The 576,716-nt window shown below is 46.3% G+C and overlaps 1 protein-coding gene, 1 long non-coding RNA gene and 1 pseudogene across 4 annotated transcripts; 1 reads left to right on the top strand and 2 right to left on the bottom strand.

Annotated features, from left to right (window-relative positions):
• Positions 1 to 33,045: 33,045 nt before the first annotated feature.
• On the bottom strand, positions 33,046 to 57,066 carry ATP5MC3 (ATP synthase membrane subunit c locus 3). Of its 2 annotated transcripts, none has more exons than XM_063933403.1 (5): positions 56,961 to 57,066; positions 56,686 to 56,774; positions 56,057 to 56,134; positions 55,424 to 55,617; positions 33,046 to 33,296 (listed from the first exon to the last, which is right to left on the bottom strand). In XM_063933403.1, exons 2-5 carry the CDS (start codon positions 56,725 to 56,727, stop codon positions 33,182 to 33,184), a joined length of 429 nt encoding a protein of 142 aa, XP_063789473.1. In that variant the 5' UTR covers positions 56,728 to 56,774; positions 56,961 to 57,066; the 3' UTR covers positions 33,046 to 33,181. The 2 variants fall into 2 exon arrangements, with proteins under 2 accessions (XP_063789473.1, XP_063789474.1); XM_063933404.1 differs by having other exon boundaries at positions 56,686 to 56,777; positions 56,961 to 57,058.
• A 173,461-nt stretch (positions 57,067 to 230,527) lies between these two features.
• Positions 230,528 to 510,914, top strand: LOC134944651 (uncharacterized). 2 transcript variants are annotated; one of them, XR_010181917.1, is made up of 4 exons: positions 230,528 to 230,923; positions 307,303 to 307,392; positions 362,536 to 362,669; positions 510,052 to 510,914. It is a non-coding gene; the product is annotated as an uncharacterized LOC134944651 (long non-coding RNA). The 2 variants fall into 2 exon arrangements; XR_010181918.1 differs by lacking the exon at positions 307,303 to 307,392 and having other exon boundaries at positions 230,533 to 230,923.
• A 13,811-nt stretch (positions 510,915 to 524,725) lies between these two features.
• On the bottom strand, positions 524,726 to 524,844 carry LOC134946220 (5S ribosomal RNA; annotated as a pseudogene).
• Positions 524,845 to 576,716: the final 51,872 nt, after the last annotated feature.

Raw genomic sequence — 576,716 nt, 5'->3', positions numbered from 1 at the left:
GTCACACGGCTCACTGACTCAGTCACGGAGGGTGCAGGGCGCTGCTGGGGGCGCCCTGGGCAGCAATATAATTACCTTTAGTGGCAAAATAAATACATCACATATAGCCATTAAGGCTATATGTATGTATTTTAACCCAGGCCAGTTTCTTAAAAACCGGGGAAAAGCCCACCGAAAAAGGGGCGGAGCTTATTCTCCTCAGCACTCAGCGCCATTTTCCTGCTCAGCTCCGCTGGTGAGGAAGGCTCCCAGGTCTCTCCCCTGCACTGCACTACAGAAACAGGGTAACAAAGAGAAGGGGGGCATAAATTGGCGATATTTATATATTAAGAGCGCATATATAGTAAACAACACCTTCTAGGGTTGTTTATATACATTTATAGCGCTTTTGGTGTGTGCTGGCAAACTCTCCCTCTGTCTCCCCAAAGGGCTAGGGGGTCCTGTCTTCGATTAGAGCATTCCCTGTGTGGCTGCTGTGTGTCGGTACGTGTGTGTCGACATGTATGAGGACGATGTTGGTGTGGAGGCAGAGCAATTGCCGATGATGGTAATGTCACCCCCTAGGGAGTCGACACCGGAATGGATGGCTTTAGTTATGGAATTACGTGATAATGTCAGCACATTACAAAAGTCAGTTGACGAAATAAGACGCCCGGCAAACCAGTTAGTACCGGTTCAGGCGTCTCAGACACCGTCAGGGGCTGTAAAACGTCCTTTACCTCAGTCAGTCGACACGGGTACCGACACAGATGAATCTAGTGTCGACGGTGAAGAAACAAACGTATTTTCCAATAGGGCCACACGTTATATGATCACGGCAATGAAGGAGGCTTTGCAGATCTCTGATACTGCTGGTACCTCAAAAAGGGGTATTATGTGGGGGGTGAAAAAACTACCTGTATTTTTTCCAGAATCAGAGGAATTGAATGACGTGTGTGATGAAGCGTGGGTTAACCCCGATAGAAAACTGCTAATTTCCAAGAAGTTATTGGCATTATACCCTTTCCCACCAGAGGTTAGGGCGCGCTGGGAAACACCCCCTAGGGTGGATAAGGCGCTCACACGTTTATCAAAGCAAGTGGCGTTGCCGTCTCCTGATACGGCCGCCCTCAAGGATCCAGCAGATAGGAGGCTGGAAACTACACTGAAGAGTATATACACACATACTGGTGTTATACTGCGACCGGCAATAGCCTCAGCCTGGATGTGCAGTGCTGGGGTAGTGTGGTTGGATTCTCTGACTGAAAATATTGATACCCTGGATAGGGACAGTATTTTATTGACTCTAGAGCAATTAAAGGATGCTTTCCTTTATATGCGAGATGCTCAGAGGGATGTTTGTACTCTAGCATCAAGAGTAAGCGCGATGTCCATATCTGCCAGAAGAAGTTTATGGACGCGACAGTGGTCAGGTGATGCGGATTCCAAGAGGCATATGGAAGTATTGCCATATAAAGGAGAGGAATTGTTTGGGGTCGGTCTTTCGGACCTGGTGGCCACGGAAACTGCCGGCAAATCCACTTTTTTACCTCAGACCCCCTCCCAACAGAAAAAGACACCGTCTTTTCAGCCGCAGTCCTTTCGCTCCTATAAAAAGCGACCAAAAGGACAGTCTTATCTGCCGCGAGGCAGAGGAAAGGGTAAGAAAGGGCAGCAAGCAGCCCCTGCCCAGGAACAGAAGCCCGCCCCGGCTTCTACAAAGCCATCAGCATGACGCTGGGGCTTTACAAGCGGACTCAGGAACGGTGGGGGGTCGACTCAAGATTTTCAGCAATCAATGGGTTCACTCACAAGTGGACCCGTGGGTCCTGCAGATAGTATCTCAGGGTTACATGCTGGAGTTCGAAAGGTCTCCCCCTCGCCGGTTCCTAAAGTCTGCTTTACCAACGTCTCCCTCAGAAAGGACGTCGGTTTTGGAAGCCATTCACAAGCTGTATTCTCAGCAGGTGATAGTCAAGGTACCCCTCCTACAACAGGGAAAGGGGTATTATTCCACACTATTTGTGGTACCGAAACCGGACGGTTCGGTAAGGCCTATTCTAAATCTGAAATCCTTGAACCTGTACATAAAGAAATTCAAGTTCAAGATGGAGTCACTCAGAGCAGTGATAGCGAATCTGGAAGAAGGAGACTTCATGGTGTCCTTGGACATAAAAGATGCTTATCTACATGTCCCGATTTACCCCTCACACCAAGGGTATCTCAGGTTCGTGATACAAGACTGTCATTATCAGTTTCAAACGCTGCCGTTTGGGTTGTCCACGGCCCCTCGGGTCTTTACCAAGGTAATGACCGAAATGATGGTTCTTCTACGAAGAAAAGGCGTATTAATTATCCCTTACTTGGACGATCTCCTGATAAGGGCAAAGTCCAGAGAACAGCTGGAAGTCGGTGTAGCGCTAACACAAGTAGTGCTTCAGCAACACGGGTGGATTCTAAATCTTCCAAAATCTCAATTGACCCCGACAACACATCTGCTGTTCCTGGGCATGATTCTGGACACGGTTCAGAAAAAGGTATTTCTCCCGGAAGAGAAAGCAAGGGAGTTATCCGAACTTGTCAAGAACCTCCTAAAACCAGGAACTGTGTCAGTACATCAATGCACAAGAGTCCTGGGAAAGATGGTGGCTTCGTACGAAGCGATTCCATTCGGCAGATTCCATGCACGAACATTTCAGTGGGATCTGCTGGACAAATGGTCCGGATCGCATCTGCACATGCATCAGCGGATAACACTGTCACCGAGAACAAGGTTGTCTCTCCTGTGGTGGTTGCAGACTGCCCATCTGTTAGTGGGCCGCAGATTCGGCATACAGGACTGGGTCCTGGTGACTACGGATGCCAGCCTACGAGGTTGGGGAGCAGTCACAAAGGGAAGAAACTTCCAGGGCGTGTGGTCAAACCTGGAGACGTCTCTTCACATAAATATACTGGAGCTAAGAGCGATCTACAATGCTCTAAGCCTGGCAAAATCGCTGCTTCAGGGTCAGCCGGTGTTGATCCAGTCCGACAACATCACGGCAGTCGCCCACGTAAACCGACAAGGCGGCACGAGAAGCAGGAGTGCAATGGCAGAAGCTGCAAGGATTCTGCGCTGGGCGGAGAATCATGTCGTAGCACTGTCAGCAGTGTTCATCCCGGGAGTGGACAACTGGGAAGCAGATTTCCTCAGCAGACACGACCTTCACCCGGGAGAGTGGGGACTTCATCCAGAAGTTTTCCACATGATTGTGAACCGTTGGGAAAAACCAAAGGTGGACATGATGGCGTCTCGCCTCAACAAAAAATTGGACAGGTATTGCGCCAGGTCAAGAGACCCTCAGGCAATAGCTGTGGACGCTCTGGTAACACCGTGGGTGTACCAGTCAGTGTATGTGTTCCCTCCTCTGCCTCTCATACCAAAGGTACTGAGAATTATACGGAAAAGAGGAGTAAGAACAATACTGGTAGCTCCGGACTGGCCAAGAAGAACTTGGTATCCGGAACTTCAAGAGATGCTCACGGAGGATCCGTGGCCTCTACCTCTAAGAAGGGATCTGCTTCAGCAGGGACCTTGTATGTTCCAAGACTTACCGCGGCTGCGTTTGACGGCATGGCGGTTGAACGCCGGATTCTAAAAGAGAAGGGCATTCCTGAGGAAGTTATTCCTACTTTAATTAAAGCCAGGAAAGAAGTGACCGCACAACATTATCACCGCATTTGGAGAAAATATGTTGCGTGGTGTGAGGCCAAGAAGGCTCCAACGGAAGAATTTCAATTGGGTCGATTCTTACTTTTCCTGCAAGCAGGATTGTCTATGGGCCTCAAATTGGGGTCCATTAAAGTTCAAATTTCGGCCTTATCAATTTTCTTCCAGAAGGAATTGGCGTCAGTGCCTGAAGTACAAACTTTTGTCAAAGGTGTACTACATATACAACCCCCAATAGTGCCTCCAGTGGCACCGTGGGATTTGAATGTGGTTCTAAATTTTCTCAAATCTCATTGGTTTGAGCCTTTAAAATCGGTAGATTTAAAATACCTTACATGGAAGGTAACCATGCTGTTGGCCCTGGCTTCAGCCAGGAGAGTTTCGGAGTTGGCAGCTTTGTCATACAAAAGCCCATATCTGATATTCCATTCGGACAGGGCAGAATTGAGGACACGTCCTCAATTTCTCCCTAAGGTGGTTTCGGCATTTCACTTGAACCAGCCTATTGTGGTGCCTGCGGCTACTAGCGACTTGGAGGACTCCAAGTTACTGGACGTTGTCAGAGCATTAAAAATATATATTTCAAGGACAGCTGGAGTCAGAAAATCTGACTCGTTGTTTACATTGTATGCACCCAACAAGTTGGGTGCTCCTGCGTCTAAACAGACGATTGCACGTTGGATATGTAGTACAATCCAACTTGCACATTCTGTGGCAGGCCTGCCACAGCCTAAATCTGTAAAGGCCCATTCCACAAGGAAAGTGGGCTCATCCTGGGCGGCTGCCCGAGGAGTCTCGGCATTACAACTTTGCCGAGCAGCTACGTGGTCAGGGGAGAACACGTTTGTAAAATTTTACAAATTTGATACTCTGGCTAAAGAGGACCTGGAGTTCTCTCATTCGGTGCTGCAGAGTCATCCGCACTCTCCCGCCCGTTTGGGAGCTTTGGTATAATCCCCATGGTCCTGACGGAGTCCCAGCATCCACTAGGACGTTAGAGAAAATAAGAATTTACTTACCGATAATTCTATTTCTCATAGTCCGTAGTGGATGCTGGGCGCCCATCCCAAGTGCGGATTGTCTGCAATGCTTGTACATAGTTATTGTTACAAAAATCGGGTTATTACTGTTGTTGTGAGCCATCTGTTCAGAGGCTACTTCGTTTGTGTTATCATACTGTTAACTGGGTTCAGATCACAAGTTGTACGGTGTGATTGGTGTGGCTGGTATGAGTCTTACCCGGGATTCAAGATCCTTCCTTATTGTGTACGCTCGTCCGGGCACAGTACCTAACTGAGGCTTGGAGGAGGGTCATAGGGGGAGGAGCCAGTACGCACCATGTGACCTAAAAGTTTTTTTAGATGTGCCCTGTCTCCTGCGGAGCCCGCTATTCCCCATGGTCCTGACGGAGTCCCAGCATCCACTACGGACTATGAGAAATAGAATTATCGGTAAGTAAATTCTTATTATTTCAGTAGTTCTGCATCTTAAGAGCTAGCGGGTTTTTTCCTCAGGCAATGACATATATGTTTTATGAAGAGGGGAATTCAATTCTGCCTGTTAGTTTCCGGCAAAAAAAAAAAAAGGATGATTTTTTGAAAAAAAGGTGACAAAAAGGATGAAAAGATGAAAAAAAGGATGATTGGGCAATTAAATGGACCCTTTTTCAGAGACACACACACACACACACACACACACACACACACACACACACACACACACTCTCTCTCTCTCTCTCTCTGGGATAAGTTTCTGAAAACAGGTCAATTACTGGGGATTTTTTTGCCTGCCTCCAATGCAGTTTTTCGGGGCTAATTGGCCATCCCCAGGGAGATTATTAAACTCCCCCCATTATTAGAAGCCATTTTGAAGATCATTAAGGCATTACTGGGTCAAATAACCCCACAATTATGCTATTAAGAGTGTGGGTAAACCATATAAGCATATTGCGCTCCAACATTTGGCTTTACTGTTTCCACACATTGGGTTAGAGGCATTATAGTGGTACATATCGTGCCGCTATAGCTCTTCCTCTTTACCAAGGCAGGAAACAATGCCAACAAGATGTATTAACATTTCAGATGCTGAAGTGGAGGAGTGAAAATTCCCCCCTCTGGCAATCCCTCTCACAGCCAAGTGCTGATGCGCTGTCTCGCTGCCTGGCCAGCTCCACTGGGCATGTGCGAGATCTTGCAACGATCATAAAGATCTCCTGTGCAGCGAGTGAGTGAATACAGCAATGACACCTGCAGCTGTCAAAATAGATAGCTGCAGGTGTAAGTCATTGTAATACATGTGGGAGAAGTATCAGCACTTTACCCCATAACAGCACTTTACCCCATTATGTGTATAATATCTTCTAGTCAAATGTGACTTCATTCTAAAGCTTTGCAACGAATAAAATTGAATGTAAAACCCACAGAATTGTAAAGACCACATGCTTTATTTGGATAGCAGTCGTTAGATCGACAAGCATTAGGTCGACATACATTGGGTCAACCACTTAAGTTCGACATGGTCATTAGGTCGACATGCAAAAAGGAGATTTATGGTAAGACTTACCATTGTTAAATCTCTTTCTGCGAGGTACACTGGTTTCCACAGGGAATAACATCGGGGTGGATCTTGATCCGAGGCACCAACAGGCTAAAGCTTTGACTGTTCCCAGGATGCACTGCACCGCCTCCTCTATAGCCCCGCCAACAGGCATTGGAGCTCAGTTTCGTTAACCAGTCCAATGCAGTAGCAGGTAAGAGAGATGGTAGATGTTAGTCACATAGACCCACATTCTCACGACAGGAGAAGGGACTAACGGCTTATGCCATACAAACCCAAAGAAGCTAAGTGCGTCAGGGTGGGCACCCTGTGGAAACCAGTGTACCTTGCAGAAAGAGATTTAACAATGGTAAGTCTTACCTTAAATCTCCTTTTCTGCAGCGGGGTACACTGGCATTCCACAGGGAATAACATGGGGGATGTCCTAAAGCAGTTCCTCATGGGAGGGGACGCACTGTAGCGGGCACAAGAACCCGGCGTCCAAAGGAAGCATCCTGGGAGGCGGAAGTATCGAAGGCATAGAACCCGATGAACGTGTTCACTGAGGACCACGTAGCCGCCTTGCAAAATTGTTCAGCGGACGAGTCACGGCAGGCTGCCCAAAAAGGTCCAACAGCCCGAGAAGAATGGGCCTTGATAGCAGCAGGAGCTGGGAGTCCAGCCTGCGCATAAGCTTGTGCAATCACCATTCTAATCCATCTGGCCATGGTCTGCTTATTCGCAGAAAAAGAGAATCTGACCTCCTGATAGAGGCAGTCTTTTCTACATATATACGGAGAGCCCGTACCACATCCAAAGACCGCTCTTTGGAGGACAAACCAGGAGAGATAAAGGTTGGAACCACAATTTCTTGGTTAAGGTGGAAAGATGACACCACCTTAGGTAGATAACCAGGGCGAGTTCTAAGAACTGCCCGGTCATGGTGAACAATCAGAAAGGGTGGACGACACGACAAAGCGCCTAAGTCTGACACCCTCCTAGCAGAGGCAATAGCCAACAGAAAAAAGACCTTAAGCGTAAGGCATTTGAGGTCCACAGACTCAAGAGGTTCAAACGGAGACTCTTGAAGGGCAGTAAGAACAACAGACAGATCCCATGGAGCCACCGGAGGTACATAGGGAGGCTGAATCCGTAGTACGCCCTGAGTGAATGTATGAACGTCAGGAATAGATACAATTTTTCGCTGAAACCACACCAAGGCAGAAATGTGAACCTTGTGGGAGGACAGGCGAAGTCCTAAATCCAGGCCTTGTTGCAAAAAAGCCAGAAGTCTGGAAGTACTAAACTTGTATGCATCATAATTCTTAGCAGCACACCAGGTGAAGTAAGAATTCTAGACCCTATAATAAATCCTTGCAGAAGCCGGTTTGCGGGCCTTCAATATAGTTTGAATAACCGCCTCAGAAAATCCTTTGGCCCTCAGGAGTGAAGCTTCAAGAGCCATGCCGTCAAAGCTATTCTTGCCAGGTCCTGGTAAACACAAGGGCCCTGAACGAGGAGGTCTGGGCATTGAGGAAGTAGAAGAGGACGTTCTACCGAGAAACCCTGCAGGTCTGAGAACCAATGCCTTCTGGGCCACGCTGGAGCAACTAGAAGCAGTATTCCTCCTTCTTGCTTGAACTTCTGTAGTACCCTGGGCAGGAGTGACACTGGAGGGAACACGTATGGCAGCTGAAAGTTCCATGGAATTGCCAATGCGTCCACGAACGCTGCTTGAGGATCCCTTGTCCTTGCTCCGAGGACCGAAACCTTGTGATTGTGTTGAGACACCATCAGGTCTACATCTGGTAGACACCAAGGCTTCGAGTGCCGCCTTGGTGATTTATGTACGCCACCGTGGTGACGTTGTCTGATTGTTCTTGAACAGGCCTGTTCTGTACGAAAGGCAGGGCCAGTGTCAACGCACTGAACACTGCCCGCAATTCCAGAATGTTCATCGGGAGGAGAGATTCCTCCCTGGTCCACTGACCCTGGAGAGAGTGTTGCTTCAGCACCGCGCCCCAACCCCGCAGACTAGCATCCGTCGTTAGGAGGACCCAATTGGAGATCCAGAAGGGACGACCCCTGCTCAACTGTTGGTCCTGTAGCCACCAAGTCAGTGAAAGACGAACCTCCGGAGTCAAGGAGATCATTTGAGACCTGATCCAGTGAGGCAGGCCGTCCCACTTGGAAAGGATTAATCTCTGCAGAGGGCGGGAATGAAATTGAGCGTACTCTACCATGTCGAAAGCCGACACCATGAGGCCTAGTACTTGCATCGCCGAGTGTATCAACACTCTTTGGCGAGAGAGGAAGTATCTGAATCTGTCCTGAAGTTTCAGGACCTTCTCTGGAGACAAGAACAAACGTTGGTTGTGCGTGTCCAGTAATGCCCCAGGTGCACCATGCTCTGAGCAGGGACCAGTGAGGATTTATTCCAGTTGATGAGCCACCCGTGGGCTTGCAGGAATTGGACCGTCAGTTCCAGATGATGGAGGAGAACCTCTGGGGAGTTCGCCAGGATCAACAAGTCGTCCAGATACGGCAGAATCCTGATACCCTGACGGCGGAGAAGGGCCGTCAAGATCACTATGACCTTGGTGAAGATCCAAGGAGCCGTGTTCAGTCCGAAAGGCAAGTCTTGGAACTGATAATGAAGGTTGCCAAAAGCAAACCGAAGATATTGCTGATGCGACATGTCAATAGGTATGTGTAAGTAAGCATCCTGTATATCCAGGGATACCATATAGTCCTTGGGTTCCATAGCCAGTACAATAGAGCGCAGAGTTTCCATACGGATTTGGACACCCTCACAAATTTGTTCAAATATTTGAGGTTGAGTATAGGTTGGGAGGATCCATTCGGCTTCGGAACTAGAAACAGCGTCAAATAGTATCCCCTGCCTCTCTGAGACAGAGGCACCATCACTCATGTATTCAGGAGGGATTGGACAACAAAATGTAAAGTTTGTGCTTTTAAAGGATCCGAAGGGATAACCGTTGAGCAAAACTAGCGAGGGGCATGTCTCTTGAAAGAGAGCGCGTACCCGTGAGAGACCGACCACTTCATGCACCCAGGCGTCCAAAGTGGTCTTTAATACACATTGCCTCACTGTGCCATATACAAATGCACCCAGAGTGCCAGATACACATTGCCCCACAGTTCCAGATACTGTACACATTGCCCCACAGTGCCAGATACACAAATGCCCCCAGAGTGCCAGATATACATTGCCCCACAGTGCCAGATACACAAATGTCCCGAGTGCCAGATATACATTGCCTCACAGTGCCAGATACACAAATGCCCCCAATGTGTCAGATATACATTGCCCCCCAGTGCCAGATACAGAAATGTCCCCAGTGCCAGATACACATGCCCCCCCAGTGGCAGATATGCTCCCAGTGCCAGATGCAGAAATGTCCCCAGTGCCAGATACACATGTCCCCCCAGTGGCAGATATGCCCCCAGTGCCAGATACAGAGATGCCCCCAGAGCCAGATATGCTCCCAGTGCCAGATACAGAAATGTCTCCAGTGCCAGATACACATGTCCCCCCAGTGCCAGATATGCCCCCAGTGTCAGATGCAGAAATGTCCCCAGCGCCAGATACACATGTCCCCACAGTGCCAGATATGCCCCCAGTGCCAGATACAGAAATGCCCCCACAGTGCCAGGTATGCCCCCAGTGCCAGATACACAAATGCCCGCACTGTGTCAGATATGCATTGCCGCCCAGTGCCATATACAGAAATGTCCCCTGTGCCAGATATGCCCCAGTGCCAGATACAGAAATGTCCCAAGTGTCAGATATGCCCCCAGTGCCAGATATACATGTCCCCGCAGTGCCAGATATACATGTCCCCGCAGTGCCAGATATGCCCCAAGTGCCAGATACACATGTCCCCGCAGTGCCAGATATGCCCCCAGTGCCAGGTACACATTCTCCCCCTTCCTCTGCTGCTCACTGCTGCGCAGCCTGCGCCTCTCCTGCCCCTCAGTCTCTGGCGACGGTGCGGGTCTCTACCTTCAATTCAGCGCCGATCCATGAGCCAATCAAAGCTCGCGGTCCAGCAGCCAATCAGGAGCCTTGGCTGCCAGTCCGCGAGCTCTGATTGGCTCACGGGCCGGCGCTGAATTGAAGACACTGAGGGGCAGGCGGCGCTTTCCTCCCCTCATGCAGCGGCAGTGAGCAGCAGCAGCGGAGGGAGCGAGCGGCGGCCCGTCGGCGTGGGTACGGCGTACCCACGGCTGAATTCTTAAGGGTACGCTCTACCCACCCGTACCCACCCACATGCACCCCTGGGCCCGCCCAATCATGCAGCAGGCTTGTCCGGTTTGGAAACAGGCTGATGGGCGGCCCAAGAACATTTAGGTTTGGGCTTAGAGGACTTGGAAGTGCGAGCCTGTCTCGGGTATGCCTGACCCTTTGCTTTACCTAGAGGTCGAAAGGAACAAAAAGTAGTACTCAGCCTTTGAAACCGAAGGATTTGTACTTGGGAGAAGCACAATCTTGGCCGACGCCAAGTCGGTCACAATTTTATTCAGATCATCTCCAAATAGTATATCTCCCTTAAAAGGGAGTACCTCCAAGGTCTACTTAGAGTCCAGGTCCTCCGAAACACACAGTGAAAAATACAGAACAGTATATCCTGTGGAACACTATATGGTATATGAGAGCCTGACGGTATTTCTCCTATGTCCACAGGTTTCCACAGGATAACATTAGGATATGATGGAGCGACAGCGGATTGGTACCAAACGATCACAAGCTTTCAGGCCTCCCAGGATGCAACGGGCTCGTCCATATATCCCCGCCCACTGGCTCAGTCAAATCAGTTGTATTCCAAAGCATTTAGGCAGGAGCATTATGTCTAACCCTATTCATGCGAGAAGAACACACATGCACACCCTTCCATGCAAGAGGGAAGAGGTTAGTGAGTATAAAGATTCTCAAATCAGGTGTGTCAGGGTGGGATTCCTGTGGAAACCTGTGGACATAAGAGAAATACCGTTATCAACGGTAAGTTCTTACCATAACGTATTTTTCTCCGGCAGAGTCCACAAGTCATCCACAGGATAACATTGGGACTTCCCAAAGCAGTTTTTAGTGGTGGGGACGCTCCTGATTAGACAGGAGAACCTTTCGCCCGAATTCAGCGTCATGAGAGGCAAAAGTATCAAAGGCGTAATGTCTAATGAATGTGTTAATGGAAAACCATGTGGCTGACTTACATATCTGTTCTGCTGAAGCACCATGCAGTGCTGCCCCTGAAGGACCTACCTTACGTGTAGAGTGAGCAGAGACATTAGCCGGAACAGGGAGATCAGCTCGAGAATATGCTTCTGAAATCTCGAAGCCATCTTGCTGCGTCTGTTTAGTAGCAGGCCATCCCCTCTTGTGAAATCCGTAGAGAACGAAGAGAGAATCTGTCTTTCTGATGGCACTGGTACGATCCACGTAGATTCTTAATGCATGGACTACGTCCAGCGACGCTTCTCCCGCAGAAAGTCAAAATACCTGAAAAGCTGGGACTACAATTTCTTTGTTAAGGTGAAACTTAGAGACCACCTTAGGAAGATAACCAGACTTAGTTCTGAGAACTGCTTTATCTGGATAAAAAAATCAGAAAAGGAGACTTACACGACAGCGCTCCTAAATCTGACACTCTTCTAGCTGATGCCATAGCCAGTAGAAAGAGTACTTTAGCTGTCAACCATTTAAGATCCACTTTATTAAGTGGTTCAAACGGAGCCCCTTGAAGGGCTTTGAGGACCAGACTTAAATCCCAAGGTACTGCAGGAGGAATAAAGGGTGGTTGAATGCGCAGCATTCCCTGGAAAAGAGTATGCACATCCTGTAAAGTGGCAATTTTCTTTTGGAACCATACAGTCAATGCTAATACTTGAACTCTCAAGGAAGCCACCTTCAACCCCTTATCCATTCCTGCCTGAAGGAAATCTAAGATTCTGGATACTCTGAAAGATTTTGGATTCATACTTCTTTCACTGCACCAATGAATATAGGCTTGCCATATTCGTGATAAATGCGACCTGAGGAGGTTTTCCTTGCTCTGAGCATAGTTTGAATGACCTGTAGTGAAAAACCTCTTGACTTCAGGATAGAGGTTTCAAAAGCCACGCCGTCAAAGACAGCCGATCCAGATTCTTGTGATAACAAGGACCCTGCATCAGTAGATCTAGACGTTGAGGGAGCAGAATTGGAGCATCCAACGACATCCTCTGCAGATCTATGTACCAATGCCTTCTGGGCCAAGCCGGAGCTATTAGCATCACGGCACCCTCTGCATGCTTTATTTTTCTCACCACCCTGGGTAGCAGGGAGTTTGGAGGAAACAGATATGCCAGATGAAAGTCCCATTTCACTGACAGTGCGTCCACAAGGATCGCTCCGGGATCCTTTGTTCTTGACCCGTATGCCGGAACTTTGTTGTTCAGACGGGACGCCATGAGATCTATTTCTGGCAAACCCCACTTGTTTACTAGAGTCTGAAAAACTTCCGGGTGTAGAGCCCATTCGCTTGCTCGAATGGTGTGTCGACTGAGAAAGTCCGCTTCCAGTTTAGGACTCCTGGAACAAACACTGCGGACAATGCTGGAAGATAGAGTTCTGCCCACTTTAGTATGTGACTTACCTCCTTCATTGCTTTTTTGCTGGGAGTTCCTCCCTGATGGTTGAGGTACGCTACTGCCGTTGCATTGTCCGAGCGGATCTGGACTGGTTTTCCTTGCAGAATGTCCTTTGCCTGAACCAGTGCCATGTATATGGCCCAGAGTTCCAATAGGTTTATTGGCTGGGGACTTTCTTCTGTGGCCCATTGTCCCTGGAACCATAATCTTCTGGACACTGCTCCCCAGCCCTGTAGACTAGCATCCGTCGTCAGGATCCCCCAATCTGATATCCAAAAGGGTCTCCCCTTGTCTAGATGGGATGTCTGTAGCCACCAGGCTAATAACCTTTTTACCTTTACTGGAAGTATCATCATTTGTTTCTTTATTGTCTGATGTATTCCATTCCATCTGGTCAGAATCAGATGCTGCAGAGGTCTTGAGTGGAATTGTGCATATTCCACCATGTCGAATGTTGACACCATCAAACCCATCACTCGCATTGCTGCGTGAATTGATATTGTCTAACTGTGTAACAATTCCTGAGTCATTAACTGCACCTTGGATATCTTTTCCCGAGGTAAAAATATTTTCTGCAAACTTGAATCCAATACAGTCCCCAAGTGAATCATCCATTGTGACGGAATCAGAGACGATTTTGACCAATTTATGAGCCATCCGTGTTTCTGTAGACAAGTTATTGTCTGTTGGAGATGGCTCAAAAGCAATTCCTGGGATTGTGCCAGGATTAAAAGATCATTGAGGCATGGAAAAATACTTATCCCCTGCTTGCGGAGATAAGCTGCCATAACCACCATAATCTTGGTAAATACTCTGGGGGCTATGGCTAACCCAAAGGGTAAGTGCCTGGAACTGAAAATGTTGCTGGAGAATGGCGAACCTGAGGTAACACTGATGATACAGTGCTATAGGCACATGCAGGTAAGCATCCTGTATATCCAGAGATACCATGTAATGCCCCGGTTCCATGGCCAAAACTATGGAGCGTAACGTCTCCATGTGGAACCTTGGGACCCAAATGTATTTGGTTAACATTTTGAGATTGAGAATTGGCCGGAATGATCCATTAGGCTTCTGAACCAAAAATAGGTTGGAGTAAAAACCCTGCCCCTGTTGTGCTGGGGGTACTGGAATAATTACCCCGGACTGAAGCAATTTCTGAACTGCTTCTTGCAGAGGTCTGGCCTTCGCCTCTATATGAGACGAGCTGGTGCAAAAAAAACCTTCGAGGAGGCTGCTTCTTGAAAGGGAAAACATAACCCAGAGATACCACTTCTTGCACCCAAGCATCTGTTGTCGACTGCTGCCATATGTGTGCAAACTGAAGAAGTCCGCCCCCTACCTTGGGGTCCCCCCGGTGGAGGCCTGCACCATCAGGCTGATGGTTTCTGTTCTGGTTTGGAAGCTGGCCCTCTGGTACTTCTTTGCTTCTTTTCTTTTCTTTGCTTCTTTGCTTTACCAGACTTATTGTACTGGGTCTGTTTAGAATAATTTTTGCCTTTTGTTTTACCTTGCCACCGAAATGACCGAAACCCGAACCCCTAGGCCTAGGGTTATAAATGGCAGGAAACCTGACCTTCTTGGATTCGGCTTCTGACTTCAGAATATGTCAATTCCTTACCAAAAAGAATATTCCCAACAAAAGGCAAAGCTTCCAGAACCTTCTTGGATTCTGAATCAGCTTTCCATGTACGTAGCCAAATTGCTCTGCGAGCAGCTACCATTAAGGCTGACGCTTTGGAAGCAATTGTACCAATATCCATTGCTGCTTCTTCTAAGAATAGCGCAGCCTGTTTCATATGAGCTATATGGGATTCCTGCTCCCTAGTAGGTACTGAAAGCCCGTTTTCCAGTTTGTCAGCCCATTCAACTACCGCTTTTGCCATCCAGGCTGAGGCCATAGCTGGCCTTATGACTGCCCCTGACAGAGAAAATATGTTTTTCAAAAAACCATCCACTCTTCTGTCTGTGACATCATTTAATGATGTTGATGGTAGATGGTAACGGCAAAATAGATTTTCGCACTAATCGAATGACGTGCGTATCTACCTTAGGAGGCACTTCTCTTTTTAAACAGTCCCCAGTTGGAAAAGGTTAATAGGAATCCCATTTATTGGAATTCTATATTTCTTATTGGCTGTAGCCCAAGCTTCCTCCATAATTTCCGTCAGTTCTTCTGACTCTGGAAACTCAACCCTAACTGTTTTGGGACGTTTAAACACAGGTGCTTTAGTTTTTATTATTGGCTCTGCTGAATCCTCTAGAGACAGAATAGCCTTCATTACTCCAATTAACTCAGCTATATCCTCTGAGCTGAAACCTTCTACATGTTCTTCATATGGTGAAGTAGAGTAAATGGAGTTATCCTCATCTTATATATCATCCTGTATAGCCTGTGAATTTGATTATATATTTACCCTTGGTTTATCAGCTTGTTGATTTGTAGAAGCTGTTGGGGCTAAACCATAAGACGGGAGCTGCATGTATGGGTTAATAGTATACCCTATTCCTGAGGTTGAAGCTGTAGGGACCAACCTGTCAGCCATACTGGATAAGGTTTGTGCAAACATAGCCCAAGGTGGATCTATTTGTCGTTGAACAAGGATCTGCCTTGCAATCTGCTGAAACGCAAAACAATTTGCACATAACCCCTCATGTGCCAGATGCTAAGCTGATAACCCCACCTTACAAGATAAAACATGTTATAAGTGTTGGTGTTACTGTTAATGTAACCTCGTCACCTTTGCCGCTCTTAGACATGATAAATAATCAGCTTTACACAGTATACTACACAATCTGTGACTGTAATCACTTTACTTGTATTAAAGTGATATCAATCTGACCCCGAACCCAAGCACCAGCATTGAGGCTCAGAAGAGACACAGACAAACATATATAAAGTCAGCAATCACACTAGCAGTCACATGTTATATATGTCATATGAGCATATCATCAACTACGAACACATTTCAAGTATGTAGGAGTACATTTACTGAATTCTGTTCTATACAGTTATTTAACGTATTCAGACGCATTTGCGCATAAAACCACAGTAATGTACACAGACTCATAATGCAATAGGCACGAAAGTTAACTATTCGTACTAACAGTACATAGAAATTTAGTGCTGTATAACCTTTACTCCGTAGAGTGGAATACAGGGAGACTCACCCCACTTCCAGGATCGATTAATACGTTCGCGAACGCTGAGTGGATCCAGACGCTACTAGTGTACACTGCCGCTCCGATACTTTTTAGTGGACAGAGACGCTCAGTGAACGCCAGTGCATGCAGACGCACCCTTCTGCGACCCAATCTCTAGCGGTAACCGCAGTGTACACAGACACAGCGGCCTATGCTGCGACCGAGACCCCTCGTGGCAGCATCTGAGACGGAAGTGAGGCAATCAGTTCATGGCGGGAGACGCACGGAAACTGGTCATGAACTGGGGGGAGGGGCGACCAGGAGAGCGTCTGACTCCCCATCGCTGACATCATCCCTAGGGATCGCAGCCTCAAACTAATCCTGGTGCCTACTGATCCCTAAAGCCTAGCGCTGGAGCACCCGTGGTGGCAGCGGGCCAGCTACTGTTTGGTAGTCTCCTCCCAAAACAGTTTGGCTGTGTCCGTATTCCCCTTCTAAGCGGCACTGATGCCTTACCTTCTCCCCGTGCTCCGGCCACAGCCTGGTAACGTCTGCTTGGACCTGCTAGTATATCCGACACAGACGCCCGTCGAGGCAGCACTTGTACCGTGGGTAAGCGTTGTTGCGACCCGGCGGAGAGTTGTTGGAGTGACTCTTTCCAATATGCGTGTAAGACGCTGTTAGGAAAAATCACTCAAAACAATGTAGTAAGACTATAAAAATAAAATAAAAAAAGCTTAGGGCTGCCAAACACAGCAGCCCTGTGACCATGGTCCGACTCCTGCCGTACCAAACAAAAAAGTGATTTGACTGAGCCAGTGGGCGGGGATATATGGACGAGGCCATTGCATCCTGGGAGGCCTGAAAGCTTGTTATCGTTTGGATAACCTGTGGATAACCTGTGGACCCTGCCGGAGAAATGTGTGATACACAGAATAGAATCCACGCAGCAGCTATAGGCACACAAAGTCACAGGTACAATACAGAAATTATTACATATAAACAATAAGACTGCACTGAACTAGTAATACTACATAGAGATATGTATGTACAGAGATATAACCATGCACAGTAAACACTGGATGTATATCACAGAATACTTGTACTAAATATTCATATAGTTGTGCACTTGTTCTTAACTAACGCTGTCTAAACGACATATAGAATACTTAAGTGTCCTGTAAATGCACAGCGCTGAGACAGGCGTCTTTACAGAGGAGACAGTGCCCAGCAGTCCCAGGATCAGCGCAGCTCTGTGAAATGGCGTCCAAACGCTGACAGGGAGTGAGGGAGAGATGCAGCTCCAGGGCAGAAACACCTGCTGTAGATGGTGCCTGGAACTAGGGGAGGGGCTACAGGTCAGCACCTTATCCCGTCTGTTGGACTTCACCACCGGGTACTATGGAGCCTATAATAACGAGTTTTATGGTAAGAACTTACCTTTGTTAAAACTCTTTCTGCGAGGTACACTGGGCTCCACAAGGAAAGACATAGGGGTGTAGAGTAGGATCTTGATCCGAGGCACCAACAGGCTCAAAAGCTTTGACTGTTCCCAAGATGCATAACGCCGCCTCCTCTATAATCCCGCCTCCCTGCACAGGAGCTCAGTTTTTAGTTAACCAGCCCAATGCAGTAGCAGGAAAAGAGACGACAACAGTTAGTAACCACATACACCACACTCTCACGACAGGAGAAGTGTCAGCGGCTAATGCCATACCAACCCAATGAAGCTAAGTGCGTCAGGGTGGGCGCCTTGTGGAGCCCAGTGTACCTCGCAGAAAGAGTTTTAACAAAGGTAAGTTCTTACCATAAATCTCGTTTTCTGCTGCGGGGTACACTGGGCTCCACAAGGATAGACATAGGGGATGTCCTCAAGCAGTTCCTTATGGGAGGGGACGCACTGTAGTGGACACAAGAACCCGGCGTCCAAAGGAAGCATCCTGGGAAGCGGCAGTATCGAAGGCATAGAACCTTATGAACGTGTTCACAGAGGACCACGTAGCCGCCTTGCACAACTGTTTAAGGGTCGCACCACGGCGGGCCGCCCAAGAAGGTCCAACAGACCAAGTAGAATGGGCCGTAATGTGAGCAGGAGCTGACAGACCAGTCCTCACATAAGCATGTGCAATCACCATTCTAATCCATCTGGCCAAAGTCTGCTTGTGAGCAGGCCAGCCCCGTTTGTGAAACCCAAACAGAATAAAGAGAGAATCAGATTTCCTAACAGAAGCAGTTCTCTTCACATAGATACGGAGAGCCCGTACCACATCCAAAGACCGCTCTTTGGGAGACAGATCAGGAGAGACAAAGGCCGGTACCACAATCTCCTGATTAAGGTAGAACGAAGAAACCACCTTAGGCAAATAACCGGGACGAGTCCTCAGAACCGCCCGGTCACGGTGAAATATCAGATATGGGGAACTACAAGACAAGGCACCCAAATCCGACACTCATCTAGCATCACCTTAAGGGAAAGCCACTTAAGATCAGCTGAACTAAGAGGTTCAAACGGTGACTCTTGTAACGCCTCCAAAACCACCGACAAGTCCCAAGGAGCCACAGGCGAGACATAGGGAGGTTGTATACGCAACACACCCCGAGTGAAGGTATGCACATCAGGTAAGGTCGTAATCTTTCTCTGAAACCACACCGACAAGGCAGATATTTGAACCTTGAGGGAGGCCAGACGCAGGCCTAAGTCCAGGCCCTGCAGAAGAAAGGTCAACAACGTGGCTGTACTAAACTTGGAAGCGTCATAATTGTGAGATGCGCAAAAAGTAAGAATGCCAGACCCTATGGTAAATCCGAGCAGAAGCCGGTTTCCGGGCCCGCAACATAGTTTGAATGACCGCCTCAGAAAACCCTTTAGCCCTCAAGACGGAAGCCTCAAGAGCCACGCCGTCAAAGACAGCCGGGCTAGGTCCTGGTAGACACAGGGGCCCTGAACGAGGAGGTCTGGGCGTTGTGGAAGTAGAATTGGACGCTCTGACGATGGGCCCTGCAGGTCTAAGAACCAGTGCCGTCTGGGCCACGCTGGAGCTATGAGAAGCAGAATTCCTCTTTCTTGCTTGAACTTCCGAATTACCCTGGGCAGGAGTGACACCGGAAGGAACATGTACGCCAGCTGAAACCTCCACGGCACCGCCAGCGCATCCACCAATGCTGCTTGAGGATCCCTTGTCCTTGCCTTGAAGACCCGGAACCTTGTGATTGTGTCGAAACGCCATCAGATCTACGTCTGGAAGGCCCCACTTTTCCACTAGAAGTTGAAACACTTCTGGATGGAGGCCCCACTCGCCGGCATGTACGTCTATAGGAATATGCAGGTAAGCATCCTGTATGTCCAGGGAGACCATATAATCCCGAGGTTCCAAGGCCAGAACTATAGAGCGAAGGGTTTCTATACGGAACTTGGAAACTTTCACAAACCTGTTCAATGCCTTGAGATTGAGAATGGGCCGAGAGGACCCATTCGGTTTCGGGACTAGAAACAGCGGAGAATAGTACCCCCGGCCCCTCTGAGCAAGAGGCGCCTGTACTACGACTCCTGTATCCAGGAGGGTCTGTACCACCGAATGTAGAGTGTTTGCCTTTGTCTGGTCCAACGGGACATCTGTCAGGCAAAATTGATGAGGGGGACGGTTTTTGAAGGCAATGGCGTAACCTCAAGTGACGACTTCCCGTACCCAGGCATCTGAAGTGGTCTTCAACCATTCCTGGGTATACCCTAGAAGCCGGCCCCCCACCCTGGGATCCCCCAGGGGGAGGCCCGCCCCGTCATGCGGCAGGCTTATCCGTCTTGGAAGCTGGCTGACGGGCAGCCCAGGCTCTTTTGGGCTTCGGCTTACCAGGTTTGGAAGTGCGGGCCTGCTTGTTGTACGCCTGACCTTTTGCTTTACCTGAAGGACGAAAGGAAGTACCTTTAGCCTTCGACACAGAAGGAGCAGTACTTGGCAGACAGGCAGTTTTGGCAGTAGCCAAGTCAGCCACGATCTTATTTAAGTCCTCCCCAAAGAGAATATCTCCCTTGAAAGGGAGTACCTCCAGGGTTTTTCTAGAGTCCAGATCCACAGACCAGGATCTCAGCCACAATATCCGGCGAGCCAGGACTGATGTAGTAGAGGACTTGGCTGCTAGAATACTGGCATCAGAAGCCGCCTCTTTAATATAGTGAGAAGCTGTGACAATATATGACAAGCATTGTCTAGCACGGTCAGAAGAGATTTCAGTTTCCAACTGTAGGGCCCATGCTTCAATAGCCTCTGCAGCCCATGTTGCTGCAATAGTGGGCCTTTGTGCAGCACCAGTGAGGGTGTAACTCGCTTTCAGACAACCCTCCACACGTTTATCCGTAGGCTCTTTTAGAGACGTGACGGTAGTGACAGGTAGAGCTGAGGAAACCACCATCCTAACCACATGTGAGTCTACTGGAGGAGGCGTTTCCCAATTTTTAGACAGCTCTGGCGCGAGGGGACTGCGAGCCAGCATCTTCTTTTGAGGCACAAACTTGTTTCCCGGGTTTCCTGACGTATATCCACTAGGTGGTCAGAGTGAGGTAAAACTTGTTTAACCACCTTCTGACGCTTGAACCTATCTGATTTCTTAGGAGGGACGGATGGCCCGGGATCATCCGTAATCTGTAGAATCAACTAATTAGCCTCCAAAAGATCAGGAACATCCACATGTGAACTACCCTCCCCTTCAGCAGTATCTGTGTCAGAATCTGAAGGGTCAGTGTAAGCGCCATCTTCATCAGACGAGGTGTCAGTGACAGCAGTGGATTGTGAGGAGGTAAGAGCTCGCTTAGAGGACCCCTTGGTCTTAGGCGAGCGAGGGTCAGACTTTTTAGTAGTCAAGGACTGGTTCAACTTCTTCAATTAAGCAGACAAGTTATCCGCCCACGGCGGGTTCGCTGCGGGGACCACATACGGTTGAACCGGCATAGGAGGTCCCATAGGGGGTGTTAGTTTAGTAACTAGCGTATTTAGAAGCGTGGAGAAAGTGGCCCACGGTGGGTCATTATGGGCCCCCGTTGCCACAGTCCCACTGGGGGGGCAAGGAGCCCCCAGAACCAGAGCCCGCAGCTGCTATAGTCTCCTCATAGGGATCTGTGGCTTCAGCAACACCGGCAGTGTGTTCAGCCCCAGAACCGTCACCTTCAGAAGCAGACATGATATAACTTGCAATATCAGGTAACACAGTACAATTGTCAGCAGCACAATACCTCTTGCCCAAACCCCTGCGCAGTGTAGTCAGCACAAGCAGAGATACAGGAGAGATATGGTGACTAAAATCACAGAGAAAAATATGTATTTGAGTATATCTTGTGAATATCCTAAATTATTATAAAACCTGAAGCACCAAGCCCCCTCAGGTTATAGAATATAGGGATAGCAAGTGGAGTGAGAGACACAAAATGTAAATCACCCAACAAGCTAATGCACACACATATAGTCACAGTTATACAATGCAGAGGTTATTACCAACAATAATACTGCACTGGACCCTATATAGCTTTGTAATCAATAGATATAACACTGCACAGTAAGAACTGGATGTATATCACAGGGTACTTGTAGCAGAGAACCCTGACTAAGGGGGTAATTCCAAGTTGATCGCAGCAGGAATTTTGTTAGCAGTTGGGCAAAACCATGGGGGTAATTCCAAGTTGATCGCAGCAGGAATTTAGTTAGCAATTGGGCAAAACCATGTGCACTGCAGGGGAGGCAGATTTAACATGTGCAGAGAGAGTTAGATATGGGTGGGTTATTTTATTTCTGTGCAGGGTAAATACTGGCTGCTTTATTTTTACACTGTAAATTAGATTGCAGATTGAACACACCCCACCTAAATCTAACTCTCTCTGCACATGTTAAATCTGCCTCCCCTGCAGTGCACATGGTTTTGCCCAATTGCTAACTAAATTCCTGCTGCGATCAACTTGGAATTACCCCCCATGTGCACTGCAGGGGAGGCAGATTTAACATGTGCAGAAAAAGTTAGATTTGGGTGTGGTGTGTTCAATCTGCAATCTAATTTGCAGGGTAAAAATAAAGCAAAATATATTTAAACAAGGGAGCGCTAAGAACAGGGTCAGTTTAAATCACACATTTATTACAATCCACATATAAACAGCAAATAAAATCAAGGATAATATCCGGATATTAAAAACAATATAGTGCACTCTTTATTTAGTCCCATGCCCTGAGCTTGAATTAGTAATTGTCTATTCACACAGATAGATCCGTACAATCTCCACTGGTACGCATTAATTGTGTCCAATTGTAACCATGCTGTCTTGATAATTAATTGGCTTTAAACAAGGCAACCTTCTTATTATTTGTATCCAGCAAAAATGTATCAGTCACTGGAAGGCTCCTTAATAGATAGCAGTAGGGGGAGAGCGCTGTGTAGTAAATGGATGCACAGCGGTATGCTACGACCCCTACTTCCCAGCCGCAGCACGTCTTTTGAAAGGTTACTCACAGCCGCCTCTGCTTCCCTCGGGGTGCAGACCGTTTTGCACTCGGTCCTGCTGTTGCTTTATCCCCGGTCAGGTTTCCATTGCGCTGCGTGCGGTAAAAATAAAGCAGCCAGTATTTACCCTGCACAGAAATAAAATAACCCACCCAAATAATAGTGTACCGAGCGTAGCGAGGCACCGTGCCCGCAGCGTGGCAAGCGAAGCGAGCCCGCAAGGGGCTGCGTTCCGCTCGCCACCCCTGTCGGGATAGTGTGGTCGGGATTTCGGCGTCGGGATTTCGACCGCCGGGATTCCGGCCGGTGGCATTTAGTACTGATCCCCCAAATCTAACTCTTTCTGCACATGTTATATCTGCCTCCCCTGCAGTGCACATGGTTTTGCCCAACTGCTAACAAAATTCCTGCTGCGATCAACTTGGAATTACCCCCTAAATGCACTCTCTTAACTAACACTGTTTAATTGACATGTAGAATACTTAAGTGTCATGTAAAGTCACAGCGCTGACAACCAGGCGGCTTTACAAAGGAGGATTTGCCCAAGCAGTCCCAGGAACAGTGTTGCTGAGAGAAATGGCGCCCAAACACTGACAGGGAGTGAGGGAGAGACAGATATGCAGCTCCAGGGTGGGAACATTTGCTGGAAATGGTGCCCTGGGGCTGTGGGAGGGGCTCCAGGTCTAAGCCTTATCTCTTCTGCTGGCAAAACCACCTGGTACTGCGGGCTACACACAAAAAGGTTTTAAGAGAAAACCTGACCTGCACCCATGCCCTGGTGATCTAGTGGGATCGCCTGTAACTGCCACCGGCTTCCCACCGGCGGTGCCGGATCGCGATACAGCACGGGTCCCGCGAGCGGGACCCACTCACCACCTCCCGAAGCGCGGCCACGCAATCCCGGAGAGCCCCAGTCATGTGTGCCTGACCAGAAGGAAACCGGAGCCTCCTGCTGTAGTTACCCGGCAACCCGCTGTACCAGTGTACAGCGCCGCTGGGGAGAGATGGAGCTGCAGCAGTGAATGTCTCCAGACATCTACACACTGCTGCAGCCCTTGAAGTCTTCACTTTTCTTCTAAAAAAGCTCTTCTTAGGGCTGCCTGGAGCAGCCCCTCTGTTATGTGCCTGCTATCTGCGGCACCAACTACAAAACTGAGCTCTGTGCAGGGAGGCGGGGTTATAGAGGAGGCAGCACTATGCATCTTTGGAACAGTCAAAGCTTTTGAGCCTGTTGGTGCCTCGGATCAAGATCCTACTCTACACCCCTATGTCTTTCCTTGTGGAGCCCCGTGTACTCTGCAGCAGAAAAACGGATTTTAGTAAATCCAACCTGTGCTCCCTGCCCTGGTGGATATAGTGGGGTCCCTGCATGGCCACGCCAGCGGCACGGTCCGTCTCCTGTGACAGCAACCGGATCATGATTGCGGCAGGTCCCACCTGGGGAACCCTCTTATATCCTCCCTGGAGTGCAGCCACGTGATCCAGGAAAGCAGCAGCAGTGATGTGTGCCTGATAACCGGAGCGCCTCCGCTGCAAGTACCCGGCCACCAGGGCATGGGAGTATGCAGCACCACTAGGGGAGGTGATGGAGCCGCAGCACAGGATGTCAACATGACATGCCTGTGCTGCAGCCTTTGAAGTCTTTTCTTCTTAAAAAGCTCTTATTATGGCTGCCTAGCACAGCCCCACCTGTTAGCTGCCTGCACCAACTTATAAACTGAGCTCCAGTGCCTGGAGGTGGGGCTATAGAGGAAGCGGTGCATCCCAGGAACAGTCAAAGCTTTAGCCTATTGGTGCCTCGGATCAAGATCCAACTCTACACCCTGTGGAATACGAGTGTACCCCACTGCAGAAAAGGTTGACATAAGTTTCACATTTTTTTTTAATTTTCATTTTTTGACCTTTCATACTTAACAATCCACGTGGACTACAATTGGGAACAGTAACCTGTGCCAAATGCAGTAGTGGAGTGAGGCACCTTGCCCGAAACATGGTGAGCCATGCGAGGGGACGTGGTGCTTTATTTGGTGTTCCCCTTCACTTTTCAAAGTAAACACCAAAAACTCATGTCGACCTAATGAACCACACCCCTTTATTTAACTACATTTGTTGAGTAAGAACCTTTTCAGAGCAGTCATGTACTAAGGGGGTAATTCCAAGTTGATCACAGCAGGAAATTTTTTAGCAGTTGGGCAAAACCATGTGCACTGCAGGGGAGGCAGATTTAACATGTGCAGAGAGTTAGATTTGGGTGTGGTGTGTTCAATCTGCAATCTAATTTGCAGTGTAAAAATAAAGCAGCTAGTATTTACCCTGCACAGAAACAAAATAACCCACCCAAATCTAACTCTCTGCACATGTTATATCTGCCCACCCTGCAGTGCACATGGTTTTGCCCAACTGCTAAAAATTTTCCTGCTGCGATCAACTTGGTATTACCCCCTAAGTGAATATTCTTTAGAATATAGACCGTTCAAAGCAAATCTCACTGGGCTGTTATTGGCTACACTACATTCATTAACCCATATTCCGTACTAGGCAGTCTGTGCAATCTTCAGACTTTGGCATGCAGTACAAGCTGTGTTACCACCTTATACCAAGTATTAAAGCAAAGCTCATGCGACCTCACAAGTTTACCATAGGAAAGTTTATATGCAGATAAAAATGCCTTGTGTCCTGAATGTTACCTTACATCAAATACAGGTTGAGTATCCCTTATCCAAAAGGACACATTTTTGGTTCCCCTACTGAGATAATGACTCATATATATATTATATATCTATATAATAGATCTATACATACACATAATACATAATATATATGTAATTATCTCAGTAGGGGACCCAAAAATTTGGGATTTTGGATAAGGGATACTCAACCTGTATAGACTTCTACAGTCACTAGATTGGAGTTTAAAGCCTATGATTGTGTATATGGTGCTACATGTGGTCTGGTAGGTTATGTTAATCACCTCAAAAGATTAGAATGGAGTTAGGAAAATAAGGGCATTTCAAAATAGAAAAGGTTGCTGCCTCTCAACAGCAGTAAAAGGTTTTATCCCGAAAATCCAAAGAATTGTACACGAGAGGTTGGAGGTGCAGGAGGTGGTGCTACAGTTTAGTGGAGGATGAGATTTCTGTGAAGGGTATAAAAAGCACTGCTGCTTATTTAACACCTTTCCAACATAAACCATTTTCAATTTAATATGGGGATTGCAGGGAAATGTAGGTCCCCAGTGGCAAAAAATGACAACTCCCAGTTGATATGAAACTACTCTGGAGAAGCCACTTGCAATGAACAGAACCAGTTTTGCTTTTGTTTGTGCCACTATACTTTTATAAATTCTGAAGAATTATAACCCAACTATGACTTCCAGTCCAGAAGAACTGGACCTACCTCCATTTTGGATCATTGATGTTTTACTATAAATCTGTACCCTGGAACATTTCTGTAAGCCTTGATAAAGATGAAATCTACACAAAACGCACTGGCCTGAGGAGGTATTCAGAGTAGTACCTGTTGCAACCTTTAATTCCATTTATTAATTAGAGGAACTAGAACAAACCTGGGTTCTCACCAAGGTGTACTGTATTCTCAAGTCACTGCTACCGCTCCCCCTGCAAATACTATATACAGATGTAGCCATGCTCCTCTAGTGTGGCTACATTGCAGGTGGGCACTCTTGGCATGACTAGATGATCCATAACCAGCTGCAGCAGCGTACAGAGACTACCATTCATACCATTAGGGCGTGTGCGTCTATGACATGCACCAGGGTGCAGATGTGGCTACATCTGTTTTACCCATAAATGGCTTTAGTAAATCATAATATATGTTACCATATGTTCTGTCAGTTTGCTCCAATAGGAGTAAACAAAGTTACATATGTGATGCATACTGATGCAGTATGTAAGGTAGTATCATCTCATCTTCTAAAAAAAGAAGCCCGAGCATAATTAAAACTGTATGCCACTACCACAGACTGATACATAAGTCTACAACCCAAAGAACATGTTTTCAGCACTTTAATGTGTAAGCAAGTTACACCTCCTTTGACAGAAATCAGCTGTTCTAACAATCAACCTTTGATAAAAATCTCCGTGTGTTTATTACCGAACACTGGTGTCCAGTTCAAGGCATTCACATAAGAGCATGTCCCAGCTTTTTTTGCACCCACATTTACTCATTAAATCACATAACTCATTTTTGAAAACATTAATCTTACTACACAATTTGTTTATGCTCTGTGTTTAAGAACAAAAATGATACAGACACCAAAAGAAAACTTCTACTTTTCTGGATATGTATAAGCTTTATTATACAGCTCACAGAAATCTCACCATTTTAAAAGGTAGCACCATCTCCTGCATCACAACCTCACTTCAAGAAAATTGCTTTGTATAATAGCTTGATAAATCCATTGCTCAGTGGGTCATAGTGGTACTTGTGGACTGGAGCTAACCGGTAACGTTTTCTGGAAACATGTCAAAAATAAGATTTTACTCACCGGTAAATCTATTTCTCGTAGTCCGTAGTGGATGCTGGGAACTCCGAAAGGACCATGGGGAATAGCGGGCTCCGAAGGAGGCTGGGCACTCTAGAAAGATTTATGACTACCTGGTGTGCACTGGCTCCTCCCACTATGCCCCTCCTCCAAGCCTCAGTTAGGACACTGTGCCCGGACGAGCTGACATAATAAGGAAGGATTTTGAATCCCGGGTAAGACTCATACCAGCCACACCAATCACACCGTACAACTCGTGATATTATATCCAGTTTGACAGTATGAAAACAACTGAGCCTCTCAACAGATGGCTCACAATAACCCTTTAGTTAGGCAATAACTATAAACAAGTATTGCAGACAATCCGCACTTGGGATGGGCGCCCAGCATCCACTACGGACTACGAGAAATAGAATTACCGGTGAGTAAAATCTTATTTTCTCTGACGTCCTAGTGGATGCTGGGAACTCCGAAAAGACCATGGGGATTATACCAAAGCTCCCAAACGGGCGGGAGAGTGCGGATGACTCTGCAGCACCGAATGAGAGAACTCCAGGTCCTCCTCAGCCAGGGTATCAAATTTGTAGAATTTTGCAAACGTGTTTGCCCCTGACCAAGTAACAGCTCGGCAAAGTTGTAAAGCCGAGACCCCTCGGGCAGCCGCCCAAGATGAGCCCACCTTCCCTGTGGAATGGGCTTTCACTGATTTAGGATGCGGCAGTCCAGCCGCAGAATGCGCCTGCTGAATCGTGTCACAGATCCAGCGAGCGATAGTCTGCTTAGAAGCAGGAGCACCCAGCCTGTTGGGTGCATACAGGATAAATAGCGAGTCAATTTTCCTGACTCTAGCCGTCCTGGAAACATAATTTTTCAAGGCCCTGACTACGTCCAGTAACTTGGAATCCTCCAAGTCCCTAGTAGCCGCAGGCACCACAATAGGTTGGTTCAAGTGAAAAGCTGATACCACCTTAGGGAGAAACTGGGGACGAGTCCTCAATTCTGCCCTATCCATATGGAAAATCAGATAAGGACTTTTATATGACAAAGCCGCCAATTCTGATACACGCCTGGCCGAAACCAAGGCCAATAACATGACCACTTTCAACGTGAGATATTTTAGATCCACGGTTTTTAGTGGTTCAAACCAATGTGATTTTAAGAAACTCAACACCACGTTGAGATCCCAAGGTGCCACTGGAGGCACAACCGGGGGCTGAATATGCAGCACTCCTTTTACAATGTCTGAACTTCAGGTACTGAAGCTAATTCTTTCTGGAAGAAAAAAATCGACAGAGCCGAGATCTGTATCTTAATGGAGCCTAATTTTAGGCCCATAGACACTCCTGCTTGTAGGAAATGCAGAAATCGACCTAGTTGAAATTCCTCCGTTGGGGCCTTTTTTGGCCTCACACCAAGCAACATATTTCCGCCATATGCGGTGATAATGTTTTGCAGTTACATCTTTCCTGGCTTGAATCAGCGTAGGAATGACTTCCTCCGGAATGCCCTTTTCCTTTAGGATCCGGCGTTCAACCGCCATGCCATCAAAACGTAGCCGCGGTAAGTCTTGGAACAGACAGGGCCCCTGCTGCAGCAGGTCCTGTCTGAGCGGCAGAGGCCATGGGTCCTCTGATATAATTTCTTGAAGTTCTGGGTACCAGGCTCTTCTTGGCCAATCCGGAACCACGAGTATCGTTCTTACTCCTCGCCTTCTTATTATTCTCAGTACCTTTGGTATGAGAGGCAGAGGGGGGGAACACATAAACCGACTAGTACACCCACGGTGTTACCAGAGCGTCCACAGCTATCGCCTGCAGGTCCCTTGACCTGGCGCAATATCTTTTATAGCTTTTTGTTGAGGCGGGACGCCTTCATGTCCACCTGTGGCCTTTCCCAATGGTGTACAATCCTTTGGAAGACTTCTGGATGAAGTCCCCACTCTCTCGGGTTCAAGTCGTGTCTGCTGAAAAGATCTGCTTCCCAGTTGTCCACTCCGGGAATGAACACTGCTAACACATGAATTTCCGCCCATCGGAGAATCCTTGTGGCTTCAGCCATCGCCATCCTGCTTCTTGTGCCGCCCTGTTGGTTTACCTGGGCGACTGCCGTGATGTTGTCTGATTGGATCAGGACCGGCTGGATTTGAAGCAGAGGCCTTGCCTGACTCAGGGCATTGTAAATGGCCCTCAGTTCCAGAATATTTATGTAGGGAAGTCACCTGACTTGACCAAAGTCCCTGGAAGTTTCTTCCCTGTGTGACTGCCCCCCAGCCTCAAAGGCTGGCATCCATGGTCACTAGGACCTAGTCCTGTATGTCGAACCTGCGGCCCTCTTGAAGATGGGCACTCTGCAGTCACTACAGTAGAGATACCCTGGTCCTTGGAGACAGGGTTATCAGCCGATGCATCTGAAGATGCGACCCGGACCACTTGTCTAACAGGTCCCCCTGAAAAGTTCTTGCATGGAACCTGCCGAATGGGATTGCTTCGTAGGAAGCTATCATTTTTCCCAGGACTCGCGTGCAATGATGCACCGATAACTGTTTTGGCTTCAGGAGGTCTCCGACTAGAGATGACAGCTCCTTGGCTTTCTCCTCCGGGAGAAACACTTATTTCTGGTCTGTGTCCAGAACCATCCCCAGGAACAGTAGACGTGTCGTAGGAACCAGCTGTTACTTTGGACTGTTTAGAATCCAACCGTGCTGTTGTAGCACTTTCCAAAATAGTGCTACCCCGACTAGCAACTGCTCCTTGGACCTCGCCCTTATAAGGAGATTGTCCAAGTACGGGATAATTAAAAACTCCCCTTTTTCAAAGGAGTATCATCATTCCGGCCATTACCTTGGTAACACCCTCGGTGCCATGTACAGTCCAAACGGCAGAGTCTGGACTTGGTAATGGTAATCCTGTACCACAAAACTGAGGTACTCCTGGCGAGGATAGTAAATGGGGACATGCAGGTAAGCATCCTTGATGTCCCGGGATACCATGTAATCCCCCTCGTCCAGGCTTGCAATAACCGCCCTGAGCGATTCCATCTTGAACTTGAATTTTTTTTATGTATGTGTTCAAGGATTTTAAATATAAAAAAGGGTCACACCGAACCATGCGGTTTCGGTACCCCAAACCGTGTGGAATAGTAACCCCGTCCTTGTTGAAGTAGGGGCACCTTAAGTATTACCTGCTGGGAATACAGCTTATTAATTGCCTCTAGCACAGCCTCCCTGCCTGAGGGAATTGTCGGCAAGGCATATTTGAGGAAACGGCGGGGGGAAGACATCTCGAATTCCAGCTTGTACCCCTGAAATACTTAAATGAAACAGGGATCCACCTGTGAGCGAGCCCACTGATCGCTGAAATTTTTGAGACGGCCCCCCACCGTACCTGGCTACACCTGTGGAGCCCCCGCATCATGCTGTGGACTCAGAGGAAGCGAGAGAAGAATTATGATTCTGGGAACAGGCTGCCTGGTGCAGCTTTTTCCCCTCTTCCCTTGTCTCTGTACAGAAAGGAAGCGCCTTTGACCCGCTTGCTTTTCTGAAGCCGAAAGGACTGTACCTGATAATACAGTGCTTTCTTAGTCTGTGAGGAAAACTGAGGTAAAAATATTTCTTCCCAGCTGTTGCTGCGGATACGAGGTCCCAGAGACCATCCCCAAATAATTCCTCACCCTTATAAGGCAGAATCTCTATGCGCCTTTTAAAGTCAGCATCACCTGTCCAGTGACAGGTCTCTAATACCCTCCTGACAGAATGGACATTACATTCATTTTGGATGCCAGCCGGCAAAATATCCCTCTGTGCATCCCTCATACATAAGACGACGTCTTTAATATGTTGTCATGTTAGCAAACTAGTATGTTTGACAGGGTCACCGACCACGCTGCAGCAGCACGCTCTGCAGGTTTCAGTCTAGTACCTGAGTGTGTAAATACAGACTTCAGGATAGCCTCTTGCTTTTTATCAACAGGTACCTTCAAAGTGGCCGTTCCTAAAACGGCAGTGCCACCTATTTTGACAACCGTGTGAGCGCCTTATCCACCCTAGGGGAGATCTCCCAGCGTAACTTATCCTCTGGCGGGAAAAGGTACGCCATCAGTAACTTTTTAGAAATTACCAGTTTCTTATCAGGGGGAACCCACGCTTTTCACACACTTCATTCATTCAACTGATGGGGGAACAAAACACTGGCTGATTTTTCTCCCAAACATAAAAACCCATTTTTAGAGGTTAATGTCAGAAATGTGTAACACATTTTTTATTGCCAGGATTAAGTCACGGATGTTTCTAGTGGATCGTGTATATGTCTCAACCTTGTCGACACTGTAGGCAGACTCCATGTCGACATCCGTGTCTGCCATCTGAATGAGCGGGCGTTTGAGCCCCTGATGGCCTTTGAGACGCCTGGGCAGGCACGGGCTGAGAAGCCGGCTGTCCCACAGCTGTTACGTCATCCACCCTTTTATGTAAGGAGTTGACACTGTCGGTTAATACCTTTCACCTAACCATCCACGCTGGTGTCGGCCCCACAGGGGGCGACATCACATTTATCGGCATCTGCTCCGTCACTATATAAGCCTCCTCCTCAAACATGTCGACACAGCCGTACCGACACCACACACACACAGGGAATGCTCTGACTGAGGACAGGACCCCATAAAGCCCTTTGGGGAGACAGAGTATGCCAGAGTGCTATATAACGTGGGGATTAACACTATAACTGAGTGAATTCTCCCCCATAGCTGCTCGCATATACAATATTGCGCCTAAATTTAGTGCCCCCCTCTCTCTTTTTAACCCTTTGAGCCTGAAAACTACAGGGGAGAGCCTGGGGAGCTTTCTTCCAGCTGCACTGTGAAGAGAAAATGGCACCAGTGTGTCTGAGGGAGATAGCTCCACCCCTTTTCCGCAGCCTATTCTCCCACTTTTTTTCTGGACACACACACACACTCTCTCCTCTGGGGCTATATATTGTGGTATTTTTGCTAGCCAAGGGGACGGACACACACACACACACACACACACACACACACACGACCCCCCACCACCCTCAGTGACCAGAGTGTGAAGTGTGTATGAGGAGCAATGGCACACAGCTGCAGTGCTGTGCACTACCTTGGTGAAGACTGATGTCTTCTGCCGCCGCTTTTCCGGACCTCTTCTTGCTTCTGGCTCTGTAAGGGGGACGGCGGCACGGCTCCGGGACCAAACACCAAGGACTGGGCCTGCGGTCGATCCCTCTGGAGCTAATGGTGTCCAGTAGCCTAAACCCAATCCGGCTGCAAGCAGGCGAGTTCACTTCTTCTCCCCTTAGTCCCTCACTGCAGTGAGCCTGTTGCCAGCAGGTCTCACTGAAAATAAAAAACCTAAATCTATACTTTCTTTCTAAGGGCTCAGGAGAGCCCTAGTGTGCATCCAACCTCGGCCGGGCACAAGATCTAACTGAGGCTTGGAGGAGGGTCATAGTGGGAGGAGCCAGTGCACACCAGGTAGTCCTAAATCTTTCTAGAGTGCCCAGCTTCCTTCGGAGCCCGCTATTCCCCATGGTCCTTTCAGAGTTCCCAGCATCCACTAGGACATCAGAGAAACAGGTGGTTTCTGATCCAGCGCAAAAAAAAAAAAAAAAAAAAAAAAAAATCGATCAACTCACCTGTGCACAATTAGAGAAAGCCACAGAACATGACCTGTTGGAAGTACTTAAGGACTTCCTGATCTAGTTGAATATGGAAACAGTTGTCATAGTTTGATCTTTCCAAAGCCTCCAATTTTATTACACATACCCATGAGACTTTGTAAAAGATTTAGAATGTATAAGTTACCATAAACACAAGGTATAAACATTGGCTACACATTTTTTGTACCAGCCATGTGTAATTTATATCTAGCCCAATGAATGAAGTCACACAAGCTTGCCCACAGTATAGTCATCTATTTTAATGCATTGTAAAATGGCAAGAGAAATATTAGAGCTTTAAAAACTGTGAAAGCTTCATATATTTAGGACCTAAGCATTTGTTCAGTGGATAAATACAAATCATACAGTACAACTTTATACAAGTTTTACCATTTTTAATGAAACTGACTTTGGAAATAGAATACATTTCCTTGACAATACAACATTTCTCGGGAGCCACAGTAAAGTATTGTTTACAGCTGTTTAGTTTAGTAATGGTATGTCCAGCATTTACATGGCAAATAAGATCAGGAAAGCAACCATCAAACAAAACAGACCCATAGCTTCAGACAGAGCAAATCCCAAGATGGCATAGGAGAACAGCTGCTGTTTCAAGGAAGGATTTCTGCAGGGAGAACAAAAAAAATAAAAATTAAGTGTACATAAGACACCCAGATAGGATATACCAATACAGGCATCCTTTCATACTGTAAGCCGATTGGCTCAGAAAATTCATTTAGTTGCAACAATTTATAACATGACAATAGTGACTAAAGCCTTGGCAATAACTGGTAATAGAAAGTGTTCTGGTATGAATGGTCGACAACGTTAAGGTCAACCACTATTGGTTGAAGTTGACATGGTCAACAGATGAAAGGTCGACACGAGTTATTTTGTGTTTTCTGCATAAAGAGATGGGGAACCCCAATTCATGCACCGTGTCCCTCACATGGCTCGCCATGCTTCGGGCAAGGTGCCATGCTCTGCTACTGCTGCACAATTTACCGTTCCCAATTGTAGTCCATGAGGATCGTCAGACATTGTATTCGATATATATATATATATATATATATCTCTATCTATCCATCATGTGCTTTAATGCATACATTGTTGAATTTATAGAATATTCAATAAAAATAGTATCTTAAATTTTCCTACATGCCAATACAATTTGGTAGGGGAAAAACACAGGTGCACACCCTAAGCACCAAGAATACAGATAACCAGGACAATGATAAATCCTAAAATTTAACATTGAGTACAAATTAGGTTTAGTATGTTTGACTAAACTGCACATGCATGTCATGGTGACCAACATCCCTTAACCCGACAATATATAATCTGTACTCTTACACTAGTAACTGCATTTTTATGTATAGTACTACAAGTCTCAGAATGGTAGCACATATTACCTTTAGAACTAGGGTGTGCAGTCTGCCCCCCCTCCCTTATTCTGTAACTGTATGTATGCTTGATGGTGGAGACCACTACCTGGACTAGCCCACCTGCCCTTGAGATTAGTATAGGTCCTTTCCATTCTACATATTAGAATGGCCACTATAATAGTCAAGTCTTTGATATTATAGACTTTAGTGACCCACCTGATTAGGTTCACCTGGACACTGTATGGGGCATCCATTTTTGTCCAAATGTGCCAATAACTTCATTTGTACTCCATGTTAAATGTAGCCATTATAATGGTTATGAGTATTAGTGTTTGTGGGGCTAGTCAATTGTCCGATGCCAGCACAGAACATGGATTTTCCACCTGCCTGAGGCAAGTAAAAGATATCAGTGATAACAGCCCTGTTTTCACAGCCACAAAAAAACATCGGTCCTTGAACTTATCTGGGATGCAGTTTTTGAAAAAGATACCAGGAAAACTTCATAAAATAAAGGGGTTCAATTGAATAGCGCAATGCAAAACGAGCACAATATAAAAATTCACAATACCTTGTGTTTTGTGGAAAGTTTTGCACAGACAATTTCCACCCCCTTAATCTATATTTCTGGAGTGAGGGAAGAAACCCATGTAAACATACAAAACTACATGTCTAGTGCCCATCTCACCGAATTGAACTCATGAACCTAGGGATAATTTGTTGTTCTCTAGTTCAGTTTTCAATCATAGAATCTTTCCCACTAAGGTTAGCCAGCTTATTTTTTCCTAGCAAGTACTTGATATTTTTACGCAAGTTTTCAGAACTTTAGTTTTTGCCACTTTGTAGGTCATTTGCAATGGCCTCATAGAAAATTTCTCCCAATTAACGTGTCAATTCACAGACCGTTGAATAGCACCGAGTTAGCTCCCAGCGCTATTTAATTCAGCGAAGGCCCCTTCTCCCGGACTTAACAGGTTGATTTGTCAGGAGAACGGGCAGACTTAGAATCGGCCTCGCACCGGCCACGCGGCAGCACTATTGTCAGATTTCTTCTCATCCCCCGGGGGTGAGAAGAATTCCTGACAATTGAGTGTCACTTGGCGCTGTATTGAATAGGGTTCAACCGTCGGTGAATTGACCCAAGACATTGAGTACTCAAGTTTTAGTTATCTTAGTGGCCTAACGAAGGGTCTGTTTTTAACCAGTTCATCTTTGCCAAGGTCACAATTTCATATTTTAATATCGATTGCCAGTTTAGTCACCAATACGAGTCAGTGTTAAACCTTTACAAGGTTATAGACTACTGCCGCCATTTTCTCACAACTGCTGTGAGTTTTTTGATCTTCATGAGCCTTAATCAAATATTGAACTTTAGGCCTTTTTTTTTTTTTTAAAGGGTAACGTTCAATATTTTTGGGCTCCTGAGGGGCAATACTCAACTGTCTGGCCAATGGGCGCAAGCGCTGCAGGCACTTCTATTTATACTTGCACCCTTCTGAGGCAGCAATTCCTCCCAAGTTGGGCTTTTTGGGTGCCTAGTTGTATGCATGGTTTAGCAACTTTATGGGGCAGATTCAATTGGTAGTCTCCCTGGCCACCACTAGATGGCACCCAACAGGTCAATTCAATGTTTGTTCAGGCATGCATGCAGCTGGGGAGACATTTCAGCTTCCTGAGGTGCAATCTGAAGTGCGTGTAAACTCCATGATTTCAGTGCCCTAACCTGTACTTAAGATGGGTTTAGCTTCTTTGCACAGCTAAGCCTGGTAGTAATGGGTGCACATATGGAGCATGCACGCCCAACAATTGAATAGCCCCAGTGGGTGCCCAATATGTATGGACACCCACAGAACTGAATCACCCCTATGGGGTCGATTCAATTCGGCAACAGATGAATAGCACTGGGAATTAGCTCCCGATGCTATTCAATTCAGCTACTAGTTACCTGCAATTGTCAGGAATCAGCACCGCCGCAGGTAGTTAAGTTGGAGAATGCCCGTTCTGACAAAACTACCTGTCAAGTCGGCGAGAACGGGTATTCGCCAACTTAACTTTAGCTGAATTGAATAGTCAGTAGCTAATTCCCGGCGCTATTCATCTGTTGCCGAATTGAATCGACCCCTATGTGTCTAAACCCAGTGCATTAAAGAACAATAAGTAACAAGTACCCATGGCACTTACACCCATCAGCAAAACAACAATATTGCCCATCAGGCACACACTCCCCCCCTAGTTAAATGTACTAACTACATGCCCTACAGTACCTGACCTCTGATAAGAACAGTTCACCTGTTTTTAAGTGTAGATCAAGAATGTATGGCATCTGGGATAAGCTCCCAGACCTATTTGTTATCATGGGTCTGAAGGACTGCTCATCAGGTATGCATGCATGGTAAGTGCTGGCATCGAGGGTAATAGGATAGCCCCCAGGAAACCTATTAGCTGTTGACATCTTTTTATTCATATTAAGCCCCATCAAAGCCAAAGCTTGCAGTAAGAGGAATATTAGCTCATGGCACACGTCACTGGGAAACAATTCCTCAGTTACAGGAGAGTTCATCTTATATAGTCACAGCAATCCACCACTGAACTGCTGGCTGCTTGTACTCCTTGGTATAAAGCTGTAAGTATATATGCTTTACCAGAAGTCAGTTGATTACTTGAAAGCTGAAAAAGTTATGTTATGAATCAGCTTCCAGCAATATAGTGTACACATTTTAAAGGTCACCCAAATAGTATAAAAATAATAATCATGTATTAGACATCAGATACAGTTAAGTCTTGCTTACATCACCCTTCAGGGTAGTGGTAAGTCTCCTAGTTTCATGAAAATCAATACTATGGAAGTACCACAGTGCTCATATCAGCAAACTAATACCCCCCACCCCCTCTATGGAGCACAAGGGAAAATATGGGATGCCGGAAGGATGTGATGCACTGCTTTGGAACAGCACATTGTGTTTATGTCTGAAACTGACTTCTCCCCTTAATCCTTAAACCACCACCCCATACCCCAAGATTATTCAAACATCTCAACACCAATCTCTGTTCATGCTCAGAGCAAGTATGGACTAAAGTCCAAGAACAGGAGAAATTATTCAGACATGGGGGCCAATTCAGACCTGATCGCTTGCAGATTTTTGCGGTTCTGATTTTGCATCGTAGCCGCCCACCAGGTAGTGTATTTTAGCTGTGCAAGTGTGCAATCACATGTGCAGCCGAGCGGAGAAAAAATAAGAATTTACTTACCGATAATTCTATTTCTCGGAGTCCGTAGTGGATGCTGGGGTTCCTGAAAGGACCATGGGGAATAGCGGCTCCGCAGGAGACAGGGCACAAAAAGTAAAGCTTTTCCAGATCAGGTGGTGCACTGGCTCCTCCCCCTATGACCCTCCTCCAGACTCCAGTTAGGTACTGTGCCCGGACGAGCGTACACAATAAGGGAGGATTTTGAATCCCGGGTAAGACTCATACCAGCCACACCAATCACACCGTACAACTTGTGATCTAAACCCAGTTAACAGTATGATACCAGAGGAGCCTCTGAAAGATGGCTCCCTAAACAATAACCCGAATTAGTTAACAACAACTATGTACAAGTATTGCAGATAATCCGCACTTGGGATGGGCGCCCAGCATCCACTACGGACTCCGAGAAATAGAATTATCGGTAAGTAAATTCTTATTTTCTCTATCGTCCTAGTGGATGCTGGGGTTCCTGAAAGGACCATGGGGATTATACCAAAGCTCCCAAACGGGCGGGAGAGTGCGGATGACTCTGCAGCACCGAATGAGAGAACTCCAGGTCCTCCTTAGCCAGGGTATCAAATTTGTAGAATTTTACAAACGTGTTCTCCCCTGACCACGTAGCTGCTCGGCAGAGTTGTAATGCCGAGACCCCTCGGGCAGCCGCCCAAGATGAGCCCACCTTCCTTGTGGAATGGGCCTTAACAGATTTAGGCTGTGGCAGGCCTGCCACAGAATGTGCAAGTTGAATTGTGTTACAAATCCAACGAGCAATCGACTGCTTAGAAGCAGGCGCACCCAACTTGTTGGGTGCATACAGTATAAACAGCGAGTCAGATTTTCTGACTCCAGCCGTCCTTGAAATGTATATTTTAAAGCTCTGACAACGTCCAACAACTTGGAGTCCTCCAAGTCGCTTGTAGCCGCAGGCACTACAATAGGCTGGTTCAGATGAAACGCTGATACCACCTTAGGGAGAAAATGCGGACGCGTCCGCAGCTCTGCCCTATCCGAATGGAAAATTAAATAAGGGCTTTTATAAGATAAAGCCGCCAGTTCAGATACTCTCCTGGCGGACGCCAGGGCCAGTAACATAGTCACTTTCCATGTGAGATATTTCAAATCCACATTTTTTAGTGGTTCAAACCAATGTGATTTGAGGAAATCTAAAACTACATTTAGATCCCACGGTGCCACCGGAGGCACCACAGGAGGCTGTATATGCAGTACTCCTTTGACAAAAGTCTGGACCTCAGGAACTGAGGCCAATTCTTTTTGGAAGAATATTGACAGGGCCGAAATTTGAACCTTAATAGATCCCAATTTGAGACCCATAGACAATCCTGATTGCAGGAAATGTAGGAAACGACCCAGTTGAAATTCCTCCGTCGGAGCACTCCGATCCTCGCAACATATTTCCGCCAAATGCGGTGATAATGCTTCGCGGTGACTTCCTTTCTTGCCTTAATCAAGGTAGGAATGACTTCTTCTGGAATGCCTTTTCCTTTTAGGATCTGGCGTTCAAACGCCATGCCGTCAAACGCAGCCGCGGTAAGTCTTGAAATAGACACGGTCCCTGCTGAAGCAGGTCCTGTCTTAGAGGTAGAGGCCACGGATCGTCCGTGACCATCTCTTGAAGTTCCGGGTACCAAGACCTTCTTGGCCAATCCGGAGCCACTAGTATCGTTCTTACTCCGCTTTGCCGTATGATTCTCAATACCTTTGGTATGAGAGGCAGAGGAGGAAACACATACACTGACTGGTACACCCAAGGTGTTACCAGCGCGTCCACAGCTATTGCCTGCGGATCTCTTGACCTGGCGCAATACCTGTCCAGTTTTTTGTTGAGGCGAGACGCCATCATGTCCACCATTGGTCTTTCCCAACGGTTTATTAGCATGTGGAAAACTTCTGGATGAAGTCCCCACTCTCCCGGGTGAAGATCGTGTCTGCTGAGGAAGTCTGCTTCCCAGTTGTCCACTCCCGGGATGAACACTGCTGACAGTGCTATCACGTGATTCTCCGCCCAGCGAAGGATCCTGGCAGCTTCTGCCATTGCACTCCTGCTTCTTGTGCCGCCCTGTCTGTTTACATGGGCGACTGCCGTGATGTTGTCCGACTGGATCAACACCGGTCTTCCTTGAAGCAGAGGTTCCGCCTGGCTTAGAGCATTGTAGATTGCTCTTAGTTCCAGAATGTTTATGTGAAGAGACTTTTCCAGGCTCGACCACACTCCCTGGAAGTTTCTTCCTTGTGTGACTGCTCCCCAGCCTCTCAGGCTGGCGTCCGTGGTCACCAGGATCCAATCCTGTATGCCGAATCTGCGGCCCTCCAATAGATGAGCCCTCTACAACCACCACAGAAGAGATACCCTTGTCCTTGGAAACAGGGTTATCCGCAGGTGCATCTGAAGATGCGTGCATTGATGTACAGACACCTTTCCTGGTTTTAGGAGATTCCTGACCAGGTCGGATAACTCCTTGGCTTTTTCCTCGGGAAGAAAAACCTTTTTCTGAACGGTGTCCAGAATCATCCCTAGGAACAGCAGACGAGTTGTCGGCATTAATTGGGATTTTGGAATATTCAGAATCCATCCGTGCTGCTTTAGCACCTCTTGAGATATTGCTAATCCCATCTCTAGCTGTTCTCTGGACCTTGCCCTTATTAGGAGATCGTCCAAGTATGGGATAATTAATACGCCTTTTCTTCGAAGAAGAATCATCATCTCGGCCATTACCTTTGTAAAGACCCGAGGTGCCGTGGACAAACCAAACGGCAGCGTCTGAAACTGATAGTGACAGTTTTGTACAATGAACCTGAGGTACCCCTGGTGTGAGGGGTAAATTGGAACATGGAGATACGCATCCTTGATGTCCAAGGATACCATAAAGTCCCCTTCTTCCAGGTTCGCTATCACTGCTCTGAGTGACTCCATCTTGAACTTCTTTATGTACAGGTTCAAGGACTTCAGATTTAGAATAGGCCTTACCGAGCCATCCGGCTTCGGTACCACAAATAGAGTGGAATAATACCCCTTCCCTTGTTGTAGAAGAGGTACCTTGACTATCACCTGCTGAGAGTACAGCTTGTGAATGGCTTCCAAAACCGTCTCCCTTTCGGAAGGGGACGTTGGTAAAGCAGACTTCAGGAAACGGCGAGGTGGATCTGTCTCTAATTCCAACCTGTACCCCTGAGATATTATCTGCAGGATCCAGGGATCTACCTGCGAGTGAGCCCACTGCGCGCTGTAATTTTTTGAGACGACCTCCCACCGTCCCCGAGTCCGCTTGAGAAGCCCCAGCGTCATGCTGAGGCTTTTGTAGAAGCCGGGGAGGGCTTCTGTTCCTGGGAAGGAGCTGCCTGTTGCCGTTTCTTCCCTCGACCTCTGCCTCGTGGCAGATATGAATAGCCCTTTGCGCTCTTATTTTTAAAGGAACGAAAGGGCTGCGGTTGAAAAGTCGGTGCCTTTTTCTGTTGGGGAGTGACTTGAGGTAGAAAGGTGGATTTCCCGGCTGTAGCCGTGGCCACCAAATCTGATAGACCGACTCCAAATAACTCCTCCCCTTTATACGGCAAAACTTCCATATGCCGTTTTGAATCCGCATCGCCTGTCCACTGTCGCGTCCATAAAGCTCTTCTGGCCGAAATGGACACAGCACTTACCCGTGATGCCAGTGTGCAGATATCCCTCTGTGCATCACGCATATAAAGAAATGCATCCTTTATTTGTTCTAACGACAGTAAAATATTGTCCCTGTCCAGGGTATCAATATTTTCAATCAGGGACTCTGACCAAACTACCCCAGCACTGCACATCCAGGCAGTCGCTATAGCTGGTCGTAGTATAACACCTGCATGTGTGTATATACTTTTTTGGATATTTTCCATCCTCCTATCTGATGGATCTTTAAGTGCGGCCGTCTCAGGAGAAGGTAACGCCACTTGTTTTGATAAGCGTGTTAGCGCCTTGTCCACCCTAGGAGGTGTTTCCCAGCGCTCCCTAACCTCTGGCGGGAAAGGGTATAATGCCAATAATTTCTTTGAAATTATCAGCTTTTTATCAGGGGCAACCCACGCTTCATCACACACGTCATTTAATTCTTCTGATTCAGGAAAAACTATAGGTAGTTTTTTCACACCCCACATAATACCCTGTTTAGTGGTACCTGTAGTATCAGCTAAATGTAACGCCTCCTTCATTGCCAAAATCATATAACGTGTGGCCCTACTGGAAAATACGGTTGATTCGTCACCGTCACCACTGGAATCAGTGCCTGTGTCTGGGTCTGTGTCGACCGACTGAGGCAAAGGGCGTTTTACAGCCCCTGACGGTGTTTGAGGCGCCTGGACAGGCACTAATTGATTGTCCGGCCGCCTCATGTCGTCAAACGACTGCTTTAGCGTGTTGACACTATCCCGTAATTCCATAAATAAAGGCATCCATTCTGGTGTCGACCCCCTAGGAGGTGACATCCCCATATTTGGCAATTGCTCCGCCTCCACACCAATATCGTCCTCATACATGTCGACACACACGTACCGACACAGCAGACACACAGGGAATGCTCTAAACGAAGACAGGACCCACTAGCCCTTTGGGGAGACAGAGGGAGAGTCTGCCAGCACACACCAAAAAACGCTATATATGACAGGGATAGCCTTATAATAAGTGCTCCCTTATAGCTGCTTTATATATATCAAGATATTGCCATAAAATTTGCCCCCCCTCTCTGTTTTACCCTGTTTCTGTAGTGCAGTGCAGGGGAGAGACCTGGGAGCCGTCCTGACCAGCGGAGCTGTGAGAGGAAATGGCGCCGTGTGCTGAGGAGATAGGCCCCGCCCCTTTTCCGGCGGGCTCGTCTCCCGCTATTTTGTGAATACAGGCAGGGGTTAAATATCTCCATATAGCCTCTGGGGGCTATATGTGAGGTATTTTTAGCCTTTATATAGGTTTACATTTGCCTCCCAGGGCGCCCCCCCCCCAGCGCCCTGCACCCTCAGTGACTGCGTGTGAAGTGTGCTGAGAGGAAAATGGCGCACAGCTGCAGTGCTGTGCGCTACCTTTAGAAGACTGCAGGAGTCTTCAGCCGCCGATTCTGGACCTCTTCTTACTTCAGCATCTGCAAGGGGGCCGGCGGCGCGGCTCCGGTGACCATCCAGGCTGTACCTGTGATCGTCCCTCTGGAGCTGATGTCCAGTAGCCAAGAAGCCAATCCATCCTGCACGCAGGTGAGTTCACTTCTCCCCTCTGTCCCTCGTTGCAGTGATCCTGTTGCCAGCAGGAATCACTGTAAAATAAAAAACCTAAGCTAAACTTTCTCTAAGCAGCTCTTTATGAGAGCCACCTAGAATTGCACCCTTCTCGGCCGGGCACAAAAATCTAACTGGAGTCTGGAGGAGGGTCATAGGGGGAGGAGCCAGTGCACACCACCTGATCTGGAAAAGCTTTACTTTTTGTGCCCTGTCTCCTGCGGAGCCGCTATTCCCCATGGTCCTTTCAGGAACCCCAGCATCCACTAGGACGATAGAGAAAAAATAAAATAGTGCAGTTCCCGAGTTGCCCAGGACTTACTCAGCCGCTGCGATCACTTCAGCCTGTCCAGGGCTGGAATTGACGCCAGATACCCGCCCTGCAATCAATTGGGCCTGCCTGCGGTTTTCCAACCACTCCATGAAAATCGTCAGTTGCCACCCACAACTTCTTCCCGTCAATCTCCTCGCAACTGGCTGTGCGAATGGATTCTTCGTAAAACCCATCGCACAGCAACAATACATTCTGTACCCATGCAACATGCCTGCGCATTGTGGTGCATATGCGGTTTTGACCTGATCGCAGCAAAAAAACGCTAGCGAGCAGGTCTGAATTACACCCCTGGAGGAGTCAACTGCTTGTTATCTGGCTTCTCAGAAGGGCCAGCTCTCGCCCAATCCATCCACAGACTATGGGCAAATCAGATAGAGCTGTGAGTGGGACCAGTCTAGGCAAGGCCAGTTTTATGGTTTCTGAAGATGGAATCTTCAAGGAAATCTATTAGCAGTCAGTAATCCAAAATAGAGTCTTAAGGTGCATACACACTAGACGACATGCTTTAGGAACAAGGTCATCTAGTATTTCCCCCTCCTGGGCCAGGAACACACTGAGCGATAGGACTCCTATCGCTCAGTGACGTCATGCAGCGGCCAGGCAGCTCTTAAGATCGGTACACCCTATACAATTATCTGCCAGATTTAGCTGGTTGGAATGAAAATCTGGTAACGGACAGCAAATTACAATCTAATTTTCTCTGACGTCCTAGTGGATGCTGGGGACTCCGTAAGGACCATGGGGAATAGACGGCTCCGCAGGAGACTGGGCACATCTAAAGAAAGCTTTAGGACTATCTGGTGTGCACTGGCTCCTCCCCCTATGACCCTCCAAGCCTCAGTTAGATTTCTGTGCCCGGCTGAGCTGGATGCACACTAGGGGCTCTCCTGAGCTCCTAGAAAGAAAGTATATGTTAGGTTTTTTATTTTCAGTGAGACCTGCTGGCAACAGGCTCACTGCACCGAGGGACTAAGGGGAGAAGAAGCGAACCTACCTAAGTGGTGGTACCTTGGGCTTCTTAGGCTACTGGACACCATTAGCTCCAGAGGGATCGAACACAGGACCCGACCTCGTCGTCCGTTCCCGAAGCCGCGCCGCCGTCCCCCTTACAGAGCCAGAAGGTGGTCTGGAAAATAGTCGGCTGAAGACTTGTCTTCTCCAAGGTAGCGCACAGCACTGCAGCTGTGCGCCATTGCTCCTCATGCACACCACACACTGCGGTCACTGATGGGTGCAGGGCGCTGGGGGGGCGCCCTGAGCAGCAATATTAACACCTTGGCTGGCGAACTGACACCATATATAGCCCCAGGGGCTATATAGGTGTTTATTAACCCCTGCCAGAACTTTTACAATAGCGGGAGAAAGACCGCTGGGGAAAAAAGGGGCGGAGCCATCTCCCTCAGCACACTGGCACCATTTTCCCTCACAGCTCTGCTGGAGGGATCGCTCCCCGACTCCCCTGCACTACAGAAAAGGGTTAAAAAGAGAGGGGGGGCACAAATTAGGCGCAATATATATATAATAAAAATTTACTTACCGATAATTCTATTTCTCGTAGTCCGTAGTGGATGCTGGGGACTCCGTCAGGACCATGGGGAATAGCGGGCTCCGCAGGAGACAGGGCACATCTAAAAAGCTTTTTAGGTCACATGGTGTGTACTGGCTCCTCCCCCTATGACCCTCCTCCAAGCCTCAGTTAGGTACTGTGCCCGGACGAGCGTACACAATAAGGAAGGATCTTGAATCCCGGGTAAGACTCATACCAGCCACACCAATCACACCGTACAACTTGTGATCTGAACCCAGTTAACAGTATGATAACAAAACGAAGTAGCCTCTGAAAAAATGGCTCACAACAATAGTAATAACCCGATTTTTGTAACAATAACTATGTACAAGCATTGCAGACAATCCGCACTTGGGATGGGCGCCCAGCATCCACTACGGACTACGAGAAATAGAATTATCGGTAAGTAAATTCTTATTTTCTCTAACGTCCTAGTGGATGCTGGGGACTCAGTCAGGACCATGGGGATTATACCAAAGCTCCCAAACGGGCGGGAGAGTGCGGATGACTCTGCAGCACCGAATGAGAGAACTCCAGGTCCTCTTTAGCCAGAGTATCAAATTTGTAAAATTTTACAAACGTGTTCTCCCCTGACCACGTAGCTGCTCGGCAAAGTTATAATGCCGAGACTCCTCGGGCAGCCGCCCAGGATGAGGCCACCTTCCTTGTGGAATGGGCATCTACATATTTCGGCTGTGGCAGGCCTGCCACAGAATGTGCAAGCTGAATTGTACTACAAATCTAGCGTGCAATAGACTGCTTAGAAGCAGGAGCACCCAGCTTGTTGGGTGCATACAATATAAACAGCAAGTCAGATTCTGACTCCAGCCGTCCTAACTATCTATATCTATATCTATATCTATATCTATATCTATATCTATATATATATATTTTTAGGGCCCTGACAACGTCTAGTAACTTGGAGTCCTCCAAGTCCCCAGTAGCCGCAGGCACCACAATAGGTTGTTTCAGGTGACAACGCTGACACCCCTTTAGGAAGAAACTGGAGACGAGTCCCAGTTCTGCCCTGTTCAAATGGAAAATTCTAATATGGGCTTTTGTAAAACAAAACCGCCCATTCTTTTTGACAATCGCCTGGCCGAGGCCAGGACTAACAACATGGTCACTTTCCATGTGAGATATTGGTCAACAGCATGGTCACTTTCCATGTGAGATATTTCAAATCCACAGATTTGAGCGGTTCAAACCAATATGATTTTAAGGAATCCCAACACTATGTTGAGATCTCACGGTGCCCCTAGAGGCACAAAAGAACTGTATATGGAATACACCCTTTACAATCTGGACTTCAGGAACTGAAGTCAATTTTTTTTTTTTTTTTTTTGGAAGAAAATCTACAGGGCCGAAATTTAAATCTTAATTAACCCCAATTTGAGACTCAAAACACTCCTGTTTTCAGGAAGTGCAGAATCGACCTAGTTGAATTTCCTTCGTGGAGCCTTCCTGGCCTTACCCACGCAACATATTTTCACCACATGTGGTGATGACGTTGTGCGGTCACCTCCTTCCTGGCTTTGACCAAGGTAGGTATGACCTCTTATGGAATGCCTTTTTCCCTTCAGAATCCGGTATTCAACCGCCATGCCGTCAAACGCAGCCGCGGTAATTCTTGGAAAAGACATGGTACTTGCTGAAGCAAGTCCCTTCTTAGCTCCCCAGGCCCTTAGTCCTCTGTGAGCATCTCTTGAAGCTCCGGGTACCAAGTCCCTCTTGGCCCATCCGGAGCCACTAGTATAGTTCATACTCCTCTATGTCTTATAATTCTCAATACCTTGGTTATGAGAAACAGAGGAGGGAACCCATACACTGACTGGTACACCCACGGTGTTACCAGAACATCCACAGCTATCGCCTGAAGGTCTCATGACCTGGCGGAATACCTGTCCCGTTTTTCGGGCGGGACGCTATCATGTCCACCTTTGGTCTTTGCCAACGGTCCACAATCATGCTGAAAAACTTCCCTATGAAGTTTCCACTCTCCCGGGTGGAGGTCATGCCTGCTGAGGAAGTCTGCTTCCCAGTCGTCCACTCCCGGAAAGAACACTGCTGACAGTGCTATCACATGATTTTCCGCCTAGCGAAAAATCCTTGCAGTTTTCACTGCCCTCCTGCTTCTTGTGCCGCCCTTTCTGTTTACGTGGGCGACTGCCGTGATGTTATCCCACTGGATCAATACCGGCTGACCTTGAAGCAGAGGTCTTGCTAAGTTTAGAGCCTTATAAATTTGCTCTAAGCTTATTTATGCAGAGAGAATTCTCCAGACTTAATCACACTTCCCTGGAAATTTTTTCCCTGTGTGACTGTTCTCCAGCCTCTCAGGCTGGCCTCCGTGGTCACCGGCATCCAATCCTGAATGCCAAATCTGCGGCCCTCTAGAAGATGAGCACTCTGTAATCACCACAGGAGAGACACCCTTGTCCTTGGATATAGGGTTATCCGCTGATGCATCTGAGGATGCGATCTGGACCATTTGTCCAGCAGATCCCACCGAAGAGTTCTTGCGGGAAATCTGCCGAATGGAATTGCTTCGTAATAAGCCACCATTTTTACCAGGACTCTTGTGCAATGATGCACTGACACTTTTCCTGGTTTTAGGAGGATCCCGATTAGCTCGGAGAACTCCCTGGCTTTCTCCACTGGGAGAAACACGTTTTTCTGGACTGTGTCCAGAATCATCCCTATGAACAGTAGACGTGTCATCGGAAAAAGCTGCGATTTTGGAATATTTAGAATCCACTCGTGCTGACGTAGAACTACTTAAGATAGTGCTACTCCGACCTCCAACTGTTCTCTGGACCTTGCCCTTATCAGGAAAGCGTCCATGTTTCCTTTTAAGAAAAATCATCATTCCGGCCATTACCTTGGTAAAGACCCGGGGCGCCGTGGACAACCCAAACGGCAGCGTCTGAACTGATAGTGACAGTTCTGTACCAGGAACCTGAAGTACCCTTGGTGAGAAGGGCAAATTTGGACCTGTAGGTAAGCGTCCCTGATATCCAGTGACACCATATCGTCCCCTTCTTCCTGGTTCGCCATCACTGCTCTGAGTGACTCCATCTTGATTTGAACGCTTGTATGTAAGTGTTCAAATATTTCAGATCTCACCGAGCCGGTTGGCTTCAGTACCACAATATAGTGTGGGATACTACCCCCTTCCATGTTGTAAGAGGGGTACTTTGATTATCACCTGCTGGGAATACAGCCTGTGAATTGTGTGAGGGGGAGATGTCTCGAATTTCCAATGTACACCTGGGATACTACATGTAGGATCCCGGAGTTCCCTTGCGAGTGAGCCCCCTGCGTACTGAAACTCTTGAGATGACCCCCTACCGCACCTGAGTCCGCTTGTACGGCCCCAGCGTTATGCTGCGGACTTGGCAGAAGCTGTGAGGGGCTTCTGTTCCTGGGAATGGGCTGCTTGCTGCAGTCTTCTTCCCTTTCCTCTACCCCTGGGCAGATATGACTGGCCTTTGCCCGCCTGCCCCTATGGGGACGAAAGGACTGAGACTGAAAAGACTGTCCTTTTTTGCCGATATGTGATTCGGGGTAACAAAAAGTGGATTTTTCAGCTGTTGCCATGGCCACCAGGTCCGATGGACCGCCCCTTTATACGGCAATACTTCCACATGCTGTCTGGAATCTGCCTCACCTGACCACTGTCGTGTCTTCGTCTGGCAGATATGTAAATCACATTTACTCTTGATGCCAGAATGCAAATATCCCTCTGCGCATCACGCATATATAGAAATGCATCCTTAAAATGCTCTATAGTCAATAAAATCTTGTCCCTGTCAAGGGTATCAAAATTTTCAGTCAGGAAATCCGACCAAGCCCCCTCAGCGCTGCACATCCAGGCTGAGGCGATTGCTGGTCGTAGTATAACACCAGTATGTGTGTATATACTGTCATGATATTTTTCAGCTTCCTATCAGCTGGCTTCTTGAGGGCGGCCGTATCTAGAGACGGTAACGCCATGTTTTTATAAGCGTGTGAGCGCCTTATCCACCCTAAGGTGTGTTTCCCAACTCGCCCTTACTTCTGGCGGGAAAGGGTATACCGCCCATAACTTTCTATCGGAGGAACCCCACGTATCATCACACACTTCATTTAATTTATCTGATTCAGGCAAAACTACAAGTAGTTTATTCACACCCTACAAAATACCCTTATTTGTGGTACTTGTAGTATCAGAAATATGTAACAGCTCCTTCATTGCCCTTAACATGTAACTCGTGGCCCTAAAGGAAAATTACGTATGTTTCTTCACCGTCGACACTGGGGTCAGTGTCCATGTCTGTGTCTGTCGACCGACTGAGGTAAATGGGCGTTTTTACAAGCCCCTGACGGTGTCTGAGACGCCTGGACCGGTACTAATTTGTCCGCCGGCCATCTCATGTCGTCAACCGTCTTGCAGCGTGTTGACATTATCACGTAATTCCATAAGTAGACCATCCATTCCGGTGTCGACTCCCTAGAGAGTGACATCAACATTACAGGCAATTTGCTCCGCCTCCTCACCAACATTTTCCTCATACATGTCGACACACACGTACCGACATACAACACACACAGGGAATGCTCTGATAGACAGGACCCACTAGCCCTTTGGGGAGACAGAGGGAGAGTTTGCCAGCACACACCAAAAGCGCTATAATGTATATAACAACCCTAGAAGGTGTTGTTTCTATATATGCGCTCTTAATATATCATTATATCGCCAATTTATGCCCCCCTTCTCTTTTAACCCTGTTTCTGTAGTGCAGTGCAGGGGAGAGTGGGAGCCTTCCTCACCAGCGGAGCTGATCAGGAAAATGGCGCTGAGTGCTGAGGAGAATAAGCTCCGCCCCCTTTTCGGCGGGCTTTTCCTCCCGGTTTTTTAATAACTGGCCTGGGTTAAAATACATACATATAGCCTTAATGGCTATATGTGATGTATTTATTTGCCAAATAGGTATTTATATTGCTGCCCAGGGCGCCCCCAGCAGCGCCCTGCACCCTCCGTGACCGTGTCAGTGAGCCGTGTGACAACAATGGCGCACAGCTGCAGTGCTGTGCGCTACCTCTCTGAAGACTGTGAAGTCTTCTGCCGCCTGTTTCCGGACCTCCGTTCCGCCGTCTTTCTTCAGCGTCTGTAAGGGGGATCGGCGGCGCGGCTCCGGGACGAACCCCAGGCTGACCTGTGTTCCGACTCCCTCTGGAGCTCAGTGTCCAGTAGCCTAAGACTTCAATCCTCCTGCACGCAGGTGAGTTGCCAGTCTCTCCCCTAAGTCCCTCGTTGCAGTGATCCTGTCGCCAGCAGGAATCACTGATTAGAAACCTAAAAAAAAACTTTACTAAATAGCTCCTTAAGAGAGCCATCCAGTTTGCACCCTTCTCGGACGGGCACAAAAACCTAACTGAGGCTTGGAGGAGGGTCATAGGGGGAGGAGCCAGTACACACCATGTGACCTAAAAAGCTTTTTAGATGTGCCCTGTCTCCTGCGGAGCCCGCTATTCCCCATGGTCCTGACGGAGTCCCCAGCATCCACTAGGACGTTAGAGAAATTATATATATATATATTATATATATATATATATATATATATATATATATATATATATATATATATATATATTATGCAGCTATAAGGGAAAACTCTATAGGTGATATCCCTGTGATATATAGCGCTCGTGTGTGCTGGCATACTCTCCCTCTGTCTCCCCAAAGGGCTTTGTGGGGTCCTGTCCTCTGTCAGAGCATTCCCTGTGTGTGCTGTGTGTCGGTACTGCTGTGTCAACATGTATGATGAGGATAATGATGTGGAGGCGGAGCAAATGCCTGAATGGGATGTCGACACCGGTGTGGATGGACTTATGGAAGGAATTACGTGGCAGTGTCAACTCCTTACATAAAAGGTTTGACGACATAGGACAGCCGGCTGCTCAGCTTGTGCCTGTCCAAGCGTCTCACATGTCATCAGGGGCTCTAAAACGCCCGCTACCTCAGATGGCAGACAGATGTTGACACGGATACCGACTCGTGTCGACGATGAGACTAGTGTACCTTCCAATAGGGCCACCCGTTACATGATTGAGGCAATTAAAAATGTATTACACATTTCTGATAATACCCCAGATACCACAAAAAAAGGGTATTATGTTTGGTGACAGAAAACTACCAGTAGTTTTCCTGCATCTGAGGAATTGATATGAGGTGTGTGAGGAAGCGTGGACTTCCCCCGTCATGGATACGGCCGCCCTGAAAGACCTGCTGATAGAAAGCAGAAAACTACCCTTAAAGCTATACACACAGGCATTATATTGAGACCAGCTATTGCCTCGGCATGGATGTGCAGTGCGGCAGCTGCGTGGTCAGATTCCCTGTCGGATAATATTTATACTGTAGATAGGGACAATATTTTGCTGAAAATAGAGCATATAAAAGACGCTGTCTTATACATGTGTGATGCACAGAGGGATATTTGCCGACTGGCATCACTAATAAGCGCTATGTAAAACCATTGCTGCCAGACGGGGGTTATGGACTCGGCAATGGTCGGGCGATGCAGATTCAAAACGGCACATGGAAGTTTGCCCTAGAAGGGGGTGGAACTGTTTGGGGATGGTCTTTCAGACCTCGTTTCCACAGCTACGGCTGGGAAATCAAAACTTTTGCCACAAGCTACCCCACAGCAAAAGTAAGCACGGTATTATCAGGTACAGTCCCTTCGGCCCCAGAAAAGTAGAGGGCTAGAGGCTCATCTTTTCTGCCAAGAGGAAAAGGTAGAGGGAAAAAGCTGCAGCACACAGCTAGTTCCCGGGAGCAGAAGTCCTCCCCTGCGCCCGGTAAGTCCACAGCATGACGCTGGGGCTGCTCAGGCGGACCCGGGTACGGTGGGGGCCCGTCTCAGAAATTTTCAGCGCACAGTGGGCTCACAGGTGGATCCCTGGGTTCTTCAAACAGTATCTCAGAGGTACAGGCTGGAATTCGAGACGTCTCCCCCCCGCCGTTTCCTAAAATCTGCCTTACCGGCAACTCCCTCTGCCAGGGAGGCAGTGTTGGTGGCTATCCAAAAAACTGTATTCACAGCAAGTGATCATCAAGGTACCCCTCCTTCAACAGGAAAAGGGTTACCTTTCCACAATGTTTGTGGTACCGAAACCGGACGGTTCGGCGAGACCTATCTTAAATTTAAAATCCTTGAACACATAACAAAAAATTCAAGTTCAAGATGGAATCGCTCAGGGCGATTATTGCGATCCTGGACGAGGGGGATTACAGGGTCTCTCGGGACATCAAGGATACTTACCTGCATGTCCCCATTTACCCTCCTCACCAGGAGTACCTCAAGATTGTGGTACCGGACTGTCACTATCAGTTCCAGACGCTGCCGTTTGGATTATCCACGGCACCAAGGGTCTTTACCATGGGTAATGACCGAAATGATGATACTCCTTCGCAAGAAGGGAGTTTTAATTATCCCGTACTTGGACGATCTCCGGATAAAGGTGAGGTCCAAGGAACAGTTGGTAAGGGGGTAGCACTTTCTCAGGAAGTGCTGCAACAGCACGACTGGATTCTCAATTCCAAAGTCACAGCTGGTCCCGACGACACGTCTTCTGTTCCTGGGAACGATTCTGGAAACAGACCAGAAAAAAAAAAAAAAAAGTGTTTCTTCCAATGGAAAAAGCCGAGGAGTTGTCATCTCTAGTCAGAAACCTCCTAAGACCGGGACAGGTGTCGGTACATCAATGCACACGAGTCCTGGGAAAAATGGTAGCTTCGTACGAAGAAATTCCATTCGGAAAGTTCCACGCGAGGATTTTCCAGTGGGACCTGTTGGACAAATGGTTCGGGTCCCATCTCCAGATACAGCAGCAGATACCCTGGTTCTTGCCGACTGGGTTGTCGCTGCGGTGGTGGCTGCAGAGGGCTCATCTACTAGAGGGCCGCAGATTCGGAATACAGGACTGGGTCCTGGTAAACACGGATGCCAGCCTTCGGGGCTGGGGTGCAGTCACAGGGAGTAAAATTCCAAGGACTGTGGTCCAAACAGGAGATTTCACTTCACATAAATTTTCTGGAGCTAAGAGCCCTTTACAAGGCCGCAAGCCAAACAAGGCCCCTGCTTCAAAACCAGCCGTACTGATCCAATCAGACAACATCACGGCGCTCGCCCATGTAAACAGGCAGGGCGGCACAAGAAGCAGGAGGGCAATGGCAGAAGCCACAAGGATACCCCGTTGGGCGGAAAATCATGTGGTAGCACTGGCAGCAGTGTTCATTCCGGGAGTGGACAACTGGGAAGCAGACTTCCGCAGCAGACTCCACCCGGGAGAATAGGGACTTCATCCAGAAGTCTTCCAAATGCTGGTAAACCGTTGGGAAAGACCACAGGTGGACATGATGGCGTCACGCCTCAAAAAAAGATATTGCGCCAGGTCAAGGGAACCTCAGGCGATTGCTGTGGACGCTCTAGTGACACCGCGGGCGTACCAGTCGGTTTATGTGTTCCCTCCTCTCCCTCTCATACCCAAGGTACTGAGGATAATAAGGAAAAGAGGAGTAAGAACTATACTCATTGTTCTGGATTGGCCAAGAAGGGCTTGGTACCTGGAACTTCAGGAGTTGATCTCAGAGGACCCATGGCCTCTGCCACTCAGACAGGATCTGCTGCAGCAGGGGCCCTGTCTGTTCAAAGACTTACCGCGGCTGCATTGACGGCATGGCGGTTGAACTCCGGATCCTGAGTGAAAAAGGCATTCCGGAGGAAGTCATTCTTATCCTGATCAAAGCCAGGAAGGATGTCAGCCTGAAGTGCAGACGTTTTAAGGGAGTGCTGCATATTCAGCCCCTTTTTTGTGCCCCATTGGCACCTTGGGATCTCAATGTGGTTTTGAAGTTCCTGGAATCATTTATTTGAGCCACTTAAAACCGTGGATTTGAAATATCTCACATGAAAAGTGGTCATGTGTTGGCTCTGGCTTCGGCCAGGCATGTGTCAGAATTGGCGGCTTTGTCATAAAAAAAAAAAAAAAGCCCTTACCCGACTTTCCATATGGATAGGGCAGAGTTGAGGACTCGTCCTCACTTTCTCCCGAAGGTGGTATCAGGTTTTCACTTGTACCAACCTAGTGTGGTGCCTGCGGCTACTAGGGACTTGGAGGATTCCAAGTTACTGGACGTAGTCAGGGCCCTGAAAAATTATATTTCCAGGACGGCTGGAGTCAGGAAAACTGACTCGCTGTTTATCCTAGATGCACCCAACATGCTGGGTGCTCCTGCTTCTAAGCCAGGCATTCCCAACCACGTTCCTCAAGGCACACCAACAGTGCAGGTTTTAGAGATATCCAGGCTGCAGCACAGATGGTTAAATCAAAATAACTGAGCTACTAATTAAGTCACCTGTGCTGCAGCCTGGATATCACTAAAACCTGCACTGTTGGTGTGCCTTGAGGACCGTGGCTAAGCAGACTATAGCACGCTGGATTTGTAGCACTATTCAGCTTGCGCATTCTGCGGTGGGACTACCGCAGCCTAAATCTGTAAAAGCCCATTCCACATGGAAGGGGGCTCATCTTGGGCGGCTGCCCGAGGGGTCTCGGCTTTACAACTTGGCCGAGCTGCTACTTGGTCAGGGGCAAACACGTTGCAAAATTCTACAAATTTGATACCCTGGCTGAGAAGGACCTTGAGTTCTCTCATTCGGTGCTGCAGAGTCATCCGCACTCTCCCGCCCGTTTGGGAGCTTTGGTATAATCCCCATGGTCCTTACGGAGTCCCCAGCATCCACTAGGACGTCAGAGAAAATAAGATTTTACTCACCGGTAAATCTATTTCTCGTAGTCCGTAGTGGATGCTGGGCGCCCATCCCTAGTGCGGATTGTCTGCAATACTTGTAAATAGTTATTGTTACACAAATCGGGTTGGTATTGCGAACCATCTATTCAGAGGCTCCAATTGTTATCATACTGTTAACCGGGGTTTCTATCACGAGTTATATGGTGTGATTGGTGTGGCTGGTATGAGTCTTACCCGGGATTCAAAATCCTTCCTTATTGTGTCAGCTCTTCCGGGCACAGTGTCCTAACTGAGGCTTGGAGGAGGGTCATAGGGGGAGGAGCCAGTGCACACCAGATAGTCCTAAAGCTTTCTTTAGATGTGCCCAGTCTCCTGCGGAGCAGTCTATTCCCCATGGTCCTTACGGAGTCCCCAGCATCCACTACGGACTACGAGAAATAGATTTACCGGTGAGTAAAATCTTATTTTTTTCCCCAAACACTGCAAAACTGTACAAAACAGTTTATCCAAGTTGGTTACATTTGTGTTTAACCAATTTGTATGAACAGTTTTTGTTTCAGTGTTTGGGAACAAATAGATTGTAATTTTTGTAATCATCCATTACCAGATTTTCATTCCAACCAGCTAGATCTGGCAGATTATCTGACAGATAATTGTATAGTGTGTACCTAGCTTTAGACGACAGTCCAGATTGAGCATGTATGGCCGACAGAAAGGGTCGTTAACAGCGGTCGTCGACGCCAGCATACACACTTGCCAAGAAAGTGACCAGCGTCATTAAGGGTGAAAATGAGAGACATGGATTTAAAATCGGCAAGTGTGTATGCACCTTAGCTTTTCTTTCTGGACAGATAACTAAAAGTGATAAATAATGCATGATCTGTGTGGGAGGGGTAGAACATGTCTGGGATACACCAACCACAAGAAAGCTTTAGTGTAGCCATAGTGTCTCCTGGACCATATTTCCTTATACTTATATACGGGTTAACTCTGAGTGAAAGACAGCAACACCTAAAGAAGATATTCCTGATGAAACACAGAAATCACAAAATTGTCATTTAAGTACAAACTGAAATATTGATATTAGAGCCCTTAACACACCAAACCCTGACAAAAGATGCCAGTAATCTTGTGATATGCAAACCAAGACAAACAAATACAGAAGAGTTACCTGGCATAACCAATGATTAGACTGCCGAAAACTGTTCCAATACCAGCACCAGAGCCAGCCACACCAACTGTGGCAGCACCAGCACCAATGAATTTAGCAGCAGTGTCTATGTCCCTGCTGACGGCACTGGTCTGGAATTGCCTCAGTACCAGCTGGGTGCATGGGTTGTGTGTCCCACTGAGGAGTGCGTTTCCCTGTGAAAAAGTTACAAAAAAAGAAAAACTAGTAACCATATACAACTAAACTATCAGCATTCTTCATTATAGCTCTTTCATTAACCCAGCATCAGTACAAGTCAGTCCTTGGACCACACTGCTCAGGCAGTAGTAGTGCCCTTGAATTAACCCCGTGACCTGCAATGAGGGTGCCCTTCAATGTAATGGCCTACGAGGCAACTGCACGCATTTGTTTCAACAAGTCACTGGTAAGAACTCAAATTGCCATTTCAAACTGACAATTATAAGGCTCTGCATACAACAAATTAAAGTTTTTAAAAATGATCTCACTAAACACTGAAATCTCAATACTAAGAAGTTACATGATCAAGTCCCTCACGCATACTACTACATAGCTATAAGGCAGACTAGGGAGACATAACACAATGGGTAAAGTCAGATCATTTAGGAAAGTTACCTCTTCAGTTCGGACCTCTGGCCGAGACAAAACTGACGCAGAGATTGGTCTGTAGAGTGCTCTGGACCCAGCACGGACCTAGTCGGACAACACAAAGCAAAAACTCAGTGACAAGGTCCACTGGTGACAATGTTACAATGCATGGAGTCTAAGGACAAAGGTCAACATCTTCAGTCAGCAATAACTACAACTTCTACTCCTATACCCAGCAATTGCATTTTATTACAAGACATCAGATCTACATGATCTCAGCAGGAGAGCAGGCCCAGTCACTGACAGCAAGCTGTCCTGCAAACGCAGGAAAGGTCCTTCCAGAGAGCAGTGCAGAATGCAGGGAGCCGGCAACACTCTCCCTGCACTGACATGACAGGGGAGTGAATGGCGGCCTGCTGCAGTACGTGTCCTTGGCTGGAAGCAGGGTAAGGTCACGGTGGTGCAGGAGGCCCGGAGCCCTGGAGCTGCCTGCAGAGGAGTTGCAGACACTCAGCGCTGCAGCAAGCGGAGAGCCGCAGGGCTGAAACCGGGGGCGGACACCCGCAGCCAGACCGTGACATTGACCTACAGCAGCCGGCGAGTTAGGCCGCCCAGCAGCACCTCACCCTCCTCCCCGCCCGACCGAGAGCACTTACCACCAGAGAAGGGGTAGAGACGAACTTAGCGCAGGCATACATGTTGTACGGCGGTTCTGTGTCCTTCCGCTGGGGATCGGGTCAGCAGTCTGCTGGGGAGAGAGAATAGGGTTACAGGCTAGGAAAGCGGGCGAGGCAGGCAGACACACAGCATGCACCCAGAGGGTAGCCCGACTAGACACCCGCAGGCGGCAGTCACTAGGGTACTCTATGGGGACGGATGGCTATGGATTACCCGGCACCCCCAGGCCACAGCGCTAGCCCACTCCGCTTACCGTCACCAGAGGTCGAACTGAACGGAGAACAGTACGCAAGCGCGCTGCGCTCTTTATAAAGAGGACCCGGATGGAGGGAGGGGAACCCACTCAAGGTCACTTTGTAACAGCTTTATTGAGACAGGTTGCCGCACAAAAGGCGCGTTACTGGCTGTCATTAGAGGGAGGGTTAGGAAGTAATAACGACCTTATAGTGACTGTCACATGAATGCACTTCTTCTGCTCCTGTCCTGTCACACAGGGTGACTGCCGCCATTCCCAGGCCCTCAGTCACTGCTGCAGTCATTTCTGTACACACACACATGTACAAGATGTCCCACTGATGCAGTGTCTCAGTCACTTTCCTCCTGGGTACCCCCTGGCAGCCCATTTGCAATATTTGTACCCCTAACATACGCAAAGCAATACATTTGGAATGAATATAATTTGTATTAGATAAAATGTTTTGTTAGCGCTATATATAGCGACTGCTGAGTCCCCCAACTGCGACCCTTGGGTGGGACAGCAGGGCAGTCCTCCAATAGCTGGACTGTCCTCTGTTAAAAATCGGGACGGTTAGGTGTGCAATATTTAAAAAAAAAAATGGAATACAATGAATTGTACCTATAGATTTCTGACATAACATTGCTGTCAATAATACCAGACCAGTGCCGGATTAAGGCTTTTGAGGACCCCGGAGAAGCTAAGTTGCGGGTGGCCCCCTCCAATAAAATGTCCTGTCCCTTGCAGCCCCCCCCCCCCCCCCCCCCCACCATGGTTTTGTCTATGCTCCCTTCGTGATCAGGACCTGGAAGTGACATAAAGAGAGGGCAGGAGAGAACTTACGCCCTTAGAGCTTTTTTCTATGCACCATTGGACACTCGCCACGCTTCGGGCTCGGTGTCTTGCTCCGCTCCACTTCGCTCGCCACAGGTTACTATTCCAAATAGTTCGTGACATGGACCCAGGGGATTATGGGAAAGGTCTTCTCCAAGGGAAACTAGATGCTACTCCCCCCCACCATATGGTCACAGTGCACCCCCTATATGCTATAGGGATGGCCATCAGTGTGCTTGTTATTGATGGGTAGAATAGAAGAAATTGGTTTACTGCGCTATAATCTATAGCTGCTCCATAGTAATTTATTGCTAAAACATGTATATAGATGAAGCGCTTGTATATATGATGTGTTAAAAGAATTACGTCAAATGCTGAAAGAAAAAAACATAAAAGGAAGGTTAAAAACATACAGTGCTTTTGAAATAATGTTTAAAGCTCTTTTGTCATTTTTGTGAAAGTCCTGATAAAATCAGAGTTTGTACACTGTTGTATTTTCTACCAACATGATGGTGAGGGCTCAGGTGGGTGAGCTATCTTTCCCTACCCTACTTCCGGTCCTCTGGTTGCGGTAGCGGGTGTTAATCCTCTGCCGGCATCTCCCCCTTCCAGCTGGAAGTTCAAGGAGCGTTGCGGAACGTCACTTCCAGGTGACGCGACAGCAGGGCTTCAGGTACCAACGCGTTTCATGCGTTGTTGAACAAACAACCTAGAAATAAGGATTCAAGCACAAGCATCAATCATCCTTGACGAAGTGCCGCTGTGCATGATATGCGTTGGTCACCTGAAGCCCTGCTTGCTTCGCTCGCCATGCTTCGGGCAGGTTACTATTCCCAATCGTAGTCCACGTGGATCGGAAAGTATGAAAAAGTTTAAAAAATTATAAAAAAACAAACTCTTGTCGACCTTTTCATGTGTCGACCTTTGCCATGTCGACCTGATGACCATGTCGAGCTAATGCATGTCGACCAATAGTGGTCATCCTAATGAGTGTCAACCTAAGTTTTGTCCACCTAAAGTCCGGATCCTGGCACTAGTTCCCCAGGTTGAGAACCACTGCTTTAGTGGTACCAGATTATTTTAAATTAGTTTCATTGAACAAATATCAATTTAAAGTGCACAGAAATCAATTATTATTTCTCTAACGTCCTAGTGGATACTGGGATGACATTAGTACATGTGTATAGATCGGGTCCATTGGAGCCTGGCACTTTAAGAAATCATTAGTGTTTGCTGGCTCCTCCCCTCTATGCCCTTCCACCAGACTCAGTTTAGAAAAAAGTGCCCAAGTAGCCGGGTGCATTCCTCTGGAGCTTCAAAGAGTGTTCTTCAAAATGTTATTTAGTTTTTTTTTTTTTTTTCAGGCAGCACTGGTTGGCAAAAGTCTGGGAAAAAGACTCCAGGGGGTTCTCTCCTGTGTGCCCAGTGTTCTCTCCCTTCACAGGGTAGTAGGATGCAGTAACCTGAGTGGTTAGATTCATTCAAAACTACGATTACTAACATTAATACAGAGTTAGCTGCCGCCAGACAGGAAAGGCAGACCCTTAAACAATCTGTAGATGATTTCTTGGTTAAAGCTGCTGACCACAGACTGGCTCCTCAGCCCTCTCTGGTGGTCTCTCATAAACGCACACTCCCACAGCTGCTCCAGTCTGACTCTGATACTGACATGCCAGAGCTGGATGAGGGAGAGTTAGACGTGGAAGATGACAATTCTCTGACCCCGGGGTTTGAGGCCCTGATTTATTCTATTAGAGAAGTCCTCAACATACCAGATAAAGAGTCAGAACCAGAAGAGGTATTGTTTTTTAACGTAAAAACAAAATCCTCTGCCACCTTCCGTATATCAAAGGCATTAAACTCCCTTTCTAAAAAAGCGTGGGTCAATCCTGACAAGACATTTCAAACTCTTAAACGGTTGCTAAATTCCTTTTCGTTTCCTCCTGAGGATAGGAAAGTATGGGAAAATCCACCGTCTGTGGATACTTCAGAGTTCAGGCTGTCACGTTAAATTGTACTGCCTGTACCTGGGGCTATCTCTCTCAAGGACCCAGCTGACCGCAAAATTTAGACTATTCTCAAATCTATTTATACTGTGGTGGGCATAGCTCAAAGGCCCACTATAGCTTGTGGCTGGATTTCCAGGACCATGGTAAAATGGTCTGATAATATAATAAGTGGTGTTTGACTCCCTGCCTCAGGAAGAGATCTTTACACTACTGCATCATATCCAGAATGCTGCAAATTTTATGAGTGAGGCTATTAAAAAATGATGTCTCATAAATGGCCGTACCACAGCTCTGGCGGTCTCGGCTCGTAGGCTGTGTGGCTGCGAAACTGGTCAGCGGATGCTGATTCCAAGAAAGGTGTGCAGCATCTTCCTTTTACAGGGGATGCCTTGTTTGGGGAAGAACTGAACGAGTGGATCTCTCAGGTGACAGCGGGTAAGTCTACATATCTGCTGTCGGCTGCACCTCCTGTTAGACGTCCCTACCCTGGGCCCTCTCTGCAGTCCTTACGTGTGGCCAGATTCAGAGGCAGAACTATTGGCGCCTCAAATGCTGCTAGAGGAACTCATGGTAAGTTCCGTAAACCATGAGGCTGCTGGATCTCTGGACCAGGCCTCCGGATCCTCATCCACTAAGCCCTCTGCGTGACGGTTGGCCCCAGCAGCAGGGCGAATTTCAGGTAGGTGTTCGCCTTCAACACTTCACCCATGTGTGGGCACAGTCCTGCCGGGATCCTTGGGTTAGGTACCTCATATCCCAGGGGTACCGGTTGGAATTTCAAGCACTACCTCCTCCTAGATTCTTTAAGTCAGGCTTACCAGCTTCACCCGTAGCAAGGGTTACCTTGCAAGATGCCATTCAGAAACTACTACAAACGGGGGTTGTTGTCCCAGCTCTTCCTCTGTTGCACAACAGGGGTTTTGACTCCAGCCTTTTTGTTGTACCGAAACTGGATGGTTCGGTACGGCCCATCTTGAACCTAAAATCCTTGAACCCGATATCTATGTGTGTTCAAAATCAAGATGGAGTCCCTGAGAGCGGTGGTCTCTGGTCTCGAGGAGGGGGGTTCCTAGTGTCCTTGGATGTCAAGGATGCTTACCTACATATCCCAATATGGCCTCAGCACACACACAGCATCGACTTGAGTACTTGCCTGCTTACAGACCATGGGTGGATCCTAAATCTCCAGAAGTCTCACCTGGAATCGGCACAAAGAATTCAGTTCCTGGGAATGATACTGGACACGGTGTCTCAGAAGGTATTCCTTCCAATGGACAAGGCCTTGACTATCCAGGCTATGTTCCGCTCGATGATCAGACCTTGTAAGATCTCAGTTCATCTTTGAATTCGCTTACTGGGCAAGATGGTTGCCTCTTACGAGGCAATCCAGTACGGTAGATTTCATGCACGTCCATTCCATCTGGATCTGCTGGACAAGTGGACAGGGTCTCACCTGCACATGCACCAGAGTATAGCTCTGTCACCAAAAGCATGGATCTCCCTGTTATGGTGGCTACAAGTCTCTCACCTTGTGGAGAGTCAGAGTTTCAGTACCCAGTCTTGCACTCTACTAACAATGGATGCCAGCCACCAGGGTTGGGGTGCTGTGACCCAGGGGGCCCAGTTCCAGGCAAAGTTGTCATGTCAGGAATCTGCACTCCCAATACCCAGGGAACTCAGGGCAATTTACAATGCTCTTCTGCAAGCCTCCTATCTCCTTCGGAATCAAGCATCCAGGTGCAGTTGGACAACGCCACGGTGGTGGCGTTCATAAACCGACAGGGAGGAACAAGAAGCAGGGCCGCAATGCTAGAGGTGTCAAGGATACTCTGGGCAGAGGCAAACGCAAGGGCCATCTCAGCCATATTCATTCTAGGCGTGGACAATTGGGAAGCAGACTTCCTCAGCAGGCACGACCTCCATCTGGGGGAATTGGGCCTTCACCCTCAAGTGTTTCAACAGCTGGTTCACTGATGGGGCTGTCCATAGATAGATGGCTTCTCATCTCAACAAGAAGCTCCGTCGTTACTGTTCCAGAATGAGGGATCCGCAGGCTGTAGCAGTGGACGCTCTGACGGCGCAGTGTACTTACTAGTTTGTATACCTGTTTCCTCCAATCCCTCTCATTCCCAGAGTTCTAAAAAGGCTCAAAAGGGAAAGCGTTCGGGCAATTCTCATTGCCGCGGATTGACCTCGAAGGGCCTGGTATGCAGACCTCCTGACCATGTCTCTGGAGGAACCCTGGCCTCTGCCGCTTCTCAAGGACCTTCTTCAGCAAGGAACGTTCGTCTATCCAGACTTACTGTGGCTACGTTTGACGGCTTGGAAGTTGAGAGTGAGATTTTAGCCAAAAAAAGGTCTCCCATCCAAGGTTATTTCCACTATGGTCCGGGCCCGTAAGGTGGTCACGTCAAAACATTACCACCGTATCTGGAAGAAATATGTTTTGCGGTGTGAGGGTAAAAAATATTCTCCTGCGGAGTTTCTACTGGGCCGTTTTCTGCTCTTCCTGCAAGCAGGCTTGGATAAGGGCCTATGGTTGGGCTCCATCAAAGTTCAGATTTCGGCTCTCTCTATCTTCTTCCAGAAACAACTAGCGGTACTGCCGGAAGTACAGACATTCCTGAATGGTGTTCTTCACATTCAGCCACCTCTTGTCCCTTCCATGGCTCCGTGGAATCTCAGTGTGGTCTTGACCTTTTTCCAGTTGGACTGGTATGAACCCTTGCAAAGGGTGGACTTGAATTATCTAACTTGGAAGACCGTCATGGCATCGGGGAAAGGGAAGGTTAGGGTTAGGCACCACCGTGAGGGAGGGTTAGGCACCCACGAGGGAGGGTTAGGGTAGGGGGCAAGGGAGAGTTAGGGCACTTTCTGGTAGGCTGTCAAAATTCTCCAGTTATATGGGAATGTCCTATGATGCAGGGTCAAATTTAATAGCCTGCGAGGTGGCAGGTGCAGAGATTTTGATGATTTAGACACATGTTTAAACTTTAAAGCCACAAGTGATTTAAATGCAACAACAAATGGTTTTGCATTTTGAAACTGCCCTTTGAAATCGACAAAATCTCAGCCCTCGCAGTAATTACATTTGGCCCACAGTCTGATTTATTATAGAGCAAAGGAATTGAAATTACATTTTGATGTTCAAATAACTTGTAAGAAATGAAAGGCATCTATATTGACAAATGCATTAATTAACAAATATGACGCTCAGTAAACCTCAGTATATATTTATATGACCTGTTGAGATGCGTTTAATTTGATGTCTGTCAGGATCCCGGCGGTTAGGATACCGACGCCGGAATCCCGACAGCCGACAATGCTGCAAAATGGAATTGCAGAGCAACAGGACTATTCCCACTCCACAACACCCAGGACTATTCCCACTCCACTGGGCCCACAGCATGGCGAGCGCAGCGAGCCCGCAAGGTGACTCTTTCCGCTCGCTCCGCTGCCGGAATTCTGGCGTATGGGATGCCGCTGTTGGGATTTTGACAGCTGGCATCCCGTCTGCCAGTACATCATATTGAATGTGACCTCTTTTAGCCTCTATTATAATTATCACTTTTTACCGTAGTACTAACATAAGCCACATTCCTGTTTTGAAAACGTTATTGAACATAGTGGGGGAGATTCAAATGTTTGAAAAGTCAGTTGGGAGTCTGTTTTTTCCTATCTAATAGACAGGAAAAAACAGACACCCAACCGAATTTTCAAACATTTGAATCTCCCCCATTATGTCCTACAACATGACATGATCTTTTCATGATCTCCGATAAATGTAATCTTAAGGCCCATACACACTGCGCAATTTTGAGCTGAAAGCTGCTCACTTTTGGTGTTTTGAGCTGCTTTCAGCTCAAAACCGCCCGGTGTGTATGCCCTGGCGATGACTGCTGATGCACGCCCCCGCTTCATTGCCGGCGGCTGCCGTTCATCTGCTGGTATAGCATCCTGCTATGAAAAGCCGTTCACCCCCGCTGACATCGCTGGGCAGGGGGGAAAATAGCTCAGTGTGTATGCACTGAGCGATTTTCAGCCCAGCGATGTACGCTGGGCAAAAACGCCCAGTGTGTAAAGTATGCACCTTTACTCAGACCAACAGATATATTATCAGGAATGACACTTCCATCAACATATCTTTAAAACACACTGGAATATTCCTGGAAATTAGGGGGGGGGGGGAGGCGAGGGCTTGGTGCGAACCTGAGGTGAGAGGGGCTTAGTGTGAACTGTGGTGGGAGGGGCTTGATAACACATTTTCCTCATTCAATGGATAACATATAATCAATCCCCCCTCCCAACTTGCCTCTGGAAGTAACACAGAAAAAGTAGGGGAGTTTATTTTTGTTAAGCTGCCTCTACTGAGCTTCTTCCCCTTACTAGAACCCCAATAAATATAGCAGCATGAAGCAGAAATGGTAAATTTAGTTTAGTTTGCCATTTTAAAATGGATGGCATGTGTCAATGGGAGGACCAATCTAAAGCAGCAACTCCACTTATACCACTGTAAGCGGCATTACATACTGTAGCTCTGGCTGTGCAAAGAACTGGCGCTCTATGCAGCAATTTTTCCAAGACTCTGGCGAGAAAGTCAGTAAAATGTTAGTAAAATGGTGGTAGTGCAGCACCAAATGGCAAATTTTGTACCTCATTAATATAAGTTTATAATTCATTATTCTAGGAGGTTCTCCTAAACCTCAGTGTACACCTTAGCTCTATGGGGGAGATTTATATGGCTGCCATGGAAAAATGTCTCTCTCCTAAGCCAGTTAGTCAGAAACTCCATCATTGGTGATGTAATGGCAGAAAAATAGGGCTATGAGCATTTATGGTATAAATAGTTAAAAACAAGCAGGTAGTGTATGGAGAAGAGACAAGCTTCTGGTTTAGTGAAATGTATTACTATCAGCCATTATTGGGTGAGCTCAGAGCCGGTCATAGGCATAGGCAAACTAGGCAATTGCCTAGGGCATGTGCTATGCCTAGGGGCATCAGCAGCTTCTGCTGATTAAAATGATATGCGGCATGCCTATATTCTGTGTGTAGAATTTCATATGCAGATACAGCTACAGTCTCACACAGTATATAGGCATGCTGCATATCAGTTTAATCAGCAGAAGCTGCTTGTGCATCCTAGCCACATAGCAATGCAAATAAGATGCATTTTCATTAAAAAAAGGTGCCCGACGTTAGCATTGAGGCAAGATTTTTGAGGACACATCTGTATCCAACCTGAGGCAGAGGTCACAGTGTTAGTGGCAGTGTGAGTGCTGTGTGCATGTGAGTGGGTTGGTTGTGCAGTAGTGTTCGGAATATGTGTAAGGAGCATTATGTGTGTCATGTAAAAATGCATTAATAATGTGCAATTTATGTGTAAAGGGGCACTATGTGTGTCATTATGTGCATAAGGGCATTAATAATGTGCGGCATATGTGTAACAGGGTACTACTGTATGTGTGTCATGTGTATAGGGGCACTAATAATGTGCAGCTAATGTGTAGGGGGCACTATGTGTGTCATTATGTGTATTAGGGCACTAATAATGTGCGGCATATGTGTAAGGGACATTATGTGTAAAAGGGCATTAATAAAAGTTGTCATAATGTGTAAGGCGCATTATGTTTATAAGGACATTAATAATGTGTCTCATTAGTAAGGGGCATTACTGTGTGGAACTGTGTATAAATGCATTACTAATGTGTGGCATTATGTGTATAAGGTGCTCTACTATGTGGCGTTGCGTATAGAAAGGGCACTACTGTCGTCTAATGTGAATAAACCAATAGGGTGTGGTGTAATGTGAATAAGGAGCAATTCAGTGTGATGTAATGTGAATAAGGGGCTCTACTGTGAGGAGTAACGTTTATAAGGTAAAGTGATACTACTGTGCGATGTAATATGAATTATGGACACTATCGCATGATCAAATGTGAATAAAGTTGCAGTACTGTGTGGCATAATTGGAATTGGGGTTACTATTGTGTGGCCATGCCCTTTGCCAGCAAAAACACACCCCTTTTTGGGCTGTGCGCCAAATGTGTGAACTGTTCCTATTTAAAATATAGGGGGTACAAACACCAAAATAAGGACTGCTATGGGTGAGGGGTGATGGTGCTAGGAAAGAGGTGCAGGGTCAGAGGCGGAACCAGCGGTGGTGCTAGGGGGCACCAGCCAAAATCTTGCCTAGGGCATCATATTGGTTAGGGCCAGCTCTGGGTGAGCTACGTCAGCCAGGTTTTCAGGCCGAATCGCCAGTACACATCACTTCACTGGCTACCTGTATACTATCAGCTTGTCTTCAACTTTTTCTACAGGACTACGGGGATGGTGATATTCAAATTAAGGATGTAACATTCACAAAGTTAATAGACAGCAATACATAAGTTAGGGAAAGTAAAGGCAACAAGTTCTGTACACAAAAATAAATAAAAAGAAGGGTAGTCCCAGCATTCACCCAGGAGGAAGGATTAAGAGACCATTAATCAGAATACATGTTTTATACCAGAGAGTAAAGTGCAGGCTATTATGGAAAATATATTTATTTACTTACATTAGTTGCCTACTAATCTCCCAATGCACCCTTCTCAGTGGGCAATGTTAACCAAAATAACTTCACTCAAAGGGTGAACTAAAAGCTTGGTGTGCTCTGTCATGCTAAGTATTCCAGAGAAAGATACAACACTTCTATTCCTCTAACTAGCTTCTTATTTGATATACTGTAGATAAAAGGAGCTTATGTTTTTTTAGATAGGTATAGTCAGTGCCGTAACTAGACATTTTAGTGCTGTGTGCAAGAAACGGCATCGGCGCCCCCCCCCCCCCCCTTAACGCAAGCCAGCGGCAGTGCGCGGCGCAGGCGCGCCCAAAAAAATATAGGGGCGTGGCTACACGGGAAAGGGGTGTGGCCATAAAATAATACCAATTCATATAATGGTGCACAGTAGTCTCCATTATTCAAATTACGCTGCACAGTAGCGCCACTACACCAGGTAGAGCCCCTTTTACACATTACGGCAGACAGCGTCCTCTTTTTACACATTACGGCAGACTGCATTCTCTTGTTACACATTATGGCAGACAGCGTCCCTTTTTTTACACATTACGGCAGACAGAGTCCCCTTTTATTGCACATTACGGCAGACAGAGTCCCCTTTTTACACATTACAGCAGACATCGTGCCCCTTTTTTACACATTACGGCAGACAGCGTCCCCTATTTTTTTACACATTACGGCAGACAGAGTCCCCTTTTTTACACATTACGGCAGACAGAGTCCTTTTTTACACATTACGGCAGACAGCGCCCCCCTTTTTTACACATTACGGCAGATAGCGTCCCCTTTTTACACATTACGGCAGACAGCGTCCCCTTTTTTTACACATTACGGCAGACAGCCCCCTTTTTACACATTACGGCAGACAGGGTCCCCCTTTTACACGTTACGGCACACAGCGTCTCCTTTTTTACACATTACGGAAGAGAGCGTCCCCCTATTACACATTATGGCAGGCAGAGTCCCCCTTTCCCCCTTAAACACAGTACGGCAGCCAGTCCCCCTTACCCCCCCCCTTCTACCCTTAAGGTGTAGTGTAGTGTAGTGACGTGTACTGTGGTGTAGTGTAGTGTAGTGTAGTGTAGTCGCGGCTTCACGGGGACACGGGCGGGCGGGTGGCGGCTTCAGCAGCAGGAGTCTGGTGGGCGGCAGCGGCTTCCGTATTGCAGGGGAGGGGGGACGGGCTGCCGCTGGGCCATTGAGAAGGCTGCACAGACGCCGCAGCGGCTTGAAAACTTCCTCTGAACTTGAAGCCGCTCGCCTACCTGCCTATGTCCAGCTGGACACAGGCGGGCGGGTGGCGGCGGCTTCAAGTTCAGAGGAAGTTGCGGAACACATGTGGGCGGGTGGCGGCGGCTTCAGCGGGACACGGTTGTGTCCAGGCGGGCGGCGGCGGCTTCAGAGGGACACGGGCGGGCGGCGCCGCCGCCAGCGGGACACAGGCGGCGCTGCCTTCAGCAGTCTGGGCTCAGAGCTAGCAGGTGTGATGCCCGATGGTGCGCCCTCAGTGCATTTGCGCTGTGGGCAAGGCACCATCGCCCACACATCTAGTTACAGCTCTGGGTATAGTATCTGAGATGAATGAGATAGATTGGTGGCAGAAGAACAACAACAACAAAAAAATTGGTATCCTATTACCGGCAGTAATTTACCACACAGCAGAAATGGGCTAATATAGAGATTTTAGCCTGCTGGTATTATCGGGCTATCCAATTATAGGCCATTTTTACCATGCGGTAAATTACCTGTTTTTGGCTGATAACACATGGGATCTGGACTCGTGTTGTCACTGAAAAACTGGGCAGAAAGGGCTGGTTATCGGGTATTCTGCTCAGGCACGCAAAGCTTATTCCCGATAATTGCTGGTGGTCAGGGCTAATTGGATGACCGCTGGGAGATCCATTAGGATACCCCCCCATACTGTCAGAATAGGAAAGAGAGGGAAGGTGGGCGGGCAAGGAGTGGAAGGGGTATATCAGGAAAATCTTTAACTCTAGTGGTGCCCATACACTTGTACGATGCCCCGCGACGCGACATCGCGGGGCATCGCACCGGCAGTTCAGGTGTGATGAAATCGCACCTGAACTTCCAAAGTGATTACCATGCGATCATGCGATAAATCACATGGTAATCACGTGATGGGCACGTCACCGCCGAGTGCAGTGCGATATATAGCATTATATAGTTCCCTTTCTACAGGTACTATATGCACATACAGACAAGTAAACTTTGTTTTCAAAAATAAATTAAAAGTTCTCTTTTTAGAAAACTATGTCCGCTTGTGCATATATCCTCAGGCGCAGTAGTGAATTAATTAAATAGAAAAGATTAAAAATAACTGGTCAATTAAAAAGGTTATAAACATATAGGCTGCTCCCACCTAGTACTCTGAAGTTGTACTAACACAAATTAAGCTAGATCTTTTTTTGAGCATATATACATATATATCTCTCTCAGAGAGCGCATTATCTTTATAACATTTATTAAACAATAAAATATAATACAAAGAACTCTGCTTTGATTAGTTCAACACACACTTGTATAAAACACCAAATGGTTACTTTGAAACACTAAGGTATAGATTTGTAATTATATTGCTACAAAGGTGTCATCTTATAGTCACTTAACAGTCTTTAGTTTCCATCTACGGCCAGCTGATACCTGGATGGAAAAGATGTTTTGACTTCTTTGTTGTTATTTCCACTAAAGAGTATATGCAGAATATAAATTACCGTTTGTACTTTACTGTATAAACTTATAACTCCTGGAATATTGTTCCTTAGTAGGCACAATTGTGACAATTATTGCTGCCAAACAACAGGTGATTGATATGTTTGTGATCTCACCTCCTCACAGTCACTTGCAGGTATGCGGTTCAAAGTAAAAAAGCAGTGCCCGGCTGCGGCAGCCCGCCGCTGGATGTACCTTTCGCCGGAGTCGCTTAGTTACCAGAGCAATAACCCAGGTATATATAGGTTTCAAAGTCCAGATGATGGATCGTCCTTGACGCGTTTCTCCGTTGTATCTTTTTAACGGTTTCCTCAGAAGGTACCTTCTGAGGAAACCGTTAAAAAGATACAACGGAGAAACGCGTCAAGGACGATCCATCATCTGGACTTTGAAACCTATATATACCTGGGTTATTGCTCTGGTAACTAAGCGACTCCGGCGAAAGGTACATCCAGCGGCGGGCTGCCGCAGCCGGGCACTGCTTTTTTACTTTGAACCGCATACCTGCAAGTGACTGTGAGGAGGTGAGATCACAAACATATCAATCACCTGTTGTTTGGCAGCAATAATTGTCACAATTGTGCCTACTAAGGAACAATATTCCAGGAGTTATAAGTTTATACAGTAAAGTACAAACGGTAATTTATATTCTGCATATACTCTTTAGTGGAAATAACAACAAAGAAGTCAAAACATCTTTTCCATCCAGGTATCAGCTGGCCGTAGATGGAAACTAAAGACTGTTAAGTGACTATAAGATGACACCTTTGTAGCAATATAATTACAAATCTATACCTTAGTGTTTCAAAGTAACCATTTGGTGTTTTATACAAGTGTGTGTTGAACTAATCAAAGCAGAGTTCTTTGTATTAGATTTTATTGTTTAATAAATGTTATAAAGATAATGCGCTCTCTGAGAGATATATATATGTATATATGCTCAAAAAAAGATCTAGCATCGATATATAGCATGTGTTTTTAAAAACACATGCGATTGCACTGCGATTCGATAAATATTAAGTTCAGCACATACTATCTTGAGACGTGAGATTCGACCGGCTGCCTGCACATCGTGTCGAAAGGTACCTAAAATGTGCATTCAATCCTTCGATTTCTCTCACAGATGCGGTCGAAATCGAAGGTTAGCACCGATTATCTCACAAGTGTATGGGCACAAAGGTGTCTGATATCAGGGAGAGGCCAGCCACAAGGAATTATGCTGAGTCCGAGAACACCCACTTCTTGACAGAGGGAGGGGGCACATGGTATTATGATTGCAAATTATAACTGTCCTTTGCTATCAGCTCATCTTAGTCTAAAGCTATGTACACAGTAGATTAATTTTTAAACGATTTGGCCAATTCTGACAGATTGGAACGACAAATCATTCAAATAGATCGTCAGCGACGTTTTCTGGTCGTGCCTGCATGCAACAAAATCTGACAGTGTCGTCAACGACAGCATACTCCTGGATGTGGCCACTGGTGATATCTTTTGCAAGATTGCACAGTGTGTATGCACTATAGTGGTCATTCCGAGTTGATCGCTAGCTGCATTCGTTCGCTGTGCAGCGATGAGGCAAAAAAAAGGCACTTCTGCGCATACGTAAGTGGCGCAATGCGCACGCATGACGTACTATTACAATGAACGATGTAGTTTCACACATGGTCTAGCGAAGCTTTTCAGTCGCACTGCTGGCCGCAGAGTGATTGACATGAAGTGGGCGTTTCTGGGTGTCAACTGACCGTTTTCAGGGAGTGTTCGACAAAATGCAGGCGTGCCAGGAAAAATGCAGGCGTGGCTGGGCGAACGCATGGCGTGTTTGTGACGTCAAAATAGATCGTCAGCGACGTTTTCTGGTCGTGCCTGCATGCAACAAAATCTGACAGTGTCGTCAACGACAGCATACTCCTGGATGTGGCCACTGGTGATATCTTTTGCAAGATTGCACAGTGTGTATGCACTATAGTGGTCATTCCGAGTTGATCGCTAGCTGCATTCGTTCGCTGTGCAGCGATGAGGCAAAAAAAAGGCACTTCTGCGCATACGTAAGTGGCGCAATGCGCACGCATGACGTACTATTACAATGAACGATGTAGTTTCACACATGGTCTAGCGAAGCTTTTCAGTCGCACTGCTGGCCGCAGAGTGATTGACATGAAGTGGGCATTTCTGGGTGTCAACTGACCGTTTTCAGGGAGTGTTCGACAAAATGCAGGCGTGCCAGGAAAAATGCAGGCGTGGCTGGGCGAACGCATGGCGTGTTTTTTAGCAGTTGGGCAAAACCATGTGCACTGCAGGGGGGGGGGCAGATATAACATTTGCAGAGAGTTAGATTTGGGTGGGTTATTTTGTTTCTGTGCAGGGTAAATAAATATTGGCTGCTTTATTTTTACACTGCAATTTAGATTGCAAATTGAACTCACCACACCCAAATCTAACTCTCTCTGCACGTTATATCTGCCTCCCCTGCAGTGCACATGGGTGGTCATTCCGAGTTGTTCGCTCGGTAATTTTCTTCGTATCGCAGCGACTTTCCGCTTATTGTGCATGCGCAATGTTCGCACTGTGACTGCGCCAAGTAAATTTGCTATGAAGTTTGGTATTTTACTCACGGCATTACGAGTTTTTTTCTTCGTTCTGGTGATCGTAATGTGATTGACAGGAAGTGGGTGTTTCTGGGCGGAAACTGGCCGTTTTATGGGAGTGTTTGAAAAAACGCTACCGTTTCTGGGAAAAACGCGGGAGTGGCTGGAGAAACGGAGGAGTGTCTGGGAGAACGCTCGGTGTGTTTGTGACGTCAAACCAGGAACGACAAACACTGAACTGATCGCAGTGGCAGAGTAAGTCTCGAGCTACTCAGAAACTGCACAGAGAAGTCTTTTCGCAATATTGCGAATCTTTCGTTCGTAATTTTGATAAGCTAAGATTCACTCCCAGTAGGCGGCGGCTTAGCGTGTGCAAAGCTGCTAAAAGCAGCTTGCAAGCGAACAACTCGGAATGAGGGCCATGGTTTTGCCCAACTGTTAAAAAATTTCCTGCTGCGATCAACTTGGAATTACTCCCCATGTGTAACCAGCTTAAACCTGATGCCTTTGGTGAGTAGAATACAGGTTGAGTATCCCTTATCCAAAATGCTTGGGACCAGAGGTATTTTGGATATCGGATTTTTCCGTATTTTGGAGTAATTGCATACCATAATGAGATATCATGGTGATAGGACCTAAATCTAAGCACAGAATGCATTTTTGTTACATATACACCTTATACACACAGCCTGAAGGTAATTTTAGCCAATATTTTTTGTAACTTTGTGCATTGAACAAAGTGTGTGTACATTCACACAATTAATTTATGTTTCATATACACCTTATACACACAGCCTGAAGGTCATTTAATACAATAGTTTTAATAACTTTGTGTATTAAACAAAGTTTGTGTACATTGAGCCATCAAAAAACAAAGGTTTCACTATCTCACTCTCACTCAAAAAAGTCCGTATTTTGGAATATTCCGTATTTCGGAATATTTGGATATGGGATACTCAACCTGTAATACAAAGAATAATATAAAATTTAGAATAATACAAAGAAGATATTTCTAATATATTCTGATTATTTTTCATACACTTTATACATACCTCCCAACTTTACAGTTTCCTAAAAGGGGGCGTGACCTAAGAAAAGGGGATGTGGCTTCGCGGGAGGACCCGCGATCGCGAGCCACGCCCCCCATTTTCGTCACTGAGGGGGCATGCCCAGCGCTCTGTGAGCCGCTAGCATGCCCCCTCTCCCTCTGAATCCAGTGAATAGACGCTGTGCGCATGCGTACAGCGTCTATTCACCGCTGCTCTGCTAAGCAGGGCAGCGAGAGACGGAGCCTCCCAACTGCCCCCCCCCACCGCGGGACACTGTGGCCCGCGGGTGTGACAGCGGGACAGTCCCCAAAAAACGGGACTGTCCCACGAAAATCGGGACAGTTGGGAGGTATGCTTTATACAGTGAAAACTCTGGCATTACGTTAGTGTGGAGATGTGCCCTGTGTCCCAGGGCACATCATACGTGCAGACCCTAGCCGTGGGCAGCTTGTCTGTCCCCAGCGCCTGTCGGCGTACAGCAGCGGCGGGTGTCTGGTGCAGAGATCAGACGTTTCCCTGCACCAGACTGTCGGCGGCGACGGGCAGCGGCGCGGCAGCGTTTTAAACTTGGCACCAATCTGGCCGCCAATGAAAAACGCCGCCCGCGGGATTTGAAATCCGGCGCCGTCCGCGAGCCAATCGTGGCTCGTGGGGCGCTGGCCAATCAGAGAAGGGCGCGGCGAGCCAATCGGCGCTCGCCGCGTCATAGGTCCCGCCCCCAGCATCTGACGTCAGATGCCGGGCGGGAGGAGAAGACCCGGAGCGTGCGGAAGAGCGCTGAAGACGGCGGGCGGGAGCCGAAGCAAGAGGAGGCTGCGCCGAAGAGCGGAGAAGATCCGGGCGGCGCCAGAAAGAAGAGGACGTCGCGGTGGAAGGTCCGGAGGTCGCGGAAGAGGCGAGAAGACGACCGGCTCCTGTGAGAAGATGTCCAGCGGCGGCTGGACTCGGAGAGGTGACGTCGGCGCCGCTGGCCAGGACGGGCCAGCGGCAGAAGAGTGAAGGGGAGCGCCGGAGAGGCCACCAGGGGTGGGAAGGAAGAGAGCTGACGAAGCTCCCCCCTGGTGCCTCTCCCACCGGGTCAGGTAGGCCCTTATCAGGTGCCCCTGTACCCTCTCTCTCCTCCCTAGACCACCGGGTGTTCGGGCATTAGGCCCGGGGGCACAGTCGGGCCCTCCTGGCCCGTGGCGCATGTTAGGCGGGCACTAGGCCCATGGGCAAGATCAGGCACTAGGCCTGTGGAGCATTAGAGGGCATTAGGCCCTAGTTCCTTTTGGCTTAGGGTTATAAGGTGACCAAGGGCATTAGACCCAGGTCACCCAACGGGCGGCAAGTTAGGCGGGCGCTAGGCCCGAGGGATAAAGTGAGGCCTCGGGCCTGTGTGCAGTTAGGGGGCGTTAGGCCCAGTAAATAAGAGGTTTCCTCCCCAAGGGTGGATAAAGGTGGCACTGGGCACTAGGCCCAGTCCACCCCAAGGTGTTTAGGCAGGCAGGCCCGCTCGGCCTGAGCCCCTGGAAAGACAGTGTACGGGAAGTGGGTGAGCTGTGCGGTCCCCACTACCTGGTGCTCTGAGTCTGGTACTTAAAGGGACAGCACTGTGGTAGTTGCTTGCACTGTGTATCGTGATGTATGTTGTTACCGTGCGGGGCAAAGTGTGAGCTTGTTAAGTCTGTGTTTAGTTTTGTTGCACCACACCCACAGAGCTAGTTTGAGGGCTCTGCTGTTGTAGTTAGTATAGGGGTGTGACACTAGGTTAGAGTTAGGCCCTGCACGGCTGTTTGCTTGTTCGTTTGCCTCCTTACAGGGACCTGTAAGAGAAGAAGACGTTCGCAGTGCGGAACTGACGGTGAGTAGCATCTGTGTACGTTTGTCCCTTTGTCTGTCCCCGAGCGCCGGAATAGGGGTTTGCTCATGGACGTGAGAACCCCTTCATCACACTACGCGCGAGAGTGCGAGTGTGTGAATTCTGGGTGGCTGAGGCTTTGTGCCTGTGATGACCTTTCACCCAACCGGTGAAGGTCGCCGTCACCCCTGGGGTATCCCCTTTTCCGGTTGAAGAAGGGTTGATACCCCCCTTAAGGTAGACTATTTTCTCCTCAGCTCGTTCGTCCGTCAGCTCCGAGAGGGAATCGCCGTGTCCGGATCCGACTGAAGATTGCCAGGTCCATTGAAGGTTCCGGTACCTGAAGTTGAGAGAGAGCGGCGCCTGGTGAGTAGCGAAACTACACCTGCACGGCAGCAGGCATCACCATACCGCACCGCCACCCCTCTTACATTTTGGCGTAGTCGGCAGGATCAAGGATACGGGATCACGGACACGATGTGGAACGTCACCAAGAAGACCTCCCTGCGGACGGTTCCGGAACAGACCCACCCCCGGATGTGTGCGGACCAGAGCGACTGGGTGACGGTGTCTGGGGCAGACCTCCTGAAGATGGTGCAGTGGTCGGTCCAGCATGGAAAGGAAGAGCGCCGGGAGAAGGGGCGCAAGAAGGCCGCTGTGACGCCCTGCAAGAAATGTCGGCAAACTGGGCACTTTGCCGATGAATGTACTTGGCGAGAGACATCCCCAAAGAAGGTGGTCCAGGAAGCGGACCGAAGACGTCAGAAGGGCCAAGTGAAGAAAGAGTCCTGGTGTTTGTTCTGCGGAAACTACGGGCATGAGCATAACAGTTGTCCCTGGGATGAAGAGTGGAGCCAAGACGAGGTTGATTTCCAGTGTGAAAGCTGTGGAGATCCCCGACATAGACTCCCGGAGTGTCCATGGACGGAAGACAGGACGGACTACAAGGCCACAGTGAAGCAGCTGCCGAAGTCTCGTCAGCAACTTCAGAACCGGGTGGCTGTAGAGCCCGTGTGTGCGCTCTGCAAGGCTAGGGGACATGAGCTTCCCGATTGTCCATGGAATGAAGACCGGATGATTGCAGATGGTCGTGCCCAGCTCTGTCCCAAGAAAGCGACCCCAGTAAGGAAGAATCCTTTCCCGCATAAGGCGGAGGTGGACGACTGGGAGGTGAAGAGACCACGCTGCGAGGAAAAGCGTGAAGACCCAGTGACGGGGATGTCTGGAATCTCCCCGCGTTGGAACTGTCCACGACCAGGACGTGTGGAACAGGTGTGTACTGGGTAGCAGGAGATGCCAGAGGAAGCTAAGGAGTACGCTGAGGAAGTAGAGATGCCAGCGGAAGCGAAGGAGTACGCTGTGGAATTAGAGATGCCAGCGGAAGAGAAGAAGTACGCTGAGGGCTTAGAGGTGCCAGCGGAAGGGACTAAGTACGCTGAGGAGGAAAATAATCCCCTAGTCCAGGTATCGGAGGAGGACTCGGACTACGGTGAAATGTCCGCTGACGAATCCCTCCAAGAACAGATGGAGGATGACTCTGGCATCGGGAGTGCCGACGAGGGTGACTGGCAGGAACGGGTGGAGTCGTGATACCAGTTGATTGCCCTCCGTGAAGAGGAGGAGATAGTCCTGGAGCCAGAATACCTGCCGGAAGTGACGAGTTGGATGAACGTCCGGGGAGAGGATCGTGATGCCGTGGGAGGACCCGTTCCAGAGGAAGACATAGGACCTTTGGGGATGCCCCACGAGGAAATGCGACAGATGGTGGTTGTTGCCCGGGAGGAAACGGATGCCCCGGAGGATTCCACTGTTGGGTGGTGGTCAGTACCACACCCTGAAGACAGGGACGATGCCCCAGACGATATGGGAGGCCAAGAGTGGGTGACTGTTGTCCCAGTGGAGGAAGAGTCCCCTTGGGGGTCCACGTTGCGCGACCGTGAGAAGATGCCACTCCCCCAGAGGATCCACCGATGGAGGTCGGGAGGAATGAAGAAGAGGAACCCAGAACCGGTGGAGGAAGGATGTGGGGTCACAGTCTGTCCGGGCTGGGCCCCCGAATGCACCCTCGCCGGGAGGACCTTGGAATCCCCTGACCCGCGGACAAGGGATATCGTGAGTACCTTTGTAGGGACTACAAAGGAAAAAGGGGGGGGGGGAAATGTGGAGATGTGCCCTGTGTCCCAGGGCACATCAGACGTGCAGACCCTAGCCGTGGGCAGCGCTGGGGCAGCTTGTCTGTCCCCAGCGCCTGTCGGCGTACAGCAGCGGCGGGTGTCTGGTGCAGGGATCAGACGTTTGAGGGCTCTGCTGTTGTAGTTAGTATAGGGGTGTGACACTAGGTTAGAGTTAGGCCCTGCACGGCTGTTTGCTTGTTCGTTTGCCTCCTTACAGGGACCTGTAAGAGAAGAAGACGTTCGCAGTGCGGAACTGACGGTGAGTAGCATCTGTGTACGTTTGTCCCTTTGTCTGTCCCCGAGCGCCGGAATAGGGGTTTGCTCACGGACGTGAGAACCCCTTTATCACACTATGCGCGAGAGTGCGAGTGTGTGAATTCTGGGTGGCTGAGGCTTTGTGCCTGTGATGACCTTTCACCCAACCGGTGAAGGTCGCTGTCACCCCTGGGGTATCCCCTTTTCCGGTGGAAGAAGGGTTGATACCCCCCCTTAAGGTAGACTATTTTCTCCTCAGCTCGTTCGTCCGTCAGCTCCGAGAGGGAATCGCCGTGTCCGGATCCGACTGAAGATTGCCAGGTCCGTTGATGGTTCCGGTACCTGAAGGTGAGAGAGAGTGGCACCTGGTGAGTAGCGAAACTACACCTGCACGGCAGCAGGCATCACCACACCGCACCGCCACCCCTCTTACATTAATATGACAGGAAAGACTGTGCCTCACTCCACTGCACGTCACTGCTATAACATAGCAGTCCAAGTTACTAACAAGTCCTAGTTACTTACTATTACTGACAACAGTAGCGGATCTTGCCACGGGCAAGCAGGACTTTTGCCCGGGGCACCGCCTTCCGGAGGGCGCCGCACCAGGGCAAGATCCGCTGCTGCTGTGTGCCCCCCGCTGCCGCTGTGAAGGGAAACTAGACGCATACGCGTCTAGTTTCCCTTCGTGGAGATGTCCTTTACTGTGCGGTGCGCGATGACGTCATCGCGCACTGCACAGCAAAGGTCCTCTCCACGAAGGGAACTAGACGCTACGTGTCTAGTTTCCCTTCGTGGAGAAGACCTTTGCTGTGCGGTGCGCGATGACGTCATCGCGCACCGCACATCATTTCAGTCTGTACAGGGGGCGTAAATGACCACGCCCCCTGTATGAAGCTACGCCCCCTATTGCCGCCCGGGGCGCACAGAGCGCCAGAACTGGCCCTGACTGACAAGTTGGATGGTACTGGCCATAGGTGACTAGCAACCTTAACTTTTATAACTTCAGCATGAAGTACTGGCCATGCAGAATCAATATTGATGCTGATGTACTGTTGAGACTGACATTCAACTCAGCAAAGATACAGAGAAAAAGACTGAGATGCAAGCCCTGATATTAACCACTTAACGGACTAATATTTTTTCAAACAAAACCCTCAGAAATTGGCAGGTTTTCTTTATGATTGAATTATCCTAAGAACATTTACTTAAAGTAAGTCCAATACAATTTTTTTATAAAAAAAATAATTAAAAAATAAAATAAAAACGTTTCTGCTGCGGGGTACGCTGGGCTCCACAAGGATTAACATCGGGGTGTAGAGTAGGATATTGATTCGAGGCACCAATAGGCTCAAAGCTTTTGACTGTTCCCAAGATGCACAGCGCCGCCTCCTCTATAACCCCGCCACCGTGCACAGGAGCTCAGTTTGTAAGTTGGTGCCATGCAGTAAGCAGGCACTTAACAGGAGGGCTACCTTAGGTAGCCTATTGATAGCTTTATTTGAAAGAAAAAGACTGAAGATTCTTCTGACAGACTACAGGGCTGCAGCAGGCAAAGTCTCATAGACTTTTCTGACTGCAGCTCCGTCACCCCCAGCGGCGCTGTATACTCCCGCGCCCTGGTTGCCGGGTCACTGCAGCGGAGGCTCCCGTTCCTTCAAAACATCAGTCACACACACGCCGCTGTCCTCCCGGATCGTGGGGCCGCAGGTACGGGGGAGGTAAGGGGTCTCTTTGGCCACACTTTACCGCGATCCAGCGTGGCCGTAGGAGGCAGGCCGCGCGCGCGCTGGCGTGGACACAGTTATTGGGCAGCTGCTCCACTAGCCACCAGGGACAATTACAGGGCACAGGTCTGTTTTTTTTTTAATATACATAACCCCCGTTTTTCACTGCCCGCAGCACCCGGTGGGGATGCCAGCAGGGGGAGCAGGTCTGACCTGTGGCCCCTCCCCCCAGCCCCAGGGCGCCATTTCTGCAAATGTTCCCACCCTGGAGCTGCATTTCTCTCCTTCACTCTCGGCCAGCAGCTATCACAGACAGAGCTGAGCTGTTCCTGGGACTGCTGGGTCAAATCCTTCTCTGTAGAACCGCCTGATTGTCAGTGCTGTGCTTCATACAGGACACTTAAGTATTCTACCTGTCACTGGGACAGTGTTAGTTAAGAAAGAGTACATACATTCAGGGTTGTGTGATACAAACATCCTGTGATATACATCCAGTATCTACTGTGCTTTGTTATATCTATTGTTAACACATATAGCCATACTGAGTATTACTTTGTATTGCTAGTCCAGTGCAGTTTTATGGTGCATAATTTCTGCATGGTACGCTTGTGACTATATATGTGTGTGTGCATGTAGCTGCTGCGTGATTGCCTTATTAAAGGGTATTTCACTCAGTGGGCTACTCCTATATTACTATACCTGAGGGGGCTAAGTGTATCAGGTTTCTTTCTGTATAATATAGGATTGTATCACAAGATATACTTGCTGTGTATTTTTACTTGTGATTTATAGTCACCATATAGATTTATATGTCTTGAACTCCCAGTTTGTGCTGTCATAGTCACACTTCACCGAGTGTTCTTGCTAGGTATATTGCTGCTACACCTTGTACCAGGTTGCCGGATATTGTGCACATTCTTATGTCTGCTACACATGGCAACGACGCTGGGGCTTCTCCCACATTGCGTGGTAGTGAGGCCGCAGATGTGATGGAGGAGAATATGGCAGCTGAGAGTTCAGGTTCAGGGAGTTCCTTACCCCCCACTGGGTCGGTAGCACCTGGGGCATCACAGGACCCACCTTGGGCTACGTTTTCCACGCCGTTAAACACGCTTGTAACTAAATTGGCACCCCATGTGGGACCACCTGTGCCAATGCAGCAGTTTATGGTCCCTGCTATTAATCCGCCATGGGCAGATCAAATCTCCACTCAGTTACAGCATTTGTACCGGTCACTGACTAAATCTAAGTGTCACTCTCGCCCGCCGAAGACTAAGTCATCTTCTAAACGGGCCATTACCTCCTCCCAATCCACTGCTATCCCAGACACGTCCTCTGAGGAGGATGGTGCATATACTGATCCCACAGACACTGACACAGATGTTTCTGATGGGGAAGGGAAGTCATTGGTGGATGTCCCGGATTTGATTGAAGCTATTAGGCTAATTTTTCAGGTGTCTGATGATCCTGAGCCTGATGCTGTCTCTAAGAAACCGGATAGGTTTAAACATAAGAAGGTGGTTAAACAAGTTTTACCTCACTCTGAACACCTGGTTGACATACGTCAATAATCCAGGGAAAATCCGGGGACAAAATTCACACCGAATAAGAGACTGTTGGCTCGCTATCCTCTTTCTGCGGAGATATGTAGGAATTGGGAAACTCCTCCGCCCGTTGACTGTATAAGATTGTGGCTGATCTGGCTACTGCTAAAACAGCTTGCCTACCTAGTACGGCTCCTTCTGCTGGGTGAGGGAAGTCGTCGCTCGAGGTTACGCCATACCATTCAAGAATCGTCCCCCTCATCGATTTTTCCTAACAGCTGTGCCTCTGGATCCGGCAAAAGCAAACACTTTGCACTCGGTGGTACATTCCCTCCTGACCACAGGAGTGGTAGTACAGGTGCCTCTGTCTCAGAGAGGCAAGGGGTACTATTCACCGCTGTTCCTAGTCCTGAAACCGAAAGGGTCCTCGCGGCCTATTCTCAATCAAGCATGTGCGGGTCTCCAAGTTTCGTATCGATAGGCTGCGCTCTATTGTTCTAGCCTTGGAGCCCAGGGACTATATGGTCTCCCTGGACATACAAGATGCCTACCTACATATTCCTATTGCGCTATCTCATCAGCATTACCTGGGGTTTGTGGTGGGCAACCTTCATTACCAATTTCGGGCGTTACTCTTTGGTTTGACAACGGCTCCCCGAGTTTTCACCAAAGGCGGTCATGACGGCTACACTCCGCCGTCAAGGGGTCAGGATCCTACCGTACTTGGACGATTTGTTGATCCTGTCAAATTCCCCAGAACTTCTCCTGTGTCATCTCGATCTGACGGTCCAGTGCATGAAAGCCCACGGGTGGCTGATCAACTGGAAGAAATCCTCCCTGGTTCCTGCTCGAAGCATGTTACATCTGGGAGCGTTATTGGACACTCACAACCAACGGTTGTTCCTCTGTCAGGAGAAAGTCCTGAAGCTTCAGGACAGGATTTGATGCTTCCTATCTCGTCCGCAAATGTCGATACATTTGGCAATGCAAGTGCTGGGACTTTTGGTGTCGGCTTTCGACATGGTGGAGTATGCTCAATTCCACTCTCGCCCTCTGCAGAAGTTAATTCTGACCAAGTGGGATGGCCTGCCTCAGATCTCACATGATCTCATTGTCTCCGGAGGTCAGCCTGTCACTGAGCTGGCGGCTTCAGGACCAACGATTGAGCATGGGCCGGCCTTTCTGGATATCCAGCTGGGTCCTTCTGACGACGGATGTCAGTCTGAGAGGTTGGGGCGCGGTGTTGGAACAACACTCTCTTCAGGGTCGGTGGACCAAGGAAGAGTCTCTGCTCCCGATCAATATTCTGGAACTGCGGGCAGTGTTCAATGCATTGACAATGGCCCAGCATCTAATACAGAACAGACCTGTTCAAGTACAGTCGGACAACACCACCACGGTGGCGTACATAAATCATCAAGGCGGCACTCGAAGCTGCATGGCAATGAGGGAAGTATCACGGATTCTTCAGTGGGTGGAGCGCCATCTGCCGGCCATATCCGCAGTGTTCATTCCGGACATCCTGAACTGGGAAGCGGACTATCTCAGTCGTCAGGAAGTGCACGCCGGAGAGTGGAGCCTCCATCCGGAGGTGTTTCAACTTCTCGTGGACACGCGGGGTCTTCCAGATGTGGATCTGATGGCGTTTCGACACAATCACAAGGTTCCAGTCTTCGGAGCAAGGACAAGGGATCCTCAAGCTGCATTCGTGGACACTCTGGGGATTCCATGGAACTTTCAGCTACCGTATGTGTTCCCTCCGTTGTCACTCCTGCCCAGAGTAATACGGAAGTTCAAGCAAGAAGGAGGAAACCTGCTTCTGGTCGCTCCAGCATGGCCCAGACGGCACTGGTTCTCCGATCTACTGGGTCTCTCGTGGGATCGTCCCCTTCTACTTCCACAACGACCAGACCTCCTCGTTCAGGGCCCTTATGTTTACCAGGATTTGGCCCATCTGGCTTTGACGGCATGGCTCTTGAAGCTTCCATCCTGAGGGCCAAGGGTTTTTCTGAGGCGGTCGTTCAAACTATGTTGAAGGCCCATAAGCCGGCTTCTGCTCGGATCTACCATAGGGTCTGGAATGCTTACTTTACTTGGTGTGCATCTCACAATCATGACGTTTTCAAGTTTAGTACGGCCAAACTATTGGCTTTCTACAACAGGGCCTGGACTTAGGCCTGCATCTGGCCTCCCTCAAGGTTAACATCTCTGCCTTGTCGGTTTGGTTTCAGAGAAAAATTGCTAACCTACCTGATGTCCATACATTCACTCAGGGTGTTGTAAATGCTGATTTACATACAGGACTAAAAGCAACACTTTAAAAAGACATTTCATACACTTTAAATGAAGCCGCTGCGGCCGCTATACTTAATCCACAACCTACATACTTATTACACCATTAGCATACAGAGTCCTGTACCGTGTACGGACTTTGCGTACAAACGCCGCGATAGCTGTACAAAGTGCACGCAGTGTGTACACACCCAAAGATACACCGTGGACCCTTAACAGCTATGCATGCGATAGTAATACACTTTAAACCTTAGTAGGGAAAGGAAAACACGACACCAGATTGTATTTAAAATGCCGGGCTCCGACACCACAACATATTATTACTGAAAGGGGGTTACAATAGCAAAGCAATGCAATACAAAAGAATAATGGCTACAGTCAATGGTACATACTTGTTTGGATTTCGCCGCGCTACCCAGTCTGGTCCTCGGTCATCTAGATAGATAACTTTTAGAGTCTTGTGTGACCAGGCCTGCAGCTGGCTCCTTTTATACAATCTTCCAAAACTTAACACAATGGATACTGTAATCTCTTACACAGGGATGGTCATTTACAGTACAGGAGAGGTCATAGGTTGGTTTGAATAGGTGGGCGATGTCTGTTCAAGATGCACTTGTGGGTGGTCTCCTCTGGGTTCCTGCCGCATACCTAATGTACAGTAAATACAGTATATATCTATATTCTGCCCCTGCACATAACTATTCACAGGAACGTGCGATCTTCTGCAAACCAACACCGGAATATTACCCTTAAAATATCCTACAGCTGGATACCAAACACCACCTTATAACCTTGTTCTGTCCCCTCCTATCCTGTAAAGGTGAATCCCTTTGTTCTGATACCATTTAAACTGTTGTTACTTGCTGATGTGGTGCAGGGAGACTATGTGTACATTGTGCACTATTTGGATTAAATATGTAATGTGTTTTGATAGCTTTTCCATGCGTTCACAAACTCTACCGTAAATACTTATACCACGCACTAATGCGCAGGACCGCGGGAGCGAGCAAACGCAAATAGCGAATATGCTCACGCACGGCAGAACAAGTACACGCACGGAGGCCATCTGAGTGTAGTTTGTACGTGATGTGTGTACTGCAATATTTTTCGACTTTGACAGTCCACCCTTTGGCAGTCACCAATAACTGCCACTACCTAATCAATAAACAGAAAAATATCTACACAATATCTACAGAAGTTTGGATGGTCGGGGGAGAGTTGTAGGTGGGAAATATATGACCTAGTGGGATAGTAAAAAGCATGTATGTATGAATCCATGTCTGAGGGGCATGTATCATCGTGCCGTATATGTTCTACATAAGCTTCAAGGTATTGCGAAGTATACATTAAATCCTTCTCATCCCGTATTAAGGGTCTGTAAATGGGCCAACAAACACTACCGAGCTCTTTTCGGGTTTTTGTTCCAACAAATGGGGTGCACATTTAGTTGATGATACATGGAGGGGGAAACATATGTGAGTGCTAGTATATGTGGATATCACCTGTCGACTATGTGTGCCATTAGCTGGAGGTTGCAGAGATGAAGATAAGACACATATATAAAAATACATTCACATAAACATTTTGGGTAGGGCTGATGTCTTTTCCGGATGGATGTATCTGGGCAGAGGGGGAGACAAAAGAAAAACGGGTGAAAGAAACAGGCCATGAAACTCATTTGCAATCTTTATCATAACACTGTCTCTATGGATGGGTCGTAAATTAAATCTGCTGCTATAACAGCGCCCTCGCTCCTTAGACTCATCAAATTTGTGCCGTGCTTGCGCCGCATTAGAATTTGAACACATCTAAATATTGAACCAATAATTATGACGACTCCCATGATACAAAGGAGAAACTTCCCCACACTCATAATGACATTCTGAGCCCACTCTACCTGTCTATGAGGCAACCTGAGCGTAAGAAATTTCGAATCATCACATAATCTCCAGGCTCAATGTCATGACAATTACTGTTCGGTAGGTCAGGGATCACCAGCTTTAAATTTCTTTGTTGATTTCTCAGCTGCTGGCTCATCCCAACCAAATATTTCACAGTCACTTCATTATTACATTTCAAATCATCCTGGGGGTCTACCATTACATGAGGTTGTCGACCAAAAAGAATTTCAAAGGGTGATAAGTTAAGGGGAGACCTGGGAGTGGTTCTGATGCTGTACAACACTAGTGGCAAAGCTTCTGGCCACGACAATCCAGTTTCAGCCATTAATTTGCTCAGCTTGTTCTTAATAGTGCTGTTCACTCTCTCTACCTTTGCACTTGCCTGTGGACGGTACGGAGTATGCAGCTTGCTATTAATTCCCATCAGTTTGCACATGACCTGAAAGACTTCACCTGTAAAATGGGTACCCCTGTCACTTTCAATTATTCTAGGGATACCATATCTACACACAAATTCCTGCACAATTTTCTTTGCAGTGAACGTAGCAGTATTTGTGGCAGCAGGGAACGCTTCTACCTAGTTGGAAAATACATCAATACAAACTAACACATATTTTAAATTCCTACAGGGTGGTAACTGTATGAAGTCGATTTGTATTACCTGAAAAGGTCCGTCTGTTGGGGGGATATGGGATGGCTCTGTTGGTATTGTCTTTCTAATATTCTTCCTCAAGCAAGTAAAACACGTCTCTCTTACCTGCATGAGGAGAGAATCCTGGCGCACACCAGTAGGCTCTCATCAGCCTGCACATACCCTCTTTGCCTAGATGAGTCAGACCATGTGCCACCTCAGCTAGACTTGGAAGATATGCTCTGGGGGCTACTGGCTTACCGTGTCCACCTGCCCACAGTCCTGAGGACTCCTAGCCATACCCCTTTGTCCTCCAGACTGCCTCTTCCTGTAGGGAACACAAATTTTTAATTTTTATTTACTATCGTGTGTTATCAGTTGTGGGAAGTAAACCGTCTCTGGATGAGAGGAGAGAGGCGAAAATAGTAAATAAAGAAAAGAAAATGTCAGGTTTGGCATTCACCAACAGGCTGTCACACCATCATGCATATCAGTGTCTGTGCACAGTCTCCCTTCACCAGTATTCTCATTCTCCACCCTTTGTGCATGACCAGGCACACTGCATTAATACTGGTGTGTCCTTATGCTCTTATGCTGATGAGATATACTGGATTTGGGCAGAGCTCTGAAAGACCGAGTAGGCATGTGGCGTTTGAACTGTAATCGGTTCCATGTGTTGTACCCTCCTGTCGGTGAACGTAAGAGATGAGGAGGAAACTTTGAAGAAAAATCACATAGAAGTTAGTAACAGGTAAGTTTATAGAGGCAAAGAGGATTTTATAAAATTTGAGAACTGGATTGGGCACTATGGGGAAGTGATTCTCTACTGTCTATACCTCCTAAAAAAATTATTTGTGTCATATATCTACTGGGACTATCCCAGCCATCAATCCAGTGTCCTGTCCATCCTAAGTTCATAGGGAACCCGGTATCTGTGAGATAATTTCCTCTACCTGTGATGGACATGCATCTAGAACAGTGAAATGCAATATTAGTCTTCGTGGGTATCCAACATACTTTGTGCTTCCTGGGCGGGAGCACGCAATATGTATACCATCTCTAACAAAATTCCTGTTATGGTAATCAGGGGCCATTTCTGCTAGAGAAAGAAGCAAAAGTTTAGAGGCCTTATCTTAACCCCAGCAAGTTCTGTCAAAAGGGTAAAGTTTATTATTTATTTATCAACAGTATCTTATATAGCGCAGCATATTCCGTTGCGCTTTACAATTAGAACAACAGTAATAGAACAAAACTGGGTAAAAACAGACAGATATAGAGGTAGGAAGGCCCTGCTCGCAAGCTTACAATCTATAGGGAAATAGGCATAGATACACAAGGATAGATGCTACCTATTGCATAATGGTCCACCAGATTGCTAGGTTCTTAATGGGTTGTATACCCACAATGGGATGATACCCCACAAAGTTGGCCAAGTGTCAGGAGGGTGTGAGACTAAAGAAAGACAAGATATGTGATGTTATGAATACTCTACAGAGGATGTAATTAGATAGGGAAGCACTGAAGGTTATGTGGGTGGGTCTGGAATTTGATAGGCTTGTCTGAAGAGGTGAGTTTTCAGGGAACATTTAAAGGTTTGGAGACTAGAGGCGAGTCTTACTGTGTGTGGGAGGGCATTCCACAGAGTGGGTGAAGCCCGGATAAAGTCCTGTAATTTTGAGTGTGAACAAGTAATGCATGTGGATGAGAGACGTAGATCTTGTGCAGAGCGGAGAGGTCGGGTAGGGAGATATTTTGAGATGAGTGAAGAGATGTATGTTGGTGCAGTTTGGTTAATAGCCTTGTATGTGAGTAAAAGTATTTTATATTTAATACGGTAGAATACCGGTAACCAATGGAGGGACTGACAGAGCGGATCTGCAGACGATGAACGTCTGGCAAGGAAGATTAGCCTCGCAGCTGCATTCAAAATGGATTGTAGTGGTGAGAGCCTATGTTTGGGAAGACCGGTCAGGAGACTATTACAATAATCAATGCGGGAGATAATGAAAGCATGGATTAGAGTTTTTGCTGTGTCTTGTGTAAGATATGGTCGTATTTTGGATATGTTTCTTAGATGTATGTAACATGATCTTGAGACAGATTGAATGTGGGTAACAAAGGACAGTTCAGAGTCAAGAATGACACCTAGGCAGCGAGCTTGTGGGGTAGGGGTGATTGCCGAGTTCTCAACAGTGCTAGAGATATCAGGTTGGAAACTACTATTGGCCGGTGGAAATATAATTAATTCTGTTTTGGAAATATTAAGTTTGAGGTGGCGAGATGACATCCAAGATGAAATGGCAGAAAGGCATTCAGTGACACGGCCCAATACAGATGGTGACAAATCAGGGGAGGATAGGTAGATTTGAGTATCATCCGCATACAGATGGTACTGAAATCCAAAAGAGTTGATTAGTTTGCCAAGAGATGTGGTATAGATAGAGAAAAGCAGAGGACCTAGGACTGAGCCTTGCGGTACTCCAACTGAGAGTGGTAGCGAAGGAGAGGTGGAATCAGAGAAACGAACACTGAAGGAGCGATTAGATAGGTAGGATGAGAACCAAGAAAGGGCTGTGTTCTGAATACCTAGGGATTGTAGTGTTTGTATGAGAAGAGAGTGGTCAACAGTGTCAAAAGCAGCAGAGAGATCAAGGAGAATAAGTAAAGAGTAATGTCCTTTAGATTTAGCAGTAACCAAATCATTCACTACCTTAGTCAGTGCTGTCTCTGTGGAGTGTTGGGCATGAAATCCTGACTGAAGTGGGTCCAGTAGGCTGTGTGAGTTAAGAAAGTGTGTGAGGCGAGTGTAGGCAAGTCTCTCAAGTAGCTTGGAGGGGCATGGGAGCTGAGAGATGGGACGGTAGTTAGAGAGAGAGTTCGGGTCAGAGTTTTGTTGCATTTATTCTGTTCTTCCCATTAACCGAATCTGTGTTTTCTATATGGCTCGTGATTCCTTACTATATGTCCCTTGATCCCGTCTATGTGTTTAATACTGTGGCTTGTTTTCTCTGTCTAGGGGTCTATATTGACTATGTGTTCTACTATACCTACAATCTCTGGCAAAATGCCCTTCCTACCTACAAGTGTAACATATCCTAGGTCTTTTCTTACTACCCGGGTTTTGGGGTTTAGGTTGATGAGACTTTGCTGCAAGAGCCTGTAGACATATTGTCATCAGCTTCTCCTCCTGTTGTTTTCTACGCCTAGCAATATTCTTATGATGTTCAATTGCGCACGCTCTAAGACAAGCTACTGTGGCCCCTCTCCAATTAGGCAAAGATGCTTGTACCCTGTCCCTAACTGCCTTATTGAGTCCGTCCATTAGCACAGAGACAGCCATCTCCCTGTAATTCGCATCGTTCCCTGTATCTAATACCCCAATGTATCTATCCATTATTTGCAGGGCCAGATGAAAATATTCAGATGCCATTTCATTTTCCCTCTGTTTTATGGAGAAAATTCTTCACCACTTAACAGTAATGGGGAAACACAACTCGAGTTGCCTATTAATTCGTTCTATATTCTCCTGATTGTTTCCGTCAGTCATAGGACTATCCGACTCTAACCTACAATCCGTGATACATTTTTGGGTGTCAATATTAGGGGGTAGGCACGCTTTTAAAAGTATCCACCAATCTTTATTAGCTGGTTCATAAGCATTACCCAGATCTCTTATAAACTTTTGACATCTGGCTAAATACTTCCGGGGATCGGGGAATTCTGAAATGATTGACTGCAGCTCAGCTCTGGACCACGGGCAATACATTGCATTATTCCTGGTGAGGATTACTCCCTGACTATCGGTTCCCCCATTGGGAGTTACTATTTCCAAGACAGGATGTAATCCTACCATTCCGTTTCTCATCTGTTTACTGTGGGGTGTTGTTGTCTCTGTGCAATGACCCGTCTCACCCTTACCGGTAGCAGTGACCTCACCAGTTCTTTCAGTGGGGAACACTGGTACTGCTCTAACTGGGTGGACAGGCCCCACCTGAGTTTCCTGCAAAGCGAGAATGAGAATTGTGATTTGGCTGGATCCTTCATCTTCCTGTGACATATGACCTTGAAAAGACTTTAAAACAGGATACAACTTGCAAAGGTTAGGGTTAATACATTGCTCTTGCATACTACTATCATTTACAGATGTACCATTGATTGTAGACATCTTTTTCCCTTCGACCTGTGTTGGTAATGGTGGGTTCGTGTCTCCATTCCTGCTAGGTTTGGAACCTGCTTTACAAGTTTGTTCCCTTTGCATCTCCCCCTCTTGTTGCCATAAATTTAAACAATCGTTATGTCTAATCCTTTGTTTTCTGGATTTAAGAATACATATTTTACTGCTTACATTCTGCAGTACCTCGGGTTCAAAGCTGCCCACCTTAGGGAATGGTACCCTATCTTTGTCAGTCACACGTACCCATTCGTCACAATAAACTTCAGACCTTCTCGGTCCCGAGTCTGACCTTCTCAGTCCCAACTCTTTTGCCTGAACCCTGGCTACCATACGTCCCTTAGTTGAGCAACTGGCTCCCATAATTTGCGGGTCTTGCCTTCTCGGCTAATCCCACAAATACCAAAATACTCAATATAAGGCGACGGTGAAAGCTCTCCAAGCGCTCTCACCCACTCTCGCCCACGCTGGCCAGTACTACCATACACGGTTGATAGCGAAGGCAATGTACCCAACTTAGGGCCCCTATTTGACCTATATTTTACTGGAAGTTTTTAGTAATAACTTACCCTTTCCAGTAAAGTATCTGCCGTTGGAGATTTTCCTGAGAGAGACCAGCGAAAACTCCCTATGCACTTTTTTTTACACAAATCACGCTTGCGTATGCTGTATACAGCGCTCATGATACCGCGATTTTACGCAAAAGCTCATAAAAGGGATATCTAGTTGCGCTATATATTGCACCCACAAACGCGCGGTCCAATCGCACAGCGTATAGGTACTTGTTACTTATCTGCCGTACGACCACTGGAATCGAATCACAAGCTGCGAAACCTCAGCCGGAACGTATCAAAAAACTATATGGGTCACAATTCACAATTCCCTACCATGCTCCTGTGTAAGTCTCCTCTCGACTTACGAATTTCAATCTATACTGATGTGAGTCAGCCGCCTCACGCCGCCAAGCCTCCACTCACTTGGTGTACCACACTACGGGATCCCGAATTCCCAGCGTTCAATACGTTCACTCTTACGTTCGCTCACTCAAATACACTTTGGTTTTTCTGTACAGAAAATTTTAATTCATTCAGATAGGCAGCTTTACCCCCAGAGGCAATACAGTTTAAACAAAAGTTTTATACTAATCTGCTTTAGAAACCGAGTAGTTTTGTGCTAGCTTAACATGGCTACTGTCCCACCTTTGAACTAAACGACACTATTGTGTAATTTGTACTTAACGCTCGCACACTTACGCACTTTGCGTAAACACGCGACCGTGCGTGTCTCTTACGCTGCGTGCACAGTCCTGTACTTTGTCCGAGACACGTGTACAAAACCGTGCGTCCGCAATAAAACAAATCCCACAACTCTATAAATGTGAGCAATACTAACTATAATCGCTCACTTAACACAACACCGTTTTTTGTCTGTATAAACCTTTACAACCAGGCCACTTACTTCCTTAAACACTTATTTTAGTTTTAACTATATAGCAACAAATGTATCCGGTTTCACACATATCCAAATGAATCTAGCAATCTGAGTCTTTATGGCAACAATGTGAGAGCGTATGCAAAGTATGGGTGTCTTTTGTGTATGCTTTTTTGGCGCCAAAAAAAAAATTCACAGATTTTTAAATAGCTTTTTTCCTGTTGTTTTACGGGTTCTACCAGCACCTCTGCAAACCATACAGAGCAGACGTCATCTAATAAGCACACAAGTAGGGTTTTCAGTGTATCCATCGACCAAGAAAAGGTTACGTAGGATACTTTCTGTCCGCCCTTTGCTGATAGATTAAGTCTGCTATGACCTGTTAGGCTGTGAGTATATGGAAAATCGGATGAGCCCCCAATTGTAAATGCTGATTTACATACAGGACTAAAAGCAACACTTTAAAAAGACATTTCATACACTTTAAATGAAGCCGCAGCTGCCGCTATACTTAATCCACAACCTACGTACTTATTACACCATTAGCGTACAGAGTCCCGTACCATGTACTGACTTTGCGTACAAACGCCGCGCTGGCTGTACAAAGTACATGCAGCGCGTACACACCCAAAGATACACCGTGGACCCTTAACAGCTATGCATGCGATAGTAATACACTTTAAACCTTAGCAGGGAAAGGAAAACACGACACCAGATTGTATTTAAAATGCCGGGCTCCGACACCACAACATATTATTACTGAAAGGGGGTTACAATAACAAAGCAATACAATACAAAAGAATAATGGCTACAGTCAATGGTACATACTTGTTTGGATTTCGCCGCGCTACCCAGTCTGGTCCTCGGTCATCATAGATAACTTTTAGAGTCTTGTGTGACCAGGCCTGCAGATGGCTCCTTTTATACAATCTTCCAAAATTTAACACAATGGATACTGTAATCTCTTTGTCCATTGGACACAGGGATGGTCATTTACAGTACAGGAGAGGTCATAGGTTGGTTTGAATAGGTGGGCGATGTCTGTTCAAGATGCACTTGTGGGTGGTCTCCTCTGGGTTCCTGCCGCATACCTAATGTACAGTAAATACAGTATATATCTATATTCTGCCCCTGCACATAACTATCTGCAGGAACGTGCGATCTTCTGCAAACCAACACCGGAATATTACCCTTAAAATACCCTACAGCTGGATACCAAACACCACCTTATAACCTTGTTCTGTCTCCTCCTATCCTGTAAAGGTGAATCCCTTTGTTCTGATACCATTTAAACTGTTGTAACTTGCTGATGTGGTGCAGGGAGACTATGTGTACATTGTGCACTATTTGGATTAAATATGTAATGTGTTTTGATAGCTTTTCCATGCGTTCACAAGCTCTACCGTAAATACTCATACCACGCGCTAATGCGCAGGACCGCGGGAGCGACCATACGCAAATAGCGAATATGCGCACGCACGGCAGAACAAGTACACGCACGGAGGCCATCTGAGTGTAGTTTGTACGTAATGTGTGTACTGCAATATTTTTCGACTTTGACAGTGTGATGCGGATTCAGCCTCCTTATGTGCCACCTGTGGCCCTTTGGGACTTGTCGGTGGTTGTGGAGGCCTTGCAAGAGTCTCCGTTTGAGCCTCTTGCCTCTGCTGACCTTAAGTGGCTTTCCCTTAAGGTCCTTTTCTTGCTGGCGATTGCTTCAGCTAGAAGGGTATTGGACTTGGGTGCCTTATCCTGTAAGTCTCCCTATTTGATTTTTCACCATGACCGGGCGGTTCTTAGGACGCGGCCAGGTTATTTACCTAAGGTGGTGTCTTCCTTCCACCTTAATCAGGAGATTGTGGTTCCGGCCTTTAATTCTCCTGAGTTGTCTTCCAAAGAGCGGTCTTTGGATGTGGTACGGCCTCTCCGTATCTATGTGAAGATAACTTCCTCCATTAGGAAATCTGATTCTCTTTTTGTATTGTTTGGTTTTCACAAACGTGGCTGACCTGCTTCCAAGCAGACTTTGGCCAGATGGATTAGAATGGTGATTGCACATGTTTATGTACAGGCTGGTTGTCTGGTTCCCTCTACCATTAAAGCCCATTCTACTCAGTCGGTTGGACCTTCTTGGGCGGCCCACCGTGGTGCGACCCTTGAGCAATTGTGCAAGGCGGCAACGTGGTCCTCAGGAAACACGTTTATAAGGTTATATGCCTTCGATACCGCCGCTTTCCAGGATGCTTCCTTTGGACGCCGGGTTCTTGTGCCCGCTACAGTGCGTCCCCTCCCATAAGGAACTGCTTTAGGACATCCCTGATGTTAATCCTTGTGGAGCGCAGTGTACCCCGCATCAGAAAATTAGATTTATGGTAAGAACTTATGTTGTTAAATCTCTTTCTGCGAGGTACACTGGGCTCCACAATGCGCCCACCCTGACGCACTTAGCTTCTTTGGGTTGGTATTGGCATAGCCGCTGACACCCTCTCCTGTGGTGAGTGTGTGGTGTAATTGGCTACGAGCGATTGTCGTCTCTGGTACCTACTACTGCATTGGGCTAGTTACGAAACTGAGCTCCTGTGCACGGAGGCGGGGTTATAGAGGAGGCGGCACTGTGCATCTTGGGAACAGTCAAAAGCTTTGAGCCTGTTGGTGCCTCGGATCAAGATCCTACTCTACACCCCAATGTTAATCCTTGTGGAGCCCAGTGTACCTCGCAGAAAGAGATTTAACAACGGTGAGTTCTTACCATAAATCTCGTTTTTTGAAAAACATTGGTACAAACATCGATGGTCGGAACATCGTGACCATCTATTGTCGGAAGAATAATTTTTAAGATTTTTTATTTTAATTGGTTTAAAATTTCGATGGACAGAACATCATGTCCATCTATGATCGGAACATCGAGATCATCTCATCACAACTTCATTTCCCGTGATTGTTTATGCAGCCTCCAGAGCTTCTTAGGGGAGGGGAGGGTTGCTTACTTTTACATTTCCTCACACCATTTTCCCAATGATTTATGTCACCAGTGCAAGCCGCCACAGGACTCCAAAGTATAATTATATGGGTGCAGGGTGTGCAGTATGGGCCCTCCTAGACCAAGGGGCCTGAGTGCTCATCACACCCTGCACCCATTATAGATATGCCAACGCCTGAGGGGTATATTGGTGTGTTGGTTGGGGGAGGGAGACAGTAGGCTGAAGTCTTGCATAGGGTGCCAAGGAACCTTACACCAGCCCTGGCTGCTTCTGGTCTGAAACAGCTGTCAGGCCACCCTTATGATGACACCCCAATTCAGATGAGTACTACGCTGCTAAAGCTGTCTGAACACTTGTACATGCATACCATAATGCTCATTCTTAATTTGATGTGTTGAGGATTTTAGATTTAATATCGAATATATTTATTTATAAAGAATTAGGGGTAGCATAGGAGGTCATATTTGACTAAGATGTGATGCCGATAATAGACTCTTTGATCTGAAAAGCCTCTCCTTGAACTGTGGATTTCATAAACAGAGCTAGCATAATGTAGGGAGGCCTGTTATGCCAGATGAATTTTGCCTATGGCATAACATTTACTTAGTGGAACATTGGTGGGAAAGGTTTGGAAGAGTCTAGGGAGGATATTTCTGTTCTTTTTATGGCTGTGATCCTGCCCAATCACACAATGATCAAGGAGTGCCAGGGGAAGAGATCAAATTTAATTAGCGCAAATAAGCCAGGATAGTTATCCAGGTAAAGGGAGTCATAATACTTGGTATTGTAAAACCCTATACTTTGATTTTTGCCATTTTAAATTGAATTGGGAGGCAATACTTGTGCCTCATAGAGATTGAGGGATTAAAGTACTTCGGATTTTGATCCAAGAGCTAGTTAGTAAAACTGTCTGCAGTTGGATACAATTTACACTGCATCTTTTCTATACATACTCCACATATGTCCAGCAGAGCACTGACAGCAGCTAGCAGTTAATTTGCCACCCAAAAGTTAAAAGGGATAGGGCGCAACCTTGGCATGTTCCATTTTTGGTGAGGGTTGGTTCAGAGGAACCATTTACTATGACACTTGCAGGACATTTACAAAGAGCTGTGACGCTAAGAAAGTGTCCCGACAGGCCAAGTAGGCTAGTGTCCGAGCCACAAATTACCAGGAGATCCTGTCAAAAGCTTTCTCAGCATCCAGAGTTACAATTATTAAAGGAATTGTTCTGGTATTTAAAATATGAATGTACAGTCAATGACTCTCCTAGTATAGTGCCTTGCTTGGCATCCAGCGACAACCTTATCATTTTGGGCTAGTGAGAGCAGAACTGAGCTAAGCAGATTTTCAAGGATTTTAGCAATTTAATATCATTATTCAGTAGGGATTTTGGGTGATAACTTGCGCAGCTATGTACAGTACTATGCAAATGTTTAGGCAAGTGTGGAAAAAATGCAGCAAAGTTAGAATGCTTTCAAAAATAGAAGTGTTACTAGTTTATTTTTATAACTTAACAAAATGCAAAGTGAATGTACAGAAGAGAAATCTAAAATCAATATTTGCTGTGCCTTCAAAACAGCATCAATTCTTCTAGGTACACTTGCACAATTTTTGAAGGAACTCAACCGGGAGGTTGTTCCAAACATCTTGGCGAACTAACCACAGAGGATCTGTTGATGTAGGCTTGCTCAAATCCTTCTGTCTCTTCATGTAATCTCTGTGACACTCATGCTATGCTTGACCTCCCAGAAATGAGCTAGGCTTTGTGTGTGTTCTGGTACCCTTCTCCTAAGGAGATGCAGCTTGTATGTGTCCCCTTCTGGGCGAAGATTGACGGACATTGCCTTATTAGAAAACTGCTATAGATAAACAGAGGAGAAACACGTCAAGACTACAGGGACTCTGCATATTGAACTTTATTAATCTACAAACTCACCTGCTAATGTAAGGTCTCGGACACCAGCAGCACTCACGTTCTCCCTACCTCGGCAGCAAAGATCAGCACTCTCATCGGGCTGACGGCCCACTGCAACCACAGGACTGTGGGAATCACTATTGAGAGTGGTGGTCCGTCGATCTCCACCCCAGCAGGGGAAACATACAAGCCGAAGCTCCTTAAGAGAAGGAGATCGGACCACACACAAAGCCTAAATTACTTCTGGGTGGTTGAGCATAGCATGAGCGTTACAGTGTTACCTTGTCTGACCTGGACATACAAACCATTTTAGCCTGCTGAATATATTGCACTAATCCTCCTAGCGTTAAGACTTTTATGCATACTGGAGTTCCCTCAGGATTTTAAGTTATTTATTTCACAAATACTTTTATAATGAGATTTAAACATTATATGTAAATAAATAACATTGTTAATTTTTATATGCTCTCTTGGTACTATTCAATTATTACCATTATATGTTGTGTTGTTCTGACACCCCAGAGTGTTGTTTGGGAGCTGCTTAATCGATACTTTTTAATAAGGTAATAAAAGCTTTTAAACTAATTGGTATATGTATACCACTCTATAAATTGCGCCCGATTGATATATTTGTAATTTTACTCTGCAAATTACCCGTAACTGTAATGGGCCAGAATGGCGGACTTGGCCAGATGGAACTCGCATTTTATCTCTTGGACATTGTGAGCAAATGCTAATAAACTGAACATCTTGCCTAGTCTAATTTTTGTTTTCCAGGTCCTTCCTGTCCATATTCTATCCAAAGGAAAGTGCACAAGTCAAAATGCTTATTCTTTAAGACTTAGCATCTCACTTCTCTATGGGCTATCACAGATTCCCCCTCAGGTTTGGATCATAGGGCTTTTTTCCCATGGATTGTATATAGACTGTATATGGTTTCCTATTCTTTTCTGACTTAGCTCCCCAACAAGCTTGTCTTCATTTGCAGATCTCAGGGACAGCTTTTTCCTTCTCTTAAATAGGCAGTTTCAATATTTTCAAATCCACAATTTCTAGAATTATACATGAATAACCTTGTAATCTTTATGTTGGCTTCCTTCCTCAGCCAGGAGTTGGTTGTCCACTATTTATCAAGGGTATTTTGCTGTCTTCTACTCTCTCACAATACTTTTCCCAAAGACGTCCATGAGATAGCGTGGCAGTGGGAAGCTGTAGAAACCTTTGACCAGGTTATCTGGGTGTACATTTGTAATCATCTTAACAGAGTTTGAGTGTCCCATATACAAAAATGTTATCCAAAACATTACGAAATTCAAAAAATGTAAGCTCAACGGAGATAGCGAGACCTTTGCTTTCGTACACAAACTTTGTTTCATGTACAAAATTATTAAACACACTGTATAAAATGATCTTCAGGCTATATTTATAAGGTGCATGTGAAACATAAATGCATATCGTTTTTAGACTTGGGTCCATCTCCCAAGATATCACATTATGATATGCAAACATTCCAAAATGCAGAAACATTTGGAATCCAAAATACTTCTGTTCTCAAGCATTTCAGATCTGGGAGAGTCAACCTGTATTCTCATTCTCTTCAGTATGCATAAGTTAAAATTATTTAAGAGTATATCATCATTGGTACCTCGTATGAGCTTATCTGCGTAAAATGTTCCCTCTAACTACAAATTTATTTTGGAGAGATTGTAGTCACTTAGGTATTCTGAGGGTTATTCAGGTTTGTTAGCTAACCAAAAAAGCACACTAATAGGCAAAACCATTTTGCACTGCAGGTGGGGCAGATGTAATGTGCAGAGAGATTTAGATTTGGTTGGGTTATATTGTTTATGTGCAGGGTAAATACTGGCTGCTTTAATTTTACACTACAATTTAAATTTCAGTTTGAACACAACCTACCCAAATCTAACTCTCTCTGCACATGTTACATCTGTCCCACCGGCATGTGTAACACGGTTTTGCCCATTAGTGTGCTTTTTTGGTTTGCTAACAAACCTGTACCACATCTTCTTGACCTGTCCTCAAATAATTCTAATTTGGATGGAGGTACACCGCCTTATCCCAGGTCAGTGGCTACCAGATTCCTAGACCATTGCCGAATGTGTTGAACCCACTCAAAAACTATTTTGGCACATTCTTAATGCTACTCAATTCCAGATCTCCTATTCACCATGTCTTTTATTATAGAACTTATTTGGTTTGTGTATCAAATGGAACATAAAGCTGATCTGTTTTCACCTATTTGGTCATCTTGGTTAGATCATTATGGAGACTCTCTCCCCATTACCTTTTGGTTTGAAGGCACCTGGGGTGCAAACTTCCTTTGGGATTGTGCCTTTTGTGATGACTACATTGTTTTAGTTAGCATTTTGTTGATCTTACTGTGTGCTCTCTGACATATTGATACTGTTCTTACTATGTTGCATGTTGGATTTTGTTCATATATTGCCCCCCCCCCCATATTTTATACACCCATTCTTGCATATCAAAATTCTTTAATAAAACAGATTGTATAAACAGTCTGTATATGTAGAGCAGTTTGAACCTTCTAACCCAATTTCTCAAATATTTGCAAAGCTCTAATGATGATGATTATTATTTAATACTTTTTTAATAGAACCAATGCTGGTCCTTGAAGATAATGATGAATGTTTTGTTATTGAATAAGATGGAAATGATACAGCCACCAGTAGCTCCACATGTGTAGCTAAGTGCATTGTCTTGACTGACTAAAAAGACAAACTGATCCACCTCTTGTGGAAATATTTCTACTTCAGTCAAGACAACAGATGTCAAGGCATCCATGAACTTTGTCAAGCCATGTAGACACCTCCACTGTGTTATGTCCTTTGTAGTGAGTTTATTCCAGAAGATTTTCACAAGTAGAAAAATAATGTGTAGCAGTAACATGAAACCCGGCATCAGCTACTGGGGGGCATTGGTAGACACCTGCTGTGTTCACCAGCAGCACCATGTTCATTTTCAAAGTTCTTCCACAAAATTACAGTTGCAGAGTCCCAAACACAGTCATATCTGTCCAATAAGAATGCTTAAGCGGAAGAGCTGCTGTAGCTTATTATCTGTTGCAGGGGAAACATACAAAAAATAAGCAAGTTAGAAATTCTAAACAATTGTCAATGAAGCAATCCATTAAAAGAGGAACCAAGGGGGGCGTGGCCTGACTGGAGAGGCAGCTGGATGCAGGGAATTAGAGCTCCTGCTTCCACACATCTGAATAGCGTCTGCCGCTGGAAATATTGCCCCATCTGTGCCCAATTTGTACCCCCGACGGCTTTAAGTACCTGCACGCCTGTCCGCGGAGCCGGGAGACCGTTTCCTCGGTCTTTGCGGGTTGCGGCCTGTGCCGGGAAACGAAGCCGCGGACTAAATTTCAACTTCCGGTCCGCCAAGAAGCTCCGTGGGGCCTGCTGATTACGGAGACGCCTGCAGCCATTGGAACTCCTTCGTCCCCCCCTCGTCTACCTCGTCTACCTCGGAGCCAGCTGTCTACCCGCTGGGACCCCCTCACAACAACGTTGGTGGCCCGTGGAGCGGAGCTCGGATCCCGCAGCTGGGGACAGACGCGCACTTCCGGTGCTGCACCAGCGCGTCTCTGCTGCTCCCTGCTCTATTGCCTGTACCGCTGTACCCACAGCACACATCCCGCACTGGGCCTGGAGGAGTGAGAGCTGGAGGTGAGGGGGTTATTAAACATTATTAAACACCATTAAACATCTTTAAAGCCGCGCAACCGCACTTCCGGTGCTGCGCTGGCAAAGATCACCCACGGACGGCAGTGATTCTTCCCTGCACCTCTCTCCCCCTTGGAGTGTTATTTACTTCAACAGAGTGAGGTGGAAGGGAGCTACAGGAGTGAGGGAGCCTGCAGGTTTCATACTCATATGTGCAATATTCCTTATCTGTGGCCACAGGAACACCACGGAGCTTCCATACACTACCCCCCCCCCCTCGCCCTTTACTGATTATACCTGGGCCCTGAATTGCATCATACTGAAACAGTTAACTCTGGCTGCTGCCATCGCTGACCACAGGATAAGATGCTATTTATCCGGTCCGCTGCCACGAAGTGAATTACATCTTTCACCCCCCCCTCCCCATCGCCACATGTGTGGGAGGTGAGTGAGATTTACTCAATACCTACTAATTTGTTTCCAGTTGGCGTGCTTACGCGGTGATACCGCAGGCCGGATTGCCGTTGTAATTGACATACTACGTTACCGCTACTATCTATCACGCCCTCAAAGTCTCGCTGCTACCATATATATTGGCGATAGCAACTTTCTACCTGGTAGACACAAGTGCATGTTTCGGTCTACTCGGTGTACTACACCCGCTCTCCGTTCACCAGTAATGGAGACATTTCACAGCGCTATGTGAATTTACACCATCCGCAACTGTGATGTAGATATTTCCCTATCCTTATAACCAACGGCATATCATATCATCTATCCGACCCTCATGAGCTCATAATTACTATTATGGACAAATACTTAAGATCTTCTACACCAAAACCCCAAAGATACAGGAGTGGCGATAAACACGGAGAACCAAGCACCATCTCTCCGCCACTGTCCTCCCAGCCTGTCAGTCTAGACAGCACAATTGAATCATCGCCTACCATGGCCCCAAAGGCGCCCCCCGCTCCTCCTTCCTATTCGGATATAGTGAAAGCAATTAAAGAAACTGTGGAACCTTTACTACAAGCTCAGGCAGACAAATTTATGACTGCAGTATCGGACCTAAAATCAGAGCTCGGCTCTATGTCCCGCAGAATCTCGGTAAACGAAAATAGGATTGGAGTTAACTTTAAAGAAATTGAAGACCTTAAAGAGCAAGTCGTCTCTCTAACAACTACACGCCAACATATGATGATGAAGATGGACGACCTAGAAAACCGTTCGACACGTAACAATCTGCGTATTGTGGGTCTTAAAGAAACATTGAGAGGCCCTGATCTTCTGAAATTCCTCCTCTCCGATTTACCAGTCCTTCTGGGTATCCCCGAAGAACTCTCATCGTTGGAAATTGAACGAGCTCATAGACTGGGGCCCCCACGTGATTCTAACCAATCTAGACCCCGTCCGGTCATCTTCAAGTGCTTAAACTTCAGACATAAAGAACTGATATGGTCTGCAGCCCGAAGCAAAGGACCACTCCAATGGGAAGGACAACGGCTGTTTCTCTTTCAGGATTACTCCGCGGAAGTCTCTAGAGCCAGGAGAGAAATGTCCCCAATGTGCTCTCACCTAGTGAAAAATGGTATCCGATTTGCTCTTCTCTACCCAGCACGGCTGCGCATCTTCACCCCACAGGGTCCGAAAGATTTCACTTCGGTGGACTCGGCTAAGGGCTTTATGATGGAGCTGGGTAAAACCACGCGGTCATCTTTGACCTCACCACCATCCTCTCCAAACAAGGCGGTGGACATTGACTGAAACCTGATGCCGGGACTTAATCCATGTTCTTATACTGCTTGATATAGTTGCTAATTCTACTATATTGTGAGGTAATTTAGGTTTAACTCCTATTATGACCATTTAGAAAAGCACTTTTTTTTTCTATATGGGCCATTGGGATATTTCCTTGAAGTTATTATTCTCATATTGCCTGTTGGTTATTTAGTTATTTCTACTGTTCTACATTACAGTGGGTTCACACTGAAAGTTTATACCGATGTATGCTGGTGTAGACGCTCTTATATGTTATCTTTATCTTCATTTTAGTCTCCACCTCTTTCTCTTCATTCTAACCTCTCTTACTGTCCTCTCCGTTACTTCTTATTTACAGATGCTTAGCCGGTTGGGGTGGGGATTATATATTCTAATGATGCTCTGGACTACTTGTATAATGATATTTCTTATCACAAGACCTCTTACTATCCTTCTATATTCCTCTGATGATGTCATAAATGTCACAACTTAATATAATATCGTGGAATGTTAGGGGTATTAACTCTCCTATCAAACGGAGACGCATCCTTACCTATTTAAATAAGATAAAGGCTGATGTCACTATGCTTCAAGAGACACATCTGACCCCTCCTGAACATGCTAAACTTACCATGCTTAGACAAGAGGTTGTAGCATTTTCTTCATTCTCTTCTAAAGCAAGGGGGGTCGTTATCCTTATCCGTAAGGGGGTGGTGTTTGATATACATCATCAGATTATCGACCCTCTAGGCAGATACATTGTCCTAGATATCACGTTAGAAGGCACCAGATTAACCTTGTGCAATATCTATGCCTCGGCTGTGTATGATAAGTCATTCTATCTGGAGATAACGAATATTCTCCGCCCATATTCGCATGCCTCTCTTATCCTTGGAGGTGATATGAATATGGTGTCCTCTTTGGTTTTGGACAGGAAGGGTGCCTCGTCTCAGAGGACCCGACTACCCAAGATCAACCTAGATTATGTGTCTACACAGCTGGGACTGATTGATGTGTGGCACCTCCATAACCCTGTAGAATTAGAATACACTTACTACTCTTCATCCCATAATTCCTTCTCACGTATAGATTACTTCCTTGTCTCCACCGATCTGTCACCCAGGATCACTGACACACCTATTAACCCTATAACTATCTCAGACCATGCCCCCATTTCACTTGTGCTCCAGGGTAGGTTCACGCTGGGTACTAATTCACACTGGAGGTTCCCTGCCAAGATGGAGGCTTCTCCAGATTTTAAAACTATGTTGATGAATTCCTGGGACTCCTATGCTCTCAACAACTCTGACCATACGTCTGACCCTGCCTTATTTTGGCAGACTGCTAAAGCTGTTTTACGAGGAGATATAATTGCATACATGACAAAATATAGACGAGACCAAGAAGCAACATATAGGGCAGCACAATCTGCACTCACTTCCTCATTTCAAAACTTTAAATCCTCACCTACGTTAGCTAACAAGCAGAAATATAGAGACGCTAAGACCCAATTTGATCACACCCTGACACATATGGATAATAGATTTCTTATGGCGGGTAAATGTAATTTTTTTCAATATGGAGATAAACCGAGCCGAATGCTTTCCAACTTAATTAAATCCGACAAGGGACCCCAATACGTGACAGCTTTGAGGGATTCGACCTCAGCTGTGCAGACCGAGGGGAAGGCGATAACAGACATCTTCTACTCCTTTTTTAGTGATCTCTATTCACATAGTAACGTTGACCAATCTACCAAAACCTCCTTCTGGGACACATTACAATTACCTCAGATCTCCCCAGATCAATCAGATTCCCTTACGGCTCCTGTTACTATCACTGAAGTGACGGAGGCTATTAAAGCCCTTAAACAGCTGAAGACCCCAGGCCCTGATGGCTTATCTGGGGAATTCTTTAAATTACTCTCGCCTAAAATAGTAGACTCTCTAACAGCCTTTTTTAACTCTATTTTTTCCAACCTAACTATCCCACACCATTTTAACTCAGCCCTGATCCGGGTTCTACCCAAACCGGGCAAGGACCCACTTCTCCCGTCTTCTTACCGCCCTATCTCCTTACTTAATGTAGACTACAAATTATTTACTAAACTATTAGCAGACCGACTAAAATTTATCTTGCCTGAAATAATCCACAGTGATCAAACCGGTTTTATCTCAGGCAGGCACTCGGTGACCAACATCCGGAAAGTTCTAACAGTTTTACAATCCCAGAGGGAGGTGGAGGGGGGTGGCCCTGCTTTCCTATTATCATTGGATGCGGAAAAGGCATTTGACCTGGTGACATGGGACCACCTATTTGAGACACTCCGACGTTTCGGATTTTCAGACCAATTTGTGAACATCATACACACCATATACCGTAACGCATCTACACAAGTTTTCACAAATCGACATTTATCTCAACCCTTAACGATTCATAGGGGGACCAGACAGGGCTGCCCCTTATCCCCTTTACTCTTTGCGGCACCATTAGAACCCCTGGCGGTAGCACTGAGACAATTGTCAGCTTTTTCGGGAATATCAGTAGGAAGGAAAGAAGTTAAACTTGGACTATTTGCAGATGATATGATCCTATTTGTCTCTAACCCCCGCACTTCGATACCTGCTATCTTTGATACCATACATTGTTTTAGCACTTTTGCTGGTTATCGCATAAATACCCATAAATCTGAACTACTCCCTCTGACTGACATAGCAGACCCTCTTCTCTACTCCGAATTCTCTTCCCAATTCACGCTGACCCCTACTAAACTGAAATACCTAGGTATCTATATTCCCTCGGAACTCTCCCGGCTATATATATTTAATTATACACCTATTATTCAACAAATTAAAACACGATTAGAATCCTGGAAGGATCTTAAACTTTCTCTGTTGGGCAGGATAGTGGTGATAAAAGCTATTATCTTCCCTAAACTGGCTTATCTGCTTCAAATGCTCCCTATTACAATCACTAAGCAAGACGCCCTACTCTGCTCACAAATATTTTCAAAGTTTATTTGGAAAAATTCAAAACCACGTATGCCCAAAGCCCGCACCTATGTTAATAAACGAAAAGGCGGTCTGAGTATGCCCAATGTAACGATGTTCGCCAAATCAGCATTATTTAAGTTCGCCTCAGATTTGCTACTACGATCAGACATATTCACGAACCTAGAACTGGAAGAGGCACTTTTCTCTCCTTATTCCCCTGCAGCTTTACTTCACACGCCGAGATCTGGACTACCCCAAGAAGTTAAGACTAATATCTTATTCTGGGATACCTATAGGGCCTGGACCTCCATCCATAAACTATTTCGTACTGACCCATTTGAGTCACCATACATACCCTTATGGGGTAACCCCAATTTCCCCTCCTCTTTGGATAACTGTCACTTCTACACATGGAAATGTAAGGGGATATACACCATTAAAGATGTCTTTGATCCTGGTGGACAGATGCTCTCCTTTATGCAATTACGTGACAAATTCTCGTTACCCCACTCCAACTTTTTCATGTTTCTCCAAGCGCGTCATTATGTCAACTCTCTTCGTGACCCCTTAGGCAAAGGGGGCCCTAATCGAACAATTCTCGACACTCTCACGTTTTGCAGACAAAATCCCTTTAAAATTCGATATCTTTACAATGACCTAATTGAGGTGTCAGCCCCCTCTTGGTCCTCCCTCTCTGACTCCTGGCAGAAGGAGCTCCCAGAGATACCCGAGATGGGCGGGGTCTCTGCGAACACTGACCTAGTCCTTAAGGCTCTAAAATCCGCTACACTACAAGAAATACATTTAAGGACAGTAAATAGGATGTATATATCCCCCTCCCAAAGACAACACTTCCGCCCGGGTGAGTCGGGCACATGCCCTAAATGCGGAGTAAATGGAGCATCCCTTGCACACAATCTCTGGTTATGTGGAAAAATTAAACGATTCTGGTGTAAGATTCTCCAGTATTTATCCCGACTACTCAAATTAACTCTCCCTGGAGTGGCGAGTCCGCTGTTGTTCGCTGACTTTTCGCCCTGGCTGGTACGATTTGATCTCACCCCGATGATCCCGCTGCTAACTGTGATGGTTACGGTGGCAAAGCAGGTGATACTGAGACACTGGATATATAAAACTACCCCAACGGTAGGAGAATGGGAATCCGCTTTACTAGACGTACTATTTTGTGAGAGACGAATGGCCACTTTCCAAATTGAAAATGGAGTTATACTTTTCCATAAAAAGTGGGGACCCTATATAGAGAATTTACCTACGGATAGACGTGAATGTATCTGGAGGGTATTCCGAGACACAACGTGGTACTGGACTAGTCGGATAGCGGGTAATATTACCTGATTTTCGGTACTTTAAAGAACAAAGTCCATGAGTTGACTCCACTTATAACACTGACTCTCCCAAGTTAGGGTACTACACACTACAGTGTTCGCCCCGAAACCATGATTCCACCTCCTCATCCAGATTATATATCAGACTAACTCCCCCCCCCCGGCAATATATACGTCACCTATCTATAGTATTTCTGTAATATTTCTTTCTCATTACTTTCTATCTCTGTCCTTTCCTTTCCTGTCTCTCCTTCTTCCTCACAGCTGCGATATTCAGACTACATATTAGGTAGGTTGCTTACTGTTGGAGATAGTGGTACACCCTGGTGAATCATACCCCCCTACTATTGTTGCTAGACAGCTGTGTTGATATTACTCTATGTGAAATGTTTTTAGTTTTCTTTCTCTTCTACTACAAAAAAACAAAAAAGCCGTACAGCCTTCAATTTTCTGTATTTTGTTCGTTATTGAACTTGATTGTTTGTCACTGCTGACTATTACTGTAAATTGATTACTGCTAATTTATGTTGTGACTCTTTGGCTGTCTAATAAAGAAATTTATAAAAAAAAAAAAAAAAAAAGAGGAACCAAGCATGACAGCAAATTCCCAGTTGCACAACAGATCACTAGTGTCATGGGCGCTATTGGATCTTTTTGGCATCAAGTTTATTGGCTTTCGTGGATTAGTTGAGGTCATGTATCTATTTTTTTCCTCTTGGAGAACAAATCCTCAGCTACAGATGTGTCCTCCTCATACATCTTTGCTGTTGTCATGCCAAGCTGCCCCTCTTGGCACACCAGGTCGCGTGAGAATCTTTTAGCATTGGGCATCTTTTTTTGCTTCTATTTTGCCGAAAATGTGTCTTATTTACAACACAATGTGACTAGGAAACATTGCGTTGATGTAATTATCATTGTCTGCGCTTTCAGACTGAGTGAGTTTCAACATATACCATATTTCTCTTCTTGGTAGTCCAGAATGTTGTGAGAAACATCTGTGCAGGAGATGTTGGTTGTGGCCTGTAAAATTTCAGGCCTTTGGCATTGCATATAGGGCCTGATTCAGGGATAGACACAGCACATACAGTATAGCAAAGATGCAGCTGCTGTACGACAATATGCTGATGCCTCAGGAAGCTTGTTGTGTAAATAGTCGCCTCCTTCAGGCTTCTCTGATCTGCTGATGCGTCTGAGGATGGAGCATCGGATCATCTGCGTGAACATCGGTTATCTAGGTAACCTTCAGGTTGCTCAGGATGACCGGGGTTTTCATGCTGCTGGGACCAGTAAAGCTGGATCTAAGATGTCAGATCTGCTGAACAGGTAGTACTGTATGTAATCTTTTCTATGAGTGTAACATGCACTGAGATGGAATGAGGTTCTGTCCATTTCCAGCAGGATGCAATCACAGATTTATCGGTTGATAGTACAGTATATGAGAGTCAAGTTTAATTGAATACTTTGACAGGTTTACAGGTGTGTAGCCGGAAGAAAAACCCCTGGTTCTTTAAGATGGTTGGGTATGAAATCCCGACAGTCGGGATCCTGACAACGGAATCACATCCTCTTCCAGGTAGATATTTTACCCCTAACCAACCCCTCGCATCCTAACTTTAACCCCCTTGTAGCCTAACCCTAATAACCCCCTCTAGTGCCTAACCCTAACCTTCATACTCACCTTGGGGATCTGTCGGCATTGTTAGCGTCGGGATTCTGGTGTCTGGATCTTGACCATCGGGATTCTGACCACATCCCCTTTAAGGATTCAAGCTTCCATCAGTAAGTTTTGAAGTCTCTGTATTTTGTCCCAAAACCGAGATATCTTACGTTAGGTCCACCAAATTTGACGATGGGGTCCCTTGTAGCCCAATTTCTCCAAATACAGTAGTAGAGTCTGTGGAAGGCAATCAGGAGACCGCCTGTCGGGATCCTGGTGGTCACAATGCTAACTCCGGAATTCCAACAGGCGGTGAAATGCCACTGCCGCAATACCCATGCCACTGGCTTTTCTCTCTCTATGGGTGTCCTCGACACCCATAGAGGGAGAATAGAACATGCGGCAAGCGCAGCGAGCCACCGTGCCCGCAGCGTGGCGAGCACAGCGAGCCCACAGGGAGCTTTCTAGCACTCGCCCCACTGCAGGCATACTGGTGGCCAGGAGTCCGCTGTTGCCACCAGTAAAACAAATGTATTCCAAATCTGTTGTAGGCAACATTTTATGCAGCCTGCCTGCATTATTCCTCTATAATTTAGTAACCTTCCTTCTATCTAGTTGGAGATATTAGGATTTATAACAGCTGTTTTCAGTGGGGTGAGTGCTGAGCCTTACAATAGTAACATTTTTATTTTTAAATTTTACAAGTACATATATCTACTAGTGATGAGCGGGTTCGGTTCCTTGGAATCCGAACCCCCCCGAACTTCACCCATTTTACACGGTTCCGAGGCGGACCGAATCTTCCCGCCTTGCTCGGTTAACCCGAGCGCGCCCGAACGTCATCATCCCGCTGTCGGATTCTCGCGAGATTCGTATTCTATATAAGGAGCCACGCGTCGCTGCCATTTTCACTCGTGCATTGGAGATGATAGGGAGAGGACGTGTGCAGCGTTCTCTCAGTTGTGTTCAGTGTGCTGCAAATATCTGTGCTCAGTGTGCTGCAAATATCTGTGCTCAGTGTGCTTGCAAATATCTGTGCTCAGTGTGCTGAAAATATCTACGTTCTCTGCCTGAAAAATGCTCCATATCTGTGCTGCATTGTAGTATACAGTAGGAGGACAGTGCAGAATTTTGCTGACCAGTGACCACCAGTATTATATCAGTATGGTACAGTAGTCCACTGCTCTACCTAACTCTGTGTCGTCAAGTATACTATCCATCCATACCTGTGGTGCATTTAAGTTTTGCGCAGTAGTAGGAGGACAGTGCATAATTTTGCTGACCACCAGTATATAATATATAGCAGTACGGTACAGTAGTCCACTGCTCTACCTACCTCTGTGTCGTCAAGTAAACTATCCATCCATACCTGTGGTGCATTTTAGTTGTTGTGCGCAGTATATATAGTAGGAGGACAGTGCATAATTTTGCTGACCACCAGTATATAATATATAGCAGTACGGTACAGTAGTTCACTGCTCTACCTACCTCTGTGTCATCAAGTATACTATCCATCCATACCTGTGGTGCATTTAAGTTTTGCGCAGTAGTAAGAGGACAGTGCAGAATTTTGCTGACCACCAGTATATAATATAAAGCAGTACGGTACAGTAGTCCACTGCTCTACCTACCTCTGTGTCATCAAGTATACTATCCATCCATACCTGTGGTGCATTTAAGTTTTGCGCAGTATATATAGTAGGAGGACAGTGCATAATTTTGCTGACCACCAGTATATAATATATAGCAGTACGGTACAGTAGTCCACTGCTCTACCTACCTCTGTGTCGTCAAGTATACTATCCATCCATACCTGTGGTACATTTAAGTTTTGCGCAGTAGTAGGAGGACAGTGCAGAATTTTGCTGACCACCAGTATATAATATAAAGCAGTACGGTACAGTAGTCCACTGCTCTACCTACCTCTGTGTCGTCACGTATACTATCCATCCATACCTGTGGTGCATTTAAGTTTTGCGCAGTAGTAGGAGGACAGTGCATAATTTTGCTGACCACCAGTATATAATATATAGCAGTACGGTACAGTAGTCCACAGCTCTACCTACCTCTGTGTCGTCAAGTATACTATCCATCCATACCTGTGGTGCATTTTAGTTGTTGTGCGCATTATATATAGTAGGAGGACAGTGCATAATTTTGCTTACCACCAGTATATAATATATAGCAGTACGGTACAGTAGTCCACTGCTCTACCTACCTCTGTGTCATCAAGTATACTATCCATCCATACCTGTGGTGAATTTAAGTTTTGCGCAGTAGTAGGAGGACAGTGCAGAATTTTGCTGACCACCAGTATATAATATATAGCAGTACGGTACAGTAGTCCACTGCTCTACCTACCTCTGTGTCGTCAAGTATACTATCCATCCATACCTATGGTGCATTTAAGTTTTGCGCAGTATATATAGTAGGAGGACAGTGCATAATTTTGCTGACCACCAGTATATAATATATAGCAGTACGGTACAGTAGTTCACTGCTCTACCTACCTCTGTGTCATCAAGTATACTATCCATCCATACCTGTGGTGCATTTAAGTTTTGCGCAGTAGTAGGAGGACAGTACATAATTTTGCTGACCACCAGTATATAATATATAGCAGTACGGTACAGTAGTCCACTGCTCTACCTACCTCTGTGTCGTCAAGTATACTATCCATCCATACCTGTGGTGCATTTAAGTTTTGCGCACTATATATAGTAGGAGGACAGTGCATAATTTTGCTGACCACCAGTATATAATATATAGCAGTACGGTACAGTAGTCCACTGCTCTACTTACCTCTGTGTCGTCAAGTATACTATCCATCCATACCTGTGGTGCATTTAAGTTTTGCGCAGTAGTAGGAGGACAGTACATAATTTTGCTGACCACCAGTATATAATATATAGCAGTACGGTACAGTAGTCCACTGCTCTACCTACCTCTGTGTCGTCAAATATACTATCCATCCATACCTGTGGTGCATTTAAGTTTTGCGCACTATATATAGTAGGAGGACAGTGCATAATTTTGCTGACCACCAGTATATAATATATAGCAGTACGGTACAGTAGTCCACTGCTCTACCTACCTCTGTGTCGTCAAGTATACTATCCATCCATACCTGTGGTGCATTTAAGTTTTGTGCAGTAGTAGGAGGACAGTGCATAATTTTGCTGACCACCAGTATATAATATATAGCAGTACGGTACAGTAGTCCACTGCTCTACCTACCTCTGTGTTGTCAAGTATACTATCCATCCATACCTGTGATGCATTTTAGTTGTTGTGCGCAGTATATATAGTAGGAGGACAGTGCATAATTTTGCTGACCACCAGTATATAATATATAGCAGTACGGTACAGTAGTCCACTGCTCTACCTACCTCTGTGTCGTCAAGTATACTATCCATCCATACCTGTGGTGCATTTAAGTTTTGCGCAGTAGTAGGAGGACAGTGCAGAATTTTGCTGACCACCAGTATATAATATATAGCAGTACGGTACAGTAGTCCACTGCTCTACCTACCTCTGTGTCGTCAAGTATACTATCCATCCATACCTGTGGTGCATTTAAGTTTTGCGCAGTATATATAGTAGGAGGACAGTGCATAATTTTGCTGACCACCAGTATATAATATTTAGCAGTACAGTACAGTAGTCCACTGCTCTACCTACCTCTGTGTCATCAAGTATACTATCCATCCATACCTGTGGTGCATTTAAGTTTTGCGCAGTAGTAGGAGGACAGTGCATAATTTTGCTGACCACCAGTATATAATATATAGCAGTACGGTACAGTAGTCCACTGCTCTACCTACCTCTATGTCGTCAAGAATACTATCCATCCATACCTGTGGTGCATTTTAGTTGTTGTGCGCAGTATGTATAGTAGGAGGACAGTGCATAATTTTGCTGTCCACCAGTATGTAATATATAGCAGTACGGTACAGTAGGCCATTGCTATTGATATATTACTGGCATATAATTCCACACATTAAAAAATGGAGAACGAAAATGTGGAGGGTAAAATAGGGAAAGATCAAGATCCACTTCCACCTCGTGCTGAAGCTGCTGCCACTCGTCATGGCCGAGACGATGAAATGCCATCAACGTCGCCTGCCAAGGCCGATGCCCAATGTCATAGTAGAGAGCATGTAAAATCCAAAAACAAAAGTTCAGTAAAATGACCCAAAAATATAAATTAAAAGCGTCTGAGGAGAAGCGTAAACTTGCCAATATGCCATTTACGACACGGAGTGGCAAGGAACGGCTGAGACCCTGGCCTATGTTCATGGCTAGTGGTTCAGATTCACATGAGGATGGAAGCACTCATCCTCTCGCTAGAAAAATGTAAAAAGACTTAAGCTGGCAAAAGCACAACAAAGAACTGTGCGTTCTTCTAAATCACAAATCCCCAAGGAGAGTCCAATTGTGTCGGTTGCGATGCCTGACCTTCCCAACACTGGACGGGAAGAGGTGGCGCCTTCCACCATTTGCACGCCCCATGCAAGTGCTGGAAGGAGCACCCGCAGTCCAGTTCCTGATAGTCAAATTGAAGATGTCACTGTTGAAGTACACCAGGATGAGGATATGGGTGTTGCTGGTGCTGAGGAGGAAATTGACAAGGAGGATTCTGATGGTGAGGTGGTTTGTTTAAGTCAGGCACCCGGGGAGACACCTGTTGTCCGTGGGACGAATATGGCCATTGACATGCCTGGTCAAATTACAAAAAAAAAATCACCTCTTAGGTGTGGAATTATTTCAACAGAAATGCGGACAACTGGTGTCAAGCCGTCTGTTGCCTTTATCAAGCTGTAATAAGTAGGGGTAAGGACGTTAACCACCTAGGAACATACTCCCTTTTACGTCACCTGGAGCGCATTCATCAGAAGTCATTGACAAGTTCAAAAACTTTGGGTGACAGCGGAAGCAGTCCACTGCCAACTAAATCCCTTCCTCTTGTAACCAAGCTCCTGCAAACCACACCACCAACTCCCTCAGTGTCAATTTCCTCCTTAGACAGGAAAGCCAATAGTCCTGCAGGCCATGTCACTGTCAAGTCTGACGAGTCCTCTCCTGCCTGGGATTCCTCCGATGCATCCTTGAGTGTAACGCCTACTGCTGCTGGCGCTGCTGTTGTTGCTGCTGGGAGTCGATGGTCATCCCAGAGGGGAAGTCGGAAGACCACTTGTACTACTTCCAGTAAGCAATTGACTGTCCAACAGTCCTTTGCGAGGAAGATGAAATATCACAGCAGTCATCCTGCTGCAAAGCGGATAACTTAGGCCTTGGCAGCCTGGGTGGTGTTAAATGTGTTTCCGGTATCCACCGTTAATTCACAGGAAACTAGAGATTTGCTTGAGGTACTGTGTCCCCGGTACCAAATACCATCTACAGAGCCGGTCATAGGCATAGGCAAACTAGGCAATTGCCTAGGGCATTTGATATGCCTAGGAGCATCAGCAGCTTTTGCTGATTAAAATGATATGCGGCATGCCTATATTCTGTATGTAGCATTTCATATGCAGATACAGCCACAGACTCACACAGTATATAGGCATGCTGCATATCATTTTAATCAGCAGAAGCTGCTTGTGCATCCTAGTCACATAGCAATGCAAATAAGATGCATTTTCATAAAAAAAAGGTGCCAGATGTTAGCATTGATGCGAGATTTATGAGGACACATCTGTATCCAAGCAGAGGCAGAGGTCACAGTGTTAGTGGCAGTGTGATTGCTGTGTGCATGTGAGTGGGTTGGTTGTGCAGTAGTGTTCAAAATATGTGAAAGGAGCATTATGTGTGTCATGTAAAAATGCATTAATAATGTGCAACATATGTGTAAGGGGCACTCTGCGTGTCATTATGTTTATAAAGGCATTAATGTGCGGCATATGTGTAAAAGGGTACTACTGTATGTCATTATGTGTATAGGGGCACTAATAATGTGCAGCAACTGTGTAGGGGGCACTATGTGTGTCATTATGTGTATAAGGGCATTAATAATGTGCGGCATATGAGTAAAGAACATTATGTGTAAAAGGGCATTTATAAAGGTTGTTATAATGTGTAAGGCGCATTATGTTTATAAGGACATTAATAATGTGTCTCATATGTGTAAGGGGTATTACTGTGTGGAATTATGTGTATAAATGCATTACTAATGTGTGGCATTATGTGTATAAGGTGCTCTACTATGTGGCGTTGCATATAGAAAGGGCACTACTGTGTCGTCTAATGTGAATAAACAGCAATAGGGTGTGGTGTAATGTGAATAAGGAGCAATTCAGTGTGATGTAATGTGAATAAGAGGCTCTACTGTGCGGAGTAATGTTTATAAGGTAAAGTGATACTACTGTGGGATGTAATATGAATTATGGACACTATCGCATGATCAAATGTGAATGAAGTTGCAGTACTGTGTGGCGTAATTGGAATTGGGGTTACTATTGTGTGGCCATGCCCCCTGCCAGCAAAAACACACCCCTTTTTAGGCTGTGCGCCAAATGTGCAAACTGTTCCTATTTAAAATATAGGGGGTACAAACACCAAAATAAAGACTGCTATGGGTGAGGGGTGATGGTGCTGGGAAAGAGATGCAAGGTTAGAGGCGTAACCAGCGGTGGTGCTAGGGGGCACCAGACAAAATCTTGCCTAGGGCATCATATTGGTTAGGGCCGGCTCTGACCATCTAGGTTCCATTTCTTTAGGCAGGCGATACCGAGAATGTACACAGACCTCAGAAAAAGAGTCACCAGTGTCCTAAAAAATGCAGTTGTACCCACTGTCCACTTAACCACGGACATGTGGACAAGTGGAGCAGGGCAGACTAAGGACTATATGACTGTGACAGCCCACTGGGTAGATGTATTGCCTCCCGCAGCAAGAACAGCAGCGGCGGCACCAGTAGCAGCATCTCGCAAACGCTAACTCGTTCTTAGGCAGGCTACGCTTTGTATCACCGCTTTCCATAAGAGGCACACAGCTGACAACCTCTTACGGAAACTGCGGAACATCATCGCAGAATGGCTTACCCCAATTGGACTCTCCTGGTGATTTGTGACATCGGACAACGCCACTAATATTGTGCGTGCATTACATGTGGGCAAATTCCAGCACGTCCCATGTTTTGCACATACATTGAATTTGGTGGTGCAGAATTATTTAAAAAATGACAGGGGCGTGCAAGAGATGCTGTCGGTGGCCCAAAGAATTGCGGGCCACTTTCGGCATTCAGCCACCGCGTGCCGAAGACTGGAGCACCAGCAAACACTCCTGAACCTACCCCACCATCATCTGAAGCAAGAGGTGGTAACGAGGTGGAATTCAACCCTCTATATGCTTCAGAGGATGGAGGAGCAGCAAAAGGCCATTCAAGCCTATACAGCTACCTACGATATAGGCAAAGGAGGGGGAATGCACCTGACTGAAGCGCAGTGGACAATGATTTCAACGTTGTGCAAGGTTCTGCAACCCTTTGAACTTGCCACACGTGAAGTCAGTTCAGACACTGCCAGCCTGAGTCAGGTCATTTCCCTCATCAGGCTTTTGCAGAAGAAGCTGGAGAGATTGAAGGAGGAGCTAAAACAGAGCGATTCCGCTAGGCATGTGGGACTTGTGGATGGAGCCCTTAATTCGCTTAACCAGGATTCACGGGTGGTCAATCTGTTGAAATCAGAGCACTACATTTTGGCCACCGTGCTCGATCCTAGATTTAAAACCTACGTTGGATCTCTCTTTCCGGCAGACACAAGTCTGCAGAGGTTCACAGACCTGCTGGTGAGAAAATTGTCAAGTCAAGCAGAACGTGACCCGTCAACAGCTCCTCTTTCACATTCTCCCGCAACTGGGGCTGCGAGGAAAAGGCTAAGAATTCCGAGCCCACCCGCTGGCGGTGATGCAGGGCAGTCTGGAGCGAGTGCTGACATCTGGTCCGGACTGAAGGACCTGCCAACGATTACTGACATGTCGTCTACTGTCACTGCATATGATTCTGTCACCATTGAAAGAATGGTGGAGGATTATATGAGTGACCGCATCCAAGTAGGCACGTCAGACAGTCCATACGTATACTGGCAGGAAAAAGAGGCAATTTGGAGGCCCTTGCACAAACTGGCTTTATGCAAGGGCCGAAAGAGTGTTTAGTGCAGCCGCTCACCTTGTCAGCAATCGGCATACGAGGTTACTTCCAGAAAATGTGGAGAAGATGATGTTCATCAAAATGAAATATAATCAATTCCTCCGTGGAGACATTCAACAGCAATTGCCTCCAGAAAGTACACAGGGACCTGAGATGGTGGATTCCAGTGGGGACGAATTAATAATCTGTGAGGAGGGGGATGTACACAGTGAAAGGGGTGAGGAATCGGACGATGAGGAGGAGGTGGACATCTTGCCTCTGTAGAGCCAGTTTGTGCAAGGAGAGATTGATTGCTTCTTTTTTGGTGGGGGACCAAACCAACCAGTCATTTCAGTCACAGTCATGTGGCAGACCCTGTCGCTGAAATGATGGGTTTGTTAAAGTGTGCATGTCCTGTTTATACAACATAAGGGTGGGTGGGAGGGCCCAAGGACAATTCCACCTTGCACCTCTTTTTTTCTATAATTTATCTTTGCATCATGTTCTGTTTGGGGACTATTTTTTGAAGTGCCATCCTGTCTGACACTGCAGTGCCACTCCTAGATGGGCCAGGTGTTTGTGTCGGCCACTTGTGTCGCTTAGCTTAGTCACACAGCGACCTTGGTGCGCCTCTTTTTTTCTTTAATTTATCTTTGCATCATGTTCTGTTTGGGGACTATTTTTTGAAGTGCCATCCTGTCTGACACTGCAGTGCCACTCCTAGATGGGCCAGTTGTTTGTGTCGGCCACTTGGGTCGCTTAGCTTAACCATCCAGCGACCTTGGTCCACCTCTTTTTTTCTTTGCATCATGTGCTGTTTGGGGACTATTTTTTGGAGTGCCATCCTGTCTGACACTGCAGTGCCACTCCTAGATGGGCCAGGTGTTTGTGTCGGCCACTTGGGTCGCTTAGCTTAGTCATCCAGCATCCTCGGTGCAAATTTTAGGACTAAAAATAATATTGTGAGGTGTTCAGAATAGACTGGAAATGAGTGGAAATTATTGTTATTGAGGTTAATAATACTATGGGATCAAAATGACCCCCAAATTCTATGATTTAAGCTGTTTTTGAAGGTTTTTTTGTAAAAAAAACACCCGAATCCAAAACACACCCGAATCCGACAAAAAATTTTCAGGGAGGTTTTGCCAAAACGCGTCCGAATCCAAAACACGGCCGCGGAACCGAATCCAAAACCAAAACACAAAACCCGAAAAATGTCCGGTGCACATCTCTAATATCTACCTGTAAAATTAATTAGCAACAGCTTCATTGATGTAAGATATTGTCATCTTACATTTTATTTTTGGGAATCCATGCATCCGTCAAAGTTTGCTTGAGTCTGCTGCACCGTATTTCTGATGAGCCCCACTCCTTTCAGGCAGACATATTAGGACAAGGGAGGCAATCACGAAACTGCCTGTTGGGATGCCGGCGGTCACAATGCCAACGCTGGAATCCTGACAGGCGGCGAAACTCTGCCACCGGAATTCCGTCGCCACAGGCTTTTATCCCTCTGTGGGTGTTCACGACATCCATAGAGGGAGAATAGATCCTGTAGCGAGCGCAGCGAGCCAACGTGCCTGCAGCATGGTGAGCACAGCAAGCCCGCAAGGGGCTTTCTTGCGCTCGCCACGCTGCCAGCATACTAGTGGCGGGATACCGCTGTCGGTAATATAACTGCCGGGATCCCGCCCGCCGGTAATATGTATGTATTCCTTGGACAATAAAGGCAAACATTGACTGTTAGGAGTTATGAAAATCTCAAATAAAACATATTTGTAAACAGGGCTATTTCTCAGGCGGAACGCACCCGAATGCCGTTGCTAAAGATCTTTTGAAAAATTATGGAATGGCATTCTAGAACTGCATGTCAGCATAGCATGAGGAGGGCAAAACTCTCACAAAGCTCTTCCAGCTCTGAGCTCAGCCAGCACAGAGTGGATGACTCAGCAGCGGTGCAGCCAGCTAACATCAACAGCGGGCGCCCGTCTACACCTCTCCCCCCAGACAAGACCGCAAACACGAGAGTCACCTCATATGAGCAGCAGTAAACCACAGAGGACCCAACGCAGCCACCTTACAGCAGCAGCGGACTACAGCACAGAGGGAGCAACCTCACTGGAGCGGCAGAAGATTGCAAAGGTACGTGACAATTAGACACAATCTGAATCTACAGGAGGGGTTAGCCACCCACAAGAACCTCACATATAATTAAAACGGCTATCTCCAACCGAAGCAGCCGGTGACAATATTAAGCACAGATATCAGCTCACAAACTATACATAGGGCCATATTCAATTAGCCGCTATAACCCACAATGCTGGGCGTGAGTTTTAACCCATTCAATTAGCCGCACATATGTAGCTGCAGCAATTTTCAATAGGACTTAACATGGCTTTTTAAAAAATAAATAAAAAAATAGGACTTAACATGGCTTTTTTGGGGGGAAAATAGCTATTTTAAGGTAAAAATTTTAAGGTAAAAATGTTGGGGGGGGGGGGGGGCGTGGCCTGGCTGGCAACGGAATAAGATGCACACTGCATGAGCTCCAGTGTATAGGCTCATAATAACCCCCTTTTATTCCCCTACATCTGGTCTTCACGATTTCCCCTGGGTGCCTACACCCTCTCTCGACACATATACGAAGACAGAGGTGGGCTGCGGAGTCGGGGGACAGCGTGTACTGTCTCTGCGGATTGCGGCCTCCCTGTTTAGCTGCAGCCGGGACCTGGATTTTGGAGGAACCCCGGGACGCTCGTCGAGCCTGCTGGAGGGAGCCTGGAGTGCCGCGCTGGTCATCGGCTTGTCGGAGCCTGCTGTCCACCCGCTGTGCGCCGCTCGGTCACCCGTCAGGCGGCTGGAACGGACGCTGGCAGCGGGGAGAGGAGGCAGGATCGTGAGTAGCCCATAGCGGCGGCCATTTTACTTCCCCTACAGAGGCGCTGGAGGGCGGCCAGGCAGATCTGGCATCTGGGCTTTGATACCAGGCGAGCTCTATCATTCTCCCCTACTCCCACAATATATATGCCTGCTGATTGTTTAGATCCTCCTGACCCCTGTTTAATATACCTACAGACACACTTAATACCATCACCTCTGCTGCAATTCAAGTATACAGTCTGGATACAAGATATTTGCTCAGTGATCTATGTCCCTCCCCCCCTTTTAATTGCGATTTAATATGATTGCCAGCCATTCACTGTGACTTATTAACATCTTGTCACCCCCCCACTTCACCCTGTTTATACTACATTTGATTATAAGGAGCGCAATATAACACTTCCCCTCCTGGAGGGACACTGCTGGCCGGGTCCTCCCGGTGAAGGGGATATCCATACTTCTCTGTATGAGATATTTAGTGGCTCCTGCAATCGTACCTATTTCTATGTGATAACTTCCAGCTCCGGCTTCATGCGGTGAGCAGCTTCACCGTCTTGCTCCGGTGACACCCGGCTACTTACACTGCAACACAGCTGAGTCTCAATTTACATACAAACAGTGACCTATACCGCTTTGCCTTACAGCCAAATGGACACATTTTTGTCACCCGGCGCTACCGCTAAACCGGCGCCCACTGCGCCACTTGGACATCAGGAGAAACGTAGAGCCGCTTCAGACATGGCGCCTGGTATTACAACACCACCAGCATCGCCGGCATCGAAGAAAGCAGCAGCTACGCAACCTTTTACAGATTTACCTAAGGTCAGTCGTCCTCCGGACTCACCCATCACTTTCGCTGACCTTACTGATGCTATTACTCAAGCAGTGACACCCTTGTTGGCACGGGCAGTTTCTGATATAACCTCTCAACTACACCAACTGTCACAAAAGGTTCAGGTGAATGAAAATAGAATTGGCAGTCTAGCTCATGATATGTCTGAAGTTCAGGGTCGCATAGTACGCCTAGAAAAAGAAAATTATCAACTATGGAACAAGCTAGATGACGCAGAAAATAGATCTAGAAGAAATAATATACGCCTGGTGGGCCTGCCGGAAACAGTAACGGGAGTTGACTTGGTGACTTTTGTGCAGACAACATTACCTTCTATTTTGGGCATCTCTGATGTTTGCAAAGATCTCGTGATTGAGAGAGTTCATAGGGTTGGACCTCCTCCACGCTCGTCTGACAACCGCCCTCGGTAACGATCTTCAGATGTCTTAATTATCTGCATAGAATGGCATTCTGGACGGCTTCTAGGAAACTTAAACAAATCCAATGGGAAAATAACCGACTCTACATATTCCAGGACTTTTCGGCGGAACTGACCCGGGCAAGGAAGGCTTTCACTCCGGTCTGTTCTAGACTTGTAAAGGCCAAATGTAAATTCTCAGTACTCTACCCAGCTAAATTACGTATTTACATGGGCGACTCTCACTTGGATTTCACCTCTCCTGAGGACGCCATGGCGTATTTAACTGAAGATTCTTCTGGAGAACAGGAGGACATTTCAGATGTATCTGAGGTTGCGCAACATTGAAGTTATTGAAGTTATTGTTGACAAGATAGGTCATCATTTTGCTGTTGTATATTTCTAATATGCTCAATGCGTATATATATGTATTTTCTGTACATTTTAGGTTCAGTTTCAATTACGCTTTATGACTGGCTTTTCATGTAGGTTCTATAATTTTGGATACCATGATATAGACAACTATGTGCTACAAAAGCTCGCTCCTCGGCATTCAGCTATAAGCATTGTTAAGCGGCCTTATAGTTTTAATATATTCATCAATATTCTTCCTGCTAACATTTTGGTTGATCAGCAGATTTCTGTTAATGTTTGATTTCAGATTTTTCCTGATTGGATCAGCATTTCCATATGTGCTATATGGCTTACATTTTCTATTTTATGTAATTTTCCTTTTTCCTATTGGTCGCTTTAACGGTGAAGTAGTCGTGGTGAAACTGGTAGCGCCTCTGCCGGTTCATGTTACTTTTCTTTTATGTTCAATTTTATTATGTCTCTTTTATCCTGGAAGATATGTTTGTGTATTCGAACTTATCACTTTACCAATTTTTTTTGTTTTTGTGTAGATATCTCCTCTGTACCTCCCTATCCTCTCCCCATTTCCCTCCAGCAATTCTCATGATTGACGCGGTGATTAATATAGCTCCGACTTTGCAGTGCCTTTCCCCATGGATTACAGATGGCTGAGATCAGGATTGGCACACTCAACGTGAGAGGTATCAAAACCCCGGCGAAACGACGTAAGATTTTATTGTATTTATCTAGATCAGACATTGATTTTGCACTTATTCAGGAAACCCATCTGACCCAGGCGGAATCACAGAAATTGCAGGTGTTAGGCTGGTCACTAATAGCAGCTGCCCCTTTTAACTCGAAGTCTCGAGGTGTAGCTCTCTTGGTTAGACGCCACCTTAAGATTACCCTCTCATATACTGATTTAGATCCGCAGGGGCGTTTCCTAATTGTTCAACTGACACTAGAAAACTACCCGCTCACTTTTTGCTCGGTTTATGCCCCTAACCAATATGATAAGGTTTTTTTGCAGAATTTAATAACCAAACTGACCCCTTTTTGCTCGGATAATCTTATTGTGTGTGGGGACTTTAATCTTGTTTCATCTTTAGTCCTGGATCGCCCCCACCCCTCCCACTCTTCACATACTCTTCCGAAATATGGAATGCCGCACTTCTTTAGAGCTTTACAACTGATTGATATTTGGCGGGCCTTATATCCTATTGACAAAGATTACTCTTGCCACTCATCTACACACAATACATTTTCACGTATAGACTATATCTCTATTTCACACCAATTGTTTCCACAGGTTACCTCTTCTCATATTGAACCTATAGTTATCTCTGATCATGCCCTGGTATGGTTCTCATTAAAATTAAGATGCGACTCCCCCCCAACACCTCATTGGAGATTTCCATCTCATTTAATTACTTCTACTAAATTTCGTGACATGTTACATGGGGCCTGGGACTCTTATTATTTCTGTAATAAACTACATTCGGAGGAAACCCCCCCCCCCTGTTCTGGCAGGCAGCTAAATCCGTCCTTAGGGGAGACATAATATCATATAATTCAGCCCTGAGAAAGAAATATGCTCAATCATACTTGGAAATGCAACAATCCCTATCAGATGCCTTCCAAATTTTTAAAACTAATCCTACACCACTTAATAAACAATCATACTCTACTTTGAAATTGCAGTTTGACGAATTTCTATCAGCTATGGGAGATAAGTATAAATTTAATGTAGATTTCCGTTTCCATAGGTTTGGAAATAAAACTGGGAAATTATTAACAAATTTATTGAAAGGCTCTTCGACTCCCATGATAGTTCATCCTTTACGACTACCTGATGGCTCCCTTACTACGGATCCACTGCAAATCTCTGAAATCATGAGATCATACTATGAGTCTTTATATTCCGACTCTGAGGTCATTTGTCAAAGAACAAGTTCAAAGTCTATTCCCTCAACAATTTCTCCTTCTTCCTCGTCCTCCCCCTTACCTAACCAAGAAAGTATAATTCCCTGGAAATTTCCAAGCTTACCACAGGTTCCTTCCGATTATGCCAAGTCATTATCTACGCCAATTACCCTGACGGAAGTCAGAGAGGTAATTAAACATCTTAAAATGAATAAGGCTCCTGGACCCGATGGCCTCACTAATGAATTTTACAAGCTCCTTATAGACAAAATTGACACTCATTTACTTGCTCTTTATAACTCCATTATAGAGTCTAATTCCTTGCCTTTACATTTTAATTCGGCTATCATTAAGGTCCTACTAAAGCCCGGACGAGATACTGCGTCTCCTAGTTCATATCGCCCTATATCTCTCTTGAACGTAGACTTTAAAATATTTACAAAGATTCTCGCAGAACGCCTCAAACATACCCTCCCATCTGTAATTCATACCGATCAAACAGGTTTTATCTGGGGACGTCACTCGGTCACAAATGTCCATAAAGTATTATCCGTTATATTACATTGTTCCTGACAGTCCTTATCAGATCAAAAGGCAGTATTGGCCTTAGATGCCGAGAAGGCCTTTGATCTTATCACCTGGCCCCACCTTTTTCAATCATTATGTAATTTTGGTTATCCCCCGTCTTTTATACATATTATAAATACATTATATTCCTCACCGAAATCACAACTCAGTTGTAATGGCCATCTCTCTCAACCCTTTAATATTCGTAAAGGTACACGTCAAGGATGCCCCCTTTCACCTCTGCTTTTTGCACTCGCCATTGAGCCCCTTGCAGTCGCAATCCGTAACACGTCCTCGATTATGGGCATATCAATTAATGAGGTAGAACTGAAATTGGCCTTATACGCTGATGATCTGCTCTTGTTTATATCGAATCCCTCTTCTTCCCTTCCCTCTGTGCTATCATTGATAGTAAACTTTGGTAGACATGCAGGTTTCAAAATCAACACTTCAAAATCGGAAATACTCACCCTCCCGTCTCTCTCTATGCCTACCCAATCGCAGTTACAAGAATTTCCTTCATCAGTGTATAAAGATCATATAAAATATTTGGGCTTAAACATTCCATCAGATATTACTCAGCTTTATAAATTAAATTATACTCCCACTTTTATAAAAATATTTTCTTTATATGAGACCTGGATGAACCTACCCTTATCTCTATTAGGCCGAATTGCGGTAGTGAAGGCGATAATCTTTCCTAAGATATTTTATAAATTACAAATGTTACCTATTAGTTTAATGAAAACGGATTTGAAGCGCTTTGATCAGCTTACCTCCCAATTTATTTGGTATAAAAAATGTCCTAGAATTGCGTTCCACAAACTCCAAACTCACAGATCTAAAGGTGGGTTATCGCTTCCTAATCTACACCTGTATTCCCTAGCTATTCATTTTCGCTATATTACCGATTGGTTACTTAATAAGTCTTCCTATACTGACCTTTACGTAGACGAAGCCTTATTATATCCCTATTCCCTAAGTGCTCTTATCCATACCAAAAAAAGAGATATCCCGAAACAAATTTTACAAAACGTGATGTTTTTTGACACCTATAAGGCATGGCAAGCCATCAATAGGAAACTTAATCGAGATCCTCAATCATCTTCATTTCTCTCAATTTGGGGTAATCCGGCATTCCCTCCTTCTTTACATAATCCCACTTTTTATGTTTGGCACACTAAAGGATTATCATTTACCTCACAAGTCTTTGACCCGGGGGGTGCATTACGATCTTTCCAGGACCTACAGTCACTATTCCATATACCCAAGCAAAATTTTTTTATGTATTTACAACTCAGGCATTATGCCTTGTCCTTGGTCCCCACTACACGTTTTACACACTCAACTGCGCATTGTTGTCCCTAACTTCACGAGTTCCTTATTGCATTAGGTTCTTATACTCTTTATTATCTCCGGAGTCTGATAGCAAATCCTGGGAATCTCTACGTAACTCTTGGCATGTGGACATTCCGGGAATTGTTTCGGTTGATGATCTAACTAAACACTATTTCAACACTCTTAAATGCTTAAAATCTTCCTATTTACAAGAAGTACATATCAAAACGGTACATAGAGCATATATTTCCCCTGCACAGAGATTTCACATATGCCCTGACTCCTTATCTTCATGCCCAAAATGTCATATCTCTAACGCTTCATTTTTTCACTGCATTTTTGAATGTAGAAAGATTAAAAAATTCTGGAACAAAGTCTTGAATTACTTAAATATTTTATTTCAAGTTTCCCTTCCTCTAAACCCTATGGCATGTATATGTGCAAATTTTAAAAATTGGACTTCTAGATTTCCTATATCAAATTACATCCCTTTAATAACCATAATAATAACCGTAGCAAAGAAAGTTATCTTAATACACTGGATATATCGGTCGTCTCCTTCTTTGCAAGAAGTCAAAACTAAATTACTTCAACTTCTATATTTTGATAGGAAAGATACTCTGTCTGATATAGATAAATACATAGACAAATTTTATCAGAAATGGTCTCCATTTATTGAATCACTTAACTCGGAAACACAGAGACGCATTATGCAAGTTTTTGAAAATTCAGAATGGCAATTACTTCGTAACATTGCGAATTCTTAACCCTTTTACCTCTCTCGTGGGTTATGGCCGGACTTGACTCTTTGCTTATCTACCACGTTTCGATGTCTGGAGCTCTAGTTATAAGATATCTAGTGACTTGCTGCTACATTCCCCTCCCCCCACCCTCTCCCTCCCCACTCTCTTAGGCGTTTAGGATTGATACAATTTTATTTTATTTTATTACTATGCTTACTCACATTTTGGGTACTTCAATAGTCTATGTTTAATTCTCGGAATCATACCCATACGGCAGACACATAAAGCTTTGACTAGATACGGGCATCTGCAGAAAGTGGCTTCTCTGAGGAGTATCAGAGATCTCTCATATTATTTCCTTAATTTCAGCTCGTAGGGTATTGTTACACATATGTTTATGTATGCCTCCCTGTATCCTTTTCATTGTTCACTTTTGAATTTGATTCTGTATCGTACTAAATGATATATTTTTGTGCTTGGAACCTGTTTTTCAATAATACAAAAAAAAAAAAAAATGTGTTTGAAAAAAAAAAAATGTTGGGACTTGGGGGGTCATTCCGAGTTGATCGTAGCTGTGCTAAATTTAGCACAGCCACGATCAGGCACTCAGACATGCCGGGGGATGCCCAGCACAGGGCTAGTCCGCCCCGCATGTCAGTGCCGGCCTTTCCCCGCGGAAATGCAAAAGCATCGCACAGCAGCGATGCTTCTGCATCTCAGGAGTTACTCCCGGCCAGCACAGCTGCTGCGGCTGGCCGGGAGAACCTCTTCGCTGCCCCGGGTCGAAGCGGCTGCGTGTGATGTCACGCAGCCGCCACGGCCCGTTCCCCCAATGGTCCGGCCACGCCTGCGTTGGCCGGACCGCGCCCCCTTAACGGCCGCTTAACGCTGTCATCCAGCGTCCTCCCGCCCAGCGAACACCTCTGCCTCAGAGGCGTCTGCTAGGCAACGACGGCTGGCAGGCGCCGGCGCACTGCAACGCCAGCGCATGCGCAGTTCCGACCCAATCGCTGCGCTGCGATAAACTGCAGCGAGCGATCGCGTCGGAATGACCCCCTTGGTCCAGAACCACTGGGAAACCCCCACCTAATGATTACGTTTTTAATTAGCTTAATTTGGCCAATAATTAAATGTTGTTTTTGGGAGTGATATTCTGCAAAGTGCGGGTATATGGGCAGGTATATGGAGGTTTTGTATGGATGGTACAGGTATTACCATGGCTAATTGAATATGCCCTATAGAGGGAAACAAAAGAGCCATCTTACAGAATACTCTGCATTCAGTATACTTACTGTATATTGGGGGTAATTCTGAGTTGATCGCAGCAGGAACTTTGTTAGCAGTTGGGCAAAACCATGGCCCTCATTCCGAGTTGTTCGCTCGCTAGCTGCTTTTAGCAGCTTTGCACACGCTAAGCCGCCGCCTACTGGGAGTGTATTTTAGCATAGCAGAATTGTGAACGAAAGATTAGCAGAATTGCGAATAGAAATTTCTTTGCAGTTTCTGAGTAGCTCGAGACTTACTCTGCCACTGCGATCAGTTCAGTCAGTTTCGTTCCTGGTTTGACGTCACAAACACACCCAGCGTTCGCCAAGACACTCCCCCGTTTCTTCAGACACTCCCGCGTTTTTCCCAGAAACGGCTGCGTTTTTTCGCACACACCCATAAAATGGCCAGTTTCCGTCCAGAAACACCCACTTCCTGTCAATCACACTCCGATCACCAGAACGAAGAGATTTCTTCGCTAAGCCGTTAGTAAAATACCAAACTTTTTATCAAATTTACTTGGCGCAGGCGCACTGCGAATGTTGCGCATGCGCAGTTTGCGACTAACCGCACCGATGCGAAGAAAAATAACGAGCGAACAACTCGGAATGAGGGCCCATGTGCACTGCAGGGCGGACAGATATAACATGTGCAGAGAGAGATAGATTTGGGTGTGGTGAGTTCAATCTGCAATCTAAATTGCAGTGTAAAAATAAAGCAGCCAGTATTTACCCTGCACAGAAACAAAATAACCCACCCAAATCTAATTCTCTCTGCAAATGTTATATCTGCCCCCCCTGCAGTGCACATGGTTTTGCCCAACTGCTAAAAAATTTCCTGCTGCGATCAACTTGGAATTACCCTCGTTGGCCCCTATTCAGGTTTGTTAGCAAACCAAAGAAGCACACTAATGGGCAAAACCATATTGCACTGCAGGGGAAGCAGATGTAACATGTGCAGAGAGAGTTAGATTTGGGTAGGGTGTGTTCAAACTAGAGATGTGCGGCGGGCACTTTTCGTGTTTTGGTTCTGGTTCCATGCTCGTGTTTTGGATCTGGATGATTTTTGGGAAAAAAAACATAAAAACAGCTAAAATCACTGAATTTGGGGGTAATTTTGATCCTACAGTATTATTAACCCCAATAACATTCATTTCCACTCATTTCCAGTCTATTCTGAACACCTCACAATATTGTTTTTAGGCTAAAAGGTTGCATCGAGGTGGCTGTATGACTAAGCTAAGCGACACAAGTGTGCGGCACAAACACCTGGCCCATCTAGGAATGGCACTCCAGTGGCAGACAGTATGGCAGATTTAAAAAATAGGCCCCAAACAGCACATGATGCAAAGAAGAAAAAGATGTGCAATGAGGTAGCTGTATGACTAAGCTAAGCGACACAAGTGTGCGGCAGAAACACCTGGCCCACCTAGGAGTGGCACTGCAGTGGCAGACAGGATGGCACTATTCAAAAACTAGGCCCCAAACAGCACATCATGCAAAGAAGAAAAAGAGGTGCAATGAGGTAGCTGTATGACTAAGCTAAGTGACACAAGTGTGCGGCATAAACACCTGGCCCATCTAGGAGTGGCACTGCAGTGGCAGACAGGATGGCACTTAAAAAAACTAGTCCCCAAACAGCACATCAAGCATAGAAGTAAAAGAGGTGTAATGAGGTAGCTGTATGACTAAGCTAAGCGACACAAGTGTGCGGCAGAAACACCTGGCCCATCTAGGAGCGGCACTGCAGTGGCAGACAGGATGTTACTTTAAAAAAAAATAGTCCCCAAACAGCACATCATGCAAAGATGTAAAAGAGGTGCAAAGAGGTAGCTGTATGACTAAGCTAAGCGACATAAGTGTGCGGCACAAACACCTGGCCCATCTAGGAGTGGCACTGCAGTCCCACTGCACTAATGGCGGATACCGGACGCACGTCTAACACCAACATAGCTGTCTAGGCCTCAGTTATCCGCTTTGCAACAGGATGACTGCTGTCATATTTCATCTTCCTCGCAAAGGACTGTTGGACAGTCATTTGCTTAGTTGAAGTAGTACAAGTGGTCTTCTGACTTCCCCTCTGGGATGACGATTGACTCCCAGCAGCAAAAACAGCAGCGGCAGCAGCAGTAGGAGGAAGTGGTTCTTGATCTTTCCCTATTTTATCCTCCAAATTTTTGTTCTACATTATTTTTCTGGAGTTATATAACAAAATGCAGCAAAGGAAAGCATACCTCTACACCACACAGGGCAAACCCTGTAAAACATGTTTGGATTAAACATTAATAACCCCATTATTTGGAGTTAATAATATACAGCACAGGACAGCGCCACTGAATTTATATGGCAGCACCACTGGACTGGACTTATATGGCAGTACCACTGGACTGGATTTATACGCCAGTACCACTGGACATATACGGCAGTATCACTGAAATTATATGGCAGTACCACTGGACATATACGGCAGTATCACTGGACTGGATTTATATGCCAGTGCCACTAGATTTATACGGCAGTACCACTGGACATATACGGCAGTATCACTGGAATTATATGGCAGTACCACTGGACATATACGGCAGTATCACTGAAATTATATGGCAGTACCACTGGACATATACGGCAGTATCACTGGACTGGATTTATATGCCAGTACCACTAGATTTATACGGCAGTACCACTGGACATATACGGCAGTATCACTGGAATTATATGGCAGTACCACTGGACTGGATTTATACGACAGTATCACTGGACTTATACGGCAGTATCACTGGAATTATATGGCAGTACCACTGGACATATACGGCAGTATCACTGGACTGGATTTATACGGCAGTACCACTGGATTTATACGGCAGTACCACTGGATTTATACGGCAGTGCCACTGGAATTATATGGCAGTACCACTGGACTGGATTTATACGGCAGTATCACTGGACTTATACGGCAGTATCACTGGACTGGATTTATACGCCAGTACCACTGGATTTATATGGCAGTACCACTGGACATATATGGCAGTATCACTGGAATTATATGGCAGTACCACTGGACTGGATTTACACGGCAGTATCACAGGACTTTTACGACAGTATCACTGGACTGGATTTATACGCCAGTACCACTGGATTTATACGGCAGTATCACTGGAATTATACAGCAGTATCACTGGATTTATATGGCAGTACCACTGAATTTATACGGCAGTACCACTGGACTGGATTTATACGGAAGTACCACTGGACATATACGGCAGTATCACTGGATTTATATGGCAGTACCACTGGACATATACGGCAGTACCACTGGACATATACGGCAGTACCACTGGACATATGCGGCAGTACCACTGGATATATACGGCAGTATCACTGGAATTATATGGCAGTACCACTGGACTGAATTTATACGGCAGTATCACTGGACTGGATTTATATGCCAGTACCACTGGATTTATACGGCAGTGCCACTGGACATATACGGCAGTACAGAGGCAGATTGGCCATAGGGTTCAGAGGGAAGATTCCCGGTGGGCCGACGCACCCACGGGGCCTGTTTTGTTTAAGGACATGTGGTCCTATTTATAGACATAATGAATAAGATGCAAAATAATTTGCTTATATGAAAATGTATTTGCCACTTAGCCTGTGATTGCAGATGATCTAGTGTATGCTCTGTCTGCCTGCTTGGCTGACATATAAAATTGAGTGAATAGTGATTGGGATACGCGGTTGGTGTAATAAGCAAGAAAATATATCTTTCTAAAGAATTATATAGTTTCCTAAATTCTGAAGGTGTATCATATAATGTGCTCATAATATTTAATTTTATTTCCTTTTAACTCCCCCCTTTATGCTGGACATGCCCACTATCTGGAAAGTCTTGGGGGGAGGGTGCTGCTGCCATGGCCCATGGCTAGACCTTACACCTCTGGTGCTGCCCATGTGGGGCCACTAGTGCAAATTTTTCCAGGGCCGCTTTTTGTTCCCAATCCGCCCCTGCGGCAGTATCAATGGACTGGATTTATACGGCAGTACCACTGGACTTAAACGGCAGTATCACTGGACTGGATTTATACGTCAGCACCACTGGATTTATACGGCAGTATCACTGGAATTATACAGCAGTGTCACTGGAATTATATTGCAGTACCACAGAATTTATACGGCAGTACCACTGGACTGGATTTATACGGCAGTGTCACTGGACTTATATGGCAGTATCACTGGACTGGATTTATACGCCAGTACGACTGGATTTATACGCCAATACTACTGGACATATACGGCAGTATCACTGGAATTATATTTCAGTACCACTGGACATATACTGCAGTATCACTGGATTTAAACGGCAGTACCGCTGAACATATATGGCAGTATCACTGGACATATACGGCACTACCACTGGACATACACAACAGCACAGGAACACCACTACTGGACTGATGCAGGACAACACAGCACCACTGCAATGGACTGGACTTATACAGCAGCACTGGACATATGGCAGCAGAGGACACCACCACTGTGACTGGACTGATGCAGCATAAGACACTACACTGGACTGAGCAGCACAAGACATCACTGCAATCGCCACCCCACTTTCCCTCCCGCACGTCCTCTCACTACACTCTCCAATGGTGAATTGAAAATGGCGGCGACGCGCGGCTCCTTATATGGAATCCAAACCATGGGGAGTCGTTCGTTCGTTGCTGATTTTCACTATGCTGCGATTTGTTGCAAAATGCGCATGCGCAAGGCACGCAGGGCGCATGCGTTTAGTTATTTAACTAAAAACTTAGTAGATTTGCTGTGGATTCTGCGGCGCTTTTCAGTCACACTGCTGATCGGTGAATGATTGACAGGAAAGGGACGCTTCTGGGTGGTTAACGAGCGTTTTCCGGGAGTGTGTTAAAAAACGCAGGCGTGTCAGAGAAAAACGCGGGAGTGTCTGGAGAAACGGGGTAGTGGCTGGACAAATGCTGGGCGTGTTTGTGACGTCAAACCAGGAACTAAACGGACTGAGCTGATCGCAATCTGTGAGTAGGTCTGGAGCTACTCAGAAACTGCAAAGAATTATTTATTAGCAGTTCTGCTAATCTTTTGTTCGCTATTCTGCTAAGCTAAGATACACTCCCAGAGGGCGGTGGCCTAGCGTGTGCAATGCTGCTAAAAGCAGCTAGTGAGCGAACAACTCGGAATGAGGGCCCATGTGAGAATCCAATAGCGGGATGATGATGTTTTGCCTCGTTCTGGTTTCCGAGTCAGACAGGAAAACCTGAGCCGGACTCGGATGCGGGCTCGGGAAGTGAAGTTCAGTAGGGTTCGGTTCTCAGGTATCCGAACCCGCTCATCTCTAGTTCAAACTGGAATCTAAATGCAGTGTACAAATTAAGCAGCCAGTATTTACCATGCATAGAAACAATATAACCCACATAAATTTAAATCTCTCTGCACGTTACATCTGCTCCACCTGCAGTACAACATGGTTTTGCCCAGTTGTTTACTTTTCTGGTTTGCTAAAACAATGTGTGAAATAAAATTGGACCACACCCCCATTGATATTCTACCCCACCTAAGCTCCACCTCTGTGTGCCCCACCCCCCAGGTATTATTTTCTAAAAAATATATAGCACTGTTAGTAATGCATGATTCCAGGGAGTGACTATATTTAATAATACTTGCATAAGGTTACCATAAATGAAAACTAGTAAGTGGAGATATTTTTTTTAACCTGTTTCAGAAATCAAATTACTGGAAATTACCAAAAAGGGCATTTATTTATTTCAACTACTGATTTTCATCAGTTTAAAAAAGTTTAAGTAACCAGTCATGTTTAAAAATGTTTTTTTGGTTCGGTTCAGTTCAGTGTGCCAATAAATTTCATTTTATTTAAATAAATTGATATACTTTCATGAATGTGTCACCTTCTGGAGTTAACAGGTGCGATCCACATTATCCTGCTCCCCCACCTACATCCTGATGTCCCCAAAGCGCTCTAGCATATCAATTGGTTCATTATCATATCTGTAGAGATACAGAAGTCTTAAATTAAGTGGTTAATTGATTGTTCTGTTGAATATCGAAAGCTGCAATTTCTACTAAGGAAATAGTAGTTTTTTTCTTATATTGAACATAATTAAAGCGTTAACACATGAATTAACCACATAATTAAAGACATTCAAATCTTGATTGATGTGGGAGAACAAAACGAACTGGTGCACTTGGTGGAGATGGGGAAAAATAAAAGTGCATCTTAATTTGGAATACCTTTGTCACCTCCAAAATGTTGACAACAGCTTTCCTTAACTCTTAATGACGACTGAACACCATGTTTGTTAGGCGCGGCGGTCTTCGGCCGTGCCCTGACTGAGCAGCGGTCACGGCCGCCGCGCCTCTCTCCTTCCCTGTCCCCCGCACGGCGCCTAGCAATGCCAGGACGCCGTGCGCACGATAGCCGCCGGGTCCCTGGCAACATAGGACGCCGTGCGTGCAGGGCCGCCGGGTGCATAGCAACGGGGACGCCACAGGTGGACCGCGTTCCCCGTTGCTAAGAATAGTTAATTAGGTTGCTCGTGCAGCAGGGCAGCTGCACGGCAACTAGTAATTAGGGTCTGGGGGCTGGTCCTGCTGGCCCTCCTGTTATTGGCCAGCAGGGCCTTTTTATGTGAGCCAGCACACTGCAGCCCCGCCGGTGATAGCTTCTTGTATGCTGTTCCTGCCTTGCAGAACTCTGTTCCTGTCAGCCATGTTTGGTGGATCTTGCTCCCTGCCCTTTGGTACTTTGGAGGTCCGAAGCCGGTCCTGGGAATCCTTCTAGTCCTTGCGAACCTGTTTGTCATCTGGGGTTCTCGCCCGGTTTCGTGAGTAGCGGCTTCTGCCGCGTGTTGCGGCCTATGCCGCTTAGTGTTTACTTTACTGTGAATTGGTGCATTTGCGGAGGTTTCCGCTTTCACTGTCCTCCCCGGAACTCGGCGGTGCCATGTAGGGGAGTGGACAGTGGTTTCTTTGTAGTTCTTTTCCTTTGGCGGCGTGCCGCACATACGTTTAGTTTTTAGGTAGTTTATAGCCCCTAGCGTGGTTGTTTCAGTTAGAGGTCCCCTTGTTATTACCCTGTCTCAGTTCACGCCTTGTCTCTCTTTAAGACCTGAGGGGGCATCGGAGTTGGGCAGACCTAATCCGCCCTTCAAACGCGGCTGCCATGGGCCCAAGAAACCATAGTCGTTCAGGCGTGAATTGAATAACACGGGTAAGACAACGGAGGTCGGGTGCTAGGGGCTATTTCCTTCCCATTTCCCAATCCCAGCATTCCGTCTTGGTGCTCAGGACTCACTACATAAGATCTCCCCTGTCCTGAGCATCAGGATCGTAACTTTATCACCGGCCCACATAAAAAAAAAGGGGGTTTAATTTTTTCCGTTGTATTGGTGGGCCTAGAAATTCGGCCTCATGAATCCGGCAGGTTTAGGGCCAAACCCCAGTCAGCTTTTGGTTAACCAAATACAGGAATTAACTCAGATGGTTCAGGACCTAACTCTTCGGGTGAGATCGCAGGAAGATCTTTTGCGAGCCTCCCCGAGTATGGTTCCAGAACCAAAGATGCATTTACCTGACCGTTTTTCGGGTAACCGAAAGGATTTTTTTAATTTTAAGGAAGCTTGTAAGCTTTATTTTCGTTTAAGGCCCCGTTCCTCTGGTACTGAGTCTCAGCGGGTCGGGATTGTGATGTCTCTACTTCAGGGTGATCCACAGACCTGGGCGTTTGGGCTAAGAGCGGATGATGCAGCTTTGTTATCAGTAGACGCCTTTTTTAAATCCTTAGGCCTCTTATATGACGACCCAGATAGAGAAGCATCAGCTGAGAATCACATGCGTGCCCTTAAGCAAGGCAAAAATCCAGCAGAGGTGTATTGTACCGAATTTCGCTGTTGGTCGAACGACTGTGGCTGGAATGACCCGGCCCTGCGCAGTCAGTTTCGCCTCGGTCTGTCGGAAGTGATTAAAGACAGTCTCTTTCAGTACCCCGCTCCTGAGACTCTAGACAAACTCATGGAGCTCGCTATTAAAATTGATCGTTGTCTCCGAGAGCGGAGGGCTGAAAGAGGAACAACTTTTAGGCCTAATCCATGTGTATATACTTTTCCTGAGGACGTCGAGGAGCCCATGCAAATGGGTCTCTCCCGGCTGTCCCCAGAGGAAAGAACCAGAAGGTTAAGTTCTGGTCTTTGTTTGTATTGTGGTGGTAAGGGACATATCGCACGTAACTGCCCGAACAAGCCGGGAAACGCTCTGACCAAGTGAATTGTGAGGGGGTTCACTTGGGTCTGCAGTTAATCTCCTCTAATAATTCTCTATTAGTTCCGGTAAAGATTTCCTTTGGCAGCCTCAGTTCGTTGGTGTCGGCCTTCGTCGACAGTGGAGCTGCAGGAAATTTTATGGATTTAGCTTGGGCTAAGGCTTTAGGCGTTCCACTGATACCTTTAGATAGACGTATCACCATGCACGGCTTGGATGGGGGTCCGCTTTCCAATGGGGTTATTACTCACCGCACACCTCCAGTATTGCTGACAGTGGGGGCCCTACATTCAGAAGAAATAGAATTTTACCTTACACATTGTCCGGCAGTTCCAGTAGTTTTGGGTCACCCCTGGCTTGCCTTTCATAATCCCACCATAGATTGGCGGTCTGGGGAGATTTCCCAATGGGGTCCTTTTTGTGTTAAGGAGTGTATTTCCCATCCTGTCCGGGTTGCGGCAGTTACCCCAGAACTTATTCCTCTGGAATATCAGGATTTTGCTGATGTGTTCTCCAAGGGTAATGCGGTCGTTCTGCCTCCCCATGGGTCCTATGGCTGCGCTATAGATTTAGTTCCCGGGGCCACTTTACCTAAGGGGAGATTATATGCCCTCTTCGGGCCAGAAACCACGGCTATGGATAATTATATCCAGGAAAGCCTGAAAAAAGGCTTCATTAGGACTTTGAAATCTCCTTTGAGTGCAGGATTCTTTTTTGTTGAGAAAAAAGATGGGTAGCTCAGACCATGTATTGATTTTCGGGCTCTGAATAAAATTTCTGTTAAAAACACCTACCCTTTGCCTTTGATTTCAGTACTTTTTGATCAGTTATGCTCTGCCGTTATCTTCTCAAAATTCGATCTTAGAGGAGCTTACAATCTCATCCGAATAAAATCTGGGGATGAGTGGAAGACGGCTTTCAGCACACAGTCGGGTCATTATGAATACCTGGTGATGCCCTTTGGGCTGTCAAATGCTCCTGCGGTCTTTCAAGACCTCATCAATGATGTTCTTCGTGACTTTCTTGGAAAGTTCGTTGTCGTTTATTTAGACGACATTTTGATTTATTCTGAGTCTATGGAACAACATATTACCCATGTGCGTCTGGTTCTTCAAAAACTACGGGAGAATCATTTATACGCAAAACTAGAGAAATGTGATTTTCACATCACGGAAGTGTCCTTCTTGGGGTATATTATTTCTCCCCAGGGATTTTTCATGGAACCGAAAAAACTCCAGGCCATCCTTAATTGGGCGCAACCCACAAATTTAAAAGCAATTCAGCGCTTTTTAGGGTTTGCTAACTATTATAGGCAGTTCATTCATACCTTTTCTGATTTGGTCGCTCCTATAGTAGCATTGACTAAAAAAGGAGCGGACCCTTCCAATTGGTCGCCTGCAGCCGAGTCTGCCTTTCGGGCCTTAAAGCAGGCCTTTGTCTCGGCTCCTGTTCTCAGGCACCCTAACCCGGAGCTCCCCTTTATAGTCGAGGTAGATGCCTCAGAGGTTGGAGTAGGGGCTATCCTATCTCAGGAAGATCCGGAGTCTCAGGAATTACACCCTTGTGCCTTCATGTCCAGGAAATTCTCCTCCGCAGAATCCAACTATGACGTTGGTAATCGAGAATTGCTGGCAGTTAAATGGTCTTTCGAGGAGTGGAGGCATTGGCTGGAGGGAGCTAGGCATACTATTACAGTGTTTACTGACCATAAGAACCTGCAGTATATTGAGTCAGCTAAACGGCTTAATGCTCGGCAGGCACGTTGGGCATTGTTTTTTACTCGTTTCAGGTTTATTATCACCTTCAGGCCTGGTTCCAAAAATACTAAAGCTGATGCCCTGTCACGTTGTTTTCTTCCGGTTCACAATAACCATCCTGCTACTACCCCCATAGTTCCATCATCTGTCATCCGGGCAGGCCTCACACAGGATTTATTTACTCAGTTAGTTCAGCTTCAACAGCAGGCTCCTAAACCGACTCCTGCTGATCATCTCTTTGTCCCTGAATTTCTGAGAGGCACTGTTTTAGCTGAGTTTCATGACAACAAAGTCTCTGGTCATCCAGGTATCACCAAGACCTTGGAGTTAGTCTCTCGCTCGGTGTGGTGGCCTAGTCTTTCTAAAGATGTAAGGGAATTTGTCCATTCCTGTCAGGTTTGTGCACGGCATAAGGTTCCTCGTTCATTGCCGATCGGGCAACTCGTTCCTTTAGCCGTTCCTCTCAGGCCATGGTCACATATATCCATGGATTTCGTGGTGGACCTTCCTCTTTCAGCCGGATTTCGAGTCATTTGGGTGGTAGTAGATCGTTTTAGTAAGATGGCTCATTTCATTGCTCTTCCCCGATTCCCTCTGCTCAAGGGTTGGCAGTCTTGTTTCTCCGTCATGTGTTCAGGCTCCATGGGTTGCCCAGGGATATTGTCTCTGATCGGGGTCCGCCATTCATTGCTCGTTTCTGGAAACGTTTTTGTGCCTCATTAAATATGAAACTCTCTTTAACATCTGGGTACCATCCACAATCTAACGGACAAACCGAACGAGTTAACCAGTCATTAAAACAGTATTTACGGTTGTATTCGGCCAAACTCCAGAATGATTGGTCTGAGTTTCTTCCGTTAGCCGAATTTGCTTATAATAACTCTTGTCATTCTTCCACCAAGGAGTCCCCATTCTTTTCAGTCTTTGGCTTTCATCCTAGAGCCAACTCTTTTTTTCCTCATTCTCCAGTCTCCTCGTTGACCTTAACCTCCCATCTCAGAACAATTTGGAGAAAGGTGCACCTTGCCTTGAGAAAAGCTGCCTTCCGAGAAAATAAATTTTCTGATAGGCTCTGACGTCCTTGCACTTTTAAGGTGGGAGATAAGGTATGGTTGTCAACTCGCAACATCAAGCTCCGACAACCTTTGGCTAGATTGGGACCCAAATTTATTGGACCATTCCTTATCATTAAGAAGGTCAACCCAGTTGCTTTTCGGCTACGCTTGCCGAGATCTCTCAAAATTGGCAATACTTTTCACTGTTCTCTTTTGCAACAGTATTTTTCTTCCAGGAGATTTCCTCGGAGGACTTCCCAGGGTAGATCTCCGGTGGATGTTCAGGGGCAACAAGAGTTCTTGGTGGAGAAGGTTTTAGATTCTAAGCTTTCTCGGGGTCGGCTCTATTTTTTGGTCCACTGGAAAGGTTATGGCCCTGAAGAAAGATCTTGGGTGTTGGATAAAGATTTACATGCTCCCAAGCTGAAGAGGATTTTCTTTCAGGAGTTTCCTCAGAAACCTGGCTCTAGGGGTTCTTTAACCCCTCCTCAAGGGGGGGGGGGGTACTGTTAGGCGCTGCGGTCTTCGGCCGTGCCCTGACTGAGCAGTGGTCACGGCCGCCGCGCCTCTCTCCTTCCCTGTCCCCCGCACGGCGCCTAGCAATGCCAGGACGCCGTGCGCACGATAGCCGCCGGGTCCCTGGCAACGCAGGACGCCGTGCGTGCAGGGCCGCCGGGTGCATAGCAACGGGGACGCCACAGGTGGACCGCGTTCCCCGTTGCTAAGAATAGTTAATTAGGTTGCTCGTGCAGCAGGGCAGCTGCACGGCAACTAGTAATTAGGGTCTGGGGGCTGGTCCTGCTGGCCCTCCTGTTATTGGCCAGCAGGGCCTTTTTATGTGAGCCAGCACAATGCAGCCCCGCCGGTGATAGCTTCTTGTATGCTGTTCCTGCCTTGCAGAACTCTGTTCCTGTCAGCCGTGTTTGGTGGATCTTGCTCCCTGCCCTTTGGTACTTTGGAGGTCCGAAGCCGGTCCTGGGAATCCTTCTAGTCCTTGCGAACCTGTTTGTCATCTGGGGTTCTCGCCCGGTTTCGTGAGTAGCGGCTTCTGCCGCGTGTTGCGGCCTATGCCGCTTAGTGTTTACTTTACTGTGAATTGGTGCATTTGCGGAGGTTTCCGCTTTCACTGTCCTCCCCGGAACTCGGCGGTGCCGTGTAGGGGAGTGGACAGTGGTTTCTTTGTAGTTATTTTCCTTTGGCGGCGTGCCGCACATACGTTTAGTTTTTAGGTAGTTTATAGCCCCTAGCGTGGTTGTTTCAGTTAGAGGTCCCCTTGTTCACGCCTTGTCTCTCTTTAAGACCTGAGGGGGCATCGGAGTTGGGCAGACCTAATCCGCCCTTCAAACGCGGCTGCCATGGGCCCAAGAAACCATAGTCGTTCAGGCGTGAATTGATAACACGGGTAAGACAACGGAGGTAGGGTGCTAGGGGCTATTTCCTTCCCATTTCCCAATCCCAGCATTCCGTCTTGGTGCTCAGGACTCACTACATAAGATCTCCCCTGTCCTGAGCATCAGGATCGTAACAATGTTAGAGACATTACATGTATTGCAAATGATTTTGCATGTCTCCAAGTGTGGCTGCCACGAAAAATTTCAGGACACTTTACAAATAAAACAGGTAGTGCCAAGCACCCCTCCACGCCCCCCCCCCCCCTCCCAATTTTTTTTAAATTAAGTCTCTACCCAATATTTGACTCATCCCCTACACCGTTGTAAAGGGACGCAGCTAACTAAACTGCTCAAACAGTGAGCATACCAAGACATTAACAATGTACAGGGTGTTTAAAAAACAAAAAGATAACTTCAATTTTTTTCCCGTCGTTACACATTTCTTGTGGTGCTGCAGGGTCTGCCGGATTATGATTAGCCATGGACCCTGTTTGCCGGAACATTCCACCAGAGACAGCATAGTTTTGTTTGGTGGTGCAGGTCTCTGGAAATTGTCCTCAAACGCATTTGTTACGGATGCCATGGAAGGCCCGCCGTTCCGTCCTGTCCCGTAAATTTGGAAATAATGTTCCACACACTATGCACGTTCCTGGATGGTGTACTGTGTCATACTGGCTGTCACTCAATGTCTGCTGTAACACATAAGATACTGTACATAAGATATACATACTGGTTTCAGTTCTCTTTTTTTTTTTTTTTGGTACTATTGCCGCAGGCTAAATACAAAAGTAAGTATGCAAAATAGGGACAATGCTACCTCCAGGCAATGTATAAGCTACCGCCCTGCTGTTGTAAATGCCGCTGCTTTGCCATAATGGGTATGACCAGCAGGAATAGGTGCAAGGATATTGTTTTGTACAGTGCTTATCTTCTTTACAGCCCCTTCCCATCTTAAAATTAGAGATGTGCGCCTGGCCATTTTTTGTGTTTTTTTTTTTTTTTTTTCGTTTTTGGTTTTGCCAAAACCGCCCTTGTGTGTTTTGGTTCTATTTTTTTTTAAATTAAAATAAAAACAGCTAAAATCACAGAATTTGGGCCTGTTTTTGTTCCTACAGTATTACTAACCTCAATAATATTAATTTCCACTCATTTCCAGTCTATTTAGAACACCTCACAACTCACAGTATTGTTTTTATCCAGTTTAGGCCAAAAGATTTCACCGAGGTAGCTGGATGACTAAGCTAAGCGACAGAAGTGGGTGGTACAAACACCTGGCACATCTAGGTGTGGCACTGCAGTGGCAGACAGGATGGCAGTTTTAGAAACTGTGCCCAAAAAATGCTCCAAAGAGCACATAACACAAAGGAATAAGGTGCACCCTTATGTTGTATATATTAAAGAGGACATGCACAGTTTAACAAAATAATCATTTCAGCATCAGGGACAGTCTTTTGTGGCTGAAATAATTTGTTTGGGCCCACACAAAACTATTTTTTAGAAGGACTTCCTCCGTTAAGAATTACTGTGAGGATGTTGATGATGAGGTGTTAATTGCATTATAATCTTGTACAATAATTTTCATGTCTTCCCCACAAATGACGGAACATGGAGGAGGTGCCTAGATGGCTAACGTACCTACCTCTACTAAATTTGGCCTCACAAATGGAGCAGATGCTTTCATAAACTTTGTCAGGATTGGAGTAAAAATAATCCCACACCCAAGAGGTGGCTTTTTTGGTAAATAATCCCACACCCAAGAGGTGGCTTTTTTGGTTTTATGCCCAGGCATCGCAATGGCTTTCTTTTTATCACGGTCAACAACTGCAGCCACTGGTAGCTGACTTATACAAACAATATCATCAACATCCTCACTGTCAGATACTTCACACATATCCCCCTCATCCTGTGCCACTTCCACACATGAATTCTCAATTTGTATTATGTCCTCCTTATCAGATTCATCATCACCATCTTCATTTGTACTGCTCCCCACATGTTCAGATGGTTCCGACATGGTGGATGGAGGTGAAAGAGGCTTCTCTATGAGGACAGTGTGAGAAATGTCAGCTGACATGGACACCCCTAAACGTTCCTCAAGAACATCTGATGGTTCTGATCCTGAATGCACAGTTTGGCTTACTGCCTCTGCAGCTAACTTTCCTTTTGATTTTTTTTCTTTACCACTTTACCACTAAAATTAAATAATTTTACATACCCTGGCCTAAACCTTCTATGCCCCTGGGCATCTGCCTTAGCAGATGACGTTGACGGACTTGCATTGTCAATGTCAAGACTAGTGACAGTAGCTTCAGCACTAGTAGTAACCTCCATTTCTATCAACACAAACTGGGGTTGCCCTTCACCTACAGCGCTGCACAAATGAGTCAGAAATATATATATTTATATATATATATATATATATATATATATATAAAATAAATAATTACACACTGCGGTTGACTTCACAGACAGCGTCACACAAATGAGTCAGGAATGTATATAATAATAATTACACACTGCAGTCGACTTCACCGACAGCATCGCACAAATGAGTCAGAAATGTATATAATAATATTAATAATAATAATTACACACTGCGGTTGACTTCACCGACAGCGTTGCACAATATTTGTACTAGTAGGAAATACTATACTACGGTATGACCGGCAGTGTCACAGTACAGCAGACAGGGCACCCCTGTTTGATACCGCAGACTTAGCAGCACACATGGACTGATACAGCAGACTTAGCAGCACCCCTGGACTGATATGACACACAGGACACCTCTGGACTGATATGACAGACAGGGCACCCCTGGACTGATATGGCAGACATGGAATCCCTGGACTAATACAGCAGACAGGGCACCCCAGGACTTATACAGCAGACAGTGTACCCCTGGACTGATACAGCAGACTTAGTAGCACCCCTGGACTGATACCACAGACTTAGCAGCACCACTGGACTGATATGGCGGACAGGACACCCCTGGACTGATATGGCAGACAGGGTACTCCTGGACTGATATGGCAGACAGGGCACCCCTGGATCTATACAGCAGACAGGGTACCCCTGGGCAGGGGCGGATCCAGAAGAAAATGAAAGGGGGGGCACCATGATAGGATAACGGTAATAGTTATATTTACATGCACCTAAGGCACGTGTGCTCCCAGATAAGGGGTGTGGTATCACAGGGGGTGTGGCCTCACAGAATGCGCCATCAGGTAATGATTGGTTGTAGGAGTGCATCCTGGTTCATTTAATGTTTCACCCTGATGAAAAGGCTGATTGGGCCTTGAAATGTTGGTCACCAGTTCCATTAGGTATGGGAGCCTGGAAGGCACCCCAGCACAATATAATTATTAAAGTTTTTAGCTGGTGGTGGCAGGTGCAGCATACCTTGTTTTCGGCACTGCACAGAGACTCAGACTGCAGGACACAAGGGGCGCATCTTTGATTAGCAGAAGCAGCCAGCTGGACCTCCAAGCAGCATAACACATCTGCAGGACAGCCCTGTCACAATCACACGGGCTGCCTTCTCAAAGCTGAGTCTGAGTTTGACAGCACCTAGCATGGTGGTGAAGGAAGTGGAGGAGGAAGTGCTAGCAAACTGTGCGGAGCAGTGAGGGCTAATGAAGCCTTCTGCGCCGTCATAAGTAACAGTCTTACTCGATGCTGGCATTTGAACCCCGTGCCTGGGCTGGACTCTGGACGGCTGGCAGTGGGGGAGGATAGGTTGCGGTGTGAGCATGGGGAGGCTGGAGCTGCAGCTCCGCATTGGTTACCACACGGACTTGCTATTAGAGCCGCGGCGGGTCCTAGTGCCTGCCGGCTCTTTTATCAAATTTGACTGACGGAAATAGCAGTAGTGCTGCTGCTGTTCCCCCTTTGAAAAAAAGAAGTCAGAAACGACAGGGGGGGGGGGGGGGGGGGCATGGCCCCAAGTGCCCCCTCCCCTGGATCCGCCTATGCCCCTGGGCTTATACAGCAGACAGGGCACTCCAGGACTTATACAGCAGACTTAGCAGCACCCCTGGATTGATATGGCAGACGGGGCACCCCTGGACTGATATAGTAGACAGGGCACCCCTGGACTGATATGGAAGACAGGGCACCCCTGGACTTATACGTGCAGACAGGGCACCCCAGGACTAATACAGCAGACAGCACCCCTTTCAAATACAGCAGAGAGGGCACCCCTTTTAGATACAGCAGATAGAACACCCGCCCCACGCCACGCCAGAACACCCGCCCCACGCCGGGCAGACACAGTACTGACACGTCCGTCCAGTACACTCTCCAATGCCGGAGTGAAGATGGCGCAGATCACTGGGGGGCTTATATAGAATCCAAAACCTGCAAGAATGATGACGTTTTTTGCCCCAGTGACGTCATCGAGGCAGGCAGGAAAACCTGAGCCTGGCTCGGATCGCAAAGTTCGGGGGGGGGGGGGGGGGGGGTGTTGGCCCGGGAACTAATTAAAAAGTGGTTAGATGCACACACAAGCAGAGCAGTATGAGGTTGGACAAAATTACCAATTGTGCAGTCAGAACATTATCCTAATTGAGCAGGATAGTCCCCCACAATTGGGACTGTCTCAACAAAATCACTGCTGTTGGCACCTTGTGCTGCTCTCCTACCATTATTTTTTTGTATCTTTCAGCACCTGCTGCTGTTGGTGCTTAACCCCTTCGCTGCTGGGAATTTTCTCACCCTTGTGCTAAGGTCACTTTTTCACATTTGCGCTTGTCACAGTCCAACATCAAGATCACTGATATTTTTTTATGCGGTAGTCACACAAATTATACCTTGTTTTTTTCAGACTTTGGGACCGTTTATTAAATAATATTTGAAGCTATGTCCCTAAAAACACCCGTTTTAGGTGAGTTAGCCGCAAATACTAAGTGTCCTGCAGTGCACATGGTTTTGCCCATTAGAGAACAATTTTGCTGCTGCGATCACATCTGAATTAGGGGGTAATTCCAAGTTGATCGCAGCAGGAAATGTTTTAGCAGTTGGGCAAAACCATGTGCACTGCAGGGGGGGGGGCAGATATAACATTTGCAGAGAGAGTTAGATTTGGGTGGGTTATTTTGTTTCTGTGCAGGGTAAATACTGGCTGCTTTATTTTTACACTGCAATTTAGATTGCAGATTGAACTCACCACACCCAAATCTATCTCTCTCTGCACATGTTATATCTGCCCCCCCTGCAGTGCACATGGTTTTGGCCAACTGCTAAAAAATTTCCTGCTGCGATCAACTTGGAATTACCCCCTTAGTCCTGCCATTAATTATTACATCCACCAAAGAATAAAGTAGACCATCTGCTGTGGATCTCCAGAAAGGTATCAAGCAACAGACATAATTAATGCATAGTGACAAGTTTGGAAGAAGTGGGGCAAACTTGTACAAAATGTGGGCATGCAAATAAAACACTATTCTCTATGGCAGAAATCTGAGAGCGCACATACAATCCATGGAAAAAATATTATTGTTAAAACAACAGCTGCAGAATGCTAGCATTTAAAAGGTCCATGAAATATAGTGAGTTATGCACCTTGAGGACATTTGTAAAAGGGCAATTTCATGCTATAAATATAACAATAGCTTGCCCTGCGATCTTGAGATATGGATCAATTGGTTGGTTGGAAGAAAAACATTCAATTAACAACAATGAAATGTGAAAATATGATCTTTGACTTTTATAACCAGTATATACATGTACAGTATTTAGCAGCATTCTGCTATTTAATAAAGGCAGTTTCTCGTCATGCCACAAGAGGGAGTCATAATGTTCATTTATCCATAGTACAGTAAATGTTATTGCAGTGGACATTCTTGGCTCCCTATTATGTTTTCAGACACTCGTAACGCTCAGAAGAAAAAATTATCTAGTGAATAAATCATGTAAACAAATCACAGATCCCAAGAAGATTGTATTGAGCCTTTGATTCTTTCAGTGTACACTGGGAGAGCAATGCCCAGTTGTGGTTTCTGATTCCCATCGTATTGCTGTTAATTAGGTTAGTGTAGAATTATCTGCAATTTATGCAAACCTGCAGAAGATGGGCAGTTATAGGGAGTCACTGGGGGGTAATATATCAAAGCAATGCAAATTGCATACAGAGAAAACCACTTTTTAATCAGTTCTGACTATGTAGGAAAGTGTTTTATAAATCTGCAGTGATGTTTTGTCCTAGCAGTAACATAAATTGAAAATAAAAAAGTTACTTATGAACTGTATTATTTATCTCCTTGTCTTACCATTCTACAGCCTGAGCTGCAAACTAAAATGGTGTCTCTGTTCTCTCGTACCTTAGGGACTATACTGTGGCATAACGTGTATAAGGGGCAATACTGTGTACCGTGTGATGTGAGTTTGTACTATTCTGTGGCCAGGCCTTTCCCACATAAAGCCATGCCCCTATATTTTTACCTTACTGTAATATATATATATATATATATATACACAGTTGTGCTCATAAGTTTACATACCCTAGCAGAATTTGTGATTTTCTGGCCATTTATCAGAGAATATGAATGATAACTCACAAACTTTTCTTTCACTCATGGTTAGTGGTTGGGGGAAGCCATTTATTGTCAAACAATTGTGTTTACTCTTTTTAAATCATAATGACAACAGGATCTACCCAAATGACCCTGATCAAAAGTTTACTTACCCTGGAGATTTTGGCGTGATAACATGCACACAAGTTGACACAAACGGGTTTGAATGGCTACTAAAGGTAACCATCCTCACCTGTGATCTGTTTGCTTGTAATCAGTGTGTGTGTGTATAAAAGGTCAGTGAGTTTCTGGTCTCCTGAAAGACCCTTGCATCTTTCATCCAGTGCTGCACTGACTTGTCTGGATTCTGAGTCATGCGGAAAGCAAAAGAATTGTCAAAGGATCTGCGGGAAAAGGTAATTGAACTGTATAAAACAGGAAATATATATATATATATATATATATATATATATATATATATATGGAAACAAAAAGTATCTCTGTGGATACTTTTGCAGGATATCTGTGGATACTGTTGCAGGATACTGCTGGACACTGCAACACAATTATTTACCACACTTTACAGCTCTCTCCCCTGGCTGAAGAACGAGGACTGCCCGAGAGATCCCGCACCACGTGACGCATCACGTGACGCGGCTACCAGGAAGTGACCAACGGGACTCTAAGCAGGCGAGTGCAGCAGCTGCTGCACCGCACGGTGTTCGAGACGCCACAGACTGGTAGACAACAGCACCGGAGGATACAGGCACGGAAGCTGATCCGGCACAGGCGCGCCGAACGCACCCCCGGCGGTAAGTAAAAGAACCAAGCCCGTAATCTGTCTTCCTCATAGTGGTGTACATAGACATCAGCAATACAAGTGTCGGACTAGCGGGACGCTGCAACAGTCCCATCACCCCACGAACACTGATAAACTATTATACTCATACTAAATACATAGGTCATATCCACCTATGGTAAAGGTGCCCTACAAGGAACACCTGACATTCACCCATCAGGGGTCAATCCAGATCAGGGTATACCATTTAGGAGGGTATATTGCACAAAGGGTGGTCTGCATGACACACCTGATAGAAACTCTTTTACCCACAAATAAATATCAGATCTCAAATCAGTACAAACATAGTCCTCATTTCTTTAATCATTGGACACACAATCATTGACTAAATTGATATTCCTCCCCCCCTCCCCCCCTCCTCTCATCCTTCAAATCTTCACACACATCCTCACATCTGAGTGCGCTGACCATATCCAATTCATAATTCAGTAGGAGGTTGGACACCTCTAGGTCTAGCAGCACCAGTTCCCTACATTTCCCTTCCCCACCAGTGAGCGCAGTCTCCCATTTTTTCTTTAGGTATGTAAAAAGACTGAAACAATGACATTTGCATTATTTTGCGCCCCTTAACACGTTCTGTTTGAAACAGTTGCATTAATCTGTGTAGGTTATATACATATTAGGGGTCATTCCGAGTTGATCGTAGCTGTGCTAAATTTAGCACAGCTACGATCATCTTCCCTGACATGTGGGGGGCACCCAGCACAGGGCTAGTCCGCTACACATGTCAGTCCTGCCCCCCCCCCCCCCGCACAAATACAAAAGCATCGCACAGCAGCGATGCTTTTGTATTTGTGGAGTAACTTCCGGCCAGCGCAGCTCCTGCGGCTGGCCGGGAGTTGATTGTCCCTGCCACTGGCCGCAGCGGCAGCCACCGCGGCCCGCCCCCACCCGCCCAGAGGCGATCGATAGGCAACGACAGCTGCCATGCGCTGGCGCATGCGCAGTTCCAACCCGATCGCTGCGCCACGACAAACTACAGCGAGCAGCCCCCCTAGTGCCCAATTCAGAGATGTACACATCACATCATCACATGAAACCTCAATGTCGTGTCACCTTTGGGAAAGGTGCCTCGCTCTGCTACCATTGCGCCCTGCGCTGGTTTCCATTCCCAGTTGTAGTCCATGTGGATGGTAAAGTATGATAAGGTTCAAAAAGTGAATAAAAAAAACAAACTGTATGTTGTATCAACCATTGTTATGGGGGGTATTAAATTGAAGTTGGAACTGCCGTCTTGTCAGAAAGACAGCAGTTTCTGACTTTTTTAGGTCGGATAAAGTTCCTAGCTATTCAATCGGGCTGCCGTTTTTCTAAAAAAGTCTTTAAAAAAAGTCAGATTTGAATTGTCAGGAATATGACAGGATTTTGCCGTGAATTGAATACTGCATTGTCGGATCCTTTCTGTCGGAAAGGATCCGACATGCATTGAGTACTCCGCTATATTGACAATTTGAACCGGTTGACCTTTTCACCATGTCGACCATATTGTGTCGACCTGTTGCCTGTTGAACTTTTTGCCTGTTGACCTATCATCCAGATACCAACCTCTTTTTGAGGGCACTCTTTATATATAAATATGTAACACTGTTTAAAATGTTCATGTTTATTAGATATACAATTTACAGTAAAAGTTTTTGGATTGATATGGTGAAATTGTAGGTTTCCCTCTTGGTTCCGAAATAATTGGTCTCCTAGTTATAAAAGGATAGGTAGTATGTCACAAACCTCTCACACTTACATTTTGTTAATGTTAAGTTGAGGAAAGAATTGATCTGGATTTCACAGCCACTTGGGCGAAAATATGAAGAAACAAAAAATATTCATATGGTAACATTTGTAATGAAAAGGAGATAATTATCATATGAGTAAAATGGCACATAATAAATTATTCATAGTTCTTACGGTATAGTAATCATATGCAGGCTTGGACCGGCCCACAGGGGTACAGGGGAAAGGCTGGCCACACCCCCTTTGGAGGCTGACCACACCTCTAATCATGGGCCCCCACCACTGCATACCCCCGGTGGGCCCTTCATGCTCCAGTCCGACACTGATCATATGTATGTGTACACACTAATTTTCACATGAATCTGTGGCCATAAAATACCAAGAAATGTATATACGGTGGTTATTTCAGAGTAACAGTTCCAATGGGAGCTCACTGAGAAAATACTTCAAATTTGTGCTCCGAAACCTAAATCTCTGTAAAAATGGTGCAGCACGAAAAAGACATAAGCTAGTTAGAGTTTCTAAGATATAAGTATTACATTACTGTTGTCACTCTTGTAAATGTAGGAATGCGGCAAGAATGTTTGTACAGTTGCATTTGTTAACATTATCCTAGGGAGTAATTCAGGTGCGGACGCAAAGTGGCAGTTGTACGCGGGTTCACTACGGCTGGCCGACGGTCGGGCTCCCGGCGACCAGCATCCCGGCGCCGGGAGCCCGACCGCCGGCTTACCGACAGCTTGGCGAGCGCAAATGAGCCCCTTGCGGGCTCGCTGCGCTCGCCACGCTACGGGCACGGTGGTGCGCTACGCGCGCCACACTATTTTATTCTCCCTCTATGGGGGTCGTGGACCCCCACGAGGGAAAATAAGTGTCGGTATGCCGGCGGTCGGGCTCCCGGCGCCGGTATACTGAGCGCCGGGAGCCCGACCGCCGGCAAACAGAAGACCACCTGTTGTACGCATATCGATCCATGTTTTTGCACTGTGCATGCGTATGAGCAGCAGTGCGCATGCGCAGCAAGTGATTTGCGAGGGCGATCGCAGCAAGATTTTAGTCACAAATTGAGTGACAGGAAGTCAGCGTTTGAGGGTGGTAACGGGAAGTGGTTTTGCGAACTCAGGCGTGTCATGGCCGTTCTGACGCCGTTTTCTGGCCGTACATACATTTGCAGCTGCGATCACACTTGCTGCTGGAGAGGCCTGTGCATCCCGGGAGAGCAGCTCAGCCTGTGCGTCTTCAGAGGCACTCAGGCTGTGCGTGGCGACCCGATGTTAATGATGTTTCTGCAATCATGCGGCACTGCACGCAAATGATGCAATCACAGTGAACATCCATTTGCATGGGTTAGCTTGTGCCCAAATTAGAATATAATCGCAATTGCATATGGCAAATCATTGCAATGGGAGTAGAAAGAACAACAGCACCTGAATGGCCCTCGTTGTGTCCACAAGGTATCAAAAATTCATGCAGCAAAAATACCTGAGGGTTAGTCAGATGACCGATGTACACACACACAGTGATCCGATGATGCATCCTCAGATGCAGCAGCGGACCACAGAGCCCGGCAGACGGCGTCTTTTTTTAATATGACGCCTCCTGCGGCTTTTGCATAATTTAGCACAGCTGCTGTGTACAAAGACGCAGCCGCTGTGCTACTGTGCCCATCTCTCAATCAGCCCCATGGTGCATATCATGTGTTTGTGCTCTACTTGTAGAGCTTCAAGTAGGGTGTAGTAGGGTGTAGTAGGGTATGCCGGCGGCCGGGCTCCCGGCGACCAGCATACCGGCGCCGGAATCCCGACCGCCGGCATACCGACAGCTGGGCGAGCGAAAATGAGCCCCTTGCGGGCACGGTGGCGCACTACGCATGCTATCTATTCTCTCTCCAGGCGGGTCGTGGACCCCCAAGAGAGAGAAAAGATGTCGGTATGCCGGCGGTCGGGATTCCTACGCCGGTATGCTGGTCGTCGGGAGCCCGGCCGCCGGCAAACAGAAGGCCACCCCTTCAAGTAGTGTGGTGGATGCTGCCTAAATATCACTGAGAATAGAGATCACTGATCATCATCATCATCATCATCATCATCATTACTGCATGATTTTATGCTTTTTGGTGTTTGTGAATTTGGTCCCTAAACTGTAATTTACATGTTAGTGTATGCTAGTTAAAATAAAATGTGTTTAAGAGGCATTTATCAAACAAAAATATTTTAGGGACAGCTATAAAATAGGGAATGAGCTACAAGATTACATAAAGGGAGCATGGATAATTCAACATTTTTGGGAAGTGAATAAGCGGCTAGACCTGTGACAATTGCACATTTAGTAATTGGGTGTGATCTTATGTGTGACGTTTTTCTTTACTCATCTTTTATTAACAGAACCCATTAACATGCCAATACACTCAGCTAATTTACTGTATCAGCCAATAAGAGGGTTTTGGACCTAATAGAACACAAAATGCAGAATTCATGGCCCAAATACAAACACTGATCAGGCCCTGATTAGTATATGAATGGGATAATTTACATTTCGACCAAGATAGCTGGTAATCTGCTGTAAATGTGCTTTTTATGGCTTTCTGGCCGGAAAACATGGTTAGAATGTTAAAATTTGGCCATACACAGCTGTATGTGCGTGCATGGTCTGACAAACTGGTCCAAGCAGCCGAACCGCCCTGTGTATGGGCACCTGTAGGCATTTTATAAAAGTGCGGAAATGTGGTTAAAAACTTGAGTCTGTAATAAATATAATAAATAGATTCACAAAATGTTTCACTCCACGGGATTAGTATGTTTTGCCGTCGCGCAGGATCCCGGCGGTTGCAATATCGACACCGGGATCCTGTTGTTTGAGAAGCCGACAGGGGAGTGTAAGGGTTGTTCCCCCCTCTCCCCAACCCTCTAATCCTAACCCTCCCTAGCCGCAGCCTAACTCTAACTCCCACCCCCAGGCACTGCCTGATCCTAACCCTCCTCCCCGCAGCCTAAACCTAACACCCCCCCCCCCCCCTCCCCCGTGCGGATAACCTGACTTGTGGCACGGTGTGGCCTTGTTCGGGATCCCGGCTGTCTGTATTCTGGCGCCGGGATGGTGTACCCATTCTGGATACCGGTGTTGGCATTCAGAAAAGGGTCGGTACTCCGGCGTCGGTATTCTGATTGCCGGGATACCGACAGCTGGGATCCTGACTGCATCCCCTCTTCACAATGTTTAACTTTTTCTGTTGGAGCCTCCTATATGTTTATGTGGATCACATGTTTCCCTTTTATGGTGGCTATTTAAAATGCTGGTAGACAGCAGAACAAAGACAATAAGATCCTGTCACATTTCAGGCAGAGGAGGACAATTCAGTCACCAGTAAGGGCTTGCACTGGCAGATCCTAATGAGCCCCCATAGTCTTCACCCGGTACTAATGCAAGGCAGTATGAGCTCGGTTGCAGGTCGCGGCCCTCACAGGCAGAATATACAGAACATTGGAGCTAGGAATGGGACACAGTAAAGTGGGCTAATTCAGATCTGATCGCTTGGCTGCATTATTTTCTGCCCTGCCATCAGATAGTCGCCACCTACAGGGGGAGTGTATTTTAGCTGTGCAAGTGTGCAATCCTATGTGTAGCTGAGCTGCTTGTTCAGTCTCTGCGCAGCCCAGGACTTACTCTTCCAGTGCCATTGAAGCCTGCTGATCGGGGCTGGAGCTAACAACAGACACCCTCCCTGAAAACGCTTGAGCCCGCCTGCGTTTTTCCGGACACTCCCTGAAAATGGTCAGTTGCCACCCACAAATGCCCTTTTCCTGTCAATCACCTTGCGAACGCCTGTGCGAAGGGATACATTTGCACCATCCCGCCGCTGACCGGCGAACCCTTTGTAGTTGTCCGACGCGCCTGCGCATTGCGGTGCATACGCGTGCACAGTTTGGACCTGATCGCCTGCTGTGCGAAAACGCACAGCAGCGATCAGATCTGGATTACCACCAGTGCTACTGAATGATGCACAGAGTGAGGATTATTTAGAGAATCCACTTTTAAATTATTGCCAAAATGACATCAGTTTAAATCACGTGCCGGGTGCCCATCCCTAGGGATGGCACTCAGAGGCAGACTGGGTTCCACAGGAGGAAAGAAGACAGACAAGGAACCTCCAGCCAGCGGAGAGAGGGAACATTGGCCAGTCTGCAGGGAGTGATGGAGAGAGAAGCTCCAGCACTGGACCCAGTTGCGCTGCTTTGTGACAGATACCTATCTTTGGAATACAGAGGTGTCCTCATATATCTTTGCTGCAGTCACGCCAAACAGCCCCTCTTGGCACGCCAGGCCGCGTCAGAATCTTCTAGTGTCGGACATCATCCCATTCGTAAGAATGCCAGAGCAGGAGAACTCTGCAAGGGACGTGAAACTATGATATGCAGACCTGTATGCAGTGGCGTAAGTTCGTCCCAGTTGCCTGGAGGCAAGATAAATATTGGTGCCCTCCTATTTCCTATATTAAGATAAATATATGTATGTATGTGTGCGTGTGTTCTGAAAAAAATGTATATACTGTATTTATACATTTAATTGTCTTTTATTTTAAATCACACATTTCTTAGCAGTCATACCCAGGATTAGAACCCATGACCTGTTACACTGACAGCAGACACTTTACTGATGGAGTTATGAGAATTCTAACTATATAAAGTCGATGTTACGTGCAATTGTCAGAGAAGTATCTTCATATAGTTAAAATTCTCATATTTCCTATACAGGAGCAAACAGCTTCATCAGTAAAGTGACTGCTTCCAGTGTAATAGGTTGTGGTTTCTAATCCTGGGTGTGACACTTGTAAAATGTGTATATTCAGAATAATAAAGAGGGTGTGATTTGTAAGGTGCAGGGACCAGTGAGGAAGTTGGACACTGAAAATACAACTGCAGCTATCAATTAACTTAATTCAATAGTGTCACAGAATGGGAGGAGAGGTGCCCCCCTTCAGAGCAGGAGCCCGGCGGCAGATGACTCCGTTGCCTCCCAGAGTTCTGCCTCTGCCTGTATGTCTATGCATAATTGCATGCAATTCCAGAGTTCCGTGCTGATACTTGCATTAGAATTCCATTCGCTGGTGGTTTATGGACGTTTAGTGGAAATCCGTGTGACTAAGGGGTCTATATACTAAGCCTGGGAGAGAGATAAAGTAGAGAAAGATAAAGTACCAGCCAGTCCGCTCCCATCTGCCATGTCACACTCCTGAACCTGCTTACTACATAGACCCCTTAGAATCAGGTCCTTTGAGACTGGTGCTGAAACTGCTGTGCTGAAACTGCTGTTAGCTTTACGCAATCTCAAGGTAAATCTTACCCCCAAAAAAATCGATGCTGCACCATACTTAAGGACAATGGGCCGGATTCACAGATGGACACATTAATGATGTTTGCGCAGTTTTTCTTTTACTGCATATGCATTTGAGTAACACTGTGTATGTGCTGTGATGGGCTGGAGATGGAGGTCCCAGTAGAAGGTCTAGGCAGATTGACAGAGTCAGTCAGCATTTGTGAAAGGTAACGGTGGTGGCTACTAAAATGCTGGCATGTCATGACCACTGGCGGCTGCATCCGACCACATAATCTAGTACAGGGGGGAACCGCTTAGCACATATTAACATACATTTTCTAATGTATGTAATATATGTGCTGGCTGGTTCCCCCCGGGGATCGGCAGCAGTGTGTGAAACAAGCGCCGTTCGGCACCCAGGACTCAGCATATGGCATCACTCTTCATCTAAGCCCTCCCCCAGACTCCTGTGAAACTAGCCAATGGGAGTCCGGGGACCGACTTAGAAGGAGTGTGATGACTTATGCTGAGTCCCGGGTGCCACATGTCGCCTGATGCACATAGTGCTGCCGATCCCTGGGGAATCAGCCAGTTCATACCTCCCAACTGTCCCGATTTTCGTGGGACAGTCCCGTTTTCTTGGAACTGTCCCGCTGTCCCACCCGCGGGCCGCAGTGTCCCGCGGTGTGGCTTGGGTAGTTGGGAAGCTGGTGAATAGACGCTGTGCGCATGCGCACAGCGTCTATTTACGGGAGACACAAGGTCCGTGGGCATGCCAGCAGCTCACAGAGCGCTGGCCATGCCCCATAGTGACGGAAAATGAGGACGTGGCTCGCAATAGCGGTACTCCCGCAAAGCCACGCCCCTTTTGTATAGGTCACCTTTGACTGTAGCTCGGCTTTGCCGCAACAAGAAGTCCCGCCTACTACTCTACAAATGTTGGGAGGTATGCATACTGTATATTACATACATCAGAACATGTATGTTTATATAATCCCAGCGACTGTGGCATAAGCATATTTTTTGCAGATCCGCTGTAGACGGAATCTCAGTTGTGATGGGATTTGCCTGCCCCTCTGTATCAGGACAAATGCTCTTACCTGAGTGGTAAAAACAAGTGATTTTTGTACCTATATTTTTACAACGCTATAGAATATGTTGACTATTTTATGAGGAAATAATTGTGTGTTCTTATTGTGAGCAGGCCAGCCAGCCTTATAAATGCATACAAATCAGGTCAGTTTAGGGGATATGTATCTACCCAGAGGCCCTCATTCCGAGTTGTTCGCTCGCAAGCTGCTTTTAGCAGCTTTGCACACGCTAAACCGCCGCCTACTGGGAGTGAATCTTAGCTTATAAAAATTGCGAACGAAAGATTAGCAGAATTGCGAATAGACACTTCTTAGCAGTTTCTGAGTAGCTCCAGACTTACTCGGCATCTGCGATCAGTTCAGTGCTTGTCGTTCCTGGTTTGACGTCACAAACACACCCAGCGTTCGCCCAGACACTCCTCCGTTTCTCCAGCCACTCCCGCGTTTTTCCCAGAAACGGTAGCGTTTTTTCCGCACACACCCATAAAACGGCCAGTTTCCGCCCAGAAACACCCACTTCCTGTCAATCACATTACGATCACCAGAACGAAGAAAATACCTCGTAATGCCGTGAGTAAAATACCTAACTGCATAGCAAATTTACTTGGCGCAGTTGCACTGCGGACATTGCGCATGCGCATTAGCGACTAATCGCTCCGTTGCAAGTAAAAAATACAGAGCGAACAACTCGGAATGACCCCCAGAGTGTAGAACTTTACTAATTCACTGTGCTTTTTTACAACACATTCCAAAACTAAATATATTTTACAGAACCTGTAACATTGTGCAAATGATAGCTTTTTAAGTTGTTCTTCTTCATGTTATTTAAGGTCATTTAGATTTATGAACCAGTTGCTTATAGTCCTTTAATAGGACATGTTTGAAGCTGATTAAAAAACAAATCAGTGTAGATTTATAAATGAAATTTGTTTGACCTTTCTGCATATGTAACTGTACTTGAACCATTCTGGTATATCCGTCATGATGCAAGCTGTGATCATTTGCATATTGTATCTAGAGGAAATCTGATTTGTAGGCTGCTGAGCTTGTTTAAACATTTATTTTTTTCTTTCTTCACGGTATGGTGGTTGTCTTATTTCAGTTGTAGGAGCTGTGAGAGGTTTAATTGGTTAACCTACATCCTAATTCGGACTGCTCATAAACCTCGGCCTTTGTTGTAGGTCCAACAGCTGTATTATGTCACTCACAACTGAAGACGTTTGCAAAGTACCGGGAATGCTGCAAAACCTTTTATGGGAGGCTGCCATAAAATAAAGCAAATTGAATTCACAAAAAATGCTATCTGGGTGATTGAAAGCTTGCAGGGTTAATTAAAAACACTGTCTAGGTGTTGCCACACAGTTAGAGTTGTCGTTGCCGACACCTACAGGGGTTTTGTGCAAGTGAGTCATGTGGTTAATCTACCGCCAGAGAAAATTATTAGCTCGCTCTTGTTATTCACTACAAGTATCATGATGTAGGAATAGTCAACATCTTATCCAGAGTGGGGGGGGGGGGGGTTCAGTGAAAAAATGTTTTTTCTTTTCTTTTTTTTTGTTTATTTAAATGTGTAAGTGGTATTGTAAATGCTTATACAATAATTCAAAATAGCATATGGGACAAAACTATTAAAATCTTCATTATTGACAGGTTTGGCAAAGTATTACTGCCATAAATTACGCTTTTTCAGTTTCCTTTTCATATTCTTTTTTTTAGATGTGTTTTTACAGGCAGAGGTAAAGCATGAGTTGTGCAGCTGCAACTTTTCTTTTTGTGTCCAATAATTAAATATTAACTAAACTAATTATAAGCAGCAGGGGCTGCAGCGCTGACCACATACCACAGAGTGCAGGGGGGAACAGCTTAGCACATAAACATACATGTTCTTCTGATGTATGTAATCTCGTATGTGCTGGCTGATTCCCCCCGGGGCTGCAGCAGATGCTGATAATTATACATTGTGAGAATTGCATCTAATATCCAGTAAAAGAGGAACTGTATTGTGTAGTTAGTTTGGGTTGTAGTAATGTGACTGGCGGTCAGGAGACCACCGGTCACTATACCGACGGCTACATCCTGCCCCCTCTAAATCCAGACAGTCGGCATGACGACTAATAGGGTCTATTCCCACTCGTGGGTGTCCACGACACACATAGAGTGGGAATAGAACCCTCGCCACCGCTTCGTTGCACTCGCCCCCGGCATTCAACTCCCCGGGGGCCTGGCATCGATATGGTGACCGGATGGATCCCATGCACCGGTCACCCATACCCAACCCGTCGTTCAATATAAAAAATATTTTAACATTATAAAGTCTATACCATATCTATCCATTGTTTAGAAACAAACACAGTTCCATTGTCCAACAGTTGTCATCCAATGAACATACCACTCCCAGTCAATACAACCAGAATAGATCCATGGCTGGAGCCCTTCCGTTTGGTAGTTATTCACCTTTCCTAAGCTCTGTACCCAATGCTGCTTCTGACCTAAGACTATCCTGCTTCCATGGTCAGCTTTTACATGAAGCTTTTACATGAATCTTGCTGAGCATGAGCCCCTATGACATTAGGTAAATTATTATTAGTGGAGTCAAACCAAAGACAGTGAATATGGGATTTGAAAATATAGTGCATCTAGTGCATAATATATTATGGGCCTACTTCAGCGCTGGACACAAACCCGTTGCTTTCGCAGTTGGGTCGCACTGCATATGTGCCACAGTGGTCTTGCGACATAGATCACAGAAACTATTTAATCGTATAGGAATTGACAGTCAGGGACTGTTTGTGGGCGATAATGGGGGAGTGGCAGCAAAAACATAGTCTTGTCACAACCGTTTTTGGGGCGTGTTTGGGGCGTTTCTCAGCCTGCGTCAGCCTGTATCTGCAGTCCTGTGGGGCTGACTGAGCAGAGCAGCCTCCTGGCTTTCTGCCCACCTGCCTGGCTGGTGTACATATTGATGAGGGCACACCCGGGCTAGTGGTACGCCTCTGTGAGCCATGGATACACCCCCCCCCCTTGTTGTCTTCAGCCATGCCCCCCCCCCCTCGCCCCTTGATGTGCGTGAGTGAACAGTAACATATCAAAGCTGCTTAACGACCCCAGTCCATAGCTGCGTACAACTCAACCAAAAAAGAGCTTATGACAGTAAAGTCCAGGATATGGAAAAATTACACTTACTGTAGTTTAAATATAAAAAATCGGCAAAAGGGCGTCATTCTTTTAAGTGAAATATTGGCATTTTAAAGGGTTATTCTGGTATCGGCAAGTTAAATGCAATGCTATGCTGCAGCCTATTCTTTGACTTCTGGAAATTTGAAGGCAACTCGCTACAGAAGTACAGAATCTCGCAGTCTCCTCTGGGAAGGATTTGTTGTATCTTTTGTTCTATGAACATTTGTTTTTCTATTTTATTTTACTGTTGAAATGTAGTTGACATGGCTTTAATATAGATTCTCATCATGTAGTGGGGAGTGATATAAGTCAGAGGCATTCAGCAAGTAGTGGCACTTAGGACATTTCCCATAAATCCGGGGAGCATTATAACCCTCTAATACTTGCAGAGCCAGACATTTCACCACTGAGGACCAGGGGGAATCTGGTTTTGATAATTCTTCTGACAAGGAGGCTGCAGAGCCCACAGGCCAGTTCCCAGGGGTTGTGATAAAGAAATGAAGCGCTGATTTTTCAACCTTTGACACCTACATGTGGGGCACTTAAAGGGATCTTTGGCAGGGGAACCAGTCCTTTTGGCAATCATTTCGTAATAAGAAGATAAAAAGTAAAGACTACAATTCCCAGGATGCCTCTGTAAAATAAATAACAAAATAGTTTTACTGGATAAACTTCCTTTGGCTTTGTTGTATAGTTAGAAATAAGAATGCTTCAAGTGAAATAAAAGGAAAATTAAACAGGGTTTCCAGTTTCTATTTACTTTTCATTATTACAGTGATTTATATGGACAATGATTATTATATTTAGAAAAAGTATATTTGCTTATGTGTATAGAATTATTGCACATCGTCCACACGAGTGATCAGCAAACGTGCACATTTCAGCCAATGTAATTAAAACATATGAAAGAGACACTCTTAATTAATTTAATAATAAAATTAAAATAAAACCAAGCAGTATGTTAGAAAACGGGAAAGTTCAAATAATACAGAGGGCATTCCTAGAGCGTTTGGTATGTTTTACCAGCGGTCGAGATCCCGGTGGTCAGCATACTGAAACTGTGATCTCGGCCGCCAGAATGCCAACAGAGGGGCGAGCACAATGAAGCCCCATGCAGGCCCCCTACGCTCGCCACCCTGCTGACTGCCGGGATCCCAACGGCTGGAATCGTAACCGCATCCCGCCCAAGCGTAGTATTAGGATAGACAATTTCACTTTTTCTGCCATGTACATTTCCAGATGGACCCGAAATCCTGCATAAGTATTCCTAGACTAATGGATTCTGTCCAGGGGCGTGACCAGAACTTTGTGGGCCCCATAGCAATATATTGAAGGGGCCCCTGTCCCAATGCTTCTTCAGAGACACCTCTCCGCAGAAGCTATTTATTTTATGCCGCATAATAGTGCCCTAGTTCATTTTCTGACCCATAGTAGTGCCCTAGTTGATATTAATTTTATGAACTATAGAATTGCCCTAGTTTACATGATGTCACATTGTAGGGCTGCAGTGCACAGTATGCAACACACTACCCCAAATTCACAATAACATACAGTGTCCCTAGTTCCACATTACAGTGCCTGCTTACCATTATAACATCCAATACACACACCCCTCACTGAAAATGTAATGTCACACAATTCAGGCTGGGCAATGGCTCAGAACCAATTGCTTAGCAGGCAAGCTGGAAAATTGGTATGCAACTTTATAACCAGGGCCTAGACACCTTTAGGCATCTAAGCCCCAATAACAATGGCCCCCTTGCACCCACTATAGTAACGCCCATGATCCTGTTAAAAGTGGCGAGTGCTACTACGCAGTCTCTCACATGGCTTCTCAAATGATGATGCATCATTCCTTTACCTATTACTGCTCATGCACTGCACCATCTTCTGTTCTGTTCATAAGTTACTTAGTGGGAGATGGACAGGTCTGTCCTTCTCCAGAGTCCTGCGACCATTTACCTGCTTTCACCGCTGCTCCAGCACCTGCATTGCCACCGCATACCTGAGACTGTCACCGGATGGTGAGCTGTCTGAACCCCGCTCTGCTACAAGCTCCACTTCATGTGTTTAACCAGTGTAATAGTGAATACTAATAGTGAATACAAAGCCCTCACCTACTCCTCTCCCATCTACATTTCTGACCTTATCTCCCTTTACACTCCCACCCGTCCTCTTCGCTCTGCTAATTCACGCCGACTCTCCTGCCTACTGATTACTTCCTCCCACTGCTACCTCCAAGATTTTTCACGTGCTGCTCCATTTCTCTGGAATTCCCTACCTCTCCCCCTCAGACTCTCCACCTCTTTACAAAACTTCAAACGGGCTCTCAAGACCCACTTCTTCACCAAACCCAGCCAAATCTCATCCTAACCCTTTGTTCCACGCTCTCTATGTACCCCGTCTGTGTCACCCCTGTCTGTCTACCCCTCCCCTTTAGAATGTAAGCTCTCACGTGTATGGCCCTCTTCCCTCATGTGCTTATCCTTTTTCTTACTTTAATAATCTTCAACTGCACCAAATCCAGCAGTCTTCTGCCACCTGATACTTATTCCAGTGTCATCTGCTGATGTAGCTATGTTTATTTACCCTGTACTTGTCCTATACTGTCGTCAACTGTAAGTTGCTGTTTTCCTGTTTTGATTATTTGTTTATGTACTCTGTAATTGGGCACTGCGGAACCCTTGTGGCGCCATATAAATAAAGGATAATAATAATAATAATACATCTGTGTCATCACGTATCCAATAAACCACACTACTTGGTTAAGCCACTGGTCTTGGGATAATTACAATTCCGCTGGTTAGTACGTTAGTCTGCTAAACCACAAACTGAACACAATTCCAACAGAATCAAGGGGCAGATCCCTGTTACAGCACTGGCTTGATAGCACAGAAAAAATCATTAGTGCAATTAAATGTGATACTATAAGAAAGTTACTTGCATTATTTAATCTGGATCTCTATCATTGTAGAACCCAAACAAGGAACATATACATAGCATATTAAATTCTGAATGATGTTCTACAAGGACCATAGCCTAGGGGGGAATGCCCTGGTGGCAGCATGGATGCTGTCCACCCCCAACCTATGACAGTCATGTCAGCCCGAGCCAACCTTGTAGTGCCAGGCACCCGCCATGATGGTTGATACACAGTCTGGTGCCCAGTTTTCCTCATCTCTCTTCCTGCCCTGTGTACGTTACATACTGTATGCCACTGTAACAGAGGAGTGACAAATGGTTAGTGAGACATCATAACTCCTCATTCCCTAAAAGATTAATGGCGGTTCGGAGGATCACAGAGCAGCCATCCTGAGACTAGTCCTGGGCCAACAACAAAGACAGAGAAAACAATACAGAAGAGAAAAAGAAGAGTATAAGAAGAAGAACAGAAGGAACAGTTAAGATTAATTAGCATAGTTTATAAGAATTTTGTTCCTCACACAGAGAATGTTTATTCTTCCATGCACCACACATTTTAGTACACTTTGATAGAAGGAGTAAACTCACAACCCAATCTGTCTCAGTTCACATTGGCAGCACTCTCACTTGTCAGCTTATTAAAGCTAATTTTTACTCATTTGTTTTAAAACTATTATTTTGTACCAGGCCAAGAAACGTTACCCTATGCTCGAGCACTTAACCACTTAACTGATGATTTTTTCCCCACAAAACCACTCAGAAATTGTCATTTTTTATTAATTATTAAAGTTTAAAAAGTATTTTAATAATATATTAAAATATTTTATTTAAAAAAATTGCACCCCCTAGCCCCCCACAGGTCCATAAACCCCCTTTATAAAATAACTCCCTAATACCCACATTGGCAGTAGCCACCCAGAGGTCTTAAAATCCAATAATATTAACCCCCACACGCCCTTAGTATAAAACCCCCCCCAACAAAAAACATGTTTTAGAACCCCCCCCAACCCTGATAAAAGCCCCACACACCCTGTGACCCAATTTTTTTCATTATTATTTTACCCCCCCAGAAACTTTTACTTTATATTGTCACTTCCCAGACCCAATTATTATTGACAACCCCCCTCCCCAGGGGAGTCCCCTCTACACCCACAGCTATACACCCCCTTCCCCCTCATGCAGAGCGCAGCGGAGCATGGGACAGTGGGGGGGGGGGGGGGTTGATAATCAGCTGCAGATGATCTCTGTACATGCAGAGATCAGACAACTTGTGCTGGGAGAAGAACTAAGGGGCAGATTTATTAAGCTCGGTGAAGTGATAAAGTGGAAGGTGATAAAGTACCAGCCAATCAGATCCTAACTACCATGTCACAGGCTGGGTTTGAAAAATGACAGTTAGGAGCTGACTGGCTGGTACTTTATCACCTTCCAATTTATCACTTCACCAAGCTTAATAAATCTGCCCCTAAGTTCCCCTCCCTGCACTGTGCTTCCCGGACCATACGCTCCAGAATGCTGGTGGCACTGCATTCTGGGGCGTGATTCCAGAAGTGATGTTGGCGATAACAGACCACCATCACTCTTGGGCATCCAGTGAGCCAGAGGAGATACGTTCTGCACCAAGCTGGGTACCGTACACCTGACTCCAGTCGCATCACGTGCAACAATGCCAGGCAAGTGGTTAAGCCAGTACACAGGGGTCAAACTGGATGACCATCACTCAGGCTGATCACTACATCACTATTGTGATCTGTTAGCGATGTCCGAAGAAGTGATGATGCCAGGGAGTGCCCAGCTTGCTGAAGTGGTAATCATATAACAGTCAGAATAGAACTTCCAAATCTGATAACTTTTAGGAGTACCCCTAACATCAAGAAATCTGGTTGGTGAAATAGGCGAGTTCAATTTTCTAACCCACTTAATGTAGTTTACACGATGCAGAGAGCATATTTTTCCATATTTTGGAATATTTGCATCCCATAATGAGATATCTTGGGGATGGGACCCAAGTCTAAGCAAAAACTGCATTTATGTTTGATATACACCTTATACACATTGGCCCTCATTCCGAGTTGATCGCTCGCTAGCTGCTTTTAGCAGCCGTGCACAGGCTATGCCGCCGCCCTCTGGGAGTGTATCTTAGCTTAGCAGAAGTGCAACCGAAAGGTTAGCAGAACTGCTCGTAAAAATTTTCATGCAGTTTCTGAGCAGCTCCAAACCTACTCCTACCTTGCGATCACTGCAGACAGTTTAGTTCCTGCTTTGACATCACAAACACGCCCTGCGTTCAGCCAGCCACTCCCCCGTTTCCCCAGGCACGCCTGCGTTTTTACCTGACACGCCTTCGTTTTTTAGCACACTCCCGGAAAACGGGCAGTTACCACCCAGAAACACCCACTTCCGGTCAATCACTCTCCGATCAACAGAGCGACAGAAAAGCGTCGCTCGACCTTGTGTAAAACTGCATAGTTTTGTGTGAAAGTACTTGGTGCGTGCGTACTGCCGCCTGTATGCATGCGCAGAAATGCCGATTTTTAGCCTGATCGCTGTGCTGTGAACAATGGCAGCTAGCGATCAACTCGGAATGAGAGCCATAGCCTGAAGGTAAGTTTGTACAATATTTTTAATGTGTGCAGTTAACAAAGTTTGTGTACAGTGAACTATCAGAAAGAAAATGTATCCTCATTTCAGTCATGCTTAAAAAATTATGTATTTTGGAATATTTTGGATTTCTGAAATTTGGACATGGGAGACTCAACCTGTACATAATGTATCAACCATTAGATCACAGCAGCTCTTGTGATTTGTTTATGGCTGAAATTAAACTGGCTGCAGTCCCTTTTGGACCAATCACCAAAGTTGCTCAGATTTATTGGCCGAATCACGAACAAGGGTCCTCAACAAAGCAAGAATGCAACAGTAATGTGAATAAAAATGATTTATTATTACCAGTTATTTATATAGCGTACACATTTTCCGCAGCACTTTATAGAGAAATATTGGGCTCTAAACCTTAGAACCCCGTGGCTTATGGGCTGGGGTTGCACAGAAACCCCCCTCCTCTTGGCAAGTGGGAAATTATGACAACAATACCAATGATATATAATACGATGACTAGAGCTGCCGCCGCATCATGTAGAGCTGCTGCACATGCCCAGTGGTAGCAGCTTTTTCTATCAAGTTTGCTGTGTGTGTGGTTCTGAGCCCTCATTCAGTGCACTGGACCAAAGAGTAGCTACCAGAAAGAAGAGACAGGAGCCTTACCATGAGGTGGGAGAATGTGTGCTGAGAAAGTGCAGTACTGGTTCTATAATGTTTGTGCATTTATTTATTATAGTATGCTTAAACTTTTCCTGACCACTTATCTTATTTATATTATTTAAATATGTTTGATACAGCCTAAACTATTGATCATCTATACTGTATTCCATGTTCCGCAGAGTGGGATATTTGCAGATTGCATTTGGAACCCCCCCGACTAAAAATCCTACATTTGCCACTGGTTATACCTATTGTGACATCCATGGTCATGTTATATAAGTCCTATATGATATTATTCAGAATTTGTTAACTTGTAAATATAACCAGATTAAACTACGCAAAGAGCAGTTCTAGGTCAAAAGGGTAATAGAGCAAAGCTCGTTTTTATTCGTCATCTGGGCCATTTCAGTGCAATGTACAGCTGTATTTCTTGGTGCTATCAGTACCTAAGTCTAAATGGCTTGTCTCTTGGTGCCTTTAGTTAATAAAGTTCCACTGCTTGGTTTCAGATCAAAATATTGTCATGGTGTCTCGTAATTTATGACTTTGCTGTATTGTGAAGCCAGATAGCTGCGGAATTGAACTGCACTGGCAGGGGAAGTTAAAAGGCTTATTCGTAAAAATGTTCAAATTAAAATTGACAGACAAATCTTTTTTGTTTTATGGGCTGCTTGTACGGGCAGCAGAAAAAAGCAACAGTTTGGTCTCTTTTGACCCATATTCTTCCTCTGAGCCCTTTTAAATGGGTTATTCCAGAGCAGCCTCTCTTATTGGAAAGATGTTTGCCTATTATAGACTTGGCTTTGTGTAACAGTTCTTTGAAGCCTGCTCTAAACAGACTGTGTTTATTATCTTAAAGGACAAGTGAGCCTCACATTTTCCTATAGGATGTATGGAATTAAAATGAAGCATATCGTTGCACAACATATATCATTATATTCTAGTCGGCGCCTTGATGATAAATTAAGTTCACACATTTTGAATAGTGCAAAGTGAGGGCATATGATCGCCCAAAAATTCTGTTTGCTGGACAATTTTAGTCTTAAAGTCACAAAGCACTAGGAATTTTGCTCAAGGGGGGTAAATCAGAGTTGATCGCAGCAGCACATTTATTAGCAGTTGGGCAAAACCATGTGCACTGCAGGGGCGCAGATATAACATTTGCAGGTGAGTTAGATTTGGGTGGGTTATATTGTTTCTGTGCAGGGTAAATACTTTCTGCTTTATTTTTACACTGCAATTTAGATTTCAGTTTGAACACACCCCACCCACATCTAACTCTCTCTGCACATGTTATGTCTGCCCCCCCTGCAGTGTACACAGCTTTGCCCAATTGCTAACAAATTTGGTGCTGCGATCAACTATGAATTATTTATTTATTTATTTATTAACAGTTTCTTATACAGCGCAGCAACTTCCATTGCGCTTTACAACTGGAATTAGGCCCAAAATTCAGAAATGTGAGACAGTCATGATTGCAGAAATGTAAGTGGCCTATTTATCAAATCAGCATGCTCCTGGCCGCAAAATAAAATCTTTTTCAGACGATTCATGGGAAAAAAAAAAAAAGTATCTGGGGTAGCTGCCCGGCAACACTGGTTGGTAGCATTAACAATAGTCTTACCACTTGCCAAGTTGTTAGGTGTCAAGGAGCCTATGGGCCTAATTCTGACCTGATCACAAAAGCAAAATCTTTCTCTAATGGGTAAAACCATGGGGGTCATTCCGACCCCTTCGCACGCAGCAGTTCTTCGCTGCAGTGCGAACAGGTCTGGAGTGCGCTTTGCGCACGTGCGGCATTGCCTGGTGAAAGAGGTCGCCGGGCAACGCAGCTGACAGAGAAGAAAGCGGTCACAGCGGCGACCGCAAGAAGATGGTCAGCAAGAGGGCGTTCCGGGGCGTCAACTTATCGTTTGCTGACGTTTTTGGGGAGTGGTAAGTAAAACGCTGGCGTGTCCAGGTGAACAGAGGGCGGAGGTGTGATGTCAAAGCCGGCACCATCATCGCTGGATCCGTCGCACAGGGTAAGTAGGTCTAGGGCTAGTGTTGTTTTGAGTGAAACTTTTTTTTAGCATAGCAGGGCTGCACAAGCGAATGCAGCCCTGCTATGCTAAAATACTCTCCCCCATAGGCGGAGATTAGTTGATCGCACCAGCAGCAAAAAGTTGCTTGGTGCGATCAACTCGGAATGACCCTCCATGTGCAGTGCAGGTGGGGCAGATATAACTTGTGCAAAGAGAGCTAAGTATTGCTTGGATTGCAGTGTGCACTAAGGGTCTAATTCATATTTGTATGCAAACCCGATGGTTTGTGTACAAATACGATGCTTGGGGGTCTGCAGAGGCGCAAAACCCATTCTGTGCTTGTGCAGAATGGGTCTTGCAATGTCATTTGCAACCCCCTGTCAGCCGCAGTATGATTGACATGCTGCGGCGTTTGGGGAGGGGGCGGGGGGAGCGGGAGTGGCACCATTCTTCCAAACAGGAGCATGCCATCCTCATTTTGAATGCGTGACGTGTACAGGCGATACAGACTTCCTGGACCGTGGTGTCTGGATCTTACAGCCAGCCTGAGTAAGCTTCAGCTTATGCAGGCTGGCCGGTGTAACCATTGCGATTCCTGACCTATGGTCGCATTGGTGATCTGAGGTGCCGTCCTTAGATGCAGCACTTGGATCCTTGCTAATGCTAACAGGAGGCGTCTATCTCCTACAGATGCCTCCTGCTACATTAGAATTGTAATTAGACAGAATTGCACAGCCGCTTCCTTGCAACTGTGCTATTCCATACAAACATGAATCAGGCCTTAAGTGGTTTATACCATAAAATATAAGTCAAGGCCTTACCCACAGGTGTTAGCCGTCATGAGTGATATTTATGTAAAAAATGAGAATTCTATTATCATTATTACGGAAATCTTGATCAACGTTCTTTTCCAGTTTTGGCATAATCCATCAAAGTTCACTCATATTAATTCCACAGCATAAAAATAAAAAAGGGTTTTAGTTAGAGATGAGCGGGTTCGGTTCCCTGAGAACCGAACCCGCCCGAACTTCACCACCCGAGCCCAGATCCGAGTCAGGCTCGGGTTTTCCCGCCTGACTTGGAAACCAGAACGAGGCAAAACCTCATCATCCCGCTGTCGAATTCTCGTGGGGTTTGGATTCCATATAAGGAGCTGCGCGTCGCCGCCATCTTCACTCCGGCATTGGAGAGTGTAGAGAGAGGACGTGTCTCCATCCTCAGTGTTCTGCATCAGTTAAGTGTTAGTGTCTTGTGCTGCGTCAGTCCAGTCACAGTGGTGGTGTCCTCTGCTGCCATATGTCCAGTGCTGCTGTATAAGTCCAGTCCAGTGGTGCTGTCTTGTGCTGCTCAGTCCAGTGTAGTGTCTTATGCTGCATCAGTCCAGTCACAGTGGTTGTGTCCTCTGCTGCCATATGTCCAGTGCTGCTGTATAAGTCCAGTCCAGTGGTGCTGTGTTGTGCTGCATCAGTCCAGTGGTGGTGTCTTGTGCTGCATCAGTCCAGTCACAGTGGTGGTGTCCTCTGCTGCCATATGTCCAGTTCTGCTGTATAAGTCCAGTCCATTGCAGTGGTGCTGTGTTGTCCTGCATCAGTCCAGTGGTGGTGTCCCTGTGCTGCTGTATATGTCCAGTGGTAGTGCCGTATATGTCCAGTGATAGTGCCGTATATGTCCAGCGGTACTGCTGTATAAATCCAGTGATCCTGCCGTATAATTCCAGTGATCCTGCCGTATAATTCCAGTGGTACTGGTGTATAAATCCAGTGATCCTGCCGTATAATTCCAGTGGTACTGGCGTATAAGTCCAGTCCAGTGATACTGCCGTATATGTCCAGTGGTACTGCCGCATTAATCCAGTGATCCTGCCGTATAATTCCAGTGGTACTGGCGTAAAAGTCCAGTCCAGTGATACTGCCGTATATGTCCAGTGGTACTGCCGTATAATTCCAGTGATTCTGCCGTATAATTCCAGTGGTACTGGAGTATAAATCAAGTGATCCTGCCATATAATTCCAGTGGTACTGGCGTATTAGTCCAGTCCAGTGATAATGCCGTATATGTCCAGTGGTACTGGCGTATACATTCAGTGATCCTGCCGTATAATTCCAGTGATCCTGCTGTATAATTCCACTGATCCTGCCGTATAATTCCAGTGGTACTGGAGTATAAATCCAGTGATCCTGCCATATAATTCTAGTGGTACTGGGGTATAAATCCAGTCCAGTGATACTGCTGTATATGTCCAGTGGTACTGCAGTATAAATCCAGTGGTACTGCCGTATAAATCCAGTGGTACTGCCGTATAATTCCAGTGGAACTGCCGTATAATTCCAGTGATCCTACCGTATAATTCCAGTGGTACTGGCGTATAAATCCAGTGATCCTGCTGTATAATTCCAGTGGTACTGCCGCATAAGTCCAGTCCAGTGGTGCTGCCATATAAGTTCAGTGGTGCTGTCCTGTGCTGTATATTATTTACTCCAAATAAAGGGGTTATTAATATTTAATCCAAATAATTTTCACAAGGTTTGCCCTGTGTGGTGTAGAGGTATGCTCTCCTGTACCGCATATTGTTATATAACTCCCGAAAAATAATGGAGAACAAAAATTTGGAGGATAAAAAAGGGAAAGATCAAGAACCACTTCCTCCTAGTGCTGAAGCTGCTGCCACTAGTCATGACAGAGGATTAAATGCCATCAACGTTGTCTGCGAAGGCCGATGCCCAATGTGATAGTAGAGGGCATGTAAAATCTAAAATGCCAAAGTTCAGTAAAAAGACCCAAAAAAAGAAATTTAAATGGTCTGAGGAGAAACGTAAACATGCCAATATGCCATTTATGACACGGAGTGGCAAGGAACGGCTAAGGCCCTGGCCTATGTTCATGACTAGTGGTTCAGGTTCACATGACGATGGAAGCCCTCATCCTCCCGCTAGGAAAATGATAAGAGTTACGCTGGAAAAAGCACAGCAAAAAACTGTGCATTCTAAGATGGTATCTCAAATCCCCAAGGAGAGTCCAAGTGTGTCGGCGGTTGCGATAACTGACCTTCCCAACACTGGGCGGGAAGAGGTTGCTCCTTCCACCATTTGTACGCCCTCTGCAAGTGCTGGAAGGAGCACCTACAGTCCAGTTTCTGATATTCAAATTGAAGATGTCACTGTTGAAGTACACCAGGATGAGGATATGGGTGTTGCTGGCGCTGAGGAGGAAGTTGATGAGGAGGATTCTGATGGTTATGTAGTTTGTTTAAATCAGGCACCGGGGAAGACACCTGTTGTCCGTGGGATTAATAAGCCCATTGTGATGCCTGGGCAAAATACCAATAAAGCCACCTCTTCAGTGTGGAATTATTTCTCCACAAATCCGGACAACAGGTGTCAAGCCGTGTGTTGCCTCTGTCAATCTGTAATAAGTAGGGGTAAGGACGTTAACCACCTAGGAACATCCTCCCTTATACGTCACCTGCAGCGCATTCATCAGAAATCAGTGTCAAGTTGTGAAACTTTGGGTAAGAGTGTAAGCAGTCCACTGACACCTAAATCCCTTCTTCCTCTTGTACCCAAGACCACTTGTACTACTTCAACTAAGCAATTGACTGTCCAACAGTCCTTTGTGAGGAAGATGAAATATGACAGCAGTCATCCTTTTGCAAAGCGGATAACTGAGGCCTTGACAGCTATGTTGGTGTTAGACGTGCGTCCAATTTCTGCCATTAGTTCAGTTGGGACTTAGAGAATTGATGGAGGTAGTGTCCCCCGGGTACTAAATCCCATCTAGGTTCCACTTCACTGGGCAGGCGATAACGAGAATGTACAGAGACGTCATAAAAAGTGTCCTCAGTGTCTTACAAAATGCAGTTGTACCCACTGTCCACTTAACCATGGACATGTGGACAAGTGGAACAGGGCAAACTAAGGACTATATGACTGTGACAGCCCACTGGGTAGAAGTATTGCCTTCCGCAGCAGCGGCACCAGTAGCAGCATCTCGCAAACGCCAACTCGTTCCTAGGCAGGCTACGCTATGTATCACCGCTTTCCATAAGAGGCACACCGCTGACAACCTATTACGGACACATCATCGCAGAATGGCTTACCCCAATTAGACTCTCCTGGGGATTTGTGATATCGGACAACGCCACCAATAATGTGCGTGCATTACATCTGGGCAAATTCCAGCACTTCCCATGTTTTGCACATACAATTAATTTGGTGGTGAATATTTTTTTTAAAAATGACTGGGGGCATGCAGGAGATGCTGTTGGTGGCCCGAAAAATTGCGGGCCACTTTCGACATTCAGCCACCATGTGCCGAAAACTGGAGCGCCATCAAATACTCCTGAACCTGCCCTGCCATCACCTGAAGCAAGAGGTGGTAACGAGGTGGCATTCAACAATCTATATGCTTCAGAGGATGGAGGAGCAGCAAAAGGCCATTCAAGCCTATACATCCACCTAAGATTTAGGCAAAGGAGGGGAAATGCACCTGACTCAAGCGCAGTGGAGAATGATTTCCATCTTGTGCAAGGTTCTCTAACCCTTCGAACTTGCCACACGTGAAGTCAGTTCAGACACTGCCAGCTTGAGTCAGGTCATTCCCCTCATCAGGATTCTGCAGAAGCAGCTGGAGAAATTGAAGGAGGAGCTAAGACAGAGCGATTCCGCAACGTATGTGGGACTTGTGGATGGAGCCCTTCATTTGTTTTGCCAGGATTCAAGGGTAGTCAATCTTTTGAAATCAGAGTACTACATTTTGGCCACCGTGCTCGATCCTGTCAAGCTTCAAAGACCTGCTGGTGAGAATATTGTCAACTCAACCGGAATGTGACCCGTCAACAGCTCCTCCTTCAGTTTCTCCCGTAACTGGGGCTGCGAGGAAAAGGATAAGATTTCCTAGCCCACCCGCTGGCGGTGATGCAAGGCAGTCAGGAGTGAGTGCTGACATTTGGTCCGGACTGAAGGACCTGTCAACGATTACTGACATGTCTACTGTCACTGCATATGATTCTGTCAACATTGAAAGAATGGTGGAGGATTATATGAGTGACAGCATCCAAGTAGGCATGTCAGACAGTCCGTATGTATACTGCAGAAAAAAGAGGAAATTTGGATGCCCTTGCACAAACTGGCTTTATGTTACCTAAATTGCCCCCCCCCCCTCCAGTGTGTACTCCGAAAGAGTGTTTAGTACAGCCGGTAACCTTGTCAGCGATCGGCGCTGGAGGTTACTTCCACAAAATGTGGAGAAGATGATGTTCATCAAAATGAATTATAAATTCCTCCGGGAAGACCTTTACCAGCAATTGCCTATAGAAAGTACACAGGGACCTGTGATGGTGGATTCCAGTGGGGAAGAATTAATACTCTGTGAGGAGGAGGATGTACACACTGAAAGGGGTGAGGAATCGGAGGATGAGGTTGACATCTTGCCTCTGTAGAACCAGTGTGTGCAAGGAGAGATTGATTGCTTATTTTTAGATGGGGGCCCAAACAAACCAGTCATTTCAGCCACAGTCGTGTGGCAGACCCTGTCGCTGAAATGATTGGTTTGTTAAAGTGTGCATGTCCTGTTTATACAACAAAAGGGTGGGTGGGAGGGCCCAAGGACAATTCAATCTTGCACCTCTTTTTCTTCTTTGAATCATATGCTGTTTGGGGATTACTTTTTTAAAGTGACATCCTGTCTGACCCTGCCGTACAAGTTCAGGGGTACTGCCGTATAAGTCCATAAGTCCAGTCCAGTGTTGCTGTCTTGTGCTGCATCAGTCCAGTGGTGGTGTCTTGTGCTGCCCTAAGTCCAGTGGTGGTGTCCTGTGCTGTATATTATTTACTCCAAATAAAAGGCTTATATATATTACTTATATTATTATCCAAATAATTTTTACAGGGTTTACCCTGTGTGGGGAAGGGGTACACTCGCCTATGCTGCATATTATTATAATAGCTCCAAATAAAAGGGTTATTATTATCCAAATTAATTTTCCAGGCTTTGCCGTGTGTGTGTGGTTTAGGGGTACTCTCTCCTGTGCCTCCAATATTGTGCGTGTATTACATCTGGGCAAATTCCAGCACGTCCCATGTTGTTTGTGCCACACACTTGTGTCGCTTAGCTTAGTCATACAGCTACCTCATTGCACCTCTTTTTCTTCTTTGCATGATGTGCTGTTTGGGGCCTAGTTTTTTTAAGTGCCATCCTGTCTGCAACTGCAGTGCCACTCCTAGATGGGCCGCACACTCAGAGCCGGATTAAAGCAGGGGCGACAGGAGCGGTCGTCCCTGGGCCCCCACACATTAGGGGCCCCCACATCCACTGTGTCCCCCAGACAGTGGAAGCGAGTTATTATCGTGTGGCATTTTCTGCGGGAAGCGCTGAGCACTAGAGAGAGCACTCGTCTCAGATGCTGCCCGGCTATGCGCTGCACCGTATGACATCATCAGAGGTCACGCAGCGCAGCAGCCCCACGCCGACCCACTTCTTCAGCCGCGGAAGTGCAGGCAGGCTGCGGAAATCGGGACTTGGGAGGAGGAGGGAGCTCTGCTGGTGCTGCGGACCTGATGGGAGTCTTGAGGAGGAGGGAGCCCTGCTGCTGCTACGGACCTGACGGGACTCGGGAGGAGGAGGGAGCCCTGCTGCTGCTGCAGACCTGATGGGAGTCTTGAGGAGGAGGGAGCCCTGCTGCTGCTACGGACCTGACAGGACTCGGGAGGAGGAGGGAGCCCTGCTACTGCTGTGGACCAGTACCGAACCAACCAGCCCAGCCCCAGTGAGAAAGCGCCACTCAATTTGCTCCTTGATGGTGCAGGTATGTGTTTGTCATGCAAGGGGGAGGGGGCCAGGTTGTTAATAAGCCCTTTTACTGTGGGGGCCCCCACAACTTCATTGCTACTGTGCCCCCACCAGCCTTAATCCGGCCCTGCGCACACTTGTGTCGCTTAGCTTAGTCATACAGCCACCTCGGTGCAACTTTTAGGCCTAAAAACAATATTGTGAGGTGTTCAGAATAGACTGGAAATGAGTGGAAATGAATGTTATTGAGGTTAATAATACCGTAGGATCAAAATTACCCCCAAATTCTGTGATTTTAGTCGTTTTTATGTGTTTTTATGTGTTTTCCCCCCAAAAATCATCCAGATCCAAAACCAAAACCAAAACTCGAAAGGGTGGTTTTGGCAAAACCAATCCAGATCCAAAACATGAGGATGGAACCAGAACCAAAACCAAAACACAAAACACGAAAAGTGCCCACCTCACATCTCTAGTTTTAATCCTGCCCAAAGCTAGTGTATTGACCGTCGCCAACATAAAAACTGCTACATACATGTTGTAATTGTTCTTGTAAAGAAAAATAGAATGGTGAAAATGATGTCCCATCTGCTTTGGTGAGCAGGTGCAGGACGTTGTTGTAATTTGTACATATTCTGTACCTGTGTATTAATATGTCTGCCACAATAATTATTCCAATTAATATTAATATCAATAATTCATTTCAGCAAGTGGAGCTGAGCACAGTCTGCTTCTGAGCAGTCCCTAGATAAGATTATTATTAAGCAAATTATTTAAATTATTTTATTGTGATCATTTACATATGCTTTTTGTCTTATATCAAAGTTATTTTGAAGTTGCAACATGAACAATAAGGGGAACGAGTGACACACATATATCCCTTTCACACTGCCAATGCCGGATCCCACCCGGGAATTGGAAACGGGTCCTTCCCGGGTGGGAATCGGCATTTGACCCTAACTGTTGACTTCCCGACTCGGCAATATGCTGGGCCGGTTGCCATAGCGGTGGGGGGTGGAGGCGGCGCTGGGAGATAAGCTCATCTCCGCACCGCCTCTTCCCTATGTAGTGAACGGGTCCCAGGTCGCATCGACCCGGGAGCCCGTTCACGCTGCCACTGACCTGGTATTCAACCCAGGAATAACACTGCTTTATTCCCGGGTTGAAGTAGCGGGTCAGGCGACCTGGGAATTCGACCATGGCCCTTTCACACCGCACACACCGACCTGTGTCGACCCGGCAATATGCCGGGTCGATACCGGGTTATTTGTGCAGGTGTGAAAGGGGTAATAGGGCCTAATTCAGGTTTGTTAGCAAACAAAAAAAGGCACAGTAATGGGCAAAACCACGTTGCACTGCAGGTGGGGCAGATGTAACATGTGCAGAGAGATTTAGATTTGGGTGGGGTGTGTTCAAACTGAAATCTAAATTGTAGTGTAAAAATAAAGCAGCCTGAACAGAAATACTATAACCCACCCAAATCTAAATCTCTCTGCACATGTTACATCTGCCCCACCTGCAGTGCAACATGGTTTCGCCCATTAGTGTGCTTTTTTTGGTTTGATAACAAACCTTAGTAACCCCCAAAACATCAAAACAAGGCTTCAATATACACAGTCATTATATAATTACCGTATATACTCGAGTATAAGTCGACCCGAATATAAGCCGAGGCACCTAATTTTACCACAAAAACCTGGGAAAACTCATTGACTCGAGTATAAGCCTAGGGTGGGAAATGCAACTCTAGCCGTACACAGCCCTCAGTGCCAGATGTGCCCTCATGCTGCCAGATATGCCCCACTGTGCCAGATGTGCCCTCATGCTGCCAGATATGCCCCACAGTGCCAGATATGCCAGATATGCCCTCATGCTGCCAGATATGCCAGATATGCCCCACTGTGCCAGATGTGCCCTCATGCTGCCAGATATGCCAGATATGCCCCACTGTGCCAGATGTGCCCTCATGCTGCCAGATATGCCCCACAGTGCCAGGAAGGGTACTTACCCTCCATCGCTCCCGCGTTGTCTTCTGAAGGAGGGACACGGAGGGCACAGCGCGCGGCTCTCCTGTGTCCCTCCTGCGTCTCCGGCGGCATGTGTGTATTAAATGAAGTGCTGGTTCGTGAGCCAATCAGAGCTCACGAACGGGCAGTTCATTTAACACACACACACGCCGCCGGAGACGGAGACGCAGGAGGGACACAGGAGAGCCACGCGCTGTGCCCTCCGTGTCCCTCCTTCCACTGACTCGAGTATAAGCCGAGGGGCCTTTTTCAGCACAAAAAAACGTGCTGAAAAAGTCGGCTTATACTCGAGTATATACGGTAACAATAAATACTCAGGAAGAAAAGGAGATTTATGGTAGACTTACCATTGTTAAATCTCTTTCTGCGAGGTACACTGGGTTCCCCAGGGAATACATTGGGGGTGTAGAGATGAATCTTGATCCAGGCACCAACAGGTTAAAGCTTTAGCTGTCCCAGGATGCATTGGGGCCTCCTCTATAACCCCACCTCCAGGCACTGTGAGCTCAGTTTTGTTAACCAGTCCAATGCAGGAGCAGGTAAAAGAGAAAGCAGATGTTAATCACATAGAACCACATTCTCACGACAGGAGAAAGGACCAGCGGCTAATGCCACACAAACCCAAAGAAGATAGGTGCGTCAGGGTGGGCGCCCTGTGGAACCCAGTGTACCTCACAGAAAGAGATTTAACAATGGTAAGTCTACCATAAATCTCCTTTTCTGCAGCAGGGTACACTGTGTTCCACAGGGAATACATTGGGGATATACTAAAGCAGTTCCTCAAGGGAGGGGACGCGCCTTAGCGGGTATGAGAACCCGGCTTCCAAAGGAAGCATCCTGGGAGGCGGGAGTATTAAAGGTGTGAGAGGTGCGGCTGCTGTGTGGTGGTGCCTGCTGCCGTGCAGGTGTAGACTCGGTACTCACCAGGCGCCGCTCTCTCTCACCTTCAGGTACCGGTACCTTCAACGGACCTGGAAATCTTCAGTCGGATCCGGACACGGCGATTCCCTCTCGGAGCTGACCGACGACCGAGCTGAGGAGAGAATAATATACCTTAAAGGGGGTATCGACCCTTCTTCCTCTGGAACAGGGGATACCCCAGGGGTGACCGCGACCTTCACCGGTTGGGTGAATGGTCATCACCGGCTCAAAGCCTCAGCCACCCAGATTTCACACACTCGCGCTCTCGCACGTAGTGTGATGAAAAGAATTCTCACGTCCGTGAGCAATCCCGATTCCGGCGCTCGGGGACAGACAAGGGACAAACGCACACAGATGTTACTCACCGTCAGTTTCGCACTGCGAACGTCTTCTTCTCTTACAGGTCCCTGTAAGGAGATAAACAAACAAGCAAACAGCCGTGCAGGGCCTAACTCTAACCTAGTGTCACACCCTATACTAACTACAACGGCAGAGCCCTCAAACTAGCTCTGTGGGTGTGGTGCAACAAAACTAACACACTTAACGAGCTCACACATCGCCCCGCACGGTAACATACATCACGATACACAATGCAAGCGACGGTACGGTCCCTTTATCTACTCGACTCAGAACACCCAGTAGTGGGGGCCGCACAGCTCACCCACCTACCGTACTCTCTCCTTAGGGGCTCAGGCCGAGCGGGCCTGCCTACTAAACACCTCAGGGTGGCCTGGGCCTAGCGCCCAGGGCCACCTGTACTCACCTCGGGGAAACACTGATTCACTGGGCCTAGCGCCCCCTAACTGCACACAGGCCGGAGGCCTGACTTCGCCCACGGGCCTAGCGCCCGCCTAACTTGCTGCCCGTTGGGTGACCTGGGCCTTGTGCCCAAGGTCACCTTATCGTATCCCTAATCGGCCAAAATACACCCCCGGGCCTAATGCCCGCCTAACTGTGCCACAGGGAGGGTGGCTTGGGCCTAATGCCCAAACCACCTAATAAAATAGTGACCCCAAACTCCTATCTGCGCCCCAGGCCTAGTGCCTGAATTGTGCCCTCGGGCCTAATGCCCGTCCCTGGTGGTCGAGGGAGGAAAAGGGGAGGGGGAAGGATAGCCTCACTGAGGCCTCACCTAATCCGGGGGCCTCCGGCACCGTCTTCTGCTCCGCGTCCAGCCGCCGCTGGACATCTTCTTCCCGGAGCCCGACCGCTGGCCTTCTCCTCGCGCTCTTCCGCGCGCGCGCTGACCTCCGCTCCCGCCTGTCTTCTTCGCCGCTCTTCGGCGCGGCCTTTTCTTCAGGCTCCCGCCCGGCGTCTGACGTCAGACGCCGGGAGCGGGTCCTATGACGCGGCGAGCGCCGATTGGCTCGCCGCGTCCCTCTCCGATTGGCTGCCGCTCCGGGAGCCGCGATTGGCTCCCGGAGGGCGCCAAGATTCAAACGCGCCTGCAGTCTCTGGTCCGGTGCAGGGAAAAAGGTAATCCCTGCACCGGACACCCGCCGCCACGCACCCAGCGCTGGGGACAGACAAGCTGCCCCAGCGCTGTCCCCAGCTAGGGACAGCAACATGGATGTGCCCACAGGGCACATCTTTACATTCCCCCCCCCCCCTTTTTTTTCCTTTGTAGTCCCTACAAAGTTCCTCACGACTTCCATTGTCCGCGGGTCAGGGAATTCAGAGGTCCCTCCGGCGAGGTTGTGTTCGAGGGCCCAGCCTGGACCGGCCGTGACCCCACACCCTTCCTCCTCCAGCTCCGGGTTCCTCTTACGTCCTGACCTCCATCGGCGGATCCTCTGGGGGAGTGGCACCTCCTCACGGTCGCTCGACGTTGGCCACCAAGGGGAATCTTCCTCCACGGGGACAACAGTCACCCACTCTTGACCTCCGATATCGTCTGTGGCTTTGTCCTTGTCTTCCGGGTGTGGTATCGACCACCACCCAACAGCGGAATCCTCCGGGGCATCCGTTTCCTCCCGGGCAACAGCCACCATATGTTGCATTTCCTCGTGGGGCATCTCCAAAGGTCCTGTGTCTTCCTCTGGAACGGGTCCTCCCACGGCATCACGATCCTGTCCCCGTACATCCGTCCATTTCGGCACTCCCGGCAGGTACTCTTGCTCCAGGACTATCTCCTCCTCTTCACGGAGGGCATTCAACTGGGAGCATGACTCCACCCGATCCTGCCAGTCACTCTCGTCGGCGCTTCCGATGCCAGAGTCGTCCTCCATCTGTTCTGGGAGGGATTCGTCGGCGGACAGCTCACCGTAGTCCGAGTCTTCCTCCGATATCTGGACTGGGGTATTATTTTCCTCCTCAGCGTACTTAGTCCTTTCCGCTGGCACCTCTGTTTCCTCAGCGTACTCCTTCGCTTCCGCTGGATTCTTTACTTCCTCAGCGTACTCCTTCGCTTCCGCTGGCATCTCTTGGTACCCAGGACACTCCTGTTCCGCACGTCCTGGTTGTGGACGGTTCCATCGCGGGGAGATTCCGGACGTCTCAGTCACTGGGTCTTCACGCTTTTCTTCGCAGCGTGGTCTCTTCACCTCCCAGTCGTCCACCTCCGTCTGATGCGGGAAAGGATTCTGCCTTACTGGGGTCACTTTCTTGGGACAGAGTAGGTCCGCGGCATCTTCCCAGGGGCACTCACTGGCCGCATGTCCTGGTCGCCGACACTTCCAACAAGGGAGGGCCACTGCCACCTTCTCCAAGACGGGTTCCTGGTCCACCTCCTTCACTGGGGAATCTTCACCCGTTGGTTCCGGCTCAGAGGAAATGGGCACCTGCGAATTAACTTCAAGCAAGGCCTTCCGCTCCATTTCCCTGGTTTCCTCCTCCCATCTCTGGGCGCGACCATCCGCAATCATCCGGTCTTCATCCCACGGACAATCGGGAAGCGCATGTCCTCTCGCCTCGCAGAGCGCACACACAGGCTCTGCAGCCACCCGGTCCCAAAGCTGCTGACGAGACTCCGTCATCTGCTTCACCGTGGCCTCGTAGTCCGTCCTGTCTTCCGTCCATGGACATTCCAGGAGCCGATGTCGGGGATCTCCACAGTTTTCACACCAGGAATCAACCTCGTCTTGGCTCAACTCTTCGTCCCAGGGACAACTGTTGTGCTCATGCCCGTAGTTTCCGCAGAGCAAACACCAGGACTCCTTCTTCGCTTGGCCCTTCTGACGTCTTCGGTCCGCATCCTGGACCACCTTCTTTGGGGACGTCTCTCGCCAAGTACACTCGCCGGCAAAGTGCCCTGCTTGCCGACATTTCTTGCAGGGCGTCACAGCGGCTTTCTTGCGCCCCTTCTCCCGGCGCTCTTCTTTTCCACGCTGGATCGACCGCTGCACCATCTTCAGGATGTCTGCCCCAGACACCGTCACCCAGTCGCTCTGGTCCGCACACATCCGGGGGTGAGTCTTCTCCGGAGCCGTCCGCAGGGAGGTCTTCTTGGTGGCGTTCCACATCGTGTCCGTGATCCGGTCTCTTTTATCCTGCCGACTACGCCAAGTGTGAGAGGTGCGGCTGCTGTGTGGTGGTGCCTGCTGCCGTGCAGGTGTAGACTCGGTACTCACCAGGCGCCGCTCTCTCTCACCTTTAGGTACCGGAACCTTCAACGGACCTGGAAATCTTCAGTCGGATCTGGACACGGCGATTCCCTCTCGGAGCTGACCGACGACCGAGCTGAGGAGAGAATAATATACCTTAAAGGGGGTATCGACCCTTCTTCCTCTGGAACAGGGGATACCCCAGGGGTGACCGCGACCTTCACCGGTTGGGTGAATGGTCATCACCGGCACAAAGCCTCAGCAACCCAGATTTCACACACTCGCGCTCTCGCACGTAGTGTGATGAAAAGGATTCTCATGTCCGTGAGCAATCCCGATTCCGGCGCTCGGGGACAGACAAGGGACAAACGCACACAGATGTTACTCACCGTCAGTTTCGCACTGCGAACGTCTTCTTCTCTTACAGGTCCCTGTAAGGAGATAAACAAACAAGCAAACAGCCGTGCAGGGCCTAACTCTAACCTAGTGTCACACCCTATACTAACTACAACGGCAGAGCCCTCAAACTAGCTCTGTGGGTGTGGTGCAACAAAACTAACACACTTAACGAGCTCACACATCGCCCCGCACGGTAACATACATCACGATACACAATGCAAGCGACGGTACGGTCCCTTTATCTACTCGACTCAGAACACCCAGTAGTGGGGGCCGCACAGCTCACCCACCTACCGTACTCTCTCCTTAGGGGCTCAGGCCGAGCGGGCCTGCCTACTTAACACCTCAGGGTGGCCTGGGCCTAGCGCCCAGGGCCACCTGTACTCACCTCGGGGAAACACTGATTCACTGGGCCTAGCGCCCCCTAACTGCACACAGGCCGGAGGCCTGACTTCGCCCACGGGCCTAGCGCCCGCCTAACTTGCTGCCCGTTGGGTGACCTGGGCCTTGTGCCCAAGGTCACCTTATCGTATCCCTAATCGGCCAAAATACACCCCCGGGCCTAATGCCCGCCTAACTGTGCCACAGGGAGGGTGGCTTGGGCCTAATGCCCAAACCACCTAATAAAATAGTGACCCCAAACTCCTATCTGCGCCCCAGGCCTAGTGCCTGAATTGTGCCCTCGGGCCTAATGCCCGTCCCTGGTGGTCGAGGGAGGAAAAGGGGAGGGGGAAGGATAGCCTCACTGAGGCCTCACCTAATCCGGGGGCCTCCGGCACCGTCTTCTGCCGCTGACCCGTCCTGGCCAGCGGCGTCGCCTCCGTTGCTCCGCGTCCAGCCGCCGCTGGACATCTTCTTCCCGGAGCCCGACCGCTGGCCTTCTCCTCACGCTCTTCCGCGCGCGCGCTGACCTCCGCTCCCGCCTGTCTTCTTCGCCGCTCTTCGGCGCGGCCTTTTCTTCAGGCTCCCGCCCGGCGTCTGACGTCAGACGCCGGGGGCAGGGCCTATGACGCGGCGAGCGCCGATTGGCTCGCCGCGTCCCTCTCCGATTGGCTGCCGCTCCGGGAGCCGCGATTGGCTCCCGGAGGGCGCCAAGATTCAAACGCGCCTGCAGTCTCTGGTCCGGTGCAGGGAAAAAGGTAATCCCTGCACCGGACACCCGCCGCCACGCACCCAGCGCTGGGGACAGACAAGCTGCCCCAGCGCTGTCCCCAGCTAGGGACAGCAACATGGATGTGCCCACAGGGCACATCTTTACAAAGGCATAGAACCTAATGAACGTGTTCACTGAGGACCACATAGCCGCCTTGCACAATTGTTCTGTGTACGCGCCATGGCGGGCCGCCCAAGAAGGTCCAAAAGACTGAGTAGAATGGGCTTTAATAGCAGCAGGAGCTGGAAGTCCAGCCTGTGCATAAGCTTGTGCAATCACCATTCTAATCCATCTGGCCAAGGTTTGCTTATTCGCAGGCCAGCCATGTTTGTGGAAACCAAACAGTACAAAAATGGTATCTGACCTCCTAATAGAGTCAGTTCTCTCCACATATATGCGGAGAGCCCGTACCACATCCAAATATCGTTCTTTGGAAGACAATTCAGAAGAGATGAAGGCTGGAACCACAATCTCTTGATTAAGGTGAAAAGATGACACCACCTTATGTAAATAACCTGGGCGAATTCTAAGAACTGCTCAGTCACAATGAAATATCAGAAAGGGTGGACGACAGGACAAAGCGCCTAGGTCCGACACCCTTCTGGCAGAGGCAATAGCCAGTAAGAACAGGACCTTAGCCATAAGCCATTTAAGGTCCCAACAGGGCATTAAGGACAATTACCAATTAACAGACAAATCCACAGGAGGGACATAGGGAGGCTAAATCCGCAATACACCCGGAGTGAATGTATGAATTTCAGGTATAGACGCAATCTTTCTCTGAAACCACACCGACAAGGCAGATATGTGAACCTTGAGGGAGGCCAGACGAAGGCCCAAGTCCAGGCCTTGTTGCAGGAAGGCCAGGATTCTGGATGTTTTGAATCTGTACACATCATAGTTCTTATAAGCACACCAGGTGAAGTAAGAATTCCAGACTCTGTAATAGATCCGGGCAGATGCTGGTTTGCAGGCTTTCAACATAGTTTGAATGACCGCCTCAGAAAATCCCTTTGCCATTAGGAGTGAAGCTTCAAGAGCCATGCCGTCAAAGCCAGTGTGGCCAGGTCTGGATAGAGACAAGGGCCCTGAACAAGAAGGTCTGGTCTTTGAGGAAGTAGAAGAGGATGCTCTGTCGATAGACCCTGCAGTTCTGAGAACCAATGCCGCCTGGGCCACGCTGGAGTGACAAAAAGTAGTATTCCTCCTTCTTGCTTGAACTTCCACAGTACCCTGGGCAGGAGTGACACTGGAGGGAACACGTAAGGCAGCCAAAAGTTCCATGGAATGGCTAGTGCACCCACGTACGCTTCTTGAGGATCCCTGGTCCTTGATCCGAAGACCGGAACTTTGTGATTGTGTTGAGACGCCATCAGGTCTACATCTGGTAGGACCCACATGTCCACTAGGAGCTGAAAGACCTCCGGATGAAGGCTCCACTATCCGGCGTGCACGTCCTGGCGACTGAGGAAGTCCTCTTCCCAGTTGCGGACACCCGGAATGAACACTGCCGATATTGCTGTCAAATGGCGTTCCGCCCATGGAAGGATTTTGACACTTCCAATATTGCCATGCAGCTTTGAGTGCCGTCCTGATGGGTGATATATGCCACCATGGTGGCGTAGTCTGACCGTACTTGAACAGGCCTGTTCTGTACTAGGGGCAGGGCAAGAGACAACGCATTGAACACTGCCCGCAACTCCAGGATGTTTATCGGGAGTAGTGATTCCTCCTTGGTCCACCGACCCTGAAAAGAGTGTTACTCCAACACCGTGCCCCATCCCCTCAGACTGGTGTCCGTTGTCTGCAGGACCCAGTCGGGGATCGAGAAGGGATGGCCCCTTGGTGAAGATCCGAGGGGTCATAGCCAGTCCAAATGGCAGAGCCTGAAATTGATAGTGGATGTTGCCAATAGCAAACCGCAGATACTGCTGATACGACATGGCAATATGTACTGTATATGCAGGTATGCATCTTGTATATCCAGGGATACCATATAGTCTCCGGTTTCCATGGCCAGTACAATTGAGCGCAGAGTTTCCATACGGAACTTGGACACTCTCACAAACTTGTTCAATGATTTGAGGTTGAGTATAGGCCGGAAAGACCCATTGTGTTTCGCAAATAAAACAGGGTTGAGTAGTATCCTTTGCCTCTCTGGGACAGAGGTACTGGTACCACCACTCCTGTATCCAAGAGGGAACTCATAACCAGTTGCAGAGCTTGCGCTTTTAACGGATCCGAAGGGATAACTGTGGTGCAAAACTGGCAAGAGGAACGTCTCTTGAAGGAGACTGCATACCCATGAGAGACGACTTCCTGCACCCATGCGTCTGAAGTGGTCTGTAACCAGACCTGGGTAAACTGTAGAAGTCGGCCCCCCACCCTGGGATCCCCAGGGGGAGATCCGCCCCGTCATGCGGCAGGCTTGTCTTGTTTAGAAAAAGGCTGACGGGCCGCCCAGGACTGTTTTGTCTTGGGCTTTGTGGTTTTGGTAGCACAAGACTGTCTTGGGTATGCCTGCCCTTTTGCCTTCCCATGAGGCCGAAAAGCACGAAAAGTGGTACCTTTTGTCCTCTGTGCCCAGGGAGTAGGATTTGGGACAAATGCAGTTTTAGCAGCCGCTAAATCAGACACAATTTTATTTAGGTCTTCCCCAAACAAGATGTCTCCCTTAAAATGGAGTACCTCCAAGGTCTTTTGGAGTCCAGGTTCACCTTCTATGACCTCAACCACAGAATGCGGCGAGCTAGGACAGACGTAGTTGACGCCTTAGCCGCCAACACACCTGCCTCAGAGGACTCCTCCTGTATATAATAGGCGGCGATGGTAATGTGAGACAGGTATTGTCTGGCCTTGTCAGATAATTCATCGGGTAGCTCTTCCTCCAATGCCTGAACCCATGCTTCAATAGCTTTTGTAGCCCAGGAGGCTGCAATAGTGGGTCTGTGTACAGCACTTGTTAGGGAGTAAATAGATTTCAGGCATCCCTCCACACGTTTATCTGTTGGTTACTTTAGTGAGGTGACAGTAGTGACAGGCAGAGTAGAAGATACCACTAGATGGGTGACATGGAAATCCACCGGCGGTGGGTTTTCCCACTTGTTACATAACTCTGCAGGGAGAGGATATTGAGCTTAGGCCCGTTCAGGTAGGGGGAATTTCTTCCCTGGCTCAGACCAGGGTTCTCAGCGTATGTCCACTAAATGGTCAAAATGTGGTAGTAGAGTTTTAGCTACCTTCTGACGTTTAAACTTGTCAGGTTTCTTAGACACCGTAGTGGAATCCTGATCATCATCAGATATTTGGAGGATCTGTCTAATAGCAACCACAAAGTCAGGGACATCCACCAGTAAAGAAGATTCCTCGTCAGAAAAGTCTGATTCAGTGCCTGACGGGACAGTTTGTTCCCCATCCTCCTCAGAAGAAACTTCTGAGAGATACGTGGATTGTGAGGAGGAAGCAGCCCGCTTAGATGACCCAGGGACACAAGTGTGTCCTATAGCAGGTTTATGTCTAACCAAAGATTAGTTTAATTGCTGCAACTGGTTAGACAAATTAGCCACCCAAGGTGGATTAACCATAGGGACAATTTGTGGCTGTAGTGGCACAGGTGTTCCCATAATAGGCGTAAGACGGTCTACGAGAGTACCCAACAGAGTTGAGAACATAGCTTCTGATTGGTTGCAGGAGTTGTGAACTGACTGGGAGAGGTATGACACACAGTACACAGACCATATAAAACTTCCCCCTCAAGTAAATCCTTGGTACATGCCCTGCATAATGCGGGAGCGGCCCCGGACTTACTGCCCTTTTTGTTAGATATTTCAGTAAATGCAACAATAGAGCGTATGAGTATGATAAAGCCAGACAGAGTACAATACCTGCAAATAAATTCTTTAGTATGTGACTGAGTACCCAGTACACAACACTTGCGAATAAATCTGGTATTATGTGACTGAGTCCCCAGTACACAACACCTGCGAATAAATCCGGCATTATGTGACTGAGTGCAGAGTACAATACACGTAATAGGTAAATACTGTGACGCACTATATAATAGACCCTGATGCACATAGGGCCTAATTCAGACCTGATCGCTCGCTAGGGTTTTTTTGCAGTCCAGCGTTCGCATAGTCGCTGCCCACCAGGAGTGTATTTTAGCTGCTCAAGTGTGCGATAGCATGTGCAGCCAAGTGGTACAAAAAAAATTGTGCTGTTTCTGAGTTGCCCAGAGCTTACTCAGCCGATGCGATCACTTCAGCCTGTCCGGGGCCGTAATTGACGTCAGACACCCGCCCTACAAACGCTTGGACATGCCTGCGTTTTTCCAAGCACTCCCAGAAAACGGTCAGTTACCACCCACAAACGCCTTCTACCTGTCAATCACCTTGTGATCGGCTGTGCGAATGGACTCTTCGTAAAATAGTGATGTGCACCGGACATTTTTCGGGTTTTGTGTTTTGGTTTTGGATTCGGTTCCGCGGCCGTGTTTTGGATTCGGACGCGTTTTGGCAAAACCTCATCGAAAATTATTTGTCGGATTCGGGTGTGTTTTGGATTCGGGTGTTTTTTACAAAAAACCCTAAAAAACAGCTTAAATCATAGAATTTGGGGGTCATTTTGATCCCATAGTATTATTAACCTCAATAACCATAATTTCCACTCATTTCCAGTCTATTCTGAACACCTCACAATATTATTTTTAGTCCTAAAATTTGCACCGAGGTCGCTGGATGGCTAAACTAAGCGACACAAGTGGCCGACACAAACACCTGGCCCATCTAGGAGTGGCACTGCAGTGTCAGGCAGGATGGCACTTCAAAAAAATTGTCCCCAAACAGCACATGATGCAAAGAAAAATTAAAGAAAAAAGAGGTGCAAGATGGAATTGTCATTGGGCCCTCCCACCCACCCTTATGTTGTATAAACAGGACATGCACACTTTAACGAACCCATCATTTCAGCGACAGGGTCTGCCACACGACTGTGACTGAAATGACTGGTTGGTTTGGGCCCCCACCAAAAAAAGAAGCAATCAATCTCTCCTTGCACAAACTGGCTCTACAGAGGCAAGATGTCCACCTCATCATCATCCTCCGATTCCTCACCCCTTTCACTGTGTACATCCCCCTCCTCACAGATTATTAATTCGTCCCCACTGGAATCCACCATCTCAGGTCCCTGTGTACTTTGTGGAGGCAATTGCTGCTGGTGAATGTCTCCACGGTGAATTGATTATAATTCATTTTGATGAACATCATCTTCTCCACATTTTCTGGAAGTAACCTCGTACGCTGATTGCTGACAAGGTGAGCGGCTGCACTAAACACTCTTTCGGAGTACACACTGGAGGGAGGGCAACTTAGGTAGAATAAAGCAAGTTTGTGCAAGGGCCTCCAAATTGCCTCTTTTTCCTGCCAGTATACGTACGGACTGTCTGACGTGCCTACTTGGATGCGGTCACTCATATAATCCTCCACCATTCTTTCAATGGTGAGAGAATCATATGAAGTGACAGTAGATGACATGTCAGTAAACGTTGGCAGGTCCTTCAGTCCGGACCAGATGTCAGCACTCGCTCCAGACTGCCCTGCATCACCGCCAGCGGGTGGGCTCGGAATTCTTAGCCTTTTCCTCGCACCCCCAGTTGCGGGAGAATGTGAAGGAGGAGATGTTGACGGGTCACGTTCCGCTTGACTTGACAATTTTCTCACCAGCAGGTCTTTGAACCTCTGCAGACTTGTGTCTGCCGGAAAGAGAGATACAACGTAGGTTTTAAATCTAGGATCGAGCACGGTGGCCAAAATGTAGTGCTCTGATTTCAACAGATTGACCACCCGTGAATCCTGGTTAAGCGAATTAAGGGCTCCATCCACAAGTCCCACATGCCTAGCGGAATCGCTCTGTTTTAGCTCCTCCTTCAATGTCTCCAGCTTCTTCTGCAAAAGCCTGATGAGGGGAATGACCTGACTCAGGCTGGCAGTGTCTGAACTGACTTCACGTGTGGCAAGTTCAAAGGGTTGCAGAACCTTGCACAACGTTGAAATCATTCTCCACTGCGCTTGAGTCAGGTGCATTCCCCCTCCTTTGCCTTTATCGTGGCCAGATGTATAGGCTTGAATGGCCTTTTGCTGCTCCTCCATCCTCTGAAGCATATAGAGGGTTGAATTCCACCTCGTTACCACCTCTTGCTTCAGATGATGGCAGGGCAGGTTCAGGACTGTTTGGTGGTGCTCCAGTCTTCTGTACGCGGTGGCTGAATGCCGAAAGTGGCCCGCAATTCTTCGGGCCACTGACAGCATCTCTTGCACGCCCCTGTCGTTTTTTAAATAATTCTGCACCACCAAATTCAATGTATGTGCAAAACATGGGACGTGCTGGAATTTGCCCAGATGTAATGCACGCACAATATTGCTGGCGTTGTCCGATGTCACAAATCCCCAGGAGAGTCCAATTGGGGTAAGCCATTCTGCGATGATCTTCCGCAGTTTCCGTAAGAGGTTGTCAGCTGTGTGCCTCTTCTGGAAAGCGGTGATACAAAGCGTAGCCTGCCTAGGAACGAGTTGGCGTTTGCGAGATGCTGCTACTGGTGCCGCCGCTGCTGTTCTTGCTGCGGGAGGCAATACATCTACCCAGTGGGCTGTCACAGTCATATAGTCCTGGGCCTGCCCTGCTCCACTTGTCAACATGTCCTTGGTTAAGTGGACATTGGGTACAACTGCATTTTTTAGGACACTGGTGACTCTTTTTCTGAGGTCTGTGTACATTTTCGGTATCGCCTGCCTAGAGAAATGGAACCTAGATGGTATTTGGTACCGGGGACACAGTACCTCAATCAAGTCTCTAGTTGCCTCTGAATTAACGGTGGATACCGGAACCACGTTTCTCACCGCCCAGGCCTGAGTTATCTGCTTTGCAGCAGGATGACTGCTGTGATATTTCATCTTCCTCGCAAAGGACTGTTGGACAGTCAATTGCTTACTGGATGTAGTACAAGTGGTCTTCCGACTTCCCCTCTGGGATGACGATCGACTCCCAGCAGCTACAACAGCAGCGCCAGCAGCAGTAGGCATTACACTCAAGGATGCATCGGAGGAATCCCAGGCAGGAGAGGACTCGTCAGAATTGCCAGTGACATGGCCTGCAGGACTATTGGCTTTCCTGGGTAAGGAGGAAATTGACACTGAGGGAGTTGGTGGTGTGGTTTGCAGGAGCTTGGTTACAAGAGGAAGGGATTTAGTGGTCAGTGGACTGCTTCCGCTGTCACCCAAAGTTTTTGAACTTGTCACTGACTTATGATGAATGCGCTGCAGGTGACGTATAAGGGAGGATGTTCCGAGGTGGTTAACGTCCTTACCCCTACTTATTACAGCTTGACAAAGGCAACACACGGCTTGACACCTGTTGTCCGCATTTGTGTTGAAATAATTCCACACCGAAGAGCTGATTTTTTTTGTATTTTGACCAGGCATGTCAATGGCCATATTCGTCCCACGGACAACAGGTGTCTCCCCAGGTGCCTGACTTAAACAAACCACCTCACCATCAGAATCCTCCTTGTCAATTTCCTCCCCAGCTCCAGCAACACCCATATCCTCATCCTGGTGTACTTCAACAGTGACATCTTCAATTTGACTATCAGGAACTGGACTGCGGGTGCTCCTTCCAGCACTTGCAGGGGGCGTGCAAATGGTGGAAGGCGCAAGCTCTTCCCGTCCAGTGTTGGGAAGGTCAGGCATCGCAACCGACACAATGGGACTCTCCTTGGGGATTTGTGATTTAGAAGAACGCACAGTTCTTTGCTGTGCTTTTGCCAGCTTAAGTCTTTTCATTTTTCTAGCGAGAGGATGAGTGCTTCCATCCTCATGTGAATCTGAACCACTAACCATGAACATAGGCCAGGGCCTCAGTCGTTCCTTGCCACTCCGTGTCGTAAATGGCATATTGGCAAGTTTACGCTTCTCATCAGATGCTTTCAATTTTGATTTTTGGGTCATTTTACTGAACTTTTGTTTTTTGGATTTTACATGCTCTCTACTATGACATTGGGCATCGGCCTTGGCAGACGACGTTGATGGCATTTCATCGTCTCGGCCATGACTAGTGGCAGCAGCTTCAGCACGAGGTGGAAGTGGATCTTGATCTTTCCCTATTTTAACCTCCACATTTTTGTTCTCCATTTTTTAATGTGTGGAATTATATGCCAGTATCAATAGCAATGGCCTACTACTATATATACTGCGCACAACTGAAATGCACCACAGGTATGGATGGATAGTATACTTGACGACACAGAGGTAGGTAGAGCAGTGGCCTTCCGTACCGTACTGCTATATATACTGGTGGTCACTGTGTCAGCAAACTGCAAAACTAAAATGCACCACAGGTATAGAATCTAGATGGATAGTATACTTAATGACGACACAGAGGTAGGTACAGCAGTGGCCTTCCGTACCGTACTGCTATAAATAGTATACTGGTGGTCACTGTGTCAGCAAACTGCAAAACTAAAATGCACCACAGGTATAGAATGTAGATGGATAGTATACTTAATGATGACACAGAGGTAGGTACAGCAGTGGCCTTCCGTACCGTACTGCTATATATACTGGTGGTCACTGTGTCAGCAAACTGCACAACTGAAATGCACCACAGGTATAGAATCTAGATGGATAGTATACTTAATGACGACACAGAGGTAGGTACAGCAGTTGCCTACTGTACCGTAATGCTATATATTATATACTGGTGGTCACTGGTCAGCAAAACTCTGCACTGTACTCCTCCTATATAATATTATACTGGTGGACCCCAGTCCCCACAATAAAGGAGCACACTGAGCACAGATATGGAGTGTTTTTCAGGCAGACAACGTATACTGGTGGTCACTGTCAGCAAAACTCTGCACTGTACTCCTGCTATATAATACAGCTGCTCCCCAGTCCCCACAATTAAGCAGTGTGAGCACAGATATATGCAGCACACTGAGCACAGATATGGAGCGTTTTTTTCAGGCAGAGAACGGATAACTGGTGGTCACTGTTCAGCAAAACTCTGCACTGTACTCCTCCTATATTATACAGCTGCTCCCCAGCCCTCCCCACAATTAAGCAATAATGCACAATCAAGTTAAACAATAACGGAGAGGACGCCAGCCACGTCCTCTCCCTAACATTTCCAATGCACGAGTGAAAATGGCGGCGACGCGCGGCTGCTTATATAGAATCCGAATCTCGCGAGAATCCGACAGCGGGATGATGACGTTCGGGCGAGCTCGGGTTAACCGAGCCATACGGGAGAATCCGAGTATGGCTCGGACCCGTGTAAAAAGGGTGAAGTTCGGGGGGGTTCGGTTTCCGAGAAACCGAACCCGCTCATCACTATCGTAAAACCCATCGCACAGCAACGATCCGCTTTGTACCCGTGCTACTTGCCTGCGCATTGCGGTGCATACGCATGCGCAGTTCTGACCTGATCGCAGCGCTGCAGAAAACGCTAGCAAGCGATCAGGTCTGAATTACCCCCCTAGTCCCTTAGGGTACAGAATATAGGGGGTCATTCTGAGTTGATCGCACGCTAGCTGTTTTTAGCAGCCATGCAAACGCATAGTCACCGCCCACGGGGGAGTGCATTTTCACTTTGCAAGTGTGCGAACGCCTGTGCAGCCGAGCTGTGCAAAAACATTTCGTGCAGTTTCAGAGTAGGTCTGAACTTACTCAGCCCTTGTGATCACTTCAGTCTTTTTGGTACCGGAATTGACGTCACACACACGCCCTCCAAAAGACCCAGACACACCTGCGTTTTCCCTACCACTCCCAGAAAACGGTCAGTTGATACCCATAAACGCCCTCTTTCTGTCAATCTTCTTGTGATCGGCTGTGCATATGGATTCTTCGTTAAAACCATAGCTCAGCAACGATCTACATTGTATCCGTACGACGCGCGTGCGCATTGCGGAGCATACGCATGTGCAGTGGAGACCTGATCGCAGCACAGCGAAAATCGGCAGCGTGTGATCAACTCGGAATGACCCACATAGTGATAGATATATCTGGGAAACACTGAAAGTGAAATCCACACAGCAGATACAGGCACGCACAGTCACAGTGACAATGCGGATAATTATTAGTATGACAACAAACTGCACTGGACTAGTACAATCTACTATATAAAAGTGAAAATTTTTCTCTCTGTCTTGCTATACAAATCCACAGTTTACAGGCGAAGATCTTGAAAATTGACATACAAGCATATTAAAACACTGCAGAGGCAACTAAAAAAATTAGAAATCCCTAACACCCCTAGGTGTGTGGGGGGGGGGGGGAGACAGCAGCACAGAGTGTATCAGGAGAAAGCATATCTCCGGAAATGCTGGAGCCATGTACTCACAAATTGGTATACATATGCTTCACAGTCTGGGAACAAACACTGTGGGGGGAAAACACCCCTAGGGGGGAACAGCACTGAGTATTTCAGCAGACAGCATAACTCTGGAATGCCTGCAGCAATTTACAACAAACTTGGTACACATATGACTTACACTCTGGGAACAAACACTGTGGGGATCAGTCACCCCTAGCACCCCTAGGGGTGGGACAGCAGCACAGATTATTTTAGGAGACAGCATAACTCCCGAATGCCTAGACCAATGTAAAACAAACTTGGTACACATATGAATTACAATCTGGAAACAAACACTGTGTGGGTAAGACACACCAAGCATCCCTGGGGGTGAGGCAGCAGCACAGAGTTTTTCAGCAGACAGCATAACTCTGGAATGCCTGGAGCAATTTACACCAAAAGCAGCAATTTACAACAAACTTGGTACACATATGACTTACACTCTGGGAACAAAGACTGTGGGGGTCAGACACCCCTAGCACCCCTGGGGATGGGAAAGCAGCACAGAGTATGTCAGCAGACAGCATAACTGTGGAAGGCCTGGAGCACTTTACACAAAACTTGGGACACATATGACTTACAATCTGGGAACAAACTGTGTGGGGGTTAGACACCCCTAGGGGTGGGCCTGCAGCATAGAGTATTTCAGGATACAGCATAACTCAATGCCTAGACCAATTTTAAACAAACTTGCTACACATATGAATTACAATCTGGGAACAAACACTGTGAGGGGTGAGGCAGCAGCACCGAGTTTTTCAGCAGACAGCATAACTCTGCAATGCCTAGATCAATTTACACCAAACTTGGTACACATGTGACTTACACTCTGGGAACAAACACTGTGGGGGTAAGACACCACTAGCACCCCTAGGGGTGGCCCAGCAGCACAGACTATTTCAAGACATGCATAATATGTCAGTGATGCTTTACAAAATGTTCTATTGTTTTGAAGTTAAAAAAATAAAATGCCACCAAAGAAAACAGCTACAAATGGTGGAAATTAAAACAATTCCACAAGGAATAAAATGTTAGCAGCAACCTGTGTGTTTAATCTTTACATTGATTTTTGTAAATAAACATTCTTAAAATCCTGGGCAATGCCGGGTACTCCAGCTAGTATATATATATCAGAATACTCGTACAATATATTCTGTAACAGATACACTTGTTCTTAACTAATGCTGTCTGTAAATAGACGTGTAGAATACTTAAGTGTTTGTAAAGTCACAGCGCTGTATACAGCACAGGCGGCTTTACAAGGGAGACCTTGCCCTGGAGTCCCGGAGACCAGCCACAGCTATACTAAGAAGACACCCAGCGTCTCAGTCAGGGAGTGAGGGAGAGTGGAAAGCAGCTCCAGGGTGGGAAAATCTGCTCAGAGATGGCGTCCTGGGCTGGAGGAGGGGCTACAGGTCAAGCGCCATCTCCCCTATGCTGGTCCTCACCGCCTGGCTGGTACTACGGAGTCTTATTAAACTGGGTGTTAGTACACCCGACCTGTAATCCTATGCCCTGGCAGATATAGTGGGGTCCCTGTGCGTAACATGGTCCACACCAGCGTCACAGTCCGTCTCCCTAGACTGCAAACAGATTTAGTAGCGGGTACCACCTGGGAGACCCTCTTACCTCCTCCCCGTAGCAGCCATGTGAACCAGGAGAGCATCTGCGACTGTGTGCCTAGACCCGGAGCGTCTCCGCCGCAAGTACCCGGGAACTGAGCCGCGGGAGTATACGACGCCGCTTGGGAGGTGATGGAGCCGCAGCACAGAATGTCACTCTGACATGTAAGTGCTGCGGCCCTTGAAGTCTTCTTAGAAAGCTTTTTTCAGAGCTGCCCAGCACAGCCCCCGTTGACTTGCCTGCTCTGCAGGCACCAACTCGAAACTGGGCTCACAGTGCCTGGAGGCAGGGTTATAAAGGAGGCCCCAATGCATCCTGGGACAGCTAAAGCTTAACCTGTTGGTGCCTGGATCAAGATCCATCTCTACACCCCCAATGTATTCCCTGTGGAACACAATGTACCCTGCTGCAGAAAAGAAATTTCGGACCAGATTAGCCGCAAATCTATGGGCCTGATTCAAAGATAGTTGCAATGCCGATGTTCACACAAATTGATAATGTTTTTTGTAGTGTGCATGCTCAGACTCGTACCGCCATAGCTTACAGAGAGGATTTGGAACGCAGAATAATTGACAGTTAGGGAGCGATTATGGGAAGTAACAGGGGTGGAGACAGAAACACAGGCGTTTGATGACTATTTTGGGGGCTTGTCACAGGCGACAACTGTGTTCTTGTAGCAGTTCCACTTGCCCCGGCGTCTTAGTTACAATAGGGTCCGATGGTGTGAAAGCTGGATCGACCGGTGCTTGCGTCTTTGTACACAAACGGTGGATCAGCAAAGCCAGCAGTCGGTGTCTCAGTACAAATCCCGGCAACTGTGGCGTTTACATATTTTCGCACAGTCTTCCTCATTCAGCATCAGTTGCAGTTTTGCTAACAAAGCGTGACTGCAAGTGCAACTGCTTTCACTTGCGGCCCGCACAGGGCCAGGCCACCCAGCATACCTATGGCGGCCAGTGATGCGATCGCAAGTCATTTGTGATGGCAATTAATTTGCCAGCGTATCGCTGAACACGGGAAGCCCCCCTGCCTGCACAGCCTGGCTGTGAAGGCAGTGGGGTCGCTGCCATTTTCCAGTTCACAAACGGCCCGGACTCGTCCCCGTTCCTGATGCCATGCCCCCGCAATGCTGTGACGCCACACCCGACTGCCCGACGAATGCCTCTGCCTGTCAATCAGACAGAGGCATTCGTATCAATGCTATGCGATTGCATTGGCCGCCCCGGGCATACACAGAATGGACCCTGCGCATGTGCACTAGGTCTAAAATCGGCCCAATGCTAATGCGATGCTAGCTGAATAGGACCCTGTATCTGAAGCAGCAGCGGCATTTACAACCGTCTCTGAATCAGGCGCTATGGGGGTCATTCCAACCCGTTTGCATGCAGCGGTTCATCGCTGCGGTGCAAACGGGTCGGGACTGCGCCTGCGCGGCGACCGCAATGCGTGCGCGCGTCATTGCCCGGCGACGGCTGTCGCCGGCCAGCGATGTCACCAGTGGAAAAAGTGATAGCAGCGGCGATCGCAAGAAGACTGACAGGCGGTAGGCGTTCCGGGGCGTCAACTGACCATTTTCAAGGCATGGTGAGACGAACGCAGGCGTGTCCAGGCGTTTGGAGGGCGGATGTCTGACGTCAATTCCGGGACCTTCGTCGCTGGATCCGTTGCACAGGGTAAGTAAGTCTGACCCTGGTCTTCTTTTGCACAAAACTTTTTTTGCATAGCAGGGCTGCACAAGCGTTCGCAGCCTTGCTATGCAAAAAATCCCTCCCTATAGGCGACATCTAGTTGATCGCACGGGCTGCAAAAAGTAGCTTTGTGCGATCAACTCGGAATGAGAGCCTCTGTGTGTCTGTCCAAAGCGATTAGCACTCTCAATCACCACCTGATCAGGGTCGATCAGACCTTCCTCAGGACTGTCAGAAAATCTTCTCAGTCGATCACTTTACAATTCTTATATGTACCTTCTAAAAAGGGCCTCATGTTCCTTTGCTTCAGATCTCTAAATCAGTGACCTTAAAAAAAAAGAATACGTTTTTATTAGATTCCATTTAGCAGCCCATTCAATGAGAATTATGTTTATAAACCAGAAGTTCAGGACCAAGAGCTTAATTAAAACAGCATCGATCAAATAAACCAATAAATAAAGATTAGCCAAGATCTTTGTTCTCAGTTGTGCTGGATAATTTTGGTCATGTTTGTTTAATAAGAGGTACAAGTGCTAATGACCTTTTAGAATGTAATAAACCCAAGTGTCCTTGGAGCAGGGAAGCTATGAACAAATAAATCATTTTCTCTGTGTGCGTGGGTGGTAGGCCTGAATTTCTGAAGAGTTAATTAAATAGGTGAATAGTAGATAGATCCCAAATTTTCACCTGTTTTAAACTTCCTGTCGAGCAAAGTCTTATTGGAATTACTAGGAGCTGTTCTACAAGGTGGTGAGAGGAGGGTTCTTTCCTGCTCTGGGAGTGATCGGCTTACTGGGTGTCGCTGAGAAAAAATCCAGCAGTGACCCCTCGTTGACACAAACAGAAAACTGGAAACAATTAACCTTTTCTTTCTTCATTAGTTCACAAGGTATAAAGCCACATGGCATTGAGCCGTTATACATGAAGGAAGTCATGAGGGTTTTTTTTTTGTAATGAAATAAATAAATAAAATAATAATAATAATAATAATTAAGGTATCTATTTACTAAGCCTTGAACAGAGATAAAGTGGACGGAGATAAAGTACCAGCCAATCAGCTCCTGTCACAGTCTGGGTTTGAAAAATGACAGTTAGGAGCTGGTTGGCTGATACTTTATCTCCATGTGCTCTATCTCCATCTAAGGACCCCTAAAGCTTAATTCTATGGATAAAAATGTAAGTATGATGTATCATGAACTACAAAGAGAAGACACAAAGCTTGATCACAGAAAGTACCAGGAGTTAAGCTGTTGTGGCAGAAAAGGCTCTAGTTGCCTAATTAGATAATGACAAGACTTTAATAGGGGTGTAGTAGGGTATGCCGGCGGCCGGGCTCCCGGCGACCAGCATACTGGCGCCGGAATCCCGACCGCCCGCATACCGACAGCGTGGCGAGCGCAAATAAGCCCCTTGTGGGCTTGCTGCGCTCGCCACGCTGCGGGCACGGTGGCGCACTACGAGCGCCGCGCTATCTATTCTCCCTCCAGGGGGGTCGTGGACAACCAAGAGGGAGAAAAATTGTCAGTATGCCGGCTGTCGGGATTCCGGCGCCGGTATACTGTGCGCCAGGATCCCGACAGCCGGCAAACTGAAGACCACCCCTTTAATAGTGCCCAGATTATGCATTGCTGGGAAATACAGATATACAATGGTTCTTAATAAATGATCAAAGTTAGAGTAGAATTTTACATACATTATATTTTGCAAGAAGCTTTGCTGAGGTACAAAGTTCCGGCAATGCCCAGGGACAAGTTTAGGTATGAAGGCGACCCTAGGCACAACAGTAATGGCTGCCACCCTCCCCAATCCGCCTAATTGTATTATTTTTATTGATTGGTTATAAGCCCTCATTTGATGATTGACAATTTAATACAATAATAGAAATTGCAACTAATTGACTTTTTATTTTATTTTTAATCATGTATACGTATTTACTAAGTAGGACAGCTTACAGGGGCAGTATGTGCATGTGCTACCCATTTACACTCCATTCAAAATGGTATATGGTACAGTGGAAATATTTTGCAGTTATTGGTACTTTTTGGCCTGACAATACCAACACAAGCATCCAAGAGCCGCCCCCAAATAAGTGTCACACCTAGGCACGTGCCTCATGAGCCTAATGGGAAATTCACTACTGGCAATGCCATCTTCCACTCTAGTTTCTTCATTTCACAGATTTGGCATTTTACATTGACTTAAGCATTCTGTAATTTCTGGACTTCATAGAGCTGGGTCATTCCATGTGACTCACGTTACATTTCATGTTCATCTTTGAAGTTTAATTGCACCACACAAAAAATGATGCTGAAAGTGGACTGTTGCGGTTCATTGACGACCGCGTTTGGGAACCTCTGACTTAGAAGCAAAAAAAAAAATACAATCTTAGTAGTAAAATTGTATTGTTTATATGCATGACTCATGTTAACTTACAACAGAATTTACATAGGAACCGAGGGGACTTACATATTTATTTAAACCTGCTCTCCTAGGGGGTAATTCTGAGTTGATCGCAGCAGCAATTTTGTTAGCAGTTAGGCAAAACCATGTGCACTGCAGGGGGGGGGGGGGGGGGGGCAGATATAACATTTGCAGAGAGAGTTAGATTTGGGTGGGTTATATTGTTTCTGTGCAGGGTAAATACTGGCTGCTTTATTTTTACACTGCAATTTAGATTTCAGTTTGAACACACCCCACCCAAATCTAACTCTCTGCACATGTTATATCTGCCCCCCCTGCAGTGCACATCGGTGGTCATTCCGAGTTGTTCGCTCGTTGCCCATTTTCGCTATGCTGCGATTTGCCGCTAAATGCGCATGCGCATGGTATGCAGTACGCATGCGCTTAGTTATTTAACTAAAAACTTAGCAGTTTTGCTGTTGTTCGTGCGGCGCTTTTCAGTCGCACTGCTGATCGTGAGTGATTGACAGGAAAGGGGCGTTTCTGGGTGGTGACTGAGCGTTTTCCAAGAGTGTGCTAAAAAACGCAGGCGTGTCAGGCAAAAACGCAGGAGTGGCTGGAGAAACATGGGAGTGGCTGGCCGAATGCAGGGCGTGTTTGTGATGTCAAACCAGGAACTAAACGGACTGAGGTGATCGCAATCTAGGAGTAGGTCTGGAGCTACTCAGAAACTGCAAGGAATTATTTATTAGCAGTTCTGCTAATCTTTCGTTTGCTATTCTGCGAAGCTAAAATACACTCCCAGAGGGTGGCGGCCTAGCGTTTGCAATGCTGCTAAAAGCAGCTAGCGAGCGAACAACTCGGAATGAGGGCCATGGTTTTGCCCAACTGCTAACAAAATTGCTGCTGCGATCAACTCGGAATGACCCCCCTAATTATTTTTACAATATGATTGTTATACTGTACACTTATAAGACTCTAAACTTATGATTGACACACAAACAAAACAAAAAATACGTTAACCAAACTACACTTAATTTTGACATGTGACTCATCTTACATACAACCGCGACTCACGTTACATTTCTGTCTCCAGTCAAAGGGTTCTGATACAAATTACTCAAATCTGTAGAATTCATGTGAATTAATCAATGTACAGTAGGCCTATTTATCATTCTGATTAACTGTGAAGATGTAGAAAATATTTCATCTGGTTGTGGTGGTTATATAAAATACGTTTATAAAATACTTGGAAATTAGCTGTTTTGGCATCCACTTCAACAACTTCTGTAAATGTTCAATGTTTACACAGGTGGGAAATCGATATGCAATAAATATATTGATTTTCAATGATAACACAATATACTATAATCTTTTAGCATCAAAAATATACTAAAATGTTAGCGGTTATGTGAAATTGAATTTTCATGTATTGTGTCCTATATTTCATGGAATGACCCAGTTGTAGAAAAACACTATAAACCCATTCTGCTCTGTGGCATGGTAAAGGTTTAATTAGGGAGTCGCCAGGTAGGACATAAAATGATAGGGATTTCTTAGAACAACAAAAGTGATACAAAAGTGATAAGTGGAATTCCATTGGGAAATCTTCTAGAAAGATTAGCAAAATGTGTGCCCAAATGCGGACTAAGGGCCCAATTCAGTAAGCTGCGCCGAAGTGCGAAAATCAGTCTTTGCCCATTTTCACACTTCTGTGCATGAACACTGCGCGCACTGCATGCATGCGCTAGGACTCAGCTTGCGATCACAGACGATCGCAAGCTACAGTAAGTCCTGGCAGGGGGTGGTAACGGGGCATTGACACACTGTTTTATGGGCGTCGATGAACCGTCTTGGGGGGGGGGGGGCTTAGTGTCCGGACCGTTTGGGGGGTGGGCCACGGCGACTGCGTGACCTCACATGCAGCCACCGCGAGCCTAAACATGGCGCGTTGTCGTCTGCCTTTGCAGCTAGGCTGTGTAGGCAGGGGGCAACCCTAAACATGCGAGAGTATTGCTGTCTTGCGATGCACTCACATGTTTGCAGTGGGAGAAGCAGGAACCGGCATGCGGGGCGGACTGGGCGTTCCCCCGCATGTCAGAGTAAAGGGTTGTAGGTGTGCGATTTTTTTGGATAAAACTTTTGGATATGTTGCTCATCTCTAGGCCCTATATGTGAGGCCAAATCCATCTAAAATGTAATTTTTATTTTACAATTTTAAATAATACAATTAAAAGGCTTTTCTCCCAAAGGCTTTTACTTAGGGTTTAGCATTCATACAATCGGCTACAATCGTTACATCTTATGCATGCCAGTAGTTACTTTCCTTGGTTAATGTGCACTGAGTGTCAGTGATCAACACACTGCCTGTCTGCGTGTCTGCAAAAGACAGTGGTGATAGAAGTAAGGATAGTTTAGGCTGCAGCAGACGACAAAGAAGCAAAAAAAAAATAAAAATAAAAAAAAAAATTGTTCAAATTAGTAGTACGATGGCTGCAGGAAGACAAACATATTTATTTATTTATGTAATAATTATATGTAATAAATTAGGGGACAAGGGTTTGAGGAAGTTTGTTATTTAGTAAACTTTATTTAAAAACGTTGTCTTTTATTTTCTTCCAGTAAAATGGCCATGGGTTTTGGTTCATTCGGTAAGGATGTTGAGTAACCATGAGTAAAGAGCATTAGAGAGCACTAAGGTGCTGGCTAACATAGGGCCTAATTCAGACCTGTTCACTCGCTAGGGTTTTTTTGCAGTCCTGTGTCCGCATAGTCGCTAACCATAGGGGAGTGTATTTTTGCTTTGCAAGTGTGCGAACGCATGTGAAGCAGAGCTGTACAAACAGATTTTGTGCAGTCTCTGACTAGCCCAGGGCTTCCTCAGCCGCTGCAATCATATCAGCCTGTCCTTGACCGAAATTGTCATCAGGAACCCTCCCTACAAACGCATGGACACGCCTGCGTTTTTCTAACCACTCCTAGAAAACAGTCAGTTAACACCGGCAAACCCCTTCTTCGTGTCAATCTCCTTGCGAACGCCTGTGCAAACGGATCTGTCACACAAACCCATCGCTGAGCGTTGATCCGCTTTGTACCCGTGTGACCCACCTGCGCAATGTGGTGCATACGCATGCGCAGTTTAGACCTGATTGCAGGCTGTACGAAAACACAGCCTAGTGATCTGGTCTGAATTAGGCCCACCGGGACTAATTCAGACCAGCTCGTAGCAGCAATTTGTTAGCAGATGGGCAAAACCATGGCCCTCATTCCGAGTTGTTCGCTCGGTATTTTTCATCGCATCGCAGTGAAAATCCGCTTAGTACGCATGCGCAATGTTCGCACTGCGACTGCGCCAAGTAACTTTACTATGAAGAAAGTAATTTTACTCACGGCTTTTTCTTCGCTCCGGCGATCGTAATGTGATTGACAGGAAATGGGTGTTACTGGGCGGAAACACGGCGTTTCAGGGGCGTGTGGCTGAAAACGCTACCGTTTCCGGAAAAAACGCAGGAGTGGCCGGGGAAACGGTGGGAGTGCCTGGGCGAACGCTGGGTGTGTTTGTGACGTCAACCAGGAACGACAAGCACTGAAATGATCGCACAGGCAGAGTAAGTCTGGAGCTACTCTGAAACTGCTAAGTAGTTAGTAATCGCAATATTGCGAATACATCGGTCGCAATTTTAAGAAGCTAAGATTCACTCCCAGTAGGCGGCGGCTTAGCGTGTGTAACTCTGCTAAATTCGCCTTGCGACCGATCAACTCGGAATGAGGGCCCATGTGCACTGAATATCTGGTAATGGATGAGAGCAAATGACAATCAACCATTTGCTCCCAAACACTGGAAAATGGACACAACTGTCAGTGATTTAACCAATTTGTATAAACGACAGTTTTTGTCTGTTTTCCAGTATGTGGGAGCAAATCGTCTATTGTCATTTGCTCTCATCCATTACCGAATTTTCATCCCAACCAGCCAGGTCTGGCAGATAATCTTCTAGCTAGTTGTATAGTGGATGCCCAGCTATAGTTTTTTTATCCTGAATTGTATATCCTAATTTTTTTGGTTTTACTAAAATTACATATTAACTGAAATTGTATTTTAATGGTAATATTCCTTTAAATGTTGACACTAAAAGCCTTTTATGCTGTTTTCACAATTCGTTCAGTGAGAAGGGAATTTAAGCAATCTCCTAATTCAAGTGCTGAATAGCAGAATGACTAAAAGCACATTTTCAATTATTTTCTCTTGTGGAAAATTGAACAGCTTGTTGCAAGTAATCTATCATGCCCCAAATGCCTGTTAACAGGTATTTTTGTCTCTCTAACAACATATCAACAGCTTTAATGGCACTCGTTATCCAATGTCTGTGGAAGTGTGTGTTTGTAAACTAATGCGAAAAAAAAGCTAAAACATGAATTAATAAGATTCTATTCAACAAATAGGAGTGGAGAAAAAAATGGTGCAAAAAAGTAATATTTTATTTTAATTGTAGAATACATTTCTAACACTAAAATACTATTTTTTTTATCTTATTTTTTTTATCAAGTCCAATGAAAGACGCGTATAAGTGGATTTATTTGTGTATTATTCGCACATTTGTCTACATTCTTGTCAGCACAATTAGATTGAATGTAATCTGGACCTGAGTAACTGTTACTTACTGCTAGTGTGCAAATTGCATATGGCCGTATAGTCAGAGATGACCATAAAGAGGGACAGGGGGGACACATGTATGGTGGTCCAACAAGTCAGGGGGCCCTACTCAGCCCAAAGACACTGGTATCATCTCCCTGACCGGCATATATGTAAAGAGCTTTGTGGCTTGTACTGCCCAGACTGTAGACATCACACAGTTGTAGCGGGAGGAGGTGGCTCGTGGTACCGGGATCAGCAGTTACTTCGTATGTGAGCTGCAGACGTGGACGGTAGTGGAGAGCGGCCTTGTCAGTGTCTATGGTAAGGATATAACTGCTTCGATATTATTATTATTATTATTATTATCCTTTATTTATATGCCACCACAAGGAATCTGCAGCGCCCATTACACAGTACATAATCAAATGAGCAAACAAGAAAACAGCACTTACAGTACAGGACAATATAGGACAGGTATAGAAAACCCGGGGTTAGGTGCCATCAAAGGGAGTATGGAGTATAAGATAGTGTAAGTAAGAAAAGGAAAGGCACATGAGGAAAGAAGTCCCTGCTCTTGCGAGCTTACAATCTACAAGGTGAGGGTCTAACAGACCGGGGTGACACAGAAGGGGTAGACAGTGAGCATAGACAAGAGGGTTGATTAATTATATACAGAAAAATTTTACTTTTCAAGATCTCCTACCAAGAAGAGATGGGTCTGTGATGAGAAACTGGCATTTCTGGGCTGTCTGTAACATTTGCTTATTAGTTATTGTGCCAAAATGAAAGTGTATAACAAGCTTTTATATATATATATATATATATATATATATATATATAGATATAGATATACATATACATATATATATAGGGAAGGCCCATGTTGTGCATGATTGCTATGATGAATTTTCAACTCTAATATCATTACTATCTACTGTACTTACTTTGACCCACTATTTATTTACTGGACTTTGGGGGTAATTCAGACTGCAGACAGTGATCGCAGCCTGAATTACTTTGTGGAGTGCGCACGCACAGCAGCCGCACTGCACGTGTGCACCCGGGAGCCCAGTGAGATGCTTTCAGCATCTCACTGGTGCGATTGCCTCTGCCTGATTAACAGGCAGAGGAGGTCGCGGGTGGTGGGAGAGGGTGTGCCTACGGCGTTAGAACGCTGTTGGCAGGGCGCGGTCCGGACAATGGAGTGCTAGTGTGCAGGTACTTGTGACCTAATAGCGCTAGTCTGCATGGTACCCGTGACCTTATAATGCTAGTGTGCAGGGTACCCGTGACCTAATAGCGCTAGTCTGCATGGTATCTGTGACCTTATAATGCTAGTGTGCAGGGTACCCGTGACCTAATAGCGCTAGTCTGCATGGTATCTGTGACCTTATAATGCTAGTGTGCAGGGTACCCGTGACCTAATAGCGCTAGTCTGCATGGTATCTGTGACCTTATAATGCTAGTGTGCAGGGTACCCGTGACCTTATAATGCCAGTGTGCAGGGTACCCATGACCTAATAGCGCTAGTGTGCAGGATACCCGTGACCTAATAATGCTAGTATGCCGGGTACCCGTGACCTAATAGTGCTAGTGTACAGGGTACCCGTAACCTATTAGTGCTGGCATGCAGGGTACCCATCACCTTATAATGCCAGTGTGCATGGTACCCGTGACCTAATAATGCTAGTGTGCAGGGTACCCATGACCTTATAATGCTAGTGTGCAGGGTACCCGTGACCTAATAGCGCTAGTCTGCATGGTATCTGTGACCTTATAATGCTAGTGTGCAGGGTACCCGTGACCTTATAATGCCAGTGTGCAGGGTACCCATGACCTAATAGCGCTAGTGTGCAGGATACCCGTGACCTAATAATGCTAGTGTGCCGGGTACCCGTGACCTAATAGTGCTAGTGTACAGGGTACCCGTAACCTATTAGTGCTGGCATGCAGGGTACCCATCACCTTATAATGCCAGTGTGCATGGTACCCGTGACCTAATAATGCTAGTGTGCAGGGTACCCATGACCTTATAATGCCAGTATGCAGGGTACCTGTGCCCTAAGAGCGTTAATGTGCAGGGTACCTGTGACCTAATAATGCTAGTGTGCAGGATACCCATGGCCTTATAATGCTAGTGTGCAGGTTACCCGTGACCTTATAATACCAGTGTGCAGGGTACCCGTGACCTATTAATGCTAGTGTGCAGGGTACCCGTGACCTAATAGTGCTAGTGTGCAGGGTACCCGTGACCTAAAAATGCTAGTGTGCAGGGTACCGTAACCTAACAGCGCTAGTGTGCAGGGTATTCATGACCTAATAGTGCTAGTGTGCAGGTTACCCATGACCTTATAATGCCAGTGTGCAGGGTACCTATGCCCTAATAGCATTAGTGTGCAGGGTACCAGTGACCTAATAATGCTAGTGTGCAGGATACCCATGGCCTTATAATGCTAGTGTGCAGGTTACCCGTGACCTAATAGCGCTAGTGTGTAGGGTATCCGTGACCTAAAAATGCTAGTGTGCAGGGTACCGTAACCTATCAGCGCTAATGTGCAGGGTATCCGTGACCTAATAGCGCCAGTGTGCAGGGGTACCTTACCTTAGCCTGGTTAAATATTACATTTTTCCAGAGTGATATCATTTTGAGCCTTAGTGAAGCTGAGTGCTTTTTTGCATTGAGAACACAGGGATATCTATGGGTAACACCATACCCTACTTTACAGTTATGTGAGGTCTGAAGTCTGAAAATAAAGCTCTATATATATGTCATTAAGGACCTGATTGCAACCATTTCTGCTGCAGATGGTGTAATTCTGAGCAGACTGCGCATGCGTCAGGGCATTCACACGCAATTTAGAGCAATTATGAGTATTTCAGAGTCATATACCTCTCAGTCATATCTCCCCTTGTGTTAGTGGGTGTAGCTAGGCGGCAACTCATTGTTCATGTGTAGGAAGTTTGCCGCGTAAGTCTCAAGGGCGTGTAGATAGACCTGCGAGCTAGCCAGAGGTGGGCGGTTACAAGATCAGTTGGACCTGTTGCGCCAAGGACGGGGCTGCTTGAAATGTGTGCCGATGATAATAATGGCTGCTTTCACTAGCAGATCGATGGGGTAATGCAGTTGCATAGATGCTGGTGATACTAAATACAGGCCGCATATTCTGAATGCAGACGGAATTCTTCATTTACGTGAAACTCTGAATCCGACCATTAATTAATCATTAAAACTGTGGCCACACAATACTTTGTTATGAGGCCCACATGCCCACATAATACATTTCACAGGTCATGCGCGCGACACCGTCTTTGGGAATAACCCAGTAAAAGTAATCCGCACCAAGTTATCCTGTCCAGATTGGAAGATGTTCCGGAAAAGATACAGGGCTGAAACAATTAAAGTCTTACATCAAGTTCCAATCTAACACTTTAGGATCACCCCCCTTATTCATTGTAATGTTCTGTCTTTATCCTAAAATACTGCTCAGTTTAGCTTTATTTGCATTTTATATGAATCATTAATGATGGGACATCAGCCATTCCTTTTATTACTCTAGTCATTTTTGCAGTAAGAAGCTTTCTATTATATTGGTCAACGTGTGGTAGGAAATGAGCTTTTGCCTCTGTATGAATGATGAGACTTTTTTGGCTCCATTTATTCTGTTCTCTTTCTTTATGCTTTTTAATTTATTATCTGGATAAAGGGAAGCTCAGATATGGTGCATAAATAAAATGTATGAAAGGTGGCTGGCCACCGGTGCATAGACTTTTCTGGTGTACACCAGCAAGGCAAAGCCAAATAACATGTCTACTGGAAAAACAATACATGCTTTGGCTTATATAACAGTGCCCGAAAAGGGGGCATTGCCTCACAGAAGCCCCCATTTACATCACTCCGGTCATGTCCAGCATTCCCTGGAGCGATGCTGGGCTGCCAGCAGTTTGGTTTCACCCCCTGGAAGGGTGACACCCGGGTATGGCACGCACCCCCTTGTGATGCCTCTGTCCCATCACAATCAATCAGCATAGAGTTAGCATTTATAAAGTGCATTTTATCATATGATAAGTACAAGCAAATAGGTTGCTGTGGCCAACTTCTCCATTCGTCTAACTCCAATCATTTGAATGTTTTATACATTTCCCCCATAAACACAAATAGGAAGAGAAAACCCATCTATGGAAATTATAAAGTTCTAATAAAGAAAAAAGGGAAATTGACTCAAAAATAATAAATAAATAATCACAATACAATTGAATAGATCAGTGCGTTTATCTTTGACTTGGTAGTCCCGTGCCACAACGTCTGGTCCAGTGGGTAACACAATAGTCCAAAGTGAGTTATATGTCTCACTTCCTATGCCCTGATGTAAAGTCCACAGGGACTGGCAGCTGAGGAGTGGTGGATGTGCCGGTGCTGCAGAAGCTGCTGTACACGTGTTATGTGCGCTGTCAGGCAAAATAATAAAGCTTATAATGGAACTTCAGTTAACTCCTCTTGAATGTCTACAGCAATCAGGCGATGTGATTTGATTTGACCCATTTAATAGAGGACTGATACGTGTTAATACAAGCCCCTATCTGGTACGCAACTTTGGTATCTGTGTGTGTAGAGCACACCTTTGTAAGACATACTACACCATAGGCGCTTGTTCTTCTTTTGTACTTCACAAATAAATAAATAAATAAATAAGTTCATAGAAACTATGTGTGCAGTTCGTTATTCAGAGATAGTGATGTTTGTAACATCCACCAATCCTTCAGCAACTGTAGTCAGGATAGTAGTGGAATTAAATTCCCTCCAAGCCTTGTGCATGTGACTGTAGTCACTGGTGATGCCAGTATGGCTTAATGTAATTGTCAACACAAGGATATGAGTACTTAAACATCAGTACTGTACAAAGGCTGTTAGGCAGAGAACGTGGTCATTAAATAGGCAAAAGGTGAAGGCAGGCAGTGAGATTTAATATTCACGAGATGGGATGCATCCCAATAGACGGATTGCCGGTGGTCATGTGACCGACGCAGGAATCCTGACTCCACTCAGAAAACCGGCGCCGGAACACTGACAGTCGACATCCCGAAGGTAAGTAATGGAGTAACTGTTAGGGTTGGGGCCAGTGGTGGTGAAGGGGGGATGCAGGCTTAGGCACTAGTGGGGAGGAGGGGTTAGGATTAGCCACTGGGGGAGCTAGTCCTAGCCGCCACCTCCAAGGGTTAGCCCTAGCTGCCAGACCCGGAGGGTTAGGGTATGGGGTAAAAATACTTACCCCCTCTTACGTTGGGATCTTTAACGTCGGGATGCCGGTGCTGGTCATGTGACCACAGGCATCCCGACGACTGGTATTTAATACCGAACCCCACAAGACACATCAAGCGTCATCTATAATTCCACACAAAATAAAGCAAATCCTTAGGAAGCCAATGTCTATACATTATTTTGAGTTTCCCATTCTCTAACATATGCCATTTTGCAGTAGTTTTACGTGTAGTTTGTGCTTCAAACCTGCATCCTACTCTAAATCGCAGCCATAGTATGTTAACATACAGTGGGGGGAATTCAAATGTTTGAAAAGTCGGTTGGGTGTCTGTTTTTTCCTGTCTATTAGATAGGAAAAAACAGACACCCAACTGACTTTGCAAACATTTGAATTCCCCCCAGTATGTCCTAAGAGTAATATATGATACAAAAAAAAAGCAGTATGCACAATTATCTTCTAGTATATTAGTTTGAGTACGACGCTAAAGTTATGCTTCTATTTTGCAATTACTGTTAATGTTTTATGAGTTAGCAGTATAACAATTCCATTAACAGTATGCAGGTAATGGCCTCATGAAATAAAAAAATAACTTGTCTCTCACATCGAGAAGGTGGTATTTTATATTTTTTAAGTTTTGTTATTATGAAGTGAAAATGCTAATCAGATCTCCACTGTGCAATAATGGATAATTAAAGTAATTGTTCTTTTGTCTTAAGTATGTACTTTTACTGTGCTACTAATTCAATAGCTGCAGAATGAGCGAATGTGAAAAAGGTAAATAAAAAATATTCTGCTTGACCTCACTTTACTGATTTCACAAACTAAACCAAAGCACACTGTGATTTACCCCCCGGCACTCACTAACTCACAGGACTGATTCCTTTGTGAATAGGGATCAATCAATCTTACTGGCCTAGATACAAGCTATCAGTAATGCTCAATTATAAGTTGAGTACATAACACGACGCGGTACATGAAAGACAACATCCTATAGTGATGACCAAACTAATGTGTCCACCTGTTCTCTGACTACCTGACTGCCCTATTGACCTGATAGCTACATGCATGTTTAATATTCCAATTGCATGTTATGCCATATATATAACTATAATCAGAATGTATTATTTATAGTAATTAAATTAAATAATGTGAATATTTATAATTTAGATATTTTTGGGTGGTCCTCTTTAATACAGTATAATGCTGTACAGGTTAATAGTCTATGCAACATTATCTGGGGCAGAGTGAGCTCCAAGGAGAATAGGAAATATAACTCCTGGACAGTGATTGTAGTTTTTTCACTAACCAAAAGGTGTTGTTTTGGCACCACCAAAAGCTGTCTCAGACCTCACCTACCCATGAGGCATCTTATGTTGGGGGCCTGGTAAGTTAGGGGGAAGGGGTAGCACCAACCAATACCTGCATCAGTTGACATTCTGGAATTACAAGGTCCAGAAGCTCTGGAAGTCTTTGACTGTATGGCAAGTTCCTTGGAGTATAAGTGCTAAGGTTAGCCCATGGTGTCCAGGACTGCAATAACATTGAGGAACTACACGTGCCAGCATCAGTGGTAGTCAGGGCACACTAGAACATGTACAGTAGTTTCACAAAACCTCTTCTCGAAGGAGTCCATGGGGTATATGCAATTCACGGCGAATCGCGGCAATTTTTCGCCGTTTTTTAATTCGACTAAATTCGCCAGGTGAATTCCGGAAGGTGGCTTCCGGAATTCACCATATTCAATGAAAAACGGATTCGCCAGAATCGCGGGCGAAAATCGGCCGATTTGGCGGATTTTGCCGCAATTTTAAAAAACGGGAAAAAACGGGAAAAACCCGGAAAAAAAAATGGCGTGGGGTCCCCCCTCCAAAGCATAACCAGCCTCGGGCTCTTCGAGCTGGTCCTGGTTCTAAAAATGCAGGGGAAAAATTGGGCAGGGATCCCCCGTATTTTTAAAACCAGCACCGGGCTCTGCGCCTGGTGCTGGTGCCAAAAATACGGGGGACAAAAAGAGTAGGGGTCCCCCGTATTTTTAACACCAGCATCGGGCTCCACTAGCTGGACAGATAATACCACAGCCGGGGGTCACTTTTATGCCGTGCCCTGCGGCCGTGGCATTAACTACCCAACTAGTCACCCCTGGCCGGGGTACCCTGTGGGAGTGGGGACCCCTACAATCAAGGGGTCCCCCCCCCCAGCCACCCAAGGGCCAGGGGTGAAGCCCGAGGCTGTCCCCCCCCATCCAATGGGCTGCGGATGGGGGGGCTGATAGCCTTTTGTGATAATAAAAAGATATTGTTTTTTCCATTAGTACTACAAGTCCCAGCAAGCCTCCCCCGCAAGCTGGTACTTGGAGAACCACAAGTACCAGCATGCGGGAGAAAAACGGGCCCGCTGGTACCTGTAGTACTACTGGAAAAAAAATACCCAAATAAAAACAGGACACACACACCGTGAAAGTAAAACTTTATTTCATACGCCGACACACACATACTTACCTATGTTGACACGCCGACTGCCACGGTCTCCGACGATCCGAGGTACCTGTGAAAAAATTATACTCACCTTCCAGCGTCCAGAGGTACATCCAGGTCCAGAGATAATCCACGTACTTGGCAAAACAAAAAAACGAACAACGATCCATACCGGACTAGAAAGGGGTCCAATGCTTTCACATCAGACCCCTTTCTCCCGAATGCCGGGACATCACGTGACTCCTGTCACTGAAGTCCCTTCAGCCAATCAGGAAGCGCTACTTCCGTGGCGCTCATCTGATTGGCTGTGCGCTGTCTGTGATGTGACAGCGCATCGCAAAGCCGCTCCATTACTTTCAATGGTGGGAACTTAGCGGCTAGCGGGGGGGTCACCCGCCGGTCAGCCGCTGACCGGCGGGTGACCTCACCGCTAGCCGCTAAGTTCCCACCATTGAATATAATGGACTGGGCTGTGCGATGCGCTGTCTGCTCAGACGCACAGAGCCAATCAGATGAGCGCAACGAAGTTGCGCTTCCTGATTGGCTATAGAGACCTTTCTGTGACAGCTGTCACTGACAGGTCTCTCTGCATTCGGGGATAGGGGTCCCATGTGTCAGCATGGGACCCCTTTCAGTCCGGCATGGAGCGGGTGTTCGGTTTGTTTTTTTCTCCAAGTACGTGGATTTATCTCTGGAGCCTGGTTGAGGTGAGTATATTGATCTTTTATTTTCAGGTACCCCTGGATTCTACATGGAGAAGAGGACCGATGTCGGCGTGTGAACATAGGTAAGTATGTGTGTGTCGACGTATGAAATAAAGTTTTACTTTCACGGTGTGTGTGTCCTGTTTTTATTTGGGTATTTTTTTTCCAGTAGTACTACAGGTACCAGCGGGCCCGTTTTTCTCCCGCATGCTGGTACTTGTGGTTCTCCAAGTACCAGCTTGCGGGGGAGGCTTGCTGGGACTTGTAGTACTGCTGGAAAAAACAATATTCTTTTCATGATCACAAAAGGCTATCAGCCCCCCCATCCGCAGCCCATTGGATGGGGGGGGACAGCCTCGGGCTTCACCCCTGGCCCTTGGGTGGCTGGGGGGGGGACCCCTTGATTGAAGGGGTCCCCACTCCCCCAGGGTACCCCGGCCAGGGGTGACTAGTTGGATATTTAATGCCACGGCCGCAGGGCACGGCATAAAAGTGACCCCCGGCTGTGGCATTATCTGTCCAGCTAGTGGAGCCCGATGCTGGTGTTAAAAATACGGGGGACCCCTACGCTTTTTGTCCCCCGTATTTTTGGCACCAGCACCAGGCGCAGAGCCCGGTGCTGGTTTTAAAAATACGGGGGATCCCCTGTCAATTTTCCCCCCGCATTTTTAGAACCAGGACCAGCTCGAAGAGCCCGAGGCTGGTTATGCTTTGGAGGAGGGACCCCACGCCATTTTTTTTTATGATTTCACCGTTCCAGCATAAAAAAATAATAAAAAAAAAAATAATATTTTAAAAAATATATAAATAATATTTGTGCCTCCAAAAAAAAAAAAAAAAGTACCTAATCCCTTCTAATATAAATAGATCTGCTATTCCCAAAAAAAAAAACACAAAAAAAAACATGTTTACATTTTTTTTATTTGTTTTCACCCTCCAAAGTGTGGCGGATTGAAAATGACGAATTTGCTGTCTAAAAGCACTGCTGTCGAATTTCCAAACTTGAATTGAATATGCTTTGGTCGAATTGCAGCACTTGTATCATTGCAGAAAAGTCGAATTTGCAAAAATTCGAATTTCAAAAAGTCGAATTTTGAAAGTCCGTTTTTTGGTCGGAAAGCACTGAATTGCATAGGCGATTTTTTTTTTTTGGTCGAAAATGACCCGAAATTCGACAATTTCGGGAATTCGACCGCAATTGCATATACCCCCATAGGTAGTATTCATCCATGTTGTTGTCCAAAGGGAAAGACAAAAAGATTAATGAAAATGTGAAAATACAATTGCTCTTAACACAAATCCACCACTATGTTACACAGAACTGGATAGAGTTTGTCTTATGTCTTTTACCTAAATGTAGTGCAATGTTGCAGTAAAGACACATATTAGGTGTTTAGTGTTATATATAATATGACACATTAGCCATATCTACTGTATCTGATTGCTAAATGACAATGACCTGAATGGACCCGCAGAAGCTTAATGCATCTTTCAGCCTACAGTGCTAAAATAAAATAAGAACTATAATGTAACTATTTAATATCAAATACATCACACCTGAATGATTATCAATGTAATTTAAGATTAGGATCTTATAAAAAAAAAAAAAGCAGAACTTCTATGTTCTTAAGCTTACAGCACTGTTATTTGATTAGTGCCTTTCATCAGTGTACTGACTGGCGGCAGGGTACCCCGGTATGGTAAGGTTGTGTATGGGGTGGTGTGCAGATCAGCAGTACCTTCTCTTGATACAAGGAGGATCTTTAGTGTTCCGGCACACTGCTGCAACAGAGAGGCAGGAAATGAGTCTTCACACCAGTTGTTTTAGTCACATGGCTTCTGTATGCTTCACAAATGTGATAACAGTACATTAGTTTACATGAGATGGCTTCCTGACACTAACCTTGCTATCGTCCGGCTGCTAGTCAGCGTCGGGAAGTGTAGGATCTCCCTCTTCCACTTCTCTTATTGAACATATCAATCAACTTATATCTCTCTGAGATCATTTACACCTAAAGAGGACAGGTGGAGAAGTTGCCCATAGCAACCAATCAGCTTTGAACTATCAATTATCAAGTATATTCTATAAAATACAGCTACATTCTAATTGGTTGCCATGGGCAACTTCTCTGCCTGTACTCTTTTGAAAGTTTGATACATCTCCCCCCTACGTTTTAGCACTGCAACTCTTGATCACTTCACATCTGCTTGGCTTAACACAGGAATGGGGAACCTTTTTTCTACCGAGGGCCATTTGGATATTTATAAAATCCTTCGGGGGCCATACAAGTCTGCCCCCGCGCGCGCCAAAAAAATGGGTGTGGCCAGTTAAAATGGGACGTGATACACATATGCCCCCAATAGTGCAGTGCCAGATCCACAATTGCCCCCACAGTGCCAGGTATACAAATGCCCCTCACAGTGCCAGGTATACAGATGCCCCCACAGTGCCAGGTATACAAATGCCCCCACAGTGCCAGGTATACAAATGCTCCTCACAGTGCCAGGTATACAGATGCCCCCACAGTGCCAGGTATACAGATGCCCCTCACAGTGACAGGTATACAGATGCCCCCACAGTGCCAGGTATACAGATGCCCCCACAGTGCCAGGTATACAGATGCTCCCACAGTGCCAGGTATACAGATGCCCCCACAGTGCCAGGTATACAGATGACCCTCACAGTGCCAGGTATACAGATGCCCCCACAGTGCCAGGTATACAAATACCCCTACAATACCAGGTATACAAATGCCCCTCACAGTGCCAGGTATACAGATGTCCCCACAGTGGCAGGTATACAGATGCCCCCACAGTGCCAGGTATACAAATGCCCCTCACAGTGCCAGGTATACAGATGCCCCCACAGTGCCAGGTATACAGATGTCCCCACAGTGCCAGGTATACAAATGCCCCTCACAGTGCCAGGTATACAGATGCCCCCACAGTGCCAGGTATACAGATGCCCCCACAGTGCCAGGTATACAAATGCCCCCACAGTGCCAGGTATACAAATGCCCCTCACAGTTCCAGGTATACAGATGTCCCCACAGTGCCAGGTATACAGATGCCCCCACAGTGCCAGGTATACAGATGACCCCCACAGTGCCAGGTATACAGATGCCCCCCCCCCCCCCCCCCCCGCTTACCGCTCCTTTCGGCAGGACATGGAGGAGAGCGCGGCTATGTTGGGCGGCGTCGTGTAAGACTTGAAACCAGCCGCCTGTTCGAGAGCCAATCAGAGCTCGCGGACCGGCAGCCGCGGCTCCTGATTGGCTGCCGGTCCGCGAGCTCTGATTGGCTCACGAACCGGCGGCTGGTTTCAAGTCCTACACGCCGCCGCCGCCGCCCAACAATAGCCGCGCTCTCCTCCCTGTTCTGACAGCTGAGACACGCTGCCGCCGGACTGTGCGGCGGCGTGTCTCACTGAGAGGAGCGGGTGGGCCGGACCAAATGACCCGCGGGCCGGAGGTTCCCCACCCCTGGCTTAACACCTCATTCCTGCATCTCCACCTGCCTCACCCCACCGCACGTCACTGCTCTGTTGTATATTCTCTCAGACTGCTCCAAAGTTGGCTTTAATGGAGGTTCAGGTCACATGCAGATGGGCGGCTGAGCTTGCTCAGTGGTGTCTTGGTGTTCCACATCAACTACTTATCTTCTATCACTTTCGTAAACAAGTCCAACGATAAACTTTCAGAACATGGGGGATAATTCAGATCTAATTGCAGCAGCAAATTTGTAAACAGTTGAGCAAAACCACGGTGCACTACGGGGAAAGGGGGGGGGGGGGGGGGAGATATAACATTTGCAGAGAGTTAGGAGTTAGATTTAGGTGGGTTTATTTTGTTTCTGTGCAGGGTAAATACTGGCTGCTTTATTTTTACACTGCAATTTAGATTTCAGATTGAGCACACCCCACCCAAATCTAACTCTCTCTGCACATGTTATATCTGCCCCCCCCCCCCCACCTGCAGTACACATGGGTGGTCATTCCGAGTTGATTACAGCCAGCAACTTTTTGCTGCTGCTGCGATCATCTAGTCCACGCCTATGGGGGAGTGTATTTTAGCTTAGCAGCCCTGCTAAGCTAAATTTTTTTAAAGCAGAACAAAAGTAGCCCTGCACATACTTACCCTGTGCGACGATCTCAGCGATGCTGGGGCCGGCTCTGACGTCAGACATCCGCCCTCCGTTCTCCTGGACACGCCTGCGTTTTCTTCGCCACTCCCCGAAAACGGCAGGCAGCGGTCCGGTGACGCCAGGAACGCCTTCTTTCTGTCAATCTTCTTGCGGTCGTCTCTGCGACTGCTTTCTTCGTTGGCCACGACATAACCAGCAACGATGCGCAGCACGGTGCATGCACATTCCGGACCCGTTCGCACTGCAGCGACAAACCGCTGCGTGCGAACGGGTCGGAATGACCCCCATGGTTTTTCCCAACTGCTAACAAATTTGTTGCTGCGATCAGATCTGAATTAGGCCCCTGGAGTACACTAACTTCCATGTTAATACTAATTCAGTGAACGAGAGACCACCTCCAAGCTTCTGCCTTTTCACTTAACAACTGTGTTTGGACTGATCGTGACTTACTGAACGGCTATCTCTGAGACCGACTGGTTAAAACAGACTGAATGACTAAGTGACCACCCTAAGGGTCAGCACGCCTTTTCACTCACTGACTATCTGTGGACTGACCGTGACTGACTGACCAAGAGACCATCCAAAAGGTTCAGCATGGCTTTTCCATCACTGACCGACTGTTGAATTAAATGCACTGACAGCTCCGGAAGTTATGAGAGCAGAGCCATCCTTATGCCGCACTTACAGTCCCCAGGGTTCCCGGAGAAGCGCTGCGTAGCTGATCCGTCTATGTCATGCTGTCCCATGTTCATACTATCATGCTCTCTGCTGTCCAGACAAAGTCAGAGATGCTCGGTGGGGTTCGATATGATTTACCGGTGGTCAGGAGACCGACGCGGGGATCCCAACAGCCAGAATCCCGGCAGCGAGTCCCCTCGCACCACCACTCGAGTTGGAATACCAGGCTTGGGTCGGGATTCCAACTTCCGGCATTTCCCCTAATGTCAAGATTCCGGCATTGGTATCCTCAACGCCGGGATACTGACAGCCGGTAAATTAACCGCATCCCGCTCGGTGGGTATCCTCTAAGCCACAGTGTAAAAATAAAGCTGCACGGTATTTGTGTGCCGCATGCAACAGCAGCCAGTATTTCCATCCCTTGGATTCCAACATAATTTGTCCATGTTAACGTTTGCATCATGAGTAATTGAATCCTTTGGAAAGCCTGGGTCAAATGATGCAATGTGCAGTGGTGCAAGTAGAAATATTTTCTTAGTGGTACGGAGTGCCGGAAAATGGGCGTGGCCATGCGCTGCGAGGGGGTGTGGTCACATGCTGTTAGTGGGAGTGGCTACATGACACTAGCGGCGTGGCCACATGACAGCCCCTTTTTTGGTGGGAATCTGGAGGCAAGGCTAAAAATATATAGTAATGCCTCCAGCATAATAGAATTATATAGTGATACCTCCACTATAATATAAATATATAGTAATGCCCCCAATTTAATAACAATATATAGTAATGCCTCCATTATAACAGGAAAATACAGCCACTGTCGCACTCCCAGTAACCCTGACAAAGTGGGAGGAGCCGTCATGCTGCCAAGCACCATGGTCTTGTTGCTTTCTGACACATTATAAATGGGGTAATAGCAAAGTGTGTGGCAGGTGGTACTGTGTACCTGCTGCCAAATTCTTAAGGGTACTCCCAGAGGCGTCACTAGGGTTGGTGTCACCCGGTGTGGTAACTCATGGTGTCACCCCCCTATGGACCATACGGCGCATGCTCACAAAGTAAGATGCAATCGCATCCAGCTTATGCAAACACCTCTGCCTGATTTGACAGGCAGAGGAGTTCACGGGGTGGTGATGCGGAGTTGTGGGGTTATCAACTCGGCATTGCGGGGGAATGCCGTCAGAAATGGAGATGAGTTCGGGGCGGCCGTGTGACATCACACGCGGACGCTGCGATTGGAAACATGGCGGCGTGTTACCCTTAATCATCGATGCGATCACAATTGTATTGCGATTGCATCACTGACCGCCAATAGCACATGGAATGAGCCAAAATTCACATTATGCCTCAGTGAATGAGCCAAAAGTCACACGGAATGAGCCAAAATTCACATTATGCCACATGGAATGAGCCAAACTTCACATTATGCCACACGGAATGAGACAAAATTCACATCAGGGACATAGGGACAGGGAGAGCGACAGAGAGAGGGACAGCAACGATATACAGAAGGGAGAAAGGCAGCAGTGTAAGATTACATTATCAGCAGCGGCGGTGTGGAGGAGGCTATGATTCATTGCGTAGCATTTGTTACGTTTAACAAATTACAAAATACACTGGTACTTTATGGCCTTTTTTCTCTCAGAGAGGGACGGGGTATAAACGGGAGGACTAGCATGGCTTCCAGGGCAGTGGGAGGCTAAAGTAAAAAACGGGAGCGTCCGACTAAATGCAGGAGGCTAGGCAAGTCTGGTATAAACATGTTAAAAAAAAAGTAAAATACACATACCTATTAATACTAAACACCAAATAAAACAAACAAAATAGTTCAGGCAAAATCCCGGCTCTCATTCTGAAGTACTGTTTTACTAGACATTCAGCACTGGAATTTTGCACCTGTGTATAGCAATGTAAATAACCAGCAATTGAAGTATATATGTGCACACAAAGAGTCTCTCCCCTTCCCCCCAGCCTGCTTATTATAATCGAGTCACTCACCATGAGCCCATGCACTCTTTCTCCAGCGTTAGCCTACTCCTCCTAGCTCCCAAACTCAATCTTTCCGCGCCAGGTCACTTCCCACCTCACTCGTCACTCCCCCTCCCAACAGCAAGCAGCTCCCAATGTGCTGGGGGACAGGGGGAGGGATCTGTTGCTGCTGCCGCCGCCGCGCCCGTAGTGCACTAGTAACAGCTCTGCTCAGTGCAGCAACGGTGCCTGCGGTGCGAGGCCGGCAATCAAGCTCCGCCCCTCATCACGTCCGAAGTCGGCGGGGGTGAGGGGGCTTGGTGCCGGGAGGGAGTGTGAATGCTACCGCTGCGGATGGGATGGGGGTGCGAGGGTGCAGCCCTTTTTGGTGTCACCCCATTGACCCCTCATGACGCCACTGTACTCCGTACCCGAGCGTACCCGCATACTTGCACCCGCTGGCAATGTGTTCCCTTAAAGCGTCACTACACGTCACATGAATATCAGTCCATTAATGCAATTCTTGCTACATCTGTAGCGATGGCTGTAGTACAACTCATGCCAGGCTCTGCAAATGATTGCTTATTTTGTGTTCTGTTGAGTTCACAGCAGTTGCTCAAGAGATCAGCGGGAATAACATTGCTTTCTGCATGATACAGTAATGATGTTCTAAATTAGCTGATATCATTAACCATTATTGTCCAGGAATTTACTGCCAGGAAAGGTTATCGTAATTACAAAAAAAAAATCTCCAGACTATCCAATTATAGCGGAAGAGGTGAAAAGATGTCTTTTTAATGAACTTTTCTAAAAGAATTTATTATGCAACATACAGCTCCGTTATATATTTTCGGTACAACTTGTATATAGGAAACATCATAAGGCTGAACGTCCATAATTAACAGTGCACACTTCACTGGTTCCTGTGTAATGCTGCAGAATGAGGGTGCCTGGCATAAGATGTGCGGTGTGGTCACCCAGAAAGGAATTATCACCTTGCAAGCTACAGAGATACACCATGTTAATTAAATGGGGCATGGTTAAAAAAAAAAATCATCACATGCTTAAAGTATAAGTGAAGACTTCTCGTGAAGATTACACAACTGCTAATTGATTGATACAGTAATTAATAAGTGATAGTAAGCTAATTCCTACATCATGATTATTTGAGCATACACATTTTTATTGCCTATTATTATGTAACAAAATCATTTGAAAAACATTTCTATAGTTGTGTTATGTGGGTGTTCAGTATACTTCCACATAAAGCAGTGGCCCCTAAGTGCTTAGGGAAAGCATATACTGTACCATGATTTATTCTGGGCAGACCATCCAGGTTTTGCAGTGCTTATCATGTGCACATTGTAAATTGTCTGTTGATGCTGTAGTACTGCTTGTGAGCAGCAGGAGGCAGACTGGATTCTCAGATACCTTCTATCCTAATGTTCTGGTCATGTATAAAGGAATTGGTGGTATATCAGTTACAAAATGTCACAAATTGCCCTAATGATGATACCATCATACTAAAAAGTTCAATAGTAATTAATACAAGCGGTTACATATACTGTAGGCAGCTTTTTGTGCTCCTTCAATATTTCATTAGAAATCTTTTTTTATAGACCCTACATCAGTATTTTCCACTTGAACAAACAAACAAACAGTTAAATATGATAATGCCATTAATCAGATGACCTCAGACTCTGACATCACGCTGACGTCACTAGCCTTTTCAAATTCATAGCTCTATTTAAGCTGGCCCAGAGAACAGTATGGTTCCAGAGTATTAGGTCTAACTGCTTCAGTACTCTCACTGTGGGCATAATTCAGACCTGTTCACTCGCTAGGTTTTTTTTTGCAGTCCTGCGTTCGCATAGTCGCCGCCCATAGGGGAATGTATTTTTGCTTTGCAAGTGTGTGAACGCATGTGTAGCAGAACTGTACATACATTACAAACAGATTTTGTGCAGTCTCTGAGTAGCCCAGGACTTATGCTGGCCATACACTTGTGCGATGCCCCGCGACGCGACATCGCGGGGCATTGCACCGGCAGTTCAGGTGCGATGAAATCGTGCCTGACCTGCCAAAGTGATTACCATGCGATCATGCGATAGATCACATGGTAATCACGCGATTGGCACGTCACCGCCGAGTGGGAGCATCCTCTGGCCGCTCCCAGCGGGTGCCCATCACAGTGCGATATATCTCATGTGGGTTTAAAACCAAATGCGATCGCACTGCGATGCGAGAAATATTAAGAGTAGCACATAATATCTTGAGACGTGTTATTCGACCGGCGTGCCCGCGCATCGCGTCTCAAGGTACCTAAAAATAAGATTTTAAACCTACCGGTAAATATTTTTCTCGTAGTCCGTAGAGGATGCTGGGGACTCCGTAAGGACCATGGGGATAGACGGACTCCGCAGGAGACATGGGCACTTTAAGAAAGACTTTGACTCTGGATGTGCACTGGCTCCTCCCTCTATGCCCCTCCTCCAGACCTCAGTTAGAGAAACTGTGCCCAGAGGAGACGGACAATACGAGGAAAGGATTTTTGTTAATCCAAAGGCAAGATTCATACCAGCCACACCAATCACACCGTATAACTTGTGATATACTATCTAGTTAACAGTATGAAAAAACAACATATGAACGGTCCAAAACCGATGAAACTATAACATAACCCTTATGTAAGCAATAACTATATACAAGTCTTGCAGAAGTAGTCCGCACTTGGGACGGGCGCCCAGCATCCTCTTCGGACTACGAGAAAAAGATTTACCGGTAGGTTTAAAATCTTATTTTCTCTAACGTCCTAGAGGATGCTGGGGACTCCGTAAGGACCATGGGGATTATACCAAAGCTCCCAAACGGGCAGGAGAGTGCGGATGACTCTGCAGCACCGATTGAGCAACAGGAGGTCCTCCTCAGCCAGGGTATCAAACTTATAGAACTGTGCAAAGGTGTTTGACCCCGACCAAGTAGCAGCTCGGTACAGCTGTAGTGCCGAGACCCCTCGGGCAGCCACCCAAGATGAGCCCACCTTCCTAGTGGAATGGGCCTTAACCAATTTCGGTAACGGCAATCCTGCCGTAGAATGCGCCTGCTGAATCGTGTTACAGATCCAGCGAGCAATAGACTGCTTGAAGCAGGGCCGCCAACCTTGTTGGCTGCATATAGGACAAGCAGTGCTTCTGTTTTTCTGATCCTAGCCGTTCTGGCCACGTAAATTTTCAAAGCCCTGACCACATCCAGGGACTCGGAATCCTCCAAGTCACGTGTAGCCACCGGCACGACAATAGGTTGGTTCATATGAAGGATGAGACCACCTTAGGTAGGAATTGAGGACGGGTCCGCAATTCCGCTCTATCCATATGGAAAACCAGATAGGGGCTTTTATGTGATAAAGCCGCCAATTTCGAAACTCGCCTAGCCGAAGCCAAGGCTAACAACATGACCACCTTCCAAGTGAGATATTTCAACTCCACTGTTTGAAGTGGTTCAAACCAATGTGACTTAAGGAAACTTAACACCACGTTAAGGTCCCAAGGCGCCACCGGAGGTACAAAAAGAGGCTGAATATGCAGTACTCCCTTCACAAAAGTCTGTACTTCAGGTAAAGAGGCCAATTCCTTTTGAAAGAAAATGGATAAGACCGAAATCTGAACTTTAATGGAGCCTAATTTTAGGCCCAAATTCACTCCAGTTTGTAGGAAGTGAAGAAAACGGCCTAGATGGAATTCTTCCGTAGGAGCATTCCTGGCCTCACACCAAGAAACATATTTTCGCCATATTCGGTGATAATGTTTAGATGTCACGTCCTTCCTAGCCTTTATTAGGGTAGGAATAACCTCATCTGGAATACCTTTTTCCGCTAGGATCCGGCGTTCAACCGCCATACCGTCAAACGCAGCCGCGGTAAGTCTTGGAACAGACAGGGACCTTGTTGCCTTAGAGGAAGAGGCCACGGATCGTCTGTGAGCATTTCCTGCAGATCCGGATACCAGGTCCTTCGTGGCCAATCCGGAACAATGAGTATTGTTCTCACTCCTCTTTTTCTTATTATCCTCAACACCTTGGGTATGAGAGGAAGAGGAGGAAACACATAGACCGACTGGAACACCCACGGTGTCACTAGGGCATCCATAGCTACCGCCTGAGGGTCTCTTGACCTGGCGCAATAACTTTGTAGCTTTTTGTTGAGACGGGACACCATCATGTCTATTTGGGGCAGTTCCCACCGACTTGCAATCTGTGCGAAGACTTCTTGATGAAGTCCCCACTCTCCCGGATGCAGGTCGTGTCTGCTGAGGAAGTCTCCTTCCCAGTTGTCCACTCCCGGAATGAACACTGCTGACAGAGCGCTTACATGATTCTCCGCCCAGCAAAGAATTCTGGTGGCCTCTGCCATTGCCACTCTGCTCCTTGTGCTGCCTTGGCGGTTTACATGAGCTACTGCGGTGACGTTGTCTGACTGGATCAGAACTGGTCGATCGCGAAGTAAGATCTCCGCTTGACGTAGGGCGTTGTATATGGCCCTTAGTTCCAGGATGTTGATGTGAAGACAAGTCTCTTGACTTGACCAAAGGCCTTGGAAATTTCTTCCCTGTGTGACTGCTCCCCAACCTCGGAGGCTTGCGTCCGTGGTCACCAGGATCCAGTCCTGAATGCCGAACCTGCGGCCCTCTAGAAGGTGAGCACTTTTCAGCCACCACAGGAGAGATACTCTGGCCCTGGGGGACAGGGTGATCCGCTGATGCATTTGCAGATGTGACCCGGACCATTTGTCCAATAGGTCCCATTGGAAGGTCCTTGCATGGAATCTGCCGTAGGGAATGGCTTCGTATGTCGCCACCATTTTTCCCAGGACTTGAGTGCAATGACGTATTGACACTTGTTTTGGCTTCAACAGGTTCATGACTAGAGTCATGAGTTCCTGCGCTTTTTCTGTCGGAAGAAAAACCCTCTTCTGATCTGTGTCCAGAATCATGCCCAAGAAGGGCAGACGAGTTGTAGGATTCAGCTGCGACTTTGGAATATTGATAATCCAGCCGTGTCGCTGTAACACATTCAGTGAAAGCGATACGCTGTTCAGCAACTTCTCCCGTGATCTCGCTTTTATGAGGAGATCGTCCAAGTACGGGATAATTGTGACACCCTGTTTTGCGCAGGAGCACCATCATTTCCGCCATTACCTTGGTGAAAATTCTCGGGGCCGTGGAAAGCCCAAACGGCAACGTCTGAAATTGGTAATGACAATCCTGTACCGCAAATCTGAGGTACGCCTGATGAGGAGGATATATGGGAACATGCAGGTATGCATCCTTTATGTCCAGAGATACCATAAAATCTCCCCCTTCCAGGCTGGCGATGACCGCTCTGAGCGATTCCATCTTGAACTTAAACCGTTTTAAGTAAAGGTTCAGGGATTTTAAATTTAAAATGGGTCTGACCGAACCGTCCGGTTTCGGGACCACAAACAGAGTTGAGTAGTACCCCTTCCCTCTTTGCAGCAGGGGAACCTCTACCACCACTTGTTGAAGACACAATTTGCGAATCGCATGTAACACTATCTCCCTTTCCAGGGGGGAAGTCCGTAGGGCCGATTTGAAAAACCGGCGAGGAAGCATCTCTTCGAATTCCAGCTTGTAATCCTGGGAAACAATTTCTGTTGCCCAGGGATCCACCTGTGAGTGAACCCAGATGTGGCTGAACAGTCGAAGACGTGCCCCCACTGGAGCGGACTCCCTCAGGGGAGCCCCAGCGTCATGCGGTGTATTTTGCAGAGGCCGGGGAGGACTTCTGTTCCTGGGAACTAGCTGTGTTGTGCAGCTTTTTCCCTCTGCCCTTACCTCTGGCAAGAAAGGACGATCCACGTACTCTCTTGCTTTTATTGGAACGAAAGGACTGCATTTGATAATGAGGCACTTTCTTAGATTGTGAGGGAATATATGGCAAAAAATTAGATTTACCTGCCGTAGCCATGGAGACGAGGTCCGAGAGGCCCTCTCCAAACAATTCCTCACCCTTGTAAGGCAAAAACTCCATATGTCTCTTGGAGTCGGCATCACCTGACCACTGTCGGGTCCATAAGACGTCTAGCAGAAATAGACATAGCGTTTATCCTGGAACCCAGTAAACTAATGTCTCTTTGAGCATCCCTCATATATAAGACAGCATCTTTTATATGCCCTAGGGTCATTAAAATAGTATCCTTATCAAGGGTCTCAATATCCGCTGATAAGGAATCTGTCCATGCTGCTACAGCACTACAAACTAGTGATGAGCACCGGAAATTTTTCGGGTTTTGTGTTTTGGTTTTGGGTTCGGTTCCGCGGCCGTGTTTTGGGTTCGAACGCGTTTTGGCAAAACCTCACCGAATTTTTTTTGTCGGATTCGGGTGTGTTTTGGATTCGGGTGTTTTTTTCAAAAAACCCTAAAAAACAGCTTAAATCATAGAATTTGGGGGTCATTTTGATCCCAAAGTATTATTAACCTCAATAACCATAATTTACACTCATTTTCAGTCTATTCTGAACACCTCACACCTCACAATATTATTTTTAGTCCTAAAATTTGCACCGAGGTCGCTGGATGGCTAAGCTAAGCGACCCAAGTGGCCGACACAAACACCTGGCCCATCTAGGAGTGTCACTGCAGTGTCACGCAGGATGGCCCTTCCAAAAAACACTCCCCAAACAGCACATGACGCAAAGAAAAAAAGAGGCGCAATGAGGTAGCTGTGTGAGTAAGCTAAGCGACCCTAGTGGCCGACACAAACACCTGGCCCATCTAGGAGTGGCACTGCAGTGTCACGCAGGATGGCCCTTCCAAAAAACACTCCCCAAACAGCACATGACGCAAAGAAAAAAAGAGGCGCAATGAGGTAGCTGTGTGAGTAAGCTAAGCGACCCTAGTGGCCGACACAAACACCTGGCCCATCTAGGAGTGGCACTGCAGTGTCACGCAGAATGGCCCTTCCAAAAAACACTCCCCAAACAGCACATGACGCAAAGAAAAAAAGAGGCGCAATGAGGTAGCTGTGTGAGTAAGCTAAGCGACCCTAGTGGCCGACACAAACACCTGGCCCATCTAGGAGTGGCACTGCAGTGTCACGCAGGATGGCCCTTCCAAAAAACACTCCCCAAACAGCACATGACGCAAAGAAAAAAAGAGGCGCAATGAGGTAGCTGTGTGAGTAAGCTAAGCGACCCTAGTGGCCGACACAAACACCTGGCCCATCTAGGAGTGGCACTGCAGTGTCACGCAGGATGGCCCTTCCAAAAAACACTCCCCAAACAGCACATGACGCAAAGAAAAAAAGAGGCGCAATGAGGTAGCTGTGTGAGTAAGCTAAGCGACCCTAGTGGCCGACACAAACACCTGGCCCATCTAGGAGTGGTACTGCAGTGTCACGCAGGATGGCCCTTCCAAAAAACACTCCCCAAACAGCACATGACGCAAAGAAAAAAAGAGGCGCAATGAGGTAGCTGTGTGAGTAAGCTAAGCGACCCTAGTGGCCGACACAAACACCTGGCTCATCTAGGAGTGGCACTGCAGTGTCACGCAGGATGGCCCTTCCAAAAAACACTCCCCAAACAGCACATGACGCAAAGAAAAAAAGAGGCGCAATGAGGTAGCTGTGTGAGTAAGCTAAGCGACCCTAGTGGCCGACACAAACACCTGGCCCATCTAGGAGTGGTACTGCAGTGTCACGCAGGATGGCCCTTCCAAAAAACACTCCCCAAACAGCACATGACGCAAAGAAAAAAAGAGGCGCAATGAGGTAGCTGTGTGAGTAAGCTAAGCGACCCTAGTGGCCGAAACAAACACCTGGCCCATCTAGGAGTGGCACTGCAGTGTCACGCAGGATGGCCCTTCCAAAAAACACTCCCCAAACAGCACATGACGCAAAGAAAAAAAGAGGCGCAATGAGGTAGCTGTGTGAGTAAGTTAAGCGACCCTAGTGGCCGACACAAACACCTGGCCCATCTAGGAGTGGCACTGCAGTGTCACGCAGAATGGCCCTTCCAAAAAACACTCCCCAAACAGCACATGACGCAAAGAAAAAAAGAGGCGCAATGAGGTAGCTGTGTGAGTAAGCTAAGCGACCCTAGTGGCCGACACAAACACCTGGCCCATCTAGGAGTGGCACTGCAGTGTCACGCAGGATGGCCCTTCCAAAAAACACTCCCCAAACAGCACATGACGCAAAGAAAAAAAGAGGCGCAATGAGGTAGCTGTGTGAGTAAGCTAAGCGACCCTAGTGGCCGACACAAACACCTGGCCCATCTAGGAGTGGCACTGCAGTGTCACGCAGGATGGCCCTTCCAAAAAACACTCCCCAAACAGCACATGACGCAAAGAAAAAAAGAGGCGCAATGAGGTAGCTGTGTGAGTAAGCTAAGCGACCCTAGTGGCCGACACAAACACCTGGCCCATCTAGGAGTGGTACTGCAGTGTCACGCAGGATGGCCCTTCCAAAAAACACTCCCCAAACAGCACATGACACAAAGAAAAAAAGAGGCGCAATGAGGTAGCTGTGTGAGTAAGCTAAGCGACCCTAGTGGCCGACACAAACACCTGGCTCATCTAGGAGTGGCACTGCAGTGTCACGCAGGATGGCCCTTCCAAAAAACACTCCCCAAACAGCACATGACGCAAAGAAAAAAAGAGGCGCAATGAGGTAGCTGTGTGAGTAAGCTAAGCGACCCTAGTGGCCGACACAAACACCTGGCCCATCTAGGAGTGGTACTGCAGTGTCACGCAGGATGGCCCTTCCAAAAAACACTCCCCAAACAGCACATGACGCAAAGAAAAATGAAAGAAAAAAGAGGTGCAAGATGGAATTGTCCTTGGGCCCTCCCACCCACTCTTATGTTGTATAAACAGGACATGCACACTTTAACCAACCCATCATTTCAGTGACAGGGTCTGCCACACGACTGTGACTGAAATGACGGGTTGGTTTGGACCCCCACCAAAAAAGAAGCAATTAATCTCTCCTTGCACAAACTGGCTCTACAGAGGCAAGATGTCCACCTCATCATCATCCTCCGATATATCACCGTGTACATCCCCCTCCTCACAGATTATCAATTCGTCCCCACTGGAATCCACCATCTCAGCTCCCTGTGTACTTTGTGGAGGCAATTGCTGCTGGTCAATGTCTCCACGGAGGAATTGATTATAATTCATTTTAATGAACATCATCTTCTCCACATTTTCTGGATGTAACCTCGTACGCCGATTGCTGACAAGGTGAGCGGCGGCACTAAACACTCTTTCGGAGTACACACTTGTGGGAGGGCAACTTAGGTAGAATAAAGCCAGTTTGTGCAAGGGCCTCCAAATTGCCTCTTTTTCCTGCCAGTATAAGTACGGACTGTCTGACGTGCCTACTTGGATGCGGTCACTCATATAATCCTCCACCATTCTTTCAATGGGGAGAGAATCATATGCAGTGACAGTAGACGACATGTCCGTAATCGTTGTCAGGTCCTTCAGTCCGGACCAGATGTCAGCATCAGCAGTCGCTCCAGACTGCCCTGCATCACCGCCAGCGGGTGGGCTCGGAATTCTGAGCCTTTTCCTCGCACCCCCAGTTGCGGGAGAATGTGAAGGAGGAGATGTTGACAGGTCGCGTTCCGCTTGACTTGACAATTTTGTCACCAGCAGTTCTTTGAACCCCAGCAGACTTGTGTCTGCCGGAAAGAGAGATCCAAGGTAGGTTTTAAATCTAGGATCGAGCACGGTGGCCAAAATGTAGTGCTCTGATTTCAACAGATTGACCACCCGTGAATCCTTGTTAAGCGAATTAAGGGCTCCATCCACAAGTCCCACATGCCTAGCGGAATCGCTCTGTGTTAGCTCCTCCTTCAATGTCTCCAGCTTCTTCTGCAAAAGCCTGATGAGGGGAATGACCTGACTCAGGCTGGCAGTGTCTGAACTGACTTCACGTGTTGCAAGTTCAAAAGGTTGCAGAACCTTGCACAACGTTGAAATCATTCTCCACTGCGCTTGAGACAGGTGCATTCCACCTCCTATATCGTGGTCAGTTGTATAGGCTTGAATGGCCTTTTGCTGCTCCTCCAACCTCTGAAGCATATAGAGGGTTGAATTCCACCTCGTTACCACTTCTTGCTTCAGATGATGGCAGGGCAGGTTCAGGCGTTTTTGGTGGTGCTCCAGTCTTCTGTACGTGGTGCCTGTACGCCGAAAGTGTCCCGCAATTCTTCTGGCCACCGACAGCATCTCTTGCACGCCCCTCTCGTTTTTTAAATAATTCTGCACCACCAAATTCAAGGTATGTGCAAAACATGGGACGTGCTGGAATTTGCCCATATTTAATGCACACACAATATTGCTGGCGTTGTCCGATGCCACAAATCCACAGGAGAGTCCAATTGGGGTAAGCCATTCTGCGATGATCTTCCTCAGTTGCCGTAAGAGGTTTTTAGCTGTGTGCGTATTCTGGAAAGCGGTGATACAAAGTGTAGCCTGCCTAGGAAAGAGTTGGCGTTTGCGAGATGCTGCTACTGGTGCCGCCGCTGCTGTTCTTGCGGCGGGAGTCCATACATCTACCCAGTGGGCTGTCACAGTCATATAGTCCTGAGCCTGCCCTGCTCCACTTGTCCACATGTCCGTGGTTAAGTGGACATTGGGTACAACTGCATTTTTTAGGACACTGGTGAGTCTTTTTCTGAGGTCTGTGTACATTTTCGGTATCGCCTGCCTAGAGAAATGGAACCTAGATGGTATTTGGTACCGGGGACACAGTACCTCCAACAAGTCTCTAGTTGCCTCTGCAGTAATGATGGATACCGGAACCACGTTTCTCACCGCCCAGGATGCCAAGGCCTCAGTTATCCGCTTTGCAGCAGGATGACTGCTGTGATATTTCATCTTTCTCGCAAAGGACTGTTGGACAGTCAATTGCTTGGTGGAAGTAGTAAAAGTGGTCTTACGAGTACGACTTCCCCTCTGGGATGACCATCGACTCCCAGCAGCAACAACAGCAGCGCCAGCAGCAGTAGGCGTTACACGCAAGGATGCATCGGAGGAATCCTAGGCAGGAGAGGACTCGTCAGAATTGCCAGTGACATGGCCTGCAGGACTATTGGCATTCCTGGGGAAGGAGGAAATTGACACTGAGGGAGTTGGTGGGGTGGTTTGCGTGAGCTTGGTTACAAGAGGAAGGGATTTACTGGTCAGTGGACTGCTTCCGCTGTCGCCCAAAGTTTTTGAACTTGTCACTGACTTATGATGAATGCGCTGCAGGTGACGTATAAGGGAGGATGTTCCGAGGTGGTTAACGTCCTTACCCCTACTTATTACAGCTTGACAAAGGCAACACACGGCTTGACAAATGTTGTCCGCATTTCTGTTGAAATACTTCCACACCGAAGAGCTGATTTTTTTTGTATTTTCACCAGGCATGTCAATGGCCCTATTCCTCCCACGGACAACAGGTGTCTCCCCGGGTGCCTGACTTAAACAAACCACCTCACCATCAGAATCCTCCTGGTCAATTTCCTCCCCAGCGCCAGCAACACCCATATCCTCCTCATCCTGGTGTACTTCAACACTGACATCTTCAATCTGACTATCAGGAACTGGACTGCGGGTGCTCCTTCCAGCACTTGCAGGGGGCGTGCAAATGGTGGAAGGCGCATGCTCTTCACGTCCAGTGTTGGGAAGGTCAGGCATCGCAAACGACACAATTGGACTCTCCTTGTGGATTTGTGATTTCGAAGAACGCACAGTTCTTTGCTGTGCTTTTGCCAGCTTGAGTCTTTTCATTTTTCTAGCGAGAGGCTGATTGCTTCCATCCTCATGTGAAGCTGAACCACTAGCCATGAACATAGGCCAGGGCCTCAGCCGTTCCTTGCCACTCCGTGTGGTAAATGGCATATTGGCAAGTTTACGCTTCTCCTCCGATGATTTTATTTTAGATTTTTTAGTCCTTTTTTTACTGATATTTTGTGTTTTGGATTTTACATGCTCTGTACTATGACATTGGGCATCGGCCTTGGCAGACGACGTTGCTGGCATTTCATCGTCTCGGCCATGACTAGTGGCAGCAGCTTCAGCACGAGGTGGAAGTCGATCTTGATCTTTCCCTATTTTTGGAACCTCAACATTTTTGTTCTCCATATTTTAATAGGCACAACTAAAAGGCACCTCAGGTAAACAATGGAGATGGATGGATACTAGTATACTTATGGATTGACGAGCGACTGCCGACACAGAGGTAGCTACAGCCGTGGACTACCGTACTGCGTCTACTGCTAATATAGACTGGATGATAATGATATAAAAAATATATATATATATATCACTACTGCAGCCGGACAGGTATATATTATATAATGACGGACCTGCTGGACACTGTCAGCTCAGCACTGCAGACTCCTAAAGTAAGCTACTAGTATCAAGAAGATAGAAAAAAGAAAAAAACACCACGGGTAGGTGGTATACAATTATGGATGGACGAGCGACTGCCGACACAGAGGTAGCTACAGCCGTGGACTACCGTACTGCGTCTGCTGCTAATATAGACTGGATGATAATGATATAAAATATATATATATATATATCACTACTGCAGCCGGACAGGTATATATTATATAATGACGGACCTGCTGGACACTGTCAGCTCAGCACTGCAGACTCCTAAAGTAAGCTACTAGTATCAAGAAGATAGAAAAAAGAAAAAAACACCACGGGTAGGTGGTATACAATTATGGATGGACGAGCGACTGCCGACACAGAGGTAGCTACAGCCGTGGACTACCGTACTGCGTCTGCTGCTAATATAGACTGGATGATAATGATATAAAATATATATATATATATATCACTACTGCAGCCGGACAGGTATATATTATATAATGACGGACCTGCTGGACACTGTCAGCTCAGCACTGCAGACTCCTAAAGTAAGCTACTAGTAGTATCAAGAAGATAGAAAAAAAAAAACACCACGGGTAGGTGGTATACAATTATGGATGGACGAGCGACTGCCGACACAGAGGTAGCTACAGCCGTGGACTACCGTACTGCGTCTGCTGCTAATATAGACTGGATGATAATGATATAAAAAATATATATATATATCACTACTGCAGCCGGACAGGTATATATTATATAATGACGGACCTGCTGGACACTGTCAGCTCAGCACTGCAGACTCCTAAAGTAAGCTACTAGTATCAAGAAGATAGAAAAAAGAAAAAAACACCACGGGTAGGTGGTATACAATTATGGATGGACGAGCGACTGCCGACACAGAGGTAGCTACAGCCGTGGACTACCGTACTGCGTCTGCTGCAGTGCTAATATAGACTGGATGATAATGATCTAAAAAATATATATATATCACTACTGCAGCCGGACAGGTATATATTATATAATGACGGACCTGCTGGACACTGTCAGTCAGCAGAATGCGTTTATAGAATAAAAAAAAACACCACACGACGAGTGTTTAACTTTTTCAGGCAGACAATCACAATATACTGGTGGTCAGTGGTCACTGGTCAGTCACACTGGCACTGGCAGTGGCACTCTGACAGCAAAAGTGTGCACTGTTAAAAATATGTACTCCTGCTATAACTGCTCCCCAGTCTCCCCCACAATTAAGCTGTGTGAGCAGTGAGCACTCAGCACAGTCAGATATACAGTATTACATAGATGATGCAGCACACTGAGGGCACACTGAGGCTGAGCACAGATATGGTATGTGACTGTGTCACACTGTGTATCGTTTTTTTTCAGGCAGAGAACGGATTAATTAAACTGGTGGTCACTGGTCACACTATCAGCAAGTAGTACTCCTAATATGCTCCCCAAAATTAGTAAATCAAGTGTCACTCTCTACTACTCTCTAGTCTACTCTAAACGGAGAGGACGCCAGCCACGTCCTCTCCCTATCAATCTCAATGCACGTGTGAAAATGGCGGCGACGCGCGGCTCCTTATATAGAATCCGAGTCTCGCGATAGAATCCGAGCCTAGCGAGAATCCGACAGCGGGATGATGACGTTCGGGCGCGCTCGGGTTAACCGAGCAAGGCGGGAAGATCCGAGTCTGCCTCGAACCCGTGTAAAAAGCGTGAAGTTCGGGGGGGTTCGGTTTCCGAGAAACCGAACCCGCTCATCACTACTACAAACCCAGGCCGACGCAATAGCCGGTCTGAGTAACGTTCCAGAATGTGTGTAAATGGACTTCAAGGTAACCTCCTGCTTGCGGTCAGCAGGATTCTTGAGGGTAGCCGTATCTTGGGATGGAAGCGCTATCTTTTTTGATAAGTGCGTCAAAGCTTTGTCTACCCTAGGGGAGGATTCCCACCGGATTCTGTCCTGCGACGGGAAAGGATACGCTATTAGAATCCTTTTGGGAATCTGCAGTTTTTTGTCTGGAGTTTCCCACGCTTTTTCGCATAATTCGTTCAGCTCATGTGAGGAGGGAAAGGTGACCTCAGGTTTCTTTCGCTTATACATGTGTACCCTCGTGTCAGGGACAGGGGGTTCCTCAGTGATATGCAAAACATCTTTTATTGCGATAATCATATATCGAATACATTTAGCCACCTTTGGCTGTAATTTTGCATCATCGTAGTCGACACTGGAGTCTGAATCCGTGTCGGTATCTGTGTCAACTATTTGGGATAGTGGGCGCTTCTGAGACCCCGAAGGTCCAGGCGACATTGGGACAGGCATGGGTTGACTCCCTGACTGTACCCCAGCTTCAGCTTTGTCTAATCTTTTGTGCAATCAGAGCCGGCGCTAACCGCTCAGCAAGGTCCGCAAAGCAGGGAGGCGCCAGGACGGAGAGGCGCCTTCCCCGCTCTGCTACCTTGCTGATGCGCCATGTTGCTGCTGGATGTCGCTGCACCTGTCACACTGTGACAGCCTCAGGCAGCGGCACCGGCAGTATGATCAGATCTCCTCCTGTCCTGTGTGTCACGCCCCCCTCCTCTCTCCTCTTTGCTCCTGGCCGCTGCCCATGTCAGGTGGAAGACAGAAGCACAGTGGTGCCTCTCCCCAACTCGTCTCTTCCCTCCCCTCTGTCACTGAATACACAGCAGTCTTAAGCGTCAGATAGGGGACACAGGAAGTCACATGATATACACACGTGACTGTGCACTGTCTGACTCTGGACTCTGGAGGAGCAAGCTGTCGTGTGAAGAGGAACAGCCAGCCAGTGTAGCAGCCTGCAGCCCTAGTAGCCAGCCACAGAGGAGCTGACTGAGGTAAATTATTCTGCTGATAAAGGAGGAGAGGGGGGGGGGGGGGGGGTAGTACTATATTCATGTGTGCTGGGGAGGGGGGGGGGAGTACCATATTCATGTGTGCTGGGGATGGGGGGGGGAGTACCATATTCATGTATGCTGGGGAGGGGGGGAGTACCATATTCATGTGTGCTGGGGAGGGGGGGAAAGTACCATGTTCATGTGTGATGGGGGGAGTACCATATTCATGTGTGCTGGGGGGTGGGGGGAGTACCGTATTCATGTGTGCTGGGGAGGGGGGGAATTACCATGTTCATGTGTGATGGGGGGGGGAGTACCATATTCATGTGTGCTGGTGGGGGAGTTTCATATTCATGTGTGCTGGGGGGTGGGGGGAGTACCATATTCATGTGTGCTGGGAAGGGGGGGGGGGAGTACCATGTTCATGTGTGATGGGGGGAGTACCATATTCATGTGTGCTGGGGGGTGGGGGGAGTACCATATTCATGTGTGCTGGGGTGGGGGGGGAAGTACCATGTTCATGTGTGATGGGGGAGTACCATATTCATGGGGGGTGGGGGGAGTACCATATTCATGTGTGCTGGGGAGGGGTACCATATTCATGTGTGCTGGGGGTGGGGGAGAAGGCAGAAGTGGCATAGTAACAGTGTGTGCTGCAATTTGGGTTTTCTGCTTTGAAAACCCAGCGGTGGGAGGAAAGAAAAAGGGAAATGTTCACCTGCTCTGGCGGTCGTTTCCCGCTGCTGCATTCTCTGTCCGTTGTAGTGTGTGGGGAGAGGGATGCAGGGTAGCAGCAATAGTGTAGTTGTGCAGACAAAGAGGGTGCAGGGTAGTGGCAGTGTCGTGTGTGGGGTGCAGGGTAGCAGCGGTAGTCTGCGGGGGGGTGGGGGGGGGGGGAATCCAGGATAGCAGCAGTACTGTCATGTGGTTTGTCTGGGAGGAGGGGTGCTGGGTAGCGGCGGTAGTGTAATGTAGTGCGTGTAGGGAGAGAGGGTGCAGGGTAGCAGCGGTAGTGTAATGTAGTGTGTGCGGGGAAAGGGGGTGCAGGGTAGTGGCAGTAATATAATGTAATGTGTGTAGGGAGAGAGGGTGCAGGGTAGCAGCGGTAGTATAATCTAGTGTGTGCGGGGAAAGCAGGGTAGTGGCAGTAGTGTAATGTAGTGTGTGTAGGGAGAGAGGGTGTAGGGTAGCAGCGGAAGTGTAATGTAGTGTGTGCGAGGGAAAGGGGGTGCAGGGTAGTGGCAGTAGTATAATGTAGTGTGTGAGGGGAGCTGGGTAGCAGCGGTAGTGTAATGTAGTGTGTGAGGGGAGCTGGGTAGCAGCGGTAGTGTAATGTAGTGTGTGAGGGGAGCTGGGTAGCAGCGGTAGTGTAATGTAGTGTGTGAGGGGAGCTGGGTAGCAGCGGTAGTGTAATGTAGTGTGTGAGGGGAGCTGGGTAGCAGCGGTAGTGTAATGTAGTGTGTGAGGGGAGCTGGGTAGCAGCGGTAGTGTAATGTAGTGTGTGTAGGGAGAGAGGGTGCAGGGTAGCAGCGGTAGTGTAATGTGTGTGATTGGCTGGTACTTTATCACCCTATGGGGGGTATTCAAATAGTGCCAAATTTTCCAACAGCCGGAAAATCAGCGCTTTTTGCCCGTTAAGTCTTACTTACATTCGACCTATTCAATTAAAGTACCGATTTTTTGACTGTCAAAAAAATTGGAAATGTCGGTAAACACATGGATTGGCGAATTATTTGCAGATACACGTGTTTTTGTCGAAAACATGTCCGTTTTTGACTATTTTCTGTGGATGCAGATTCGCCTTTTTAAAAAGGCGAATCTGCACCAGTGGAAATGTGGTAAAAAACGGGTAGCATTGAATAGCTATGTCCGGATTTTTCAGCTAGCCGAAAAATCAGGACATAAATGAATATCCCCCTTTATCTGTCTCCACATTATCACTTTTTAAGGCTTAATAAATTTAGGCCAATGACTATGATGTGGCCATAGGAGGGCGCAAAATTTATAGTTTGCAGGAGGGCGCCGAACACCCTAGCACCGGCCCTGTGTGCAATAAATTAACATTAGCACTTAAAACATTCCACATATCCATCCAGTCAGGTGTCGGCACTGCCGACGGAGACCTAACATTCATACACTCTCCCTCCTCCTTAGGTGAGCCTTCAATCTCAGACATGTCGACACACGCGTACCGACACACACCACACACACACAGGGAAGCTCTTTTCTGAAGACATGTTCCCCACCAGTCCCTTTGGAGAGACAGAGAGAGAGTATGCCAGCACAAACCCCAGCGCTATATGACCCAGGAAAAAACACAGTATGTTTACCCAGTAGCGCTTTTGTTATGTATATGCGCCAATTATGTGCCCCCCCTCTACTTTAAAAACCTTCTTTCACCGTGTGTTAAGCAGGGGAGAGTCCGGGGAGCTTCCTCTCAGCGGTGCTGTGGAGAAAAATGGCGCTGGTGAGTGCTGAGGGAGAAGCCCCGCCCCCTCGGCGGCTGCTTCTGTCCCGCTCAAATTTCTCAATAACATGGTGGGGGCTTTTTATATACATGTACAGTGCCCAGCTGTACATGTATATATATATATATATACCACAGGTGAGGTTTATATTGCTGCCCAGGGCGCCCCCCCCCCCCCCCTGCGCCCTGCACCCTTACAGTGACCGAGGTGTGTGAGGTGAATGGAAGCAATGGCGCACAGCTGCAGTGCTGTGCGTTACCTCTATGAAGATCAAGGTGTCTTCTGCCGCCTCTGATGTCTTTTCCTCAATACTCACCCGGCTTCTATCTTCCGGCTCTGCGAGGAGGACGGCGGCAGAGCCGGATTAAGGGGGGGGCCCGGGGGATACGTACCCCGGGCCCCCCTTTCCAAAAGGGCCCCCTGCCACACCACAGATCGGATCTCTCTTCCGATCCGATCTGCGGTGCTGTGCTCCCCGGCTCCCGTCCTCACTGCAGCAGCAGCTGCGCACAGACAGGACAGCTGAGCTGAGCGACGGCTCAGCTGTCCAATAAAGTATGAATGAAGCAGCCTGCCGCTTAGTCATTGGCTGGGCACGCAGGCTGTTTCAATACACCCCATAACCCTCTACCCCTGCCACACACCCTATTCCCCCACATACACCCCATAATCCTCTACACCCCACAGCCTAGTCCCCGTGTTCACCCCACATACACCCAAATTCTCTAACCCCACCACACATCCTACTCCCACTGTCTCCCACATTCACACCCCATAAACTCCCTCCTAACCCCCGCACCCGCACCTGGGAAGGGACCTCCTCTGGGATATACAGTGGAGGGACGGGGACCAAAGGGGTGTCAGGTACAGGAGGCACAGGGGAGTGGGTATGTGAGGCTGACAAGGGGCATGGTATACAGCCGGCTCTAGGCTTGTGTTGTACCCCACTAGTCCCTGCGAGGTCCTGGGTGTGTGTGTGTGTATATATATATATATATATATATATATATATATATATATTCTGCCTTCTCTATTAGGGGCCCCACTCTCTTAAGTGCCCCGGGCCCCCCATGGTCTTAATCCGGCTCTGGACGGCGGCGCGGCTCTGGGACGGACGGCTAGGGTGAGACCTGCGTATCGATCCCTGTGGAGCTAATGGTGTCCAGTAGCCTAAGAAACAGAGCCCTGAAACTCAGAGAAGTGGGTCTGCTTCTCTCCCCTCAGTCCCTCGATGCAGGGAGTCTGTTGCCAGCAGGCTCCCTGAACATAAAAAACCTAACTAAAATGCTTTCTTTACAGGAAACTCAGGAGAGCTCCTGAAATGCACCCAGTCTCCACTGGGCACAGTATCAAACTGAGGTCTGGAGGAGGGGCATAGAGGGAGGAGCCAGTGCACACCCAGAGTCAAAGTCTTTCTTAAAGTGCCCATGTCTCCTGCGGAGCCCGTCTATCCCCATGGTCCTTACGGAGTCCCCAGCATCCTCTAGGACGTTAGAGAAATGTGCATACAATCCTTCGATTTCTCTCACAGATGTGGTCGAAATCGTAGGTTAGCACCGATTATCTCATAAGTGTATGGGCACCATTACTCAGCCGCTGCGATCACTTCAGCCTGTCCAGGACCGGAATTGACGTCAGACACCCGCCCTGCAAATGCTTGGACACGCCTGCATTTTTCCAAACACTCCCAGAAAATGGTCAGTTGCCACCCACAAACAACTTCTACCTGTCGAGATCTTTTGAACGCCTGTGTACCTGTGCAACGCGCCTGCACATTGCAGTTTAGACCTTATCGCCCGCTGTACGAAAACGAAGCCCAGCGATCAGGTCTGAATTAGGCCCTGTGTTTCTACTGGACTTTCCTGTGTTCCAGTTCCCTAGCATGTCTCCTGTTTTGTATTCTTGCTTATGACACTGACCTTGGATAGTTTCGACCAGTCTTTGATTGGTAGTGCATTCATACCTAGCTAGACTCCATGCATCTGCTCCTGCCTGGAGTGCTGGTGATCCAGAAAAAGTTCTTTGTTTCTCTCACTACGGGGTATATTTACTAAGCTCCAGATTTTGACCGAGATGCCGTTTTTTCTTCAAAGTGTCATGTCGGGAATTTACTAAGCAAAAATCTCGGCAGTGATGAGGGCATTCGTAATATTTTGGAAGTCCTAGGAAAAAAATCACGAATAAATACACCATCGGTCAAATACGCCTGCAATTTGGTAGAAATCGGTAATTTACTAAAAAGTGCAAATCACAAACACTGCAATAGCCAAACACTGCCGTGCAGAAATACAATTCGTGAAAAAGTGCTAGAAAAAAACAGACCTGCTTTTTTATCCCGTGTTTGGATAGGCATGCACGGATCCATGAGATCCGTGCATGTTTATCAGTGGGAAGGGGATGGGAAAGTGTTATTTTTCTGGAAAAAAAAATGCGTGGGGTCCCCCCTCCTAAGCAAAACCAGCCTCGGGCTCTTTGAGCCGGTCCTGGTTGCAAAAATATGGGATAAAAATGATAGGGGTTCCCCCATATTTAAACAACCAGCACCGGGCTCTGCACCTGGTCCTGGTTCCAAAAATACGGGGGACAAAAAGCGTAGGGGTCCCCCGTATTTCTGAAACCAGCACCGGGCTCCACTAGCCAGATACATAATGCCACAGCCGGGGGACACTTTTATATAGGTCCCGGCGGCCCTGGCATTACATAACCAACTAATCACCCCTGGCCGGGGTACCCTGGAGCAGTGGGGACCCCTTCAATCAAGGGGTCCCCCCCCTCCAGCCACCCGAGGACCAGGGGTGAAGCCCGAGGCTGTCCCCCCCATCCAAGGGCTGCGGATGGGAGGCTGATAGCCGTTTTGTAAAAAAAATGTATATTGTTTTTAGTAGCAGTACTACAAGTCCCAGCAAGCCTCCCCCGCAAGCTGGTACTTGGAGAACCACAAGTACCAGCATGCGGAGGAAAAACGGGCCCGCTGGTACCTGTAGTACTACTACTAAAAAAATACCCCAATAAAAACATAAGACACACACCTTGAAAGTATAACTTTAATGCATACATCCACACCTCCATATACACATACTTACCTATGTTCACTCGAGGGTCGGTCCTCTTCTCCATGTAGAATCCATGGTGTACCTGTTGAAAAAATTATACTCACAAAATCCAGTGTAGATGGCTCCTCTTCTGTTCTATTTGTAATCCAGGTACTTGGCAAAATAACAAAACGGACACCCGACCTCGCACTGAAAGGGGCCCCATGTTTTCACATGGGACCCCTTTCCCCGAATGCCAGAAACCCCCTCTGACTTATGTCTAAGAGCGTTCCATCAGCCAATCAGGGAGCGCCACATTGTGGCACCCTCCTGATTGGCTGTGTGCTCCTGTACTGTATGACAGGCAGCACACGGCAGTGTTACGATGTAGCGCCTATGCGCTCCATTGTAACCAATGGTGGGAACTTTGTGGTCAGCGGTGAGGTTACTTTCGGTCAACCGCTGACCACAAAGTTCCCACCATTGGTTACAATGGAGCGCATAGGCCTGTCATACAGTACAGGAGCACACAGCCAATCAGGAGGGTGCCACAACGTGGCGCTCCCTGATTGGCTGATGGAACCCTCTTAGACATAAGTCAGAGGGGGTTTCTGGCATTCGGGGAAAGGGGTCCCATGTGAAAACATGGGGCCCCTTTCAGTGCGAGGTCGGGTATCCATTTTGTTGTTTTGCAAAGTACCTGGATTACAAACGGATTACAAGAAGAGCCATCTACACTGGATTATGTGAGTATAATTTTTTCCACAGGTACACCATGGATTCTACATAGAGAAGAGGACCGACCCTCGTGTGAACATAGGTAAGTATGTGTATATGGAGGTGTGGATGTATGCATTAAAGTTATACTTTCAAGGTGTGTGTCTTATGTTTTTATTGGGGTATTTTTTAAGTAGTAGTACTACAGGTACCAGCGGGCCCGGTTTTCCTCCGCATGCTGGTACTTGTGGTTCTCCAAGTACCAGCTTGCGGGGGAGGCTTGCTGGGACTTGTAGTACTGCTACTAAAAACAATATTCATTTTTTTACAGAACGGCTATCAGCCTCCCATCCGCAGCCCTTGGATGGGAGGGACAGCCTCGGGCTTCACCCCTGGTCCTCGGGTGGCCGGAGGGGGGAGACCCCTTGATTGAAGGGGTCCCCACTCATCCAGGGTACCCCGGCCAGGGGTGACTAGTTGGTTATGTAATGCCAGGGCCGCCGGGACCTATATAAAAGTGTCCCCCGGCTGTGGCATTATGTATCTGGCTAGTGGAGCCCGGTGCTGGTTTCAGAAATACGGGGGACCCCTACGCTTTTTGTCCCCCGTATTTTTGGAACCAGGACCAGGCGCAGAGCCCGGTGCTGGTTGTTTAAATATGGGGGAACCCCTATCATTTTTTTATCCCATATTTTTGCAACCAGGACCGGCTCAAAGAGCCCGAGGCTGGTTTGGCTTAGGAGGGGGGACCCCACGCAATTTTTTATTTTATTTTAACACTGATTTTATTTTTTTCAAAGGTGCACAATGAAGCCCAGCACGGATCTCTCAGATCCGGCCGAGATTCATTGTATTAAAGTCGGCAGTGTTTTACAAGTCACTCACGTAAAACACTGCCAAAAAAACCGAATGACATCGACATCGGTAAAACCGAAAATGCAGAATACGGCAGCTTAGTAAATTAGTTGTACTAAATTCAAAAAGTTGCAACTTTACACTTTCGATGTCATTCGTGATTGAACTTTGACCTCAAACGGAAAAATACGAATTTTAGTAAATATACTCCTACGTTTCTGAGTAGTTAATATGTATTTTTTCTTCAGGGTCCATAAGAATCCACAGGGATTACATTGGGGTATAGGCAGGGGCATTTTAAGAGAGGAGGGGCCGTGTGCACACTCCGGGTGGGCCTCCTCCTCGCCACGGCACCGTAGGCTCCGGCAATATGCCAGAGTCTACTGCGCATGCGCAGGTCTCCCGAAACATGGCGCCATTTTTTATGTGTTTTTTGGCCACGACGGCTGCCGCTGCAGCGCCGGCGGTTGACTTCGGACAGGTAAGTATGAAAATATGGGTGCAATGTGTGCGGTGTGGGCCCTCCCTGGACCCAGAGGCCCGTGTGCACCGCACACATTGCACCCATGATAGAAACGCCAGTGGGTATAGGGGTGGAGATCAGGCTCAGGCACCAAACAGTTAAGCTTTACAGAGCTCCCAGGATGCACTGGTCCTTCCCCCCTGTACCACACCCACAGCTCTTCAGTTTTCATTTGGTGCCAGCAGGAACTAACACCAAACGAAAATGTGAACCCCTTTATAACAGTAGGGGCTGGCCCAAGCTTTTCTTTCTTTGACTTATATTTAATTTATTTTTCTACCTAATAGAGCAAGCAGCGCTAGGCAGTCCTCTGGACGCCAGCGCTGCAACTCCAGCCACGGTGAGGTACTTTCGGCGGGGTACACTGGGGGACAAGTAAGGTGGGTTCCTGCTTGTGGGAACCTGTGCCTTTGTTGCAGTCCTACCTACGGTCTTGGAGACAGACCGGAAGTGCTGATGAGGACACCAGATTTATCCGGGACTCTACTGGACCACCAGGGCTAATTGTACTGGAAACTAGGGGACATGGTGGTTGATATCAGCATAGGGCCCCTCTTCCAGCTCAGGGCGCCATTCCACTGCGATCTTCCAGCTGCTGAGCTGCTCTTTCTCCACCCTCCTCTTCCTCAGACAGCCATTTTCAGCTCTGCACAGGTCTCCGGGAACGCTGGGTCCAGTATCCCTGTATACCTCTCCTAGGAACCAGGTTATACAGCGCTATTTCCTACCAGCCACTGCGGTCTGTGTAGTTGAATTTAGTGTCCATTGCAGTTATACTGTATATTCTGATTGTATGTGACTTGTGCTAGCTCTGCTGACTGATTTTTCTTACTGTCAGCTTAGACCTGTCCCTTTCTTTCACTATGACCAGGACCGGTGCTAGGCTGTTTGGCACCCTCCTGCAAACTATACATTTTGCGCCCTCCTACAAATACAGATGTGGCCACTCTCACCTTACCAGCGAGCGGCCGCATCGTGTTCGTGACTAGTCACAGCCCACTTGCGGAATGGTACACACCTTGCGACCCTTTGAATTGCAGGTGCATGCACACCCACAGGCACGCTTATTGCGGCAGACATGTTGCATTTGCTGCAATTAGCCTTTAATCTGAGAAGGAACACATCTTTATGTCCTCTTGACATATCTCCTTATAATGTTTAATCGTTTGAATTTAGAAAAGAGAGGGTGATAGGGAGAGGGTGAGAGCCAGTGTGTGACAGTGAGAGTGTGACAGGAGAGAGAGGTGACGAGGAGAGGGTGAGAGTCAGAGTGTGATGGGGAGTGGGTTAGAGACAGTGGGTAATGAAAGAGTCAGTAGGTGACAGGGGAGAGGGTAATGGCAGGGGGAGATGGGCAGAGAGTGACAGGAGAGAGGGGTTACTGGCAAAGGTTGAGAGTCAGTGGGTGACAGTGAGAGTGTGACAGGAGGGAAAGGTGAGGGGAAGAGTCAGTGGGTGACAGGAGAGAGAGGTGACAGTGAAAGGGTGAGAGTCAGTGGGTGACAGGAGAGAGGTGACGGGGAGAGGGTTCGAGTCAGTGGGTTACAAGAGAGTCAGTAGATGACAAGTGAGAGAGGTGACAGGTTGAGAATAACGGCAGGGGGAGATGGGCAGAGTGTGACATGCAGAGGATGAAAAGAGAGGGTGACGGGGACAGGTTGAGAGTCAGTGTGTGACAGGAGACAGAGGTGATGGGGAAAGGGTGAGTGTTAGTGGGTGACGGAGAGTGTGACAGGAGAGGGAGGTGATGGGGAAAGGGTGAGAGTTAGTGTGACAGGAGATAGAGGTGATGGGGCAAGGGTGAGAGTTAGTGGGTGACAAGGAGAGTGTGACAGGAGAGAGAGGTGACGGGAAGAGGGTGAGAGTCAGTGGGTGACAGGGAGAGGGTGAGAGTCAGAGTCAGTAAGTGACAGGAGAGAAAGGGGATGGGGAAAGGCAGTGGGTGACAGACAGTGGGAAACAGGCATTAGTCAGAAGAAAGAAAAAATAGTAACATAAACAAAAAAGTCTGGACTGTCAGTCCCAGGGGGGAGAAAACGCCTCTGAATTGCTGTGCCCAAGATGACTAACTAAGCAACTGAAATTTTCAAATTAGCTTAATTAGTCTTTGATTGCTCACGTTTCATAGCACTGCCTCTCATCTGGTTCTCGCCTTCTTCAGCAACGCAGAAAGATCTTCCAGGGACCGGAAGGCCAGAGTACCGTAACTAAGCTCTATCCCCTGCCTGCACACACTACAATATTGCCGCTACCCTACATGCCCCTCTGCGCACACACTACACTACACTTACCTTCTCTGGATGGCTTCATTCTTCATGCAGGAGCTGGTCCAGTTGTTGGAGGATGCAACAGCCGGGAACAGATGACAGTGGAGAGCAGGAGAAGGTATTTCCTTATTTTTTCCCCTCGCACCGCTGGGTTTTCACAGCCGAAAGCAGCTTACGTCACAAATTGTTGATATGCTACTTCTGCCCCCCAGCACACATTGTCAGTATGCCCTGTCCCCCCACAGCATACATTGTTAATATGCCCTTTCCTCCCATAGCACACATTAATATGCCCCTTTCCTCCAGAGCACACATTAATATGCCTTCCCCCCATAGTACAAAACATTAATATGCCCCTCCCTCCCCACAGCACACATTAATATGCCCTTCTCCCCCCATAGCACACATTAATATGCCCTTCTCCCCCCATAGCACAGATTAATATGCCTTCCCCCCATAGTACACAACATTAATATGCCCCTTCTCCCATTGCAAAGATTAATATGCCCCCAAGGAGTTACAGAGAAACAGTTTTTTGTTGTTGTTTTTTTTTTACTGGTAGTGCTGTGCTGCTCGAGTGAGACAGCAGACAGCTCCCAGGGCAATGTATCTGGCCCACCTGTCTGCCCGCAGCTGGCTGCAACGCTGTGCAGGTGAACTCCAGTACCTGGGATCTCTCCTATGTTGGCTACTGTCTTAAACTCTCTTCTTTGCTATGCAGTGCTGCGACTAGCGTGCGGTGCACCATACAAGCTATAGAAGCGCCCTGTGCTCCCAGTTAGCAATATCAACCCCCCGCTTTGCCTCCCAGACAGTGGCGGATTTAGGAGGGGGGGCACCAAGGCACGTGCCCCCCCTGTCATTTTTAGTGCAGACTGACATGCGGACGAGGGTCCGCATGTCAGTCTGCGGTCTCGTTTCCTCCCCTGCTGTTAGGAGGGACACGGAGGGCACAGTGCGCGCCTCTCCTGTGTCCCTCCTGGGTCTCCGGCGGCCGCTGGTCTCATGAAGGAAGTGCCGTTCGTGAGCACTTCCTTTATTACAGTGACCCGCGGCCGCCGGAGACACAGGAGGGATACAGGAGAGGCGCGCACTGTGCCCTCCGTGTCCCTCCTAACAGCAGGGGAGCGGGGGGAGCAGCGGCGGCGGCGGAGGAAGGGGACGGGGACGGGGGACGCACGCACTGGGGGGGAATATCTGGCACTGGGGGCATATTTGGCAGGGAGGGGGGGGGAATATCTGGCACTGGGGGCATATATGGCACTGGGGGGAATATCTGGCACTGGGGGCATATCTGGCACTGGGGGGAATATCTGGCCCTGGGGGCATATATGGCACTGGGGGGGGGGATATCTGGCACTGGGGGCATATGTGGCACTGGGGGGGGGATATCTGGCACTGGGGGCATATGTGGCACTGGGGGGGGAATATCTGGCACTGGGGCATATGTGGCACTGGGGGCATATATAGCACTGGGGGGGGGGGCGATATCTGGCACTGGGGGCATATGTGGCACTGTCGGGGAATATCTGGCACTGGGGGTATATGTGTACCTGGCACACATGGGGGGGGCTATATTTGGCACTGGGGGCATGTGAGTACCTGGCACCGTGGGGGAATATCTGGCACTGGGGACATATGTGGCACTGGGAGCACAGCCCTAGCAACAAGGACTACCTCCTAGCAACGAGCATGACACCCAGTGCATGAAACCCCTGGCAACGAGCATGACACCCAGTGCATGAAACCCCTGGCAACGAGCATGACACCCAGTGCATGAAACCCCTGGCAACGAGCATGACACCCTGAGCATGAAAACCCCTGGCACCGTGCATGGAACCAAGAGCATGAAACCCCTGGCAACGAGCATGACACCCAGTGCATGAAACCCCTGACAACGAGCAGGTATTTGAAAAGTAATTAGAAGCCTTACTGTAGGACTTAATGTGTAATGGGCATTACGGTGTGTGGCATAATGTATCACGGACATTGCGGTGTGTGTCATAATGTGTCACAGGCATTACGGTGTATGGTATACTATATCGCTGGCATTGTGATATGTGGTATAATGTCTCAGGGTCATTGCAGTGTGTGGCATAATGTATCACGGACATTGCGGTGTGTGTCATAATGTGTCAGGCATTACGGTGTGTGGTATACTATATCACGGGCATTGTGGTATGTGGTATAATGTCTCAGGGTCATTGCAGTGTGGCATAATATATAACGGGCATTGCGGTGTGTGGCATAGGGTATAACGGGCATTGCGGTATGTGTCACAGGCATTACGGTGTATGGTATACTATATCACGGGCATTGTGGTATAATGTCTCAAGGTCATTGCAGTGTGTGGCATAATGTGTCACAGACATTGTATGTGCTATAATGTATCAGGGGCAGTGCAGTGTGTAGCATAATGTATAACGGGCATTGCGATTCCTGTCATAATGTGTCACAGGCATTACGGTGTGTGGCATAATGTGTCTGGGGCATTACAGTGTGTGCATATTGTGTCATGTGCATTATTGTGTGTGGAATAATGTCTAAGGGCCATTGCAGTATGTGGAATAATGTATACTGGGCATTACTATAAGGAGGAAAAATGACAAATAATGTAAGGGGCATGAATCAGGATTATTTTTCTTTCCTGTGGTGGCCAACGTCTGGGCGTGCAGGTTGCAAAACTGGGGTATAAGGTAGTCTTTTCCTGCAATACCACGCCCATTCAAACGAAGCCACGCCCCTTATGGTGCCCCCCCTGTAATTTTTTTCTGGATCCGCCCCTGCTCCCAGATAGGGGGATTTGGTGTAGCTTATAGTGTGGTGTAGTGCAGTAATGTAGTGTTCCATATAGGGTATATAGTGTAGTCATGTATTGCAGTAAAAAGGGGCATGTAGTGCACTTATGTGGTGTAGCATATAAGGGGATGTAGCGTAGCGATGTAGTATAGCATATAGGGTATGTAGTGCAGTGCATAGGGGCATGTAGTGTAGTGATGTATTCCAGCATGGGGAGGGAGGAGGCGCCAAATTACTGCCTTGCCCCGGGTGACAAAAATCCTAGTTTCGGCCCTGCCCATAGCACACATTAAAATGCCCCTTCCCCCAACAGCACACATTTACACGCCCCTCCCCCCCACAGCACACATTTACATGCCTCTTTCCCCCATAGCACAAATGAACATGCCCCTTACCTCCACAGCACACATTAATATGCCCCCTCCCCCATAGCACACATTAATATGCTTCTTTCCCCTTATAGCACACATTAACATGCCCCTTCCCCCCATAGCACACATTAATGTGCCCCTTCCCCATAGCACACATTAATATGCCCCTTCCCCCCATATCACACATTAACATGATCCTTCCCCCCATAACACACAATAATGTGCCCCTTCCCCCCATAGCACACATTGTTGATATTCCTCCTCTCCCCCCTCCCCTTTTATCCATAACTGGCCTGAGTCTCTGCGGTTGTGTATGCTTGTGGTATGGCCGGATGGTAGTGCAGTAGGCTGCTCCATGCTTGCTGGCTCCTCCAGTGTGGGCACAGTCAAGAGTGCTTCTGTCATGTGACTTCCTGTTGTAATTAGGAAGTAAGCTCAGTACAGCGTCGGGACTCGGGAGGTGGCTGCCCGGCTTCTGCTTTGAGCACAGTGCAGAGACGGGGCAGACAGGAGAGAGAAGGGGGAGCACCCAACAGGAGATCATCAGATTGGGGAAGAGGAATCTTTAATCTGCCGGGGTTACTGTGCTGCCTGTCATACCTGCCTGTGACAGGAGCAGGCTGCGACAACTGGCAAGTAGCAGTGTATAACAGCTTAGCAAGGTGGCAGAGCGGGGAGAGCGCCTCTCTAGCCCAGCGCCTCCCTGCTTTGCAGATCTTGCTGAGCTGCTAGTGCCGGGCCTGACTATAACCTAAAATACTGGTGTATAAGGGGTTCACTGTACTTCACATTTAACTCTATTTGTGAAGGTTGTCACATACTGTATTTGTAATACACTGCTCACTGCCATATTGTGTGTTATACTATCCCTGCAGCTATGTCTAGCTAAGGCAAGGGAAACAAACAGGCTGCTGCTCCTACACTGGTCTCTTGCAGATCCTGTTCAGCAGGATTATCCCAGCAGGATGTAGTACAAGATGGTTTCTGTGCATCTTGTTATTCTCAACTGGGCCAGTCGGCTCCTACAGCCCCTGTCCAGGAGCTCCCTTTGGATTCCTTTTCACTGTTACTGGAAAAATTGGATGGACGTGTTCTCAGCTTCAGTGCAAACCTCTTCTGCTGTCTTTCAACAAATGTTGCGGGATCAGGGACCCGTACCCAGTAAAGCCACTAAGCGTGCTGTGCCATCCTCACAGTCTATGCAGTTCTCAGAATCTGAGGACGACGATTTCTCTCCCACTGAGTCCCCTTCAGGGGATGAGGAGCTTCAGTCTAAATTAAATGTACCTGCACTAGTGAGGGCGATTAAATTGACTCTTCAAATAGATGAGGAAGAGCCCATGCCTAAAACAAAGGAACCACTTTCTTAGCGTCAAAAGGTAGTGGTACCTGAGTTTTCTCACTCAGATCAGCTTACTGGGCTCATGAGTGAAGCATGGAAAACCAAATAAAAAGTTGCACTTACCAAAATGCCTAGTTTATTTTTAGCCTATTCCAGCAGCCGATTGTGCTAAGTGGGAAGCTCCCCCAGCAGTGGATTCCCACGTGACACCTCTAGTTAAAAGCTCAACTTTACCTATTCATACAGGATCTTCCCTAAAGGAGATCCCGGATTCAAAAACTGACTCTCGTCTTAAATCAAGCTATTACTCGCCCAGCCATGACAGCTGCCTGTGTGGCCAAAGTGTCAGGAATTGGCGTTCAGCAGCATCTCACTTACCAGCGCGCTGGTGTGCAGGCCTCCGGAGGTCACGGCCCCAGTTGCGGCTGCATGAATGCACTGTCCACGAGCATCACAACTGTCACTGAGTACCCTTGAACCACATCTCTTGGCTCCCATTTCTGGTGGTCAGTCTCCTGCAGCCCATAGCTCACTGTGCTCCACCCAACCAGTACTATCTTTTGGTAAACTACTGGTTTCAGCCAGCAGCCTGGAGTACACAGTGCTTCTAGTTAACAGCATTAACTCCAAGTGCACTACAGGGCCCAGCCAGCAACCAGCAGTGCATTGCATTAACAGTCTACAGAATTACTCTCCTGGCGAATCACTAGCTCCAGCTGTCAGCTGATCTGGACACCCAATCCATCAAGGTGTTTGCTCACTGAGTTCAGCGTCCAATCACCGCAGAGCAAGGGGTATAAGTTCCAGTCAGTGGTTCAGTCTCATCGCCTTGGGCAACATTTGGTGTGCAAGTTTTCCTGGTTCCTGTGTTCCTGTCTCCAGTGGATTCCCCGTTGTTACTTTCATCATTTATTCTCCAGTCTTCATTTCTCCAGCTTGCTATGAACTCCAGCCACAGTCTGCTACACCAATCTGCAGTAAGAGATTTCCTCAGGTGTTTTCTCATTGCTCAGCCTGTGCACCTAATTACCAGCATTCCATACTGTGCATTGCATCCAGCACTTAACAAACTTGCTGTGTTAGGACTGTCTCCTGCCTGGGCCTTGCTTGGCTAAAAGAACTAGTGGTGTTACAGAGACTGTGTGCTTTTATACGTTTACCGGAGTTCTGTCTGCTTCAGTTATATTTGCCATTACCGTTTGCATCAAGTTTCAAGTTTATCTTCATTCTTCATTTTTTGTTATCAGTGACTTTTGAATATTCATTCCATTGGATTAAGTTACCATTCATTACTCCTATCATCAGTTGTACCAGTTATTATTCATACTTCATTTCCTGTTATTGCTGGTTTTCAAGTTATCATCAATTGCATTCCATTTCACCTGTTATTCAATTGCTCTGTGACCCCTGTGACATAATAAATATCAGCGCATATGCGCAGGACTTTTCTTTCGGCCTCCTCATTTTATGCATCACGCCTACACTGACCCACTAGTGCTCCCTCCGGGGACAGACAAAACCAGAGATCTGACACAAAGCCATTGAAAGTTGGACAGATGCTCTGGAGAAAAGTCTTCCCTCCAAGGCTACCCAGGAACAGCTGTCCTACAACTCAAATATCAGAGCCACAGCCTACTATGTAGGAGAGGTGGCTTCGGATATGAGACTTCCAGTTTCTAAGGCATCAGCTGGTAGCCCACCGTGATATTTGGCTTCGCTCATGGAAGGCTGACTCGGATTCTAAGAAAGCTCTGAAATCACTCCCTTATACAGGGAGATCCTCTTTGGCCCAGAATTAGATAAGATTGTCACTACTCTGGCAGCCTATAAATGGCTTTCCTGCCTTCAGTATCCATTCCACGGCCTCGGATATCATCCCTTAGGTAATTTCGTCCCCAGGGAAAGGCTAAAGGTCAGTCCTTTCCAAGGCACTTAATGTCCACAAAGACCCCCAAGACCAAGCAGGCCTGGGCTACCAGACATACAGCTGCAACATCTAAAGATAAGCCTTCAGCCTTATCTTCAGATAAGGAGTGGACGGGCCTCCTCCTGGGAAATCCGTCTTCTCCAATTCGCACAGTCCTGGGGTCAGACCACCATAGACGCCTGGATGCAAGAAGTGGTTTCTCATGTGTATGCCCTCCCTTTCCTAAGATGTCTCCCCCCCCCCCCCCCCCTCTTCCCGGCAGTACTTCTACACAAGTCTCCCATCAGACCTGAGCAAAGCCCAGGCCCTCCAGAGGGCCATTCACTCCTTGCTGCACTCAGGAGTAATAATTCCAGTACCGTCCTCGCAACGAGGTACAGGATTTTTCTCTACTCTCTTTTTGGTGCAGAAGGCCACTGGGTCTCATCGGACTATGACTTCAAATGACTATCTCACAGGCTTACACAAAGACTACCCTTCCTGTGCCAGAAACAGTTTCTACTCATTCTACTTTCTCTGTGGGTCTTTCGTGGGCATCCCGCCGTGTCACATCAGCTGAACTACTATGCAAGGTGGCCACATAGTTCTCTGTCCACACTTTTCTTAGGTTCTCTGCCTTTGATACATTTGCCTCTCAAAATGCTTCATTTGGACACAGAATTCTCCTCTCATTACTGAAGTGTCCCTCCCTTGAACAACTGCTTTTGGACATTCCCAGTGTAATCCCTATGGAGTTCTATGGACCCTGAAAAAGAAAATAAGAGTTATGGTAAAATGTACCTTTGTTAACACTTTCTTTGAGGTGCATAGGATCCACAGTGCGTCCACCCTGACGCACCTGGCTTCTTTGGGTTATTTCTCTTGGTCACTGATTCTACTGTGGGAAAGTGTGTTTACTGTGTGTACCATTCTTCCTTCTCTCCTATCCAGCTCCTGAATTGGGCTTGTAAACAAAACTGAGGAGCCTGAGCTGTGGACGGGGTATAGGGGAGAAGGACCAGTGCATCCTGGGAGCACTGAAAATCTTAACTGTTTGGTGCCTGATCCTGATCTCCACCACCATACCCCAATGTCATCCCTGTTAATACTATGGACCTTGAAGAAAAATAGTTAACAAAGGTAAGTTTTACCATAACTCTTATTATTTGTTACCTATTAAACTCTGTTCTGTACTATATAATAGGTGTGTTATGTAAGGAATAGTGATGAGCGGGTTCGGTTTCTCGGAAACCGAACCCCCCCGAACTTCACGCTTTTTACACGGGTCCGAGGCAGACTCGGATCTTCCCGCCTTGCTCGGCTAACCCGAGGGCGCCCGAACGTCATCATCCCGCTGTCGGATTCTCGCGAGGCTCGTATTCTATCGCGAGACTCGGATTCTATATAAGGAGACGCGCGTCGCCGCCATTTTCACACGTGCATTGAGATTGATAGGGAGAGGACGTGGCTGGCGTCCTCTCCGTTTAGATAGAGAGTGAGACACTTGATTTACTGGAGCATTAGGAGTACTCAGAGAGTGCAGAGTTTTGCTGATAGTTATACTAGTGACCACCAGTTTTATTTATTATTTAATATAATCCGTTCTCTGCCTGAAAAAAAACGATACACAGTCACATACCATATCTGTGCTCAGCCTCAGTGTGCTGCATGATAATATCATCTATGTATATCTGACTGTGCTGAGTAGTGCTCACTGCTCACACAGCTTAATTGGGGGGGAGACTGGGGAGCAGTTATAGCAGGAGTACATATTTAACAGTGCACACTTTTGCTGCCAGAGTGCCAGTGTGACTGACCAGCAGTGACCACCAGTATATTGTCTGCCTGAAAAAGTTAAACACTCGTGTGGTGTTTTTTTTATTTTTTTTATTCTATAAACGCATTCTGCTGACAGTGTCCAGCAGGTCCGTCATTCATTATATTTCTATCTTCTTCATACTAGTAGTTTAGGAGTCTGCAGTGCTGACAGTGTCCAGCAGGTCCGTCATTATATAATATATACCTGTCCTGCAGTAGTGATATATATATATTTTTTATATCATTATCATCCAGTCTATACTAGCAGACGCAGTACGGTAGTCCACGGCTGTAGCTACCTCTGTGTCGGCAGTCGCTCGTCCATAATTGTATACCTACCTGTGGTGGTTTTTTTTTTTCTATCTTCTTCATACTAGTAGTTTAGGAGTCTGCAGTGCTGACAGTGTCCAGCAGGTCCGTCATTATATAATATATACCTGTCCTGCAGTAGTGATATATATATATTTTTTATATCATTATCATCCAGTCTATACTAGCAGACGCAGTACGGTAGTCCACGGCTGTAGCTACCTCTGTGTCGGCAGTCGCTCGTCCATAATTGTATACCTACCTGTGGTGGTTTTTCTTTTTTCTATCTTCTTCATACTAGTAGTTTAGGAGTCTGCAGTGCTGACAGTGTCCAGCAGGTCCGTCATTATATAATATATACCTGTCCTGCAGTAGTGATATATATATATTTTTTATATCATTATCATCCAGTCTATACTAGCAGACGCAGTACGGTAGTCCACGGCTGTAGCTACCTCTGTGTCGGCACTGGCAGTCGCTCGTCCATAATTGTATACCTACCTGTGGTGGTTTTTTTTTTTTTCTATCTTCTTCATACTAGTAGTTTAGGAGTCTGCAGTGCTGACAGTGTCCAGCAGGTCCGTCATTATACAATATATACCTGTCCTGCAGTAGTGATATATATATATATATTTTATATCATTATCATCCAGTCTATACTAGCAGACGCAGTACGGTAGTCCACGGCTGTAGCTACCTCTGTGTCGGCAGTCGCTCGTCCATAATTGTATACCTACCTGTGGTGGTTTTTTTTTTTTCTATCTTCTTCATACTAGTAGTTTAGGAGTCTGCAGTGCTGACAGTGTCCAGCAGGTCCGTCATTATACAATATATACCTGTCCTGCAGTAGTGATATATATATATTTTTTATATCATTATCATCCAGTCTATACTAGCAGACGCAGTACGGTAGTCCACGGCTGTAGCTACCTCTGTGTCGGCACTGGCAGTCGCTCGTCCATAATTGTATACCTACCTGTGGTGTTTTTTTTTTTCTTCTATCTTCTTCATACTAGTAGTTTAGGAGTCTGCAGTGCTGACAGTGTCCAGCAGGTCCGTCATTATACAATATATACCTGTCCTGCAGTAGTGATATATATATATTTCTCTGACGTCCTAGTGGATGCTGGGACTCCGTCAGGACCATGGGGATTAGCGGCTCCGCAGGAGACAGGGCACAAAAATAAAAGCTTTAGGACTAGGTGGTGTGCACTGGCTCCTCCCCCTATGACCCTCCTCCAAGCCTCAGTTAGGTTTTTGTGCCCGTCCGAGCAGGGTGCAATCTAGGTGGCTCTCCTAAAGAGCTGCTTAGAAAAAGTTATTAGGTTTTTTATTTTCAGTGAGTCCTGCTGGCAACAGGCTCACTGCAACGAGGGACTTAGGGGAGAAGAAGTGAACTCACCTGCGTGCAGGATGGATTGGCTTCTTAGGCTACTGGACACCATTAGCTCCAGAGGGATCGAACACAGGCCCAGCCATGGGGTCCCGGAGCCGCGCCGCCGACCCCCTTGCAGATGCCGAAAAGTGAAGAGGTCCAGAAACCGGCGGCAGAAGACTTTTCAGTCTTCATGAGGTAGCGCACAGCACTGCAGCTGTGCGCCATTGTTGTCAGCACACTTCACACCAGCGGTCACTGAGGGTGCAGGGCGCTGGGGGGGGGGGGGGGCGCCCTGGGCAGCAATGATAATACCTTGTTCTGGCTAAAAATACATCACATATAGCCCCTGGGGCTATATGGATGTATTTAACCCCTGCCAGGTCTCACAAACACCGGGAGAAGAGCCCGCCGAAATAGGGGGCGGGGCCTATCTCCTCAGCACACAGCGCCATTTTCCTGCACAGCTCCGCTGCGAGGAAGGCTCCCAGGACTCTCCCCTGCACTGCACTACAGAAACAGGGTAAAAAAACAGAGAGGGGGGGCACTTTTTTGGCGATATTGATATATTAAGCTGCTATAAAGGAAACAACACTTCTGTAGGGTTGTTCCTATATATTTATAGCGCTTGGGTGTGTGCTGGCAAACTCTCCCTCTGTCTCCCCAAAGGGCTAGTGGGGTCCTGTCTTCGATAAGAGCATTCCCTGTGTGTCTGCTGTGTGTCGGTACGTGTGTGTCGACATGTATGAGGACGATGTTGGTGTGGAGGCGGAGCAATTGCCGGTAATGGTGATGTCACCCCCTAGGGAGTCGACACCGGAATGGATGGCTTTGTTTATGGAATTACGTGATAATGTCAGCACGTTACAAAAATCAGTTGACGACATGAGACGGCCGGCAAACCAGTTAGTACCTGTCCAGGCGTCTCAGACACCGTCAGGGGCTGTAAAACGCCCTTTACCTCAGTCGGTCGACACAGACCCAGACACGGACACCGAATCTAGTGTCGACGGTGAAGAAACAAACGTATTTTCCAGTAGGGCCACACGTTATATGATCACGGCAATGAAGGAGGCTTTGCATATCTCTGATACTGCAAGTACCACAAAAAGGGGTATTATGTGGGGTCTGAAAAAACTACCTGTAGTTTTTCCTGAATCAGAGGAATTGAATGAAGTGTGTGATGAAGCGTGGGTTAACCCCGATAGAAAACTGCTAATTTCAAAGAAGTTATTGGCATTATATCCTTTCCCGCCAGAGGTTAGGGCGCGCTGGGAAACAACCCCTAGGGTGGATAAGGCACTCACACGCTTATCAAAACAAGTGGCGTTACCGTCTCCTGAAACGGCCGCCCTCAAGGATCCAGCTGATAGGAGGCTGGAAACTACCCTGAAAAGTATATACACTCATACTGGTGTTATACTGCGATCAGCCATCGCCTCAGCATGGATGTGCAGTGCTGGGGTGGTTTGGTCGGATTCCCTGACTGAAAATATTGATACCCTGGATAGGGACAGTATTTTATTGACTATAGAGCAATTAAAGGATGCTTTTCTTTATATGCGAGATGCTCAGAGGGATATTTGCACTCTGGCATCGAGAGTAAGTGCGATGTCCATATCTGCCAGAAGAAGTTTATGGACGCGACAGTGGTCAGGTGATGCGGATTCCAAACGGCATATGGAAGTATTGCCGTATAAAGGGGAGGAATTATTTGGGGTCGGTCTATCGGATTTGGTGGCCACGGCAACAGCCGGGAAATCCACCTTTTTACCTCAGGTCCCCTCCCAACAGAAAAAGACACCGTCTTTTCAGCCGCAGTCCTTTCGTTCCTATAAGAACAAGCGGGCAAAAGGACAGTCATATCTGCCCCGAGGCAAAGGAAAGGGTAAGAGAGTGCACCAAGCAGCTCCCTCCCAGGAGCAGAAGCCCTCCCCGGCTTCTGCAAAGCCCTCAGCATGACGTTGGGGCTTTACAAGCGGACTCAGGGGCGGTGGGGGGTTGACTCAAGAATTTCAGCGCACAGTGGGCTCACTCACAGGTGGACCCCTGGATCCTGCAGGTAGTATCTCAGGGTTACAGGTTGGAATTCGAGAAGTCTCCCCCTCGCCGGTTCCTAAAGTCTGCTCTGCCAACGTCTCCCTCAGACAGGGCGACGGTATTGGAAGCCATTCACAAGCTGTATTCTCAGCAGGTGATAGTCAAGGTACCCCTCCTACAACAGGGAAAGGGGTATTATTCCACACTATTTGTGGTACCGAAGCCGGACGGCTCGGTAAGACCTATTCTAAATCTGAAATCTTTGAACCTGTACATACAAAAATTCAAGTTCAAGATGGAGTCACTCAGAGCACTGATAGCGAATCTGGAAGAAGGGGACTTTATGGTGTCTCTGGACATCAAGGATGCTTACCTGCATGTCCCAATTTGCCCTTCACATCAAGGGTACCTCAGGTTCGTGGTGCAAAACTGTCATTATCAGTTTCAGACGCTGCCGTTTGGATTGTCCACGGCACCTCGGTTCTTTACCAAGGTAATGGCCGAAATGATGTTTCTTCTGCGAAGAAAAGGCGTATTAATTATCCCTTACTTGGACGATCTCCTGATAAGGGCAAGGTCCAGAGAACAGCTGGAGGACGTAGTAGCACTAACCCAAGTAGTGCTGCAACAGCACGGGTGGATTCTGAATTTTCCAAAATCTCAATTGACCCCGACGACACGTCTGCTGTTCCTGGGAATGATTCTGGACACGGTTCAGAAAAAGGTGTTTCTTCCGGAGGAGAAAGCCAGGGAGTTATCCGAACTTGTCAGGAACCTCCTAAAACCAGGAAAAGTGTCTGTGCATCAATGCACAAGAGTCCTGGGAAAAATGGTGGCTTCTTACGAAGCGATTCCATTCGGCAGATTCCACGCACGAACTTTTCAGTGGGATCTGCTGGACAAATGGTCCGGATCGCATCTGCAGATGCATCAGCGGATAACTTTGTCTCCACGGAGATTCGGCATACAGGACTGGGTCCTGGTGACCACGGATGCCAGTCTGAGAGGCTGGGGAGCGGTCACACAGGGAAGAAACTTCCAGGGAGTGTGGTCAAGCCTGGAGATGTCTCTTCACATAAATATACTGGAGCTAAGAGCGATTTACAATGCTCTAAGCCTGGCAAAACCCCTGCTTCAGGGTCAGCCGGTGTTGATCCAGTCGGACAACATCACGGCAGTCGCCCACGTAAACAGACAGGGCGGCACAAGAAGCAGGAGGGCAATGGCAGAAGCTGCAAGGATTCTTCGCTGGGCGGAAGATCATGTGATAGCACTGTCAGCAGTGTTCATTCCGGGAGTGGACAACTGGGAAGCGGACTTCCTCAGCAGACACGATCTACACCCGGGAGAGTGGGGACTTCATCCAGAAGTCTTCCACATGATTGTGAACCGTTGGGAAAAACCAATGGTGGATATGATGGCGTCCCGCCTCAACAAAAAACTGGACAGGTATTGCGCCAGGTCAAGAGACCCTCAGGCAATAGCTGTGGACGCTCTGGTAACACCGTGGGTGTTCCAGTCAGTGTATGTGTTTCCTCCTCTGCCTCTCATACCAAAAGTACTGAGAATTATACGGCAAAGGGGAGTAAGAACGATACTCGTGGCTCCGGATTGGCCAAGAAGAACTTGGTACCCGGAACTTCAGGAGATGCTCACGGAAGATCCGTGGCCTCTACCTCTAAGACGGGACCTGCTTCAGCAGGGACCGTGTCTATTCCAAGACTTACCGCGGCTGCGTTTGACGGCATGGCGGTTGAACGCCGAATTCTAAGGGAAAAAGGCATTCCGGAAGAGGTCATCCCTACCCTGGTAAAAGCCAGGAAGGAGGTGACTGCACAACATTATCACCGCATTTGGAGAAAATATGTTGCGTGGTGTGAGGCCAGGAAGGCCCCGACGGAGGAATTTCAACTGGGTCGATTCCTACATTTCCTGCAAACAGGATTGTCTATGGGCCTCAAATTAGGGTCCATTAAGGTTCAAATTTCGGCCCTGTCGATTTTCTTCCAGAAAGAATTGGCTTCAGTTCCTGAAGTCCATACTTTTGTAAAAGGAGTACTACATATACAGCCCCCGGTTGTGCCCCCAGTGGCTCCGTGGGATCTTAATGTAGTTTTGGATTTTCTCAAATCCCATTGGTTTGAGCCACTCAAATCGGTGGATTTGAAATATCTACATGGAAAGTAACCATGCTACTGGCCCTGGCTTCAGCCAGGAGAGTGTCAGAATTGGCGGCTTTATCGTATAAAAGCCCATATCTGATTTTCCATTCGGACAGGGCAGAACTGCGGACGCGTCCTCAGTTTCTGCCTAAGGTGGTTTCAGCGTTTCACCTGAACCAGCCTATTGTGGTGCCTGCGGCTACTAGCGATTTGGAGGATTCCAAGTTGCTGGACGTTGTCAGGGCATTGAAAATATATATTTCAAGGACGGCTGGAGTCAGAAAATCTGACTCGCTGTTTATACTGTATGCACCCAACAAGCTGGGTGCTCCTGCTTCTAAGCAGACGATTGCTCGTTGGATTTGTAGCACAATTCAACTTGCACATTCTGTGGCAGGCCTGCCACAGCCTAAATCTATCAAGGCCCATTCCACAAGGAAGGTGGGCTCATCTTGGGCGGCTGCCCGAGGGGTCTCGGCATTACAACTCTGCCGAGCAGCTACGTGGTCGGGGGAGAACACGTTTGTAAAATTCTACAAATTTGATACCCTGGCTAAAGAGGACCTGGAGTTCTCTCATTCGGTGCTGCAGAGTCATCCACACTCTCCCGCCCGTTTGGGAGCTTTGGTATAATCCCCATGGTCCTGACGGAGTCCCAGCATCCACTAGGACGTCAGAGAAAATAAGATTTTACTTACCGATAAATCTATTTCTCGTAGTCCGTAGTGGATGCTGGGCGCCCATCCCAAGTGCGGATTGTCTGCAATACTTGTACATAGTTATTGTTACAAAAAAATCGGGTTGTTATTGTTGTGAGCCGTCTGTTCAGAGGCTCCTACGTTTGTCATACTGTTAACTGGGTTCAGATCACAGGTTGTACGGTGTGATTGGTGTGGCTGGTATGAGTCTTACCCGGGATTCAAAATCCTTCCTTATTGTGTACGCTCGTCCGGGCACAGTATCCTAACTGAGGCTTGGAGGAGGGTCATAGGGGGAGGAGCCAGTGCACACCACCTAGTCCTAAAGCTTTTATTTTTGTGCCCTGTCTCCTGCGGAGCCGCTAATCCCCATGGTCCTGACGGAGTCCCAGCATCCACTACGGACTACGAGAAATAGATTTATCGGTAAGTAAAATCTTATTTTTTTATATCATTATCATCCAGTCTATACTAGCAGACGCAGTACGGTAGTCCACGGCTGTAGCTACCTCTGTGTCGGCAGTCGCTCGTCATCCATCTCCATTGTTTACCTGAGGTGCCTTTTAGTTGTGCCTATTAAAATATGGAGAACAAAAATGTTGAGGTTCCAAAAATAGGGAAAGATCAAGATCCACTTCCACCTCGTGCTGAAGCTGCTGCCACTAGTCATGGCCGAGACGATGAAATGCCATCAACGTCGTCTGCCAAGGCCGATGCCCAATGTCATAGTACAGAGCATGTAAAATCCAAAACACCAAATATCAGTAAAAAAAGGACTCAAAAATCTAAAATAAAATTGTCGGAGGAGAAGCGTAAACTTGCCAATATGCCATTTACCACACGGATTGGCAAGGAACGGCTGAGGCCCTGGCCTATGTTCATGGCTAGTGGTTCAGCTTCACATGAGGATGGAAGCACTCAGCCTCTCGCTAGAAAAATGAAAAGACTTAAGCTGGCAAAAGCACAGCAAAGAACTGTGCATTCTTCGAAATCACAAATCCACAAGGAGAGTCCAATTGTGTCGGTTGCGATGCCTGACCTTCCCAACACTGGACGTGAAGAGCATGCGCCTTCCACCATTTGCACGCCCCCTGCAAGTGCTGGAAGGAGCACCCGCAGTCCAGTTCCTGATAGTCAGATTGAAGATGTCAGTGTTGAAGTACACCAGGATGAGGAGGATATGGGTGTTGCTGGCGCTGGGGAGAAAATTGACAAGGAGGATTCTGATGGTGAGGTGGTTTGTTTAAGTCAGGCACCCGGGGAGACACCTGTTGTCCGTGGGAGGAATATGGCCATTGACATGCCTGGTGAAAATACCAAAAAAATCAGCTCTTCAGTGTGGAAGTATTTCAACAGAAATGCGGACAACATTTGTCAAGCCGTGTGTTGCCTTTGTCAAGCTGTAATAAGTAGGGGTAAGGACGTTAACCACCTCGGAACATCCTCCCTTATACGTCACCTGCAGCGCATTCATCATAAGTCAGTGACAAGTTCAAAAACTTTGGGCGACAGCGGAAGCAGTCCACTGACCAGTAAATCCCTTCCTCTTGTAACCAAGCTCACGCAAACCACCCCACCAACTCCCTCAGGGTCAATTTCCTCCTTCCCCAGGAATGCCAATAGTCCTGCAGGCCATGTCACTGGCAATTCTGACGAGTCCTCTCCTGCCTGGGATTCCTCCGATGCATCCTTGCGTGTAACGCCTACTGCTGCTGGCGCTGCTGTTGTTGCTGCTGGGAGTCGATCGTCATCCCAGAGGGGAAGTCGTAAGACCACTTTTACTACTTCCACCAAGCAATTGACTGTCCAACAGTCCTTTGCGAGGAAGATGAAATATCACAGCAGTCATCCTGCTGCAAAGCGGATAACTGAGGCCTTGGCATCCTGGGCGGTGAGAAACGTGGTTCCGGTATCCATCATTACTGCAGAGCCAACTAGAGACTTGTTGGAGGTACTGTGTCCCCGGTACCAAATACCATCTAGGTTCCATTTCTCTAGGCAGGCGATACCGAAAATGTACACAGACGTCAGAAAAAGACTCACCAGTGTCCTAAAAAATGCAGTTGTACCCAATGTCCACTTAACCACGGACATGTGGACAAGTGGAGCAGGGCAGACTCAGGACTATATGACTGTGACAGCCCACTGGGTAGATGTATTGACTCCCGCCGCAAGAACAGCAGCGGCGGCACCAGTAGCAGCATCTCGCAAACGCCAACTCTTTCCTAGGCAGGCTACGCTTTGTATCACCGCTTTCCAGAATACGCACACAGCTGAAAACCTCTTACGGCAACTGAGGAAGATCATCGCAGAATGGCTTACCCCAATTGGACTCTCCTGTGGATTTGTGGCATCGGACAACGCCAGCAATATTGTGTGTGCATTAAATCTGGGCAAATTCCAGCACGTCCCATGTTTTGCACATACCTTGAATTTGGTGGTGCAGAATTATTTAAAAAACGAGAGGGGCGTGCAAGAGATGCTGTCGGTGGCCAGAAGAATTGCGGCACACTTTTGGCGTACAGGCACCACGTACAGAAGACTGGAGCACCACCAAAAACGCCTGAACCTGCCCTGCCATCATCTGAAGCAAGAAGTGGTAACGAGGTGGAATTCAACCCTCTATATGCTTCAGAGGTTGGAGGAGCAGCAAAAGGCCATTCAAGCCTATACAACTGAGCACGATATAGGAGGTGGAATGCACCTGTCTCAAGCGCAGTGGAGATTGATTTCAACGTTGTGCAAGGTTCTGCAACCTTTTGAACTTGCCACACGTGAAGTCAGTTCAGACACTGCCAGCCTGAGTCAGGTCATTCCCCTCATCAGGCTTTTGCAGAAGAAGCTGGAGACATTGAAGGAGGAGCTAACACAGAGCGATTCCGCTAGGCATGTGGGACTTGTGGATGGAGCCCTTAATTCGCTTAACAAGGATTCACGGGTGGTCAATCTGTTGAAATCAGAGCACTACATTTTGGCCACCGTGCTCGATCCTAGATTTAAAACCTACCTTGGATCTCTCTTTCCGGCAGACACAAGTCTGCTTGGGTTCAAAGAACTGCTGGTGAGAAAATTGTCAAGTCAAGCGGAACGCGACCTGTCAACATCTCCTCCTTCACATTCTCCCGCAACTGGGGGTGCGAGGAAAAGGCTCAGAATTCCGAGCCCACCCGCTGGCGGTGATGCAGGGCAGTCTGGAGCGACTGCTGATGCTGACATCTGGTCCGGACTGAAGGACCTGACAACGATTACGGACATGTCGTCTACTGTCACTGCATATGATTCTCTCCCCATTGAAAGAATGGTGGAGGATTATATGAGTGACCGCATCCAAGTAGGCACGTCAGACAGTCCGTACTTATACTGGCAGGAAAAAGAGGCAATTTGGAGGCCCTTGCACAAACTGGCTTTATTCTACCTAAGTTGCCCTCCCACAAGTGTGTACTCCGAAAGAGTGTTTAGTGCCGCCGCTCACCTTGTCAGCAATCGGCGTACGAGGTTACATCCAGAAAATGTGGAGAAGATGATGTTCATTAAAATGAATTATAATGAATTCCTCCGTGGAGACATTCACCAGCAGCAATTGCCTCCACAAAGTACACAGGGAGCTGAGATGGTGGATTCCAGTGGGGACGAATTGATAATCTGTGAGGAGGGGGATGTACACGGTGATATATCGGAGGATGATGATGAGGTGGACATCTTGCCTCTGTAGAGCCAGTTTGTGCAAGGAGAGATTAATTGCTTCTTTTTTGGTGGGGGTCCAAACCAACCCGTCATTTCAGTCACAGTCGTGTGGCAGACCCTGTCACTGAAATGATGGGTTGGTTAAAGTGTGCATGTCCTGTTTATACAACATAAGGGTGGGTGGGAGGGCCCAAGGACAATTCCATCTTGCACCTCTTTTTTCTTTCATTTTTCTTTGCGTCATGTGCTGTTTGGGGAGTAGTTTTTGGAAGGGCCATCCTGCGTGACACTGCAGTGCCACTCCTAGATGGGCCAGGTGTTTGTGTCGGCCACTTGGGTCGCTTATCTTAGTCACACAGCTACCTCATTGCGCCTCTTTTTTTCTTTGCGTCATGTGCTGTTTGGGGGGTGTTTTTTGGAAAGGCCATCCTGCGTGACACTGCAGTGCCACTCCTAGATGGGCCAGGTGTTTGTGTCAGCCACTAGGGTCGCTTAGCTTACACAGCTACCTCATTGCGCCTCTTTTTTTTCTTCTTTGCGTCATGTGCTGTTTGGGGGGTGTTTTTTGGAAGGGCCATCCTGCGTGACACTGCAGTGCCACTCCTAGATGGGCCAGGTGTTTGTGTCGGCCACTTGGGTCGCTGAGCTTAGTCATCCAGCGACCTCGGTGCAAATTTTAGGACTAAAAATAATATTGTGAGGTGTTCAGAATAGACTGAAAATGACTGTAAATTATGGTTATTGAGGTTAATAATACTTTGGGATCAAAATGACCCCCAAATTCTATGATTTAGGCTGTTTTTTAGGGTTTTTTGAAAAAAATACCCGAATCCAAAACACACCCGAATCCGACAAAAAAAATTCGGTGAGCTTTTGCCAAAACGTGTTCGAACCCAAAACACGGCCGCGGAACCGAACCCAAAACCAAAACACAAAACCCGAAAAATTTCCGGTGCTCATCACTAGTAAGGAATTGTATGTACTATTTATGTAATGTTAAGGTTATCTTATAGTTAATAGTTCATGATAACTGAGAGAAATAATGATTGAAAAGTTTGGGCCTGATTCATGTTTGTAAGCAGAGCAAGCAACTGGGCAAAACCATGTTGCATTGCAGGTGGGGCAGATGCAACGTGCCAAGAGATTCAGATTTGGGTGGAGTGTGTTCAAACTGAAATCTAAATCGCAGTGTAAAAATAAAGCTAACATATGTGGGCTACATGCAAAAGCATTCAGTATTTACCCTGCACAGAAAATATATAAATGTATTTGCTCCCCTTGCATGGCAACATGGTGTGTTCCAGACAAGGGCGTTTCTAGAGAGGAGGGGACCCGTGTGTAGACTCCGTGCGTGGGCCCCCTCCTCTCCCGTAGCGCCGCTGCTAGCACTCTGAGTGCTGTAGACTCTGGCACAGTGCCAGAGTCTACAGCACATGCGCAGGCCGCTGCGCCATTTTTTCGGAGTCCTGCGCATGCGCTGTAGACTCTGGCACTGTGCCAGAGTCTCTAGTAGTCAGTGCGCTAGCAGCGGCGCGATGGCTACGGGAGAGTAGGGGGCCCACACATGGTCAGCGATGGACTCCGGAAAGGTAAGTATAGGAGAAATGAGTGCGGTGTGGGCCCCCCTGGACTCAGGGGCCCGTGTGCACCGCACACACTGCACCCATTATAGGAACGCCAATGGTTCCAGATAACATAACGTTCAGCTGTGGTGTCAGCAGGTGTGCTGCTGAGCTCTTGATTTCCAGAGGCAAGTGTTTCCTGGAGGCCTCTCCTGAAAGGGATGGAGCCTCCTGGGGAGGAGGTCCAGGAGAGGAGCCTGGCTGCTGGGCCTGGGCCAGGCCTAGTCCCTATTAAAACTGGGCATTGTAGCAGCCAGGGAAAAGTGAAGACAGATAGGAAAGTGGATTTAAAGATGTGCTTGGTGAGCCTGTCCCAGGAAAGTGATGTGTCTGTGGAAGAAATACACACTGATTCTAGTGTTTCTGAGGAGGTGCAGCCGGCAGAGATACAGCTAGTGCTGCCAAGCGGGAGGATGCTGATATCCCCGGGCAGACTGCCTCCGCCTCAGCTGCGAATGCATGTTGCGGTACGGGCGGATGGCATGCGGTCAGCCGAGCAGCATTTGGAGGAGGCCCTTGGTGGGGAATGTGTAATGGCTGCCAGCAAGGTGGTGGATACAGAGGCTGGAGGTAGGCAAGCCGGTGGGACGCCTACTATGGAGCAAGCTCTGGCTGGCATGGATGGTGAGCAGTCTGCAGGAAGCAAGTTTGTGTGGCAGTAAGCTGAAACCGTGAGTACACCAGATTTAATGGCGGATGGTGTAACTATGCAGCCTAATGCTGGTGATTCTGCAGGGGGTAATCTAGCTATGCAACCTAATGCTGGTGATTCTGCAGGGGGTAATCTAGCTATGCAGCCTAATGCTAGTAAAGTGTCTGCAGTGGACAATGCAAATATGCAGCCTAATGGTGATGTGTCTGCAACTGAGAAAATGGAGGTGCAGGAAGCCTCGGATCAGAGCCGGATTAAGGGGGAGCCCAAGGGTTACATTCCCCTGAACCCCCCTATCCCAGGGGCCCCATGGCCCTGCCGTCCACTACAGGCCGTTCGTGCAGTGCTGGCTTCACTGTAGAGGTTTTTTTGCAGTTTCTTTTTAAAGGGGGCGTGGTCACAACTCCGTGCTTAGGCCATGCCCCCAAATTTGCCTGGGTCCTTGCCTGCCTGCTCCTGCGTCTGTCTCCTGTGGTCACTAATCATCAGTCTACACCTCGATCAGACCTGGCTGGAGGAGGTAATTATTACACATCGGCACTCAGAAACTTTTTCAAAGTGCAAATGTATTAAAGCATTATATATATAGCCAGCGTTGGCTGTATCTATGCTTTAATACACTTGCACTTCTAAAAAAATCTCTGAGTGCCACTGCTGTTTCCTGTATCCAGAGGGCATATGTACAGTATCTATGTGTGTATGTGTATATAAAAAAAAATAAAAAATATATATATATATATAAAATAGATTCTTTTATTTTAATCCACGGGCCCCCCCTGCTCTTTAGTACCCCTGGCCTCCCGGAGCTTAATCCAGCTCTGCTCGGGATGTAATGGAAGGGGAGGGTGGTCTGGTGTCTGCTGAGGGAGAGCAGCTGGGGATGGCAGCTATGGTTGTCCCAGCAGCAGATTCAGTTCCTATAGCTGAGGTGCCAGTTGAAGAGAAAATAAATACGGAAGCTTTAGTTCTGGAGTTGGAGCAGGTGTTTGCATGTTAAAAAGGTCTTTGGCTGTGAAAAAGAAAAAGAGGAATAAAGCATTCAGCAGGGATAGGCCTGCCTTGACAGTTGAGCTGCTGGAGTTAGGAGGGCTAAAGCTGAAAGAAGATGAATTGGAGGTCTTGGTGTCCAAAATGGCTGCCGCTAGTGACAGTGGCCAGTCGGAGTTGGAGTCTGTGGACGTGCTTCTGCCTAATGATGTTGTAGAGGTTATGGATAGTGAGGAAGGTATGCATCCAACTTATGAGGCCATCCAGCAGTTGGAGGGGGCATTGCTGTCTACATACCTCACAACATGGCCCTCTCCAGGAGGGACAAAATGCTCTGCCAGAGCACTTTTAGTGCCATCCTTGACATCCGGGAGGCTGTGGAGCGGTGTCGTGCTGAGGGTTGAGGAAAGTACCTGCTGGCTTTGGATCAGTCAAAGGCTTTCGATAGGGTTAACCATGAGTACAGTACCTCTAGGCTCTGCTGGAATGGAATGGCCTCCCAGTGAGGGTGGTGGATTGGCTGCGTGTCATCTATAGGCAATCTGAGAACTTCCCTATAGTTATTGGTTGGGTGGGTCCCATTTTCTCAGTGGATTCGGGTGTCAGACAGGGCTACCCCCTCCTATATGTCTTTGCCATCAACCCCTTTATTAGAAGGCTGGAGGGTGGCATTGTAGAGGGGGTCTTGCTGGGCCCGGGTTGCTCGTTGGAAGTGGTGGCTTATGCAGACGATGTCACAGTCATCTTGTCAGATCCATCAGAGGCAGATGGTGTGGTGTCGGCTGCCCAGGAGTACTCTGAAGCTTCAGGTTCTCAGGTCAACCAGGATAAGAGTGAGGTTTTCTGGATGGAAGAGGAGGGTCAGGAGTTTGACCTTCCGGATGGCCCATTGTCTTTACATCAAGTACATTGTGGATAAGTTGATGATAGATTTGTGTTCTAATAGTCATTGACATGTAATGGTTGTGTAAGTGATGGATTTCCCAAATCTGGGTGTTTTGGCTCAGCCAAAAAAGAAAGTATTGTATGTGAGTGCAGCAGCTCTCATGGACTTCTCACTGGGACAGCACAAACATTTTTGAAGCTTGCTTAGAAATATTCCTCCTAAGAACATCTGCAATATGTTCTGGCTGATGTATTATATCACGTGATATAAAAAAGCAGACAATATGCAATTTGTACTATGAACCAATGATTAACGAGTGTGTTAAAGTGTAAAAGGTAAAAAAACAGGCCTTACAATTTCAGCATTGTGATATAAATAGTATACTGGCTTATGGATGGAAAAGAGATTTGTTACGTAACATTTACACACTATTTGTGTGGATGAATAAGGCTTTTCAGGCTCCACTGAGATCAATGCAATTTAGTTATCAGACACAATAGTTATGGAAAATGCATAATAAGCATTACAGGGCCCTGCTCTCTGATAGCTATAACTTTATATTGTATTACATTGTATTGTTCATGCAGAGAAAAGATGAATCATATGTATCTACACTGCACTTGGTAGATGCGTAAAGCTTCTCTGGCTTCATTAAGTTCAAATTAGCTGTCAGATAGTACTGTAGGTGTGGAAGAGGCCTCACATACATTACATAAGACTAAACTCTGGTAGATAACATAGGGCTTGTACTATTGTACTCATCGTGTCGCTATTGCTCTTCCTGCTTCGGCTGTTATGGAGGTGAAGCAGGAGTGAATAAATCACAGATGTAGTAACATCTTGGCTGCCGCAGTGGGAGAAAGAAAACTCCCCTCTCCGGCCATCGCTGCCAGACCCACAGTGCATGTGCTGTGTCTTACCCCCTGGCCAGCTCTACCGCGCATGCCAGACATCTCATGAACATTGTATGAGATGGGCACAGTCTGAGCCCCGGGAGGCTGACGCTGGTTTTTATACATACCAGATAATAATGCCAATTTGGTAACCAGGTTAAGCCACAAAAGTGCACTTATTTTTGAATAACATTTGAACGATTTTCTGTAATGGTTAGATGTTTGCAGACAACGCAGAGAAAAGTGATGTTACTCTATATCATAGGTTCTCAAACTCGGTCCTCAGGACCCCACACAGTACATGTTTTCCAGGTCTCCTCACAGAATCACAAGTGAAATAATTTACTCCACCTGTGGATCTTTTAAAATGTGTATGTGAGTAATTAATACACCTGTGCACCTGCTAGGTTATCTGCAAAACATGCACTGTGTGGGGTCCTGAGGACCGAGTTTGAGAATCTGTGCTCTATGTTATCCACTTTCATACATTCAAGATTCGGTGAAAGTGTCAAATAGCGCATGTTATAGCGTATTTGGCTCTTACCACCTTTTCATACATCTCCCCATAATGTGATATGTACTACATACTGCATTACAGATCGTGGCATATGGATGGGTTGGGTAGGGGAGACCGGCGGCTGGGATTCTGGTGTTCAGCATACCGACACCGGGATCCCAAGCGCAACAAAGTCCCTTTGCGGGTTCAGTGGCTCGCTGCGCTCACTACAGGTTCTATTCCCACTCTTTGGGTGTCGTGGACACCCACAAGTGGGAATAGTCCCTGTGGGTCGGCATCGCGTCTGGCGGCATTCAGAGTGTTCTGGATTCTAGCGTCGGCATGCTGACCACCAGGATCCCGATCGGCTGTAACATAACCGCTTCCCATATGGATGCCTCAGGCATGTGTCATACATGTTACCTGTCACTATGATTAGGTGGATGACAGAAGGCTTGTCCAACTCCACTCTGTCTACAGTACACTATGGGGGTAATTCAGACCTGATCGCTGCTGTGCGTGCTCGCACAGAAGCGATCAGGTCTGAAGTGCACATGCGCCGGTCGTTTGATGGGAGGGGGCGGGCCAGCGTCATTTAGCCACCGTTTAGGGGGTGTGGTCTAGGCAACACAGGCGTGCCCAGACCGTTAGGCGGGGCAAGCCGCGGTATCTAAGTGACGTCACACACAGCCACTGCAACCCGGGCAGCGACGAGTAGCTCCCTGCCAGCGCGCAGGAGCTGCATTGGCTGGGAGCTACTCCTGAAGTACAAAAGCATCGCCGCTCTGCAATGCTTTTGTACTTGTGTGACGGGGCAGGGACTGACATGAGCCCTGTGCAAGGGCGTCCCCCTGCATGTCAGTGTGACTGATCGTAGATGTGCTAAATTTAGCACATCTATGATCAGGTCTGAATCACCCCCAATGTCATTTGACTCCATAAATGTTGCATTAGTATTTTACAGGTTATTTTCTGCATTTAATTTTCCTTTGGTTTACTTCAAGAATAAAAATTCCCAACTGGCTGCCTCAAGAAGGATAAATGTGGGTCTATGACTCAAATGGCAATTTTATGTCATTGTCGCTTGTTTTTATCATTATTGAACATTTCAGTTCATATAAACACATGCCTTAGTGTATCTAGATGGTGTAGATCTATGGGTAGTGTATGGTGGATTGGGACATGCATTGCAGAATGCAGGCTAGGTACAAAAAATTGGATTTTGGTACCTACCGGTAAATCCTTTTCTCGTAGTCCGTAGAGGATGCTGGGGTCCACATTAGTACCATGGGGTATAGACAGGTCCACCAGGAGCCATTGGCACTTTAAGAGTTTGAGAGTGTGGGCTGGCTTCTCCCTCTATGCCCCTCCTACCAGACTCAGTCTAGAAACTGTGCCTGAGGAGACAACATGCTTTGAGAGAAGGACTTAACACAGATAGTGGTGAGATTCATATCAGCTCACACATACAAGGCACGTCAAGACAATTAGCTTGAACTACTCAGCAACAGCTGAAACATTACTTACCAAGTAACAATGCAGTACTCAACTAAAACGAAGTTGTACTGAACCAAATAACAACAGCAGGAAAACGAAGCGCTGGGCGGGCGCCCAGCATCCTCTACGGACTACGATAAAAGGATTTACCGGTAGGTACCAAGATCCTATTTTCTCTTACGTCCTAGAGGATGCTGGGGTCCACATTAGTACCATGGGGATGTACCAAAGCTCCCAGAATGGGAGGGAGAGTGCGGAGGCTCCTGCAGAACTGAATGACTGAACTTCAGGTCATCAGAGGCCAAAGTATCGAACTTGTAGAACTTTGCAAACGTGTTCGACCCAGACCAAGTTGCAGCTCAGCAAAGTTGCACTGCCGAGACCCCCCGGGCAGCCGCCCAGGAAGACCCCACCTTACGAGTAGAGTGGGCCTTAACAGATCTTGGACATGGCAGTCCTGCTGTAGAATAAGCATGCTGGATAGTGAACCTAATCCAGCGAGAAATAGTCTGCTTAGAAGCAGGACACCCAATTTTCTTGGGATCATATAGGACAAACAAAGTCCGACTTCCTGTGACGAGAAGTTCTCTTCACATAAATCTACAGAGCCCTCACGACATCCAAGGACTTTGAAGTCTCCACTGGCACCACAATAGGTTGGTTGATATGAAATGCCGACACAACCTTTGGAAGAAACTGCTGACGAGTCCGGAGCTCAGCTCTATCTTCATGGAAGATCAAGTAAGGGCTTTTACAGGATAAAGCCCTCAGCTCGGAGACCAGTCTAGCAGAAGCCAAGGCCAACAAAGTGACCGCCTTCCATGTAAGAAATTTGAGCTCCACCAATCCCAAACAGCTGACAAAATGGCTGTTTCCTCATTCTAGCTGGAAAATTGGAGGGCAAACTAGTTACGATTGTTTCTCTTTACGCTCCCAATTCTAACCAAGTCCCGTTCCTTAGAAAAGTTTGCTCGGCTATTGCAAATGTTCGTCAAGGTGCCTTAATTGTTTTGGGTGACTATAATTTAGTGCTAGATCCAAAATTAGATAGATCCACTCATTTATCTTCTCAGACGTCTATGGCTCCATCTGGCCCTTTCATAGCCTTCCATACTTTGTTGGCAGGGGTTCACTACGGCTGGCCAGCGGTCGGGCTCCCGGCGACCAGCATCCCGGCGCCGGGAGCCCGACCGCCGGCTTACCGACAGCTTGGCGAGCGCAAATGAGCCCCTTGCGGGCTCGCTGCGCTCGCCGCGCTACGCGCGCCACACTATTTTATTCTCCCTCTATGGGGGTCGTGGACCCCCACGAGGGAAAATAATTGTCGGTATTCCAGCTGTCGGGCTCCCGGCGCCGGTATACTGAGCGCCGGGAGCCCGACCGCCGGCAAACAGAAGACCACCCGTTGGCAGAATATTATCTGTATGACCTGTAGAGAGTTCAGAATCCCACTGGGAGAGATTATACGCTTTTCTCACCAGTGCATAATTCCTACTCTCGCATAGATCTTATTCTTTGTTATAAATGGACCTTACAACATTCAGAATTGGTGGATATCCTGCCTATTTCTTGGTCGGATCATGCCCCACTCCTATGGTCCTGGAATATTTGCCATCAATTTATTCCCCCATGGCCGTGGCGCCTCTCCCCCCACCTCTTATCAGACCCTATATCTAAAAAAGCGATTGATGAATGCATCTCCCTTTTTATGGAAACTAATTTCCCCTCAGTTACCTCTATCACAACTTTCTGGTGTGCCCTTAAGGCAGTTGTGCAGGGCACGGCGATCCAGGCCGGTGCTAGAAATAAAAAACAGGCTATCCAACAGCAACAGGACTTGGAATCTAAACTTAAAGAAGTTGAGGATAGGAATAAGCTTCACCCCTCTAGGGCTCTCCGTAAGGAATTACATGAAATTTGGGGCCAGCTTCAGAAACTCCTTATGAGACGGACCAATTTGCTTTAAATAGGCTGAGACAGAAATTCTATTTGACTGGTAATAACCCGGGCAAATGTTGGCCCGTAAACTCCGTGCTCTGCAGGCTCGAAATAAGATTAGACATCTGATTTCCCCTCAAGGTGGTAAGGTGTCCAACCCATATGACATAGCAAATCAGTTTGCTAAATATTATACCAATCTGTACAATTTGTCTTCTGACCCTCTCACTTTTCAATCTACCCCTGATTATATCCAATCCTTTCTAGCTGATGTCAAACTCCCCTCCCTCTCCGCGGAACAACTTGAAATATTAAATGCCCCGTGGACCTCTCATGAGGTAGTTCAGGTGTTGACAGCACTCCCGCATAGTAAAGCCCTGGGCCCAGATGGCTTCATTAACGAGTTTTACATTTCTCATCGTGACCAATTATCACCAATCTCCTCTTTTGGTGCTCTCCTGACAGAAATGTTAGACGCTCAAGTTATCACTATACCCAAGCCATTGCCAAAATTATAGGCACATTACACTTTTGAATGGTGATGTTAAAATATTTGCTAAATTCATTGCATCTCGTTTAAATGTTTTTCTACCGTCCCTTATATCTCATGACCAAGTTGGGTTTGTGCCAGGAAGACAGGCTTCTGACAATACCCGTAGAGTTTTTGATTTAATTGATACTATTCCCCCTCACATTGGCATTCTTCTACTTTCTTTAGATTCCGAGAAGGCGTTCGATAAATTAAACTGGCTGTATATGCGCTCGATTTTAGACAAGTTTGGTTTTAGTGGTCACATTCTCTCTTCGATATTGTCTTTATACAGCTCCCCCTCTGCACGGGTATTTAGTAATGGTTTCCTGTCGGATATGTTCCCTCTGTCACCTTTGATATTTACCTTGGACATAGAGCCTCTTGCTGAACTGGTTAGGATGTCTAGGGATTTTCCAGGGGTGACGATTAGCTCTAACACACACAAGTTGTGCCTCTTTGCGGACGATGCTCTTTTATTTGTTACAGACTCACTATCCTCTCTCCCGTGTTTGCATGATATCTTGAGACGATATAGTGAAGCTTCCTATTATAAAATTAATACAACAAAACAGATGCTTTCCCTATCAATATTCCAGCTCCTATAGTGTCCACCCTTCAATCACAATACCCATATAACTGGCGCTTAACTTCACTTAATTACTTAGGCATACATATACCTCTGTCAGGTCTCTGGTTTTGTCTGTCCCCGGCGGGGGCGCTAGTGGGTCAGTGTTGGTGCGATGTATAAAGCGGGGAGGCAATATAAAAGTCCTGCGCATAAGCGCTGATATTTATTAATGCAAAGCAGATGGTATAATACTGAATACAATGGAAACCGGTAACGTGGAAAACTATGACAGTTAACTGAATCCAAATAACATAAAAGTCTAATGCAGCAGAACGTAAATAACTTGATAATGAAGGCAGGTGAAATAACAAAACTCCAGTAGTATTTGGAAATACACAGTCTCTGAGTATCACAGGGTAAACTGATAATGAGTAGGAAAGCAGAACTCCGGAATATATGAATAACTACAGTCTCTGTAAAGTACAAGTCCATATAGCCACACTGAGGCTAAAGCAGGAGACAGTCTCTAAGCCAGTAGATGTTATGCAGCTGAGTTGCACAGATGGTATGCTGACAATTAGTGCACAGGTAAGTAAATGAGAAAGAACACCTGAGGAGAGTCTCTTACTGCTGATGGATTTGAAGCGGGATGTAGCTGAAGTCCGGAGTAACAGGAGAGCTGTAGAAATGGAAGCTGGAACAAATGAAGTATCCACAGGGGAACGCTGGAAACAGGAACGCAGGAACTGGGAGAACTAGACACAGGGTATGTGACTCGTTGTCCGAGACCATGAGAGTGAGCCCCGGACAGGAACTTATACCCCTTGCTCTGCAGTGATTGGTCGCAGTGTTCTGGCTGGAAACACAGGGCTGGATTAGATGCAGGAATCATAGCAGCAACCACACGGACCGGATGCCGGCACACAGCAGAACACAAACGCAGGACCAGACTCAGGGTTACTCAGCGACACGGGAGATGACGCTCGCGGTCAGCGCATCCATACAGCCACGACTGGGGCCATGACCTCCGAAGGCCCGCACACCAGCGCGCTGGTAGGTGAGACGCAGCTGACCGCCGATTCCTGACAACCTCCTTCTATGTCCTCTGTCTTTGACGTTTATTTACCCCCACATATTAACAGTTTTTTAGACCTAAGTCCTGGTTATTTTATGACATTTCGTGGATTGGTCGCCTAGCGGCCTTTAAAATGACCCTCTTACCTAAACTCATGTACTTATACTGAACCATACCCTTTCTTATCCCTAAAAAGTATCTAGATAGGTGTCGTTCCATTCTGCTATATTATGTCTGGAAGGCGCGCCCACCTAGACTTCCTCGGTCCAGAATGACTCTCCCTCGTAAAAAGGGAGGGCTAGGTATGCCCGACCTGGTTCTATACTAGAAGGCTTGTGTCCTAGCCCAGCTTAAATACTGGATGGGTGGAGCGCCTGCTGTGGGTTGGGTATCCCACAAACGTACAGGAAGTTCGGACTTCCCATTAGAAGATCTTTTTAAGTTACACGCTAGCTTAAGACCCCATTCTTTAACCCTTCTCCCAGCCATAAGAACGACTTTACAGATCTGGGACAAATTAGTGCTTAGTGCAACGCCTACCTGGGCATCAATTTCTTTACTCTACCATTTCACTATGAGCCATAGCTAAATTGATCCCTAATTTAAATCTCTCTGCCTGGTATGTTTGTAATTTGAATGTCTTGAGCGATCTTCTGGATGGTAATGCCTTGCTTTCGTTTTCCCGACTCCAATCTCAATTTAACCTTCCCAGTGGAGAATTATTACATTATTTCCAAATTCAACACTGGTATAAACGTTTACCTAAACATGTAGCACCTCCAAATCCTATGTCCCAGTTTGTATTAGTGCGTGTATCTCTGTGTGATTCCAAGAGGGACATACCTTTTTGGTATAAGACTCTTGTCGGTTTACTTGTTACCAAAAAATCTAATGCACAGCTGAAATGGGAACAAGACTTGGATCTCCCTTTGTCTGAAGACCTATGGGAGCATATATTTATTTCATCCTATCAAATGTCTAAGTGTTTGAATCACACAGAGATGCATATCAAACTCCTTAATAGACTGTACTTAACACCTGATAGGTTACATACATTTTGTCAGTCTTGTTCTAAATATTGTTGGTGTAACTGTAGGGAAGTAGGCAATTTTTTTCATATTATCTGGTCCTCTCCCTCGCTTCGTAGTTTCTTGTGCGAGATATTTATGCTGATCAATAAGGTCTTATAAACCTGTCGCTCGCCCCCTCTCCAGCCTTGGCATTATTCCATATTTTCCCTTCTGAGGTACCACCTCATCAACGATATTTTTCTGGGGCATATTTGTATAGCAGCTAGGGCTGCATTGGCCCAAAGTTGGAAACAACCTTCTCCTCCTCCTCTAGCCCTGGTCAGTGGTCACCAATAAAATAAAATTCCATTTTACTATGGAAACTGAGTTTATGCCTTATTCCTCCTCAGCCTTCTCCCCGGTGGTGAAACGGATGGCATGGCATGAGTACGTAACTGTAGGCAGGGGGCATTTCTCCTCCCCCACTAACTGACTCTGCTTCCATGTTTGCCTTGAGTACTGACTATGCTAGCCCTGTGATTCCAATGGATTTTTTTGTCTGCCGCTATGTTTCATTGTTTGACTTATGCCCATCTGCAGTCTAGTGATGTGCACCGGACATTTTTCAGGTTTTGTGTTTTGGTTTTGGATTCGGTTCCGCGGCCGTGTTTTGGATTCGGACGCGTTTTGGCAAAACCTCCCTGAAAATTTTTTATCTGATTCGGGTGTGTTTTGGATTCGGGTGTTTTTTTACAAAAACCCCTCAAAAACAGCTTAAATCATAGAATTTGGGGGTCATTTTGATCCCATAGTATTATTAACCGCAATAACCATAATTTCCACTAATTTCCAGTCTATTCTGAAAACCTCACACCTCACAATATTATTTTTAGTCCTAAAATTTGCACCGAGGTCGCTGGATGACTAAGCTAAGCGACCCAAGTGGGCGGCACAAACACCTGGCCCATCTAGGAGTGGCACTGCAGTGTCAGACAGGATGGCACATCAAAAAATAGTCCCCAAACAGCACATGATGCAAAGAAAAAAAGAGGTGCAATGAGGTAGCTGTGTGACTAAGCTAAGCGACCCAAGTGGCCGACACAAACACCTGGCCCATCTAGGAGTGGCACTGCAGTGTCAGACAGGATGGCACTTCAAAAAATAGTCCCCAAACAGCACATAATGCAAAGAAAAAAAGAGGTGCACCAAGGTCGCTGGATGGCTAAGCTAAGCGACCCAAGTGGCCGATACAAACACCTGGCCCATCTAGGAGTGGCACTGCAGTGTCAGACAGGATGGCACTTCAAAAAATAGTCCCCAAACAGCACATGATGCAAAGAAAAAAAAGAGGTGCACCAAGGTCGCTGGATGGCTAAACTAAGCGATCCAAGTGGCCGACACAAACACCTGGCCCATCTAGAAGTGGCACTGCAGTGTTAGACAGGATAGCAGATTAACAAAATAGTCCCCAAACAGAACATGATGCAAAGAAAAAAAGAGGTGCACCAAGGTCGCTGGATGGCTAAGCTAAGCGACCCAAGTGGCCGACACAAACACCTGGCCCATCTAGGAGTGGCACTGCAGTTTTCTAGCGAGAGGATGAGTGCTTCCATCCTCATGTGAATCTGAACCACTAGCCATGAACATAGGCCAGGGCCTCAGCCGTTCCTTGCCACTCCGTGTCGTAAATGGCATATTGGCAAGTTTACGCTTCTCCTCAGACGCTTTTAATTTAGATTTTTGGGTCATTTTACTGAACTTTTGTTTTTTGGGATTTTACATGCTCTCTACTATGACATTGGGCAGACGACGTTGATGGCATTTCATCGTCTCGGCCATGACTAGTGGCAGCAGCTTCAGCGCGAGGTGGAAGTGGATCTTGATCTTTCCCTATTTTACCCTCCACATTTTTGTTCTCCATTTTTTAATGTGTGGAATTATATTGCAGTAATATATCAATAGCAATGGCCTACTACTATACTGCGCACAAAAACTTAAATGCACCACAGGTATGGATGGATAGTATACTTGACGACACAGAGGTAGGTAGAGCACTGGCCTACTGTACCGTACTGCTATATATTATATACTGGTGGTCAGCAAAATTATGCACTGTCCTACTACTATATATATACTGCGCACGAAAACTTAAATGCACCACAGGTATGGATGGATAGTATACTTGACGACACAGAGGTAGGTAGAGCAGTGGCCTACTGTACCGTACTGCTATATATTATATACTGGTGGTCAGCAAAATTATGCACGTCCTACTACTATATATATACTGCGCACAAAAACTTAAATGCACCACAGGTATGGATGGATAGTATACTTGACGACACAGAGGTAGGTAAAGCAGTGGCCTACTGTACCATACTGCTATATATTATATACTGGTGGTCAGCAAAATTATGCACTGTCCTACTACTATATATATATATACTGCGCACAAAAACTTAAATGCACCACAGGTATGGATGGATAGTATACTTGACTACACAGAGGTAGGTAGAGCAGTGGCCTACTGTACCGTACTGCTATATATTATATACTGGTGGTCAGCAAAATTATGCACTGTCCTACTACTATATATATACTGCGCACAAAAACTTAAATGCACCACAGGTATGGATGGATAGTATACTTGACGACACAGAGGTAGGTAGAGCAGTGGCCTACTGTACCATACTGCTATATATTATATACTGGTGATCAGCAAAATTATGCACTGTCTTACTACTATATATATACTGCGCACAAAAACTTAAATGCACCACAGGTATGGATGGATAGTATACTTGACGACACAGAGGTAGGTAGAGCAGTGGCCTACTGTACCGTACTAATATATATTATATACTGGTGGTCAGCAAAATTATGCACTGCCCTACTACTATATATATACTGCGCACAAAAACTTAAATGCACCACAGGTATGGATGGATAGTATACTTGACGACACAGAGGTAGGTAAAGCAGTGGCCTACTGTACCATACTGCTATATATTATATACTGGTGGTCAGCAAAATTATGCACTGTCCTACTACTATATATATATATACTGCGCACAAAAACTTAAATGCACCACAGGTATGGATGGATAGTATACTTGACGACACAGAGGTAGGTAGAGCAGTGGCCTACTGTACCGTACTGCTATATATTATATACTGGCGGTCAGCAAAATTATGCACTGTCCTACTACTATATATATACTGCGCACAAAAACTTAAATGCACCACAGGTATGGATGGATAGTATACTTGACGACACAGAGGTAGGTAGAGCAGTGGCCTACTGTACCATACTGCTATATATTATATACTGGTGATCAGCAAAATTATGCACTGTCTTACTACTATATATATACTGCGCACAAAAACTTAAATGCACCACAGGTATGGATGGATAGTATACTTGACGACACAGAGGTAGGTAGAGCAGTGGACTACTGTACCGTACTGATATAATTCTGGTGGTCACTGGTCAGCAAAATTCTGCACTGTCCTCCTACTATATACGACAATGCAGCACAGATATGGAGCATTTTTCAGGCAGAGAACGTATAATACTGGTGGTCACTGGTCAGCAAAACTCTGCACTGTCCTCCTACTATATAATACTGGTGGTCCCCAGTCCCCACAATAAAGCACATTGAGCACAGATATTTGCAGCACACTGAGCACAGATATGTAGCGTTTTTCAGGCAGAGAACGTAGATATTTGCAGCACACTGAGCACAGATATTTGCAGCACACTGAGCACAGATATTTGCAGCACACTGAGCACAGATATTTGGAGCACACTGAACACAGAAACTGAGAGAACGCCAGCCACGTCCTCTCACTATCATCTCCAATGCACGAGTGAAAAATGGCGGCGACGAGCGGCTCCTTATATAGAATACGAATCTCGCGAGAATCCGACAGCGGGATGATGACGTTCGGGCGCGCTCGGGTTAACCGAGCAAGGCTGGAGGATCCGAGTCTGCTCGGAACCGTGCAAAAATGGGTGAAGTTCGGGTGGGTTCGGATCCAGAGGAACCGAACCAGCTCATCACTAATCTGCACATCTCTCCAGATCTCTTTGTTTTCCTTTTATTTTACCTATATTGGAATGTTATAGCTGACTGTTTGACATTTTTGATTACTGTATGATTACTGTATGTCTACATCCCGTTCCCCTGGTTTTGAATTAGAGATGAGCGGGTTCGGTTTCTCTGAATCCGAACCCGCCAGAACTTCATGTTTTTTTTCACGGGTCCGAGCGACTCGGATCTTCCCGCCTTGCTCGGTTAACCCGAGCGCGCCCGAACGTCATCATGACGCTGTCGGATTCTCGCGAGGCTCGGATTCTATCGCGAGACTCGGATTCTATATAAGGAGCCGCGCGTCGCCGCCATTTTCACACGTGCATTGAGATTGATAGGGAGAGGACGTGGCTGGCGTCCTCTCCGTTTAGAATAGATTAGAGAGACACTTGATTTACTAATTTTGGGGAGCATTAGGAGTACTCAGTACAGTGCAGAGTTTTGCTGATAGTGACCAGTGACCACCAGTTTTATTTATAATCCGTTCTCTGCCTGAAAAAAGCGATACACAGCACACAGTGACTCAGTCACATACCATATCTGTGTGCACTGCTCAGGCTCAGGCCAGTGTGCTGCATCATCTATTATCTATATATAATATTATATATATCTGTCTGACTGCTCAGCTCACACAGCTTATAATTGTGGGGGAGACTGGGGAGCACTACTGCAGTGCCAGTTATAGGTTATAGCAGGAGCCAGGAGTACATAATATATTATATAGTGAGTGACCACCAGACACACAGTGCAGTTTATTTAATATATCCGTTCTCTGCCTGAAAAAAGCGATACACACAGTGACTCAGTCAGTCACATACCATATCTGTGTGCACTGCTCAGGCTCAGGCCAGTGTGCTGCATCATCTATATATTATATATCTGTCTGACTGCTCAGCTCACACAGCTTATAATTGTGGGGGAGACTGGGGAGCACTACTGCAGTGCCAGTTATAGGTTATAGCAGGAGCCAGGAGTACATAATATTATATTAAAATTAAACAGTGCACACTTTTGCTGCAGGAGTGCCACTGCCAGTGTGACTAGTGACCAGTGACCTGACCACCAGTATATATAATATTAGTAGTATACTATCTCTTTATCAACCAGTCTATACATTAGCAGCAGACACAGTACAGTGCGGTAGTTCACGGCTGTGGCTACCTCTGTGTCGGCACTCGGCAGCCCGTCCATAATTGTATATACCACCTAACCGTGGTTTTTTTTTCTTTCTTTATACATACATACTAGTTACGAGTATACTATCTCTTTATCAACCAGTCTATATTAGCAGCAGACACAGTACAGTGCGGTAGTTCACGGCTGTGGCTACCTCTGTGTCGGCACTCGGCAGCCCGTCCATAATTGTATATACCACCTAACCGTGGTTTTTTTTTCTTTCTTTATACATACATACTAGTTACGAGTATACTATCTCTTTATCAACCAGTCTATATATTAGCAGCAGACACAGTACAGTGCGGTAGTTCACGGCTGTGGCTACCTCTGTGTCGGCACTCGGCAGCCCGTCCATAATTGTATATACCACCTAACCGTGGTTTTTTTTTCTTTCTTTATACATACATACTAGTTACGAGTATACTATCTCTTTATCAACCAGTCTATATATTAGCAGCAGACACAGTACAGTGCGGTAGTTCACGGCTGTGGCTACCTCTGTGTCGGCACTCGGCAGCCCGTCCATAATTGTATATACCACCTAACCGTGGTTTTTTTTTCTTTCTTTATACATACATACAAGTTACGAGTATACTATCTCTTTATCAACCAGTCTATATATTAGCAGCAGACACAGTACAGTGCGGTAGTTCACGGCTGTGGCTACCTCTGTGTCGGCACTCGGCAGCCCGTCCATAATTGTATATACCACCTAACCGTGGTTTTTTTTTCTTTCTTTATACATACATACTAGTTACGAGTATACTATCTCTTTATCAACCAGTCTATATATTAGCAGCAGACACAGTACAGTGCGGTAGTTCACGGCTGTGGCTACCTCTGTGTCGGCACTCGGCAGCCCGTCCATAATTGTATATACCACCTAACCGTGGTTTTTTTTTCTTTCTTTATACATACATACTAGTTACGAGTATACTATCTCTTTATCAACCAGTCTATATATTAGCAGCAGACACAGTACAGTGCGGTAGTTCACGGCTGTGGCTACCTCTGTGTCGGCACTCGGCAGCCCGTCCATAATTGTATATACCACCTAACCGTGGTTTTTTTTTCTTTCTTTATACATACATACTAGTTACGAGTATACTATCTCTTTATCAACCAGTCTATATATTAGCAGCAGACACAGTACAGTGCGGTAGTTCACGGCTCTGGCTACCTCTGTGTCGGCACTCGGCAGCCCGTCCATAATTGTATATACCACCTAACCGTGGTTTTTTTTTCTTTCTTTATACATACATACTAGTTACGAGTATACTATCTCTTTATCAACCAGTCTATATATTAGCAGCAGACACAGTACAGTGCGGTAGTTCACGGCTGTGGCTACCTCTGTGTCGGCACTCGGCAGCCCGTCCATAATTGTATACTAGTATCCAATCCATCCATCTCCATTGTTTACCTGAGGTGCCTTTTAGTTGTGCCTATTAAAATATGGAGAACAAAAATGTTGAGGTTCCAAAATTAGGGAAAGATCAAGATCCACTTCCACCTCGTGCTGAAGCTGCTGCCACTAGTCATGGCCGAGACGATGAAATGCCAGCAACGTCGTCTGCCAAGGCCGATGCCCAATGTCATAGTACAGAGCATGTCAAATCCAAAACACCAAATATCAGTAAAAAGCCTCTTTTTTTCTTTGCGTCATGTGCTGTTTGGGGAGGGTTTTTTGGAAGGGACATCCTGCGTGACACTGCAGTGCCACTCCTAGATGGGCCCGGTGTTTGTGTCGGCCACTAGGGTCGCTAATCTTACTCACACAGCTACCTCATTGCGCCTCTTTTTTTCTTTGCGTCATGTGCTGTTTGGGGAGGGTTTTTTGGAAGGGCCATCCTGCGTGACACTGCAGTGCCACTCCTAGATGGGCCCGGTGTTTGTGTCGGCCACTAGGGTCGCTAATCTTACTCACACAGCTACCTCATTGCGCCTCTTTTTTTCTTTGCGTCATGTGCTGTTTGGGGAGGGTTTTTTGGAAGGGACATCCTGCGTGACACTGCAGTGCCACTCCTAGATGGGCCCGGTGTTTGTGTCGGCCACTAGGGTCGCTTATCTTACTCACACAGCGACCTCGGTGCAAATTTTAGGACTAAAAATAATATTGTGAGGTGTGAGGTATTCAGAATAGACTGAAAATGAGTGTAAATTATGTTTTTTGAGGTTAATAATACTTTGGGATCAAAATGACCCCCAAATTCTATGATTTAAGCTGTTTTTTAGTGTTTTTTGAAAAAAACACCCGAATCCAAAACACACCCGAATCCGACAAAAAAAATTCGGTGAGGTTTTGCCAAAACGCGTTCGAACCCAAAACACGGCCGCGGAACCGAACCCAAAACCAAAACACAAAACCCGAAAAATTTCAGGCGCTCATCTCTATTTTGAATCCCCCCCCCACCCTCCCTTTTTCTTTTCTGTACCCCTTCCCCCTGCAAAATGAAAATCTGTGTTCAATAAAAAATATTGCTGAAAAAAAAAAAAGAACACTATACAAAGCAGGCGTCTTTGCCTTTTGGACAATTTTTTAAAGACTAAAGTGTGACAAACTATTGCGTTTTTTTCTTCTTAGCTTTAGAACACTTTTAGAATGATGTAAAACAATGAAAACTTTTGGAACTATTCTAATGCATATATGTAATATACAGAATAAGGCAGCAAACACGCAGCTACGTATCTATTTATTTTCATATACAGCCACATCTACAGATTAGAATGTCTTATTTGTATTGCTATTATATGGATGGACATCTTTTTGGCTCATGCTGTGTATAATGCAGAAAGAATAAATTAAGTCATATGATCAATCTCTACCAGGAAACTATATACATACATGTTAAATGTGAAAAAGGTAGCTGTTTATTTCAATCCTGTTATGAAATTAAATTGTGTAGCGACAGGGAGCACAAACGTGAAATGTCCATAAATAAAAGTAGATTTAACTGAGCTAGATTCCTGCTGCTTCCCATATCCTGTGTACTGCTGATTCTCAAACTGCGGAAGTGTAATAGATGGACTTTTAACTATTCTAGTTCTTCATTTGTTTCTCTCAGTGTAACTATTTATCTTTTGCAAATGTAATAGACATTTCCAATACATATTTTAGGCCTTTTTTTTTTTTTTACTTTAGTCTACACATTGGATTAAAATTTTCCTGTACTGTTTGTTGATCGTTTGAAATTACGTGGATATACTGTAATAGTATTGCACAATAAATTCCATTGTTCTAATATATTTCTTAATTTAAAAATAAGTTTTGTATATATTTTTCCTGCTATATATATTGTAATTGTAGCCACATATTTAGAATTAGTTGTATGTTCAGGGCTGGTCCAAGCTGTTATTATTGTGCCCCAGACAGTGAGTCCATATCACCAGGGCCGGATTAAGGGCCACATGGGCCTGGAGCTGAAAATATTCAAGGGCCTATTGTGAGAAATGGGAGGTGTGATCAGTGCTGTGTGGGTGTGGCCAGAGCCATATGGGCGTGTACACCCCTACACTATCGGCTCCAATGTCTCCCTAAATATGTAAAAATATAAAAAATGTAATAATTTTGTGAGAAAGATAGAAATACAATCTTAATAGATATGCTTCATGCAGACCATGTGGTCAGCTGGTGGATAGTGATCATCATGCTGCAATGAGGATGGGCCTATTTTTATGTGGAGGCCTGGAGCTGGAGCTCCATCCACCCCATTGTTAATCTGGCCCTGCCTATCACACGTATGTTCATGTTACTGTACTTGCATCCCTGATAGAATTTAGGGGCAGAAGTGATAAACTGATTGGCTGGTGCGTTATCACCTTCCACTTATCACTTCTTTATCACTTCTCCAGTCTTAATACATCTGCCTCATAATGCCTTATTCCAAGTCAGGCGTAAACGCAAGGACAGATTTTTTCTGTTACAACTTGCAGTTTTATGTAGGGTGCATGATCAACTTTTCGCAGTTTGCATTTATTTTTCAGACATATGCCGGACTGTCACCTATGTACGAGTAGGGTGCCATGATCGGGAAAGAGGCTGGAATGGGACTGTAGATACATACAGTGGGTGTGCAGACATAGCCACATTTACATTTCCATAATGTCCCTTTAGTATCTACATGCTTCTGTACATGGCCGCAACTAAGGGGGGGCTAGGGGGGCATGTGACCTGGGCGCCGGATAGGAGGGGGCGCCGCAACGGTCACTTTGACCCACCTAACACCCCCTCCGAGTCCCGATGCGCACAGGTCCCTTAGAGCCGTCGGAGCTGCATAAGGCAGTCCAGACTCTACTAGCTGCCGCCTACTGTGATGAAACTTAAAATAAACAACAGCTCCCAGAAGCCCTTGCTGCGGGAGCTGTAGTTTACTTTCAGTTTCTTCTATGTGGGCAGTCGTGGGCTGCCTGTTGTGCCCTAAGAGGGGGCACAGGGAATAAGTTACCCCAGCCTCCCCCTGCTGCCTTTGATCCCCGCAGCAGTGCACTATTGCACTGCTGAGCTGGAAAGTGAAGTGATAGCCGGAGTTCCGAAAAGGGGGCGGAGCTACACGGCACTGTACTCAGGGTTGATTCTATATCGGAGTGGGAGAAGGGACCTTCTGACGTACCTAGGGGAGGAGACCCGTCACCAGGGGGAGGAGCTACGGCCGAACAAGGTACCCGAAAAGTACCCTCGCGGCTATATATATATATACGGGTTGGGGTTACGTGGCCGGTGCACGGTCAGCATACCGACGCCAGAATGCCGGCAGGGGGCGAGCACAACAAAGCCCAATGTCGGCTTGCTGCGCTCGCCACAGGTTCTGTTCCTGCTCTATGGGTGTCGTGGACACCCATGAGTGGAAATAGCACCTGTTAACTGGTATTGCCTGGCGGCATTGTCAGTCTTCAGGATCCTGGCATCAATATGCTGTCCACCGGGATCCCATGCATCGGCCACGTAACTGCATCCCATATATATATGCATACTGTATATTTGTGTGGCAATGAGGCGGCACTCACCAGACTTGCAAATAATCAGTAGTGATACTTGTCCCTGACGACGGACGGAGGCCCGAAACGTAGGACTCCAATAAAGGACGCTTATGATTATTTGCAAGTCTGGTGAGTGCCGCCTCATTGCGCCACACATGTCCACAGGGTTGACACACTTGGGAAAGTACCGCAGCAAGGAACGGTATTTATACACGAGGAGTGCCAGGCACAGGAATAGAGTACATACTGTGTAATATATATATATATATATATATATATATACGCACACAGATTTACACCTGGGGGGTGCCAGTTTACTGCCTTGCCCCGGGTGACAAAAATCCTATTTTCGGCCCTGTTCTGTATTTTCTGAAAATCTATTCTGTACTTCATTGTTTCTGTACTATATTATGCTATGTATCTGTATGTTAAGCACCTTGAGTCCTATTGGATAAAGAACGCTGTATAAATAAAATAATAATAATAATTATTATTAAAGAACAGAAAGGGTGTGGAGTTTCGAAATGTGGCTAAAATTGCACACTGATAATGTTGACTGTATCTGATTGGTTGCAAATAGGGAGGCCAATTCTGGGCCATTTTTTTCAATCCCGGGTATCGGAATTGAAAAATGGTCAATCCCAGGATTTCCGGGAAACTCAGGATTGGCTTTTCCCTATGTGGCCGCCCCTCGTGTCCCGCCCCGCCCACCCCGCCCACATAACTCACCCTACATCCAGGGCGGCGAGGTAGGAAACTTCCTCTTCTCTTTCTCGGCGGCGGGTGATGGCGCAGCTTGACCTGTGACTGCACGTCACGCTGCTCGGGGGAGCTGGGAGGAGAGGGCTGGGTAGCGTCTGAGCGTCCTGAGGACGATCAACGATGATCCCTCAATCCCCGGGATTGGAGCTTCCAATCCCGGGATTGAAAGCTCCCTCAATCCCCGGGATTTGAACCTAAATCCCGGGATCCTGACGATCCTGATCCCGGGATTGGCCTCCCTAGTTGCAAATGTTAAAAGCACACCCGTTTATGCAAGTAAGAATACTGGAACAGTTTTGTAAAAATCACTTTACACTGCACTGGTCACTTATTTACACAAATAATATTTTATACTAAGTTCATCATGGGGAAGTCTGCACACATATTTTTAAGTGTTGCTATAAAAATAAAAATACATTTGCATCTGGTTCGCTTCGCATTTCCCGATGCTCCAAGTCAGTGGTTATTGCATGCACTATACAGCCATTAACCACTTAACTGACGATTTATTTAGCCGAAAACCGCTCTGAAATTGTCAGGGTTTTTTATGAGTGAATTAGGTGAAGAACATGACTTTAACCCTATCCCAAATGATTTTAGAAAAAAAAAAAAAATAGAATTTTTTTTTCTTTGTAAAAATTTTTTGTAATTTTTTTCAAACATCGAAACATCGATCGGGAACATCGCGACCATCGGAACATCCGGAACATCTCGACTATCGCGGCTTTCATTTTGAAAGCCGGGACAGCCTGCAGGTATGCAGGGGGTGGGGGGGGTCCGGGGGTGGCTTGGGAGGGTTCATTTACTCTCCCCAGCGGCTGCCATTGTCTGCAGCCGCTGGAGGGGGGGGGGGGATCCTGCTGTACTGACGATCAGCAGTGATCAGCAGCACGGCAGACGCAGGGGGAGAGTGCAGGGAGGCAGAGGGACCTTCCGCATCCTGTGCGACCAGGTCAGATAGAGCACTTGCAGCCATGGTCACATCTGATGCGACCATGCCAGGCAAGTGGTTTAAACATATATCACACTTGTGCATTATACAGTTTTTGATTTTTTTTACTCATCAAAATTTCAGATGCCATGCCCTAGCTTGGCCACAGTAGCTAACAACATTCTGTCGTAGTCTATGGGCTACATATCACAAAAAGTCCGGGGAAAGGGATTCGTAGAATCCTTCCCCGGTACTCACCACTCGCACATGTTTGGTTACCGGACAGAACATGTGCAGTAGTGCTCAAAGTGCCTTCCGGCTTTTCGCATCTATTACATTTACCCCAATGACTGACAATGTAGACTGGCTATGGGAGTTTATTGTCTGGGACACATATTTCTGTCATTTTCAGAGAAAGGTTATTATCTCATTGACAGGCCTTGCCTTTATTGTAAATCCACATCAACCTGTACCTAGGGAGGTAAGATGGCAGACGAGACACCCTGCTGTAGATTACAAGTTTGCTTCAGGCTTTTCGAGGGAGGGTGTGTGGTCACCCCCCCAATTTCTCAGTGTGTACGGATGTACACCAAGCAAGGGCTTTGTAGTGCCATTTGTACAAAGTCGCAGATGGCGACCGGCAATAGATGCAGACACGGATGGGGCTCAGACAGTGTTAATTTTGACAAGGATTTTCAATTTAGTTTTAGTCTTAGTTTCTTACTCTGTAGTTGGTTTAAAGTCACATGTGAGTATTTTTCTTTTGCTTTATCTTAGTCAAGATTTAGTCTGCAGACCTCAGTTTTGATTTTAGGTTAATTTTAGTTAATGTTTTATTCAAACTGTTTAATGATACTGTAATGGATTTTGGGGAAGAACATTTCTCTAAAATTCCCTTGAGAAGTTTGCATACCTTTAACTATGTGTTTAGAAATCTATGCTCAGTAGGTTGAGAATGTGTTACGTACTGAGTCTGACTTACCATGGTACTCCCATATATCATATACAAATTAATACCTTAAGCTTGTTTGAACAAACAAGTGCAATACAGAATTCCATTTCGTTCACAGCAGGTCATATATTTTTTTTCTGCAAATATCTAGAACACATAATTGTTCTTTAAAAATGTAAAACTCTACTTCCAGTGTTAATTTTGACAAGAATTTTAAATGTAGTTTTACTCTTAGGGGGTAATTCCAAGTTGATCGCAGCAGGAATTTTTTTAGCAGTTGGGCAAAACCATGTGCACTGGAGGGGAGGCAGATATAACATGTGCAGAAAGAGTTAGATTTGGGTGGGTTATTTTATTTCTGTGCAGGGTAAATACTGGCTGCTTTATTTTTACACTGCAAATTAGATTGCAGATTGAACACACCACACCCAAATCTAACTCTCTCTGCACATGTTAAATCTGCCTCCCCTGCAGTGCACATGGTTTTGCCCAACTGCTAACAAAATTCCTGCTGCGATCAACTTGGAATTACCCCCCTTAGTCGCTTTTTTTGCTTTGTTTTAGTTAAGATTTAGTCAGTGGATCTCAGTTTTCATTTTAATTTAATATTAGTCCAATTTTATTCCTGAAGTAAACTGTAGTCGATGTTTAGTCAAAATTTTCGTCGACAAAATGACACCGGGCTCAGAATCCGGTGCACTGTGTTCTCTCTCAATGTTCTCTCTCGATGTTGATCTCTCTCAATTTGGTTGTGTGTTGTGTCCACAATTCAAGGTTTAATTTTTCATTATCTCTGCTACCAGAAAGAAGAGAAATAACTTAAACAGTAATTTAATGTCCAAAATGAATTCTGTTTGTCCAGAGGTTTTAAAGAAAATGTCTTCACAAAGTCTGCTCAATGCTATCCTGTTGCACAAATAAATCACTGAAAAGACCGCGTAGGGAACATACTGTGACCATAGCGGCATAAACACACCGTCGGGGCTTCCGCAGCGCCGCTCAATGCATCACCTTGGCTTGGAAGGGGTTAATGTTTTGTGGTGGGAGGAACGTGGAGAGAGGGTCCGAGGGGCTGATTGGCTGGATCATGTATAGGGGCTGGCCTGTCATACATATAGGCTGGTGACATGGTACTTCCTCCCTTTTTTCAGCTCTTCTCGTGGAACTGCTAAGTAACCCCCTTTTTATTTATCACTTATATTGCTTACACTATTTCATTTTCCTATCACTTTATTCCTTTTTTCTCCCCTTATTATCTTCTATACTCTCTTTGCTGTCCCTTTATCCTACCTTCTCCTAACTATTCCTATCTTCATTTTGCAGTTAGTATTCTTCTCACCTCTCCCCTCCTTTCTCCTTACATATCTCGGTGCAGGTCTCTATGGCTGACTGGCCAATGCGCAGCGCAGGGCTCCCCACACGGCTTATGGACTCTGATGGTGTCCAGCCGTCACGGGGAAGACCTGTTGCGCCCGCTGCGCTGGAGACTCCGGCCGCGCGCGTCCGTGTACGCCCGCCCGCGCTCCCCTTCGGCATCTGTCCCCGTCTCCGTCACCGCCGCTGGCTGCGGCGCTAGACGGAGCGACGGGGGGGGGACGCGGCCGTCTGAGGCGGCCTGCCAGGGACGGTGTCCTGCTGTCCCTGGATCCGCTGCTCGGGGCTGCTGTTGTAGGGGCTGGCCACGTGGGGCCGGGAACAGTCTCCCGCCCTGCGCATCGGCCGCCCGGCCAGACTTAGTAGTATAGTGGGTCCTAAGTTCAATCCCCACTATGGCTGCAATTATATTAAAGGGTGGGAAAGCCCATATTATATATTGTTTCAGCAGGAGGGAGGGGGGATCGCGCGGCTGCCAGACGCCAGGGGTCTGGCCAGCGCGCGCGTGCCACTACCGCCACGGGGACTACAGGGGCCCATATGAGGCCTGTTACTGCGCCCCGGGGACACGCTCGCCGGCAGGCTCCCTCCTGTGGCAGGGCGGGGCCACACACCCGCTCTGCGGCTGCGGATGGGCTGCTGCCGGCGATGGCCATTGAAAAAACTGTCGGCCTGGGGCGTGCCGCGTCCGCCCGCGGTGGGTCGGGCCACCTGGCCTCTCCTGCCGTGGCTGGATCCGTGGTACCAGCCCCTTCCGGGTCTGCTCACAGGCCTCTTCGTACTGCAGCCAGCCGTGACCGTGTGGCCCCTACCAGTCTCATACGGGGCCGGCGGGAGGCGTGCGTTCTGTCCCGCCCCGCGTCAGGATGCCGGCTTCCGTCGCTGCAACGGATAGCTCTCAGTCAGACGTGGAGCTGCCTCTTTCTAGTTCTGGCGATTCTCCAGTTTCTCCTCCTGGGGCTAATGCTCGGGATGAGAGGAGGTCGCGGCGCGGCCGTTCCGGTCGGGGGGTATCGTAGCGGAGCGGACGTGCCATTGTACCTGACAGTGAGGGATCATCGGAGTCCTTGCTCCCGACGGGAGGTTTGCGAACCTCCCGTGGGGCGTGCGACTCGCGTTCCTGGTCTGATCTTAGAGCCATTTGTGCCTCTGTCGTGTCGGCTGTGGCTCCCTTGTTATCCTCCGTACCCGGGGGACCATGTCTGGCCACCGCTTCTTTGGAGGATAGCATTGCACAATCTCTTATCCCGCTCCGGTCCTCTGGCTCGACGGTCGCCCCGCCTGCCCCACTCCCGGCGGCTGCTGGTTCGATAGGGGAACATTGTCTCTCTTTTGTTTCCCCAGCCGCGGACGTTGGGCCAGCACTGTAGTCAGTCGGCGCATCCACAAGTCGGGACGGATGGAGTTCCCCCTCGTACTGGTGAGTCTTCATCGGACCCTGACTGGTCCAAGGGGAGCGCACTTTCACCCCATAGTGGGGGTAGGGATCTAGTACTCAGTCCCGCTCACCTAGCAGCGCGTAAGGTTAACGGCAAGCGTGATAGGCGCAGGCGTCGGGGCACGGACTCTTCCCTTGCCTCCACGTCCTCAGAGGGTGTCCTCCTACGACGATGGTTGGGACAGGGTCAAGCGTCGAACACGGCGGCAGCAATGGCATTTTCCCTCTTCCGCCTCGCACGTATCGGTGGAGTCAGACTCCGTTTACTGCGCCACCACGGCAGTGTACCGTGGTCTCCGGCCCCGGGTCCGAGACTGGATCCGTAAGGGCCTATCTGTCTATATTTTGCCCTTACTAGCGATGCTCGTATAGCCTTGCTTTCAGCAAAGCAAATTGGCCGGGGCAGCGAGGACGCTTTGCGCTCCTACCAGACTTTAGTTAGATCATGTTGATCTTTGCGGCGTGTTACTCAGAGACGCGCCCGGACGAACACATGACCATCATGCGCCATCAATTCCTTATACACGTGCTGTACCATACTTGGCGGCGTTACTACGAGGACTTCCGGTGAAAACAGCATGGGCGGCAAATCTATACCTTCGGTTAAAAGGATGTGGTATTGTGCTCGGAGCTGCCGCAGGGTTCAGTCGGTACAGCAGGAACGACGGGTTCCACGACCTGCCTCTCATTTTTAGGGGGTTCATTGCGGGCGGGGCATGGTTAATGCTTCGCTTTCAATCCTGCCCAATGCGGTTTGGGGCGGAGGGTGTCGTATTCGTTACTCCTGCACCAGCTGTGGCGGAGGCCACGGGATCAAGGACTGCCCCAGTACACGGCACAGGGGTAATTCCGGTCCGCAGTGCCGCGGCCCCAAGCGCTGGCCACAGCCCCCACCCCAATTAGACTTCGGGCGCTCATACCCTGGCTGCGACGGTTCCCGCGGCCGGTGGACCTCCTATTCTTATACTCGGGTTTACGCACCTGGTTTCCTCTTGCCGATACATGGATTGGGAGGTCCCGGGGCTAGTACGAACTTGCATTCGGCTCGGGAGTTTCCGGGCGTGCTCCGGCAGAAGGTTGCGGCTGCATTGTCGTTGGCCGGGATGATAGGCTTTCTCATCCATCTTTCCTGTCCTCTCGGGTCATCGGTTTGATGAGGCTATCCCTATTATCAGGTAGGGTCGTTCACCTATCTGTAAGTTTGATTCGGCCATAGATGCCATTCGGTCGTTTGGTCCGGGCGGTAATGTGTGAATTGGACATCGCGTCAGCATTTCGCTCCTCCCGCTGCACCTTTTCGTCTTTCGATTTATGGGTTTTCAACGGGATGATGGCTAATACATCCATCGCTACCTCCCTGTGGGTTTTTTATCTCTCGTGCGCTGACTTTGCAAGGTGCAGTTCTTTCCTCCGCTGGGGTCTGCAGCAGGCGACGGGCTAGCGGGGTATGTCGCCCTACCTGGATGATTCTCTTTTGCTCGTCCCACCTGGCTCTGTTCGCTGCGTCGTCTTGCTATGGTTATCCATTGGCAAGGTCCCTCCACCTCCTTGTTTACCTCGGGATTCAGATGGATACAGTCGGTGGTCACTGAAGGCTCCTTGGGGACAAGGTGTTGCGTCTTCCCGATGGTATCCTCTATGAGCTCGCCGCGGACAAGCTTACTCTACAACAGGCTCAATCCTTCTGGGGCCTGTTTCTTTTTGCTGGGAAGGTTATCCCCATAGGTAGAGTTTTCTGTGGGAAATTGGAACGGCCGACAGTTGGGATTGGACGCCATCATCATTTTCTTAGTTTAGCACTCGAGGTATTTACGTATTTGGGACGGATTTCTAGTTCGTTTCACCTCCTCTCTGGAGTTTTTTACGGACGCCTCTGGTTCTTGCGATTCTTGCTGTTGCTGGATATTTTTCCCATACTGGGCGCAGTGGCGCTCTGGCGCTATGCCCGGCGTAAAAAACAGGTGGTCTTCTTTCGCGACAATTTGGCCGTGTTTTTGCCATCATTAGGCAGGAGTTCACAGCCTTGCTGGACTGCCGGTCTTCGCGCAGATAGTCTTGCTATGCTGGGTGACCAACATTACGTTGCGAGACAAGCATGTCCCGGCTGAGCGCAACAACATTGATGATACCCTTTCTCGCGGTGAATGGCAGTGGTTTCGGCAGTTAGCTCCTGCTGCTCTAATCCACGGGGACTTCTGTCCTGCTTCTGTGTGCGGATTGGAGGATTTAGCCCACAGGTCTTTGGCTCCTGCAACTTTTTACGGCTTTTCTGGCCAAATCGCTACCTTCTGGAGAGGGGCCATAGTGGGTAAGACCCCTCACAAGGCAGATGGCCCATAGTTGCATTGGATTCGGGATGTCTGGGATGGTGGCAGAAGGCCGATCCCATAACATCTGGATAGCTGGCTCTCAGGGATAGTGGCAAAAGGCCGATCCCTTAACATCTGGGTAGCAGGCCCTCAGGGATAGTGGCCGATCCCATAACATCTGGGTAGCATGCCCTCAGGGATGGTGGCAGAAGGGCGATCCCATAACATCTGGGTAGCAGGCCCTCAGGGATGGTGGCAGAAGGCCGATCCCATAACATCTGGGTAGCAGGCCCTTAGGGATGGTGGCAGAAGGCCGATCCCAGAACATCGGGGCAGAGGGCCCTTAGGCCGATCCCAGAACATCGGGGCAGATGGCCCTCCAACATTTAGGTTATTATTTCAATGATGATTTTGAGATATTTTATTTTCCTGAGCTGTCTGCTTTCTGCTATGTGTGATAAATATTTTCAACCGTCCCTTAGTTAGACAGGGAGTTTTTTCATCCAAGTTTAGATTTAATAGGCCTTCCTTTCAGTCAATAGAGGCCGTTGACGTACGCCCCGAAGGTTTGGGGTGTAGGATTCGGCGCTCACAATACGAGGATACGGGGGTACGATATGGGATACGAGGTTCGCCTCTTCATGGCGGCCTTTACGATGGCCTTCCACGGTGCGCTCAGGGTGGTGAGCTGGGGTCCGTCTCTCGGACTTCAGCCTCGCCCATGCTGGCGGCCCGCGTCGTCGAATGCCCCGACGGTTTGTGGTGTCGGATTCAGCGCTCCAAGACGGACGTGGCCGGCACGGGGCAGTGGGTTCGAATGGGTCAGGCTCGTGCGCGGGGCATTTGTCCAGTGGCCGCGATCCGGGCTTATTCGTCCCTTCTGCCTCCAACGGCCACCGGGTGGCTCGTCCATCGGGACGGTTCCCCGTTGTCCAGATATCACTCCCGGTCGGTTTTGGAACGTTGTCTTTTGTACCTGGGTCTATCTCCGGCCGACACTGGGACTCACTCTTTCCGCATCGGCGCTGCGTCAGCAGCCACTGCGGCAGGTTGGTCCGAAGTCAAAATCCGGGCACTGGGTAGGTGGAGGTCTGGTGCAGTCATACGCTATATCAGGCTTTTTCCTCCCAGTGCGCCCCTTTGAGGACTAGCCGCTCGTCGCAGTTGCACTTTGCGATTGCGGGGGCCTTGAGGAATTTTTGTTTTATCGTTGCTTTTAATTACGGTTTTTGCCGGCTAACGAAGTTTTGTGTTTTTGCCTCAAGTCAAATTGGGCGACCCTTCCCCCCAAAACCCCCTCCCCATTAGGGATGCAGTTAGGTTGCCCTTCCACTACTCATACTATCTTTATTTGTTTATTAACCTGCGTCACACCCTTTTTTTGCAGGACGGCGGTTAGATCCGCACTTTATATGATTCGACGTCAGCTGTTGAAACTTATGGCTGACTGGCCGTTTTGCCTGATCCTCTGGTCAGACATCGTCCCTCGGCGGTCTTGGCGTGGAGCCTTTAACCCCGGGGCGATTGACCTAGTTCGGAGGAGGGTCAATGCAGTTGTCGGTCGTGCTGTCCTCCAGCATGGCGGCCTGGTCGTGCCGCACGGTGGTATCTCCTTCCATGATCCGTCACAGTACTGGTATGACGGGGTGCATCTAGTCGTCGGCTGGTAGGCTGATCTTCTTGGAGGTCATTTTTCACATTCTTAGGCCCCTTTAGGTAGTTTTTCTTGGGTTCCGTTGCGTTAGTCCGTGTTCTACTTTTAGGTCTCTTTCGTTTGTTTTGTTCTACTTTTTAGATCCCTTTAGTTAGTCTTTTCGGAGTAGGTGGCGGTGGCAGGTTGGTAACCTGGCAGTTGGCCGGTTTCTGAACGGTTACTTAATTTTAATTATGAGTTCAAGGTTAGTAAGTTTGGGTGTACTTTTAGGTAAATTTTATAGTTTCATAATTAGTTTACGGGCATCACTTTACCAAGTGGGTCCATATAACTGGTATAAACATATGTGGATGGTGGGGCCGGTGGCCCAATTTTTACCATGTAGGGGCGGAGCTTACCTCCGTCCCTGCAACTGTTGGTGGGCAGGGGTAGTGGCAGAAGGTCGACCCCTGTCCTTGGATTTTTGATTTTCGATGTCTGGGATGGAGGCAGGAGGCCGATCCCGGAACATCTGGGGCAGAAGGCTCCCTCACACATATGTTTTTATTGCTTGTTTTTCTGTATTATAACATTGATCACCCATGTTACGTTTATCATGCTTAACCGTTCTTCTCCCCGCCACCTTAGTTAGAGAGGGAAGTCTGCATTTTAGTTTTAGTATTTAATAGGCCTTCCTCTCAGTCAGAAAATAAAAGCTGACCCCTTTCACGCCAATTACAGTTGTTGTGTCTTTATTTTATAAGATAAGTGTGCTTGAGTGGCGCGTGGATGCATCTGACGTGTGAGGTTTTTGGATTCCGCAATATACTGTATTTATGAAAAAAGTGATAAAGCACGTTCTCTCCATGCAAAATCATTTTAGACTGAAGCAAACCTGCAATGTCATTTCCTATGGTACGGTGAAGGCGCATACACACTGTGCGATATTTGAGTCAATATCGCTAATTGCCCCTCTTCTGAGCGATATTGACTAAAATATTGCACAGTGTGTATGCTGCAAATGACGGCCGATGTGCCTTTCTGGGGATCGTTAACAACCCCCTCTGTCGGCCGTAGATGCAGCTCAATCTGACAATATTGTCAGAAGCTGCATGTACAGGCCGGCCGCGGCGTGACGTCACTGAGCAATATTGTTTGCGGTATCGCTCAGTGTGTACACACTATGTCAGGCGGCCTGGGAGCGTATCACACAGTGTCTGTGCACCTTAAGGGTTCACCTGCATAGGTTGTCTACAATCTACAACTGATTGCTAAGGAATTTCAAATCTTCTCCTCCAGATTGTACATTCTCAAATCCCATCAAATCACAACACTCAACTGGCTGTATATCCATAACTGATGGTCACCTGCACTCATGTAATCTGAAAATTTATCCAAGGGCCATAGCCAGTGGATAAAGCCCCTAGACTGTCCCTGCCCCCCTGAACGCATGATGTCACAGTAGGTGTCAGGGCTGCCCGTGCCAGTGGGAAAAGCTGTGCGCCTCCCAGAGCATCCTAATAACAAACTGGGCAGCTCTTCTGTGGCTTACCACCGGGGCTAGGGGGAAGCTAAACACCTGGAGCATCCAAAGACACTCTGCATGTCAAATACAAGTGCCAAAGGGAAATCAGAAAAAACAAGGGCATTATGTAACAGTCTGTGAGATACAGACACAGGCGTTATTCTGATGAGTTAGCCCATACCGTAGTTTTAAAGCATCAATAAATTAAAAGACTAAACCAACCTGGTTTTACCTTTTAAAGTTGTTAAGGACTAACTTGCCATCAGCGGCATCTTCTAGGCAACTACATATACCAAATACAGTATTGGGAAATGCCCTGTGCTGGAATACATCTCTTATGACTCTTCTTTAAAGTACTTTATTGTGTACAAGTTGGGTACTATAACGCATATGCTGCTGTTTTATCCTGACATACTGTAAACCTGGTTTTACGTCACAGTTTTTATTCAAAAAGTATGCCCAACGCTCCATCTGGCATACTTTTTGAATAAAAACTGTGACGTAAAACCACATGTGAGATTCTAGTCCATGGTGGGTCATAGAGCTTGATACCCCAATTCTCTTTCTTTTACACATTTGTTACCTTGAAGTTCTTTTGTCTGTACATATTGTCTCTTCCTTCCCAAATTCATTGTATGTTATCTTGGATTAGAACTTATTGCAACTCATTTCACAGCTGCCGACTGTTGGTGACACAAGCCTTCAATCATGACTTGTGATGTGCAGTGGTTTAGTCTCCAAGATGCAGGCAAGCTGACAAGTGTATTTTATTGACTACCACAGTTTGTCTCTCACATTTTATGAACGTGATGAATTTATAAATCCCTCTGTTTCTATAAGTAGGAATTGGTGTGGTAGTTGATGTGAGACATCATTTATTTGACAAGGAAATATGTGACTATGTCATGAATCTTCATTTAATTGAAAGAGTATGAGTTTTAAACAATGGATTGAGATATATTTTCATCTACAATGTCACATTTTTGTTGTTTAACTTATTTGCTTAAAAGGTCCATTTATCAAGCCTGCTCAAGTGGTGCAATCCATGGCAGGTCACAAATTACGTCACCTTATCTTCTCTTTTGGAGATTTGTATTCCTCACATAAGCTTGCTTTTTTTTTCACGTATGTGATCCTCTGAGCTTGCATGCAGTAATTTAATTAGCTATTTAGAAAAGCCTGATTTGCTTTACCAAATATGAATACTTCACATTTATATGAAGAAAGACAAAGGCCGAATCGCCAGACACTGGGATTGATTTGCTAAATCTTCTAAAAATGAAATGTGGTGGTGTTAACCATAGCAACCAATTAGATTCTAGCTGTCATTTCTCTATTGCGTCTTAGAAAATGACAGACAGAGTCTGAGTGGTTACTATGGGAAACACTTGCCACATTTTAGAAGCTTTAGTAAATCTACCCCACTGTATCCTGCTTTTAACAGTATACTTACAATATATATATATATATTTATATATATATATATATAGTCATGAAATCACTGGGAAAGTTATAAACGGGAGATATACAGTATTTGTCGCAGGTTTCTGACCTATATGATTTAAAACCCTACGAAAATGTCTGTGATTGCAAAACAGACGGGATAGATATTGTGGGCTTTACTAAAAGCTAGATAAGGGTTCCTCGGGATATGGGTGGAGAGAGATGACAGGCTCCATCCATTAGGCCCATTTCTGGTCTTCATCCTGAGAAAAGGCTAATTAGTAATTGCACATGTAAGAAGTTAATAAAGGTGCCTCAAGGTTTTGGCCCAGGGTCTCACTACCTGGGGGGAACAGGTAGCAGGCCTTTTCTGAGACCATGAGTATTATGCACATGCCTATGTTTGTGGTAGGCGCATTAGGTCCTACCATTTTGAGAGAGGGAATCTGTGTAGTTAGTGCCCAGATGTGCTACGATTTATTTTTAGATTTTGTTTTTTGTACTGCACAATAAAACTAGCTACACTTAGGTTGCACAAAAACCCTGGACTGGTGTGCTGTTTCCTGGCTGTTCACTTACCACAGGAAAGGGCCCCCTACCTTGATCTCCTAACAGTATACATGATTAGGCTGCTTAGGTTAGAAAAGTTTGGGCACAGCTGAACATACAGGCCCTTCTTAGATAGATGTACTATGTAGTCTCGGAAAAAGCTGCATTCGTAGCATATTTTTGCTTTTTTTATTTTTGGACAAAGATAAGGGGCCAGATGTAATGCAGTGCAAGATGGGCGGAACTCCAAGATTCCGACCAAACTCAAATGTTTGTTTAAAGCTGCAATCATTTACAAAGCAAAACCAGGTTCAATATTTTGTGTGGCCACCCTTAACCTTCAAAACAGCATCAGTTCTTCTAGGTACACTTGGGGGACTAACCACAGATCTTCTGTAGATGTAGGCTTGCTCAAATTCTCCTGTCTTTTCATGTACTCCCATACATACTCGATGATGTTGAGATCAGCCCACTGTGGGGTTATAGCATCGCTTCCAGGACTCCTTGTTCTTCTTTACACTGAAGATAGTTCATGACATTGGCTGTATGTTTGGGGTCGTTGTCTTGCTGCAGAATAAATTTGGAGCTAATCAGACGCCTCCCTGTGGTAGTGCATGATGAATAATTACCTACCTGTATTTCTCAGCATTGAGGACACCATTAATCCTGACCAACTCCGCAACTTAATTTTCTGAAATGTAGCACCCAAACTTGAAAGGAATCTCCACCATGCTTCACTGTTGCCTGCAGACACTCATTATTTTACCGCTTTTCAGCCCTTGGGCGAACAAACTGCTTTCTGTTATAGACAAATATTTAAAATTTTAACTCAACAGTCCAGGGCAACTGCTGCCATATTTCTCTTACGTCCTAGAGGATGCTGGGGACTCCGTAAGGACCATGGGGTATAGACGGGCTCCGCAGGAGATAGGGCACCTAAAAAGAACTTTTACTATGGGTGTGCACTGGCTCCTCCCTCTATGCCCCTCCTCCAGACCTCAGTTAGATCTTGTGCCCAGAGGAGAATGGGTGCACTGCAGAGAGCTCTCCAGAGTTTTCTGTTGAAAAGGAATTTTGTTAGGTTTTTTATTTTCAGGGAGTCCTGTTGGCAACAGGCTCCCTGCATCGTGGGACTGAGGGGAGAGAAGCAGGGCTGGCTTAACAGTTGGACTCTGTTTCTAAGGCTACTGGACACCATTAGCTCCAGAGGGAGTCGGAACACAGGTCTCACCTGGGGTTCGTCCCGGAGCCGCGCCGCCGTCCTCCTCACAGATGCCGAAGATAGAAGCCGGGTGAGTATGAGAAGGCAGAAGACATCATAAGCGGCAGAAGACATCAGATCTTCATGAGGTAAGGCGCGCAGCGGTAAGCTGCGCGCCATTGCTCCCATTCACACACACAGAGCAGCACTGAAGGGTGCAGGGCGCAAGAGGGGGTGCCCTGGGCAGCAATAAACCTCACATTTGGGCACTGACAAGGTAGATTAGGCTGCTAGGCAGTAATTCTACGATCCCCCGCCATTTTCTATAAAAAAATCACCGGGACCGAAGCCCGCCGTCGGGTGGGCGGAGCTTGATCCCCAGCACTAACCAGCGCCGTTTTCTCCACAGAAGCTGCATGAGGAAAACGCTGGCTCCCTGGTCTCTCCCCTGCTGAACATTCAGGCTGGAAAAAAGAGGAGTGGGGCATTTTGAGCGCAGTGAGTGGGAATCTGGTCATTTTATATATATATATAAAAGCGCTATCTGGTCATATCTTTCCAGTGTTATTAAGCGCTGGGTGTGTGCTGGCATACTCTCTCTCTGTCTCTCCTAAGGGCCTGGTTGGGGTTTTGTCCGCTTATAGGTTAATCCCTGTGTGTGTGGGGTGTCGGTACGTGGTGTCGACATGTCTGAAGCGGAAGGCTTTTCCAAGGAGGAGGTGGAGCAAATAAGTGGTGTGTCCCCGTCGGTTGTGCCGACTCAGGAATGGATGCACATGTGGCATATGTTGAATGCAAGTGTGGCATCCTTACATAAGAGGCTTGATAAGGCTGAATTAGGGAGGACATCAGGGGGTCAATCCTCGGATTGGACCGACTCACAGGGCACGTCGGGGTCTCAAAAGCGTCCCTTAACACAAGACACTACTATCGACACGGACTCTGATTCCAGTGTCGACTATGACGAAGTGAAATTGCACCCTAGGGTGACAATAAGCATTCAGTGTATGATTGTGGCAATAAGGGATGTGTTGCATATTGCGGATGAACCCTCGGTCCCCGACACAAGGGTGCACATGTTTAAGGGAAAGAAACAGATTATAAATTTTCCCACATCTCATGAACTAAATGATTTCTTTGAAAAAGCTTGGGAGACTCCGGAAAAGAGACCGCAGATACCCAAAAGAATTTATATGGCATACCCTTTCCCTAAGCAGGACAGGGAGATTTGGGAATCACCCCCCACTGTGGACAAGGCCCTGACGCGCTTGTCCAAGAAAGTGGCGCTACCGTCTCCTGACACAGCTGCCCTTAGGAAACCTGCAGTTCGCAGGCAAGAGACTACCTTAAAGTGTATTTATTCTCATACTGGAGCAGTCCTTAGACCGACAATTGATTCGGCATGGGTGTGTAGCGCAATTTCAGCTTGGACAGATGAGCTGACAGCTGATTTTGATAAGATGGATAAGGATACTATATTCTTAACTCTAGCCCATATTAAAGGCGCAGTCTTATTTATGAGGGATGCTCAAAGGGACATTGGTTTGCTGGCTTCTAGGGCCAATGCCATGTCTATCTCTGCGAGAAGATCCTTATGGACTCGCCAATGGACGGGTGATGCAGATTCCAAAAAACATATGGAAGTTCTACCCTATAAGGGAGATGTATTGTTTGGGGATGGGCTGACGGACCTGGTTTCCACAGCTACAGCAGGTAAATCAAACTTTTTACCATTTATTCCCCAACAGCAAAAGAAAGTACCACCCTATCAGATGCAGTCCTTTCGGTCGCAGAAGTCCAGAAGAGGTCGGGGATCCTCCTTCCTCGCCAGAGGTAAGGGCAGAGGCAAAAGAGCACCTGCTTCGGCAGGTGCCCAGGAACAAAAGTCCTCCCCGGCTACTCCAAAGCCCACAGCATGACGCTGGGGCTCCCCTGAGGGAGTCCGCACCGGTGGGGGCACGTCTTCGACTTGTCAGCCAGGCTTGGGTCAGCTCAGGCCTGAATCCTTGGGTGTTGGACATAGTTACCCAGGGTTACAAACTGGAATTCGAGGAGGTGCCCCCGTGCCGATTTTTCAAATCGGCCCTACCAGCTTCCACATCGGAACGGGATGTAGTCTTAGCTGCAATTCAAACGCTATGTCTACAGCAAGTAATAATCAGGGTTCCCCTGAACCAGCAGGGAAGAGGTTACTACTCAACCCTATTTGTGGTCCCGAAACCGGACGGTTCGGTCAGACCTATTTTGAATCTGAAGTCCCTAAACCTGTACATAAAAAGATTCAAATTCAAAATGGAATCACTCAGAGTGATAATAGCCAATATGGAGGAGGGGGAGTTTATGGTGTCTCTGGACATAAAGGATGCGTACCTTCATGTCCCCATATATTCCCCCCATCAGGAATACCTGAGATTCGCTGTACAGGATTGTCATTACCAATTTCAGACGTTGCCGTTTGGGCTTTCCACGGCCCCGAGGATTTTCACCAAGATAATGGCGGAAATGATGGTGGTCCTGCGCAAGCATGGAGTCACAATTATCCCATACTTGGACGATCTCCTAATAAAAGCGAGATCCAGAGAGAAATTGCTGAGCAGCGTGGCGCTCTCTCTGAGAGTGCTCCAGCAACACGGTTGGATTCTAAATCTACCGAAGTCACAGTTGATTCCGACAACTCGGCTAAAGTTCCTAGGTATGATACTGGATACGGAACAAATGAAGGTCTTTCTCCCACTGGAGAAAGCCCAGGACATCCAGAACATGGTCAGAGACCTGCTAAAAACGAAAAGGGTGTCAGTTCACCAATGCACTCGAGTTCTGGGAAAAATGGTGGCGGCCTACGAGGCCATTCCCTTCGGAAGGTTCCATGCAAGGACTTTTCAATGGGACCTTCTGGACAAGTGGTCCGGGTCCCATCTGCACTTACAGGGTGTCTCTCCTGTGGTGGTTGCAAAGTACTCACCTGCTGGAGGTTCGCAGGTTCGGAATTCAGGATTGGATCCTGGTTACCACGGACGCCAGCCTCCGAGGATGGGGAGCAGTCACACAAGGAAGAAATTTTCAGGGACTGTGGTCAGACCAGGAGTCCTGTCTACACATCAATGTGTTGGAACTCAGGGCCATTTACAACGGCCTTCGACAAGCGGAGAGTCTTCTTCGAAACCTACCGGTTCTGATTCAATCAGACAATGTCACAGCAGTGGCTCATGTGAACCGCCAAGGCGGGACAAGAAGCAGAGTCGCAATGGCGGAAGTTACCAGGATTCTTCGCTGGGCGGAAAATCACGTAAGCGCTCTGTCGGCTGTCTTCATTCCGGGAGTGGACAACTGGGAAGCAGACTTCCTCAGCAGACACGATCTCCATCCAGGAGAGTGGGGACTTCATCAAGAAGTCTTTGCAGACGTAACGCGTCTTTGGGGAACTCCTCAAATAGACATGATGGCGTTACCCCTCAACAAAAAGCTTCGGAGGTATTGTGCCAGGTCTCGGGACCCTCAGGCAGTAGCAGTAGACGCTCTGGTAACACCGTGGGTGTTCAAATCGGTCTACGTGTTTCCTCCTCTTCCTCTCATCACAAAAGTGTTGAGGATCATAAGACGAAGAAGAGTACAGACGATACTCGTTGTCCCAGACTGGCCTCGAAGGGCCTGGTACTCGGATCTACAAGAGATGCTCACAGGAGATCCCTGGCCTCTTCCTCTGAGGGAAGACCTGTTGCAACAGGAGCCCTGTGTATTTCAAGACTTACCGCGGTTACGTTTGACGGCATGGCGGTTGAATGCCGAATCCTAGCGAAAAAGGGGATTCCGGAATAGGTCATCCCTACTTTAATAAAGGCTAGGAAGGAGGTGACGGTAAAACATTATCACCGTATCTGGCGAAAGTATGTGTCTTGGTGTGAGACCAAGAATGCACCTACGGAAGATTTTCCTCTGGGTCGTTTTCTCCACTTCCTACAGACAGGAGTGGATATGGGCCTGAAATTAGGCTCTGTTAAGGTACAGATTTCGGCCCTCTCGATTTTCTTTCAGAAGGAATTGGCTTCTCTTCCAGAAGTCCAGACGTTTGTAAAGGGAGTGCTGCACATCCAGCCCCCTTTTGTGCCTCCAGTGGCACCATGGGACCTGAACGTGGTGTTGCAGTTCCTAAAATCACACTGGTTTGAACCGCTTAACAAGGTTGAGTTGAAATTTCTTACCTGGAAGGTGGTCATGTTGTTGGCCTTAGCATCAGCAAGGCGAGTGTCAGAATTGGCGGCTTTGTCACACAAGAGCCCCTACTTGATTTTTCATGTGGATCGAGCTGAATTGAGGACACATCCGCAATTTTTGCCTAAAGTGGTTTCTTCATTCCATATGAATCAACCTATTGTGGTGCCTGTGGCTACAAGTGACCTGGAGGATTCCAGATCCCTGGACGTAGTCAGGGCCTTAAAGATTTATGTAGCCAGGACGGCTAGAATTAGGAAAACAGAGGCTCTGTTTGTCCTGTATGCTGCTAATAAGATTGGCGCACCTGCTTCGAAGCAGACTATTGCTCGCTGGATCTGTAATACGATTCAGCAGGCTCATTCTACGGCTGGATTGCCGGTACCAAATTCGGGTAAGGCCCATTCCACTAGGAAGGTGGGCTCTTCTTGGGCGGCTGCCCGAGGTGTCTCGGCATTACAGCTTTGCCGAGCGGCGACTTGGTCGGGGTCAAACACTTTTGCTAAATTCTACAAGTTTGATACCCTGGCTGATGAGGACCTAGCGTTTGCTCAGTCGGTGCTGCAGAGTCATACGCACTCTCCCACCCGATTGGATGCTTTGGTATAAACCCCATGGTCCTTACGGAGTCCCCAGCATCCTCTAGGACGTAAGAGAAAATAAGATTTTAAACCTACCGGTAAATCTATTTCTCCTAGTCCGTAGAGGATGCTGGGCGCCCGTCCCAGTGCGGAAACTCTGCAAGACTTGTATATAGTTGTTGCTTACATAAGGGTTCTGTTACAGTTGGAATCGGTCTTGGACCGTTACTGTTATTGTTCATACGGTTAACTGGTTATGTATGATCCAGGTTACATGGTATGATTGGTGTGGGCTGGTATGAATCTTGCCCTTGGATTTCTAAATCCTGCCTTGTATTGTCCATCTCCTCTGGGCACAGTTCTCTAACTGAGGTCTGGAGGAGGGGCATAGAGGGAGGAGCCAGTGCACACCCATAGTAAAAGTTCTTTTTAGGTGCCCTATCTCTTGCGGAGCCCGTCTATACCCCATGGTCCTTACGGAGTCCCCAGCATCCTCTACGGACTAGGAGAAATAGATTTACCGGTAGGTTTAAAATCTTATTTTCTGCAGCCCAGTTCCTATGTTTTCATGCATAGTTGAGTTGCTTGGCCTTATTTCCATGTCAAAGGTATGGCTTTATGGCACAATTTTTCCATGAAGACCACTTCTGGCCAGACTTCTCCGAACAGTAGATGGGTGTACCTGGGACCCACTGGTTTCTGCCAATTCTGAGCTGACAGCACTGTTGGACATCTTCAGATTAAAAAGGGAAGTAAGCATGATGTGTCTTTTATCTGATGTACTAAGTTTCTTTATCTGGTCCTCAATGTTGCCCGTTTCTTTGTGCATCTGCAAAAGAGCTTGACCAGCAAATCTTGAAACCCCAGTCTGCTTTCAAATCTTGCCTGGGAGAGACCTTACTTATTCATACATGGTGTATGAATTGTGACATGAATCTGTCTTCTAAAACCTTACCTTTATAGCAGAGTTTGGCTGTTCCTCACCCAGTTTTAAGCCTCCTATACCCCTTTCACATCGCACAAATAACCCGGTATCGACACGGCATATTGCCGTGTCGACACGGGTCAGTGTGCGATGTGAAAGCACTTTCTGAGAATTAGCGGGTCGCCTGACCCGCTAATTCAACCCGGTATAAAAGAAGGATTATACCCGGGTTGAATACCGGGTCAGGTGCAGTGTGAATGGGAGCCGCGTCGATGCGACACGGTTCCCATTCACAGCATAGGGAGAGGCAGCGCAGGAGATGAGCTCATCTCCCAGCGCCGCCTCCACCCCCGCCCCTGCTGCTGCTGCGCCCCCCCGCTGCTATGGCAACCGACCCGGTATATTGCCGGGTCGGAAAGCCAGCAGAGGGGAGCAAATGCCGGATCCCACCCGGTAAGGACACGTTTCTTTTACCGGGTGGGATCCGGCATTAGCGATGTGAAAGCGGTATTACACAGCTGTATCTGTTTAATGACTGTGTTTTAACCTACATATGAAAATGATTATCATTATCACCTATGTGGTATGATTGATTAATCCTACAAAATACCTGACTTTGTGCAAATGTACCTAGAAGACTTGATGTTGATTTGAATGCAAATGGTTGTCACGCCAAATATTGATTTGATTTCTCTTTCTCTTCTGTTCATTTTTTTATTGTTTTATATTGTTTTTATTGTGTTGTATTAATAAATGTATTATTTATCTTTTATTGGTATCCTAATTGAAACACATACCGCCTTAGGGTCACACTGTGGTCTTAAAAGCGCACATCGTACAACAATAGATCATGTAAATAATTCAGATATATCTTAAGGGCCCTAAACATTCGGCGACCCGCCGCCGAGCTGCCCGACGGCCGATATGGCAGATGGGCGACCTGGTGGCGAGGGGGGGGTGGGGGGTGGAAGTGAACTTTCTTTACTCCCCCCGTCACCTGGCTCCATAGCAGTGCAAGCTAATATGGATGAGATTGTCCATATTGGCTTGCATGCATAAGCGACCCGGCAGCAATGATGAACGAGCGCGGGGCTGCGCATCGTTCATCGTTGGTGCCCCTACACAATGAACGATATGAAGGAGTTCTCATTCATTAATGAATGAGAATGTTCATATTGTTCAGTTATATTGCCTAATGTCTAGGGCCTATTAGTAGTTATAATCGAATATCACCAGTGGCGGAACTTACAGCGGTGCAGCCGGTGCGTTGCACCAGGGCCCAGCCTTACTGAGGGGCCCAGAGCCACCGGCATTACAATGAGTCACATAGACTCATTGTATGCCGCCGCCACCAGATCCTCGCCCGCTGCCATTGTCCGCTCCCCGCTCTCCTGCTATTAATAAGCGGTAGTCTAGCCGGAGAGGGAGGAGGGGACATTCTTTCCTCTTCTCCCCTCTATCAAGCACCTCCTCCCGTCTCCGCCCCGGGCCCACAAACTTACCAGTGGCGTGCGTGCCCTGGACGTCAATCACTGCTGCTAATAAGGGTGAGGAGTGGACGCTCTCCCATCTCCTCCCCTCTCCGGTGCCCCAGCCTCACAGAAGTGCTGCTGCTGCTGGCACTGAGTTGCGGTCCCCTCCGATGGGGAAGGAGGGGCCGCTCTCAAGCCCCTCCCCACCCCGGTCAGTGCAGCAATAGCAGCTGAGTATACAACAGTCTGTCCGGAGGGGGAAGAGGGACAGCTATCTCAGCACCTCCAGTTTACTGTTTATATTCCACACCCCCTCGGCTTCCTTTCCCTCTCTCTGTTTTTGGGCACCGGGAATTTGACAGCGTCACGCATGTGACCGGCGCCTACTGTCATAATGGGACGGAAGGAGGAGCCGCAGATCATGCCCTGTGAGTGTGTGTGATTGCCACAGACAGTCAGCCATTTCCCCGCACAGCAGCAGCCCCTGGTAGGAAATTGATGGATTATCATTTACATGTTTTTTTATGTGCATATGTGACTGTAAACACAAATATGTTTTTTAATCTGTATTTTTTTTTTTTTAAAGTTTTTTTTCTGTGCAGCATCGCTTGTGGGTGTCAGAGGCAGAATTTTTTTTTTTTTTGAGTTCGTAAAAGTGCTTGTTTGCATCTTCTGTCTCTTTCTATTTTTTGCATCATTTCCACCTATCAGGGATCTCCCCTATTCCATTGCCACACACCTCATTAGTGAGAGGCTATGCACAATTCAGATGATGGGGCTGGACGTAATGTAGTGTGAGATGGCCGGACATCCGAGATTCCGATGGAACCCATATTTTTTTTTTAAAGTAGCATATATTTACAAGGCAAAACCAGTTTAGTTTTGCCTTGTAAACGATTGCCACTTTTTAAAAAAACTTACAAGTTCGTCCGGAATCTCAGAGCTCCGACCGTCTCGTACTGCATTATGTCTGGCCCCATAGGTTGAATGTATAGCCTTTGTCGCTAATAAAGATTGAGCTATATATCTTATAGTAAGCTTGCGAGCAGGGCCCTCCTACCTCTATTGCTGTATGTTATTACCCAGTTTTGTTTTATTGCTGTTTCCAGTTGTAAAGCGCAACAGAATTTGGTGCACAATGGCCCTCACTCCGAGTTGTTCGCTCGCTAGCTGATTTTAGCAGCATTGCACACGCTAGGCCGCCGCCCTCTGGGAGTGTATCTTAGCTTAGCAGAATTGCGAACTAAAGATTAGCAGAATTGCTAATAAATAATTCTTTGCAGTTTCTGAGTAGCTCCAGACCTACTCACGAATTGCGATCAGCTCAATCCGTTTAGTTTCTGGTTTGACGTCACACACACGCCCTCCGTTCGGCCAGCCACTCCCCCGTTTCTCCAGACACTCCTGCGTTTTTCCCTGACTCGCCTTTGTTTTTTAGCACACTCCCTGAAAACGCTCAGTTACCACCCAGAAACGCCCCTTTCCTGTCAATCATCCACCAATCAGCAGTGCGACTGGAAAGCGCCGCAGAAGCCACAGCAAAACAGCTAAGTTTTGTGTAAAATAACTTAGCGCATGCGCCCTGCTTGTCTTGCGCATGCGCAATTTGCAACTAATCGCAGCATAGCGAAAATCGGCAATGAGCGAACAACTCGGAATGACCACCTATATAATAAACTGCTAATAAATACTATAAATATTCCTAAACTAAACAGGGGGAGCAGATAGCACATTATCACTTTTAAAAACGGAATACTTTTAGGAGTCCGACAGTGTGAGAGAACTTTGGGTCAGATGTAAGAACGTGCGCTAAGTACTGCTTTCTCTGCTTCTCCCTGATGTAAGAACTGTCTGTCAGCGTAGTTTTAACGAATGCACACAGTGCTCAGGACTGTAACGTATCCCGCGCTGTGTGCATAGGAAGGCGAACCATACCTAATGTATGAAGGGGGACACTGCGCTTTTTGCCAAGTTATACCTCCCTGCACGCTTCGCTTACCCTGGCCTGGCGTTAAAATTATATTGCACTATCTGCGCTCCCTGTTTATTTTAAGATCTTATGCTGCCCTTGGGGAAGGGTAAAGAGTAAATACTGGACTGACTTAAATAAGGATTTTGTTGTTGCTGTTTATGGTGCCACAAGGGATCCACATTACAGAGTACATAAATGAGCAAAACAAGAAAAAAAAAGTTTGAGACAAGTACAAGGTATATACAGAAAACCAAGGGTTAGGTGCCCTAATAAAATTCCTCTTCTATGCCTCTCTCTCCATCTCCACCCTCTCTGTCTGTCTCTCTCTCCTTCTCTGCCCCTCTCTCTATATCTTCCCCTCTCTCTCTCTCTCTCTCTCTCTCTCTGTTCCCCTGCACCTTTCTTCCTTCCTCTTCACCACTCTATCTCTCCTTCCCTCTGTCTCCCCCCCCTCTCTCTCTTCATCTCCCCATCTGTGTCTATCACTCTGTCTCTGCTTCACTCTCTCTCTGCCCCCTCTCTCTCCTTCTCCACTGCTCTCTCTCCCTCAATCTCCTGTGTGTGTCTCTCTCTGTTGCACTGCACCTCTCTTCCTTCCGCTTCACCACCCTCTCTCTCCCCACATATCTCCCTCCCTCCCGCCCCCTCCCCTTCCTATTCCCTAATCTTCTATCCCTTTCTCTCTGTCTCCCCCCTCTATCTCTCTCTCCATCTCCACCCCTCTCTCTCTGTCTCTGCCACCTCACTCTCTCCCTCTGTGTCTCTCTCTCTTTTTTCCCCTGCACCTTTCTTCCTTCCGTGTCACCACTTTCTATTTCCTTCCCTACGTCTCCACCTGTCTCTCACTGTCTACCTTTTCTCTCTCTCTCCGTCTACCACCCTCTCTCTGTCTTCCCCCTCTCTCCATCTCCCCCTCTGTCTCTCTCTCTCTCCATCTCTGCTTCTCTCGCTGCCCTCCCTCTCTCTCCGCTCCTCTCTCTCCCTCCATCTCCTGTCTCTTTCACTCTGTTCCACTACACCGCTCTTCCTCCTCTTCGCCCCTCCCCCCCATATCTCCATCCCTTACTCTCTCCGCTTCCCTGACATAATTCCATTAGTAAATTCTTCCACTACAATATCACTGTCTTTCCTCAGATCTCATGTTAAAGCCACATGTTTTTTTTTGCCTACCTCCCCTACTGATACTTTCCCTCCATGTCCCAGTAAACCATTTCCCTCCCACAGAGACCTCTCATACTCTCTGCCTCTCCTCTTCAACTTCTCCCAGTTACCCTTTCCCTGTCACCCTCTCCATCCTCCAATGTCTCTACCTGGCACCCACTGCTTCTCCCTCTCACCCTTTTCCAGTCACCGATTGCCTCTCCATTTCACCAACTCTTCATCTCCCTGTCTTCCTCTGCCTCATCCACATCATCCTCTGCATCATCCTCTGCTCCTCCCCGCCACCCTGTACCTCTCCCTGACACTCACTGTCTTGTGGCATATTGTGAACTTGGGGTGGAAGAGGGGGGCCCAAAGCATAGTTTTGCACCTAGGCCCACCATTCACAAGTTCCTCCACTGAATATCACATAAGGTTAAAATACAGTAATAATGCCACAGTGTTTATGGTTAATATGACGACTCTCATTTCCTGCTATAGGACATTTTCTTTTTCGGCACCTGGGAACTTTCCTTCTGTTCCCCCGCGGTTCATCCGAGTATGTTGGTTTCAGCATCTGACATCATGTCTGTCCCACCGGCTCTGCATCGGAATGATGGCAGTCGGGTGGGAGGAAATGATGGGAGCACCGGTGTACACATGTGAACAGCCCACTCAAAGGTGAGATGCTGATTAAAGCCCCTGCTATATATATATATATATATATATATATATATATATCTCAATATAATAGTGGCACTCATAGGACTTGAAAATGCAAAGAAATAACTCAGGACACAGCGGCCACAGGTGTTAAATCAACGTTTCAGTATTTAATACCGTCTTCAGGATCAAACACATACATAAAAGATGCCAACTATATACCCTCTTACCTCACCATAACCTGCACTCCATGGGTATGTGATTTGTTTGGGGGATAAGTTAGTACCTGTGGGGGATGATATGTATTTGCTAAACCCTTATGATACTCAGCACATGTATGTGTATGTATAACGAGGTAGAGAATCATGTGTGCTTAATAGCATATGTATGGTTATAAGAGGTACACTAGGATTTTCTGGTCTAGCATACAAATTATGGGGTACAATGTTTTCTTTACCATGTATTCACTCTGCTATGTCCGATTTGTGTATGTTTTGTTTCACTTTCGGTTTGTGTACTATTGGTTGCCAGGTTACCATCCAGACGTCCGAGCGCACGGGACGTGCACGTCGCAGGCTTGTGACGTCAGAGGACCCGGACGGCGGCTCCGGTTATGGTGAGGTAAGAGGGTATATAGTTGTCTTCTTTATGTATGTGTTTGATCCTGAAGACGGTATTAAATTACTGAAATGTCGATTTAACACCTGTGGCCGCTGTGTCCTGAGTTATTTCTTTGCATTTTGAAGTCCTATGAGTGCCACTATTATATTGAGCTGTGCATGAGGTTCTCGGACCCTTTCAGAGGCACCTGGGCATTATCGTTATTAGGAGGGAGTGCCGGCACTTGACCTTTTTGTATATGTGTGTGTATATATATATATATACTGTATATATATACTGCTCAAAAAAATAAAGGGAACACTAAAATAACACATCCTAGATCTGAATGAATGAAATATTCTTATTAAATACTTTGTTCTTTACATAGTTGAATGTGCTGACAACAAAATCACACAAAAATTATCAATGGAAATCAAATTTATTAACCCATGGAGTTCTGGATTTGGAGCCACACTCAAAATTAAAGTGGAAAAACACACTACAGGCTGATCCAACTTTGATGTAAAGTCCTTAAAACAAGTCTAAATGAGGCTCAGTAGTGTGTGTGGCCTCCACGTGCCTGTATGACCTCCCTACAATGCCTGGGCATGCTCCTGATGAGGTGGCAGATGGTCTCCTGAGGGATCTCCTCCCAGACCGGGACTAAAGCATCCGCCAACTCCTGGACAGTCTGTGGTACAACGTGGCGTTGGTGGATGGAGCAAGACATGATGTCCCAGATGTGCTCAACTGGATTCAGGTCTGGGGAACGGGCGGGCCAGTCCATAGCATCAATGCCTTCGTCTTGCAGGAACTGCTGACACACTCCAGCCACATGAGGTCTAGCATTGTCTTGTATTAGGAGGAACCCAGGGCCAACTGCACCAGCATATGATCTCACAAGGGGTCTGAGGATCTCATCTCGGTACCTAATGGCAGTCAGGCTACCTCTGGCGAGCACATGGAGGGCTGTGCGGCCCCCCAAAGAAATGCCACCCCACACCATTACTGACCCACTGCCAAACCGGTCATGCTGGAGAATGTTGCAGGCAGCAGAACGTTCTCCTTGGCGTCTCCAGACTCTGTCACGTCTGTCACATGTGCTCAGTGAGAACCTGCTTTCATCTGTGAAGAGCACAGGGCGCCAGTGGCGAATTTGCCAATCTTGGTGTTCTCTGGCAAATGCCAAACGTCCTGCACGGTGTTGGGCTGTAAGCACAACCCCTACCTGTGGACGTTGGGCCCTCATACCACCCTCATGGAGTCTGTTTCTGATCATTTGAGTAGACACATGCACATTTGTGGCTTGCTGGAGGTCATTTTGCAGGGTTCTGGCAGTGCTCCTCCTGTTCCTCCTTGCACAAAGGCGGAGGTAGCGGTCCTGCTGCTGGGTTGTTTCTCTCCTACGGCCTCCTCCACGTCTCCTGATGTACTGGCCGGTCTCCTGGTAGCGCCTCCATGCTCTGGACACTACGCTGACAGACACAGCAAACCTTCTTGCCACAGCTCGCATTGATGTGCCATCCTGGATGAGCTGCACTTCCTGAGCCACTTGTGTGGGTTGTAGACTCCGTCTCATGCTACCACTAGAGTGAAAGCACGCCAGCTTTCAAAGTGACCAAAACATCAGCCAGAAAGCATAGGAGCTGAGAAGTGGTCTGTGTTCACCACCTGCAGAACAACTCCTTTATTGGGGGTGTCTTGCTAATTGCCTATAATTTCCACCTGTTGTCTATTCTATTTGCACAACAGCATGTGAAATTGATTGTCAATCAGTGTTGCTTCCTAAGTGGACAGTTTGATTTCACAGAAGTGTGATTGACTTGGAGTTACATTGTGTTGTTTAAGTGTTCCCTTTATTTTTTTGAGCAGTGTGTATATATATATATATATATATATATATATATATATATATATATATATCTATCTGTATTAGCAGTCATTTGTACAGTGTTTGTGAAAGGTGTGCTGGCACCCAAACATCTGTCAGGGTTGTTTTGAGGAGTGTCTCCCATGCTACAAGAAGCTGCTGCCTGATGTAATGTATGCTGTTTTTCTGTGTTGAGCACTTTATTATGGAACATTATACTTTTTGGGCACTTTGCACTTTGAATTTAAAGGATGTGCTGGTTATCTATCATTGGCTTTATTGCTATTGAAGATTAATTTATATATCAATAATATTGAAACTTGCTGTCTATGGATTTTTGGGGATTTGTGTGACTCCCAAATGTTTTGCAATTTGGATTTGCACCAAACAATTGTAAATTTTTTGTATAGATTTTATAACTTTTTTAAAATTTATTGTTGTCTTTTTTTTCATCAGTTATGGATCTTGACATCGCCATATCACGTGCACCAACCGATTTACTGATAAAGATATCACAAAAATCCTATTTACAGATATGGATCAACTGGCCTTTGACACTGATAGTCCATCTGAAATACACTCATATCTGGTAAAATTACAGAAAAGGCTTCTTGAACTTGAGTTGTATGGACTTACCGTGTCTCAGTATCACAAGGATAGCCTTATACCTACAGGTTTCCGTATTAAAAATCAGCCGACATTAGGCCGGTTAAACAAGGACTTTTTTAAACAATAATTTGAAATCGGTGCAGTTGGGATTTGATGATTCTTGTTATACAATAGGTTAATTCCAACAATGAATCTGTTAATAGGGAAATTTAATTGTGAGAGGCCAATGGTATTGATACTTTAAATCAGACACCAGCAGTGATTGGCTTTCCAAATTAGAGGAATTGATTTTTCTCCTTTAAAACACATTTCTTGGCATTCAATAAGGGCAAATATAGAAAGGTGAAGAAGGACTATAGGGAATTAAGGGTTTATCCTTGGTGAACAGTACAATCCATTTGACGCCCTTGGAAATGGGGGTTCAGTAAGAAGAAGTCTGACTCTAACACATCACATATTGATTCAGATCAATCCAATAGAGGGTCTTCTTTTTTAGGGGACAAGGTGCACACAAGAAGCAAATTAAGGGGGAGAAACCCTGCAGGTAAGTTGGTGTCAAACACTGCAAAAGGCAAAAGCCTGAAAGGAGTGAAGAAATAGTGTTTTTTTTAATCTTTCTGGCTATACTCCCTCTGTGTCTGAACTATCAGTACACATAAGGGTCTGTCTTTTGTGCAGACATTCAGACAAAAATCCTTTGATTGTGAGGTAGAGTTGTATAAATTTCACAGACAACTTCGACTTAAAGATTTTTTTTTCCAAAAAGGAGTCCACAACCTCTTCCACTATGAATGTCCCTTTTAAAAGACATACCACATTTGACCCGCCCTCCAATAATCCCTCATTCGAGACATTCATGAGGCTTGTTAAGCGTGATGCTATTCCGTATTTAAATCGTGCTAAGATACATCACTCTAATCTTTCTAGGGATGAAATGACAGCGATACAGTACTTATGTAACAATACTGACATCATTATCCGCCCCTCCGATAAGGGCGGGGGCATTGTTATTTTAAATTGTATGGACTATGTCACAGAAATGATGAAACAATTATCTGACACTATGTGTTATAAGAAATTATTGTTTGACCCAACTGATAAATGCAAGAGAGAGATTGATTCCATCATATAGATAGGTTTCATAAATGGTTAAATCAATACACATACTGTCGAATTCCTTACACAAGATTTTCCTAACATTCCATTGCTCTATGGGTTGCCCAAAATCCATAAACCTATGACCACACCTCCCTGTAGACCAATAATCTCATCACTATGGTCATTATGTCAGTTGATTTCTCAGTATGTAGACTTTTATCTACAATCAGTGGTACAAAATACTCCTTACTTGTTAAGAGATACTACTGATTTTCTACATAAGACTGAGAATTTTGGCTCACCTCCTGCTGTCTGCTGGTGACATTAGATGTCGCCAGTCTTTACACAAATATTGATCAGGAATCAGGAATCGAGGCAGTCCAATGCAGCATTTGTTCCAGCCCGCACTATAAGGGACCACCTTCTGAGTTTCTGTTATTATTGATTGAAATAATTTTGCATAAAAATTATTTCCTTTTTGAAACTTTTTTTCCCTTCAATTGAGGGGCACCGCAATGGGATCTAATATGGCCCTGTTGTATGTGAATTTATGTATGATTATTAAAAAGTTCACATCATGGAAGACCCTATATATTCTAAATATGTGGCTGTCTATATGTGGTATATAAATGACCTATTGTTTGTGTGGACTGGAACTGTAAAAATGCTTGAGGACTTCGTTGATTCACTCAACTTACTTCCTGGGTCCATTAGATTCATGTGTACATATAGCTCAGCTTTGATACATTTTTAGATGTGTCAATTTCATGTAGGGATGGACATTTTATCACCGTTATATTTAAAAAAATCAAAACCCGTTCTGCCACATAACACCCATTCTATACTCCCTTCACTGGCTACCTGTAAAATGGGAAATCGTTATTAAGATTGGCTTACTCCCTTTCAAAGTCCTAATGACCATGGCCCAATGTACTTGAAGCAGTTTCTGAATCCTTACTGTTCCACTCGATTACTACGCTCTGTAAATGAAGGACTACTAACAATACCTATAATCTCCCGGAATTCACCCTGGGGGTCGAGCTTTCACTTCTGTGGCTCCAACTCTATGCAACTGTCTTCCACGCACAGTGCGAGAAGCCGCCACTCTAGAATCCTTCAGAAATAGACTAAAGACTTACCTATTTACTCAAGCATTTCACTAATACTGTATCTACTGTTAAGCTTGTTTTGTACTTTGAGCTGTAAAGACAATTGTAAAGCACTTTGGGTGGTATTCAATTCTTTTCACCCCCTTTCACACCCTTTCTGTTTCTACTGACGTGCATGGCATATTAATTTCAGCAGCGAGGCGCCCAACCCTTTACGCAGCTAAACCTGATTACTATGGGTGCAATATGCACGATAACGGGGATCACTTTAGAAAGGAGATTGAGGCGTGATATATCATTTGAATACCGCCCTTTGAGTCCTATTAGGAGAAAAGTGCTATATAAATATTATTAATATTATTATTATTATCATTCCTCGTGGAAAATCAGAGGATCTTGGACGTTTAGTATTTTCTAGCACTTATTTCATTACTTCAGGTGTTTTAAGAACAACGATAGTGAAGCATTGGCATATTTTTCAAACAGATCCTAATATAGGTGGAGTTGTGGCAGCACCCCACTATTCTACTGTAAGTGCAGACAGAATTTAAAGCAACATATAACCTATTTGGATATTGGTCCACAGGTTGCTCAAGGAAGAAATTGGCTTGAGACCATGAAAGGATCCTTTAATGTCCAGGATGTGACACCATCTGAATCATCGGATGAATTGTGAGCCTAAATTTGTCATGTGTTATTTTGTGCTCCACAAATTATTGTATGTGGGAATAACGGTGCTTATGCTTAAAGAAGGAATTGCAATGCACCGATCCTCTATCAAGAAGACATTAATGAACCAAAGAAGTGAGAACACGTGGCACTACCATAACCACAAAAGCACCATTAATAACAATAAAAAATATTCACATGCACTGGGAAAGAGTACAATGATCCTTCACTTACATAAATGTGAAAGGTTCTAAAACAAAGAAGATAAAAACACAATAGTGCAATAAGAGATGATAATGAGCCAAAATGTCCTTTTATTGGTTCCACTCACATAGCTAGGATTAGTCTGTGCACATCATCCTCATATATGGTATAATCCAAGATTTCCAAAAATAGTCAGCAGGACACTGGAAACTTGAAGAAGACAAATATAGTGCAATATAGCTTTATAAAAACCACATTTAATATAAAAATACACTCACATGATAAAAAAACATGAAAAGCTTATATCACCATACAAATGGTATAACCAACTTGGTATCCCGCCAATGTAAAGGCCCGGAATCCCTCTGCATCCAGATGGAAAGTGACAAGCTGTATAGTCCAAGTACCAGGTATCAGAAACACCTAATGCAGTACAGTTACCAGGTGTTACAATCGTTGGGATCCCAAAGAAAAGTAAGTTCTATTGTTTAAACGCGTTTTCGGTCCTTAGACCTTCCTCAGAAACATAAGGCTAGAGAGTGATAAAGCTCCCTTAAATACCCACCTAAACAAATTAATTCAAGCCACCTGTACTAATTCAAAATGAAATCGCTCCTGGACAGGAACTACGTCACCGGAAGTGACGTTCCTGCGTTCCACGGACCCTCCGCGACCTCCTGTTTGCATTCCACCATGATGGGACATAGCCGCGCCGAGATCCAGATGGAATTCATGTCCATACATTCCACAAAAGGGGTCTTTACTTCCTATATGCTTTCCATCTTCTTATTAGCATAGTTGCTAATGGTCACTTTGAGGCAGATCCATAATATATAATTTTCTCATTTGATAGCACCAAATGATGGGATTCATAGGAGGCAGAAGTCCATAGATATTTCATTAAACATGCAAAAAAATAAAAAATGCATAAAAAACACTTAAATATAAATACAAAAAATAATCAGTAATGAAGGAGCACTAAGCCTACCACAAACAGACAAGAATAGAAGGGATAGGTCATTTAGGACTGTAGGAACCATTTTAATTTAAAGTCACCATTGAGACCTTGTGGTGACAGGGTTCCCAGCTTGTAGATCCAGCGCATCTCAGATTTAGCCAACCTGATCTCAATATCTTTATTGCGCCAAGTTGGACCAACAAGCTGGATTCCCCAAAAAGACCCAATTCCATTTGGACTAAAGCCATGAACTTGTATAAAATGGTCTGATAAACAATGTGTCTCAAGTCCCTTTTTAATATTATATACAGTAGATGCTCAGACAATCTAGTTTTCAGGCATCTAGTGGTTTTTCCTATAAACCGCAGCTACATTACCTGTACATTACCTGTAAACCGCAGCTACATTAAATTGCGTATATCACATTTTTCGAAATACAAGTTATGAATTCTTTAATTCCGTACTGACTTCCTTTTACTGTGAATTCTTTTATTTTGCTATTGCCCTTCGTGACCCTACACATATTACACATAGCGCACCTATGGAAGCCCTGTGTTCTAGCACTGCTTCTTATAGGTGCCTCTATTGAACTGTGTACAAGTCTGTCTTTAGGGATCGTGACTTCCTATATAGAAAACGAGGTCTGTCTGGCAGAAGATTCCCAATAATGGCATCTTTTTTGAGAACTTTCCAATGTTTTCTGAAAACACCTTCAATTTGTTTGTGCTGTGAATTAAAATCTGATATAAAAGACCACTGTGTATCTTCATTCTCAATCTTAGCTTTAGTATTATAAATCATCTCCTTCCTATCAAATGTATTAACCTTCTGATATGTTTCTTTTAAACGTTCAGTTTCATAGCCTTTCTCTAAAAAACGATCAGTCATCTCTGCTGATTGACTCTCATATACTTCTACTTCAGTACAATTACGTTTTACTGTCATATAATGGCTATACGGAATACTCTCTAGCCAATTATCATGATGTTGGCTGCCTTTTTCAATGAAATTATTGGAATCAGTTGATTTACGATATAATTTGGTCTGTAACCTATTATCCTTTATATAAATGCACAAATCTAAAAACAATTTCCATTGAACTCATAGTAACTGTAAGATTGATATTGAAACTATTCATATTCAATGAATTTAGGAAAGACTGAAGCTCCTCCATGTTCCCATCCCATATAAACAACAGGTCTTCGATATATCTGCGCCAGAGCACCAGGCATGCCCCCAGGACACCATCATGCCACACTGTTTGGTCTTTCCAGTAGGCCATAAAAAGATTGGCGTAACTGGGGGTGAACCTGGTGCCCATCGCAGTTCCAATGCACTGTAGATATTATGTACCGTTGAATAAAAATAATTATTATTGAGACTAAATTTAATACTCTCAATTAAAAAATTCTTGAGATTTATTCTTGAATAAATCTCCATTTTATAAGAAGACATTAATGAAGATCAAAAGCAATACACCACTGGTCGCAAAGCATATTTCTAGTCATGGGCACACTATGAAGGACTCCTGTTACAGTATATGCCGATCGACCATATTCCGCCACCACGAAGGGGTGGTGATCCTCACAAATTATTACTTAAACATGAATGTCAATGGATTTATAATCTAAATACCACAGCAACAGTGAGGAATTCAATATGTTAGTATTCCTATGATATTGTTCATATGGACCCAGCCAGATGTTATTTGGCATGATCATATTGATTATAGACATAAGTAACTTACACATTGATTTTTGACCCTGGATGTCTAGATCCATATATGTGTTGTCCTTGGTAGTTATTTTTCTTTTGCACCTATTTTATTTCGTCCTAGTTATTAACATTAACACTGTGGCATTATTACTGTATTTTAGCCTTACTGTGATATCCGATTATGACTAAGACGTATCTGAAATATTTACATGATCTATGGTTGTACAATATGCACTTTTAAGCCCACAGTGTTTATGGTTACTATGATGACTTTCATTTTCTGCTATAGGACATCTTCTCTTCCGGCACCTGGGGACTTTTCTCCTGTCCCCTCGCGGTTTGTCTGAGTATGTTGGTTCTGGCGTCTGACATCATGTCTGTCCCACAGGTTCTGCATCAGGATGATGACAGTTGGGTGGGAGGAAACAACAGGAGCACTGGTGTACACATGTGAACAGCCCACTCACAGGTGAAATGCTGATTACATTCCCTGCTCTCTCTCACTATATATATATATATATATATATATATGTGTGTAATAGCAGTAATGTGTATTTGTGACCCTTTGAGAAATGTGCACTGGTGCCGAAACAGCTGTCAGGGCCATTTGGAGGAGTGTCTCCCATGCGACAAGAAGCTGCTGCCAAATGTAATGTACGCTGCTTTTCTGTTTTGAGCACTTTATTATGGAACATTGAACTTTTTGTGCACTTTGAACATTGAATTTAAAAGATGTGCTGTTTATCTAACATTGGCTTCATAACATTGGCTTCATTGCTATTGAAGATTAATATATATATATATATATATTCCAAAAGATGCGGCACTCGTGATACAGATGATGGGACGACAATGGCAAGTCTTTCTTAACGTTTCAGTTTATTAAATGTTTTCAAGAGCTAAAACAACAGTGTTAACTACTTACCTAAATACCCTCCACCATCACCATGTGTGCATCAAACAGCTGACGCTGTTTGCCGGTCCGTCCATTGGGAGTGACGTCATGACGCCTCCGACGCGCCACTTGACGACACACGCCGCACACCACGTGACCATTACCGCACCTGTTGCCAGGTAACCAGCATAAACAAGAGTACTCATAGTAACAGCAGCGTTACTGCCTTCACAACACAAGCGTATTCTACTGCACTACTCGCCATAAACAGTATGCTTATGTATCAACAATCAAATAAGCATTTTTCATCAAAGACTCATAGAGAATAAATCCTCTTATCAAATAAAATAGAAAATTGTACATAATAATATCATTGATCACAACCATACATTATAGAAAAATGCAGATGACACTAAATACTTCCATCGATATGCATAATAAGTTATAACATAGTGACATCAGATGTGTAGCAAAACCACATCACAAGGGACCTTGTGTCTGTGAGCTCACAACCGATGTCACTAATAATCACAAGAAATAGGTAAATGAAATCAGTTCATTTAACCCTTTCGGGGTTACCACATCAAGCTTAGAGATCCAATAAGTTTCTCTTTGGAGCAACCTTTTATTGCAATCCCCAACACGGCTATTAGGAGGAACTTGGTCGATCATTCTGTACCTTAAAGTTGTTAAAGGGTGCTTTTTTCAGCGAAGTGTCTCACTACATGCTGATCGCTGGATCCTTTAACCAGCGCTGATCTGATGGTATGGCGATGATTGGCCATTCTTTCTTTAAATTTGGTCTGTGTTTTACCAAATCAACTGATATACAAGAAAACAACTATTACAAGTTCAGTGATGTTTAATTTTTATCGGTTTACCAGTCTGTGGATGATTGAATGTATCCCCAGAGATCATGAATCCACAAGTCACACAGCCACATCGAAAGCACCCTGATTTTTTTGTAGTAAAAAACTGATTGTTACCCATACTAGTAGGCACAGTATAGTTAGTTTTTACCAGAATGTCCTGCAAGTTCCTCCCTCTTGAATAGCATGGCATCAGTGTTGAGTTAGTGAGCCCGATTTCAGGATCTGTACTAATTAAGGGCCATAATTTTTTGGACCTCTTGTGTATATTGGGTGACACGTGGTGAACTGAGATACCCATGGTACTTTATTCTTATTGGTTTTATCCCTAGTCGTACGTATCAACAAATTGGCCCTATCAATTGCAAGGAACCGATTTTCAGTTTCTATCAAGAATTGCCTATGATATCCTCTCATAACAAATTTTTCAACCATATCATCTAATTGAACAATAGTTCTCTCGGGATTACTGTTCAATCTATGGACCCGAAGCATTTGTGAGTATGGTAACCCCATCTTCAAGCTCCGTGGGTGACAACTCTGATATTCAAGCAATGAATTCCTATCAGTGGATTTTGTAAATAATGTGGTTGTTAAAACATTGTTCTCCTTCAATATCCGTACGTCTAAGTAATCAATCATCTCCTGACTCATAGACCATGTAAGTTTCACTGGACTATCTGATGAATTATGACATTCAATCAATTTAACAAACGTTTCTTGTGACCCACTCCAAAAAATCAGTAGGTCGTCAATGAGACGAGTGTAAAAACGTATATGAGAGATGATTTCAGGATCCCTAAAGAACAGCATTTCTTCAACCTTAAACATAACTGTATGTGCATACGCCGGGGCCACAGAGGACCCCATAGCGCAGCCTGTAAGCTGTAGATAATATTTATTATCAAACATGAAATAGCTGTTCTTTAGTATCATTTCTAATGCCAACAGTATGATATCAATGTGATCTTGTCTCATGGTGCCGTCACTCCTTGGAAGCTCCCCCACTGCAGAGATGCCCTCATCGTGTGGAATAATAGTGTACAAACTTGATATATCAGCAGTAATTAACCACAATTCATCAGGTAAATCTGAAAGAGCCGCAAGTTTGTTTAACAGCATGGTACTATCCAGCAAAAAATGTTTGTGTCTCTGAACTAGTGGTTGTAGAATGGAATCAAGCCACACAGATGTTGGCTGAAACAGAGAGCCCTGTGCTGAAATTATTGGCCTCCCTGGAGGTGGAGTGATCCCTTTATGTATTTTAGGGAGCGTATATAAAATTGGAGTAACAGGATGTGATGGCACCAATATTGACAGCATTTTTTCATCAATCAAAGACACATCCATTGCATGGGTCAGGATCTCAACCAGTTGCTTTCTAAAAGGAATAGTAGGGTCACCCTTCAATACTTTATATACAGCAGTATCAGATAGTTGTCGATAAATTTCATTTGCATAATCAACAGAATCCTGCAACACAATAGCTCCGCCTTTGTCAGCGGGGCGGATAATCAAGGAAGCATTCACATCTGATGTAGAAGAAGAAGCATTACCTACATTGTTATATATCTTTGTTTGGACTATTTATTACACAGACTTTTTGCACTTTTTTGCACTTTTTTCAAAAGCCGTTTGCACTTTGTGAAGCCGCATGCACTTTACTGCAATATGTTGCACAGTTCCTCTTGAGGCATTTTTTGTTTGATAGATTAATTGTTGGTACATCCATTGTCAAATTCATTATGGCAGAACAACCTGATGAAGACACTGATTTGTAATTTGGCCCAGTAAACTATCCTGTGGGAGATGTATTCTCTTATTCTGAGACTGAGGCTGAGGATATTATTTATAAAGAAGCACTTGATGATGAAATTGAATCAGGGACCACTGAGGTAATTTTTCGTGACTTATTACGTCTCAAAAAGAAAGAGATTGATTTTAAATTACATGGCATTTCCCTCAGTGATTATTATAAGTCCAAAAAAATCCCTCGTGGATTTTGTGTCCAAAACTGTCCAACAATAGGACGGCTTGAATCTACGTTCTGCAAGAAATGGATTGCAATACTTAACAAGTGCTCATACGATTTCATCTTGTTGGTTATTGAACAGACTAAGAATGAACTGTCTATTTTATCAGACAAAATCATTAAATTTGAGCACATCTCATTACCAAGCTTGCAGGCTGACACTGAAATAAATTGGAGTGAAAAACTATCTGTACAATTGAGTTCCTATAAAAAGGATCTAATCAAGTTTAAAAAAGAGAAACTACGTAAGGTTGAGATGGACTATGAAAGACACCAGGTGTATAGGTGGATCTCGGGGGGTCAGACCAAATATGGGCGACGCAAACCTTTTTTTAGACGGAACTATCCCAGAACACATATGGACACTGGCTCCTCATTGGAGAATTCAAGTGATGGCGAACGTAGTAGATATACGGATAGACGCCAACCATCTGGCCCTTTAGCCATGGTAACCAGGAACAGAGGCCACACGTTACGAGACGGTGTACTAGAAGAGGGAAGCAGAACCAGAGGGGCCAAACGGGGAAGGCCCCCCCCTCCCACGGACGAAATAGTGTACAATCTACCATCATATAATCTTTCCTCCAGTGAATTAAGTGTTTTGCGAAAAGGCTTATCATTTGTCCCGTCTAATACTCATGACGAATTTAGATGGCAAATTGAAAAATACACTGCTCAAAAAAATAAAGGGAACACTAAAATAACACATCCTAGATCTGAATGAATGAAATATTCTTATTAAATACTTTGTTCTTTACATAGTTGAATGTGCTGACAACAAAATCACACAAAAATTATCAATGGAAATCAAATTTATTAACCCATGGAGGTCTGGATTTGGAGTCACCCTCAAAATTAAAGTGGAAAAACACACTACAGGCTGATCCAACTTTGATGTAATGTCCTTAAAACAAGTCAAAATGAGGCTCAGTAGTGTGTGTGGCCTCCACGTGCCTGTATGACCTCCCTACAACCCACACAAGTGGCTCAGGTAGTGCAACTCATCCAGGATGGCACATCAATGCGAGCTGTGGCAAGAAGGTTTGCTGTGTCTGTCAGCGTAGTGTCCAGAGCATGGAGGCGCTACCAGGAGACAGGCCAGTACATCAGGAGACGTGGAGGAAGCCGTAGGAGGGCAACAACCCAGCAGCAGGACCGCTACCTCCGCCTTTGTGCAAGGAGGAACAGGAGGAGCACTGCCAGAGCCCTGCAAAATGACCTCCAGCAAGCCACAAATGTGCATGCGTCTACTCAAACGATCAGAAACAGACTCCATGAGGGTGGTATGAGGGGCTGACGTCCACAGGTGGGGGTTGTGCTTACAGCCCAACACCGTGCAGGACATTTGGCATTTGCCAGAGAACACCAAGATTGGCAAATTCGCCACTGGCGCCCTGTGCTCTTCACAGATGAAAGCAGGTTCTCACTGAGCACATGTGACAGACATGACAGAGTCTGGAGACGCCAAGGAGAATGTTCTGCTGCCTGCAACATCCTCCAGCATGACTGGTTTGGCAGTGGGTCAGTAATGGTGTGGGGTGGCATTTCTTTGGGGGGCCGCACAGCCCTCCATGTGCTCGCCAGAGGTAGCCTGACTGCCATTAGGTACCGAGATGAGATCCTCAGACCCCTTGTGAGACCATATGCTGGTGTGGTTGGCCCTTGGTTCCTCCTAATCCAAGACAATGCTAGACCTCATGTGGCTGGAGTGTGTCAGCAGTTCCTGCAAGACGAAGGCATTGATGCTATGGACTGGCCCGCCCATTCCCCAGACATGAATCCAATTGAGCACATCTGGGACATCATGTCTCGCTCCATCCACCAACGTAGCGTTGCACCACAGACTGTCCAGGAGTTGGCGGATGCTTTAGTCCAGGTCTGGGAGGAGATCCCTCAGGAGACCATCCGCCACCTCATCAGGAGCATGCCCAGGCATTGTAGGGAGGTCATACAGGCACGTGGAGGCCACACACACTACTGAGCCTCATTTTGACTTGTTTAAAGGACATTTCAAAGTTGGATCAGCCTGTAGTGTGTTTTTCCACTTTAATTTTGAGGGTGACTCCAAATCCAGACCTCCATGGGTTAATAAATTTGATTTCCACTGATAATTTTTGTGTGATTTTGTTGTCAGCACATTCAACTATGTAAAGAACAAAGTATTTAATAAGAATTTCTCTAACGTCCTAGTGGATGCTGGGGACTCCGTCAGGACCATGGGGAATAGCGGGCTCCGCAGGAGACAGGGCACATCTAAAAAAGCTTTTAGGTCACATGGTGTGTACTGGCTCCTCCCCCTATGACCCTCCTCCAAGCCTCAGTTAGGTTTTTGTGCCCGTCCGAGAAGGGTGCAATCTAGGTGGCTCTCTTAAAGAGCTGTTTAGAAAAGTTTTTTTTTAGGTTTCATTCAGTGATTCCTGCTGGCAACAGGATCACTGCAACGAGGGACTTAGGGGAGAGATCTCCAACTCACCTGCGTGCAGGATGGATTGGGATCTTAGGCTACTGGACACTGAGCTCCAGAGGGAGTCGGAACACAGGTCAGCCTGGGGTTCGTCCCGGAGCCGCGCCGCCGATCCCCCTTACAGACGCTGAAGAAGACGGCAGAACGGAGGTCCGGAAACAGGCGGCAGAAGACTTCACAGTCTTCATGAAGGTAGCGCACAGCACTGCAGCTGTGCGCCATTGTTGTCACACGGCTCACTGACCTAGTCACGGAGGGTGCAGGGCGCTGCTGGGGGCGCCCTGGGCAGCAATATAAGTACCTTATTGGCAAAATAAATACATCACATATAGCCATTAAGGCTATATGTATGTATTTTAACCCAGGCCAGTTCTCAAAAACCGGGAGAAAAAACCAGCCGAAAAGGGGGCGGAGCTTATTCTCCTCAGCACACAGCGCCATTTTCCCTCACAGAAAGGCTGAGGGGAAGGCTCCCATGCTCTCCCCTGCACTGCACTACAGAAACAGGGTTAAAACAGAGAGGGGGGGCACTGATTTGGCGATATAAATATATATTAAATGCTATAAGGGAGGAACACTTTTATAAAGGTTGTCCCTGTATAATTATAGCATTTTGGTGTGTGCTGGCAAACTCTCCCTCTGTCTCCCCAAAGGGCTAGTGGGTCCTGTCCTCTATCAGAGCATTCCCTGTGTGGGTGCTGTATGTCGGTACGTGTGTGTCGACATGTATGAGAAAAATGTTGGTGAGGAGGCGGAGCAAATTGCCTGTAATGGTGAGGTCACTCTCTAGGGAGTCGACACCGGAATGGATGGCTTACTTGTGGAAGTACGTGATCATGTCAACACGCTGCGAGCCGGTTGACGACATGAGACGACCGGCAAACAAATTAGTACCTGTCCAGGCGTCTCAGACACCGTCAGGGGCTTGTAAAAACGCCCATTTACCTCACGGACACTGACTCCAGTGTCGACGGTGAAGAAACAAACGTATTTTCCTTTAGGGCCACACGTTACATGTTAAGGGCAATGAAGGAGGTGTTACATATTTCTGATACTACAAGTACCACAAATAAGGGTATTTTGTAGGGTGTGAATAAACTACTTGTAGTTTTGCCTGAATCAGATAAATTAAATGAAGTGTGTGATGATACGTGGGGTTCCTCCGATAGAAAGTTATGGGCGGTATACCCTTTCCCGCCAGAAGTAAGGGCGAGTTGGGAAACACACCTTAGGGTGGATAAGGCGCTCACACGCTTATAAAACAAGTGGCGTTACCGTCTCCAGATACGGCCGCCCTCAAGGAGCCAGCTGATAGGAAGCTGAAAAATAGCCTAAGAAGTATATACACACATACTGGTGTTATACTGCGACCAGCAATCGCCTCAGACTGGATGTGCAGCGCTGAGGGGGCTTGGTCGGATTTCCTGACTGAAAATTTTGATACCCTTGACAGGGACAAGATTTTATTGTCTATAGAGCATTTTAAGGATGCATTTCTATATATGCGTGATGCGCAGAGGGATATTTGCATTCTGGCATCAAGAGTAAATGTGATGTCCATATCTGCCAGACGAAGACACGACAGTGGTCAGGTGAGGCAGATTCCAGACGGCACATGGAAGTATTGCCGTATAAAGGGGCGGTCCATCGGACCTGGTGGCCATGGCAACAGCTGAAAAATCCACCTTTTGTTCCCCGAGTCACATCTCAGCAGAAAAGGACACAGTCTTTTCAGTCTCAGTCCTTTCGTCCCCATACGGGCAGGCGGGCAAAGGCCAGTCATATCTGCCCAGGGGTAGAGGAACGGGAAGAAGACTGCAGCAAGCAGCCCATTCCCAGGAACAGAAGCCCTTCACAGCTTCTGCCAAGTCCGCAGCATGACGCTGGGGCAGTACAAGCGGACTCAGGTGCGGTAGGGGGTCATCTCAAGAGTTTCAGCACGCAGTGGGCTCACTCGCAAGGGGACTCCTGGATCCTACATGTAGTATCCCAGGTGTACATTGGAAATTCGAGACGTCTCTTCCTCACAAGTTCCGGAAGTCTGTTTTACCAACGTCTACCTCCGACAGGGAGGCAGTATTGGAAACAATTCACAGGCTGTATTCCCAGCAGGTGATAATCAAAGTACCCCTCCTACAACAAGGGAGGGGGTATTATTCCACACTATATTGTGGTACTGAAGCCAAACGGCTCGGTGAGATCTGAAATATTTGAACACTTACATACAAGCGTTCAAATCAAGATGGAGTCACTCAGAGCAGTGATAGCGAACCAGGAAGAAGGGGACGAGATGGTGTCACTGGATATCAGGGACATTTACCTACATGTCCAAATTTGCCCTTCTCACCAAGGGTACTTCAGGTTCGTGGTACAGAACTGTCACTATCAGTTCAGACGCTGCCGTTTGGATTGTCCACGGCGCCCCGGGTCTTTACCAAGGTAATGGCCGAAATGATGATTCTTCTTAAAAGAAACTTGGACGCTTTCCTGATAAGGGCAAGGTCCAGAGAACAGTTGGAGGTCGGAGTAGCACTATCTTTAATAGTTCTACGACAGCACGAGTGGATTTTAAATATTCCAAAATCGTAGCTTTTCCGAGGACACGTCTACTGTTCCTAGGGATGATTCTGGACACAGTCCAGAAAAAGGTGTTTCTCCCAGAGGAGAAAGCCAGGGAGTTATCCGAGCTAATCGGGATCCTCCTAAAACCAGGAAAAGTGTCAGTGCATCATTGCACAAGAGTCCTGGTAAAAAATGGTGGCTTATTACGAAGCAATTCCATTCGGCAGATTTCACGCAAGAACTCTTCAGTGGGATCTGCTGGACAAATGGTCCGGATCGCATCTTCAGATGCATCAGCGGATAACCCTATATCCAAGGACAAGGGTGTCTCTCCTGTGGTGATTACAGAGTGCTCATCTTCTAGAGGGCCACAGATTCAGCATTCAGGATTGGATGCTGGTGACCACGGAGGCCAGCCTGAGAGGCTGGGGAGCAGTCACACAAGGAAAAAAAAAAAAAAAAAAAAATTTCCAGGAAAGTGTGATCAAGTCTGGAGAATTCTCTCCACATAGATAGAGCTAAGAGCAAAATTATAAGGCTCTAAACTTAGCAAGACCTCTGCTTCAAGGTCAGCCGGTATTGATCCAGTGGGATAACATCACGGCAGTCGCCCACGTAAACAGAAACGGCGACACAAGAAGCTGGAGGGCAGTGAAAAAACTGCAAGGATTTTTCGCTAGGCGGAAAATCATGTGATAGCACTGTCAGCAGTGTTCTCTCCGGGAGTGGACGACTGGGAAGCAGACTTCCTCAGCAGGCATGACCTCCACCTGGGAGAGTGGGAACTTCATAGGGAAGTTTTTCCGCATGATTGTGAGCCATTGGCAAAGACCAAAGGTGGAAATGATGGCGTCCCGCCCGAACAAAAACACGGGACAGGTATTGCGCCAGGTCATGAGACCTTCAGGCGATAGCTGTGGATGTCCTAGTAACACCGTGGGTGTAACAGTCGGTGTATGTGTTCCCTCCTCTGCTTCTCATAACCAAGGTATTGAGAATTATAAGATATAGAGGAGTATGAACTATACTCGTGACTCCGGATTGGCCAAGAGGGACTTGGTACCCGGAACTTCAAGAGATGCTCATAGAGGACTAAGGGCCTGGGGAGCTAAGAAGGGACTTGCTTCAGCAGGTACCATGTCTATTCCAAGACTTACCGCGGCTGCGTTTGACGGCATGGCGGTTGAATGCCGGATCCTGAAGGAAAAAGGCATTCCATAAGAGGTCATACCTACCCTGGTCAAAGCCAGGAAGGAGGTGACCGCACAACGTCATCACCACAGGTGGTAAAAATATGTTGCGTGGGTGAGGCCAGGAAGGCCCCACGAAGAAAATTCAACTAGGTCGAATTCTACACTTCCTGAAAACAGGAGTGTTTTGAGCCTAAAATTGGGGTTCTTTAAGGTTTTAAGTTTCGGCCCTGTAGAATTTCTTCCGAAAAGAATTGACTTCAGTTCCTGAAGTCCAGATTGTCAAGGGAGTATTGCATATACACCCCTTTTTGTGCCTCTAGTGGCACCGTGGGATCTCAACATAGTGTTGGGATTCCTTAAAATCATATTGGTTTGAACCGCTCAAATCTGTGGATTTGAAATATATCACATGGAAAGTGAACATGCTGTTGACCAATATCTCACATGGACAGTGACCATGCTGTTGGTCCTGGCCTCGGCCAGGCGATTGTCAGAATGGGCGGCTTTGTCTTACAAAAGTCCATATTTAAATTTCCATTCGGACAGGGCAGAACTGGGACTCGTCTCCAGTTTTCTTCCTAAGGGGGTGTCAGGTTTTTCACCTGAAACAACCTATTATGGTGCCTGCGGCTTCTAGGGACTTGGAGGACTCCAGGTTAATAGACGTTGTCAGGACCCTAAAAATATATATATATATATATATATAGTTTAGGACGGCTGGAGTCAGAAAGTCTGACTTGCTGTTTATATTGTATGCACCCAACAATATGGGTGCTCCTGCGTCTAAACAGACGATTGCACGTTGGATCTGTAGCACAATCCAACTTGCACATTCTGTGGCAGGCGTGCCACAGCCTAAATCTGTAAAGGCCCACTCCACTAGGAAAGTGGGCGCATCTTGGGCGGCTGCCCGAGGGGTCTCGGCATTACAACTTTGCCGAGCAGCTACGTGGTCAGGGGAGAACACGTTTGTAAAATTTTACAAATTTGATACTCTGGCTAAGGAGGACCTGGAGTTCTCTCATTCGGTGCTGCAGAGTCATCCGCACTCTCCCGCCCGTTTGGGAGCTTTGGTATAATCCCCATGGTCCTGACGGAGTCCCCAGCATCCACTAGGACGTTAGAGAAAATAAGAATTTACTTACCGATAATTCTATTTCTCGTAGTCCGTAGTGGATGCTGGGCGCCCATCCCAAGTGCGGATTGTCTGCAATGCTTGTACATAGTTATTGTTACAAAAATCGGGTTATTCTTGTTGTGAGCCATCTTTTCAGAGGCTACTTCGTTTTGTTATCATACTGTTAACTGGGTTCAGATCACAAGTGGTACGGTGTGATTGGTGTGGCTGGTATGAGTCTTACCCGGGATTCAAGATCCTTCCTTATTGTGTACGCTCGTCCGGGCACAGTACCTAACTGAGGCTTGGAGGAGGGTCATAGGGGGAGGAGCCAGTACACACCATGTGACCTAAAAGCTTTTTTAGATGTGCCCTGTCTCCTGCGGAGCCCGCTATTCCCCATGGTCCTGACGGAGTCCCCAGCATCCACTACGGACTACGAGAAATAGAATTATCGGTAAGTAAATTCTTATTATTTCATTCATTCAGATCTAGGATGTGTTATTTTAGTGTTCCCTTTATTTTTTTGAGCAGTGTATAAGCTAAATCACTTTTTAAAACTGAAGGAATACTTCAATAAAAATCAGAAACCTCCCAGTGAGAACACTATGCCTATACCACCCCGACTTACGCAGTTTTGTGACAAATCTACTTTTGACCCTATCTCATCAAATGCCTCAATCAAGACCTTTATTCGGTCTGTGGATCATCAGGTTAAAAGTGATGTGGAAAAAGAAAAAGAATTGTGTACACATCCAAATCTTTCGCCTTCAGAGACATGCACTCAGCACTTTAACCAATAATGCTTCCTTGATTGTCCACCCCGCTGACAAAGGCGGAGCTATTGTGTTGCAGGATTCTGTTGATTATGCAAATGAAATTTATCGACAACTATCTGATACTGCTGTATATAAAGTATTGAAGGGTGACCCTACTATTACTTTTAGGAAGCAACTGGTTGAGATCCTGACCCATGCAATGGATGTGTCTTTGATTGATGAAAAAATGCTGTCAATATTGGTGCCGTCACATCCTGTTACTCCAATTTTATATACGCTCCCTAAAATACATAAAGGGATCACTCCACCTCCAGGGAGGCCAATAATTTCAGCACAGGGCTCTCTGTTTCAGCCAACATCTGTGTGGCTTGATTCCATTCTACAACCACTAGTTCAGAGACACAAACATTTTTTGCTGGATAGTACCATGCTGTTAAACAAACTTGCGGCTCTTTCAGATTTACCTGCTGAATTGTGGTTAATTACTGCTGATATATCAAGTTTGTACACTATTATTCCACACGATGAGGGCATCTCTGCAGTGGGGGAGCTTCTAAGGAGTGACGGCACCATGAGACAAGATCACATTGAGATCATACTGTTGGCATTAGAGATGATACTAAACAACTATTTCATGTATGATAATAAATATTATCTACAGCTTACAGGCTGCGCTATGGGGTCCTCTGTGGCCCCGGCGTATGCAAATACATTTATGTTTAAGGTTGAAGAAATGCTGTTCTTTAGGGATCCTGAAATCATCTCTCATATACGTTTTTACACTCGTCTCATTGACGACCTACTGATTTTTTGGAGTGGGTCACAAGAAACGTTTGTTAAATTGATTGAATGTCAGAATTCATCAGATAGTCCAGTGAAACTTACATGGTCTATGAGTCAGGAGATGATTGATTACTTAGACGTACGGATATTGAAGGAGAACAATGTTTTAACAACCACATTATTTACAAAATCCACTGATAGGAATTCATTGCTTGAATATCAGAGTTGTCACCCGCAGAGCTTGAAGATGGGGTTGCCATACTCACAAATGCTTCGGGTCCATAGATTGAACAGTAATCCCGAGAGAACTATTGTTCAATTAGATGATATGGTTGAAAAATTTGTATTGAGAGGATATCATAGGCAATTCTTGATAGAAACTGAAAATCGGTTCCTTGCAATTGATAGGGCCAATTTGTTGATACGTACGACTAGGGATAAAACCAATAAGAATAAAGTACCATGGGTATCTCAGTTCACCACGTGTCACCCAATATACACAAGAGGTCCAAAAAATTATGGCCCTTAATTAGTACAGATCCTGAAATCGGGCTCACTAACTCAACACTGATGCCATGCTATTCAAGAGGGAGGAACTTGCAGGACATTCTGGTAAAAACTAACTATACTGTGCCTACTAGTATGGGTAACAATCAGTTTTTGACTACAAAAAAAAACAGGGTGCTTTTCGATGTGGCTGTGTGACTTGTGGATTCATGATCTCTGGACAGTAGCGGCTCTTGCCATGGGCAAGCAGGTCTTTTGCCCGGGGCGCCGCTGTTCCAAGGGCACCGCCGCCGTGGCAAGAGCCGCTACTGTGTCCAGATGGCGGCGGTGGTTAGGAAAAGGTCCTCTCCGCGAAGGGAAACTAGACACGCAGTGAGGTAGCGTCTAGTTTCCCTTCGCGGAGAGTACCTTTCCCTGCTAGTAGAGCCTGCCGTGCGGTGCGCCTGACGTCATCGCGCACCACACGGCAGTTTAGGACAGTCATAGACGCTAGGGGTCATAATTGACCTCTAGTGTCTATGCACTCCTATGGATCCGAGGAGCGGCGCCGGCGGCGGAAGATGGACGGCAGCAGTGGTCGGGAAACAGGAACTGGGCTGGTGAGTATTCTTGATTTCTTTATTTTTTTAACTAGGGGCACAGCACTGGGGGCAAAACTAATGGGGGCACAACAGCTACTGGGGATAAAACTAATGGGAGCACAACAGCTACTGGGGGTAAAACTAATGGGGTCACAACAGCTACTGGGGGCAAAACTAATGGGGGCATAACAGCTACTGGGGGCAAAACTAAAGGGGCACAACAGCTACTGGGCGCAAAACTAATGGCACAACAGCTTCTGGGGGCAAAACTAATGAGGGCACAACAGCTACTGGGGGAAAAACTAATGGGGGCACAACAGCTACTAGGGGCAAAACTAATGGGGGCACAACAGTTACTGGGGGCAAAACTAATGGGGGCACAACAGCTACTGGGGCAAAACTAATGAGGGAGTGGTACTGGGGCACAGCTGCAGGGAGCCCAACAACTAATGGGGGCACAACTAATGAGGGCACAGTACTGGGGGCAAAACTACTGGGGGCACAGCTGTAGGGGGGCGCAACAGCGGGGGGTAAAACTAATGGGGGCACAACAGCTACTGGGGGTAAAACTAATGGGGACACAACAGCTACTGGGGGCAAAACTAATAGGGGCACAACAGCTACTGGGGGCAAAACTAATGGGGGCACAACAGCTACTGGGGGCAAAACTAATGAGGGCACAACAGCTACTGGGGGCAAAACTAATGGGGGCACAACAGCTACTGGGGGCAAAACTAATGGGGGCACAACAGCTACTTGGGGCAAAACTAATGGGGGCACAACAGCTACTGGGGCAAAACTAATGAGGGCACAACAGCTACTGGGGGCAAAACTAGTGGGGGCACAACAGTTACTATGGGCAAAACTAATGGGGGCACAACAGCTACTGGGGGCAAAACTAATGGGGGCACAACAGCTACTGGGGGCAAAACTAATGGGGGCACAACAGCTACTGGGGCAAAACTAATGAGGGCACAACAGCTACCGGGGGCAAAACTAGTGGGGGCACAACAGTTACTATGGGCAAAACTAATGGGGGCACAACAGCTACTGGGGGCAAAACTAATGGGGGCACAACAGCTACTGGGAGCAAAACTAATGAGGGCAGTACTGGGGGCACAGCTGCAGGGAGCCCAACAACTAATGGGGGCACAACTAATGAGGGCATAGTACTGGGGGCAAAACTACTGGGGGCACAGCTGTAGGGGGCGCAACAGCTACTGGGGGCACAACTACTGAGGGTGCAGTACTGGGGGCACAACAGCTACTTGGGGCACAACTACAGGGAGCAAAACTGACCACTCCCCTTCCCTATGAAACCATGCCCCTATTTTTGATGCGCACCTGCGGCACGCACTAACTCTATCTCACCTGTGGGGGGGGGGGGGGGCGCCAAAAGAAACTTTCGCCCTGGGAGCCACAAGGCCTAGAACCGGCCCCGTCTCTGGGGATACATTCAATCATCCACAGACTGGTAAACCGGTAAAAATTAAACATCACTTAACTTGTAATAGTTGTTTTGTTGTTAGTTGTTTTGTTGTATATCAGTTGATTTGTCCCTGCGGACTGTCTTTTATTGGTAAAACACAGACCAAATTTAAAGAAAGAATGGCCAATCATCGCCATACCATCAGATCAGCGCTGGTTAAAGGATCCAGCGATCAGCCTGTAGTGAGACACTTGGCTGAAAAAAAGCACCCTTTAACAACTTTAAGGTACAGAATGATCGACCAAGTTCCTCCTAATAGCCGTGGTGGGGATCGCAATAAAAGGTTGCTCCAAAGAGAAACTTATTGGATCTCTAAGCTTGATGTGGTAACCCCGAAAGGGGTTACCACAACTGATTTCATTTACCTATTTCTTGTGATTATTAGTGACATCGGTTGTGAGCTCACAGATGCAAGGTCCCTTGTGATGGGGTTTTGCTACACATCTGATGTCACTATGTTATAACTTATTATGCATATCGACGGAAGTATTTAGTGTCATCTGTTTGCATTTTTCTATAATGTATGGTTGTGATCAATGATATTATTATGTACAATTTTCTATTTTATTTGATAAGAGGATTTATTCTCTATGAGTCTTTGATGAAAAATGCTTATTTGATTGTTGATACATAAGCATACTGTTTATGGCTAGTAGTGCAGTAGAATACACTTGTGTTGTGAAGGCAGTAGAGCTGCTGTTACTATGAGTACTCTTGTTTATGCTGGTTACCTGGCAACAGGTGCGGTAATGGTCACGTGGTGTGCGGCATGTGACGTCAAGTGGCGCGTCGGAGGCGTCATGACATCACTCCCAATGGACGGACCGGCAAACAGCGTCAGGTAAGTTGTTAGCACTGTTTTAGCTCTTGAAAACAGTTAATAAACTGAAACGTTGAGAATGGCAAGCCTTTGTCGTCCCATCATCTGTATCACGAGTGCCGCATCTCTTGGAATCTACACAGCTGCTTTTGCTTATGCTGGCACCGGATCAAGTTGCCATCTGGTTATGTGAGTATCGGACCAAAATTGATATTACATATACATATATATATATATATATATATAAAAATAAAAATTCCAAAAGGCCGGCACTCCCCTGTCAAACACAGACATCCACAGCCGGTGCCCTCACAATAATGTTTCCATGTTGCTCCATGGGTGCTACACTCACCACTTGATAAAATCACACAGCACTGGTGTATATATCAAATACCACTGACTCATCACAAAATCTCCTGAACCATAAGGACTAGGAACTTGACATTTGGACAGTAGCTCGCTTTTGTGACGTAGGCACCCACTAAGAAAGGATTTAAAAAAAAATTCCACTCACAAAGGGGTTAAAAGGGGTAAGATGATTATTGGGAATTCCCCCTCAGAGAGGAGAGTTAAGACAGCCCACCCAGTGTGGACTATAAAGAATGCATGGTGCCTGCGATGCCAAGTCGTGGAGGGGGGAGGACACAATGCTCTGTTCCTGGTCTTCCTTGACAGTGGCAGTTGCAGAGCAGTCCATTATTCAAATAGGTGAGCCACATCAACTGATACCCCTAAGCCAGAGGTAGCCAACCCTGGTCCTTGAGAGCTATCAACAGTTTACATTTTCCAGCTCACCTGGCAGGTGCACATGTGCAGTCATTACTAACTGTCACATTTTAAAAGATCCACAGGTGGAGCTAATCACTTAACTTGTGATTCTGTGAGGAGACCTGGAAAATGTGCACTGTTGGTAGCTCTCGAGGACCAGGGTTGGATAGCCCTGCCCCTAAACACTCTTAAACATAGCTGGGTGTGGCTCCCCTATTTAAATAATGGACTGCTATGCAACTGCCACCGGTAAGGCAGTCCAGCCTTATGGTTCAGGAGATTTTGTGATGAGTCAGTGGTATTTGCCTTTATATATGTATATATATATATATATATATATATATATATATATATATATATATATATTCAGATACAAGTACTTAACCAACTTATTTCCAGTCAGGAGAGCATAGAGTCTCAATTACCAGAGGTTAACCTGTCACTTGAACTAGACATTGCCGAACCTATCATAGAGGAATAGGAGGAAAGGAGAGATAGATATTTTGACTCTAAAAGCATTAAAGGAAAGCTTGATAGTCAGCAACTGCTTATCTGCTGTGTAAAGGGGACCGACAGCTCTCCCAGTGACCCTAAGTGTTGTGTGAAAATCTTTACCTTTTTACCTCAAAGGAGGAGGACTAAGGAGAGCAAGAAGCTAAGTAAGGAGACCTAGGGCCCTTTGGAATAGAGTCAACCTATCCCGGCAATCCTTAAATATTTAACATACAGTGGGCGGAGCTTGGACTGTCGTCTCAGCATTTACAGCACTGAGCAGGGCAGCATCAGAGGTGGGACAGGGAGGAGAAAGAGGCGGATTATTTTCCTCAGCGCCAGATTTTTGACAGCATCAATCCAGGGAATATGCTTGAAATTCTGTAGCGAAACATGGGTATTCAGCTAGTCAGTCTGTCTGTCTGTCTATCTATCTATCTATTTATCTATCTATCTATCTATCTATCTATCTATATATCTTTATATATAATAAAAACCAGAGGGCGCTAAGACCTTAAAAATAATTGTCCAATGAAAGTTCTAAAATTCAAATGTTGATATATAGATACATGTTATACAGGACTTGACTTTGATCCAAAGTTGAAATTCTCTCCATTGAAGTTTGAGCCATCAAAGATATTCAAAACTGGTGGAACAGGCAACCTGGAATATACCATCATACCAGTAGAGACACCCTAGACATGGCACAAATATCCACTTGTTAGTCAAATATCCAAAATGTATTCAAAATATTCATAGTAAAAGTATAGATAAAATGACTTTCATCATAAAACAGGTTTTGCCATAAACACACGCTATACAGGATCAGATGGTATATGTTCCCACCAAACACCCTATCGGGTGTGAGCTCTATGGTGGGAGGTTCTAGTATTAGCCAAAGTCGTGGTCTGGCTGACGCGTCTTCCACCTGGGTGATCTTCTCCTGTCTGTCTTGTGGTCCGAGTAACGGCGTGCGGCCGGAGGTTAGCTGACAGTAGCGCGGTGTGCAGGTCCTGGCGAGTAGAGTGGCATGAAAGGATGGAGTTTCACCTAAGGGTTAAGTATAATATCATGTGGTGTCCACAGCACATCTTTTTGTGGTACGAGTCTCAGCTAACCATTGTTTGTATGCTTTTAAAGGAATATATTAAAGCTTTTTCATGAATGATAGAGCGCGCCTCCCATTTCTTTTTGCATAGATCTCCATTCTCCTAAGGATTCCAGCAATAAAGAGGAGCAGCGGATCTGAAATACCCATATTGTGATTCTTGTGCTTTATATATTTGGATTGATAAGTATTGACTCTCTATTATAAAGGATTGAGTTTTTTAGACTGAAGGTTTGGCACACAGGTGTGCTGAATGGATAATGGAAGCGCACTGTATTTTTTTCTGTATATATATATATATATATATATATATATATACAGAACAAATGCAGCTGCACTCGGAGTAAAGGAAGTGTATTCAAAAAATCACTCCATAAACTTCCAACGTTTCGGGGCCAAATACGGCCCTTTATCAAGGTGAGTGAAGGGGCGTTTTCGGCCCCCGAAATGTTGGGAGTTTATGGAGTGATTTTTTGAATACACTATCTTTACTGTGTAAGTCTCCGAGTGTCGCTGCATTTGTTCTGTCTACCTTGCCTATTTCAGCCAGTGGGCACCGGAGCATATTATTTTACGAGTGGGAGTGCCGGTCCATGTATCTACCATTATATATATATATATATATATATATATATACATACATACACACACAGGTTGAGTATCCCATATCCAAATATTCAGAAATACGGAACATTCCGAAATACAGAATTTTTTTGAGTGGGACTGAGATAGTGAAACCTTTTGTTTTATTATGTCTTATTGTGCACAAACTTTGTTTAATACACAAAGTTATTAAAACTATTGTATTTAATGACCTTCAGGCTGGGTGTATAAGGTGTATTTGAAACATACATGAATTGTGTGTATGTACACAAACTTTGTTTAATGCACAAAGTTATTAAAAATATTGGTTAAATGACCTTCAGGCTGTGTGTATAAGGTGTATATGAAACATAAATGCATTCTGTGCTTAGACTTGGGTCCCATTGCCATGATAGCTCATTATGGTATGCAATTATTCCAAAATACGGAATAATACGATATCCAAAACACTTCTGGTCCAAAGCATTTTGGATATGGGATACTCAACCTGTATACACATATACATATATATATATATACACACACACAGACAGAAAGTTCAGCACTCACCACAGCAAGCTCACTTATCCTCACAACATCAATAAATAAATGATGGGGATTTAGTTAGTGAATTGGCCAATGCACGGAAGCCTGCAAACCGCTCGCCAAGGTACCCCATCTTCATGCAGGTCCTACACTATCACAGAGTCTCAAAAATTAAAACCTAGCAACGGTATCACACATAATATAACTGCAAATATGCCCACTTGGTTTACTGTGTATCTGCCAAAGACTCCATGGCTTTTAAAGGTACACTAGTCACCTGACACTGGCTGATAAATTACTAAAGAACAGCTGACTCAGGTTTAAGATAATTGGGCTTGCATAGGGGTGCATGAACAAAGCTTGTGGCCACCGTTTGCAGGCTTCCGTGCATTGGCCAATTCACTAACTAAATCCCCATCATTTATTTATTGATGTTGTGAGGATAAGTGAGCTTGCTATGGTGAGTGCTGAACTTTCTGTCTGTATATATTTGGGTTGGTGGCCATGGGCTGCATGCACCGCACCCTATGAGTGGTGAGTGCAGACATTGCACCCCGCTTCTGGGTTGGCGAGTGCTGTGGTTTCCTAGATTTGTTTGTATATTGTGGGGTTAATCTTCGGTTAACTGTTATTAACCGTGGTCAGAGGCCTTTTCATGCACCCCTGTGTAATCTCATTTGTTCTAAACCTGTGTCAGCTGCTCCTTAGTAATTTATCAGCCAGTGTCAGGTGACTAGTGTACCTTTAAAAGCCATAAGATGTATGGCAGATACACATTAAACCTAGTGGGCATGTGTGCAGTAATATTATGTGTGATACAGTTGCCAGGTTTTAATTTTTGAGACTGTGATAGTGTAGGACCTGCAAGAAGGTGGGGTACCTTGGCGAGCGGTTTGCAGGCTTCCGTGCATTGGCCAATTCACTAACTAAACCCCCATCATTTATTTATTGATGTTGTGAGGACAAGTGAGCTTGCTATGGTGAGTGCTGAACTTTCTGTCTGTATGTGTTTGGGTAGGTGGCCATGGGCTGCATGCACCCCAACCTATGAGTGGTGAGTGCAGACATTGCACCCCGCTTCTGGGTGGCGAGTGCTGTGGTTTTCTAGATTTGTTTGTGTATGTATTATATATACATATATATATATATATAAATATATATATATATGTGTGTGTGTGTGTGTGTGTGTGTGTGTGTGTGTGTTTTTGTTTGTTTGTGTGTGTGTGTATATTTGTATATAAAACAAATAATCACTATTTATTTTTACTTACCAATTAATGACATGAAAACAGTTTGCTGCAGGAAGTTGTAGGTAAAAAAATAAGACTGGCCACATAAGGTCGGGCAGAGGGCACTCTAGGTTCTTACACACTTGCCTAGAGAGCAAATCTCAGTTTTTAAGAATGCCAGCCCCTGGGCCAACCAGAAACAGGTGACTACAATAGATCTTATGCCTGAAGACATCAGACCACACTAATTGTTACTAGTGATGTGCACCGGCAATTTTTCGGGTTTTGTGTTTTGGTTTTGGGTTCGGTTCCGCGGCCGTGTTTTGGGTTCGAATGCGTTTTGGCAAAACCTCACCGAATTTTTTTTGTCGGATTCGGGTGTGTTTTGGATTCGGGTGTTTTTTTCAAAATACCCTAAAAAACAGCTTAAATCATAGAATTTGGGGGTCATTTTGATCCCATAGTATTATTAACCTCAATAACCATAATTTCCACTCATTTTCAGTCTATTCTGAACACCTCACAATATTATTTTTAGTCCTAAAATTTGCACCGAGGTCGCTGGATGGCTAAGCTAAGCGACACAAGTGGCCGACACAAACACCTGGCCCATCTAGGAGTGGCACTGCAGTGTCACGCAGGATGGCCCTTCAAAAAAATACTCCCCAAACAGCACATGACGCAAAGAAAAAAAGAGGCGCAATGAGGTAGCTGTGTGACTAAGCTAAGCGACCCTAGTGGCCGACACAAACACCTGGCCCATCTAGGAGTGGCACTGCAGTGTCACGCAGGATGGCCCTTCAAAAAAATACTCCCCAAACAGCACATGACGCAAAGAAAAAAAGAGGCGCAATGAGGTAGCTGTGTGACTAAGCTAAGCGACCCTAGTGGCCGACACAAACACCTGGCCCATCTAGGAGTGGCACTGCAGTGTCACGCAGGATGGCCCTTCAAAAAAATACTCCCCAAACAGCACATGACGCAAAGAAAAAAAGAGGCGCAATGAGGTAGCTGTGTGACTAAGCTAAGCGACCCTAGTGGCCGACACAAACACCTGGCCCATCTAGGAGTGGCACTGCAGTGTCACGCAGGATGGTCCTTCAAAAAAATACTCCCCAAACAGCATATGACGCAAAGAAAAAAAGAGGCGCAATGAGGTAGCTGTGTGACTAAGCTAAGCGACCCTAGTGGCCGACACAAACACCTGGCCCATCTAGGAGTGGCACTGTAGTGTCACGCAGGATGGCCCTTCAAAAAAATACTCCCCAAACAGCACATGACGCTAAGAAAAAAAGAGGCGCAATGAGGTAGCTGTGTGACTAAGCTAAGTGACCCTAGTGGCCGACACAAACACCTGGCCCATCTAGGAGTGGCACTGCAGTGTCACGCAGGATGGCCCTTCAAAAGAATACTCCACAAACAGCACATGACCCTTCAAAAAAATACTCACCAAACAGCACATGACGCAAAGAAAACTGAAAGAAAAAAGAGGTGCAAGATGGAATTGTCCTTGGGCCCTCCCACCCACCCATATGTTGTATAAACAGGACATGCACACTTTAACGAACCCATCATTTCAGCGACAGGGTCTGCCACATGACTGTGACTGAAATGACTGGTTGGTTTGGTTCCCCACCAAAAAAGAAGCAATCAATCTCTCCTTGCACAAACTGGCTCTACAGAGGCAAGATGTCCACCTCATCATCATCGTCCGATTCATCACCCCTTTCACTGTGTACAGCCCCCTCCTCACAGATTATTAATTCGTCCCCACTGGAATCCACCATCTCAGGTCCCCGTGTACTTTCTGGAGGCAATTGCTGCTGGTGAATGTCTCCACGGAGGAATTGATTATAATTAATTTTAATGAACATCATCTTCTCCACATTTTCTGGAAGTAACCTCGTACGCCGATTGCTGACAAGGTGAGCGGCGGCACTAAACACTCTTTCGGAGTAAACACTGGAGGGAGGGCAACTTAGGTAGAATAAAGCCAGTTTGTGCAAGGGCCTCCAAATTGCCTCTTTTTCCTGCCAGTATACGTACGGACTGTCTGACGTGCTTACTTGGATGCGGTCACTCATATAATCCTCCACCATTCTTTCAATGGTGAGAGAATCATATGCAGTGACAGTAGACGACATGTCAGTAATCATTGGCAGGTCCTTCAGTCCGGACAAGATGTCAGCACTCGCTCCAGACTGCCCTGCATCACCGCCAGCAGGTGGGCTCGGAATTCGTAGCCTTTTCCTCGCACCCCCAGTTGCGGGAGAATGTGAAGGAGGAGCTGTTGACGGGTCACGTTCCGCTTGACTTGACAATTTTCTCACCAGCAGGTCTTTGAACCCCTGCAGACTTGTGTCTGCCGGAAAGAGAGATACAAGGTAGGTTTTAGGATCGAGCACGGTGGCCAAAATGTAGTGCTCTGATTTCAACAGATTGACCACCCGTGAATCCTGGTTAAGCGAATGAAGGGCTCCATCCACAAGTCCCACATGCCTAGCGGAATTGCTCTGTTTTAGCTCCTCCTTCAATGTCTCCAGCTTCTTCTGCAAAAGCCTGATGAGGGGAATGACCTGACTCAGGCTGGCAGTGTCTGAACTGACTTCACGTGTGGCAAGTTCAAAAGGTTGCAGAACCTTGCACAACGTTGAAATCATTCTCCACTGCGCTTGAGACAGGTGCATTCCACCTCCTTTGCCTATATCGTGGGCAGATGTATAGGCTTGAATGGCCTTTTGCTGCTCCTCCATCCTCTGAAGCATATAGAGGGTTGAATTCCACCTCGTTACCACCTCTTGCTTCAGATGATGGCAGGGCAGGTTCAGGCGTTTTTGGTGGTGCTCCAGTCTTCTGTACGCGGTGCCTGTACGCCGAAAGTGGCCCGCAATTCTTCTGGCCACCGACAGCATCTCTTGCACGCCCCTGTCGTTTTTTAAACGATTCTGCACCACTAAATTCAAGGTATGTGCAAAACATGGGACGTGCTGGAATTTGCCCAGATGTAATGCACACACAATATTGCTGGCGTTGTCCGATGCCACAAATCCCCCGGAGAGTCCAATTGGGGTAAGCCATTCTGCGATGATCTTCCTCAGTTGCCGTAAGAGGTTTTCAGCTGTGTGCGTATTCTGGAAAGCGGTGATACAAAGCGTAGCCTGCCTAGGAACGAGTTGGCGTTTGCGAGATGCTGCTACTGGTGCCGCCGCTGCTGTTCTTGCAGCGGGAGGCAATACATCTACCCAGTGGGCTGTCACAGTCATGTAGTCCTGAGTCTGCCCTGCTCCACTTGTCCACATGTCCGTGGTTAAGTGGACATTGGGTACAACTGCATTTTTTAGGACACTGGTGACTCTTTTTCTGAGGTCTGTGTACATTCTTGGTATCGCCTGCCTAGAGAAATTGAACCTAGATGGTATTTGGTACCGGGGACACAGTACCTCAATCAAGTCTATAGTTGGCTCTGAAGTAACGATGTATACCGGAACCACGTTTCTCACCGCCCAGGCTGCCAAGGCCTCAGTTATCCGCTTTGCAGCAGGATGACTGCTGTGATATTTCATCTTCCTTGCAAAGGACTGTTGGACAGTCAATTGCTTACTGGAAGTAGTACAAGTGGTCTTCCGACTTCCCCTCTGGGATGCTGATCGACTCCCAGCAGCAACAACAGCAGCGCCAGCAGCAGTAGGCGTTACACTCAAGGATGCATCGGAGGAATCCCAGGCAGTAGAGGACTCGTCAGACTTGCCAGTGACATGGCCTGCAGGACTATTGGCTTTCCTGGGTAAGGAGGAAATTGACACTGAGGGAGTTGGTGGTGTGGTTTGCGGGAACTTGGTTACAAGAGGAAGGGATTTACTGGTCAGTTTGACTGCTTCCGCTGTCGCCCAAAGTTTTTGAACTTGTCACTGACTTATGATGAATGCGCTGCAGGTGACGTATAAGGGAGGATGTTCCGAGGTGGTTAACGTCCTTACCCCTACTTATTACAGCTTGACAAAGGCAACACACGGCTTGACACCAGTTGTCCGCATTTGTGTTGAAATAATTCCACACCGAAGAGCTGATTTTTTTTGTATTTTGACCAGGCATGTCAATGGCCATATTCGTCCCACGGACAACAGGTGTCTCCCCGGGTGCCTGACTTAAACAAACCACCTCACCATCAGAATCCTCCTTGTCAATTTCCTCCCCAGTGCCAGCAACACCCATATCCTCATCCTGGTGTACTTCAAAACTGACATCTTCAATTTGACTATCAGGAACTTGACTGCGGGTGCTCCTTCCAGCACTTGTAGGGGTCGTGCAAATGGTGGAAGGCGCAAGCTCTTCCCGTCCAGTGTTGGGAAGGTCGGGCATCGCAACCGACACAATTGGACTCTCCTTGGGGATTTGTGATTTCGAAGAACGCACAGTTCTTTGCTGTGCTTTTGCCACCTTAAGTCTTTTCTTTTTTCTAGCGAGAGGATGAGTGCTTCCATCCTCATGTGAAGCTGAACCACTAGCCATGAACATAGGCCAGGGCCTCAGCCGTTCCTTGCCACTCCGTGTCGTAAATGGCATATTGGCAAGTTTACGCTTCTCCTCAGACGCTTTTAATTTTGATTTTTGGGTAATTTTTTTACTGATCTTTTGTGTTTTGGATTTTACATGCTCTGTACTATGACATTGAGCATCGGCCTTGGCAGACGACGTTGATGGCATTTCATCGTTTCGGCCATGACTAGTGGCAGCAGCTTCAGCACGAGGTGGAAGTGGATCTTGATCTTTCCCTATTTTTTTAACCTCCACATTTTTGTTCTCCATATTTTAATGCGCACAACTAAAAGCCACCACAGGTATACAATGTAGATGGATGTATAGTATAGTATTATATTACTTATGGACGACGACTGACGACACAGAGGTAGGTACAGCCGTGGCCTACCGTACTGCTATATATATATAATATACTGTATAATATAATAACGGACCTGGTGGACACTGTCAGCAGACTGCTAAAACTAGTATGAAGAAAAAAAAAGCCACCACAGGTATACAATGTAGATGGATGGATAGTATAGTATTATATTACTTATGGAGGACGAGTGACGACACAGAGGTAGGTACAGCCGTGGCCTACCGTACTGCTATATATATATATAATATACTGTATAATAATAACGGACCTGGTGGACACTGTCAGCAGACTGCTAAACTAGTATGAAGAAAAAAAAAGCCACCACAGGTATACAATGTAGATGGATGGATAGTATAGTATTATATTACTTATGGACGACGACTGACGACACAGAGGTAGGTACAGCCGTGGCCTACCGTACTGCTATATATATATAATATACTGTATAATATAATAACGGACCTGGTGGACACTGTCAGCAGACTGCTAAACTAGTATGAAGAAAAAAAAAGCCACCACAGGTATACAATGTAGATGGATGGATAGTATGGTATTATATTACTTATGGACGACGACTGACGACACAGAGGTAGGTACAGCCGTGGCCTACCGTACTGCTATATATATATAATATACTGTATAATATAATAACGGACCTGGTGGACACTGTCAGCAGACTGCTAAACTAGTATGAAGAAAAAAAAAGCCACCACAGGTATACAATGTAGATGGATGGATAGTATAGTATTATATTACTTATGGACGACAACTGACGACACAGAGGTAGGTACAGCCGTGGCCTACCGTACTGCTATATATATATAATATACTGTATAATATAATAACGGACCTGGTGGACACTGTTAGCAGACTGCTAAACTAGTTTGAAGAAAAAAAAAGCCACCACAGGTATACAATGTAGATGGATGGATAGTATAGTATTATATTACTTATGGACGACGACTGACGACACAGAGGTAGATACAGCCGTGGCCTACCGTACTGCTATATATATATAATATACTGTATAATATAATAACGGACCTGGTGGACACTGTCAGCAGACTGCTAAACTAGTATGAAGAAAAAAAAAGCCACCACAGGTATACAATGTAGATGGATGGATAGTATAGTATTATATTACTTATGGAGGACGAGTGATGACACAGAGGTAGGTACAGCCGTGGCCTACCGTACTGCTATATATATATATATATATATATATAATATACTGTATAATATAATAACGGACTTGGTGGACACTGTCAGCAGACTGCTAAACTAGTATGAAGAAAAAAAAAGCCACCACAGGTATACAATGTAGATGGATAGTATAGTATTATATTACTTATGGACGACGACTGACGACACAGAGGTAGGTACAGCCGTGGCCTACCGTACTGCTATATATATATAATATACTGTATAATATAATAACGGACCTGGTGGACACTGTCAGCAGACTGCTAAACTAGTATGAAGGAAAAAAAAGCCACCAGAGGTATACAATGTAGATGGATGGATAGTATAGTATTATATTACTTATGGAGGACGAGTGACGACACAGAGGTAGGTACAGCCGTGGCCTACCGTACTGCTATATATATATATATATATAATATACTGTATAATAATAACGGACCTGGTGGACACTGTCAGCAGACTGCTAAACTAGTATGAATTAAAAAAAAGCCACCACAGGTATACAATGTAGATGGATGGATAGTATAGTATTATATTACTTATGGACGACGACTGACGACACAGAGGTAGGTACAGCCGTGGCCTACCGTACTGCTATATATATATATATAATATACTGTATAATAATAACGGACCTGGTGGACACTGTCAGCAGACTGCTAAACTAGTATGAAGAAAAAAAAAGCCACCACAGGAGTGTTTTTCAGGCAGACAAACGTATACTGGACTGGTGGTCACTGTCAGCAAAACTGTGCACTGTACTCCTGCTATAACTGCTCCCCAGTCCCCACAATTAGGCAGTGTGAGCAGTGCACTCAGCACAGATATATCATGCAGCAGTGCAGCACACTGAGCACAGATATGGTGGAGCGTTTTTTTCAGGCAGAGAAACAACGGATTAAACTCACTGGTGGTATTATAATCAAAACCCTGCACTGTACTCCCTAACAGCTGCTCCCCGTCCCCAATCCTCCCCACAATTATAACTAAGTCACTCTTTTCTACTATAACGGAGAGGACGCCAACCACGTCCTCTCCCTATGAATCTCAATGCACGTGTGAAAATGGCGGCGACGCGCGGCTGCTTATGTAGAATACGAGTCTCGCGAGAATCCGACAGCGGGATGATGACGTTCGGGCGCGCTCGGTTTACCCGAGCCACACGGGAGAATCCGAGCACGGCTCGGACCCGTGTAAAAAGGCTGAAGTTCAGGGGGGTTCGGTTTCCGAGAAACCGAACCCGCTCATCACTAATTGTTACTACAGGTTGAGTATCCCATATCCAAATATTCTGAAATACGGAATATTCCGAAATACGGACTTTTTTGAGTGAGAGTGAGATAGTGAAACCTTTGTTTTTTGATGACTCAATGTACACAAACTTTGTTTAATACACAAAGTTATTAAAAATATTGTATTAAATGACCTTCAGGCTGTGTGTATAAGATGTATCAGAAACATAAATGAATTGTGTGGATGTAGACACACTTTGTTTAATGTACAAAGTTATAAAAAAATATTGTCTAAAATGACCTTCAGGCTGTGTGTATAAGGTGTATATGAAACATAAATGCATTCTGTGCTTAGATTTAGGTCCCATCACCATGATATCTCATTATGGTATGCAATTATTCCAAAATACGGAAAAATCCGATATCCAAAATACCTCTGGTCCCAAGCATTTTGGATAAGGGATACTCAACCTGTATATGTAATGGGAGCTGATAATGCGCCCAGGAAATTATTGCACATTAAAAATATGCATCTACTGTATTTCCAAGAGCTCGGCAAATGTAATGGAATGTATCTTTTTCCCAGCTTCTGTGTATTGGATCAGAGTTGTTGCAGTATTTAGACTAGTGATGAGCGGGTTCGGATTCTCGGGATCCGAACCCGCCCGAACTTCACCTTTTTTTTGTACGGGTCCGAGCAACTCGGATCCTCCCGCCTTGCTCGGTTAACCCGAGCGCACCCGAACGTCACCATCCCGCGGTCGGATTCTCGCGAGATTCGTATTCTATATAAGGAGCCGCGCGTCGCCGCCATTTTCACTCGTGCATTGGAGATGATCGTGAGAGGACGTGGCTGGCGTCCTTTCAGCTTCTATCTTCAGTGGGCTGCAAATATCTGTGCTCAGTGTGCTGCAAATATCTGTGCTCAGTGTGCTGCAAATATCTGTGCTCAATGTGCTGCAAGTGCAAATATCTACGTTCTCTGCCTGAAAAACGCCCCATATTTGTGCTCAGTGTGCTGCAAATATCAGTGTGCTAATTGCTTTATTGTGGGGACTGGGGACCAGCAGTATTATATAGTAGGAGGACAGTGCAGAGTTTTGCTGACCAGTGACCACCAGTATAATACGTTCTCTGCCTGAAAAACGCTCCATATCTGTGCTGCATTGTAGTATATAGTAGGAGGACAGTGCAGAATTTTGCTGACCACAAGTATAACTATATATATAGCAGTACGGTACAGTAGTCCACTGCTCTACCTCTGTGTCATCAAGTATACTATCCCATCCATACCTGTGGTGCATTTCAGTTTTGCACAGTTTGCTGACCACCAGTATATAATATATAGCAGTACGGTACAGTAGGCCACTGCTGTACCTACCTCTGTGTCATCAAGTATACTATCCATCCATACCTGTGGTGCATTTCAGTTTTGCACAGTTTGCTGACCACCAGTATATAATATATAGCAGTACGGTACAGTAGGCCACTGCTCTACCTACCTCTGTGTCGTCAAGTATACTATCCATCCATACCTGTGGTGCATTTCAATTTTTGTGCGCAGTATATATAGTAGTAGGCCATTGCTATTGATAAATATATTACTGGCATATAATTCCACACATTAAAAAATGGAGAACAAAAATGTGGAGGGTAAAATAGGGAAAGATCAAGATCCACTTCCACCTCATAGTAGAGAGCATGTAAAATCCAAAAAACAAAAGTTCAGTAAAATGACCCAAAAATCAAAATTAGAATCGTCTGAGGAGAAGTGTAAACTTGCCAATATGCCATTTACGACACAGAGTGTTTGGGGACTATTTTTTGAAGTGCCATCCTGTCTGACACTGCAGTGCCACTCCTAGATGGGCCAGGTGTTTGTGTCGGCCACTTAGGTCGCTTAGCTTAGTCACACAGCTACCTCATTGCGCCTCTTTTTTTCTTTGCATCCTGTGCTGTTTGGGGACTATTTTTTTAATCTGCCATCCTGTCTGACACTGTAGTGCCACTCCTAGATGGGCCAGGTGTTTGTGTCGGCCACTTGGGTCGCTTAGCTTAGTCACACAGCTACCTCATTGCGCCTCTTTTTTTCTTTGCATCATGTGCTGTTTGGGGACTATTTTTTTAATCTGCCATCCTGTCTGACACTGCAGTGCCACTCCTAGATGGGCCAGGTGTTTGTGTCGGCCAGTTGGGTCACTTAGCTTAGTCACACAGCTACCTCATTGCGCCTCTTTTTTTCTTTGCATCATGTGCTGTTTGGGGACTATTTTTTTGAAGTGCCATCCTGTCTGACACTGCAGTGCCACTCCTAGATGGGCCAGGTGTTTGTGTCGGCCACTTGGGTCGCTTAGCTTAGTCACACAGCTACCTCAATGCGCCTCTATTTTTCTTTGAAGGGTCATGTGCTGTTTTGGGACTATTTTTTTTAAGTGCCATCCTGTCTGACACTGCAGTGCCACTCCTAGATGGGCCAGGTGTTTGTGTCGGCCACTTGGGTCACTTAGCTTAGTCACACAGCTACCTCATTGCGCCTCTTTTTTTCTTTGCATCATGTGCTGTTTGGGGACTATTTTTTTAATCTGCCATCCTGTCTGACACTGCAGTGCCACTCCTAGATGGGCCAGGTGTTTGTGTCGGCCACTTGGGTCGCTTAGCTTAGTCACACAGCTACCTCATTGCACCTCTTTTTTTCTTTGCATCATGTGCTGTTTGGGGACTATTTTTTTGAAGTGCCATCCTGTCTGACACTGCAGTGCCACTCCTAGATGGGCCAGGTGTTTGTGTCGGCCACTTGGGTCGCTTACCTTATTCACACAGCTACCTCATTGCGCCTCTTTTTTTCTTTGCATCATGTGCTGTTTGGGGACTATTTTTTTGAGGTGCCATCCTGTCTGACACTGCAGTGCCACTCCTAGATGGGCCAGGTGTTTGTGTCGGCCACTTGGGTCGCTTAGCTTAGTCACACAGCTACCTCATTGTGCCTCTTTTTTTCTTTGCATCATGTGCTGTTTGGGGACTATTTTTTTGAAGTGCCATCCTGTCTGACACTGCAGTGCCACTCCTAGATGGGCCAGGTGTTTGTGTCGGCCACTTGGGTCGCTTAGCTTAGTCATCCAGAGACCTTGGTGCAAATTTTAGGACTAAAAATAATATTGTGAGGTGTGAGGTGTTCAGAATAGACTGGAAATGAGTGTAAATTCTGGTTATTGAGGTTAATAATACTATGGGATCAAAATTACCCCCAAATTCTATTATTTAAGCTGGCCCCACAGTGCCAGATACTATGCCCCACAGTGCCAGATACATGCCCCACTCAGTGCCGGATACATTGCCCCACAGTGCCGGATACATTGCCCCACAGTGCCATATACATGCCCCACAGTGCCAGATACATGCCCCACTCAGTGCCAGTTTTTGTAAAAAAACACCCGAATCCAAAACACACCCGAATCCGACAAAAAATTTTCAGGGAGGTTTTGCCAAAACGCGCCCGAATCCAAAACACGGCCGCGGAACCGAATCCAAAACCAAAACACAAAACCCGAAAAATTTCCGTTGCACATCACTAATTTAGACTAGAAATGTTCAATATTTTTGGACCAACTGGAATGCGTCTTTTAGTATGGGAGGTCCACAGTGTCAGAAAAAGTCACCCATTTTCCCCCAAAAGTCTCAAGATTAAAGCAACACACATCAATCATATAGAAGCTCTGCCCCTCCAGGCTAGAACGAGGAACTGCTCTGCTGCTGCCCTCTTGGTGAGAATGTATGTGTGTTAATGTGTTTATGTCTGTGTATACTGTGTGTTTATCAGAGGCGTAACTAGGGTTTTCGGAGCCCAGGGCAAGATGGAAAATGGCGCCCCCCCAAAAAAAACACACACACAAAAAGAAGCATGTGCGCGCGTCGAAGGTGCGCGTGCGTGGTGAAAAATGGGCGTGGCCACACTCCATAAGGGGTGTGGCCACGCTCCATAAGGGGTGTGGCCACGCTCCATAAGGGGTGTAGCCACTGAAAATGGCCCACAGTGCCAGTTTTATTGCCCCACAGTGCCGGATACATGCCCCACAGTGCCAGTTACATTGCCCCACAGTGCCGGATACATGCCCCACAGTGCCAGATACATGCCCCACAGTGCCAGATACATGCCCCACTCAGTGCCAGTTACATTGCCCCACAGTGCCAGTTACATTGCCCCACAGTGCCAGTTACATTGCCCCACAGTGCCGGATACATGCCCCACAGTGCCAGATACATTGCCCCACAGTGCCACATACATGCCCCACTCAGTGCCAGATACATGCCCCACAGTGCCAGTTACATTGCCCCACAGTGCCGGATACATGCCCCACAGTGCCAGATACATTGCCCCACAGTGCCGGATACATTGCCCCACAGTGCCAGATACATGCCCCACAGTGCCAGATACATGCCCCACTCAGTGCCAGTTACATTGCCCCACAGTGCCAGTTACATTGCCCCACAGTGCCAGTTACATTGCCCCACAGTGCCGGATACATGCCCCACAGTGCCAGATACATTGCCTCACAGTGCCAGATACATGCCCCACTCAGTGCCAGATACATGCCCCACAGTGCCAGTTACATTGCCCCACAGTGCCGGATACAATGCCCCACAGTGCCGGATACATGCCCCACAGTGCCAGATACATTGCCCCACAGTGCCAGATACATGCCCCACTCAGTGCCAGTTACATTGCCCCACAGTGCCGGATACAATGCCCCACAGTGCCGGATACATGCCCCACAGTGCCGGATACATTGCCCCACAGTGCCAGTTACATTGCCCCACAGTGCCAGATACATTGCCCCCACAGTGCCAGATACATTGCCCCACAGTGCCATATACATGCCCCACAGTGCCAGATACATGCCCCACAGTGCCAGTTACATGCCCCACAGTGCCAGATACATTGCCCCACAGTGCCAGTTACATGCCCCACAGTGCCAGATACATGCCCCGCAGTGCCAGTTACATGCCCCACAGTGCCAGATACATTGCCCCACAGTGCCAGTTACATGCCCCACAGTGCCAGATACATGCCCCACAGTGCCAGGCCCCACTCAGTGCCAGTTACATGCCCCATTTGGTGCCAGTTACATGACCCACAGTGCCATATACATTGCCCCACAGTGCCAGTTACATTGCCCCACAGTGCCAGATACATTGCCCCACAGTGCCAGTTACATTGCCCCACAATGCCAGATACATTGCCCCACAGTGCCAGTTATATGCCCCACAGTGCCAGATACATGCCCCACAGTGCCAGGCCCCACTTGGTGCCAGATACATGCCCCACTGTGCCGCCGGACCCCCCCCCCCCCGTGCCGCCGGACCCCCCCCGTCACTTACCGGCCGCTTGTTGCTATGTGAGGGGAGGAGAGCGCAGCGCCTCTCCTTCCCCTCACCGCTCCAGGTCTCCGGCGGCTGTCTGGCGCCGGTTCGCTAGCCAATTAGAGCTCGCGGACCGGCAGCCAATCAGGAGCCGGTCCTCAAGCTCTGATTGGCTAACGCCGGAGACCGGACAGAGCAGCGCTGCTGGCAGCTCTGCTAGTGCTGGCAGCGGCGGTGAGGGGAGGGAGAGACGCTGCGCTCTCCTCCCCTCACATTTAGGGTTGACGGGGCGAGTGGGGCATGATGCCCTGGACGCCGGCGGCGCCCCCCTCTCCTGGGCCTGCCAAGGCGCCCAGGGCACGTGCCCCACTCGCCCTACCCTAGATACGCCTCTGGTGTTTATGTGTACATGTTTGTGTTTGTATGTGTAAATGTGTTTGTGTGTATATGTCTGCATATGTGTGTTTATGTGTATACATGTATGTGTGTGTTTATGTGTATATATCTTTGTATACAGTATGTGTGAGTATATGTGTGTGTGTTTATGTATGTCTGTGTATAAGTGTGTTTTTATGTATGTCTGTATTTATATGTGTATATATCTGTGTATATGTGTGCGTATGTGTGTATATGAGTGTGTATATATCTGTATATATGTGTTTTTATGTATGTCTGTGTATATATGTCTGTGTATATATGTCTGTGTATATGTGTATATGTGTGTGTGCTTATGTATATCTGTGGGTATATTTGTGTGTTTGTGAGTGTGTATAAGTGTGTATTTATGTATGTCTGTGCCTAAATGTGTGTGAATCTATGTATGTATGTATGTATGTATGTATGTATGTATGTATGTATGTACTGTATGCATGTATGTGTGTGTGTGTAGTGGTGGGTGGGGGCGCCGTGACATGCCCCTGCTCCGGGTGTCATGTCTCCACGCTACAGTATGCCTCTTATCATTCGGCAAAAAAGCAAGGAAGGACAGACCAGACCTTTTATTACACCTGTAATAGTTTCAGTTGTTTCCGTTCTTCTTCAGTTTACAGTTACCTCACTCCAACGTCATTCCTCTGCCATGCTGCTGGAGGCCCCCGTGGCTTTTGCACGGATAGCCATAACTACAGTTATGCCATTGTTAGTGTTACATATTGCAATCCCCTTATAGTAACTGTAGCTATATCTCAGATTATCAAGCACTATAAAATCTATTTGGCACCACTGCTATTTTCCTGGTGGCAATGAACTACTTTTCTCTATCATTCGTTTGCATATTCTACTTCTACACCACAGAATAAAAATATCTGCAGGCTTCTGCTGTGACTTTAGATTACCTCAGTAAGAAAAAAAAGAAGTGCACAGCCATATATTAAATGTTAGTCGAAATATGTATTATATTGTTTACTGCATCTTGCTAAAGAAATATCATTTCACGCTGATAGTATTTCAGAGAAAATGCTGTTTCTACTTGGGATGTTATAAAAGAGATTGATGACCTGTCTGTGGGCTAAAAGATGTTTTTACATTTTTTTGGTCTCATAAAATTACTTGAAACTCAATTCAGATTTGTACATTGTATTGGCTGCTACTGCTGCATTAACCGATAAATCATTCAGAAAAAAAACCCACATTGCTTTATTTTTTTCTCCTGGTTTTACTAAAGCTTTCTGGAATATATTAATCTGTTAAATCTATTTGAATGCCAATGTTCCTGTATTGAGCTCAGTAATAGCATACGGTTTTGAGATGGTACATACACAGCTTCAGAGAATACGTGCAGCACCGGTTTACCCCCTGATGTCATAAATTATTGTTGTACACATGCATTCTATAATAGTTTACTGTTGCAGTCCCACTTGCTAATTTAACATTGAATATTAATAGAGTGCAATGTGTCTGCCCTACTATACGTAGAGGATGTAGTTATGAGACCGGTGGTCGGGAGACCGCAGGTCACTATACCGATGCCGGGATCCCGAGCGTTTGAAAGTCCGACAGTCGGCATGCCGACTAACAGGGACTATTTCCACTCGTGGGTGTCCACGACACCCGTAGAGTGGGACTAGAATCTGTGGCGAGCGCAGTAAGCCACTGAGCCCGCTGGGTGGTGAGCGCAAGGGGCTTCATTGCGCATGCCACCCCCCCACCCACCCAGGGGCGGATTTAGGGGGGAGGGTTCCCCTAGGCACAACAGTGACAGCGCTCCCCCCCCCCTATTTTTTTTATTTTCATTGATTGGTTATAAGACCAATTTAATTGAATAATAAAAAAGCCACTATGACATTTTTTTAAATTACTGTATGTATACATATTTACTAAGTAGGAAAGTTTACATGGGCAGTATGTGCATGTCCTCCCGATTTACACTCCATTAAACATGGCATAGGGAACAGTACAGAGGAAATATTTTGCAGTTACTGATACATTTCGGGCTGACAGTACCAACACAAGCATTCAAGTGCCGCCCCCAACAGGTGCCGCCCCCAACAGGTGCCGCCCCCAACAGGTGCCTTACATGCCTAATGGGAAATTTGCCACTGCCCCACGGCAAAGCTCAGGAACCCGGTGTCGGTATGGTGACCGTGCGGGATCCCAAACGCCGGTCACCCAAACCCAACCCGTACGTAGTGTATGGGAAAAAGTGCACCTGACAACTACAAACGGGCAGATATATTGTGGGCTAAACCAATGCAATCTATGGATTCACTAAGGGCAAGTGTCATCACTGAAACCCATCATGGCCTAAATTCATGAGGCAACGGTTCATAATGCATTGTTAAGCTTCAATAATTTAGGGGCTGCAACGGTAATGTCATGAATAGCCAATTAAATGAATGGCTGCATTCTAATTGGTAAGAGCATGAGAACAGCCATTTTGATTGGCTAGCACTAACCCGCCCATGTGGAGGAATAGATACAATTGTATACATGTGTGGTGTTTGTGTCCGCTACATAAGAATTGTTATGGAATACCTCCTGGTATTCACATCTCGCCAAATTATCTTATTAATTAGTGATAGCCTAAAAACTGCACCAAAATGAGTTTACAATTTTGTACACTTGATATAGGATCATCATTGCATCTGGAGGTGGGGAAGTAATGGCACAATTTACAGCAAATTGCATCATTAATGGGAAGTGGTAGGATGCAGTAGGGCTGTCCAGTAGCCAGGAAACTCTCCCAGATGTTCGGAGTCTTCTGGCTAAACCGGGAAAGTGGGCAGTGGGTGTGTGATTCTGGGCTGTGACATCATTGGTAAGTGCCACAGGTATGGAGGGACAGCAGATGGCAGTTTCCAAGGTAAGAAAGGGACATTAAAAACACTGGATAAGAGACATTAGTTCACTTATTCAGTATATTCCCATTTCCACCTTTCAGGGATGTAGAAATTGTAAGGGGTATATTTACTAAGTGCAGGTGTATAGAAGTGGAGATGTTGTCCATAGCAACCAATCAGATTATAGCTATTATCTTCTAGAAGGTGCTAGATCAATTTTTGGTTGCTATGGTCAACAACTCCTCTATTATAATAATATTTGCATATTGTACAGTGAATTTCCAACCAAAACCTAAATTAGTGAAATATATGGAAAGTGTTTTACTACATAATAATCATTGTATTGATCCACCAAATCTGATTAAGACAAATCACTTATTATTATTTTTTTTTTTGTTTGTTTCTTTTGGATTTGCTCTCCCTTTGAGATCTCTAATGGCTGCTGCTTAACATTTATTGATAACTCTGTTTCATGAATACAGATGCCGCGGTTTATGGAAGTCATTGACAGAGCAATCATATTGTGAGACACACCAGGCTTATGTAGTAACAGCTGTTGTAGTCATACACGCTGCTGACATCCACTGGGAAAGTGTGTTTGCTGCTGTCTAGGGTACACAATAAATGAAAGGTGTAATAAAACACAAGCTAACATTTTGAAAACCCTGCAACTCTAGGAACTTTACTGCAAATTGCAAGCACTGATCTCTGGCCAGTACTTAAATCTTAATTATTGGACTAATTGCACAGACCATGTTCATTTTCTATGGTAATCCTTTTGTGATTAGCTTCTGTGGTCAATAGTGGACCTATCCTTCAATTAAAAAGCCCATTAACCTTAAGGTGGTTGTACAGCACAAATTTCCACATTTCAGGTATAAATTAATTTATAGCTTTTATAGGATTCATTTTATATTTTTTTTCTTCCCTTTTATAATTTAAAGTTTTATTCTGGATGATTAATATTCCCAAGTTTATACAATCCGGTTACATTTTAAAAAGACATTTCCTTACCTCTGTTCCCCAGGCATTAGATGTATTAATCTGACCGTAACACCCCTCCCCCTCCCTTCACTCCCAAATTGCCTTTTATGATTTCATCAATTGTGTCCTCCCTTTTCACATTACAGGGCAGTGCTTATGTATAGTATAACATACTGTAGCAATCTGTCAGCAAATCACAGGAAGTAAAAATCTATGAGAAATAAGTTAACCATTATTTACACAGAGGGCCTTATTGTGACTTGATTGCAAGTACAAACGTGTATGAATCCTGTGATTGGGTGGTCTTCAGTTTGCAGACGGCCGGGCTCCCGACGACCAGCATATCGGCGCCGGAACCCTGACCGTCAGTATACCGACAGCTTTTCTCCCTCTTGGGGGTCCACAACCCCCCTGGAGGAAGATTAGATAGCCGCGCCCGCAGCGTGGCGAGCGCAGAGAGCCCGCAAGGGGCTCATTTACTCTCGCCCAGCTGTCGGTAAGCCAGCGGTCGGGATTCCGGCGCCAGTATGTTGGCCGCCGGGAGCCCCACCGCCGGCATAACATACTACACCCCTGTGAATAACTGGAGGCTGTGCATGTACCGCAGCTAGCAATCGCAGACTGTGCATGACCACACCGTGCATTCACACCTTCACCAGTAGCGGCTCTTGCCCATGGCAAGCAGGACTTTTGCCCGGGGCGCCGCATCTATGAGGGCGCTGGCGCATGTTCCGCAGGTGCCTGGAGCCAGAGCGCCATGTTAATTAACCTGAGCACAGCGCAGCCAGCGCTGACCCTCCCTCCCACTTTCCCATGCGCACCACCGTACGGTGCGCGATGACGTCATCGCGCACCGCCTGACGTCATCGCACACCGCATGGAGGATTCAGGTAGGAGGCGCGCACTGAGCAGAGCGCGCAGGCGGCAGCCAGCACAGCATGATCAGGGCGGCTTGCTTCAGCTTCTGCACTACATTCCACCGACGGCAGCGGCTGCGTCGGCACTGCATGCACCCTACAAGAATGCCCATGTCAGTAAAGTAATGATCTGGTGCAAGGCTTCGTGGAAATTACATTTCTAAAACATACTGCGTATGCACAGAGCAGTGAGACTTTGTATGCACACAGGCAGCACAGAAAAGGTAAGAAAACACAACACCATCCTGAACCTAGCTTATCCCAGTTTTATGCTATCATAAGATAGAAATAAAACATAATAACAGTGATAGCAGTGCAGCACTGCCATGATACTTAAGTCCTTTCACACTCATGATACTTAAGTCCTTTCACACTCGGATAGAGCCCTATATGTACAGTAGATGTGATAAGTGTCAGTGTATATTTAGATTAGGTAATACACATGTCATGTAGTCAGGGCCGAAACTAGGGTTGCTCTCACCCGGGGCAAGATAGTAAATTTGCGCCCCCCCCCCCAAAGAAATAAAAACAAAAAATGCTTATAATTAAAATATAATTTTATATATATATATATATATATATATATAAATCCCACACATTACACCACAGAGGAGCCTCTTATGCACGTTACACCACACTACAGCCACTTATGCACGTTACACCACACTACAGCCGCTTATGTACGTTACACCACACTACAGCCGCTTATGCACGTTACACCACAGAGGAGCTGCGTATACACATTAGATAGATTATATAGGGGGCACACTATCACACATATGGTGCAGGTCCCAGGGGAACTCTGACACCCACACACAGACCAGGGGCACACTGACACAAAAACAGATTGTATATGACCACTTTGACACACACACACACACACACACACACACACACACACACACACACACACACACACACACGGTATAGGGACCAGATGCACACTGACACACTGTATAGGGACAAGACTCACACTGACACACACACAAACACACACACACACACACACACACACACACACACACTGTATAGGGACCAGATGCACACTGACACACTGTATAGGGACAAGATGCACACTGACACACACACACACACACACACACACACACACACACACACACACACACACACTGTGTAGGGACCAGATGCACACTGACACACTGTATAGGGACAAGATGCACACTGACACACACACACACACACACACACACACACACACACTGTATAGGGACAAGATGCACACTGACACACACACACACACACACACACACACACACTGTATAGGGACCAGATGCACACTGACACACTGTACAGGGACAAGAAGCACACAGACACACACACACACACACACACACACACACACACACACACACACACACACACACACACACTGTATAGGGACAAGATGCACACTGACACACACACACACACGGTATAGGGACCAGATGCACACTGACACACTGTATAGGGACAAGACTCACACTGACACACACACACACACACACACACACACACACACACACACACACACACACACTGTATAGGGACCAGATGCACACTGACACACTGTATAGGGACAAGATGCACACTGACACACACACACACACACACACACACACACACACACACACACACACACACTGTGTAGGGACCAGATGCACACTGACACACTGTATAGGGACAAGATGCACACTGACACACACACACACACACACACACACACACACACACACACACACACACACACTGTATAGGGACCAGATGCACACTGACACACTGTATAGGGACAAGAAGCACACTGTCACACAGACACACACACACACACACACACACACACACACACACACACACACACACACACACACACACACTGTATAGGGACAAGATGCACACTGACACACACACACACACACACACACACACACACACACACACACACACTGTATAGAGACCAAATGCACACTGACACACTGTATAGGGACAAGATGCACACTGACACACACACACACACGCACACACACACACACACACACACACACACACACACTGTATAGGGACCAGAGGAACAATGACACACACACACACACACACGCACATTGTAGAGGGGGAGCTGTCTGTCACGTAGAGGAACATACCTCATAATAAATCTCCTCTCTCTGTTACGGCTCCCCCTGGTTCAGAGTCCAGTCCACGCTGCTGCGTTGTGTCCCTCCCCCTGTTCCCAGGCATGGGGGAGGGCTGTGGGCTCAGGGCTGCTGGAGACATGCTGTCTCCGTGAAAGCTCCCCTGTCAGAGGAGCCTGCAGAGTCCAGTGCGGAATGCTGCAGCGTCAGTGACAGTGACTCATTCACTGTGACTGACTGACTGCAGCCAGTGTGCTCTCATCAGTCCCAGGCTCGGCTCTATGCGCAAGTGTTCAACCGCGCCGGCCAGACTACGGTCTCCGTCCTCTCTCCCTCCCCTCCAGGCTCCCTCAATGCGGAAACCAGAGATTTTGGCTGTGGAAACAGCCTCCCTAGCGCCCCCCACATTCCTGCGACCGGGGCATGTGACCCCCTAGCCCCCCCTTAGTTACGGCCATGATGTAGTGGTATATCCAGTAGCAGATCTTGCCACGGGCATGAAGGACTTTTGCCCGGGGCGCCACTGTCCCGAGGGCGCCGGCGCCGTGGCAAGATCCGCTACTGGTGTCGTGCGGTGCACGATGATGATGTCATCGCACACCGCACGGCATTGTGGGAGTGCCCGTAGACATTAGAGGTCATAATTGACATCTAGTGTCTGTGCGGTGCTATGGGAGAGACGTCATGACGTCTCTCCCATAGATCCGAGGAGCGGCGCCGGCAGCCGGAGGCAGAGGACAGCAGCAGTCGGGAAGCAGGAGCGGGGATGGTGAGTATTTTTTAAAATGTATTTATTGTTTTTATTTTTTTTGTAATCGGCGCTACTGGGGGCACAGTACAGGGGGCACAACTACTGCGGGCACAGCTACAGGGGGCACATATTGGGAGCACAACTACTGGGGGTATAACTGTGACCACGCCCCTTCCCTCCCCTGTTTTAGCTGTCGGGGGAGGGCGCCAAAGGAAACTTTCGCCCTGGGCGCCACGAGGTCTAGAATCGGCCCTGACCTTCACAGAGGATACAAAAGCAGATGGTTCCCTCCCTGCAACACTGCTTCTCTCCATCCGTGAAATGGGTGTTTCTAGGTGGCAACTGAGTGGTTACCGTAAGTAGACGTGGAAGAGATCCATCTAATCAAGATTGAATGCCTGTTCCAGACAGATCTTTTGCACTCAGCATTGGATGGGTATAAGTGCAAATACCAATGATAATATCTGAGGGTGGAGAAACAGTGGGCAGTGCACACATATACATGGCGACGGACATATACTAGCATAGATATAGCGTAGCATACGGTAGGAAATCTGGCTGTCGTAAACTTTCACACTTGAGGCCCACAGTATCATGGGAAAGGATAGAATTGTGAAGATAGCTACTATGAGGTATTACAAATGGGTTGGGGCTGAAATGCTGGAATTTGGGATGCCAGTGGTCAGATTACCAACTGTGGCAACTCTATGGTAAGAGTACCGGTAGGGTTGGGTAAGTAAGGAAATCCTCCCCACCAATTCCCTAACCCCCGTAGCCTAACTCGAACCATCACCGGTGGTGCCTAAGCCTAACCCCCCTCTTCCAGCAGCCTAAACCTAACCCTCCCTTCCCCGCAGCCTAACCCTAACCCTCCCGGTGAGTGCCTATACCTAACCCCTCCTCCCCACAGCCTAAACCTAACCCCTGCTTCTCCCAGCCTGACTGCCCCCCCCCCTCCCGCAGCCTAACCTAAACTCCCCCACCCCTGCGGCTTGCCACTCCAGCAGGCAGGAAGTCAACTGTTCGGGATCCCAACTGTTGGGATACTGGTGCCGGGATTGTAATATCATTTGGGATGCCGGCGCTGGCATTTTGACTGCCAGGAACCTGACCGGATCCCAGGTAAAATAAATGAATACAGTATATACAGGTTGAGTCTCCCTTATCCAAAATGCTTGGGACCAGAGGTATTTTGGATATCGGATTTTTCCGTATTTTGGAATAATTGCATACCATAATGAGATATCATGGCGATGGGACCCAAGTCTAAGCACAGAATGCATTTATGTTTCATATACACCTTATACACACAGCCTGAAGGTCATTTTAGCCAATATTTTTTATAACTTTGTACATTAAACAAAGTGTGTGTACATTCACACAATTCATTTATGTTTCATATACACCTTATAAACACAGCTTGAAGGTCATTTAATACAATATTTTTAATAACTTTGTGTATTAAACAAAGTTTGTGTACATTGAGTCATCAAAAAACAAAGGTTTCACTATCTCACTCTCACTCAAAAAAGTCCGTATTTCGGAATATTCCGTATTTCGGAATATTTGGATATGGGATACTCAACCTGTATTACCACTTGTGCACTGGGTTGTCCGGCTAAGATACTGCGGACCTGTGCATGCCGCTGCTTTTGGATCAGTGGTGTGTCTATGTATATGTATGTATGTATATATATATATATATATATATATACATACAAGTAGAGAGTACCGGCTCTCCCATCAGCAAACTCCAATGGTGCGCCGGGTGCCCATGCAATGAATGTAAAACACAAGTAGATAGAGGCACAGCACTCCAAAGCGACTTAAAACATGACACAGACGGCAGAGCTTCAGCAACGTTTCAATGTAATTCACATTGTCCTTAGCCGCAGCGGTGGCAGTGGTTGTGGCTACATTACAAGGCTCCCCAGCATATTAATTCTAAGTCCTTATCCAGGCATCCATGGCTCAGTGAGTCGGTTGGTAAATATCAACCTTGCACTTTTTTGCACAATATTTTGAAAGGTGAATGTACACTATCATACTGCCATAATGCCTTGCACGGACACTTTAAGGCTACCAGCACTTTTCTTGCTTTTGTCCAGAAACACCTGTTCAAGATGACAGCTCCCACTGTAATAGAGGAGCATACAAGTGGGTTTATGCCCAAAGTAAGCCCTTTGGGTATTATACATATGTATTCGGAATCTGAAGCGGAGGTGATATTATATGATGCAGTACTACAGTACCAGGCGGAGGCAAGCTCATTGGATAGTATTTTTCGTACATATTGCTGAAGTACAAACGGAAAGAGATAGATTTCTACTATCATTGCCTATCATTGAGCGAATACTACCGGTCCAAAAAGATACCCCGTGGCCTCCGAATAAAAAATGCACCTACAATAGGTCGCCATGATCCGACCTTTTGCAGAAAGTGGGTAGGCATTATGAATAGATGCTCCATGGACCTTATGTTGCTAATCATCGAACAAAGTACTAAAGAAATGACTTTAATGAAGGATAAGATTGCAACCTTTGAAGCAACGCATAAACCGGCGATGGTGGCGGATGAGGAGACGAATTGGTATAAGAAGATGAGTAATCAGCTGCAGACCTATAAGAGAGAGCTGATTAAATTCAAAGCTGATAAAAGGTCGACCAAGACTATGAAAACAACAATGTATACAGATGGAATGATAATCAGCCTCAATATGGTCCAAAGAAACCATTTTTCCTCCGCCGTCAAGGTAATAGACGTTATCAGGATTCATCTAACGAATACACTTCAACAGCTAGTGAATCTGATTCATATGCAGCATCCTCTCAGAGGCAGGGCCCTTTAGGGGTAACTACCAGAGCAAAGGAGCGAGGCGACCAAGATGGCGAGCATTCACGCGACGGGGCAGCAATGGAAAAGGCAAAGGGTGAGGCAGAGCTGCGAAACCACCCAAAGTGAAGAAAGCCCAATAGTTAATCTTTCTGATTACACATTTAATGAGGTAGAACTCCAGGTCCTGTCCAAGGGACTATCATTTGTTCCTATGCCAAAACCACAACCGTTGCAATGGAAAATTGAAAAATACAGTTTGAATAGAACTCCTAAATTAAAAGAATTCTTTGCCAAACAGCCCCCTCCTGCCATGTCTAATCCAGTTCCAACTACCATACAAATGCCGGAGAAATTGAAAAAGATTTTGCCTAAATCTACATTTGACCCGCAATCAAACAATGCCTCCATACGTACATTCATGCGTTTGATAGAACAGGATTGTGACCGTTTAGTGGAGAGACCACCTCCAGTTCGAGATAACCTTACTAAGGGTCAAAGAGAAGCACTCATCCAATTGGCAGCTAATAAAGATTTAGTGTTTCGACCCACCGATAAAGGCGGTGCCTTAGTGGTGCAAAATTTGAAGGACTATAAAGAGGAAATTGGAACACAGTTGGCTGACAGTTGTACGTATTGTCAGCTAACAAGTGATCCAACTATCCAATTTGTTAAGGATCTTACAGAATGTTTAGATTTGGCGGTACAGTCTAACCTGATTCGGCAGATATCAGAAGTGCGCTGATTCCTTCTCATCCGGTAGTCCCTATATTATATACGACACCAAAAATCCACAAAAATATGGTCAAACCCCCAGGTCGACCGATCATATCGGCAAGGGGTTCGCTATTTCAGCCTGTGGCCATTTTCCTGGATGAGATATTTCAGCCATTTATTCAACGCAATTCTAGATATTTGTTGGATACAAGTACATTATTGGGACGCATTGAGGATTTACCTGTGCTGCCAGAAGGTACATTACTCTGCACAATTGATGTGCAGAGTCTTTATACTTCCATACCCCATGCGGGAGGCTTGGCGGCTGTTGAGCAGTTTCTAAGGGCTCAAAGGGATTATGCCGGATCTGATATCTCATTATGTGTGCAATTGTTAGAAATGACATTATGCAAAAATTATTTCCTGTATGACGGCAAATTTTATTTGCAGCGACAAGGGTGTGCGATGCGGTCCAGTGTGGCCCCATTGTTCTCTAATATATATATGTTTGGAGTAGAGGAGGAGTTGTTGTTTGCTAATACAGAGATATCAAAAAGCATAATTTTCTTTTGTAGATACATTGATGACTTGTTAGTCATCTGGCAGGGCACACGTGAATCACTGATGGCTGTGATTGATGCCCATAACAACAGGGAGCACCCCATAAAATTTACATATTCGATTGCTGCAGATACCATTCAGTTTCTTGATGTTCAATTGACTATTGGCAATGGGAGAATAGTGACATCACTCTTCTCCAAACCAACAGACAGGAACAATTTGTTACACTTTAGAAGCTGTCATCCATATTCCCTTAAGCGGGGTCTCCCCTATTCTCAGTTTGTAAGGGCTAAGCGTATAACCTCAGACCCAGCATTGGCGGCTGAACAAATTGACAGTATGTCCAAAAAGTTTAGGATGCAGGGATATCATCCCACATTGTTAAAGGAAGCTAAGACTAAGGCTTTGGCGTTGGATAGACGACAACTTTTACATTCACAGAAAGATCAGTCATCCAGTGCACGTATTCCATGGGTACAAGAATTTAATACAGTCAGTAATTCTATTAAATTCTCAGTAAAAAAAACATTGGGAACTTATACAGTCGGATCCTGAGTTGAAACTAACCAATACCAGGATCATGCCCTGTTACAAAAGAACTAGAAATCTACGTGATATATTAGTCAAAACGGATATTTTTGACCCGGTACCGCAATCTGTATTTTATGGCATGAGAAAGGGATGTTATAAATGCAGGTGTACTACGTGCCAGTTCCTTATACCAGGTGAAAAATTTCAACACCCACATACGGGGAAAACATATCATATTCAACACCGCCTTACGTGTGGGTCTCGCTTTGTGGTTTACCAGTTGATTTGCCCCTGTGGGCTGTCATATATCGGTAAAACCGAAAGAACATTTAAAGGATGTATGGCAGCCCACAGGTTGGCTATCAAGGCAGCTATCAATACGGGTAAAAGTGAGCAACCGGTTGCACGTCACTTTAGCACCGCCCGTCATTCTTTGACATCGGTTAGGTATAGAATGATTGACCAAATTTTGCCTTCTCTTAGAGGTGGCAATCAGGGGTTAAAATTACTACAGAGGGAAGCACCAGAGGTTGGACACTGTGGCCCCACGTGGTTTGAACGAATATTTGACCCTTAGCTATTTTAGATGAATTTATCTTTAGAGTAGGTTATCATTATATTACCAGTACTATATATTCTATTTTCGAGTAAGATGCATGCACATGCTGTTAGATATGTGGCTTGTTTCTAGGTGTACTGTATAGTAATAGATATCTTGCTGTGTTCAGTTGCAGCGTATATGGTTACTATGGTGATGGGGGAGCACATGGATGACGTCACTATTGACGAAAGCGCCGCTGGGCGGGTGTTTGTCCCGTTTCCGGAGTGACGGCGCCACATACCTGGTGAGGTCTCTATTTATGTGAGTATCGTTTGTGTTATTTGTAAGCCTGAGGACAATGTGAATTACATTGAAACGTTGCTGAAGCTCTGCCGTCTGTGTCATGTTTTAAGTCGCCTTGGAGTGCTGTGCCTCTATCTACTTGTGTATATATATATATATATATATATATATATATATAACGTGCTAGCCGGCACTCCAATGCTGTAACGGAATAAACCCGCCCGGTGCCCTCGAGGTGTATTCGGCCCGATAGGTCTGTCACCATATACAAATGCAGAAAGGCGGCACTCGTAGCGTTTTGGTAAATGATTACACGGATCCCAGTTTGTGCATCAACGTTTCAATCCTTATGTAAGATTTTCATCAGGATAAACAATACAACAACCTTCTTACCTTAAATAGGATCACCACGTGAAATAAGTCCTATGCCCGTCGCAGACGTAGCATCAGTGGCGTAATAATTACATACATGTGCAAACCATCACCACTTAATTAACCATACGGAGGTCCAACATGATCAAAAAGGAGTTCCATACATGATCTACATTTATATGTAATTGTATTGACAAACTGACAGCATGTTCATTCTGCTAAACTGTTATCATCAAATATAAGAGAATCCCGAGGCTGACTTCAGAGTATAATAATTATAAAAGTATCAAAACATCAAAAAGGTAAAGTAATTAATATGATTTACTTGTATATTATCAACCCTTATATTCTCTTTGCCGAATGAAACATAGCTTGTAATAACCAATGACACTGCATATCCTAGACCTAGCTCATTGATCAAACATGTAAAAGATACAAAAACATTAGGAAAGGCAACAAAATAATTGTTACCAAAAGCTGTAACAGTCCTAACACATAGATCACCATATGCTGCGTTAATAAAAGATACAAAGAACGTTAAGAAAGGCAACAAAATAATTGTTACCGAAAGCTATAGCAATCCTAACACTTAAATCACCATATACTACATTTACCAGTCATGACAAGGTTCTGCGTCTACATATAATAAGATACAGAACTCTCCAAAAAATTCTAGAAGGCAATATAAATAACCCCAGAAAATAAACAACACTAACGGGTCCTCCTACACCCTAAAAATGTAATAAAAATAAGTTCAAACCTAGATTTTCATTCAGGCCTCTAGGGGATAGTGTATTTAATTTATGAATCCATTCTGCTTCTTTTTGGAGCAGAAGACGAGATCTATTACCCCCATGAGGCATGGCAGGGATATGGTCGATGATTCTATACCGAAGTGACGCTAGATTGTGCTTAGCATTTACAAAGTGTCTTGCGACAGGCTGGTCACTTTTACCTTTTTCCAATGCTTGTCGGATCGACGTGTATATATATATGGAACACAATTTCTGAAGGCGCTAATATTAGTCGGAATCAGAAATATTAAAGAACAATATAAAATATGTAAAATTTATTCACAATTTCCACATAACAGACATAATCAAAACTTTATCCACACAGGGAATAGTTCCAATTTAATCAAGCAGAATTTTCTTGCCAAATAGTTGTTCAAAAAAGGTGATGTATGTATCAAGAAGACACAGAATCCAACGCGTTTCGTCCCAAAGGACTTCCTCGGGGGTATCTAGATGATAAATAAAACAATAAAACAATAAACATATATAAAATACCAGTCGTTTAACAATAGTCCAAAATCCTACACAACAATGTTTGTGAAGCTACTGTACACAATAACATTCACTAACAGCCAGTTGATGATTTATCATAGAGTTCATTTTCAGAAATCTATTGAATACAAAAGAGAAGAGAGCAGGTATACATACCACATTTGTTTTTCCATATAAACAAAAAAAAGAATACAGATTTCGTTCATAAAAATGATCCTTTATAGGGATTATTTAGATGTGCTAGCCAAAATGCCTTTCCATCAAGGTATTGACATTCTTTTCCCATTCCCTCTTTTCAGATGTTTGCATGTTAAAGCAGTTTCTGGTCCCAGAAATTGTCATTTGATGTAAACTTTTATAGGTACTGTATGGGTACCTATCAACTTGATACAATAGTATGACTGTTATAATGGTCCATTTTTCCGTTTTTCTGTATTATTTATCATCTAGATACTTACCCCTGAGGAAGTCCTTTGGGATGAAACGCGTTGGGTTCTGTGTCTACTTGATACATACATCACCTTTTTTGAACAACTATTTGACAAGAAAATTCTGCTTGATTAAATTGGAACTATTCCCTGTGTGCAGGGCCGGATTAACAATGGGGCGGGTGGAGCTGCAGCTCCAGGCCCCCCATCAAAATAGGCCCACAGGATCTGCTTTGCTGCTGCAGCCAGGGAATTTTATTCCCTGCTACAGCAAGAGCCGCCCCCTCCTGCCAGCAGTGTAGATGCCAGCAGCCAGCCATACCCACGCTTCCAGGAGCCGCTCTGGCAGCCGCAGGGCCGCTGGCAGCGCAGGGGATACAGGTCAGGAACAGTTACAGCCGGACACATGACTCGGGGGCGGAGCTACACGGGACTCAGGGGCGGAGCTACAGGTGACTCAGGGCAGGCTGCTGCTCACATGCTGTGAGAGGGGAGAGGAGAAGCTGCTGCTGCACATCATCCAGGGATGGCCCAGCATTTGAGACTGCACTCTGCTGTAGTGTGTAAGGTAAGAGTGAATGGAGGACACAGTGTGTGTGTGTGTGTGTGTGTGTGTGCTTCTATATGTGTGTGTGTGTGTGTGTGTCTTGATTGTGAACTTCTGCAGGGAGTAGGGTAAAATATAGCACAAGGGTGAGGAAGTGTGTCTTGAGATAGAGTGCAGGGTGAGGGAGAGCGTCAGTGAGATAGAGCGCAGGCTGCAGGGTGAGGGAGTGCGTCAGTGTGATAGAGCGCAGGGGGAGGGAGAGTGTCAATGAGATAGAGCGCAGGCTGCAGGGTGAGGGAGAGTGTCAGTGAGATAGAGCGCAGGCTGCAGGGTGAGGGAGAGCGTCAGTGTGATAGAGCGCAGGGTGAGGGAGAGCGTCAATGAGATAGAGCGCAGGCTGCAGGGTGAGGGAGAGCGTCAGTGAGATAGAGCGCAGGCTACAGGGTGAGGAAGTGTGTCAGTGAGATTGAGCGCAGGCTGCAGGGTGAGGGAGAGCGTCAGTGTGATAGAGCGCAGGCTGCGGAAGGTCGTCAGTAAGATAGAGCGCAGGCTGCAGGGTGAGGAAGTGTGTCAGTAAGATAGAGCGCAGGCTGCAGGGGGAGGGAGAGCGTCAGTAAGATAGAGCGCAGGCTACAGGGTGAGGAAGTGTGTCAGTGAGATTGAGCGCAGGCTGCAGGGGGAGGGAGAGCGTCAGTGTGATAGAGCGCAGGCTGCGGAAGAGTGTCAGTAAGATAGAGCGCGGGGTGAGGAAGTGTGTCAGTAAGATAGAGCGCAGGCTGCAGGGGGAATGGAGAGAGTCAGTGTGATAGAGCGCAGGCTGCAGGGGGGAGGGAGAGCGTCAGTGTGATAGAGCGCAGGCTACAGGGTGAGGGAGAACGTCCGTGAGGTAGAGCGCAGGGTGAGGGAGAGTGTCAGTAAAATAGAGCGCAGGCTGTAGGGTGAGGATGTGTGTCAGTGTGCTAGAGCGCAGGCTGCAGGGGGAGGGAGAGTGTCAGTAAGATAGAGCGCAGGCCGCGGGGGAGGGAATGCGTAAGTGTGATAGTGCGCAGGCCACAGGCGGAGGGAGTGCATCAGTGTGATAGAACGCAGGCCACGGGGGATGGGAGTGCGTCAGTGTGATAGAGTGCAGGCCGCGGGGGGAGGGAGAGCGTCAGTTTGATAGAGCACAGGCTGCAGGGGGGAGGGAGTGCGTAGGTTTGATAGAGCGCAGGCCACAGGCAGAGGGAGTGCATCAGTGTGATAGAGCGCAGGCCACGGGGGGAGGGAGTGCGTAGGTGTGATAGAGCGCAGGCCGCGGGGGGAGGGAGTGCGTAGGTGTGATAGAGCGCAGGCCACAGGCGGAGGGAGTACATCAGTGTGATAGCGTGCAGGCCACATGTTGGAGGGACTGTGTAAGTGTGATAGAGCGCAGGCCGCAGGGGGAGGGAGTGTGTGAGTGTGATAGAGCGCAAGCCGCAGGGGGAAGGAGTGTGTCAGTGTGATAGTATGCAGACGGTGCTGGGGGAGGGAATGTGTGAGTGTTATAGGGTGTCGGGGGAGGGAATGTGTGAGTGTTATAGGGTGTCGGGGGAGGGAATGTGTGAGTGTTATAGGGTGTCGGGGGAGGGAATGTGTGAGTGTGATAGGATGCAGGGAGGCGGAATGTGTGAGTGTGATAGGGTGCAGGGGAGGGAATGTTTGAGTGTGATAGGATGCAGGGGGACGGAATGTGTGAGTGTGATAGGGTGCAGGGGGAGGGAATGTGTGAGTGTGATAGGGTGCAGGGGGAGGGAATGTGTGAGTGTGATAGGGTGCCGGGGGAGGGAATGTGTTTGATAGGGTGCCGGGGAGGGAGTGTAGGGCCAATATTTTTTTCCTATTGCAGCTATTAAGTTTTGTCCCCCCCCCTTTGGAGTTCAGTGTGTCTTATTTTACCTGTAGTGGCCAATGTTTTTTATTTATTCCTATTGAGGCCAATATATTTGTTTTTTTTCCTGTAGTGGGGACAGTGTTATTTCCTGTAAGTTTTTTTTTGGATTGGGTAAAAACTGGAATGGTCCGGACCCTAGAACGCCAGACAGGACCTGCTCCCTGCAGCAAACTGTCCTTCTGGAGCTTGTAGTACTTGTCCTCATCCGGGTGGTGTTAGGTTCAGGAGGGTGCTTGTGCAGCTGTCACCAGGGAGGCAGTGAGGGAGAGATTACAGCCTCCCTTTATGATTCCAACCGTTACGGCTATTACCCCATCTCTGGATTATACAGGGAGGTTGTAATCTTTCCCTCCCCAACTCCCTGGTGATAGCTACCCACAGGTAGGACACCCCCTGGACAGAGACGAGCACTACAAGCTCCAGGAAGTGGGTCCGGTCCGGCTTTCCAGGGTCTGAACTGTTCCGGTTTCTATCTAATCCCGTTTCTTTTTCCATGTACAATAGGTGCTGTTTTATTATTTTCCAGTGGGGAGAGAACGTGTGTGACAATAGGTGTTTCAATCCTCGCACATTCGGACGCATGCATGTACAGATGTAGCCAGTCAGTCTTCCCCCTGTTTGGCCCTGTCCAGGCGACACCCTCTCTCCAACCTCACACCATCTATCCACCATTCCTGATACGTATCTCTTCTTAGCATAGCTATTATTAAAAAGGTAAGGTCTTTTTTACATATAGAAAGATTTCACATTTACAGTATGACATCACTAAGCAACCCGTAGCCTCTTTCGTTGAGAGGTTTCATATTAGCGTCATCACTATATTTTTCATATTACGGTCATGTTAACAAGATGTTTTCCTTTGTCCATTTGTAGATTGTCACATTACACTATTGATATAAGAGAAGAAGGGAGGGAGATTGAAGTTTTCAAGGCAGGCGCTAGTCACACCCTATGGCACAGGCCACATCCCTGTGCAGACAGACCCTCATAACATCAACCACACACCCCCATTACTAGTCATACCCCCACAGCGTTTTCACTTCCTCTGCGGTGGCATATAATAGGCCCTTCATAAATTTCAGCTCCAGGCCCATGTGGACCTTAATCTGGCGCTGCCTGTGTGGATAAAGTTTTGATTATGTCTGTTATGTGGAAATTGTGAATAAAATTTACGTATTTTAAATTGTTCTTTAATATTTCTGATTCCGACTAATATTAGCGCCCTCAGAAATTGTGTTCCATGTTTTATGTGTGGGCCCTTACTAGCAGAGGGCTTCTCTAGAGGTGCAGCTGACTCCTGATTTTAGCGCAGTGGGGTATTTGTTGTTTTCGTGTATATATATATATATATATATATCTGTGTATATATATATATATATATATATATATACATATATATATATATATACTAGGTGCTTCATTGCGCCCTACGGGCGCTCTTCACACCGTCGCAAGGGGCTACGCCCCCTTAACCCTTGCATGCCTTTCTGGGGTTCAATATTTGTATTATATAAAGTATTACCTGCATTCCTTTGTTAGTGGTTAAATATTGCACAATGAAAGGGCATGCGATGGTGAAGGAGGCGCAGCCCCTTGCGACGGCGTGAACAGCACCTGCAGGGCACGATGTACAGAATGTAGCGGGTGCGGGGGGGACTGCGGATGGTGTCTGTAGATGCTGCAGGTGGAGAGGGGGCAAAAGTGGGGGTGGGGCCCGGATGGGAAAGAGTCGGGAGGTGCTGCGGGTGGGGGAGGGGCAGAGGAGTGGGGGATGCAGATGGGGGAGGGGTCCGGAGGCACTGCAGGTGGGGGAGGGGCAGGGGTGCCATGGGTGGGAGAGGGGCAGGTGTGGGGATGTTGTGGATGGGTGAAGGGTTCCGGAGGTGCTGTGGGATGGGAAGGGGCGGGAGTGCCGGTGGTGGGGTAGGGGTCCGCAGGTGCCATGGGTAGGGGAGGGGCAGGTACGGGTGGTGCGGCGCATAGGGAAGGAGGTCCGGAGGTGCTGCTGGTGGTGAAGGGGCAGGTGCGGTGGTGCCATTGGTGGGTGAAGGGGGGACCGCGGATGGAGGAGGGTGTCTGCAGATGCTGCGGGTGGAGGGGGGCAGGTGTGGGGGGAGACATATAAAGGGGGTGGATGGTGGAGGGGGCCTGGAGGTGCTGTGGGTGGTGAAGGGGCGGAGGGGTGGGAGCCGCGGGTGGTGTAGGGGGTCTGGAGGCACAGCGTGTGGGGGAGGGGTGGAGTGCCGCATGTGGTGGAGGGGAAGGTGCGGAGGTGTGGTGCATTGGGGAGAGGTCTGGAGGCACTGCGAATACTGTACCTGCCAAAAAGGTAGTTGGAGGGTATGCAGTAACAGGGCCAGGACAGGGGTGACAGGGTCAGAACAGGGTTGACGGGGCCAGGACAGGGGTGACAGGGTCAGAAAAGGGGTGACGGGGCCAGGACAGGGGCGACGGGGCCAGGACAGAAATGACAGGGACAGGATAGGGGTGACAGGCCAGGGTAGGGGTGGCAGGAACAGGACAGGGGTGACAGGGCCAGTATAGGGTTGACAGGGCAAGCACAGGGGTAACAGGGCCAGGATAGGGGTAACAGGGCCAGCATAAGGGTAACAGGGCCAGCATAAGGGTGACAGGGCCAGCATAAGGGTGACAGGGCCAGGATAAGGGTGAAAGGGCAAGGATAAGGGTGAAAGGGCCAGGATAAGGGTGGCAGGGCAAGGCCAGGGGTGACAGGGACATGACAGAACACAGGGCATGGGAGAGATTGGTATTAGGGACAAAACAGTGGTGACAGACAGATGTGTCTTACCGGAGTCACTGCTGCTGGCTGCTGCTGTTCCACTCCAACCTGTTGGGATCTGCTGCTGGTGGAGACTTGGCATGGCTGACTCTCTTAGGCTGGAGTCCTGCTTCCTCTGCCCGTCCGCATCCCTCCCCCCCTCCTCAGTCACACACCGCAGACCTCACGCAGCTGCCGGGCACTGTGGTAAGGGGAGACTGGGAGTGACTGGTTAGCCCCCAGGAGATGCTGCGGCTGGAGGGAGGAGGGGGTCGGAGCCTGCAAGCAGCTCGGACTTCTGCAGCGTTACTCGCCGGCTAAAGTGTGTGAAGGAGCTGGGCGCACCTCACTATGGGTGGCAGCGCTGCAGCTAGCGGTGGGGTTGCCAGGGCTGGAGATAACAGAGGCAGTACAGAACCTGCACAGCGTCAGGTGCCCCACAAAACTGCAGCTAAGAAGCGTGGAGTGTGCCAGAAAGTGACGCTCCTCCGCGCCAGAGAGGGGGGGGGGGGTCAAGCACACAGTGAGCCGGTGCCCGTCTGTCTGTACGGCATACCCCCTCACACACCCCCATACCTCCCAAATGTCCCGATTTTCGCGGGACAGTCCCATTTTTTGGGGTCTGTCCCGCTGTCCCACCCGCGGGTCGCAGTGTCCCGCGGTAACGGGGGGGTCAGTTGGAAAGCTCCTGTACTGGCTGTTCTGCTTAGCAGAGCAGCGGTGAATAGTGGAGACAGAGGGAGAGGGGGCATCAGGGGGTATGGATTAAGGGGGGGTTCCAGCAGCAGAGCCGGATTAAGGGGGGGGGGCAGGGGGTACGTACCGTTGGCCCCACAGTTTTAGGGGGCCCCCCGGCTCGAGTAGCTCTGTCCCAGCTCAGAAGCTCCCCCCCCCCCGTCCTGCCAGCAACAATGGCAGCATTGTGCTACTGTCAGCACACGCTGCTGCGTATTGGCAGGCCTGTGGTGTTGCAGGGAGGCAGCAGTCTCCCTGCTTTCTTCTGCCTGTGCGGGTGTGTAGAGGGGAGCGACCACCCCCTCTGGATTTACCCCTAGCTGAGGGGCCAAAATTCAATGTAAAGAAAAACAAAAAACGGAATTTGTGTAAGGGGGCGTGGCCTCGCGGGCCGCGATTAGGCCACGCCCCCAACCCACAGCAGGCACAGCAATGAGATAGGGCTCCCCTGTCACAAGTGCTCTGGGCCCCCCGGACTCATAATCAGCCCCTGGGGGCATGCCAGCAGCTCACAGAGCGCTGGGGATGCCCCCTCATTGACGAAAACGGGGCCCCTCCCGTGAAGCCACGCCCCCTTTCCGCCGAGTGTGTGTCCCTCCTTCTGCCTGAAGAAAGCTCCTGCAGAAAGCTGGGAGGTATGCACCCCTGCCTGTGCCATGCCCATACTATCTGCTTCTGCTCCTAGTCTCCTATAGATTTGGCCAGATCTGTGACTCATTTGACTAACTCCGCCCAGTGTTGTGACTCCGCCCAGCGTTAGCAAATGAATCCCAAAGTCACAGATCTGGGCTATTATATAGGAGATATATATATATTATATATATAGTGGGGCAAAAAATTATTTGGACAGCCACCGATTGTGCAAGTTGACCCACTTAAAAAGATGAGAGAGGTCTGTAATTTCCATCATAGGTACACTTCAACTGTGAGATACAGAATCTAAAAAAAACAAACTAGGAAATCACATTGTATGATTTTTAAACAATTTATTTGTATATTCTTGCAGAAAATAAATATTTGGACAATCAAAAAGTTATTTATTTATTTATTTATTACCAGTTATTTATATAGCGCACACATATTCCGCAGCGCTGTACAGAGAATATTTGCCCATTCACATCAGTCCCTGCCCCAGTGGAGCTTACATTCTATATTCCCTACCACATGTACACAGACACATTCATACTAGTGTTAATTTTTGTTGGGAGCCAATTAACCTACCAGTATATTTTTGGATTGTGGGAGGAAACCGGAGTACCCGGAGGAAACCCACGCAAGCACGGGGAGAATATACAAACTCCGCACAGTTAGGGCCATGGTGGGAATTGAACCCATGACCTCAGTGCTGTGAGGCAGTAATGCTAACCATTACACCATCCGTACTGCCCAAAAAAAAAGTTTAACTCAATACTTTGTAATATAACCTCGGTTGGCAATTACAGAGGTCAAACGTTTCCTGTAGTTCTTGACCAGGTTTGCACACACTGTAGCAGGTATTTTGGCCCACTCTTCCATGCAGATCTTCTCTAGATCTGTCATGTTTTGGGGGTGTCGCCGGGCAACACTAATTTCAACTCCCTCCACAGATTTTCTATTGGGTTGAGGTCTGGAGACTGGCTAGGCCACTCCAAGACCTTGAAATGCTTCTTACGGAGCCACTCCTTAGTTGCCCGGGTGGTGTGTTTGGGGTCATTGTCATGCTGGAAGACCCAGCCACGTTCCATCCTCAATGCTCTTACTGAGGGAAGAAGGTTTTTGCCCAAAATCTCATGATACATGGCCCCATTCATCCTCTCCTTAATACAGATCAGTCGTCCTGTACCCTTTGCAGAAAAGCAGCCCCAAAGCATGATGTTTCCACCCCCATGCTTCACAGTGGGTATGGTGTTCTTGGGATGCCATTCATCATTCTTCGCCCTCCAAACACGGTGAGTGGAGTTTATACCAAAAAGTTCGATTTTTGCTCTCATCTGACCAAATTACATTCTCCCAATCCTCCTCTGGATCATACAGATGGTCACTGGCAAACTTTAGACGGGCCTGGACATGTGCTGGCTTAAGCTGGGGGACCTTTCGGGCACTACAGGATTTCAATCCATGACGACGTAGTGTGTTACTAATGGTAACCTTTGTGACTGTGGTGCCAGCTCTCTTGAGGTCATTGACCAGGTCCCCCCGTGTAGTTCTGGGCTGATTCCTCATCGTTCTCAAGATCATTGGTACCCCATGAGGTGAGATCTTGCATGGAGCCCCAGGTTGAGGGAGATTGTCAGTGATCTTGTATTTCTTCCATTTTTTAATAATTGCTCCAACAGTTGATCTCTTCTCACCAAGCTGCTTGCCTATTGTCGAGTAGCTCATCCCAGCCTTGTGCAGCTCTACAATTTTGTCCCTGGTGTCCTTAGACAACTCTCTGGTTTTGGCCATGTTGGAGAGGTAGCAGTCTGACTGTTTCAGGGTGTGGACAGGTGTCTTTTATACAGATAACCAGTTCAAACAGGTGGCATTAATACAGGTAACGAGTGGAGGATAGAAGAGCTTCTTAAAGAAGATGTAACAGGTCTGTGAGAGCCAGAAATCTTGCTGCTTGGTAGGTGTCCAAATTTTTATTTTCCACAAGAATATACAAGGAAATTGCTTAAAAATCATACAATGTGATTTCCTGTACCGATGATGGAAATTACAGACCTCTCTAATCTTTTTAAGTGGGTCAACTTGCACAATCGGTGGCTGTCCAAATACTTTTTTGCCCTACTATATATATACACTGCTCAAAAAAATAAAGGGAACACTTAGACAACACAATACGCAAGACACCCCCAATAAAGGAGTTGTTCTGCAGGTGGTGACCACAAACCACTTCTCAGCTCCTATGCTTTCTGGCTGATGTTTTGGTCACTTTTGAAAGCTGGCGGTGCTTTCACTCTAGTGGTAGCATGAGACGGAGTCTACAACCCACACAAGTGGCTCAGGTAGTGCATGTCCAGAGCATGGAGGCGCTACCAGGAGACAGGCCAGTACATCAGGAGACGTGGAGGAGGCCGTAGGAGGGCAACAACCCAGCAGCAGGACCGCTACCTCCACCTTTGTGCAAGGAGGAACAGGAGGAGCACTGCCAGAGCCCTGCAAAATGACCTCCAGCAAGCCACAAATGTACATGTGTCTACTCAAACGATCAGAAACAGACTCCATGAGGGTGGTATGAGGGCCCGACGTCCACAGGTGGGCGTTGTGCTTACAGCCCAACACCGTGCAGCACATTTGGCATTTGCTCTTCACAGATGAAAGCAGGTTTTCACTGAGCACATGTGACAGACGTGACAGAGTCTGGAGACGCCAAGGAGAACATTCTGCTGCCTGCAACATCCTCCAGCATGACCGGTTTGGCAGTGGGTCAGTAATGGTGTGGGGTGGCATTTCTTTGGGGGGCCGCACAGCCCTCCATGTGCTCGCCAGAGGTAGCCTGACTGCCATTAGGTAACGAGATGAGATCCTCAGAACCCTTGTAAGACCATATGCTGATGCGGTTGGCCCTGGGTTCCTCCTAATGCAAGACAATGCTAGACCTCATGTGGCTGGAGTGTGTCAGCAGTTCCTGCAAGACGAAGGCATTGATGCTATGGACTGGCCCGCCCTTTTCCCAGACCTGAATCCAATTGAGCACATCTGGGACATCATGTCTCGCTCCATCCACCAATGCCTCGTTGCACCACAAACTGTCCAGGAGTTGGCGGATGCTTTAGTCCAGGTCTGGGAGGAGATCCCTCAAGAGACCATCCGCCACCTCATCAGGAGCATGCCAAGGCGTTGTAGGGAGGTCATACAGGCACGTGGAGGCCACACACACTACTGAGCCTCATTTTGACTTGTTTTAAGGACATTACATCAAAGTTGGATCAGCCTGTAGTGTGTTTTTCCACTTTCTTTTTGAGTGTGACTCCAAATCCAGACCTCCATCGGTTAATAAATTTGATTTCCATTGATAATTTTTGTGTGATTTTGTTGTCAGCACATTCAACTATGTAAAGAACAAAGTATTTAATAAGAATATTTAATTCATTCAGATCTAGGATGCGTTATTTTAGTGTTCCCTTTATTTTTTTGAGCAGTGTATATATGTGTATATATATATATATATATATATATATATATATATATATAAATATCTATAATAAACAACTGCTGTGTTACTGGGAGGAAGTGAAGTGGTGCAGGTGCCTGGCAGGTAGGAGTCGGTAGTAGGTGCACATTCAGGAGTGTGACAAAGAGATGTACAAATTGGTTCCATGATGAAAGAGTGAGTAAGACAACACAAAATGAAAAGAAAATGATAATAAGGGAGCAGGAAATTGGAACTGTCCCTGTGAGATTTCATAGGAGACTATCAAATACATAGACATGGTGATAGAAAGGAAGAGTAGAGATGTAGGCAGGCTAGGCATTTGCCTAAGGCATCCAAGCATGTCTAGCGGAATCCAAGCATGTCTCTGCAGTATCTCCTGCTGGGAGGGACAGTCTGCATTCTATCTGTTACTTTCTAAATGTATTCAATCAATACTTGTATGCACTGCTGTTTACATTTGTCAAATAGAATGTACACTGTCCCTTGAACTCCCTCCGACATGCTTGAATGCCCCTTACTTGTGAGACCTTAGACAGCAGAATCCCAGTAACTGCAATTCCTGGACCTGTGACATTTTCACTGACTATATAAGGTTATTACTGGATGGCTCCTTATAATACCACATGTATATTGTGGAAGACTGCTCCACATAAATCTGACATCACCTATACTGCTTGTGCACATGGGGGAGGGGGACCCTGCTATCCTGTGTACCTTATCCCTGTGCAAACCCCAGGTGTCTGTAGGGATATAAAGTGGCAGTGTTCTTCCCACACTTTATTTCTCAGTCAGTCCATGCCGTAAAATTCCCTTGCCATCCAGCACTGTAACGTGGTCAGTAAGTTGCATTGCGCTATTTCTATATGAAACGTCAGTGCAGTCTGACTTTCAGATGCGTCAGACTGGAGAGCATATTGCTCTAGCAGTATAAAATAAAGAGCATGCAGTTGCTGGGAGTAACAGACACCAGCAAACACACTGAACAGTGAAGAGAATGGACAGTTGCTACATGTTTGATACTGGTCTTTTTGTATAACCAGCAAGTATAGCAGTATCTGGACTTTGCTGCCATCTGTGTCCAACCAGCAAGCTAAAATAAAGGATGAGGCTTGCAAAGGACAGCATACCCTGTGAGCACAAGCACTCACCCATCCTGCCACCCCCATCTCACAAAACGCAGTCACGGATCTAGGGAGCTGCATGGGCGTGCACACTGACTGCAAGCACACCAGCAAGCAAAAGTAAGCTTTATAGAAAAAAAAGCTACTAGCATTACTAATGTGGGGCATATGTGTAAGGTGCATTACTGTGTGGAATTATGTGTATTATGGGCATTACTAATGTGGGGCATATGTGTAAGGTGCATTACTGTGTGGAATTATGTGTATTATGGCCATTACTAATGTGGGGCATATGTGTAAGGTGCATTACTGTGTGGAATTATGTGTATTATGGCCATTACTAATGTGGGGCATATGTGTAAGGTGCATTACTGTGTGGCATTATGTGTATTATGGCCATTACTAATGTGGTTGATATGTGTAAGGTGCATTATTGTGTGGAATTTTGTGTATTATGGGCATTACTAATGTGGGGCATACGTGTAAGGTGCATTACTGTGTGGAATTATGTGTATTATGGGCATTGCTATGGGGCATTATGCATGGTTGAACTGGCTCACAGATGCAGAACTAGCGGCTATGCTAGGGGGCACCAGACAAAATTTTGCCTAGGGCATCAAATTGGCTAGGGCCGACTCTGGATGTAGGATAACTGGAGAAGATAGATGCAGAATGTGATACTGTTAGAGTAGCTATTGGGGTTGTTGCATGCAAACATGGAAGTAATGTATAAGTGAAAAATTTGAAAAAGAAACATTCTAATATGAACAGTATGCAAATATAGAGACACATACAAAGATAATAGAGACAGAATATAAATGACTGTGTAAGAGTAAGAGGCCTGCCATAGGGACCATATTCTCTCAAAATTTAAAAAGCAGTTTCATTTGGTGTATATGAGCCTCTCATTGGACACAGTAGACAGTAACATAGACCCAGATTTATCAAGCATTGGAGAGTGATAAATTGCATGGTGATAAAGTACAAACCAATCAGCTCCTAACTGTCATTTTTAAAACACAGCCTGTGACATGACAGTTAGGAGCTAGTTGGCTGGTACTTTATCACTGTGTAATTTATCACTCTCCAAGACTTGATGAATATGGGCCTATAGTTTGTAAATAATGATTCAGAGAGTCTGCAAGAACCAAACAAAAAGACATATTTTCTGATCAGACAGATATTCTTTTCCCATCTTCAGCCAGGCAGGTCATTATGCGGCAACTATAAGCAATCGGCTTCACAGAACTGGATTCTCTAATTGCCAGTAAAGCCGCTTTCTATCCTCTGAACACTGTCTGGAGCTTGCTGCATGACTAGCGCACGCATTGAAACTGTGTGCAAGATGGAATCCTTGTATGTCGGCAGTGTTACCCTACAGACCCAATTACCTGTGGAGCCACCAGAACCTGCAGAACCAGCAGCAATCCATGTGATTTTTATACAAATAATGGAGGGACAGTCAAGGCCTCAAAGTGCTGTATCATATGCATAGAAATCATTAATGTTCACTGATTGTGAATTACTGAACATCCGATACTTAGTAACAGTTTCTGAGGTTGAAAAAAGACAATTTGTCCATCGAGTTCAACCTGTTAGTGATCTCCTACTCTATAATATTTTTAAGACTAATTTTAACTAGAGATGAGCGCCGGAAATTTTTCGGGTTTTGTGTTTTGGTTTTGGGTTCGGTTCCGCGGCCGTGTTTTGGGTTCGACCGCGTTTTGGCAAAACCTCACCGAATTTTTTTTGTCGGATTCGGGTGTTTTTTTTCAAAAAACACTAAAAAACAGCTTAAATCATAGAATTTGGGGGTCATTTTGATCCCAAAGTATTATTAACCTCAAAAACCATAATTTACACTCATTTTCAGTCTATTCTGAATACCTCACACCTCACAATATTATTTTTAGTCCTAAAATTTGCACCTAGGTCGCTGGATGACTAAGCTAAGCGACCCTAGTGGCCGACACAAACACCGGGCCCATCTAGGAGTGTCACTGCAGTGTCACGCAGGATGTCCCTTCCAAAAAACCCTCCCCAAACAGCACATGACGCAAAGAAAAAAAGAGGCGCAATGAGGTAGCTGTGTGAGTAAGATAAGCGACCCTAGTGGCCGACACAAACACCGGGCCCATCTAGGAGTGTCACTGCAGTGTCACGCAGGATGTCCCTTCCAAAAAACCCTCCCCAAACAGCACATGACGCAAAGAAAAAAAGAGGCGCAATGAGGTAGCTGTGTGAGTAAGATAAGCGACCCTAGTGGCCGACACAAACACCGAGCCCATCTAGGAGTGTCACTGCAGTGTCACGCAGGATGTCCCTTCCAAAAAACCCTCCCCAAACAGCACATGACGCAAAGAAAAAAAGAGGCGCAATGAGGTAGCTGTGTGAGTAAGATAAGCGACCCTAGTGGCCGACACAAACACCGGGCCCATCTAGGAGTGTCACTGCAGTGTCACGCAGGATGTCCCTTCCAAAAAACCCTCCCCAAACAGCACATGACGCAAAGAAAAAAAGAGGCGCAATGAGGTAGCTGTGTGAGTAAGATAAGCGACCCTAGTGGCCGACACAAACACCGGGCCCATCTAGGAGTGGCACTGCAGTGTCACGCAGGATGTCCCTTCCAAAAAACCCTCCCCAAACAGCACATGACGCAAAGAAAAATTAAAGAAAAAAGAGGTGCAAGATGGAATTGTCCTTGGGCCCTCCCACCCACCCTTATGTTGTATAAACAGGACATGCACACTTTAACCAACCCATCATTTCAGTGACAGGGTCTGCCACACGACTGTGACTGAAATGACGGGTTGGTTTGGACCCCCACCAAAAAAGAAGCAATTAATCTCTCCTTGCACAAACTGGCTCTACAGAGGCAAGATGTCCACCTCATCATCATCCTCCGATATATCACCGTGTACATCCCCCTCCTCACAGATTATCAATTCGTCCCCACTGGAATCACCATCTCAGCTCCCTGTGTACTTTGTGGAGGCAATTGCTGCTGGTCAATGTCTCCACGGAGGAATTGATTATAATTCATTTTAATGAACATCATCTTCTCCACATTTTCTGGATGTAACCTCGTACGCCGATTGCTGACAAGGTGAGCGGCGGCACTAAACACTCTTTCGGAGTACACACTTGTGGGAGGGCAACTTAGGTAGAATAAAGCCAGTTTGTGCAAGGGCCTCCAAATTGCCTCTTTTTCCTGCCAGTATAAGTACGGACTGTGTGACGTGCCTACTTGGATGCGGTCACTCATATAATCCTCCACCATTCTTTCAATGGTGAGAGAATCATATGCAGTGACAGTAGACGACATGTCCGTAATCGTTGTCAGGTCCTTCAGTCCGGACCAGATGTCAGCATCAGCAGTCGCTCCAGACTGCCCTGCATCACCGCCAGCGGGTGGGCTCGGAATTCTGAGCCTTTTCCTCGCACCCCCAGTTGCGGGAGAATGTGAAGGAGGAGATGTTGACAGGTCGCGTTCCGCTTGACTTGACAATTTTCTCACCAGCAGGTCTTTCAACCCCAGCAGACTTGTGTCTGCCGGAAAGAGAGATCCAAGGTAGGCTTTAAATCTAGGATCGAGCACGGTGGCCAAAATGTAGTGCTCTGATTTCAACAGATTGACCACCCGTGAATCCTTGTTAAGCGAATTAAGGGCTCCATCCACAAGTCCCACATGCCTAGCGGAATCGCTCCGTGTTAGCTCCTCCTTCAATGTCTCCAGCTTCTTCTGCAAAAGCCTGATGAGGGGAATGACCTGACTCAGGCTGGCAGTGTCTGAACTGACTTCACGTGTGGCAAGTTCAAAGGGCATCAGAACCTTGCACAACGTTGAAATCATTCTCCACTGCGCTTGAGACAGGTGCATTCCACCTCCTATATCGTGCTCAATTGTATAGGCTTGAATGGCCTTTTGCTGCTCCTCCAACCTCTGAAGCATATAGAGGGTTGAATTCCACCTCGTTACCACTTCTTGCTTCAGATGATGGCAGGGCAGGTTCAGTAGTTTTTGGTGGTGCTCCAGTCTTCTGTACGTGGTGCCTGTACGCCGAAAGTGTCCCGCAATTCTTCTGGCCACCGACAGCATCTCTTGCACGCCCCTGTCGTTTTTAAAAAAATTCTGCACCACCAAATTCAAGGTATGTGCAAAACATGGGACGTGCTGGAATTTGCCCATATTTAATGCACACACAATATTGCTGGCGTTGTCTGATGCCACAAATCCACAGGAGAGTCCAATTGGGGTAAGCCATTCCGCGATGATCTTCCTCAGTTGCCGTAAGAGGTTTTCAGCTGTGTGCGTATTCTGGAAAGCGGTGATACAAAGCGTAGCCTGCCTAGGAAAGAGTTGGCGTTTGCAAGATGCTGCTACTGGTGCCGCCGCTGCTGTTCTTGCGGCGGGAGTCCATACATCTACCCAGTGGGCTGTCACAGTCATATAGTCCTGACCCTGCCCTGCTCCACTTGTCCACATGTCCGTGGTTAAGTGGACATTGGGTACAGCTGCATTTTTTAGGACACTGGTGAGTCTTTTTCTGAGGTCTGTGTACATTTTCGGTATCGCCTGCCTAGAGAAGTGGAACCTAGATGGTATTTGGTAACGGGGGCACACTACCTCAAGAAATTGTGTAGTTCCCTGTGAACTAACGGCGGATACCGGACGCACGTCTAACACCAACATAGTTGTCAAGGCCTCAGTTATCCGCTTTGCAGCAGGATGACTGCTGTGATATTTCATCTTCCTCGCAAAGGACTGTTGGACAGTCAATTGCTTACTGGAAGTAGTACAAGTGGTCTTCCGACTTCCCCTCTGGGATGACCATCGACTCCCAGCAGCAACAACAGCAGCGCCAGCAGCAGTAGGCGTTACACGCAAGGATGCATCGGAGGAATCCAAGGCAGGAGAGGAATCGTCAGAATTGCCAGTGACATGGCCTGCAGGACTATTGGCATTCCCGGGGAAGGAGGAAATTGACACTGAGGGAGTTGGTGGGGTGGTTTGCGTGAGCTTGGTTACAAGAGGAAGGGATTTACTGGTCAGTGGACTGCTTCCGCTGTCACCCAAAGTTTTTGAACTTGTCACTGACTTATTATGAATGCGCTGCAGGTGACGTATAAGGGAGGATGTTCCGAGGTGGTTAACGTCCTTACCCCTACTTATTACAGCTTGACAAAGGCAACACACGGCTTGACACCTGTTGTCCGCTTTTCTGTTGAAATACCTCCACACTGAAGAGCTGATTTTTTTGGTATTTTCACCAGGCATGTCAACGGCCATATTCCTCCCACGGACAACAGGTGTCTCCCCGGGTGCCTGACTTAAACAAACCACCTCACCATCAGAATCCTCCTGGTCAATTTCCTCCCCAGCGCCAGCAACACCCATATCCTCCTCATCCTGGTGTACTTCAACACTGACATCTTCAATCTGACTATCAGGAACTGGACTGCGGGTGCTCCTTCCAGCACTTGCAGGGGGCGTGCAAATGGTGGAAGGCGCATGCTCTTCACGTCCAGTGTTGGGAAGGTCAGGCATCGCAACCGACACAATTGGACTCTCCTTGTGGATTTGGGATTTCGAAGAACGCACAGTTCTTTGCGGTGCTTTTGCCAGCTTGAGTCTTTTCAGTTTTCTAGCGAGAGGCTGAGTGCTTCCATCCTCATGTGAAGCTGAACCACTAGCCATGAACATAGGCCAGGGCCTCAGCCGTTCCTTGCCACTCCGTGTGGTAAATGGCATATTGGCAAGTTTACGCTTCTCCTCCGACAATTTTATTTTAGGTTTTGGAGTCCTTTTTTTACTGATATTTGGTGTTTTGGATTTGACATGCTCTGTACTATGACATTGGGCATCGGCCTTGGCAGACGACGTTGCTGGCATTTCATCGTCTCGGCCATGACTAGTGGCAGCAGCTTCAGCACGAGGTGGAAGTGGATCTTGATCTTTCCCTAATTTTGGAACCTCAACATTTTTGTTCTCCATATTTTAATAGGCACAACTAAAAGGCACCTCAGGTAAACAATGGAGATGGATGGATACTAGTATACTTATGGATGGACTGCCGAGTGCCGACACAGAGGTAGCTACAGCCGTGGACTACCATACTGTGTCTGCTGCTAATATAGACTGGATGATTGATAATGAGATGAAATCAATATATATATGTATGTATATATAATATCACTAGTACTGCAGCCGGACAGGTATATATTATATATTTATTATGTAATGACTGATGACGGACCTGCTGGACACTGTCAGCTCAGCAGCACCGCAGACTGCTACAGTAAGCTACTATACTCTATAGTAGTATGTACAAAGAAGAAAGAAAAAAAAAACCACGGGTAGGTGGTATACAATTATGGATGGACTGCCGAGTGCCGACACAGAGGTAGCTACAGCCGTGGACTAACGTACTGCGTCTGCTGCTAATATAGACTGGATGATAATGAGATGAAATCAATATATATATATATGTATGTATATATAATATCACTAGTACTGCAGCCGGACAGGTAGATAATATATTTATTAGGTAATGATGACTGATGACGGACCTGCTGGACACTGTCAGCTCAGCAGCACCGCAGACTGCTACAGTAAGCTACTATACTATAGTAGTTTGTACAAAGAAGAAAGAAAAAAAAAACCACGGGTAGGTGGTATACAATTATGGATGGACTGCCGAGTGCCGACACAGAGGTAGCTACAGCCGTGGACTAACGTACTGTGTCTGCTGCTAATATAGACTGGATGATTGATAATGAGATGAAATCAATATATATATGTATGTATATATAATATCACTAGTACTGCAGCCGGACAGGTAGATAATATATTTATTAGGTAATGATGACTGATGACGGACCTGCTGGACACTGTCAGCTCAGCAGCACCGCAGACTGCTACAGTAAGCTACTATACTCTATAGTAGTATGTACAAAGAAGAAAGAAAAAAAAAAACCACGGGTAGGTGGTATACAATTATGGATGGACTGCCGAGTGCCGACACAGAGGTAGCTACAGCCGTGGACTAACGTACTGTGTCTGCTGCTAATATAGACTGGATGATTGATAATGAGATGAAATCAATATATATATGTATGTATATATAATATCACTAGTACTGCAGCCGGACAGGTAGATAATATATTTATTAGGTAATGATGACTGATGACGGACCTGCTGGACACTGTCAGCTCAGCAGCACCGCAGACTGCTACAGTAAGCTACTATACTCTATAGTAGTATGTACAAAGAAGAAAGAAAAAAAAAACCACGGGTAGGTGGTATACAATTATGGATGGACTGCCGAGTGCCGACACAGAGGTAGCTACAGCCGTGGACTAACGTACTGTGTCTGCTGCTAATATAGACTGGATGATTGATAATGAGATGAAATCAATATATATATGTATGTATATATAATATCACTAGTACTGCAGCCGGACAGGTAGATAATATATTTATTAGGTAATGATGACTGATGACGGACCTGCTGGACACTGTCAGCTCAGCAGCACCGCAGACTGCTACAGTAAGCTACTATACTATAGTAGTATGTACAAAGAAGAAAGAAAAAAAAAACCACGGGTAGGTGGTATACAATTATGGATGGAGTGCCGACACAGAGGTAGCTACAGCCGTGGACTAACGTACTGTGTCTGCTGCTAATATAGACTGGATGATTGATAATGAGATGAAATCAATATATATATGTATGTATATATAATATCACTAGTACTGCAGCCGGACAGGTAGATAATATATTTATTAGGTAATGATGACTGATGACGGACCTGCTGGACACTGTCAGCTCAGCAGCACCGCAGACTGCTACAGTAAGCTACTATACTCTATAGTAGTATGTACAAAGAAGAAAAAAAAAAAAAAAAACCACGGGTAGGTGGTATACAATTATGGATGGACTGCCGAGTGCCGACACAGAGGTAGCTACAGCCGTGGACTAACGTACTGTGTCTGCTGCTAATATAGACTGGATGATTGATAATGAGATGAAATCAATATATATATGTATGTATATATAATATCACTAGTACTGCAGCCGGACAGGTAGATAATATATTTATTAGGTAATGATGACTGATGACGGACCTGCTGGACACTGTCAGCTCAGCAGCACCGCAGACTGCTACAGTAAGCTACTATACTATAGTAGTATGTACAAAGAAGAAAGAAAAAAAAAACCACGGGTAGGTGGTATACAATTATGGATGGACTGCCGAGTGCCGACACAGAGGTAGCTACAGCCGTGGACTAACGTACTGTGTCTGCTGCTAATATAGACTGGATGATTGATAATGAGATGAAATCAATATATATATGTATATATATATAATATCACTAGTACTGCAGCCGGACAGGTAGATAATATATTTATTAGGTAATGATGACTAATGACGGACCTGCTGGACACTGTCAACTCAGCAGCACCGCAGACTGCTACAGTAAGCTACTATACTATAGTAGTATGTACAAAGAAGAAAGAAAAAAAAAAACCACGGGTAGGTGGTATACAATTATGGATGGACTGCCGAGTGCCGACACAGAGGTAGCTACAGCCGTGGACTAACGTACTGTGTCTGCTGCTAATATAGACTGGATGATTGATAATGAGATGAAATCAATATATATATGTATGTATATATAATATCACTAGTACTGCAGCCGGACAGGTAGATAATATATTTATTAGGTAATGATGACTGATGACGGACCTGCTGGACACTGTCAGCTCAGCAGCACCGCAGACTGCTACAGTAAGCTACTATACTCTATAGTAGTATGTACAAAGAAGAAAGAAAAAAAAAAAAACCACGGGTAGGTGGTATACAATTATGGATGGACTGCCGAGTGCCGACACAGAGGTAGCTTCAGCCGTGGACTAACGTACTGTGTCTGCTGCTAATATAGAGTCTAGACTGGATGATAAATTATTGATAATGAGATGAAATCAATATAATATCACTAGTACTGCAGCCGGACAGGTACTATATATATTTATTATGTAATGACTGATGACGGACCTGCTGGACACTGTCAGGTCAGCACAGCACCGCAGACTGCTACAGTAAGCTACTATAGTAGTATGTATAAAGAAGAATGAAAAAAAAAAAACCACGGGTAGGTGGTATACAATATTATATATATATATATATATATTATATACAATTATATATATATATATATATATATTAAACTGGTGGTGATTGATTATTAAACTGGTGGTCACTTCAGGTCACGTTGCAACTTGCAACTAGTACTCCGAGGCCTAAGCAGACAATCACAAAATATATTATTATACTGGTGGTCAGTGTGGTCACAACAATGGCAGTGTGGCACTGACTCTGGCAGCAAAAGTGTGCACTGTACGTTATATGTACTCCTGAGTCCTGCTCTCAGACTCTAACTGCTCCTTACTGTCAGTGTCTCCCCCACAAGTCAGATAATACACTTACAGTCACACTATCTAATCTATAAATATCACTTCAGCAAGTAGTATAGTAGTATACAGTATAGTAGTACTCCTCCTAATAATGCTCCCCAAAATACTGTGTCTCTCTCTTCTCTAAACGGAGAGGACGCCAGCCACGTCCTCTCCCTATGACTCTCAATGCACGTGTGAAAATGGCGGCGACGCGCGGCTCCTTATATAGAATCCGAGTCTCGCGATAGAATCCGAGCCTCGCGAGAATCCGACAGCGTGATGATGACGTTCGGGCGCGCTCGGGTTAGCCGAGCAAGGCGGGAAGATCCGAGCCTGCTCGGACCCGTGTAAAAAACCTGAAGTTCGGGCAGGTTCGGATTCAGAGGAACCGAACCCGCTCATCTCTAATTTTAACTGTGGTGAATTTTAGCTGTTATGTCTATTCCTTTCCTCATAACCCTGTATATCCTTATCCATTAGGACTTTATCTAGCCCATTCCTAAAAGCAATGACCGAATCTGCTATTACTACTCTCTCAGGCAGGGAATTCCAAATACATATTGGTGGTCATTCCGAGTGGTTCTCTTGTTGCTGTTTTTCACAACGGAGCGATTAGGTGGAAAATGCGCATGCGCATGCGTTCAGTAATTTAACACAAAACTTTGGAGATTTGCACAAGCTCGAGCGACGTTTTTTCATCGCTCGAGTGATCGTAGTGTGATTGACAGGAAGTGGGTGTTTCTGGGTGGAAACTGACCGTTTTCAGGTAGTGGGCTAAAAAACGCAGGCGTTCCAGGTAAAAACGCAGGAGTGGCTGGAGAAACGGGGGAGTGGCTGGCCGAACGCAGGGCGTGTTTGTGACGTCAAACCAGGAACTAAACGGACTGAGGTGATCGCAATGTAGGAGTAGGTCTGGAGCTACTCATAAAATGCAAGGAATTATTTAGTAGCAGTTCTGCTAATCTTTTGTTCGCTGTTCTGCTAAGCTAAGATACACTCCCAGAGGGCGGCGGCCTAGCGTTTGCAATGCTGCTAAAAGCAGCTAGCGAGTGAACAACTCGGAATGACCACCATTGTCCTTACTGTGAAGAAACCTTTCTGTCTCTGTGTGCGAAATCTCCTTTCTTCTAACCTAAGTGGGTGTCCACGTGTCCTTTGTGTTGATCATACCAAAAAACAAATCCCCGCTAGCTCTGTGTATTGTCCCCTTATATATTTGTAAATGTTAATCATGTCCCCTCCTAATCTCCTTTTTTCCAATGTAAACATGCATAGCCTAGCAAGCCTTTCCTCGTATTCTAGCGTCTCCATCCCCTTAATCAATTTTGTCGCCCGTCTCTGAACCTTTTCTAGTTCCAGGATATCCTTTATGTAGTATGGTGCCATAATTGTGCACAGTATTAGAGATGTGGCCTCATTAGTGATTTATATAATGGGAGTATAACACTCTCATCCCTTGCATCAATTACCCGCTGTATGCATGCTAATACATTGTTTGCTGCATTCCTACTTTGGGTACTACTGCTAAGTTTGTTATCTATGTGAACACCTAAATCTTTTTCCAGTACAGAATCCCTTAGTTTTCCCCCATTTTCTATGTAGGTAGTATTTCTGTTCTTGCTACCAAAGTGCATTACCTTACATTTGTCTATATTGAACCTCATACTCCATTTTGCTGCCCATGCCTCCAGTTTAAATACAGATGGAGCCACGCTCATTAAGCGTAGCTACATCGCAGGCGGGGGCGCCTGTAAGTAGTTCTGAAGAGACTTAGCATACCCCTCCGAAGTTATAACCTTACACAGTTTGGTATAGTCTGCAAAAATTGAGACCATGTTCTCTAGACCTACGTTTAGATCATTTATGAAAATGTTGAACAATAGTGATCCAAGTACAGACCCTTGTGGCACACCACTTAGTACTTCAGTCGAATTAAAAAAAGTTCCATTTAACACCATTCGCTGCTCCATATTATATAACCAATTTCTAACCCAAGTGCATATTGTGCTTCCTAGCCCCAAATCTTTTAATTTATAGATAAGTCTGAGGTACTGTATCGAAAGCTTTAGCAAAGTCTAAAAAGATTACATCCACCTCTTTACCCTGATCAAGATTCGCACTATTGCATAAAAGCCTCTTAAGTTAGTCTGACATGATCTATCCTTCACACATCCATGTTGGTTCCTATTAATAACCTTAAAGGAACTCCTGTTTTCTATCTCTTAAAATACCTTCCAATACTTTCCCCACTATAAGTGAGACTTACTGGTCTATAATTACCTGGTTCAGATTTAGTTCCCTTTTTAAATATTGGCACTACTTTCGCTATATGCCAGTCTTTGGGAACCATGCCTAATGTAAGTGAGTCATTGAAAATAAAAAATTAGTCTTGCTAGTTCGGACTGTAGCTCCATGAGAACCCTTGGATGAATTCCGTCGGGACCAGGTGACTTATAAATCTTTATTTTATTTTTTAATTGGTCACTCGAATATATGATTTTACACCGGAGGGCTTTAAAGCCTAAAGGGGATTATTGAGGTTTGTTAGCAAATCAGAAGTAAAGTAAGCAATTTGGCAAAACCATGTTGCACTGCAGGTGGGGGAGATGTAACATGTGCAGAGAGATTTAGATTTTGGTGGGTTATATTGTTTCTGTGCAGGGTAAATACTGGCTGCTTAATTTCTACACTGCAATTTAAATTTCAGTTTGAACACACCCCACACAAATCTAACTCTCTCTGCACATGTTACATCTGCCCCACCTGCAGTGCAACATCGCTTTGCCCAATTGCTTACTTTTTTGGTTTGCTAATAAACCTAATATTCATTAAATGACTGGCTCATTTGGTGTTTATGCTACTTATATACAGCACACACAAAAATATAACAGAAACTAAAAACATTCATATATTGATAAACAAGAATACTTGTAAAAGCATCAGGAAGATATTATTATTGGAATATCTTTGATTGATCTGATAAAAAAACAAAAACAAAACAATAATACTGTAACTGTAACATAAGGAGCATTATATAACTTGTAGTACATGTAGAAATTGTCGGAATAAAGTCTAAATAGATACATATGTATTTAATAGCCACTTGTGTAATATTACTCCATGTGACTTATCTGTGGTTATTTTAATAGTGTCTTTATAGTTATTGTATGATACATTTTCACTGTGTACATGTGGTTTACATATACATGTAGTATTAATAAATGTATGCAATATATATAGGATATATTTATATATATATATATATATATATTAATATGTATTTGTCAGAGCAGTGATTTAGGTCATCACGCTGGACCAAAAAAGGGAAATCAGGGAACAGGACTAGAGCAAATGCTAGGGACCAGCAGAAGGTGCTACGTAGAGGCCTAAATCCCTAATCCCAATCCGTCTAAATCCCAAATGCACAGATGTTCATTAACCAATATGAAGTATACAGTATACAACTGTATCTGTTTTGACCTGGCATATGCCATGGCCATGCGAGTAGAGCAAAGCACAGAGCACCATTCCTCATCTGAAAGGAGGCTCGAAGCTGTAGAGGCACTTGAGCTGTAGAGGCTGGAGCCCCTCCCTTCTCTGTAGCCATTGATAAGGACAAACAGATGCAACAGATGAATATTTTAGAGGGGTGTGCGCACACAAAACCACATAGAGGTGACTATAATATAATATGCACTCCCACCTTCCATATTGTACATAATGCATGTTGAGGCTGCAGGAACCTATAAAACATGATTTTTGGGAGGCAAAATTCTAGGCTAAGCTGGGTAAAGGAGCACAAAACCACACCTCTACAGACATGGCACATATTGGAAATTTCATGGGTTAACCATAAAGAGCTCCCATCTAAAGTATAAAATCCAAGTAAGGCACAATACGCCCATAATGGAGAGCAGAGTCTACACCATCACTACCGAGGAGTTCAAGTGCTGACAGCCAAACTCTGCGTGCCTATACCATAATAAGGAGTCAGCAGACATGTGACTCCACAAGCAAAAATTGTAGTGGGGTAAAGGTCAAACCAGCATTTTGAAACAATCCCCAGTGGGCATCCCCACATTCCAGCACAGACAATCTTTCAAATGTACAAGCTGCACAGCCAGGTAGTATAGTCTTGGGATCGACTGGTGCCGGAATCCAGACAGTTGTCAGGATGCCAACGCTGGAATCCTGACAGCCAGATTCCCAAATATAAGCAGGTTAGGCTTAGGCTGTGGGGGGAAGGTTAGGGTTAGGCAGCGGGAAGGGAGGGTTAGGGGAAGGGTAAGGGTTACTTTAGTTGCTCACACCTGTTGGGATTATGGCAGTCAGGATGCTGGTGTCGGTATTCTGAACGAAGGCATCCTAAATGTCGATATCCCGTACCCAACCTGGTATCCCATACCCAACCCTATGGGTTGGGAAGTGCCACACCCCCCTCACCCCAGGATCTACAAAGTGTATTATGAACAATGCAAGGATGCTTATTACCTCAAACAAAGGAGGTCACATACTTAGCTAACTTATTTAGGGTTGATCGCAAAAGCAAAATCTTTCTCTAATAGGCAAAACCATGTGCACTGCAGGGGGGGCAGATATAACATATGCAGAGAGAGTTAGATTTGGGTGGGATGTGTTCAAACTGAAATCTAAATTACAGTGCAGAAATTAAGCAGCCAGTATTTACCCTGCACAGAAACAATATAGTGCAGACAATAGATCACAATCAGTGCGCCTGAGCCGCCGAAAAGAAAAGTGGTTAGAAGTATCACCAATACTCCCGATAGACAGAAATACAACAAATAGTTTACCACCTTTTATCTCAGGCGCTCCTTAACGAGTCTGCCACCTCTAGAGATTGATTCACCTGTCTTCTCCCATTGTTACAATATCACACTATGTATTTTTATGTTCCATTTTCCAAGGGCATATGTCTCCTGTAATCTGAGAGATTGAACACTATATTAGTTAAGGAGCGCCTGAGATAAAAGGTGGTAAACTATTTGTTGTACAGAAACAATATAACCCACCCAACTCTAACTCTCTCTGCACATGTTACATCTGCCCCACCTGCAGTGCACATGGTTTTGCCCATTAGCCAAAGATTTTTCTTTTGCGATCAACCCTGAATTAGGCCCACAATAACTAGAGAGGAGCTAAGGTGTGGTAGCTATAATAGTGTGCCCTAAGGCTATCGCAGTCAGCCCAGGAGCAATATGGCAACCTCAGTCTATTTACATACACAGAAACAGCAAAAGTTCCAGCTAAAATAACAGCAAGAATTGATAAACAGAGCAAACGGCAATGCTACATAGTAATAAAAGCAACCGATTGGAGCACAGAAATATAGTAATATTCCAGGATAGTTAAAGCAAGACAGGGTCAGCAAGGAGAATCTCCACCAATGGGCATTTGAAGATCGAACTAATTAGTAGCCTCCTTAGGAGAGTCAAAGAAATGAGTTTGGCTGTCCGAGACAACTCTCAATCGGGCAGGAGACATCATAGCATTTGGAAGCTGTAAATTATCTAAACTTCTCTTGACTTTTGTGCTTCTGCAGAAAAGTCTTAAAATATTACAACTTAGGTTATTGTCCATTAAATTCCAGGGGTCCCTTTGTCCTTGCAAATCGTAGACCATGTCCGATTCTTAATAATGCAGGATCTTAGATATAAAGATTTGCATTGGAGCATAAAAGTTTGCATTGGAGCTCCTGAGTGGAGAGCTCTGATATGTATTCGGTGGGCTCTTTAAAATGCAAATTGAGGAGTGAACACTTCATGTCCAAATGTGGACCCTCTGGTGGTAAGGGAGGCAGATCTGCAGATACCAGTGATGATAGTTGCTCTAGGGGTGGTGTGGTTACATACATGCATCCAACTCAGAATATGGATGGATAGCCACATGGATTTCCAGTAGTTGGATGTTGGTGGACTAGTGACCACATTATGTTACTCATGCCTATAAGCTCTGCATAGTGATATGGGGCGTTGTGTGTTGGGGCTACTTGACCTTTGATTTTAGGAGGTGATCAGCAGATTTGTAAGTAACAATTTTTATTATTCTGCCCACAATGTGGTGGCAATCAGGTGTTAAAGTTGACCAGAACGTGGCGGAACTGTGTTCTGTCAGTTGTAATTGGAGGCGGAACACGTTCCTCTTCTTCCTGCCCACTTTGCCCCGGCTCTCTGAATTTAATGATGTCCGTCACACTAATTTCGGACCAACTGTCTCAGCGCCTGTCTTTTCCTACTCCCAGGCCACAGACGAGCTCCCTCCTTCCACTATTATGGGACCTCCTCCTCTACATTTTTTTGTGCGTATTGGGCAGAGATGGCAAGAGAGTGGGTTAGGGATGGCCATCGGTGGATTATCCATCAATGGTTACCATCAATGGTACCATTGATGGATAATGTCGATGGTGTAAAATCATCTGTAAGGGAAACATCTATGGTTTTACCCATCGCTGGTCATCCCTGCATTATTGTAAAATTAACTGTGGGCCAATGAGAGCTCGGGGGCATGGCTTTGCGGGTGTCAGGGGGTAGGGCTTCACAGGTATCGGGGACGGGGCTAAGCTCTGTGCCCTGACACCTTGAGGGGTAAAAAATAAAAAAAATTGGTAGCACCGAACCATCGATGGCGGGAAACCATCTGGTTCTCCCCCATCAATGGTAAAAGTAATCAACATTGGTCATAGATCACCGATGATTTCAAATTATTGATGGTCGATGCCCATCTTTAGAGAGGGTGTGTGTTACTGTTGGACTCAATAGGCGGCCCAGTAGTCCCCAGGGCAGGATATGGGACAGAACTCAGTGGGCTCCGCTACCTGGGTGCTAACAAGGGCTCCCCACTGCTGTCAAGCCAGGCCAGTAGCAGGCAGGGGGACTGGAGCTCATACACGCAGTGTCAGAACTACAGCTGGCTGTAATGAGTCAAATAGACTCCTGTACACCCACCGGTCGCGGGCTGTAACTGGGCCTTTCCAGCACTCATTCCCCAACATGCACTCTCCTCTCCCTCCCATGCTCAGTGTGCAGTGGGCATATGTACGCGGGAGAGTAGAGTAATAGTTGTGGATGCGGTGGCTGTGGGAGAGACACTGCTGCCAACCAGTGGGGGACTGCACTCAGATGCTGTTCCATAGCTGCAACTCACTAATTGGGGAGAGGAGAGCCTCCAATCGCTAGTCCAGAGGATGAGTTGAGGGGGCACTAGGAGCCGAAGTGAAAGCACTCCCCTGCGTGTGGTGTGTCTGCTCACTGGTGGTCATTCTGAGTTGATCGCACGTAGCAACTTTTTGCTGCTTGTGCGATCAACTTGGAGCCGCCTATGGGGGAGTGTATTTTAGCATAGCAGGGCTGCGATCGCTTGTGCAGCCCTGTTAAGCTAAAAAAGTTTCCTGCATAACAAGATCAGCCCTGTACCTACTTACCCAGTGCGACGGATCCAGTGATGAAGGTCCCGGCTGTGATGTCAGACATCCTCCCTCAAAACGCCTGGACACGCCTGCGTTCGCCTTACCATGCCCGGGAAACGGTGAGTAGATGCCCCGATCCTCTTTCCCGCTGTCAATCTTCTTACAATCGGGCCTGCGATTGCTTTCTTCAGTCCTGGCGTCATTGCCCGGTGATGTGCGTGCGCAATGCGGGCGCCATGCAGCTGCAGTTCTGACCCGTTCGCACCGCAGCGAAGAACCGCTGCGTGCAAATGGGTCGGAATGACCCTCACTATCCGGCTGCTGCTGCTATAAGGAATGCGGTGTCCATTGCCTGGAGCCTAATCCTCAGTACAGTGCTTCTAAAAAAGGTATGCTCCCTCTGTGTGCACTGTCAGATTCTAATAATTGTATTGTGATGTACAGTACATTTGATTCACATACAGTCTGTGTGTGTGTGTGTATGCCTGTGTGTGTGTGTGTGTGTATATATATATATATATATATATATATATATATAGCAAAGGGTAGTCGGCGGCACTCCGATAATAAAGAAGACTGAGAGTCGTCAGGTACTTCAACTTTTCGGTGGTATTTTATTCCACCGTCATCAGGACATAATAAATAAGAATAAAATACCACCGAAACGTTGAAGTACCTGACGACTCTCAGTCTTCTTTATTATCTGAGTGCCGCCGACTACGCTTTGCTACATTTGGACTCCTCGCTGGGGAGTACCATCGGAGGGCACCGGGGCTGTTGCTGTTATAAGGGAGTGCTGCCTAAAGGACTATGTGTATGTATGTATACTGTATATGAAGTCCAGATAGGACGAAACGTGTTGGGTGCTATGATACATACCCTCTCAAAAAGCTAAGAACCTTATTTATACACTTTTTTATGCTGATCTTATTTCCAATTTTTTACTGTTAGGACATTTTTTCCTCCTGTCTTATCTAAGTTTGTACTATTAATTTTATACTAACTTATGTTTTATATGCAGTTCTAGTGATTTCTAACTAATTTTTTGGCTCCTTGTAAAGGGCTATTATTTTACTTACTTTTGTATTGGTGCCAATTACATTTTATTAAAATAGTTTTTTACTTTTAATTTGAGTCTCCTCCTAGTTTAAGACACCACTGGTCGCTTAAAATCACCTTATCCTCTTTTTCTTTTATACTGTACATGAAGCACCTTACCAATGCTTCTTTCTTTAAGGTGTAGCTGACGCCCGAATATCTTAAAGGGAGTGTCTAGAAAAAGGAGACCTTTTAATTGCTCATTCATAAACATCCTGGTCTGCATTCTAGTACAATTTGGTATCGCGGTTAAGCGCCGATAAGCTTTCCCCCATCACTACATATATATATATATATATATATATATATATATATATATATACATTTATATATATGTATAGATATATTATGGCAGCTAAGTCACCATCACCCCACCCCACTCTGCCTCATCCCACCCTCACACTGGTCTACCTAACCCCCATTCTGTATTTATTTCTGGCCTCCATTGCTCCATCTGCCCCCCCCCCCCCTCCCCGTTGCTACAGTAAGTCCTTCTATTCTCTGCCTTGCTCCATCCAACTGCCCCCTGGTTCCCATACTAACTCCCACAGTACAGGACTACTGGTGTCACACAATAGGCCCTTCATCACGTTCAGCTCCAGGCTATGTGCAGGGTACTATGTGTGGGCATGCCAGCTTTGTGCAGGGAGTACTGTATGTGGGCATGCCAGCTATATGCATGGTGTTGTGTGTGAGCATGCCGACTATGTGCATGGAGTGTTGTGTGTAATAGGCACTACTGTGGGCATTATGTGTTAGGGGCAATACTGCTGTGGGTATTATGTTTAAAAGTAGCACTACTACAGTGAGCATTGTGTGTATAGGTCACTACTGTGGGCATTATGTGTAAGGAGCACTACTACTGTGGGTGTTATGGGTAAGAGGCACTACTACTGTGGACATTATGTGTAAAAGAGGCACTACTACTCTGGGCATTGTGTATAAGGGGCACTGCTGTGTGTCGTAATGTAAATAAGGAGCACCACTATGTGGTGTAATATGAATCAGGGGCACTACGTGTGGTGTAATGAGAATAACATTGTGCTACTGTGTGGCATAATTTCAATTGGTGGTACTATTGTGTGGCCACGGTTATTCCTTGTGAGACCACACTCCTTTTTTGAGACAAGCTCCTTTGTTGCTCACTGTTACTGTTCCTTTAAAAAGTATGGGAGGTAGGGCACAAATTGATAGTTTGCAGGGAAGTGTGTAACACTCTAGCGCAGGTCCTGGATCCGCCTAATGGGAGGAAGGGGGGAAGGGGGGTAGGTGGCTAGGGAAATAAGTTCCACCACCTCTCCAGGACAGCTTTAAGTCCTGGTGGCAATGAAAGCACATGGTTTCTGAAGTGTCTGTTTAAGTAGATACTCATCTAGAAAAAGACACTGCAGTGTGTTGAAACTCGTAGAAAGAAGTGTCATTATTCTATTGGGGTAGGGCAGGCTGCACACATATGTGTACAGAAGTGTTTACCCAGGTTCCATCATCTTCAGTCATTGTGACTATTCCATCTTTGTGGTATGGCTATGGCCGTCCTTACCCTGTGTTTTTATAAATAAACGTCACATTTTTTAACTACAATTCAGTCCATTTCTCATTATATATACATGAGACGGACAAGATACATTACCATTATTTTCTGTGGAGAAAGAATGAAGTTTTAAAGAAACCTTTATATGCTTAGCACCAACCTCTTTGAAGTAAGCATATGTGAAGAGTCTTCATTGTGCCTACTATCCATCACGTGTTGGGTGACCTTACGGAATCAGGGAACCTTGATCTCCTGGATGGGACTGTCTGTACCCTCTTTTCCATCTAACATTCACATGTTAGCGGGCCTAATTCACACCTGATCGCTGGGCAGCGATTTTTGCAGCCCTGCGATCAGATAGTCGCCGCCTACTGCGGGAGTGTATTTTAGTATTTTAGCTGTGAAAGTGTGCGAACGCATGTGTTGCAGAGCTGCACAAACTGATTTTGTGCAGTCTCTGCTCAGCCCAGAACTTACTTAGCTGCTGCTATCATTTCAGCCTGTTTGGGACTGGAATCTCCCTTCCAACGCTTGGACACGCCTGCATTTTTCCAGACACTCCCTGAAAACGGTCAGTTGCCACCCACAAATGCCCTCTTCCTGTCAGTCACCTTGCAATCTCTTTTTTCACACCATCCCATCGCTATGTACCAATCCCCATTGCTGTTGTCCGTCGTGCCTGCGCATTGCGGTGCATGGGCCTGCGCATTGCGGTGCATATGCATGCACAGTTTGGACCTGATTGCAGGCTGTGAGAAAACGCAGCCTAGCGATCGTGTCTGAATTATCCCCAGAGTTCTAAGTGCTTTGCAATATTACACCATAGTATTGTTTTTATGCTTTGTTTTCATATACAGTATGTGGACAATTTCATTGGAAATGAGAGAAATCCACATCATCATCAGTTGTTGGACAGTCCGAAGTGCAACTGAGATTACAATTTATTGCACATGTCCTATAACAGCAAAATCTTAGGGGATGGTTTTAATTGTATGAATGGACATATTGGGGGTAATTCAGAGTTGATCGCAGCAGCAAATTTGTTAGCAGTTGGGCAAAACCATGCGCACTGCAGGGGGGGGGCAGATATAACATGTGCAGAGAGAGTTAGATTTGGGTGGGTTATTTTGTTCCTGTGCAGGGTAAATACTGGCTGCTTTATTTTTACACTGCAATTTAGATTTCAGTTTGAACACCCCACACCCAAATCTAACTCTCTCTGCCCATGTTACATCTGCCCCCCCTGTAGTGCACATGGTTTTGCCCAACTGCTAAAAAATTTGCTGCTGCGATCAACTCTGAATTAGGCCCATTGGCCACCCAGTCTTCCTCTCCTCTGTTAGATCTGTAATTATGTAATTAGAAACAGATGGAGAATAAGTATGCGATTCTAGGTTTACCTACCTATAAAGGGGCTGTCTGGATAAATTAATGAATTAGACAGAATGTGTTTAATTAAGTGGGCTGTTGCGGACTTATATATAAACAGGATACGGTCGTTAGGTCGACACAGTTTAGGTCGACAGTCATAAGGTCGACCACTGAAGGTCGACACACATTGGGTCGACATGGTCAACAGGTCGACATGTACTAGGTCGACAGGTCAAAAGGTCGACATGAGTTTTTCAAAAATGTTTTCATTTTTTGGACTTTTCATACTTAACGATCCACGTGGACTACAATTGGGAACGGTAACCTGTGCCGAGCACAACGGTAGCGGAGCGAGGCACCTTGCTCGAAGCATGGTGAGTGAAGCGAGCCATGCAAGGGGACACGGTGCACTAACTGGGGTTCTCCGTCACTTTACGAAGAAAGCGACACAAAAAAAGTCCCAAAACCCATGTCGACCTTTTGACCCGTCAACAGAGCCGGCCATAGGCATAGGCAAACTATGCAATTACCTAGGGCATTTGATATGCCTAGGGGCATCAGCAGCTTCTGATGATTAAAATGATATGTGGCATGCCTATATTCTGTGTGTAGCATTTCTTATGCAGATACAGCCACAGTCTCACACAGTATATAGGAATGCTGCATATCCTTTTAATCAGCAGAAGCTGCTTGTGCATCCTAGCCACATAGCAATGCACATTAGATGCATTTTCATAAAAAAAAGGTACCGACATTAGCATTGAGGCAAGATTTATGAGGACACATCTGTATCCAAGCAGAGGCAGAGGTCACAGTGTGAGTGCTGTGTGCATGTGAGTGGGTTGGTTGTGCAGTAGTGTTCGGAATATGTGTAAGGAGCATTATGTGTGTCATGTAAAAATGCATTAATAATGTGCAACATATGTGTAAGGGGCACTATGTGTGTCGTGTATAAGGGCATTAATAATGTGCGGCATATGTGTAACAGGGTACTACTGTATGTGTGTCATTATGTGTATAGGGGCACTAATAATGTGCAGCAAATGTGTAGGGGGCACTATGTGTGTCATTATGTGTATTAATAATGTGCGGCATATATCTAAGGGACATTATGTGTAAAAGGGCATTAATAAAGGTTGTCATAATGTGTAAAGCGCATTATGTTTATAAGGACATTAATATTGTGTAAGGGGCATTACTGTGTGGAATTATGTGTATAAATGCATTACTAATGTGTGGCGTTATGTGTATAAGGTGCTCTACTATGTGACTTTGCTTATAGAAAGGGCACTACTGTGTTGTCTAATATGAATAAAGAGCAATAGGGTGTGGTGTAATGTGAATAAGGAGCAATTCAGTGTGATGTAATGTGAATAAGTGGCTCTACTGTGAGGAGTAATGTTTATAAGGTAAAGTAATACTACTGTGGGATGTAATATGAATTATGGACACTATCGCACAATCAAATGTGAATAAAGTTGCAGTACTGTGTGGCATAATTTGAATTGGGGTTACTATTGTGTGGCCATGCCCCTTGCCAGCAAAAACACACCCCTTTTTGGGCTGTGAGCCAAATGTGCAAACTGTTCCTATTTAAAATATAGGGGGTACAAACACCAAAATAAGGACTGCTATGATTGAGGGGTGATGGTGCTGGGAAAGAGGTGCAAGGTCAGAGGTGGAACCAGCGGTAGTGCTAGGGGGCACCAGCCAAAATCTTGCCTAGGGCATCATATTGGCTAGGGCCGGCTCTGCCCGTCAACCTAGTACATGTCGACCTAATGACCATGTCGACCTATTGACACTGTTGATCTAATGACTGTCGACCTTCCATGATCGACCTAATGACTGTCGACCTAAGTTGAGTCGACCCCTACCCATATATACTGATAGTGTATTGGGCAAGAAGCATTTTGGACAAGATGAAGAAAGCACTTTGTAGAGTTTTCTGTTACTTTTCTTTTTAATTTATATCAGTCTGAGATTTATTTTTGGATGTTTTCTCTTTGAATCCAGCAGCAAAAAAATATATAACTGATACAAAGAACAAAAGGAAGCCGTGACATTATACTTTAATTCCCTTTCCCAAAAGCTAGAGGTCTCTTTAACTTAGAGTCAACACTATAATGAGAAGGTATTCACTGGAGATCACCTGCAAGTGCAGAGATGAAACCTGACGACTGTCCAGCAAAATAATTTCGTACAGCAGAAACCATCACCAACAGCCCTGCAGGTTGAAGAGCCTGCCAAGGTGCCAGATGCTGCAGTTAGAACCACTGTATATCTTCAGTACCTGGCACCTGGGTCTTGCAATGAACATCCATCCCCGATGTGTGACCAGTCTGACTGCTGTGCTGCTATACTAATAGAAAGAAAAAAAAAGAGAAAGAAAATTGATTTTCTTCTTTTATCTTCACATAAAACAGATTTCCATTAATAGGCTTTGTCCATTGTGAGAAGAATATGCTGGCTGAAATGTATATTTCCTTTATTATGATTTCCAATATAGATGTAGCGTAAGTATATTAGTAAAGTGTGCAATATACTTAATTTGTTTGAGAATCTTCCTGTTGTGTAAATGTTCTCAGTTGAGCCACTCTCATTACTGAACTCAGCCTCACAGAAGTCCCAGCAAACGGACACTGGGGGTCATTCCGACCCGTTCGCACGCAGCGGTTATCGCTGCGGTGCGAACGGGTCCGGAATGCGCATGCGCGGCGACCGCAATGCGCGTGCGCGACGTTGCCCGGCGACAGGGGGCGCCGGGTTACGTCGCGGTGAATGAAGAAAGCGGTCACAGAAACGACCGCAAGAAGATTGACAGGAAGAAGGCATTCCTGGGCGGATCCGGACCGTTGGATGCCATTTTCGGGGAGTGGTAAGGAAAACGCAGGCGTGTCCAGGAGAACGGAGGGCGGATGTCTGACGTCAAAGCCGGCTCCAGCATCGCAGAGATCGTCGTACAGGGGCCCTCATTCCGAGTTGTTCGCTCGCAAGCGGATTTTAGCAGATTTGCTCATGCTAAGCCGCCGCCTACTGGGAGTGAATCTTAGCATCTTAAAATTGCGAACGATGTATTCGCAATATTGCGATTACACACCTCGTAGCAGTTTCTGAGTAGCTCCAGACTTACTCGGCATCTGCGATCATTTCAGTGCTTGTCGTTCCTGGTTTGACGTCACAAACACACCCAGCGTTCGGCCAGACACTCCTCCGTTTCTCCGGCCACTCCTGCGTTTTTTCCGGAAACGGTAGCGTTTTTTCCCACACGCCCATAAAACGGCCTGTTTCCGCCCAGTAACACCCATTTCCTGTCAATCACATTACGATCGCCAGAACGATGAAAAAGCCGTGAGTAAAATTACTAACTGCATAGCAAATTTACTTGGCGCAGTCGCAGTGCGGACATTGCGCATGCGCATTAAGCGGAAAATCGCTGCGATGCGAAGATTTTTACCGAGCGAACAACTCGGAATGAGGGTCAGGGTAAGTAGGTATAGGGCTGGTCTTGTTCTGCTTGAAAATTTTTTAGCTTAGCAGGGCTGCACAAGCGATCACAGTTCTGCTAAGCTAAAATACACTCCCCCATAGGCGTGTACTAGTTGATCGCAGCAGCAGCAGCAAAAAGTTGCTGGCTGCGATCAACTCGGAATGACCACCATTGTCCAGACAACACCATTATTTAACAATCTCCAGAGGCCTTTTGGTGTAGTGAAGGTGTCTGTGCTCAAACTATGCAACACATTTTACTCGTTTTCTCCTATAAGTGAAATGTGTTTTTTATGTTTGTTTCTTCACACAATCACATTGTTTAACAAATCATAATGAATTATTATTTAGTAGATAAACAAATAAATAGGCATGGAAATGCAGCAAGGGCAGGCTTAATACAGGGATGGTGAAAAATATATTCTGGGGCCATATATGGCCCTCCAGCAATGGGGTCTGGCCCGTTGTTGCTAAGGATCCACATTGCATTGGAATTTTTTAACTATATCTCTTGGTTCCTTCATTATGCACTACATTTACAGACTGAGGATCCCTGGGACATGATATATTGTCAGGACGATTAGGTTCTACCCTAGCCTTCACTCCTTCAAGCGGTCCCTCAAAACACACCTCTTCACCAGTGCCTACCTCCCCTTGACCTGATCCATCTCCATACTTCTACCCATCTACCCTTGTCCCTCCAACGCCTACTTTCTCCCTCTGGTCCCTCCCTCTAGACTGTAAACTTTGACAAGCAGGGCCCTCTGAACCTTGTGCAGAACTTGTGGCATTTTATAAATAAACATTGATAATGATTGACACTGTACAAGTTCTCTGTCTAGAAAGAAACTATTAGATCCTCTGCTCCTTTTGAGGCATTCATGGACAGCATTCATTCAAGGGCTAGAACCGGCCCTGTTAGGCTTATTTAATGTATAATATTAATGTATAATTAGAGTGACCATATTATCCCTTTTACCTGGGACGCTCATGGATTACACAGGTTCTGTGGCTGATTTCAACCAGCTGAAATGTAGGCTTGAAGTCAGCAAGCCACGGAACCTGTGTAATCCATGAGCGTCCCAGGTAAAAGGGATAATATGGTCACTCTAGTATAATCCATTTACCTTCCAAATGTTACTAGCTGCATTCTTCCTGCAATACACACTGATTGGCTCAATATTGACTGGGTATGCCATACTCATCAATAAACACTCTGTACATCTGATATAGAATGAGAGCATATTGATTGCATACCTGTGCTTATCTGTCTGTGGTTGTGTGCATGAGGACAAAAGTAAAATTGTCACTCTAACGTTCCATCTACTGTAACTACATTTATTTTGTTTGCAGGCCTTGACAGTTTACTGAAACTTGCTAAGTGACTCCACCCCTGGCTTAATGCTATTGTTGTCTCCTGTAGGGCACACTGGCATGCAGCTGCATGTGGTTGATCACTTTTTTGGGACCTTAAGTATCTACCAAGAGCTAAACCTCTAGTCTACACCCTCTGGAGGTGTAGGCAGAACGAATGTCAACTGTAACCTCAGGTTAATTGTGAGTCTGTAATTACACACTTCCATGCACTTTACCCAGGAAAATAGCCCGTCCTGTCAAGTCACAGCTAATTAAATATGCCCCTGTGTGTACTATATTATACCCATGCATCATGTTGAGAACACTTTTCCCTCTATGCAGGACAGCAATATAGGTAGAGATGAGCGCCTGAAATTTTTCGGGTTTTGTGTTTTGGTTTTGTGTTCGGTTCCGCGGCCGTGTTTTGGGTTCGAACGCGTTTTGGCAAAACCTCACCGAATTTTTTTTGTCGGATTCGGGTGTGTTTTGGATTCGGGTGTTTTTTTCAAAAAACACTAAAAAACAGCTTAAATCATAGAATTTGGGGGTCATTTTGATCCCAAAGTATTATTAACCTCAAAAACCATAATTTACACTCATTTTCAGTCTATTCTGAATACCTCACACCTCACAATATTATTTTTAGTCCTAAAATTTGCACCGAGGTCGCTGTGTGAGTAAGATAAGCGACCCTAGTGGCCGACACAAACACCGGGCCCATCTAGGAGTGGCACTGCAGTGTCACGCAGGATGTCCCTTCCAAAAAACCCTCCCCAAACAGCACATGACGCAAAGAAAAAAAGAGGCGCAATGAGGTAGCTGTGTGAGTAAGATTAGCGACCCTAGTGGCCGACACAAACACCGGGCCCATCTAGGAGTGGCACTGCAGTGTCACGCAGGATGGCCCTTCCAAAAAACCCTCCCCAAACAGCACATGACGCAAAGAAAAAAAGAGGCGCAATGAGGTAGCTGACTGTGTGAGTAAGATTAGCGACCCTAGTGGCCGACACAAACACCGGGCCCATCTAGGAGTGGCACTGCAGTGTCACGCAGGATGTCCCTTCCAAAAAACCCTCCCCAAACAGCACATGACGCAAAGAAAAAAAGAGGCGCAATGAGGTAGCTGACTGTGTGAGTAAGATTAGCGACCCTAGTGGCCGACACAAACACCGGGCCCATCTAGGAGTGGCACTGCAGTGTCACGCAGGATGTCCCTTCCAAAAAACCCTCCCCAATCAGCACATGATGCAAAGAAAAAGAAAAGAAAAAAGAGGTGCAAGATGGAATTGTCCTTGGGCCCTCCCACCCACCCTTATGTTGTATAAACAAAACAGGACATGCACACTTTAACCAACCCATCATTTCAGTGACAGGGTCTGCCACACGACTGTGACTGATATGACGGGTTGGTTTGGACCCCCCCCAAAAAAGAAGCAATTAATCTCTCCTTGCACAAACTGGCTCTACAGAGGCAAGATGTCCACCTCATCTTCACCCTCCGATATATCACCGTGTACATCCCCCTCCTCACAGATTATCAATTCGTCCCCACTGGAATCCACCATCTCAGCTCCCTGTGTACTTTGTGGAGGCAATTGCTGCTGGTCAATGTCTCCGCGGAGGAATTGATTATAATTCATTTTAATGAACATCATCTTCTCCACATTTTCTGGATGTAACCTCGTACGCCGATTGCTGACAAGGTGAGCGGCGGCACTAAACACTCTTTCGGAGTACACACTTGTGGGAGGGCAACTTAGGTAGAATAAAGCCAGTTTGTGCAAGGGCCTCCAAATTGCCTCTTTTTCCTGCCAGTATAAGTACGGACTGTGTGACGTGCCTACTTGGATGCGGTCACTCATATAATCCTCCACCATTCTATCAATGTTGAGAGAATCATATGCAGTGACAGTAGACGACATGTCCGTAATCGTTGTCAGGTCCTTCAGTCCGGACCAGATGTCAGCATCAGCAGTCGCTCCAGACTGCCCTGCATCACCGCCAGCGGGTGGGCTCGGAATTCTGAGCCTTTTCCTCGCACCCCCAGTTGCGGGAGAATGTGAAGGAGGAGATGTTGACAGGTCGCGTTCCGCTTGACTTGACAATTTTGTCACCAGCAGGTCTTTCAACCCCAGCAGACTTGTGTCTGCCGGAAAGAGAGATCCAAGGTAGGCTTTAAATCTAGGATCGAGCACGGTGGCCAAAATGTAGTGCTCTGATTTCAACAGATTGACCACCCGTGAATCCTTGTTAAGCGAATTAAGGGCTGCATCCACAAGTCCCACATGCCTAGCGGAATCGCTCCGTGTTAGCTCCTCCTTCAATGTCTCCAGCTTCTTCTGCAAAAGCCTGATGAGGGGAATGACCTGACTCAGGCTGGCAGTGTCTGAACTGACTTCACGTGTGGCAAGTTCAAAGGGCATCAGAACCTTGCACAACGTTGAAATCATTCTCCACTGCACTTGAGACAGGTGCATTCCACCTCCTATATCGTGCTCAATTGTATAGGCTTGAATGGCCTTTTGCTGCTCCTCCAACCTCTGAAGCATATAGAGGGTTGAATTCCACCTCGTTACCACTTCTTGCTTCAGATGATGGCAGGGCAGGTTCAGTAGTTTTTGGTGGTGCTCCAGTCTTCTGTACGTGGTGCCTGTACGCCGAAAGTGTCCCGCAATTTTTCTGGCCACCGACAGCATCTCTTGCACGCCCCTGTCGTTTTTAAAAAAATTCTGCACCACCAAATTCAAGGTATGTGCAAAACATGGGACGTGCTGGAATTTGCCCATATTTAATGCACACACAATATTGCTGGCGTTGTCCGATGCCACAAATCCACAGGAGAGTCCAATTGGGGTAAGCCATTCCGCGATGATCTTCCTCAGTTGCCGTAAGAGGTTTTCAGCTGTGTGCGTATTCTGGAAACCGGTGATACAAAGCGTAGCCTGCCTAGGAAAGAGTTGGCGTTTGCGAGATGCTGCTACTGGTGCCGCCGCTGCTGTTCTTGCGGCGGGAGTCCATACATCTACCCAGTGGGCTGTCACAGTCATATAGTCCTGACCCTGCCCTGCTCCACTTGTCCACATGTCCGTGGTTAAGTGGACATTGGGTACAGCTGCATTTTTTAGGACACTGGTGACTCTTTTTCTGAGGTCTGTGTACATTTTCGGTATCGCCTGCCTAGAGAAATGGAACCTAGATGGTATTTGGTACCGGGGACACAGTACCTCCAACAAGTCTCTAGTTGGCTCTGCAGTAATGATGGATACCGGAACCACGTTTCTCACCACCCAGGATGCCAAGGCCTCAGTTATCCGCTTTGCAGTAGGATGACTGCTGTGATATTTCATCTTCCTCGCAAAGGACTGTTGAACAGTCAATTGCTTACTGGAAGTAGTACAAGTGGGCTTACGACTTCCCCTCTGGGATGACCATCGACTCCCAGCGGCAACAACAGCAGCGCCAGCAGCAGTAGGCGTTACACGCAAGGATGCATCGGAGGAATCCCAGGCAGGAGAGGACTCGTCAGAATTGCCAGTGACATGGCCTGCAGGACTATTGGCATTCCTGGGTAAGGAGGAAATTGACACTGAGGGAGTTGGTGGGGTGGTTTGCGTGAGCTTGGTTACAAGAGGAAGGGATTTACTGGTCAGTGGACTGCTTCCGCTGTCACCCAAAGTTTTTGAACTTGTCACTGACTTATTATGAATGCGCTGCAGGTGACGTATAAGGGAGGATGTTCCGAGGTGGTTAACGTCCTTACCCCTACTTATTACAGCTTGACAAAGGGAACACACGGCTTGACACCTGTTGTCCGCATTTCTGGTGAAATACCTCCACACCGAAGAGCTGATTTTTTTGGTATTTTCACCTGGCATGTCAACGGCCATATTCCTCCCACGGACAACAGGTGTCTCCCCGGGTGCCTGACTTAAACAAACCACCTCACCATCAGAATCCCCCTGGTCAATTTCCTCCCCAGCGCCAGCAACACCCATATCCTCCTCATCCTGGTGTACTTCAACACTGACATCTTCAATCTGACTATCAGGAACTGGACTGCGGGTGCTCCTTCCAGCACTTGCAGGGGGCATGCAAATGGTGGAAGGCACATGCTCTTCACGTCCAGTGTTGGGAAGGTCAGGCATCGCAACCGACACAATTGGACTCTCCTTGTGGATTTGGGATTTCGAAGAATGCACAGTTCTTTGCTGTGCTGCTTTTGCCAGCTTGAGTCTTTTCATTTTTCTAGCGAGAGGCTGAGTGCTTCCATCCTCATGTGAAGCTGAACCACTAGCCATGAACATAGGCCAGGGCCTCAGTCGTTCCTTGCCACTCCGTGTGGTAAATGGCATATTGGCAAGTTTACGCTTCTCCTCCGACAATTTTATTTTAGGTTTTGGAGTCCTTTTTTTTCTGATATTTGGTGTTTTGGATTTGACATGCTCTGTACTATGACATTGGGCATCGGCCTTGGCAGACGACGTTGCTGGCATTTCATCGTCTCGGCCATGACTAGTGGCAGCAGCTTCAGCACGAGGTGGAAGTGGATCTTGATCTTTCCCTAATTTTGGAACCTCAACATTTTTGTTCTCCATATTTTAATAGGCACAACTAAAAGGCACCTCAGGTAAACAATGGAGATGGATACTAGTATACAATTATGGACTGCCTGCCGACTGCAGACACAGAGGTAGCCACAGCCGTGAACTACCGTACTGTACTGTGTCTGCAGCTAATATAGACTGGTTGATAAAGAGAAGATGTCTATGCAACTATGTATGTATAAAGAAGACTGAAAAAAACCCACGGTTAGGTGGTATACAATTATGGACGGACTGCCTGCCGAGTGCAGACACAGAGGTAGCCACAGCCGTGAACTACCGTACTGTACTGTGTCTGCAGCTAATATAGACTGGTTGATAAAGAGAAGATGTCTATGTAACTATGTATGTATAAAGAAGAATGAAAAAAAACCACGGTTAGGTGGTATACAATTATGGACGGACTGCCTGCCGAGTGCAGACACAGAGGTAGCCACAGCCGTGAACTACCGTACTGTACTGTGTCTGCAGCTAATATAGACTGGTTGATAAAGAGAAGATGTCTATGTAACTATGTATGTATAAAGAAGAATGAAAAAAATCCACGGTTAGGTGGTATTACAATTATGGACGGACTGCCTGCCGAGTGCAGACACAGAGGTAGCCACAGCCGTGAACTACCGTACTGTGTCTGCTGCGACTGGATGATAAATGATATAAAAAATATATATATATCACTACTGCAGCCGGACAGGTATATATTATATATTATATAATGACGGACCTGCTGGACACTGTCTGTCAGCAGAATGAGTTTTATTTTTATAGAATAAAAAAAAAAAAAAACACACAAGTGAAGTCACACGACGAGTGTTTATCTTTTTCAGGCAATCACAATATAAGTATACTACTAACTATACTGGTGGTCAGTGTGGTCAGGTCACTGGTCAGTCACACTGGCAGTGGCACTCCTGCAGCAAAAGTGTGCACTGTTTAATTTTAATATAATATGTACTCCTGGCTCCTGCTATAACCTATAACTGGCACTGCAGTAGTGCTCCCCAGTCTCCCCCACAATTATAAGCTGTGTGAGCTGAGCAGTCAGACAGATATATAATATATATAGATGATGCAGCACACTGGCCTGAGCCTGAGCAGTGCACACAGATATGGTATGTGACTGACTGAGTCACTGTGTGTATCGCTTTTTTCAGGCAGAGAACGGATATAATAAATAAACTGCACTGTGTGTCTGGTGGTCACTCACTATATAATATATTATGTACTCCTGGCTCCTGCTATAACCTATAACTGGCACTGCAGTAGTGCTCCCCAGTCTCCCCCACAATTATAAGCTGTGTGAGCTGAGCAGTCAGACAGATATATATAATATTATATATAGATAATAGATGATGCAGCACACTGGCCTGAGCCTGAGCAGTGCACACAGATATGGTATGTGACTGACTGAGTCACTGTGTGTATCGCTTTTTTCAGGCAGAGAACGGATATATTAAATAATCTGCACTGTGTGTCTGGTGGTCACTCACTATATAATATATTATGTACTCCTGGCTCCTGCTATAACCTATAACTGGCACTGCAGTAGTGCTCCCCAGTCTCCCCCACAATTATAAGCTGTGTGAGCTGAGCAGTCAGACAGATATATATAATATTATATATAGATAATAGATGATGCAGCACACTGGCCTGAGCCTGAGCAGTGCACACAGATATGGTATGTGACTGACTGAGTCACTGTGTGTATCGCTTTTTTCAGGCAGAGAACGGATATATTAAATAAACTGCACTGTGTGTCTGGTGGTCACTCACTATATAATATATTATGTACTCCTGGCTCCTGCTATAACCTATAACTGGCACTGCAGTAGTGCTCCCCAGTCTCCCCCACAATTATAAGCTGTGTGAGCTGAGCAGTCAGACAGATATATATAATATTATATATAGATAATAGATGATGCAGCACACTGGCCTGAGCCTGAGCAGTGCACACAGATATGGTATGTGACTGAGTCACTGTGTGCTGTGTATCGCTTTTTTCAGGCAGAGAACGGATTATAAAGTAAACTGCACTGTCCTCACTAGTAAACTCTCTCCACTCAGTCTCTACACTTCTACAGTAACAGTACTCCTCCTAGTCAGCTCCAGTAAATCTCTCTCAGTCTCTTATAATCTAAATGGAGAGGACGCCAGCCACGTCCTCTCCCTATCAATCTCAATGCACGTGTGAAAATGGCGGCGACGCGCGGCTCCTTATATAGAATCCGAGTCTCGCGATAGAATCCGAGCCATGCGAGAATCCGACAGCGTCATGCTGACCTTCGGGCGCGCTCGGGTTAACCGAGCAAGGCGGGAAGATCCGAGTCGCTCGGACCCGTGAAAAAAAACATGAAGTTCTGGCGGGTTCAGATTCAGAGAAACCGAACCCGCTCATCTCTAAATATAGGTGCACAGTGTTTTAGTAAATGATCCCCTCGAGTATTTTTAAATGTGACTCTGTGTGTCGGACCTCTCCTAAAATGAGAAGTTATTTAAAATATCTAGTCTTTCCTTTAATAAATACTGCAATTTGTATAGATATTTTTATATGTATTGTTATTGCTACTGAAATGTGGACAGATGGGTCTCTTGTAATTCTGACCAGGAGAAGGTTTCATTTTACAGGAAGTCCCTATGGTTTCTGAAGATCCAGGAGGAAGAGAGCTGTCCCATCCCTCTGACATTTCTATAAAGCCTTCTTCATACTTTGCATTTAACTTTTAATGCTGCAGCCCAACACACAATTGCCTCAAAACCATCAATGGTGGAAAACCATCAGCCCTCCACCATCAACAGGAAAACCTTTGACCCTCGGACACTGACCACCGATGTTATATTATTATTATTATTACTACCAGTTATTTAAACAGGCTGAGTATCCCATATCCAATATTCCAAAATACGGAATTTTGTGAGTGAGAGTGAGATAGTGAAACCTTTGTTTTCTGATTGCTCAATGTACACGAACTTTGTTTAATACACAAAGTTATAAAAAAAAACAGGATTTTAATACCTTACGGTAAATCCTTTTCTCCTAGTCCGTAGAGGATGCTGGGGTCCACTTTAGTACCATGGGGTATAGACGGTTCCGCAGGAGCCATGGGCACTTTAAGACTTTTGAAGGGTGTGAACTGGCTCCTCCCTCTATGCCCCTCCTCCAGACCTCAGTTATAGGAACTGTGCCCAGGGAGACGGACATTTCGAGGAAAGGATTTACTTTTAAACTAATGGTGAGATTCATACCAGCTCACACCTCAACCATGCCGCACAACATGGCATTCAACATAACACACGCCAACGGGCATGAACAATTGCAGCAACATGCTGAAAATAACCGTAACACATCCGTGTAACTACAAACGTAACAACTGCAGGTAAAGTTCGCACTGGGTCAGGGGCCCAGCATCCTCTATGGACTAGGAGAAAAGGATTTACCGGTAGGTATTAAAATCCTGTTTTCTCATACGTCCTAGAGGATGCTGGGGTCCACTTTAGTACCATGGGGTTATACCAAAGCTCCAGTACGGGCGGGAGAGTGCGGATGACCCTGCAGCACCGATTGACCAAACTTGAGGTCTTCATCGGCCAAGTTGTCAAACTTGTAAAACTTTGCAAACGTGTTTGCCCCTGACCAAGTAGATGCTCGGCAAAGTTGTAATGCCGAGATGCCCCGGGCAGCCGCCCAGGATGCGCCCTCCTTTCTAGTAGAATGGGCATTTACCGACTTCGGTATCGGCAATCCTGCCGTGGAATGAACGTGCTGAATCGTCCCTATGATCCAACGCGCAATGGTCTGCTTAGAAGCAGGACACCCAGTCTTGTTGGGAGCCTACAGGACAAACAGAGCCTCGGTTTTCCGTATCCGAGCTGTTCTTGCGACATAAATTTTCAAAGCTCTAACAACATCAAGAGACTTTGACTCAGCGAAGGTGTCAGTAGCTACTGGCACCACAATAGGTTGCTTCATACGGAAAGACGAAACCACCTTTGGAAGAAATTGCTGGCGAGTTCTCAACTCTGCTCTATCTTCATGGAAGATCAGGTAAGCGCTCTTGTGGGACAAGGCCCCCAACTCAGACACCCGCCTTGCGGAAGCCAAGGCCAATAACATGACCACTTTCCTAGTGAGAAACTTCAAGTTTATCTCCTTCAGAGGTTCAAACCAATCTGATTGCAGGAACTGCAACACCACATTAAGATCCCACGGTGCCACCGGAGGCACAAATGGAGGTTGGATGTGCAGCACTCCTTTCACGAACGTCTGAACTTCTGGAATTGAGGCCAATTGTCTCTGAAAGAAAATTGATAAGGCCGAAATCTGGACCTTGATTGAACCCAATCGTAGGCCCGCATCCACACCTGCCTGTAGAAAATGGAGAAAACGTCCTAACTGAAAATCTTCCGTTGGAGCCTTCTTGGATTCACACCAAGACACATATTTTCTCCAAATACGGTGGTAATGCTTAGATGTTACTCCTTTCCTGGCCTGAATAAGTGTGGGAATGACTTCTTTTGGAATACCCTTTCGGGCTAGGATCTGGCGCTCAACAGCCATGCTGTCAAACGTAGCCGCGGTACGTCTTCATATACGCACGGCCCCTGCTGCAGCAGGTCCTCGCGAGGAGGAAGAGGCCGAGGATCTTCTAGTAGTAACTCCTGAATGTCACGATCCGGGTATCTGGACGCCATTTCTTACCCATCAGATGCCTCCTAAGGCTGGCTCAGCGCTCCAGGACCGGATCCCATCTGTTATCCTGATGTGTACATTCCTGTATCCTCTCCTGTCACTCTGGGACGCTGTCACAGTAAACGCCATATTACACCTGGCATGGCGTCTCCCGCGGCCTCCGCCGCCGTCCCTGAACTTCTGCATGCAGAGTGTCTGAGTGGCGATTACGTCAGCCGCGGCCTCCGCTGTGTCCGCGTGGTTGGATGTGCATCTGTCAGCCTGGCGCCTCCTGTCTCCGGTGGCCGGCGCCGCCATTACTGTTTTCATTACCACATGGATTACAAACCAAACTTCCCTCCAAGTGTCTGCATGGGCGCAGCCATCTTGGATTCTGTCAGCTGATCATTTCCACCAATCTGTTCTCTGTATTGATAATCTGCATAATTGCCTAGCCAATCCCTTCCTTGCTGCAGGTATAAATACACTGTGCCTGAGCAAGGAAGGCGTCAGTGCTTTGGTTGTCAAACCTAGTTCCTGTTTGTCTCTCTCCTGTGATTGTCTTCCAGGTTCCAGCTCCTGTCTCAAGACTTCCACCATAGAAACCCGCACCAGCATTTCACCTGCGGTGTAGCCTGACTCTCCAATCCATTGTGGATTCATCTGTTTCCAGCTACAACATTACCTGCTTCCAGCTCAGCTTCCAGCAGAGTACAGCTTCCCTTAAAGGGCCGGTGTCCTTTCTACACTTTACCACTCTCCACCGGTATTATTATTTCTCCGCTCTCAAGTTCTACATTTCAGTTCATATTTCATCGCTCCCAAGGTCATTTATTATTTAACTGGTTCCAGCCAGTATCCACTCCGTGCTAACAACAGCCTGGTTCCAGCCAGTATCCACAGCAGCTGTTTTATCTTCAGCAACCCAGCTTTTCCTGGAACACCAGCTGGCACAATCCTGGGTTATCTCCATTGCTACAGTCGGGCCTGGTAAGGACTTTCCATCTAGAAGATCATAAGAACTATCTCACACTACCAGTGCCCTGTGGCTCCTGCCATCCTGTAGTACCCAGGAACTGTATTTATTCTTTGCTGACTTTTACGTTTTCTTTTACTGCTGCTGTGTTGCGGAGTTGTCATAATAAACATCATTGACTTTTATCCAAGTTGTCGTGGTCACGCCTTCGGGCAGTTATTATTCATGTTACTTACATGTCCAGGGGTCTGATACAACCTCCCAGGTTCCGGTACATCTCAGCCCCTACAACTGAGGCTGCCTCCCGTCAGCTCAGGCCCTCAGTTGTGACAGTAAGCACTGACCTAATGAATCCAGCCGGAGACCAGGATCAAGCGGCCAGGCCGATGCAAGAACTGGCAGCCCGACTAGAACATCAGGAGGCTGCACAGGGCCACATCATCCGCTGTCTCCAGGATCTCTCTACTCGGCTGGATGGGATTCAGACAACTCTCCGTGGATCAGGCGCATCTGGTGCGTCAACCACAGTGACTCCAGCTATAACCCCACCCACCTTACCCATTTCTGCTCCACGTCTTCATCTTCCAACGCCAGCAAAATTTGACGGATCTCCAAGATTCTGCAGGGGATTTCTCAACCAGTGTGAGATTCAGTTTGAGCTACAACCTGGCAATTTTCCCAGTGACCGTACAAAAATTGCCTACATTATTTCTCTTCTCAGTGGCTCAGCCCTTGATTGGGCATCACCGTTATGGGAGAGGTCCGACACCCTGCTATCTTCCTACACTGCCTTCGTGTCAACATTCAGGCGCATCTTCGACGAGCCAGGCCGGGTAACCTCAGCTTCATCCGAGATTCTCCGTTTACGCCAGGGGTCACGTACTGTAGGACAATATCTGATACAGTTCCAGATCCTGGCATCCGAACTGGCATGGAACGACGAGGCCCTGTATGCTGCATTCTGGCATGGCTTATCTGAGCGTATTAAAGATGAGTTAGCTACCAGAGACTTACCTTCTAAGTTAGATGAGCTAATCTCACTCTGCACGAAAGTTGATTTACGTTTCAGAGAGAGAGCAACTGAGCGTGGAAGATCATCTGCTCCAAAATCTTCTGCTCCTCCTCGTCAACTGTCACCATCTAAAGATGAGCCCATGCAACTTGGCCGTTCCCGTTTAACTCCTGCTGAGCGCCGAAGACGTCTCTCCGAGTTTCTCTGTCTCTATTGTGCAGCTCCGTCTCACACCATTAATGCCTGTCCCAAACGTCCGGGAAACTCCAAATCCTAGCTCGCCAAGGAGAGGGCCGGCTAGGAGTAATGATCTCCTCTCCATCTCCTCAAGATTGTAATCTCCCAGTCTCGCTTCAAGTTGCTCAACGTTATCGGAACGTCATTGCCCTCCTTGATTCCGGAGCAGCTGGGAACTTTATTACCGAAGCCTATGTTAAACGGTGGTCCCTACCCACCGAGAGACTTCCTTCGTCCATTTCTTTAACTGCCGTGGATGGCAGCAAAATTTTTGATGCAGTTATTTCTTTAAGGACTCTACCAGTTCGTCTGAGAGTGGGAGTTCTTCATTCCGAACTTATTTCTTTTTTAGTGATTCCAAGAGCCACACATCCTGTGGTCCTGGGCCTTCCATGGCTCCGTCTTCACAATCCTACAATTGATTGGACGACTACGCAAATCCTGGCATGGGGTTCCTCCTGTGCTGAGACATGTTTGTTTAAAGTATTGCCTGTCTGTTCTTCCTCCCCCAGGTCGTCTGATGTTCCACCTCCTCCATATCAAGATTTCACGGATGTGTTCAGTAAAGCTTCTGCTGATATCCTTCCTCCTCATAGAGAATGGGACTGTCCGATTGATCTCGTTCCAGGGAAGGTTCCACCTCGAGGCCGAACTTATCCGTTGTCTCTGCCTGAGACGCATTCTATGGAGGAATATATTAAAGAGAACCTAGCAAAGGGGTTCATTCGACCTTCTTCTTCTCCAGCCGGCGCAGGCTTCTTTTTTTAAAAAAAAGAAAGATGGTGGTCTGCGGCCGTGCATCGACTACAGAGGTTTGAACGACATTACCATCAAGAACCGTTATCCTTTACCCCTGATTACTGAGCTCTTTGACAGAGTTAGCGGAGCTACCATCTTTACAAAGCTGGACTTGCGAGGTGCATACAATCTCATCCGGATCCGTGAGGGTGACGAGTGGAAGACCGCCTTTAACACCCGTGACGGACATTATGAGTACCTCGTCATGCCCTTCGGATTGACCAATGCTCCAGCTGTCTTCCAGCATTTTGTCAATGAGATCTTCAGAGACATTCTATACTGTCATGTCGTGGTCTATCTAGACGATATCCTCATTTTTGCCAACGATTTAGAGGAACATCGTTTTTGGGTTAAAGAGGTTCTGTCCCGTCTCCGTGTCAATCATCTCTATTGCAAATTAGAAAAATGCGTCTTTGAAGTCAAGTCCATTCCGTTTCTAGGGTACATTGTGTCCGGTTCCGGACTAGAGATGGATCCTGAGAAACTACAAGCAATCCAAAATTGGCCGGTACCCTTAACCCTCAAAGGGGTCCAGAGGTTCTTAGGGTTCGCCAACTATTACCGAAAGTTAATACGAGACTTTTCCACCATTGTGGCGCCTATTACTGCTTTCACTAAGAAGGGTGCTAACCCGTCCAAGTGGTCTGAAGAAGCCATGCAAGCATTTCATCTTTTAAAACAAAGGTTCATCTCTGCGCCTGTTCTGAAACAGCCTGACATCGACTCTCCTTTCATCTTAGAGGTGGATGCCTCCTCCGTTGGAGTAGGAGCGGTGTTATCTCAGAGGGCTAAAGATGGCCATTTACACCCTTGCAGTTTCTTCTCCCGGAAGTTCTCCCCAGCTGAGCGCAACTATGCCATTGGCGACCAGGAGTTGCTAGCCATCAAGCTCGCTCTAGAAGAGTGGAGGTATCTGTTGGAGGGAGCTTCTCATTCAATCACCATACTTACAGACCACAAGAACCTTTTATACCTGAAGGGCGCACAATGTCTCAACCCTCGTCAGGCCAGATGGGCACTTTTCTTTTCCAGGTTCGACTTTAAACTCCAGTTCTGTCCGGGCTCTCAGAATCGCAAGGCCGATGCCCTTTCCCGCTCATGGGAGCAAGAAAATGAGTCAGAGTCTTCAGACAAGCATCCTATTATAAATCCGTTGGCATTCTCCACGGTAGGGATGGACTCTACGCCCCCATCATGGAAAAGTTTTGTGAAGCCGATGCTAAGGAAGAAGCTCATGCATTGGGCCCATGCTTCCCGTTTTGCCGGACATACAGGTATCCAAAAAACCCTGGAGTTTATCTCTAGGTCCTATTGGTGGCCAACTCTGAAAAAGGACGTCTTGGAGTTTATTGCATCTTGCCCAAAGTGTGCCCAACATAAAGTATCCCGCCAGTCGCCTGCGGGGCAACTGGTTCCACTATCCGTTCCCCGTCGACCATGGACCCACTTGTCGATGGATTTCATTACAGACTTACCCATGTGCAACAAGTTCAATACCATCTGGGTGGTAGTTGACCGGTTCACCAAGATGGCACACTTCATTCCTCTCACCGGTCTTCCGTCAGCTTCCAAGTTGGCTCAAGTATTCATACAAGAGATCTTCCGACTCCACGGTCTTCCTGAAGAAATTATCTCAGATCGAGGAGTTCAATTCACAGCCAAATTCTGGCGAAGTTTATGTCAAGTCCTCCAAGTCAAGCTAAAGTTTTCCACGGCTTACCATCCTCAGACCAATGGTCAAACCGAGAGGGTGAATCAGGACTTGGAGGCCTTCCTCCGCATCTATGTGTCCTCCTCTCAAGATGACTGGGTTCAATTACTTCCCTGGGCCGAGTTCTGTCATAACAACCAGTATCATTCTTCATCTGCTTCAACACCATTCTTCACTAACTTTGGATTCCACCCTAAAGTCCCTGAGTTCCAACCGCTTCCAGCAACTTCTGTTCCCGCAGTGGATATCACCTTGCATCAGTTTGCCAATATCTGGAAGAGCGTACGATCAGCTCTGCTCAAGGCATCGTTCAGGTACAAGAAGTTTGCGGATAAGAAGCGTCGAGCAGTTCCTGCTCTCAAGGTGGGTGATCGGGTATGGTTATCCACGAAGAATTTGAGGTTAAGAGTTCCCAGTATGAAGTTTGCACCTCGCTATATCGGTCCTTTCAAGATTGAACAAGTCATCAATCCTGTTGCTTACAGACTCCAGTTGCCTCCCTTCTTAAAAATACCCAGGACATTCCATGTTTCCCTGTTGAAACCGCTGATCTTGAATCGGTTTCATTCCTCACTTCCTCCAACTCCGAAAGTCCAAACTCAACGAGGCGTTGAGTATGAAGTGGCCAAGATCCTGGACTCACGTCACCGTTACGGTCAACTACAATATCTTATTGACTGGAAGGGTTATGGTCCTGAGGAACGTTCATGGACCAATGCTTCTGATGTCCATGCTCCTGCCTTGGTCCGGAGATTCCATTCCAAGTTTCCTCAAAAGCCAAAGAAGTGTCCTGGGGCCACTCCTAAAGGGGGGGGTGCTGTCACGATCCGGGTATCTGGACGCCATTTCTTACCCATCAGATGCCTCCTAAGGCTGGCTCAGCGCTCCAGGACCGGATCCCATCTGTTATCCTGATGTGTACATTCCTGTATCCTCTCCTGTCACTCTGGGACGCTGTCACAGTAAACGCCATATTACACCTGGCATGGCGTCTCCCGCGGCCTCCGCCGCCGTCCCTGAACTTCTGCATGCAGAGTGTCTGAGTGGCGATTACGTCAGCCGCGGCCTCCGCTGTGTCCGCGTGGTTTGATGTGCATCTGTCAGCCTGGCGCCTCCTGTCTCCGGTGGCCGGCGCCGCCATTACTGTTTTCATTACCACATGGATTACAAACCAAACTTCCCTCCAAGTGTCTGCATGGGCGCAGCCATCTTGGATTCTGTCAGCTGATCATTTCCACCAATCTGTTCTCAGTATTGATAATCTGCATAATTGCCTAGCCAATCCCTTCCTTGCTGCAGGTATAAATACACTGTGCCTGAGCAAGGAAGGCGTCAGTGCTTTGGTTGTCAAACCTAGTTCCTGTTTGTCTCTCTCCTGTGATTGTCTTCCAGGTTCCAGCTCCTGTCTCAAGACTTCCACCATAGAGACCCGCACCAGCATTCCACCTGCGGTGTAGCCTGACTCTCCAATCCATTGTGGATTCATCTGTTTCCAGCTACAACATTACCTGCTTCCAGCTCAGCTTCCAGCAGAGTACAGCTTCCCTTAAAGGGCCGGTGTCCTTTCTACACTTTACCACTCTCCACCGGTATTATTATTTCTCCGCTCTCAAGTTCTACATTTCAGTTCATATTTCATCGCTCCCAAGTTCATTTATTATTTAACTGGTTCCAGCCAGTATCCACTCCGTGCTAACAACAGCCTGGTTCCAGCCAGTATCCACAGCAGCTGTTTTATCTTCAGCAACCCAGCTTTTCCTGGAACACCAGCTGGCACAATCCTGGGTTATCTCCATTGCTACAGTCGGGCCTGGTAAGGACTTTCCATCTAGAAGATCATAAGAACTATCTCACACTACCAGTGCCCTGTGGCTCCTGCCATCCTGTAGTACCCAGGAACTGTATTTATTCTTTGCTGACTTTTACGTTTTCTTTTACTGCTGCTGTGTTGCGGAGTTGTCATAATAAACATCATTGACTTTTATCCAAGTTGTCGTGGTCACGCCTTCGGGCAGTTATTATTCATGTTACTTACATGTCCAGGGGTCTGATACAACCTCCCAGGTTCCGGTACATCTCAGCCCCTACAACTGAGGCTGCCTCCCGTCAGCTCAGGCCCTCAGTTGTGACACTGAAGATCTGGATACCAAGCCCTCCTTGGCAAGTCTGGGGCAATGAGAATCGCTCGAACCCTTGTTCTTCGTATGATTTTGAGAGCTTTTGGTATCAGTGGAAGTGGAGGGAAGACATATACCGACCGAAAGACCCACTGGGTTACCAGTGTATCCACTGCTATTGCTTGAGGGTCTCTCGACCTGGAACAATACTTCTGAAGCTTCTTGTTGAGACGAGATGCCATCATGTCTACTTGAGGAACTCCCCAAAGACTTTTCACCTCTGTGAAGACTTCTTGGTCGAGGCCCCACTCTCCTGGATGGAGATCGTGTCTGCTGAGGAAGTCTGCTTCCCAGTTGTTCACTCCCGGAATAAAAATTGCCGACAGAGCTCTTGCATGTCTTTCTGCCCAGAGGAGGATCTTTGTCACCTCTGCCATTACTGCTCTGCTTTTTGTTCCGCCTTGACGGTTTATGTACGCGACTGCTGTTACATTGTCCGACTGGATTTGCACGGGTTGATCTTGAAGAAGATGCACCACTTGTAGAAGACCGTTGTAAATGGCTCTCAATTCCAGCACGTTTATGTGAAGACAGGTTTCCTGACTTGACCATCTTCCCTGGAAACTTTTTCCCTGCGTGACTGCTCCCCAGCCTTGGAGACTTGCATCCGTGGTTACTAGGACTCAGACCTGAATCCCGAACCTGCGTCCCTCTAATAGGTGAGAACTGTGTAGCCACCACAGGAGCGAAATCCTGGCTTTGGAGGACAGGATTATCTTCTGGTGCATGTGCAGGTGGGATCCGGACCACTTGTCCAACAGATCCCACTGAAACACTCTGGCATGGAATCAGCCAAACTGTAAGGCCTCGTAGGCCGCTACCATCTTTACCAACAACCAAATGCATTGATGGATCGACACTCTTGTTGGTTTCAAAATTTTCTTGACCAGTCTCTGGATTTCCAGAAAAATATTTGTTGGGAGTATTACTTGGCGCTTCACTTGACACGATGGCGGCCTCTTACCATCACAGTTGGATTTATCCCAACTTGGTCCAAAGATATTCAGATAGCGAGTATAGAGGTTTGTGAGGAAGATACTGTGTCTATGAGGAAAGAGGATCGTGGAAGGAGGGACCCAATCAGATACTTATCTTATTGAATGAGGACTTTTTTTCCAAATGATACTTCTTCTCTGGATATGTTGATATGCTCAGAGATGCATGTAAGAAATGAAACGAAAAAACATGTGTAGGAATGTTTCTAATGGTGATATGCGATGAACATCCTATATAATAATCCAAAAACCACATTCAATAGTGTTTTAAAAGTAGCCACTCGTTTGCATACCTCACTTACATAGTGAAACACATCTAGGTATCGTTATGCAGTAAATCCTATCTTTTATAAGGAAATTGTAAGTGATGGTATTCGACCACAGCGTACCTCACTTACTTAGTGAGAAGAAGGTAAGTACCGTATTTTCCGGACCATAGGACGCGCCTGACCATAAGACGCACCTAGTTTTTAGAGTAGGAAAACTGGGAAAAAAAGAGCCAGCATACACACACACACACACACACACACACACACACACACACACACACACATCAGAGCCAGCATACACATAGTCACACACACACACTCATATTGTGTGTGTGTGTGTCTATGTGGTTCCCCGCGTCCAGGCTCTCAGCTAACGCTGCCCGCGGTGCACTCCTGAGGAGGGAGGAGGTGTGGGGGAGCGGGGGGAGTCACATGATGCCGGCTCTGAGATGTGGCGCGCTCTGCTGATGACGGCGCAGCAGCAGCATCCAGGACCCGCCGGTTTCCCGCATCCAGGCTCTCGGCTAACGCTGCCTGCAGGGAAACTCCTGAGTAGAGAGGAGGTGTGGGGGAGCGGGGGGAGTCACATGATGCTGGCTCTGCTGTTGGGCTCTGAGATGCGGCGCGCTCTGATGACGTTGCAGCAGCAGCAGCATCCAGGACCCGCCGCTACCCGCAAACTTCATCTGCATTGGCTCTTATTCGCTCCATAAGACGCACATACTTTCCCCCCCACATTTTTGGGGAGAAAAAGTGCGTCTTATGGTCCGAAAAATACGGTATATATATAGCAGTTTCTTTATCACACGTAGTAAGGCGTACCGTTACTCATAATGGAGAATATGTGAATCCTCATATAATGGTACTTTACATCGACCACGCTGGCGTCATGATGTATGTCCAGCAAAATAATTTATTTATACAAAACACAGTAAAATTATTAAAAATAGATAAAAAGTTCCAGCATTGAGCAGGGGAGATGTACAGATCTGATAGTGTGACCCACAGTTTGGCATGCCTTGAAAAAGAGTTTTACACTCGAAACGTGTTGGTTCAGGAGGCCTTGGTGCAGGTGGACTTCATGTGCTCTTCTGAAAAGGTAGGACCACATTTTTAATTATATATTTGATCCAGAGCTCTTAACCGGAACTGTGCTCTCCAAACTGTGGGTCACACTGCATAAAGATACCTTGATGTGTTTCATCTTGTTCGGCGCTATGAAAGTGAGGTATGCAAATGAGTGGCTACTTTTAAAACAGTATTGAATGTGGTTTTTGGATTATTATATAGCCTTGAATGAGCTCAAAGATACCACTATAGGATGTTCATTGCATATCACCATTAGAAACATTCCTACACATGTTTTCATTTCTTACATGCATCTCTGAGCATATCAACATATCCAGAGAAGAAGTATAATTTGGAAATAAGGTCCTCATTCAATAAGATAAGTATCTGTTTGGGTCCCTCCTTCCACGATCCTCCTTCCTCATAGACACAGTAGCGCCATCTTCCTCACAAACCTCTTTACTCTCTATCTGGACTTCCAGAGCCTTTTCCACTGGAAGAAATACCCTCTGTACTTCTGTGTCCAGTATCATCCCCAGAAAGGACAATCTTGTCGTCGGTTCCAATTGTGACTTTGGAAAATTCATGATCCAACCATGTCATTGGAGTACTGACAGGGAGAGTGCAATGTTCTGCACCAACCGTTCCTTGGATCTCGCTTTTATCAGGAGATCATCTAGGTAAGGAATTATATTGACTCCTTGTCGAAGGAGGACCATCATCTCTGCCATCACCTTGGTGAATACCCTCAGTGCCGTGGAGAGTCTGAATGGCAACGTCTGGAATTGGTAATGGCAATCCTGTACCGCAAATCTTAGATAAGCTTGGTGAGGAGGATAAATGGGAAGTAGGCATCCTTTATGTCCACTGACACCATGAAGTCCCCTTCCTCCAGACTGGAAATCATTCCATCTTGAACTTGAATCTTTTCAGGTAAAGATTCAGCGATTTCAGGTTCAAAATTGGACTGACCGAGCCGTCCGGCTTCGGAACTACGAAGAGGCTTGAATAAAACCCTTCTCCCTGTTGTGACACGGGAACCAGGACAATGACTTGATCCTGACATAATTTTTGAATTGCAGCTTTTACAACTACTCTGTCCGGAAGAGAAGCTGGCAAGGTCGATTTGAAAAATCGTCATGGGGAGACGTCTTGAAACTGTAGTCTGTATCCATGGGACACTATTTGCAAGACCCATGGGTCCAGGACAGATTGACCCCAGACCTGACTGAAAAGTTTCAGACATGCTCCCACCTGAGCGGACTCCCGCATGGGAGCCCCAGCGTCATGCTGCAGATTTGACAGAAGCAGGGGTGGACTTCTGCTCCTGCGATCCGGGAGCCGATGCGGTCTTTTTTCCCCGTCCTCTCCCTCTTCCTGCAAAGAAGGGAGAACCTTTTGCCTTTTTATATTTGTTGGGCCGAAAGGACTGCATCTGAGAGTGATATGTCTTTTTCGCCGGTGCAGGTGCATAAGGTAAAAATGCTGACTTACCTGCGGTAGCCGTAGAGACCAACGCATCTAGCCCATCACCAAACAAGGCCTCACCTTTATACGGGAGAGCCTCCATATTTCTTTTGGAATCTGCGTCAGCATTCCACTGGCGAATCCACAACGCCCTCCGAGCCGAGACTGCCATGGTAGCGGCTTTTGAACCCAAGAGCCCAACTATCTAGCATGTATGCAGCAGTGTCTTTAATATGACCTAACTTTAGGAGAATCTCGTCTCTATCTATCGTGTCAATTTCAGATGATAAGTTATCTGACCATTTTCCTATAGCACAACACACCCACGCGCAAGCAATGGTGGCCTGAGCAGTGTACCATTAGCCACATAAATAGATTTTAACGTAGTCTCCAGCTTGCGGTCTGCAGGCTCCTTTAATGAAGCCATCCCAGGCTCCCTCAGGGGAAGAGCTCCCTGCCTCAGACATGTCACACACGTGTACAACCACACCACAGACACTCCGGGACTTATAGGGGACAGACCTACAGTAAAATCTGTCAGAAGGACACAGATAGGACTTGCCAGTTCACAACCCAGCACCAGTGATAATATTTCTGTGTAACACAAAATGCCCACAGAACAGAAGCGCTTTTATAATGTTAAATACACCATATATAGCACCAATTTACACTGTGCCCCCCCCTGTTTTGCACCTTGATACTTGGTTCAGCAGTGGAGGAGGACCAGCGTTCTTCTCTGCAGCCTGGAAGGAGAGAAAATGGCGCTGAGCAGTGTGCTGGCTGCCTGAGGAAGAAGCTCCGCCCCCATAATGGCGCATTTCCCTTCAGACTTTATACTACTAATATTTATACTGGTGGGGGTAGGGCTGTGCCACAGCATCTTATGCCCCTTATATGCCAGTGTTACAAGGTTTCATGCTGCCCAGGGTGCCCCCCCCCACGCCCTGCAGTGCCTGTGTGTGTGGGTAGCATGGCGCGCAGCGTTCCCGCCCGCTGCGCGGTACCTTTCAGTCGTCAGGTATGTCTGAAGATTCTTCTTACACTCACCTGTCTTCTGACTTCTGGCTCTGTAAGGGGGGTGACAGCGGGCTGTGGGAGAGAGCACGTAGCCGCAGCTAGCGTTCAGCATCCGTTCAGGAGCTAATGGTGTCCTGTCAGCCAGAAGCAGAGCCATGAAACTATTCAGGAAGTTGGTTCCTACTTCTACCCCCTCAGTCTCACGAAGCAGGGAGACTGTTGCCAGCAGTCTTCCCTGAAAATAAAAAACCTAATATAAGTCTTTCAGAGAAACTCAGTACAGCTTCCCTGGAGTGCATCCAGTCTGCCTCGGCACATTTCTAAAACTGAGGTCTGGAGGAGGGTCATAGAGGGAGGAGCCAGTTCACACCCTTGAAAAGTCTTAAAGTGCCCATGGCTCCTGCGGAACCGTCTATACCCCATGGTACTAAAGTGGACCCCAGCATCCTCTAGGACGTATGAGAAATATTGTATTAAATGACCTTCAGGCTGTGTGTGTAAGGTGTGTATGAAACAAAAATAAATTGTGTGAATGTACACACACTTTGATTAATACCCAAAGTTATTAAAAATATTGGCTTAAATTATCTTCAGGCTGTGGTGGTCATTCCGAGTTGTTTGCTAGCTGCTTTCGGTCGCAGCGCAGTGATCAGGCAAAAAAACGGCATTTCTGCGCATGCGTACGGGCCGCAGTATGCACGCGTGAAGTTATTTCACACAAAACTATGCTATTTTACACAAGCACTAGCGGCGCTTTTCTGTCGCACGAGTGATCGGGGAGTGATGGACAGGAAAGGGGCGTTTCTGGGAGGTAACTGACCATTTTCCAGGAGTGTGCTAAAAAACGCAGGCGTGTCAGGTAAAAACTCAGGCGTGCCTGTGGAAACGGGGGAGTGGCTGGCCGAACGCAGGGTGTGTTTGTGACATCAAAGCAGGAACTAAACTGACTGAAGTGATCGCAAGGAAGGAGTAGGTCTGGAGCTACTCAGAACCGGCATGAAAATATTTCCAACCATTTTTTGTTTTTTTATAATAAATAAAGTGTTGGTCTAACTGCATCAATTGTATTCTGACTAAAATGATCTTATTTGGATCTAGATTTAAGAGTTTTTTTGAAATACTTTAGATTTAGAGATTATTTGGTATTAGGTTGGGTAATTTTACTGTCTATATTCATGGATTTCTACAGATCTGAATGGTCAATCTGGCATTAATATATGGTTAAAAGAGCTTCTTGGTTTTAAGGGTAATAAAAATTCCATGAGCATCATTCTCATAAGAGTAATAAAAATTAGGAGGTTTATGAAAGATTTATAAACATAATGATTGAGAGTATCGTTATTGTTTAATCGTGATTTAAAGTAACTTCTGGCTATGAGACATTGGTTTTTATATTATTGTTTTTTAATAGTTCATTTAAGTGTATTTTAAATAATTCGAGTCCACTCTCCTTTGTTTCTCTGCAAATGTGTTAATATATATATGTATAAGAAATTTTTTGACTGCCACTGCTTGAATAGGAGTCTGCAAGTCATTAATAGATTAAATTAAATGATGGCAGCTGAGCTCCTTCTGATTACAAGTGAATACCAACAGACAGGTGTATTGCCAATTAAGGAAGCAGAGGAGTATAAAGGAGACCAGGGGCTCTAGAGGCGGTACTTCTGAGGAAACAGCCCCAGGATTGAGGCTGAGAAACGCGTCAAGCAATCCGTCTGATTACATTGCCCGACATTCTGCTTGGCATCCAGCTAACCATCACGAATAGAGACTGATTTCTGCAGCACGTCCCCGACAGCATCCGCCGCTCAGCGCCTCACCCAGCATCTGTTCGGCATTTGGCTCACCGCACCAAACGGAGATTCAGCTTATGACAGCTAGCAGTATGCTCCAGGTGAAGCTTGATGGAAAGTGGTGAGAGAGCATTATAGTCTTTGAATTTTTATGCCGATCTGAATGAGACTGTGAGCGTTTTATCTATTATTTCTCACAAGCCCTGCACATTCTATTGCAGTGTCCCAGAGCGGGCAGCCGGTGCCCTACGGACATAACACAATTGTTGCCCATTGCATAAGTTGGGTTAAGTATAATAACAGACTCCAAAATAGCGTCACATGCTTAATCTGTTATTGTGCAATTATAAGCTTCATAAGAAAAGCTGATCAATTCTGGACGGCATTATTGAGAAATAAGAGCTAAATAGGGATTTCACAAATAATGGAGCGGATGACATCAATGTGAATAATCCCTATATACATCACGGATGAACTTTTAAACCCTCTACCAATATATGGTTTCAAGTGTTTCAATCAGCCCACGCGTGGAGCTTACTCTAAGGAATTCCTGTTAATCACAAGAGTTACTATACATTATATAAAGGGTAGATTGATACATTGTTCCAAAGGAGACCTTAGTGAGGAATACAAATTGTTACATGTTTTGATGTGTTGCTGCTAAAAGATTTTTTAAAGTCACAGGATGTTAAGGTTTTCTCATAATTTTTATATATGAATAAGGTCATTTTTAATAAAATATATTAATACTTTAGTGACAGCGCTTCTCTCTGTGGTTTTTATTAATTTTTGTTTTTTGAGGCTCAGCACCTCAAATAAGTGAAGCTGCAGTCAGTATTAATATCATCAGTGTCTCATAGCCAGTACACCAGCGCCTACTTATATTTCTTTGTACATGTACACGCAGACACATTCACGCTAGGGTTAATTTTTTTGGGAGCAAATTAACCTGCCAGTATATTTTTGGATCGTGGGAGGAAACCGCAGCACCCAAAGGAAACCCATGCAAGTACGGGGAGAATATACAAACTCCACAAACCTAGGGCCATAGTGGGAATCAAACCCATTACCTCAGTGCTGTGAGATAGTAATCCTAACCATTACACCATCCGTACATCTCCATAGGTGTGATGAAGATAAGCATGATGACAACGTACTATTGTGCTGCTATATACATGCCCAGAGGGGTGATGAGTGTGAGCCAGTACTATTGTAATGTAATAGATATCTCCAGAAAGGTGATGAGGATGAGCATGATGAAACAGTTATATTGTGATGTGATAGATATCTCCAAAGGTTTGATGAGGATGAGCATGGTGATAAAATACTATTGTGATGTAAGAGACATCTACATAAGGATGAGAAGGATGAGCATAATAATACAGTGCCAGTGTGATGCTGTAGGCATCTCCAGAAGGGTGATGAGGGTGAGTAGGTGATACATTACTATGGTGATGTAAGAGACATCTACTGTACATAAGGATGATGAGTATGAGCATGGTGATACAGTACTGTTGTGATGTTATAGACAGTTCTAAAAGGAAGATGATGATGAAACTGTACTATTGTGATGTACTAGACATCTACAGAAAGGTTATGAGGATGTACATGGTGATAAATTACTATTGTTATGTACTTGACATCTCCAGAATGGTGATGAGGATGAGCATGGTGATACAGTACTCTTGTTATGTACTTGACATTTCCAGAAGGGTGATGAGGATGAGCATGGTGATACAGTACTCTTATTATGAACTAGACATCTCCAGAAGGGTGATGAGGATAGGCATGGTGATTGGTGACACAGTACTACTGTTATGTACTAGACATCTCCAGAAGGGTGATGAGGATAAGCATGGTGATATAGTACTATTGTTATGTACTAGACATCTCCAGAAGGGTGATGAGGATGAACATGGTGAAACAGTACTATTGTTATGTACTAGACATCTCCAGAAAGGTGATGAGGATGAACATGGTGATATAGTACTATTGTTATGTACTAGACATCTCCAGAAGGGTGATGAGGATGAATATGGTGATACAGTACTCTTGTTATGTACTAGACATCTCCAGAAGGGTGATGAGGATAAGCATGGTGATTGGTGACACAGTACTATTGTTATGTACTAGACATCTCCAGAAGAGTGATGAGGATGAATATGGTGATACAGTACTCTTGTTATGTACTAGACATCTCCAGAAGGGTGATGAGGATGAGCATGGTGAAACAGTACTATTGTTATGTACTAGACATCTCCAGAAAGGTGATGAGGATGAACATGGTGATATAGTACTATTGTTATGTACTAGACATCTCCAGAAGGGTGATGAGGATGAATATGGTGATACAGTACTCTTGTTATGTACTAGACATCTCCAGAAGGGTGATGAGGATAAGCATGGTGATTGGTGACACAGTACTATTTTTTATGTACTAGACATCTCCAGAAGAGTGATGAGGATGAATATGGTGATACAGTACTCTTGTTATGTACTAGACATCTCCAGAAGGGTGATGATGATAAGCATGGTGATTGGTGACACAGTACTATTGTTATGTACTTGACATCTCCAGAATGGTGATGAGGATGAGCATGGTGATACAGTACTCTTGTTATGTACTTGACATCTCCAGAAGAGTGATGAGGATGAGCATGGTGATACAGTACTCTTATTATGAACTAGGCATCTCCAGAAGGGTGATGAGGATAAGCATGGTGATTGGTGACACAGTACTACTGTTATGTACTAGACATCTCCAGAAGGGTGATGAGGATAAGCATGGTGATATAGTACTATTGTTATGTACTAGACATCTCCAGAAGGGTGATGAGGATGAACATGGTGAAACAGTACTATTGTTATGTACTAGACATCTCCAGAAAGGTGATGAGGATGAACATGGTGATATAGTACTATTGTTATGTACTAGACATCTCCAGAAGGGTGATGAGGATGAATATGGTGATACAGTACTCTTGTTATGTACTAGACATCTCCAGAAGGGTGATGAGGATAAGCATGGTGATTGGTGACACAGTACTATTGTTATGTACTAGACATCTCCAGAAGAGTGATGAGGATGAATATGGTGATACAGTACTCTTGTTATGTACTAGACATCTCCAGAAGGGTGATGAGGATAAGCATGGTGATTGGTGACACAGTACTATTGTTATGTACTAGACATCTCCAGAAGGGTGATGAGGATAAGCATGGTGATATAGTACTATTGTTATGTACTAGACATCTCCAGAAGGGTGATGAGGATGAACATGGTGAAACAGTACTATTGTTATGTACTAGACATCTCCAGAAAGGTGATGAGGATGAACATGGTGATATAGTACTATTGTTATGTACTAGACATCTCCAGAAGGGTGATGAGGATGAATATGGTGATACAGCACTCTTGTTATGTACTAGACATCTCCAGAAGGGTGATGAGGATAAGCATGGTGATTGGTGACACAGTACTATTGTTATGTACTAGACATCTCCAGAAGAGTGATGAGGATGAATATGGTGATACAGTACTCTTGTTATGTACTAGACATCTCCAGAAGGGTGATGAGGATAAGCATGGTGATTGGTGACACAGTACTATTGTTATGTACTAGACATCTCCAGAAGGGTGATGAGGATAAGCATGGTGATATAGTACTATTGTTATGTACTAGACATCTCCAGAAGGGTGATGAGGATGAACATGGTGAAACAGTACTATTGTTATGTACTAGACATCTCCAGAAAGGTGATGAGGATGAACATGGTGATATAGTACTATTGTTATGTACTAGACATCTCCAGAAGGGTGATGAGGATGAATATGGTGAAACAGTACTATTGTTATGTACTAGACATCTCCAGAAGGGTGATGAGGATGAATATGGTGATACAGTACTCTTGTTATGTACTAGACATCTCCAGAAGGGTGATGAGGATAAGCATGGTGATTGGTGACACAGTACTATTGTTATGTACTAGACATCTCCAGAAGGGTGATGAGGATGAACATGGTGAAACAGTACTCTTGTTATGTACTAGACATCTCCAGAAAGGTGATGAGGATGAACATGGTGATATACTACTATTGTTATGTACTAGACATCTCCAGAAGGGTGATGAGGATGAATATGGTGAAACAGTACTATTGTGATCTTATAGACATATCCAGATTGGTGATGGGAATTAGTCAGTACTATTGTGATGTCATGTCCAGAGGGGTTATGTACTATTGTGAATGAATAGACATTTCCAGAATGGTGATGAGGAAAAGCATGGTTATACAGTATCACTGTGAAGTGATAGACATCTCAGAGGGGTGAAGAGGATGAGCATGGTGGTTCAGTACTATTGTGAAGTGATAGACATCTCAGAGGGGTAATGAGGATGAACATGGTGGTTCACTACCATTGTGATGTGATAGACATCTCAGAGGGTTGATGAGGATGAGCATACAGATATACAGAGATATAAAGGGCTATAGTGCATTTGTAGGTGCACAGCTAGGGTTGCCACCTCATCTCTTTAATTCTGGACACATTAATTACACAGGTTCTGTGGCTGGCTGACTTCAAGACTTCATTTCACCTGGTTTTAATCAGCAACAGAACCTGTGTAATTAAAATGTGTCCAGAATTAAAGGGATGAGGTGGAAACCCTAGACACAGTCCACAGAGGAAGTTACATTTCCCATCCACTGGGAAACAAGCTCGGGACTGCAATTATTGTTTCCAAGGTTACAGGTGCTCTGGAAGGTCAGGTGTATTTATGACAAATGACAGTAACAATTTCTCAATCTTTAAAATGCATTTTGAAGCAGATATTCTGATTCAAATATCTGAAGTTATTTATTTTATTTAGATTAAAAATATTTTGGAGTGTAGTTAACTCAAACGCAATCAACTAATCCACATTTTATGCATATATATTTCTTCAAATTACTCCAAAAATAATACATTAAAAAAAAAAATAGTTTTAAAAATGACTCCAGATAATGAAAGTAAAAACTAAAGTTGTGTGAAATAAGCCACATACAGTATACTAACAAATCCCAAACATTTTAACTGAAATGTGAGATCCTAAAAAAAAATCTCATGGTTTCATACAATACTTTAATATAATTGCCATCAACATTACATTAATTAATAATAAACAGCACAAATAAAACTTTTTTAATGAAAAACATTACTTTAAACTAGAGATGAGCGGGTTCGGTTCTCAGATAACCGAGCCATACCAAACTTCGCTACCCGAGTCCGGATCCGAGTCAAGGTCAGGTTTTCCCGCCTGACTCGAAAACCAGAACGAGGCTAAACGTCATCATTCTGCTATCGGATTCTTGCGGGTTTGGATTCCATATAACGAGCCGCGCGTCCCCGCCATTTTAACTCCAGCATTGGATAGTGTAGATAGAGAACGTGTCTACGTTCCCTCAGTGTCCGTGTCTTGTGCTGTATTTGTCCAGTCACAGTGGTTGTGTCCTCTTGCTGCCATATGTCCATTGCTGCTGTGTTGTGATGCATCAGTTCAGTGGTGGTGTAATGTGCTGCATCAGTCCAGTGGTAGTGTCCTGTGCATCAGCCATCAGTTATTCCAGTGACCAGGCAGTCACAGTGGATGTGTCTTCTTGCTGCCATATGTCCATTGCTGCTGTGTTGTGCAGCATCCGTTCAGTGGTGGTGTATTGTGCTGCATCAGTTCAGTGGTAGTGTCCTGTGCATCAGCCATCAGTCATTCCAGTGACCAGGCAGTCACAGTGGTATACTCTGCAGCCATATGTCCACTGCTGCCGTATAATAATAAATTATAATAACAACAAGTCCCTTACAGTGTTGCTGTGTTGTCCTGCATTAGACCAGTGGTAGTGTCCTGTGCATCAGCCATCAGTCATTCCAGTGACCAGGCAATCACAGTGGAATACTCTGCAGCCATATGTCCACTGCTGCCGTATAATAATAATAATAATAATAATAATAACAACAACAACAAGTCCCTTACAGTGTTGCTGTGTTGTCCTGCATCAGACCAGTGGTAGTGTCCTGTGCATCAGCCATCAGTCATTCCAGTGACCAGGGAGTTACAGTGCTATACTCTGCAGCCACATGTCCACTGCTGCCGTATAATAATAAATTATAATAACAACAAGTCCGTTACAGTGTTGCTGTGTTGCCTTGCATCAGACCAGTGGCAGTGTCCTGTGCATCAGCCATCAGTCATTCCTGTGCCGCATATTGTGTTATATAACTCCAGAAAAATAATGGAGAACAAAAAGTTGGAGGATAAAATAGGGAAAGATCAAGAACCACTTCCTCCTAGTGCTGAAGCTGCTGCCACTAGTCATGACATAGACAATGAAATGCCATCAATGTCGTCTGCCAAGGCCAAGGCCCAATGTGATAGTAGAGGGCATGTAAAATCGAAAAAGCCAAATTTCAGTAAAAAAGACCCCCCCAAAAAAATGTAAATGGTCTGAGGAGAAACATAAACTTGCCAATATGCCATTTACGACACGGAGTGGCAAAGAACGGCTAAGGCCCTGGCCTATATTCATGACTAGTGGTTCAGCTTCACATCACGATGGAAGCCTTATCCTCCCGCTAGAAAAATTAAAAGAGTTAAGCTGGAAAAAGCACTGAAAAGAACTGTGCATTCTAAGATGGTATCACAAATCCCCAAGGAGAGTCCAAGTGTGTCGGTGGTTGCGATGCCTGACCTTCCCAACACTGGATGGGAAGAGGTGGCTCCTTCCACCATTTGCACGCCCTCAGCAAGTGTTGGAAGGACCTCCCACAGTCCAGTTCCTTATATTCAAATTGAAGATGTCACTGTTGAAGTACACCAGGATGAGGATATGGGTGTTGCTGGCGCTGAGGAGGAAGTTGACAATGAGGATTCTGATGGTGATGTGGTTTGTTTAAGTCAAGCACCGGGGGAGACATCTGTTGTCCGTGGGATGAAGAAGCCCCTTGTGATGCCTGGGCAAACTACTAAAAAAGCCAACTCTTCGGTGTGGAATTATTTCTCCACAAATCCGGACAACAGGTGTCAAGCCGTGTGTTGCCTTTGTCAAGCTGTAATAAGTAAGGGTAAGGACGTTAACCACCTAGGAACATCCTCCCTTATACGTCACCTGCAGCGAATTCATCAGAAGTCAGTGTTCAGGTTATGAAACTTTGGGAAAGAGCGTAAGCAGTTCACTGACACCTAAATCCCTTCTTCCTCTTGTACCCAAGCTCCTGCAAGCCACACCACCAACTCACTCAACGTCAACTTCCTCCTCAGCCATGAACGTCAGTAGTTATGAAGGCCATGTCACTGGCAAGACTGACGAGTCCTCTCCTAACCGGGATTCCTCGTGAGGATCCTTGAGTGGTACACCTACTGCTGCTGCTGTTGTTGCTGCTGGGAGTCGATCGTCATCCCAGATAGGAAGTCGTAAGACCATTTGTTCTACTACAGCTAAGCAATTGACTGTCCAATAGCCCTTTGTGAGGAAGATTAAATATGACAGCAGTCATCTTTTTGCAAAGCTGATAACTGAGGCCTTGACAGCTATGTTGGTGTTAGACATGCGTCCGGTATCCGCCATTAGTTCAGTGGGACTTAGAGAATTGTTTGAGGTACTGTGTAACCGGTATCAAATCCCATCTAGGTTCCACTTCACTAGGCAGGCGATACCGAGAATGTACAGAGACGTCAGAAAAAGTGTCGCCAGTGTCCTAAAAAATGCGGTTGTATCCAATGTCCACTTAACCATGGACATGTGGACAAGTGGAACAGGGCAGACTAAGGACTATACGACAGCCCACTGGGTAGATGTATTGCCTCCATCAGCAACAACAGCAGCAGCGGCACCGGTGGCAGCATCTCGCAAATGCAAACTTGTTTCTAGGCAGGCTACGCTGTGTATCACCGCTTTCTGTAAGAGGCACACTACTGACAACCTCTTACGGAAACTGAGGGACATCATCGCGCATTGGCTTACCCCACTTAGACTCTCCTGGGGATTTGTGATATCGGACAACGCCACCAATATTGTGCGTGGGCAAATTCCAGCACGTCCCATATTTTGCATATACAATTAATTGGGTGGTGCAGAATTTTTTGAAAAATGAGAGGGGCGTGCAGGAGATGCTGTTGGAGGCCCGAAAAATTGCGGGCCACTCTCGACATTCTGCACTGCGTGCCGAAGACTGGAGCACAAGCAAACACTCCTGAACCTGCCCTACCATCAACTGAAGCAAGAGGTTGTAATGAGGTAGAATTCAACACTCTATATGCTTCAGAGGATGGAGGAGCAGCAAAAGGCCATTAAAGCCTATATATCCACCTACGATATAGGCAAGGGAGGGGGAATGCACTTGACTCAAGTGCAGTGGAGAATGATTTCCGTCTTGTGCAAGGTTCTCCAACCTTTTGAATTTGCCACAAGTGAAGTCAGTTCAGACACTGCCAGCTTGAGTCAGTTCATTTCCCTCATCAGGCTTTTGCAGAAGCAGCTGGAGAAATTGAAGGAGGAGCTAAGACTGAGCGATTCCGCTAAGTACTGTATGTGGGACTTGTGGATGGAGCCCTTCATTCGCTTTGCCAGGATTCAAGGGTGGTCAATCTGTTGAAATAAGAGCACTAGATTTTGGCCATCATGCTCGATCCTAGGTTTAAAGCCTACGTTGTATCTCTCTTTCTGGCAGACACAAGTGTGAAGAGGTGCAAAGACCTGCTGGTGAGTAAATTGTTAACTCAAGCGGAACTTAACCCTTCAACAGCTCCTCCTTCAATTTATCCCGCAACTGGGGCTGCAAGGAAAAGGATAACATTTCCTAGCCCACCTGCTGGCGGTGATGCAGGGCAGTCAGGAGCGAAAGCTGACATCTGGTACGGACTGAAGGACCTGCCAACGATTACTGACATGTCTACTGTCACTGCATATGATTCTGTCACCATTGAAAGAATGGTGGAGGATTATATGAGTGACAGCATCAAAGTAGGCATGTCAGACAGTCCGTATGTATACTGGCAAGAAAAAGAGGAAATTTGGATGCCCTTGCACAAACTGGCTTTATTTTACCTATGTTGCCCCCCCTCAAGTGTGTACTCCGAAAGAGTGTTTAGTGCAGTCGGTAACCTTGTCAGCGATCGGCGTAGGAGGTTACTTCCACAAAATGTGGAGAAGATGATGTTCATCAAAATCAATTATAAATTCCTCTGGGAAGACCATTAGCAGTATAGAAACACTTTGGGGAAAATTTACTAAGATGGGAGTTCTATTTAAGATGGGATGTTGCCCATAGCAACCAATCAGATTCCAGGTATTATCTTGTAGAAGGGGCTAGATAAATGAGACGTAGAATCTGATTGGTTGCTATGGGCAACATCCCATCTTAAATAGAACTCCCATCTTAGTAAATTTACCCCCATGACCAGAAATTGTCTCTGGTAAGTACACAGGGACCTGTGATGGTGGATTCCAGTGGGGACGAATTAATACTCTGTGAGGAGGAAGATGTATACAGTGAAAGGGGTGAGGAATCGGAGGATGAGGGCGACATCTTGTCTCTGTAGAGCCAGTTTGTGCAAGGAGAGATTGATTGCTTCTTTTTTGGTGGGGCCCCAAACAAACCAGTTATTTCAGCCACAGTCGTGTGGCAGACCCTGTCGCTGAAATGATTGGTTTGTTAAAGTGTGCATGTCCTGTTTTTACAACATAAGGGTGGGTAGGAGGGCCCAAGGACAATTCCATCTTGCACCTCTTTTTCTTCTTTGCATCATGGTGGTCATTCCGAGTTTATTGCTCGCTAGCAGTTTTTAGCAGCTGTGCAAATGCTATGCCGCCGCCCACTGGGAGTGTATTTTAGCTAAGCAGAAGTGCGAACGAAAAGGATCGCTGAGCGGATACAAAGTTTTTTTGTGCAGTTTCAGAGTAGCTGAAAACCTACTCAGCGCTTGCGATCACTTCACACTAATCAGTTCCTGTTTTGACGTCACAAACACGCCCTGCGTTCGCCCAGCCACTCCTGCATTTTTCCTGGCCCGCCTGCGTTTTTCCGAACACTCCCGGAAAATGGTCAGTTGACACCCAGAAACGCCCACTTCATGTCAATCAGTCTGCGGTCAGCAGTGCTACTGAAAAGCTTCGCTAAACCCTGTGTGAAACTACATTGTTTGTTGTAATAGTATGTTGCGCATGCGCATTGCGCCGCATGCGCAGAAGTGCCATTTTTTGCCTCATCGCTGCACAGCGAACAAATGCAGCTAGCGATCAACTCGGAATGACTCCCCATGTACTGTTTAGGGACTATTTTTTTTAAAGTGCCATCCCTTCTGACACTTGAATATGTCCAGTGGTACTGCCATATAATTCTAGTGATATTGCTGTATAATTCCAGTGGGAATTGTTTGTCTCACTTGGCTTAGTCTGTGAGGTGTGAGGTGTTCAGAATAGACTGGAAATGAGTGGAAATGAATGTTATTGAGGTTAATAATACCGTAGGATCAAAATTACCCCCAAATTATGTGATTTTAGCTGTTTTTATGTTTTTTTCAAAAATCATCCAGATCCAAAACCAAAACCAAAACATGAAAGGGTGGTTCTGGCAAAACCAAGCCAAAACCAAAACACGAAAGTGGAATTAGAACCAAAACCAAAACGCAAAACACAAAAAGTGCCAGACTACTTTAAACAATAATGTCATTAAGGAACATTAAAAATCCTTTCTTTAAAAAATACTTAGGGCGGTATCTTATTAGCCCTGATGCTGTTTCAGCTGATCAAAAAATATCCAGATATTGGCCCTCATTCCGAGTTGATCGATCGCTGCCGTTTTTTGCAGCACAGCGATCAGGTTACTACTGTGCATGCGTATGTATTGCAATGTGCATGCGCGTCGTACGGGTGCAAACAGCATCATTGCTGGGCAATGCTTCTAGCGACGAATCCATTCGCACAACCGATCACAAGGAGATTGACAGGAACAAGGCGTTTATGGATAGCAACTTTGCTGGGGAGTTTGATGGCCCGGGGCAGCTAGGAGCTCAGAGGAGAGGCTGGAGGAGAAGGAGTGGCCAGTCCCAAGGTAAGCTCAGCAGCTCCATAGGCTGAGTGGTGTTTTTGTGGGCTGTCACTGATCAGTTGGAGGGGGGAAGCTGTCACTGACCTGTGTTTGTGTGTGTGTGTGTGTGTGTGTGTGTGTGTGTGTGTGTTTGTGTAGGGTGGCACTGACCCCTTTGTGCTCAAATATTGGAAGCCATTAAAAACGAGAGGGCTCACGTTATGTATAAGAGTATAACGTGCTCTACCTGGTGCAATGTGTATAACGTGCTCTACCTGGTGCAATGTGTATAATGTGCTCTACCTGGCGCAAAGTGTATAACGTGCTCTGCCTGGTGCAATATGTATAATGTGCTTTACCTGGTGTAAAGTGTATAATGTGTGTTACCTGGTGCAATGTGTATAATGTGCTCTGCCTGGCGCAAAGTGTCTAATATGCTTTACCTGGTGCAGTGTGTATAATGTGATTTACCTGGTGCAATGTGTATAACGTGCTCTACCTGGTGCAATGTGTATAACGTGCCCTACCTGGCGCAAAGTGTATAACGTGCTCTGCCTGGTGCAATATGTATAATGTGCTTTACCTGGTGCAAAGTGTAGAATGTGTGTTACCTGGTGCAATGTGTATAATGTGCTCTGCCTGGCGCAAAGTGTATAATATGCTTTACCTGGTGCAGTGTGTATAATGTGATTTACCTGGTGCAATGTGTATAATGTGCTCTGCCTGGTACAAAGTGTATACCATGCTCTACCTGGCACAAATTGTAGAACATGCTCTATCTGGTGCAATATGTATAACATGCTCTACCTGGCGCAGTGTGTATAGGAGGTTCTACCTGGTGCAATGTGCATAAGCGTCACTACTGTGTGGTGAAATGTGAATTGGCATTATTATGTGGCCACGCCTCTTCCCCATGAAGCCATGCCCCCTAAAATTTTGCTGCGCACCTGTGGCGCGCACTTTCCATGCATACCTTTGATTAACCCTTCTGAGCAATAATCCCACCCACTTTACAGACTCCACTCCCTCAACAGACCCCACCCCTATTAGGGCTGCTTCAATACATTTCCCTGGCTAGTTTTTGATCCCAATCCACCCCTGAATACACTCCCTAGAGGCGGCGACTATCTTATCGCTGCTCTGCAAAAAATAGCTAGCGAGCAATCAACTCGGAATGAGGGCCATTGTGATTAATGACCGATGGTCCAATTAGAGGCCGTTTTGATTGGCCGAAATTGGACTGGTGACCACTCGAAAACACATGTCCCATGTGTTATCGTGGCTTCGGGGGCCTTTTATCGGGAATAATGCTTCGGGTGCTGCATAATCCATGCTAAGTTCCGGCATCAGGTGAAAACTGCTGCTTATAGGATACTGCCCTTAGGGGGTCATTCCAAGTTGTTCGCTCGCTAGCTGCTTTTAGCAGCATTGCACACGCTAGGCCGCCGCCCTCTGGGAGTGTATCTTAGCTTAGCAGAATTGCTAACGAAAGGTTAGTAGATCTGCTATTAAATATTTCCTTGCAGTTTCTGAGTAGCTCCAGACCTACTCCTAGATTGCAATCACCTCAGTCCGTTTAGTTCCTGGTTTGACGTCACAAACACGACCTGCGTTCGGCCAGCCACTCCCCCGTTTCTCCAGCCACTCCTGCGTTTTTACCTGACACGCCTGCGTTTTTTAGCACAATCCTGGAAAACGCTCAGTTACCACCCAGAAACGCCCCTTTCCATCACTCACCGATCAGCAGTGCGACTGAAAAGCGTCGCTCGAGCAACAGCAAAACTACTAAGTTTTGTGTTAAATAACTCAGTGCATGCGCGCTGCGTACCATGCGCATGCGCAGTTTTCACCTAATCGCAGCACAGCGAAAAACGGCAATGAGCGAACAACTCGGAATGACCACCTTAGTTTTTAAAGTAATCAACATCAGGTTCAGGAAAAAAAAACCAGCATAACTGTATTTATTTACAAACAAATGATCTTTTCTTATAAGTATGGTGTTAAATAAACTTTAATGTTTCATTATATTTTACTTGACTAGTTTTTACCCACTGCACACTTACAGAATGCAGGACACCCATGTGTTTACAGCCCCTTTAAAGAAGATGCTAATTACTGTATGTTAGTCTACTCTAACTACTGCAGAATAAGTAGCCACAAGGGGGACACATTTCATTTCTCTAGATAGAAAAGATCAGGAAAATACAATTCAAGAAAACTAAACAAATCCACCTTGACTTAAACAATTTTCAAAAGTGGCGCATGCCAGATGGCCAAAGGCCGTAGCAGGGCTGCGATCGCCTCTGCCTGATTGACAGGCAGAGGCGGTCGCTGGGCTGGAAGGGGCAAAACGGCGGCGTTTGGCCGCCGTTTCATAGGCGCGGTCCAGCAAACGCAGGTGTGGCAGGACCAAACGGGGGGCGGGCCGCAGCCGCTGCGTGACGTCACACGCAGCCGCTGCGGCCAGCGGCAACGACAAACAACTCCCGGCCAGCTGCAGGAGCTGCGCTGGCCGGGAGTTACTCTTGAAATACAAAAGCATCGCCGCTGTGCAATGTTTTTGTATTTGTGCGGGGGTGGGGGGGCCGGCACTGACATGCGGGGCGGACTAGCCCTGTGCTGGGTGCCCCCCGCATGTCAGGAAAGATGATCGTAGCTGTGCTAAATTTAGCACAGCTGTGATCAACTTGGAATGACCCCCATTGACGAGAACCCCAATTAGTGCACCGTGTCCCCTCGCATGGCTCGCTTCACTCGCTATGCTTCAGGCAAGGTTACTATTCCCAATCGTAGTCCGCGTGGATCGTTAAGTATGAAAAAGGTCAAAAAAAGAAAAAAATTGTGAAAAACTCATGTTTCATGCAGTGCTAATAACACCAATACGCAGGCATAGGCTACATGATGAGGATATAAATCAGGGATGGGGAACCTTCGGCCCTCCAGCTGTTGTTGAACTACACATACCAGCATGCCTTGCAACAATTTTGTTATTTGGCCATGCAAAAACTGTTGCAGGGCATGCTGGGATGTGTAGTTCAACAACAGCTGGAGGGCCGAAGGTTCCCCATCCCTGATATAAATAGTCGCACATCCTTATAGTATAACCACTTAGTGAACAGAATAATAGTAGATCAAAGTGGCTGCACTTGGATCTACTATTATTGTGTGCTTTGTTATAAGGGATTGGCAATTTCCTTTTCCCAGTGGCTGCTGACATACATTATATAACACTAACCACCAGAGCGCCTAAGCCTTTTTCTGTTTTATAGCACTTAGTGAACAGAGAAGAATCTTCCATGTTAACAGATCCAAATACCTGGTAGTGAATTATAATAATAATAACAATTTTATTTTTACAGCACATTTTGTCCGGCACGACACAAAGTCGCTTTCCAAAACTAAAAAGCACAGTGGAGATTTAGTGTTACAGTAAAGAAGAGAACAAAATAACAATGAACATAATGCAGGGTTGGTGCTGCCATTTTGGGTAATAAATTTCACAGGCTGCGTATCCCACCGACAAAAGGTGCCAGACGAGAGAGACATTTTGGGCACGCTGCATAGGTTACCCTGGGTGGAACCAAACAACCCTACAAGAGATGACAAAAAAAGGAAGTTGCTTCACACTAAATCTAGACTCCAGGCTCTTACTTAACCATCAGCTCCATATATTTTTCATCCCATCCATGGGCATACCAGGCAAGGCAGCCATTTTGGGCTCACTACCAGTGGTGCAAGTTGAAAAAAAATCTTAGTGGTACTGTGTGCGCGTGCCAAATGGGTGTGGACACATGGGGCGGGGCCAATGAAAATGGGGGCGTGATACACATATGCCCCCAATAGTGCCAAATACAGATATGCCCCCAATAATGACAAATACACATATGCCCCCACAGTGCCAGATACACACATGCCCCCACAGTGCCAGATACACATATGCCCCCACAGTGCTGGATACACATATGCCCCCACAGTGCCAAATACACATATGCCAGATATGCCCCCACAATGCAAGATATGCCCCCACAGAGCCAGATACACATATGCTCCCACAGTGCTAGATATGCCCCCACGATGCCAGATACACATGCCCCCAGAGTGCCAGATATGCATCCACTTTGCCAGATACACATGCCCCCACAGTGCTAGATATGCTCCCGCGGTGCCAGATACGCCCCCACGGTGCCAGATACACATGCCCCCAGAGTGCCAGATACACATGCCCCCACAGTGCTAGATACATAGATTCCCCCACAGTGCCAGATATTCTTCCCACGTTGCCAGATACACATTCCCCCACAGTGCTAGATATGCCCCCACAGTGCCAGATACACATATGCCCCCACAGTTCCATATAAACATATGACAGATACAGTATGCCCCCACAATGCAATATATACCCCCACAGTGCTTGATACACATATACCGCCACAGTGCCAGATACACATGGCCCCACAGTGCCAGATATGCACCCAGAGTGCCAGATATGCCCCCACAGTGCCAGATACACATGCCCCTACAGTGCTAGATATGCCCCCACAGTGTCAGATATGCCCAAACAGTGCCAGTTATGCCCCTACTTTGCCAGATACACATGCCCCCAGCAGTGCAACTCACCGTTGCTGCTGCCTGGGGCTGGCACTGTCTGCTGCGGCTGCAGAGAGGAGAGCGCAGCACGTGCCCATCCTGCCCCCAGTCCAGTCTCCAAGTCCTCCTGCAGCGGTGGCGGTGCCTGTATATCAGATCTGGTGCCTGTCCGCAAGCTAATGAGAGCTCGCGGTCCGGCAGCGGCGGCTCCTGATTGGTTGCTGGTCCGCGAGCTCTGATTGGCTCACGGACCGGCGTTTCAGTCAGTGTAATACTTGCCGCCACCGTCGGACTTAGGGAGGGGAGTGACTGGGCAGGCAGGAGAGGAGCAGGAGAGGACAGGCACATACTGCTCTCTCCTCTCACCAACACCCTGTGTCTGCAAGGTGGCGGCCCGGCGGTACTGTGTACCTGCTGGGAATTTCTTACCGATACGCAGTACCGCCCCGTACCACCATACTTGCAGCACTGCTTACTACAAAGGTTATGGTGTGTGAGATAAGTCATGCAAGGAACTAAGGCATACAGTATATAAGTAACTGAGAGTGAATCTAGAGGGTTGCAGGTAGGAGCAGGGATTCCAAAGCAAGCACAGTCCGGAAGGCGTCGGGGGCATGGTGAAACTGGAAACGTGGATTCAGGCAGCAAGTCACAGACACAGATGGAGTACCACGAGGTTGATGCTAACATGCACCATGCCAGCAGACCAGGCATAGTGGAGGGGCCCAAAGACATGACGCGGAGCCCTGTGCTGGGGGGACCAGTGAGCAGCGTGGCTGGGTAGGCATTTGCAGCATCAGCTGATATGGGCAGGTAGCCCGTGAGTGAGGGGCGGCCATCCAGGCAATCTCAGATGATTACAGGGGGTACATGCAGAGAGCTCAGTAGGTGTGTCCACTCAATCACAGAGCTGTGGTAATGGGCAGAAGCAGGGTCGGGTCCAGCAGATAGGCAATAGTGGCAGTGGGGTGCAGCCGGCAGGTAATTATGAGGCTAGCCGAAGTAACGGTCAAGTCCAGCAGAGTGGCGGCATGTCTATGGCCAAGACCCAGCACCGAGGATCCCAAGATGGTGCCAGCAGTGTGCACAGCACCCGTGGGGAAACAGGAGTGTCCAGAGCCAGGTGGAAGGGCTCAGTGGGGGACTCACCCTGGGTGATCGGTGGAGCAGGGGTTGGTGCCAGGGGTCTCTCTGAGTGAAATAGAGGGGTCCAGGCAGCGACGGACTGGGGCCTTAATTCGGCCCTGGCATTTGTGAACACACGCGCGCACGCGTCATGGGGGGGGGGGGGCGCGCACACGTCATAAGGGGTGCGCCGCACGACGTATGGTGGCGTGCCGCGAGTCATGGGGGTGTGTACTCGTGGCATGCCCCCATTACCATGGCGACGGTTGCCCGGGGGCATGGTTTCGCGGCATGCCCCCGTTTCCATGGAGACCATGGAACCAGAGAGCCGGAGGCTGCACTGCTCGCTGCGCTTTCCCGGCTCTCTGAGTGACTCTGAGTGACCGGTTCGGCCCACCTGCCCATCGGCCCTTCTGGCATGTGCCAGAAGTGCCAGATGGCCAGTCCGGCCATGGGTCCAGGAGATGGTAAGCAGGGCACAGGGAGAGAGCCTGCAGCATGTCTGCTCAGGTCAGAAGTCATAAAGGATACACTCTGCTGGAGAGTTTATCTAAGCAACAGTAGACTGATTTGTAAAATAGATCCCTTGACTTTATCCCATTCAATTATATTAAAACAAAATGTCCACAAAGGTAGCTTATTATTACTATAGTGCTTTAGAAGGCAACATGAGAGTTTTAAGTGACTTGTGTCCCCCATGGTCACTGATCGATGGCACACATTACAGAGGAGCATTGCGGACAGGGTGACGTGGGGGGGATGCATTTATCATGGATCAGGTTTTTAAAAAATTAAGTGATTTATGTTGAATATACAATCTCTCATTAGACTTCTCCGGATTGGCTGCACAATTAGGAATGTACTCCCAAAAGACGATTTAGGATTGGCCGTCTGTCTTGAAAGTAGGCACGCAGGGTTTTCTGCTTTAAAAACCTTGCGGTGCGAAAATATACTTACCTCTGTGTTTCTGCTGATCCAGTGGTCTTCGCGGCTCCCATGCATCTCTCCTCCATCTTTCCACTGCTGAGGTGCATGCTGGAAGGGGAGGTGGCTGCTAGGAGGAGAGAAGGCTGCTGGGAGGGGAGGTGGCCGCTGAAGGATGTAGTTCTCCCTGCTGCTGTCTCTGGACACACACTGGGGGGGTCACACACATCGGGGGTCACTCACACACCAGGAGTAACACACCTGACAGGGTTTGCACGCACGCACATACTTGCACACATCGCTGCTGCAGAAGACCAGCTTGTCGGGATCTGGAGCAAGAAGACACCGCTTCAGAAGGTGAGCAATTAAGGAGTAATTAAGCTAAATGGAAACTTCTGATTACTTAATTAGTCATTATGAGGGGTTCCACGGGGGATACCAGAGCAAGTCCCAATGTTTTTTCCTAAAAACAACGATTTTAGGAAAAATGAAACGTGCCCTGGGGGTGCAAGAAATAATATGCAGGGATTTCTATAGAAATCACCTGCGGCTCATTTTCTCGCCTTCAAATGAATAGGAAAAACGCTGCGGCTGCTGGAAAAACACTGCGCCGTGCAGGTTTTTCCAAAATAAGCGCACAATTGAATATGCCCTAAAGAGTATAAGTCCTACTGTATTACAGAACATTTTGAGGGGGATTCATTATTCTAGATATTATTATTTAAAAATGTATTACAAAAATGAAAGTGCCCCACATATTCATTAAAACTAAGACAACAACTTTATTATTTTAGTCTATAAAGGGGCCACATATTTATTAAAGTTAATTAAGGCGGCACAGATAAGATTATTAATAATTAAGGCCACATCTATGATGGGATGTAGTTAATATCCTGGCTCTCAGGATCCCGACACTGGAATCCCGACAGCTGAGAATGCCGACATCCTCACTAGGGCTATTCCCACTCGTGGGTGTCCATGACACCCATAGAGTGGGAATAGAACCTGTGGCGAGTGCAGCGATCCACCGTGGCCGCAACGAGCCCGCAAGGGGCTTCCATGCACTCGCCCCGCTGCCGGCATTCTGGGGGACGGGATGCCGCTGTCGGGCTACTGACAGTCGGCATCCCATCCGTCGGCATATCATATCCAACCCTATATGATTACTATCAATTAAGGCCCCATTGTGACATTTTAGGCTAAATCGCCAATGTCACAATGGGGCAGAAGGCATCAGCCAATCAGCTCCATTATGTAAATTAACAGTTAGGATCTGATTGGCTGGTGCGTTTATCACCTTGCACATATCACAGATTTATCACTTCCTTATGCCGTCTCCAGGTTAATACATCTGCCGCAATGTTTGGTGGGTTTGTACTTGCTACTAAAATCACCTATTTATGCCCCCCCCCCCCCTCCCGTTCTGCCCCTGCTAAAATTGTCCCCTATTATACAGTATGTTGCAAACACACCACCATTCTGGTAAACACAATCTGAATCCTCAGAATATTCAGTAATTTATAGCAAAATGAATACAGTGATAATGAAATAGAAACAACCCTATTGCCTATTCAATTATTGTTTATATTATTTTGGTATCCAACCATTGTTTTGGATAAAGTGAATTTCCCTGTGAATTAGCAGGATTGCAGGAACAGAGATAAGTGGGATTTTTAGGTCTGTTTTACCCACTGACATTTTTAGTTTTGAGTGAAATTCTCTTTTATTATTCTTTTCCAACTCGAAACAAAACTGTACAAAAAACATAACCGAGTTTCGTGCAGTATGCTTAAGTATAAAGCGGTTATTTTGTGCTGAGAACAGTATAACATAATTTTTGGTCAAATCAAAATATTCAAACATATTTTTGGTAATAAGCACAACTGGAAAGGTTAGATCTGTAAATTTGTGCTCTGTGAGAGGATTAATTAATATTGTATTATTTCATAATACAGATTTAAGCAGCGTGCTTCGCTCTTGCAAAATACACTGACCTTTCTCAAAAAGCTCATTATCCTTAAATGTGTTCTCTTTTCAAACATTGTCGTCTCATTTATTTTGTTCATTGCTTTGTAATTTAAGATAATTCAGAGCATGCGGGTTGCTGCAGCTCCTTAGAAGGAGAAAAAAAAAATTACACAGTAAGGTGGACTAAGTTAAAAATAGAATAAAATTGAGGTTTTTTTCCAAGGCTTTAGAATATGGTCTAATTATTCACCAGTATCCTACTGTCATCTCTTCCGATGCATACAACCATGCGGAAATATAAGTGACTTCCACTATTATACATAATGTAGCTGCTTAATTGGCAAGGAGAGGGTGAAAACTGGGGCAGTGGAACTCCTGAGAGACTGATAGGGCACATATTAGTGGCTTCATCACTGCAAACTTCAGTCTGATTGAAGTCAGCAAATATTTCACAAGAAACGTTAAGAGGTTCCCATCCAAGTAAGGACAATTACTAGACAAGTTTGTAATGTTTTTTTTTTTTCCACGGCAGTAATTATTTAGAGGGCACTGAAAAACAATGATTGATGCTAATTCCTTAATTAGTACTAGATATGCAGTCACATTTTGTTAGCATTTTATATTTGTATATGCTGTAGAATTCACTGAATATTTATACCCCAAGGCCGGGGCAATTTTCAGAGGGGTGTTGCCAGTGTCGGACTGGGGCATGTAGGTAGGGGCCCATGTTTAGGGGTAGAAGGTTTGATAAATCTTCCCCTATATCTCATGGTAGGTCCCCATACCAATCAAATGTACAACTTTTGCATGGATTGATAAAATAATGATTTCATCAGTGGTAATGGGGTAAAATATTAAAGAAGATATTAATAAATGCAGATTTCCATTGTGTTCAGAACCATTGTGTTTATCAAGAAGTAAGGAAAGAGCAAACAAAGAAGACAATGTTAATTGTATTTATTTAGTATGAATACTGTTCGCAGTGCAAGGACACATTCATGAAAACATAATGACATATTTATTCAGCTTCAGGAATAACCCAGAGGAATCACTCATTAATGGCACTATCTATTTCACTTAATGAAGCGTTATGGCATGACAGGGGGTATGGATAATGTCAGACGTTGCAATAAGAACATCTTGAAATCAAACTTGAGTGACATCTGTGCGGAAAAGTTTATAAATAACATCTAAAATATCTGCATCATCCCCTGAAGTGCTATAGGATTATGATGATGGGGCCTGTGGAGTGGGTAGGCTTCAGTTATGTTCTCTCTAGAGGAGACAGACTGCAACAATAAGAATGTTCTAGTGGTCCAAATAAGAGGTTGTTTTAGAAAAGTTTACTACGGTGAAAATGCAATGTTTTGATATATTAATAGTACGTAAAATATAACTAGAATAAAATTTATATATTTGCCAACTGCCTGAGTTCTAGGAGAATGTGTTCAGCATCACGGCGGTCTGGAGGCAGGCGGTCATGTGCCCGCTGCCGGAATCCTGACACAACTCAGGAGACCGGCATCGGAACACTGACTGCCGACATACCCGGGGCGAAGGGGGGTGGTTGTTAGGCACTAGGGTGGTGGTTAGCCATTGTCGACACCCCCGGAGGGTTAGCCATAGCCACCCAATAGCCCGAAATGTCAGGGAGACTTTTGAATTTTGGCTAGTCCCCATGGACTCCCAGGAGAACAGATCACCAGCCTACAAACTGCCCATTTCCTAGTGAAATAGCCAGGAGAGGAGCCTTGTCCCTTCCTAGTGGTATGGGTGTGTTTAGCCTGAGGCAGTAACTCAACTTACTGGTGCTGCCCTAATTGTGATGCCCATATTACCAGGTATGGATCGCCTCATGCTTTGAAATCTATGTGAAGGAGGGGCAGAAAGCTTCATGGGTTGAGGGAGCTCATATGCAATAGAGCAAATAACAGGTGGGTTATGGTGAAAAAGGAAAACGTGTGCATTTATTTATACAAAACACCCCCCAAACTACAGTTTTTGACTACAGTATAACTTAGGAGTAGGCACTACAGTTGCCATCAAACTACACATCCCAGCATGCCCTGCCACATTTTTGCTGTGAGGCCATGCTAAAACTATAGCAGGTCATGTTGGGATGTATAGTTTCTGCTGGAGTGCCACAGTTTACCTACCCATGGACTAACTGAAGGTGCTGATACACTGTTTTATGATGCTACTGTATTTAATACCCAAATTATTATTTTTAATTTTCATTTACTATGCATTGCTGATGTCAGTAGGTAGTTTTTGATCAAGATTTTTATAACAGATGTTACACACTTCACGGAATTTATGTTAGGTTTCAATAAGCACCTTAAAAACATTATGTCTTCTTGTTGAGGCTTAGGAAAAATATATTGCTAGCAAAAACTTGGTTTAGCAAGTAGGTCTAGATATGTTTTGCGCAAAAGTTTGAACATTGTAATAAGTATTTGCATAATCAGCACTTCACACTGAGTTACGGCCTTTATCACAACAGGTTTTGGGCATTTCCAGCTGTTTCTTCTTGGTAATATAAGACACCTGCTCTGCTTTCTTAAAAAGATTCACTATGATTTTACTCTATTTAGGTTATGTTTATGTAATAAGATAAATCGCTTTGTGTGTAACTGCTATAATTATTTGATGCATTTTAAGTTCAAAATATAACTGCCGTATCATAAATCATCATACACCACAAGCAAATAGAAATCATATATAATACCTTGATACATTTTAAACATTATCAATAAATTAAAGCCTGCCTTAATCGAACATGCCACCTATAGCACAGTGCTTCCCAAACTTTCTTGAATCACGACGCCCTAGAGTGTCAGCCTTTTTTTTCACGGCACCCCTAGGCCAGAAGTTTCTTATTGAGAAATTCAGAAAAAAATATTAAATTAGGCTTATCTGCCATCCTTATGGTCAGTTATGTGGTTATGTGGTGGCGATTATCTGCCATCCTTAGGGTCAGTTATGTGGTTATGTGGGGGTGCTTATCTGCCATCCTTAGGGTCAGTTATGTGGTGGTGCTTATCTGCCATACTTAGGGTCAGTTATGTGGTTATGTGGTGGCGATTATCTGCCATCCTTATGGTCAGTTATGTGGTTATGTGGGGGTGCTTATCTGCCATCCTTAGGGTCAGTTATGTGGTGGTGCTTATCTGCCTTCCTTATGGTCAGTTATGTGGTGGCGATTATCTGCCATCCTTATGGTCAGTTATGTGGTGGCGATTATCTGCCATCCTTATGGTCAGTTATGTGGTTATGTGGTGGTGCGTATCTGCCATCCTTATAGTCAGTTATGTGGGGGTGCTTATCTGCCATACTTAGGCTCAGTTATGTGGTTATTCTTATCTGCCATCCTTATAGTCAGTTATGTGGGGGTGCTTATCTGCCATACTTAGGCTCAGTTATGTGGTTATTCTTATCTGCCATCCTTATAGTCAGTTATGTGGTGGTGCTTATCTGCCATCCTTATAGTCAGTTATGTGGGGGTGCTTATCTGCCATACTTAGGCTCAGCTATGTGGTGGTGCTTATCTGCCATCCTTAAAGTCAGTTATGTGGGGGTGCTTGTCTGCCATACTTAGGCTCAGTTATGTGGTTATTCTTATCTGCCATCCTTATAGTCAGTTATGTGGTGGTGCTTATCTGCCATTCTTATAGTCAGTTATGTGGTGGTGCTTATCTGCCATTCTTATAGTCAGTTATGTGGTGGTGCTTATCTGCCATTCTTATAGTCAGTTATGTGGGGGTGCTTGTCTGCCATACTTAGGCTCAGTTATGTGGTTATTCTTATCTGCCATTCTTATAGTCAGTTATGTGGTGGTGCTTATCTGCCATTCTTATAGTCAGTTATGTGGGGGTGCTTGTCTGCCATACTTAGGCTCAGTTATGTGGTGGTGCTTATCTGTCATGCTTGGGGTCAGTTATGTGGCGTTGCTTATCTACCGGGTTTGGTCTTGGATACCGCCAGTCAGGATGCCGGCGGTCAGAATACTGACACTGACATAACGACTGCTTTGAATCCTGACAGGGGTGAAGGAGGGAGGGACTGCTAATTGTAACCCCCCCCCCCCCCTAACCTTCCCTACCCGCAGCCTAACCATAACCTCCCCACAGCCTAGCCCTAACCTCACCTCCCTGCAGCCCAAACCTAACTCTCCCTTCCCGCAGCCTAAACCTAGCCCTCCATTCCTGCAGCCTAGCCCTAATCCTCCCCCCGCAGCCTAACCCTAACACTCCCCGACATACTGTACTTACGTTCAGGATCCCGGCAGTCGGGATGCCGGAATCGGCATTCTGACAGGTGTCAGGAATCTGGCGCTGGCATTCTCACTGCCGGGATCCTGAATGCCGGGATTCCAACTACATCCCTTATTTGCCATCCTTAGGGCCAGTAATGTGGTGGTACTTATATGTCATCCTTAGGGTCAGTTATGTGGTGGTGCTCATCTGCCATCCTTAGGGTCAGATATGTGGTGGCACTTATATGTCATCCTTAGGGTCAGATATGTGGTGGTACTTATATGTCATCCTTAGGGTCAGATATGTGGTGGTACTTATATGTCATCCTTAGGGTCGGTTATGTTTTGGTACTTACAGTATATGTCATCCTTAGGGTCAGTTATGTGGTGATACTTATATGTCATCCTTAGGGTCAGATATGTGGTGGTACTTACTTATATGTCATCCTCAGGGTCAGTTATGTTTTGGAACTTGCAGTATATGTCATCCTTAGGGTCAGTTATGTGGTGGTACTTACATGTCATCCTTAGGGTCAGTTATGTGGTAGTACTTACAGTATATGTCATCCTTAGGGTCAGTTATGTGGTGGTACTTATATGTCATCCTTAGGGTCAGTTATGTGGTGGCGATTCTATGTCATCCTTACGGTCAGTTATGTGGTGGTACTTATATGTCATTCTTAGGGTCAGTTATGTTGTGGTACTTACAGTCAGGGCTGTTTCTAGCCAATTTGGCTCCCAGTGCGAGATTTAAAAATGCGCCCCCCATGACATAAAAAAATGTGCCCCCCCCCACACCTAGATAAAAAAAAACTTGCGCGTGCACCCGGCAAGGGGGCGTGGCCTCATCTAAATGGGTGTGGCCTCATTTAAATGGGCATGGCCTCATCTGAAAAGACTACCTCACAATCCAGTTTTTGACCCTGCTCCAACAGATCACCACCACCACCACCACCACAGGAAAAAAAAATTCTACCATATTAAGCCCTACACAGTAATGCCCCCTGCACCATATTATGCCACACACCGCAATGCCCTTGATACATTAAATCCCCACACTACGGCAGGCAAGAGTCCCCATTTCACACATTACGGCAGGTGTCCCCATTTTACACATTGAGAGAGAGAGAGAGAGAATACTTACAGAGGCGATTACCGCTCTTCGGCCCGCCTCACCAGTCGCTCCTCGCGCCGGCCTTTCCCTCTTCCCAACTTGGATCCCCCTCTGTATTCCGCTCGGGGTGGGGGAGTTTCACGGAGTGACGGGGTTGCGTCGTGACTTAACGACGCAACCGCGTCATTCTGTGAAACTCCGCCCCCCGAGCGGGTTACTCGGGGAGAAATAGGAGGGGGAAGCAGGGAGCCACAGTTAGTGCCGCGGCGGGCGCCCAGTGCGGTTGCACTGCTCGCCTGCCCCAAGAAACGGCCCTGCTTACAGTATATGTCATCTTTAGGGTCAGTTATGTGGTGGCGCTTATCTGCCATCCTTAGGGACAGTTATGTGGTGGTGGACAGGGTCGCACTTCTGCTTGTGAACATATTTTATAATTGGCAACCACCAGCACTGGTTGGGTATGGGTCGTTGGGTCGACTCAACTTAGGTCGACAGTCATTGGGTTGACCATGGAAGGTCGACATGCATTAGGTCGACAGGGGGCAATAAGTCGACATGTCCATTAGGTCAACATGTACTAGGTCGACAGGTCAAAAGGTCGACATGGTTTTTTGGACTTTTTTGGTGTCGCTTTCTTCGTAAAGTGATGGGAACCCCAATTAGTGCACCGTGTCCCCTCTCATGGCTTGCTTCGCTCGCCATGCTTCGGGCAAGGTGCCTCGCATTGTTACCGCTGCGTTTGGCACAGGTTACCGTTCCCAGTTGTAGTCCACATGGATCATCAGTTATGAAAAAGTCCAAAAGAAAAGGTGAAAAACTCATGTCGGCCTTTTGACCTGTCGACATAGTACATGTCGACCTAATGACCATGGCGACCTAATGCATGTCCACCTTCAGTGGTTGACCTAAAGAATGTCGACCTAAGCTGTGTTGACCTAACGACCATATCCCCACTGGTTTTGCCTATCACATTGACCATAAATAATTTATTTTGATCCTGGACAACCAACCATTTGTACATCTTCTGCACCTACAGTAGTTTGGAATCACTGATATGGCACATGGAAAGGAAATAACCAGTTCAGCGCTAAAGAAATCTTTGCTTTAGCTATTAAAGGTTCATATGGAGAGATCTTTCCTCTATGCTATGTGGAGGACTTGTCTGTTTACAGAGTCATGGCCGGATTAAGGCTTGTGGATGCCGCCGTAGCAACTAAATTGGGACCCCCTCCAATAAAATGAAGACTTGCCCTGCCCACCCCATGTGGCCATAGTGCATGCCCCCTCTTGTGCCACCCGGGTACTCACCATGGCAGCATGCTTCGAGCTCTGTCCCCTCGTCAGATGCATGGACGTGATGTATCATGTGCAGTTGATGATGGGACTCTGAAGCTGCTCTGTACTACTGTATATGCAGTCTGTGCATGCACAATGCAGATCAGCGGCACCTCCTGTCCTGTACCAATTGCAGGGTCAGATGCACCCTGTATGTGGGGCCCACGGGATGTCTGCCCCTGACGCCCCATCCCCCACCCCTTAATCCAGCCCTTTACAGAGTAGTTGTCCAAATGTAGCCAATCATTTTAAACAGAATATAAAAGACCTCGCAAGTACAAGATGAACAGAAAAGTAAAGAAGATCCACATGGTTCTAGGGCAATGCAAATAGTTGTGACCAGTGGCATAGCTACAAATGTTGCACCCCTCTGCCGAAAGAAGTTTCTGGTGCCCCCCTCTCCCATGGTATCTTCTTGCCTTCAGGGGTTCTGTTCATTCTCCGGGGATCCCCCCCCCCCCGGCCCTTACTGCCGCAGTTCTGCAGTCCCGCTGTTTGCGCCTGCCCCCTTTATACTAGAGATGAGCGGGTTCGGTTTCTCTGAATCCGAACCCGCACGAACTTCATGTTTTTTTTCACGGGTCCGAGCGACTCGGATCTTCCCGCCTTGCTCGGTTAACCCGAGCGCGCCCGAACGTCATCATGACGCTGTCGGATTCTCGCGAGGCTCGGATTCTATCGCGAGACTCGGATTCTATATAAGGAGCCGCGCGTCGCCGCCATTTTCACACGTGCATTGAGATTGATAGGGAGAGGACGTGGCTGGCGTCCTCTCCGTTTAGAATAGATTAGAGAGACACTTGATTTACTAATTTTGGGGAGCATTAGGAGTACTCAGTACAGTGCAGAGTTTTGCTGATAGTGACCACCAGTTTTATTTATAATCCGTTCTCTGCCTGAAAAAAGCGATACACAGCACACAGTGACTCAGTCACATACCATATCTGTGTGCACTGCTCAGGCTCAGGCCAGTGTGCTGCATCATCTATTATCTATATATAATATTATATATATCTGATTATCTGTCTGACTGCTCAGCTCACACAGCTTATAATTGTGGGGGAGACTGGGGAGCACTACTGCAGTGCCAGTTATAGGTTATAGCAGGAGCCAGGAGTACATAATATATTATATAGTGAGTGACCACCAGACACACAGTGCAGTTTATTTAATATATCCGTTCTCTGCCTGAAAAAAGCGATACACACAGTGACTCAGTCAGTCACATACCATATCTGTGTGCACTGCTCAGGCTCAGGCCAGTGTGCTGCATCATCTATATTATATATCTGTCTGACTGCTCAGCTCACACAGCTTATAATTGTGGGGGAGACTGGGGAGCACTACTGCAGTGCCAGTTATAGGTTATAGCAGGAGCCAGGAGTACATAATATTATATTAAAACAGTGCACACTTTTGCTGCAGGAGTGCCACTGCCAGTGTGACTAGTGACCAGTGACCTGACCACCAGTATATATAATATTAGTAGTATACTATCTCTTTATCAACCAGTCTATATTAGCAGCAGACACAGTACAGTGCGGTAGTTCACGGCTGTGGCTACCTCTGTGTCGGCACTCGGCAGCCCGTCCATAATTGTATATACCACCTAACCGTGGTTTTTTTTTTCTTTCTTTATACATACATACTAGTTACGAGTATACTATCTCTTTATCAACCAGTCTATATATTAGCAGCAGACACAGTACAGTGCGGTAGTTCACGGCTGTGGCTACCTCTGTGTCGGCACTCGGCAGCCCGTCCATAATTGTATATACCACCTAACCGTGGTTTTTTTTTCTTTCTTTATACATACATACTAGTTACGAGTATACTATCTCTTTATCAACCAGTCTATATATTAGCAGCAGACACAGTACAGTGCGGTAGTTCACGGCTGTGGCTACCTCTGTGTCGGCACTCGGCAGCCCGTCCATAATTGTATATACCACCTAACCGTGGTTTTTTTTTCTTTCTTTATACATACATACTAGTTACGAGTATACTATCTCTTTATCAACCAGTCTATATATTAGCAGCAGACACAGTACAGTGCGGTAGTTCACGGCTGTGGCTACCTCTGTGTCGGCACTCGGCAGCCCGTCCATAATTGTATATACCACCGAACCGTGGTTTTTTTTTCTTTCTTTATACATACATACTAGTTACGAGTATACTATCTCTTTATCAACCAGTCTATATATTAGCAGCAGACACAGTACAGTGCGGTAGTTCACGGCTGTGGCTACCTCTGTGTCGGCACTCGGCAGCCCGTCCATAATTGTATATACCACCTAACCGTGGTTTTTTTTTCTTTCTTTATACATACATACTAGTTACGAGTATACTATCTCTTTATCAACCAGTCTATATATTAGCAGCAGACACAGTACAGTGCGGTAGTTCACGGCTGTGGCTACCTCTGTGTCGGCACTCGGCAGCCCGTCCATAATTGTATATACCACCTAACCGTGGTTTTTTTTTCTTTCTTTATACATACATACTAGTTACGAGTATACTATCTCTTTATCAACCAGTCTATATATTAGCAGCAGACACAGTACAGTGCAGTAGTTCACGGCTGTGGCTACCTCTGTGTCGGCACTCGGCAGCCCGTCCATAATTGTATATACCACCTAACCGTGGTTTTTTTTTCTTTCTTTATACATACATACTAGTTACGAGTATACTATCTCTTTATCAACCAGTCTATATATTAGCAGCAGACACAGTACAGTGCGGTAGTTCACGGCTGTGGCTACCTCTGTGTCGGCACTCGGCAGCCCGTCCATAATTGTATATACCACCTAACCGTGGTTTTTTTTTCTTTCTTTATACATACATACTAGTTACGAGTATACTATCTCTTTATCAACCAGTCTATATATTAGCAGCAGACACAGTACAGTGCGGTAGTTCACGGCTGTGGCTACCTCTGTGTCGGCACTCGGCAGCCCGTCCATAATTGTATATACCACTTAACCGTGGTTTTTTTTTCTTTCTTTATACATACATACTAGTTACGAGTATACTATCTCTTTATCAACCAGTCTATATATTAGCAGCAGACACAGTACAGTGCGGTAGTTCACGGCTGTGGCTACCTCTGTGTCGGCACTCGGCAGCCCGTCCATAATTGTATACTAGTATCCAATCCATCCATCTCCATTGTTTACCTGAGGTGCCTTTTAGTTGTGCCTATTAAAATATGGAGAACAAAAATGTTGAGGTTCCAAAATTAGGGAAAGATCAAGATCCACTTCCACCTCGTGCTGAAGCTGCTGCCACTAGTCATGGCCGAGACGATGAAATGCCAGCAACGTCGTCTGCCAAGGCCGATGCCCAATGGCATAGTACAGAGCATGTCAAAACCAAAACACCAAATATCAGTAAAAAAAGGACTCCAAAACCTAAAATAAAATTGTCGGAGGAGAAGCGTAAACTTGCCAATATGCCATTTACCACACGGAGTGGCAAGGAACGGCTGAGGCCCTGGCCTATGTTCATGGCTAGTGGTTCAGCTTCACATGAGGATGGAAGCACTCAGCCTCTCGCTAGAAAACTGAAAAGACTCAAGCTGGCAAAAGCACCGCAAAGAACTGTGCGTTCTTTGAAATCCCAAATCCACAAGGAGAGTCCAATTGTGTCGGTTGCGATGCCTGACCTTCCCAACACTGGACGTGAAGAGCATGCGCCTTCCACCATTTGCACGCCCCCTGCAAGTGCTGGAAGGAGCACCCGCAGTCCAGTTCCTGATAGTCAGATTGAAGATGTCAGTGTTGAAGTACACCAGGATGAGGAGGATATGGGTGTTGCTGGCGCTGGGGAGGAAATTGACCAAGAGGATTCTGATGGTGAGGTGGTTTGTTTAAGTCAGGCACCCGGGGAGACACCTGTTGTCCGTGGGAGGAATATGGCCGTTGACATGCCAGGTGAAAATACCAAAAAAATCAGCTCTTCGGTGTGGAGGTATTTCACCAGAAATGCGGACAACAGGTGTCAAGCCGTGTGTTCCCTTTGTCAAGCTGTAATAAGTAGGGGTAAGGACGTTAACCACCTCGGAACATCCTCCCTTATACGTCACCTGCAGCGCATTCATAATAAGTCAGTGACAAGTTCAAAAACTTTGGGTGACAGCGGAAGCAGTCCACTGACCAGTAAATCCCTTCCTCTTGTAACCAAGCTCACGCAAACCACCCCACCAACTCCCTCAGTGTCAATTTCCTCCTTCCCCAGGAATGCCAATAGTCCTGCAGGCCATGTCACTGGCAATTCTGACGAGTCCTCTCCTGCCTGGGATTCCTCCGATGCATCCTTGCGTGTAACGCCTACTGCTGCTGGCGCTGCTGTTGTTGCCGCTGGGAGTCGATGGTCATCCCAGAGGGGAAGTCGTAAGCCCACTTGTACTACTTCCAGTAAGCAATTGACTGTTCAACTGTCCTTTGCGAGGAAGATGAAATATCACAGCAGTCATCCTACTGCAAAGCGGATAACTGAGTCCTTGACAACTATGTTGGTGTTAGACGTGCGTCCGGTATCCGCCGTTAGTTCACAGGGAACTAGACAATTTATTGAGGCAGTGTGCCCCCGTTACCAAATACCATCTAGGTTCCACTTCTGTAGGCAGGCGATACCGAGAATGTACACGGACGTCAGAAAAAGACTCACCAGTGTCCTAAAAAATGCAGTTGTACCCAATGTCCACTTAACCACGGACATGTGGACAAGTGGAGCAGGGCAGGGTCAGGACTATATGACTGTGACAGCCCACTGGGTAGATGTATGGACTCCCGCCGCAAGAACAGCAGCGGCGGCACCAGTAGCAGCATCTCGCAAACGCCAACTCTTTCCTAGGCAGGCTACGCTTTGTATCACCGCTTTCCAGAATACGCACACAGCTGAAAACCTCTTACGGCAACTGAGGAAGATCATCGCGGAATGGCTTACCCCAATTGGACTCTCCTGTGGATTTGTGGCATCGGACAACGCCAGCAATATTGTGTGTGCATTAAATATGGGCAAATTCCAGCACGTCCCATGTTTTGCACATACCTTGAATTTGGTGGTGCAGAATTTTTAAAAAAACGACAGGGGCGTGCAAGAGATGCTGTCGGTGGCCAGAAAAATTGCGGGACACTTTCGGCGTACAGGCACCACGTACAGAAGACTGGAGCACCACCAAAAACTACTGAACCTGCCCTGCCATCATCTGAAGCAAGAAGTGGTAACGAGGTGGAATTCAACCCTCTATATGCTTCAGAGGTTGGAGGAGCAGCAAAAGGCCATTCAAGCCTATACAATTGAGCACGATATAGTAGGTGGAATGCACCTGTCTCAAGTGCAGTGGAGAATGATTTCAACGTTGTGCAAGGTTCTGATGCCCTTTGAACTTGCCACACGTGAAGTCAGTTCAGACACTGCCAGCCTGAGTCAGGTCATTCCCCTCATCAGGCTTTTGCAGAAGAAGCTGGAGGCATTGAAGAAGGAGCTAAAAGGGAGCGATTCCGCTAGGCATGTGGGACTTGTGGATGCAGCCCTTAATTCGCTTAACAAGGATTCACGGGTGGTCAATCTGTTGAAATCAGAGCACTACATTTTGGCCACCGTGCTCGATCCTAGATTTAAAGCCTACCTTGGATCTCTCTTTCCGGCAGACACAGGTCTGCTGGGGTTGAAAGACCTGCTGGTGACAAAATTGTCAAGTCAAGCGGAACGCGACCTGTCAACATCTCCTCCTTCACATTCTCCCGCAACTGGGGGTGCGAGGAAAAGGCTCAGAATTCCGAGCCCACCCGCTGGCGGTGATGCAGGGCAGTCTGGAGCGACTGCTGATGCTGACATCTGGACCGGACTGAAGGACCTGACAACGATTACGGACATGTCGTCTACTGTCACTGCATATGATTCTCTCAACATTGATAGAATGGTGGAGGATTATATGAGTGACCGCATCCAAGTAGGCACGTCACACAGTCCGTACTTATACTGGCAGGAAAAAGAGGCAATTTGGAGGCCCTTGCACAAACTGGCTTTATTCTACCTAAGTTGCCCTCCCACAAGTGTGTACTCCGAAAGAGTGTTTAGTGCCGCCGCTCACCTTGTCAGCAATCGGCGTACGAGGTTACATCCAGAAAATGTGGAGAAGATGATGTTCATTAAAATGAATTATAATCAATTCCTCCGCGGAGACATTGACCAGCAGCAATTGCCTCCACAAAGTACACAGGGAGCTGAGATGGTGGATTCCAGTGGGGACGAATTGATAATCTGTGAGGAGGGGGATGTACACGGTGATATATCGGAGGGTGAAGATGAGGTGGACATCTTGCCTCTGTAGAGCCAGTTTGTGCAAGGAGAGATTAATTGCTTCTTTTTTGGGGGGGGTCCAAACCAACCCGTCATATCAGTCACAGTCGTGTGGCAGACCCTGTCACTGAAATGATGGGTTGGTTAAAGTGTGCATGTCCTGTTTTGTTTATACAACATAAGGGTGGGTGGGAGGGCCCAAGGACAATTCCATCTTGCACCTCTTTTTTCTTTTCTTTTTCTTTGCATCATGTGCTGATTGGGGAGGGTTTTTTGGAAGGGACATCCTGCGTGACACTGCAGTGCCACTCCTAGATGGGCCCGGTGTTTGTGTCGGCCACTAGGGTCGCTAATCTTACTCACACAGTCAGCTACCTCATTGCGCCTCTTTTTTTCTTTGCGTCATGTGCTGTTTGGGGAGGGTTTTTTGGAAGGGACATCCTGCGTGACACTGCAGTGCCACTCCTAGATGGGCCCGGTGTTTGTGTCGGCCACTAGGGTCGCTAATCTTACTCACACAGCTACCTCATTGCGCCTCTTTTTTTCTTGGCGTCATGTGCTGTTTGGGGAGGTTTTTTTGGAAGGGACATCCTGCGTGACACTGCAGTGCCACTCCTAGATGGGCCCGGTGTTTGTGTCGGCCACTAGGGTCGCTAATCTTACTCACACAGCTACCTCATTGCGCCTCTTTTTTTCTTTGCGTCATGTGCTGTTTGGGGAGGGTTTTTTGGAAGGGACATCCTGCGTGACACTGCAGTGCCACTCCTAGATGGGCCCGGTGTTTGTGTCGGCCACTAGGGTCGCTAATCTTACTCACACAGCTACCTCATTGCGCCTCTTTTTTTCTTTGCGTCATGTGCTGTTTGGGGAGGGTTTTTTGGAAGGGACATCCTGCGTGACACTGCAGTGCCACTCCTAGATGGGCCCGGTGTTTGTGTCGGCCACTAGGGTCGCTAATCTTACTCACACAGCTACCTCATTGCGCCTCTTTTTTTCTTTGCGTCATGTGCTGTTTGGGGAGGGTTTTTTGGAAGGGACATCCTGCGTGACACTGCAGTGCCACTCCTAGATGGGCCCGGTGTTTGTGTCGGCCACTAGGGTCGCTTATCTTACTCACACAGCGACCTCGGTGCAAATTTTAGGACTAAAAATAATATTGTGAGGTGTGAGGTATTCAGAATAGACTGAAAATGAGTGTAAATTATGGTTTTTGAGGTTAATAATACTTTGGGATCAAAATGACCCCCAAATTCTATGATTTAAGCTGTTTTTTAGTGTTTTTTGAAAAAAACACCCGAATCCAAAACACACCCGAATCCGACAAAAAAAATTCGGTGAGGTTTTGCCAAAACGCGTTCGAACCCAAAACACGGCCGCGGAACCGAACCCAAAACCAAAACACAAAACCCGAAAAATTTCAGGCGCTCATCTCTACTTTATACTATTGAAAATGTTTCTCCCAAAATGGTAGAATTGGCAGTTAAAGTTTCAAACAGTTTGAGTATCTCTAATAAAAAGATATCTTATAACATTTGCTACTACAGTATGGGCCTGCTTCTGAGAATCACGTGAGGCGGTTTCAATTCTTGGTGCTTTCTGTGATCAGATGTCCCATGCTAACATTCACCTGTATTCTTAGTAGAGATGAGCGCCTGAAATTTTTCGGGTTTTGTGTTTTGGTTTTGGGTTCGGTTCCGCGGCCGTGTTTTGGGTTCGAACGCGTTTTGGCAAAACCTCACCGAATTTTTTTTGTCGGATTCGGGTGTGTTTTGGATTCGGGTGTTTTTTTCAAAAAACACTAAAAAACAGCTTAAATCATAGAATTTGGGGGTCATTTTGATCCCAAAGTATTATTAACCTCAAAAACCATAATTTACACTCATTTTCAGTCTATTCTGAATACCTCACACCTCACAATATTATTTTTAGTCCTAAAATTTGCACCGAGGTCGCTGTGTGAGTAAGATAAGCGACCCTAGTGGCCGACACAAACACCGGGCCCATCTAGGAGTGGCACTGCAGTGTCACGCAGGATGTCCCTTCCAAAAAACCCTCCCCAAACAGCACATGACGCAAAGAAAAAAAGAGGCGCAATGAGGTAGCTGTGTGAGTAAGATTAGCGACCCTAGTGGCCGACACAAACACCGGGCCCATCTAGGAGTGGCACTGCAGTGTCACGCAGGATGTCCCTTCCAAAAAACCCTCCCCAAACAGCACATGACGCAAAGAAAAAAAGAGGCGCAATGAGGTAGCTGTGTGAGTAAGATAAGCGACCCTAGTGGCCGACACAAACACCGGGCCCATCTAGGAGTGGCACTGCAGTGTCACGCAGGATGTCCCTTCCAAAAAACCCTCCCCAAACAGCCGTGAACTACCGCACTGTACTGTGTCTGCTGCTAATATATAGACTGGTTGATAAAGAGATAGTATACTCGTAACTAGTATGTATGTATAAAGAAAGAAAAAAAAACCACGGTTAGGTGGTATATACAATTATGGACGGGCTGCCGAGTGCCGACACAGAGGTAGCCACAGCCGTGAACTACCGCACTGTACTGTGTCTGCTGCTAATATAGACTGGTTGATAAAGAGATAGTATACTCGTAACTAGTATGTATGTATAAAGAAAGAAAAAAAAACCACGGTTAGGTGGTATATACAATTATGGACGGGCTGCCGAGTGCCGACACAGAGGTAGCCACAGCCGTGAACTACCGCACTGTACTGTGTCTGCTGCTAATATATAGACTGGTTGATAAAGAGATAGTATACTCGTAACTAGTATGTATGTATAAAGAAAGAAAAAAAAACCACGGTTAGGTGGTATATACAATTATGGACGGGCTGCCGAGTGCCGACACAGAGGTAGCCACAGCCGTGAACTACCGCACTGTACTGTGTCTGCTGCTAATATATAGACTGGTTGATAAAGAGATAGTATACTCGTAACTAGTATGTATGTATAAAGAAAGAAAAAAAAACCACGGTTAGGTGGTATATACAATTATGGACGGGCTGCCGAGTGCCGACACAGAGGTAGCCACAGCCGTGAACTACCGCACTGTACTGTGTCTGCTGCTAATATATAGACTGGTTGATAAAGAGATAGTATACTCGTAACTAGTATGTATGTATAAAGAAAGAAAAAAAAACCACGGTTAGGTGGTATATACAATTATGGACGGGCTGCCGAGTGCCGACACAGAGGTAGCCACAGCCGTGAACTACCGCACTGTACTGTGTCTGCTGCTAATATAGACTGGTTGATAAAGAGATAGTATACTCGTAACTAGTATGTATGTATAAAGAAAGAAAAAAAAACCACGGTTAGGTGGTATATACAATTATGGACGGGCTGCCGAGTGCCGACACAGAGGTAGCCACAGCCGTGAACTACCGCACTGTACTGTGTCTGCTGCTAATATATAGACTGGTTGATAAAGAGATAGTATACTCGTAACTAGTATGTATGTATAAAGAAAGAAAAAAAAACCACGGTTAGGTGGTATATACAATTATGGACGGGCTGCCGAGTGCCGACACAGAGGTAGCCACAGCCGTGAACTACCGCACTGTACTGTGTCTGCTGCTAATATATAGACTGGTTGATAAAGAGATAGTATACTCGTAACTAGTATGTATGTATAAAGAAAGAAAAAAAAACCACGGTTAGGTGGTATATACAATTATGGACGGGCTGCCGAGTGCCGACACAGAGGTAGCCACAGCCATGAACTACCGCACTGTACTGTGTCTGCTGCTAATATATAGACTGGTTGATAAAGAGATAGTATACTCGTAACTAGTATGTATGTATAAAGAAAGAAAAAAAAACCACGGTTAGGTGCTATATACAATTATGGACGGGCTGCCGAGTGCCGACACAGAGGTAGCCACAGCCGTGAACTACCGCACTGTACTGTGTCTGCTGCTAATATATAGACTGGTTGATAAAGAGATAGTATACTCGTAACTAGTATGTATGTATAAAGAAAGAAAAAAAAACCACGGTTAGGTGGTATATACAATTATGGACGGGCTGCCGAGTGCCGACACAGAGGTAGCCACAGCCGTGAACTACCGCACTGTACTGTGTCTGCTGCTAATATAGACTGGTTGATAAAGAGATAGTATACTACTAATATTATATATACTGGTGGTCAGGTCACTGGTCACTAGTCACACTGGCAGTGGCACTCCTGCAGCAAAAGTGTGCACTGTTTAATTTTAATATAATATTATGTACTCCTGGCTCCTGCTATAACCTATAACTGGCACTGCAGTAGTGCTCCCCAGTCTCCCCCACAATTATAAGCTGTGTGAGCTGAGCAGTCAGACAGATATATAATATATATAGATGATGCAGCACACTGGCCTGAGCCTGAGCAGTGCACACAGATATGGTATGTGACTGACTGAGTCACTGTGTGTATCGCTTTTTTCAGGCAGAGAACGGATATATTAAATAAACTGCACTGTGTGTCTGGTGGTCACTCACTATATAATATATTATGTACTCCTGGCTCCTGCTATAACCTATAACTGGCACTGCAGTAGTGCTCCCCAGTCTCCCCCACAATTATAAGCTGTGTGAGCTGAGCAGTCAGACAGATATATATAATATTATATATAGATAATAGATGATGCAGCACACTGGCCTGAGCCTGAGCAGTGCACACAGATATGGTATGTGACTGAGTCACTGTGTGCTGTGTATCGCTTTTTTCAGGCAGAGAACGGATTATAAATAAAACTGGTGGTCACTGGTCACTATCAGCAAAACTCTGCACTGTACTGAGTACTCCTAATGCTCCCCAAAATTAGTAAATCAAGTGTCTCTCTAATCTATTCTAAACGGAGAGGACGCCAGCCACGTCCTCTCCCTATCAATCTCAATGCACGTGTGAAAATGGCGGCGACGCGCGGCTCCTTATATAGAATCCGAGTCTCACGATAGAATCCGAGCCTCGCGAGAATCCGACAGCGTCATGATGACGTTCGGGCGCGCTCGGGTTAACCGAGCAAGGCGGGAAGATCCGAGTCGCTCGGACCCGTGAAAAAAAACATGAAGTTCTGGCGGGTTCGGATTCAGAGAAACCGAACCCGCTCATCTCTAATTCTTAGTCAGATGTATCTATGCTATTGCACCTCTGCGCCCCCGCCCTTTCCCAGCTCTCTGCTCATGAGAGCAGCTGTCATTGCTACCATCAGGACTTGCACCACCCTCATCCTTGGCACAAGATCAGGGTGACACTATGCCCTGTGTCGACCACGAGACCGCAACATGTGACATCATCATACCTCCCAACATTTTGAATCCCTAAAGAGGGATCTTTCACACGCTTCCTGTAAAGGGGGCGTGGCCTATGTAAGAGGGGGCATGGCTTCACAGCAATGCCGCGATCACGAGCCACGCCCCCATTTCCCATCACTTCGGGGGCATGCCCAGCGCTCTATGAGCTGCTGGCATGCCCCCAGTCCCTCTGTCACCCGTGAATAGACGCTGCAGAGCTGATAGTGACAGGAGGCCTCCCAACAACCCCCCCCCCCACACACACACACAGCGGGATACTGCTGCCCGCAGGTGGGACAGCGGGACAGTCCCAAAAAAATAGGACTATCCAGCGAAAATCGGAACAGTTGGGAGGTATGCATCCTGATGTTATGTTGTTTGGGCGGGGCTGCCAGCACCAGGAAGTACAGTACTGCCCAGAGCTCCTGTACAGTCTACAGGGTGTGTGCCAGGAGCATCCATAGAATGATCTGGCAGCTCTGCAACAGCGATACTGGCTGCAGGTTGCCACCCAGGCACCCTGCACACCAAATGCACAAACCATATGTTAGTCCTGCGCAATGCACTGCTCACAAACCCCTACTTGCACCCCTGCTCAAGAGGTCCGATGGAAATTAGATGAATCTCTGCAAATGCAAGGCTGAGAAAAGGTCACGATACATCCATAGCAAATTTATTCTACGTGAGACTGCCCCTTTACTGCCCTGTTGTCACTTTCAGCCCATCCAGCTGAGATGTCGCTGAGATGCATACAATTTTAAGATGCATATGCAACATAAACATTACTCAATCCATCTGCATTCAATATTGCATGCAAATCAAGAGCAGGCACTACTGTATGTACACGTGAGGATAAGAAGGAGCACTTACTAACCACAAAAGACGCACAAGCAGTTGTGCCTGTATTAATGTTGTGAATACACATTTTACAAAGTTTGCCCATTTGTGAATGCCTTGTGTGATCACTGGTGGTCATTCCGAGTTGTTCACTCGTTGCCGTTTTTTGGCAACGCAGCGATTAGGTGGAATATGCACATGCGCATGGTACGCAGCGCGCATGCGCTAAGTAATTTAACACAAAACTTTGGATATTTACACAAGCTCGAGCGCCGTTTTTTCAACGCTCGAGTGATCGTAGTGTGATTGACAGGAAGTGGGTGTTTCTGGGCGGCAACTCGGCATTTTCAGGGAGTGTGCTAAAAAACGCAGGCGTGCCAGGTAAAAACGCAGGAGTGGCTGGAGAAACGGGGGAGTGGCTGGCCGAACGCAGGGCGTGTTAGGGGACGTCAAACCAGGAACTAAACGGACTGAGTTGATCGCAATCTAGGAGTAGGTCTGGAGCTACTCAGAAACTGCAAGGAATTATTTAGTAGCAGTTCTGCTAATCTTTCGTTCGCTATTCTGCTAAGCTAAGATACACTCCCAGAGGGCGGCGGCCTAGCGTGTGCAATGCTGCTAAAAGCAGCTAGCGAGCGAACAACAGTGGGGGTAATTCTGAGTTGATCGCAGCACCAATTTGCTAGCAATTGGGCAAAACCATGTGCACTGCAGGGGCGGGCAGATATAACATTTGCAGAGAGAGTTAGATTTGGGTGGGTTATTTTGTTTCTGTGCAGGGTAATACTGGCTGCTTTATTTTTAACTGCAATTTAGATTTCAGTTGAACACACCCCACCCAAATCTAACTCTCTCTGCACATGTTATATCTGTCCCCCCTGCAGTGCACATGGTTTTGCCCAATTGCTAAAAAATTTCCTGCTGCGATCAACTTGGAATTACCCCCAGTGTACTAAGCTGGGCTTTCTTGTACCAACAGGTGCAACTGAAACTGGCTCAGAACATCAGAATAGAAATTAACATAGTGGTTTGAGCTTTGCTAATTATAATTTAGTCTACATTTATCAGGAACTTTAAGTTTCTGAAGCTTTTAAATTAATGTGTGTATGTAGTCAGAAATATTGTATACAGCAACTTGTGTTTAAAATTTAGTGACGCATACTTACTCTGCTGTGCTTGAGTCATTGGGGGCAATTCAGAGTTGATCATAGATGTGCTAAATTTAGCACATCTACGATCATTTACTCTGACATGCGGGGGAGACGCCCAGCACGGGGCTAGTCCGCCCAGCATGTCAGGCTCCCCTCCCTGCACAAGTACAAAAGCATCGCACAGTGGCGATGCTTTTGTACTTGACAAGTAGCTCCCTACCTGCACAGCTACTGTGCGCTGGCAGGGAGCTACTTTTCGCATCCCAGGTCGCAGCAGCTGCGTATGAAGTCACGCATCCGCAGCGGCAAGCCCACCGCACGCTCCGGGCACGCCTGCATTGCCGTGACTGTGCCCCCGAAAATGGCAGCTAAACGCCGCCGGCCTCCCACCCAGCGAACGCCTCTGCCTATCAATCAGGCAGAGGTGATTACTGGGCTGAGATGCTGATAGCATCTCCTGCATGCACATGCGCACTGCGGCGCATGCGCAGTTCAGACCTGATGGACCGCTGTTCGAAAACGCACAGCAGCAATCATGTCCGAATTTGCCCCGTTGGGGCTAATTCAGACCTGTTCGCTTGCTAGGTTTTTTTTGCAATCCTGCATTCGCATAGTCGCCGCCTATAGGGGAGGGTATTTTTGCTTTGCAAGTCTGTGAACGCATGTGTAGCAGAGCTGCACAAACTGATTTTGTGCAGTCTCTGACTAGCCCTGGACTTACTCAGCCGCTGCGATCACATCAGCCTGTCCGAGACCGGTGCGATGTGCCTGCGCATTGCGGTGCCTACACATGCGCAGTTTAGACCTGATCGCCTGCTGTATGAAAATGCAGCCTAACGATCAGGTCTGAATTAGCCCCCCATTGTTATGTAGTGTTTGAGTCTCTGATACACATAGTATCAGGGTTAATGGCAGCTGTTGATCATCTCATTGTTTTCGATCTCCATTTACAGTTATCACGGCACAGCTTGTCTGTCACATAGAATGGACCACTGATATAATAAAGTGACATTATAAACAGTGGGCTATAACAGGTGTGGTAAGGGCTGGGCCCTTTTACTGCTTAAAGCAGTAAAGGGCCCAGACTCTCCCTAACCCAGCTCAGTGGGGCATGTACAGTGCGAGCTACCGTAACAAGAAGTGAAGATAGGAGAAATCATGTTAAACACGAGTGTAAAACTTCACATACTGTGACGTAACGTGACACATTTATACGTGTTGTCAAAATCATTGGAACGATATTGTGATTGAAGCTGCTATTGTGCATCAGTGTTTCACATATATGATTAATTTTGCAAAAATAAAAAAATATATAGGTTGATCGCAAAATACTCAGCTGAGCAGAGACAGAAATGTCATCCACGTTATCAGTGCGACACCACCATTTTCACGAGCAAACTCCACATGCAATGAGAAAATCAGATGCATTCACACAAAAATAGGAGAGCAAGAGAGTGGGCTATAGGTATTTGTGTAGCCTGTGGGATTATAGCACCAGTCAGATAGCACCAGATATTTCCTCCACCTCAGTGCATATTTATGATATCATTTTAGCAACATCTCATATTCTTGCCACCTTTCTTATGGAATAGCCACATTCAGGTCAGATCACCAGATTATCAGTCTTGACTACTCTACCAGGAGAGTAAGGGGGAGATGTACTAAAAGTGCTAAAGTGGAGAGTGATAAAGTACCATATAATCAGCTCCTAACTGCCATGTTACAGGCTGTGTTTGAAAACTCACAGTTAGGAGCTGGTTGGTTGGTAGTTTATCAACCTTTAAGGCATATTACATCTGGCCCTAAATCCCCGGATCCTGTCCCCTTCCTCATGAAGTTAGCAGGGATATTGTGATGTGTTTCACTGCAACCAGACCCATGTGCCCTATACCATAGAAACATAGAATTTGATGCAGATACAAAGTACTTGGCCTACCTAGGGCGGGATGTACTAAGCTTGTCCGCCACGCTAAATGCCCTCTTACCGCTCCATGCACTCCTCCATGCTTACCTCCCTCCCCAGCCGCCCGGCGCTGCCTTTCTTTTCCAATTTTTTCTCTGCGAATCACCGGTATGAATTAACAGTAGCCCCGCCTCCCCTCCGTTGCTGCCACTACGGGCTCGGCACACACGGAGACAGAGAAAGACCAATAGGTGATGGCAGGTAACGTGACAGAAAGGACACGTGATGCTGAAACAACTGCCCATGTACACACACACACACACACACGTGGTTTTTTTTTGTCAGGAGCCAATTAACCTACCAGTATATTTTTATATTGAGGCAGGAAACCGGAGTACCCAGAGGAAACCTGCGCAAGTATGGGGAGAATATACAAACTCCACACAGTTAGGGCCAAGGTGGGAATCAAACCCATGACCTCAGTGCTGTGAGGCAGTAATGCTAACCACTCTAGGATTTTATGGGGGGGGGGGGGGGGGGGGAGGAGATTAAAGAGTAGGCAAGTATGCTATACTGTATATGACTGTTTTAATCTATCTAGTCTTTGGGAAATGAAGGGAAAGGCTTCAATTTGATTCTTCCTTTTTCAATACAATTATCCAAAAGTAATGACCATCCGAAAGGGATTTATAGCATAAAATGATTGAATAGTGTCTTAGATTATACATGGCTTCGATAACTCTTACGAAATGCCCCCACATTCTGTGCACTGGTGCTACTGCACCCAGAGAACAGCATTTCAGAGCAACAAACAATGCTCCTCCTTTCCTCTTACTGAAAGCGCAGGTGAATGTCAGTTAGCTGAAAGACTGTCATGCAAATTGCTGATTTGGAGGTCAGCAGCCTGTTCATTAGGCTCTGCAAACAAGCAGCATTATGACGACTGATCGCTGTGATTTAGCATGTACAGATGTAGCCGCGCTCATCTGAGGCGGCTCCATCGCAGGCGTGCACTCACAGCGTGACTAGACGGTGTCTAATCACGCCGGGAGTGCACACAGACGCTCCCATTCTGAGCGTACATGGGCCCTCATTCCGAGTTGTTCGCTCGCTAGCTGCTGTTAGCAGCATTGCACACGCTAAGCCGCCGCCCTCTGGGAGTGAATCTTAGCTTAGCAGAATTGCGAACGAAAGATTAGCAGAATTGCGAATAGAAATTTCTTAGCAGTTTCTGAGTAGCTGCAGACTTACTCCTACACTGCAATCAGCTCAACCCGTTTCGTTCCTGGTGTGTCGTCACTAACAAACCCAGCGTTCGGCCAGACACTCCCCCGTTTCTTCAGACACTCCCGCGTTTTTCCCAGAAACGCCAGCATTTCTCCGCACACTCCCAGAAAACGGGCAGTTTCCGCCCAGAAACACCCACTTCCTGTCAATCACACTCCGATCACCAGAACGATGAAAAAACTTTGTTACGCCGTGAGTAAAATACCTAGCTTTTGTGCTAATTTACTTGGCGCAGGCGCACTGCGAACATTGCGCATGCGCAGTTTGCGACTAATCGCTTCGTAGCGAAAAAAAATAATGAGCGAACAACTCGGAATGACCCCCATAAAATGAGAATTGAGACTCACATTTGTAATTAATCCTGATAACAGTATAATTTCCTGTTATGTCATATCAATTTATATCATTATATTTCTCATACATACTGTAGTATAGAGTGTAAGCTTGCGAGCAGGGCCCTGCTACCTCTATGACTGTTTGTTATTACCCACTTTTATTTATTACTGTTGTTTCTAATTGTAAAGCGCAACGGAATTTGCTGCGCTATATAAGAACTTGTAAATAAATAAATAAATAAATAAATAGTAAGTCTTTTATTACTTCTATATATACAGTGATAGAAGTTGAGGCTATATGTAAGTTAATAGACGTTTATAGTCCCATGGGCCAGAGGATTTTGCAGTTTCTTAAAGCCGGAAAAGGTCATAGTGTGTAAAAATGAATTCTCACTATAAAAAATTACTTTCAGCTGTTATTCTTAAGCATTAACTCAACTGAAGTGAAACCATAAAATCCTTTGATTCGTCTTGAAATTTAGACTCATCAAATTGCATAACAGATAACTTTGTTCTTAATATACTGCAGTTTGTACTTGAAAGGTCATTATTTAAGCTCATTGGATACAGCTAATTGGCTATGGGATTCTTTGGACAGCACATATTATGGAACAAAATGGATAGTGAAACTCGTGCTCACAGAATGAACTGTAATCAGTATTGGAGACCTGGAAGATCTATTAAGGACCATGTGTTCTAGATGACTTGTTGGCCAAGCATTCATCCACGTTTGTTATCTGAGTAGGCTATTATCTAATGATTATATCCATCTCCATAGCAACTGAAGAAAAAATGGTCTCATTAGCTGAATTCTCTGCAAGCCTCAGTGTCTAACGATACATTTGACGGCTATCTGTCGGCACTGTGAGAGTACCTATAAGATAGCGTGACATGTAATAATGAATCCAACATTTTTGTTCCTTAATCAGTTCCGAAACTACAGCTTTTAAATTTAAGGATAATAAAAAGTAGAGAATACATCTTGATTAAGTCTGTCTACAGTATGTGTCTATATATCCCTTTATCATAATAAATATTAGTGAAAACATAAAGGAATACGGCAATATGAAAAGCAAAACATATATGTTTTTGTCTGTAGAAAACTACGTACGTCCTGCTGCAGTACAAATCTGGCATTGATGAGTCTTGTACAATATATTATCCAAATAGGCCCTACACACTGGCCGTTTTTTTGAAAGATATGAACGATCTCGTTCATAAATGAACGAGAACTCGTTCATATCTTTCAGTGTGGAGACTCCAGCGATGAACGATGCGCGTCCCCGCGCTCGTTCATCGCTGGTCTCCCGTCGGCTGTGCATGCAGGCCAATATGGACGATCTCGTCCATATTTGCCTGCACTTCAATGCAGCCGCGTGACGGGGGGAGTGAAGAAACTTCACTCCCCCCGTCACTGCCCCCCCGCCGCCGGGTCGCTCGTCGGCCGTATCCGCCGTCGGGCAGCTGGCGGCGGGTCGGCCAGTGAGTAGGGCGAAGTGTCAGTCAGAAATAGGGTGAGGGGTAAGGAGTAGCAGTGATATATTACACAGTAGTAGTGAGCACAGAACTTGTCACCTACATATATGCATTAATGTAATGTAATCAATGTAGGCTACGGGCGGGCCGGGTGGCACCCGGGGCCCCCCGCTTGCGGGGGAGCCACAGTTGGGGGGCCCCGCTTGCGGTGGTGCCGCGGGTGGGGGAGGGGTGGGTTCCGCGGGTGGGGGAGGGAGTACAGAGCCAACGAGGGTGGGGGAGGAACTGTTGCAGAGGGGGGGGGTGCAGGTGGGGGTGCTGCGGGTGGGGTCCCGGAGCCTCTGCGGATGGGAGAGGGGCAGGTGTGGGGGTGCCGCGGATGGGGGAGGGGCCCCCGGAGGTACTGCGAGTGGGGGAGGGGCGGGTAATGCTTCTCCTGCTTCTCCTCCTAATAATATAACAATAGTAATATGTAGGGAGGCGGCATTTAAACTGACTTCAATATATTAATAATCCATACTGTGATTACAGCAAATGTATTCTAACATACAGTATCTGAATTTTATTCCTTCTTCAGAGAACCTGAAGGAATAAAATTCCGAAACGTTACATTTGGTGTAATCACAGTATAGATTAGTAATGTATTGAAGTCCCCTCTCCCTGCATATTACTATTACATATATATATATATAGCAGAGTGCCCATTTGACTACACTCAAACACATATATATATCCTAGCAGAGGCTTTACGTACTGTACTCCCTTCGGCACTGGCTCTCCTGGAGACTCGCACAGCAGCCAAGCAGCCAGTCACTATTGTTAGCACCGGTGTCCCAACGCGCCGCATTACAGGGAAGAAGATGCACTCAATAAACTGCAGCTCCCAGCAGCCCTTAGCGTCGGCATGCTCTGGTGCTAAGGGCTGCTGGGAGCTGTAGTTTAGTGCGTCTACTTCCCTGTAATGCAGTGCGTTGGGACACAGTCACTGGCTGGCAGAACTGACTGACTCACCGAATCAATTTAAAAGGTGAGAGTGCTGTGCAGTGTCAGTGACACCGCACAGTACTGTCACATTTTAAATTGGTTCAGCGTCCAGACATTAACCTTCGCGATATTACCCACTCTAACTATTACATTAGCCATCTCTGAGCTCTCAGGCCGGCAGGCCAGGCGCTATGTTGCGGAGTCAAGGCCTCTGGGGATCTGGGCGCGGCTGTGGCGGGGAGCCTGTGACATCAAGCGCAGAGGAGGCTCTGGGGCTCAGAGAGTATGCGGCACAGGGAGGGCTATGAAAGCCTTCCACTGCGCCACTTTCATACACATCTATGCCGGTGGCTGCAGCAGCACCGCGGCTAGGGAGTGGGGATTGTTGATGCCGGAGGGGGCAGGTGGACTGGCAGCAGGACATAGGACACTGCAGTAAAAGTTTTTTCCCCCTATCTACAGCGCAGTGGGCCTATTTTGGGGTGTGGGCCTGGAACTGTAGCTCCATCAGCCCCATTGTTAATCCGGCTTTGGGAACACACAGCAGCCAAAGGGCAGAGCCTCCCATTGGATGTAACCTGTGTGGGAGGATGTTTCTCACCCAACCAGCTGTGGACTGGGTGTGATAGACCTGCCGCTGACCCAATGAGAACTCCTAGCCACGCCCAGCGTTACACACACAGTCACAGAGTCACAGATCTGGCCTATTATATAGGAGATATTACAAATGATATTTTAAATAAATAACAGCAAGAGCTACACTATCAATGTGCATGCTACTATTTTACAGACTTGGGGGTCCATTTATTAACGATAGATAAAACTCCTTGTGAATAAATATGATAAATGGTGCTCCAGCCAATTGGCTCCCAACTGTCAGAAGGGGCGGTGCATATAGTGTTGTATCAGTCTAGAACTCTGATCCTGATAGGGCAGAGCCGCAGCTTTGTTCTACTACTACTGACCCATGTTAGAACTCAGTGCTATTTGTATTCAAATTATATATTGTTGTTAGCCAGGGAACTGTAGATATTGCATCAAAGGTGGTATTAGGGGCGTATTAAGTGAGGAAGGGGTCTGTGTGCAGTCTTCATCTGGGCCCCCTCTTCTCTAATCAGTGGCACAAGCCTCCGAGAAAATGGGTAGCGGGCATTTTTCTAGTGATTTTTTTTCTTCACTTCACAGGCGCAGATTGACGACAAGAGTCGGCATGGCCATTTTCCAAGTGATTTGTGCTGCGCTGCCAATGTGGGACTATGGATGGGTGGGTGTTAAAGAGCATGGAGGAAGGGTGTGTGTGGTTTGGACCCGTGTTCACTGCATACCCTGCACCCATTATAGATATGCCACAGGGTGGGATGGCAGGAGCAACCTAGAAGGAGGATTTTAAATACCTAAAATAAGTGTGGCAGCCAATGAAAAGCATAATTAACACTTAACAAGCCACTGTACAGACTGTCTTATATAAAGTGCAGTGTATGTAATACATCAGACATACAGGGCCAGTTTTCCCAGTAAGCCATTGGATGTGACAGTAAGCCTAGCCCGTCTGAGCTGTATATGCTTATTTTCCAGATGTGGGCACTATTCCACAATCTACGTCTCTTTCTCTGTGGAGCACTGGAATAAATCCAGGAGTCTAGGCGAGCAACAGAAGAACCTAGCACTGACCTTGCAGATACATTAGTCTGCTTAGAAACTGGACACTATACATGGTCTTCAGTGTAGGCCATAGGGGAGAGTGACTAAAAAATGAACTTTCTGAATGAACAATATTTAGCACCTATAAACAACATAAGTGGTCAGGAAAAAGTTAAACATCACATAATAAATATGTATACATAATAATAACCAGTAGGAGACTGTACTGTTCTTTCTAAACACATATTCTCCCATATAATGGTAAGACACCTGTCTCTTCTTGCTGGCGGATGCTCTCTGATCTCTCTGGTCTGCTGATTGAACACTCAGACCCACAGTAGACTGGGTAAGAAAAGTTGCTGCCACTGTCCTGTCCCTTATACTGCATGTTATGGCTGTAGCTTAGTAAAATTGTATTATACAATACAGCTATTGTGGTCATGATTTGAGCCACTGGCTGTGTGGGTGCTTTGTGGGCAACTGCGAACACCCCTTGTGTTTGCCTATGGATGGCTACTATTAAACTCTGTATTTCCTGGCATGTGAGCCTCACAATTTTGGTAGTAATGGTGGGAGGTGGATATTGGATACAAAGTGCAAAGTCTCCATAGTATTACAGTGGAGGGTAACTTCTGCTCTGGAAAATAGATAATTTAAATACAGTATGTGGAAATGCTCCTATATCTTGCCTAGTGCCTTCATCACACACTTCAGTTGAGTCTCGACCTGGGTGAAGCAGAGATGTCCAACTCCACAGTACAAGTAAGGAGAGTGAGAAGTGACTCCTGAAATGCAAATGTCCAGCACTGGCGTGCGCAGCACATTTTATTAGGGGGTGCACCGTCGGAGGGGTGTGTCTAGCACAGCCTTTTGGCCATGTCTAGCACCAACTATTGATGGTCAACGCATATAAAATATCCACCTTTGTATCAAGCCTAATAAAGCAGATACATTGTCAGATGTTGTGGTGTGCACCAAACAAACACCCCTGATGGCACTCACTGCAATTACACTGCTCCTCCTCAGCCTGGTCTGGCTCCCCTTCTCTTTCCTCTGCAAGCTGCAGCAGCTTACTTACAAGTCAGTCACTCACTGACACTGACAGTCGCAGACTAGTACTGCTGCTGCTGGAAAAAACGAGTGACGTGTCAATGCTGCTGCCGACCGCCTGCCAGTATTGAATTTGTCTTCCTAAGAGGAACGCTGGCTGCATGCTGCTCCTCATCAGTGGCTGGCGTTGGCATAACATAGAAGGAGAGAGGTGGGCATGTGGCGGGTGGGCGTGCGAGCAGCATTACATAATCACGTCACATAACGCTGTTTTTGTACATGGAGGTGGAGCTGGGAATTTGAAAGCCGGTGTCAGTGCCACCCTTGATTAACCCAGGCGTCAGGTCAGTAATACAGTCCTAACAGGGTGCAGTGCAGAGGGGACAGTAATCAGCCTGCTCGGCGCTCACTGCATCAGGCATGTGAGATCGGGGTGCCGGACATTAGGGGGTGCCTGTGCGCACCAGGCACCCCCCCTGCACACACCTATGCTGTCCAGCAAGCACATGACAGTGGTAGAGTGAGCAAGACAGAGGCTGCTGCATTATGACTGACAACGGTACTATTCATGGGTGCCAGTGCGGTGATCACTGTGTAATATATGATTGCAATAGGCTATTTTCTTTGCAATAGATAACTGGTAATGGGAGTATCTATATTCAATAAGTGACTTGTAAGGCAGTGCCTGTATAATATTAGTGTATGTTCCACTGCAGTCATTCATTTTATACAATGCAATTTACTGCTGATGTATATCCAACGCACACTTTAATTAAAGACGAAGCCTCATATTCATGGTGTAAGAAAATAACTAAATTCCAAGTCTATTGTATGTAGATATATATCTAGGCTGAGTATACAGTGATATACCTAGGCAAACACAATTAGGATTTCTCCTCCTATTAATTAGTGTAGCTGTCCAAAACTGGTTATGAGACAGTGATGGAGGCTTACGTGCATTTACTGTCTATTGGAATGCCAATAATTGAATGCAGAAGATGCACTAGTCATCAAACACTAGGGGGGGATGTTTATCGAAGGTTGGAGAGACATAAAATGGAGAGAGATAAGGTACCAACCAATCAGCTCCTAAGGGGTTTAGGGGTCTATTTACTACCAGCCAATGTGCTCCGAACTGCCATGTTACAGGCTGGGTTTGAAAAATGACAGGAGCTGATTGGCTGGTACTTTATCTCTGTCCACTTTATCTCCAGGGCTTAGTAAATAGACCCCTTATTTACTAAAGGTTGTCTTCCATTGATTTCATCAATGTTGTGTTTCCAGGGCTAAAACACACATTTACTAATACATGATTTTTTATGTTGATATTTAAATGTTAGTAAATATGTATTTTAGCCCTGGAAACACAACATCGATGAAAGATCGATTTTCATTGGTATTAAATAAATAGAAATCAATAGAAATCAACCTTTAGTAAATATACCCCTAACTGTCATTTTACAGGCTGTGTTTGACTTTGGGATCTATTTACTAAGGGGTCTATTTATTAAATATTGGATGGCGATAAAGTCAGCGGAGATAAAGTACCAGCCAATCAGCTCCTGTCATTTTTCAAACACAGCCTGTGACATGGCAGTTAGGAGCTGATTGGCTGGCACTTTATTTTCGTTGACTTTATCTCCATCCAAGGCTTAGTAAATAGACCCCTTCATCTCTCTCTGCTTTATCTCTCTGTAAGCTTTGATAAATATCCCCCTAGGATATGAATAGCACTGGTCTTCAGATTGTGGGGTTCTGCATGGTGTAAATTGGTAAAGCTCCCTGGTATACTGAGTTTCAAAACCTTGCCATTAATGGGATGCAGTAATTTTACCGACAATCAAAATCCCGACGGTCGAAATCCCGACAGCAATTGACCGACGGTCAAAATCCCAACAAGGTCAAAATCCCGACATGGACAAAATACCTACATTTAAAATACTGACAGTGTCAAAATACCGACATGTAAAATGTTGACGGGTCAAAATGCCGACATGAGTTTTTCATGTTTTTTTCATTGAAACCGACATGTTCATACTTTACCATCCCAGTAGACCTGGAGGGGGAATATAATACTGTGCCAAGCGCAGCAAGCCATGCGAGGGAACGCGGCACACTTTTATGGTGTCCATGTCGACCTATGTTGACATACACACCAAAAATCAATGAAAAACTCATGTCGGCATTTTGAACTGTCGACATTTTACAAGTCGGTATTTTGACCATGTCGGTATTTTAAATGTCGGTATTTTGCCGATGTCGGGATTTTTACCTTGTCGGGATTTTGACCGTCGGTCAATTGCGGTTGGGTTTTCAACCGTCGGGATTTTGATTGTAGGTATTTCATACCGATCCTCCATTATTGTAGGTGTGTTTGTGTTAATTCTACAACTGTTTAAAACTTGCCTTTAAATGAAAAATGAACTTAAAAAAAAAGACATTTAAAATATATAAAAGTAAAATTGCATATGTAGCAATAGCCTGGTGATATACTGTATTTGGCTCACTATTTGGTACACTCTAACGATCTTCTGTAATTAAAAAAAAAAGGTACAATGATCATTTCAATTTTCAATGCCTGTAATGGACTAAATAGTCCTAATTTCTTTGAACTCCCTGCTAATACCATGGGTTTTGCTTTCACATTTAATATTTGTATAGAAAGCTAATTAGCATCTTTAATTGGAGCCGCGGACATGAGAAAATTACCGAGCGCCAGCAATACAATAGTTAAAATGCTAATGCTTTAAACCATATAGACCTGAGAGATTATAGCTTCATTAGAGGGAAGGCCATAAAGTTAGGCGTAGGTAATTACCTTTCCCATTAATGCCGAAGTATTCTTTGCTCTGTTGAAAAGTGATCGTGGAATGTTCTGCCTTCTGTGCTGCCGCATTTTAACTGCAGGAGCCTCAATTTCATCAGAGCAAACTGCAAGGAAACGCTTGCCTCCTTCCAGGTGTATCTTGCAAATTGGGGTTTAAATGTGGAACACATCAAATTAAAATACAATATTAATTATTTTGTCTTGCTAGGAACCTGAGTAGCTTAAAGCAGCACGAATAATTGTCTAATTCATTGTAAGCGTCTACAGTGAACTTAATCATTGTGTCAGTTGCTAATAAAAGGTTATTACTGAAACAATGATCCTGGTTTTACATATGGTAGGCAAAGGAGACTTCGAGGAGAGGGTCTCAGAGGTAGACTTCAAATTCTTGACAAATTATGTCCGTGCTGTGATCAGATACTTAACAAGAAATCTCGTTATTAACCAGGCCGGTACAGATAATTAGCACTTGAGTTTCAGATTTTAAATCTGTCTTGAGATGTATAATTTATCAAGTGCGCTAGCTGGCTGTCAGAATTCTATAATAAGGCAATGTTATTGATGAATCGAGATTATGAACAGATTGCAGGAAAATTAGGCCACTGGTTTGCCCAAAAGGTCTGATTTCAATATTTACTGTACTAATTTGGTATTATTTTGGTAAATTGATGTAGTCCCTGAGTGCACTCTAGAACCCAGGAATAAACTATGTATCATTGTAGGAAACAGAAGTATTTAGAGTTGATGGATTCCTTTTAATATTAACAGTGGCTGCTTTAAGCATAAATCACTCCCTGAAGTTAATGCTATTTGTTTATATATTTAAACAATGTATTGTCACTGCTTTGAATCTGAAGGTGGTACCAAATTCTGGAGGAGATTTATCAAAGCTTGGAGAGAGATAGATAGAGAGGTGGGGGGGTTAACATATTTGAAAAGTCAGTTGGGTGTCTGTTTTTTCCTGTCTATTAGATAGGAAATACCAGACACCCAACTGATTTTTCAAACAATTGAATACCCCCCCCATAAAGTGCTAACCAGTCAGCTCTTGTAATTTTTCAAACACAGCCTGTAAAATGGCAGTTAGGAGCTGATTGGTTGGTACTTTACTGTATCTCCACTTTATCTCTCTCCTTCTTTGATAAATCTCCCCCTCTGTCCAGGTTTACATGAATATACTGCCCAACTCAGTGATATTATATACTAGTAAATAAATGGACCTGCCTGGTCAAATCAGCAGTTCCACCCTCTCACCCTCCCGTCCTCGCTGCCTCCCATCCCAGTATATATATCCTCCATTCCCTGGTCTCTTTTGTCCTGATGCAGACACGATGAAGTCATCACATAAATGTGATGACCTAATTTGAATCAGGCTCCAAATTTAATTGAAATTGCAAAACTACAACTCCTTTCTCTAGCATGTGGGGGTACGGCCAGCAGAGGGCAAGGCCACCCCGCATGCTGGGTCCCCCCCTATGCTGAAATGCAAGGGCATTGCTATACAGTAATGCGCTCGCATCATAAGAGTAGCTACCTGCAATTGCAGCCTAGTTGCGAAAGCAGTCACTTGGCCGCCATGTTTTGGATCGCAGACGGTCCAGACACGCCTCTGTCCAGTCCATGCTCCCCCCCTAACGCCACGCTGCTGCCCATAAAACGCTGCGCCGCCGCTGCCCCCCACTGGCACTTTGATTGCGATCACAATCTAAGTCCTCGTGCATGCGTGCAGAAGTGCAGTAATCACTGAATAGCGATTTCCACACTTCAACGTTCACTGCTGAATCGGCCCCATTTTTTGTTACCTTATGGACAAGTTAGGAGAAGTGTTTTAAGTAACTAACCTGATTCCCATATAAGTCCCTACAAATAAAGTGCCATATATGCTCTCAGAGCAAATGCAAAGAAAAAAAACATACACAAAATAAATGTACACTGCTCAAAAAAATAAAGGGAACACTGAAATAACACATCCTAGATCTGAATGAATGAAATATTCTTATGAAATACTTTGTTCTTTACATAGTTGAATGTGCTGACAACAAAATCACACAAAAATGATCAATGGAAATCAAATTTATTAACCCATGGAGGTCTGGATTTGGAATCACCCTCAAAATTAAAGTGGAAAAACACACTACAGGCTGATCCAACTTTAATGTAATGTCCTTAAAACAAGTCAAAATGAGGCTCAGTAGTGTGTGTGGACTCCACGTGCCTGTATGACCTCCCTACAACCCACACAAGTGGCTCAGGTAGTGCAGCTCATCCAGGATAGCACATCAATGCGAGCTGTGGCAGGAAGGTTTGCTGTGTCTGTCAGCGTAGTGTCCAGAGCATGGAGGTGCTACCAGGAGACAGGCCAGTACATCAGGAGACGTGGAGGAGGCCGTAGGAGGGCAACAACCCAGCAGCAGGCCCGCTACCTCCGCCTTTGTGCAAGGAGGAACAGGAGGAGCACTGCCAGAGCCCTGCACAATGACCTCCAGCAAGCCACAAATGTGCATGTGTATACTAGTGTTGTGCACCGGAAATTTTTCGGGTTTTGTGTTTTGGTTTTGGATTCGGTTCCGCGGCCGTGTTTTGGATTCGGACGCGTTTTGGCAAAACCTACCTGAAAATTTTTTGTCGGATTCGGGTGTGTTTTGAATTTGGGTTTTTACAAAAAACCCTCAAAAACAGCTTAAATCATAGAATTTGGGGGTCATTTTGATCCCATAGTATTATTAACCTCAATAACCATAATTTCCACTCATTTTCAGTCAATTATGAACCTCACAATATTATTTTTAGTCCTAAAATTTGCACCGAGGTCGCTGGATGGCTAAGCTAAGCGACACAAGTGGCCGACACAAACACCTGGCCCATCTAGGAGTGGCACTGCAGTGTCAGGCAGGATGGCACTTCAAAAAAATTGTCCCCAAACAGCACATGATGCAAAGAAAAAAAGAGGCGCACCAAGGTCACTGTGTGACTAAGCTAAGCGACCCAAGTGGCCGACACAAACACCTGGCCCATCTAGGAGTGGCACTGCAGTGTCAGGCAGGATGGCACTTAAAAAAAATTGTCCCCAAACAGCACATGATGCAAAGAAAAAAAGAGGCGCACCAAGGTCGCTGGATGGCTAAGCTAAGCGACACAAGTGGCCGACACAAACACCTGGCCCATCTAGGAGTGGCACTGCAGTGTCAGGCAGGATGGCACTTCAAAAAAATTGTCCCCAAACAGCACATGATGCAAAGAAAAAAAGAGGCGCACCAAGGTCACTGTGTGACTAAGCTAAGCGACACAAGTGGCCGACACAAACACCTGGCCCATCTAGGAGTGGCACTGCAGTGTCAGGCAGGATGGCACTTCAAAAAAATTGTCCCCAAACAGCACATGATGCAAAGAAAAAAAGAGGCGCACCAAGGTCACTGTGTGACTAAGCTAAGCGACCCAAGTGGCCGACACAAACACCTGGCCCATCTAGGAGTGGCACTGCAGTGTCAGGCAGGATGGCACTTCAAAAAAATAGTCCCCAAACAGCACATGATGCAAAGAAAAAAAGAGGCGCACCAAGGTCGCTGTGTGACTAAGCTAAGTGACACAAGTGGCCGACACAAACACCTGGCCCATCTAGGAGTGGCACTGCAGTGTCAGGCAGGATGGCACTTCAAAAAAATTGTCCCCAAACAGCACATGATGCAGAGAAAAAAAGAGGCGCACCAAGGTCGCTGTGTGACTAAGCTAAGCGACACAAGTGGCCGACACAAACACCTGGCCCATCTAGGAGTGGCACTGCAGTGTCAGGCAGGATGGCACTTCAAAAAAATTGTCCCCAAACAGCACATGATGCAAAGAAAAATGAAAGAAAAAAGAGGTGCAAGATGGAATTGTCCTTGGGCCCTCCCACCCACCCTTATGTTGTATAAACAGGACATGCACACTTTAACGAACCCATCATTTCAGCAACAGGGTCTGCCACACGACTGTGACTGAAATGACTGGTTGGTTTGGGCCCCCACCAAAAAAGAAGCAATCAATCTCTCCTTGCACAAACTGGCTCTACAGAGGCAAGATGTCCACCTCATCATCATCCTCCGATTCCTCACCCCTTTCACTGTGTACATCCCCCTCCTCACAGATTATTAATTCGTCCCCACTGGAATCCACCATCTCAGGTCCCTGTGTACTTTCTGGAGGCAATTGCTGGTGAATGTCTCCACGGAGGAATTGATTATAATTCATTTTGATGAACATCATCTTCTCCACATTTTCTGGAAGTAACCTCGTACGCCGATTGCTGACAAGGTGAGCGGCTGCACTAAACACTCTTTCGGAGTACACACTGGAGGGGGGGCAACTTAGGTAAAATAAAGCCAGTTTCTGCAAGGGCCTCCAAATTGCCTCTTTTTCCTGCCAGTATACGTACGGACTGTCTGACGTGCCTACTTGGATGCGGTCACTCATATAATCCTCCACCATTCTTTCAATGGTGACAGAATGATATGCAGTGACAGTAGACAACATGTCAGAAATTGTTGGCAGGTTCTTCAGTCCGGACCAGATGTCAGCACTCGCTCCAGACTGCCCTGCATCACCGCCAGCGGGTGGGCTCGGAATTCTTAGCCTTTTCCTCGCACCCCCAGTTGCGGGAGAATGTGAAGGAGGAGCTGTTGACGGGTCACGTTCCGCTTGACTTGACAATTTTCTCACCAGCAGGTCTTTGAACCTCTGCAGACTTGTGTCTGCCGGAAAGAGAGATACAACGTAGGTTTTAAATCTAGGATCGAGCACGGTGGCCAAAATGTAGTGCTCTGATTTCAACAGATTGACCACCCGTGAATCCTGGTTAAGCGAATTAAGGGCTCCATCCACAAGTCCCACATGCCTAGCGGAATCGCTCTGTTTTAGCTCCTCCTTCAATGTCTCCAGCTTCTTCTGCAAAAGCCTGATGAGGGGAATGACCTGACTCAGGCTGGCAGTGTCTGAACTGACTTCACGTGTGGCAAGTTCAAAGGGTTGCAGAACCTTGCACAACGTTGAAATCATTCTCCACTGCACTTTAGTCAGGTGCATTCCCCCTCCTTTGCCTATATCGTGGGCAGATGTATAGGCTTGAATGGCCTTATGCTGCTCCTCCATCCTCTGAAGCATATAGAGGGTTTAATTCCACCTCGTTACCACCTCTTGCTTCAGATGATGGCAGGGCAGGTTCAGGAGTGTTTGGTGGTGCTCCAGTCTTCGGCACACGGTGGCTGAATGCCGAAAGTGGCACGCAATTCTTCGGGCCACCGACAGCATCTCTTGCACACCCCTGTCGTTTTTTAAATAATTCTGCACCACCAAATTCAATGTATGTGCAAAACATGGGACGTGCTGGAATTTGCCCAGATGTAATGCACGCACAATATTGCTGGCGTTGTCCGATGTCACAAATCCCCAGGAGAGTCCAATTGGGGTAAGCCATTCTGCGATGATGTTCCTCGGTTTCCGTAAGAGGTTGTCAGCTGTGTGCCTCTTATGGAAAGCGGTGATACAAAGCGTAGCCTGCCTAGGAACGAGTTGGCATTTGCGAGATGCTGCTACTGGTGCCACCGCTGCTGTTCTTGCTGCGGGAGGCAATACATCTACCCAGTGGGCTGTCACAGTCATATAGTCCTGAGTCTGCCCTGCTCCACTTGTCCACATGTCCGTGGTTAAGTGGACATTGGGTACAACTGCATTTTTTAGGACACTGGTGACTCTTTTTCTGACGTCTGTGTACATTTTTGGTATCGCCTGCCTAGAGAAATGGAACCTAGATAGTATTTGGTACCGGGGACACAGTACCTCAAACAAGTCTCTAGTTGCCTCTGAATTAACGGTGGATACCGGAACCACGTTTCTCACCACCCAGGCTGACAAGACCTGAGTTATCCGCTTTGCAGCAGGATGACTGCTGTGATATTTCATCTTCCTCGCAAAGGACTGTTGGACAATCAATTGCTTACTGGAAGTAGTACAAGTGGTCTTCCGACTTCCCCTCTGGGATGACGATCGACTCCCAGCAGCAACAACAGCAGCGCCAGCAGCAGTAGGCGTTACACTCAAGGATGCATCGGAGGAATCCCAGGCAGGAGAGGACTCGTCAGACTTGCCAGTGACATGGCCTGCAGGACTATTGGCTTTCCTGTGTAAGGTGGAAATTGACACTGAGGGAGTTGGTGGTGTGGTTTGCAGGAGCTTGGTTACAAGAGGAAGGGATTTAGTGGTCAGTGGACTGCTTCCGCTGTCATCCAAAGTTTTTGAACTTGTCAGTGACTTCTGATGAATGCGGACCAGGTGACGTATACGGGAGGATGTTCCTAGGTGGTTAACGTCCTTACCCCTACTTATTACAGCTTGACAAAGGCAACACACGGCTTGACACCTGTTGTCCGCATTTGTGTTGAAATAATTCCACACCGAAGAGGTGATTTTTTTTGTATTTTGACCAGGCATGTCAATGGCCATATTCGTCCTACGGACAACAGGTGTCTCCCCGGGTGCCTGACTTAAACAAACCACCTCACCATCAGAATCCTCCTTGTCAATTTCCTCCCCAGCGCCAGCAACACCCATATCCTCATCCTGGTGTACTTCAACAGTGACATCTTCAATTTGACTATCAGGAACTGGACGGCGGGTGCTCCTTCCAGCACTTGCAGGGGGCGTGCAAATGGTGGAAGGCGCAAGCTCTTCCAGTCCAGTGTTGGGAAGGTCAGGTATCGCAACCGACACAATTGGACTCTCCTTGGGGATTTGTGATTTAGAAGAACACACAGTTCTTTGCTGTGCTTTTGCCAGCTTAAGTCTTTTCATTTTTCTAGCGAGAGGATGAGTGCTTCCATCCTCATGTGAATCTGAACCACTAGCCATGAACATAAGCCAGGGCCTCAGCCGTTCCTTGCCACTCCGTGTTGTAAATGGCATATTGGCAAGTTTACGCTTCTCATCAGATGCTTTCAATTTTGATTTTTGGGTCATTTTACTGAACTTTTGTGTTTTGGATTTTACATGCTCTCTACTATGACATTGGGCATCGGCCTTGGCAGACGACGTTGATGGCATTTCATCGTTTCGGCCATGACTAGTGGCAGCAGCTTCAGCACGAGGTGGAAGTGGATCTTGATCTTTCCCTATTTTATCCTCCACATTTTTGTTCTCCATTTTTTTAATGTGTGGAATTATATGCCAGTATCAATAGCAATGGCCTACTACTATATATACTGCGCACAACCGAAATGCACCACAGGTATGGATGGATAGTATACTTGATGACACAGAGGTAGGTAGAGCAGTGGCCTTCCGTACCGTACTGCTATATATACTGGTGGTCACTGTCAGCAAAACTCTGCACTGTACTCCTCCTATATAATATACTGGTGGTCCCCAGTGACCACAATAAAGCAGTGTGAGCACAGATATATGCAGCACACTGAGCACAGATATGGAGTGTTTTTCAGGCAGACAACGTATACTGGTGGTCACTGGTCAGCAAAACTCTGCACTGTACTCCTCCTATATAATACAGCTGCTCCCCAGTCCCCACAATTAAGCAGTGTGAGCACAGATATATGCAGCACACTGAGCACAGATATGGAGTGTTTTTCAGGCAGACAACGTATACTGGTGGTCACTGGTCAGCAAAACTCTGCACTGTACTCCTCCTATATAATACAGCTGCTCCCCAGTCCCCACAATTAAGCAGTGTGAGCACAGATATATGCAGCACACTGAGCACAGATATGGAGTGTTTTTCAGGCAGACAACGTATACTGGTGGTCACTGGTCAGCAAAGCTCTGCACTGTACTCCTCCTATATAATACAGCTGCTCCCCAGTCCCCACAATTAAGCAGTGTGAGCACAGATATATGCAGCACACTGAGCACAGATATGGAGTGTTTTTCAGGCAGACAACATATACTGGTGGTCACTGGTCAGCAAAACTCTGCACTGTACTCCTCCTATATAATACAGCTGCTCCCCAGTCCCCACAATTAAGCAGTGTGAGCACAGATATATGCAGCACACTGAGCACAGATATGGAGTGTTTTTCAGGCAGACAACATATACTGGTGGTCACTGGTCAGCAAAACTCTGCACTGTACTCCTCCTATATAATACAGCTGCTCCCCAGTCCCCACAATTAAGCAGTGTGAGCACAGATATATGCAGCACACTGAGCTCAGATATGGAGTGTTTTTCAGGCAGACAACGTATACTGGTGGTCACTGGTCAGCAAAACTCTGCACTGTACTCCTCCTATATTAATAATACAGCTGCTCCCCAGTCCCCACAATTAAGCAGTGTGAGCACAGATATATGCAGCACACTGAGCACAGATATGGAGTTTTTTTCAGGCAGACAACGTATACTGGTGGTCACTGGTCAGCAAAACTCTGCACTGTACTCCTCCTATATAATACAGCTGCTCCCCAGTCCCCACAATTAAGCAGTGTGAGCACAGATATATGCAGCACACTGAGCACAGATATGAAGTGTTTTTCAGGCAGACAACGTATACTGGTGGTCACTGGTCAGCATAACTCTGCACTGTACTCCTCCTATATAATACAGCTGCTCCCCAGTCCCCACAATTAAGCAGTGTGAGCACAGATATATGCAGCACACTGAGCACAGATATGGAGTGTTTTTCAGGCAGACAACGTATACTGGTGGTCACTGGTCAGCAAAACTCTGCACTGTACTCCTCCTATATAATACAGCTGCTCCCCAGTCCCCACAATTAAGAAGTGTGAGCACAGATATATGCAGCACACTGAGCACAGATATGGAGTGTTTTTCAGGCAGACAACGTATACTGGTGGTCACTGGTCAGCAAAACTCTGCACTGTACTCCTCCTATATAATACAGCTGCTCCCCAGTCCCCACAATTAAGCAGTGTGAGCACAGATATATGCAGCACACTGAGCACAGATATGGAGTGTTTTTCAGGCAGACAACGTATACTGGTGGTCACTGGTCAGCAAAACTCTGCACTGTACTCCTCCTATATAATACAGCTGCTCCCCAGTCCCCACAATTAAGCAGTGTGAGCACAGATATATGCAGCACACTGAGCACAGATATGGAGTGTTTTTCAGGCAGACAACGTATAATGGTGGTCACTGGTCAGCAAAGCTCTGCACTGTACTCCTCCTATATAATACAGCTGCTCCCCAGTCCCCACAATTAAGCAGTGTGGGCACAGATATATGCAGCACACTGAGCATAGATATGGAGCGTTTTTCAGGCAGAGAATGGATAAAACTGGTGGTCACTGATCAGCAAAACTCTGCACTGTACTCCTCCTATATTAATAATACAGCTGCTCCCCAGTCCCCACAATTAAGCAGTGTGAGCACAGATATATGCAGCACACTGAGCACAGATATGGAGTGTTTTTCAGGCAGACAACGTATACTGGTGGTCAGTGCCAGATTAAGGTCTTAATGGGCCTGGAGCTGAAATTTTTGAAGGGCCTGTTGTGTGCTTCCTCAGGGCTGTGATGGGGGCTACGGATATGGGTGCGTGACTAGTGCTGTATTTAAATATATGTATATATGCGTGTGTGTATGCGTGTTTGAAAATAAAATAAAAAATCTATCTATATATCTTTATCTCTCTCTATATCTATCTCTCTAGAGAGAGTCACTTGGGGGAATTTATTTTTTGGGTGACCATAAGTAATGAGCGCCCAATGGAACTATTCAATTGTATTGCCATGACTGCATGATTTCTGCTCGCAGTCTCTTGAGGTGGTGAGCAGAAATCTGTGAACAATTGGCTGTTGGATCGCCCAAACTGCTATTTTGGCAGCATGACCAATAGTTTAGACTGGTTTAGCCACATTATGCAGTTTTACCAAGTGCTTCTAAGTGATAAGCAATAGGTGGCCATAGCCTACACTTTCATTTGCATTACAATTGAATAGCTCTGTCGAGCTGCCATTAATTATGGGCATGCAAGAAACAACTGGATTCAACTCGCTAAGGGGGTCATTCAGACCTGATCACAAGCTAGGATTTTTTGCTGCGCTGCGATCAGGTCAGAACTGCGCGTCATACGGTTACAAAGCGGATTGTTGCAGAGTGATGGATTGTATGAAGAATCCATTCGCCCAGCCGATCACAAGGAGATTGACAGGAAGAAGGCGTTTGTGGGTGGCAACTGACCGTTTTCAGGGAGTGGTAGGAAAAATGCAGGCGTGTCCAAGCGTTTGCAGGGCGGGTGTCTGATGTCAATTTTGGGACCAGACAGGCTGAAGTGATCGCAGCGGCTGAGTAAGTCCTGGGCTACTCAGAAACTGCTAAAAACTTTTTTTGTGCAGCTCGGCTGCACAGACGATCACACACTTGTAAAGCGAAAATACACTCCCCTATAGGCGCCGACTATCTGATCGCAGCGCTGCAAAAAGTAGCTAGCGAGCGATCAACTCGGAATGATCCCCTATGTCAAAGGACACAATATGTCTAATCAAAATAGATATGTAAGTGTGTGTGTATGTATGTATGTATGTATGTATGTATGTATGTATGTATATATATATATATATATATATATATATATATATACACACACAAACACACACACACACACTATGCTGTTACTGGGAGTGCCATACCGAAAAAAAACTCCTCACCTCAGGAGGCCCGGGCCACCTTCATGGAGAATCCTGCTGTCAATGCTGCCAGTGCTTCCTGGTGTAGTGGTGGCAAGGCGGCACACTCAGAGCCGGCCCTAACCAGTTTGATGCCCAAGGCAAGATTCTAGCTGGTGGCCCCTAGCATCGCCCGCTAGTTCCGCCTCTGACCAGCACCCTTCTCCCAGCATCGCACCCAACAGTACAGATCACAGCAGCAGCCAGCAACACCCATCATCCCTCATAAAGGGGACGAGAGGGATAGAGAGACAACGGGGTGAGAGAGAGAAAGAGAGAGAAAGGGACACAGATAGCAGGGTAGAGAAAGCAGGGTGAGACAGAAGAGAGAGAGGTGAGAGGGGGAGTGGGAGAGGGTTGAGAGAGAGGGGGAGCAGGGTTTAAGAGAGGGGAGGGAGAAGAGAACAAAAGAAAGAGATAGGTAGAAAGAAGGTTAGAGAGAAAGAAAAATAGGGAGAGAGAGAAAAAGAGCGAGGTGAGACAGAGGGAGGGGTAAAAGGAGAGAGCAGGAGAGAGAGAAATAAAGAGAATGAAAGAGAGGGGAGACAGAGAGGAAGGATGAGATATAATGGAAAGAAGGAAAGAAAGAAAGAAAGAAAGAAAGAAAGAAAGAAAGAAAGAAAGAAAGAAAGAAAGAAAGAAAGAAAGAAAGAAAGAAAAAGAAAGAAAGAGAAAGAAAGAAAGAAAGAAAAAGTTGAGATAAGTGGGTGAGAGGTTTGAAAGAGGGAGAGGGGGCAGGGAAGAGAGAATGAGAGAGAGAGGTAGAGAGAGGTGAGACAAAGGAGGGGGTGAGAGAAAGGAAGGGGGAGAGGAAAGAGGTGACAGAGTGTGTGTGAGAGAGAGAGAGAGAGAGGAGAGAGAAAGGGGAGAGAAAGAGGTGAGACAGACAGCAGGGTAGAGAAAGCAGCGCAAGAGAGTCGAGAGGAGGAGAAAGAAAAAAAGACAGAGAAAGAAAGAGAGACAGACGGTTGTGAGAGTGGGGGAGCACGGTGTTTGAGAGAGGGAAAGAGAGCAAAAGAAAGCGAGGGAGAGAGGGTTAGAGAGAGAAAGTATGAGAAAGAAAAAGGTGAGACAGAGAGGTAGTGTAAGAGAGAGGGTTGAGAGAGAGTGGGATGGGTGGAGAGCAGAGGGGAGAGAGAGAATTAGAGAGACAGGGAGGATGCGAGACAAAGTTGAGTAAGACAGGGGTGTGTGAACGAGGGAGGGTCAGAGAAGAGGGAGCAGGGTATAGAGAGAAAGGTGACAAAGAAAGTGAGAGAGAAAATAAGAATTTACTTACCGATAATTCTATTTCTCGTAGTCCGTAGTGGATGCTGGGGACTCAGTAAGGACCATGGGGAATAGCGGCTCCGCAGGAGACTGGGCACATCTAAAGAAAGCTTTAGGACTATCTGGTGTGCACTGGCTCCTCCCCCTATGACCCTCCTCCAAGCCTCAGTTAGGATACTGTGCCCGGACGAGCGTACACAATAAGGAAGGATTTTGAATCCCGGGTAAGACTCATACCAGCCACACCAATCACACCGTACAACTTGTGATCTGAACCCAGTTAACAGCATGATAACAGAGGAGCCTCTAGAAAAGATGGCTCACTACAGCAATAACCCGATTTTTTGGTAACAATAACTATGTACCAGTATTGCAGACAATCCGCACTTGGGATGGGCGCCCAGCATCCACTACGGACTACGAGAAATAGAATTATCGGTAAGTAAATTCTTATTTTCTCTAACGTCCTAAGTGGATGCTGGGGACTCCGTAAGGACCATGGGGATTATACCAAAGCTCCCAAACGGGCGGGAGAGTGCGGATGACTCTGCAGCACCAAATGAGAGAACTCCAGGTCCTCCTCAGCCAGGGTATCAATTTTGTAGAATTTTACAAACGTATTTGCTCCTGACCAAGTAGCTGCTCAGCAAAGTTGTAAAGCCGAGACCCCTCGGGCAGCCGCCCAAGATGAGCCCACCTTCCTTGTGGAGTGGGCATTTACAGATTTTTGTCTGTGGCAGGCCTGCCACAGAATTTGTGCAAGCTGAATTGTACTACAAATCCAACGAGCAATAGTCTGCTTAGAAGCAGGAGCACCCAGCTTGTTGGGTGCATACAGGATAAACAGCGAGTCAGATTTTCTGACTCCAGCCGTCCTGGAAACATATATTTTCAGGGCCCTGACAACGTCTAGCAACTTGGAGTCCTCCAAGTCCCTAGTAGCCGCAGGCACCACAATAGGTTGGTTCAGGTGAAACGCTGAAACCACCTTAGGGAGAAACTGAGGACGAGTCCTCAATTCCGCCCTGTCCGAATGGAAAATCAGATAAGGGCTTTTACAGGATAAAGCCGCCAATTCTGACACGCGCCTGGCCCAGGCCAGGGCCAACAGCATGACCACTTTCCATGTGAGATATTTTAACTCCACAGATTTAAGTGGTTCAAACCAATGTGACTTTTGGAACCCAAAAAACTACATTGAGATCCCAAAGTGCCACTGGAGACACAAAAGGAGGCTGTATATGCAGTACCCCTTTTACAAACGTCTGAACTTCAGGGACTGAAGCTAGTTCTTTTTGGAAGAAAATTGACAGGGCCGAAATTTGAACCTTAATGGACCCCAATTTCAGGCCCATAGACACTCCTGTTTGCAGGAAATGTAGGAATCGACCCAGTTGAATTTCCTCCATCGGGCCTTACTGGCCTCGCACCACGCAACATATTTTCGCCAAATGCGGTGATAATGTTTTGCGGTTACATCCTTCCTGGCTTTGATCAGGATAGGGATGACTTCATCCGGAATGCCTTTTTTCCTTCAGGATCCGGCGTTCAACCGCCATGCCGTCAAACGCAGCCGCGGTAAGTCTTGGAACAGACAGGGTCCTTGTTGAAGCAGGTCCCTTCTTAGAGGTAGAGGCCACGGATCCTCCGTGAGCATCTCTTGAAGTTCCGGTTACCAAGTCCTTCTTGGCCAATCCGGAGCCACGAATATAGTGCTTACTCCTCTCCATCTTATCAATCTCAGTACCTTGGGTATGAGAGGCAGAGGAGGGAACACATACACTGACTGGTACACCCACGGTGTTACCAGAGCGTCTACAGCTATTGCCTGAGGGTCCCTTGACCTGGCGCAATACCTGTCGAGTTTTTCCCAACGGTTTATAATCATGTGGAAGACTTCTGGGTGAAGTCCCCACTCTCCCGGGTGAAGATCGTGTCTGCTGAGGAAGTCTGCTTCCCAGTTGTCCACTCCCGGAATGAATACTGCTGACAGTGCTATCACATGATTTTCCGCCCAGCGAAGAATCCTTGCAGCTTCTGCCATTGCCCTCCTGCTTCTTGTGCCACCCTGTCTGTTTACGTGGGTGACTGCCGTGATGTTGTCCGACTGGATCAACACCGGCTGACCTTGAAGCAGAGGTCTTGCTAAGCTTAGAGCATTGTAAATGGCCCTTAGCTTCAGGATATTTATGTGAAGTGGTGTCTCCAGGCTTGACCATAAGCCCTGGATATTCCTTCCCTGTGTGACTGCTCCCCAGCCTCGCAGGCTGGCATCCGTGGTCACCAGGACCCAGTCCTGAATGCCGAATCTGCGGCCCTCTAGAAGATGAGCACTCTGCAACCACCACAGGAGGGACACCCTTGTCCTTGGTGACAGGGTTATCCGCTGATGCATCTGAAGATGCGACCCGGACCATTTGTCCAGCAGGTCCCACTGGAAAGTTCTTGCGTGGAATCTGCCGAATGGGATTGCTTCGTAGGAAGCCACCATTTTACCCAGAACCCTTGTGCATTGATGCACTGAGACTTGGCTCGGTTTTAGGAGGTTCCTGACTAGCTCGGATAACTCCCTGGCTTTCCCCTCCGGGAGAAACACCTTTTTCTGGACGGTGTCCAGGATCATCCCTAGGAACAGAAGACAAGTCGTCGGAACCAGCTGCGATTTTGGAATATTGAGAATCCAATCGTGCTGCCGCAACACTACCTGAGATAGTGCTACACCGACCTCCAACTGTTCCCTGGATCTTACCCTTATCAAGGAATCGTCCAAGTAAGGGATAACTAAAATTCCCTTCCTTCGAAGGAATATCATCATTTCGGCCATTACCTTGGTAAAGACCCGGGGTGCCGTGGACCATCCATACGGCAGCGTCTGAACTGATAGTGACAGTTCTGTACCATAAACCTGAGGTACCCTTGGTGAGAAGGGTAAATTTTGACATGAAGGTAAGCATCCTTGATGTCCCGAGACATCATGTAGTCCCCTTCTTCCAGGTTCGCAATCACTGCTCTGAGTGACTCAATCTTGAATTTGAACCTCTGTATGTAAGTGTTCAAAGATTTTAGATTTAGAATCGGTTTCACCGAGCCGTCCGGCTTCGGTACCACAACAGTGTGGAATAATACCCCGTTCCCTGTTGCAGGAGGGGTACCTTGATTATCACCTGCTGGGAATACAGCTTGTGAATGGCTTCCAAAACTGTCTCCCTGTCAGAAGGAGACATCGGTAAAGCCGACTTTAGGAAAACGGCGAGGGGGAGACGTCTCGAATTCTAATTTGTACCCCTGAGATATCACCTGAAGGATCCAGGGGTCTACTTGCGAGTGAGCCCACTGCGCGCTGAAATTCATTGAGACGGGCCCCCCACCGTGCCTGATTCTGCTTGTAAAGCCCCAGCGTCATACTGAGGGCTTGGCAGAGGCGGGAGAGGGTTTCTGTTCCTGGGAACTGGCTGATTTCTGCAGCCTTTTTCCTCTCCCTCTGTCACGGGGCAGAAATGAGGAACATTTTGCCCGCTTGTCCACGAAAAGACTGCGCCTGATAATACGGCGTCTTTTCATGTTGAGAGGCGACCTGGGGTACAAACGTGGATTTCCCAGCTGTTGCCGTGGCCACCAGGTCTGAAAGACCGACCCCAAATAACTCCTCCCCTTATTAAGGCAATACTTCCAAATGCCGTTTGGAATACGCATCACCTGACCACTGACGTGTCCATAACCCTCTACTGGTAGAAATGGACAACGCAGTTAGACTTGATGCCAGTCGGCAAATATTCCGCTGTGCATCACGCATATATAGAAATGCATCTTTTAAATGCTCTATAGGCAAAATATACTGTCCCTATCTAGGGTATCAATATTTTCAGTCAGGGAATCCGACCACGCCAACCCAGCACTGCACATCCAGGCTGAGGCGATTGCTGGTCGCAGTATAACACCAGTATGTGTGTAAATACATTTTAGGATACCCTCCTGCTTTCTATCAGCAGGATCCTTAAGGGCGGCCATCTCAGGAGAGGGTAGAGCCCTTACAAGCGTGTGAGCGCTTTATCCACCCTAGGGGGTGTTTCCCAACGCACCCTAACCTCTGGCGGGAAAGGATATAATGCCAATAACATTTTAGAAATTATCAGTTGTTATCGGGGGAAAACCACGCATCATCACACACCTCATTTAATTTCTCAGATTCAGGAAAACTACAGGTAGTTTTTCCTCACCGAACATAATACCCCTTTTTGGTGGTACTCGTATTATCAGAAATGTGTAAAACATTTTTCATTGCCTCAATCATGTAACGTGTGGCCCTACTGGAAGTCACATTTGTCTCTTCACCGTCGACACTGGAGTCAGTATCCGTGTCGGCGTCTATATCTGCCATCTGAGGTAACGGGCGCTTTAGAGCCCCTGACGGCCTATGAGACGTCTGGACAGGCACAAGCTGAGTAGCCGGCTGTCTCATGTCAACCACTGTCTTTTATACAGAGCTGACACTGTCACGTAATTCCTTCCAACAGTTCATCCACTCAGGTGTCGACCCCCTAGGGGGTGACATCACTATTACAGGCAATCTGCTCCGTCTCCACATCATTTTTCTCCTCATACATGTCGACACAAACGTACCGACATACAGCACACACACAGGGAATGCTCTGATAGAGGACAGGACCCCACTAGCCCTTTGGGGAGACAGAGGGAGAGTTTGCCAGCACACACCAAAGCGCTATATATATACAGGGATAACCTTATATAAGTGTTTTTCCCCTTATAGCTGCTGTATTGTTAATACTGCGCCTAATTAGTGCCCCCCTCTCTTTTTTAACCCTTTCTGTAGTGTAGTGACTGCAGGGGAGAGCCAGGGGAGCTTCCCTCCAACGGAGCTGTGAGGGAAAATGGCGCCAGTGTGCTGAGGAGATAGGCTCCGCCCCTTTTTCGCGGACTTTTCTCCTGCTTTTTTATGGATTCTGGCAGGGGTTAAAATTCATCCATATAGCCCTGGGGGCTATATGTGATGTATTTTCGCCAGCCAAGGTGTTTTTATTGCTGCTCAGGGCGCCCCCCCCTAGCGCCCTGCACCCTCAGTGACCGAAGTGTGAAGTGTGCTGAGGAGCAATGGCGCACAGCTGCAGTGCTGTGCGCTACCTTGGTGAAGACAGGATGTCTTCTGCCGACGATTTTCCGGACCTCTTCTGTCTTCTGGCTCTGTAAGGGGGCCGGCGGCGCGGCTCTGGGACCCATCCATGGCTGGGCCTGTGATCGTCCCTCTGGAGCTAATGTCCAGTAGCCTAAGAAGCCCAATCCACTCTGCACGCAGGTGAGTTCGCTTCTTCTCCCCTTAGTCCCTCGATGCAGTGAGCCTGTTGCCAGCAGGTCTCACTGAAAATAAAAAACCTAAACTAAAACTTTCACTAAGAAGCTCAGGAGAGCCCCTAGTGTGCACCCTTCTCGTTCGGGCACAAAGATCTAACTGAGGCTTGGAGGAGGGTCATAGGGGGAGGAGCCAGTGCACACCAGATAGTCCTAAAGCTTTCTTTAGATGTGCCCAGTCTCCTGCGGAGCCGCTATTCCCCATGGTCCTTACGGAGTCCCCAGCATCCACTTAGGACGTTAGAGAAAGAAAGAGCAAGACAGAGAAATGAGAGAAAGAAAAGAGAACGAGAGAGAGAGTTAGAGAGAGAGAGAGAGAGAGAGAGAGAGAAGGGGGTGACAAAGAGGGGGGTGGGGGGATACAGAATGAAAGAAAAAGAAAGAGGGAAACAGTGGAGGTGAGAGACCAGGGTTGAGAGAGGGGAAAAAGAGAGAGGCGAGACGGATGGAGGGTTGAGAGAGAGGGGGTACAGATGGCCCTGTGTACTTAGCTCTGTCCCCCTGCCCCCAGTACAAGTGACACTGTGCGTCCCTCCCTTCAGTGAAACGGCACTGTGTACCTCGGGCAGTAGTGGGTCCCCCTTCTCATCAGTGACAGGAAAAGCGGGTCCCCTTTCTTCTCCGGCAGCAGTGGGTCCCTTCTTCTGTTTTTTGTTGGATCATGACGTCGGGCAACAGCGTCAGAGAGTGGTAAAAAAGGTGAGTGCGGCTGGACTGGCTGGACCACCTCCTCCTGCTAGTACTGCTGCATGCCCCTTCATGGCACCACACTGCCGCAGGTCCCTGCTTGAAAAAAAAAAAAAAGTGGCAGAAACAACATGGGGTGGCACCGACAGTGCCTCCAGTCACCCCACACAGCCTGTTCCCCCCCAGTCACCCCCCCTTACTCACACACACACAGCCTGTTACCCCCAGCCACACACCCCTCCCCACACACACACAGCCTGTTCCCCCCAGCCACACACCCCCTCCCCGCACATACACAGCCTGTTCCCCCTAGTCACACACACACACAGCCACCACCAGCCAAGTCATGCCCCCCCTCCCCTCACACGGCCTGTTACCCCGCAGTCACCCCCACACACACGCAGCCTGTTCACCCTAGTCACACACACACACACACACACACACACACACACACACACACACACACACACACACACAGCCACCCCCCAGCCAAGTCATCCCCCCTCCCCTCAAACTCACACGGCCTGTTACCCCCAGTCACCCTCACACACAGACAGCCTGTTACCCCCAGTCACCCCCACACACAGACAGCCTGTTACCCCCAGTCACCCCCACACACAGACAGCCTGTTACCCCCAGTCACCCTCACACACAGACAGCCTGTTACCCCCAGTCACCCTCACACACAGACAGCCTGTTACCCCCAGTCACCCCCACACACACGCCGCCTGTTCACCCTAGTCACACACACTCACATACACACACACACAGCCACCCCCCAGCCAAGTCATCCCCCCTCCCCTCAAACTCACACAGCCTGTTACCCCCAGTCACCCACACACACAGCCTGTTACCCCGTCACCCCCCCACACACACACGCAGCCTGTTACCCCCAGTCACCCCCACAGCCTGTTACCCCCAGTCACCCCCCCACACACACAGCCTGTTACCCCCCAACACACACAGCCTGTTACCCCCAGTCACCCCGCCCCCACACACACGCACAGCCTGTTACTCGCAGTCATCCCCTCACCCACACAGCCTGTTATCCCCCCAGTCACACCCCCACAGCTGTTACCCCCAGTCACCCCCCCCCCCCCCACACACACACACACACACACTACCAGTTACCCCCAGTCACCCCCTCCCACACACACACACACACACACACACACACCCCCCCTGTTACCCCCAGTCACCCCCTCCCACACACACACACCCTGTTACCCCCAGTCACCCCCTCCCACACACACACACACCCTGTTACCCCCAGTCACCCCCCCCACACACACACACACACACGCACAGCCTGTTACTCGCAGTCATCCCCTCCCCCACACACAAACAGCCTGTTGTCCCCCCAGTCACACCCACACAGCTGTTACCCCCAGTCACCCCCCCACACACACACACACACACACACACAACCAGTTACCCCCAGTCACCCCCTCCGACACACACACACACCCTGTTACCCCCAGTCACCCCCTCCCACACACACATCCTGTTACCCCCAGTCACCCCCCCCACACACACATCCTGTTACCCCCAGTCACCCCCCCACACATAAAGCCTGTTATCCCAGTCACCCCCCCACACATACAGCCTGTTATCCCAGTCACCACACATACACTCAGCCTGTCCCCTCGCCCCACACACACACATGTATTCTGTACCTGTCACCTCCAAGTCCCCACAGAGGAAGCAGTGAGGGGCAGGCCACACACAGACTACCGCCGACGCCAGGAGCCAAGCAAATTCGGGGGCGTGGCCTAACATCGGACCCCCGTGGCCACGCCCATTTTTATGATTATTATTTTTATATTTTATTTTTTTATGACCTGGCTGGAGGCGGAGCTACCGGGACTCCGGAAGAAAGGCGGAAACACTGACTGGTGTTACGTCACTGCCTGTGCGGCGCAGGGAGGGTTAGTGACCCATTCCACTCCGCCGCCCATGAAGTTTGTTCCTGCGGTGGCCTTTGTGCGTGGGTGCCACAGGAGGAGGGGAGGTGGTCGGAGGGTGGCAATTGCAGGCTGCTGTAGCAGGAAAAATGTTTCCTGTCTACAGCCGCAGCACAGTAGATGCAGTGGGCCTATTTTGATGGGGGGCCTGGAGCTGCAGCTCCATCCGCCCCATTGTTAATCCGGCCCTGCTGGTGGTCACTGGTCAGCAAAACTCTGCACTGTACTCCTCCTATATAATACAGCTGCTCCCCAGTACCCACAATTAAGCAGTGTGAGCACAGATATATGCAGCACACTGAGCACAGATATGGAGTGTTTTTCAGGCAGACAACGTATACTGGTGGTCACTGGTCAGCAAAGCTCTGCACTGTACTCCTCCTATATAATACAGCTGCTCCCCAGTCCCCACAATTAAGCAGTGTGAGCACAGATATATGCAGCACACTGAGCACAGATATGGAGCGTTTTTAAGGCAGAGAACGGATAAAACTGGTGGTCACTGATCAGCAAAACTCTGCACTGTACTCCTCCTATATTAATAATACAGCTGCTCCCCAGTCCCCACAATTAAGCAGTGTGAGCACAGATATATGCAGCACACTGAGCACAGATATGGAGCGTTTTTCAGGCAGAGAACGGATAAAACTGGTGGTCACTGATCAGCAAAACTCTGCACTGTACTCCTCCTATATAATACAGCTGCTCCCCAGTCCCCACAATTAAGCAATAAGCACAAACGGAGAGGACGCCAGCCACATCCTCTCCCTAACATTTGCAATGCACGAGTGAAAATGGCGGCGAAGCGCGGCTCCTTATATAGAATCCGAATCTCGCGAGAATCCGACAGCGGGATGATGACGTTCGGGGGCGCTCGGATTAACCGAGCCATACGGGAGAATCCGAGTATGCCTCGGACCCGTGTAAAATGGGTGAAGTTCGGGGGGGTTCGGTTTCCGAGGAACCGAACCCGCTCATCACTAGTGTATACTCAAACGATCAGAAACAGACTCCATGAGGGTGGTATGAGGGCCCGACGTCCACAGGTGGGGGTTGTGCTTACAGCCCAACACCGTGCAGGACGTTTGGCATTTGCCAGAGAACACCAAGATTGGCAAATTCGTCACTGGCGCCCAGTGCTCTTCACAGATGAAAGCAGGTTCTCACTGAGCACATATGACAGACGTGACTGAGTCTGGAGACGCCAAGGAGAACATTCTGCTGCCTGCAACATCCTCCAGCATGACCGGTTTGGCAGTGGGTAAGTAATGGTGTGGGGTGGCATTTCTTTGGGGGGCTGCACAGCCCTCCATGTGCTCGCCAGAGGTAGCCTGACTGCCATTAGGTACCGAGATGAGATCCTCAGACCCCTTGTGAGACCATATGCTGGTGCGGTTGGCCCTGGGTGACTCCAAATCCAGACCTCCATGGGTTAATAAATTTGATTTCCATTGATAATTTTTGTGTGATTTTGTTGTCAGCATATTCAACTATGTAAAGAACAAAGTATTTCATAAGAATATTTCATTCATTCATATCTAGGATGTGTTATTTTAGTGTTCGTTTTATTTTTTTGAGCAGTGTATTTAAGTTCTTATTTGAGTTTAATGGATTTCAGGTTTTAGGCTTAAAAACAGTAGCATGTACACCAGGCATAATGTGCGTCAGTCATAACGAGTGTGTACACTCACACCCCACAATAGCGTAGCAGTAGTGTAAAGAAAGGGTAGAATTGGCATAAAGATGTGGATTGCCAGAGATAATAATAAATGCTTGTCAAATACTCCAATTTGTACACAGTAAATAATGTAATAAAGTTTTATATAAAAGAGAATAGTCCCTTGACAGCTATTAATAAACGTGAAAGTTTTATTTTCAGTACAATGTAAATAGTGAATAACACAAATACAAAATGCAGAGACAAATTAAATCAAACTAAATAAAACATCAACTGCTTTTCCTGTAAAAACCAATTGGGAATATTAATTCCTGTAGTAGTTCAAATAAAAATGTCATTTGAGTAATAAACAGTTGGGATAGTAATGTTTTGAGTGTTAAATAGTACTGCATCAGCTGGAGATGTCAATCAGCCATTCAGAAGTGGCTAAATGTACTACCTGTAGCCATTATCATCATTATGTGTTGTTGCAAGAGCCATCTAGCATCCACAAGAGATACACCTACCTCACTGACAGCAGCGCAACCCCGCCTCACTGACAGCGGCACATCCCTGCCTCACTGACAACAACACATCCCTGCCTCACTGACAGCAGCACATTCCCGCCTCACTGACAGCGGCACCTCTTCGCCTCACTGACAGCAGCACATCACTGCCTCACTGACAGCAAAACATCCCTGCCTCACTGACAGCAGCACATCCCTGCCTCACTGATAGCAGCACGTCACCATCTCACTGACAGCAGCCCATCCCTGCCTCACTGACAGCGGCACCTTTTCACCTCACTGACAGCAGCACATCACTGCCTCACTGACAGCAACACACCACTACCTCACTGACAGCAGCCTATCCCTGCCTCACTGACAGCAGCCCTTCCCTGCCCAACTGACAGCAGCACATCCCCGCCACACTGACAGCAGCACATTACTGCCTCACTGACAGCAGCACATCACTGCCTCACTGACAGCAACACACCACTACCTCACTGACAGCAGCCTATCCCTGCCTCACTGACAGCAGCCAATCCCTGCCTCACTGACAGCAGCCAATCCCTGCCTCACTGACAGCAGCCCTTCCCTGCCCAACTGACAGCAGCACATCCCCGCCACACTGACAGCAGCACATTACTGCCTCACTGACAGCAGCACATTACTGCCTCACTGACAGCAGCTCATCTGATATACTGTATGCGCATCTTGGTTGGCTGAACACACACCATATATCAGAGGGCAACTGCATACCCAAAAGTGATACATCTATTATATATATATATATGTGAATTGCACAAGTCAATACCCAAAATAGGGCAGAATCAGGTAAACCAGCACACCACCTTAATGAAAATATACAAAAGAGTGATTTTAATGTCTCTTAAAATGCCATCAGGCCTTAGCAATGTAGCAGCTTTATATCTATAATGCTTATCAGAATCAGAGGTACAGGACAACTGTGACACTACTGGCCTTTTCATGGGGGCACCAATGCAACCTATATTTGTTGGCTGGAACATTGGCGTTTCTATAATGGCTGAAATGTGTGCGGTGCACACGGGCCCCTGGGTCCAGAGGGGGCCCCACACCGCACTCACTGCACCCATTTTAATACTTAACTTTCCAGAGTCCGGCATCGGGCGCTGTGGTTGCGGTGAAAATTACTGCCAAAATAGTCGCCGTGCATGCGCAGTAGCCAAATTGGTCTCCGGCACAATGCCGGAGTCTACAGCGCCGAACAGAGGAGGGGGCCCACCCGGAGGTGCACATGGGCCCCCTCCTCCGTTGAAACGCCCCTGGTTTGGAGTGCCTGTCTGCTGCAAATACTGTATATAAGCAGCACTGTACACCGAAAAATCTTGGAGGTAGGAGTGGGAGGAAGTAATCTGTAGGCAGGAGAGTCATCGTGCATTAGCAGAGCGAAGAGGACGGGTGGGAGTGTAAAGGGAGATAAGATCAGAGATGTAGATGGGAGAGGAGTGGGTGAGGGCTTTGTAAGCGAGTGTGAGAAGCTTGAAATGGATTCTGAAAGGGGAAGGGGAGCCAGTGAAGATCTAGTAAGAGAGGAGAGGTGGACATAGTGCGTTTGGTGAGGAAGATGAGCTGGGTAGCAGCATTGAGGATAGATTGGAGTGGAGAGATGTATTTGTCAGGAATGCCAGTCAGGAGGAGATTACAGTAGTCCAGTCTGGAGATGACCAGTGAGTGGATAAGAGTCTTAGTAGCATCCTGGGTCAGAAAGGGTCTGATCCTGGAAATATTTTTTAGATGAAAACGGCAGGTTTGTGAGAGGTGCTGAATGTGTGGTTTGAAGGAGAGGGAGGAGTCAAGGATTACTCCAATACAGCGCACTTGGGGGCTAGAGGAGATAGTAGTGCCATCAATAGATAATGAGATTGTATGAGGTGAGGTTATGCGGGACGGCGGGAAGATGATCAGCTCGGTCTTAGACATGTTAAGTTTAAGAAAGCGCTGGGACATCCGGGAAGAGGTAGCAGAGAGACAGTTGGAGATACAAGTGAGGAGAGCAGGGGATAGGTCTGGAGAGGAAAGACAGATTTGAGTGTCATCAGCATAGAGATGATATTGGAAACCAAAAGAACTAATGAGCTTACCTAGTGAGGATGTATAGAGAGAGAAGAGAAGAGGACCAAGGACAGAACCTTGGTGTACACCTACAGTTAGTGGAAGTGAGGGGGAGGTGGAGTCATGAGAGGAGACAGAGAATGAACGGTCAGAGAGGTAGGAAGACAGCCAAGAGAGGGCAGTGTCACGCAGACCAATGGAGTGAAGGATTTGCAGTAGGAGAGGATGGTCCACAGTGTCAAAAGCAGCAGAGAGATCAAGTAGAATAAGTATGGAGTAGTGTCCCTTAGATTTAGCAGCATGGAGGTCATTGCATACTTTTGTAAGGGCAGATTCAGTGGAGTGGGAGGACGTAAGCCAGACTGGAATGGGTCAAGTAGTGAGTGTGAGGAAAGAAAGGAAATAAGGTGGTTGTATACAATACGCTCAAGGAGTTTGGAGGCAAAAGGGAGGAGAGAGATGGGTCGGTAGTTGGACAGAATGTTTGGATCAAGGGTAGGTTTTTTAAGAATAGGAGAGATGAGTGCATGCTTGAAGGCAGAGGGGACAGTGCCTGATGAGAGGGAGAGATTGAGAAGGTGGGAAAGATGGGAACAAGCAAAAGGAGAGAGGTAGCGGAGGAGGCGGGAGGGGATAGGGTCAAGTGGGGAGGTGGTGAGGGGACAGGAACGAATGAGGGCCATGACTTCCTCTCCAGATGCATGGGAGAAAGATGTCAGAGTTGGTGGGAGGGATGGGGAGGGGTGGTAAGGGATGGGAGAAAGCTGGTTACTGATGATCTGGTGTGATGTGATGTCCTTACGTATGGAGTCAATTTTGGATGTGAAGTAAGTGGCAAAGTCAAGAGCAGAGAGTGAGGAAGGGAGACGAGGTGGAGGTGGGCAGAGGAGTGAGTTGAGAGTGGCAAAGAGGCGCCGGGGGTGGGAAGACTGGGAGGAGATGAGGTTCTTGAAGTATGACTGTTTAGCAAGAGAAAGGGCAGCACTGAAGGATGAGAGCATAAGTTTGAAATGGAGGAAGTTGATTTGGTGTGCCAGGGTTGAGGTGTTAATTTGCGAGGGTGAATAGTGGTTGGTGGAGCAACAGAGTCAAGAGCAGAAGGGAGGGATGCATTGTATATGGAAGTGGCTTGTTCAGGGCATGAGAGAGAGAGAGAATAGGAGAGAGAAGTGAGTCAAACAGGGAGGAAAGGAATGTGGTGTCAATAGCCTCAATGTTACGCTTAGTGATGGTAGCCTTGGGAAGTAGAGATGGGGAAGTCGAGAGAGATAGGTTAAAGGAAAGCAGGTGGTGGTCAGAGAGGGGAAATGGGGAATTGGAAAAATCAGAAATATCACAGCGGTGAGTGAAGACCAGATCCAGTGAGCTCCCATTCACATGGGAGGATGAGGAGGTCCACTGGGAGAGTGAAGAGGTGAGGTTAAGGAGTTTAGAGGCAGGGGATTGTGTGGGGATGTCAATAGGGATGTTGAAATCGCCTAGGATAATGGAGGGAATGTCAGAAGAGAGGAAGTGAGGAAGCCAGGAAGCAAAGTTGTCGATGAATTTGGAAGCAGTGCCAGGGGAGGCGGTAAATGACTGCTACTCTAAGATGGACTGGTTGGAAGAGGCGTATAGTATGGACCTCAAATGTAGAGAATGTAAGGGATGGTTCTGGTGGTATGAGTTGGTAGGAGTAACTAGAAGGTAAAAGGACCCCAACACCACCCCCATGGCGACCCCCAGGTTGGGGTGTGTGTGTGAGTACGAGGCCCCCAGCAGAGAGAACAGCAGGAGAGGTAGTGTCAGAGGGCGTAATCCAAGTTTCAGTAATGACTAGTAGGTGTAGGGAGTTGGAAATGAAAAGGTCATGAGTTTGTTACAAACAGATGTGGCATTCCAGAGGGCACAAGATAGGGGGTATGAGTTTGTGGGAGAGATGTGAATGAGATTATCAGGGTTGCTGTAGCGATGAGGAGAGATTAACTTTGAGGGCAGGGATGATGAGAGAGTAGTGATGGTGCGGGTGCCTGAGCTAGGAGAGGAAACTTCAGGAGGTGGGCTGGGAGGGAGGTCAGTGTGATGTGGATGGGGGTGTGGGGAGGTGACAGGGAAGGGAGGGATGGAGCAGGGCTGAGTTGAGGGGTAGCAGGACCATGAGGTAGACGTGAGTGAAAGTGGGGTAACAGGAAAGGAGGGGGAAGTATACAGAGAGATGGAGAAGAGACAGAGGAGGGGAGGGAGGAGGAGGTGTAGGAGACTAGGGGGGAAGGATAAAGACACATGATTAGGTAGACACTGAGTGATGTGGGGAGTATAAGAAAGCCTTGACATAGTGTTTAGTAGGTAAATAGGTTGAGGGAAAGTGGAAGTAGGAGTGGAGGCTGTAAGGAATTCAGAGTTGAAGAATTGCAGAAATGCAGATTAGAAAAGCAGTGTCGGCTCAATGGGTGTAGATTTAGTATGAAATGAATCAGAAGTGTAGATAAAGTGGGTGTTGAGATGTATTTGGACCGTATGTAATGAAAAGATTGTGAGGTTTAAGAAGCAATGGTAATTCTGTAAGATTTTTTAGGTGTTTGTAGGTAAGATTGCATTGGTGCAGCTGTGCATTAAAAACAAAGGCCCTCATTCCGAGTTGTTCGCTCGGTATTTTTCATCGCATCGCAGTGAAAATCCGCTTAGTACGCATGCGCAATGTTCGCACTGCGACTGCGCCAAGTAACTTTACTATGAAGAAAGTAATTTTACTCACGGCTTTTTCTTCGCTCCGGCGATCGTAATGTGATTGACAGGAAATGGGTGTTACTGGGCGGAAACACGGCGTTTCAGGGGCGTGTGGCTGAAAACGCTACCGTTTCCGGAAAAAACGCAGGAGTGGCCGGGGAAACGGTGGGAGTGCCTGGGCGAACGCTGGGTGTGTTTGTGACGTCAACCAGGAACGACAAGCACTGAAATGATCGCACAGGCAGAGTAAGTCTGGAGCTACTCAGAAACTGCTAAGTAGTTAGTAATCGCAATATTGCGAATACATCGGTCGCAATTTTAAGAAGCTAAGATTCACTCCCAGTAGGCGGCGGCTTAGCGTGTGTAACTCTGCTAAATTCGCCTTGCGACCGATCAACTCGGAATGAGGGCCAAAATTACAATAATACAGATACAAGCATTTGTTGGTGAAATGGATGGTTTATGAAATGTCCAAGTAAGGTAGTTCCATGCTATTTAATCAGATGCAACAATCAGGAGGTGAGTGGTCTGAAGAGTAAGTGACTCACATTTGTTATTAGTTCCTCTGTTTTCTTTGTTTTGTTAGATTGGTGTGCTTCTGTATTCCTTCTTTTTCACTTCGATTTAACGCTGATGGAACGCTGCTGTTATGTGTCAATTTTATCACGCTTTGATAAAAATACACGCTTAGAAAATAAATGCACAGCCAAACGGCTTTGCACAGCCTACACCATTGAACTTAAGTAGAGGACTACTACAAGTGAAACCAAAAATTGAAATCTGTAACCACACCCCACTCCCTCAAATGCCAGGCAATAAATTACCTTACAAAAACAACCAGGCATTCCACAAAGAGTAAACTGGGTCTATATCATTCAGAACTAAAAAAAAGTACTTCAGAATCACATACTATGCAATAATGTTTCAATTTGCATTACCTAGCAGAGTTAGCTTTGCATATACAGATATAGTGCAGCAGAATATGTTGGTGGTTGTAGTCAATTCTAGTTACTTAGCAGAGTTAGCTTTGCATATACAGATATAGTGCAGCAGAATATGTTGGTGGTTGTAGTCAATTCTAGTTACCTAGCAGAGTTAGCTTTGCATATACAGATACAGTGCAGCAGAATATGTTGGTGGTTGTAGTCAATTCTAGTTACCTGTAGGTGACAAGAAGAGAAGAAACGTCAATTCACAATCGATATCAGCTGAAGATAAATTAACGCTGATGGAACGCTGCTGTTATGTGTCAATTTTATCACGCTTTGATAAAAATGCACGCTTAGAAAATACATTCACAGCCAAACGGCTTTGCACAGCCTACACCATCTAGCTATCATACCACTTGTGCAGCAGCACACCATCACTGGGTACTGGTACGCCAAGCAATGCCCATCGCAAGTGCTGAAAGCCATTTCCAGGCAATGTCCAAGAACTCACACTCATTGTGCCCTTCTCCATCATGACAATGCATCTGCCCACAAGTGGTGGATTTTCTGGACCATGAATGCATCCAGGAGCTTGGTCATCCACCATACTGGCCCCATGTGACTTCTTTGTGTTCCCACAAATGAAGTGCAAGATGAATGAGATTAATTTTGAGTCATCGGAAGCTGCAGTGAAGACCTTCATCCAGCACGTAGAAGACATGCCTGCTTTGGACTGGTCCAGCTGCTTCACAAAGTGGTTTGAGTAGTTGCGAATTTGCATAAATACTTTGAAAAGGTGTAATGTTCACATTGTTTGTAAATATAATACTTTTTGTGCATCCAGAAACTTATTGCACACCCCTCATACAGTAAATCTGGAAAACATATTGTGGTGAGTGGGCTCGCTACAATTGCCCATATTCTGGTGGCATCAGCTCCATCCAAGAGAGAAGAAAACAAGGCCTGCACATTCTGCACCCATAGTGGAGGTTTATAATTCCGGGCTTTCTGAAATGCACAGCTGTAACTGGAGAACTAGAGGTCCGGATTTGCCAGCTCACCCAGAGACAGCAGGATGTCAGGTGCAGGAGAGAGGTTTAAAATTCCCATTTACCCAGAGTTCTGTGTGCTGATGCCTGTTAGAGGCCAGTGAGCAGGGAACAGTTTGTAGCATCAGGGACTGTGGACATTGGCTGTGCCAGGAAAGCATGGCATGTGTAGCTGCAAGCCCCTGCAGTAGAATGACTATTGAGCACAGGAAGTGCTAGGACCCAGTGGCATAACTATTGCCCCCGCAGCCCTCACGGTGGCTTGGAGGCACAGGGCTCCTGCCCCTCTGTGTCTACTTTAAATTCGGCGCCGGCCCGTGAGCCAATCAGAGCTTGCGGTCCGGCAACCAAGGTTCCTGATTGGCTGCCGGACCGCGAGCTTTGATTGGCTCACGGATCGGTGCCTAATTGAAAGTAGACACCCGCACCGCCGGAGACTGAGCTGAGGGGTATGAGAGGCGCACGCTGCGCTCTCCTCCCCTAACACTAAAACACAGGGCAGCAGCAGCGCGGTAAGGAGGGGGGACAAAGGACATATGTAACTGGCACTGGGGGCATATCTGAATTTGGCAGTGGCACTGGGGGTATATCTGGCATTGGGGGGCATTTATGTATCTGGCACTGGGGGCATATCTAGCACTGGGGGCATCTCTGTATCTGGCATTGGGGCATTTATGTATCTGACACTGGGGGCATATCTGAATCTGGCACTGGGGGCATATCTGGCATTGGGGGGCATTTATGTATCTGACACTGGAGGCATATCTGGCATTGGGGGGCATTTATGTATCTGGCACGGAGGGCATATCTGGCATTGGAGGGCATTTATGTATCTGGCACTGGGGGCATATCTGAATCTGGCACTGGAGGCATATCTGGTATTGGGGGACATTTCTGTATCTGGCACTGGGATCATCTCTGTATCTGGCACTGGGGGCATACCTGGCACTGGGAGCATATCTGGTACTGTGGGGGCATTTCTGTATCTGGCACTGGGGGCATAACTGGCACTGGGGGGACATGTGTATCTGGCACTGGGGGCATTTCTGTATCTGGCACTGGGGGCATAACTGGCACTGGGGGGACAGGTGTATCTGGCACTGGGGGCATTTCTGTATCTGGCACTGGGGGCATCTCTGCATCTGGCACTGGGGGCATATCTGGCACTGTGGGGCAATGTGTACCTGACACTGTGGGGGAATATCTGGCATTGGGGGCATATGTGGCACTGGGAGCACAGCCCTAGCAACAAGCATTACCCCCTGGTTACAAGCACAACACCCAGCTCATGAAACCCCTGGCAATGCGTATGACACCCTGAGCAAGACAACCCCTGGCACTGTGCATGGAACCATGAGCATGAAACCCCTGCAAATGAGCAGGTAATTTAAAAGTAATTAGAAGCCTTACTGTAGGTCTTAATGTGTAATGGGCATTGCGGTGTGTGGCATAGTGTATCACGGACATTGCGGTGTGTGGTATAATGTGTCACAGGCATTACGGTGTGTGGTATACTATATCATGGACATTATGGTATGTGGTATAATGTCTCGGGCATTGCAGTGTGTGGCATAATTTATAATGGGCATTGCGGTGTGGGGCATATTGTGTAATGGGCATTATGGGTTGGCATTATGTCTAGGGCCATTGCAGTGTGTGGCATAATGTGTAAGGGGCATTACTATAAGGAGGAAAAATGACAAATAATGTTAGGGACATGAATCAGGATTATTTTTTTCCCCTGTGGTGGCCAATGGCTCGGCGTGCAGGTTGCAAAACTGGGGTATAAGGAAGACTTTACCTGCATTGTCACGCCCCTTTTAGTGAAGCCACACCCATTTTAGTGAGGTCACACCCCCTTTTCGACGCGCACATCTTTTATAATGCCGTTTATGGGAGGGGGGGCGCCAGAGAATTTTTCGGCTTGGGGGAGAAAAATTCCTAGTATCGCCACTGCTAGGACCTTTTATGTTTGTTGCTTAACTTTCTGTATGTACTTGTGTGACCAGGCCCAAGCCTGTGTATGCTGTTCTACAGTGTCTGATGCCAGTAAAGACACTGTGTTGTAACCGGAAAACTTACCAGAGAGTCCTTATTTCAACTACCCGTTTTACACTATATACATACAACTCCAAAAGAGCCCCAAAATGATGATTCTATTAGATTAGCTTTGATTTAATATAACTAGGACAGTTCCTGACCTGTGTGCCGCCTTAGGTATTTTGTTCTGTACCTACCCCATGTACTCCATTAGTTCATCAACCACAAACGTAGGATAAAGTGTAGGATAAACAATAAATTTAAAGATAGCATTTAGCAAAAAATAAAGTAAAATCAAACAACAGCTTGCCTGCAAACTCTCTGCCCTTAATTATACATTTCCCAGTCTGCTGATTACTTCAGCTAGGTGAATATGGTGATTTGTCAGTGAATGACCCAAACATTGGGCACTTTCTCCGGTTAGTATTTGAGTAACACATCTGTGAGTAAAGGAATAAGTACTTTTCATGGAATAGCTTTTCCAGCTATAGAAGCACCCAATCCTTAAATTTTATAGCTACTGTACTAAATCCAAAAATATGCAACATCATTGGTGCCTTGCACTTTACTTATATACTAAAAGCAGAGAGACAAACATAAGCAGTTCATAAACAGCTCATAACTGAAGTACAAAAATTGTTTTAAAATAATTCACTCCACCTCAGGCTCATAGCTCAACAGATGTAGATGTAGATACAGCCTTTATGTTATTCCAAATGTTTTATGAAATGATTATCCACCACAGCATGTAACAAGAAAGGGAAGAAGAAAATACACAGTGCAAATCCGTCACATAAAACTCTAGATATTCATGAGATGTTACACTATCATTCATCCAGTCTAACATGAGCCGTCAATAGTATAGATATAACTTCATTGATAATTGCATGGCTAGGACCAATATCACTAAAAGAAAATAATAAGAATGATCATAGTGCATTAGCATTTATAAAAAAAAAAAAAAATATGATAAAAAAAACCCCCAACACAAATACAAATTTAAAGAATGGGAACATATGATAAGCCTCTCCTTTCTACTCTCTTCAATTGGGTTTCCATACTGCTCACTCCACTTACACTGTCCTCACCATGGTATCTTTTCATCCTCCTTGATATCTCTGTTGCCTGCACCGCTGTCTCCTCCTTCACACCCACCATTCCCTAGGCCTCTGGGACTATGTCCATTATTATTAATTCTCTTACCTCTTCAATCACTCCTCCTTAGTGTCTATCTCACCTCTAATCACCTTCATTGACTCTACCTGTTGTGGACTATCAAGGGTCCATCCTTGATCCTATTCTCTTTTCTCTCTACACATCTATCCTTGGAAATCTCATTAGTACCGCATAGTCAGATTAAGGGAAGGGGGACCTCAGGGCACACTGTACCCCGGGCCCTCCTTTGTCAGCCCCCCCCCCCCCCCCCCTGGCCACAGCAAACTGACATCACTAGCTTTCCCTCTTATGCAGCAGCAGAACCAGGAAGCCAGAATACAAACAGGACAGTATGCAGTGCAGGCAGAGACACAGGTGTATCAGGTTTCGTGAGCTACTTTCCAACCAGAGCAGGGATAGGAGGGTGGCGAGAGCTGTAAGTGACACAGGGATCCCAGGTTCTCTTCCTCCCCACCTGGGTCCTGTGTAACCTGTTATCTAATGAGGGTCTAAAGAGAGACACACACAGAGTCCTCCTGAGTCCTGTCCCAGTGTTTAAGTAGTACAGAGGCTGCTGCTATTCTTGCATGTAACAAGATAAATTATAGTTTTTATTTTTCTATGTGTATTTTAAGGTTGTTTAAGTTGTCTTTGTTCCACTGCAAGAATATTGTAAAAATAGTTGTCTTTCAATTATGTGGAGCTATAAACAGTACCCAGACATTATTAAACTATTAGTTTAAATCTAATATACACCATTGGTTTAAATTTAATACACAATCCGTATATTCCAACATGACCCATTCCAGGAGGGATAAAATGCTGTCTACCTGAACTTCCGTCTTAAGTTATGATTGCAATCACCTGTGTTAAAAACACCTTTATTATCAATTAAATAGTCAGGGCCAGTTCTACCACAGCTTTAGGCAGCTGCCTAGGGTGCCAGGATCTGCGGGAGCAAGCCCTGAGTCTGCTTATAACAAAATTAAGGATAACACTGAATACACTTCATGCAGACGGCTGCTGTTGAGTTTCCAAGATGCTACCTCCACAATTTCACCTGAGGCTGGAAAGTGGATATTGGTGTGTGGGTTGGGGGAGGGGGGAATAGGCTGAATTTTTGCCTAGGGTGCTGAGAAACCTTGCACCAGCCCTGTAAATAGTTCAACACAGGTGACGCCAATCATATATTAAGAGGGAAGTCCAAGTAGAGAGCATTTTGTCCCTCGTGGAATGGGTTATGTTGGAAGGTATGCAGAAACTAATACACCCCCCTATACACCAGGGCCCCCTGTCTTAAGTGCCCCAGGCCCTCCCACGTTTAATGCTGATGGCATTTAGATCTACCTTTCTTCACCTGGGCTCTCTCACTCTGTCCTCACTTGCGTCTTTAACTCTACCTTCTACAATCTACTCTGAATGCTGTTGCTTGTTTCATTTTCCTATCTCACTTACCTACTCCCTCTGTAGCCTCCTCTCCTGGCTACCTATCCTCGTTAGAATCTACTTCAAACGTCTCACCCTTCTTTTTAAAGCCTTTAACAACTCTTCACCATCTTACATCATAAATGTTATCTCTGTCCACACTCCATCCTGCCCTTGCCGCTCCTTCTGCATCTGCTGCCTCTACTCTGGTGGTCACTTGTTCCCACTTCACATCTTAAGGTTATAATAAGCACTTTAAATACTCTCTGAGGCAGGGAGAGCTTTTTGATTGATCATTTCTAGCAGTGGTTTCCAAACTCGGTCCTCAAGTACCCTAAATCAGTGGTTCCCAAACTCGGTACCCCCAACAGTTCATGTTTTCCATGTCTCCTAACAGGATTGCCAGTGAAATAATTTGCTCCACCTGTGGGTCTTTTAAAATGTGTCAGTGAGTATTGATACACCTGTTCAATTACTAGGTGACCTGGAAAACATGAACTGTTGGGGGTACCGAGTTTGGGAACCACTGATTTAGGGCAAAACGTTATTGTCAACATTTAAAAAAAAGTCTTGCTTGACTAATCCGCTTGTGGTGTCTTCTTTTTTTTTTTTTTTTTAACAGGACTGAGAACCTCATTTGAACAGAACATCTTCATGCCCTGTGAAATAAAAGGCTCTAATTCTCTACAGTCATGATGTCATCAGCTCCTGTGCACCAGTATCCTCTAATTCAGTTCTGTACAGAGATATACCAAATAACCAGACTAGTATGCTTGTGCGGCTGGAAACTTGAATGGAACAGTTAGTCCTCCCATTTTCCATTTGTTCCTGTCATACTGTAACTTGCACAAACACATATCTCTCTGGGCCTAACTATTCCACCTGCCATGGTATATGCCAACAATTTTGGACTAATGTTACAATGTTCTGTAACAAATCCAGGTACCCCTCAGACCGTATAGAGTGGGCGACCATGGATATCAGGCAGGGCCGGATTTAGGGGGGGGCGAAGGGGGCGACTGCCCCCCCTAACACAGTCATAGCCACGCCCACTTTTGAGCAGAAGAGAGCTCTCCAGGGAGTGCCTGAGCAGAACGATGTGCTGCATCTTATACCACAGCAGCATAGAGGATCCAGGAGAGCGAGGGTTACAGAGCATTTGCCCCTCACTTGCTGGTGTGTGGGTACTAGGGCTAATAAACACAATTACCCCATAGCACAGTCACATGTACATAGAACAATCACAAAGCACTATCTCAGTCTCACTCAAAAAGTTCAGTCAGAATTGAGAGGAGGAGTTAGGATTGCAGATGGGAGGAGTTGGGATTGTAGAGGGAGGAGTCAAGATTAAACAGTAAACCGCCCCCCCTAAAGAAAAGTCTAGATCCGTCCCTGATATCAGGGAGAATAACCTAGAATCAGCAGTTACTTGATTTACTCCTGTCTGTGTTAACCAATAAAACTGTAGATCTGCAATCTAAGAAACCTTATGGTGATATTTGCCTTTTTCTTTTTCTTTGAAGTCATCTACAGTATATGAAAGATGCATGATCTGTAATGAACCCAATCTTCCTACCCTGTAGAAAATAATCCAGTTTTTCAAGTGAAGATTTTATGGCTAAAGGCCCCCTTACAGCTGCAATCATTGTCACAATTTTCCAATCCCCTGTCGCCTAGGTTGGCGAATTGGGAATATTCGACAAGTTTAAAAATTTGAATTCCCCGATCCTTGACTGGAAATGGTCAGGATCATCAAATCAGGCATTTTTAACAATGAGAATTTCCCAGATTCCCCAATGGATCACGATCAACGATTGATGCCGATGAGCATTTCTGATCAGTGTATCGGCATTTCTGATTGCATCGGGGAAATGGCAAGCAGGTGTATAGGGGCCTTAAGTTGTAATTTACATAATCATAGTCATCATCCTGTATTTGTAAGACCCAACAAAGCCACACTGCAACATACAGTCAAAGTTACAAATCATACAAAACACAAAGTGCACATAATTTCACAAGTACCAATGAGGTTGACTAAGATGGTGAAGGTGGGAGTCAGATCAATTATCTGGGAAATTCCAAGTATCTAGAATTCCAGAAAATATATGACTTGCTTGTCCTAATCTTCCTGACACCAACTTCAACAGATTTCCATCTTAACTACATATAGAATAACACAAAGAGAATGTACTGTATATCAGTTTTTGAAATAAAACCTACAAATACGTAAATACCTATAAACACATAGGGCCTAATTCAGACCTGACTGCTCGCTAGGTTTTTTTACAGTCCTGCGATCAGATAGTCGCCGCCTATAGGGAAGTGTATTTTTGCTTTGCAAGTGTGCGAACGCATGTGCAGCCGAACGGTACAAAAAAGCTTTGTGCAGTTTCTGAGTTGCCCAGGACTTGCTGAGCCACTGCGATCACTTCAGCCTGTCCGGGGCTGGAATTGACGTCAGATACCCGTCCTGCAAACGCTTGGACATGCCTGCGTTTTTCCAACCACTCCCTGAAAATGGTCAGTTGACACCCACAAACACTTTCTTCCTGTCAATCTCCTAGCGATTGGCTGTGCGAATGGATTCTTCATACAATCCATCACCCAGCAACGATCCGCTTTGTACCCGTACGATGCGCCTGCGCATTGCCGTGCAAAGGCATGCGCAGTTCTGACCTGAACGCAGCACAGCAAAAAAATCGAAGTTAAGGGTTGGTCTATGGATACGCAGACTGGATACAGCTTTAGCGATGCCGGGTCCATGTTTTTGTACCAGTGAGCTTGCAGTCAATATCAGATACATGCTCCAAAAACGGGCATGAAGCGCCTGCGTTTTTCCAACCACTCCTCATTAACACCTCCAAAGAGTCACTTGCTGTCAATCACTCCACGTGAAATCCTCACTGTGAGTGAGGTCGCAACGGCACCTTGACGCATGTGCATTGCGATCGCAGCACATGCGTGGTCTGCTGGATAATTGTTCCGTTGCGTTAGCATCATCCATTGCATACAAACATGAAATAGGCCCATAGTCGGGTGATTATTTAGTAACACTGTAAATTTTATCTTTATGCTGATAAGAAAAAAAGAGAAAAAAAATGTAAACATTATTTTCTATAATAGATCCAAATGATAAAATACAGAAGCAAGAAATGTTGTAATCTATATTTTATGTCCAAAGCATCGTTCCCAAACCGGGCTTCAAAACCAGTAATAAAATCATTAACCATTGTTACTTTCTCCGCGACAATATTGTGCATGCAAAATTATTTTACTACAATAAAGGAATGCAAAAGGACAGTATCTGAATAGCAGACTCATAAAAACAGAACAGAAGGCTGGTATAAATGTTATTAGCTATTTCTCACTCTTAAAATCTAAAGTAAAACTGATGCTTAAAGCATTGAAGGGTCTTTTCATTAAAGAGTTTTTTTTTTTTTTGTTTCGCCATAGGCGCCAAGTGGGGAATGGAGCAGCGCTGGTTTCCTATATAGAATCAAGCATTTTATTAATTATTTTCTAGCTGAGTCATAAAGTCAGTTACTGCCTGTTTCCATGAAGCTGGGCATTCAAATTCCCTTATAATGTGTTTTTGGCAGCAGATCCTATGCTCCGTTTCCAGCTGTCCAAAGGGGGATGCCAAATCACAGCAGGAATTGAAGAGTGTTTGTATTCAACTGCAGCACTGAATTTTATGGTGATTTTCTTTGTATATTCTGTACTTGCAGGCTTCCAGAGACACAGCAGGAACCCTTCTGTGTGTATGTTAGGCTAGTCTACCTCCACTGTACTGCAATTTACAGAATACATGATAAACTAAACTGTTCTGCAATAAAGTTCTGTCTGAGGGACCAAACCTATTTTGTCCTCCGAGAAATTGTAAATGAAACTATTTTAAAATGACTAAACTTGCTCAAAGTATAATTTTCATGTTCTAACAACAAAAGCTCTAATTACTGTAGTATAATGCTTAACCTTGGTCATGTGATTAAAACATCAACTTCTACATATCCACATAAAGAAGGTTTAGAGCATTAAAGCTGGATTTGATGTAGAGCTTGAGTGCTTAGTGTATTATCTCATGTTTATGGTAATATTTGTTTTATTAATATTATTCAATGTCTGGATTGTACAAAGTGTTTTCAGTTCATCGGAGATAAATTACATAATTACCTAATACAATTGTTGTTTTTTTTACACGCTAAAATGAATTGCATCGTAAGTAAGTAAATTAGTCACCAATTGGTGTCAGTGAGATTAATTAGCTGCATTTGTAGTTTTCTCTAATAAGGATCAATTTGAATGTGTAAAATGTGCTGTAATATCAAATATGCACCAATTAGCCTCAGCTAAGTCTTTATGCTGAATTATATATCAGGGGCAGATTAAGACCCAGCTCCAGGTATTATCAGAGCACATGTGGCCTGATTCAGAGGTAAATGCAAATCATGGACTTTGGACTTGAACCTTTGTGTTAGGGACTCACCAGATCAAGTCACCTGGTTGTGGTTAATGGGCTCATATTTTTGGCCAAAATGATGCTAAATGCCTCAAATTTATTATATGTTATATTGCAGAGTTTATTATAATTATTCTGATTAGCAGGGCTTTGTGTTTAGAGTACACACCAGCATTTTCTGTTTCAGAGGAGGATGCTAATCATGTTGCTACTGCGTCTTCGTACACAGCGGATCTAGAAAGATATGCAAATGTCACAGCCACCATGCTTTGTACAGAGATGGCCACCACCGGTTTCTCAGATCCGTTGCTTGTGTACAAGGTCCCACCATCGCCCGCAGATTGGTCGCACCATCAGGCCTCCAAGCAACCCTGTGGTTGTTCAGAATGTCCGTCGCCAGTAAGACCCAGACCCAGTGCAGAAGCTGGCTGCAACATTCCCCTGAAATGGTTGTGACACACCTGGGTTTGTGTCACTACACCCCTGTTACTTCCCACAAGTGGTCACTATCTGTCAATCACGCTGCATCCTAATCCACACTACCAGTGGCGGATCTTGCCACGGGCAAGCAGGACTTTTGCCCGGGGTGCCGCCTTCCGGAGGGCGCCGGTGCCATCCGGAGGGCGCCGCACCATGGCAAGATCCATTATTGTGCAGTGTGCCCCCCAGCAGTGCCCCCCCGCTGTGAGAAGGGAACCAGACGCTACGCGTCTGGTTTCCCTTCGTGGCACTGTTCCTCCCCCGCTGTGAAGGGAATCAGATGCTAAGCGTCTAGTTTCCCTTCATGGAGAGGACCTTTGCTGTGCGGTGCGCGATGACGTCATCGTGCACCACACAGCATTGTGGCACAGACGCTAGGGATCATAATTGACCACTAGTGCCTATGCTGTGCTATGGGAGAGACGTCATGACTGACGTCTCTCCCATAGATCCGAGGAGAAGAGCGGCGCCGGCGGAGGTCTGCAGGTCTGGAATCAGGTGCGGGGTATAGTAAGTATACTTTGTTTTTGTTTTTTTATTTCCTTTCAGCGGCGCTACAAATAGGGGCCTGACTGACCACGCCCCCGTATTAAGCCACGCCCCTAACTTTTGCCCGGGGCGCCACAAGGGCAAGAACCGGCCCTGCACACTACCAGTGTCATCGCAAGACCATCACAAGATCATCTTGGTGCATGTGTGGTGTGACTGTGATGTATATGCAGCAGCAAAATCATCGGCCAACTATGCAAACATGGAATTTGCATCCACCTCTGAATCAGGTCCATAGAGACTGATACATAGTTGGATAGAAATTGGGTGTATGTTCCTCCAGAACTGCATGCACGGAGAAAGTGCATATATATTCACCCACAGGCCCGGCGCTACCCGCTCAGCGAAGGGATGCAGTGCAGGGAGGCGCTGGGAGGGAGAGACGCTCACCCTGCTTTGCATCCCTTCCGTGCTGCGCCGTCCTGACCGCACTGCTGATGCTGCTGCCAGCTGCTGTGCGGCGCTGGCAGACTGAAAAACCCAGTCCCCCCACCTGTGTGTCAGTGGCTCGGCTCGGTACATATCAAAGGAGGGGGCGGAGCTACACGGACCGGAATGGGCGGATCTAAACGGGACAGAGGGGGCGGAGCTACACGGACCAGGCTGCTGCAGTGCTGTAGTGTACTGAGGGAGACAGTGGCTTAGGTAAGTGGAGGGTGACAGAGAAATGTGTGTGTATATATATGGTGGGTGTGTATGTGTGTGTCTATATGTGTGAATTGTGTGTGCGCGCACGTGCTTTATGGACGCTACTACTGGGGGGGTGCATTACGTGTAAGGACGCCACTACAGGGGGGGCATTACATATAATGACGCTACTACTACATGGGCGGCATTACATATAAGGACGCCACTACAGGGGGGGCATTACGTATAACGACGCTACTACTATTGGGGGGGGCATTACGTATAAGGACGCCACTACAGGGGGGGGCATTACGCATAACGACGCTACTACTACTGGGGGGGCATCACATGTAAGGACACTACTACTACTGGGGGGGCCATTACGTATAAGGACACTATTACTACTGGGGGGGCACTACGTATAAGCACGCTACTACTACTTGGAGTGCACTACGTATAAGGACGCTACTACTACTGGTGGGCATTACGTATAAGGATGCTACTACTACTGGGGGGGCCATTACGTGTAAGGACGCTACTTCTACTGGAAGGGGCATTATGTATAAGGGCGCTACTACTACTTGGAGTGCACTACGTATAAGGACGCTACTACTGGTGGAGGCATTACGTATAAGGACGCTACTACTACTGGGGAGGCATTATGTATAAGGACGCTAATACTACTGGGGGGGGGGGCATTATGCATAAGGACGCTACTACTACGGGTGGGGCATTACGTATAAGATAAATAAGATTGTGCTACATTTTGGCGTAATTTTAAATGGGGGTACTATTGTGTTGCCATGCCCCTTGTGAGATCACACCCCTTTTCCTGGCGCGCGCCAAAAGAATATGGGAGGGCACAAATTTATAGTTTGCAGGGGGGCGCCGAACACCCTAGCACCTGCCCTGTTCACCCATATGCAGAGCTGAATGCATCTTATGGTGCGCCCGCCTACTATACTTACTGTAGCTTGCTACCAGTCATCATCATACACAGTTGCACTCAGAGACGTAGCAGAACCCTGTGCCAGCCCGCCATCTCCCAGAACATATATGCTACATCACAAAGAGTGGGCCACGTTGGGAGCAGACAGGTAGATTGCTGCTGGGCACGTACCAAGGATACCCCACAAGGAACCTCTCCGATTGAAGGGTGCCACTCAAGATACCCTACAAGCCAGAGAAAGGAGCCACTGGGTCAATGATGGTGCCACCCCCTTGGCCTTGCTGACTTTGTGGCAGCACATGTCGCACATCCCTCCCTACACCCCACTTACACCTGTGCTATACTACTGTAGATGTAAAATGTACACCTCCAAACTGCAGCTTGTGCAGCAGAGGAGGTGGGGTCCGCGGCTACAGAGCGCTCTCTGTATGCGGGCAGATCCGGCAGTAATGTCCTGGGGGGTGATGAGGGCCTGCAGCAAGATCTGGCAGCCCCAGCAATCAGAAGCCGGTGGGGAGAGGGGGTACCGCGGCTGAGCACTTACCTCCCTGTCAGGGGCGTAGGCAGAATTTTGTGGGCCCCATAGCAACATATTGAAGGGGTCCCAGTACATTTAGAGAGACACTTCTCTATAGTAGTTATTAATTTTATGCCCCATAATAGTGCCCTAGTTTATTTACTGAACCATAGTAGTGTCCTAGTTTACATTATGTCCCATTGTAATAAGGCTGCCAGTACACATTATGCCACGCAGTAAACCCAGTCCCCATTATGACAGTGTCCCCATTTCATATTGTGCTACATTACAGTGCCCCACTTCATATTATATAACATTTTAATACCCTCCCGTTCATTTCATACCACATTATAATGAGTAGGTCCAGGAGCATAACTAGATATGTTTTACCCAAGGCCAAAGTTTACCACCCAATGGTGAAAGATGTGTATAATACATATAACTTAGGTATGGTCGGCAGGCCCCTCTCAGCTCTGGGCCCCATAGCAGCTGCACATATGGTAGCTACGCCCTTGCTCCCTGTGCAGCCGGGCAGACACGGAAGTCCTGGCAGGGAGGTGAGGTGGCTGCGGCTTCTGGTGAGCACTGATGTTGGCAATGATAAGGTGGTGGTGGGGCGGCCGGGACACAGCAGTGCAGGGGCTAGAGCCGCAGCCGGGAGACAGAGGTGCAGGGGCTACGGCTGCAGCAGAGGGACACCGGTGCAGAGACTATGTCCAGGAGACACAGGTGCCGGCTGCACACATCACTTCAGCAGCCGGCCAGTCCAGGGAATATGATCGGGACAGGCTGTTTAGGGTGCCGCAGCTATATAATGCTGCCGGGGACCCTTTCTACAGCTGGGCACCATAGCAGCTTGAGGGAAAATTATCACTGTTAGAAAAACTTCTCAAAAAGGCCGGTTTTTTGAAAGTGATCATTTCCTCATGGGAGCATAATGAATCATGAAAAAATTGTGAGAGAATACAATGAGAATTGAAAACTAAAAATTCTCATTGCACAATTTTTTCATGATGAATATGCCCCTAAATATGTTGATCCAGAGGAAAACACAACCCTCCGTGACAGTTGCCAGAAAAACCTCACAGTGGTAGAAAAACCCTAACACCAAAAATGAGGGAAAAAATCTGCTAACATTCCTGGACATTTTCTGGGTATCTGCCCAATGATGACCTCTACTAACTATAGCTATGGATAGAATTTCTTATAAATACTGTAAGACATCCGATCCATTCTACATATAATTTGGGGATTTATCATCACCAGCTCATGTGGTAAATAATGACACAGTCTACCGAGCCATGCAGTAAAGAACCTCTTTGTATACTGATGGTGAAAACATTTCCAGTTGTAATTTATTTATTTATCATAGTTTCTTACATACTGTAGCGCAGCATATCCCAATGTGCTTTACAATTGGAAACAACAGTAATAGAAACAAAATGAATCCATTTATTAGTTTGTTGTTGCACTGCACACACTGGAGCTGTTTTTTTCGAATTACACTATTATAAAAGCCGATTTTAACAGATTGCGTATATTTAAACATACTGCTTACAAAAACTTGAAGTTGTCTCTTGATTTGCTACTAGTGACTGGGCATTTTCCATTTGATGTTTTTATAAAGAACTAGCTGAATACCCGTGCTTCGCTACAGGATGTGGATGGTAAATTAGAATTATAGTTGTTCGTTAATTGACGTTGGTTGGAGATCTAGTACATAGGCATATCTTGCTTCTCTGACCCACTTTGTGTATTGGCCGGACCCCTTTTTGGTCCCGCAAGGGACCCTGCTCTTCCCACTATACAACTCTCAGTCTGTGGCTTCTTGCTGCCTCCATTCCCCTCTTCTCATCATGTCAGTGACCCTGTGAAATGATCGATTTATTTACAGTTTCTTGTATAGCGCAGCACATTATGCAATTCCTGATATACTCTGTGCTGCTGGGGGACCCTGCTACTTCCACTATATAACTCTCAGTGTGTGGGTTCGTGCTACCTCCATTCCCCTCCTGACATCATGTCACTGCCCCTGTCACATGCAGCCCTGTCCTGCCTGACATAGCATGCATCTCCTAATACTCTGTGCTGCTAGGGACCCTGCCTCTCCCACTATATGACGCTCAGCGTTTGTCTTCCTGCTACCTCCATTCTCCTCCTCACATCATGACACTGCCACTGTCACATGAAGCCTGTGCTGCTGGCCCACCCCTAGGGGTGCTAGGGGTGTGTTTCCCCCAATGTGCTTGTTCCCAGATTGTAAGTCATATGTGTACCAAGTTTGGTGTAAATTGCACCAGCCATTCCAGAGTTATGCTGTCGGCTGAAATACTCTGTGCTGCTGCTTCACCCCTACAGGTGCTAGGGGTGTCTTAACTACACAGTGTTTGTTCCGCGATTGTAAGTCATACGTGAAGCAAGTTTGGTGTAAATTGATTAAGGCATTCCAGAGTTATGCTGTCTCCTGAAATACTCTGTGATGCTGTCCAACCCCTAGGGGAGTCTTACCCCAACAGTGTTTGTTCCCAGATTGTAAGTTACATGTGTACCAAGTTTGGTGTAATTGCTCCTGGCATTCCAGAGTTATGCTGTCTGCAGAAATACTCTGTGCTGCTGCCTCACCCCTAGGGGTGCTAGGGGTGTGTTACCCCCACAGTGTTTGTTCCCAGGTTATAAGTTATATGTGTACCAAGTTTGGTGTAAATTGCTGCAGGCATTCCGGAGTTATGCTGGAACATACATATACACATACATACATACATACGTACGTACATACATACATACATACATACATACACACATACATTTTTGGCGATTTCCATGGATGGACAGAGACATTTGTAAAACCGGTTCTTACCAAGCACCTGGGACCTAAGGAGAAGCTACCTGCCAAGTTTCAAGATTGTAGGCCTTGTGGTTTAAGAGATTTCGTGATGAGTCAATTCTCTTATTTGCCTTTTATATATATAGATTGAAGGTTGTCTTATTTTGTTCATAATTGCATCACCCCTGATGAAATTGACAAAGATGAAACAAGTTGGGTGTAAAGAATCTGTGTCCACAATACTGTAAGCCACACTTGCTACGAGCTCATGTACTGTCTGGGGCGGTGTATAGAGTGGTATTTCCATCAACAGTGAAAGTGGAAACAGGTCTCTCTAGCTAATGGTACATGTAACAGTGATAATGACTTTTGTACTAAGAATGTTTTTATGAAATTTGTTTTAATATACATATAAGAATTTCAAATATATATTTCACTGTTGGGTATACATCTAATTTAAAGGCGTGTTGAAGAAACCAATAGGTCTTAGCTTGTTTGAACAAATTATATTTTTATGTAAATATTAAGATCATTTAATTCAGGACACACCCGCTAAACACCTTTCGCTGGAAGATTGTAGGTTTATTCTCAGAACTATAAATTCTTAAATTAATATCACCACTGTGGATTTATTTTAGATAGACACACTTGTATGTACCAAAGTGCCATTTTGATTTATTTGATTGTATTTCAATGGGTGAAGCTGGTGGGTTTCTGTCAAAAGGTGCACCCAATATCTAAAGTAGAGATGTGCACCCAAAAAGTAGAGATGAGCGGGTTCGGTTCCCTGAGAACCGAACCCTATCGGACTTCACTACCCGAGCTCTGCTCGGGTTTTCCCGCCTGACTCGGAAACTAGAACGATGCAAAACGGCATCATCCCGCTGTCGGATTATCGCGGGTATTGGATTCCATATAAGGAGCCGCGTGTCACCGCCATTTTCACTCCAGTTCCGGAGAGTGTAACGAGAGGACACGTCTCCGTCCTCAGTGTCTGTGCGGGAGGGAAAGTGGGGTGGAAAATCCAGTGCTGTCTTGTGCTGCTCAATAAAGTGTAGTGTCTTATGCCTCATCAATCCAGTCACAGTGGTGGTGTCCTCTGCTGCCATATGTCCAGTGTAGCTGTATAAGTTCAGTGCAGAGGTTCTGTGTTGTCCTTCATCAGTACAGTGGTAGTGTCTTGTGCTGCATCAGTCCAGTCACAGTGGTGGTGTACTCTGCTGCCATATGTCCAGTGCTGCTGTATAAGTCCAGTCCAGTGGTGCTGTGTTGTGCTGCATCAGTCCAGTGGTGGTGTCATATGCTGCATCAGTCCAGTCACAGTGGTGGTGTCCTCTGATGCCATATGTCCAGTGCTGCTGTATAAGTCCAGTCCATTGCAGTGGCGCTGTGTTGTCCTGCATCAGTCCAGTGGTGGTGTCCCTGTGCTGCTGTATAAGTCCAGTGGTACTGCCGTACATGTCCAGTGATACTGCCGTATATGTCCAGTGATTCTGCCGTATAATTCCAGTGATACTGCCTTATAAATCCAGTCCAGTGGTACTGCCGTATAAGTCCAGTGATACTGCCATATATGTCCAGTGATACTGCCGTAAATGTCCAGTGGTACTGCCGTATAAATCCAGTGATACTGCCGTATATGCCCAGTGGTACTGCCAAATAATTCCAGTGATACTGACGTATATGTCCTGTGGTACTGCCGTATAAATCCAGTGGTACTGGCGTATAAATCCAGTCCAGTGATACTGCCGTATATGTCCAGTAATACTGCCGTATATGTCCAGTGGTACTGCCATATAAATCCAGTCCAGTGATTCTGCCGTATAAGTCCAGTGATACTGCCATTTATGTCCAGTGGTACTGCCGTGTAAATCCAGTGATACTGCCGTATATGTCCAGTGGTACTGCCGTATAATTCCAGTGATACTGCCGTATATGTCCAGTGGTACTGCCATATAAATTCAGTCCAGTGATACTGCCGTATAAGTCAAGTGATATTGCTGTATATGTCCAATGGTACTGCTGTATAAATCCTGTGATACTGCCGTTTAAGTCCAGTGGTACTGCCATATAATTCCAGTGATACTGCCGTATAATTCCAGTGATATTGCTGTATAAATTCAGTCCACTGGTACTACCGTATACGTCCAGTGGTACTGCTGTATAATTCTAGTGATACTGCCGTATAATTCCAGTGATATTGCCGTATAAATCCAGTCCAGTGATACTGCCATATAAGTCCAGTGGTACTGCCGTATAATTCCAGTGATACTGCCGTATAATTCCGGTGGTACTGCCGTATAAGTCCAGTGGTACTGCCGTATAATTCCAGTGATACTGCCATATAATTCCAGTGGTACTGGCATATAAATCCAGTGATACTGCCATATAAATCCAGTCCAGTGGTACTGCCGTATAAATCCAGTGAACCTGCCGTATAATTCCAGTGGTACTGCCATATAAGTCCAGTGCTACTGTCCTGTGCTGTATATTATTTACTCCATTTAAAGGGGATACACTGTCCTGTGCCGCATATTGTGTTATATAACTCCAGAAAAATAATGGAGAATAAAAATTTGGAGGATAAAATAGGGAAAGAACCACTTCTTCCTAGTGCTAGAGCTGCTGCCACTAGCCATGACATAGATGATGATATGCCATCAACTTTGTCTGACAAGGCCAATGCCCAATGTGATAGTAGAGGGCATGTAAAATACAAAAAGCCAAAATTCAGTAAAAAGACCCCAAAAAAATAAATTGAAATGGTCTGAGGCGAAACATAAACTTGCCAATATGCCATTTACGACATGGAGTGACAAGGAATGGCTAAGGTCTTGGCTTATGTTCATGACTACTGGTTCAGCTTCACATGAATATGAAAGCCCTCATCCTCCCGCTAGAAAAATTATAAGAGTTAAGCTGGCAAAAGCACATCAAAGAACTGTGCGTTGCATTCTAAGATGGTATAGTAACATAGTAACATAGTATCTGAGGTTGAAAACAGACAATTGTCCATCAAGTTCAACCTATTTGTGGTCTCCTATGCACAATGATTTGCCTAAAATTATGACTGATGCTGATTTCAGCCGTTGCATTTTATCCCTTTTTATAGTAACTATAGTGCGTGACTATATCACAAATCCCCAAGGAGAGTTCAAGTGTGTGTTGCAGTTGTGATGCCTGACCTTCCCAACACTGGGTGGGAAGAGATGGCACCTTCCACCATTTGCTCGCCCTCTGCAAGTGCTTGAAGTAGCACCCACAGTCCAGTTTCTGATATTCAAATTGAAGATGTCACTGTTGAAGTACACCAGGATGAGGATATTGGTGTTGCTGGAGCTGAGGAGGAAGTTGACGAGGAGGATTCTGATGGTGATGTGGTTTGTTTAAATCAGTCACCGGGGGAGACAGTTGTTGTTCGTGGGATGAATAAGCCCATTGTGGTGCCTGGGCAAAATACCAAAAAGCCACCTCTTCGTGTCGAATTATTTCTCCACAAATCCGGACAACAGGTGTCAAGCCGTGTGTTGCCTCTATCAATTAGTAATAAGTACTGGTAAGGACGTTAACCAGCTAGGAACATCCTCCCTTATACGTCACCTGCTGCGCATTCATCAGAAGTCAGTGTCAAGTTGAAAAACTTTGGGTAAGAGCATAAGCAGTCCACTGACACCTAAATCCCTTCTTCCTCCTGTACACAAGCTCCTGCAAGCCACACCACCAACTCACTCAACGTCAACTTCCTCCTCAGTCAGGAACATCAGTAGTCCAGCAGGTCATGTCACTGGCAAGACTGAGGAGTACTCTCATAACCAGGATTCCTCTGGAGGATCCTTGAGTGGTACGCCTACTGCTGCTGGCGCTGCTGTTGTTGCTGCTGGGAGCCGATCGTCATCCCAGAGGGGAAGTCGGAAGACCACTTGTACTACTTCAAGTAAGCAATTGACCGTCCAACAGTCCTTTGCGAGGAAGATGAAATATGACAGCAGTCATCCTGTTGCAAAGCGGATAACTGAGGCCTTAACAGCTATGTTGGTGTTAGACGTGCGTCCGGTATCCGCCATTAGTTCAGTGGGACTTCGAGAATTGATGGAGGTATTGTGTCCCCGGTACCAAATTCCATCTAGATTCCACTTCACTAGGCAGGCGATATTGAGAATGTAAAAAAGGTGAAGTTGTTCCGCACTGGTGATAGCAGACAGGACCTTATTACCCGGTGTAGTGTCTGAAACCGACTTAGGAAAATATAACACAATGTGTAAGTATGCCGTCGGTGGTGCTCCCTGAGTCAGTAGGTTTACATGAGAAAATAAAAAAAGAGAAAAAAGAAAGACTCTGTGTTGGGGCACTCTTATGTAAGTAATTGATAGACAGTAAAATTTTACTTTTATTAAGAATCGTATAAAATTTAGTGTGACAAACAAAGTATAATATTATAGATGAACTAATAAACAGTAAATACTGCCAAAGTGAAAAATTATTTTGTACAGTGACAGGAGTAGCAAAGCATATGTCTACTGTTAGTAGGTAGATGGCTTGTTTTCTCCTAAAATGGTGTCCCGTATGATAGTCTTAGCACCAATAACGTGAATGATCTGTTGCCTAATTTGGTGTTGATCCACCTTCTGTTTAAACGTCTAACAGTGGTGTTACCATAGGCATTTTAATTCAGCAGTTTAAACAAGAGCGTATAATCTGCTAGGTAAGTATGGTAAAGGATTGTTTCTAAATTCAAGCTGTTGATTGGACATTTAAGGTACGATATAGGATGTTGTGTCACCGAAAAAAATTGCTTGCATGCTCACCTGTTGAATCTTATTGGTAAAAATAAGTGTGAGAAGAAGAAGAAAGGGAGGAATAGGGAATTATTCCTTCTGCTTTCCTTCAAGAAAGTTTACTGCACCTGGTATTCCTTGGCAGTCTCCCAAACAAGTACTAACTAGGCCTACCAGAGCTTCTCTTCCAAGATCGAACGAGATTAGGCGTCTCCTGTGGAGTTTGGCAGTAAACAGCTGGATGAGAGAGTACTCATTCCTGATAAATAGAGATGTGCTTCTGCTGTCCTGAAATGAAACTCCGCAGAGAAAGGTCTCTAGCTAAGTAGAGACCAGGGCTGGATGAGAGAGCACATTAGCACAGGTGTGCGCGAGTATAGGGAAAGAAGATAATAGCAATAAATTCCTATATGGCATAAATTGGGTATGTAAGAAAGTGTTAGAAAGGAAACTGTTAGTTACAAATGATTGTTTTATTGTTAAAAATGCACATATTTCCGAAAAACACCTGTCAGAAGAACCAAATATGGTGGGATTCTACAAGTGTACAGGATCTACAGGTATGTAGATCATAAGGAACATACAATTTGTTAGACATCAATCTTTGAGAGCATGAAATAGTAACCAGGATTATCTTGTAATAAAAGATTATATACAAAAGCCGGATACTCTTGATTCAAATTAATGAAACAAAGAGGAATAGCAATTACTCCTGAGTGGAGAGCATGCAGTGGTTAAACATCAACCTAGAGGTATATGCAAAAAGGTCACAAAATTGACCATATAATACACTGAAACCTGTATTCAAGTCAAAATATTGCTCTTAAAGCTAGTGAAGTTGCATACAGTTTATAGAGAAACACATGTGTATCACTGTCTGTCCTAAATGCAAATCAACAATTGAACCACAATATAGACATGAAGTATGGAAAGCAGAAGGAATAATTCCCTATTCCCCCCTTTCTTCTTCTTCTCACACTTAGTTTTACCAATAAGATTCAACAGGTGAACATGCAAGCAATTTTTTTTCGGTGACACAACATCCTATTTCGTACCTTCACTGTCCAATCAACAGCTTGAATTTAGAAACAATCCTTTACCATACTTACCTAGCAGATTATACACTCTTGTTTAAACTGCTGAATTAAAATGCCTATGGTGACATCACTGTTAGATATTTAAACAGAAGGTGGATCAACACCAAATTAGGCAACAGATCATTCACGTTATTGGTGCTAAGACTATTATACGGGACACCATTTTAGGAGATAACAAGCCATCTACCTACTCACAATAGACATATGCTTTGCTACTCCTGTCACTGTACAAAATAATTTTTCACCTTGGCAGTATTTACTGTTTATTAGTTCATCTATAATATTATACTTTGTTTGTCACACTATATTTTATACGATTCTTAATAAAAGTTAAATTTTACTGTCTATCAATTATTTACTTAAGAGTGCCCCAACACAGAGTCTTTCTTTTTTCTCTTTTTTCATTTTCTGATATTGAGACTGTACACAGACGTCAGAAAAAGTGTCCTCAGTGTCCTACAAAATGCAGTTGTACCCACTGTCCACTTAACCATGGACATGTGGACAAGTGGAACAGGGCAGACTAAGGACTATATGACTGTGACAGCCCACTGGGCAGATGTATGGCCTCCAGCAGCAACAACAGCAGCGGCACCAGTAGCAGCATCTCGCAAAAGCCAACTCGTTCCTAGGCAGGCTATGCTATGTATCACCGCTTTCCATAAGAGGCACACCGCTGAGAACCACTTATGGAAACTAAGGGACATCAGCGCAAAATGGCATACCCCAATTAGACTCTCCTGGGGATTTGTGATATCGGACAACGCCACCAATATTGTGCGTGCATTACATCTGGGAAAATTCCAGCACATCCCATGTTTTGCACATACTTTACAATTAATTTAAAATGACAGGGGTGTGCAGGAGATGCTGTCGGTGGCCCGAAAAATTGTGGGCCACTTTCGACATTCAGTTGCCGCATGCCAAAGACTGGAGTGCTAGCAAACACTCCTGAACCTGCCCTGTCATCACCTGAAGTAAGAGGTGGTAACGAGGTGGAATTCATCACTCTATATGCTTCAGAGGATGGAGGAGCAGCAAAAGGCCATTCAAGCCTATACATCCACCTACTACATAGGCAAAGGAGGGGTAATGCACCTGACTCAAATGCAGTGGAGAATTATTTCCGTCTTGTGCAAGGTTCTCCAAACCTTCGAACTTGCCACATGTGAAGTCAGGTCAGACACTGCCAGCTTGAGTCAGGTCATTCCCCTCATCAGGCTTTTGCAGAAGCAGCTGGATAAATTGAAGAAGGAACTAAGACGGAGCGATTCCGCAAAGTATGTGGGACTTGTGGGTGGAGCCCTTCATTCGCTTTGCCAGGATTAAAGGGTGGTCAATCTGTTGAAATCAGAGCACTACATTTTGGCCACCGTGCTCGATCCTAGTTTAAAGCCTACGCTGTATCTCTCTTTCCAGCAGACACGAGTGTGCAGAGGTGCAAAGACCTGCTGGTTAGTAAATTGTCAACTCAAGCGGAACGTGACCCGTCAACAGCTCCTCCTTCAATTTCTCCCGCCACTGGGGCTGCAAGGAAAAGGATAACATTTCCTAGCCCACCCATTGGCGGTGATGCAGGACAGTCAGGAGCGAGTGCTGGCATCTGGTCCGGACTGAAGGACCTGCCAACGATTACTGACATGTCTACTGTCACTGCATATGATACTGTCACCATTGAAAGAATGGCGGAGGATTATATGAGTGACAGCATCAAAGTAGGCATGTCAAACAGTCCGTACGTATACTGGCAGGAAAAAGAGGCAATTTGGAGGCCCTTGCACAAACTGGCTTTATTTTACCTAAGTTGCCCCCCTCCAGTGTGTACTACGAAAGAGTGTTTAGTGCAGCCGGTAACCTTGTCAGCGATCGGCATAGGAGGTTACTTCCACAAAATGTGGAGAAGATGTTCATCAAAATGAATTATAAGGTCTTCCGGCAAGACCTGTACAAGCAATTGTCTCCAGAAAGTACACAGGAACCTGTGATGGTGGATTCCAGTGTGGACGAATTAATACTCAGTGAGGAGGACGTACACGGTGAAAGGGGTGAGGAATCGGAGGATGATGATGAGGTGGACATCTTGCCTCTGTAGAGCCAGTTTGGGCAAGGAGAGATTGATTGCTTCTTTTTTGGTGGGGCCCCAAACCAGTCATTTTAGCCACAGTCTTGCGGCAGACCCTGTCGGTGAAATGATTGGTTTGTTAAAATGTGCATGTCCTGTTTATACAACATAAGGGTGGGTGGGAGGGCCCAAGGACAATTCCATCTTGCACCTCTTTTACTTCTTTGCATCATGTGCTGTTTGGGGACTAGGTTTTTTTTTGTGCCATCCTGTCTATAACTGCAGTGCCACTCCTAGATGGGCCAGGTGTTTGTGCCGCACACTTGTGTCGCTTAGCTTAGTCATACAGCTACCTCATTGCACCTCTTTTTCTTCTTTGCATCATGTGCTGTTTGGGGCCTATTTTTTAAATCTGCCATCCTGTCTGCCACTGCAGTGCCACTTCTAGATGGGCCAGGTGTTTGTGCCGCACACTTGTGTCGCTTATCTTAGTCATACAGCTACCTCATTGCACCTCTTTTTCTTCTTTGCATGATGTGCTGTTTGGAGACTAGTTTTTTTAAGTGCTATCCTGTCTGCAACTGCAGTGCCACTCCTAGATGTGCCAGGTGTATGTGCCGCACACGCTAGGCCGCCGCCCTCTGGAAGTGTATCTTAGCTTAGCAGAATTGCGAACGAAAGATTAGAAGTTCTGCTATTAAATATTTCCCTGCAGTTTCTGAGTAGCTCCAGACCTACTCCTAGATTGCGATCACCTCAGTCCGTTTAGTTCCTGGTTTGACGTCACAAACACACCCTGTGTTCGGCCAGCCACGCCCCCGTTTCTTCAACCACTCCTGCGTTTTTGCCTGACACGCCTGTGTTTTTTAGCACACTCCTGGAAAACGTTCAGTTTCCGCCCAGAAACACCCACTTCCTGTCAATCACTCACCGATCAGCAGAGCGAATGAAAAGCGTTGCGCGGACCTGTGTAAAATTGAATATTTTTGTGTGAAAATACTTAGCGCGTGCGCCCTGCGGCCCATACGCATGCGCAGAATCGCCCATTTTTTGCCTGATCGCTATTCTGCTAAAAACGGCAACGAGCGAACAACTCGGAATGACCACCCTTGCGAGGTGTGAGGTGTTCAGAATAGACTGGAAATAAATGGAAATGAATGTTATTGAGGTTAATAATACCGTATGGTCAACCTTACTCCCAAATTCTGTGATTTTAGCTGTTTTTATGTTTTTTTCAAAAATCATCCAGATCCAAAACCAATGGTTTTGGCAAAACCAATCCAGATCCAAAACACGAGCGTGGAACCAGAACCAAAACAAAAACTCGAAAAGTACCCGCCACACATCTATAATCTAAAGCTCTATAAAAAATTTTTTTTAGCACATTAGATAAATTTGAAGTGATTTAAAAATATCTTCTGTGAGCTTAGCACCTGGCAGGGATCTCACTGTTATCTAATTTGCCTACAGTCAAATGCGATAACATTTAGATAACAATGCAAAAATACAGGGGAGAAAAAGACACAAAATCAATAGTTTATTGCATTTTAATGTAAGCCAGCTCAACATTGATAAACAGGGTCATAGAGAGGTGTGTCTGTGCCAGGTACTTCTGGGAGGTACAGTCGCAAAACAGGGAGGGGGGCGTCTTGCCCCAAATCCAGAGGTGGGCACGATCAGTGTGATCACTCCCCCCTTCCCCAGAGGATCACTCTCCCCCAACATAGCAGATTGTTGCTGCTGCTAAGCTGCAGCAGCCTCCCTTGGCACACTGCAGCTCAGTCAGCACACAGCAAACGCTGATGACAGATAACGTGGAAAGGTGGCTTCAGACCCGGGCCTGCACTAAGGGCCCTCCATTACCCCCGGGCCCGGGTAATTAGTTCCTGCTCCCCCTCCCTCTGCGCTGCAGTGTTGATCCATATTTTGAAAACATCAAATTCAGAGACATGATAGTAAAAGGTGTAAAAAGTCTGAAAATTACAGAACTGTTTTGCAAATAATATATTCCACACTATTTCCTTCTCGAGATATGGTCTCCAGAATTGAGCACAGTATTCTAGATGAGGCCGTGCCAATCACCTATACAGCAGTGGCGCAACTAGAAATTTTTCTCCCCTAAGCCAAAAAATTCTCTGGCGCCCTTTCCCCCCCCCCCCCATAATTGGCAATAGCAAAGGGATGAATTTACCGCAAAAGGGGTGTGGCTTTGTTGGAATGGGTGTGGCTTCACATAAAGGGGCGTGGCATTGCAGGAAAAGACTACCTTATACCCCAGTTTTGCAACCTGCACGCCCAGACGTTGGCCACCACAGGAAAGAAAAATAATCCTGATTCATGCCCCTTACATTATTTGTCATTTTTCCTCCTTATAGTAATGCCCAGTATACATTATGCCACAAACTGCAATGGCCCTTAGACATTATGCCACACACAATAATGCCCATGACACAATATGCACACACCACAATGCCCCCAACACATTATGCCACACACCGTAATGCCTGTGACACATTATGACAGGAATCGCAATGCCCGTTATACATTATGCTACACACTGCCCCTGATACATTATAGCACATACAATGTCTGTGACACATTATGACACACACCGCAATGTCCCCGAGACATTATACCACATACCACAATGCCCGTGATATAGTATACCACACACCGTAATGCCTGACACATTATGACACACACCGCAATGTCCGTGATACATTATGCCACACACTGCAATGACCCTTAGACATTATACCACATACCACAATGCCAGTGATATAGTATACCACACACTGTAATGCCTGTGACACATACCGCAATGCCCGTTATACCCTATGCCACACATCGCAATGCCCGTTATACATTATGCCACACTGCAATGCCCCTGAGACATTATACCACATACCACAATGCCCGTGATATAGTATGCCACACACCGTAATGCCTGTGACACATTATGACACACACCGCAATGTCCGTGATACATTATGCCACACACCGCAATGCCCATTACACATTAAGTCCTACAGTAAGGCTTCTAATTACTTTTAAATTACCTGCTCGTTGCCAGGGGTTTCATGCTCTTGGTTCCATGCACGGTGCCGGGGGTTTTCATGCTCAGGGTGTCATGCTCGTTGCCAGGGGTTTCATGCACTGGGTGTCATGCTCGTTGCCAGGGGTTTCATGCACTGGGTGTCATGCTCGTTGCCAGGGGTTTTCATGCTCAGGGTGCCATGCTCGTTGCCAGGGGTTTCATGCACTGGGTGTCATGCTCGTTGTTTGGGGGTAATGCTTGTTGCTAGGGCTGTGCTACCAGTGCCACATATGCCCCCAGTGCCAGATATTCCCCCACAGTGCCAGGTACACACATGCCCCCAGTGCCAAATATAGCCCCCCCCATGTGCCAGGTACACATATACCCCCCCAGTGCCACATATGCCCCCTCAGTGCCACATATGCCCCCCCAAGTGCAAAATATGCTCCTCCTCCCCCAGTGCCGAATATGCTCCCTCAGTGCCAGTTACACCCCCCCCCCACCGCTCCCCCGCTGTTTTGTGATGGAGTGACATGGAGGGCACAGCGCGTGCCTCTCCTGTGTCCCTCCTGCATCTCCGGTGGGTCTGTTAAATGAAGTGCCGGTTTGTGAGGCAATCAGAGCTCACGAACGGCACTTCATTTAATAGATCCGCCGGAGACGCAGGAGGGACACAGGAGAGGCACGCGCTGTGCCCTCTGTGTCCCTCCTTCACAGCAGCGGAGGGAAGGAGGGAGAGGAGACATCAGATTGACATGCGGATGGCTCGTCCGCATGTCAATCTGTGCTAAATCAGTGGCGCCCCCCGCAGCCCTGCGCCTCTAAGCCACCGCGAGGGCTGCGGGGGCAGTAGTTATGCCACTGTATACAGTGGTATTATTACTTCTTTCTTCCTTCTGCTGATTCCTCTCCCTGTGCAACCCAGCATCTCACTAGCCTTCCTCATTGCTTTGTAACATTGCTTACTTGCCTTTAAGTCACTTGAAATAGTGACTTCTAGATCCCTTTCCTGTTCCATAGTTTCCAATATAGTGCCATTAATACTATATTTAGCCTTTGGGTTTTTGAGACCCAAGTGCACGATTTTGCATTTTTTTGGCATTAAATGATAGTTGCTACATTTTTGACTATTCCTCTAGTCTACCTAGATTCTCAATCATTTGCTTTACCCCTCCTGGTCTGTCATCCACAAAAAGGTATACTTTCTCCTCAATACCATTTGCAATGTCACCAGCAAAGATATTAAAAACCACTGGCAAGGGCCGGGCTAGAGTGTTTGGAGCCCCCCCTGCAAACTACAGATTTGCACCCTCCCATACTTTACATAGGGACAGTGCGCGCTGATGGCGTGTGCTGCACAAAGGGTTATGGCCTCACAAGGAAGGGGTGCAGCCACACGCTAGTACCCATATTTCAAATTATGCCACACAGTAGCATCATTTTATTCACATTATACAGCACATAATGCTCCTGATTTATATTACACCACACACAGTAGTAGTGTCCTTTATTCACATTATGACACACAGTAGTGCCCCTTATTCACATTACGTTACACAGTAGTACCCATTATACAAGTTACGCCACTTATACACATAAAACCCACATTAGTGTGACTTTTACACATAATGCCCACATTAGTGTGACTTTTACACATAATGCCCACAGTAATAGAGATGCTTATACACATAATGCCCAAAGTACTAGTGTTCCTTACACATAATGCCCACAGTAATGCCTATTACACATTATGGGGGGAGAGTGTGCAATGGGGTGGGGGGCCCAGGCACACGCACACAGGGGCATGCCAAAACAAAGCCCCGTACCATCTCCCCCTGCCACCTACATTCAACGACTCTGAAAATGCACAGCAGTGATCAGATCTGAATTACTCCCTCTGTTTCCTATCCTGCAACCAATATCTTAATTCAACCATCTAATCCAGTCACAAGTTTTGCAGTTTATTTAAAAGATCGTCTTTCTCTTTATTATCTATGATTATGTTTCCTACTTTATAATGACTCAGTATGATACACTGATTTTCTACTAACATATTTGCTACAGTACTTTTATTTTCATTATACTGTACATTTTCATTATCTCCCAGTTTCATTGAACTGTTCTCTATTTTCCCATTATTACAGCCAGTGCTTTCTTACGTAAACTAATTTCTTGCCTTTTGTACCTAGAAATGTTGTTGTCATATGATATGTACACGAACCAGCATTTATTTAAAAAGAATAATTACATTTGGGATTGAAACTTTTTTTTTCAGGAGTACGTTTCCCTGTCTACAGACGTCAATGCTTCGTTCAGCTGATTAAACTTTACCCTTCTAAAATTCATTATTTTGTTGCTTTCTTACAAAGGATTATTTTAAAACAGAAGGAAATTTATCATGTTGTGAGCGAGAATTATTCCTTTAATGCCCCCTCACTTATGCATTACATTACATGTAATATCTGTTCTATTAGATAGCGCCAAGTCCAACAGTCTAGTGGGCTCTTCCACCAAAGTAGTTGTCCTTACCAAGTGACAGCAATTTGCCTCCAATGCCAGTTCCGTTAACTTAATTGTTCAAAATTATATTTGGACAGCTATAATCCAGCATGATGCCGCCTTTTCAGTTTGTGAAAAAAGAGAAATGGGTGCAGTACTACCAAAACCTCAAATTGCTCTCTCCTTATTTAACTACACTGCCACTTATTAACCTCCCTACAGTGGCAGCACAAGGGTCGGTGACACGCGGTGCATCAGCATAGGGGGTGTGGCCTAGCATGAAGGTGGCACGGCCTTGCGGAATGTCTCCATTTACCTCAGGGCCTGGACTTGGAGGAAGGGGTGTGGCCTGACAGGAAACCACCTGATTACATCACTCCGTGGGCGTGCCCAGCATTCCTGGATATGCTGGACTGCCCCAGAGACAGTCTGCCTGCACTGCCACCTCCTCCTCAGTGAGAGGAGCTGAGCGTGGCACAAGAATGTCACAGTGCAGAACCTGGCTGCCTGTCACTGTGGAGGTGCTGAAGTGTTTATGTGGTGTCACCCCCTGGAAAAGTGACACCCGAGTGCAGTCTGCATCCTCACTCCCAGACATGCTTCTGCCTCCCCATGGTATGTTCAAAGATTTCAACAAGTCTATGATATCTGCGTTGACCTCATGCCGCTCTGCTTTATACTTAAACCACTTGCTAGGCCAAGCATGTGTTTTTCTGTAACCATCACATGAATAGGTATTATATAATGGACGATCATTGACACCCATTGTGTCTTTCAAACAAAACAGAGAGGGTACGAGCAACCATCATATTGATTTTGCTATCATCTATTTGAACTTTACCCATTGCAAAAAGTTTAAATTTGAATGTTTTTATTTCCCATATTTGTGTTCTTTTTGTCTTATTATCCATTCCCCTTTATGTACACAGCATTAGCACTTTCTGTATTTTGACTTTGCAAGGGATGATGCTATGACAGAGATACCCAGGTTGTAAGGATATACACGCTTGACCACAGGTGACTTAATTAGTACCATCTGTGCTAAACCATGGACTTCTTTAAAACCAGGACTGTTAGGCTGGGTACACACCAGATAGATGTCAGTGACCCCATTGTTGTGTGGACCAAACGTCCGATTCGGGTGAGTTTACACACTTACCAATCAGCCGCTCTATGTGTCTGTCCTCTCATCCAGCTTGGCAGGCATTTGAATTTGCCAGCCCAGCTGTGAGGTCGGCCCCTGCAGCCAGTGTACGGGCAGGTTGTGAACCGCCCATACACATAGTTAGTCAACATAGTTTACATGTTACAGGCGGTGGGGCTGGCAGAAGCTGGGACTTACCCGTCAGTGCACTGGGGACGGGTCCCCTCCAGTGCTGCCACTGTGGATGGCTGGTGCGGGTGGCTGACATACAGACGCCAGTGCAATGTCTGCAGTTGCTAATCTGCATGCTTGTGTCCTGTGCTCCCTGTTTCCTGAGTCTAGTGCTTAGAACCTGGTCCATGTCTCGTACCATGCAGCTCCGCCTCAAGCGTCCACCTGTGTGCGAACGCACCCCAATACCCGTGGCTAAAACCGTGTACCTCCAGTTGTCGTTACCGTCCCGCCACAGTCCGGTCTAACCATCTCAGCCATCTGTGCTGGCCTGCGAGGCACCCGTCACCACCACGGATCACGGTCTACCAGCTCCAACATCTACGCTGGTCCGGAGAGGCATAGCTCGTGTCTCAAGAGTTATCTTCTTATTCTTCAGTTGTGAATCTCTTCAGTCCTGAGTACTGTTCGCTACATGTAAAGGAACTTTATCCAACCAGCCCGCTTCCATCCCGGAGAGTCCACCACTCAAACCGAACCCAGTCCGGAATTATCAGCCCCACCTAGTACAATCGTGACATTACAGACATACTGGGTGTACACAACCACCGATGTGCTTGAGATATATTGTCCATTTGCTCGAACAGCTGATGTATCACCTAGCGTGTACCCAACTTTAGGGTGACTTAAGGATCGAGTTTGGGAACACCTGTGCTGTAGTAACAATTTGAAAATAAAACAAAAGGTGAGACAGGGCACTGGTTGACAGAGCTTACAGTTCAAGACAAGTGAATCAATCTGTCTGAGGATTATTCAATACAAATGTCTTAAATTTGTATCCACTGACTTAATACATTTGTGAATAGACTCTGACTTGGACAAGATCCAGCTATTAAAATGGCCCCTGTAAAGCCAGACCAATCTGCCAAAAAAAAAAAAAAAAAGTCAATCACAATGTAACAGCAACTATCTCATGAACATGACCTTTCTAAACAGGTTTGTTAAAATTGACGAGTTCCACAATGTATTACCCTCTCTCATTATCATGCCAGGTTAATGGACACATTCAGTGAGCCGCGAGCTCCATACGGTAAAGTTCCGTAGTACATTATTGCAAATTTTGTTTGATATATTCTGAAGCACCCGATTCCCTTTCAATTCAATGAGGAACGACATTTCATTAATGTTGTGCGTTACCTCTGCAGTGCGTGACCCCTATTGTACTATTGTTTATTCAAAGACTATGGGATCTGTTTACCAAGTCTTGGACGGAGATAGTAGGGCCGATTCAGAGTTGATCGTAGATGTGCTAAAAAATAGCACATCTAAGATCAATTACTCTGACAGCACAGGGCCAGTCCACCCTGCATGCCGAATCTTAACCCCTGCTAACCCCACAGACATGCAAGAGCATCGCACGGCGGCGATGCTTTGACATGTTTAGAGTAGCCCTCTGCCTGCGCAGCATAGCTGCGATGGCAGATGGCTGCCCGTCATGTTTTGGGTCACAGTGGCTGCATGTGACGTTAATGAGTCGCTGTGGCCGACCACAAATGGTCAGGACATGCCTGCGTTGTCTGTACCACGCCCCACCCAACACAGCTGCAACGCCCCCTGTCAATCAGGCAGAGGCGATCGCAGATGTGAGATGCCATTGCATCCCACTGTGTGCGCACGCACTGTGCGGCTTCTGCGCGTGCACACACTTCACGAGGCTTCAGCCTGCGACCGCTGCTGTAGCAGTTTCCAGGTCTGAAACGGCCCCAAAGTACTAGATAATCAGCTCCTAAATGCCACGTTACAGGCTGTTTTTTAAAAATGACAGTTACGAGCTGATTGGCTGGTACTTTTCCGCCGTTCACTTTATCTCGATCCAAGGCTTAGTAAATAGACCCCTTTGTCTACTTTTACATCAGCTGGAGCCTTATTAGGTTTCGGATATATAACAGAATACAGACCACAGGTCAGGTACATCAATGTTTCAATGTTATTCTAACATTTTCGTCAGGATAACAAACATGCAGTGAAACACTCACCTAAATACCTCCATCTGTGAGTCCATGGCGCCAACCGCCCGCCGCGTTCCATTCAGTAAAATGATGTCATGACAGGTGCGCCGGCTTCAGCATCACGGAGTAGAGATCGGAGCACCTACATAGAATTGATAAATACAAATACTGTACATAAAAAAGACATAAAAACATTGAAAAAACAATAAATACTATATATACACTGAAAAAGCATGTTATACTAATAATTAGTGGTGATTGCTAATAAGAGCAAATACACAGAATATACTATATAGTAAATCAGCAAGCGAATCACGTGATGGCTGTCAAACAGGTATAATACTTTCAGATGCAAAAGAAGGGGAAGATAGAATGTTACAGACACCTGGCCCAATGCCACTAAGATTATATAAAGACTGATAAATCGGAATGCTCATTGAGGCCACGGGGAGATAAGGTATCTAATAAAAAAATCCATTTAGCCTCTGCTTTCAACAATAATAATCCACGATCACCCTCTCTCTTCAGAGGCAGGATGTGGTCAATGATACGATGTCGTAATACAGATAGCGAATGGTGGGCATTAAGGAAGTGTCACTATGTCCCGCAGAAAGGGCAGCTCTAATAGCAGACCGGTGTCCAGCCATCCGTTCTTTGAATGAGCACTCTGTTTTGCCCACATAGTGCATACCACAGGGCAGCTTAATATGTAGACAACGAATTTGGTGGAACATGTCAGTCGGTGACGTAGCCTAAATCTCCTACCCGTGTAAGGGTGACAGAAAGAGTCACCTCACTCTATTACATTTGGCCCTCTATCTCAGAGCCGCAACTAGGGGGGGGGCTCACGTGCCCCGGGCGCGGGAGTCGAGGGAACTCTCCCTGGCTCCCTGACAGCTGCTCCCTCACCCCCCGCGATTGTCACCCGCAGCCGCGAATGGCGCCGTCATGGACCCACCGCGGCTGCGTCTCCAGTCTCCCTCTGCCCGCCCACCGAGTGCGCCTCCTGCAAGCCCCCCTCCCCCCCGCATCTTTACCGCCTGGCGGCCGCTGTTTCCAGTGCACGGAGACGCGGCCGTGCGCGCACCGTCACCTGCCGCCCCTCTGACCTCCGGCACCTGCTGCAAGCCCCAGACACTGGCCTCACTCACTGCACCGAGGCTAAGGAGTGATCTACAGCGGTGAGTGGAGAGAAATTTTATATATATATATATATATATATATATATATATATATAAAATATGTGTGTGTGCATATATATATATATATATATATATATATAAAATATATATTTATATATATATACACATACTCTCCTGGGATGCGGTATTTCTGGCGATTTCAAATAAGAATCTTCAAACAGGCATGCCTGTTAGAAGTTTCTTATTTGAAGCCGCCAGGAGTGTCGCATCCAAGGAGAGTATGTGTTTACGTTTATGGAGATACCCGGCTGCATTACTGGGAGAACCGGGCATTTTGGTCGGTTTTATATATATATCTTCAAATAAGTCCAGCACTCTCCTCTTAGCAGTTATCCTCTTGAGTGTCAGTGCAGCTGTGAATATACTCCGGAGGTTCTCAATGATAGAAAACAATGCACTGCACTGCAGATCTGTTTAGAAAGGAATATTTGACTTCATGCTAATTACGATGTTTCTGGGATTGCACAAATGTATGCTTCCTGAAGACTGGGTGTGCAATCCTAAAACTTTGTAATTATTGTGAAGTAAAATATTAATTTCTAAACAACTCTGCAGTGCATGTTTTCTATCATTGAGAACCTCCATATATAATGTGCATGGAGAGCCGGCACTCACTGTTGTTAAACTTGAAGTGTGCCTGGGCCCCTGGGGGGGGGGGGTGTCGGGCTAAACTACTGCCTTGCCCCGGGTGCTGAAAATCCTAGTTTTGGCCCTGTCTATCTTCCCCTTTTTTTGCACCTGTTTGATAGCCATCACGTGATTCGCTTGCTGATTTACTATATGGTTTATTCTGTGTATTCGCTCTTATTAGCAATCACCACTAATTACTAGTGTAAAATGCTTTTTCAGTGTATATATAGTATTTATTGTTTTTTTCACTGGTTTTAGGTCTTTTTTATGTATTTGTCAATTCTATGTAGGTGCTCCGATCTCTACTCCGTGATGCCAAAGCCGGTGCACCTGTAGTGACGTCATTTTACTGAACGGGACGCGGCGCCGTATTTAGGTGAGTGTTTCAATACACATTTGTTATCCTAACGAAAATGTTTGAATAACATTGAAACGTTGATGCACCTGACCTGTGGTCATGGTAATGCAAATTCCTTTTGGACAGCGAAGTTGAAAGGCAAACAAAAAGGTTCTTCTACAGCCTTCAAAGGTAATAAAGGTAAACCCAGAAAACCAGCAGCTGCAGGTTCTCAGGAACAGACCTCCGGTTCTGCTTCCTCAAAGCCTTCAGCATGACGGTGGACCACACTGCCTGAAAGCCAGGCAGGTGGAAGCCCGGTTACATTATTTCAATCACGTTTTGGCAACATCATCCCAGGATCCCTGGGTCAAAGACCTTATCGCCCAGGGATACAGACTGGAGTTTCAGGAACTCCCACCTCACAGATTCTTCAAATCAGGCTTACCAGCTTCTCCGGAAGCATGTATGACTTTGCAGACAGCAATTCATAAACTGGTACAAACTCAGGTCATTGTCCCAGTTCCACTTCAACTACAAAACAAGGGTTATTATATTAATCCAACCTGTTTGTGGTATCGAAACCGGACGGTTCGGTAAGGCCTATTTTAAACCTCAAGTCACTGAAACCGTACTTACGGGTGTTCAAGTTCAAGAGAGCGGTGATCTCAGGTCTGGAGGAGGGGGAATTTCTGGTGTCTCTGGACATCAAGGATACGTACCTTCATATTCCGATTTGGACGCCTCATCAGGCTTATTTACGGTTTCCACTGCAGGACTGTCAATACCAGTGCAAGGCCCTGCCATTTGGCCTCTCCACAGCACCGAGGGTGTTCACCAAGGTAATGGCAGAGATGATGTTTCTCCCCCGCAAGCAGGGAGTGAACATAATACCATACCTGGACGACCTGCTGATAAAAGTACCATCCAGGGAGAGGTTGTTAGACAGCATTGCCCTCTCAACCCGACTACTCCAGGATCATGGGTGGATTCTGAACCTACCAAAATCCCACCTGGAACCAACATGGAGGCTTCCTTTCCTGGGGATGATACTGGATACGGAGGTACAGAAAGTATTCCTTCCAATGGAAAAGGCATTGGTAATCCAATCAATGGTGCGAGATGTTCTAAAACCAACCCAGATATCGGTGCATCTATGCATTCGCCTTCATGCAAGGCCCTTCCAGCTGGATCTGTTGGACAAATTGTCCGGATCGCATCTTCACATGCTCCATAGGATACGCCTGCCACCAAAAGCCAGGATTTCTCTTCTGTGGTGGCTTCAGACTTCTCACCTGACCGAGGGTTGAAGGTTTGGGATTCAAAATTGGATTCTGCTAAACCACAGACGCAAGCCACAGAGGTTGGGGAGCAGTCACCCAGAGGGAACAGTTCCAAAGAAAATGGTCAAGTCAAGAAACCATCCTTCCGATTAACATTCTGCAGCTAATATACAATGCCCTTCTACAGGCATCGCATCTTCTTTAAGATCATGCCATTCCAGTTCAGTTGGACAATGTGACGGCAGTAACGTACATAAACCAACAGGGCAGAACGAAGGGCAGAGCAGCAATGTCAGAGGTAACTAGGATTCTCCTCTGGGCGGAAAGACACGCAGTGGCGCTGTCGGCAATCTTCATTCCGGGAGTAGACAACTGGGAAGCGGACTTCCTCAGCAGACACGACCTTCACCCAGGAGAGTGGGGACTTCACCCGCAGGTGTTCGAGTCCTTGAAATGTCGGTGGGGGACTCCACAAATAGACATGATGGCCTCTCGTCTCAACAAGAAGCTCAAGAGGTATTATTCTAGATCGAGGGACCTACAAGCAGTGGCGGTGGACATTCTGGTGGCTCCATGGGTCTACCAGATGGTTTACGTGTTTCCACCTCTTCCATTCATCCCAAGAATTCTCAAAAGAAAAAAAAGGTAAAAGGTTCAAGCAATTTTTTATTGCTCCGGACTGGCCAAGAAGGGCCTGGTATGCGGATCTACTGGAGATGCTCCTAGAGGACCCGAGGCCTCTGCCTCTTCACGAGGATCTTCTACAACAGGGGCCATTTGTCTTTCAAGACTTAACATGGCTACGTTTGACTGCATGGAGGTTGAGCGTCAAATTCTAGCCCGGAAGCCAGTCCAGGAAAGGGGTAACGTCTAAACACTACCACCGTATTTGGAAAAAATACGTCTCGCGGTGTGAAAACAGGAAATTTCCTACAGTGGAATTTCAGTTGGGCCATTTCCTCCTTTTTCTGCAGTCAAGTGTGGATGTGGGCCTACGTTTGGGCTCCTTGAAAGTCCAGATTTCAGCCTTATCCATTTTCTTGCAGAAACAATTGGCTATCCTCCCTGAGGTTCAGACGTTCTTGAAAGGTGTTCTGCACATCCAACTGCACTTTGTGCGTCCCACGGCACCTTGGGATCTCAACGTGGTGTTGCAGTTTCTTCAATCGGAATGGTTTGAGCCTTTACAGGAGGTTGACATAAAGTTTTTTACGTGGAAAACCGTTACACTGTTGGCCTTAGCTTCTGCAAGGCGTGTGTCGGAACTGGGGGCGTTGTCTCACAAAAGCCCCTATTTGATTTTTCATGACGATAGAGCTTAACTCAGAACTTGTCAGCAATTTCTTCCTAAGGTGGTGTCTGCGTTTCATATCAACCAACCTATTGTGGTTCCGGTGCTTACGGACACCTCTGCTACCTCAAAGTCCTTGGATGTGGTGAGGGTCTTAAAGATCTATGTGAAGCGGACAGCTCGTCACAGAAAATCTGACTTGCTGTTTGTTCTCTATGATCCCAAGAGAATTGGGTGTCCTTCTTCAAAGCAGTCTATTGGTCGCTTGATCAGGCTTACTATCCAGCAGGCTTATTCATCGGCAGGATTGCTGGTTCCTAAAGTATAGGTCCACTCTACTAGGTCAGTGGGTTCTTCCTGGGCGGCCGCCCGGGGTGTCTTGGCTTTACAGCTCTGCCGGGCAGCTACTTGGTCGGGTTCAAACACGTTTGCTAAGTTCTACAAGTTTGATACTTTGGCCTCTGAGGACATTCAGTTTGGTCAATCAGTTCTGCAGGAACCTCAGCACTCTCCCGCCCAGTTTGGGAGCTTTGGTACATCCCCATGGTACTAATGTGGACCCCAGTATCCTCTAGGACGTAAGAGAAAATAGGATATTAATTACCTACTGGTAAATCCTTTTCTCGTAGTCTGTAGAGGATACTGGGCGCCCGCCCAGTACTTTGTGTTTCCTGCATTGTTACATTGTTAAGTATTGTTGTTGGTTCAGCTGCTGCTGTTCCTGTTCAAGTTTGGTTAGCATGGCTTTCCTCTTGTTTGTTTGTGCTGGTTCTAATCTCACCACTGACCTGAAACATCTTTCCTCAGGATATGTCCGTCTCCTCGGGCACAGTTTCTAGACTGAGTCTGGTAGGAGGGGCATAGAGGGAGGAGCCAGTGCACACTATTGATTTCTTAAAGTGCCCAAGGCTCATAGTGGACCCATCTATACCCCATGGTACTAATGTGGACGCCAGTATCCTCTACGGACTATGAAAAAAGGATTTACCGGTAGGTAATTAAAATCCTAATATCTTCACTCATTATCATACCACGTTTGGGGACACATTTAATGAGCCGTGAACTCTGTTGAAGTCCCAGCATTTTGCGTGATACGAGGGGTGCACAATAAGGGGGTCATTCCGACCCGTTTGCACACAGCAGTTCTTCACTGCGGTGTGAACGGGTCGGAACTGCGCATGCGCAGTGTACGCATTGCGCACGCGTGCCTCGCCAGGCAACGACATGCGCAGCGAAAAAAGAAGACGCAGTGCCGATCGCATGAAGATTGAAAGCAGAGACACGTTCCGGGGCGGATACTCACTGTTGGATGCCGTTTTAGGGGAGTGGTCATCCGAACGCAGGCGTGTCCAGGCAAATGGAGGGTGGATGTCTGACGTCAAAGCTGGGAGGAACGCCGCTGGATCCGTTGCACAGTGTAAGTAGATCCAGCCTTACTCCTAGGTTTCTGAAAACTTTTTTTGCTTAGCAGAGCTGCTAAGCTAAATTACACTCCCCCATAGGTGGGGATTAGTTGATCGCACCAGCCGCAAAAAATTGCTGGCTGCGAACAACTTGGAATGACCCCCTAAGTTTCCAGATATACACTGCATAGGTAGAGTAGACACAATCTGTCTGGTTGTGAACTGTAATCTCTGACTAGGGGTCTATTTACTAAGCCTTGGCTGGAGATAAACTGGCCAGATATTAAGTACCAGCCAATCATCTCCTAACTGTCATTTTCAAACTCATCCTGTGACATGGCAGGTAGGAGCTGATTGGCTGGTACCTTGGACGTTATTCCGGCCTGATCGCATGCTAGGATTTTTCGCTACACTGCAATCAGGTCACAACTGCCATCCGTATGCACTGCAATGCGCAGGCGCATCATATGGGTACAAAGTGGATCATTGCTGAGCGATGGATTTAACAAAGAATCCATTCGCACAGCCGATCGCAAGGAGATTGACAGGAAGAGGGCGTTTGTGGGTGACAATTGACCATTTTCTGGGAGTGTTTGGAAAACGCAGGCGTGTGCAAGCATTTGCAGGGTGGGTGTCTGACGTCAATTCCAGACAAGAACAGGCTGAAGTGATCGCAGTAGCTGAGTAAAGTTCTGAGCTACTCAGAAACTGCACAAAACGTTTTTGTACCGCTTGGCTGCACATGCATTCGCACAGTTGCAAAGCAAACATACACTCCCCTATAAGCGGCGACTATCTGTTCGCAGCGTTGCAAAAAATAGCTAGCGAGCGATCAACTCGGAATGACCCCCTTTATCTCTATCCATTTCATCTCCATCCAAGGCCGAGTAAATAGACCCCTAAAGCTCTGGTGAAATGTCAAGGCACAGGACTGTATATAAGCAGCACTGCAAACAGAAGAAGTCAGCATTTCACTTCATTCACAAACTCGTTATGAAGCTCAACAGAGGCCGGGATCTTCTATGACTACATGATTAGTCTGTGACCAGTGACGTGAGTGGTCAATGGCTGAGGTGGCACCCAACAATTTAACCAAGCAGCAACTTCTAATCTAATCACAAATTGGGGGAGGGGGAAGTTGAGATAGGAGAGAGGAACTGATGTTGGGGAGGGGGTGCCACAAATCTGCTGGGTTGGAGGGCTGGAGCTGTGAGGGCAGACGAGAGACCTGTGAGAGAGAAAAGAGAAGAACTTGCTTGGAGAAGGGGGTGTGGGGAGAGGATGAACATACCTTGGCCACTCCAGGACACCCATCCAGCTCGAACCAGTCGGAACTAGAAATGGTTACTAGTACCAGGGAAATGTATTGTAGCTACTACAGCTGCATCACTGAGGGTGCATGCCTTGAGCCCATGGCAAGGCATGCATGTCAGAGCTGCCTCAATCTGGTACAGCTGTCGGTTCATGAGCCAAACAAAGTTTGTGGTCCGGCAGCCAATCAGGTGCCACCACTGGCGGTCCGCAAGCTGTGATTGGCTAACAAACTGGCGCCTGTGTTTGAGATACACGCTGCCACCGGAGACTGGACTGAGCACTGAGGAGCAGGAGAGGTATGCGCTGCGCTCTCCTCCCCTCACACACAGCAGCAGCTGTAAGCAAGGTGGTCGGGCCAGCGGTACTGCGTACCGGCTGTCAATTTCTTAATGGTACACAGTACCGTCATACTTGCAGCACTGTATTAAAGCACAGCAGCGATTATAAAGATATGGCCAAATTTACTGAGTTTTACCAAGGTCAGAATTTCAAAAAACTTTACACTCAAATAAATTAGGATTGATTCAAATTACTGTAGTATGTTTTATTCTACTAGCAACAGAGAAATGCTTAATTTTCACTCAAAAATTGCCACAATAAGTAAGACTTCAATTATTTAGCAGTAGTGACACAAAATGTCTACTGAATCTTATAAATAGTTTCCATCAAATAAAAATTACAGTTCCTGAAATTCTCTTAATAGTTATAGCAGCTGTGTGCAAAACTGGTGCCCATAAATAGACATTTTAGTGCCATGTGCAAGAAAAAACTATTGGTGCCCCCCTCCCCAGGTTGTTATGATTCAAATTACTGCACTGATAATGTATTTTATATTAAATGTATTTATTTATTAGCAGTTTCTTATATAGCGCAGCATATTCCGTTGCACTTTACAATTAGAACAACAGTAATAGAACAAAACTGGGTAAAAAACAGACAAACATAGAGGTAGGAAGGCCCTGCTCGCAAGCTTACAATCTATAGGGAAATAGGCATTGATACACAAGGATTGATGCTACCTATTGCATAAAGGTCCACCAGATTGCTAGGTTATTAATGGGTTGTATGATATGATCACCCAGAAATATTGGCCAAGGGTCAGGAGGGTGTGGAAGTACAGAGAGACAAGATATGTGATGTTATGTGTACTGTACAGAGAGGATGTCATTAGATAGGGAAGCACTGAAGGTTATGTGGGTGGGTCTGGAATTTGATAGGCTTGTCTAAAAAGGTGAGTTTTTAGGGAACGTTTAAAGGTTTGGAGACTAGTGGTGAGTCTTATTGTGCGTGGGCGGGTATTCCACAAAGTGGGTGAAGCCCAGATAAAGTCCTGTAATTTTAAGTGTGAACAAGTAATACGTGTGGATGAGAGACGCAGATCTTGTGCAGAGCGGAGAGATCGGGGAGGGCGATATTTTGAGATGAGTGAAGAGATGTATGTTGGTGCAGTTTGGTTAATAGCCTTGTATGTAAGTAAAAGTATTTTATATTTAATACGGTAGAATACCTGTAACCAATGGAGGGACTGACAGAGCGGATCTGCAAATGATGAACGTCTAGCAAGGAAGATCAGCCTCGCAGCTGCATTCAAAATGGATTGTAGTGGTGAGAGCCTATGGGGCTGATTCAGACCTGATCAGTGCTGTGCGTTTTCACACAGCAGTGATCAGGTCTGAACTGTGCATGTGACTGCGCCACAGTGTGCCGACGCATGCCAGACAGCCGACGGCTGTTGTAGCCCTGCGATCGCCTCTGCCTGATTGACAGGCAAAGGCGGTCGCTGGGCGGGAGAGGGTGGGCCGGCGGCATTTGGCCGCCATTTAGGGGGCATGGTCCAGGCAATTCAGACGTGCCTGGACCGTTGGGGGGTGGGCCACAGCGGCTGCATGACATCACATGCAGCCACTGCGACCCGGGCAGCAACAAGTAGCTCCCTGCCCGCGTGCAGGAGCTGCACTGGCTGGGAGCTGCGCTGGCTGGGAGCTGCACTGGCTGAGAGCTGCGCTGGCTGGGAGCTGCACTGGCTGGGAGCTACTCTTCAAGTACAAAAGCATCACTGCTGTGCAATGCTTTTTTTACTTGTGCGACGGGGCAGGAACTGACATGTGGGCCGGGCTAGCCCTGTACTGGGCGTCCCCCCGCATGTCAGTGTGACTGATCGTAGGTGTGCTAAATTTAACACATCTATGATCATGTCTGAATTAGCCCGTATGTTTGGGAAGACCAGTCAGGAGACTATTACAATAATCAATGCGGGAGATAATGAGAGTATGGATTAGAGTTTTTGCTGTGTCTTGTGTAAGATATGGTCGTATTTTGGATATGTTTCTTAGATGTATGTGACATGATCTTGAGACAGATTGAATGTGGAGAACAAAGGACAGTTCAGAGTCAAGAATGACACCTAGGCAGCGAGCTTGTGGCGTAGGGATGATTGCTGAGTTATCAACAGTGATAGAGATATCAGGTTGGGAACTACTATTGGCCGGTGGAAATATAATTAATTCTGTTTTGGAAATATCAAATTTGAGGCACTTAGATGTCATCCAAGATGAAATGGCAGAAAGACATTCAGTGACACGGCCCAATACAGATGTTAACAAATCTGGGGAGTATAGGTAGATTTGAGTATCATCTGCATACAGATGGTACTGAAATCCGAAAGAGTTAATTATTTTGCCAAGAGATGTGGTAAAGATAGAGAAAAGCAGAGGACTTAAGACTGAGACTTGCGGTACTCCAACTGAGAGAGGTAGCGAAGATGAGGTGGAATCAGAGAAACGAACACTGAAGGAGCGATTAGATAAGTAGCATCAGAACCAAGAAAGGGCTGTGTCCTGAAGACCTAGGGATTGTAGTGTTTGTATGAGAAGAGAGTGGTCAACAGTGTCAAAAGCAGCAGAGAGATCAAGGAGAATAAGTAGTGAGTAATGGCCTTTAGATTTAGCAGTGACCAAATCATTCACTACCTTAGTCAGTGCTGTCTCTGTGGAGTGTTGGGCATGAAATCCTCACTGAAGTGGGTCCAGTAAGCTGTGTGAGTTAAGAAAGTGTGTGAGGTGAGTGTAGGCAAGTCTCTCAAGTAGCTTGGAGGGGCATGGGAGCTGAGAGATGGGACTGTAGCTTCAGAGAGAGTTAGGGTCAGAGTTTTGTTTTTCAAAATGGGAGTAATCACTGCATGATTGTACAGAGAAGGAAAGATACCAGTAGACAGAGAGAGATTACACATTTTAGTTAAGGTTGGGATGAGCACAGCAGACAGAGCTTTACTAATTTGTGATGGTATAGAGTCAAGGGGAGAGGCAGTGGCGTAACTTCATCCCAATTGCCCGAAGGCAAGATACATTTTGTGCCCTCCCCCATACAGACAATGAGTATTTTAACTGACTCCTCTATACCCAACACTACATCACTGACCCCTCTATATCCTACAAAAAAAAACACTGACACCTCTATACCCTACACTAAATTACTGACACCTCTATACCCTACAATAAACTACTGACCCCACTGTAGGTAAAAACACACACACATTGGCACAGATAGGAAAATCAAAACTTGCAATCTCAATGAGTATCTAAGCCTTAGGCTGTGTCACCTTCTATGTGGCTGCTTGGCGTGTCCCCCCCTTTTATTATAACTAGGGACCCCTGTGCCCCCCCTTCTCTTGGCCCCTGTGTGAGCCATGGCCTCATTCCCCTGTGTGAGTGATAAACCCCCTTTCCCCTCTGTGGGTCATGTCTCTCAGCCACTCTATCTGTGTCTCTCAGTTACACCATCATCTCCTGCCTGCGTCTCCGTGTCAGGGTGTAGTATGGTATGCCGGCGGCCGGGCTCCCAGCGGCTAGCATACCGGCGCCAGAATCCCGACCACCGGTATACCGACAGCTGGGCGAGCGCAAATGAGCCCCTTGTGGGCTCGCTGCGCTCGCCACGCTATCTATTCTCCCTCAAGGGAGGCGTCGGTATGCCGGGTGTCGGGATTCCGATGCCGGTATACTGTGCGCCGGGATCCCAACAGCCGGCAACCTAAATACTACCCCTCTGCCACGCCATCATCTTCCATCTACATCTCTCAGTTACACCATCATCTCCCACCTGTGTCTCTCTGTCTGCCCTCATCCTCACTCTGTGCCTTTCAGCCTACCACCCTTCACTCTGTGTCTCTTAGCCTACTCCCCTTCACTCTGTGCCTTCCATCCTGCCACCCCCCTCACTCTGTGCCTCTCAGCCTACCACCCTTCACTCTGTGTCTCTTAGCGTGCCCCCCTTCACTGTGTGCCTCTTAGCCTGCCCCCCTTTACTCTGTGCCTCTCAGCCTGCCCCCTTCACTCTGTGCCTCTTAGTTTACCCTCCCTCTCACTCTGTGCCTCTCAGCCTTACCCTTCACTCTATCTCTCAGCCTGCCGCCTCTTCCCTTCCCCCCTTCCTCTTTCAGCCTGCATCTTACCTCTCTCTCCTTTGCCTTCCCCACCACTAGTAGCCGCCCTGGCCTCACCTGTAATACAAAGAGCCTGGCGGACAGACACTGACAGTGAGGGCAGGAGTTGATTCTTCCCAGCAGGATCAGACAGGACAGGGAGTTTGTGTGGACACTGTACTGACTTTCAATTATCCAGTGACTCTTAGGAGATATTTGGCAATGCATTTTTAGCAACGTTGATAAGTGGGATAAATTCACCTCTTTTAACAGTTTTTATACAACATTTATGTGAAAGGAGCAAACGGTTGCTAGTATTATATACACTTATTCATAATAATATATAAAAATAATCTGTGTAAGTTTGGTATAATTAATTCACATATCAGGCCTCTTGAGTAATTGGCGTAAATACTCAACAATTTTGTCTCTCTGCATCTTCCACCAAACGGATTCTCTGGAACAGCTGCTCATGGTTGGCCGATGATGGGCCCTGGAGCTGTTCTGCGCTGATGACTAGAGTACAGAGTGGGGGAAAGGCAGAGAAGTGGGAGAGCAGTGCAGGCGGGGGGGGGGGGGGGAGGGGGGGCACAGGACTGGGAAAGCAGAGCAGGCAGGGAGGGGGCGAAGAATGGAGAGAGCAGAGGAAGGTCGGGGTGAGGTGAGGGAGTGGGGGAAAGGGGGGCTGAGGTGAGAGAGTACGGGAAAGGAGGGGGGAGCAGGCGGGGGGAATGGAGAGAGCAGAGCAGGGGGGTGAAAAGAGAGAGTGGGGGAAAGGGGGGCTGAGGTGAGAGAGTGCGGGAAAGGAGGGGGGAGCAGGCGGGGGGAATGGAGAGAGCAGAGCAGGGGGGTGAAAAGAGAGCGGGGGAAAGGGGGGCTGAGGTGAGAGAGTGCGGGAAAGGAGTGGGGAGCAGGCTGGGGGAATGAAAAGGGCAGAGCAGGGAGGGGGTGAAAAGAGAGAGCGGGGGAAAGGAGGGTGAGTGAGAGGGGGAAAGAGGGGGGATGAGGAGAGGGACGGGGAAAAAGGGGAGAGCATTGCAGGCAGGGAGAGAGTAGAGAGAGCAGGCTAAAGGGGGTGAGGTGAGGGAGTGGGGGAAAGTGGGGTGTGCAGAGCAAGTTGGGTGGGGACGGAGAGAGCAGGGGAAAGGGGGGTGAGGAGAGAGAGTGGGGTAAAGGGGGGAGGGTTGAGTAGGTGGGGGGAAAGCACAGCAGGCAGGGGGCACAGAACTCTGAGAGCAGAGCAGTGGGGGGGTAAAGAATCGAGAGAGCGGGGAAAGGGGGGCATGGAGAGAGCACGGGGGAGGTGAGGAGCAGAGCAGGCAGATGGGGCACAGGACAGGAAGAGCACTGCAGAGCAGGCAGGAGGGGCGCAAGACAGGGAGAGCGGGGGGGGGGGAGGAGGAATGGAGAAAGTGGGGGAAAGAGTGGTGAGGATGGGAAGAGCAAAAGAGAGCAGACACATGACTTGGGATTGGGAGTCTTTCAGACTCCCTGCCACCACCGCGCAACATCTCCTCACCGGCGGGCTGGGCCAGTCCCGTACTCAGTGGCTGAGCCTCTCCTCTCGTCCTCTGTGACTGCAGCACAGACTCGTACAGCGTGGGCCAGCGTGACACGTTACACAGTGTGGTCCCGCCCCCGTCGCTGTCAGGTATCTCTTTGCTATTGGCTGCTGGGCTGAGCTGTGTGCAGTAGGATGACTGACGGCTCCCTGCGATGATGCTGCTGCTGCTGGGCCGGGCTCAGTGGGTAGGGTCTAGGCCACACATGCAGACTCCTCCCACCCGAGCTGTCACTGTCCTGTAATGCGGCGCCACGCTCCCGTCTACCAGCAGCCCTGGGATGGTGGGACTCATGTAAGCAGTGGCAAGACGGGTCGCGGGTCATGGGTGCACCATGCAGTGTGCGGCGCTGGCGGGTGGTACTTGCACCACTTTTGTGGGCTTTTACATTACGGTGCAGGGTACATGAAGGAGCTATGTGCCCCCTTTAGGGCTGGAGCCCGGCGGCAACGGACTCCGTTGCCTCCGGGAGTTCCGCCCCTGGGGAGAGGTAGTAGAGGTAGTAGAGTAGGCAGATGAGAAGAGTGCAAATACAGTACTTCATCTTCATTTGTAGGATCAAATGAAGAGAAGGTGTTAGAGGGTTCAGGAAGGGAATTGAGCAGGTCACTATCAATCTTGTCCTTGAAATAGGAGGCAAGATCTTGCGCATTGATAGTGGCTGGTAGATTGGGTGAGGGAGGGACAAGAAGTGATTTAAATGTATTAAAAAGTCGCTTGGGGTTAGAGGCTTGAGCAGAGATGAGGGATTGGAAATAAGTTTGTTTGGCAGTGTCTAGAACAATACGATAAGAGTGGTACACCGTCTTATATGTGAGAAAGTCACTTGAACTACGAGATTTATGCCACTGATATTCTACTTTATGTGAGAGTTTTTGTAGGTGTCTTGTGTATTTAGAGTGCCACGGTTGACATCTAAGTCTACGTGGAGTGTAATGGGTAGCCGGAGCCACTTCATCAAGTGCTGTTTCTAGAGTTTGGGTAAGGTGTGATACAGCAGTCTCAGGAGAGGTGAATGTAGAAATTGGTGAGAGCAGTGGTTGCAGAGAGGTAGATAGTTGTTGAAAATTAATAGCATTAGTATTTCTGTGGGTTAGAGGTGGCTTGGTAGACTTCAGGGACATTGAGTTTGAAGTAATGGAGGAGAGCATGCAGGTGATAAGTTTGTGATCTGAGAGAGGGAAAGGAGTGTTAGTGATTTCAGAAACAGATCATAGTCTGGTGAATACAAGATCAAGGCAGTGGCCCTCCTGATGAGTAGGGGAGTCAGTCCATTGGGAGAAGCCAAGAGAGGAGGTTAGAGGGAGTAGTTTGGAGGCATGAGGAGATTGTGGACTGTCAATAGAGATATTGAAATCACCCATAATGATGGAGGAGATGTCAGAGGATAAAAAGTGAGGGCCTTAAGCAGAACAATCTTCCAGAAACTTTGTGGGTTGCCCAGGTGGGCAATAGATAGCTGCAACACGCAGAGAGAAAGGGGTGAAAATTCTAATAGAAAGTACTTCAATGATGTAAATGTGAGTGAGGGAACAGGTGGTAAAATGGTGTGTGTGTAAGATTTGGACAGTATGATTCCACCCCCCACCTCCTTTACTATTACCTGGCCTAGGGGTGTGTGTGAAGTGGAGGCCACCATGTGACAGTGCTGCAGGGGAGGCAGCGTCTGATTGTGTGAGCCATGTTTCTGTTATAGCTAGCATATTGAGTTTTTTTTAAATGAAAAGGTCATGAATAGATGTTAATTTGTTGCAAACAGAGTGTGCATTCCATAAAGCACATTTTAGTGACTTGGAGGGAGATGGGAGACATTTGATGTTTATAAGGTTTGTTGGATTAATATTCTGTTGTGAATCAGCTGAATGTGAGCGAGATATGTGGGACCTGGATTTGGGGATATGTCACCAGCTAGTAGAAGCAGAAGAAGAGAGAGATAGGTATAGTTGGGGTGGTGTGTGATAGTTTCTTATGGTGAAAGGTTGAGGATGTTACAGTTAGTGTACTTAGATAGGTTAAAAGCTCATGATTGTTAATAAGAGGGGAGTGAATTAATGAGGCTGCAATGTGCACGGAGCAGTGAATTACAGGAATAGTGAAAGATGTTGTCATTTTATAGAGGATACCATGAAGTGTTATTAGGAAAAACAGTTTGTGGTGCATGGTGTTTTTTTTTTTTTTTAAAGTATAGCAATCACACCCCCAAATCCGTCTCCCCCCTTCAAATCTCTGTGATTGAGCACAGGGCTGCCATCAGAAATTGTCGGGCCTGGGATTGACAAAATAGGTAGCACCCCACTCCCCCCCCTATATCTGGCAGAAGAAAAAAAAAATATGTTGAGCCCCACAGGAAAAAAAGTACAAGTTGCCCCACTCAGAAAAGCAAACATACACATATTCGTTCCGACATAAATAAATAACACAAATTGGCCCCTGACGGGGAACCAAAACACATTGTCCCCCAACAATTCCCCACAATAGCCCTCACAGGACCTAGACAGGAATAAATACACACATTGATTCATTGCCAGAATAATAATAAAACCATTCCTCCCAGCCCCCTGCAGAAGTGACCTCACCTCCTGGGTTGTCACAGATAACGTGGATCTAATTGCAGGCGACCAGTCTCCAGACCAGTGAGTCACTCCAGAAAGTCCATACCAGACCATAGGGTTGGAACATGTTCCCTCTCCCTCTCTCACCCGGAGCCTCAGCCCTTTATCAACTTCCTCAGACCCTCATCACTGTCCTCAGCTCCTCAGCACCGGCCTCTGCCCAGATCACAATCCTTTGCCCCTCCTCACCATTTTCTGCCCCTTATCACCGTCTTCAGCCCCTACTCACCATCCACATCACCATCCTCAGCATATCATCACCGTCCCCAATAACTTATCTCCATCCTCAGCCCCCAGCCCCTGATCACCTTTCACAGCCTTCATCACTGTCGTCAGCCCCTGGTCACCTTTCCCAGACCCTCATCCCAGCCGTCAGCCCCTGGTCACCTTTCACAGCCCCTCATCACAGTCCTCAGCCCCTGGTCACTTTTTACAGCCCCTCATCACAATCCTCAGCTAGGCCATTCACCTCATCTCCATTCTCTACAGCCTGCCTCAATGGAATAGTGTCAGTTACTCACTGTGCACAGGTGTGGACGATGTGTGGCAACATAATCTATTCTGTTCTGCCACAAATAATATTATTTGATCATAACAATACAATAAAACCAAAGCACTTAATATGGATATTTTTATTTTATTATTTTATATTTTTTATTTAAAAAAAAAATACAGATTGCAAATAAAATAAAAACCCTTGGAATAATAAGTAAATAAAAACAAAATAACCTCAGAAAACCAGATGCCACTCTAATGGGGCCCATACATCAGGAAGAGGCAGGGTAATTTTCCATTCTCCCGATGCTGAGGGATTGGGGAAATCGAACATCTTGGAAATCTTTAATTTGCCGATTCTGGACAAAAAATGTTTGGGATCAGTGAGTCAGGATTTATAACATTCTAGATATTCCAGATTCCCCCGACATATCCCTGATCATCAATGTCTGGAATAAGATTGGCGTTGGGGAATTGCTCCGCTGATGTATGTCAGGCATAACTTTATTACTAATATATACAGTATATTTAGACTTACACATGGTGTACAAGCTACTGTACAGTAATGGTGAGTTGTTTATTTTATGAAACTTTTTTTGGAGATTTACAAATTGTGTTTGTGTATTTAGTTTATGGTGTTATTTGTCACCCCAGAGTATACTATAGCCAAATTGGTGGTAGAGTTGCCAATTAAGGAGTCCCAAACTTGTTTTTTTGTCCAGGTCCTATAGCTGTAGGTCTAGAATAGTCTGAACATTTTTCAGCTTATGGTCTCAGGGAAGGTGGGCACATTGTATATTTTTACAGTTTAGAACACTGACTAATTTGGGTCTGGTTTTCCTTATAGTCAGATCATTGTTATGATTATCTCCAATTCATTGTGTGGGCTGTCTAGTCTTTAGACTGTTTTTCACCATAATAGGGTTTGGGGGCTTATTTATCACAATCTGCATCTCAGAGTTGAATGGGATGTTATAAAATTGCCCAAATTTGCAAGACAATATTTGAATACATTACAGGGATGTATCAAATGTCGCATGCAGGGACAGAGCTTGAGAGAAAGCTCTGTACCTGCAAATTCTCTCCCTGCACTTCTCAGGGTATTTTTGCACAAAAGATACCATGAGACTGTGCATGTACTGCAGATACTCCCCCCTCGCTAAATTAAGCTAGCACTTACCTGCACCAAGGACTAGTGATCGGTGAACTCTGGTCCTCTGATCCTGTGCTCTTGTTCTTATTTTTTTAATCTGTGGTCAGCCTGTGGTCTACCAGACACACATGGCTGATCACAGAAGGCTACTCCATGCTCTATTTTTTCCTGCTGGCAAGGAAGGCTGAGCTAGAGTAGATAAAATGGGGGGAAGCCTGCATAATGCCAACTGAAGATGGCGTTATTATCGCATCGCTCTCTCCAGTATTTTTTCACAATTATGTTTTAGTAAATTTGAGCAGATTGTATTTCACATTACAAGTATAGGAAATGCAATTTGCTGACTAAAAAGAAATGTGAATTTAAGGACTTGATGGACAAGTTTGTGAATTCTCTTCCAATTGCGTTTTTGGTACATTTCTGTAATACAAAAATAAAGTGAAAAGGGTGTGAAAACACCAGGTTTTACATTATTTTAGTAAAAATAATATTAATAAATAAGTCCCTAAATAAAATCTTAAAGTAGCAGCTTTCCTGATGTACGAGAAGCCAGCCCCAGTCTGGTCAGTGCCAGGTTGGTTCCTTTTTGGAGAGGATGTTGACATGGGTTAAGCTAGGCTGTCTGTCACCCGTAGCAAAGACTCAGCTTGACACCCCGACATTTTGGATTATTAAGAATAATAAAAGGGGCAAATATATTACTGATTAAGAGAGACGGGGCACATAAATTGCAGAAAAAGAGAAAGGGACCACACATTAGCTGTATTACAATATAGGGCCATGTTTAATTTTTTTTATACCCTGGTACCCACTGGCTAGAGGTACCATGAAGACACCAATTCTACTTAGCATTGGGCCTTGGCACCCCTTTAAAGGAGCAGGACCAATGCTAAGTAGCATGGAGGGCAGAGTTATCAAAGTTTGGAGCGCGATAAAGTACCAAACAATCAGCTTGTAACTTCCATGTTACAGGCTGTGTTCAAAAGCTGACAATTAGGGGCTGATTAGCTGCCACCTTATCTCAGTTGACTTTATCTCTCTCCATTGTGCCAGATGTGCGGGATGCTGGCCAAACTCGTGCCTTGTAAATTATTGTATGGATTCTGGCCACCACGCCATCCACTGTATTCAACTTTACTATTTGGGGAGATCAAGAGGAGGATTACAAAACAGGTACTCTCACTAATGATGATCAAACTTCAGAACCAGGACATAGACATTGTGTTGGGTTCGGTATGATTTACCACTGCATGGGAAGCTGAATGTCAGTATACCAACATTGGCATCCTGAGTGGTAGAATGCCGGCAATGGGGCAGGCGTAACGAAACCCCTTGCGTGCTCGCTGCACTCGCCACGCTGCAGGTTCGGTGGCAAGTTACGCTCAACACAGGTTCTATTCTCCCTCTATGTGTGTCGTGGACATCCATAGAGGGGGAATCATCTACCCCGCCGGTATGCCGGCAGTGGTATGGTGCCCCGGTCGGGATTCCGGCATTGGTATTGTGACAGACGGGATGCCGACGAGCGGTATGCTAACCGCATACCATTGTGTCTGCTGCAGTGGGCTGTCTGGGCTGCAAAGTCATGGTGCTTGCCCCCCATGCATTTGCCTGTGGCTTTATTTGCAATGATTAGCAATTCCGTGAGCTAGAAAAAACACAGCTGCATAGGCAAGTGCGTACAAACATCAATTAGGCCCAAAATACGGTGACTTATAAAAATCATGCCAAAAAGTTTCTTGCCGTTTCAGAACTTTCCACGTAAATGTCATTTATATAATTCACTTCCTACAGAATATGAAAACATTATATGACAGTGTTACTTCCTTTCTAATCAACAAGAAGAAATTGGTTTTGTAGTACTTTGTGCAATTGAAAATGAGTCAATAATCAGCTATGGCAAGTATTATATATTAGCCTAATAGGTAATATACAATGTGGTTCCTGGGTACTGATGTAATTGTTTATAAATCTTGCCAAATCAGTTTGGTAGCACTTAATAAGCAAAGCCTAAATAAAGTCAGGAAAACCATAACCACAAATTACGCAAGGAAAAACTTGGCTAGTATGAACGAGTTTGGTGTACACATGTGGTTATATTTCCAGTGAAGTTTTATAAGGAAATATTGAAAACATCATTGTTTAGTAAAGGCTTATGAAAGTATGTTGGGTTTTCTGATGTGCTCTGCCATTCAGATTTCCTTTAAATGACATCAAGTTATACAAAATAACACAAATGAGTACCAATTAAAATCCCTCAAATTGGTTGCAAAAATTTTTCTGCTGCATACTTTAGAGAACAAAAAAGACTCTCATAATGTAATTTTATAAAGCCACATGGCCCGGAAGGTTTATTTGATGTGGATAAAATATAATGCATTCATTGTATACACAGCTGTAGTTATACAGTATGCCATGTTCTAGACAAAATTGATTAGTCAAAGCTGTTGTGTTGTTTATAGTTTAAAAAAAATATAATTTAGTATACTGCTGATCATTACACTTTATTGTCTGTTACGTATTTAAAAATGTATTGTCTATAGCCTATCATTTCTTTCCAATTTCCAGTTTAGATCTACTATTATGGTTGTGTGTTTTAAAACAAATTGCTAGCTCTATGGGAGGGGGAATTATTTTATGTTTGGATCTCTTGAGTTGTTTAAAGGGGTTGAGTACAAAATTCCGGCAGTGACTATCCCGACCGATCCCGGTATGTATTTTAATCCTACCCCTAACCTACCCCTCCCTCAGCCTAACCCTAAGCATCCTCACCTGCAGCCTAACCTTAACTGTCCCCTACTACAGCCTAACCTTAAGTATCCCCTACTGCAGCCTAACCCTAACTGTCCCCTCCTGCAGCCTAATCCTAACCCTAACTGTCCCCTCCTGCAGCCTAATCCTAAGCATCCCCTCCTGCAGCCTAACCCTAAACATCCCCTCCTGCAGCCTAATCCTAAATGTCCCTTCCTGCAGCCTAACCCTAAGCATCCCCTCCTGCAGCCTAACCCTAACCGTCCCCTCCCGCAGCCTAACCCTAACTGTCCCCTCCTGCAGCCTAACCCTAACCGTCCCCTCCCGCAGCCTAATCCTAACTGTCCCTCCTGCAGCCTAACCCTAACCGTCCCGTCCCGCAGCCTAACCCTAACTGTCCCCTCCTGCAGCCTAACCCTAACCGTCCCCTCCAGCAGCCTAACCCTAAGAATCCCCTCCTGCAGCCTAACACTAACTTCTGCCTAGTGCCTAACCCTAAACTCAGTACTTACTGTCAGAATTGTGACTGTTGGGATCCCGATTGCCGGTGTCCTGACCGCATCCTGTTTGAAGTATATTATTTTATTCATTTGTCATTCAAATGTTATTAAGCTGCACAGCAGAGATGGATCATATCTGTTCTAGACTAATGATGTGATATAACACTTGGCGCAATTCACGTGCAAGGGGCTGATCCAATTACATGCGAGCATAGGCCTGCACAGGTGTTGGACAAGGGGTGTGTGACACCCCACCTCCCTCCGCTTATAGTTAGAGTTTGGGGATCACTAAAGGCTTCTGCGAGCAGACACTCTGCACACCCTGGGGTATATTTACTAAGGTCCCGATTTTGACCGAGATGCCGTTTTTTCTTCAAAGTGTCATCTCGGGAATTTACTAAGCAGAAATCACGGCAGTGATGAGGCCATTCGTATTTTTTTGCAAGTCCAAGAATAAAAATACGAATGAATACACCATCGGTCAAAACGCGGCTGTTTAGATATGAATCTCGGTCATTTACTAAGAAGTGCAAAGCAAAAAAAAAAAAAACACTGCCGTGAAAAAATACAACTCGTAAAAAAGTGCTAAAAAAAAACAGACCTGCTTTTTTGAGCCGTGATTGGATAGGCATGCACGGATCCATGAGATCCGTGCATGTATATCAGTGGGAAGGGGTGGGAAAGTGTTAATTTTTTGAAAAAAAATTGCGTGGGGTCCCCCCTCCTAAGCATAACCAGCCTTGGGCTCTTTGAGCCGATCCTGGTTGCAGAAATATGGGAAAAAAATGGACAGGGGTTCCCCCATATTTAAGCAACCAGCGTCGGGCTCTGCGCCTGGTCCTGGTTCCAAAAATACGGGGGACAAAAAGCGTAGGGGTCCCCCGTATTTTTAAAACCAGCACCGGGCTCCACTAGCTGGACAGATAATGCCACAGCCGGGGGTCCCTTTTTTTATACCGTGCCCTGCGGCCGTGGCATCAAATATCCAACTAGTCACCCCTGGCCGGGGTACCCTGGGGGAGTGGGGACCCCTTCAATCAAGGGGTCCCCCCCCCAGCCCCCCAAGGGCCAGGGGTGAAGCCCGAGGCTGTCCCCCCCCATCCAATGGGCTGCGGATGGGGGGCTGATAGCCTTTTTGTAGCAGTACTACAAGGCCCAGCAAGCCTCCCCCGCATGCTGGTACTTGGAGAACCACAAGTACCAGCATGTGGCGGAAAAACGGGCCCGCTGGTACCTGTAGTACTACTACTAAAAAAATACCCAAAAAAAGACAATACACACACACACCTTGAAAATAAAGTTTTATTACATCCATCCACACAAACATACATACATACTTACCTTATGTTCACACGAGGGTCGGTCCTCTTCTCCAGTAGAATCCATGGGGTACCTGTTGAATAAATTATACTCACCAGATCCAGGGTACCTGAAAGTGACCTCACCGCTGACCACAAAGTTCCCACCATTGGTTACAATGTAGCGCATAGGCGCTACATTGTAACACTGCCGTGTGCCGCCTGTCAGTCAGTACAGGAGCACACAGCCGATCAGGAGGGTGCTACAACGTGGCGCTCCCTGATTGGCTGAAGAAACCCACTTAGACATCAGTCAGAGTGGGTTTCTGGCATTCGGGGAAAGGGGACCCATGTGAAAACATGGGTCCCCTTTCAGTGCGTGGCTCGGGTCTCCGTTTTATTTTTTTAATCAAGTACGTGGATTACAAAAGGATTATCCGAGGAGCCTGGTACCCTGGATCTGGTGAGTATAATTTATTCAACAGGTACCCCATGGATTCTACTGGAGAAGAGGACCGACCCTCGTGTGAACATAAGGTAAGTATGTATGTATGTTTGTGTGGATGGATGTAATAAAACTTTACTTTCAAGGTGTGTGTGTATTGTCTTTTTTTGGGTATTTTTTTAGTAGTAGTACTACAGGTACCAGCGGGCCCGTTTTTCCGCCGCATGCTGGTACTTGTGGTTCTCCAAGTACCAGCATGCGGGGGAGGCTTGCTGGGCCTTGTAGTACTGCTACTAAAAACAATATCAATCACTTTTACAAAAAGGCTATCAGCCCCCCATCCGCAGCCCATTGGATGGGGGGGGACAGCCTCGGGCTTCACCCCTGGCCCTTGGGTGGCTGGGGGGGGGGACCCCTTGATTGAAGGGGTCCCCACTCCCCCAGGGTACCCCGGCCAGGGGTGACTAGTTGGATATTTGATGCCACGGCCGCAGGGCACGGTATAAAAGTGACCCCCGGCTGTGGCATTATCTGTCCAGCTAGTGGAGCCCGGTGCTGGTTTTAAAAATACGGGGGACCCCTACGCTTTTTGTCCCCCGTATTTTTGGAACCAGGACCAGGCGCAGAGCCCGATGCTGGTTGCTTAAATATGGGGGAACCCCTGTCCATTTTTTCCCCATATTTCTTCAACCAGGATCGGCTCAAAGAGCCCGAGGCTGGTTTGCCTTAGGAGGGGGGACCCCACGCAATTTTTTTTTAACATTTAAACTTTTTTTTTTTTTAACAAAGTGCACAATGAAGCCCAGCACGGATCTCTCAGATCCGGCCGAGATTCATTGTATTAAAGTCGGCAGTGTTTTACAAGTCACTCACGTAAAACACTGCCTAAAAAAACGAATGACATCGACATCGGAAAACCCGAAAATGCAGAATACGGCAGCTTAGTAAATTAGTCGTAACAAATTCAAAAAGTTGCAGTTTTACACTTTCGATGTCATTCGTGATTATTCTCCCACCAAATCGGGAGAATTACGAATGTTAGTAAATATACCCCCCTGTGTGCACTAGAGATGTGCACTTGAAATTTTTCGGGTTTTGTGTTTTGGTTTTGGGTTCGGTTCCGCGGCCGTGTTTTGGGTTCGAACGCGTTTTGGCAAAACCTCACCGAATTTTTTTTGTCGGATTCGGGTGTGTTTTGGTTTCGGGTGTTTTTTTCAAAAAACACTAAAAAACATCTTAAATCATAGAATTTGGGGGTCATTTTGATCCCAAAGTATTATTAACCTCAAAAACCATAATTTCCACTCATTTTCAGTCTATTCTGAACACCTCACACCTCACAATATTATTTTTAGTCCTAAAATTTGCACCGAGGTCGCTGGATGACTAAGCTAAGCGACCCTAGTGGCCGACACAAACACCTGGCCCATCTAGGAGTGGCACTGCAGTGTCACGCAGGATGGCCCTTCCAAAAAACACTCCCCAAACAGCACATGACGCAAAGAAAAAAAGAGGCGCAATGAGGTAGCTGTGTGAGTAAGCTAAGCGACCCTAGTGGCCGACACAAACACCTGGCCCATCTAGGAGTGGCACTGCAGTGTCACGCAGGATGGCCCTTCCAAAAAACACTCCCCAAACAGCACATGACGCAAAGAAAAAAAGAGGCGCAATGAGGTAGCTGTGTGAGTAAGCTAAGCGACCCTAGTGGCCGACACAAACACCTGGCCCATCTAGGAGTGGCACTGCAGTGTCACGCAGGATGGCCCTTCCAAAAAACACTCCCCAAACAGCACATGACGCAAAGAAAAAAAGAGGCGCAATGAGGTAGCTGTGTGAGTAAGCTAAGCGACCCTAGTGGCCGACACAAACACCTGGCCCATCTAGGAGTGGCACTGCAGTGTCACGCAGGATGGCCCTTCCAAAAAACACTCCCCAAACAGCACATGACGCAAAGAAAAAAAGAGGCGCAATGAGGTAGCTGTGTGAGTAAGATAAGCGACCCTAGTGGCCGACACAAACACCTGGCCCATCTGCAGTGTCACGCAGGATGGCCCTTCCAAAAAACACTCCTCAAACAGCACATGACGCAAAGAAAAAAAGAGGCGCAATGAGGTAGCTGTGTGAGTAAGATAAGCGACCCTAGTGGCCGACACAAACACCTGGTCCATCTAGGAGTGGCACTGCAGTGTCACGCAGGATGGCCCTTCCAAAAAACACTCCCCAAACAGCACATGACGCAAAGAAAAAAAGAGGCGCAATGAGGTAGCTGTGTGAGTAAGATAAGCGACCCTAGTGGCCGACACAAACACCTGGCCCATCTAGGAGTGGCACTGCAGTGTGGTAAATGGCATATTGGCAAGTTTACGCTTCTCCTCCGACAATTTTATTTTAGATTTTTGAGTCCTTTTTTTACTGATATTTGGTGTTTTGGATTTTACATGCTCTGTACTATGACATTGGGCATCGGCCTTGGCAGACGACGTTGCTGGCATTTCATCGTCTCGGCCATGACTAGTGGCAGCAGCTTCAGCACGAGGTGGAAGTGGATCTTGATCTTTCCTATTTTTGGAACCTCAACATTTTTGTTCTCCATATTTTAATAGGCACAACTAAAAGGCACCTCAGGTAAACAATGGAGATGGATGGATACTAGTATACTTATGGATGGACGAGCGACTGCCGACACAGAGGTAGCTACAGCCGTGGACTACCGTACTGTGTCTGCTGCTAATATAGACTGGATGATAATGAGATAAAATTAAAATATATATATATATATCACACTAGTACTGCAGCCGGACAGGTATATATTATGTAATGACGGACCTGCTGGACACTGTCTGTCAGACTCAGCACTGCAGACTCCTAAAGTAAGCTACTAGTATCAAGAAGATAGAAAAAAAAAAAAACCACGGGTAGGTGGTATACAATTATGGATGGACGAGCGACTGCCGACACAGAGGTAGCTACAGCCGTGGACTACCGTACTGTGTCTGCTGCTAATATAGACTGGATGATAATGAGATAAAATTAAAATATATATATATATCACACTAGTACTGCAGCCGGACAGGTATATATTATGTAATGACGGACCTGCTGGACACTGTCTGTCAGCACTGCAGACTCCTAAAGTAAGCTACTAGTATCAAGAAGATAGAAAAAAAAAAAAACCACGGGTAGGTGGTATACAATTATGGATGGACGAGCGACTGCCGACACAGAGGTAGCTACAGCCGTGGACTACTGTACTGTGTCTGCTGCTAATATAGACTGGATGATAATGAGATAAAATTAAAATATATATATATATCACACTAGTACTGCAGCCGGACAGGTATATATTATGTAATGACGGACCTGCTGGACACTGTCTGTCAGCACTGCAGACTCCTAAAGTAAGCTACTAGTATCAAGAAGATAGAAAAAAAAAAAACACGGGTAGGTGGTATACAATTATGGATGGACGAGCGACTGCCGACACAGAGGTAGCTACAGCCGTGGACTCCCATACTGTGTCTGCTGCTAATGTAGACTGGATGATAATGAGATAAAATTAAAAAATATATATATATCACACTAGTACTGCAGCCGGACAGGTATATATTATGTAATGACGGACCTGCTGGACACTGTCTGTCAGACTCAGCACTGCAGACTCCTAAAGTAAGCTACTAGTATCAAGAAGATAGAAAAAAAAAAAAAACATGGGTAGGTGGTATACAATTATGGATGGACGAGCGACTGCCGACACAGAGGTAGCTACAGCCGTGGACTACCGTACTGTGTCTGCTGCTAATATAGACTGGATGATAATGAGATAAAATTAAAATATATATATATATCACACTAGTACTGCAGCCGGACAGGTATATATTATGTAATGACGGACCTGCTGGACACTGTCTGCAGAATGCGTTTATAAAAACACCACACGACACGACGAGTGTTTAACTTTTTCAGGCAGACAATCACAATATACTGGTGGTCAGCAGACAATCACAATACTGGTGGTCAGTGGTCACTGGTCAGTCACACTGGCAGTGGCACTCTGGCAGCAAAAGTGTGCACTGTACTTAAAATATGTACTCCTACTATAACTGCTCCCCAGTCTCCCCCACAATTAAGCTGTGTGAGCAGTGAGCACTCAGCACAGTCAGATAATGATATACAGTATTACATATGATGCAGCACACTGGGCTGAGCACAGATATGGTATGTGACTGTGTCACACTGTGTATCGTTTTTTATCAGGCAGAGAACGGATTAATTAAACTGGTGGTCACTGGTCACACTATCAGCAGCAAGTAGTACTCCTCCTAATAATATGCTCCCCAAAATTTGTGTCTCTCTCTAGTACTCTAGTCTAAACGGAGAGGACGCCAGCCACGTCCTCTCCCTATCAATCTCAATGCACGTGTGAAAATGGCGGCGACGCGCGGCTCCTTATATAGAATCCGAGTCTCGCGATAGAATCCGAGCCTCGCGAGAATCCGACAGCGGGATGATGACGTTCGGGCGCGCTCGGGTTAACCGAGCAAGGCGGGAAGATCCGAGTCTGCCTCGGACCCGTGTAAAAAGGCTGATGTTCGGGGGGGTTCGGATTCCGAGGAACCGAACCCGCTCATCTCTAGTGTGCACACCTATGCCTATGAGTTACCTCTGGAACGGTTCCAGCAACTTTTGTGAGATGTGTCTGCTCACTGTCTGTGGATGTGCGAGCAAAAATGAGGCTTCCATAATTGCGCTTATGAGTGCAGATCAGGCAGCCAGTGGCAGCAGCTACATCCTTTGTGAATCTGCCGATAAATGTGCTTCACTGTCATAATGTAGACTAGATAAGAAGGAGGCGTGGCTAGTATGATGCTTTCCAGTTCAGCCTCTGCTGTTTGAGAGACATCAGACTGTAATATGTGCTCCAAAGAAATGTGCTCTATCTGCAAATGTATGGTACTAAACCACAGAACATATACAGTACTACATATGTGTTGTTGTTATTATTATTATTATTAATGTTTATTTGCACAGAGCCACCAATTACGCAGCACTGTACATAGAATATTTACATATGAATATACTAATATCTATATTGAATTACACATTTACGGAGATGGAAAAAATAAAGAAGACATTAGCAGAGGCAAGCACAAGGGTGACGGACACGACCATTGTTAATAGAGAGGTTGTGTGGACAAGCACAGGGGTGCCGGACAGAGCCACTGAGATATCTGGCGAGTCTTGTTACTAGAGAGGGGGTGTGGACAAGCACAGGGGTGTGGCCACATTCGCTGAGGTAAAGATTCAGGAAATAGATACAGTACACAGAATGTAGTTATTTGCTAGACAATTACAATGTCATCTTTCATTACGTCGACACCTACTTGCTGACTGTCGACATGGCCATCGTCGACATTCTCATGTCAATATTATGACTGTTGACATATCGCACCGTACCCGCAGTGCACCCTGGTCAGGATCATTCTTCCACCACAAAGGCTCGCCCTCACCCCCCCTCTCAGCACTCCTGGATGTGACTGGGGGATTCCCAAATTATATATAATCAAAATATACATTTTTGAGCATATTCTACAAATACTGCATACAATATAAATACAATTAATATTATATCTACAAATAATAACACCATGCAAAAAAGGAGCAGCTGCAAATGGCTGTGCAACTATTTCTCTTCATATATTAAGCAGAAGGATTTCGGGCAGAGGCGGAACAACCGCCAGTGCAACCAGTGCATTGCACTGGGGCCCGCCTCTGTCCAGGGGCCCAAAGCATGTAATGAGTCAAACTGACTCATTACATGCCGCTATGTGCTGCGGGCAACCGCTGCCCGTAGCACACAGCCGCCCAGACAGGAGAGGAGAGGAGCAGCGGTACGGGGGAGAAGCAGGAGGAGGGAGGTGGAGGAGGGAGCCGCAGCAGCGCTTTGTTACTGGTTGAGGCGCTGCTGCTGCTGCCCCTCTGCTTCACTATAGGCTGTCTTCCGAGAACAGCCTATAGTGAAGCAGAGGGGCAGCAGCAGCAGCGCCTCCACCAATAACACAGCGCTGCTGCGGCTCCCTCCTCCACCTCCCTCCTCCTCCTTCTTTCCTGCTCGGGAATCGTGACCAGAAGCTGCACCGAGGAGCCTGAGCCAGCGGAGAGGGTAAGTATAATTCTTCTTTCTTTTCTTTCTTATCTTTCTTTCTTTGTACAAAAAGGGGGACTGTCTGCCGCAATGTGTAAAAAGGGGGAATCTGCCGCAATGTGTAAAAAGGGGGAATCTGCCTGCCGCAATGTGTAAAAAGGGGGAATCTGCTTGCCACAATGTGTAAAAAGGGGGAATCTGCTTGCCACTATGTGTAAAAAGGGGGAATCTGATTGCCGCAATGTGTAAAAAGGGTGAATCTGCCTGCTGTAATGTGTAAAAAGGGGGAATCTGCCTGCCGCAATGTGTAAAAAGGGGGAATCTGCCTGCCGCAATGTGTAAAAAGGGTGAATCTGCTTGCCACAATGTGTAAAAAGGGGAAATCTGCTTGCCGCAATGTGTAAAAAGGGGGAATCTGCCTGACGCAATGTGTAAAAAGGGGGAATCTGCTCGCCGCAATGTGTAAAAAGGGGGAATCTGCTTGCCGCAATGTGTAAAAAGGGGGAATCTGCCTGCCATAATGTGTAAAAAGGGGGAATCTGCCTGCCATAATGTGTAACAAGGGCACACTGTCTGCCGTAATGTGTAACAAGGGCACGCTGTCTGCCGTTATGTGTAAAAAGTGTACGCTGTCTGCCGCTATGTGTAACAAGGGCACGCTGTCTGCCGTTATGTGTAAAAAGGGTACGCTGTCTGCCGCTATGTGTAACAAGGGCACGCTGTCTGCCGTTATGTGTAAAAAGGGCACGCTGTCTGCCGTTATGTGTAAAAAGTGCACGCTGTCTGCCGTTATGTGTAAAAAGTGCACGCTGTCTGCCGCTATGTGTAAAAAGGGCACGCTGTCTGCCGTTATGTGTAAAAAGGGGGACGCTGTCTGCCGTAATGTGTAAAAAGGGCACGCTGTCTGCCGTTATGTGTAAAAAGGGGGACGCTGTCTGCCGTAATGTGTAAAAAGGGGACGCTGTCTGCCTTAATGTGTAAAAAAAGGAATCTGTCCGCCGTAAGGTGTAAAAGAGTCTCTACCTGGTGTAGTGGTGCTACTGTGCTGCGTAATTTGAATAATGGAGACTAATGTGCACCGTTTTATGAATTGGTATTATTTTGTGGCCACACCCCTTCCCCACGAAGCCACGCCACTATGTATATTTGCGCGCGCCTACGCCGCGCACTGCCCCTGTTTTGCATGCAGGGGTGGGGCTCCGATGCCGTTTCTTGCACACAGTGCTAAAATGTCTAGTTACGGCACTGTTGCTAGGTATCCATTTCTCTGGCCCTGAGCAGGTCCCCCTCACCAGATCCTCTCCAGGGGTGAGGGGGTGGACTTGGATGGGATGGGGGGGCCCAAAGCATTTTGTCACACCTGGGCCCACCGCTCGCTAGTTCTGCCACTGATTTCGGGCACATGTATTCTCCTCCGTTTGCTTATGGTTAGTAGACATAGTAAATATGAGAGATAAAAACTCACCATTATTTGTGAATTTTATGAATGTGACTTACAGGCAGATCCTAAATAAACTGAAAGTAGGCTCAGTATTAGGATGTTTATTCATACTGGAATAGTTGATAAAATTGTAGTTTAAAACTGAATATTTAAGCAGCAAATTCTACACAAAAATTTACATTTTGTTTACTCTCATTGTATTAAGCCTGGAGAAGTGATAAAACAATGATCAAGCAGTGATAAGTACAAGGTGATAATGCACCAGCCAACCAGCTCCAATATGTAAATTAATAGTTAGGAGCTGATTGGCTGATGCGTTATCACCTTCTACTTATCACTGCTTTATCACTTCTCCAGGCTTAATACATCTGCCCCACAATATTTTTATGTACTTGTCTTGCAGAGAGGAAGGGGTGCATCAAATGTGATCTACAGAATATACCCTGAGATGTTAGTGCTAAAGAATAAACTCTTATGGGCCCTACAGACATGCCGATCCGCCACCGAGATGCCCGACGGCCGATACGGCGGCGGGGGGGCAGTGACGGGGGGAGTGACGTTTCTTCACTCCCCCCGTCACGCGGCTCCATTGAAGTGCAGGCAAATATGGACGAGATCGTCCAAATTGGCCTGCATGCACAGCCGACGGGGGACCAGCGATGAACGAGCGCGGGGCCGCGCATCGTTCATCGCTGGAGCCTCCACAATGAAAGATATGAACGAGTTCTCGTTCATTTATGAACGAGATCGTTCATATCTTTCAAACAAATCGGCATGTGTGTAGGGCCTAATAGGCAAGTACCCGGCTCCTCGGATTGATCCAGCCCTAAATTCATAACTATCTTTTCAATGTCACTTACAATATAAAATATAAATAGTGTATTTATGAAAGAAATCTGACATCCTTCCTTTATCAATGTTAGAAATTACTTTAGTCAAATCTTTTCCTTCCCCTCCTGTTTGTGTAACACACAGTAGTTTTATACTCTGGAAAATGATATAGTGAAAACGTATGATAAAATCCATACCGCAGAACTGCGCTTGAGGTCTATTAGTCAATTCAACCACAAAGAACACATTCTTCATATGCAATGCTATCTTGTCTCAAAAGTGCTTGTTTCAGTCTTTCCGAAGTGCGCGTTACAGATCAGTCAGTGACAATGAGAGGTGCTTACGCTGCCCTGCAGGAAGAGATGAGAACAAGCATGGTTCAAACAATATTTAAAAAGACATTTACAAATAATAAAATGAAATTCTATATTTTATGAACAAGTATGGATTTGTGAATTTCAACAAAGAGTTACAGCAGTGGTTCTCAAAATATGTGGCGTGGCACCCTGGGGTGCCTCGGGACACTTGCAGGGGTGCCTTGGATTGGTGGTCCAGGACCAATTCAAATTAATTATGGTCAATGTAATAGGCAAAACCAGCGCTGGTGAATGCTAATTATAAAATATATGGACAAACAGAAGCAAATCCTGTCCTTCACCACACAATGGAACCGAAGGATGACATAGAAACACAATTTACTTCATTTAATATTTCTTTCTAAATTTCCCAATAAGAAACTTTTGGCCTAGAGGTGCCGCTAAAAACATTCTGATACTTTAGGGCGCCGTGATTCAAAAAAGTTTGAGAACCACTGAGTTACAGGTTAGCCATGTTACAAAATGCATACAAGAGGTTTATTTTTCCTTTATACATTTGTGTAAATTTGTAACTACCTTATATTCAAGAATTTACGATTAACATTTAGGTCAAATATGGTATGCGTGATAAAGTGTATATGAAGTCTAACCTTACACTATATCTAACTTATCATAATAAAATTACATGTTTTTTGTAACCCTGAGGAAAAACAAAATCCCATATCTATCAATGTAATAAAAGTAATTTCAGGAATTAGACTCAATTCCGTTCTTTTTTCCTCTACGCTTTACAAGCCTGCCTGGAAATTACCTTGTCTATTTATACTTCCTGATTATTGCTAGTTAATAATTTATGCAAATGTCCCAAATATTTGCAAATGTTCCCCTCATCAGGATATGGGCACTTATTTTCCAATTCCCATCAACTAGGATTGCAAAGCAAACAGCCCTCAATCTAATATTGCTGTGTTACCAATAGGGGTCTCCAGTGTACCACAAAACCAATTGCAAAGCAGCTGATTACTATACAGTTTATAGCAAGCTGAGCAATTGTTCACACAAAATAATTGCAGTACACAATGTATTATGAATATATGTACACGCTTATTTTCAGATTTTACGTCAACATAAAATATAAATACATGTATATATTATCATATTACAGTATTATAGTATAACACATTTAAAGACGTTATGCGAATATGTTAAAAATATATATTGCGCGCACACACACATACATGTACTTACATTCCCAAACACATACATGTACAGTGTGAACAGCCAGCGGAAGCCAATTTGTAAAAATGTGACTTATTTTGTTATTGTACCTAGACTTGTTACTTTAGTGGTAATTGATCACTGTTTTGTACACATGCCAGGCAAGATGTGCCCCTGAAGATGATAGCATTTTAAAACTAAAGTATGGCTTAATAACAGCCTGTGACAATGTGCAGTGGTTGATGAGTTAGTTCTAGTGGCTTCTGAATTTTAATGATGTTGGAGATGATATTGTGTGTCCTTCAGCTTGTTAGAGTGACGCTAGAACTCCATAAATCATAATACCTGTGTATTGTAAAATCAATAGAAAAGTGCTATCTCAGCGTTAAACCTTAATAAGTTTTCCACTGCTTTAACAGCTTAAACTTTACTGAAATGCCATTGGACCTGTAGGTGAGGATCAGAGCATGCTTAATTTGTTTTGTAATAGAGATTTTCTAATCTTTAATGAAGGACCGATTAGTAAAGCTTTGGTTGCCAGTCTAGTGATCAGATGCTTGAACAGCCTTTGCAATTAAACTCGTGTATCTATGTCCTAGAGCAGAGAAAAAAAGAGCAGGCTTAAACAGTCAATAAATGTTAATCCAGTCAAAACCTGTCTGCGTCTTTGAACACTGCTTGCGAGGATTTATGAGCCTTTTTTCTCCCTCTCTGTTGTTTTAAATGTGGTGGTCCCTAGAGAGTGAGTGTACAGCATACAAGACCTCCCACTGTCCTATAATAAGGTCTGGCATTCTAACCCACCAATAGCCCCTCTAGATGTGATGCTGTAAGCACTATTTTGCCCGTCTACTTCATTCCTCAGAAACATATTCATGTTTTATATAAATAAAGTGCATTATTGTGCTCTGGTGTGGAACCCATAGTGATGCTGCCATAACGCAGCTTATTACATAGGCAGACATCTATTTTTAACAAATAAGTTGTGTCGATTTTACAGAGTCGTAAAAGTCTAGAGAAACGCATGTGTTTCTTATATGCTTAAGTTAATACTGCTCATTAAAACTTACCTGATTATTGCCTTTCTATACCGTTTAGTAATGTTATATTTACCTTGAATGTTTTTCCACAGAAAACCTCAAGTGAAGGTCGGGAAGAGGAATATTTTTGGTCACATAGTTTTTGAAAGCACGTGGTAAGCTATAGTGGGACATGTTACTTAATATTTTGGTGTTAAAATCAAGTGAAGGTACCATTGGATTTTAAGAAATGGCAAATCTGTATTATTGTACTAAAGAATAATAATAATAATAATAATAATAATAATAATTATTATTATTATTCTAATTTTTGTGCTATAATTGGATTACTTATTTATAATTACATTTCTCCAGCATATTTTTGTCCCATCTCCTTGGTGATTAATGCTGTCCTACTGTAGGTGTGTAGTTATGTTTTGCATTAATCTAGTACGGGATTGGGTATATATAGTGGACACCAGTGCCGTAACTAGACATTTTGGTGTTGGGAAGGGGCGGCGCCCATGGGCACTATGTGTACGTACATTACAGAAGGTAGCGATATCGCTAAAGCTGGTGGCAGAGGGTGCCAGATCATTGTGTGGATTCGGGGGTTCGTACGGTTCTCTGCCCACAGGGCATATGCACTGCATATGTGCTATGTGCCAACCACACTTGGCACCACCCCAGCAATGGTATTGGTGAATGCACAGAAACCTAAAGCTTCATACTGTAGATCTGAATGAATGGCTTGAACATCAAAACAAAAGGACATGTAACTCATCTTAGACTGCTAAAAACATAAAAACAAGCCCTTTCTCCAAGTATTACAGTATGTAGATAATGCCCTTACATTGAGGCAATGTAGCGATATTGCATAATTTGTCGTTGTCATAGCTGACTAGTGACTTTCCGCATCACATGCATCTATTCTTGTTCCGCTTTTTTATGTATCAACTATTTCCCACATCCCTGAAATTGCAACTTTATTTGGGCAGGGGCATCTTACCTTCTATGTCCTGTCATTTTATGTTGCTTAGTAGTATCATGATCCCTTGATTGTAGCGTGCTATGAAATATTTTAGTACTTTAGAAATAAAAGATAATAATAAATGTATTAATAGGTGACAGTAAAAGAGTTGCGAGTGCTGCATTCTATTATATCTGTACTACGAGCATTGATAGGTTTATATGGTTGTCAATTATATTCCAACTCAACTTGTTAGTCATTTGAGTTTCTCTCTTTATGTTGTCCTTACGATTGTAAGTGTAGACATTTTCTTTTCTTAATCTGCATGAATTCATGAATTGAAACACAGATGACATTTTCACTTTGCTTAATTTAAATGGGAATATGTAGTGCTTTGCTATTTTAACTTTTTGGCTCATTTTAACATTCATTTGTTTATTTATTGCACATTGTAGAATATGTATATTGAATGAAATTTTTTCTAAATATTCTTATGAAATGTTATTTTTTTTGTTCTTGTAGTTAATTCTAAATATCCTACATTGCATATTTGAACAATAGAGGCTTCCATATTATGGGCTTTGTATGATTATCTACAGACAGCAAGAGAACAGGTGCCAGTCTGTAACCATGTTATTTGTGAAACCTGTTAGAACCATAAGAAAATATTTCAAAAACATGAGAACGATTTGTTTCCTTGTCAATTCCTAAAGTATTTTGTTAAGATTATGTTTTGTCATAATAATTTTAAAGAGAAAAATAACGCCACAATTTCACATTAATGTATTTCAAAGGTCTGTGCTTTAAGTGAAGGCTTGGGTGTGGTACAGGTGACCGGCGTCCAGGAGGCTGGTGGTCAAAACACACGACATTGGCATCCCGATGTTGAGAATCCCAACAGGGGGCTGGTAAGTATATTTACCTTCCCCCTACCATCTAACCTTTCCTTCCTAAACCTAACCCCCTCCCTGCAGCCTAACGCTAACCATGCAATGAGTATGGCCTTGCAGGAAAACGCTACTTTTCACCAACATAGTGTCCCTTACACTATATTACCACTGTAATGGCCCTAACACTATAATATGCCCCCACATGCCGCTGTCACCATATTATGCCCCCACTGTAATGCCCCTTACACTATATTATGCCCTCACTGTAATGCCCCCACATGCCGCTTACACCATATTATACCCCCACTGTAATGATCCCACATGCCGCTGTTAACATATTATGCCCTCACTGTAATGCTACAGTACCTGCTGTCAATGAGTTCTGCTTGTTGTCAAGAGGTTCTGCTCATTGTCAGGAGATCCCCCCGGCCACTGCCGCTGCTGCTCTCTGCAGTCCCCAGGAGCTGTTCGCTCCTGCTCCCAGTTCAAACTATTGAAAATAACCTTCTCAAAATGGCCGCCTCCTCCTCTAGTGTTCTTAAAAACAGTATTCTATGAGGATTTTGGGAGGTACATTTTGGGAGGTACATTTTCAATAGTATTCCAGACGGAATACTGTAACAGTCAGTTGCTCACCCAGCCCAAGAAATGGCACTGCAGGTGGAAGTGGTTTATACTGTACACTATGTCTATAAATTAGGATGTTTGAGTGGATTCTGCCTCTTTTCAATTCGATTGTCCATCCTCCTGTCCAATTTTCTTGTTATTGCTGCTGTTATTATGGTTGCTTGTTTCTTCCCATGTAGAGGAGGTGCAGCTGGATGGGAAAGAGTTGCTCATCAGTGGCCAAGGGTGGCATAGGAGTGAGCTGTGGGGCACTTTCTCCTTTAAGATGACTCAAATTTCTGGTACCTGTGTAGGAGGATATGGTGCTTCCTTTGCAAGAGAGTCCAGACTATACCAAGGTAGTGGGAGTCGAGCCTTCACAGCTCAGGTTGTGTCTGACAGGAGAGGGTGATTGTTTAAGTTTGTTTGGCTGGAGCTGATTGGTTACAATATGTTCTTGGCCACCCAGGGCCAGTGCAAGGTTTCTCAGCAACCTTGGCAAATCTTCAGCCCACTGCCCCCCCCCCCCCTTCCCACCACCATTACCCACTTCCCAGCCCCTCAGTGCGGAGACAGCATCTGGTAAGTTCCACAGCCACCATTTGCACTGAATTTGACATGAATACCTCTATGAGACATTCTTAATAATGTGATGGGCATTCAGTGGCACCCCTCAGATCCCGGCACTTTAGGCAGCTGCCTATAGCTGCCTAATGGTAGAGACGGCCCTGTGGCCACTCATTTATATATAGTCAATAAAAGCTATGACCTTTACACCAATCATTTCTGCAGAGTGTTTACTGTAGTTGAGTTAATTTAGTTTAGAGTTTACTGCCTAACCATGACCATAAACTGCTAGGTGGCTTATAATATACACAAAAATCAATGGAGAAAGTATATTTAACTAATTAAATTTAATGTGCTCTTAATGTAACAAGTTAAAGAGATATATTCATGATACAGTAACTGAAATTACTGCAGCATCAGCTGTTTGAGATGCAATTGAGATGTATCTTAAAAAAGTGGGAGGGGCTTCAGTAGCTGTCATAGAGTGGGAGGTAAAACTTTTTTTTGTAACAGAGTGTCAATGGTATGGCAGCATAATGACAGCTAAACAATTTATTTCACATTTATACGCACAATTACATATTTAAAGTTACATAAAAAATAAACCCTTACATTAATGTACTGTATATAATGGTAGAACATGGCTCATCATTTTCATAACCTTTATGCCTAGTTCCACTTCATGCTTTACAGTACATCACCATTAAACCTACACATGATGTATGATGTAGCTAAGGCTTGCAGGTTACTGACTTCCTGTGCTGTACACCAATTGTATTGCAGGATGGCTGTTTCCTGAGGCCATGTTGTAATCATGTTGTAATCCTCCCCACCTACTTTGTCAGTTATATTATTGTAGGGTATTTTAGGGAGTTAATTGATTACCCCACTTTAGGTCTTTATACAGTAAATGGCTTGTCTAGAGTCCTAATAGCCAATTATGATTTGTATGATACAGGTTGAGTATCCCATATCCAAATATTCCGAAATACGGAATATTCCGAAATACGGAATTTTTTGAGTGAGAGTGAGATAGTGAAACCTTTGTTTTCTGATGGCTCAGTGTACACAAACTTTGTTTACTACACAAAGTTATTAAAAATATTGTATTAAATGACCTTCAGGCTGTGTGTATAAGGTGTATATGAAACATAAATGAATTGTGTGAATATAGACACACTTTGTTTAATGCACAAAGTTATTAAAAATATTGTATTAAATGACCTTCAGGCTGTGTGTATTAGGTGTATATGAAACATGAATGCATTCTGTGCTTAGACTTGGGTCCCATAGCCATGATATCTCATTATGGTATGCAATTATTCCAAAATACGGAATACTCCGATATCCAAAATGCTTCTGGTCCCAAGCATTTTGGATAAGGGATACTCAACCTGTAGTATATTTACAAAGGGCCTAATTCAGATCAAATCGCTGGGCAGCGATTTTTGCAGTCCTGCAATCAGATAGTCGTCGCCTACAGGGGGAGTGTATTTTCGCTATGCAAGTGTGCGAACGCATGTGTAGCAGAGATGCACAAACTAATTTTGTGCAGTCTCTGTGCAGCCCAGGGCTTACTCAGCCGCTGCAATCACATCAGGTTGTTTGAGACTGGATTTGATATCAGACACCCTCCCTTCAAACGCTTGGTCCCGTCTGCGTTTTTCCGGACACTCCCTGAAAACGGTCAATTACCACCCACAAACGGCCTCTTCCTGTCAGTCTCCTTATGATTGCACGTGCGAATGGATCTTTTGCAGAATCCCATTGCTGACTTGCGATCCCCGTTGCAGTCGCCCGTCGCGCCTGCACATTGCAGTGCATACACATGCGCAGTTCAGATCTGATCGCCTGCAGTGCGAAAACGCACAGCATCGGTCAGATCTGAATTACCCCCAAAGTGTGTGATTTGTTTTATTTATTTTACAAGTCAGGTGATGGACTCTCTTAGGGTGGGATGTACTAACCAATGACGGTACATCACGCCACACATCGCATTCATACTAATCGCATATGTACTAATATATGTGATTAATATCACAAAGGACAGCTCTTCCGATAAGAGCTGTCTTTTGCAAACAGCGCCAATCTCTCCACTTCCGGATTTAGGCCCAGGCATGCACAGAGGGATGCGGCTGTCACAGCCGGGAGCTAAGATGGATCCCAGAGGATCCCTCTCAAAGCTCAATGTGGAAAGAAGCACATAGGCTTCTTTAGGGTAACAACTTCAAAAGCTGGCGCTACTCCCCGCAATGAAGCCTGGCGTTGCCAGGCTTAGTTCACACGAGAAATGCGGCTAAAGCCCGAAAACAGACCTTTTCCCTTTAGCACATCTCGCCCTTAATGTCTTGATACAGTGTTTGGCTTACCCCAGCAATTACTTAGATTCTAGATGTCAGTACCAAAACTAATATTTCTTCCCCATTAGGTTATCCATAAATGATTTATTGTTTTATTTTTTTACTCCAAGAACATGTGCCCTGCATAAGACATGGATTACATTAAATAGTACATTATTATTAGAGATGTGCGGCGGGCACTTTTCGTGTTTTGTGTTTTGGTTTTAATTCCCCGCTTGTGTTTTGGTTTTGGTTTTGGATTGGTTTTGCCAAAACCACCCTTTCGTGTTTTGGTTTTGGCTCTGGGTTATTTTTGAAAAAAACAACCATAAAAACAGCTGTGTTCATTTTGCTGAACATCATCTTCTACACATTTTGTGGAAGTAATCTCCTACACTCTTTCGGAGTACACACTGGAGGGGGGGAAACTTAGGTAAAATAAACTTGTGCAAGGGCATCCAAATTGCCTCTTTTTCCTGCCAGTATACGTACGGACTGTCTGACATGCCTACTTGGATGCTGTCACTCATATAATCCTCCACCATTCTTTCAATGGCGACAGAAATATATGCAGTGACAGTAGACATGTCAGTAATCATTGGCAGGTCCTTCAGTCCGGACCAGATGTCAGCAGTTGCTTCTGACTGCCCTGCATCACCACCAGCGGGTGGGTTAGGAAATCTTATCCTTTTCCTTGCAGCCCCAGTTGCGGGAGAAAATGAAGGAGGAGCTGTTGCTGGGTCACGTTCCGCTTGAGTTTACAATTTTCTCAACAGCAGGTCTTTGAACCTCTGCAGACTTGTGTCTGCCGGAAAGAGAGATACAACGTAGGCTTTAAACCTAGGATCGAGCACGGTGGCCAAAATGTAGTGCTCTGCTTTCAACCTGGCAAAGCGAATGAAGGGCTCCATCCACAAGTCCCACATACTTTGCGGAATCGCTCCTCCTTCAATTTCTCCAGATGCTTCTGCAAAAGCCTGATGAGGGGAATGACCTGACTCAAGCTGGCAGTGTCTGAACCGACTTAACGTGTGGCAAGTTCGAAGGGTTGG

This window comes from Pseudophryne corroboree, chromosome 7, assembly GCF_028390025.1.
Source record: "Pseudophryne corroboree isolate aPseCor3 chromosome 7, aPseCor3.hap2, whole genome shotgun sequence".
In the NCBI taxonomy this organism is placed as follows: Eukaryota; Metazoa; Chordata; class Amphibia; order Anura; family Myobatrachidae; genus Pseudophryne; species Pseudophryne corroboree.
This window is presented reverse-complemented; position numbering and strand designations above follow the sequence as displayed.

Coding starts and splice junctions, on each gene's coding strand:
- ATP5MC3 (XM_063933403.1), bottom strand. CDS start 56,727: ATGTATGCCTGCGCTAAGTTCGTCTCTACCCCTTCTCTGGTG. Junction 56,135..56,685: donor TCTCTACCCCTTCTCTGGTG/GTAAGTGCTCTC, acceptor TTGTCCGACTAG/GTCCGTGCTGGGTCCAGAGC. Junction 33,297..55,423: donor CTAATCATTGGTTATGCCAG/GTAACTCTTCTG, acceptor TTCTCCCTGCAG/AAATCCTTCCTTGAAACAGC.